The 572390-nt window shown below is 48.0% G+C and overlaps 9 protein-coding genes and 2 non-coding genes across 43 annotated transcripts; 8 read left to right on the top strand and 3 right to left on the bottom strand.

The window, feature by feature from the left end:
- Nucleotides 1-5602: 5602 nt before the first annotated feature.
- Nucleotides 5603-27401, top strand: TIAL1 (TIA1 cytotoxic granule associated RNA binding protein like 1). Of its 6 annotated transcripts, none has more exons than XM_028826918.2 (13): nt 5603-6133; nt 9105-9166; nt 14269-14365; nt 20270-20368; nt 20604-20658; nt 20816-20903; nt 22815-22890; nt 23982-24090; nt 25100-25195; nt 25301-25385; nt 25631-25754; nt 26085-26224; nt 27022-27401. In XM_028826918.2, exons 3-13 carry the CDS (start codon nt 14354-14356, stop codon nt 27146-27148), a joined length of 1011 nt encoding a protein of 336 aa, XP_028682751.1. In that variant the 5' UTR covers nt 5603-6133; nt 9105-9166; nt 14269-14353; the 3' UTR covers nt 27149-27401. The 6 variants fall into 6 exon arrangements, with proteins under 6 accessions (XP_028682751.1, XP_015003793.1, XP_015003792.1 ...); XM_015148307.3 differs by having other exon boundaries at nt 20219-20368; XM_015148306.2 differs by lacking the exon at nt 9105-9166.
- A 24020-nt stretch (nt 27402-51421) lies between these two features.
- LOC144331357 (uncharacterized) lies at nt 51422-55835 on the bottom strand. The gene is made up of 2 exons (XM_077947645.1): nt 54531-55835; nt 51422-51585 (listed from the first exon to the last, which is right to left on the bottom strand). The coding sequence occupies exon 1, from the start codon at nt 55589-55591 to the stop codon at nt 55199-55201; it is 393 nt and encodes a 130-aa protein (XP_077803771.1). The 5' UTR covers nt 55592-55835; the 3' UTR covers nt 51422-51585; nt 54531-55198.
- Nucleotides 55836-55931: 96 nt separating this feature from the next.
- RGS10 (regulator of G protein signaling 10) lies at nt 55932-98192 on the top strand. 2 transcript variants are annotated; one of them, XM_015148166.3, is made up of 5 exons: nt 55932-56043; nt 71521-71639; nt 72837-72923; nt 81969-82112; nt 97792-98131. In XM_015148166.3, exons 1-5 carry the CDS (start codon nt 55995-55997, stop codon nt 97936-97938), a joined length of 546 nt encoding a protein of 181 aa, XP_015003652.1. In that variant the 5' UTR covers nt 55932-55994; the 3' UTR covers nt 97939-98131. The 2 variants fall into 2 exon arrangements, with proteins under 2 accessions (XP_015003652.1, NP_001248583.1); NM_001261654.1 differs by lacking the exon at nt 55932-56043 and adding an exon at nt 62456-62525 and having other exon boundaries at nt 97792-98192.
- A 39892-nt stretch (nt 98193-138084) lies between these two features.
- GRK5 (G protein-coupled receptor kinase 5) lies at nt 138085-391523 on the bottom strand. 11 transcript variants are annotated; one of them, XM_077947630.1, is made up of 17 exons: nt 390332-390670; nt 272083-272135; nt 270719-270814; nt 216713-216825; nt 201049-201126; nt 175641-175741; nt 173808-173900; nt 168323-168386; nt 167228-167368; nt 161929-162119; nt 158659-158696; nt 156329-156418; nt 154605-154813; nt 149552-149689; nt 145086-145223; nt 144616-144747; nt 142255-142908 (listed from the first exon to the last, which is right to left on the bottom strand). In XM_077947630.1, the coding sequence occupies exons 5-17, from the start codon at nt 201070-201072 to the stop codon at nt 142810-142812; spliced, it is 1458 nt and encodes a 485-aa protein (XP_077803756.1). In that variant the 5' UTR covers nt 201073-201126; nt 216713-216825; nt 270719-270814; nt 272083-272135; nt 390332-390670; the 3' UTR covers nt 142255-142809. The 11 variants fall into 11 exon arrangements, with proteins under 11 accessions (XP_077803752.1, XP_077803756.1, XP_077803753.1 ...); XM_077947626.1 differs by lacking the exons at nt 142255-142908; nt 272083-272135 and adding an exon at nt 138085-138266 and having other exon boundaries at nt 390332-391523; XM_077947627.1 differs by lacking the exon at nt 272083-272135 and having other exon boundaries at nt 142255-143080; nt 390332-391523.
- On the top strand, nt 273644-291793 carry LOC144331047 (uncharacterized). Its single transcript, XM_077945640.1, has 9 exons — nt 273644-273750; nt 276716-276816; nt 277201-277338; nt 277709-277991; nt 279277-279383; nt 280003-280081; nt 281088-281148; nt 283943-290836; nt 291143-291793. The coding sequence occupies exons 1-8, from the start codon at nt 273644-273646 to the stop codon at nt 285167-285169; spliced, it is 2103 nt and encodes a 700-aa protein (XP_077801766.1). The 3' UTR covers nt 285170-290836; nt 291143-291793.
- A 28600-nt stretch (nt 391524-420123) lies between the features above and the next one.
- On the top strand, nt 420124-431029 carry PRDX3 (peroxiredoxin 3). Its single transcript, NM_001265826.2, is given in 7 exon segments — nt 420124-420173; nt 421786-421918; nt 424309-424450; nt 425007-425142; nt 426330-426433; nt 429479-429644; nt 430297-431029. Coding segments are annotated over 7 exon segments (771 nt in total). The 5' UTR covers nt 420124-420137; the 3' UTR covers nt 430351-431029.
- Nucleotides 431030-433212: 2183 nt separating this feature from the next.
- On the top strand, nt 433213-467538 carry SFXN4 (sideroflexin 4). Of its 10 annotated transcripts, XR_013398428.1 has the most exons (16): nt 433213-433343; nt 434675-434740; nt 436427-436501; nt 437743-437769; nt 437873-437927; nt 439331-439356; nt 441030-441083; nt 441167-441223; nt 441361-441426; nt 442187-442265; nt 443779-443894; nt 451488-451573; nt 453252-453369; nt 458326-458416; nt 460542-460777; nt 466291-467538. XR_013398428.1 is itself a non-coding variant. In XM_028826915.2 (15 exons), the coding sequence occupies exons 1-14, from the start codon at nt 433230-433232 to the stop codon at nt 458401-458403; spliced, it is 1017 nt and encodes a 338-aa protein (XP_028682748.2). In that variant the 5' UTR covers nt 433213-433229; the 3' UTR covers nt 458404-458416; nt 466291-467538. The 10 variants fall into 10 exon arrangements, 6 of the variants coding, with proteins under 6 accessions (XP_028682748.2, XP_015003788.3, XP_077803749.1 ...); XR_013398429.1 differs by lacking the exons at nt 460542-460777; nt 466291-467538 and adding an exon at nt 448586-448702 and having other exon boundaries at nt 458326-458729; XM_028826915.2 differs by lacking the exon at nt 460542-460777.
- DENND10 (DENN domain containing 10) lies at nt 461580-495324 on the bottom strand. Of its 8 annotated transcripts, none has more exons than XM_015148298.3 (10): nt 495244-495324; nt 494481-494735; nt 490086-490302; nt 487278-487357; nt 481818-481966; nt 479210-479321; nt 475740-475840; nt 469331-469438; nt 466616-466710; nt 461580-463091 (listed from the first exon to the last, which is right to left on the bottom strand). In XM_015148298.3, the coding sequence occupies exons 5-10, from the start codon at nt 481963-481965 to the stop codon at nt 462915-462917; spliced, it is 741 nt and encodes a 246-aa protein (XP_015003784.1). In that variant the 5' UTR covers nt 481966; nt 487278-487357; nt 490086-490302; nt 494481-494735; nt 495244-495324; the 3' UTR covers nt 461580-462914. The 8 variants fall into 8 exon arrangements, with proteins under 8 accessions (XP_015003784.1, XP_015003785.1, XP_077803745.1 ...); XM_015148299.3 differs by having other exon boundaries at nt 490086-490282; XM_077947619.1 differs by lacking the exon at nt 494481-494735.
- A 25427-nt stretch (nt 495325-520751) lies between these two features.
- Nucleotides 520752-570296, top strand: EIF3A (eukaryotic translation initiation factor 3 subunit A). Its single transcript, XM_015148293.3, has 22 exons — nt 520752-520941; nt 529339-529529; nt 530027-530163; nt 530560-530723; nt 532178-532377; nt 533612-533820; nt 537332-537503; nt 542258-542362; nt 542745-542843; nt 543882-543998; nt 544202-544387; nt 545349-545696; nt 547100-547204; nt 547285-547398; nt 552748-552870; nt 553401-553554; nt 554082-554266; nt 560301-560389; nt 561968-562776; nt 566348-566549; nt 567758-567948; nt 569071-570296. Exons 1-22 carry the CDS (start codon nt 520893-520895, stop codon nt 569298-569300), a joined length of 4179 nt encoding a protein of 1392 aa, XP_015003779.1. The 5' UTR covers nt 520752-520892; the 3' UTR covers nt 569301-570296.
- LOC114670221 (small nucleolar RNA SNORA19) lies at nt 542475-542603 on the top strand. The gene has a single exon (XR_003719703.1). It is a non-coding gene; the product is annotated as a small nucleolar RNA SNORA19 (small nucleolar RNA).
- LOC114670220 (small nucleolar RNA SNORA19) lies at nt 543459-543590 on the top strand. The gene has a single exon (XR_003719702.1). It is a non-coding gene; the product is annotated as a small nucleolar RNA SNORA19 (small nucleolar RNA).
- Nucleotides 570297-572390: the final 2094 nt, after the last annotated feature.

Here is a 572390-nt window from a genome sequence, read left to right as displayed (position 1 = left end):
ACCTATGGGCATCCTGACTATTCCATTTCCCTCCTCCTTTCATTTCTTTACAAGATTTTCCTTCAGTCCATCTCTTACACATCTAATTTCTTGTGTTCTTCTTCTTAAAGGACTCAAATTGCACAACAACACAGGAAGCATGTTATATCAACTTAGTAGAGGGTGTTCCATAGAGCTTGAAAATAATGCTTATCCATATAGAAAAAATTTAAATTGGATCCCTACCCTACACATATGCAAAATTTAACTCCAGGTAGATTAATGACTCAAAATATCAAAGTTTTATTTTATTTTTTGAGACGGGGTCTCATTCTGTCACCCAGGCTGGAGGGCAGTGGTGTGATCTGGGCTCACTGCAACCTCCACCTCCCAGGTTCAAGCGATTCTCGTGCCTCAGTCTCCTGGGTAGCTGGGACTACAGGTGTGTGCCACCATGCCTGGCTAATTTTTATATTTTCAGTAGAGATGGAGCTTTGCCATGCTGGCCAGGCTGGTCTTGAACTCCTGATCTCAAGTGATCCATCCGCCTCAGCCTCCCAAAGTACTGGGATTACAGGTGTGAGCCACCACACCCAGCTCAAAGTTGCATTTTTTTATTTATATATTTTTTATCCTCCTGGGCTCCCTGAAAATATCAAAGTTTTAAAACTCTTAGTTTCTATGGATGAGTATATTTTATAATGTATAATTTAGACCTTGAGGTAGGGAAACATTTCTTAAACAAAGACACACATACACTCAAGATAAAGAGACCTGACCATTTTAAAATTAAAAGCTTTTGTTCATCAAAACCATTTTATTTTCTTTATTTATTTTGAGATGGAGTCTTGCTCTGTCACCCAGGCTGGAGTGCAGTGGAGCGATCTTGGCTCACTGTAACCTCTGCCTCCCAGGTTCAAGCAATTCTCCCACCTCAGCCACCCAAGTAGCTGGGATTACAGGCACATGCCACCACTCCTGGCTGAGTTTTGTAGAGACGGGGTTTCACCATATTGGCCAGGCTGGTCTTGAACTCCTGACCTCAGGTGATCCACCTGCCTCAGCCTCCCAAAGTGCTGGGATTACAGGTGTGAGCCACCATGCCTGGCATCAAAAGCATTTTAAAAAGAGAGGGACAAGTTACAAGCTAGGAGAAGATATTTGTAATATACATATGTAACAAAGAATTAGCATCAAAAATTCCTAAAAATCAAGAAAAGCACATATAACCTAATAGAAAAATAGGCAAAAGATATCAACGGGCATGTTTCAGAAGAGGAAACACATATGGTTAACAGAATATGAAGAGATGTTCAACTTTATTGATTAAGTAAAAATTAAGACCACATTGAGCTAATACTTCGATTGTCAGACTACAAAACTAAGTATTGAAGAAAATGTGGATCTGCTCACAGAGCCTCCTAAACGATGCTGATGGGAATACAAATTTGTGTATTCACTTTGGGAAAAACGTTTGACGTTACCCACCAAAATTGAGTGTTCATATACCCTGTTACCTGACAATTTCACTTTTAGGTATAGATCCGAATAGATCAAACAAAAGCTCTTGCACTCCCTGGTGGTCTAATGGCTGAGGGGTGAAAGGCTCTTCCACATCTATCACAGGAGACACGTACAAGAATGTTCACAGCTGGCCGGGCGCGGTGGCTCACGCCTGTAATCCCAGCACTTTGGGAGGCCGAGGTGGGTGGATCACCTGAGGTCAGGAGTTCGAGACCACCCTGGCCAACATGGTGAAACCTTGTCTCTACTAAAAATACAAAAATTAGCTGGGTGTGGTGATGGGCGCCTGTAATCCCAGCTACTCAGGAGGCTGAGGCAGGAGAATAGTTTGAATGCGGGAGGCGGAGGTTGCAGTGAGCTGAGATTGTACCACTGCACTCCAGCCTGGATGATAGAGCAAGACTCCATCTCAAAAATAAAAATAATAAAATAAAAAAAGAAAGAAAGGTTAAAAAGAAAGAGAATGTTCATAGCAGCATTATCCACAGTAGTAAAAACCTGGAAGCAACCCAAATATCCATTAATGAGAAATCAGACAAATGCAGTATATTTACACACTGGAATATCATATAATAGTCTAAATGAATGAATGATATCCATAAAATATGGCTGAATCTTATGTATGGTACATTAAGTGAAAAGCAGTCTCAAAAGATTACAAGGACATAATTTTTTCCTTTGTAATAGACTTTACTTTTTAGAGCAGTTTTAGGTTTATAGAAGAATTGTGCATGAAGTACAGAGCTCCCATGTGCCCTCTCCCCCGTTACAAACATGGTTTCCCCTGTTATTACCGTTTTATATTAGTGTTAACAAGTGTATCAATTGATAATTGATACATAGACTTCAGTTAATCATAATGTATCAATATTGGTTCATCAATTCCAACAAATGTACAACTGAGGAACCACTATTGATACATTATGATTAACTGAAGTCCATAGTTTACATTAGGACTCACTTTATGTGGCACAGTTCTATGGGTTTTGACAAATGAATAAGGTCATGTATCCACTGTTAAGAGTCCCATAGTGAATAATTTCACTACCAGTAAAAATGCCCTGTGCTTCACCTAATCATCCCTCTCCTTCCCGGATCCCCTGGCAACCACTGAGTTTTGCCTTTTCCAGAGTGTCATATATAGTTACAGTCGTAGAGTATACAGCCTTTTCCAACGGGCTTCTCTTGCGATATACATTTAACATTCCTCCATGTCTTTGTGTAGCTTGATAGCTGTATTAGTCTGTTTTCACAGTGCTGATAAATACATATGCCAGACTGGGAAGAAAAAGAGGTTTAATCGCACTTAGAGCTCCACATGGCTGGGAAAGCCTCAGAATCATGGCAGCAGCAAGAGAAAATGAGGAAGATGCAAAAGCGGAAACCCCTGGTAAAACTATCAGATCCAGTGAGACTTATTCATTACCACATGAACAGTATGGGGGGACTGCCCCCATGATTCAAATTATCTCCCCCCCCAGGTCCCTCCCACAGCATGCGGTAATTATGAGAGAACAATTCAAGATGAGATCGGGTGTGGATACAGAGCCAAACCATATCAATAGCTCTTTTTAAAAAAATCATTAAACAATATTTCATTGCATGGATGTACCACCTTGTAGGACAGTTTATCCATTCACTTATATCAAGGACATTTTAGTTGTTTTCAATTTGGGATGATTACAAACAAAGCTGCTGTAAACATTTGTGGACAGGTTGTTTTCAGCTCATTTGGGTAAGTACCTAGGTATTATGTTTAGTTTTGTAAGGAACTGACAAACTGTCCTCCAAAGGGGCTATAACATTTTGCAGTCCTACCCACAAAGAATGACAGTTCCTGTTGCTTTACATACTCATCAGCACTTGGTGGTGTTAGTGCTTTGGATTTTAACCATAACAATTTCACTACCAGTAAACATGCCCATTTTAACCATTCTAGTGTGTAGTGGGCATATTCTTTTTATTAAGTTAAAAAACAACTCAAATATACATGTATATACATATGATTTTTAGGACTATATACATGTGGAATAAAACCTTGTAGAAGGAAACCAAGAAATAGTAAAGACAGGATTCAGAAAGATGGTTACCCCAAGCGAAGGCAGGGGTGTGTGTTAGTGTGTGTAGGAGGCATAGCATAGATACAGATATAAACTCGTGTCATTATAACTTTTGAGTGTGGTGGGTTTGTGGCTATAATTAAACTAAATTAATAAAGGTGAGTGAGGTAAACTGAATAATTGTCCACCAAAGATTTCTATGTCCTAATTCCCAGAATTTGGGAATGTTACGCTAAAAGAGACTTTGCAGATGTGATTAAGAACCTTGAGATGAGATCACCTTGGCCCAAAGTAATCACAGAAGGTTCTTGTAAATGAAAAGGGGTGGCAGGAGAATCACAGTCAAGACAGACGATGTAAGCACAGAAACAGAGAGGAGAGAAGATACTATGCTTCTTTCCTTGAAGATGGAGGATGGGGCCAAGAGCCGAGGAAAGCAGGCAGCCTTTGGAAGCTGGAAAAGGCAAGGAACCAGACCTGCCAACACCTTGATTTTAGTCCAGTGTAACTGATTTTGGACTTCTGACTTCCAGAATTGTAAGATAATAAATTCATGTTGTTTTAAGTATCTAAATTTGCAGTAATTTGTTACAGCATCAACAGGAAACTATGACAGTGGGCCAGGCATGGGTTAATGAATTGGATTATAATTAAATACAGTTCTACACCTAGGTCCAATTAAAAAAAAGACAAAACCTTTGAGTGGCTCCTCACTGCCTGGAAGAGAAAGCTCAAATTCCTCAGCATGAAACAGATTCTTGACAACACAGTTCTACAAGGTCCCCTCTAGCTTGAGTTCCCTCCCCACAACCCCCAACCCCAACCTATACATTTTAGCCATGGGTCCTGGCATCTGAGCCCTTTTATTGTTCCCGTGGACTCTCATGCGGCTCAACTCCTTTGCCGTGTCTCTATGAAGTCTTTCAGGTTGAAATTTCCTCCCCTGAAAATTGACAACATAAGGGCTTGCTGCATGGTTGATTCGGCTTTCAAGATTAGGACACAGTGGCACGCACAGGCACCGCCACTTGCAGAGGTCGACATGCACTTAGCACATGTTGGCAGAAGCAACTCTTAAGCTATTACTAACCGGGACAGTTAAGTTCTGGCAATGGACTGAAAGATCTTTCTTCATCGCCACTCTTCACTAAGCTACAAGACCAAGTACTTTCTCCTGAAGGTACTTAGAGGAGGAAAAAGCACAGCAGGAACTGCTGTGGGGGGTGAGAAGACAAATTCTACAGGGCTGCAGAGCTAGTGTGAACATGGTTTCCCTCATCTTCATCCAAAACTGCGTTCCTAGCCCACATGACTGATGTCTGTGCACGTCTCTGCCCAAGGATTTTTTTTTTTCAACTCCAAGAATACGGGGGGAGTTGGGCAAGTCATTATAATAGAGGACTGCTCTTCTTACCCCATTATCCGATGAGATACTGGATAGGGAAGCTTCTGAAACTTGTAAAGCAATTTGCAAGCAGGCCACCTGCTTGTATTTAACAAATAGGCTAGAAATACCTATGTGTGGGGAAAACGCGTCCCCCAAACACCCCAGCCCCTCCGGGTCCCCGCCAGCCCAGCCTCTCTCCTGACTGTCGCGCGAAGCGGCGGTTGACTAACGCGGGTCAGCCGTTCTGATGAACACAGGGGGGCCGGACGGGCCTGCTGGCTCGGACTCCACGCGGAGGCAGAGCGCTCCCTGAGCCGCAGTTGAAGAAACCGCTCTCGGGCTGGACGAAGGCGGAGCAGCAGCTCAGACTGGGCCAACAGAAGAGCCTTACAATGCCTGGAGCAGTCCGAGGACAGCCCCCGGCGCGAGGCACTCTGGGACTTGTAGTTCGCTTCCCAGACAGCGCTTTTTCCCACTTGGTCTCCCCGCCTTTCAATGTCGCTTTTATTCTTCCCTTCACCTCCCAGCCCTCCGACTTCCTGGTCGTCGCACGTCCTCACGTATGACTACACTACCCAGAAGTCTCCTCTTCGTGTCCCAGCGCGGGCGGTCGCCGGCGGTTCCTCTGGACTACAGGTTCCAGAAGTCCTATGCAGAAGTGCTTCCCTTTCTCATTTCCAGGACCACAATTCCCAGAGACTTCGGCTTCACGGCGTTTCTCTTTTTGCCCGATCTCTCCTGGAGCTGGCTGGGCTTCGGCCGGCCAGAGGTCCACAGCGACGACGTGATCCGTCGTGAGCGGGTCCCAGAGTTTCCTCGGCGGCCCTTTTTTCTCTCCCCTCGGTCGTCCCCCTTGCCGGCTGTCGCGGCTGGCCTGAGCAGTGACCTGGCGGGTCGCGCCTGCGCTCTGCCCTGTTTCCTGCCTGGCTGGTGGCGGCGGCCATTTTGTTCATCCTCCTCCTCCTCCTGCTCCTCCTGGTTGGAGCGCAGTGTCCGGAGCGGGCTGGGGGGAGAGAGCCCAAGAGCAGGGTTCGGTACCTTTTCCTCTGTCCCCAGCCGGTGCCCAGAGCCCCCCTCCCCTTCTTCCCCACCCCCTCCCCTCCCCAGCCCTGCCCTCCCCCTTGTCCCGGGATCGCTCCGTCGCACCCACCATGATGGAAGACGACGGGCAGCCCCGGACTCTGTGAGTACCCGAGACGAGGGGTGCCAGGCGCCAAGAGGCCCGGGCACCGCGGGACGCTAAGGGAGGGAGCAGGAGAGACTGGGTCGAAGCCGGGACTCTAGGCGGCTCCCTGACCAGGGCGGCGTGGACGCGAAGTGCATTCCTCATCTGTCCCCTTTTCCTTGGGAAGGAAATCCTCCCTTCCCCCAAACACAGTCACTTCCTGGGGTCTGGGGCTTGTCTCGACCTTTTTCTCTGGCGCCCTTCTTTGCATGCCCTCCCTAGGCCGGGTTTCTGCACGGCTGAGGCTGTCAGGCCCAGGAGAACTCCTGCACCCCCTGCGCGTTGGGCACCCTGGGCTGGGCCTGGAGCTGCCGGTGCCCACGGGGAAAGGGCCTGGCGGGGGTGGGATTGGGGGTGGGCCCTGCGGGCCCCGAGAAATTAGTACTCACCCCTTACACGTCCTCAGCTCTAGTCGCTCCCGGCTCTTCTCCCCAGCTAAGCTCTCGGAGGAAGCAGGATACTCTTTTACCACTCAAGCCCCTTCTCTCTTTATGCCCCACGTGCCCCCGCCCACGCTGTCAGAAACACCCGCCTAGCGCCCGCTACTTTTGAAGTGCATAAGGGATACCTTTTGCTGCCCGAGCATCTTTCCCTTCTTGGATAAAGAAGTTTACTTTGAGCGCTCCCTACGCTAAACTGACAACCAGTTGTTAAACTCCTTTTGCTCTCTAGGTGTTGCCTCTTCCTAATCTGTTTGTGCGTCGAAACCTTCAGAGTTGGCTAAAATTATGTCTTCATCCGCTATTTGATGTGTGTCTTCTGAACGCTTTTTCTCCTCTCTTGCTGTTGCTTTTTACCTGAAGCCCAATCTAATGAATGAATTCTATCTTACAACCACTTAATTCTGGTTTCCTGCCTTTCCCAATGAAGAGTGATGACTCAGCATTTGCATTCCTTTCTGAGTAGTGTGGCACTCCTTCTGCATCTTTTTTTTTTTTGTTTTTAAAGTCTGAATAGTTTTTAATTAAATGTTTAAGTTGGGCATCCTAATTTCCCGGCCTCTCCAGGTTCAGCACTCCTACCTTGAGTACCAAGGAGTCAGATCGCTGCTTTGTTTCTCTTGCCTCTCCTGGTATTGATAGGATCATAGTCCACTTGGCTCTGCTGTCTGATGGGGAAATTACTTTTTGGGGAATAGATAAGGTGGATGGGCACTCGAGAAGTTTGACTAGCTTCACATCTCTTCACTCCTACCAAAGAAAGGATGCTCCTTAAAGAAGACAGATGTTCAATATTGATAGAGATTTTTTTGTGTGTGGCCTTGTACAGGAATAAATGTGTTCTCTAACGTCTCACTAAAGAATCCATCCCGTTTTGAGAATCTGAGGCCTACTGAAGCACATCAAATGCTTCAATGAAATGCTTGTTTAGTAGAACGTCTTTGTGTTTTGTGTTGTCTTCCATTTCTGCCTTCTCTCCCTAGAAGAAAGAATTGGGACACACTTAAAATTTGTCCTTCAGGCCAGGCGCGGTGGCTCACACCTGTAATCCCAGCACTTTGGGAGGCCGAGGCGGGCAGATCACGAGGTCAAGAGATCGAGACTATCCTGGCCAACATGGTGAAACTACGTCTCTACTAAAAATACAAAAATTAGCTGGGCGTGGTGGTGCGCGCCTATAGTCTCTGCTACTCAGGAGGCTGAGGCAGGAGAATCGCTTGAACCCAGGAGGTGGAGGTTGCAGTGAGCCAAGATTGCACCACTGCACTCCAGACTGGCGACAGAGCGAGACTCTGTCTAAACAATTAAAAAAAAAAAAAAAGAAAGAAAGAAATTTGTCCTTCAACATCTGTTGAAGCCAAGACTTGGTGTTGAGTTACAATGTGTACTTTGATATAAGCATCTGGGAAAGCTAGACTTAAAGACTAGCTAACATGTATTTAACAAAGATAAAAGTTACATCGTATCTAAAAATCTGAAGTGTCATCATCACACACTGAATGATTGATAAATACTCATGGTAGGGGTCTCATTTACTGTATCTGTCTGTTCCTTACCAAGAGGAATGTCTGGTTTTGTAGTGCTCAAGAATGTGCTTTTTTGATGTCTTTTATTTATTTTTGCATCTACCTTGTCTTCATCCCTATCAGAGTTTCTCCTTGAGACTAATAAGCTAACTTCTTTGTCACTTATTTCCTTCCTCTACCTTCTCTAATCTCTTGTTCTTTCTTTGAAACAGTTAAGTTGTCTATGTTTACAGTTCTCTAAAACTGTGACATGTGTTCATATGAATAAATAGACATCTTAAGCTCTGTTGTTTTGTATGTCAGTACGTGTTTACTATTCTGTCTTCCTTTTTCTTTCTCCCACCCTTTCCCATGGGGACTTTTTCTTTTTCTTTCTTTTTTTTTTTTTTTTTTTTTTTAAGAGAAGGACTACTACATCTTCCTAGGTCTTATCCCTGCAGCACTTAGTTCACTGCCTGGAACATAAGAGGTACTCAGTGTTTCTACAATGATTGTACTTCTTTCATTAAATTAGTATTAAGTTCTTTTTTAAAAGTCCTGGTTGAACTAAGATTGTAGGCAGACATTACTGTCACACGTGGTGCAGTCTGTTGACTTTTATATATTTTTTAAAACTTTCAAATGTAAAGTCTTGAGATAAAAACAAATGTTTCACAATTGGGATTTTTATTAGAGTTTAATACAAATAATGCATAGTAGTTTTTCCAAGAGTACATTTTACATATTCTCAAAGGGTTCTATTAGATATAAGTAACATGATGAAAACTTTGAACATGATTTTAGACGTTGATATCTAGTAGGGTTTTATTTTGTTTATGGAGATCTTATATTTTACATTGTGAGCTATGGATTAGGTTTTTCAAGTGGCCAGTATGTTTTAAAAGAATGTGTTCTTAACAAAGCTTATCTTAAATTGTTTCCTTAAGATGCCTGTGTGTTACTAGTGAGGTTTTTTTCCTGCAGACACACACAAGCTAAGACATATGGTTCTATCTTCAGAAAACAATATGGTGTTTAGAGCCTAGGTAGGTCTTTAAATATTCATTACCTACAGTATTACTAATTTATTTGATGGTATTTAAAGTGGCATAGAATTGCTTTGATGTTGAGCCTAAATTTCTATTTGTCATATAGTTGCTTTAAAGGTCTGTTTTCTGATGTTCTTCATTCTCATTTGACATTTATTTTGGGGTATTATGCATTGAGTAACTTGTGATCTAAAAAAACAAACAAGATCATGCTGTGTAATACTGGTGTTGGAACTGGACTGTCTGACACCTGCCTTGTGGGACACACGTTTCAGGCTTGGGTTGTGTGTAGCTTTGTAGTGCAGTGATTTGATCCATGGTATATCTGAACCTACAATATGACACTAAATTGTAATAGTGTTTTATTGTAGCTTATTTTCTTCGTCTATCTGATGCACCAAAATTGCTAGGAATTCATGTAATACCATGTTATGCAATCCCTTCCTTTAAGGCAATTCTTTCTTCCTGGAAATAAGCTAATGATTTAGAGTATAATCTGAATAAGAGCAAAGCAGAAGAAAATTCTATAAAACATTACAAAATTGACTGGCTATACCATGGATTTGTCTATACTGTTGCTATAATCAAGCCCCTCATTCAAATTCAACTTAATCATATTCTTTGTTTCTTTAAAGTAAGAGAGTGAGTGTGTGTGTGTGTGTGTAAATGTGAATATCTCATATATATAGTTGGTCAATTTAGTTGTACCTCCTGCAACTCTCTTCCATCATACCTTCTTCCTAAAATGAAATACTGTACTGACGAGCAATTAATTAGAGATCTATTGAAGAATATTATTGCAAAATCTCTTCTTGTATAGGACTTGTCAAGAACAAAAGCAGAACTGTTACGGAAATTTAGGTATAGTGTTTTGTGTGAAAATGCTGATAATTTCAGCCTTGGTAGGGCTACTCTTTTCAGAGTGAGAGCACATTCAGTGTTGAAAAGTGTCATTAGTCTTCTGAAAGGCATGATATTCTTAACTTAAAATTCTGCCCAGTCAGACACAAGTAGTAGTTTGGCAATGTGAACTTCTGCCTACTGTGAAACTGCTAAGTTTCTAGCCTCAAATTGGATTTTAACCCTGATGCTAGGGATAAAGTTGTCATTTTCAGTTTTTAATGCTTCAGTTCCTACAGTTCCTGTTCTTAGAAGACAAAATAGACTCTAAGGTATGCCTCTTTTAAATTTTTTCCTTGAGTTAAAAATCATTCTGGTATTTCCTAAGTGTTTACTCTTTGAATTGACCTCTCAATACAAAAATTGGAGCCATTTGTCTTTTTTCTGTTATTTCGTATATGTTCTTTAGGTAGAAATTATATATTTAAAGACTTGGAACTTTAGGTTGACTACTTCATAACCAGAGCAGAAAGAAAGTGAAGTGTAGAAGCTGTAATTTGGAAAGAATAAAGATATCATTTCAATGAACTACCAAGAGATGATCTTACTAGGTCAGGCATTGAACTTTGTCTTAAATATTTTTGTTAGTATTTATTTTGGGACAGATTATTTTATGATAATGTAAAGGTACTTACAACAGAATAGAACAGTACTTTAAAAGCTATACAATACGTCTCAAGTGTTATGATGCATGAAGGCAAATGTAAATGAAAAAGCAATCTGAAATTTGGGTACAAGAACTCAGTAAAAGAAAAGGGAGTCTGAAATTTGGGTAAAGTTTAGGTGAAATTATATAGTGAATCATGGCCTCTTAATCCTGATAAATTAAGATATTGTGTGTGTTGTTATGGAAGGCCTTTCATGTTAGTTTTTGAAATTGAGTTTGCTGCTTAACACTTAACTTTGAGTGAAGATAATTTGAAAAATAGGAAACCTTAACACTGGATCTTTTAATAAATATTTCATGACATTCTAAACTTAGATATTAACATTTTCTCTTTGCCTTCAGTGCTAGAAATGTAAATTAATGTATCTAAATATGCCTCTAGAAATTCTTTAAGATCTGTAACTGACAGGAAATAGGTTGACTTGGAATAAGGATTTATTTTTGTTTTTCAGATGAAGTTTCGCTCTTGTTATCCAGGCTGGAGTGCAATGGCATGATCTCAGCCCACTGCAACCTCCGCCTCCCGGATTCAAGCGATTCTCCTGCGTCAGCCTCTCCCAAGTAGCTGGGATTGCAGGCGCCTGCCACCACGCCTGGCTAATTTTTTGTATTTTTAGTAGAGACGGGGTTTCACCATGTTGGCCAGGCTGGTCTTGAACTCCTGACCTCAAGTGATCCACTCTGCCATGGCTTCCCAGAGTGTTAGGATTACAGGTGTGAGCCACCGCACCTGGCGGAATAAAGATCTTATTAAGCAGTGACAACTTTTATTGTGACTATTAGATACAGAAGGTAACTAATGCCCATACAGTTTTTCCTGAAGAAATCGATGTTTAAACAGTAATGGAAATAGAAAACTATTTAAAATGTATTATATTAAAGTGATAATTCTATTTTAATTTTATTATTAGCTAGCTTCAATATGTGAAATTGAGTTTTATCCATCCGTCTTTTCTCTTAGAAATGAGCCAACTAGCCCTTTAGGCAAGGAACCTAATGTTTAGAAGCTCAAGATCGCTTGTTCGTTTTTCTTTTCTTCTTTTTTTGGAGATGGAGTCTCACTGTGTCCCCCAGGCTGGAGTGCAGTGATGCGATCTTGGCTCACTGCAACCTCGGCCTCCCAGGTTCAAGCGATTCTCCTGCCTCAGCCTCCCGAGTAGCTGGGATTATAGGTGTGCGCCACCACACCCGGCTGATTTTTGTATTTTTAGTAGAGATGGGGTTTCACCATGTTGGTCAGGCTGATCTCAAACTCCTGACCTCATGATCCGCCCGCCTTAGCCTCCCAAAGTGCTGGGATTACAGGCATGAGCCACCGTGCCCGGTCAGTTGTTCATTTTTCTTACAGGTAGGTCTACTCTGTACAAAAATCATTTCAGAGATACAGGCTTACAAACGCCTACGAGTTAAGAAGGGGCAAGCAGTCTATGGCTGGCTCATAACCCAATAACCTTTTACTCCTGCTGGAAAAAGTATGTCACTACATTTGCCTGCTGATGGATCGGCTCTTTAATTAGGAGGAAAAGGTGGCACAGTGAACGTAAACCAGTTTGTCACTTGTTTAGTCCTCTATTTAAGTAATATTGGATGTGTGTTTCAATTTTAGAGCAGGGACACTAAGGTTATTAGTATTCATTGCAATAAAATTCTTAACTGGAAAATTGCTACTAATTCTTAATTGGATCTTTTCAGTTTTTTACTTAACCTAAGCTTTCTCAGTCTATTTTTCCCTTTGAGTATTCCATTTTAAAGCATATTGTGTATTTAATGTGGCAACTATGTTGCAAGTCTTATTTTGGTCTTAATACTCAGTTTCCAGATGTAATATATTACAAGTAGAAAAAGAAATTTACTTTCCAGAATGAACTTTGTTAAATTTTACAGATATTGTTTGGTTTATGAGGTTGTTCATAATGGATGCAAATTTGAGGAATTATGCATAGAATACCAGAAAGACTTAAGTGTTTGGCAATTTATTGAGATAAATTAAGATAAATCGATAGAACAAGACATAAACCAAGGTGGTCATCTCTGCGTGGTGAAGTAGCATTTTTTTCTTTTCTTTTTTAAACTTTCCTGTATTTAAAATCTTTTACACAAAACACATACATTCAATTTGTAATTAGAAAAAAAAAACCCAAATTTTTAAATGTCCATAGTCAAAAATATACCTGGATTTGTCTTAATTTTTCTCTGAATTTCTTAAGAAATCTTTGTATTTGCTTTTTTATCTACATTAAGATATATTTTGTTGGCTGGGCATGGTGGCTCACTCCTGTAAATCCCAGCATTTTGGGAGGCCCAGGCGGGTGGATCACTTGAGGTCAGGAGTTTGAGACTAGCCAGGCCAACATGGTGAAACCCCGTCTCTACTAAAAATACAAAAATTAGATGGGCGTGGTGGTGCACGCCTGTCGTCCCAGCTACCTGGGAGGCTGAGGCAGGAGAATTGCTTGAACCTGGGAGGCGGAGGTTGCAGTGAGCCGAGATTGCACCACTGCACTCCAGCCTGGGCGACAGAGTGAGACTCCATCTCAGAAAAATGCATATATATTTTGTTGATTCTGATGCATTATAGACTAGGAAATTTTATATTTTTCCCTGCTCTCCTAAAATGAAGTAGTGAAGACATCATTGCAAGTAACCTTACTTAGCCAAAAACAAAACAACAAAAACCCTCCACCCTCTGTATGTTTTACTATAACTTTACTCTAATTCTGTTCTTTGTTCATGTAATTGCTTTGGTTGGGAGTCTAAGATAAACTCACTTTATGTTTAATATCCTATTACAGTCAGGTGTTTTAATGAATTAGTATTTGTTGTATTTGTGTGTGTGTGTGTGTGTGTGTGTGTGTGCTATAAATTATTTTTAATTAGAAATTGTAGTTATCTTGAGACCGGTTTAAAATTTTAACAATTAGAATAAGATAAGAAAATTATATCCAGGATACAGAATAATAATGCCATTGGGGTATACAAGATCACATTGATTTGTTTTTTAAATGTCTTTCAGAGTGGTATTTTAGTGGCCTAAGAACAATTGTTATTTTCCTAAATAAGGGTTAATCTTACTTTCATAGGATCAGGTTTAATTGGAGAAATTTTATTGAAAACAGAGGAAGTTAAAGTGAAATAAAAGGTGGCCGGGCGCGATGGCTCACGCCTGTAATTCCAGCACTTTGGGAGGCCAAGGCGGACCGATCACCTGAGGGCAGGTGTTCGAGACCTGCCTGACCAATACGATGAAACCCCGTCTCTACTAAGAACACAAAAATTAGTCAGGCATGGTGGCATGCACCTGTAATCCCAGCTACTCGGGAGACTGAGACAGGAAAATCGTTTGAATCTGGGAGGCGGAGGTTGCAGTGAGCTGAGATCATGCCATTGCACTCCAGCCTGGGCAGGCAGCAAAAGCAAAACTCCATCTCAAAAAAAAAAAAAAAAAAGAAAAAAAGGTGATGAATTAAATGATAACACATTAGAGCCAGAGCTAAAGGAAAAATTGCTGATAACGTATTTTTTTCTTGTGCAGATACGTAGGTAACCTTTCCAGAGATGTGACAGAAGTCCTTATACTTCAGTTGTTCAGTCAGATTGGACCCTGTAAAAGCTGTAAAATGATAACAGAGGTAAGATCTTCCCAGTTCCATGTGCTGACATTAGCATGATGGGTTGATTAGCATGATTTTAAAATTGCGTTATAAGCCTCAAGTTATTCTGGTGGAGAGATTTGTGTTGTGTTGACTTATTACTTTGCTTTGGCTCACAAACTAGGCTTAGGATGGAGTTTTATTTGAGAGGGCAAAGTTTCTGTGCTGTTAATCTCAAACGGTCATTCTTTGTGGTGTGGTTATCTTGAAGTGATTCTGCTTTTAGAACACTATTAGAGCTCATTTCAGAGTGGTGAAAAACTGGAAAGTATTTCATACAATTCCAATAAGAATGTTAACGATTTGGACAGTATATGTTCGTGTGTGAGAACACGAGGTTATATGTGTAGTGTGCAGGACTGTTTGTCTCTTGTGTCTGTAGCAAATACTTAACCTTTTTATGCTTTCCTGCTAAGACTGTAGCAGCACCTGATGAGTCATGTTTTAGGCTTTTTTTCCTTGTCTTTTTGTTCATTGATCAGCTTTTTTTTTTTTTTTTTCTTTTTGTCTGTTTATACTAGATACTGCAGTAAGTGCTAGAGATACGCTGGTGAATAAAGATAATTCCTCATCCCATAGAATTTTACAGTTTAGTAGGGAGACAAAGGAGTTAGCAGGCACTTAGGATATAGGATAATAAAGGCTCCAGAAGCAGACAACTTAAAGTGCTGTGGGAGCAAATGGGTATCCAGCGCAGCCTGAGGTCAGCGAGTGGCTTGTTGGAGGAGTCACTGCCTAGGCGGAAACCTTAAAAGGATAGTAGTACATACTGGCTAGAAAGGAATTGAGGGAAGAAGGGATTCCAAATAAAGGGAACTTTGATCCAGGTTGGTAGGGAGAGCAGGAGTGCTTAGGGCAGAGAGGGAAAAATAGAACCTGTAGCATTGTTGTAGTTTAAAATGGAATTAGTCAGAAGAGATGGCAGGAGTGTATGGAAAGGGCTAGAAACTGTGCTGAGAAGTTTGTTTGGTTCTGAAACGGAGAGCTGTTAAAAATCTTTAAAGTGCTTTGGCCTTTTGATTATCTTTCCCAACTAATGACAGTCATCATTTTGTTCTGGTGTATTATATTTTTCTTTCCTGCCTTTAATTATTCGTGCTTTCATCGATCAGAAATTTCCTTTGCACTAGGCACTATACAAGGTACTGGAGATATAATGGAGAGACAGCCAAATGAGTTCTCCAAGCAAATGGGGATGTAAGCCATGAAGAGAATAAAACCAAGTTCTGTGATGATTGGAGGGTTGGTGCTATATAGGCTAGGTGATGAGAGATGTCACCTCTTTGAGCTGAGACGACTAACAAGATGGTGCTATCTATGGTAACAGCTGGAGGCAGAGGAAACAGCAAATACAAAAGTCTTGAGTTGGTAATGAACTTGTGTTTGTGGAATCAAAGGCTGATTACTAGAGCCTGGTGAGGGATGGAGGGAAATGAGTCTAACTAACAGCAGGATTCAGAATCACAGGGCATTATGGGCCATGACATAGTTTGGGTTTTACTCTGGTCACAGTGGCAGACCAGTGGAGGGGCTTAAGCAGGGGGATGAGGTGCCAAGATTTGTATTTTTAAGCTTACTACTGTATGTAGAGAATGTCTGTTATATGGAGAATAGATTATAGCGGGCAAGAGCAGAAGGAGAAAAACCATCTGGATTTGCTTCACTAGTCTAGGTAAGAGATGATGGAGGCTTAGTCTCAAACGTGCTAGCCGAAGTCAAGATAAGGACAGAGGTTGATAGATTTGGAATATATTTTGGAGGTAGAATTGATAGGACTAGGTTGGCTGTGGGACATAGGGAAAGGAAGAAATCGGGAAATACCCTAAGATTCATGTTAATGCAGTTGCATAGGTGGTAATGCTATTTATTTGCTAAAATGGGGGTGATGTGTTGGATGTCACCACAGGGAGTGGTGTTAATCAGGAATTGTGTTTTGGCAATGTTAGATTAAAGCATGAGTTAGACATTCAAGTGGACGTTAGATTAGGCAGTTGGATAAAGTAGTTTGGAATTCTGGAGAGACCAATGCTGAAGCTTGCAGTGGTATTTGAAGCCATGGGACTAGGTGAGTTCACAGAGAGAGAATGATGGTGAAGAAGAGCACAGAGGCCATGAGGTCTGAGCCCTGGACCAGCTCAACATTTAGAGTTTGCATAAAGGAAGAAAGATCCTATGGTGAGGAAACAGGAAAACCTGAGTGTGGTAGGATACAGAGAAGAGAATGTTTAAAGGAGGATGGTGGTCAGCTGTAGTGAATTCTGCTTGGAAGTAAAGATTAGGATGGAAAAGGGATCACAGATGCAGCAGAGAGGTCATTGTTGAGCTCTACATGCAGTTTCAGTGGCATGGTTGGCTTAGAAGCCGACAGAAGTAGGTTTAGGAGAGAACGCGTTGTGAGAAAGTGGGGAAAGAGTCACCAGAAAATTTTTGAGAAACATTTGATAAAGATTTATTTTAACAGTATTTTTTAAAACCCCATGTATACATATAGCTATTTGAAGGGTAGAGGGACTCAGAATGAATTTTCATAACTTCCGTATTCTAGAACTCTTAGATTTGAACTTGTAAAGTCTCATATTTCCCTGTCTTGACATTTATGTCATCCAACAAAAATTGGTGACAACACTAAATAAGGTAGGGACATAATTGATTTTTTTGGCCGGGCGCGGTGGCTCAAGCCTGTAATCCCAGCACTTTGGGAGGCCGAGACGGGCGGATCACGAGGTCAGGAGATCGAGACCATCCTGGCTAACACAGTGAAACCCCGTCTCTACTAAAAATACAAAAAAAAACTTAGCCGGGCGAGGTGGCAGGCGCCTGTAGTCCCAGCTACTCGGGAGGCTGAGGCAGGAGAATGGCGTGAACCCGGGAGGCGGAGCTTGCAGTGAGCTGAGATCCGGCCACTGCACTCCAGCCTGGGTGACAGAGCGAGACTCCGTCTCAAAAAAAAAAAAAAAAAAGGTAGGGACATAATTGATTTTTCTTTTTTTTTTTTTTAAGAGACAGGGTCTGACCCTGTTGTCCAGGCCGGAGTGCAGTGGTGCCATCATGGCTCACTGCAGCCTCCAACTCCTGGGTTCAAGCGATCCTCCCACCTCAGTCTCCCAAGTAGCTGGGATAGCACCACCACACTTAGTTCATTTTTAAATGTTTTTGTAGAGATTAGTTTCACCATATTACCCAGGCTGGTCTTGAACTCCTAGGCTCAAGTGATCCTCCTGCCTTATCCTGCTAAAGTGCTGAGATTATAGGCATGAGCCACTGCACCCAGCCATAATTGATTTTTTTTTTTTTTTTTTGAGACGGAGTCTCGCTGTGTTGCCCAGGCTGGAGTGCAATGGCATGATCTCGGCTCACCGCAGCCTCAGCCTCCTGGGTTCAAGCGATTCTCCTGCCTTAGCCTCCTGAGTAGCTGAGACTACAGGTGCGTGCCACCAAGCCCCGCTAATTTTTTTTTTTTTTTTTTTTGTATTTTTAGCAGAGACTGGGTTTCACCATGTTGGCCAGGATGGTCTTGATCTTCTGACCTTGTGAACCGCCCACCTCGGCCTCCCAAAGTGCTGGGGTTACAGGCAGGAGCACTTTTTTTGTTTTTGTTTTTGTTTTTGAGACAGATTCTGGCTCTGTCGCCCAGGCTGGAGTGCAATGGCACAATCTTGGCTCACTGCAACCTCTGCCTTCCAGGTTCAAACGATTCTTCTGCCTCAGCCTCCTGAGTAGCTGGGATTATAGACATCCACCACCAAACCCGGCTGATTTTTGGAATTTTTGGTAGAGATGGGGTCTCACTGTGTTGGTCAGGCTGGTCTCGAACTCCTGACCTCAAGTCATCCAGCTACCTCAGCCTCCCAAAGTGCTGGGATTACAGGTGTGAGCCACTGTGCCCAGCCCATAATTGATTTTTAGGATGTCACTTGGTGGTGTAAATAAGAAGCTTCCAAAGGGTATAAACTCTAATACAGAGTATCTAGCAGCTATTTATTTTTCTTTCATAAATTTCATTTCAGTATATGAGAAATCCTTTTTCCCCATAGTTTTATGATTTTTTTTACTTTGGATTTGTTAGCATAGATTCTAGCTTTCCTTATATAATACAAATATATATTATTGATTCTAAGTCAAAATTTTTTAGAGTTTTATTATCTCTGATAGTTGGGATGTGACTTAGAAATAAATGGTGTCTTAAATTAGGTGAAATGCAGTGTGATGTGAATATATGAAGTATGTGATATCAATGAATATATGTGTATATGTACATGCACGTGCATACATTGATTGGGAGCTGGCCTGCTATTAGATAGATTTGAAACTGGTGTTCACGAGTAGACTAGTTTCCTAAAGTGTATGGGATTGTCATAGATCTACCATTGGACCCCTGTATGTTTTGCTGTGATTATCAGTGTTTTCCTTCGAGATCACTGGGGCAAAAGAGATAGGAGTGAAAGGAAAACTCAACTGGCACAATTTTAGCCTCTTATTTATTTTGATGTCCTTTCTTCAGTGAATATTTATGGTAAATGTAATAACTCTTTTACAAGAAGAATTTACATGTGTGTTTTAATTTGAAGTCTTCCCCCATTTCCTTTCTTTACCTCTTAAGAACAGCATTCACGTGGCTGCAACAGTAGGATTTTGTATGAGAGCCCATAGTTTTGTTGTCAGTATTAACGATCCCACTTTTTTTCCCTCAAGGAAATGCCTTCTGGTTCCTTTGCCACTGTTGTTTAGACGTCTTATTTTGGATTTTTCTTCTAAAACTTTCCTGGAATGAAAAACTGTGGTTGTTGAAAAGATCTTTATTTTATCTGGTATATTTATCCCTTGTAAGTCCAACTAGAATTCCACATTTTAAATATTATTCTTACAGGGCATTTTACATTGAATAATGATAACTGTTTGTAGCCTTACATAAAAATATATACTTGTACAGTTGTGCAGCTCTTCAGTATAGGTTGCAGTTTCATAGAAATTCGTTTCCAGTTTGGTTGTCAGGTGAGAATGTTGCTATAGCTTGGGTAGTACTACTTTCTTCACATCTTTATAAATGTGTTTTAGGAAACTACTGTCAAGCATAGGGTTGCAGAACATATTTAATATAGATTTTTTATATGGTGTTTTTATTATGTAAAATTGTAGCTTTGTCTTGGAATATTTTATTCAGATACATTTTCAGAACCTCTTTTCTTGATCACCGCTGTTGTTTCTCTGATCTTTGAAAGACCAAATTCAAAGTATATAGAATCTTCAGTACATTAGACTATTTTGGAAGGTAGGGAATTCATTTCAGTCGCTGGTTGTAAAGCTTAAATTTTCCTGTTTTTATTTTCATTCTTTCCATATCCAGAAAAGAAATCGATAAAATTCAGTCTTTGTAGCAGTATAGAATTCCATCATTTGTAGTATTGATCCTAATTTTGATCAGGAGTAGTTTATAAAGTTGGTTCATTCTGTATTTCTGTATCCTGGGATACCACTTACAGAGGATTATGATGCATAAGTAGAACATATTTTAAAAATAATGTTGGAGAAGGAAAGCAATGGTAAGGAGTGGTCCTCATCAGATCTGAGTTTGAGGTTTTATTTGGTTTAATATAAGCTTCTATTTTATATTTAACAGACTTCACCAGAATTCTTTATTTTCATTTAATACTGATGCTCATGATTCTACAACTGCTTTTATAGTTCCGTTTGAGTTCAGTAGTATTCTGAGGTGCAAAGTCAGGTTTAGCTTTAAATCTTATTTTAAAAGTGTTAGGCTTTCATAAGCTTATGCAGTCTCACCTTGTACATTCCTAGCTATCAGTAATGTTTTTTCCTGGATTTTCTTCTCAGCAACCCGATAGCAGAAGGGTCAACTCTTCTGTTGGATTTTCTGTTTTGCAGCATACAAGCAATGACCCATATTGCTTTGTGGAATTTTATGAACACAGAGATGCAGCTGCTGCATTAGCTGCTATGAATGGGAGAAAAATTTTGGGAAAGGTAAGATAATAGGATGATGGCACCTTATGAGTACATATATTTGCATGTTAAACTAGTTTGTATTCTTTCTAGGCAAATTTTTGAACAGATACTCGGCTGCTGAGTGATGGTTTTGCTTTATTCAGCTTAGTGCTTTTACAAAAATAACCCTGCTTGATAAATGATTTGATAAGTGGTAAGTGTTGTAACTCATGACATGCCTAATAATTTTATTAAATATAATCTTTATTTTTAGGAGGTCAAAGTAAACTGGGCAACCACACCAAGTAGCCAGAAAAAAGACACTTCCAGTAAGTACTCCTGCTGCATTTTACTGTGGAAGAGTTCTCAAATTATCCAGGAAGCATTACCAGCTTAAATAGGGGTTTTCCCTCCTCTAGAGTTGCCTTAAAAAGGTTTTAGTGGCTGACTTCTTAAGTATTTGATTACCAAATGCTCTGATTTCAGATCACTTCCATGTGTTTGTTGGGGATTTGAGTCCAGAAATTACAACAGAAGATATCAAATCAGCATTTGCCCCCTTTGGTAAAATATCGTAAGTATCATAATCAGTACTACACTCAGTTGTGATAGGCAGAATTGTATATGATTAACTTATAATTGAATTAAGATTTTCTTTCTCTAGTTAGTATGGTTTTGTTTTGTTTTGTTATTTTTTATTTATTTTGGTTTGTTTTGAGTAGTGGATGTTGTTGAAAATGTTAATGTCATTTCAGTGTCTTGGGGTCTCGTTTTCATCTAATCCTGTGTATAATATGTTAAAAAAATTTAAGTGATTGTTTGTTATCTTTGAAGCAGATGTTTGAATGGTAAAACTTATAAAGTCTAGCTTTTTTGTCATGTGTTTTCAAAATTTGGTGGTTTAGGATAATGAGTTAATCAAAAGTAAATGTGATTTATACTGTGTAAGAGTTGAATAACTTTTATAGGAGGAATTTATAAATGGGAGAGTAGGTAAATCCTTGAATATATTGTGATTAAATTGGAAATGTTCATGTTTTATTATGATAAATGTGTTTTTGATATTTTAGCTGTAAGTGAAAAGTACTGTTATACTATTAAAATGTTTCAATGTATGAGTCATAAATGTGGGTTTAATTAGTAGATGTTTTTTGTTAGTGATATTTGATTCTACTAGTTAAGAGGCAAATGTGGTTTGATTTTTAACAACATTTATGCTCAGATTTTACTGTTGTTACTTGGTAAAAAAAATATATTGGAAAACTAAAAATGATTATGAATTGTAGAAAATGTTTATCATAATTTATCTTTCTGATTAAAATCAGTTTATTTTGTATATTTCCTGTAGATTTAAATTAAACATCTTAGTACTACTTTACAGGAAAGTGTTTCAACTAAGAACAACAATATTTTCTCTATTCAATTTGTTGTTCTATAGATTTAATTTCTTTAAAAGATTTAATTCTTAACTTTCTGTTTTGATATTTGCTTTGCTTTTTAATCTAAATGTGGTAAGTAGTACTATTTTAAAAATCAATATAAAAATAATACAGGTTGCTGTTTTTCAATCTTTATTTATACCTGAGACCTGCAGTTTTTCTTAAGTCCAAGTCACAATTAAAAGTAATAGCATTCTGGTTATTTTGCAGAATTGCTCATAAGAATGGACAGGATCTTGAAGGCTAACTGCAAGGAACTGTGCACACTGGAACTCAGTTGTAGATTTTTTTTCTCATTTCTATTTATTCTTATTATACATTATTTATATATACATATTTTAGTATTTACATTTTAACATTCTATATTCAGTGGAGTTCTATATTTCCAATCATTTAACTTACTCACTAAAATTTCTGTGTAAATTTGTTGTTTTCGTACTGGTGTGCTTAGCATTGTTGTTAGTTTTTTATTCTCCTTTCTTAAATTTCTGAAAATGTCAATTTTTCAAAATTTACAGCTGCCCAAACTCCAAAATGATGGTAGAGAATTGACCAAGAAAAATAAAGAAATCTGTTAACAGGCCATGTATGCCTTTTTAATTCCTATTTTTTCCTCTTTTTCAATTTTTTAATATTTCATATATTTTGTATCACTAGGCAGAAGACATTTAACTATTTAGAGATTGCATGGTAAAGTAGTTAGTATTGTTACAGTAATTTATAGAATCAGTAAACCTTAGAGGACACTAGTAAATAGAATATTAGAAAGGGAAACTGTTGTTCCTATTAATCTTCAAATTTGAGCATTTAGTTTAGAAAGCACAGGCTATTTGATTAGGTTGCATGTTTATTACATGTTTTTGTCCTACTGCTTTTTTCTAACAGGTAAAGAAGCATTAGGGAGAGTTCAGGAATGGTTGTAGTTAATTAGGGCTAACTGGAATTTTATTTTAAAAATGCTCACAATACAGTGTGTGTGGTTCCTTTTAGTTTTTATTTTGAGGGTGGCTCTTACTTCCCTCATTTAGCTGTGCTTCTTTTCACAGGGATGCCCGGGTAGTTAAAGACATGGCAACTGGAAAATCCAAAGGCTATGGTTTTGTATCTTTTTATAACAAACTGGTACGTTCTTCCATCTCAATTTATATTTTTTAATACTAAATTCAGTCATTAGTTACTTAATGTATTGAATCTGAAACTTGAATATACTTGAATGTTAACTGCAAACACAACTTTTATGTAATGTTATGTATGTTTTAATAATAGAGTATAATTTCATTCTTTCATAAACTCGAAAATAAATAGCTAGAAAAAGAATGATTATACTATAAGGAAGATTATTAAAATTGTGTTTGTACATTGGTAAAGGTCAGATGGATTTAGAAGTAAAGCCCAAGTCTACGACAGATGAGCTAATCTGAGAATTTAGAGAGTAGGTAAATTATATTCAGTTTTAACCGTGAAAATCTCAGTTCTAACTCTTCCTTTTAAATTACTGTTGATACTCTTATATGACTGGGATGTTAGTGACTACAGCAAATTATATAAATAATTTAAGCAATTCATCTTGATTTTTGCATATATTCTTTGTAAAAGAGGTACCAAAGTAAGCATTTGTGTTAACTATAACATTAAATAATAAAGTGGGCTTTGATTTTAAAGCAGTTTCAATAACTTAAATGACCTTTTTTTTTTTTTTTTTGAGATAGTCTCACTCTGTTGCCCAGGCTGGAGTCCAGTGGCGCCGTCTCAGCCCACTGCAACCTCCGCCTCCCGAGTTCAAGCAATTCTGCTGCCTCAGCCTCCGGAGTAGCTGAGATTACAGGCGTGTGCCACTAAACCCAGCTAATTTTTATATTTTTAGTAGAGACATGGTTTCACTTGTGTTGGCCAGGCTAGTCTCAAACTCCTGACCTCAAGTGATCCTCCTTCCTGCCTTGGCCTCCCAAAGTGCTGGGATTACAGGTCATCTACATTTTATTGAAGTGGTAAGATAAAGGGCCAGAGTATCTGTTTTTGCTTATATTGAATCACTCAAGTTCAAATCATTTTCTAGTTGGTAATAGTTCAGTTTTGTTTTGTTTAGGATGTTTAGTGAATTCATCTGCTGATTTGTATTGGATCCAGCAGTGCCGATGCTTTATTTAATCGTGCTGAGTCTTAGTTATCACTATTTTATTTGTGATTGTGCTTTCTTTCTTTTTTATCCATAGGATGCAGAAAATGCGATTGTGCATATGGGAGGTCAGTGGTTGGGTGGTCGTCAAATCCGAACCAACTGGGCCACACGTAAACCACCTGCACCTAAAAGTACACAAGAAAGTAAGATATATCCACTGTATGTGTTAAAATTATAGATTCTTCACAAAATCATGTATCATGTATTCATCTAGTCTCAATTTCTGATTTATTTATTTAAGAGACAGGATCTGGCTCTGTTGCCCAGGCTGGTGTGCGGTGGTGTGATCTTGGCTCACTGTGGCCTGAAACTCCTGGGTATAGGTGATCCTTTCACCTCAGCCTCCTGAGGAACTGGGACTACAGGGACATGCCACCATGCCCAGCTAATTTTTAAATTTTTAATAGAGACAGGGTCTGGTTATGTTGTCCAGGCTGGACTTAGTATTTAATTAGTGTTTCAAGACACTAATTTCATTTTATGTTTCGTTATCTGAAAATAATTGGGCTATGATATAAGTATTTTTGGAGCTGTGAATCACCTGATTTTATAGATCAAGTCTGTGTCAAATCATAGCATCAATAAAAATTATATTTTCTCCTCCCATTGAGGTATATCTTTTTTTTTTTTTTTTTTTTTTTTAAGGCAGAGTCTCGCTCTGTCACCCAGGCTGGAGTGCAGTGGTGTGATCTCGGTTCACTGCAACCTTTGCCTCCCAGGTTCAAGCGATTCTCCTGCCTCAGCCTCCTGAGTGGCTGGGATCACAGGCGTGTGCCACCACACCCAGCCAATTTTTGTATTTTTAGTAGAGATAGGGTTTCACCGTATTGGTCGGGCTGGTCTTGAGCTCTTGACCTCGTGATCCATCCACCTCAGTCTCCCAAAGTGCTGGGATTATAGGTGTGAGGCACTGCACCCTGCCTTAATTTTTGAATTTTTAGTAGAGACAGGGTTTCGTCATGATGGCCAGGCTGGTGTCGAACTCCTGACCTCACGTGATCCGCCCACCTCAGCCTCCTAGAGTGCTGGGATTACAGGCGTGAGCCACTGCGCCCAGCCTTATGCATATCTTAATAGTATATAGTAATTAACAAAAGACAGTTTTATAGTACCATATAACAGTCAACGTTTTTGTTTTGTTTCTGCATACAGACAACACTAAGCAGTTGAGATTTGAAGATGTAGTAAACCAGTCAAGTCCAAAAAATTGTACTGTGTACTGTGGAGGAATTGCGTCTGGGTTAACAGGTACAATGTTTGGTTTTCTAATCACCTCTGAGGAGCTTCATCACTATTCTTATGAATTTCATGATACACATCAGCCATGTTTTATTTGTATGTTTTGTTTTATAGATCAGCTTATGAGACAGACATTCTCACCATTTGGACAAATTATGGAAATAAGAGTTTTCCCAGAAAAGGGCTATTCATTTGTCAGGTAACACTCTACTTGAAATATCATTATTACTCTTACATTTGATTCGTTCTTTTCACTTACGTTCCCCAGGGTATCAGTGTCTGTTATTTTAGTGCTTCTTTGCAATATAGAAGTTTAAGCTACCTACCTAGTGTACTTTAGAAAAAAGTACCAACTTGCAGGTATAAACTGATGAGTCTCCATATTACTTACTATGTTAGGTTCTTAAAAAATAAAAAACAAAACCTATCATTTTTCTTTCTTAGATTTTCAACCCATGAAAGTGCAGCCCATGCCATTGTTTCGGTGAACGGTACTACGATTGAAGGACATGTGGTTAAATGCTATTGGGGTAAAGAATCTCCTGATATGACTAAAAACTTCCAACAGGTAATTCGATTTTTCATAGCACTTTTTAAGGTTTCCATCTTACATATCACATAAAAAGCTTTGGAAACTCTGTAAAATAAACAATAAAATAAAGCATATAGCTACTTTCAGTTGATTGTATTTCAAAATTGATTATTTGCGGTATTAACTGAATCTTAATACTTTCTTTTCACAGGTGTCACCACCCCAATAAACTTAGACAATGATAAATAACAGAGTCCTATTCACATAAGGGTGCTTACTTAGTTTTTCTCTTCCTTGTCTCCCACTCTTTCTTCATATACGGTGTTTCTTACGTGTTCCCTAAAACAATAATTTGCTTTTTCCTAGGTCGACTATAGTCAGTGGGGCCAATGGAGCCAAGTGTATGGAAACCCACAACAGTATGGACAGTATATGGCAAATGGGTGGCAAGTACCGCCTTATGGAGTATACGGGCAACCATGGAATCAACAAGGATTTGGAGTAGAGTAAGTTGTTTGGGTTTTTCCAGTATAGAAACATATGGTTCTGAAAAAATAAATAAAAGTGTGTTTTCCTAAGGAGAATCTATTTTAATTATATACATTGAGCTATTTGGCATTATGAGCATTATAGAAACAAATCTAACAAAATATGATTTATGAGGCTAAGGAATTACTTCTTATTACCTAGGTAGAAAGGAGGGATTGGGATAACATTTAGTGTGTCCTCTATGATCCCTGTAAGCAGTTGGTAGAATTTGATTTACATTTGTGATATACTTTTCTTTATTTTTGCATGTGAAAGATCTTTGTCCAGGTATATGCAGAAGTTTGATGGTTTTATGCCTATGTGGTATGTGTGAGAAATCTGAGGTTTGTGTGATACAAAGTAACTGCCTTTTTTTTTTTTTTCCTTTTTGTTGATAAGAGTGGGTTCCTCCTTTGTAATTCCACCACCCAGGGCCAGCCCATACCTTTATTTTCTGATTTCTTCCTTTGAGAGTCTTTCCAACATGAACTTGTGTTTTTAAAATTTGTTATGTAATAGATGATGTATTGAATCATTCACAATTTTTAAAAAATTAGTTTGCAGATACTCCTTAGACATCATTGTGCTAAGTTGTGGTTATCTTAAAAATATCGAAGACTAACACATATATCATTGACTTCTTTGATCTGTTTGTTGTAGGTGTGTTGATTTCTGGTTTTCTATTCTGTGATTAGGCTCTGCTTGATTTTTGTGTAAATACATACGTGATTTTTTCTTTCTTGTGTTTGCTGAAGATTTTTTTTTTTCTTCCAAGTCAATCACCTTCTGCTGCTTGGATGGGTGGATTTGGTGCTCAGCCTCCCCAAGGACAAGCTCCTCCCCCTGTAATACCTCCTCCTAACCAAGCTGGATATGGTATGGCAAGTTACCAAACACAGTGAGCCGGGACTCTTAAAAAAAATTGTAATTCACGATAGGCTTCGATTTCCTGTGACACTCTGAAGACATGAAAGTAGACATCGGAAAATGAAAATATTTATTTTAAAAATTGAAATGTTTGGAACCTTTAGCACAGATTTGCTTTGGTGAAGGACACATGTCTTCTAGTTCTGCCTTTTTAAGTTTTTGTTCATGATGGATATGAACATGATTTTTCTTTGTGTACAAAAACTAAAATAAAGTCAATAAAGACAATTCTGACTACAAATTTTGATATAATAGGAAAAATGGCTAATACATTTTGATTCTTAGATACTATTCCATTTTTATCTTGCTGTTCAGTATTTTAACTCACTGTGTTTTTAAAAGAGCAAAAAAGGGAGGATCGTGAAAACCTGGGAATCACATATAAGTTCATCCTGAATCTTGATACTCCCCTCCCCTTCCCTGAGGTGGACCACATTTGAAGTCAGCAGAGAAAAAGTGTGATATTCAGAAGAAATGCGTGATTTTGGAGTCGCTTTGGAGGAAATATTTTCTTTCTCTATGCCTAAAGAAACTGAAGCCAGACTGAAGTTTTGCACCCTAAAAAAGGAACAGCATTGTTTGAGTTACTTGAGCAAATGTCGGTGGTCCACGTTAAACATATTTTTAAAACTTCCAAAAGTGTCGATTATTAAAATTGTAGTATATTACATTTCATTTTGGGGGGAAATTCCAAGTATGGTGTTTGTATTAAAGTCAGACAGTCATACTTGTGCTTTTACATGAAGTTTAAATGATACACATTGTAAATATTCAATAACTACAGTGTTTAAAAAGCATGCTTCAACATAGAAGTAGCAGCAATGTAATTATTTGAAGTAACACTTAACACACTCCACTGCATTGAATGCAGTGGATTGATCAGAATGTTAAGACTGACATTTCCAAGGTTGGCTACTATGTAAAATTAAAATTACACAAATTGTGCAGAAAAAGCCTTAATTTTAATTTCATACAAATCTTTGATGCATTAGTATGTTCTAAAATGTCACTGGGAATTAGCTTTTTTTTTTTTTTTGTTTTGTTTTGTTTTTTGCTTTACATCACTTGGTATGTAAATACCTTGATTAAAACCTTATAAACCAATTTCAAGGTTACTATAAGTTGTATAGTACAAGTGTTTTTTAAAAATCTTGGGGTGTTTTTAAAAATTAAGATATATTTTGCCCAATAATTTTTTTAACAAGATTGCTAAAAACATCTTATTTAGACACTTCAATGTACCAATTTATAATTGGACATTCAGTTTAAATAGTACACAGAGTTGTGGCTTTTATTTTCAATTAATTTTTTCCTTGTGGGCAGTGTGCATGGTATCACAAGCCTGAGCAGAGGCTTAAGTTGTATGTGTGCAGAGTTTGTAAAGGAATCAGTTGGAAGATGCAGAAGACTGAGGTTTGCTTTCAAGGTATTTTTCAGGCTGTGTGGGTAAAATTTGCCTCAAATTTCTATCAAACAGGAATGTAAAATAGATAAAATCCTATGTATTTGAATTGTCAGAGCTAGGGAGTGCAAATGTCTTGGCAATGTATTCAAAATACTGGCCTGGGCACCAAAGAGTGCCTTTTACAGTTACGTAGTAAGATGCAATTGGTACCCACAAATTACTGTTTTCTAAACATTTGAAGTCTTACAATTAGCTTTAAAATAATGATGATTTTATAAATTGATGATCACAATAATTTTGGTATTACTTTCCTCCTTTTCCCACTTAGCAATATAGCCAAATGTATTCAACATAAAAATTCATAGGGTCTAAAGTTCATAGTTGGGCCAAATTTTTTTAAGGCACCTTAGTTTTTACCATAATGGTCATCTATTACACTCTTCTGTTATAAAACATACCCTTATTTCTTTTGTTTATAGTATCTTTGAGGAATGTTTTTGGAAAAGTTAATTTATATTTTATAGGGAGAACACTCAATAAATTATGTTAACTGTGCCCCCGAGTTAAAAATTTTATGAATATATGTGAAACTTGAACAGCTGAAGACTTTTTTTAATTGATAAAATTAAAAATGCTCAGTATGCCTGTTTTGGTCTGCCAGTAAATTAAGTAGCTTATTGAGATAACTAACAGCTAAATATAGCTGTAGTGTTTCCTGACTGTATATTCTATGATTTAATAAAAATTATCCAGAGTAGTTATATTGCCACAGTAAACATGTGACTGAAGTGTCCTTCATCTTAATCTGAAAGAGGGCAAAATTTCATGATCAGTTAATGGAAGTTATTTCATGTTAAGTTTTTTTTTTTTTTTTTTTTTTTTAAGACGGAGTCTTGCCTTGTCACCAGGCTGGACTACAGTGGCAAGAACTTGGCTCACTGCAGCTCCACTTCCCAGGTTCAAGTGATTCTCCTGCCTCAGCCTCCTGAGTAGCTAGGATTATAATCATGTGCCACCATGCCCAGCTAATTTTTTTGTATTTTTAGTAGAGATGGAGTTTCACCCTGTTGGCCAGGATGGTCTCAATCTCCTGACCTTGTGATCCGCCCACCTCAGTCTCCCAAAGTGCTGGGATTACAGGCGTGAGCCACAGCGTCCGGCCCTTTTTTTTTTTTTTGAGGCGGCGGCTTGCTCTGTTGCCAGGCTGGAATGCAGTGGTGCCATCTCGGCTCACTGCAACCTCCGCTTCCCGGGTTTAAGCGATTCTTCTGCCTCAGCCTCCCAAGTAGATGGGACTACAGATGCATGCCACCATGTCTGGCTAATTTTTGTATTTTTAGTAGAGACAGGGTTTCACCATGTTGGCCAGGATGGTCTCAATCTCCTGACCTCATTATCCACCCGCCTTGGCCTCCCAAGGTGCTGGGATTACAGGCGTGAGCCACTGCACCCGGCCATTAAGTGGTTTTTAAAATACAAAGCTACTTATCCAAATGAAATGTACCATTTAAAAACTACGACTGGGCCGGGTGCAGTGGCTCAGCCTGACCAACATGGTAAAACCCCATCTCCACTAAAAATACAAAATTACAGGCGTGGTGACCTGTGCCTGTAATCCCAGCTACTCAGGAGGCTGAGGCAGGATAACCGCTTGAACCCAGGAGGCGGAGGTTGCAGTGAGCCAAGATTGTGCTATTGCACTCCAGCCTGGGAAATCGAGCGAGACTCAGTCTCAAAAGAAAACAAAAAATGCAACTGTAGCCGGCCATGGTGGTTCACACCTGTAATCCCAGCACTTTGGGAGGCCGAGGCGGGTGATGGATCACCTAAGGTCAGGAGTTCGAGACCAGCGTGGCCAACATGGTAAAACCCCATCTCTACTACAAATAAAAAAGTTAGCTGGATGTGTTGGTGAGCACCTGTAGTCCCAGCGACTTGGGAGGCTGAGGCAGGAGAATTGCTTGAACCTGGGAGGTGGAGGTTGCAGTGAGCTGAAATTGCACCACTGCACTCCAGCCTGGGCGACAGAGTGAGACTACATTTCAAAAAATAATTAAAAGTACGGCTGTTAACTTGACCCAATGCTATCTTGATCCAATTTAAGCCTAAGAATCGTTGCTCCCCACCCTGTTCATCAAAAACATCAGCAGAGATTTTTTTGGCATGCAAGGAAATGTTTATTTCATAATTATTTTGAGATTTATTTTGGTGATGTGTTTTTGACTGCCATATTCTTTGTTCTAATAATTTCTCTACTAGTATTTCCACTCCCTTCCCCCGTGCCATTCCCACTTGATTTTTATGTCTGCTGGCAGTGAGAGGCTAAAATGGCCAACTTAAGCCAAAGCTGTAAACAACAGTTGAAGTAAGTCTTTCAATAAAGACTAGACTATATGATAAGTGGCTTTTTCTTATTGTCGTTTATTACATAATTATTCTTCCAGGCTGCCATGAAATAAGCAACTAGGTTTTAAGTTTTCAGGAAGTTATGTGGAATATGTATGTAGTCAGGACCTATTTCCATGTTCTGTGTAAGTGTTAACATGTCCATTAGCTTTGTTGAATTAAAATTTAATCTCTGGATATGAAGGAGTAGAAATCTGCATCCTTCTAAAAATGCATGCTCTATTTCATATTAATATGGTTAAATTCATTAATTTGGAGTTCTCAGATATGGGAACTAATTTTACTGTCTAGGTTACTCTTTGGTAATATCTATGAGTAAAGATTATGCTTGACAAAAATAATTTAATAAATGTTTTAGATACTTTACTAGTATGTCCAAATTAAATTTTCCCCATTAAAAGTTAGCATTTGGGCTTCTACTTAATACATTATAAACATTGACTTTGCAATTTTATTATGTACTGGAAAGATGCAAAACCTATTTCCTTTAGACTTTTACTAGTTTTTATAAGCCTTCACTGTTTTACGTGGTCTAAATGAGGGTTTTGCTTAAATGTGTATTCTGCTATGTTCAGTAATAAAATATTCTAGTAATTGGCCAGGCACAGTGACTCACACCTGTAATCCCAGCACTTTGGGAGGCCGAGGTGGGCAGATCACTTGATGTCAGGAGTTCGATACCAGCTTGGCCAGCATGGCAAAAACCCATCTCTACTAAAAATACACAAATTAGCCAGATGTGGTGGGTGTGCCTGTGATCCCAGTTACTCGGGAGGCTAAGGCAGGAGAATCACTCGAAGCTGGGAGGCGGAGTTTGCAGTGTGCTGAGATTGCATCACTACAACCCAGCCTGGGCAACAAAGCAAGACTCTGTCTCAAAAATTAAAATATTCCAGTGATTATGTTTAAATAGGTTGCTGTAAATTAGATTGACACATCAATTCCATTTCCAAACAAGGAAATTATGTGAATACAACTTAAACTTGTTTTTTGAGATGGAGTTTCGCTCTTGTTGCCCAGGCTGGAGTGCAATGGTGCAATCTCAGCTCATTGCAACCTCCGCTTCCCGGGTTCAAGTGATTCTTCTGTCTCAGCCTCCTGAGTAGCTGGGATTACAAGCGCCTGCCACTACGCCCAGCTAGTTTTTGGTATTTTTAGTAGAAACGGGGCTTCACCATGTTGACCAGGCTGGTCTTAAACTCCTGACCTCAGGTGATCCACCCGCCTCGGCCTCCCAAAGTGCTGGGATTACAGGCGTGAGCCACCTCGCTCGGCCAACTTAAACATTTTATTGTTCCAGCTGGGCATGATGTGGCTCACGCCTGTGACCCCAGCACTTTGGGAGGTTAAGATGGGAGAATCACTTGAGCCCAAGAGTTCGAGGCTACAGTGAGTCATGATTGTGCCACTCCAGCCTGGGTAACAAGAGTGTGAAACTCTGTCTCTAAAATACAATAAAAAAAATTTGAAATGCAATATTAGTATGAAACCTGGCCTCCTATTTTCTACTTACTGATTTTGTTTTGAAAGATAGCGCAGATAGGCCAGGTACTATAATTCATAAGGTACTTTGTGCAAATACTTCTTTTATGGGCAAAGATGACTTTTGGTTTTGGAATTTCTAAATGTGAAAGAAATTTATATTTAGGAAATAGGGGTAGATGAAAGCTGTGTATAATTTGTTGTTTTTATTTTAAGGGGAAAAAAGGCATTGATAGCAATTGATCTTTTTATAGAATTAAGCTTTGTGGCTGGGCGCAGTGGCTTACATTTGTAATCCCAGCACTTTGGGAGGCCAAGGCGGACTGATCAAGAGGTGAAGAGATCGAGACCATCCTGGCTACCACAGTGAAACCCCGTCTCTACTAAAAATACAAAAAATTAGCCGGGCGTGGTGGCGGTTGCCTATAGTCCCAGCTACTCGGGAGGCTGAGGCAGGAGAATGGCTTGAACCCCGGAGGCAGAGCTGGCAGCGAGCCCAGACCACGCCACTGCACTCCAGCCTGGGCGACAGAGTGAGACTCCGTCTCAAAAAAAAAAAAACTTTTGTTTGGGGGAAGAGAGAGATATAGTCTATATAACTTTGATGGTTTGGTTTTTAAACAAAAATATCAGAGTAACCGCTGACAAAAGAAGTATATTCAATAAATTATTTCCTTAACTTTCCAACTCAAAATACATACGCTGAATTTTGTCTTTTCCAATTTATTGCACTTTTAAGATTTCACTAACCATTGTTTCTCTGAGATGTTCCCCTGGGAGTGATCCATAGCTAATAACGTCTTGGAGTCAGCTTGGAAAGTTTGCAAATGTGAATAAAACTGAAGTGCTTTTGGATAGCGTTAGAGGAAATCCAGGGCGACTGTATGCTGGAAAGTAATCTCAGGAGTGAGCTGTCCAGTTGATCTTCCAGCGGGGCTTAGCTTGCCCATGGGTCTCCTCTTTTCACTTTCCTTCCTTCTTGGGAACTGACAAGAGTTTTGCAAAGAGCCTGGTTGTCATGGTGCTATAGAATTATGGCATTGTTAAGGTAAACCAGATTTTGCTGTATAAAATCAGCAGATACCATAACTTGCCCAAGTGTAATTTTTTTTCCTTGTCCTTTATCTTTCTTCCTTAGGTTTTGGTTTACCAGCAAAGAGAAGTCTGAAACCATCTAGACAAAAAAAGCATGAAATACGTAGCCATATGCAACTGTGCATGTTCTGAGAATTATTATATAAATTTCAGGTTTTCACATTCAGTTCACTTTACTGGTTACAAGTTAAGAGTTGAGTTGTTCCATATTGGGTTTGTATGATTGCATTTGCTCACAAAAATAAAGCTAATGTGTAAGTCTTAACAGCTTTTTTTAAAATGAGAACTACCCATTTAATCATCTTAGCTTGCTACCTTTTGAAAAGGACTAAACTTGAAAAACATTTTTAACTTTCTCTGGCTAGGTTTTATTTTAGCAGATGGCATAACTCATACTTTGTTTAATAAGGGTTCAGACGGGGGAAAAAGTGACAAAGGACGATGAAGGAGGGATAAGTCCTTGATTCAGGAGCACATTGACGTGAGACTAGACAATCCTGGGCAGGTATAGTAAGCCATGAATGGATAATCAGGTGGGGTGTTGATATGTAATATGTTCCTGGTTTAAGACTACACACTTTATCAAGACTAGATGACTTACCAGGAGACTTACCAGCCTATTGAAAATAAAATATCACCAACACGTTTGCTGATAGATGGCCCTGATAGTTTCTTTTCAGTTTCCTTTAAGGTATGTTTTTATTTAGCAATATGGGTTCTACTTGTGTATTAGAATGTTGGGCAAATGGTACTGTTTTACAATAGCTACTTTTGAGCGTTTTCAGTAAAATGACAAGGATTAGGACGTCCTTTAAAATCCACATTTAACTTACTATACCCAGGGTTATATTTTATTTTTTAAAAATGGATAACTTCATTCCTTGGTTGAAGCTCTCCAAGGGCAGGGAACTTGGTTTGTTAACTACACAAATTCTAGTACTTGTAACAGTTCTTGGCATGTGGTAGGTGTTCAGCAAATGTTAAATGCATTAATATGATAGAGGAAATGAAAGTAACATGTATTTTAGTCTCCCTCTTGAAACCAGAACATTAGCTTGTGTTCTATTTGAGTAGAACTTGATCAGAATTGGTGGGGTGCTTGTGAAAATGTAGATTCTGAGACTCTGCAGTTGTGGGTGAAGGTAGTCTGAAATAAAATTAATTGGCCTGGCGGGGCACCGGTGGCTCACACCTGAAATCCCAGCACTTACGGAGGCCAAGGCAGGTGGATCACTTGAAGCCAGGAGTTCGAGACCTGCCTGGCCAACATGGCACAACCCCGTCTCTACTAAAAATACAAAAATTAGCCGAGCATAGTGGCACACGCCTGTAGTCCCAGCTACTTGGGAGGCTGAGGCACGACAATCACTTGAACCTGAGAGGCAGAGATTGCAGTGAGCTGAGATTGCACCACTATACTCCAGCCTGGGCAACAGAGCGAGACTCTATTTCAAGAAAAATAATAAACTGGGGCCGGGCGTGGTGACTCATGCCTGTAATTCCAGCACTCTGGGAGGCCAAGGTGGGTGGATCACCTGAGGTCAGGAGTTCGAGACCAGCCTGACCAACATGGTGAAACCCCGTATCTACTGAAAATACAAAAAACTAGCCAGCCATGGTGGTGTATGCCTGTAATCCCAGCTGCTCGGGAGGCTGAGACAGGAGAATTGCTTGAATCTGGGAGGTGGAGTTCGCAGTGACCGAGATTGTGTCACTGCACTCCAGCCTGGGCAACAGGGCAAGACTCCATCCCAAAAAAAAAAAAAAAAAAATTGGCTGGGTGCGGTGGCTCATGCCTGTAATCCCAGCACTTTGGGAGGCCAAGACCAGCCTAGCCAACATGGCAAAACCCCATCTCTACTAAAAATACAAAAATTAGCTGGGCATGGTGGCACATACCTGTAGTCCCAACTAGTCTAGAGGCTGAGTCAGGAGAATTGCCTGAACTTGGGAGGTGGAGGTTTCAGTGAGCTGAGATCGCACCACTGCGCTCCAGCCTGGGTAACAGAGCGAGACTCCATTTCAAAAAGAAATTTAAAGAGTAATTAAATTAATTGGCCTAGATTTCTTTTTTCTTCCTGGCTTGGGAGATTAAAACTGCTAGTCATGGTTACACATTTTTCACAAAAACTAGGTTTTTTTTTTTTTTTTTTTCAAAAGTACAGATTTTTTTTAAAACCTAGGTTTTTTTGTAGTTAATGTTATCCATTACTGGTATGCAATGTAGTTTGCCCAGCATCTTTCAGCAGTGCTTAGGCCTGGGCACAGTGGCTTACACTTGTAATCCAGCGCTTTGGGAAACTGAGGTGGGAGGATTGCTTGAGGCCAGGAGTTCAAGGCCAGTCTGGACAATGTAGTGAGACCGTCTTAAAAAAAAAAAAAAAGCCAGGCATGGTGGCATGCCCCTGTGGGTTCCAGCTACTAGGGAGGCTGAGGTGGGAGGATTGTTTGAGCCCGGGATTTCAAGGCTGCAGTGAGACCAGGTTGTGCCACTGCACTCCAGCCTGGACGACAGAGCGAGCCCCTGTCTCAAAACAAGAACAAAGATGATTAGGATGCACTCCTAATGGGAATGTGCTGGGTGTGTGCCAGGTAGGAACCATAACTACTTCTGCATATCATTCTTCAAGAATGTGGGTGATTCTGGGCCATGTTTTAGGAAGAGGGGCTGCTAGCACAGCAGAACCAGTTTCTGGACAGGCAGTATCTGAGTATAACAGACACAAATGGAACTAGCCATGGGAAGTGACACAGTTGAGATTCTCAAAGTGGAAATATATATATATATGTATGTAGCACAGACATCTGAAGCCAGCATGTGCTTCAGCATATTTGCTGATGAACTAGTTGGGTTAGAAGGAAGTTTCTTAATTGTTTAAGTGAGAATAAGATAAGTTATAAAAGACTTGTAGCAATCCTAGCAAACAGTAGGCAGTTTAAGTGTTGATGTTTGACTGTTGGATATTCCCCCTGTGAAGGCACACTTAAGGTAGTATGTTATTTAGAATTTGGTTTGCCCTTTATGGGGGGCTGGAGTGCAGTGGTGTGATTATGGCTCACGACTGCCTTGATCTTCTGGGCCCAAACAATCCTCCCAATGCAGCCTCCCAAGTAGCTGGGACTACAAAGGTGTGCCACCATGCCCAGCTAATGTTTTGTTTATTTTTTTTTTTGTAGAGACAGGGTCTCAACATGTTGCCCAGGCTAGTCTTGAACTCCTGGGCTCAAGCAGTCCTCTTGTCCCAGCCTCCCAAAGTGTTGGAAATACAGGTGTGAGCCACCATGCCTGGCCAGTTTGCCCTTGTATCATGAAGGATAAATGTTTCTTGAATGCCTTATATATTGTTTTTATTTGTTTGTTTGTTTGTTTAGACACAGTCTCCATTTGCTGCCCAGGCTGGAGTGCAATCTCGGCTCGCTGCAACCTCCGCCTCCTGGGTTCAAGTGATTCCCCTGCCTCAGCCTCCCAAGTAGCTGGGATTACAGGCACCTGACACCACCCCTGGCTAATTTTTGCATTTTTGGTAGAGATAGGGTTTCACCATATTGGCCAGGCTGGTCTTGAACTCCTGACCTCAAGTGATCCACCCACCTCAGCCTCTTTCAAAGTGTTAGGATTACAGGTGTGAGCCACTGCACCTGGCCATATATTTTGTATTCCTAATCTGGTTAGGTCTTAAATTAGTACCCTGGTTCTATTTGTGCTGTCAAGTATGAAGATTTTAATTTTTAATATACCTGGAAGTTACCTACATTTATTCACAGCTATTTATAGGCTTACTCAAATTTACTAACTCTTTCAAGAAAATGCTTTGTTTTGATATTAGTTTTGCTGATGATTGCATTATACTTACTAAAGTGGTTACAAAATGGAAAATCGGAAACAAGAACAAAAAACATAAATGGATCACTTTATGGTTCTTCTTACCCTAGTCTAAACCAACATCTAACCGGGCATGGTGGCTCATGCCTGTAATTACAGTCCTTTGGGAGGCCGAGGCAGGCAGATCTCTTGAGGTCAGGAGTTCAAGACCAGCCTGGCCATCATGGTGAAACCCCGTCTCTACTAAAAATACAAAAATTAGCCAGGTGTGGTGGCGTGCACCTGTAATCCCAGGTACTCAGGAGGCTGAGGCAGGAGAATCGCTTGAACTGGGAGGCGGAAGTTGCGGTGAGCTGAGATCATGCCATTGCACTCCAGTCTGGGCAAAAGAGCGAGACTCTGTCTCAAAACAAAACAAAACAAAAACAAAAACAAACCAACATCTTCATCCAGACTACTACAGTATCTTCCCATCTGGCCTCTACCATATATATACTTGAAAAATTAAAATATTACACAGAAAAGTATACATCATATGTGTACAGCTCTGAATTTTCTTTTCTTTTTCTTTTTTTCTTTTCTTTTTTTTTTTTTTTTGAGACAGAGTCTCACTCTGTCGTCTAGGTTGGAGTGCAGTGGTGCGATCTCGGCTCACTGCAACCTTCACCTCCTAGGTTCCAGCAGTTCTCCTGCCTCAGTCTCTCAAGTAGCTGGGACTACAGGCACACGCCGCCATGCCCAGCTAATTTTTTGTATTTTGGTAGAGACGGGGTTTCACCTTGTTGCCCAGGCTGGTCGTGAACTCCTGAACTCAGGCAATCCGCCCGCCTCAGCTTCCCAAAGTGCTGGGATTACAGGCGTGAGCCACTACCCTGGCCTGAATTTTCATAAAGTGAACGCATTCATGTAAATGGTAGCCAGATCAGGAAATATGACCATTGCCAGTAACCTGCAAGACAGAATCTTGCTCTGTCACCCAGGCTAGAGTGCAGTGGTGTGATCTCAGCTCACTGCAACCTCTGTCTCCCAGATTCAAGTGATTCTCCTGCCTCAGGCTCCTGAGTAGCTGGGACTACATGTGTGAGCCAGCATGCCCAGCCAATTTTTGTATTTTTAGTAGAGTTGGAGTTTCGCCATGTTGATGAGGTGAGTCTTGAGCTCCTGGTCTCAAGCAATCCACCTGCCTCACCCTCCCAAAGTTCTGGGATTATAGGCATGAGCCATCGGGCCTGGCCCCAAATGCTGATTCTTCTAAAGTTATTTCAAGCATGATTTATGTGGCACACCAATAAATTGGCCCAACTATTTTATAACTCTGTCTCATACGCCCCTCCCTGTTTCCCAGCATTTCACAAGTTATCACTCACCTTATTCTGCTAGTTTTCACCAATAGCTTTTTGGCAGTTTCCAAAAACCAATTAGGTCCACAAAATATTGTTCTAAAAATGTCCAAGAGAGTATGAGTGACATTCCAAAGAAGTTTGGGAGAAGTCCTGGGCAGTGGCAGCTGCCCAGTTGACTCAGTGGAGTGTGAGCGATTACACTGAATGGGACAACACTTGTTACAGTGTGATTATTTAAAACAAACAACCCACTCACCCCAGAACAGTGTTAATATGTTATACTCACACCTTACATGTGTGGGTGTCTGTGGAGTGTGCGTGCCCATGTACACTTTTTTCTTTTCAGAGGACATTTTTATGTCTAGATTTGAAGTTTTTTTTTTTTTTTTTGAGACAGCATCTCACTCTGTCACCCCTGCTGGAGTGCAGTGGCATGATATGGGCTCACTGCAACCTCCACCCCTCCGGTTCAAGTGATTCTCCTCCCTCAGCCTCCCGAGTATCTAAGATTACAGGTGCGAGCCACTACGCCCAGCTAATTTTTGTATTTTTAGCAAAGACAGGGTTTCACCATGTTGGCCAGGCTGGTCTCGAACTCCTGACCTCAGGTGATCCACCCACCTTGGCTTCCCAAAGTGCTGGGATTACAGGTGTGAGCCATCTCGCCCAGCCTGTATCTAGATTTGAAAGAAGAACTGGGTGAGGATTTTTGGAAATCGTAAACTCCTTTTTCCTTAACATTTAAAAATAACACGAGAGAGTGGCTCATGCCTGTAATCCCAGCATTTTGGGAGGCCGAAGCAGGTGGATCACTTGAGGTCAGAAGTTTGAGGCCAGCCTGGCCAACATGAGTGTGAGGCAGGAGAATTGCTTGAATCCAGAAATTGGAGGTTGTAGTGAGCTGAAATCACACCACTGCACTCCAGCCTGGATGACAGAGAGAGACGCTGTGTAAAAAAAAGTAGCAGGAGGGAACAATTTACAAAGTAAACACCTGAAACTGATTAAAAAAATACCTTTTTTTTTTCATGGATTTGGGTGCAGTTGTGTAAAGATTTGTCACCAGGAGCCCAGAGATCTGAATTCTAGCCTTGCTTTTTCACTTTCACATCTGCTGTTGAGCAGTTCTCCAAATCTGAGACTCAGTTTCTCCAGCTATAAATTCCTATATCACAATGTTTAGTGAGGATCCGAAGAATATATCTGTGAGTAGTACTTTTCAATCCATGAAGAACCGTCATTTCATTTACAGTTGATGTTCCGCCTGCCATTAGAGGCAACCTGGGGTAGTGATTAAGGCCCCTCCAAGGTGTTGTTTAATAAGAACAGTATTTAAAATAGTACTTGGGTCCAGGCATGGTGGCTCACACCTATAATCCCAACATTTTGTGGGGCTGAGGCAGGAGGATTACTTGAAGCCAGGAGTTTGAGACCAGCCTGGGCAACAAAACAAGGACCCCATCTCTACAAAAGTAAAACAGCCTGGCGTGGTGGCATGTGCCTATAGTCCCAGCCACTTAGAAGGCAGAGGTGGGAGGAATGCTGGAGCCCAGGAGGTTGAGGCTGCAGTGACCTATGATTGAGCCACTGCACTCCAGCTTGCGGGGTAGAGCAAGACTCCATTTCTAAAACAATGTTAAAAATCAAAACATAAGCTAAAACAGTGCCAAGTACATAGTAAGTACTCAGTGAAATTTAGCTGTTACTGTCACTGGTGATACCACCGAGTCCCCTCTTTTGTTATGGACTAGGCAAGTGGTGACGACTAGAATTTTTTAAAATTAATTTTTGTTTTCATTAAAATAATATATCTGTATAATAGTCTAAAAAGTCAAAGTGTACTAAAAGTCTTATGAAAAAACAGTACTCCCAGCTGGGTGCAGTGACTCCCGCCTATAATCCTAACACTTTGGGAGGCCGAAGTGGGCGGATCATGAAGGTCAGGAGTTCGAGACCAGCCTGGCCAACAATACAAAAAATTAACCGGGCATGGTGGTGGGCACCTGTAATCCCAGCTACTCAGGAGGCTGAGGCAGGAGGATCGCTTGAACCCGGGAGGTAGAGGTTGCAGTGAGCTGAGATCACACCATTGCACTCCAGCCTGGGCAATAGAGTAAGACTCCATCTCAAAAACAAAACAAAATGAAAGAGACAAAACAAAACAAAAAACCCTAGCACTCCCTTTCACCCTCCCCTCCCAGGCCTACTCCTCAAAAGTTACCCATTTTCATTCTCAGCTGTTTCTCCTAGTATTTGTCTCCATTTATCTGAGCAATATGCATATGTTACTGAATCTTCTTTTTTTTTTTGAGACGGAGTCTCACTCTGTCGCCCAGGCTGGAGTGCAGTAGCGCGATCTCGGCTTACTGCAAGTTTCGCCTCCCGGGTTTCCACCATTCTCTTCCTCAGCCTCCCGAGTAGCTGGGACTACAGGCGCCTGCCACCACGCCTGGCTAATTTTGTTGTTGTTGTTATTGTATTTTTTAGTAGAGATGGGGTTTCACTGTGTTAGCCAGGATGGTCTTGAGCTCCTGACCTTGTGACCCGCCCACCTTGGCCTCCCAAAGTGCTGGGATTACAGGCGTGAGCCACCACACCTGGCCTGATTCTTTTCTTTTATTTTCTCTTCTCTTCTCTCTTTTCTTTTCTCTTCTTTTCTTTCTTTCTTTTCTCTTCTTTTCTTTCTTTTCCTCCCTTCTTTCTCTCTCTCTCTCTTCCCTCCCTCCTTCCCTCCCTCCCTCCCTCCCTTCCTCCCTCCCTCCCTCCCTTCCTTCCTTCCTCCCTCCCCAGTACCTGTAACTGGGATTACAGGTACAAGCCATCACATCTGGCTAATTTTTGTATTTTTAGTAGACACAGGATTTTGCCATGTTGCCCAGGCTGGTCTCAAACTTCTGGCCTCAAGTGATCCACCCACCTAGGCCTTCTAAAGTGCTGGGATTACAGGCATGAGCCACCACGCCTGGCAGAATCAAATGGTTTTCAATACAGTTTTTCAAATTCAGGGTCATCAAAGGAGGCTTCTGGAGGCTTCTCTCATGCTTCCCCCAGCACCGGCTGCCGTAGTCCCACTGCATTCCCGTTACCCTGACCAGGACTCTGCTGCTCTCCCAGGTTGGGCCCTTGTTCTCTGGAGCCTGTGCTGCCCTCTCTTTTTGCATTTACTCCTTCTGTTTTTTCAGATGAGGTCTTCCTCTGTCGCCCAGGCTGCAGTGCTGTGGCATGATCTCGGCTCACTGCAGCCTCAACCTCCAGGGCTCAAGCAATCCTCGAGGCCACCTCAGCCCCCACCGCACCCCCCCAACCTCCCGCCCTAGGAGGAGCTGGGACTGCAGGTACACACCACCATGCGGAGCTAATGTTTGTGTTTTTGTTTTGGAGAGACAGGGTCTTACTATGTTGCCCAGGCTGGTCTTGAACTCCTGGGCTCAAGCCATCCACCTGTGCTGAAATTACACTGCGCCGGATTTTTTTTTTTTTTTTTTTTTTTTCAGGATATCCCTCAAGCTTTCTAACTTTCCAGAAAGTCCAGTGACATTTTGATTTCTGATCCTTTGTATGTGACCTGTTTTTGCTCTTTGTAAATTAATAGTTTTGTTGAGATAGAATTTATATACCAAAAAACTTGCCTATGTAAAGCACACAATTAAATGGTTCCTAATGTATTTATGGGGTTGTGAATCAGCATAATCTAATTTTGGAACTTCGTCATGATCCAAAAGGAAACCATGTACCTATTACAGTCACTCCCCTTCTTCCCTTGTTCCCAGGCTTAGGCGATTGAGAATTTCCTTTTTGTCTCTACGGATTCGCCTATTCTGAACTTGGCATAAATGGAATCACGCAGCATGGGATGTTTTCTGTGATGCTCTTTCACTTAGCGTAACATTTTCTTTTCTTTTTTTTTTTTTTTTTTTTTTTTTGAGACGGAGTCTCACTCTGTCGCCCAGGCTGGAGTGCAGTGGCCGGATCTCAGCTCACTGCAAGCTCCGCCTCCCGGGTTTACGCCATTCTCCTGCCTCAGCCTCCCGAGTAGCTGGGACTACAGGCGCCGCCACCTCGCCCGGCTAGTTTTTTGTATTTTTTTAGTAGAGACGGGGTTTCACCGGGTTAGCCTAGCCAGGATGGTCTCCATCTGCTGACCTCGTGATCCGCCCGTCTCGGCCTCCCAAAGTGCTGGGATTACAGGCTTGAGCCACCGCGCCCGGCCAGCGTAACATTTTCAAGGTTGAGAGCATGAAGGATGCTCCACTCCAAAATATACCTAATTGGTATATCGATTATTTCCAGTTGCAAGTCTTGGAGAAATGGTGGCTTCAGAAAGGACCAGCTGACCTGCCTCTTCCTGAATGCAGCAAGCGGTGAAGATTCCTCTGGGAGGGGTCCCCTCTCCAAACCAGAGAGAGAAAATAGCCCTTATCACCAGAGACTGGAACTGAGGACGGCAATGGACCTGAATAAACATACTTCATGAAATAACACTTATCTTCCGCCTTTTTACACCCCCTCCTGTACCTCCTAGTGGATCTCCTAGAACATTTTATCACCCTTGCCAGATTTTCTTTGTCCTATTTTTTCCTCCTCAAATTTATTGTTCTTTGTCTAAAACGTAGAAAAGCATCTTGCTCTGCGTAGTCTAAGTGATGCAGAAAAAAAAAGCGTCTTGCTTTAGCCACTTCAGACTCGAGCCTCTTGTGAAGATCTCCATGGACAGGCCAAACTAATAAAATATGTATACCTCGCTCTTGTTAATCAGCTTGGTGTCAGTTTGGTTTCTAGATCTAGCTGAAGAGCCCACTAAGAGCGAAAAGGGGGATTTTAGGTGATCACTGGCTCCCCTGCGAGGCTCCTCAGCATATATCAGTATTGCATTCCTTTTTATGGTTGAATAATATTCCATGGAATAGATGGAGAGCTACCACGTTTGTGTATGCATCGTCAGTTGAGGGACATGGGTTGTTTCTGCTTTTCTGCTATGGGCCTTTGTGTACAGTTTTAGCGTGGACGTACGTTTTCATTTATCTAGAGGAGACATGAAGAAGTGGAATTGCTGAGTGATATGGTAACTCCACATGGAGCTTTTTGAGGAACTGCCCAACTGTTTTCCAAAGGGGCTGCATCATTTTACATTTTCAATGCATATATAATTTTATAAACAGCTATATTGAGATAAAATTGCATACAGTGGAATGCACATATATAAACTATGTAAGTTTTGACCTGTGTACACTTACAAAACAATCACCACAGTCAAGATAGTGAACACATCAACTCAAAATAACCCTTGTGCCCCTTTGAAATCCGTCCTTCCAGCTGGGTGCAGTGGCTCATGCCTGTAATCCCAGTACTTTGAGAGGCTGAGACGGGCAGATCACTTGAGGCCAGGAGTTCGAGACCACCCTGGCCAACATGGGGAAACTCTATCTCTTAAAAATACAAAAATTAGCTGGGCCGGGCACGATGGCTCACGCCTGTAATCCCAGCACTTTGGGAGGTCAAGGTGGGCAATTACTTGAGGTCAGGAGTTTGAGACCAGCCTGGCCAACACGGTGAAACCCTGTCTCTACTAAAAATAGAAAAATTAGCTAGGCATGGTGGCGCACACGTGTAATCGTAGCTACTCGGAGGCTGAGGCAGGAGAATTGCTTGAACCCGGGAGGCGAGATTGCAGTGAGCCAAGATCATGCCACTGTACTCCAGCCTGGGCGACAGCGTGAGACTCTGTCTCAAAAAAAAAAAACACAAAAAAACAAAAAACCTAACTGGGCGTGGTGGCACATGCCTGTAATCCCAGCTACTCGGGAGGCTGAAGCAGGAGAATCGCTTGAACCCGGGAGGCAGAGTTTGCAGTGAGCTGAGATCACGCCACTGGCACTGCCCCCAGCCTGGGTGACAGAATGAGATTCTGTCTCAAAAAAAACAAAAAGAAATCCATTTTTCCCATCACTCCCCTACCCCTACTCCCCATTCTCCTCCAAACAACCACTGATCTGTTTCTGTTACTATAGTTTAGTTTGCATTTTCTAGAATTTTACATAAATGAAATCATACAGTATATATCTTTTTTTGGTCTGTTTTTTTTTTTATTGAGAGTAATTATTTTGAGATTCACCTATATTTTTGAATGTGTCAATAATTCATTCTTTTGTATGTTTATACCACAATTTGTTTATCCATGCAGCTGCTGACGGACATCAGATTGTTTCCAGGTTATGACAACTCAAGCTGGTGTGAACACTCATGTAGGAGTCTTTGTATGGACACATGTTTTCACTTTTCTTGGGTGAAATACCTAAGAGTGGAATGTTTGGATGATATGATAGGTATACATTTCACTTTTTAAGAAACTTCTAAGCCACCTTTGAGAGTGGCTGCACCATTTAGTATTCCCACCACCAATGTGCTCTTTCTAAGCTTTTTTTGGAAATTATCTTTGTTTTGAAATGTCATGCAGGTGCACCTTGTTGTAGGTCTGATATTGTGCCCATTATGGGCTTTTTCCATTTGGAGATGAATTTTCTTCAGTCTGGGAAATTCTTTCTCTCCTCTCCTCTCCTCTCTTCTTTTCTTTTCTTTTCTTTCAGATGGAGTCTTGCTATGTTGCCCAGCCTGGAGTGCTGTGACTATTTCATAGGTGAGATCATAGCACACTACAGCCTCAAACTCCTGAGCTTAAGCAGTCCTGCTGCCCCAGCCTTCTGAGTAGCTGGTACTACAGTTCACACCACCATGCCCATCTCAGTCTGGGCAATTTTCTTGAATTATATCTTTAATTTTATCTTTAACATTTTCTCTGTAATGTCTTTCTGGAACTCCTATTACTTGAATGGATTCTCCAATCTTTCTTCCTTTCTCTCCTTTTGTACATTTCTTCATCTGCTCTAATTTTCAGGAGATTTCTTCACCTTTATCTTCAAACTCCTGTATTGAAATGTTCTGTTTCTACTTCATTTTTATATTCCAATCTTTCTTCTTTTATGAATAGATGAAATAGCTTCTCTCTCCCTTTCTCTGAGCTAGTTAGAGTATTTTAAAAGATTCATGCCTACTCTCTCTTGTCTTTCACCTGAATTCCTATTTTCCGTTTCTCTCTGTCTCTCTCTTTAGAGACATTCCTTAAATATCTGTGATCTTTGCATAGTCCTCATCCTTGAGAAGGAGGTGTCCAAAGCTCTTTGGAACTGTGTGTGTGAAAGAGGCATGTGGATTGTGTATCCCTCTGTAGTTGACCAGTGCTAACTCTGGAGAATGTTAAATGTTAATTTCCATTGTGTTTTTGTTTTGCTTTTTATTTTTATTTTTGGAGAGATTAAATTTTTTCTAGTACATCTGGCTGCTGGGGAAGGGGCTGAGGAAGAAGGGGCTCCCAATCCTTTGTGCAGACCTAGGCTTAATGCTCTCTTTGACGCCCACAGCTCATCTGCACCCTTAGCTCAGCCAGTGGTTCATAAGTCCAGAGCTTCTGTGCCTCACTATTTCCCAAGATAATGATTTCCTAAGGTAGGTGGCAGGGGAACTGAAGTCTCCTTATATAGACTTCTATCAATTCCCCCTTTTCAGTCCTTGCCTGTCCTCTTCTCTGTGGTCTGTGCCTTCGGGTCAGGAGCTCCTCTGAGGCTCTGCAGAGTGAACTGGCTTGTTCTCACTGGCACACCCTGCCTGCATTTAGGTTGTAACTCCTTCCTCTTGTTAAGTGTTTCTGCTTTGCCATCTCCTTTCCAATTGGCTGAAATCTCTCTCCCATTATTGTCTCCTTTTTCTTTTCTTTTCTTTTTCTTTTTTTTCTTTTTTTTTAATGGAGTTTCGCTCTTGTTGCCCAGGCTGGAGTGTAACGGCGCAATCTTGGCTCACTGCAACCTCCACCTCCCAGGATCAAGGGATTCTCCTGCCTCAGCCTCCCGAGTAGCTGGGATTACGCCTCCCGAGTAGCTGGGATTACAGGCACGCACCACCATGCCCAGTTAATCTTGTATTTTTAGTAGAGATGGGGCTTCTCCATGTTGGTCAGGCTGGTCTTGAACTCCCAACCTCAGGTGATGTGCCCGTCTTGGCCTCCCAAGTACTGGGATTACAGGCATGAGCCACCGCGCCTGGCCATGTTGTCTCCTTTTACATACACCTTGCCCAGGTGGGTTTATACCTTATTTTTGTAGAGGCAAGGTCTCACTATGTTATCCAGGCTAGTCTCAAACTCCTGAGCTCAGTGATCCTCCTGCCTGGACCTCCCAAATTGTTGGGATTACAGGTGTGATCCGTGCCTAGCCTCTACCTTATTTTTTCATTATTATTATTATTATTATTTGAGATGGAGTTTCACTCTGTGTCCAGGGCTGGAGTACAGTGGAATGATCTTGGCTCACTGCAACCTCTGCCTCCTGGGTTCAAGTGATTCTTGTGCCTCAGCCTCCTGAGTAGCTGGGATTATAGGCACACACCACCACACCTGGCTAATTTTTGTATTTTTTTGTATTTTTAGTAGAGACGGGGTTTCACCATGTTGGCCAGGCTGTTCTCGAACTTCTGACCTCATGTGATCTGCCCTCCTCGGCCTCCCAAAGTGCTGAGATAACAGGCATGAGCCACCATGCCTGGCCTTAATGCCTTTTCTATCATCTTAGTGGAGTTTGGGGAGAGAGGAGATAAGTATTCCTTCTCTTGATTCATCAGCATATTTTTGTTGAGTGTTTACTCTGTGACAGACACTCTCCTAGGTGCTAGGACAGCAGGGAAAAAAACAGTGACAATTCTCTGCCTCCACTGAGCCCACATGCAAGGGAGCATGTATGCAGCGGATGTGGGCTGCAGGGAGAGGCAAGGAGTGGACATACTAAGTGGATCATAGTCTGTTAGAGGCCATGCATGCTTTGGAGAAACGTGGCAGGAATGGAAATAAAAGGTGTGAAAGTGCAGGGGGAGGGGCTGCTATTTTAAACAGGATGGATGGATGAGAGACCTCACTGAGAAGGTGACATTTGGATAAAGACCTGGAGAAACTGGAGGACGATGCTATGCATGTGCCAGGGAGCAGTGTTCCAGACAGAAGGGACTTACGTGGGTCATGAGGAGGGAATGCATGGAGGAGTTTCAGGGATGAGGAGGAGCCCTGTGGCAGGGGTGAAGGAGTAAGTGGGAAGGCCAGGAGTGGAAGGATTGGAGACCCAACCATGTGGGACCTTGCAGGTCTCTGCATGACCATGGGCAACCTCTCTGGGCAACGTGGGGAGCGGCTACAGAATTTTGAGCAGAGGGTTGACGTGGTGAGATGTCCCTGGTTTTGAAAGGATCACTCTGGTTGCTGGGTTTGGAATAGGTGCTGGCAAGGTCGCCCTTAGGAGGCACCTGTGGTACTCCAGGCAGGAGATGGTGGCTTCGGCAAGGGTGACTGCAGTGGAGATGGAGACGACGGCTTGGGCAAGGGTGACTGCAGTGGAGATGGAGACAGTGGGAAGTGAGGGATTCTGCATGTATTTCGAAGGATTCCTTGATCACTAGTCAAAAGACATGAGAAACGATCCCAAGACAATTATCTGAGCAACTGGAAGGTTGAAGTTGCTTTTAATGGAGGTGGAAGAGTTGTTCTGTTTGGATGTATTCCTTTTCAGGTGTCCTATCAGACGTCCAAGAGGAGATATCAGGTTGGAGATAGAAAGGTGGGAGTCCTGCCCCTTCTCAGCAGGAAGTAGCCAGAAAGAGTCATCATCCAACACTCCCTAACAGCAGTTAGGGTTACCACTTCTGAGGGGGGAATGATTCAGGAGTTAAGAAGAAATTACTCAGATAGTGAGGGTATGGGAGTCCTCAGTGAGGTTTTCCTTTTTAAGAAAGCAACCCTAAAATCACTTCCTAACAAAGAGCAGCCTGTAAAATCAAACTGCAGACATAGACAAGCAAGCTGGATGCTGGCATGGGTGAATGCCGGCAGGAAGAAAGCTACCTGGGACTAGGCATGTTCAAAATGGCGGCTCCATCTTCCCTTGTCTTTGCCAGCCACATGTATATAAGGAGCAGACAGGATGTCACCAGTCAAGTGGAAAACTCATTTGTGTAATAGCATTAGGGTGGGGTGGCCAGCCTTCCCTGCGCGCTATGTAAACGTCACATCTGATCAAACCAGTCTGTGGGCCCTACGTAAATCAGACACCGCCTTCTCAAGCCTGCCTATAAAATCTGGGGAGAACCCCCCACTGGCCGGTCTTTCCTTTCGGAAGCCCCTTTCCCTCCCTAGAGAGAGAACTGTTCTCCCTTCTCTTTCTCCTGCCTATTAAACTTTCCGCTCCTTAGCCCCCCGCCCCCCAAAAAAGGTGGGAGTCCTGAGATGTGAAAAGGGTATTTGATACGAACTTTGGATGTTAACGATGTATCAGTGTAGGTTCCTTGATTGTCCCAATGTACCTCTCTGGTGTGGGAGGTCATATGCTATGAGAGGCTATGCGTGTTTGGGGCAGGAGGCACGTGGAATTCTACTGTCTGTTCAGTTTTGCTGTGAACCTAAATTGCTCTAAAAATAAAATTTACTTTTGCCAGGCACAGTGGCTCACTTAATCCCAGCACTCTGGGAAGCCAAGGTGGGCGGATCAGGAGATCAGGAGATGGAGACCAGCCTGGCCAACATGGTGAAATCCCATCTCTACTAAAATACAAAAATTTAGCCAGTGTGGTGGTGCACACCTGTAATCCCAGCTACTTGGGAGGCTGAGGCAGGGGAATTGCTTGAACCCGAGAGGCAGAGGTTGCAGTGAGCCGAGATTGTGCCACTGCATTCCAGCCTGGCGACAGAGCGAGACTGGGTCTCAAAAAGATAAAAATAAAAATAAAAATAAAAAAATAATATAATAAAATTTACTTTAAAAAACATGGTATTATAAAAATCCAGCCTGCTGGGCACGGTGGCTCACGCCTGTAATCCCAACACTTTAGGAGGCCTAGGCGGATGGATCACCTGAGGTCGGGAGTTTGAGACCAGCCTGACCAACATGGAGAAATCCTGTCTTTACTAAAAAGTACAAAATTAGCCGGGTGTGGTGCCGCATGCCTGTAATCCCAGCTACTCGGGAGGCTGAGGCAGGGGAATTGCTTGAACCCGGGAGGCGGAGGTTGCAGTGAGCCGAGATCGCACCATTGCAGTACTCCAGCCGGGGCAACAAGAGTGAAACTCTGTCTCAAAAAAAAATAAAATAAAATAAAAAATAAAAAAAAAATTAGCCATTCATGGTGGCACGTGCCTGTAGTCCCAGCTACTTATGAGGCTAAGAAAGGAGGATCGCTTGAACCTAGAAATTCCAGATGAGCCTGGGCAACAAAGGGAGACAGACCCCCATCTCTGCAATAAATAAATAAATAAAAATTAGAGCTAGGCGTGGTAGTGTTCGCTTGTGGTCCCAGCTACTGAAGAGAGCTGAGGTGGGAGGAGAGGATTGCTTGAGCCTGGGAGGTGGAGGCTGCAGTGAGCCGTGATTGCACCACTGCATTCCAGCCTGGGTGACATTACGAGACTCCGTCTCAAACAAACAAACCAGGTAAAGAGTGCTGTACCAGGAAAACTGCCTGTCCAGGAGTCGGGAAACCTAGTATCACATCATAGCTAAACACAAGTTCAGCTGCTGTCTGAGCCTCAGTTTCCTGATCTGCAGTATAATATGCTGATCCCCAAGGATCCTCCAGCTGTGATATGCCAGGAATGTGGGACTTGAAGTGCAAGAGAGATCGAAGATGGGAAAGACAGCCAGTGTCTGCTTGCTCCTTCCATGGGAAATTAAGAGTTTTAAGAAAGCAAAACTAATGTAAAAATGAAGGTTTACCCAGGAGTGGGTAGCAGTGAGCTATGATTGTACCACTGCACTCTAGCCTGGATGACAGATGGAGACCCTGACTCTTTGTTTTTATTTTTGTTTTTTGAGACGGAGTCTCACTCTGTCACCAGGCTGGAGTGCAGTGGTGTGATCTCAGCTCACTGCAACCTCCGACTCCCTGGTTCAAGCGACTGTCCTGTCTCAGCCTCCCGAGTAGCTGGGATTACAGGCACATGCCACCACGTCCAGCTAATTTTTATATTTTTAGTAGAGACAGAGATTCACCATGTTGGCCAGGATGGTCTCAATCTCCTGACCTCATGATCTGCCCCCGTCGGCCTCCCAAAGTGCTGGGATTACAGTGTGAGACACCTCGCCCAGTGAGACTCTGACTCTTAAAAAAAGTTGGAGTTGGGGGAGGCGGTTGGGGACCAGATGCTGTAGCTCACACCTGTAATCCCAGCACTTTGGGAGGCCGAGGTAGGAGGTCAGGAGTTTGTGACCATCCTGGGCAGCATAGCAAGACCCCATCTCTACAAAAATAAATGAATAAATGAATAAATGAAAAAAAAAATAAATGAATGACACCTGTAATGCCAGCACTTTGGGAGGCTGAGGGGTGGATCACGAGGTCAGGATTTCAAGACCAGCCTGACCAACATGGTGAAACCCCATCTCTACTAAAAATACAAAAATTAGCCGGGCATGGTGGCACGTGCCTGTAATCCCAGCTACTCAGGAGGCTAAGGGAGGAGAACCACTTGAGCCTGGGAGGCAGAGGTTACCATGAGCCGAGATTGCGCCACTGCACTCCAGCCTGGGGAACAGAGCGAGACTCCATTTCCAATAAATAAATAAATAAATAAAATTAAAAATAAAAAAAGAATGAATAAATGCATACATACATACATATATACATAAGTAGCAGGGTATGGTGGTGCACTCCTGTAGCCCTAGTTACTCAGGAAGCTGAGGTAGGAGGATTGCTTGAGCTCAGGAATTCAAGGCTGCAGTGAGCCATGATCACAGCACGACATTCCAGCCTGGGCGACCGAACAAGTCCCTGTCTCTGAAAAACAAAACACAAAACCACAACAGAAATGAAGCCTTATATATTTTTGTGGCATTAAACCCAGCAGAGATTTCAACTAGTCTCTAATTAGTGATTTTTCTCCGATTTAAAAGCACATACACTGCAGAAGTTTGCAAAACAGGAAAATATAATGATGAAAAGTAAAATAACTCATTATCCTATCATCTAGAGATATAGTCTAGTAATATTTAGGTGTAATTAACTGCTAGCTTGCTATGCATAAACATACCATATTCTCCTCTTCCTCAACACTGAAAATTTTCTGTATATTTGTATCCTGATTTTTCAATGAGAGCTTCGTCTAAGATTCTTTCATTTTTCTCTTTGCACCAGTTTTTTCCACCAAGTTCCAAAGATTTTTCACAGTTTTTTACAACTGTTAAATATTCTATCACAAGAATATGTTATACCTTAGTCATTCTCTTAGTGGGCATTTTTAGCTACTGTAAATAACGCTGATGAAAAGAAGTGTTACGTTGTTTAATTGTACACCTAAATGTTTGCATCATTTGTTTTTCTTTTGGCACAAATTACCAGTTATAGAATTATTCACTAGTCCAAGAGGTATAAACATTTTGAAGACTCTTACATATGTTGTCAAATACTTATCTTAACACATCTGCTTCTCTTCCTTCTAGAGAGTTGCAACAATTTACTTTCCCTCTTTCACAGCATAGTAACAATGTGAACACCACAGTGTTACTAACCCTGCCAATTTCCTATAATTGAAAAGAAATCCACTTTTGACTGGCTGTATGATAAAGTTTATCATTTATTAAAACATCACTGTAGGGGGAGTAAGAGTAATTAAAATTCCAGTAATTTTTTTGTGTGCCTACATGTGCTGGGCACTATGCCAGATGCTTTTTTGTTTATTGCTATCAAACACCACTTGCTTGGAGTGTAGGTGGCACCTCTCCTTGCCCTGTCCCTTGAGGCTGCGATGTGTTTGAGGACACAGCTGGTGTGTCCACACAGCTGGTTGCTGTTTGCTCAGGATTAGTACCCAGGTCTCTTGACTTTAAGTTGGCCACTTAATCATTTTACTATAGCTTGTCTGCCTCAACTGGCCTAGAATAGTCTTGTTATATAAACTCTGGTGATGAGAGGCTCTAAAATGTATTCACGGCTTACCAATTTTTTAGTTTCTGGGTAGAATGAAAATATTGAACTCCAAAGCCAGTAATCCCTCTGAAATCTTGTGTTACCAGAAGACATCTGGGTCTCTTGCTTCTTGCCTGATGTGAACACCCTTGAACCAAAAGTGAGACCAGCAGGGGCAGAAAGGGGCTAAACTGCTCATCCTCTTCTTCGGCACACTGGCTACCACAGTTTGTTTGTGAAGGCTTGACTTAGGAGGCTAAGGAGGGAAGATCACTTGAGAGCCCAGAAGTCAGAAATCAGCCTGGACAACGTAGTGAGACCCTTGTGTCCACAAAAAAAAAAAAAAAAAAAAAAGCTTCAGAAAGTGAATGCTGGACTTACAGGAAAAATGCCATTTGGATGGTGAGCACCTTCAATCCAATGCAAATCATGGTTGGAACTTAATCATGTGTGTGTGTGCCTGTGTGTGTGTGTATGTGCACGTTTGGCAAGTTTTAGGAGTTAGGAGGCTTTATACTTTTATACGTGTTTTTTTTGCACAGTGCACTTCGAAAACTGGCTTTTGAACCTTTAGAAACTTAAAACAGTTATTTACAGCAATTTCATGAGGACAATCTTTCAATGTCCCAGGCAAAAATTTTAAACTGTGTACATTAAACGTTAACCATGCATTTTTTTTTTTTTTTTGAGATGGAGTCTTGCTCAGTCGCCCAGGCTGGAGTGCAATGGCTCGAGCTCAGTTCACTGCAAACTCTGCCTCCTGGGTTCAAGCAATTCTCCTGCCTCAGCCTCCCGAGTAGCTGGGATTATGGACACCTGCCACTACACCCAGCTAATTTTGTATTTTTAGTAGAGAGGAGGTTTCACCATGTTGGTCAGGCTGGTCTCGAACTCCTGACCTCAGGTGATCGGCCTGCCTTGGCCTCCCAAAGTGCTAGGATTACAGGCATGAGCCACGGCGCCCGGCCTTTTTTCCCTTTTTTTGGAGACAGAGTCTTGCTCTGTCACCCAGGCTGGAGTGCAGTGGTGAGATCTCGGCTCACTGCAACTTCCTCCTCCAGATCTTGGCTTACTGCAACCTCCTCCTCTGGGGCTCAAGTGATTCTTCTGCCTCAGCCTCCTAAGTAGCTGGGATTACAGGTGCCTGCCACCAGGCCTGGCTAATTTTTGTATTTTTAGTAGAGATGGGGCTTCACCATGTTAGCCAGGCTGGTCTTGAACTCCTGACCTCAGGTAATCCGCCCGCCTCCACCTCCCAAAGTGCTGGGATTACAGATGTCAGCCACAGCGTCCGGCCCTAACTATGCATCTTAATTTTTGTACTTAGTGTCTGATGTGCTAACAGGACAGTAAAAGTGATTTAAGGCTGCTATATTTTCCCTTTATTTAAGAGATGCCTGGGGTTCTCAGCTCAGGAGGGATTCATAGCATGTCTTAAGCCACACCAGTGTTTTTCAGGACACGCTAGGGTGGACTTGGCAACTAGCATAACATTGAGCTGCTGTGCCTAACTTTTACCCCTGTGTGCCAGTGTGCTTATTTCCTGTGTTAGGATTACTTGTAATTTCGTCTCGGGGAAGTTTTCTAGGTGGGTGCGTTGCACCAATTCCCTTGTTATTGTTACAAGAATGCAGTGACCTCACTTGGATCCAGGACTCTGCCAGCATTTAAAATCCTGCTCTTACGAAAGGTGAAACTCTTGCCTATAGTTAAGTATCACAGCTTGATCCCATTACAATGAGATAGAAGTTTGTCTGCGCCCGGAGCAGGCCAACAACAGCAGTTTTAAAAGCAGAACGCCCCCCGCTGGGTCTAACCTTGTTCTTGGTCACCGCGTTCTCTTCAGGAGCCTGGAAATCCTCTTGTGGCAGAAGTGGGAGAGTGCTTGGAAATGCCCTGAGGAAAACGACTTTTAAGGGGGAATAGCGGGGAGCAAAACAAGAAGCAACCACCGGACACACTTGGGGTGCAACTGGGGCTGTGGGGTGGGTAGACGGAGAGGGAAAGTGAGCAGAACTGGAAGCTCAGAATAGAAGATACAAAAGAAAGTGCCAAGTAGTGAAAAAAACTGCAAAAGGACGGGGGAGAATGGGGGGGAGGGCGACTGGGGAACAGTTTAGGAAAACAGCAATTAGTACAGCTAAAAATAAAGACCAATTTAGAGACAAAGCCAGATACACAAGGAGAAAAATAAAACTCGCCAGAAAGACAATTTCTTGCAAACCAAATGTTCAAGAAAATGGGGGCTAATGACATCCCCTCTGGGGCTGCTCTGTAGAAGAAATGAAATAATAGGAGACCGTGGAGCGCGCAGCGCCCAGCAGGTGACGCCGTGGGGGCCTAAGTGGTCCCGGTCGTGGAGCCTGAAGGCCCTGCCAGAGGCTGTGCCCACGTGTCCCCAAAGTTCAAGAAGTGTCCCGAGAGCGCGGTATGCCGGACAGAGCACCGCCCGGCGCTGGAAGCGGGGGGTTCCTGCGGAATTCTCTCAGGTCTCCCCGAGTCCTGGCGCCCGCGCGGCACAGCCAGGGGAGAGGGCGCCCACCCGCGGCGGCTCGGCTAGCTCAGCGCACCGGCCTTGGGGACGCCCCACACGCATTCGCGGGGCGGGAAGGCGCAGCGCCCACGAAGTCGGGGAGCAGCCAGGCCCCGGCAGGCGGGGATCCTGGTGACGAGGAGGCAAAGGCCACGGGCTGGGTCGCGCCTGAACTCTGCAGAACAGCGAGGCCTCGGCTTCCCGGCCTGTGACCCAGGAGGGGACCCCGCCTGCCACCCGCGAAGGCTCGCTGAGAGCCCCGTTTCTCCGGGGCTGCAGGGAGAAGGCGGGAGACCGCGATGGGCGCGGGAGCTTGAAGCTGGGCGGGGTCGGCGGGAACGGCATCTCGGGCGAGGGCCAGGGATCCCGGGACGCGCTAACCGCCTCTGCTGGGCCACTAAGTTCCCGGCGACGCGGGCTCCCTCTGGGCCGGCGCACCCCATCCCAGGCGCAGGACAGACTCCCGGCGATCGGGGTCACCCGGGGCTGCCCTGCCCCGCCCGGGCACCCCGGAGCGGAACCGCGAGCCCCCACCGGCGGGGGCGGGCAGGGCGCACGGAGCGCGCCACGCGGCGCCTGGCTAGGAGGAGGGCGGCGGGCGGGGACCTAGCGCTCCGGGGCGGTGCTGAGCCCGCTCCTCCTCCTTGCCCTCCTCCTCCTCCTCGCCCTCCTCCTCCTCCTCGCCTTCCTCCGGCTCAGCCGCCGCGCAGCCGGGTTGCTCTTGCTTCCTCCCCGGGCGCCCGCGGCGATGTTCAACCGCGCCGTGAGCCGGCTGAGCAGGAAGCGGCCACCGTCAGGTAAGCGGCTCCAGGGGCCCGCGGGCTGGGGGTCGGGGCGCCGCTTCGCCCACCCGGCCTCCTGCCCTCCCTCCTGTGCTCGGGCGCGGCTCGGCGGTACCTCCTAGACTGGAGCCCGGGCCGACCGCACCACTTCTCCACGCTGGGTCCCGCACCTTCGCTATCCCAGCTGCGACGGGAGCGCAGAGCTCCTCCGGGCGCCCCGGGGAGGAAGTTTGGCTGAAAGAGGAACAGCCGCAGTTTTCTTTTTAGTGATGGTCTGGGAGAAAAAGGAGCGCCCAAATTCCCCAAACTTTGGAGGTGACATGGGGCTCCAGATTCCGAAAGCAGAACGGCGCGCGGGCTTCTCCCTCAGTGTCCCTCTCCGCCTCCGTTGCGGGCGTGGGTGGAAGGGTGCCGAGCGCCCGGGGGAGCACGGCTGGACCCAGGCATCCGACTGGGCGCCTGGGCCTGGGGCGCCGGGGGCCTTCGCTTCTGCCGCAAGGAGCCAAAAGGTGCGGTCGCGAGGGTGGCGGAACCCCAGGATGGAGAAGGGCACCTCTGCGGTGCGTGCCAGCGAAGTTCTGACGTTACGAAGGATTCGCCTTGGCTGTCACTCTGGGCCAGCCTGAGCCACCATCTGGGGCAACTTGATAGGACAAAGACCCCACGGTGAAGGTGGAGCCATGCCCTTGATTCTGGTCCTTCTACCCTTTGGCTCATCACAATAGCTACGACCTGTACAGGCCTTCGGGTGCGCCAAGGGCTTTGTCCACTGCGTTGGGTGAACTCTCCCTTCACCCCTAGGACAACCTGGTGCGCGAGAAGGGAACGGAAGCCAGGCGCTGTTAGGTGACTTGCCCCAGTCACACCCAGCAGGTGATGGGGAGGCTTTCAAACCCAGGTTCGCCTGACTCTGGAGTTCAGAGGCTTTGCCGGGCTTCCCACGCCGAGATTCACTTCTGCTTGGCGCTCAGAGTCGGAACACGTTGGTGCATTTCCTTTCTGCTACCTGATACTTTATGAGGGACATTGTGGTTTAGAGACTGGGACCAGACTGGCTAGATCCGAATCTCACCTTCGCCATATTCACTAGCCGTGGGACCTCTCTGCAGAATAAGGGTCTGCAAAATGGGAATAACAGTAGCTACTCGCCTTTTTAAGCACTTAATTGGAACCTGTCTCCCATCCATCAAGTTTTGCAAATTATTGTATTTAATATGTAGGATTTCGTAGGGTTGTTGTAATGATCTTACATTGTTGCCCGGCACGTACTAAGTGCTCCATTAGCGTTAGCGGTCATGTAAACCTTTTTGTGTTGCATGTGAGTCAAAGAATTCCCTTGTGGGTGTTAATGTTAACTATTCTCTGTGGTTGGCACAGGCCTGTGGAGCGCTGCTCAGAGCCTGGACTCGAATTAAACTCTTGGTTCTAACCTTGACTCTGTCATTCAGCAACACTGGGCAAATTACCTAATCTTTCTGTGCCTCCGTTTCAATGATGTGCTGGAACTGGCTCAAACTGGCTTGCAAGAGCCAGTTACTAAATATTCAAAAAGTTTGGGAACTGGTTGCTAAACCTTAGGGAGCTTGAAATTAGTTATGATGGGATATTTACATCATGAAAATCAACCAAGCTAAAAATGAAGGCTTCGTTTTGACTCAGGAGAGCTGATTTCCAGCACACCTCTGAATCACTTTCTCCATCTGCAAAGTGGGTTTCATGGGATCATGGGGTTAAATACTCAAAGCCATATGAAGCCCCTAGTACAATGTGTGGCACTCAATAAATGTGTAATAATTATTAGTTTTTCTCCCTTTTGCCTGTTATAAATAGAGCTGCTATGAATAGCCCTGTACACGTTACTTATTACTTTAGATTACTTTTGGGTTGAAGACTGACAAATACAACCATTGTATCCTGGGAGATACATGGATTTGGGGTGATTTTGCATGTAGCCATGTTGCACTCCAAAAAGGCTGAATGCAGTTTTAGGGAATAAATTGTTTCAGGGCAACAAATTTTAAGCCTCATGAAATGTGGTTACATCATTGATAAAAAGGCAGTCTCAGGCCGAGCGCAGTGGCTCACACCTATGATCCTAGTACTTTGGGAGGCTGAGGCAGGAGAATTGCTTGAGCTCAGGAGTTCCAGATAAGCCTGGGAAACGTGGCAAAACCCCGTCTCTACAAAAATAAAAAATAAAAAAATTAGCCAGGCATGGTGGTGCGTGCCTATAGTCCCAGCTCCTTAGACGGCTGAGATGAGAGGATGACTTGAGCCTGGGAGGTTAAGGCCGCGGTCAGCTTAGATTGTGCCACTGCACTTCACCCTGGGTGACAGAGTGAGACTCAAAGAAAAGGAAGGAAGGAAGGAAGGAAGGAAGGAAGGAAGGAAGGAAGAAAGAAAGATCAGCCACTAAACATCGTGGATTGGTACTGGATGCCTCGACTCCAATAGCCTGATTTTCTTTGGAATTGTAGGTCTAGGGTCTTTCCCCATCATGGAAAATAACAGAAGTTCTTACCTGACTGGTCATCACCACCAAGCCATGGGCAAAGAAGAAGCCTAGTGAGAAAGGGGTCGTTTGGGCCTGGGGGCGGAGGTACTGAGAAGACAGCCAAGTGATTTTTGGGACCATGTACTGATTTTTTTTTTTTTTTTTTTGTAATTTTGAATTATTTTTCTTAAGGAGGATCCTCAAATTGTATAAACTTCAGGCTCTACAAAAGCCGGAGCTGCTCCTGCAGGACCCCTGATTTGGACCTGGTTGTGGTCCTGCCTCCCCCAGCACTTTCTATTTTACACTCTTCCTACCTTTCAGCAGAATCTCACTGGAGACACTGTCTTTCCGCGGAGGATTTGGAGTTCCTAACCCCACCTTCCAAGGTTCAGAGTGGGATTTCCTTATTCTTCTTCCTGAGGTTTCTCAAAGTGTGTTCCACCCGTCCTGTGGGTTCAGGAGGGCCTGGATAAAGTCCAGCTTCTCGGGCCTCGCCCAGACCCACTGGTTCAATCTTGGGGACGGTAGGGAGGGGGGAGGGTAGGGTGCATCTTTGACAAGCACCCCAGGGAATTCTCAGGCCAGTGAAATGTGAGGGTCCCCCAACAGGATTCTGTCCACTCACCCTGCCCAGTTATCAACCTTGCATTGTTGGTAACTGAAAGATGCCCATCTGAGATGCCAAGCTGAAGCCACCCGACTCCCTACCCCTGCAGCTGCACCCAGGAGTGACCTCTCAGGGGAATTCCCACCCTGCCAGGCAGGCATCGGCCTTCCCCTCGGGCCTGTCATGCAGGATCCCATTAAACCCTTGGGAACAGTTTTTTTTTTTTTTTTTTTTTTTGAGACGGAGTCTCGCTCTGTCGCCCAGGCTGGAGTGCAGTGGCCAGATCTCAGCTCACTGCAAGCTCCGCCTCCCGGGTTCACGCCATTCTCCTGCCTCAGTCTCCCGAGTAGCTGGGACTACAGGCGCCCGCCACCTCGCCCGGCTAGTTTTTTGTATTTTTTAGTAGAGATGGGGTTTCACCGTGTTAGCCAGGATGGTCTCGATCTCCTGACCTCGTGATCCGCCCGTCTCGGCCTCCCAAAGTGCTGGGATTACAGGCTTGAGCCACCGCGCCCGGCCGGGAACAGTTTTAAGTTTATGGCTGGGCTTGTTTTATTTAAAGATGACAGTTTGCATAGCAGTTTAATGTCTTTGTTTTAACAACCCGGCTGCAGGGTAGCCTTGGCAGCTGGGGCAACTTTCTCTGCAGAACATCACTGGCCCAGGCCTGCGGGGAAAGAGGTGCCGGCTGAGGGGTGTTGTTTTCTACAGGTATGGTCAAGCCCATGAGCCAGCTGAGCCTCTGGGACCTGCTCTGGTCACCACCTAGTGCAGCCCATAGCCTGGTGGGTGTGAGGTGCTCACTGTGTTTTATCTGCGTTGGCTGATTTGTATTTGATGTGATGCCGCCTTTCTTCATGGTTAGAAAATGTAGCTGCCTGGCATGGCCATTTCCTAGGGCTTCCTGGGTGAAGTGAGTCACTTCCCTCCCTGGGTTGAGTGAGTCCCCGGACGCTGGGCTCTGGGAACCTGCTGCTTAAACTGCACTAAATTTATGCCCCCAAGTTTCTTCTGCTTCCCCCAGATAGCTCTTTGCTGCAGCAGCCCGGGGGTGGCAGCAGGAGCGGAGGCGGCCCTGGCAGGCAGAAGCAGTGGCCCCTTGATAAGAGCTGTCAGGCGGCATCCGCTGGAGTGAGACAGTCCCTTGCAGACTTGTGGGGACAAAATTTCCCTTCCAAGCAAGTTCCCATCTGTTTAGAGCCCAGCTAAGCACCCTCAGGTCCACCTCGCTGCCCCACTGCCCAGTGGGGGGCCACTTATCTGACCGAGTCCTTCCCAGCCCCATTTTTCTTGCTCCCTAGTCTACCCCTGGAGGGACTGGACAATACCTGCTCTGTGCCTTTGCTCCCCCAGGTGTCCTTTGTCCTGTCCCAAAGCCTGGGTCTCCCTGCTCCAGCAGACCCACCCTTCTAGGCCTCGCTGCCTCCCACCCTTGGCACTTGACAGAGCAGCTTGTCTGAGCAGGAGGGAACCATTTCATTTCTCCCTGGAGGGCTGCGGAGGCCACTAAGGGGCAGGGACTTGTCCGGAGCCACCCATTGCAGAAGGGGCAGAGAACTCAAGTCTTGGACCCAAGTCCACGGCCACCTAAACACAACAACCATTTAGCGACTTTGCTAAAATATATTTAGAGAATGAATGTGGAGCTGACAACTTTCCTCCCTTCCTCCATCCCTCTCTCCTTTCCTTCCCTGCCTCTGTCCTTTCCTCCCTCCCTCCCTTCTTTCCTCCCATCCTTCTTCTCTCTAGTCAGGACATTAGAAACAAACAAAGCAATCATCAAACACCTTTATCATTTCACATAGAAAAGGACATTTTAACACCTCCAATCGTAGGAAAGATATAATCTCAGGTAAAGAGCTGTCCTGATCCTCTAGAATCTAGAGGATTCTAGATCCTCTAGAATCTTCTAGAGGTTGTCGCTCCTGGGGAGAGACACTGGGCACCTGAGGGACAGAGGTGTGAGGAAGACTATTACACCACACTCCCTTTTGTATGTCCTGAACTGTGATCTTTTTCAAAGCAAAAACAAAACAAGCAACCCAAGACTGTCCTTACTCTACCAGCACAGCTCACTTGGTAAATATTTCCTTGTCTTCCTTCTCGTTTATGCCTGGACTAGTGAAGAAGACTTCCGACCAGCCTGTGGCACTGTGGGCAGGCGACCACCTGGGAACGTCTGGCCTCCTCTCCTCAATTCATTTTAAGTTCCATGAGAAAATGGGCCCGCCTTTCATTTCTGGCATCTTTCTCTGTGTTTTTCTCTCCCGCCAGACAACCTGGGGTTGAATCCCAGCTCATCCACTTCCTTGCTTGCTTCTTTGTAGCAAATTTTTTATCTCTCTGTGTCTCAGTTTCCTGATGTATAAAATGGGGCCCATGAGGAAACCAACTTCCAAGGATTGTTGTAAAGTTTCGATGAGACTTGTAAGTGCTCAGTAAATGTCAACTTTTTTTTTTTTTTTTTTTTTTTTTTTTTGAGACGGAGTTTCACTCTCCTTGCCCAGGCTGGAGTGCAATGGCATGATCTCAGCTCACTGTAACTTCTACCTCCTGGGTTCAAGCCATTCTCCTGCCTGAGCCTCCTGAATAACTGGGATTACAGGCATGCACCACCACGCCGGCTAATTTTGTATTTTTAGGTTTCTCCACACTGGTCAGGCTGGTCTCAAACTCCTGACCTCAGGTGATCTGCCCCCCTCGGCCTCCCAAAGTGCTGAGTTTACAGGCGTGAACCACCACGCCCGGCCTCAACTATTTTTAATAGCTATCCATCCTCCTTTCTGTGCCCTCTACCCTTAGCCTGGTGCCTGACTTTGCTCATTCCTTAGCAAATATTTATCACTATAAAATATATACTTGAGTACCAGACATCATGCTGACCCTGCGGAAGACGCAGCCCTTGCTTTCAAGAAATGCACCATCCACCTGACTGACCTTGGAGGAAAAAGTCATTTACTTTGCCTCCAGGGAGGGCAGGACAGATTGAGCAGAGTAGGAGAGTGAGGGCAGCTTTACGCAGAAATGTGAGGCCCCAGAGGACACACAGGGGCTTCTGGAAGTGGAGAAAATCGATGACAGGGTCTTGTTTTCAGGCTAGGGCTGCTGGGCCGTTTTCTTTTTTCTGGCCTTTGCCTAGAAAGTGGAGAGTCTAGGGAGGCTACAAATAACAGTTCGGCGTTCTTATTTCCTTCCCTCTGGTAGAAACTGGAAACCAGTGGCCATCTGTTGTTTAGTCCACTTAAAAGAGGATGTTGAGGCTTGTTTTTTCTTCGGACCCAAGGGTGCTGGGGAGCCCTCCAGTCTCTGCCTTTCTCACACAAGGCGTCTCTGGGAAGGCAGTGGATTGTTGGTCTTCGTGGAACTTCTCAGGTGGACCCCAGAGCATGGAACGTAAGGAATGGCCCCCACCCCTTTCCATGTCGGCAGTCGCCTTGGCCCTGGGTGGGGCAGGGGCTGGGAAGAATGTGCTGTGAGGACACAGAGGTGCACAGGTGACTTTGGAAGGGCCAAAAGGAACACTTGGCTTTCTGTGAGGCCTGTGCCCTCGTGTGCAAACGCCACGATGCCCTTTCTGAGTGGAGCCAACCCTCCGTCACCTGCTTTCCTTCTCCTGACTTGGATGCTGGCTATTACTATGATTATTGAAAAACTTTTTTCACTTTTGATGTTATTTCCTGCTAACTGCGGTTCAATCAAATCTCCCCAGCAGGGGAATTGCATGCAGGTGGGGTAGTTATTCTCAGCAGCTAGATACTGGAGCCGATAAACACTTAAGTAATATTTAGATACGATGTTTCCATGACCCAGTTTCTCAGGAGCCTTACACAGATCACCAGTTGTAACAAAATGACTCTCTGATTCCAAATTGGGAGGACGTTGTAAAAAATGTAATATACTTGATGTGGCATAGGTGACAAGAGGTTTTAAATAAGTTTTGTGGGGTGTGTACTTTCTTTGAAACTTCATTACAAAATAGAGTATTTTAAAGGTGCACGCCTGTGCATGTGAGTTGTACCAAACCACTTTGGAATTTAGGGTTAATATCTCTGCCTTTCCTGGACTTGAATGTTTAATAGCCTGTGAGTTTGAGGGAGTACTTAGGACAAACCTTCTGAGGATGTAAGTTGACTCTGCTGTTGAGGAAACTGGATAGTGAGATATTACTAAAATATTATTTGACTTGGAGAAATTGTCTATGCAGGATAATTACACAGACCTTCCTGCAGATTAACAGCAGAAATCCATGCTGTGAGCATTCATCTCTGATGAGTGTTACAGATGCCTTTTGAGTATGGATTTCTAAGGAATTAATGTCTGGAGAAGGTCTCTGTTAGATATGACATCATAGCATCTATAAATAATGCATCATAAAATAAGCTCCAAGCAACCAGCCCCAGCCATCTGCACTGTGATGCTTCACCCATCCTTGAAATAATGGCTTTTACTGACGCCAGAAGCCACATAGGGCAGCATAAGCATAAATGGAAAACGGATATACATTGTGTTTGTGTGCTAGATGATTCCACCTGGTCTTATGTGACTTTTTTTTTCCTGCATGGATTGGACTCTTACCCAGTTTTCTGTTTTTTCCCCAAAGTGTGATTGTTCTTGGTCTCTTAAAGGCTGTTGTGTTCTGGTCTCTTTGAGTACAAAGATCAGCAGATATAAAAACTAAAAATGGCAGTAGAGCCTTTGGTAAAGAGCATGTACTCTGGAGCAGGAGTACCTGGGTTTGGGCCATGATTTCCCATTTTCTAGCTGGGACCCTTGTGAGTTACTGTGCCTCAGTTTCTTCATCTGCAAAGTGGAAATAACCACATCAGTAGGTTATTGTGAGAACTGAATTATTTAATTCAGGTAAAAGCCTGGAACAGTACCCAGCACGTTGTACATCATTTGCAAGTTTTTCTTTTTTCTTTTTATTTTTTTGAGACAGAGTCTTGCTCTGTCACCAGGCTGGAGTGCAGTGGCACGATCTCGGCTCACTGCAACCTCCGCCTCCCGTGTTCATGCAATCCTCCTGCTTCAGCCTCCCGAATAGCTGGAATTACAGGCGTGCACCACCACACCTGGCTAATTTTTTGTATTTTTAGTATAGATGGGGTTTCATCATGTTGGCCAGGATGGTCTCGATCTCTTGACCTCGTGATCCGCCCGGCCTCTCAAAGTGCTGGGATTATAGGCATAAGCCACTGTGCCAACCTTTTTTTTTTTTTTTTTGAGACAGTCTCGCTCTGTCATCTAGGCTGGAGTGTAGTAGCATAATCTCGGCTCACTGCAACCTCTGCCTCCTGGTTTCAAGCGATTCTTCTGCCTTAGCCTCCCAAGTAGCTGGGACTATAGGCCACCACCACCACACCCGGCTAATTTTATATTTTTGGTAGAGACGGGGTTTCACCGTGTTGGCCAGGCTGGTCTTGAACTCCTGACCTCATGATCCGCCTGCCTCAGCCTCCCAAAGTGCTGGGATTACAGGCATGAGCTGCAGCGCCTAGCCTTTTTTTTTTTTTTTTTAAAGATAGATTCTTTTTCTGTTGCCCAGGTTGGAGTGCAGTGGTGTAATCTCAGCTCACTGCAACCTCTGCCTTCCAGGTTCAGGTGATTCTCTTGTCTTAGCCTCCCGTGTAGCTGGGGATTACAGGAGTGCACCACCACACCTGGCTAATTTTTGTATTTTTTGTAGAGACATGATTTTGCCATATTGCCCAGGCTGGTCTTGAATGCCTGGCCTCAAGTGATCCACCCACCTCAGCCTCCCAAAGTGCTGGGATTACAGGTGTGAGCCACCATGCCTGGCCCATTTGAAGTATTAACCATTATTATTAGCTAATGACAGATTAGTCTGAAAATAAATTTGCTGAAAAATATGCATTTTGCATGCAAAAAATTTGAAGATCTAAAATGATTTAAAGAGCCTAGAAGCTAAGAAAACAAAACACCAAAAACTTTTATTCAAAAGTTTTATTCAAAACTTTTATTGCAAAAATGTTTTACAGCTGAAGTAAACAATGACAACAAAAATCAAACAGCATGATAAAATTGAAACAAACAAATATCACAGGCAGGTCTTCCCTAGCTGGAGAGATCGTAAAACTGCTGGAGAACATGCTTGACATTTTTTCCACCTATTCATATCAGTCCTGCTTTCTTGTGTAATCTGTCTGAATCGGAAGCTTTTATCAATGAAAAGGGATAGAAGAATATTGGAACTTTGTGGATCCAGGTACCAGTAGTTGGGCACCTGGGAAATCTTGGTTTTGCTTTATTCTTAAGTTCAGAAGTAAACCTGTTTTGCTATTGAGAAAGAGTATTTATTTCTTCTAATATTACTAGACTGGTTGTAACATTTATGTATGTATGTATGTATGCATGTATGTATGTATTTACTTACTTTAACCTGCTTCCCCTTCCCCCTTGGTTGTAACATTTTTTTCTTTTTTTCTTTTTTTTTTTCCCTGAGACGGAGTCTCTCTGTCACCCAGGCTGGAGTTCAGTGGTGCAATCTCAGCTCACTGCAACCTCCGCCTCCCGGGTTCAAGCAATTCTCCTGCCTCAGCCTCCTGAGTAGCCAGGATTACCACTGCGTGCCACCACGCCCAACTATTTTTTGTGTTCCATGTTGGCCAGGCAGGTCTTGAACTCCTGACCTTGTGATCTGTCAGCCTCAGCCTCCCAAAGTGCTGGGATTATAGGCATGAGCCACTGCGCTGGGCCTCTTTTCTTTTTTTATGATTTTGTTTGTTTTTTTGTTTTATTGAGACAGCGTCTGGCTCTGCCACCCAGGCTGGAGTGCAGTGATGCAGTATCAGCTCACTGTAGTTTCTGCTTCCTGGGCTCGAGCGATCCTTCCACCTCAGCCTCCTGAATAGCTAGGACTACAGGCCCACACCACAATGCCCACCTAATTTTTGTGGTTTTTTGTTTGTTTGTTTTTGTTTTGTTTTGTTTGAGACGTAGTCTTGCCCTGTCACCCAGGCTGCAGTGCAATGGCGCCATCTCGGCTCACTGCAATTTCCACCTCCTGGGTTCAAGCAATTCTCCTGCCTCAGCCTCCTGAGTAGCTGGGATTACAGGTGTGCACCACCACACCAGGCTAATTTTTTGTATCTTTGGTAGAGATAGGGTTTCACCATGTTGGCCAGGCTGGTCTCGAACTCCTGACTTCGTGATCTGCCCACCTCATCCTCCCAAAGTGCTGGTGTGAGTCGCCATGCCTGGCCTAATTTTTGTATTTTTTGTGGAGACGGGAGTTTGCCATATTGCCCAGGCTGGTCTTGAACTCCTGAGCTCCAGCAATCAGCCTGCCTTGGCCTCCCAAAGTGCTGGTATTACAGGCATGAGCCACCCCGCCGGTGGGCGGGGGGCGGGCAGGTCGTAACATTTAAAGTGAGCTGAGATGGCTTAGGAATTTATTACTTAGTGTGTCCCCTGGGCAGGGGACCCTGAGTTGCAGAAGTGCCCTCGGCCGAAGGGCTATCCCTGTCTGCTCAGTCATATTGGAGGCTGGGGATAGCGACTTGGAAAAGAGAGATGCCACTCGGTGAGTGGAGTTTGCAAATGCTGTCTCATCAAGATCTGTCTATACTGATATCAGTCAAGATGGATTTTAGAAGGGTGGGGTGCAATAGCCAAAAGCCTTCAACTCAAAAGACAATCAGGAAGTCTTAGAAAAATTCAAACCAACATTTCTGGAGAAAATAAAAACTTATGACAGATAGAGAGTGGGTATCTCAGATAGAAGGATCTTCTATGCCATTTATGGGGACAGAAAGTGGGCAAAAGCAAGAAGGAATTACTCTTTATCTAGAGCACCAAAGCCAGAAAACCAATACCCATGGCTATAAAGAGCAACTCCATCTCGGTGTACTTTCTGACCCACCCCTGAAAATTCCATGCTCTTCTGTAATAGTGTCCATTGTAAATGTATTTCATGACATGTGATATAAGGGAGATGTTAGCCCAGGAGACAGTGGAATGGAAGGGCCCATCGGTTTTCTAACTGTGTTCCCAGGAGCCCTGGGATTCTGCAGACATGGCCCTGGTGAGGACAGCTGATGTCCCACATAGGTCCCCGTATTGGGTCCATCCCGTGATTCATTAGCTGCATCACCTTGGCTAGGCCATTTTATCTTCTGGATTTTTGCTTCCCAGTCTATAGAATGAGGTGGTGGGGGAGGTGGGGTTGGACCACATTAGTGTGCTTTGAGTTGTAAAACTTTTTGTTCAAATGAAAACAGACACACAAACCTAATATGCAAAAATGATTAGAGTATGAAATAAAGGGTGGGGGTTGGCGATTGTCTAACAGTGAGGTCAACTCTCTTAACTCTCAGACACTCTGTTGGCTAAATGGTAATCTACTGTGTGTATTTATTTGCAAGACGGTGTGACAGTGAAAACTCAAACATGGTCTGGTTTATTATGGAAAAGAGTGTCCAGAGTTTTGGAATCCTTTCAGACCAAGGTTGAAAACTTATGGCCAAAGTGGTTCTGCCATGGCAAGAGAAATTTGCAGCTGCCTAGATTGTTCCTGGAACAGTGAACTTGTGTCTCTAGATTTATTTACTTAAGAGAAGATCTGCTGGGGAAATGGAGTAAATTGTCAAACTGTATTCTCTGGGCAAAGAGCAGAAGAGTAAATTAGTGGAATGCTTGGCAGAATGAACCCTGCTGCAGAAATTTCTTGTAATAATGATCTTTTAATTGGATTTATACTTTGTTGGAAAGAAACTCAGTGTTCAGGAGCTTGCCACTGCGGCATTTACAAAGAGAACAGGGAACTAATTTAATATCCACGAACTGGAGGGTCACTTTAGAAAAGCATCAGCTCCATTTGGTGATGTGTTTAAGTGAGTTTGCTTCATGGTTAGAGGAAAGGATTTGCCCCAAATAATTCTCTTGTGTACTCTATTGCCAATGAGCACTGAAGCATGGTCCCTGCCGGGTTTCTGAGTTTCTGCTTTATTGATGATTGATTGATTGATTAAGACAGGGTCTGTCATCCAGGCTGAAGTACAGTGGCCCAATCATGGATCACTGCAGCCTTGAACTCTTGGGCTCAAGCTATCCTCCCACCTCAGTCTGTCCAATAGCTGGGACTAAAGGCGCATGCCACTATGCCCAGCTAAGTTTTGTATTTTTTGTACACACAGGATTTCTCTATGTTGCCCAGGCTGGTCTTGAACACCTGAGCTCGAGCGATCTGCCCACCTGGGCCTCCCGAAATGCTGGGGTTATAGGTGTGAACCACCGTGCCCAGCCTAGTTTTTAAATATTTTATAGGGATGGGGTCCCACTATGTTGCTCAGGCTGGTCTTGAACTCCTGAGATCAAGCCATCCTCCTGTCTCAGCCTCCCAAGGTGTTTGGATTATAGGCGTGAGCCACTGTGCCCAGCCAGCCTGGTTCTAATTTAGCTCATATCATCTGGTGAATGTCTGAAATCCTGGTAGTTTCCCCAAGTGCTTGGATTCGGAGTCCCAGGGGATCAAGAAATCAACGTGTATTTTGACCCCCCATAGAACATCAGAGATCACAGGAGCTGTCACTATTAAGTAAGTCCAGTGTGCTCTGATACAGATTTTCTCCAAAACCATTTTTAGCTGTGTGGCCCCCTAGCTGTTTGCAGCAATTAATATTTAGGAGACTTTGTTTTTAAAAAAAATATCATGTACAAGTGATTTGCTTTGCTGATTTATTTATTTATTTATTTATTTATTGAGACAGAGTCTTGCTCTGTCACCAGGCTGGAGTGCAGTGGCGCGATCTCAGCTCACCGCAACCTCCGCCTCCCGGGTTCAAGCAATTCTCCTGCCTTAGCATCCCAAGTAGCTGGGATTACAGGCATCCACCACCATGCCTGGCTAATTTTTCTATTTTTAGTAGAAACAGGGTTTCACCATTTTGGCCATGATGGTCTCGATCTCTTGACCTTGTGATCTGCCTGCCTCGGCCTCCAAAAGTGCTGGAATTATAGGAGTGAGCCACCACGCCCGGCCTTGCTGATTTCTTAATTAAAAGTTTATTTTCACCTAGATTCAAACTTTTTTTTTTATAGAAATATGTCTCTAGTTTAAAAAAAAAAAGTCAGTGGGGAAAAAGTGTTAGTTATGGAAGTAGTTTGCTTGATAGATGGCTATTTTAGGGATGGGGAGAAAGGAACTCACATTTGTTGAGCGTCTACTGTGTCCCAGGTGTGCTGCTAGGTGCCTAATGTGCTTCCATTTTTGAATCCTTATGATAACCCAAGAGATGGGGGATGATTTTCAAATATACACAAGATTTTGCCCAAGATCCTATAGTTTTGAATCGGGGAAACTGGTTTTGTTTTGTTTTGTTTCGTTTGAGTCGGAGTTTCCCTCTTGTCACCCAGGCTGGAGTGCAGTGGCACGACCTTGGCTCAGTGCAACCTCTGCCTCCCAGGTTCAAGTGATTCCCCTGCCTCGCCTCCCAAGTAGCTGGGACTATAGGCACCCACCACCACACCCGGCTAATTTTTGTATATTTAGTAGAGACGGGGTTTCACCATGTTGGCCAGGCTGGTCTTGAACTCCTGACCTCAAGTGATCCACTCGTCTCAGCCCCCTAAAGTGCTGGGATTACAGGCGTCAGCTACCGTGCCTGGCCAGGAAACTGGGTTTTGAACCTGGCCCCATCTGAAGTGACATTCCATGGTTCTTCCTTGACTCCAGGAAGGGATCACATGCCATAGAATGAAGCATGCTTTCATTGTTCCCTCCTCCCGCAGGCAGAGAAGCAGCTGAAGTGTGTTATTTGGAGATTCCCCATCCCCCACAGGAGACTTCTCAGTGTCTTGAGTCAGAGAGTGCAGTGGAAGATGTGCAGATGCAAAGAGTTTTCATCCATTTTCTCTGTGTACCAAAATGTAAGAGGGTTGCCAAAAACCTCAGGCATCAGGATAAATGATATTTATTTATGTATTTATTATCATTATTTTTAGATGGAATCTTGCTCTGTCGCCCAGGCTGGAGTGCAGTGGCGTGATCTTGGCTCGCTGCAACCTCCGCTTCCTGGGTTCAAGCATTTCTCCTGCCTCAGCCTCCCAAGGAGCTGGGATTACAGGCGCGTGCCACCACACCCAACTAATTTTTGTATTTTTAGTAGAGATGAGGTTTCACTCCTGACCTCTGGTGATCTGCCTGCCTTGGCCTCCCAAAGTGCTGGGATTACAGGTGTGAGCCAGGGCACCCAGCCTATAAATGACATTTAATGCAGTGTTTTAAAAGATCAAAATGAATGCAAAAACATCCGTGATGAACAAAATATCTGAAGTTTAAATAAAGTCAGGAAAAAATAACAGTGTAATGCTGAGCCATATTGGACCCTGAAGCAAAAGGAAAAATCAATATAACTGATCCTGTCTTTATTTAAAATTTGGAAAATTTGGGTATTTTGTTCATCTGGATTTTTTTAGCACAAATTTTGATTTTTTAAAAAAGTATTGCCTGAGGAACCGGGCGCGGTGGCTTATGCCTGTAATCCCAGCACTTTGGGATGCTGAGGTGGGCGGATCACCTGAGGTCAAGAGTTCGAGACCAGCCTGGCCAACATGGTGAAACCCTGTCTCTATTAAGAGTACAAAAATTAGTTGGGCATGTTGCTAATCGCCTATAATCCCAGCTATTCGAGAGGCTGAGGCAGGAGAATTGCTTGAATCTGGGAGGCAGAGGTTGCAGTGAGCCGAGATTGTGCCATTGCACTCCAGACTGGGTGACAGAGTGAGACTCTGTCAAAAACAAACAAACAAACAAACAAACAAACAAAGCTATTGCCTGAAATGACATTTATCTTGATGCCTGGGTATTCTGGCAGCCCTCTGACATTTTGCACCATCATGTGGGTCCAATCCTGCAATGAGTTTTTTAATCTCTATGCCAGGTAATGAACTAGGTGCTAGAGGTACAAGATGAGGACATATAGGAGCCTTCAGACTAGTGGGAGTCAGTCATGTAAATAGTCACAACAGAGCATCATAATTGTAAGTCTGTGCACAAAGCACTATGGGGAAGCAGTTGCTGTTGAATCATGGTTCTCTGGGAGGAGGGTTTGAGGGCGACTTGAGGGCTGCCTCCGAATTGGCCAGTGGACACGAGAGTAGGGGAAGGATTTGGTGGGAAATGGCAGGTCCCTTCATCCCTCTGAGCCTCAGTTTACCCCATCTGTAAAATGGAGGAAATAGTAGTGCCTGCCTTACAGGGTTGTGTGACAAGAATGAGTCCATCATGTTAAGCACCTAGAACAGAGCCTGAGACATAACTTGGTTTATGTCAGCCGTGATAGTGATGGCAGTACCGACCACTGCATGCAGATTTCTTAAAATGACAGTGTATTTTGGCCACATGTGCAATCTGAACTTTGCTTTGCAGACATCCACGACAGCGATGGTAGCTCCAGCAGCAGCCACCAGAGCCTCAAGAGCACAGCCAAATGGGCGGCATCCCTGGAGAATCTACTGGAAGACCCGGAAGGCGTGAAAAGATTTAGGGTTTGTCTTTTTCATTGTTAATCGGGATGGATGCCGTGTGTGCGGAAGTTCTGATGCACGCAGGGGAGAAGCAGGCCAGTTCAGCATTGTGTATCAGCTTAGCACTCTCTATGCCAGCTTAAGAGTTTAGTACTGTTAATCCCAGCTTGAGGGTGAGACTTTCTCATCTGTCATGACTGTGTTGGCAACGCTGTCACAGATGGGCAGCCTGTTTCTGGTTTTTGTGTAGTGAGGTGGGAGGGGTACAGGGTGGGAGGAGAGAGAAGGTACCGTGCCCACTGGTGGAGTCTGTATGAGGAATTCCCAGCTCTGGGTCTCTCTGATGTGAAGGCTTTTTCTCTCGTGCTTGGAGGATTCTCAGAATGCATTGTTGACAGACTGAGAGAGACTGGCAATGCGAACTTGGCAAAGGGACCTCTGAGAGCAGGGCTGATGGATGGGGAACTGTCGATGCTATCTAGAAATAACTTTTCTGACCAGCAGAAGCCCCCAGTGCCAAATGGAAGACCACGCGTGTATTTCAAGAATGAGTCCTGGTCACTTCTGTCTTTAAGTCTTGGGTCAGGAATAGGATGAGTCCTCATGCAGTTGGTCCCTGTTGGGGCTCCCAGGGAGGGAGTGGCATGTGGTACTAGGCTTCTAGTTCCTGGTCACCAGGCCACTGTGAGCAGTGTTTGCAACTCAGGAGGTCTCTGCACAGCAGAGGAGCTGGCGGTGCCATGGACTGCCCAAGATCAGCTGTAAGAAAACACACATAATTCCAACTTAAAATAGTTGTGTCATGGTGTCTTTACACATGCTTAATGTGTTTTCTTTTCTTTTGTTTAAAAAAAAAAAAAAAGAGCCTGAGTTTAGAGGCATGTACTTTGTTTAAACACTCTCTGGAGGGAACCAATATATCTTCCACTTTAATTTACTTTTTGGTAATTTATTGTCAGCTTAGAAATGTGAGTAAATTCCTGCTTCATTTGTACTCTTCTTTACAACATCAAAACCATTAAGGTCAAATGCATATGAAATTACAGCTTTAACATTAAACATACTCATTTGCTTTTCAGAGTGGAGTTTTCGATGGGTAATTGGACCATGCTCCTCTGTTGAATTTTGCCAAATCAGTCTTTGAAGGGAAATGCCATTTGTTTTATTATTTTTTTTAGAAGTAGAATACTATGTGACTCTTTTTCTTTGTATCCACAGGAATTTTTAAAAAAAGAATTCAGTGAAGAAAATGTTTTGTTTTGGCTAGCATGTGAAGATTTTAAGAAAATGCAAGATAAGACACAGGTATTTCCTCTACTCTGTAATCACTTTCTTGATAATTTTTTTCCCTTTCCTTACAAAGTTACAACTGCCTTTCCAATAGATTCTGAAGTTGCCTAAAGATCCCCGATTCATATTAGTTTTGGGGGAAGATTTAAGCTTCAGATTAGGTATCTTGTGTTGATCAAATATTAATCTTTTTAGAAGGGCGAGTTAACCCATTTTTAAATGGAGCTGTTCAAATGGACAATATTTAAAATAAAAATAACAATTTATGTCATTTAGAGTTCCTCATTGCATAGAATTTTTTTCTTCAGAAGTTATGAGGGTGTTTCCCCCAGATTTTGACATGTTATCATTTTTGGACATGGTAAAACGATACGTAGATGCGTAATGATAAAAGCACAAGGTGCATCAGAGGGATTGTCAATTATTCAATATGTCGTACTGAGCGTCCCATAGTTGGCGAGCATCCTGTGGAGAAAGTCTCTGACTGTTCTCCTGGGTAGATGCATCCTCTTTGCCTTCATTCCCAGTGTCAGCTGGTTGGGTATAAGGGAGGGTAGATGAGATTATGGGGAAGGAGGCCTGTGCCCTGGGTGGGTTTATGAGGCCTGGCCCTGCATCTTTCTAAGAGGCTGCTGGCTAAATGCCTGCAGGAGCCAGTAAGTCATGTGAATGAAGGAGGCTCCTAGTGTGAGGCTGGAGGGAGTGTTGGGACTGGTGTCCAGCTAAGGACATTCTGTCTGCCTGCACAGGCTGCGGCTGGTGGTTTAGGGCCTGTGGCTGTCTGGGCTTCCCTTGCTTCAGGTTCTGTCTCCGCCAACTTACTGATGGCGATCTCCTAGATCTTTGCTTGCCTTGGGACCCTGGGGCCTTTCTTCCCAAGGCATCTCTTATATTCTACCTAGTGCTGCCTGTTTTTCTAAAGAAGCTGGACATTTGGATCCTTATATGAAACCAGATGATTTTTAAATGTTGGAACTAATTTTAAAAAAATTTAAAACCTTGCCTGCCAAACAAAACATACCCACGGGCAGATGCGGCTTGTGAGTTTCCAGTTTTTGAGCCTTCGTCTCCAAAAGCTGGAATCCATGGGCCAGGAGCTGTGAGGCGTTTGCAGACAACTGCTTGGAAAATGTACATCATGGGTTTATTCACAGGCCTTTCAGGGCGCAGACACACATCCCCCCGGATGGCACAGCACGGCCTTTTCTCTGCCACCTTCCTCTCCGGAGGTGGCAAGGGAGGATTCTAAGATGGATTCTCTTTGACTTGAATTTCCCAGGCCCACCTAGAAAGCCATTGCTGGGCGTGGCCCTTGGGTTTGGCTTTCTGACTTCTTCTCTCCTCACGGTCTCCTCTGGATGACGTTGGCCAGAGCCTCCTGGGTGGAGAGGGGTCTCAGGGGAAGGTGAGAAGCAGGTTGTGGGAGATGCTTTGGAATGCTAGGATTCAAGCTGAGGGCCTTCAGAACAAGAGCCTCGTCTTTGTCCTTTGTCCCCAGCACCGAGGACAGGGCCCGGGGACCACCATCGATAAATGCTAGACTGTGCCACTGCTGCGACCCGCCTCACCATAAAATCCTAGCTCAGAGTCAAGCAAGCAAACAGATGTCTATTCCCCTGCCTTATTCTTTTGAGTATTAGAGGTAGGAGGGGCCTGTGCGTGGGCCGGTCCGCCCCTGCCGTGTAGACAAGGAAGTGAGGTCCCTGCACCATGGCAGAGCTAGGACTTGAACCAGCTCCCTGAAGTCATCCGTTGACTGCACCACCATGCTGCTCTGTGCCTCCGTTCAGTTGAATTCCCCAAATCTTTGTGAAGTGCCTGCTTGGTGCCTGGCACTGAACAGGAGGCAGCCCAGGGACAGACAGGTGAGCGGCTCCGGGGAAAGGGCGCCTCGAGCGGAGCAAGCCTGTGCAAGTGCGATGAGTATAGAGATGGGGAGCGCTTGTGTCGTGGGAGCAAGGCGGGGGCAACGGGGAGGAATCCAGGGGAAGTGGCTTTTTAGCTGAGGCTTGGCATTGAGATCGGGAGGGCGTTCCCGGGAGCAGGGACAGTGTGTGGGCAGGCAGGGCTGGTGAGAAGAGCTGAGGGAAGACCACAAGGGATGAGTGGCATGTTTGAGGGGGAGGCCGCTGTGCTGTGCTTCAGGCTGACAGGGCAGCCACACCTGGGGACCTGGGTGCCAAGGTGAGCGGGACTGGGAAAGCCCCTACAGGACTTCAGTGGAGTGGTTGGAAGGAGGGGTCAAACTTTCGATGTGCCGCTTCCAGCCTTTCAGGTCAGGCAGGTCTGGTGTTGGGTTGCTCTGCCCTGTCCACATCCTAAAGAGAGAGCTTCCAGAACGGGCAGTCCCTTTCCCTGCCTGTACCCCTGACATCCAGCACAGGACTTCTTTTCTTTTTTTGAGACAGGATGTGACTCTGTTGCCCAGGCGGGAGTACAGTGGTGCGATCTTGGCTCACTGCAGCTCCTCCTCCTGGGTTCAAGCGATTCTCCTGCCTCAGCCTCCCTAGTAGCTGGGATTACAAGCGTGTGCTACCATGCTTGGCTAATTTTTGTATTTTGAGTAGAGACAGGGTTTCACCATGTTTGCCAGGCTGGTCTCGAACTTCTGACCTCAAGTGATCCGCCTGTCTTGGCCTTCCAAAAAGCTAGGATTACAGGTGTGAGCCACTGCGCTCGGCCCAGCATAGGACTTCTTGAAAGTCTGTGTCCTTAAGCCTGGAATGCACCCGGCAATTGCTTTGGTGCAGTGAATGCCACCCTCCCGTCACTGCCTGAGAATGCAGATTGGGTGGAGGCATTGGTGACACCTGGGATGTTTGGCCTGGAGTGTTTGGGCTCCAGTGTGAGTCATTGTTCCCATTGGAAGATGCAGGGATATGATCTGAGTGGCTAAGCAGCAGCTCGCCCGAGGCTGGGCACAGTGGCTCACGCCTGTAATTCTAACACTTTGGGAGGTCGAGGTGGGTAGATCACTTGAGCCCAGAAGTTTGAGACCAGCCTGAGCAACATGGTGAGACCTTGTCTCTACAAAAAAATACCAAAAAAAAAAAAAAAAAAAAAAGTTAGCTAGACATGATGGGTTGTGCCTGTAGTTGCCTGGGGAGGTCAAGGCTGGAGTGAGGTATGATTGTGCCACTGAACTCCTGCCTGGGTGACAAAATGAGACCCTGTTTCAACAACAACAAAAAAAGAATTCAGAGCCCCATTTCTGACTCCAGGAGTTCCCTAGTGAGTCCCACTGCCTAGGAAGTAAAACCAGGCAGTAAGCTCTAAATTACTACAGAAAGTGTGGGGCAGCATAGGCACCGGGAGAAGTTGCCTAACTGAATTTCCTTCTTTGCTTGTTTTTGTTTTTGTTTTTGAGACGGAGTTTTGCTCTTGTCGCCCAGGCTGGAGTGCAGTGGTACGATCTCTGCTCACCGCACACTCTGCCTCCTGTGTTCAAGTGATTCTTCCGCCTTAGCCTACCGAGTAGCTGGATTACAGACGTGTGCCACCACGCCTGGCTAAGTTTTGTATTTTTAGTAGAGAAGGAGTTTCACCATGTTGGCGAGGCTGGTCTCAAACTGCTGACCTCAGACGATCCGCCCGCCTCGGCCTTTCGAAGTCCTGGGACTACAGACGTGAGACACCAACCACGCCTGGCCAGTTGTTTTTAATCCTCTGTTGTGCACTTAACCTAACTGGATTTCACAGTCAAACTTATCACATCTGTTCCAGCAGGGAGACCATGGGAGGATTTTTCTCTCTCCATCAACTAAGGCAGTTGAGGGGTCGATACAAATCCCACTCTCGCCTCCGTTGTTTTAACACCAACTTTGCGTATCCATGTCATTTACTTGCCCGTCTTCTATGTGGTTTGTCTTCTGGGATCTGGGAGTGGGGGGCCTCTTCTTCCCCACTGTCTCCGAGAGTCTAGACCCATGCCTGACACATGGTGAACTTCCTTCCTCTTTGGAGGACGAAGGCATTCCATTTCCTGGATCCAAGTCCTCTTCTCTCCTGAGTCATTCCCTCATTTTGGGAACAGCACACGAGAATGACTTCTTCCCTCCAGAATGACTCACAAGAGAAGAGCCCAAAACACAGCCGGCAATAGCTTCCAGAGAAGGGGGTCTGGCAGGTAGATATGTAAAGACCTTGTTGAGTGGAAATGTTATTTTTTCCCCTACTCTCCTACTTTACTGAAAATCTGACAGATCGTAGAATTCTGGGGTGAAACACACTTAGAAGTTTGAAGACATCGTCTCTTAGTCTTCTACTTTTGCTGAGAATCAGTAATTTATATGTAAACTGTTCTGTTTTTTTTTTCTTTTTTTCCCTCTCCGGGATAGTACAGGATCTATTTTCTTTTCTTTCCTTTTCTATTTTTCCCCTTCCCTCCCTCCCTCCCTCTCTCTTTCTCTCCCTCTCTCTTTCTTTCTTTTTTTGATGGAGTTTTGCTCTTGTTGCCCAGGCTGGAGTGCAATGGTATGATCTCAGCTCACTGCAACCTCTGTCTTCCAGATTCAAGTGATTCTCCTGCCTCAGCCTCCCAAGTAGCTGGGATTACAGGCGCCCTCCACCACACCCAGCTAATTTTGTATTTTTAATAGAGACGGGGTTTCGCCATGTTGGTCAGGCTGATCTCAAACTCCTGACCTCAGGTGATCCACATGCCCTGGCCTTCCTAAGTGTTGGGATTACAGGTGTGAACTACCACGCCCAGCAATTTTCTTTTCTTTTTGAGACAGGGTCTCACTCTGTCACCTAGGTTGGAATATAGTGAGGTCATGGCTCTTTGCAGCCTGGACCTCCTGGGTTTAAGCAGTCTCACCATGAAAATTTCTTTTCATTCCTAAGCAATCCTCTCTCCGGCCAGGTGCGGTGGCTCACGCCTGTAATCCCAGCACTTTGGGAGGCCGAGGCGGGCGGATCACGAGGTCAGGAGATCGAGACCATCCTGCCTAACACGGTGAAACCCCGTTTCTACTAAAAATACAAAAAATTAGCCGGGCGTGGTGGTGGGCGCCTGTAGTCCCAGCTACTCGGGAGGCTGAGGAAGGAGAATGGCGTGAGCCCAGGAGGTGGAGCTTGCAGTGAGCCGAGATCGCGCCACCGCACTCCAGCCTGGGTGACAGAGTGAGACTCCGTCTCAAAAAAAAATTTTAATTAATTAATTAATTAATTTTAAAAAAAGAAATCCTCTCTCCTCAGCCTCCCAAAGTGCTGGGATTCCAGGTGTGAGCCACTCCACCTGGCCAGGATCTTTTCATCACTAGTATTCTAAAACTCTTCAGTCCGGGGCTTTGGAGGCAGAGGTGGGTTCATTCATTGTGTGAATTCTTTGTGGAGCCTTATAATCTGGAAATCTGTAGTTCCAGGAAACGGTCTTATGTTGTTATTATTATTATCATCATTTTGGTAACTTTTTTTCCTTCCATTGTCTCTGGTCTCTTTTCCAATGATGACCTTTCACTGATGCATTGAGCCCTTAATTTCATGTTTTATTCTTCCTATTTAAAAAAATTTTTTTTTTTTTTTTTTTTGGCTTTTGGAGATTTTGACTTTATCTTCAGATCCTCCTATTGAGTTTTTCCTGCTTTTTTGTTTTCTCCAGACAAGGGCCCTCTAGTCTGTTCCTAGGGGGCCACAAGCCTGATGTGTTCCTAAACTAAACATATTTCTAATTAACTGTGTCAGGAGAAGTTTCCTGGGGGGTCTATATTTGGAATTTCCCTGAATCCCTTTATTGTGTTGGGCATCTCATTCTTGCCATCCTCTGTGCCTCTGTTCTGGAACCTCCCTGGGTCTGTTTCTTCAGAAAAGAAAACTCAACTCTTCTGTTGAAGGTGGGGAGGGAGCCACCTGACTGCTTAGGGTTGGTGGTGGGGGTGGAGGACCTGGAGGTCTGATGGCTTCTTTCTGCCACCCTCATCAATTCCACTGGGCTACCCGATGCCCTCGAGCTCCTGCCGTCTGGACGCGCTTCTCGTCGGCACCCCCTCCTCAGCCGTGCAGGGGCTTGGGTTCATTCTTCTGAGTTTCTGCCAAGTCATCTGCTGTTCCTCCGACTGCTTCCCGTTTCCTGAGCCAGTTCTTGAACATATTCTCGTATCATTTATTGGATATTTTCTTTGCCTCTTTCTCTTTCTGAAATTGATATTAGTAAAGTTAGTGTCTTGATCCTTTCATTTTCCTAGGAATTATCTCCCACATTCCATCTGTGGAAGAAGACAGGGTGGAGGGGAGCCGGAGGCCAGCAGATGGGATGGGAGTGGGGTTCGAGAGCTGGCGTCTGGCTGAGCATTGTCACAGCTGAGGCACTGCCAGGCCTCAAAGAAGGGCCCCAGCCTTGTGGGGTGCCTGGAAGGTGCTCACTGGGGTGCAGGTGCTTTATGGGCAGTCCCCGAGTGGATGGGCTCAGGTGGGACCCTTCTCCAGTGCCTGCCAGGATAGCCTCAGATGCTGGACACTTCGGGTCTCCCCAGGGAGAAAGGGGCTCTCTGGTCCAGGCTGTGGCCAGCCACGTGTGTCAGGGCCGTGGAAGAGAAGTCAGCCATCCTTCCAGGCCACAGACACAGAATCAACTCCACCAGCTCTGTGCCTGCCCTGACAGTAGCTAGAATAGGGTTAACAAAGCTCTGGAAAAATCTACCAAAATAGCTCCAGAGACTGGTTCTTCTTTTCTGCTCCTGTTCTCGGTCTGGACACCAGGCCTTCCCGTGACTGGCTTGTGGTCGCCGTCTCAGGGTTTCCCTTTTCAGTCACACTTCCTAGCTCCGCCGAGATAAGCTGAGCCCTGCAGCCGCTTACGGTCCGCATCTGGTCAGCCAGGGCCTGGACCCCGACACTGTTCTCACACAGACTCGGGAGGGACAGCCGGTGGGAGAGGGCAGGGCTGAGATCCTCAAGGCTTATCTACCTGCAGTCACCGGAACCTACTTCCTTTCCCCCGGCCCCTTCTGCCCCACCTCAAAGACTCAAGCCATTCATTGCACTTTTCTATTTCAGAATCACTCAAGATATCCTGGATTCATGTGTGTATGTGTGTGCATGTGTGCATGTGTGTGCGTGTGCGTGTGTACATATGAATGTTCAAGCGGAGGGGAGGTCTAAAGTGATTTCTACCCCCAGACCTCTGCATGGAGTTTGCTCATCTGCCTGGCTGAAATTCTCCTTTCATGAAGTGGCTTTAACACAGGAAGTGGTTTTCCAAAAGCGTCGCTTCCTGACGGAATGGGGGTGGTGGGAGGGAGGCTGTGGCTTCATGGAGCTGGTGGGTCTTAGAGAGGACAGCAGGGCCAGCTCCTAAGTGCCACCCCCTTGGGTCTCGAGGATGGCCCCCAGACCTGTCCCTTAAATAGCCACGCTTGTCTGGAGAGACTCCTGTGTCACTGAGTCTGGCATCAATTCATTGCTCCTATTGACAGTAAAGGCAGGGTGGACAGCATGGCTGCACCCAGCCTGGGCCATCTCCCTGCAAGTGCTGGCGAGGCTTGCTTTCTCGCAGAACAGGACATGGCCAGGCCGCGGCTTCTCAGGATCTTTTGTCCTCAGTGCCCTGAACTGAAAAAGGGATCCTCTTCCTTCCTTTCATGCACCAGCTATCAAAACCTTCTGGTGGTTTCCTTAAGGGAAGAAGGTTTGCAGAGCTTGGGATTTCCCAAACCAAGCGCCACAGCACATGTGGAGCCCCAGGTGGGCTCTTGGAGAGAAAGGCAGTTTTCCAGGCGCCCCTGCACACATATGTTGTAGCTGTGTGACTGCATTTTAGAGGCATTTGTTGTCTGCCTTGCTCTGTAACGTAAGGTCATGCTTTAGAGTCTAACGTTCAGAGAAACAGCCCCGTTTTTGCTGTTGGCGAGGTATGAGCACAGGAAGTCTCCTTTCTCTAAAAGAAAATCGAGCCCTCAGGGGAGGTTCTGGAGAAGGCTCCTGCGCCTGCAGCCTCGCCCTGAGGCGTGCTGTCCTGAAGACACAGTTCTTACTGTGAAGTCATCTCCTTACCATCCGTGAGTGCTCCTGAGCCCGCCTCGGTTAGTTTCGGGTGAAACAGGAAGCCGGTACCTATCAGGGCTCCTGCTTCCCAGCAGGACTGCACTCGGGACTTGAGGGCGGGCAGCGAGTGTTTTCTCCACTGCCTGTGCTCGGTATCTCGTTACCTAAAAGGAAATCACCCTGCCTGGGAAGGCCGCAGACCGCACAACCTGGAGGGGCCGATGTGTCTTGCAGAAGTGGAACTGAGCAGAATTCAGAGGCCTTGGAGCCAAACAGTCCTAAGGCTCCCAGAAGCTCTGGGATAAGCCACGCCACCTCTCCTGACCTCTGTGTCCTCATGGGGAAAGTGGCACTAACAGGAAAATGCCCTTTGCTGCATGTCCAGGGGATTAAGGAAATGGGATGCCTCCAAGCAGGTGTCTGCGGCCTAGTGGGCACTGGATAACTGGTAGGGATAGGCGTGCATACTTTCACTTGATTTTTTTTTTTTTTTTGAGATGGAGTCTCACTCTGTCGCCCAGGCTGGAGTTCAGTGGTGCAATCTCAGCTCACTGCAACCTCTGTCTCCTGGGTTCAAGCTATTCTCCTGCCTCAGCCTCCCAAGTAGCTGGGATTACAGGTATGCACCACCATGCCTGGCTAATTTTTGTGTTTTTAGTAGAGATGGGGTTTCACCATGTTAGCCAGGCTGGTCTCGAACTCCTGACCCCAGGTGATCCACCTGCCTTGGCTTCCCAAAGTGCTGGGATTACAGGCGTGAGCCACTGTGCCCGGCCACAGGATGGTTGTAAATGGTACTGAGTGCTCTCTGCGGGCCAGGATTCTTTCTGTCATGGCTTCTGGATGGTTAATGCAGCAATTTTGTTCCAGGAGATGTGGCTGCGGGGTAGGGGCTTGGCAGTGCAAGTTCTCCTATATAGAAATTATCTCTGGAGTGGCCTGAGAGCCCCCGGGCTGTGGGGGGTGCCTTTCTCTTGCCACAGCAGCTCCCGTGGGCCTGGCTGGAGGGGAGAGCAAGGCTCAGGCTGGGAAGGCTGTGTGTGCAGATAGCACACAGGCCCCATCTGTCTCCTCCAGATGCAGGAAAAGGCAAAGGAGATCTACATGACCTTTCTGTCCAGCAAGGCCTCATCACAGGTCAACGTGGAGGGGCAGTCTCGGCTCAACGAGAAGATCCTGGAAGAACCGCACCCTCTGATGTTCCAGAAACTCCAGGACCAGGTAACCTGACTTCCCTGCCTGCGCCTTGATTTGAAAACCTACATTAATTCCAGGCCTGGAAGAATTTAGTGAAACACCGAATGTTAGACTCCCGGGAAACCATCTCATCTGGCCGGGCAGACCGAGGTACACTGAGGGGCCATGGTTGGGGACAGTGGGGACTGGAATTCTAAGCTCGAGATTTGCCCCACAGGAGTCTCCCCAGGCCTGTTTACTCTTGGTCTACACACAGTTTGGACCGGCAGGTTTATCTGCCTTCTCTATCCAGATTAGAGCGGGGACTGGAGCTATTTGAGGAGCCTGTACTGAGAAAGCAACCTATAATTGCTGAAGGTAAGAATAGATGGAAAACTCCAGAAAGCAAGCAGGAGAACTCAAAGTGGCAGGAGAAACAGGCTGTTTCTGTGCAAATATCCAGACACCGCCACATACTTTTAGTGGCCCCATACTGTAAGCTATTAATAGTTCGTCATGTAGCCCGAGTCATAATGAAAAGGTTAGCATCGGGCAGCATATTCTATGTGAATTCTGATTCACATTTGGCTATTAAAGGAGACTTGCAGTGGGCCTCCTGGAAGTGGTGACTTTGAGCCAGTAGGAAGGATGCATGGGCGTTGATTTGCGGTGGCAAAGGGAGTGGAATGTATGGTGAAAAGGCAGTTTTTGTGACTGTAGCCATATGGGGATATTGACCCCAGCCTAGTCCTCAGAATCTTTTCAAAGCTCCCTAAGACACTCTAAAGTGCAGCCAGGGTTGAGAACCTGTACAGACCACCGTGCTCTCGGTATTCTCAATAATGACAGCACTAAGTACCATTTCGTTTTTGGTTTTGTTTTTGTTCCTTTTTTTTGGAGACAAAGTCTCACTCTGTCGCCCAGGCTGGAGTGCAGTGGCACAATCTCCGCTCACTGCAAGCTCCGCCTCCCGGATTCATGCCATTCTCCTGCCTCAGCCTCCCGAGTAGCTGGGACTACAAGCGCCCGCCACCACACCCAGCTAATCTTTTTGTATTTTTAGTAGAGACAGGGTTTCACCGTGTTAGTCAGGATGGTCTCGATTTCCTGACCTCATGATCCGCCCACCTTGGCCTCCCAAAGTGCTGGGATTACAGGCGTGAGCCACCGTGCCCGGCATTATTTTTTTTAGACCGAGTCTTACTCTGTCTCCCAGGATGGAGTGCAATGGCTCGACCTTGGTTCACTGCAATCTCCGCCTCCCAGGTTCAGGCGATTCTCTTGCCTCAGCCTCCTGAGTAGCTGGAATTACAGGTGCCCGCCACCATGCCCGGCTAATTTTTATATTTTTAATAGAGACAGGGTTTCACCATGTTGGCCAGGCTGGTCTCGAAATCCTGACCTCAAGCGATCCACCCACCTTAGCCTCCCAAAGTACTAGGATTACCAGTGTGAGCCACTGCACCTGGACTTTCTGGGTTTTGTTGTTGTTGTTGTTGTTGTTTTTTTGAGATGAAGTCTCACTCTGTGGCCCAGGCTGGAGTGCAGTGACTCCATCTCAGCTCACTGCCACATCCGCCTCCTGAGTTCAAGCGATTCTCCTGCCTCAGCCTCCCTACCAGCTGGGATTATAGGCCTATACCACCACGCCCGGCTAATTTTTTGTATTTTTAGTAGGGATGGGGTTTCACCGTGTTGACTAGGCTGGTCCCGAACTCCTGGCCTCAAGTGATCCACCCGCCTCGGCCTCCCAAAGTGCTGGGATTACAGGCGTGAGCTACCATGCCTGGCCCTAACTACCATTTAGGATTGCCCATTTGAGCCTGATGCCACACTTGGTGTGTACTGTCTCATTTTATCTCCAGTGAGTATTATTATTCTCATTTTGCTGATGAGAAAAGCAAGGTTCAGGGAGATTAAGTGGTTTGTTACCATTAAGTCATGCAGGGAGCAGAAAGTGCTGGAAGCCAGATTCCTTCTAGTCCATCTGCCTTCAAAGACCATGCTCCCCTGTGACCCCCGTGGTCTGTGTTGCTCTGCCAGGCTCCTGGGCAGCCTCTTGATGTCTCTCAAAGCTCGGAGAGGCCCCTGGAGCGGAGGGATTGGAAAGGCTTTGTGAATGCAGGTCATCTGACTTCCCAGGACTGCGGGAGCCAAGGTAGGATGAGGAATGGGAGAGTTCTGACTCCATGTGGTAGCACTGCAGGCTCTGAGATCCGGCTCACCTGCCCAACAGCTCAGAATGGAGCTGGACCTTATGACTAGGCATGCCCCTTCGACTCATTCAGCGGGAGGCTTAGCCAGCACAGAAAGGAAGAAACACAGGGGACAGAGGCTGATTGTTTTTTTTTTCTTTTTTTAATGACAAAGAATTTTATTTATTTATTTATTTATTTATTTATTTTTGAGACAAGGTGTCCCTCTGTTGCCCAGGTTGGAGCACAGTGGCATGAACACGGCTCACTGCAACCTTGGCCTCCCAGGCTCAAGTGATCCTCCCACCTCAGCCTCCCAAGTAGCTGGGACCACAGGTGTGCGCCACCATTCCCAGCTAATTTTTGTATTTTTTTTGTAGAGATGAGCTCTCGTTATATTGCCCAGGCTGTTCTTGAACTCCTGAGCTCAGGCGATTCTCCAGCCTCGGCCTCCCAAAGTGTTGGGATCACGGGCAAGAGCCACCACGCCCAGCCTCAGAAAAATTTTTAAAAATAATTTTTATCCGGCCGGGCGCGGTGGCTCAAGCCTGTAATCCCAGCACTTTGGGAGGCCGAGACGGGCGGATCACGAGGCCAGGAGATCGAGAGACGATCCCAGCTAACACGGTGAAACCCCGTCTCTACTAAAAAATACAAAAAAACTAGCCGGGCGAGGTGGCGGGCGCCTGTAGTCCCAGCTACTCGGGAGGCTGAGGCAGGAGAACGGCGTAAACCCGGGAGGCAGAGCTTGCAGTGAGCTGAGATCCGGCCACTGCACTCCAGCCTGGGTGACAGAGCAAGACTCCGTCTCAAAAAAAAAAAAAAAAAAAAAAAAAAATAATAATAATAATAATAATTTTTATCCAACTGTAAGCATCACGCATGCTCAAGAAAAAAAACTTGGAAAACAAAAATATAAAGAAGAAATCATTTCTTTATTGCATGATTGCACACTTGGAGATAACCACAAAATAGCATTTGATCTGTAGATTTTCCATCTTTTTTTCTGTAAGTAAATGTATGCACATGCCCCTAACAGATGTGGCCTAATAAATGTAATAATAATGTATGTGTTTATGCACACCAAACAGATGTGCAGTCCAAACTCTTGAATGTAAAGCAAGTACTGTTATACTCTGTTGTTAAAAACCTTTTCTTGGAAGGCTGGGCTCAGTCGCTCATGCCTGTAATCCCAGCACTTTGGGAGGCCAAGGCGGGTGGATCACCTACAGTCAGGAGTTCCAGACCAGCCTGGACAACATGGTGAAACCCCCTCTCTGCTAAAAATACAAAAATTAGCCAGGCGTGGTGTTGGGCGCCTGTAATCCTATCTACTCGGGAGGCTGAGGCAGGAGAATTGCTTGAGCCTGGGAGGCTGAGGCTGCACTGAGCCGAGATAGTGCCACTGCACTCCAGCCTGGGCAACAGAGTGAGACTCCATCTCAAAAAAAAAAAAAAAGCAAAAGAGTGTTTTAATTGGATAGAGAGAAAGAGCCACGACCTTTCCTCCTAAGGCATAACTGGGTGAAAACAAGGTATTTGGAATCAGAGCCGATTTCACAGTGAGTCTCCAGGTGAAGGGCCCCTGGGTTCCATTTTGCTTTGAAAACTCTCTCTCCGGGTCCTTGCTGTAACTGTCAAAATGAGTGCTCAGCACTAGCCCCGGTTTGTTTCTTGCAAAGGCTCCCTTGAGAGCTCTGTTTTCCTAAGCGAAGGAGATTGAAGCTGAGGGGAACATGTTTGGAGCCACAGGATTTCACGGAACTTTCAAAAGCCTCTCCCGCGGCTTTGGCTTTGCTGAGCGCTGCTGGGCTTCATGGTGGAGCCCCAGAGCAGCCGCTTTCCGTGTGTTCAGCACCGCAGCCCCGCCCCCGGACTTAGCTCCTCATCACCACGTGCGTGTCGGGCGGAGGGCAGCTCTGACTTTGTAGGGCACAGCTGGAACCTAGAAGGACGGGAAAATCTTCCCTGAGCCCCAGGCTGGATGAGCCCACTCCCATGCACCCTGTTTAAAGGAGAGCTTCAAGAGTTTTCAGTCAGGTCCTGTTTATTCTTGCTTTGCACACAGTTCTAACAGGTTTTTCGGTTCATAGCAGATTTGAAGTTGTGGTACAGACTATGGAGTGATGAGCAGCAAGAGGTGACCACTGACAGCTAGGGAGGACATAGAAATGACACTGAGCACAAGCATGGCATCGAGGCCTGAGACCCTGGGCGTGGGGACCTCCAATGCCACACGCCACACCATGGGCATCCCTGTGCTTTTGGACAGTGACATGATAAGTGAGCCTGGTGACCCCAAACCATCCAGTAGAAGTTAAATTGAGGTTAGCGTATTATGTGAAGAATGCATTATTCATTTTAATGAGCACTTCATCACAAACATTTTTTTTTGGAGACATAGTCTCGTTCTGTCACCCAGGCTGTAGTACAGTGGTGCCATCTCTGCTCACTGCAGCCTCCGCCTCCCGGGTTCAAGTGATTCTCCTGCCTCAGCCTCCTTGGTAGCTGGGATTACAGGCGTGTGCCACCAGGCTAGGCTAATTTTTGTATTTTTAGTAGAGATGGCATCTCACCATGTTGGCCAGGTTGGTCTCAAACTCCTGGCCTCAAGTGATCCACCCGCCTCGGCCTCCCAAACTACTGAGATTACAGGTGTGAGCTACTGTGTCCAGCCAAAGGCATCTTAAGAGAAGCTTGAGGGGCTTAAAACTGCTACCTGGGAAATTCATGTAAGCGGCAAGATGGTTCTCTGATTTAATTCAGTTCTGCAAGCTTGGTGTGCCCAGCCCTTTGGTGGCAAAGCCAGGAGAGGCACAAGGTGGTACTGTGGGTATTTCCCTAGTACGTTAGCCTAGAGTCAGAGGCTGCTGTTGGATGAATTTAGGTTGGAGGAAGCAGGAAGGAAGGGGGCTACCGTACAAAAAAATTCTTCAGGGAATTGCAGTTCCTCACAGTGTGTTTTCTTCTTTAAAAACATCTATTCCGGCCGGGCATGGTGGCTCCTGCCTGTAATCGCAGCACTTTGGGAGACCAAGTTGGGCAGATCACGAGGTCAGGAGATCCAGACCATCCTGGCTAACACAGTGAAACCCCGTCTCTACTAAAAATACAAAAAATTAGCCGGAGTGGTGGCGGGCGCCTGTAGTCCCAGCTACTCGGGAGGCTGAGGCAGGAGAATGGCGTGAACCCGGGAGGCGGAGCTTGCAGTGAACCGAGATTGCACCACTGCACTCCAGCCTGGGCGACAGAGTGAGACTCCATCTCAAAAAACAAACAAACAAAAACATCTGTTCTTGGGAGATCTGATTCAGTCCTGGTTGGTCTGCTGGTTTGTGGATTTGTTGTTTTATTCATTCCTTTATGCTACAATTATGAATTGAGGCCCTACTCTGTACCAGGGACTGTGCTAGGAACTGTGTGTACAACAGGGAAATCAGCATCCGCCCCACCAAGGAGGGCAGAGAAAGATCAATGCTAAGAAGGAAATGCAGCAGGGGATGGGCTGAGAGGGACTGGGAGGGGCCTGCTAGGGTCGGTACTCAAGGAGGGCTCCCTGGAGAGGCGACTGGGACCTGAATGGCAAGCGGGATCTGGATGAGAGGACCTGGGAGCCAGGACCTTCCAAGGAGAGGCAAGCGCAAAGGCCCCCAGGCAGGGGCAGCAGGTGCGTTGGGGGTCAGCGTTGTCATCGGAATGCAGCAAATGAGGGGGTGGTGGAAGCTCAGTTGGGAGGGACTGGCTGGGTCAGGCCCCGAGGCTGTGGCAGACAGTTTAATTGCAGGGATGTGAACAGTGGCTGTTTATAGAATGTGCTGGTTAGGCTGGTAAGTCTTGGACCTCTTAGAGCCTGAGCACCTTGGCTCAGGTCCCTAGCTCAGGGCTGTGCCTGTTCCACACCAGCTGGGCAAGAGAAGGTGGATGGCTCAGTGCAGAGACAGCTCTGTTACTAGAAAGTCAGCTGTGAAACCCTGACCTCCTGACCTTGGCTCACCATTTGTGTGGTGGGTGGAAGTGGCCTGACCTCTGCCCCTCCCCACTTTCCCCTTCCCCCTCTCCCCCTGTCCAATACTCGCAGGATATGGGGCTGCCAGATTCATTACCGTTATGACAGTGCATGAGCTTGGCCCTGAGCACCAGAGGCAGAAGTGGGGGATTCTAGCCCAGCCTTGCCTCTGTCTGACCCCAGGAGGGTTCTGTTTCTTACTGTGGCTTCCGAGTCCTCATCTGTAACATGGCGCTTTGGGCAAATCCTCTGCTACCTCTCTGAGCTGTGAGCGTTCAATGCCCTGGTGTTAAAGAGTCACTCTCTGATAACCACAATCTTACTTCCTTAGATCTGACTCCCCCTGCTGCCCCTACCCCAACTTGTTTGACTTTATTTATTTATTTTTTTGAGTCAGGGTCTCACTCTGTCACCCAGGCTGGAGTACAGTGGTGTGATCTTGGCTCACTGCAGCCTTGACCTCCTGGGCTCAAGCAATCCTCCCACCTCAGCCTCCCAAGTAGCTGATACTGCAGGCGAGTGTCACCAGGCTCGGCTATTTTTTTATTTTTATTTTTTGTAAAGATGGGGTCTCACTATGTTGTCCAGGCTGGTCTCAAACTCCTGGCCTCAAGCAATCCTCCCGTCTTGGCCTCCCAAAGTGTTGGGATTGGAGGCATAAGCTACTGTGCCCAGCCTTCTTTCACTTTAGAATTTAGTTACTGTGAGATTGCGGGCAAGACTTGCTCCCTCTCTGTGCCTAGCTTTTCTCATTTGTGAAGCGGGGGTATTCATGAACTGACCTCAAGTGATGTGCCCACCTCAGCCTCCCAAAGTGCTGGGATTACAGGCATGAACCTCTGTGCCCTGCCTATTTTAATTTTTTTTTATGCTGGGGCTCCCCCTGTCATCCAGGCTGGAATACAGTGGCACCATCATGGCTCACTGTAGCCTTGACCTCCCAGGCTCAAGCCATCCTCTAACCTCAGACTGCCGAGTAGCTGGGACTATAGGCGTGTGCCACCACGCTTGGCTAATTTTTAAAATATACTTTTCTAGGGGTGGGGTCTTACTATGTTGCCCAGGCCGGTCTTGAACTCCTGGGCTCAAGCAATCCTCCAGCCTTGGCCTCCTAAAGTGCTGCTGTGATTACAGGCGTGAATCACAGTGTCTGGCTCAAAATTATCTTAAATTGTTAAATTAGTACATGCTCATTGTTAAGATAAAAAAAATTCATGTATCCAGGAGGGTATGAAGTGAAAAGTTAGGATCCCCCAGTGCTGCCCCTCCCTCTCTCTCCCCAGCGGGAAATCGATGACATCATTGATCCTTTCAGGCTCTACTCAAACACTGAAGAATGGAACACATTGCAGTCTGCTCAGTGACTTACAGTTGTTCCATATGAAAGATTTAAAACAAAATTCTCCTCTGGCACATTTCTTAGCCCCAGTTTACACATCTTTCTTGCTCAGAAGCCTTTGGTTTAAGTTCTATAGCACAGCATGGTCTGGAACAGCCATGAGCTTGATGAAGATAGAAAGGTCCAGATCATTGCACATGGCAGCTTCGTGGTTTTCTCAGTCCATGGAAGAGAAGGGCATGGGTTTGGGGGAGTGGGGTGCTCATTCTTCTTCCATGAATATCACGGGTCTCCATGCCTACACTTAAAAGCAGATTTTGGGCCGGGCGCAGTGGCTCACGCCTATAATCCCAGCACTTTGGGAGGCCGAGGCAGGTGGATCAGCTGAGGTCAGGAGTTCGAGACTAGCCTGGCCAATATGGTGAAACCTCGTCTCTATGAATAATACAAAAAAATTAGCTGGGCGTGGTGGCGCACACCTGTAATCTCAGCTACTCAGGAGGCTGAGGCAGGAGAATCGCTTGAACCCAGGAGGCGGAGGTTGCAGTGAGCCGAGACCATGCCATTGCACTCCAGCCTGGGTGACGAGAGTGAAACTCCATCTCAAAATAAATAAATACATAAATAAATAAATAAATAAATAAATAAGCAGATTTTGCGTCTATTAGGATGCCTTCCCCGGGCTTTGGGTCTGGTGCTAAACTCTAGCCTGGAAAAGCAGAGATGAGGTAGACTTCTCCACTCAAAAAGAAGTCCTTAACCTTTGGTGCTTACAAAAAAAAATGGAAAACCAGCACTTTGGGAGGCTGAGGTGGGTGGATCACCTGAGGTCAGGAGTTTGAGACCAGCCTGGCCAATGTGGTGAAACCCCGTCTCCACTAAAAATACAAAAATTAGCTGCGCACGGTTGCATGTGCCTAAAATCCCAGCTACTTGGGAGGGTGGGGCAGGAGAATCGATTGTACCTAGAAGGCAGAGGTTGCAGTGAGCTGAGATCACGCCACTCCACTCCAGCCTGGGCGACAGAGTGAAACTCTGTCTCAAAAAAAAAAAAAAAAAAAAAAGGAAAAGGCTTGGGTGAGATGCCAGTGCTCCCAGCCACATCCTTGACAGAGAAAGGAGCTATGAATGGGGTCCCTTTTTAGCAATGCAGTTTCTTTTGAGTTTCCCCAGAAAGTAAGAGGTGAGAAATGCTTCCTTTTTCAACATAAGTAAGAGGGGTGGACCAGCTATTGAGGGCCTGGGAGGGTGAGAGGGGCTGTCCGGCCTGTGGCGGACATTTGGGGGCCCATTCTCTACCCGGCTCTATTATTTCTCCACATGGGACCTGGGCCTGAGTGCCCCTGCATGACCCTGGTCCCCTCTCCTGTGTGGTGGCAGAGGCTGTGGTGGTGGCCAGAGCAAGGGACTTAGGATGTGTCAGTCTTATGGGTGCCAGGTGACATGTGCTCCAAAAGATCAAACGCAGGGCAGAAATGAGTATTTTCCAGCATGCTCCGCCAGAAAAGGCAGGTGTGGTTTTTTATTCAAACGGAAGGGAGGTTGGCTGTCTGCGTACACCATAGCCATCTGCCTCGCGAGGGTCACGGCGGGAAGGGCAGTATTCGAGATACTTTGAGATGTTTCTTGCAACTTTAAAATGGTATTTGGTGCTGGGCACGGTGGCTCACGCTTGTAATCCCAGCACTTTGCGTGGCTGAGGTGGGAGGATGATGAGGTCAGGAGATTGAGACCATCCCGGCCAACGTGGTGAAACCCCATCTCTACTAAAAATACAAAAATTAACTGGGTGTAGTGGCACATGCTTGTAATCCCAGCTACCTGGGGGGCTGAGGCAGGAGGGTTGCTTGAATCAGGGAGTCGGAAGTTGCAGTAAGCCGAGGTCACGCCACTGCACTCCAGCCTGGCCACAGAGTAAGACTCCGTCTCAGAAAAAAAAAAAAAAAAAAAGGGTATTTGGGGGAAGAAGAGGGGAGAGTGGCACTCAGTGGAGCATTCAACTCCCCTTCTGATGGCAAAAGGCAAAATTAAAATGCCTTCACCCCCAGCAGAAAGTGAGTCGTGTCATTTGGGCCTGGAATATGAGTCCTATGGACTGCAGAAAAAAGCGAACAATCGGCTCCACACGTGTGAGGGCACTGAACCCGTGAGCTTGGGAGGGGATTTCATCCAAGCAAGGTCTCTCTGATCCTGTTGTGTCCAGACTCCTTCTGGATTTCCAGTCCCACCCCTGGCACACTGTCATCTCTGGCTGGTCTGTCTATGAAGCTGGAGCGCCATGCAAGACAATGGAACCTTCTGTGTGGCCTGTCCTGGCGCTCTGGGGCAAGGGCTGACTTGAGCTGCTTCGTCTGCTCATCTGCTCTCTGCCAGCTGCCCTCAGACCTCCTCCTGGGTGCAGCCCGTTCCCACTTGAAAGGGAGGTGGTCTTTACTTGAGGGGGTGGGTACACGCCTGTTTGCGCCTTGCCCCAACAGCCTTGTCAATGCCCAGCCACTTCTGAGGGCTGGAGGGACAGGAGCTTCCTTTTTTCTCCCTTTGTGTCTCCTCGCATGGGTACACAAGCCCGTCTGTAGTCCATGTGCGTGGAGAGAGGACGCCTTCTAGAGCCGCAATTCAGAGACGGCGGTGCTTCCACCTTCCTTCAGCCATTTTCCTGTAAAAACGAAACCAAGTTCTTAAAGCAAATATGATATCCCACTAACTAAACTTGCATTGCCTTAAGGAATGATGTTTTCTTCTCATGCCTGAAATAACATGGCGGAGGGTTTTGAAGAGAAGAGAGGATGCGTGTTTTGTTTAGGTCTTCTGTACGTGTCTTCTGAGAAGTGTTAAAATATTTATTAGGCTTGAAATGCAATGAATGGAGACAGACGCAACATTCACAGAGGGGCCTCCAAGGCTGGTTGAGCTCCTCGTTTCTACACAGCTGAGTGTGCGTCAGGGCGACGTCCTTTCCTGGAGCGGCACATTTTGAACAGTCTGAAGTTGGAGCACTGCGTGGATATTTTTCTTTCCGGAAGGCAAATCCTGCTTGGTCATGGCCACGTCTGGGATCTGGAGAGGAGGTGGTTTGGCGATATAAAGACCTGGTTTTGTGGGACCGTTGTACAGAGCTGCACATCTGCAGGAAGCCTCCCTCCTCGTTTTTGTCCGAACCTCACTTCCAGCGGCCTGTAGGATTGGATCCCAAGGCAACGATGCTAAACAGTTTACAGTCCAGGCGTGCAGCTCGCAGATGTGGGGCTGCCAAAACCCCAAACCTTGCTAAGCCGCAGCTGTCTTGGCCAAAAAAAGAAAAAAAAAAAGATACAGAATGCAGCTCAGCTGCCAACTTGAGTTTTCCGCTTCACCAGCAGCTGCTCATTGGACGGATGGCTGCCTCAGCTCTGCTGCCGTGTCTTCCAGTCACCTGCAGCCTCCCGCTTAGCCCAGATGGCTCCATTTTCTTCTTTCTCTTCCTTATGGACACTTAAGGAGTCCGATCATGTTGTTCAGGTGCCCATCACAGTCCAGCCCTGGTGAGGTCATTTCTCCCCCTCGGGGAGCCCTGCTTGTTGGAACTGTCTGGGACCCCTAGGCCCATCTCATTTTATGTGTTTGAGCAGGGGTGAGGTAAAATCAAAAAGAGGACTCGATGAGCCTCCTTGGGCTGTCGTAAGCAATGACCCCAGGCCAAGTGGCTTCAAACAGCAGAAACGCATTCGCTCAGCAGAAACATTGAAAATCTGACATCACGGTGTTGGCAGGGCCCTGTTCTCCAAAAGGCTCTGGTGGGCGGTGGCGGGGGGATGTTAGGGGTACTTCCTTGCCCCTTCAGCTTCCAGACTGCTGGTGGCTGCTGGCACTCCTTAGCGCAGCTTGGCGCATGGCTGCATCACCAATGTCTGCCTCTGCCTTCACATGCCTTCTTCCCTCGGTGTGTCTCTCTGTGTCCCCTCCTCTTCTGATGAGGACACCCAGTACTTGGATTTAGGGCCTACGCTAAATGCAGTGTGATTTCATTTTGAGACCCTTTTCCAACCCTCTTTTCAAATGAGGTCAATTCTGAGATTCCAGGTGAACGTAAGTTTAGGGGAGCACCACTTACTCCACTACTGACCTTTAGGGACATTTGTTTCTCACTTAGACACATGGATACACTCTTAAAGAATGTATTTGGAGCCAGGTGCGGTGGCTCACGCCTGTAATCCCAGCACTTTGGGAGGCCTAGGAGGGTGGATCACCTGAGTTCAGGAGTTTGAGACCAGCCTGGTCGACATGGTGAAAACCTGTCTCTACTTAGCTGGGTATGGTGGCGCACGCCTGTAATCACAGCTACTCAGGAGGCAGAAGTGGGAGAATCGCTTGAACCCGGGAGGCGGAGGTTGCAGTGAGCCGAGATCGCGCCACTGCACTCCAGCCTGGATGACAGAGTGGGACTCTATCTCAAAAAAACAAACAGCAACAACAAAAAAGAACATATTTGGGATCATTGTTTTTAGACAGGGTGTGTTTTTAAAATTTAGCATCAGTCATTTAACATTCACGGGCAGTTTTCCATGTTGCTCTCTTTGCAGCCCTCGTTTTTATTGTCCTGCCATGCGAGTGGCAGATGGCCTCATGGTCGGGAGTAGGGGCTCCAGAGCCTGCCCGGGCTGGCCTCCCACCCGTCTCTTTTGCTCATTGTTATGAGCTGACCTGTGCTCCCCTCCCTAATTCATATGTTGAAGTCCTAATCCCCAGAATGTGACTTTATTTGGAGATAGACCTTTAAAGGGGTAATTAACATTAAACGAGGACATTGAGGTGGGCCCTAATCCAGTCTGACTGGTGTCCTTGTAAGAAGAGGAGGGAAGGATACACATGCACTGGGGAGACCCCGTGAAGACGCAGGGAGAAGGTGTGGTCTGCAAGCCAAGGAGAGCGGCCTCAGGAGAAACCAACCCTGACGGCATCTTGACCTCGGACTTCTAGCCTCCGGAACTGTGAGGAACCCCTAAGCCCCTCGTTTCCTCCTCTGTCAAATCAGGGTCTTCAGAGCGCTGGAGGGAGGACTGAAGGAAAGAATGCCCACACGCTGCCCAGCGCGGGGCTGGAGGGCACAGCGGCCGGGTGCTAGCCGGGTTCAGTTCCCCAGCCTCTGCTGCTGCGCAGCGAACGGTTTCTGTTCAGTCAGTGGTAAACATTTACTGGACCCCAGTTACAGCTCTTTTCCCTATGACAGATGAGGCTCTGGTAGCTGGGACTGCAGGTGGGTGCCACCAAGCCCTGCTAATTTTTATAGTTTTAGTAGAGACAGGATTTAGCTATCCCCCGCCTCAGCCTCCCAGAGCACTGGGGTTTCAGGCATGAGCCACTGCGCCCGGCCTTAGTTGCATTCTCCATCCTCTAAGTCACCTTTGCTGAGCCCCGTCCCAGGAGCACCCTGTTACTGCGTGCTCCTGAGCCAGGCCCAGGGGGTCCTTGGCCGGTGGCAGTCAGAAGTCTGCCTGCACACCCCATGTAGAGCAATCAGGCTTCCCACAGCCCAGGCACATGAAGGCTTTGGGGGTGACATCCTCTCTTTCTCCAGCCTGTCTGGGTCCAGCGGTCACAGCTGCCTCCCAGTCACTGCAGCAGCGTGGGAGATGGGCGAGAGCTCTCAGAGGAGGAAACCTCTGCCTGAGGGACTTCTGTACTTGTAGAGCATTTCACACCTGTGCCAGTAGGGAGTGGCCCTTATGCTCTTAATAAATAGTTTGCAGCCCCCTCCCCTCAAGCTTGCTGGCAGCCTCCGGATCTCAGGGTCGAGTCCTGCCAGCCCAGGGCAGTCCCTGAGCTTCCTCCCAGCTGAAGCAGCCTCCTCCCCTCCCCCTCCTCCTCTGCCCTGGGTGCCCCCAACGCCAGCCTTTTTTCTTCTCTACTTTGAAGTCTGAGCCTCAGAGCCACTACAGGCAAACAGGATGTTCCTCTCCCACGCGCAAAGACTTCACACGAGACGCCTGGGTCGCACCGCATCCTGCTCAGAGTGGCGGGTCCCGTCTGCGTGGACCTGGGGTGGGAGTGGGCACAGGACTGAGGCCGGGTGCCAGCCGGGACCCTGGTGCCACTGGTTTCATTAGTCACATTTGAGCGTTCATTGCAAACTTTGAACTAGGTAAGCCTCGAAAAGTTTCCCTTGGGGGCTCTTGTGCTCGGAAGGGCTGAATAAGGCAAATGGTGGCGCTTGCTTAGCACCTTGGTGGGACACCCTGAAGGAGTAATGGTGTTTCTCATCCCCCACCTCACCCCCGGCTATGATTTTTGTCTTTTCTGGGATTAAATTTTTTTTTTTTTTTCTGTAAACCTCAGAAAATTACAGTCACACCTGGAATTCCAGGATGGCTACAAGATAGACGACTGCTCTAGCGTGGCATGGGACAGGGCCTTAAGGAGGCAGGGCCTTGCTGAGCAGCTGGAGGACTCGGGCAAGACTAGAAGGGCACCAGGGGATGGGCAGGCGCTAGTTTAACAGTTTAAAGAAAACCTGAAGTCCCAGGTCTTTCTCTGGGTTGTGGACTCTGTTTATAGTACAGTGACTCAGGCGGTTCTGCTGTGGTTGAAGCCATCTTGGGAAGATGAAGGTGTAAAATTTGAGGGTTCCAGTTCCCTCCTGAAGCACCTCCTATCTGCCAAGCGGATGTTCTGAGTCCTTTGAGTCCCTCAGATGTTTATTTATTTTTTATTTTATTTTATTTATTTATTTTTTTGAGACAGAGTCTCGCTGTGTTGCCCAGGCTGGAGTGCAGTGGTGTGATCTCAGCTCACTGCAGCCTCTGCCTCCCAGGTTCAAGTGATTCTTCTGCCTCAGCCTCCCAAGTAGCTGGGGTTACAGGCATGTGCCACCACGCTCGGCTAATTTTTGTATTTTTAGTAGAGATGGGGGTTTCGCCATGTTGGCCAGGCTGGTCTTGAACTCCTGACCTCAAGTGATCCACCTGCCTCCACCTCCCAAAGTGCTGAGATTACAGGTGTGAGCCACCGTGCCCGGCCCCCTCAGATGTTTCATTTATAAAATAGTGTATGTGTGTTGGGAGAGGGCAGCCTTAAAATATGTCAGGGTTTTACCATCCACTTGACAACCCCGTCTGGCAGTCAGCGACATTCTAGACATCTCTGGAACTTTCCACTTGGTTGTTCCGTGTACCAGGGTGAACTGTGTGGATTTTTAGTTGCAGAGCATACTGAAAGTTAAGTGGAAAGGTCTGAGAGGGTGGGTGGGGGGGAGAGAGAGAGAGAGAAAGATGAGGGGTGGGAAAGAGATCATACTTCTCAACAGCTGGAAAAGGCTTTGTGCTTCTCCTTTCCTTGCCCCTTTCCTGGGACAAGGGAGGAGGGCAGATGGCACAGGATTGGGTAGGAGTGGGGGAAGATGAATGCTGGTCACAAGGACCATGGCCCAGAAGAGGTTCAGTGGCAGCCAAAGGAAAAACAGCCTTCTGAGTGTCTGCTGTACCGGCAGGGGCAGCCCTCTAATCTGGGGCACTTCAGCTCTGTCGGGTGTCTTCTTCGCTCACCTGACATACCTTAGACTTGTTTCGTTCTGGGGATGTGCTCCCCAGCCTGTCTGATGGCACAGATGTTGGCCTGCTGCAGCTGGCTGCTCCGTTCTTTATTTGGGGCCTGTTCCCTTGCTAAGATCATAGTTTGACTGTCCTGCCCTGCAGTGAGCATGCCTCATTTTGACTCTTGGCACAATAATAGGTTTCTTTGAGATCTCGGATGCCAGACTTACTGGGAGTCTTAACAATACTGGCATCATATGATATATCAGTGATCTTTTTAACACCACTGACTCTACAGAAATGGTTTCTATCCGGCTGCCTCAAGCTCTTGGAGAAATACATCCTTGTGTTATCTAGGCAAATAAAGGGGAGAGTCTTGAAGGACTTCTTGATACAAGGGTCTGAATTAGTGCCGTGTGAATCTATATTTCCGTGGAAAATAAAGGCATATTTGTTCATGTGACTGTCTATATATTCCATTGAGATTATTGCATAATGACCAGAAATCTCCAGGAAATGTGCCTTGTCTAGCAGATGGCTTATTTGAGCTTTCTTAGTGTGTTCTTTGCACGTACTAGTATTCTTTGGCACATGGTAGGTATCCAATACTTATCTGATGAGATGATTTATGGCCTGGATTAGCCTCAGCCTTCAGACTCTTTTTTCTTTTCCTCCTTAGATCTTTAATCTCATGAAGTACGACAGCTACAGCCGCTTCTTAAAGTCTGACTTGTTTTTAAAACACAAGCGAACCGAGGAAGAGGAAGAAGATTCGCCTGATGCTCAAACTGCAGCTAAAAGAGCTTCCAGAATTTATAACACATGAGCCCCCAAAGAGCCAGGACTGGCAGCTTTAAGAAGCAAAGGAACTTCCTCTCAGGACCGTGCAGGGTTTATCATTGCTTTGTTATTTGTAAGGACTGAAATGTACAAAACCCTTCCATGGGATATGTGTGTTTTATTAACTGCTTCACCAGTAAATTTTGCATGATGGCTAAGCTAACATAAAAAAATAATAATAATAACTTGGAAGTTTTAGTTCACAAAACAGAGATTCCTTCAACACTGGACACGTCGAGCATTTTGTAGCTTAATTAAGCCTCATATAAGGCCGCAGGGTGAAACACATCACTACCTTTTACCTTGTAAGTGTTTGCTCTACCTCTCTGGTGAGTGGATGCATGTCCACAGGTCACTTAGTAAATTAACTCAAGCATGAGTTGATCCGGCAAACCCAGGCTACTGGGGGTATTGTCTGCCAGTCGCCTTTTGGGTTAAATATTTCTCGAGAGCACGTTCAGTGCTGGAAAAAGAAAATGAATCACTGACAGCCTCTAAAGATTTGGGAAACTTGTGTGTGAGTGTCATCAAAGGGTTATTATTTCTTGTGTGTGGGTTGGTCCTGGTTTTGACCACAACCCGTGACATTTCATGCAATGCAGATAAATAGTTCATCTTGACAGAAACAAGATCTCAACCAGGAAGGAAAAGAAACACAAGTGGGAAATTGTTCAGGGTCCCCCTGGCGAGTCAAGGTGGTGTTGAATGGCATTGTAGCACAGGTACGTGCAAAGGATGGAGTTGGTGGGGCTCTTCCTTTCTCCTGTACCCATCGCGGACATATCATAATCCTTTCCTCTCTGCTCCCACAGAACTTACTAACTCTGGCTTGAGACTTCACCAGGAAAAAGAAATGCTGCCTTTCAGCCTGCTCTTCTTGGATGGGGAGGCTGCGAATGGGCCATGCTTGAGCCAGGCTGTCCCCGCCAGCCCAGGAACTCCACTTTTAGAGCAGAGCCCACCAGGGCCAAGGTCAGGCTCAGTTCCCTTCGGTGAATTGTTCGTGCTATTTGTAGGGGGTTGGGTGCTGCCACCAGGCCTTTTCCAGGATGTTTGCTAAGCCCTTTCTGTTTGTACAAAGTGACCAGCTTCTGTTGCGTGTGAGCCTCCCAACTCAGACTTTCCTGTTTGCAAAATTCCCTAGTGTTGAAGGTGGCTGTATAGTTTATCAATCAAACTAGGACACTTTTCTGAGAGAAGAGGGGTTGAGCTTAATAATTAGACTGGGATAATGCCTATTATAAGCCCTAATCTGGTTCTATTCTGGGTCACAGTTACCCTACTGATGGCTGTCCCCCACCTGAGCTCTTGGGCAGCCCCCCGGATTCCCTAGCCTCGCTGTCTAGACACTGTGGTCAAATGTTTCCTGCCCTTCCATCCAGGGCCTGGGAAAGGGATGGCCTTCAGGGAGCCGTTCACTGCCAAGCACTAAATAACCCAAGGACATTCATCAGAAACAGCAAACACAGGCTTCTCCACCCTCCTCAGGTACTTCCCAGACAGGCCTACTCTGCACCTGTCTTCTCTCTGCCTATTTCCAGAACCTAGGAAGGAGACGGTGATACTGAGAATGATACCCAAGGGCCCTGTGATCAGAGAAATTCAGTTCATTGTCAAGCAGAGCAGATTGGCGCATTATTTATTTATTTATTTATTTATTTATTTATTTTTGAGACAGAGTCTTGCTCTGTCGCCCAGGCTGGAGTGCAGTGGCACGATCTGGGCTCACTGCAATCTCTGCCTCATGGGTTAAAGCGATTCTTCTGCCTCAACCTCCTGAGTATCTGGGATTACAGGCACATACCACCCAGCTGATTTTTGTATTTTTAGTATTTAGTATTTTTGTATATTTACAAAAATATAGTATTTTGTATAGTATTTTTGTATACTTTGTAAATATAGTATTTTGTATAGTATTTTTGTATATTTAGTATTTTTAGTAGAGACGGGGTTTCACCATGTTGGTCAGGCTGGTCTTGAACTGACCTCATGATCCTCCCGCCTTAGCCTCCCAAAGTGCTGGGATTACAGGCATGAACCACCGCACCAGGCCTATATTTTAATTTTTGAGATGGAGTGTCACTCTGTCTCCCAGGCTGGAGTTCGGTGGCATGATCTCAGGTCACTGCAACCTCTGCCTCCCAGGTTCAAGCGATTCTTGTGCCTCAGCCTCCCAAGTAGCTGGGATTACAGCACCCACCACCATGGCCAGCTAATTTTTGCATTTTTAGTGGAGTTGGGTTTTCACCATGGTGGCCAGGCTGGTCTCGAACTCCTGACTTCAAGTGATCTGCCCCCTCAGCCTTCCAAAGTGCTAGGATTACAGGTGTGAGCCACTGCGCCTGGCTAGATTGATGCATTTTTAAAGAGTAAAGATTAAAAACAACACAGGTTCTCTAGCTCAGCTTTCAGTTTATTAACCGGATGCAGTTCGGTTATTCAGGGATACAGAGACAGCCCACTGCACCACTGCAGACGTAGGGAGTCTTGAGGGTGACCTGACTGGCTGCCTTTGGAGAGCCTGTCGTGGGCAGGTCTCAGAGACTGAAGGTGGGCTAGGAAGCCGCTCTCTGACTTTTCCCCTTTTACCAATGGGCGCAGAGACCCTTTGAGATGGCCATCTCTTTCTAAGAGTTTGAATAAAAGAAATAGCCAGAGTTAGCCAGAAGATCAGCCATTAAAGGAATATTCTTCCCCCTGCCCCCACTTAGGAGTTGCCTGAAAAGCTGAAAGGCAGCGGGGTGGTGAGCCTCAGAGCTTAATCACTGCTTACTCCTACTAGTGTGAACTCACGCCACTCCGTCTGGCTTACATCTATGCCAGTCGCAGCACTGAGGCATATGCAGAATTTAGTGTCCTGAAGCAATTGCAAACGTGAAGCTGAAGTGTAGGGGATCCACATAGCCAAACAACTGCTTGTACCCAGCCCTTTGCTTTCATCCCTGTGCCCATCCATTCATCGATTAGGGTTGAAATTGTGTCTTTGGCTGGGTGTGGCGGCTCACACCTGTAATCCCAGCACTTTGGGAGGCCGAGGTGGGTGGATCACCTGAGGTCAGGAGTTTGAGACCAGCCTGGCCAACATGGTGAAACTCTGTCTCTACTAAAAATACAAATACTAGCCACGCATGACTGCACATGCCAGTAATCCGGCTACTCAGGAGGTAGAGGCAGGAGAATCACCTGAATCGGGAGGCAAAGGTTGCAGTAAGCTGCACTCCAGCCTGGGTGACAGAGCAAAACTCTGTCTCAAAAAAAAAAAAAAAAAAAAAAAAGAAATCGTGTCTTCAGTGTGCCAGGGACTGTGCTAGGTGCCAAGATTCAGGGGGCAATAAAGCAGCAGTGGCGAGCTGTGCTCCAGCGGGGTTTACAGATGTATGAAAATACAGGTTTTCTTACTGTTCAGGCCTAATGAGGCCAGCAGGTCAGGAGACAACTGCCATTGGAGAGACAATTTGTTACAGTTCCTAAGCAGAGGCGGCATGCGATAATCATGCAGGGCCACGTGGGGGAAGCACCAGGGTCAGGAGGCAGCCCAAGGGGAAAACATGGGCAAGAGCCTTTACTGTGGTTTCTCTGGAAAAGGCAAGCAGGGTAAACAAGCTTCAGATGGGCTGGTTTGAGTCATTTCAGCAGGTTCTGGGGTATAGGGACTGTCCCTAGTTGTCTGGCCAGACTCTGGGGTGCTTAAGGCAGATGGGTAATGGCCTCCAGTGTGACAGCCTGATCAAGGAGGCATCTGGGTTACATCTCTGGATTCATGGCTTTGCACGTTAAAGGCATACTCAGCTGTTTACTATCTCTAGGAATTAGGGGGCCCTGCCTGGTAGGGGCAGTCTCTCCAGTGTCAGCAAGGCCCCAAGTGAGCATTGGAATAAAAAGACATGCTAGAGGCCCGGCACAGTGGCTCACGTCTGTAATCTCAGCACTTTGGGAGGTCAGGGCGGGCCGATCACCTAAGGTCAGGAGTTTGAGACCAGCCTGGCCAACATGGTGAAACTCCGTCTCTACTAAAAATACAAAAATTAGCTGGTGTGGTGGCACACACCTGTAATCCCAGCTACTAGGGAGCCTCAGGCAGGAGAATCACTGGAACCTGTGAGGCAGAGGTTGCAGTGAGCCGAGATCATGGCACTGCACCCCAGCCTGGGCCACAGAGTGAGACTCCGTCTGAAAAAAAAAAAAAAATGACATGCTTAATACAGCCATCTGCAGGGGTCTCAGACTCCCAGCCAGCAGGCCATAGATGCATTTTGCTGTTTCATGGGGTGTAAGTTTTAAACCTTTTTGCCTGAGGCAGCGTGTGATTGTAATCTCTAGTTGGCTGCAGGTCCCACCACTCCCTATTGCCTTACCTTAGACCACTCCCATATCTGTGTTATCTACTGGCTCCATAGTTTGTACTCTGATTTCTAGTTCCCATGTGCAGAGAGCACAGCCTGGGTGGCCTTTGCAGTCATTCATTATACCTCCAAATCCACTCTGCTTACCTGCTGGCTTTCTGAGAGTAAGTTGCACACCGTTTCTAACCTTGGTCCTGCACTGCCCCGCCTTCTCAATTGCAAAACTCCCCTCTGAGGTGTGAGGGGAATCACATCACACTTGTGGAACCTCTTTCCAAGTGCTTCTTTCCCATCATGTCATCGCAAACCCTTAAAAAGTGGGGGGACAGCTATTCCTCCTGTTTTAGAGATGGGAACACCAAAATGGATGACATGACTCACCTGAGCACATGCTTGTGGGTGGCAGAGTCTGTGACAGGAGCCAAACCTTCTGTCTCCTACCCAGCTCCCTTTTTGGTCCATCCTTTGCCTGGACAGGGCCCCTGAGAAGTCCAGGGCTGGGGTGAACATTGGCCTTTTGGGAAAGATGCTCATCCACTCACACAACAGATATTTAATGTGCACCTACTATATCCAGGCCAAATACTAGACACAGGAATGTAGGGGTGAAAGAATGAGGCATTAACCCTGCTCTTGGAGAGCAACCGGCCAGGAGAGGACATGAGGTCGGCATCAACAACTGCCATTAGAAAGAAAGTGACCAGCCCCCGGGAGAGGGACAGATGGGACATGCCTGGCTGGTTGGGCTCATCTCTTCAGTTTACAAGTGGGATTGTTTTGCCTTTCCCATAAATGTCAGGATGTTAAGCTTCATGTTGACACTGGCAGTGAAGTGATTCTTTCAAACAATGTGAGCATGAGTGCTCTGTTCTTCAGGGGATAAGCTTTTTATTTCAGTTTTAAGTGAAGTCCAGATAATAAAGTGACAGTCAGTTAGCTAAGTTCTCCTCATGGGTTGCTAATGAGGACACGTGTCCTTTTGTGTGTGATAGAGCTAAGGGCTGATTAATTGGTACCCAACTCTCAGGCCATGGCTCTGAATTTGGGAGGATGCTTTGTTTACAAGCTTTGCAAACTACTCATGACTCACATTCTGTCATTATTTACTTTCATTTTGGCTGCAGACGTTCTAGAACTTGCATTTAGTTAAGTGCTGAATGGTCTTGTACCATTAGCTTCCAGGGTTTTAAAAACTGTTTTCTTCACAAGGTTAGTTGCGTCCAATGCAGTGAGTACTGTAAAAAGTCTGGTGCCCTGGCAAGGAGGGAAGAAATTTCATGCACAGCCGGAGCCAGGGGTAGAATCACTGTGTTCAAATGGTCCCTAAACCTTGGGCAGAGCCTAGGGCTCCCCTTGGATTGCCACAGACACTACAAGCTTTGCAAGTCCAAAGTTGCCCAAGTCTCTGAGTGAGGATCAGGAGCTTGAACAACTTTGCACTTGCAGGTGAGGGGCTCAGGGTGAGGCTCTTGCACGAGTGCCCTGTGCTGCACGCTTGTCTAGAGGAGCCCTTTTCCTGATGTCCACAAGGCCACTGGGTAGGAGCAGCAGGAAGTGGCCTGATAGTCTCCTCTGTCCTGCAGTTTGACATCTGATCATCAGTAAGTCCTCTAGATTCTTCTCCAAAATATAGCTTCACCATGTCCATGCCTCCGGTCTCCATGGCCACAGGTCCTGACCAGGTCACCTTATCTCTTGCCCGGAGGATCCTCCTCCTAGCTGGTCTGTCTACCTCACTCCACACCCCTGCTCCTCATCTTCATCTAGTATCCTTTTTTTTTTTTTTTTAAGAGACAGGGTCTCAGTCTGTTGCCCAGCGGGGAGGGCAGTGGTGTGATCGTAGCTCACTGCAGCCTCAAACCCCTGGGCTCCAGTGATCCTCCCACCTCAGCCTCCTGAGTAGCTGATGCTATAGGCACACACCACCACACCTGGCTAATTTGTTTTATACATATACACACACACACATGCGCGCGCGCACACACACACACACACACAGACACACACACACATATATATATATGTTTGTTTGTTTGTTTTTTATAATGGGGTCTCCCTATGTGGCCCAGGCTGGTCTTGAACTCCTCACCCTAAGCGATCCTCCAGCCTTGGCCTCCTAAAGTGCTGGGATTATAGATGTGAGCCATTGCGTCTGGTCTAGTATCCAGCTTTTAAAAGAACAAACCTGGCCATACTGCTCACTCTGCTTAAGCCCCTTTTGTGCCCTTTTCTTGTTCTCAACATAAAAATTCAGATCATAACCAAGGCCTGGGAGACGTAGCTCAGCCCCACCTCACCCTCCATCCTCCGCAGTTGGCCCTTCGCAGCCTCGCAGGCCTGAAGCCGACCGGGAGCAACACAGGATACTGCTTCCCGCAGCCTTTGCCTGGGCCACGGCCAATGCACAGAGTGGCTTCCTCCCGACCCTGGTGTGGCCGGCCCCTTCTCATCCTTCAGGTCTCAGGCTGTGTGTTAGCTCCTGAGGAGGGGACCAAATCCCTCGAGGCAGCCCCTCCTCCCTCATGCTCCTGCACAGCCCCTTCAGAACCCAAGTCTGACTGTTAGCAGTTTGGGCCTCTCCCCACAAGGACAGGGACCAGGTCTCTTTCCTATGCTCCCAGCAGCCAGCCTGGTGCCTGGCCCAGGGTAGCCACGAGCAGGCACTCCAGAAATATTCCTGGAGTGAGCAAATTAATACCACATGGGTCAGGATCTAAAATTTTGTTAACCTCATTCACAACCTGCCACCCCAGGGTTGCCCATTCGTCATGGCTGATCCATGTCATTGTCACAAAAACACAGATTGGAGGCCAGGTGCAGTGGCTCATTCCTGTTATCCCAGTACTTTGGGAGGCTGAGATGGGCAGATCACTTGAGGTCAGGAATTCTAGACCAGCCTGGTCAACATGGTGAAACCCCGTCTCTACTAAAAATATAAAAATTAGCTGGGAGTGGTGGTGGATGTCTGTCATCCCAGCCACTCGAGAGGCTGAGGCAGGAGAATTGCTTGAACCTGGGAGGCAGAGGTTGCAGTGAGCCAAGATTGTGCTACTGCACTACAGCCTGGGTGACAGAGTGAGACTTTGGCTCAAAACAAAAACAAAAATAAAAACAGATTGGAGGGAGAGAAGCCCACCCTTTCATGAGCACCTCCCCCGTGCACAGGAGGTGTGACTTCCACTGTGTCAGTGGAGAAGTGAGCTCCAGCAGCATTGAACCTGCACTAGGTCAGCACGACCCATAGTTAGTGGGGCTGGGACTGGAACCCAGGTCTTTTGGATCCCCACAGCCCACTATCCATCACTACGCCAGGCTGGGCTCATCCAGCTCAGGAAAATCTTTGGTCATTCCAGCTAGAAAATGTGACTGTGTCTCTGTTCTCCCAGGGAGAAGGCTGCTACCCGGCCAGTCTCGTCCCCTTCTAGCCTTTCTTCTATGGGATACACAGAGGGCCCCGGCCCCAGTCAGGGAGACAGAGTCAATGCTTCTTTAAAAAGCCTGGTTTATGTTTGCAACCAGTTTTGCTTTTTGTTTTTGTTTTTGTTTTTTCCTTTAGGAATATATCATGAGCATCTTTCCACGCCAATAAACATAATTATATACAATCCAAAAAAAAAAAGTCCTGTTTTGAGATTATCTAGGAAAGATAAATGTTTCCCTTGTGCTAATTCCAGCACCGTTTATACGCTGCTTTGCAACACAGGCAAACTGTTTTCTTCTTCTTTAAGCATTTAAACTCTGTGTTTTAAACTGTTATGGCATGCAGCTCGCGAAGAGTAACAGATGTCTGCCTGCTAGACTTCTTTCCCAGGAAAAGAATCTGCTGCTTCTTGGTCTCCAGAGGAAGGATGACTTTGCAAGTATGTGGCTTTCGGTCTCCTGCTACCCCTCTCACCCCCATAAGAATGGGGGAAGAAATAGAGCACCGCAGGCTGCCTCATAAATATCTTTGTCTACAGATCCTGGCTGATTGCAGAGGCAGAGGCGAGACTCTGAACTCCCAGGAGGCTGTCCCTGTCCCTCCCAGAGGGAGGATTTCTCTCTTTTCTCCTAAGGGAGCGGGGTCACTCATCATGACTTAAAAACATGAAAATGTGGGTCCACCTTTACTAAATGTGTAGGTTTCCCCAGAAACTTAGCACTAAAAGAACCTCTGTCAACTATCATCATCATTATTTTTGAGACGGAGTCACGCTCTATCTCCACCCAGACTGGAGCGCAGTGGTGCGATCTTGGCTCACTGCAACCTCTGCTTCTGGGTTCAATCAATTCTCCTGCCTCAGCCTCCCGAGTAGCTGGGATTACAGGTGTGCACTACCATGCCCAGGCAATTTCTGTAGTTTTAGAAGAGACGGGGTTTCACCATGTTGGCCAGGCTGGTCTCAAACTCCTGACTTCAGGTGATCCGCACACCTCAGCCTTTCAAAGTGCTGGGATTACAGACATGAGCCACTGTGCCTAGCTTCATTGTTTGTTTATTATTATTATTTTACTGTTGGTTAGCATGAGAATTGTGGTTATGTTCGTGTCATGAAGTTCAACTGCCTGTATTTTATCCCACCTCCCTCACTTATTAGCCCTGTGAGTTTGCATAAGCCACCATGGATGTTTTCAAGCTCAAGTTTTCTCATTTATTAGATGGGATAATATTGGTCCCTATGCTTTAGTCTGTTTCAGCTGCTGTAACAAAATACCTGGGTAACTTATAAACAACAGATATTTATTGCTCACAGTTCTGGAGGCTGGGAAGCCCAAGATTAAAGACACTGACAGATGAGGTGTTTGGTGAGAGCCTGTTTCTCATCAGTAGTGACTTTTATGTCCTCACATGCTGGGCACATGCTCAGCTAGAAAGGACAAGCAAGTTCCCTAGGGTCTCTGGGCACCGATTCCCATTCATTCAGGTGTCAACCCAGAGCCTTCATGACCTAATCACCCGCGAAAGGCCCTGCCTCTTTTCTTCTTTCTTTCTTTCTTTTTCTTTCTTTCTTTCTTTCTTTCTTTCTTTCTTTCTTTCTTTCTTTCTTTCTTTCTTTCTTTCTTTCCTTTCTTTCTTTCCTTTCTTTTCTTTCTTTCTTTCTCTTTCTTTCTCTCTCTCTTTCTTTCTTTCCTTTCTTTTCTTTCTTTCTCTCTTTCTTTCTTCCTTCCTTTCCTTCCTTCCTTCTTTCTTTCTTTTTCTTTCTCTTTCTCTCTCTCCTTCTTTCTTTCCCTTTCTTTCTTTCCCTTTCTTTCTTTTCCTTTCTTTCCCTTCCTTCCTTCCTTCCTTCCTTCCCTCCCTCCCTCCCTCCCTTCTTTCTTGCTTGCTTGCTTGATGGAGTCTTGCTCTGTCACCCAGACTGGAGTGCAGTGGCATGATATGCGCTCACTGCAACCTCTGCCTCCTGGGTTCAAGCGATTCTCCTGCCTCAGCCTCCCGAGTAGCTGGGATTACAGGCATGCACCACCACCCATGGCTAATTTTTGTATTTTTGGTAAAGAGGAGGTTTTGCCATGTTGGCCAGGGTGGTCTCGAACTCCTGACCTCAAGTGATCCACCCGTCTTGGCCTCCCAAAGTGCTGGGATTACAGGTGTAAGCCACCATGCCCCAGCCAGCCCTGCCTCTTAATATCACACTGGAGATTAGGTTTCAACATGTGAATTTGGGGCAGGGGTGGGGGGCGGCACTACATAAAATCCAATGAGATAATACATGCAATGCGCACAGCACAGTGCCTTGCACACAGCAGCTTAATAAACCTTGGTGATTATTATGAGGCCACCAAACCAGGGAGAGGTCGTGTGATCTGCCTAAGGTGCGCAGGGAAGGGTAGCAGATCCCCGGCTGGGTGTGACTCCTGGCTCCTTGCCTGGGACTCTTTCACTGTCCCCCCAATCCCCCCCACACACATGCACACGATGTTACCCTGCGTTCGGGACGCTGATGGATGGGCAGCCAGCTGGACCTGAATGTCATTCAAATGATTGCAGGCTCGAAACCAGGGGTGGGCGGGGGGCTCTCAGGAGAGGGTTAGGGCCCAGAAGGGGACATGCAGGCGGAAGCCAGAGAAGTGAGAGGGAGATCTGGGTGGTGGGTGCCCCAGCAGTGTAATATGGCTCCATTTCCAACCTGGAGCCAGGTCGTTGCCTCTCCAGACATTTTGTGTCCGAAGGAAGGGGAAGGGAATTCAGTAGACACTCTTTGGAGGAGCCTCTTGGACCTTGGTGACTTTTTCTTGACAAGAACCATGGTTTCCCAGGGCAGAGCTGCCCACATGCTTTTCTGGGAGGTCCCGGGCTCCCCAGGCTCCTTGGAGTAGAAGGAAGTCTGGGGACGCCGAGAGCCTGCCTGAAATTCCTGGCTTGAGCTCACGGGGGAGCTGGTGAGCTGTGGAGGGAGGGAGCTCCCGGGCTTCTCGCGGGTCCCTGCAGCACGCGAGGACCCTCCAAGGCCCTGGGCACCCATCTGGTCAGACCGTTCCCCCCACCAACTTTTCTCCTTCTCTCCCCCAGAAGGGTGCCCTGAGGAGACCGCTTCCCCAGAGACTGGGACTGGGCAGGAAGGTGGGGCTCCCATCCTTTCTGGCCCCCACGGTTCAGGCAGTTCATCTTCCGGCAGGAAGGTGAGGTTTTGAGGTACTTCCTGGGCTTGCACTGACGTTTTCGTCTGCCTCCTTTCATTGGTTTTCGACTACCACCCCCGCACCCACCCCGCCCCACTCTCTACTTTGGCCTTTGCTGGCTCCAAACCCTCTCAAATATCCCACGAGGGCCATTAGTGGGAGACCTTTGTTCATTTCATTCATTTTTTAAATCAATGCTATATATATATTTTTTAATGCTCAGAAACAGTGTTTTGATGTGAGTTTGTTACTTGAAGAACTGCAGGGCTTTGTGCAACAAACTGCCTGGTACTAAAGTTGTATTAACAAAGAGATCAAGAAATGACTGGCGATGTGCACAGAGGCTTAAAGGTTTAATATGGCTGAGATACTAAACTTCTCTCTTTCCCACCACTTTATTTTATCTTTATTTTTAAGTCAGAGTCTTGCTCTGTCACCCAGGCTGGAGTGCAGTGGCATGATCTTGGCTCACTGCAACCTCCACCTCCCGGGTTCTCATGCCTCAGCCTCCTGATTAGCTGGGATTATAGGCGCACACTACAATGCCTGGCTAATTTTTGTATTTTTAGTAGAGATGGGGTTTCACCATGTTGGCTAGGCTGGTCTCAAACTCCTGACCTTAGGTGATCCGCCCAACTCAGTCTCCCAAAGTGCTGGGATTGCAGGCGTGAGGCACTACGCCCAGCCTCCAATCACTTCATTTTAAAAGTGTATCTCCAAATCCTTGTCTTCTACCTCGGGGTGGTCGTTCCAAAATGTTTTATTTCTGAAGCTTCCCAGATAAGAGGCTACAATTTCACTCGTTCCTCCCTAGCTCACAGATGCATTTTTTTCTTCTTTTTTTTTTTGTGTGTGGTGGAAGGAATTTTTTTTAAAAAAAACTAAGAGATATCTAATTTCAGTAAAGTACACAAATCTTCAGTGGACAGCTCCATGGATGTCTCCATTTGTCTGCACACTGGTAACTACCACTGCATTCAGCTATGGAATATTTCTAGCATCTGGGCTGCAGGGTATTTTTGTTGTTATTTTTTGTTTTTTTTGAGACCGAGTCTCATTCTGTCGCCCAGACTAGAGTGCAATGGCACGATCTCGGCTCACTGCAACCTCCGCCTCCCAGTTCAAGTGATTCTCCTGCCTCAGCCTCCCAAGTAACTCCTGACCTCAAGTGATCTGCCACCTCGGCCTCCCAATGGGCTGGGATTAGAGGCATGAGCTGCCACACCCAGCCTGGGGTGCAGTGTTTTTTTGTTTGTTTTTGTTTTTTTGAGATAGAGTCTCACTCTGTCATCCAGGTTGGAGTGCAATGGCGTGATCTTGGCTCAGTGCAACCTCTGCCTCCCGGGTTTAGGCGATTCTCCTGCCTCAGCCTCCTGAGTAGCTGGGACTACAGGCACATACCACCATCCTTGGCTAATTTTTGTATTTTTAGTGGAGACGGGGTTTCACCATGTTGGCCAGGCTGGTCTTGAACTCCTAACCTCAGGTGAGCCACCCACCTCAGCCTCCCAAAGTGTTGGGATTACAGGTGTGACCCACTGTGCCCGGCAGTTTTTAAGGGACACTGTGTTTGTCTATTTGTGCTGCGGTAACAGAATACCTTAGACTGAATGGCTTAGAAGCAGTGGACATTTATTTCTCACAGTCTGGAAGCAGGGAAGTCCATGACCAGGGTGCTGGCAGGTTCGGGGTCTAGCAAGGACCAGCTTCCTTCACAGATGGATGTCTTCTCCCTGTGTGCTCACATGGTAGAAGGGGTGAGGCAGCTCTCTGGGGCCTCTTTGATAAGGGCATGAATTTCACTGGCGAAGGCTCCAGGCTCATGACCTCCCAAAGGCCCTACCTCTTAATACTTTTGCCTTGGCTTTTAGTTTCAACATGAATTTGGGGGTGAGGACACAAACATTCTGATCATAGCAAGCATCTTCTTGAGAAGTCCACCCAGGCAGAACATTCGACGTGAGCTGGGAGCTGTGGTGATGCTGGGGGCGGGGTATTGAGGGTCCTGGGCCTCCCACTGTGCCATCATCCTGCCGCCCAGCTCTGGTGTCTCAGTTCTCAGCAGATGGATAATCCACACACCCTGTCCTCGCCTCCTCGTCCAGCCGTGTGGAGTGAGAAGAAGGCAGGCCCTCCTCCTCCATGCATGAGCTTTTTGAGGTTGTACTCTGATTTTTCCCGTTAGGGAGCTTGGTTACTTCACAAAACCTTCAGCAGCCAAGGTGCCATTTTGCCTATGCCCAGTTCTGTGGCAGAGTTGGGAGGAGTTTCAGTGGAGTTGTCCATATTTTTATATTCCTACCTATTCAGTGCTGACAAATCATTTTGCTCAGTTTGCCACTAACCCATCACTTTTAACAAACTTTTTATTAGGACAATTTCAAAATATTCCGAAAAGTAAAAATACAACCATAACAAAAGCATTGCCTTGACTTAATAATGAACACTTTGCCATGTTTCATTTCTCTGCTCATATTTTGCTGGCAAACTATTTTAAAGAAAATCAGACATAATGCTTCACCTAAAACAAGGACATTAGGAGTCAGTGGGAATCTAAAACAATCAAACAAGGAAGTAAAAAGCAGAATGGCGGTCCTCAGAGGCTGGGAGGTGGAGAGAATAGGGAGACATTGGACGAAGGATACATGGTTACAGTTAGAAGGAATAAATGGTAAGTATTTAAGGTGATGGATGTGTTAATTAACTTGATTCAATCATTCCATGCTCTATACATATATCGTCACTGTTTACCACGTGATTATATACAATTATAAAATTGTACAATAAAATGAACAAAATGAACAATAATTCCCAATATCATCTAATGTCTACTCAGACTTCCCAAGCTATAGAACATTGTGAAATGTCCTTTTTTAAAAAAATTGTTTCTTTATTTTGAGACAGAGTCTCGCTCTGTCACCCAGGCTGGAGTGCAGTGGTGTGATCTTGGTTCACTGCAACCTCCACCTCTTGGGCTCAAACAATTCTCGTGCCTCAGCCTCCCGAGTAGCTGGAATTACAAGCATAAGCCACCATGCCCAGCTAATTTTTGTATTTTTAGTAGAGACGGGGTTTTACCATGTTGGCCATGATGTTCTCAAACTCGACCTCAAGTGATCCACCCACCTCAGCCTCCCAAAGTGCTGGGATTACAGGCGTGAGCCACTGCACACGGCTTTTTTTTTTTTTTTTAATTGAGGATCATGCACATAGGTGTGGAACATCCATGTGGCTGATCTTAGTGACTCAGTCTGTAGCTCCTCCAGAGGTCAAACTGATACCATATGGCCCATGTCTCTAACCATAAACCACACTGCCTGCATAAACTATCTGGCATGGCCCAGGCCTCAGCGTGAAAAGACAGTCTGATTAGACTGGATATTCTGAGGGCCTAGATGTCATCTCCCTGGAGCCCGTCAAGGGCCAGACCAGTCTACAGAATGTGCACGGTTTGAACACTATGTTTTCTGTGTTCAAAGCCATGCACAACAATGTTTTGGGAAACCCTGATAGACACCCAGGCTCTAGGGCTGCATTCAGTTAGGTCCTCAGAATGTAAAGGGGGCCAGGCACGGTGGTTCACACCTGTAGTCTTAACACTTTGGGAGGCCAAGGCAGGTGGATCACTTGAGGTCAGGAGTTCAAGACCAGCCTGGCTAACATGGCAAAACCCTATCTCTACTAAAAATACAAAAATTAGCCAGGCGTGGTGGTGGGCACCTGTAATCCCAGCTACTTGGGAGGCTGAGACAGAAGAATCACTTGAACCCAGGAGGCGGAGGTTGCTGTGAACCAAGGTTGCGCCACTGCACTCCGGCCTGGGCAACAGAGCAAGACTCTATCTCAGAAAAAAAAAAAAAAAGAACATAAAGGGCCCTGGAGGCCAGCCTTCCTACAGTCTGAGTAAAGATGGGCCACCTGACTAAGCGCCATTTTCATGTCTCCAGTGGTCGGAGACCTTATTCGTGGCACTGTTAGAGGTGGGCAAGTACAGATCCAGGAAGTAAATCTTTGAGAATGTTTCATTCCACAGGAAATATATAACTCAGCAAGTTTTTTGCTTTTGTTCCCCGCCCCCTCCCCCCCGCCCCGCCACCAGCTTAGCTGTTAGAAAATAGAGGCCAAACTCTCTGCCAGTGCCGGACTTGGCTTGGGTGCCTGGAGCTGTTCACACCCTCCCAGTGCCGTGGCCATCTCTGCTCTGTTCCACCCATGTACGTCTGACTTTACAGGTTATTAACCCTCAGGCCACCTCAGGGATTTTCACCATCAGTTTAATGACCGCAGAGGTGGATGAGATCTTTGGGAGCAGCCCTGGCTAGCCCTCCTGGCATAGATGGGAAGCAGGCTGAGGAGGGATGGGGATGCCCATCCTAGCTAACAGGATGGAATGAGGACTGTCTTTGGACTCCCAGTCCAGTGCTCTGTACTCCTCAAAGCCCTTTCTTGGTCAGGAGCCCCCACCCTCAGGCCCTGGTACCTTTCCCTCAAGCACACCCCAGATAAATCTTGTTGGGGAATGAGGGGCCATTGCAGTTTTAGGGCAGACACAAATGAGCCATAAAATGTCTCATCCTCAATGTCCCCATATGTGTTAGGACAAATCCTCTTTGACAGATGTATTAGTCCGTTTTAACACTACTATAAAGAAATACCTGAAACTGGGTAATTTATGAAGGAAAGGTGTTTAATTGACTCCCAGTACTACCTGGTTGGGAAGACCTCAGGAAATGTACAATCATGGCCATAGGGGAAGCAAGCACGTCTTACATGGCGGCAGGAGAGAGAAGAGCATGTGAAGGAGGAACTGCCAAACACTTACAAAACCATCAGATCTCGTGAGGACTCACCATGCCGAGAACAGCATGGGGGAAACCACCCCCATGATCCAATCACCTCCCTCCCTCCACACGTGAGGATTACAGGTCCCTCCCCTGAGATGTGGAGACCGCAATTTGGGATGACATTTGGGTGGGCACACAGAGCCAAAGCATATCAACAGAGTCCACTCTCAGGGAGGACAATGGGAAAAAGCAGGAAAAGAAGGGCTCAACCGCCAATGAGAGATTCATTTCAGTGGCCACTGAATGCCCCTCACCAATGCCCATACTTGCTGGCTGAGGACATCTCATGTGACAGTCACTGAGCTCCAGGCTGTGCCCGACCCAGAGAGGAGCAAGCCCAGCCCTGCCCTCAAGTTCCTCCAGCAGCTGAGAGGGGAGAGGAATAAGTAACACATCTTCAGGGCACGACTTGCTGCCAGGGTGAGTTTAATGGTGTTACTGCAGTTTTTCAGGGATGTGGGGTAACACTAATTTGTATTCCCTACTCCACCCCACACACATCAAATGAGGCCATTTTCCCCAGGTCTTGATAGGTAGGAGGAGTTTGGGGCTCTTTTTCTATGAAAAATCAATATCTTCTTGGATAATTATTAAAATTATAAATTGAGGCCAGGTGCAGTGGCTCACACCCGTAATCCCAACATTTTGGGAGGCCGAGGCAGGAGGATTGCTTGAGCCCAGGAATTTGGGACCAGTCCTGGCAGTATAGTAAGACGCCATCTCTACAAAAATTAGCTGGTTGTGGTGGCACGCTCCTGTGGTCCCAGCTACTTGGGAGACTGAGGCGGGAGAATTGCTTGAGCCCAGGAGGTCAAGGCTGCGGCGAGCCATGAGCACGCCACTGTACTCCAGCCTGGTCAACAGAGCAAGACCTTGTCCCAAAAATAAATAAATAAATAAATAAGATTATAAATGGAGACATTGGGACCATTCTATGATCTTTATTCCTTAATAATAGGAAGAATAATAAGAATAACCCTTATGTTTATCAAGTCCTTTCCAGTTCACACATCCATTGTTTCCACTAAAACTGAAAATGGCCTGTGGGCCCACTGAGCAGGGAACGTTAGCCCCACTGTCGAGGTGAAGAGGTGGGGTCACAGGCCGAGTGAGTTGCTCAGGTCTCTGGGTGGGAGGTGCTGGCAGAGCCACACCCTGCACCCAGTTTTTATTGGCAGGCCCGGTGAGCAGCATGTGTCCCAGTTGACCCCATACTCATGCCTTTCCAGCTCCCTTCTTGAAAGTAACTCGCTGATCAAGTTTAAATCATTTTCCTTGAGATAGTTCATCCGCTTAAACATTTTGGGCACCTGCTGTACACCGGGGACGGTGTGGACACTTCTGTGCCACCTCCTCTGACCTCCCAACGCCACCACTGACCACTGGGAGTTGGGTTTGTGGGATGGGAAGGCTAAGGTGCCCTTCGGGGAAGGTTTTCTTGGAAAAAAATCAAACATGGTCTGCTCAGCCTCACGGGGTAGGGAGGGGGTTCCTGCTCATGAGAGGCATTCCAGCAAAGGCTGAGTGGTCACCTGCCAGGATGTTGTAAGCGGAATTCAGACATCACCGGGGATTGGACTAGCTGGACCCTGAGGCTTCCTCCAGCTCTGAGAGGCTGTGCATTTACATTTTGGAAGATGCTTCTCAAGAAAGATAGGAACTCGGCCGGGCGCGGTGGCTCACACCTGTAATCTCGGCACTTTGGGAGGCCGAGGCAGGTGTATCACCTGAGGTCAGGAGTTCGAGGCCAGACTAGCCAACGTGGTGAAACCCCGTCTCTACCAAAAATACAAAAATTAGCCAAGCTGGTGGTAGGTGGTAGGCGCCTGTAATCTCAGCTACTCGGGAGGCTAAGGCAGGAGAATCGCTTGAACCCAGGAGGCGGAGGTTGCAGTGAGCCAATGTTGCACCTCTGCACTCCAGCCTGGGCAATGACAGCAAAACTCCGTCTCAAAAAAAAAAAAAAAAAAAAGAAAGAAAGAAAGATAAAAAAGAAAAAAGAAACTCAAATCTTCATTTTCACCCTGAGGGAACATAGGAGACGAGCTTGAAAGGGAGATCCAGGAGATTTAAAAAAAAGACTCAAAAAGGCACAATTTGTTTTGATGCTTGTACAGGGTTTTAAGTTTGAACGCAGGAGAGCTTTGAGGACACCATCAAATGAAACAATGGCAGTGGGGTAATAAGTATTAGGCTGCGAGCCTCCCTCTGTTACCAGCTGCCTTTGAAAACTCCATCTTTGCCAGCTGGCTTACATCATCCCCGCCCATGGAAGAAAGGCCAGATAAAACTACATGATACAGGAAGGGGGAGAAGAGGGAAGGGAGAAGTGAAGGGGGTGCCAGGGTGGCTGCCAGGGTGAGGGGCATGGATAGGAGAGAAATGAGGATTTTAATAAACTCCCAAACCAGGCGCAGTGTCTCACGCCTGGGATCCCAGCACTTTGGGAGGCTGAGGTGAGAGGATTGTTTGAGCCCAAGAGCTTGAGACTAGCCTGGGCAACAGTGTGAGATCCCCATCTCTACAAAAAATAAAAAATTAGCCGGGCATGAAGGCACATGCCTGTGGTCCCAGCTACTTGGGAGGCTAAGGTGGGAGGATTGGCCGAGCCTGGGAGTTTGAGGCTGCAGTGAGCCATGATTGCACCACTGCACTCCAGCCTGGGTGACAAAGTGAGAGCCTGTCTTTCAAAAATAAAAATAAAGGCCGAGCCAGTGGCTTGCACCTATAATCCCAGCACTTTGGGAGGCCGAGGTGGGTGGATCACTTGAGGTCAGGAGTTCGAAACCAGCCTGGCCAACGTGGTGAAACCCCGTCTCTACTAAAATACAAAAATTAGCTGGGCGTGGTGGCACACGCCTGTAATCCTAGCTACTCAGGAGGCTGAGACAGGAGAATTGCTTGAACCCAGGAGGCAGAGGTTGCAGTGAGCTGATATTGTACCACTGCACTCCAGCCTGGGCAACAGAGTGACTCCTTCTAAAAAAAAAATAATAAAATAAAAATAAAAACGCACTAAAAATAAAAAAGTTAATACATTATCAGAACTTGGTATTGAGCTCTCCTTCAGAGTGTTGGGAAAACAGAAGAAAAAACACTGGACTGTGCTTCTCCAGCTGCACAACTGCTCGAGACTGAACCACGTGGGTGCTGGAGCGTAGAAGGGTTACCTCATTGATCCTTGGGCTTCGTGAGGAGAGAGGCCTGGGGAACTGCCACTAGGGAGGAGTTAGTGCTCGCTGCAGTAGGAGGTGGGGTTAAGGGGCTTCTTATTCCCTTGATTTACCTTAGGAATGGCACTGTCTTTGTGGCTGCAATTCCTGAGGCTCTTCCTTAACGATGACCCCACTCCTTAGATCACAAAGACTTCCCCTTCCAAGTGGCCTCCCTCCAGCCTCACAGCAAGTCTAGAAATAGACACACCAGTATCAATGTGCCCATTAAGCAGACGGAAAAAGTACGACTCAGAGGCATCATGTGACAGCTACGTCAGGAACACGGTGGCATCTGGGCTCGCTTTATCTGACAGTGAATTGGGCGTCACTGCCTGCCCCACGGATGCCAGGCTCTGTCCATCTGAACTTGGATCAGATTGAACTTGGAGCTGGTTTGGCTTCACTGTTCCCAGAGCAACTCTCAAGTAACTTTGGAACTCGGGCTGAGTTGTCACTCTGGTTTCTTTCTGTGACTTTCTTTGCTTGTTGTAGGCACTTTTAAAAGACCCATTGAATTGTTTGTGAAAATGAGCGACAGTACATTTGCCAAAGCATAATGTGGGTGGCGGCATTCTGCTATCCATTCTGCACACACAAAGAAATGATGCTGCTAATTACATCTGTCCCGTCTGGCTGTACCCGTCTGCCTCTCCGCCTGCCTCAGCACTGTGGCTGTTTACGGCGTTCCCAGCTCAGACGTGAGAGGGAGGAGGACCAGGGAGTCAAGGGCTGTACTCTTTCCACAGTGTTCACACAGAGCCAAGAAAGCCTGCTGAGGCTGAAGTTCTGATTTCTCCTTTTTTCAGTTGTTGATGGGAGTCGGGGTAGGAAGAGAGGAAGGGGTTCTTGGAAGCAAATGGCGGAGGAAGGCGCCTGAATTACAACTGAGAAATGAAACCTCTACAGTTCAACTTGCAGCAAGTTCAAAGGATGTGTTAGGAAAAATTGCAGGTGCTGGTTCTGTGGTATGTGGGGTTTAGATGTAAAAAGTAAGTACACAAACTAACTTGGTAGCTCATCTGAAAGACCGCTTGGCTCATAGATCACCCCGTCCAACAAGAACCCCCTTCTATGGGTCCAAAGGAGGCAAGGATGATGGAAAGAGGCAGAGGGAGGGAGAGGGGACGATCACATCTATTTTTGGGGAGAATGTCAAAAGGAACTCCATAAAGACCCGTCCTGTTCACCCAGCTTTCTCTGTAGAAACAGAGCTGAGGACTGGATCTGCCATCACATCAGAGATGGGGCAGGAGGAAATAATTTTCTGATGTTCCAGTTTTGCTCAAGTTCAGGCTCTAGAAACCACAGTTTCTTAAGAGGTGGAACCAGTTCACTGGACTTTTTTTTTTTTCTTTTCTGTGATACAGGAAAAAAGGTTCCAAGATGCTACAAACCCTGCAATACTTAACTTTAAGTATCCCAGAGGTCAGCAGTGGGAGGAGGATGACTGACCTCTTTACTTCTTCAGTTCAGATGCTTAGGGGCAGAGGTCATGTTACACCTGACAGAGAGACCTGCAGTGAGCAGGGGGCTCTGGTGCCCAGTCCTGTGACCTTTCCTCTGCACCTTTGGGTCTATGTAGATTGCAATTTCCTGCTCACCCTGTCTGGGGCATCCCCTGCAGTGCTGACTTGTTTAACCGTTGGCTGGTGTGGCCAAGCGTGCAGCACACAGGCTCTCCTGCCCTGAGCATGATTCTGCATGAAGCTTTCCAGTGACCTCCCTTTCTGCCATTTATTCTGTGTCTTGCAGAATAGCTTTGATTCACAATGAGTGACAAGGATCTATAGGAATCTGGAATCTGTGGCAAAGAACAGGGCAGGGTACAGCATCAAAGGTTAAAAGGACTGGAGGGCCGGGCACGGTGGCTCAAGCCTGTAATCCCAGCACTTTGGGAGGCCGAGACGGGTGGATCACGAGGTCAGGAGATCGAGACCATCCTGGCTAACACGGTGAAACCCCGTCTCTACTAAAAAAAATACAAAAACAAACTAGCCGGGCGAGGTGGCGGGTGCCTGTAGTCCCAGCTACTCGGGAGGCTGAGGCAGGAGAATGGCGTGAACCCGGGAGGCGGAGTTTGCAGTGAGCTGAGATCCGGCCACCACACTCCAGCCTGGGTGACAGAGCGAGACTCCGTCTCAAAAAAAAAAAAAATAAATAAATAAAGGACTGGAGGTGCCTTTTCGAGATGGTTTAAGGAATGGGCTAGATCCATGGCCTCGTAGGGAGAAGTGCAAGCCCTTTGTCATCATCAAGGTATCACGACCATCTCCAGAGTGTGCAGGATGAAGCTGCCTGTAGGAAAGGTGGCGGGAAGAACTGGGAGCTGGAGATGCAATATGCCCATGGGTTTGAAGAGAACCAAGGGCTGGAAAAGACAGGCTTGCAAAGGATCTCATCTGGAGTAACCTAGCACCGTTAACCTGCCCAGCTGCCTCTCTGGGGAGGCACCCTGCCATTTATGAAGCCAGATGGTGTGTATTATACTCATAAGGAAAACTGCAGAACAGGGCTCAAAGGCGTCAAACACTCACCACAACAAATATAGCAATAAGAGAGTGTAAAAAACTGTCAAACTCTCAAACAACAAGCCAAACAATCCAGTTCGAAAATGGGCAAGAGACATGAAGAAACATCTCATTGAGGAGGATATGCAAATGGAACTGAGCCTGCGAAAAGATGTTCAACATCATCAGCCATTAGGGAAATGCAAATTGAAACCACAGTGAGGCACACCTATCAGAGTGGCTAAAATAAAAAACAGTGACAACACCAAATGCTGGTGAGGATTTGGAAAAACTGGATCACTCTTACATTGCTGGTGGGAATATGACATGGTAGAGCCACTCTGGAAAATATGTTCACAGTTTCTTTACAACATGAACATACAACTACCATGCAACCCAGTGGTTGCTTTCCATTTATTCCAAAGAAGTGAAGATACATGGGCTGGTAACAGTGGCTTATGCCTATAATCCCAGCACTTTGAGAGGCTGAGGCAGGTGGATCAATTGAGCTCAGGAGTTAAGAGACCAGCCTGGGCAACAGCATGAAACCCCATCTCTACAGAAAAAAAAAAGAAAAAAGAAAAAAGAAAAAAATATTAGCTGGGTGTGGTGGCACACATCTGTGGTCCCAAGCTACTCGGGAGCCTGAGGTGGGAGGAGCGCTTGAGCACAGAAGTCAAGACTGCAGTGAGCTATTACTGCACCCCTGCACTCCAGCGTGGATGACAGTGCAAGACTTTGTCTCAAAAGAAAGAAAGAAAGAAAGAAAAAGAAATGAAGATATATGTTTACATTGCTGGGGTTCAGAAGCAGATGCTTCAAAATATGGCATGTTGTACATGCTGAACTGAAAAAGGAGTTTCAAGGTCTCTCTGACTGCCCTAGCCCAACCGTTCTCCAAAGCATCGGATTCTCTGAAGTTCCCTTATCTGCCTGAAGTCCGGACCTACCAAAGAAGCAAACAGTGCCCTCTGATCTTTTCTCTGAGTTTTCACGAACTAAACCCATATAGCAAGGAAGGAATTCTCTTTTAACAAACCTGGGCAGACTTTTGTCACAAACCGTTGTCTGCTCTGCAGACCCAACAGACTTTGCCCCAGATGCTTGTCTGTTCCTCAAGCCCATTGAATTCTCCATAGGAATCCTTTATTGGCCCTCAGCAAAGTTTCTCCTCTCTCCCTTTCCACAACCTACTTTGCCAGCATCCGAGCCTCCATTCTTTCCGTAACCTCAAGACGGTGTCTAAGCTTCTGCACTCTCCTGGGGGTTGGGTCTTTATTCTGAAGGCACCTGTGTCCCATAAAACTATGATCAAGTAAATTTGTACAACTCTTCTCCAGTGAACCTGCCTTTTGTGAGTTGATTCTCCAGAGGACCTTCAGAGGACAAAGGGGAAGTTCCCTTGGCCGAACAACACAAAACTCTGTATGCAAATGCTCACAGTAGCTTTATTCGTTAGAGCCAAAAATGTGGAACAACTCTGATGTCCTTCGCCACGTTAATGGTTACACAAGTTGTGTCCATCCATTCCACGAATACTACACAGCAATAAAAAGGAACGAGTTATTGACATGTGCAAAAACCTGGTAAATCTCCAGAGAAAGATGCTGAGTGAAAAAAAGACCATCCTTACAGGGTACACATCGTATGATTCCATTTCAAGAGCTTTCTTTTCTTTTTTTCTTTTCTTTTCTATTTTGAGACAGGGTCTCAACTCTGTTGCCCAGACTGGAGTGCAGTGATGCAATGATGCTCACTGTAGCCTCGACCTCCCGGGCTCAAATGATCCTCCCACCTCAGCCTCCCTAGTAGCTGGAACCACAGGCGTGCCACCATGCCTGGCTAATTTTTTGTGCTTTTTGTAGAGATGGTGTTCAAGGGCATTCTTGAAATGACAACATTTTAGAAATGGAGAACAGATTAGTGGCCGCCAGGGGTTAAGGAGGCAGTGGGGGCAGGAGGAAAGTGAGCGTGGTCATGAAACAGCAACAGGAGGGACCCTCATGGTGACGGACATGCTCTGTGTGTTGCATGTCCATGTCAGTATCCTGGTTCGGTACACATGATGTTGCACCAGAGTTTGGTGAGATGTTGCCCGTGCAGGGAACTGAGTGAAGGGCACAGAGGATTGTTCTCTATTACTTCTTACCACTCATGTGTTGGGGAAAGAGTGGGCATCAAGTTCAGGGGCCCCAACTTTTCTAAGGAGAAACTAAAATTTTTATTTCATCAGAGGCTTAAGGCCATCAGGTGGGGAGGGGCCTAAAGCCTCAGTAAGGGTTGGGTAGAAGTGAGAGTGGCTTCCTCTGGAAATGCCCAAGATACTCACCCAAGAACCTCCAAGCAGGCACACTGGTAGTACTGGTTTATTCTCCTTATGGGCAAGGTGAGGGCCAGCCTGATGGTGACGTTAGGTCAGCTCGGAGCAAACTTTATTCTCAAGCCATGGAGGTCCCACTTCCAAGAGCCTCACCACTTCCTCTCCCTGCTCCCACCACTCCTGGCTAAAGGACAGAGGAGCTCCTTCCTCATGGGCTGAGGTTCTAAAGGCTTGCATCAGGCATGTACCTTGCTTCACCGACATTTCCCTTGGACACGCCCTAGGCAAACACTCTGGTGCCGACCGGCATGACTGGTTTCCCTCTGCCTCCCCGGCTCAGGGCACAGATTCTTGGGTCTTAGGGCAAGGGCCTTGCCCAGTGGTTGGCCTCTGTGGAGGGCCTAGGCTGGGTGAAGAACACGTATGGGTAAACATCAGAATGACATGCAGTGGTGAGACGTTTTCACCAAGCGGGGCAGTGAGAGTAGCCGACTGGACTCACATCTCCAGTTTTTACTCACTTAGGGGAAATGTGCTCTCTGTGTGGGATGGAACATGCAATTGTCTGGACCATTAAGACAGGCATTTCTCTTTCTGTAAAGTAGGTACAGCTGAATCTCCTAAGCAGCTGGGACCATAGGCATGCAACACCATGCCCAGCTAATTAAAAAATTTTTGTTTTTTAGAAATAGGGTCTCACTATGTTGCCCAGGCTGGTCTTAAACTCTTGGGCTAAAGTGATCCTCCCATCGCAGCTTCTCAAGGTGCTAGAGTTACAGGTGAGAGGCCATGGGGAGGGGATGAAGGGCTTTGAGAGGCTCGGGGATGCCCAGGTTACCTCCAGCCCAGTCATGCCATCCCCCACCCCAAAATGCCTCCCGGGTGCTTCCCAGAAGGAAGCAAATCTGGCTGTAGGTGACATTTCTTCCCCACTGCCATCCGGTTCTCTCACTGATATGGGGTGTGTTCCCTCCAGGCCCTGTCCGAGCCCCTCCAAGTATGATGTATTAATCCATATTCATGCTGCTGATGCCCTAGACTGGGCAATTTACAAAGATCCACGTGGCTGGGGAAGCCTCACAATCATGGCAGAAGGCGAGGAGGAGCAAAGTCACACCTTACATGGATGGCAGCAGGCAAAGAGAGGGCTTGTGCAGGGAGACTCCCTGTCATAATAACCCCAGATTTTACTATCACAAGAACAGCTCAGGAAAGATCTGCCCACATGATTCAATTACTTCCCACTGGGTTCCTCCCACAACATAAGGGAATTCAAGATGAGATTTGGGTGGGGACACAGCTAAACCATGTCATATGGGGACATACGAGTATTTCCCTCAGGGTTTGGTGGGGTGTCAGGCAGCACAGCATGATGTGGCTCCCAGGGTCCTGCTGCACCCCAGCCTTGTAATCACTGGGGATGTCGAGGCTCAGAGACTCACCTGAGGGGGCCTGGTAGGGGCAGGATCAAGACAGGGATAAGGCTTTTCTTTTTTCTTTTTCTTTTTTGAGACGGAGTCTCACTCTGTCACCCAGGCTGAAGTGCAGTGGCGTGATCTCGGCTCACTGCAACCTCTGCCTCCTGGGTTCAAGCAATTCTCCTGCCTCAAACTCCCAAGTAGCTAGGACTACAGGCATGTGCCACCATGCCTGGCCAATTTTTTGTATTTTTAGTAGAGACAGGGTTTCACCATATTAGCCAGGATGGTCTTGATCTCCTGACCTCATGATCTCCTTGGCCTCCCAAAGTGCTGTAATTACAGGTGAGAGCCACCATGCCCGGCTGGGTATCGGGCTTTTCAATTGCCAAGGCAGCAGTAGACACTGGACCACCAACAAACGGAAAGAGAAAGTAGCAGAGGCGGTCCCACCTCCGTCTCTCGGGGGCCATCTGCACCAGCTTCTCTCACTCTCCTGCTTCCCTTGGTGAGTGAGGAGTTCTCCACTTCTGCAGAAAACCTCCTTCCTCTTGGGGCCAAAGGTCCCCTTGCCAAGCAGATGCTCAGAGCTTTACATTTCTCCCATTAGCAAATCAGTTTATTAGTTGAGGAAACAGACTCAGAGTTAAGTGACTTGCCCAAGGTCACACCATCTAGTAAGTGGCAGAGCTGGGATTCAATCCCAGGTCTCTCTGGGTCCAGAGCTGGAGCTCTCAGTGAACATGTTGTATGCCACCTGGAAACCATGGAGGAAGCCTGGAGAGTTGGACGTATGTAAGAAGAATGAGCAAAACCCAGGGACTTAACTGTTTAAATTTAACGTTGAGAATTTTTGTATTGCTGGGAGACATAGTCCTTCCTGACCTCATTGAACAGCTGTCAGTGATGGGGTGGACTTAGAGCTTCTACCCTGTGCCCTTTCATGTGGCTTGGCACATTTTCTCTATGTCTGTGTCTTCTTTTCCCTCCCAGACAGTAAGTTCCTTGAAGGCCGTGCAAAAGGTCCAGAATTTAGCACTTGGTAGTCCCTCAGTCAATATGTGGTGAATGAATGAGGAAATGGTTACCTGTTAGAATTCTAGAGAGGTATGTTAGAAAGGTCTGAGCAGTCCTCAAGACTACAAGCATATACACAGCCACCATTTCCCCTCTCATGTCCATTGCAGACATCACTAATCAATCAAGTCATTCTTTTTCACCGAGATGCCTGGGAGGTTGCAGCTTCCCGTCCCCTGATGCCCATGGCCAATGGCTGATTGATGCAGAAGGATAACACCCGCTGTTTGACCTCTGAGCTGTAATTTATGCTCTGAAGGTCCTTTTGGAGTTAGGTTGAGGCTGGGCTTCTCATGAAACCACATCTTTCCCCAGCTTCCTCCAGGACCTGTCCTGCTTTCCTCCCTCCCTCAATAAATCACTTGCATCAGAATTTCCATCTCAGGTTCTGCTTCTAGAGAACCTGAGATAAATAGCAACATTAATATCATATTTTGAGTAATCTCTTCTAGAAACACCTTCAAAGACACACCCAGAAATAATATTTTATCAGCGATTAATATTTGGGCATCCCTTATCCCAGTCAAGTTAATATATAAAATTAACCATCACAACGACCACCTTTGTAACTCAGCCCACCTCGGCTTAGCCCAGCACCCATCAAACCATCACCAGTCCTGCCCAACCACAGCCAATCATTTTGCGTTCTGTTTTATTTTGAAATCCTGGACCTCATGTCATATCATTGGCAGATATTTCAGTGTGCTTCTCCAAAAATTATGAACTTAAAAAAACATAACCACCATACTATTGTGACATCTAAAAAGTGGAGTTTCTTATTTATTTAATTTTAATATTTTTATTTTTTTATACACAGGTTTCTTTCAACCAAAAAATTGAGTTATTTAAATATAACGCAACACTAAACTCCCCAATAAAAAGAATTATAAATTAGCACTTACTGAGTATTTGCAGCGTTCCAAGTTCACATCGTGTCTCATTTAAACCATCCACCTGCCCTCTGAAGTAGTGATGTGGTTCAGCTGTGTCCCCACCCAAGTCTCACCTCAAATTGTAATAATTCTCACATGTCAAGGGCAGGGCCAGGTGGAGAAAATTGAATCATGGGGTAGTTTCCCCCATATTGTTCTCGTTGTAGTAAGTCTCACAAGATCTGATAGTTTTATAAATGGGAGTTCCCCTGCACAAGCTCCCTTGCCTGCCACTAGGTTAGACGTGCCTTTATTTCTCCTTTGCCTTCCACCATGATTGTGAGACCTCCCCAGCCATGTGGAACTGTAAGTCTATTAAACCTCTTTCCTTTATAAATTACCCAGTCTTGGGTATGTCTTTATTAGCAGCATGAGAACAAACTAATGCAAGTAGTAACATATCGTTAGGCACTGTCCAAAATTTTAACACCTGCTACCCACATAGTGCCTATCCTTCTTCCCTGGTTTAGTCTATATTTCCTTACATGTATTTTTGAAAACTTTTAATTTTGAAATATATTACAAATATACTACCTTATAGGTTCACAACAAGTTGCAAAGTTAGTACAGAGAGGACCCTTGCACTCTTCACCCAGCTTCCCCTAATGCTTACATCTTACATTGCTAGGATTCAACAGCATGGCCAGGAAATGGACACTGTTCCAACTGGTTCAATGTGTGTGTAGTTTTATGCTATTTTAATACCTGTGTGCATTTGTGTAACTGCCACTGCAATCAAGGCACAGAACTGTGCTATCACCACAAATATCTCTCTCATTCTACTTCTTTATAATCATACCTCCCTCTACCCCACCTATCCCTAAGCCCTCCAATTTGTTCTATCTCTATAACTTTGACACTCTGAGAATGACGTATAAATAGAATCATATGGTATGTGAGTTTTTATTTTTCAGACAGCGTCTCACTCTGTCAACCAGGCTAGAATGCAGTACCACAATCGTGGCTCACTGCAGCCTTGAACTCCTGGGCTGAAGTGATCATCCTGCCTCAGCCTTCTGAATAACTGGGACTACAGGTGCATGCCATCACGTCTGGCTTTTTTTTTTTTTTTTCTTTTAGAGGCAGGGATCACATCCGGCTAACTTTATTTTTTTCTTTTAGAGACAGGATCTCCCTGTGTTGCCCAGGGTATGTGACCTTTTGAGGTTGACTTCTTTCACTTGGCAGAATTCTCTTGAGCTCCATCCACATTGTTGTGTAACAATAATTCATTCCTTTTTATGAACTGAGTAGTATTCCATGGTATGGATGGACCACAGGCTAGTTAACTATTCACCTACTGAAGGACACTTGTTTCTCCCTGCTTTATTGCTTTTTCCTCGGTGTTTTTGACAAGCGTACTATATATTTATTTACGTGTCTTGTTTGTTTTCTCCCCTCCCCCCGTATAATGTAAGCTCCATGAGAGCAGGGGCTTTTGCCTAGTACGCGCATCGTTGTATCTCTGGGGCCAGGAACAGGGAATGGCATGTAGGAAAGAGCTTAAGAAGCCATTGGTGGAGTGAATGTCGAATGAATTTTGCAGACAAAGAGATCTAATTCCAGGGAATGTAAATAAGTTTTCTAAGGTCATTGCACCTGTTGGTTGCAGAGCCTGGTCTTCACCTGCTCTCTTGGCTCCAAGCGCCCCCCCGCCCAGCCCCATGCCGGTCCTGATCTTTCTTCTCCCTGGCCAAGCGTGGGCAAAGCCGGCTTCTGCTTCTGTGTTTCTTTTGGCTTCAAGGATGCTGGCAGGGTTTTCCAACGGAACTTTACTGACAACCCACAAAGCCCAAAGGGAAATAAACAAGGGAAATCTGAGGACTTATAAAGTGTTGAGCTTATAAAATAAATTCTTTTCTTTTCTTTTTTTTAAAAAAGGGATGTTGTATTAGTTTCCTGTGGCTGCTGTAACAAATTACCAGAAGCTCAGTGGCTTAAAACAACACCTCCTTATGACCTCACAGTTCTGGAGGCCAGACTCCAAAATCCAGGTGTTAGCAGGGCTGGAGGGCAGCACTGGCAGGTGGGGAAAGGGGGTCTGTGAACCATAACACTCTGTGACCGATATCATACCGGCATACAGTACATTAATAACACATTTAAAATGGCCCGGTGTGGTGGCTTATGCCTGGAATCCCAGCACTTTGGGAGACCAAGGCAGCAGTGTGGACGCTCAACTCAGTTGCACTCCACAGTCAGAGGGCGCTGGGTCCACAACCTCACCCTGCAGCTTCCTCCGTGTGTGGCCTTAGGTGAGTCACTTTAGCAACCAGGTCAGCGTGCCCATCTCCATAGCGGGTGCCACTGCCCACCTTCCAGGCAGTTGTAACATCACGCGAGACCACAGGAACACAGCCACTGTTTCTTGGCACTTGCCACCTCCAGGCCCCTGGTGAAGCGCTCCTGCCAGGTCACCTCATTAAATCCCCATATTAAATCCCCATGACGACCTTGTTGGAGGGCTGTTATTGTCCCCATTTTAGAGCAGAGGCGCTGAGACTGAGACACCGCAGCTGAGCCTACCCCTAGATGTTCTGACTTAGTGGTGTCCACCGGGCCACCACCGGCCTAGTTTTGCAAATTCTTCAGGTGACTGTGGTGAGCAGCAGGGTTGAGAACCTGGGCCCAGGCTTGAAACCATGAAGCACACCCTGTGCTCCTCCAGCTGGTCCGTCCCTCCGTCCTCGCTCTGTCCCTCCTCCCTCGCCCTATTCCTTCCTCCCTCGCCCTGGTTCCTCTGCCCTCGCCCTGGTTCCTCTGCCCTCGCCCTGGTCCCTCCTCCCTCGCTCTGGTCCCTCCTCCCCCGCTCTGTTCCATCCACCGTCGCTCTGTCCCTCCGCGCTCACTCTGGTCCCTCCGCCCTCGCTCTGGTCCCTCCACCCTTGCTCTGTTCCTCCTCCCTCGCTCTGTCCCTCCGCCCTCGCTCTGTTCCCTCCTCCCTCACTCTGTCCCTCCGCCCTTGCTCTGTCCCTCCTCCCTTGCTCTGTCCCTCCTCCCTCACTCTGTCCCTCTGTCCTCACTCTGTCCCTCCTCCATCACTCTGGTCCCTCTGCCCTCGCTCTGTTCCCTCCTCCCTCTCTCTGGTCCTTCTTCCCTCGCTCCGGTCCCTCCTCCCTCGCTCTGGTCCCTCCTCCCTTGCCCTGGTCCCTTCACCCTCACTCTGTTCCCTCCTCCCTCGCTCTGTTCCCTCATCCCTCGCTCTGTCCCTCGTCCCTCTCTCGGTTCCCTCTCTCACTCCCTTCCAGGCTCTGCTTTGGGTACCAGGACTGACTTTTGCCATGTACAAGCCAGTGGTCTTGAGACCATGTCTGTCTCGTGTACTCGGCCCTCACACGGCGTGCTAGCTGGCCTGCCTCCCCTGCAAGGGAGCGTGGGGAAGGCAGGGAGTAGTCAGAGCTGCCATTCTCTGCCTGCCTCTGACTGAGGCGAGCTGGGGGGCACCCATCCTCCCTGCTAACCCGGGAGTCTTCGTGACTTCCCCAGCTGTGTGCAGCCCCCCCACTCTCCTGAGATGTGCCTGCTGTCCCAGTGTGAGTGCCCAGCCCATCCTGCTCTGCTGGCCATGGCTGACTCCATGGTGGTTTGAGGGGCATCTTCTCAGCTTGGGCCAGAGGATGTGAACTTGGGAGCTAGGGGCAGATGGGATGTGGGGCCACCGTGTGTGCTGGGAAGCAGGCAAAGCCATTCTCAGGTGTAGGACGAAGGAGAAACTGTCGACGGCCGTGGACCCAAGAGATCTGAGAAAGAGCGCCGGTCAGTTCTCACCAGCCTCGAGTTCCAAGTGAAACTCCAATGTATTTCCTTTTCTCTGAAGCTCATTGCACTCACGATGAAGAGACTCGGTGAAGACAGAACCGCTCTAGGACTGACGGCAGGGCAGGCAGCAACCCCCCTGACAGACCTCAATGGCAGGAGAATGGTCGCCTACAACTTCCAAAGAATACTCCATAAAGCTGGGACAGTAGGGCCATTAAAGCCCCCATCCAAGCAGAGGCAAAGGAGCCACTCTCCTCCCAAACCAGGCACCATGTAGTAACAACTGGAACTCTAGCCACCCACCCCTGGGCTTTCCCCCAAGGAGCCTAGGAGGATGGTGTCCAGCAGGAAAGCTGCTGGTCAGTTTCTGGGCTGCCTAGGGAAGTTTCAACTAAAGCCCCTGTTGCTGGTCGGTTTCTGGGCTGCCTTGGGAGTGTGGTTGGTTTCTGGGCCACCTTGAACTCCCTGGGGTAGAACCTGAGAATCTAAATGTTGAATGTGCTTTGGGGCAGGATCTGGTTAAATGGCAGATCCTGATTCAGAAGGTCTCAGCAGGGCCTGAGGGTCCACCACCTGACAAGTCCCCAGGAGAGGCTGCTGGTCTGAAGAGCACACCTGGAGAAGCTAGGGCTTTGCTGAGTCTGATGCTCAGTTAAAACTGGGAGCCAGCCGGGCGCGGTGGCTCAAGCCTGTAATCCCAGCACTTTGGGAGGCTGAGACGGGCGGATCACAAGGTCAGGAGATCGAGACCATCCTGGCTAACATGGTGAAACCCCGTCTCTACTAAAAAAAATACAAAAAACTAGCCGGGCGAGGTGGCGGGCGCCTGTGGTCCCAGCTACTCCGGAGGCTGAGGCAGGAGAATGGCGTAAACCCAGGAGGCGGAGCTTGCAGTGAGCTGAGATCCGGCCACTGCACTCCAGCCTGGGCGACAGAGCCAGACTCAGTCGCAAAAAAAAAAAAACAAAAAAAAAAAAACTGGGAGCCCAGGCTGGGCGTGGTGGCTCATGTCTGTAATCCCAGCACTTTGGGAGGCCGAGGTGGGTGGATCACTTGAGGTCAGGAGTTTGAGACCAGTCTGGCCAACATGGCAAAACCCCACCTCTATCGAAAATACAAAAATTAGCCAGGCATGGTGACAGACACCTGTAATCCCAGCTGCTTGGGAGACTGAAGCAGGAGAATCACTTGAACCTGGGAGGTAGAGGTTGCAGTGAGCCAAGATCGCACCATTGTACTCCAGCCTTGGTGACAAGAGTGAAACTCTGTCTCAAAATCAATCAATCAATCAATCAATCAAACAAACAAACAAACAAACAAACAAAAAAACTGGGAACCCAGGTCGGTCTGGCTGCCCACTGGCTCCCTATTTTACAGAAGGAACATTCCACCCACTGCAAGGCCCAGAGAGCTGGGGGTGCTGGCTGGGTTGATGGCTGTTCTCCCAGCTGAGGAAAGGAAGCCAGCAACACAGAGCAGAAAGAGCACGGACTCTGAAGCCAACTGTGAGTTTCAGCCTCTCGTTTGCTTAGTCAACTTGGACAAGACACAGAGCCTGTCTGAGCCGTAGTTTATGGAGCGTTGTTTGTGAAGATAATGAGACGGGTAGATGGTGACTGTTTATAAACACTACTTCTTGTTTACTAATTGCAAAAGGAAATGCTTGCAGCCCATACCCAGCTTGGTGCCCTGGCTGTGCCTTGGGAAGCTCTCACTGTGTTACGGGAGCTGTGAGTCACGTGTGAGCAAAGAGGGGCAGCACCCGCTGGCAGGACCATGGCCACGGCCAGGCTCACTGGGCAGGGTGGATGTTTGGGTGGGTAGTTTCTCCAACAAGCAGACCACAGGGCCTGGCCCAGCAGCACACTGTTCATGCCTCCTGATGACAGTGCACCTCTGCCTGCCAGGGAAGCCGGCCTGGCCCAGGAACACTGAGGACACCCAGGCTGTTAGTTCTCTTGTAAATTACTTAGTTACTCTGAGTGGCTAATGGACCTAACCCGTTTGTTACCTCGTTCCGGGTTAATTCTGATAACTCAGAAAAACAAGCATATTTAAGATAAGTTTTTATGGTATTTCTCCATTAAAGGAAACATTTGGCTTCTCTTAGAAAAAGCAAAAAACATCACCAGTGGGTCCCCATGAGGCTGGGTGGGACTTCTCAGTGCCTTGCAGGACCTCACAGGAAGGAGGAGGTTTGCTCCCAGGGAAACACACCAGCCTCAGGTGCACGCCTGCAGTGAGCTTGCGGGAGCCTTGGGATGCCCAGGCTAAGAGGAAGGAACCCTCACCCCTTCCACTTAACACTTTCTCCTTCACAGAAATGGATTCTCACTCAGGGACCAGTCTGTGTCTGGAGCTGGGTGGAGAGCCAGCTGCTGCCTTGGGGGCTCACAAGTGGTGGCCAGAGCAGAGCTGGCGGCTAGGTCATGGGGTCACCTGGCTGGAACCTTCTCCCAACAGCGTCCCCTCCCCTGAGCCAGGTCTGGGCGGCATGCAGGTGCACAGGCGAGTCTCTGTTGGGAGTTGAGCCCTAAGCTCCTCTCTTTCTGCCGAGGGCTGGGGGCAAAAATCTCCTTCCAGGGTTCTCTGGTGCCCTGAGGGGACTTCGGCTTTAATTCTAATACTTCTCTCTTACTCCCTGACTCACTGGAGTTATCCAGAAGTCGTAGTAAAAACCTGTTTCCCACCTGAGTGTCTTTACCAGATCCTTAATGGCAGAAATGGAGTCACTATGGTGACCAGCATCAGCCCAACCCTTCTACGATGTGGGACAGAATGCGCACTCTGTCCCACATCATTGCATTGGGTACTGACACACAGAAGTACTTGAAGGCCAGGGGCTGCCATATCAAAAGCTGTAGACCTTGGTTAAATAACCATCCTCCATACCTGATTCTGCTGGGCCAAGTGTCAGTTGCATAAATACAAGATACCAGGCAAAGGTTTGGACATTCTCTGGGGAAGGTCTGCTCTGCACAGCTGCTCCTTTGCAGAGGCGTATCCTTCACTGGGTCTGTATATAGAGCATATCTTGTTCATAGACCATGGCCACCCATCCAACCATTCATCCACTTTTCCTTTCTTCTATCCATCTGTCCATCAAGCCATCCATTCATTCATCTATTCATCTATCCATCCACACATCCATTCATCTACCCACCTACTCATCTTTTTATATATCCATCCATCCATCCATCCATCCATCCATCCATCCATCCACCACCACCACCTACCCACCCTTCTTCCTTCCATCCATTTAACCATCCATCCATCCATTCATCTATCCATCCATACACCCACCCACCTTTCCTTCCTTCCAATCCATCCACCCACCAACCCACTTTGCTTCCATCCGTCTAACCATCTATTCATTCATAGTCATGGATCTTCCTTTCCTTTTCCTTCCTTGCCAGCCTGCCTGCCTGCCTGCCTTCCTTCCTTCCTTCCTTCCTTCCCACATTCCTTCCCTCCTTCATTCCTTTCTTCTACCCATCCATTCAGTCATCCATCCATCCTAGAACATCTGAATAGCATAACTGCAAGGAGTACTAGAGTACAATGTAAATGGTACCCCAGTATTTTTCACCCTTCATTCATCCCTTCATTTGTTATCATTATTTTTAGAAATTGCAATGCTTTTTTTTTTTTTTTTGGCGACAGAGTCTTGCTCTGTCACCCAGGCTGGAGTGCAGTGGCGTGATCTTGGCTTGCTGCAACCTCTGCCTCCCGGGGTTCAAGTGATTCTCCTGCCTCAGCCTCCTGAGTAGCTGGGATTATAGGCTCGACAGGTATGCGCCATCACGCCCTGCTGATTTTTGTGTTTTTAGTAGAGATGGGTTTTCACCATGTTGGTGAGGCTGGTCTTGAACTCTTAACCTCGTGATCCACCCGTCTGGGCCTCCCAAAGTGCTGGGATTGCAGGCGTGAGCCACTGCACCTGGCCAAAATGGCAATTCTATATCAAAAAGAAAATAAAAAGGAGGCAAAGACAGAACGAGCTGCAGACTGAATGAAGTCTGGCAGACTGTTGGAACTGGGAGGAACCTCCCCCCTCATCCAAGTCCAGTACTCCTCCATCTCCTGTGGCCAGGAAAGAGTCCTGAACACTCACGGGGAGCCAATGGTGTCTCCAGGAGCCAAAATTCTCATGGATGCCTATTTTATAAAGAGAAAGCTTATTTTGGGTTGGATTAAAAGGCTTTTCTTCTTTGATGTTATTTTATTTTTTATTTTTTCTTACATTGAAAAATTTTGCTCTTAATTACATTAAAAGAATTACATGTTTTGCCCTATAATGTACATTAGTTGAGGAATAATAACATCAGCGTTATTACTGACAATGTGTTTACTGAAAATGGCTTAAGACTTTTTTGGCAGCTCTTTTTGTCTTTAGGGCAGACATAGAGGGAACCTACAGTCACATTTCAGTGCCTTAAAGTCACTTGGGGATGGTCTCTGTGTGATTATACCACCACCTGCATATGAACAGATTTGTTTGTTCTATTTGTCTTTTGCTTTACAGGGGCTGCTATAAAAACTTTCTAGTTTTGTTTTACAATTATCAAAAACATTTACATATGACAATATTGAATTTTACTTGAGCCTGGTGCTCCTGGAAAACAGTGAAGGTTAAAGGAATTCCCCCTGCCAGGTGCCGTGGCTCAATCTGTAATCTCAGCACTTTGGGAGACTGAGGCAGGAGGATCCCTTGAGGCCAGGAGTTGAAGACCAGCCTGGGTAAGCCAGGTGTGGTTGGACACAGCTGTAATCCTAGCTACTCTGGAGGCTGAAGTGGAAGGATTGCTTGAGCCCAGGAGTCAGAGGCTGCAGTGAGCCATGATTGCGCCACTGCACCCCAGCCTGGGTGACAGAGTAAGACCCTGTCTCATAAAGCAAAACAAAACAACAACAAAAAGCCAAAACAAGAGATTATCCTCACACTTTTGTTGTCCAGGAAAACAACATGCTGCAAAAGACCACCTTTCCCCATATGACTTTGCATTAGTCTGTTCTCATGCTGTTAATAAAGACATACCCAAGACTGGGTAATTTATAAAGGAAAGAGGATCAATGGACTCACAGTTCCACATGGCTGAGGAGGCCTCACAATCATGGTGGAAGGCAAAGGAAGAGCAAAGGCACGTCTTACATGGTGGCAGGCAAGGGAGAGTGTGTGCAGGGGAACTCCCCTTTATGAAACCATCAGATCTCATGAGACTTATTCACTATCATGAGAATAGCATGGGAAAGACCTGCCCCCATGATTCAATTACCTCCCACTGGGTCCCTCCCACAACATGTGAGAATTATGGAAATTACTATTTGAGATTTGGGTGGGGACATAGCCAACCACATCAGACTTCCATAAGGCCCAGGGATGTCCCCCTTATTTATCTATGAAAGGCCAGTCACAGACCCTCCAGATTTCCATTCTTTGCCTCGTAAATGATTAGCTGAATGGCCTGTTCCCACTGATCCATGGAAATAAAATGCTTACTAGCCAGACTTAGGTAAGTTTCACTCCTTCCTCCTGGACCCTGAACTTTGACCAACTCTCAGCCTGAGCCTGCAGGCAGCCCCTCCAGAGCAGAGACCGCCTCAGGGTGACATTTTCTGATCTATTTATCTGATCATATCACCCTTTCATCCCACTTGCCACACCTGGCTCTTTCTAGCCTTGTTCTCTCTACAAAAGATATCGTCTTTCCACCTAACCCTCAAGACCCTTGCAGATGGCATGGTAAAGCCTTCTCCATTTTGCAGTGGTCTCCATCCCAGCCCCTGTTGCAGTAGCCACTTTCCTCCCTTGCAAAAATCTTTCAAATAGTTCTCTCCCCACTGGGTCTGGATTTGTGTTTTATTTGACACGTGCTTGCAAAGTCAAATCTACAAGACAAGACACATTTCTGAGCAGACGGGCTTTTATTTTTTTATTATTATTATTATTTTTATTATTATTTTTTTTTTTGAGACAGAGTCTCGCTCTGTAGCCCGGGCTGGAGTGCAGTGGCCGGATCTCAGCTCACTGCAAGTTCCGCCTCCCAGGTTTACGCCATTCTCCTGCCTCAGCCTCCCGAGTAGCTGGGACTACAGGCGCCCGCCACCTTGCCCGGCTAGTTTTTTGTATTTTTTAGTAGAGACGGGGTTTCACGGTGTTCGCCAGGATGGTCTCGATCTCCTGACCTCGTGATCCACCCGTCTCGGCCTCCCAAAGTGCTGGGATTACAGGCTTGAGCCACCGCGCCCGGCCAGCAGACGGGCTTTTATATCTATCTCCCACTCTCTTCCCCTGGTGGCTTCCTTCTCCCTCTAGGAAACTTTTTTCCTTTTCTTGGTTTATCTCTTCATTAAAAATATGACAGTAGGATTCTATGTTGTATCCTCTTTCCTTTTGTTTAAGAACAGTGGTAGCCAATTGTACCCACCTGCTTCCATTTGCAGGTAAGAGCCTTGCCCTCTTCAGTCCTCTGTGACTCTGAAAAGCCGTCAGCAAGGAGACCAGTGGCTGCTTTGCCCTAAGGGTTCTCGATGAGATGAAAGCGCTTTGTAAACCAGTGGGCCTCAAACTGGAGTGTGCACCCGTCACCTGGGGGTCCTGTTCATAGATCCCACCCAGACTCCTAACTCAATAGGCTTGGCGCAGGGAGCAGGAATCTGGATCTCTCAGAAGTTCACAGGGCTGCTGCTGCTGCCTGTAGGCGTGAGGGTGTCAGACTTTGAAAACTACTGGTATCAGCTCCCCTCAAGGGCAGGGCAAATGTTGGTGAGTATTAATAAAACTTCTGTACCACAGAATGCAGGACCTGGTTTGAATATAGACCCAGCCTGCCATTCCGGTTTGGGGCTTTCTTTCTTTTTTTCTTTTTTTCTTTTTTTTTTGGGACAAAGTCTCACTCTGTCCCCCAGGCTGGAATGCAGTGATGCAATCTTGGATCACTGCAACCTCTGACTCCCGGGTTCAAGGGATTCTCCTGCCTCAGCTTCCCGAGTAGCTGGGATTACAGGTGCATGTCACCACACCCAGCTAATTTTTGTAGTTTTAGTAGAGTCGGAATTCCACTATGTTGGCCAGGCTGGTCCCGAACTCCTGACCTCAGGTGATCTGCCCACCTTGGCCTCCCAAAGTGCTGGGATTAGGCATGAGAAACGGTGCCTGATCAGGTTTGGGGCTTTCTAAGGCCTCTCTACTCAAAGTGTTGTCTGAGGACCAGTGGCTTCACCCAGGAGTACTTAGAAGTGCAGACTGTCCCCTACCCCAGACCCGCCGAATCAGATTCTAGTTTATCAAGATGCCAAGTGAGTCAGAACTCCTCAAGCATGAAAGGTGCTGCCTTCTGCGCCTTCTGGTTTACCTGCCAGTAGTTGATGCCTCTAGAGTGCAAACTCTAGAACTCACCCCATGGCCTGCTGAATGGGTTTTTCCTGCTTTTCCCCCAAGACAGCCAAGCCAAGTCCCCATGACGACTGGCCCATGCCTGGGCAATGTTTGGCTTGGCGAACTTCTGGGCAAAGTGGTACCAGGAGCCCTGCCATGCTGTGGCTCAAGGGTCTATTCCCAGGGCCCCAGTTCTCCCTCCTCTTCACGGTCTCTGGGCATGGCAAGTGGATCCCAATGGCCTTAAGGACCGCCTCCCGGAGGGGTTCTGGCCTGGAGCTCTCTGGGGCCTGGGGATGATGGCTTTGAGCCTTTCCTGAAAATGAGTTAGATGGAGGCTCTTTTGATCCCCTCACCAAATCCACAGTTGTCTGGTGTGGACAGGATGGGCATGGGCCTGAAAGGTGTGGAGGTGAGAGGTGGGTGCTCCTCCTGCCCAGCCCACTCCATCTGCCTGGGAAGGGGCCAAAGCTGCTGGGCAGGGCAGTGTAAATGGTGAGCGGGGCTGGAGTCATGTGGCTGGCGCTTCTCCCGCTGACACCCTGCCTGTCCCAGGAGAGACGGCAACTTCTGTCTGCCTGGAGGCTGGCTTGGGCAGTGGAGGTTCTGGAGTGGTGAAAGCCCCAGAGACACAGCTGGGCCCTGAGGAGAGATCCTCCCCGTCCCTGTTCTGAGATCAGAGCATTTCCTGCTCCACTACTGTGTCTTCTGCCCTTGAAGGCTTCCCACATGGTCGGCAAATCCTCGGCCATGAGTTCCCTCCACTCTTCCATCCTGGGAGAGCCCCCTCCTCATCCCACCCTCACTGCCAGCCGGCCCCTCTTTCTCTCTGTCCAATTCCACAGGGTCCCCCAGTAAGCAGATTCTTCCCCAGGCTCCAGGCCTGGCTGGAGTGTGGCTCCAGACAGGGCTGGGTGTGAATGAGTGTGAGGTCAAGGCCAGGCCCCTGCTCAAAGCCAAGGCCTCTGTGCTAGGTGGCACACGAGTTCCCACTGAATCCTCCAGCAGCCCCATCACTGAGGTGTGATCCCATTTACAGATGAAGACACCGAGGCTCAGAGTGGCCTGTTTACGGTGATATCATCAGTAGGGTGTCGGCTGAGTCCAAGCCCTGCTCATTCTATTTATTGTTGTTTTTTTAAATTTTTACCTTTATTTTAAATATAAACATCTCAGAGTAAGCCCTGTTCATTCTAACAGCTAAGGCGAGCAGGTGGAGGGAGACAGAAGAGGTCTTGGGTCCCAGATCGGGAATTCCCGTTCCGAAGTGCGAGGGCCGCTGTGCCTCACTGGCTGCTCCATGTTCCAGCATGTGCCTGGCACGGTGAAGCCTGGACAGCCAGAATGGCCCCCTCCGCAGAGCCTGCCTCTTCTGCATAAAACCGGGCAGGGGGGACCTACAAATGCGCCGTTTGGTGTCATGGTGCTGGCACTGACTCGAGCCCTTGTCGCCCAGCTCCTCCTCGGTGCCAAGTGGCCGGAGCACTTCTAGAACCATTTGCTGGGCTTGAGATCAGAAGCCAATGGCTTGGTAAGAATTCAGGTTTTCTTGGGCCCTGCCCACTGGAGCTGGGCCATCTGTGGGTAGTTCAGGGGGTGGTCAGTGTGGGGTCCGGGTTTGGGTGGGTTCCACTGTCAACCTTAGGAAAGGGTTAACCCAAAGGCCACAGGTATCTTGGGGACAGCTGTCGTATGCAGAAGAAACAGAATAAGAGCTCAGCAGCAGGAGAGAGACGCCATGCTATTTCAATTAAGGAATTTATTTCTCTTAAAAACAACAAGAGTGGTTCCATCTAGATCCAGCGGCACTGTGACACGGTAGACGGAACACACAGAGTTAGAGCAGTGGGAGAATGGAAGCCGCTGCCTTCAGGAGTGACCGCCACCATGGAAGTTTCCATTCATTAATGTCCAAATCTCCCTGAAAAAAAATTAGAAAGTTTTGGATGCTAGAAGGATTATTATTATTTAACAACACCAACAGCCACTAAACTCTTCTCATTGAGAACACTTGCTTAGAGACTGTTACAAAAATGACTTCTTGATGGACTGGGGAAAGACGTCTAGATTCCACTTCGGGGGAAGTGTCTTTCTCTGCCAGGGAGAGCTGGCTTTTCAAATGTGTTCAATCACTGTCTCCGGCACAAGCCTTTATGTTTAGGCCAGGTGAGACACCCCCGGCCTGTGCAGGGTCTGACTTGCACACGCTGAGCTTCAACAGCTGGGTGGTGGGTGGGGAGGGCAGGTGCAGAAGGGGTCTCTGGGAGAGGAGGCTTTGCGGTCGTGGTCTACTGTGATCAGGAAGATGGAAGCTCTCTGTGTTCATAATTCCCACAGCGATGTCACTTCCAAATGCACAAAGACTTCGTACTCACTATCTTTCCACAGCCAGGGCTAAAAAGTTCGAAGATCCCATCTCAGAGTATCGGGTTATGAAAACAGGAGACCACCTCTTGGAAATACAGGGATTCAGAAGGATGTGCATGCACACCAGGGGACCCCAGAGGACAGCTGAGTGTCACTCAGGCGTTTCCTCTTCTTCTCAGAGATTGCCGATTATCCAGGAAGCCACCGTCCCCTTTGGCAAGGCCTGGGATGCCAGGCTCAAGGAGGTGGCAGTGCCCCCTCCGTTTTGAGGGCAGCAGCTCAGTGGGGAAGTCGATGGGTAGCTGGAACTGACAACTGAGGCTTTGGGGAAAGGACAGGGTGTGGAGGAAGAGGAGGGATTTCTACAGTGGGGCCAGGCTCCTAGGAGAGACATGGAGATTTCCCGGTTTCAGGAAGGGAAGGCCTTGGTATCCCCAGGGACTCACCTGGGCTCTGATCCTACTATGCTGTCAATGCAAAGGCTGTGTGTGTCCCCAGGACTTCCCACCACTATTTGTCTCGGCAGCTGCTTGCCGATGTGTGTATGACCCAGGCTGCACAGCTGTGTCTGTGGGGCAGGCCAGGCCTCCCTGCTCCCGCCCCTCCGAGCAATGCCTTTCAGGAAGCCTCCTGTGGCTGCGCAGGACACAGCAACAGCGGGCAGTCCTGGAGCCCTGGGTTCCTGGCCAAGGAAGAGGCGAGAATGGGTTGCTGTGGGGTGCGAGTGCGTCCTCCGCAAGGCGGGGACTGGGTCTTCTTGCTATTCTAGGTGGTATTCTGGGTGCCCCCAAGGGACTCAATAAACACTTGTAGGTCATCATGGTGACCATGGCAGAGGCCGCCTCCGTCCACCAGGGACAGCAGCTCATCCCCTGAAATGCAGATGCAGAGACGCTTCTAAGAGACCCCATGTCTCACCTCAAAGGCACAAAGTCAGTGAACATCTGGTGAAAACGATGTCATGCCTGGAGCAAGAAAGGCTCTTCGGTGAAGAGCTCAAATGCATTCAAGAGAGTTAAATCCGTTCACTGTCCAAATATACCTTATCCGGGACAGGTGGATAGGCGGAAGATGTTTGCTTTTAATTTTAAAATACCTTTTTAAAAAATGACCGCTATAGGCCAGGGACAGTGGCTCATGCCTATAATCTCAGCACTTTGGGAGGTTGAGGCAGGAGGATAGCTTGGGTCCAGGAGTTCGAGGCCAGTCTGGGTAACATGGTAAGACCCCCATCTCTACAAACAAATTTAAAAAATTAGCTGAGTATGGTGGTGCACGCCTATGGTCCCCGCTACCTGGGAGGCTGAGGCAGGAGGACAGCTTGGGCCCAGGAGTTCAAGGCTGCAGTGAGCCAGGATCATGCCACTGCACTTCAGCCTAGGCAACACAATGAGATCTTGTCTCAAAAAAAAAAAAAAAAAAAAAAAATGTGGCTATAGAAAACAAGGTTGGAGGAGGGGAAGGGACAGAACTGGGGACTCAGTAGGGAGAAGGCACTGGTCTAAAGACTTCCTTTCTCTTGCCACAAAGCAATGCATGAGCCAGAAGGAACAGGAGGCTTTAACAGGCCAAGTGACTCTGCCCCCATCTCCTCTGGGCACTCAGGGAGGGCTGGTGGTGAACATGATGGAAGACTGAAGTTATCATAGAACCTATGCACAGGCCTTGTGATAGTACCACCAGAGCTGTCGTGACCTAGAAACATGGCAGCCACACTTCTGTCATCTTTCTTGCTCGTTGGGGATTCTCTACTGCAAACGGGCAGGGCACTGGTTTTCAGGAATAAAAAGAGGCTGCTTTCCAACACCAAGAATCCATTTGGTAAGGACTGAGCTGCTATGAACTGGGCAAAAGGAACCAACCTCCTGGATGGGTGGCTGGGGTGGTGGCTTGGGCTGGTGACCGTCCTAGGACAACGGTCCTTCTTTTCATTGATAAAGGAAGTTCAGCAAGAGCTTAAGGATCTTAAAATACCATTCAAAGAGCTTTTCACTTCCTTGGAAAACTTGAATATGGCTGTATTTGTTTTGTATTCAGCCCAAGAAAGGTAATGGAAGGAGCCTCATAAAACAAGAGCTGGTCTTGAACAAAAAAAATACTGCTACATTAAAAAGAAGAATTAGCTAATTCTTCTCCCCCATTTCTTTGTAAAAGGACCTCAAAATGATCAGTCCCAAAGGCCAGGACTCTTTCAGAGGCACGCCCCAGGACCCAGGGGTAGAGTCCGGGGGGAAGGCATGGAAACCAGGCCTCATGGCTGGTGTGCTCACGACTGTCCTCCCCACGACTCATGCTCCAATGCTGCCTGCGTCACCCAGAGAAATGTGTTTGGGATGATCACCCCCAAAGCCCTGCTGACGGCCACAGCAGGGGTGCTCACACTGCAGGGGTGCTCACACTGCAGGGGTGCTCACACTCCAGGGTCATCAGAGTGATCTGATGAGCTTTTACATGATGCAGGTTCCTAGGCCCCACTCCCAGGCACTCCCATTCTGTGGCTTGGGGTGGAGCCTGTGAGTCCGCACTTTGACAGGAGGTGCAGGTGCAGCTAGGGCAGGGTCCACATGGTGAGAGACCCTGGCAGCTGCTGGGTGGCAGAGTCAGATACCAGGGACTCAGCCAGGCAGGGGACAGTGAGATCAAATGTTCACCCTGCCCTGGATGGGAGGTGGGAGCAGACTGGCCCCTGGTCACTTCATGGAGGCAGTAGGAGGTGGCCAGCTGCTCCCTGGGGATGGACAGCCCTGCTACAAGGGTCTGGGGGCTGCCTTCAGAGTCCCCTGGGCTGGCAAAGCCACCAAGTCCTCTGGGAGCTCCCGCCTGAAACTCTGAAGTGTCCGATAGATCTTGCCTCTGCCCCACCTTCCTGGGTGACTTTGTCTTGAGCTCTCTGGTGGCCCGGTCTCTCCTTGGGCCTCTTGTTTGCCCGGAGAGACTGCCCCATCCGTGCCACAGGGGCCAGCACATTGGTGGGGCTGTGAAGGTCTCGAAACCCTGTGAACGCTTCAGGGACACGCCGGGTCCCTGGGCCAGCCTCCCTCCCCACTACAGACTCAGCGGTGCTCCGTTAGGATGAGCGCACGGACTCACCTCCCGGTGCTCCCAAGGGCCCCGAGGCTTTGGGACACTTGGGGTTTCCTGACGAATCTTTACGATCCTATGCTTCTGTTAAAAATAGAACAAAAATCCCCCAATGCAAGCCTCTTGAAAACAACTGGCTTTAGCAGTCAGGACCCGCTTAGGAGGAAAGAGGCCCATCGCCCCCCAGGCTGTAAATATCTGGATCTGCGCACCAGCCGCTTCCTGGAGGAAGAACAGACAGAGGTGGGTGCAACGCTGGCTCGGCGTGCCCCTCGAGGAGAAGGGCTCAGCCCAGACGACTCCGAGGGCCCCAGGAGAGGACATTCTGGCTGGGAGGGAGAAGTCCCACATGTGTCTGGAACATTTAATTCAGATCATTCCAAGCCGACAGAAGGGTGATACCAATGTGAGGAAACGGCTCCAGGGATAGATGTGGGTAAATACAAGCAATCCTTTAAAGGTGAAGTGTGAATCACTTTCTACATTTAATAAAGACATTTTCTCATTTGAGGCTCTGGAAGTTGTGAGTCACATTTTTTTTTTTTTTTTTTTTGTAAACCCCTCCCCGCTAAAATGCCTTGGAACACATGGGTTAACAGTGGCTGCACAGAAAATATACACCCTCAATCTCACTTTCTTTAAATACAAATATACAAAATGTAAACTGAGACAGTAGAGAAATTTACAAAACTTTTCTTTAAAAATCATAAAGACAAAATTCAGTTCTAGTTATGACGCTATTAAAATACGTGCAAGTTGTCGTATCCAATTGGATTTCTATTGCAATGTTCACCAAAGACAAATCCAATCCACCCCGGCCGGGGCCGCCTCGGAAAACAGACCTGAGTGGAAATTTCTTTGAGAAACCTCGAGGTTCTACGTCGACGGGATGGACGGCCTCCTTCCCCGGCTCCTGGGGGGCTCCCCTGGCAGCCCCACCAGAGCAGAAGCTCCAGTACTTCCGCTTCTAAGGAGAAGGTCTGGGCTGGTTCCACTGTGGACTTCCAGAGCCGAAACTAGCTGCTTCCGGTGGAGTTCGAGCTGACGTGGTTTGAGTTTATGTGGTGGTTAAAATTGGTCTTGGAGCTGGGCGAACTCTTGGAATTGTTCTGATGCTGGGGTTGGGGTTGGGGGAGACGGGATGGAGAGAACAGCAGTCAGTCCTGGGAGCCCTGGCGATGGGTCAGGGGCTGCCTCCACCAGCTCTAACCCTTGCTTTTCATGGCCTTTGGAAGTCTCCCCTCAGAGCCAGGTACAAGGGCCGCCCCTGGAGGCACAGGGCTTTATCTGGTAAATGGGAAGAGCCAAGGAATTAACAGAACCTCCAATCAGGGTGGAGGCGGACCCCCCATAATATCCACCTTGGTTACGCCTGCAGGCCCAGGGTTACACTGCCTGGGCTGGAATTCTCAGTCTGCCCTCCCTCGCAGAGTGGCCTTGGGCATGCAATTCCATCTCCCAGTTTCCTCTCCTGTAACAGGCGAGAAGAGCAGCTTCCGCAAAGGGTGGCTGGGAGGATACAATGGGGCCTCGTATGCAAACGGCTCTACGAGGACCCACCTGGGAAAGATGGGCGGTCGTTCCCATTCCTCGGGCCCTCCCTCTGCATCCCGTGTGTGCTGGGCCCTCCATGTTGCAGAGGGGAGGAGGAGGGAGGCAAGGAACGTTTGCTTCACAGGTGCTGGTGCCCGCGCCGTGCTAAGGGCCGCCACCCATGGCTCTAGGCAGCAGGCATTTCTATCCTGATGTTTCAGGCAGGCAAACTGAGGCGGGAGAGGTTCCATAAGTTTCCACATAACCAAGAAGTGTCAGGGCTGGGTTTGAACCCGGGTCTGTGAGACTACATGGTAATTTCTCTTTCTAGGACCCAGGGTGTTCTTAGCGCGCCCGGCCATGAGGGGAGGGAGAGGTCATTCTTTCTGGAACTTCCATTTTACTTGATGGAAGCACTGAAGTGTTGTATTTTTATATTATCACTGGCCTAGTGTGTCTATCCTGGAGCTGGCTCTTTGGCGGGAGGAGGAAGGAGCAGAACTAGGTGGGGGAACCTCCCAGGCTCCAGGATGGGCACACTGGGCCACAGCTTCCTCCAGGGCCAGGCCAAGATGGGGTGTATGGTGGCCCACTTCATGGTGTGGGGTGAGGTGGGGGCCCTTCCCTGGCATTTCCTCCACTGGCTCACATTAGCCCTTACCCAGGGCCAGGCTCTGACTGTCATTTCCCAAGAGCCCTGTCTCCTCTGGCTGCCAGCTAGAGGGCACAGCACTGGATGGGAGCCATCTCAGGAGCCAGAAGGTTCTGCAGGGTCAGCTTCTACCCCCAGTTCTCCCTGAGCTTATGATGTTCAGTCTTTACATGACTGAGGCTTCATAGGGACCAGAGAGGGCAGCGGTTCTCAACCAGGGGTGACTGTGCCCCCAAGGACATTCAGCAGTGTCTGGCGCTTTTACGGGCTGTCATGACTGGGGAATGGGGTGTTGCTGCATCTGGTGGCTGGAGGCCAAGCTTGCCGTCTCAAATCTTGTGATGCACACAACAGCCCCGTGACAAGGAATTAACTGGCCCCAGGTGCCAATAGTGTCAAGGTGGAGAAACCCAGAGGGAGGGTGAATTTGGGCTGGCTCTGCCCTTCTGCCGTGGGGATCCCATCAGCTGCAGTGGGTGTTAGGGGCCTCAGACATATCAGTCACCCTTCCAGGCTGCTACTGCCCCAGACTCCCGAGTCCTCAGAGGGTCTCTCCTGGGGATCTGCTGGTTTCCCATGGAAGCGAGCCAGGGGTCTTGGGGCTGATGCCAGGACTCTCCAGGCACAGGTGTCTCACCTGACGCTTGAAGATTCTCTGGAGCAGCCCTTTCTTTGGCGGTTCCGGAGGGTGATTTCTGTTCAGATCTGGCGAGAGGGTACCATCAGGTCCAAACACGTTCAGCTCCTTAAAGCATTCTGTTTCTATCATCTGGAGGGGCCGTGAGAAAAAGACACAGGCCGTCACCTGGGGTGGTCAGGAAGCCCAGCAGCAGAGCCACTGGGGCTGACCCCTCCCCTGGCCTCACCTGCCCCTGAGCCACACCCTTCCAGGTCTCGGGGGCTGGGTGAGCCTCCCCCTCAATAATTGGCCCGTGGTGGCCACAGCTCCCTGCCTGCCCACTGACAGCTTTCATGTGCTGCCTTCATGGAGAAAACAGAAACCACGCGCTCATCCTCCTGCCGCCAAACTCATATTCCTGACGCCTCCCTCCCCCCATCAGTCCCTCCCTCCCAACCAGCGCCAAGCAAGTGGCCTGCCCCGCTCACCTCGTTTTGCCATGGGATGGACACAGAACCAGTGGAGAACTTGGAGTAGAAGTCGTCATCTGTGTGGTCCAGATTGACACCCTTCACAGTGGAGAACTGCTCGATGTCCAGCACGTCCTTACAGTACACAGCGCGGGGCTGCCAGGGGCACAGGGCTGGTCACACATGTGTCCTGCCTGCGGCTCCAGTGGCCCCAAGCCCAGGCCTTGGGGTTTTAACGGGGGAGCAGAGGGGAGTCTTCCCAGGACCCACCCCCAGAACTCTGCGGGTGGTGGCTGGAGGGCGTGTGGCTCAGGGGCAGGTGAGGCCAGGGGAGGGGTTGGCCCCAGTGGCTTGGCTGGGCTTCCTGTCCACCTCGGATGACGGCCTGTGGTTTTGTTTTGCGCGACCCCTCCAGGTGGGAGTGCGGCCCTCTCTCAGATCCATGAAGGGGACCCTGGCTGGGGTGACACAAGAGCTCGGGGCACCTGGGTGCCCAGTCCAGGGCTCCTTTTGCCATCACTCCCTTACCAGTACAGGACAGACGTGGGCTGGAGTCCCAGCAGTGGGGCTTATGAACTGTGGGGAAGTCTCATATCCCCCGAGGCCTGTGTCCTATTTCCTTACTGGCAAAATGGGGGCAACAAGGTACCTCGCTGGGGCTGCTGTCAGTGCTGGCCACCGAGCCTGGCGCCCGTAACTGGGAGCTGGTATTATTATTGTACCAGGGCATATCTTTTACCTTACTCATCCCTCAACTGTGCACTGGGGGCCTGATCTATGCCAGGGCAGAGATGAACCTGGGTGGACCTTGCCCTCTAAGAGTTCAAGGTTGGTGCGGGGAGGCTTCCCAGAGGCTCTGGAGATGAGGCCTTTACACAGACGGCCCCAGGTGCAGTGCCAAGGGATCCCCAGACCTGGTGACACGTCTGTCGCTGGAGGGTAGAGGCTACCTCCTGCTCACAGTCTCCTGACATTTGGCTAATTCAAAGGTTGTGAATCAGTGCACCGGCTCAGTGAGGGCTCCGCCATGCCAGGAAGGTTCTAGCAATGGTCTCAGGGCTCGGCACTTTCTGGGACTCTCCCCTCCGGTCTGCTCTGGTCTCCAGCTCAAGGCTCGAGGCCATGCTGTCCCCAGCAGAGCAAACCATGGGCCCAAGTGCATGTGGGCGGAAGCAGGGGTGGGGGCATGGGTGTCCGGGTGCAGAGCTGCGACCCTTCTCTAGTGCCCAAAGCCCGGGGTGCACGCCACCGTGGAACTCAGCGGACTTTTAGCTGGAAGCAAGACCACATCATTCACGCGGCCAGCACAGAATGAAAACGCAGGGCCCATGTTCCACATTTAAAATTTTAAGATGGCAACAGAGGGCACTGAGCCAGGTGTGGGGCCCAGGGTGCCCTAGGGGGTGCCCAGGTCAAGCTCACGAAACTGGCCTTGGGTGGCTTGCAGAGGAATGTTAAGAAATGAGTGTATTTTAAAAATCTGTAATGGAACAGGAAGTTACCTGGCACACCCAAATCCCTCTTTCATGGCTATTATTTCCTTGGAAAGGTTTCCTTTTAAAATACGTTTTTTATTTTTAAAAAGTGTCAACGGAAGTGAAAAAGATGATGTCACTCAGTGCTTGTGGTTTAGGAACGTGGCAGCAGCCCTGACAGTGGTGTGGGGACAACTGTGGAGGCTGGCGGGGACGACCATCGGGGGCTGGCGGGGACGACCGTGGGGGGCTGGCGGGGACGACCATCGGGGGCTGGTGGGGACAACCGTGGGGGGTGGCGTGCAGCCTGGGGAGGGCCAGAGGGGAAAAGGCAAAGTCCCCAGCTGACAGCGACTTCGCACTCCAGGGCCTGCAGCCTTTGCTCGCCTGAGGCCTCAGATGCCAGGAACAGAGGCCCTGGGCCAGAGGCTACACAGTGGGGGGAGGAGGGCACTGGCAGGCTGCTCTGTGCGCCTTGTCAGGCTGTGCGCCTTGCGGGGCTCTGCTACCTCATCCTCCTAATGCCCTGATTCGAGGTGGCCAGCGTCACTCCCAGGGTGACCAACTGTCCCTGTGTCCCGAGGACACAGGACTTTCAGTGCTAAAAGCAGGACAGTCCCAGGCAAAGCAGGACAGTCAGTCGCCCTGATCCTCAGGGCCGCCTCCTTCCACACGCTGCTTCTGGGGCCCAGAGCACTCTTCTCCAGCCGTGCCTGGGTGCACGCACGGAGGCCTCGCTACTCTCCAATCTTCCTTAAGGCTGACTGTTCTCTTCTCTTGTGACTCATATTTCTACTTGTATTTAAGGGGTTTTGCTGACAACCCTCCTCGTCTTCAGACTGGAAGTTCCATGAAGGAAACAACCAACCGTTTTGTGCGCCATGGGATCTCCCTTGGGGCCTGGCATGGGACCTGGAGTGTGCTGGAAGGTAGAGAAATAGTTCCAATGCCATGACTCATCTCAGCCCATCACCATAGCAACAGGTAGCCCAGAGGCCACAAGGATGGCCACCCGGGTTCCAAACTTTGCCACACCCCCAATCTGGGCGCCCACATCCTCTCCAATTTCGGACATCAGCCCAGTGGCACAACCATGACGTTCATGCAGTCATGCTATGTGGTTTCCTGGAATACCAAGGAGTGGCCACTCCCAAAGCCCTCGACACCGAAAACAAACAACAAATAAACGACACACTCCCTGCACGTAGTGCTTCTCACAATAGTGACTCTCAACCCCGGCTGCACGCTCGAATCAGCTGGGGAGGTTTCAAAACTCCCGAAGCCGAAGTCTTACCCCAGCCTCCCTGGGGGCTGGGTCCAAGGCGAGTGTTGCTCATGCTCCCCCGCGGTTCCCCAGGCAGCCAGGGTCGAGAGCAATGCTGTGATTACCATTCTCCCCCTGCCTGCTCAAGCTCATCTGGAGATTGAGTTTGCCGCATTCAGTGACTTTCGCTTTTTTTTTTTTTTTTTGAGATGGAGTCTCGCTCTATCGCCCAGGCTGGAGTGCAGTGGTGCAATCTCAGCTCACTACAACCTCTGCCTCCTGGGTTCAAGCGATTCTCCTGCCTCAGCCTCCCGAGTAGCTGGGATTATATGTGCATGCCACCATACCCGGTTAATTTTCGTATTTTAGTAGAGATGGGGTTTCACCATGTTGGTCAGGCTGGTCTCGAACTCCTAACCTCAGGTGATCCGACTGCCTCAACCTTCCCAAGTGCTGGGATTACAGGCATGAGCCACCGTGCCTTGCCCTACTCTTTACATTCTCAGTGGCCCCCGTGTTTCTCCAAAAAGCATTCCCTGATTACCCATCACACTGATGCCATCCCTGGCCGGACAGGGGCTGTGGTATGGTTGCCATGGATACTGATCTGCACCCAGCAGCTTCCCAAGCCCGCTGCTGTCCCACAGGACCAGGGGAACCCCACCTACAGGGGGTGCCAGAGTTCCAAGGACGGTCCCCACCTTCTCCACTCAGGGTGGTACTGGTAAGTGATAACCACTAGTTCTGGGGGAGGGGGATGCAGAGGCCCTGATTTGTACCATTTGCAAATTGCTGCTGTGCAGATGCTACCACTGGGATCTACTGTAAGCTGCCAACGCAAAGCCACTGGACACAGAATTGGGAAGAGATGTGCATATGAGCTCTCCGGAGATGCGGTAATTTGCCTGCAGCACACCACTGCTCCCACGGCCTCCACAGCCCCGGCCCAGCCCCCACCGCCGGCAAGGGGTCATCTGTGGGAGCGTGGCAGGAGCTGAGACACAGGCCTTCCTGGCTTCTGACTCCCTGACTTTACACAGAGCAGGCCCCGAATTCACAGCTCGTATCCCACACAGATCACCCAGCCTCTGCCTGGTCTGCCTCTCTTGGGCCTCTGATCCAGCTGAGAGCTCACGATTTATTGACCGTGCAGGGGACTTTCAAGGACAATTCTACCTCAGCTGGAATCTTGCCTCACACACCAACTGGTGGCCCTGGGGACCTCCTGGGAAGACACGACTCCCTATAATGTAAGCTGCTGGGGGAGGGGCCTCTTTTGTTCCCGCCTGGCCCAGAACCTGGCGTCTGCAGTAGGTGCTCAATGCATGCACGCTGGTCAAGCTGAACTGAACGTGGTGGCCCTCAATGCTCTTGGAAGCATTCCCCATTCAGTTCTCATTTCACCCTCAAATCTCCCAGGCAGGTGGGAGGCGTGAGTGTTACTGGCTTCACTGGTCAGGGAGGAAACTAATGCTTAGAAGGAATCTGTCCAGGACTCCCAGACCCGGGAAAGTGCCCAAGTCTTTGGAAGCCAGCGTGGGCTCCCTGGCCCATGCCTCCTCTGCACTGCCTGGCGTGAAGTTCATCTGCAGCTGAGGCAAGGAGTGGCTGGGAGGGGACTCTTTGGTCCCCACAAAGACACGATGTGCCCCACACTCTGCACCAGCTCACTGTGAAGCAGCACTGCGGGGCAGCCCTGGGTACCCTGCAAAGGGAGCTGCTGGGGGCTGGGGGGTGCTACTCACGTCTGGAACGAAGGGAGGATCCAACATCCCGGCTTCTAAGCGCTTGAAGTTCATGTTCCTGAAGAAGGGGTGTCTCTTGACCTCTGCAGCCCCCTCCTCCTGGCAGCCCAGCCTCTGCTTTGCATCTTTGGTGAGCAGCTGAAACAGAGAGAGCCCCATGAAGCCACTGGGCCTCTCCTCCTGCCTGAACCTCCTGCCTCCACAGTGTCTGTGCCACCCAAGACATGCTGCCCCACCCTGCAAAGGTCTCGCTTCAGGGCTGCCTCTGAGTCTTGGCATGCATCTGTGCTCACACCTTCACAGCCTGGCTAGATGCCTGATGGACCAGGGGAGCAGGAATCTTGTGTTTCTCCCAGGACTACAGACCTCGTTCCTGGGTTATGGTGGGCACTCAATGGGTGTCGAGTCAATGTCACCTCTTCTGTGTAGGGTAAGCAACAAAAGGCAAGGACTGCATCGATAGCTCTCTTTTGTTCACGTACTCGGCTAATTTGCAGACTTGCACCTCCTGGGTGCAAGCCCCTTCCTGACAGAGAAGACACTGCCGAGGGACTTGGCCTCTAGGAGTGCTCAGACTCATGGGGGGCTAATCATGCTCAGAGGACACATCAAGGTGATACAGATCAGCACCCTGGGGCCAGGAGGCATGACTGGCTGCCAGCTGGAGGTCAGGGAGCTGCATGGGGAAGGGGTATTTGAGTTGAGTCTTGTAGGACAAATAGGCTTTCAAGGTGTGGGTGTGGGGAGGGGTACACAGGTAGAGGGAACTGCACCAGCAAAGCAGAGTGGCAGGGCGTGCAGGGTGTGTCTGGGGAATATCCAAAACACGTTTGACTTAGCAGGAGGAGGGTGCAGACGTCGGCCAGCGGGATGGGCTGGTCGGGGGAGATGATGGAGGATCAGAGATGGGTCGGGGAAGGGGCTGGTCGGGGGAGATGATGGAGGACCAGAGATCGGCCAGGGGGAGGGGCTGGTCGGGGGAGATGATGGAGGACCAGAGATCGGCCAGGGGGAGGGGCTGGTCGGGGGAGATGATGGAGGATCAGAGATGGGTCAGGGGGAGGGGCTGGTCGGGGGAGATGATGGAGGATCAGAGATGGGTCAGGGGGAGGGGCTGGTCGGGGGAGATGATGGAGGATCAGAGATCCGCCAGGGGGAGGGGCTGGTGGGGGGAGATGATGGAGGATCAGAGATCCGCCAGGGGGAGGGGCTGGTGGGGGGAGATGATGGAGGATCAGAGATGGGTCAGGGGGAGGGGCTGGTTGGGGGAGATGATGGAGGATCAGAGATCCGCCAGGGGGAGGGGCTGGTGGGGGGAGATGATGGAGGATCAGAGATCCGCCAGGGGGAGGGGCTGGTGGGGGGAGATGATGGAGGATCAGAGATGGGTCAGGGGGAGGGGCTGGTCGGGGGAGATGATGGAGGATCAGAGATCGGCCAGGGGGAGGGGCTGGTCAGGGGAGATGATGGAGGATCCTGAAGGCCGGGTCGGGTGGTAGGATTTTCATCTGGAGGTAGAAGGAGCCAGGGATGGCTGAGGTAGGGGAGTGTCTTCATCAGAACCAAGAGGCAGGAAGGTTACCAGGAGAGGAAGAAGCTTTGGGAGCAGACACCCGGGTGAGATGGGATGTGGCTGTGAACGAGGCCAGAGGGTTGGACCCGCGCAGGGGTCCTCGACTGGCCGTGGCAGCCACATGACCACAGGGCCCCGGCCCCTGACCCGCACTCCCAGCGCCCCAGCCTCATGATTCTCTCTTCTCCTCTGCCCTACTGAGCGCTGCACCTGTATGCAGTTGGTGTCTACTAAATATCTGCGTTGTGGCTAAAATTAGGAGCAGCCTGCATGGGGGGAGGGGCGCAGCCTTGTTTTTTCCCAGTGCCCCGTGCACTTTGCTCATATTCATCCCACGTACACTTCCTGCTGGCTCCTGTGGGGCAGGCGCTGCGCTGGCTGGGGACGCTGGGAGAGTGAGTAGCCACATTGGCCTCCTGGGTCTCAGGGTCTGGAGGGGCTGCCCCCCAAACAAAGGAATCAAAGGTGGCACCAGGGCCAGCACCAGGTTCCACCCTTGAAAGGACTAAGCAGAGAGCTCAGTCGCTCACAGTGTCGCCCTCTAATGCCCCCACGGACCGCCAGGCTGGCGGCTCAGAGTCTGGTGCTCATGCCTCTACTTCTCTCTCTGGGGGCTTCACTGTTTAACAAAGGCTCAAGCATTGGGCTGGGCTGGGCCCAGGCGCTGCACTGTTCTAAGTAGTCCCTCAGAGGCAAGTCTCCTGCAGAGGCTGCAGTGGCTGGCCAGGAAGGTGGCACAAACGAGGGCAAGAAAGGCGAGGGGTGGGCTGGGAGAGCCGGGCCAGGCTACGCGTCAGCTCCTGCCAGGTGGGACGGCAGCCAGGGCCTGAGGCTTCTGCTTTTCAAGAGAAGCCAGAAAATCCAGGTTATTATATGAAATCTCCACATTTTTAAATCTTGGCAATGAACCTACCATTTACTTCTTTTGAAACACCCTGTGCAGGTTGAACCAAACACCCCCCTATATGTTGCCGTTTGAAACCCTGGCATCCAGTCAATGGTTTGCAGCCATGTCGTCAGGTAAGGAGTTTGCAACCATGCTATCAGGTGGACACCAGGAGAAGTAAGAGGAAGAGAAGGTGTGAGTGGGATGGGTGGGGCAGGCAGAGTGGGCTTCCTGGAGGAGGAGAACAGATGGGCTGGAAGGACAAGTGAGACCAAGATGGCTGAAGGGCAAGAGGGAGCTGGAGTGGGGGCTAAGGCCCAGGGCTGGGACTGAGCAGGGGCTTGGGGAAGATGGAGGCTGAGGTCTGGGCCCATGGACTGGGCTCAGGGGACAAAGAGGTGAGATGTGTGAATTTCTGGGCTCCAGAGAAGGGGGAGCAGCTTCTGTGGCTGCTAAGGTAGAATGGGGGACAGACCTGGGGGCCAGAGACCAGCTTCCTCGCTGATTGTGGAGGGGCCCTTTTAGGCAGGCCGGGCTGGAGCCACCAGAGCCTAGAAATAGCCCTGTGAACCCGGAGCCTGTGAGCTCTCCTGGCAAGTCAGGCTCTGCAGTGTCCTGAGCTGCCGCCAGCTGGAGGGGACACGGTAGGTCTGGATGCCAGAGATGCTGCAGTCAAGGGCGTGAAGGAGGCCTAAGACCAGACTCCCAAGACCCAAGATCATTTGTAAGGGAAGCTGCAGCAAGGCCAGAGGCTTCCAGAGGACAGTGGTTTTGTACCCACCAGACAGGTCCTCTGGGAGCAGCAGGCTTTCTCTCAGTGTCCACCAGGGGGCAGCAGAGGGACAGCAGTGCCCTGGTCCAGGGTGCAGCAGGAGATCCCAGCTCCAAAGCCAGGGGCCAAGGTGGGTGACTGGGGTCCGGGGGTGAGACTGGGGCCCTCTCCACCTCGTCATCCTCTTAGTTTGTCCCATATCCCTATGAGATCTCTCAAGACCTGCCTCTCTGATTGCCTGGCCCTGACCTGGGACATTCGGTGATGCTCTGTCCACGGCTGTCTGACCCCATCTTTCCCTTGTCTAGTTTTGTCGCACCTGACAGGTATCTCCCAATGGGACAGCCAAGCATGGCTCGCACCCACGTTTCCATGTACTCGACCAGTGCTGCACTGCTCCTCTGGTTCCCCCACCCTAGCCCTGGCTGCAATGACCATGTGGCTTTCTCTGAGGCCCCAGCTGCACGGCGGGCCAACAGCTGTGGGGTTAGGGTGTGGGTCTGCTGTACACACAGGCCTTCTTCCCACAGCTCTGTGAGGTGAGGATGAGGCTGGTGACAGGAAGGGGCTGAGGAGAGGTGTTTGGCTGCAGGGGAGGGGCCTCTGGGGTGAGGAGCCGAGCCAGACCCTCCTGGGGCCGCTCGCAGCGCAGCCTCAGGTCTTCTTGAGCAGAAGCATTGCAACTTTTAATCAACTCCCGGGCCTGCTGCTTCCTAAACTCCAGGAGCTGCCTGGGTTGTCAACGCACACGCTGAACCTGCCCCCAAAGTCGCTGAAGATGTAGAGGGGTGGGAAATGTGGTTCCCGCTCCCAGACTCAGCCTGCCCATCTGTGGCTCCGGGTACATGGGGTTCCAGGGAAAGAAGAGGAAGTCTGTGGGCTGGCAAGTGTGGAGCTGGGTGCTCTGGCCCTTCCTGTCCCTGTAAGGCTGGCATTAGAGGGCAGCTTCTTGTAGTGGGGCTGCCAGCACAGCTGTGCTGGGGACCATAAGGAGGAGGGCCCCAAGGGGGCATGGCTGGACTTGGGGGCTGAGAGCCAGGCCAGAGCAGGAAGTAGCCATCTCCCCAAAAAGCCACTAGTCCTGGTTCCCAGGAAAGGGTTAGGGTTAGGGTTAGGGCCGGCGTCGGGGGGCCCAGGGGCAGGGCGGGCACGGGCAGACTCCACTCCCATATCCCCCACTTCCAATGGCTCCTGTCACTCCTTTATCTGGCTTCCAGTCCCCACATCTGGCCCCACCCACCCAGCTTGTGTAATCGTCACTCCCACCATGCCCTGCCTTTGGGTGGGTCGGACCTCACTATCCCTAGACCCTGCCACGCAGGAGCCAGGCTGGCGTGACCAGCAGTCCATCTAGTGGTGGAAAACTTTGTTATAAGATGTTCAAAGACTGCAATCATCACCCCCACCCCCTGCAGCTCTTCGTCTTAAACCAACACCTTGGGATCCAGAGGTGGAGGGAGCAGGAGGCCCAAGGGCAGCGGCAGGGGCTTGACTCAAGGTTGCTTTGTGTCTAGCTCAGACCACCGCTTCTCCGCCCTGTGCAGACCCCCACAGGCTGGATGTGAGGGTGTTCCACACTGTTCCCCTCACCCCCCTCCCCTTGCTTCCTGGTGTCCCTGCCCCACCCAGACTTTCTCCTGGAAGCCTCCGCTGACCACCCCAGTCCACAGCAAGGAGTGCCCTCAGCTCTAGCTTGGTGGGCTGCGCCCCCCACCACACCCTAGCATGCTCAGATCCCTGTCCCTTCAGCCAGCGTTTGCTGTTTTGGGGACAGACTGGGGCCAGGCCCAGGGAGGGTAGCGTCTGGCCACCAGGAACTCACCATCTTGCAGATGGACTCGGCCTCCTCGGAGAACTTGCGGGAGTACACCTCTTCGGTCTCCAGGACCCGGCGGTCCACCTCCTCCCGCTTCACCTTCTCCTTGCGGCCGCGGAATGGCGACTGGCCCTCGATCATCTCATAGATGAGGCAGCCCAGGCCCCAGTAGTCGGGGCTCAGGCCGTACCTCTGGTTGTTCAGGACCTCTGGAGCTGGGGGCAGAGGAGAGAAGAGAGGAGTGAGGACTGGGGAGACAGCTGGTGGCGCTGCTCACTGAAGGCCTGGAGGTTCATGGCTGGGACAGTGGCCACCACCAACTCCTACCCCACCAACTGCTGTGAATACCACCTCCTCCAGGGAGCCTGCCCTGATGACTCTCCTCTGTGCCCCCGAAGGACTCTGATTGTAGCTTTAGAACTCTGACTACTGTGGATGGAGGTGTCCTGCACTCTTGATGTCCCCTTGCCTAGAACATGAGCTACTTTATTCACTACTGTAACAAGTACGACACCTGGCACAGAACAGGTGCTATTGGTATATTTGTTTCAATGAATAAAGGTGTATCTACCCAAATTAAAGATGATCTTAAATTTATCTGTAATTCAAACAATCTCTTGCTATGTCTTCTCTACCACTTTGATAAAGTGAATTACAGATTCACCATAGAAATACAAAAAAGATAGTTCTGCATCATCAGCACGTATGTCTGGAGGGAAATGCATCCACACACGTGCTGGTTTGCACACAAGAGCCTGGGCACACAGATGCATGGAGCACTCTGCAAAAGGAGACCCAGGCAAATGCACACACAGGTAGGCAGATCTGTCATCCACCCATCCATCATCTATCCCATCCATCCATCCATCCATCCATCCATCCATCCATCCATCCACCCGCCTACATCCCTATCAATCGTCGATCAGCATTCACGTGGGCACACACGTGAATCACACACACTCACATACACACAGACACACACCCCACAGGTTGCCAAATGTCATGCAATCTGAAAAGGGCCCTCTAGCACCAGAGACAAGGTACACCTCCCATGCAGCTGCTGTTGGCACCAGCCTGACCAGAGGGTGGCAGCGTGCCTGGTCCTCGGAGCTCTCTGGGGCCCCCGCCTCTCAGGGGAAGGAGGGTAGGCGAGTGAAATGCACAGGAGGAAGCCCAGGGCGTGCCCCAAATTGGATGGGGGATTCTAGGGCACAGGACTTAACTCTGGGTCTCTTCCCTGCAACCCCCAGGACTCTGGTCTCAGAGCAGACTAAGGCAAGGCGTCAGGAACCAAAGGCTGCTCTCTACTGGAATCACGCTCGGTGATGCCGCAGCTGTGCGCGCCTCTCATTTGGGGGCTCTTCCGAATTACCTCCTTCCTCTCAAGGGTCTCTCCTCCTAGACCTCTGCTTCAATGTGGCCTCCCCTAGCAGCGCTATGTGCGAGGCCCCGACCCCTAAGAGTGGCTTGGCTTTGGACACAGGTGGGGCTGGGACCTGGGAGTGCAGAGAGCTCAGAGCAGTCATCACATCTGGGGCCCCTGTGCTCCTCCTCCCCCTGGCTAAGGCCGCCCCCCAGCAGCCCCGCAGAGACTGTGGCTCTGCGTGTGATCAGCAGTGCACAAAGAGGCAAGAGGCTCTGCGGGCAGGCTCTGGGGGCTCGGCTGGCAGTGAGCAGGGGTGGCCCCACTGGGTATCAGGGTGCGTTGACAGAGGCAGCCCAGCACTCACCCATGTAGCCAACAGTGCCCACCCGGCCGCGGATCAGGTCTCCCTCGGGGATCTTCACAGCCAAGCCCAGGTCTGAGATCCTAATGTGGCCTGAGGGGGACAGCAGGGTCAGTGGGTTCCCAGGACAGCCGCATGGGCGCCGGGCCTTGCTGTGTGCCCATGGGCAAGGCACACGAGCTCTTGGCACTCTCTGTCCGAGGACAACAGGGACCCCAATCTGCCATCTCAGGGTGACCACAAGACCCTTGGGAGAGTGCAGGTGTGGGAGGACACAGGAAAATGCCCACTCTTCAGGAGTGGAACATAAAGATGCAATAGGATGCCTGGACCCGGCTGGACGTTGACCGACCTGCCTAGTCAAAGGCTGAATGGGCCTCTTGGACGGCTGAGGTCACAGAGGATCTTGGCTGGGTTCTGGGATTACTTCATGGGAAAAATGTGAGGTCTTGCTGGCATTCTGCAACAATTTGCTTAAGGGGAAAACATTATAAAACAATTTGGGAAGCAGCTCCCAGGCCTGCCTTGCTGGTCTCTGGAGGTTGGTTGTTTTTCACTTTAGAGAAACTAGAAGGGAAAATGTCTGGTCTGACCCGGCAGAGCCTGGAGATGAATCTGAGCTCACAGCCCAGCACTGACCCGAGAGCGGGAGACGCTGAGCTGAGCTCCACTTCGGTCTTTGTCCCTCCCGCAGCCCACCTGGGCAGGGTCACAGCCACAACTTACCCCCGCAGGAAGGAGCACGTCCCCTTCCCTTCCCTGCCTATGGGCAGCAGGGCCCCATCCCCACCCCTCCAGCCTAGATGTCAGCAAGGGCCAGTGTCGAGACCCCGTCAGGCTGTAGCTGCATGGACTCCCTGGCTCGGTGGGGGCTGACAGTCAGGACAGCAGAGGAGCAGGGTGGGCTTTGTTCTGAGACCAAGGGAGGCACTGGGCTCCTCCAGAGACGGCGGCAGGCCTGGGCCCTCCGACCGCCCCTCCACAGGGCAGTATCCCATGCAGACCTCTCTTCAGGTCATCAGCGACCTAGTTTCTCCCCTCCCTCTACTGGGGACTGCCAGGGTGTGGGGCCTGCTGGCAAAAGACCCAGTTTCTGCCCTCGGCTCCCCACTGATGCTGCTGGGTGACTCTGGCAGGATGGCTCCCCTGAGGCTCAGTTTTGTCATCTGTAAAATGGGCACAGAGATGCTGTCTTAACCTTCTCTGTGCAGGTGGGAAGATCTAGTCAGATCAAAGGTGTGGAAATCACCCAAGCACAGTGGCTCACGTCTGTAATCCCAGCACTCAGGGAGGCTGAGGCGGGTGGATCACTTGAGGTCAGGAGTTTGAGACCAGCCTGGTCAACATGGCAAAACCCCCTTTCTACTAAAAATACAAAAATTAGCCAGGCATGGTGGCACATGCCTGTAATCTCAGCTACTTGGGAGACTGAGGCAGCAGAATAGCTTGAACTCAGGAGGTGGAGGTTGCACTGAGTTGAGATCAAACCACTGCACTCCAGCCTGGGCAACAAGAGTAAAAGTACATCTCAAAAAAAAAAAATAATAATACAAAAACTAGCCAGGTGTGGTGGCGCATGCCTGTAATCCCAGCTACTTGGGAGGCTGAGGCAAGAGAATCACTTGAACCTGGGAGGCAGAGGTTGCAGTGAGCCGAGGTCATGCCATTGCACTCCAGCCTGAGCAACAGAGTGAGACTCTGTCTCAAAAAAAAAAAAGGTATAGGAACTATTTTCCAGGTGTGAGGCTACACAGCTATGAGGGTTACTGTGGTTGTTCTTGCTATTCAGTGCCCACAGCCAAGAGAAAATAATGATGGTAATGCACAAACATAATGCCTAAGACATTTACAGCTGGCTAGACTGACGAGCAACTCCCTCTCAAGCTGTCGTGTAGGAGCCTCGCCACAACCCTCTTCCCTCTGGGTGGGCAGGGCAGGGCAGGACACTTTGCTTCCATTTCACAAACAAGATGAAAGGTGGAGAACTTAGTGGAAGTTAAGTATTTGCCCAGCGTCTCTGAAATTCTAGACTCCTTGCTCAGTGTGCTGTAGAGACCACGCCTGGCCAGAAGTTATTTTAACACTTAGAGCCTTATGATCAAAGGGAATTTAAAAAACTCTGAATTTCTATGTCTCTCTGAACACTGCCTGTTCACCAAGCAGGAGCTCTGTCCATGCTCACAGCTTTCTCTCTTCCCCAGGTACCCAGCACTGAGCAGTGGGAGTGGGGCCTGTGGTCAGTCTCCCCAGCTCTCTCTGAGAATCCCTGGGAGGCCCTTTGCTTTCTCTGGGTTGTGATGCTCGCCTCAGCTATCGAGTAGGAAAAGACTTACCATAATCATCTAACAGGATGTTTTCAGGTTTCAGATCTCTGAAAGAAAAAACAATGAGCATCAGAGTGTGGGCATTCTGGGCAGGTAGGATGCACTGCCATCTGGTTGACCCCTCGGGCTAACCAGGCCTAAGTGGCCACAGGGTGTTTCCTTCCCACCTTGTGGCTCAGGCTGTCCGCTTTGAGTCAAAATGATCTTCAGCTCATTTCTCTCCTTCCAGTAATTTAAAGCAACACTGCTGTTTGCCACAGGCATTTTCCAACCCTGGAGAGTGACTGGGAAAGTTAGGAAAAGGCCAGTCATGGCCCCTGTTCACACATCAATGACTCTAGGGCTGAGGATACTTCTGGTGGGGTAACAGAGCCCCTCCAAGGCTGGGAAGACCCTGCAGGTCTCAGGAAGCCCTGAAGGCAGAACAGGGCCTGGAGTGAAGGGAGCTGCACAATTGGGAAGAGAGGATCGAAGGGGAGAAGGTGGGGGTATGGGAAAAAGACTCCCTTTGGGATGGGGCCTGCAGGAGACTGGCACACTCCCCAACTCCAGCTACACTACAACGCTGGAGAAAGCACAGCCACAGGGCACGGCGTAGGTGTGGCTGCCTTATCCTGTCCCTAACGTCTCTTCTCTTGATGATGGAATCTTGCTCACAAGAAGGGGCTGCATTCCCAGGATGGGGGGAGAGCCAGCAGAGGAGCTGGTTTTATAGGAAAAAGTCTTCCCTATGGGTAAAAGAACAGCCAACAGGAGTGTGTGCAACTCATTAAGCCATGGGGCGAACAGTACACAGGATCTGGATGGAGGCTCCAGTTCTCAACCACTCAGCTTTGTTTATTTAACTGATGGCAGCTGTCCTCATGCAGGGTGGTTAATGTACCCAAATCCAGCCAGTGAGCCTCATCAAATGATAATTGGTGTTTGTATATCCTTATTTATCACAAAATACTTTTGTTGCTGTTGTTATTTAAACGGCATTCTTTTGATGTGTTAACAATTCCAAATAAGGGTAGGAGCCATCATCTCAACAAGCCGGCTGCCAGCAGGCTAGCAGGGCAGCTCACTAGTGGGTACTGGTCAGAACCGAGCCCAGAGAGAGGCCGTGGCGAGTGGTCACAGTCAGGGAGGAGGTACTGTGGTTCTTTTTGCCCCTGGAAGAAGAGAAGCTGGAACTTGGAGGGCTTTCTTTTCTCTTTTTAAATAAAAGGCAATCAAGTAGAGAATTCTTTGTCCAACCCTTAGGGAAAATTTTCCGACTCTTCACTTGAATGACAACAAAATAGAAACAGAAATGGGGGGATGGTATGGGGGGAAGGCCATGTCATCAAGACCATTCTTTCTTGTTTTCAAAACCTTCCTGGTCCCAAGATGAGCTCCACTGTAAAGGTCTTCAGACTGGGCTGTGTGTTGGGGTCTGCCAGGACCAAGCAGGAGGTTCCCTCCTGTCCGAAGTTTTAGGGCTTTGGATTTCTTTGCATCAGGATGCTCTGTCCTGGCATCTTTTGGGATTGCCCTCCCACCTCCCCCTTCTCAATAACTCTTCTCCCAAGTTACAGAAGAAAAGCAGCTTCCTCCCCTCCCGAGTATGACTGTAGCGACCCACTCCAGATGTCAAAACCCCCGGTTCCAAAGGACTGATTAGAAATGAGATCTACTTGGCTGGGCACAGTGGCTCACGCCTGTAATCCCAGCACTTTGGGAGGCCAAGGAGGGTGGATCGCGAGGTCAGGAGATCGAGACCATCCTGGCTAACACGGTGAAACCCTGTCTCTACTAAAAATACAAAAAATTAGCCGGGCGTGGTGGTGGGCGCCTGTAGTCCCAGCTACTCGGGAGGTTGAGTCAGGAGAATGGCGTGAACCCGGGAGGAGGAGCTTACAGTGAGATCGCACCACTGCACTCCAGCCTGGGTGACGGAGCAAGACTCTGTCTCAAAAAAAAAAAAAAAAAAAAGGAAAAGTTATTTTATTTTATTTTGAGACAGTCTTGCTCCGTCACCCAGGCTGGAGTGCAGTGGTCATCTTGACTCACTGCAATCTCCAGGTAAAAGCGATTCTTTAGCCTCAGCCTCCCAAGTAGCTGGGACTACAGGCATGTGCCACCACATCCAGCTACTTTTTGTATTTTTAACAGAGACAGGGTTTCACCATGTTGGCCAGGCTGGTCTCGAACTTCTGACCTCAGGTGATCTGCCTGCCTCAGCCTCACAGAGTGCTGGGATTACAGGTATGAACCACCACACCTGGCCAGAGAAGTTGTTTTAACACTTAGAGGCTTATGGTCAAAGGGAATTTCAAAAAAACTTGTGTGTATCCATATATTTGTTTTAGGGCCTTCTGGTCAAATGGAATTTCAAAAACTCTTATATGTATCCATATATTTGTTTCAGAGATGTACTCTCATCAATGAAAGACTTTCAGGCAAAAAATATTATTAACATTCTGGGGGGATGGAGAGAGAGAAGGAAATGATAGAAAATTCCTCATCACTAAAGAGCTTTCTGTGCAGTTTTTGGATAAATGCAGGTGCAAATCAATTCGCTATAGCAACTAGAGATTCCAATGGATCCCTTGAAGAGTGTAATGTAACTGCTCAATTTCAATATATCAACAATTGTCACTATTTTCAATATGATGGAATATTTCAAATGTCTACGTAAAATGCAGTGTCACAGAGATTTTCAAAATTCTTTCAGAAGGACTGGGAGAAAAATCTGAAGGGCACTGCTCCTTGTGAGTGGAATCTGGACCCCTGGCCCTACAATGTCCAGGTCCCTATAGGATTGAGGTCGCGGGGGATAGGGGGTGAAGACCAGAACAAGCTGAGGACAGTGTGTGGTGGGACAATGGGCCACTCTATTCTGCTTGTGGGCAGTGACCCCACCCAAGTCTTCCCAGGGCTGATCCCAGATAGCGGCCACCAGGCCCCTTCTGACCTTCCCTGGGTGCTGGGATGGAGGCAACTGGAGGGAGCAGTGGTCACGGCCCGTTCTCCTTGACTTGAAGGAGTAGTCAGTTTCGAGAACATGATTTCACTTGCTTGACTTCCCTAAACTTTGGAGGCTGGAGAACACGAGCCAGAGGGTGGCGACCTCGCTTCCTCAGTGCCGGGGGCCCCAGGTTCCTGGAGTGGAAAGTCTGTTCGACTCTGCACCCTCCCCTGGTGCTGACCAGGGCTGATTCCCAGAGCGATGGCGACCACCTGCCTGAGGGTGCGGAGGCGCTGGCCCCACCCTCTCGGACTTAGACTTGGAAGGCCTCAGTGCCCTCCACTCACCGGTAGACGGTGTTCTCGCGGTGGAGGTCTTCTAAGCCGCAGAGGATCTCTGCCGCATAAAACAAGGCCCGCTCCTCCTCGAAGCCGGGGTTGCCCATGTTGTAGATGTGGAACTTCAGGTCGCCCCCGTTCATGATGGTCAGGACCAAGCACAGCGCATCCTTGGTCTCGTAGGCATAGGCGAGGTTGACCTGGGAGCACAAGAACAGTGCCATGGGGAGGTCATGAAAATGGCCACTCACTTCCGCTTCCCTCCTCAGGATCCTGGGAACTGGGGTGGGAGGGAACAAAGGAGCCTCACCCTGCTCCCCTGCACCCAGATGGCCTCTGCAGTGACCCTGTCTACGGCCTCCTTGGCTGATAAGGGGCTCACACCAGCTCCTCCCATTCAGTGGCTCAAGGTGAGAAGGCCAAGGTGGGTAGGACAGGCTGGCACCCCGACCTCCCAGTGAATCCAACAGGATGGCGTCTGTGCTTCCTCCACAGAAGCACATGTGTGCATCAGCTGGAGAAGACTGGATGGTGCCTTGTTGGCCAGTCAGAAAAGCAGGGCTCACCTGCCCTTCTAGCTGTGGAAGCCATTATCACAGGGCCAAGTGAAGGTGAGCTGGAGGGGCAGTGGGGCTTTGGGAAGTGGAACACAGCCTGGTAAAGGCTTTCTCTTGCATGCAGGATGTGCCTGGTTGATATGGTTTGGCTCTGTGTCCCCACCCAAATCTCATCTCGAATTGTACTCCCATAATTCCCATGTGTTGTGGGAGGGACCCGGTGGGAGATAACTGAATCATGGGGGCAGTTTCTCCCATACTGTTCTTGCGGTAGTGAATATGTCTCACAGATCTGATGGTTTTATAAGGTGAAACCCCTTTCATTTGGTTCTCATTCTTCTCTTGCTACCGCCATGTAAGAAGTGCCTTTCACCTTCTGCCATGATTGTGGGGCTTCCCCAGTCACGTGGAACTGTAAGTCCATTAAACCGCTTTCTTTTGTAAATTGCCTAGTCTCGGGTATGTCTTTATCAGCAGTGTGAAAACGGACTAATAGAGTAAATTGGTACCAGTAGAGTGAGGCAGTACTGAAAAAAATACCCAAAAACGTAGACACGACTTTGGAACTGGTAACAGGTAGAGGTTGGAACAGTGACGGGCTCAGAAGATAGGAAAATGTGAGAAAGTTTGGAACTTCCTAGAGACTTGTTGAATGGCTTTGCCCAAAATGCTGAGAGTGATATGGATAATAAAGTCCTGGCTGAGGTGGTCTCAGATGGAAATGAGGAACTTGTTGGGAACTGGAGCAAAGGTGACTCTTGTTATGTTTTAGCAAAGAAACTGGTGGCATTTTGCCCCTGCCCTATAGATTTGTGAAACTTTGAACTTGAGAGAGATGATTTAGAGTATCTCACAGAGAAATTTATAAGCAACAAGGTATTCAAGGGGTGACATAGGTGCTGTTAAAGACATTCAGATTTATAAGGGAAGGACGACATAAAGGTTTGGAAAGTTTGCAGCCTGACAATGCAATAGAAAACAAAATCCCATTTTCTGAGGAGAAATTCAGGCTGGCTGACTAAATTTGCATAACTAACAAGGAGCTGAATGTTAATCCCCAAGACCATGGGGAAAATGTTTCCAGGGCATGTCAGAGGTCTTCACAGCAGCCCCTCCCATCACAGGCCCAGAGGCCTAGGAGGAAAAAGTGGTTTTGCAGGCTGGGTCCAGGGTCCCTGTGCTGTGTGCAGCTGAGGCTGAAACGGGCCAATCTAGAGCTTGGCTGTGGCTGAAATGGGCCAATCTAGAGCTCGAGCCATGGTGGAAACCCCAAGCCTTGGCAGCTTCCATGTAGTGTTGAGCCTGCGAGTGCACAGAAGTCAAGAATTGAGGTTTGGGAACCTCCGCCTAGACTTCAGAAGATGTGTGCAAACACCTGGATGCTCAGGCAGAAGTTTGCTGCAGGGGCGGGGCCCTCATGGAGACCCTCTGCTATGGCAGTGCAGAAGGGAAATGTGGGGTCAGAGCCCCCACACGGAGTCCCTACCGGGGCATGGACTATTGGAGCTGTCAGAAGGGGGCCACCGTCCTCCAGACCCCAGAATGGTAGATCCACTGACAGCTTGCACCATTTGCCTGGAAAATCTGCAGACACTCAATGCCAGCCCATGAAAGCAGCCAGGACGGAGACAGTACCCTGCAAAGTCACAGGGATGGAGTTGCCCAAGGCATCAGCATGATCTGGATGTGAGACATGGAGTCAAAGGAGATCATTTCAGAGCTTTAAGATTTGACTGCTCTGCTGGATTTTGGACTTGCATGGGGCCTGTAGCCCCTTTGTTTTGGCCAATTCCATCCATTTGGAACAGCTGTGCTTACCCAATGCCTGTACCCCTATTGTATCTAGGAAGTAACTAACTTGCTTTTGATTTTACAGGCTTGTAGGTGGAAAGGACTTGCCCTGTCTCAGGTAAGACTGTGGACTGTGTATGGACTTTTGAGTTAATGCTGAAATGAGTTAAGATTTTGGGGGACTGTTGGGAAGGCATGACTGGTTTTGAAATGTGAGGTCATGAGATTTGGGAGTGGCCAGGGGTGGAATGATATGGTTTGGCTGTGTCCCCACCCAAATCTCATCTTGAATTGTACTCCCATAATTCCCATGTGTTGTGGGAGGGACCCGGTGGGAGATAATTGAATTGTGGGCAGTTTCTCCCATACTGTTCTCGTGGTAGTGTATAAGTCTCATGAGATCTGATGGTTTTATAAGGGGAAACCCCTTTCACTTGGTTCTCATTCTTCTCTTGCCACCGCCATGTAAGAAGTGCCTTTGCATTCCATCATGATTGTGAGGCCTCCCCAGCCACGTGGAACTGTAAGTCCTTCAAACCTCTTTCTTTTGTAAATTGCTTGGTCTCAGGTATGTCTTCATCAGCAGTGTGAAAATGGACTAATACAATGGTCCACCTGGCAAGGGGCCACCAAGAGAGAGGGGTCTAGTCCTCTGCTGGTGGAGTCCAGACACCCAAGGCTCTGTGAAGCAAGGCCATGGTGGGGCGGCAGGGGCAAATTATGCCAGAAGGTAATCCTTCTCCATGTAGGGAGGTGGCACACATGAAACCCGGCCATTGAGGGCCAGGCTAGGAACTGGCTGTGCCATAAAACTGGTGCATCAACATCAGCTATTTTTGAGGAGAGGAGACAAAATGACAGCTGAGGATGAGTGAGCTCATGGGGACCGTGCTTCTGCTGCAACGGCTACAGCTATCACCTTCCTCCCACATCTGCCCAGGTGATCACTGAGAAAGGGCTCCAGGAGGTGACACTGTGGGAACTCCCTGCCAGGGGCCATGGATGGGGCACAGTTAAAGAAGGTGCAGCCATCGTGACTGAAGGCTGTTAAAGACGTGCCGCCCAGCTTTGTGAGTCACACGATCCTCTTCCCCGAGCAGGACCCACCAGCACCATCCGTGGCCAGAGCCAGCACCATCCCTTCAGAGACAAGGCTCCGTAGGCAGCATCCAGGGCTTCCTGCTGAAGGGGCTGGTGGTGGGGAGGAAGGTTCTGGACTCAAGGAGGCCCGTGGCTGAAATGATGGCTGGAGTTAGCCTCATCCGCCTCATCTCCACATGCCATGGCACTGCCCACACCTGTACCCCAGACAAGGCTGGCAGCTGAGGGTGGCCTGGGATGAGATCCAAGATGCAAACTTCCATCCTCTTGGACTGCCACTGGTCTGTAGTGTTTTTTTTTGTTTGTTTGTTTGTTTGTTTTACAAAGTCTCACTGTCGCTCATGCTGGAGTGTGGTGGCATGATCTCAGCTCACTGCAATCTCTGCCTCTCAGGTTCAAGTGATTCTCATGCCTCAGCCTCCCAAGTAGCTGGAATTACAGGCGCCCACCACCATGCCCAGGTAATTTTTGTATTTTTAGTAGAGATGGGGTTTTGCCATGTTGGCCAGGTTGGTCTTGAACTCCTGACCTCAAGTGATCTGTCTGTCTCGACCTTCCAAAGTGCTAGGATTATAGGCGTGAGCCACCGTGCCTGGCCCTCTAGTGGTTTAAAGATGGAAAACAATTTCCATCCATGGGGACTGACTATACGGATTATGCTTTATCTCTTCAGGAGAATGATGCCCAACTTTAAAAGGGGCATGAATTAGAGGTCTGGATGGAGAAAAAGATCTACAATGTAAGGCAAAAACATTCCTCCATAAGAGGTACAGAAGATCCCATTGGCTAAAAATAATAAAGCCTGTACATGAATAAAACATGTCTGGAGTGATTAATCAAAGAGGGAAGCTTTTCGTTTTATTGTGTATCCTTCTGTGCTGTTTAAATTTTTACCTTGTGTATATATTATTTTTAATGTATGCATGTATTTATTTTTAGAGATGAGGTCTTGCTGTGTCACCCAGGCTGGGGTGCAGTGGCATGATCATGGCTCACTGCAGCCTCAAAGTCCTGGGTTCAAGCAATCCTCCTGCCTCAGCCTTCTGAGTAGCTGGGACTACAGGCATGTACCACTGCACCCAGCTTTATTTTTTATAACAGCATGTAGCAGAAGGTATTAGAGCTGACCAAATATCCATGCACTTCACATTTCCCAGCCTCCCCTGAAATTAACTTGTCTCTGTGTTGACTGGTTCTGGCTGGCAGACTGTGGGTGAAATTGAGGAACATCTGTCCAGTAGAGGCAGTGGAAAGTCTCCGTGTGGAACCCCTAGCACTCACTTTCAAGGCTCCAGACGGGGCAGCTGTTAGATGGAGGTGGTTGACCCAATCTGATTGGACTTCAGGTGAGTGACAGATGAACCTCTGCTGTATTCAGCTACTTAGGGTTTGGGGCAAATTTGTTACCGCAGCAGGGCCCAGCCTAGACTGACTAACACAACGTACACAGACTCGATAGTGCCATTCCAGGATGCTGGTACTAAGGTCCCCAACATGATGGCACCAGCCTAGAGGGTCTGTGGAACCCACAGCTCCCAGGCTGGGCCCAGGTGAACTTGCTTTTGTCCACTGAGGAGTTTACAAAGTGGTCCAGGAGAACAGAGGCGTCAGTCTCACACACAGCAGGGAGGCAGGCACTGGCTGGCTCTGGGGATGGGACAAAGCCAGCCACAATCGACCACAAGAGGCCTTGTGATGGAGGACTGTCTTGCTGCCTTTCTGTAGCTCAGCCCTGTCACTGGCATTCCCCTTCCCTGGGGTGGGGACCTGCCGCATTAGAGGACCACACCCTTCTGGAGGGAGGGAAGCCCCAGTCCACAGAAGGGCGAGCCGGTCACTGGGCCCAGATGCTCACTCACCACAAACTGACTGTTGACCTTCTCGAGGATCTGCTTCTCGTTGAGGGCCATGGACTCCCCTTTCCTCTTTTTGATCCTCTTCTTCTCCAAGCGCTTGCAGGCGTACATTTTACCCGTGGCCCGAACCTGGCAGGCACACACCTGCAGTGCAAGAAAGAAACCAGGGTGGCAGGAGCACTGTGGAGGCCTGTCTCTAGCTCCTCCAGGGCTGGGACCACAGGGCTCCCAGGTGGAGAATGGATGGGGTCAGAGCTGGCCCTGCCTGGCTTCGTGGGTACTCCAGGCTCCCAGGACCCCATGATGCCTGGCCTGGGACCCACGGCTGTCCTGGGCCCTTGCCCTCCCTCCTCCTCCCCTTCGAGGATTCCCAGTCCTGGAAGGGGCAGAATGAGCCACTCACACCAAGGCTTAGATAACTGACTGGGGCCCCAAGTACTGTCCCATTCCCAGGGCAACTGAATTTTCTCCTAGCAGCTGCTGGTAGAGAAGTTTGTTTTGGGAGTAGGTGATAGGAGATCCTCAAGAACCCTGACTTTATAATCCAGATAACTGGGAACCAAAGCATTTGGGCTCAAGTCTTAGTTCTGTGCCACATTTTCTGCGTGCCTTTGGCTGGGTCACCGAATCATTCTGGACCTCAGCTTCCTGATCTCTAAAATGGGAATAACAAGTCTTGCCTCACGTGCTGGGAAGATCGAAGATCGGATGAAGTACAACGAAATCTCGAATCTTGCATGACAGCGTCATCCAGGCACTGAGCAGCCAAGGTTGCCCAGCCTCCTCATGCCCTCACATCTCCTCCCCACACACGACCAGGGTGGCCCATTTGTCCCCTGCAGGCTGGACCCTGCCCGAGGCTGGTGGGAGAGCCCCTCTGTCTCACCTGCCCAGCTCCACACCCTCCTTCCACCTTAGACACACCTGATAGCCCCAAGGCCACTGACTCTCCCCCACCCTCACCGCCCCCAGGGCCCACACTGAGCCACTGGCATCCCCGGGGGACCCCTGCGCTGACCCTTTAGGTCGATCCAGAAGGGACAGAAAAGGTGACTTGAATATAAGAACTTTCAATTAAAAACGTGAATGTTCACTCACCTCCCCGAAGCCCCCTTTTCCCAGCACTCGGTACTGCCTGAAAGTGTTTTTGGTCACCGGTTGCCTGGAAGAAAGAAGAGTCCCACACTGCACACTGGTCTCACGGTGCCAAGACTCAGAATCCACAGGAAACAGCGGCACATTGAGAGCAGCTGGGGTGGGGTGTAATTCCGGGAGCCCCACAGCAGCCCCAGGGACCCCCCCAGGAATCAATGCTGGAGACTGGACCTTCAAGGACTTAGTCTGAGGCTGAGTGTTCAAATCCCAAGCCCCCCGGCCCCCAGCCCCCTGCAAGCTGGGGGATGCATAGGCCTCGCTTGCTCAGAAGGCTTGAAAAATGTGAGCACAGAGGTGCTTGACCACACTTTCCACGTGGTTCTCCTCTCTCTGCAAATCATGTGGTGAAACTCAGAAGTAAGCGGTGCCTTCTGTGCAGGGAGGGGTGGGGGCCAGGCGCCGCAGAGGACCAGCGGCCCACAGAGGACATGGAGGAGGTCACAGCCCTCCCTACACCTGTGCATCTCAGCCTGCCCAGCAGGATGGCAGTGCTTCCTGTCCTGGGCACAGCCTACTCCTTCCTGCGGGCACTCCTGCTGCTGGCCCAGGAGACCTGGCCTCAGGAGGGGGCAGAGGCTGCTGATCTTCAAATCGTGTCCTGGGGATCTTTACCACTGGTTCCCAACCTTTCCACTACTGAGGACCCTTTATTATATTTCCCACATAGATGAGGAACATGAGAAGATCCTGCCTGCCAAGATCGGACTGGAAGTAATGATCGCCTTGCGTCTTCCGACTCCTCGTTTTAATGAGCCAAAGCCATTTATGACATTGAATCAGACAAAACTTCTGATTATGAGGCATGATGGCACTTTTTGGACTAAACAAAGACATGGTCCCATCTAGTTGCCATAAAGGACATCCTGGTGCAGAGGGCTTGTGGTTTGCGTTGCTGGTCTGTCTGGCTACAGATAATCAGCTTAAAACGTGAAAATTGGCTCTTGGCTCTCCAGGACTATTTTTGAGCACTGCCCCTAAACTCCTCAAAAGTCCCGACCAGGGCAGCGGTTGTCTAGAGGCTGAACAGGGCCAAAGAACTGGGTCAGCTGAGGACGACCAGGGAGCCTTCAGTCACCCAGCAGCTCTTGAACGAATGAGTCTTTCCTGGAAATCACATCTGCGGCACTACAGCCGCACTCTGAGGACAGCCCCGAAAAGCCAGGGTACTCTCTGGCACCCTGTCTTGAATTTGCATGCCATGGCTCACTTCTCCCTTCAACAGTGCTTCCTCAGGACGCAGGGCCCAATCCTCACCGAAGCACAGAGCTGCCCTCTGCAGGTCTCCCGCTCTCCCGCACAGGAGCAGCTGGGCAGCCAAAGGGAAGACCTGCCACACGCCTGCCTTTACCATGTGGCCCTGGGAAGCCTTCCCTGCAGCCGCCCCCGAAACCACATGAAGGCTACCCGCCTAACAGTTTACGATGCATGGAGGAGAAACGGTTGGTCGGCGTCTCCACAGAACTCCTCTGCTGGGGGAAATGAGTGGAATGCAAGTTCCCAGGAATTTCTTGGTTAACCTTGGGAGGAAAAAAATCCCTCGACTATTTCAGCAGTGCAGCACGAACAGGGCAGGATCTTGTGCAGGGTGCTATCCATTATGTAGGACATTCATTCCTAGGCCAAGGTCCTGACCTACAGGCTCCAAAAACTTAATGCCTTCAAAAGGGTGAACTCTTAACTTCTTTGCAATCAGGCCACAGATTAAAAAGGACAATTTCTCCATTTCATGTGCTTGGTGCAGATAAGAAAAAGGAAAGCCAGTGACCACTGACAAAGGCTGCTATGGGAACTGGAGTGCTGGGTGGACCAAGGGCCGAGGACTTGGGAGGGGGACTCTGGGTTCAGGTTCCAGCCTTGCCAGGCGCTTGCTGAGTGGCCCAAGGCTGCTCCAACTCCTCTGAGGAAAATTATCATGAGAAGGCCTTACATCCTGTGGAGGGCTCTTTGTAAACTGGTGTTGTGTCAGATGTCATTATTTGAATTCCTAGGAATAAAGGACATACCCTGCTCTGGGGTCTCTATAGTAACAATACCTGCTGCTCCAAGCATGCATGGGGGCTTGTATAATCCTCACACCAGCTCAGGGAGCAGGCATCATTATCATCCCCATTCTGCAGATGAGAACACGGAGGCTTCAAGAAGTGAAATGAGTTGCCCAAGGCCCTGGCTGGTAGTGGTGGGCTGGAGTTGGGGTCTAGGCAGCCCATGCTGCGTATCCTGACCCCACACTGCCACTCTGGGAAGGTACGCACAGATTGGGGTTGTGTGTTTCACAGCCAGGGCTCCAGAACGGAGCGTGGGCATGGTGAACACAGTTCCACTAGACTGCCTTGTAATTGTCAGAATCAGGACTGACCCTCCAGCAAGAGTTGGCTGTTCCTCCCAATATCAGACCTGGTGAAGTGGGGCTAATGGCAGTGATGCTGTTGATGGCGGTGATACTGATGATGGTGGTGATGCTGTTGATGGCAGTGATGCTGTTGACGGCAGTGACGCTGACAATGGCGGTGATACTAATGATGGTGGTAATGCTGTTGATGACAGTGGGATACTGATAACAGCAGTGATGCTGATGATGGCGGTGATGCTGATGATGGCAGTGCTGCTGCTGATGGTGATGATGCTAATGATGGAGGTGATGCTGATGATGGTGGTGATGCTGATGATGGCGATGATGCTGATGATGGAGGTGATGCTGATGATGGCGGTGATGCTGTTGATGGCAGTGATGCTGATGATAGCAGTGATGCTGTTGATGGCGGTGATGCTGTTGATGGCGGTGATGCTGATGATGGTGGTGATGCTGATGATGGTGGTGATGCTGATGATGGTGGTGATACTAATGATGGTGGTAATGCTGTTGATGGCAGTGTGATTCTGATAACAGCAGTGATGCTGATGATAGCAGTGATGTTGATGATGGCAGTGATACTGATGATGGCAGTGATGCTGTTGATGGCGGTGATACTGTTGATGGCATTGATGCTGATGATAGCCGTGATGCTGATGATGGCGGTGATACTGATGATGGCGGTGATGCTGTTGATGGTGGTGATGCTGTTGATGGCTGTGATGCTACTGATGGTGGTGATGCTGTTGATGGCGGTGATGCTGATGATGGTGGTGATGCTGTTGATGGCGGTGATGCTGTTGATGGTGGTGATGCTGATGATGGTGATGATGCTGAAGATGGTGGTGATGTTGATGAAGGTGGTGATGCTGATGATGGTGGTGATGTCGATGAAGGCGGTGATGCTGATGATGGTGGTGATGTCGATGAAGGTGGTGATGCTGATGATGGTGGTGATGTTGATGAAGGTGGTGATGCTGTTGATGGCAGTGATGCTGTTGATGGCAGTGGGACATTGATAACAGCAGTGATGCTGATGATGGTGGTGATGCTGATGATAGCAGTGATGCTGATGATGGCGGTGATACTGATGATGGCGGTGATGCTGTTGATGGCGGTGATGCTGTTGATGGCACTGATGCTGATGATAGCGGTGATGCTCATGATGGCGGTGATACTGATGATGGCGGTGATGCTGTTGATGGCTGTGATGCTGTTGATGGCTGTGATGCTACTGATGGTGGTGATGCTGTTGATGGCGGTGATGCTGATGATGGTGATGCTGTTGATGGCAATGATGCTCTTGATGGTGGTGATGCTGATGATGGTGATGCTGCTGACAATGGTGGTGATGTTGATGAAGGTGGTGATGCTGATGATGGTGGTGATGTCGATGAAGGCAGTAATGCTGATGATGGTGGTGATGTCGATGAAGGTGGTGATGCTGTTGATGGCGGTGATGCTGTTGATGGCATTGATGCTTAGGATAGCAGTGATGCTGATGATGGTGGTGATGGTGATGATGGTGATGATGGTGGTGACGGACGCAACAACTGCATTCAGCAGTTTATTTCCTGTGGTCAAATGGCTGAGCTTTGCGGAACACCTGCCTTGTTCCAGCAGGTATTGTGCTTATCTTATCTCCCCCTCAGCCCAAGCCCACAATGCAGGCACAATCATCCCCATTTTACAAATGAGGACGCTGAGGTGTGGAGACGTGAGTGACCCTTTCTGAGGCCCCTCCTTGGGAAGAGGCAGAGGCGGGACTCGGACCCAGGCTGGGGGCTCTGGTGCCTCCAGTAGATGTCTAGGCCAATCCTTTGCCTCTCAAGCTCTCCTGGAGCCATGATGTGCCTGTGCAGGGTGGACAGCAGCCATTAAGGAGGCCATACTCTGGTCACGCTGTCATCCCCACTAGTCAGGTGGAGAGAAAGCAGCCGTCCATGGCTGCAGAGCCCAGGGCTTTCTGCTGGGTTTCCGGAAGCAGGCAGGGAAGGGCTGTGAACGGGGCTCAGAGGGGCTCCTGGCCTGCAGCTGCCTGAGTGTCTACGGGGGACGCAACCAGCTGTGGGGCTGGCAGACAGCAGTGGATGGCTCCTTTCTCACCAGATGCCCCCAGATGGCTGTGCGTGCCAGGCCTCTGGGCTGTGGGAGGGGAGGCTCCCACCCTCGTCTGCCAGCTCAGCCCAGCATGGATTTTACACAGGCATCGCCCCGCTCTGCAAATCCTGGGCCAGTGAAGGTGGCAGAGCACTGCACTGGGGCCTCATCAGCAGCACTGCTGGCTTCCTGGGTGACGAGCTCAGTCAGGTCCTATGTTCTGCTTCCTCACCTGTCACAGCGGGGACAAAACTGCCCAAGTCACAGCCACACATGGGCGAGTACTTTGAAGAGAGTAAGGCGGCAAGCACACAGGAAAAGATGCTTGGTCTCCCCCATTATTAGAGAGACAAGAAAATAAGCAACAAGGAAGCTGTCCTGCTCGCTCACTGGGCAGGAAAACACGAGAACAGTGGAGCTGAGGAGCAGGCACTCAGGCACTGCTGCACTGGGGGTCAGGGGCAGCTGTTTTGCATGGCGGCTTAACAGCACTCACAGTTTCAAATCAGGTGCCTTCTGACCCAGAAATTCCTCTGCTAGGAATTTCTCTGGATGTACTTGCAGAAGTACTTGAAGATTTATGTACAAAGCTACTTATTACTTAGGGAGGGCTGCACACAGAAAAATGGAGAACTACCTCAATATTGATCAACAGGGCACTGGATTAAATCAAGGATGTGCAACTACTCCAAGGAATATGGCAGCTCTTTATTTGCTAGCAGAGAAAGAGTTCCCAAAGACAGTGAAGCAAAAAAGTAAGAACAAGATGCCGTTTACGTTTGTGTGAATGTGTGTGTGTGTGTGCACTTGAATAAGCATACAGCATTTCTAGAATACACAACTTAATTAACAGGAGGAGTCGGGTTAATTTTGTTTTAACCATGAGCCCATGGGAGGTAACTGATTTTTATGTGAATTCTCAGATGAAAAATGTGTACCCTCTGCCTCCCTGATCTGTATGGGGTGTTGTGGACTCACCCTTCCAACCACTTCCACTGGAGAAAGCGGTCAAAATACATGCTGTCCAGATATTCGTGGAATGGTTCTCCCCTCAGGTACTCGTGGACAGACCTGGCGCAGATGGAACAAGAGGGTGAACATTTTATAATCCCGATCTTCAAGCACGGAGGCAAAGCAGTATCCAGCTTTGGAAATGCAAGAAAACAGGGCTCTCAACCCATGCAGACGCAGCACGTCTGGCCAGAGGTCCTGCCATTCTGCTGAGCGTTGTGTGAACCTGGTTGGTCCTGCCAACACTTGTTGGGCACCTGCCATGTGTTGGGTACTGTTCTAGGTCCTGGGATACAGCTGGGAGCAAACGGTTGGCATTGTATGTGGGACACAAACAGCGAATAGCAAACATGAAATAATCCCAGAGGTATGTCATGAATGAGTTCGGGGGGACTGCGAGGGTAGAGGGGTCTCTCTGAAGAAGGGACCTTAAGCTGAGAACAGACGAAGACTTAACGAGGTACAGGGAGGGGCTGGGAATCAGGGGTGGTAGGTGGTTGGGGGAAGGGTGGGGCCACAGCCCCTCAGAACTGCAGCTCTGGATCTGGTCTTGGACTAGCAAAGCCACTGGGAGTTTTTTATGCATGCAGCGGAATTTACTGGTCACCCGCTGTGGGCCAGGCGCCAGGTTGAGCCCTGGGATGCCGTGGATCTCTATGGATCTTAGGCCATCAGGGCAGGTTCTGAAGCTTCCTGCAGGTAGCTTCTTTCCTTTAGAAAGTGGCCACGCTGAGTAATCTAGCACAGGCACTTGGGGCCTGGGCAAGGGAGGGGACTACGGCAAGTGGTGCACATCAGAGGCTGTGTCCTGCCAAACCTGAAAGCCATGGTTGGGAGCCAAGATGGCCATTCCCTCAGGGTCAGGGTCACCAACCAAGACCACACCCACTGTCAGATCTGACTCCTGGGCAGCTCCAAGAGAGCAGCAACCAAGCTTGCTCTGTCTACCAGGGCCTCTCCCCAGCACCTAACCCAGGGCTTAGTCCCAGGACAGCCCTCCCAGCTCCCCTCTAAGTGTATGCAGGTTGCTATTTTTCTTGTATAAACTCCATGAAAGCCAGGACTGGGTTCTTGTTCACCTTGGTATCCCCTAGCACCCAGCACAGTGCCAGGTACACAGTAGGTACTCAATTGATGTCTGTGGTGCTGAATAAGGGCACACAAAAAGCCTCTAGGCTCATCCAGCTATGTGGGGTAACCTGGCTTTGGAGAGCTTGCACGAGCGTGTGTGTGTGTGTGTGCACCTGTGTCAGCAAGTGTGTGTGCACTTGTGTGTGTGTGTTTGTACTTGTGTGTGCTCCTCGGTGCTCATGCCTTCAGTGTATGTGTGTGCAGGATGGGGTGGGGTTTAGTTGGTACTCTGCTGGCAGCATGGCCATCGACTCGTCTCACCCCCTGCGGGGTGGATGTGCCACCTGCAGACAAGGTGACAGGGCTCAGCTGAGAAGCGCCCTCTGCATCAGTGGCACTGGCTCTGGTTGGTGGTGGTGGTGGGGGTTGAGGACCCTGGGAAAGATCTCCAAACCACCCAGACAGGGTCAAATGTTTGCACATTCCTCTGTCTCAACAGCCTGGAGAGCCACTTGCTTTCAACGCCCTTAGCAGCAGATGTTTTCTTTGGACTTGGCATCTCGATATCTTTTTCTCTTCATGGGAAGTATACAAACAGTTGGTATAACTTGGCTGAAGCTGTCAGGCACGGAAGAGCTGCCTCAGTGCCCTGTACGGTCAGGTGGAGAGCTGTGGCGTCCCATCTCCGGGCAGCCCAGGGAGGACAGGCCAGGCGGCTGGGGCACTTACTGTGCACAAGCAGAGAAGAGTTCCTTGCACGGCTTCTGCAGGAGCTTCTCCTCCGTCTGGGAGACCAGGTCTCGGCCAACTTGGGCTATGAAAACAGGGGACTGGAAGAAGGAAGGGAAGGGAGGTGGTCAGTGAGGAGCCAGCAGCAGTGTGGCCAGGTTTGCCCACAGGTGTTGGGCCAAGAGCCAGCCAGGCTCCAGGTGCTGGTGTACCTGGCAGCCCGTCTCTGCCCCAGCGTGTGACTGGCTGCCCCTCCAGCCTGCACCTGGCTCAGGGCTACCTGGACACTGGTGATCTGGGGAGGTGGCTGAGCTGGAAGGTGGTGAATGAGCCCAGGTTCAGGGTGAGACTTCTGGCTGTGCCACTTACAGGCTGTGTGACCTCATGGAAGTCACTTGGCTTCTCTGAGCCTCATTCCTCATCTGCATAACATTGATAATGACAGTCCCCATGGCCTGGGCATGTAGTCAGAGCTGACAAGGTGTGCAAATGCTCCCAACCATAAGGGGCTATGCAGCATGACCCAGCCCATCATTAAGTCCCCAGCAGGCTTGGTGACGCCCCTTGGCCGTGCTGGGCTTCTTTCCTCCGAGGGCAAAACAGAAGATGAACACCTGCCCAGCCTCGAGGTTCATGTGTGAAAGGGTTTGGATCAGGCCCAGTTTGGATCAGGCACAGGCAGGCTCAGGAGGGAGGAGGGGTCAGGAGGGGAGGGGAGCTGTAGCCCTGGAGCTGCAGGCCTGGGTTTGAATCCCAGATCTGTAACTCGCAGCTGTGGCCTTGGTCTTAACTGCTCAGCCTCACTCTTGTCAGGAAGATGATCGGGAAAAGGGGTTTCTCTCGGAGCCAATCAATAAAAACTTCAGGTAAGGCATTTGGCCCAGATCTGGCCGTAGTAGCCAGCACGAAACAAACGTCACCCCCATTGTTTCTTTCTCTTTCTAGGTTAAGCTGCTGGCCTGAGTATTTTAAGTTTGAAAGGACATTTCCAAGAGTTGCTGTGTCCTACCCAGGAGGGGCAGCCGCATCTGGAAGGCAGCTCCACCCAGGGCAGGCCTCACCCTACCCCGTCCCCTCCTCCTACCATTCACCCTCTGCCAGCTGTTCCCAGGGGCTGACTCACCAGCTGGGCTTTGAGATGGGTTTTTAATAAATTACACGGATAATTGAGAAAATTGCTGGGAGTGGGCTCAGAAAGATAGGGTGTGGACACAGCTCTCTCCCAGAAGGATGCTGAAATCTGAAAGCCTTGCCTCCTCTTCCCTACGGGGCTGATTTGCTAAGTCCACCGGATGGTTTCTCAGGGCGGGGAGGTGTCAATCCCCGGGGGTGGAGGGGATGCCCGAGGCGGCAGCTGGCCTGTCCTTCGTGAACGAAATCAGTGGCTTGTTTTCTGTTCCCCACGGTCCTGAATGTCCAAATCCCTTCCTTCCTTCTTTATTTCTTTTCTAGGCCCAGCCCTCTCTGAGGCTCACCCCTGCCCTCAGGGTCTCCCTACTGAGCCAGGCCTGAGAGGCTTTAGCTTCTTGGGGGGCAGCCTGCGGTGCGGATGCAAGCTGCTGTGACAGTGAACACCGCTTACCCAAGTGCAGGCCAAGCCACTCCCACCAGACAGCAGGCTCAGAGCACATTTCCCCGTTACCATCAGCAGCCTGGGTAGCGGCTGCTCTCTCCGACCTGCCTTCCCACTCTGCCTCAGGAGACACAGAAGAGCAACCCACAGAGCACGGGTCACAACTTTTGCAGAAAAGATGCTTGATGTCATGGGAGGAGCCCCAGGCCAAGAGCCAAGAGCCAGGAGCCTGAGCTCTGGCCCGGCCTCCGACCTTGGCCATTTTGTGCTTCCGTCTCACCCTCTGAAACAGGAAGGAACTGCCCCAGAGATGCCCAAAGGGTCCTTTGAGATTTGGGCATCGACAACTGGGGGCTTGTGCTTCTAAGACTTAGAGAACTTTCTTGGGAATTCTGGCAGCTGAGTCTCTTGGGAACCCGTACCTCCAGGCTACTTCAGAGCAACTGAATATCACAACAAATCCTGAGGCCCTGGGCAAATCTGCTTCAGGAAGGAGAGCTGATGGCTTGGCCCCCCACAGTCCAGGAGGGCCCAAGGCCTGGCACAGAGCTGGTGCTGGCTGTCTGTTCATGAGCAAGACGATACAACGTGTTGTGCCAGGATATGACCTTGAGCCTGGTGCGAGTCAGCAAGGACCAGATAGAGATGCCAGCAGGGTGGACCATGGGGAGAAACAGAGCGGTTAGAAGGGGGACCTGAGTTGCCCACCTGTGTGCACTCTGCAGGGTTCTGCCTTTGTTTCCACCTAGGGAGGACCCACCCTTACCCATCACAGGCACAGCCTGGTGCCAGGCAGGGGTAGAATTAAAAGATGAAGATGAAGCCAGGCAGGACTCAGTGGCTCATGCCTATAATCCCAGCACTTTGGGAGGCCAAGGCAAGAGGATTGCTTGAGGCCAAGAGACCAGCCTGGGCAACATAGTGACAGCCTATCTCTACCAAAAAAAAAAATTAGCCAAACATGGCGGCTTGCCTGTAGTCTCAGCTACTTGGGAGGCTGAGGCGGGAGGCTTCCCTGAGCCCAAGAGGTCGAGGCTGCAGTGAGTCATGATCACACCACTGCACTCTAGCCTGGGCAACAGGGTGAGACCCTGTCTCAGGAAAAAAAAAAAAAAAAAAAAAGAAAAGAGAAAAAAAAAGAAAAAAGAGATGGAGCCAGTGTGGTTTTGACCTCAAAATACCTTTTCTCCAGTAAGACAGAAATGATATAATATAAGGTATAATATCCTAACAGAAAACTTCTTATGCCTCTCGGTTGTACTGTACGTGGTAAAGTACAAAACGGGCTGGCTGAAATTCAGTGGCTTTCAAAGCTTCTTTCTCCTTGTTTTGTTTGTTTGTTTTAGTAGCAAACTTTTCTCCCCCAAATGAAATTTATTCACAGACCCAATATTTAAAACCTATACAAATAATTTAATTGGTAACAATGGTTTACATATATCGAAGGCTAACTCTAGTTAGGTACTGTGCTAAACACATTGCTTCATTAATTCACTGAATCATACCCTGAGGTATCTATTATCATAGTGCCCATTTTGCAGATGAGGAAACTGAGGTTCAGAAAGGTTAAGTAACCCTGAGGTTCTCAGGGTCACCCAGCCAATAAGTGCCTGAGAGGGGATTTGAACCTAGGTTGGGTGTCTAATGAGTGAGATCTGGCTGGAGGGAGTGGGCTGTCTGGGCCACCTGTGCCTCCTCTCACCTTATCCCCTCAGGACCCATGAGATCTGACCCTAGCCCCCCATACTCTGCAGAGCTCAGCATGAGGACCAGGGTGCTGTTTGGTCCCATAGCAGAGGCAAGTGGCACAGCTCGAGACAATGAGCTCCACGGCTCAGAGAAGGGAGGGGCCGTTGTGAGCTGGGGTCATCTGGGAAAGGCTTTATGGAAGACGGAGTAAGGGGCAAAGCAGAATTTGACCCTCCTACCTGCAGGCGGGGACAGCCAACTGGACTCCCTTCTCAGCAGATGTGAGAAGGGGCTTGTCCAGGCTCTAGAGGTGACCCAACTGTGTACATGAAGTCATACCACTCTCATACTTTGGACTGGCTGGCGGGGGATCTCTGCCCAAAGGCAAAGCCCTAACAAGGGAGTTAATGAGTGGAAGAAGCAGGGGAGTTTCTCTGCTTCAAGACCTCCCCATGAATGCCTGCCCCTTGTGGCCTTGCACAGCTAAAGCTACCCTGTGGTCAGCCTCAACGTGGGGAGCCAGCCTGGCCCTGCCAGAGTCCACTCTGATGACGGTCAGGGTGACACCCAGCTACCCCTGAAGAGGGCTCCGTGACTATCTTTCTGGGACAGCTGAAGACACCAAGATATGTCCTGGGGACACAGCTGTGTAGCCTGGGGTGCTGGACAGACAGCTCTCTCCCCTCTGGCTGGATGAGAAAGGCCTTGCCTGCCACAAGGAACCTTGGGCTGTGAGGACCCCTCTGGCAATCAGTCCCCAGTGCTGAGCTCCCCACCCACTTCTTTGGTGAAGGACCCTCCCCTTCTGGTCCCCACTGAAGCTGGGGAGAGACAGAGGTGACCTTGAAGCTGGGTGCACTTTGACCCGGTTCCTCTGTATAAAAGCCCCCTTCACCTGGAGGTAAAAGAACCTGCTCTGCCTCCCTGTTGGGATGGGAAATTGACCTTGAATCCTCCTCCTGCAATAGAGGCACCTGGAGCCGCACTGGGCCGGGGGAGCCAAAGCTGCCTGCTGTTCCAGCGAGCAGATCAGACAGAGCTCATGCTGGTCTGCAACTCCCTTCAGGACCCACGACAACTCACCCCTTCTTCCCACCTCATCCCTATGGCCCAGACTCACCCTCTGCTCTATGCCACTGGTTCTGGGGATCCAGGCAGTTCCTGATGTCCGTGATAACCAGAATGTACCTTTTCAGGCAGCAAGAGATGACGCTTGCCTGGGATGTTTTTCTGGACACCACAGGGCACTGAGAAAAGCTCTTCCCACCACTTGGAACGTAAGTAGGGCAGACCCCCCACCAAAATGGATGAAGTACGCCTAGGGTGGCTTCGCACCTTCACTCCTCTCTAAGCCCCTCCCCTCCCTTTTGTCCTCATCTCACGCATCCTCTACTGCTGTGACTTTAAACTCTAACATACCACGTAGGTCACCTCTCTCATCTTCTGTTCCATCAGAACAGAAAGCTCTGGGATATCCAGGCATGGTGTGGATGACGTATTGCTGACCAGTAATGATTCAACGCATGGGAGCCTCGGAATTTTCAAAGATGGGACCGTCGGGGTGGCAGTCTGGTTGGAGAGAAGAGCTAGGGGCCTGTCCTGAAGCTGCGTTTGTATAGCAGTGGGTTTAGGGTGAATGGGGTGACTTGCTGGCTAATCCCTTGCCCCTAGTACCCCTTGGGACAGCAACTGCTCGACGCCTCACCCCTCCCAGGTCAGCTGCAGCTTCACAGGCACCATCTGTGCTTAACCTGAAGCAGGAAAGATCTAGGGTATTTCAGGCGCTGAGGCAGGCTGGGGAGGAGGGGTGCTGAGGAGGAAGGTAGCGGCCTGGCCTGGGCATGAAGCCACCCCAGTGAGCACCACACTCTGCCCGATCCGGGAAGCATGTGTGGATCACCCACCACACCCAAGGCTGATGCTCAGACGCCCACCCACTGCGGCGTTACAGAGGCGTTACACCCAAGTGCAAGGGCAGACGACAGCCCAATCCCAGCTCTGCCTCTGCCCATTCAGCCAAGGCCCACAGGGCAGGCCATCCACAAGGTGGAGCCATAGCTTCCCGATGCTCCTTCACCCCATCAGCCTGCCAGCCTTCTGGTCCCTAAAGACAGGAGGCCAGGTGGGCACACCTGGAATAATTACCAACTGACTATAATCTCAGACCAGAGCAGTGCGGCCTCTGCAGTAACAACTGAGGGGAAGAAGGGGATCAATTTGGCCAGGCGTGGTGGCTCACACCTGTAATCCCAGCACTTTGGGAGGCCGAGGTGGGTGGGTCACCTGAGGTCCGGAGTTCGAGTCCAGCCTGGCCAACATGGTGAAACCCCATCTCTACTAAAAATACAAAAGTTAGCCGGGCGTGGTGGCGCACGCCTGTAATCCCAGCTACTCAGGAGGCTGAGGCATGAGAATCGCTTGAATCCGGGAGGCAGAGGTTGCAGTGAACCGAGATCACTGAGCCACTGCACTCCAACCTGGGCAACAGAGTGAGATGCGGTCTCAAATTTAAAAAGAGAGAGAGAGAGAAAAAAAACAGATCAATTCGAGAGGGAGCCCTGGAGAGGTAATACAGGCCTGGATCTTGAAGGAGAGAGAAGCTGGACTGCAGGGCCAGGGCCTGGAGGCTGGAGCCAGCACTGAATAGAAGGGGAGACGCTGCGCTGCCTGGAGTCAGAGGGACTAGTGATGATCATGGGAAATAAGCAGGAATGGCTGACAGGGCATGCTGCCATCGTGTGAGGCTGACCCTCTCCTGGGGCAGCCACCGGTGGCTGAGTCATCAGCCCTGAGGATGACGTCGCCAAGGCGGCTGCACCTGCTCTCCCGGCACTGCTCCCTGCCTCTTCACCACGAATGACTGACATGAGGAAGGGACATCATTTCCTGCATCAGTGAGAAACTCCAGATGTTTGAGGCTCTGGTTCCCAAAGCATCTCCCTACATTAACATCCCTTGTTTCAAGTGTCAGAGTGGAGATGCAATCAGCTGTACTTGGCTGGTGTCCTTGGAGGCACCCAGGGATGGAGGGGGACTGAAAGGCCATGAAATCAACTCAGAGCTACACCTGGAGGCCTCCCCAGGAGCCACTAATAATCCTCTGTCCCGTGTCACCCGGGGAACTGTCCGGAAACACAGGCCTGACACTCGTTCAGAATTCAAGAGTGAGACAGTGCAGGAGGAGGGGGAGATCAGAGGACTGTCCAGGAAAGACCCCTCAGGGCTTAGCCCTTCAACCCACTCACGGCACAGATGGGGAAACTGAGAGAAGGGGTCCCCTCCAAGTCACTTGCTGGCCCATGGCAGAGCCAGGATTGGCACCTCCAACTGGGAGGCATGGATCTGGGTGGTATAAGCCCTTAGCCAAGTGTCCTGAGCCAGCCCTCTAGGAAGGACATGGCTTTGGCCTCCTTGGCCCCAGTCCCAACCAGCTGGTCCCCATTTCACAGCTGGGAACACTCACATCCAGCAGCCTCAGCCCTGGCATCTCTGCCACCCACCGCCTCCTCTCCATCTCTAGCTGGCTGCCCTGGTTTGGAGGATTCTCTTCTCTTGCTTGGACCACTGAGGAGGCCCCTCACAGGTCTCTGTTATTTTTGCTCTTTCATTTGACACAATGGCCCCCAAAGGAGTTTTTCTGCACTACACAGCATCAGCAGCCTCCACTGCCTATAGGACTAAGTCTAGTGGCTTCTTAGACCTGGCCCCTGACACCCTGCCTGACCTGCTTCCGCTTTCTGTCCCCTCCTCTCCAGTGCTCTGGCCCCACACTGGCTGTTTTCTGGGCACACTCCAGCTTTCTGGCTACTGGACCTTCGCTTGGGGCCTTCATTCCTTCCCACCCCTTCATGGCATGTCCAAACCCCACCCAGTCTTTAGGACCTGCTTCCGACGTAACCACATCCAAGATGATCCTCCCAGCAGGCAGGACCTTTCTTCCAGCCCCACCTCCTGGAAACAGCTGCTGCAATCATCCGCATCATCACTGCCATCGCTGTCATTTCTTTTTTCTTTTTCTTTTTTCTTTTTGAGACAGGATCTCACTCTGTCACCCAGGTTGGAGTGCAGTGGCACAATCTTGGCTCACTACAAGCTCCACCTCCCAGGTTCAAGTGATTCTCACGCCTCAGCCTTCCAAGTAGCTGGGATCACAGGTGCGTGCCACAATATCCGGCTACTTTTCGTATTTTTAGTAGAGACAGGGTTTCACCATGTTGGCCAGGCTGGTCTCGAACTCCTGGCCTCGAGTGATCCACCTGCCTCAGCCCCCCAAAGTGCTGGGATTACAGGTGTGTGTCACGACGCCTGGCCATCATTGCCTTTTCTTGAGCACCCACTTATGATATGCCAGGTCCTAGGAGCTTTATGTGGAGTGACCTTGTTTAATCTTTTTAAGATAGGTCTTACTATTCTTACTATCCCCACTTTACAGGTACAGAAATAGGCTCAGAAGTAACTCGCTCAAGGGCACATAGTTGGCCTGTGAGCAAAGACAGGATTCGAACTCAGGGAATCTGGCCAGAGAACCTCATCCCTGAGTACCAGCATATACTCCAAGGACGCCACATTCCTTCCTAGACAGTGTGCAGGAGGATGTGGCGTTGAGGAACAAGCCCTCCCAAGAGGCCCATGGGGGCTGGATAAGGAGGTGCGGTGGACTCTGCGTGTTTTGACCAATGGTGTTTGTATAGTGCTGTCGTGCGTCACACACACACGCGCGCACGCTAACGTCCAACATATGCTTCGACAGAGGAAAACATCCCGCTGAGGAGCTCCGCGCTCATGAGCCACGGCTCTGTCAGTGGACAAAAGGTCGGCCCGGGAGACTGTCCACTCTATCTCCAGACGCAAGCACTTAGGGCTTAATGATGTGTGTATTTTCATATGTGGGCAGCTGACATTCCCCATGTAAACTATTTGCAATTTCCCAACGTGGACAGGCTCAGCTTTCAGGCAAGCTGAGCAGGAGAGAGAGGACACTCTGGAAGAAAGGGGCTCCTGGGGGTCCCCTTCCTTCCACATAAGGGGGCTGCCCTGTCCTGCCGTCACGGGGTGGAGGTCATGGTTTATTGGGGGGGCCACCCTCATTTCTCCTCCAGGGCAGGAACGGAGGAGGGGCACTCCCACAGCCATGCCCTGGCCGCCCCTTGACCCTCCTCGAGGGGATCTGCGTCAGCTACGGGAAGCCTGGCGTGGGCGGGGGCAGGGGTGGGAGTTGGGTCTTCAGCAGGAGCCAGGGCTGGAGGCTGCTGTGGGAGCCTGAGGGACGGGCTGGCCCAACAGTCACGGCCCCTGAGAGAGGCAGGCGTTGTGCTGGGCCTTGATGTGGGTCTTCTCATAAATTTTTACTTCTGTTGCTCTCGGGAACAACGCTGTGAGGTGGGGGCTTACTGTTCCAGGGTCACAGATGTGGAAACTGAGCCCTAGAGAGCTCTGTGAAGAGGTGTGTGGTCTCATCCCTGCTCATCGGGATGGAGTGCTGCGGGGCACTAGGTGTGCTATGGGGGTTCCGCAAATGCCCGCGGACGGAACACTTAGTAAGTAGAGGACCTAAGACTCAAATCCAGGCCTGCCCAGTTCCAAACCCTGCAATCTCTCCACTCCGCTTTGCTGAATGAATTGATGATGTTCCTGGCACGTAGTAGGTGCTCAACATGCTTGTTGGGTAAGTGTGTGTGTGTGTGCGTACACGCCTGTGAGGATGAGTGTGAATGTTCACAGCAGGAAAGAGGGAGATAGAGAATAACAGGTCTGCCCACCAGAAGGTCCTTTATGGAGTCATCTGGTCCACCTCCTGCCTTTGTAACATGCTGGGCCAATCACAGTACTAAGGAATTTTCTTAATTGAAACCAGAAGGAGGGGCCGTGGCCATCTCAGGCAGAAACTGTAGGAGAGGGCTGCTGGGTGGGGGAGAAGTGTCCTGGTTTGGGGGTCCCCAGCCTAGGTCCCGCCGTGTTGGTCTCATGGTTTCATTTGACCATAGGAGAGAATGCCCTCCTCCTCATCTTCGCAGTAAATTACCCCTTTGTTTGAGCAACCTGGAGGTAAGTATCTGCCACTTGCTGCCAAGAATCCAGACAAATTCACCATCTGTAAAATCAAGGGCTTAGGCCAGGTGAGCAGGAGGCCTCCAAATGCTCTTCACACGGCCAAGAGCTCCCCTCGTCTCGCCGAGCTCCAATTCCGTGAGCTCACTCAGCCCTGCTCACCCAGCTGCAGCGACAGGGTCCTGGGGTGGGGAAAGCAGAGGGTGGTGGGGCAAATGGGGGCTGTTCCAACCCTAAACCCTGGCTTGCAGTTAAACATGCTCAGACAGTCACAACCACAAAAAAAGGTTTGCTGAGCAGCAGGCGCAGAGAGCATTTCCTCACTTGAGGGTTGATTTAAGGTCTGGCTGACAGGAAGAAAAAGCACCATTCTTTCACCTTTTTAATCGAAACCTTCAGGGCCATGTGGAAGAGCCACTGCTGCACACCCTCACGTCCGTCTGGAGTAGTTCCTTTCTCTGTCCATGGCCAGGCAGGAGACGTGATCCACAAGCCCCAGACAAGAACAGACCAAAGGGAAAAAGGTAGGGTTTTGTTTTCGGGGTCACTGGGGAGAAAACAAATCAGCCCAGCCACACGCTCACCAGCAAAGTGCTGTGGCCTGTCCCTCCCTCCACCCTGGGTCTGATGCCAACATCCAGCAGCTCTCAGCCCAAGCACCCCCAGCTCTTCACCAGGGTGTCCTCATGGTCAGCCCAGGCGATGGACTGCACGGGCAGAGACACACTGGACCAGCAACCCGTGGGTAGAGGTCCTTGTGATCAAAGCTGGAAGGCGCTCACTGTGCCTCTTTTGAGTTCAAAGGAAGGTGATGCTCACTGTTTCCCATGAAGGTGGGCACAGCCTCCAATCAGAAGTGGATCTGAGGCTGGGTGCAGTTGCTTACACCTATAATCCCAGCACTTTGGGAGGCTGAGGCATGTGGATCACCTGAGGTCAGGAGTTCAAGACCAGCCATTATGATGAAACCCCATCTCTACTAAAAATACGAAAATTAGCCAGTCGTGGTGGTGTATGCCTGCAGTCCCAGCTATGCCACAGGCTGAGGTGAGAGGATTGCTTGACCCCAGGAGGTGGAGGTTGCTGTGAGCCAAGATCACACCACTGGACTCCAGCCTGGGCAACAGAGCAAGACTCTATCTTTAAAAAAAAAAAAAAAAAAAAAAAAAAAGAAGCAGATCTGCAATGAAGGTGAGGAGGCCGAAACTTTAGGGTTTTGTTTGTTTGTTTTTTAATTGAGACGGTGTCTTGCTCTGTCGCCCAGGCTGGAGTGCAGTGGTGCGATCTCAGCTCACTGCAACATCCACCTCCCGGGGTCAGGCAATCTTCTTGCCTCAGACTCCAGAGTAGCTGGGACTATAGGCATACACCACCACGCCCGCCTAATTTTTATATTTTTAGTAATGATTGGGTTTCACCATGTTGGCCAGGCTAGTCTCGAACTCCTGACCTCAAGTGATCTGCCTGCCTCAGCCTCCCAAAGTGCTCAGATTACAGGCTTGACCCACAGTACCAGGCTAAGGGCTCTTTACTTGTAGTCCTGGGAGCCATAGAATGCCCTGTCTCGGGAGACACAGCATTTCTACAGAAGCACTTCTGGGAAATTGAGGTCACAGATGAAAAGGACCTGAATCTCCAAGGCCTCAGTAATTTGTTGTGATTTCTTTTCTCATTCTCAATATTCACTTTTGTACCTAACCTCCCATTCTTTTTCTTAAAAAACATGCTCAGCAAGTTATTTAAGCTTCAGTCTCCCCTCAAAGAAACTCTGGATCTTCCCTTGTCTCCAACTCTCAAAGGGATCTCTCCAGGGCCCTTCCAGAGGCCATCATGCCTTTAGGAAGATGGCACCCAGTCTGCCATTTTTATCTTTCCTTGATGAACAGCCCAAAGACCTAGAGTCTAAGGGGCTCACAGGACTCTCTGGAGCCTCGAGTGGCTGGTGGAGGAGAAAGCGGGAGTGACACCGTGACACAGTGTTCAGAAGTAACCAGCATCCATGAAAGGCCGGTGACTCCATCATGGAGCAGACACACGCCACCACCCTTGCAACCTCCTGAATTCTTTGGCTGAGGATCTCTTGTACCTCTTTGGTGGTGACCCTGAGGGTAGCTGGTTTTTCCACCAGGCCAGGAAGAGACTTCAAGGCATGGGAGCTGTCTTTGTGAGCAGAGGTGGAGGTGGGGCCACCGCTGTGACAAGTCAGAAAGCTTCTTCAGCTAGGGTCCATCAGCCACACAGCTTCCCTGAGTGCCCATCCCGTGCCGAGGCCCTGAGGTCCACCCTAAGGACCCCAGCTACCAACTCTGTTGGCCAATGGCAGGAGTTCAAGGTCAGCAAGGACTGCCGGCTGTAGAGTGCAGGTCACAGCCCTTCAGCACCCAGGAGAGAGCACTCACAGAGGTGGCCTCTTTACAAACAGGTGGCTCCACGGCAGTGGAGAGGTTTGATCATGGCCCACAGGGTAAACGGGGTTTAGCCGAGCAATAGGGAGGACCCTTCTGCCCTCCAGCTCATGCCGTTTGTGCACTAGGAAGTCTTCCTAAGACTAGGGGTCTGGATGAATTCACTTTTCCTAATGGCAGAACCGACACTTTTCTAGACGCCTTTCAGATGGCAGGGTTGCACTGAGGATCACAGGCAGACAGCAGGCTCAGGGCTATGAGCAACCAAGTGAGGGCCATGTGGCTGGGAAGTGCTGGGAGCAAGCCCTGCCTCAGGGCTACAAAGGGCCCGGGGTGGTTCCAGCCCCTTCACAGTGCCCTGCTGACCTGGTCACCCTGAGACCCAGCGTGTCATGTTCTCTGGGTCAACAAAGTAAAAAAAACCCAGCCCTTCAGAAATAGCTGCAGCCCTTCAAGAAAAAGAAAATGGACTGGGTTTGAAAGACCCTGACCCACATTTCCTTTGCTATTCCAGTGGCTTCACAGAAATAAGAATGAAGGGTGCTTAGGGGTGGGGAAGCGAGGGAGGACATCTTTAAACGCTGACAGAATTTAACTGGGGGCCTGAGAGCTGGGCAACTTTAATGAGAAGGAAAGGAAAATACACAGTGACCCTGACCCAGACCCCGACCCTTTACGTCAAAAGCAAAAGACGATAATTAACAAAATGCAACGTGCCCGGACATGGAGTGAGAGGCCAGCTGAGTTCTGTCAATTTGATAATCCGTGGTCATGACCCGCAGGCCCAAAGTGTGCAACAGGAGATGACGCGCTGTTTACACAGGCCGCGCACGCGGGGGCTCGCGGGACCGGCGCAGCTGCAGGAGCAGCAGGAGGAGTACGATTCTTCCTGGCCAGTGGTTTGCATGCAGCCAGCTCCACCTGGGCCAATGCAACCACATGCAGGTCACTGACACATGGAGCCCAGGCCCCAAGGTGCTGGGGATGTTCACGGCAGGGAAATGGTGGGGAGTGTCCCTCATTCTTTGTGCGTGAGAAGCAAGGGCAGGGCCCGCCAACTTTCCATCTTCCAGAATACCCACCACCCTCCTCAATCTGAAATCGTGTTGGATTTTTTCTCTGGTGAAGACTTCATTCCTTGGGGCTGGGAAATAAAGGGGCAGGGCGGGGGTGGGGGGGGTTGCGCAGGAATCTCCCAAGAGCCAGGAAATTCAAGAGAACCTGCCCCCTACCTCAGACACGTGATGCCATTTCTCTGCCCAAGGTCCATGGATGGGGAGGGCCTGCCAAGCCACAGGGACCAGGATCACTGCCCACCCAGGACAGAGTTGGGGGTGCCCTCAGGAAGCCTGTGGCTGAGTCTTCTGTCTGCCGCCACTCCAAAGAGAGGCATTCTGGGCAGGAAACACTATACACACACATTAAGGACAGGGTCAGAGGCAGAGCCAGCTCCGCCAGCATCAAAGGAACCTCCAGTTTTCTGACCTGGAAGGTCACGAGAAAGGAAAAAGGACCTGGATGGGCCTGCCCTGGCCTGCTGTGAGGAGCTCCGGCAAGGCACATCAGCCTCAAGGGCGTCAGGAGGCGCCAAGATGAAATCAGGCTGTGGGCAAAGACAAGCTGTTTTCCAGGAAAGGTTGGTGAGGGGTGGGGTGTGTCTACTTGAAGGACAATTACACAGTCATGAAATATGCCGCGCGGGAGACTGTGACGTGAGAAGATGCTAAGGACACAGTGCAAAGTGGAAGCCGAGGCCCAGGTTGGGGGCCAGGAGCTGGGCTGGGCCCCGGATGGCGCTGGCACACCCAGCCCCTGGACGCCAGCCCGACCCCGCCTCTAGGGCTTGCTCATTCCCCGGCCTTGCCGCCCCACCCTCTGCTACACCTGGGAAGCTGATTCAGCGGGAACTTTTGTCTTTGGTTAACTTTCAAGAAGACAACGCAGAGGAAGAGAAAGATCACAGGCTCCAGCACTGGACAGGCCAGCTTACATCCCACTCTTTTCTTGCTCTTTTTCTTTCATTGTGGTAAAATAGACATAACATAAACTTCACCATTTCAACCATTTTAAAGTGTACAATTCAGTGGCATTCATTACGTTCATCATGGCAACCGTCAACCTCTATCTTGTTCCAAAAACGTTTATCATCCTAAACAGACGCTCTGTACCTGTTAAGTAGCAACTCCCTACTCCCTCCCTCCCACCGGCACCCTGGTAAATGCTAACTTACTTTCTGCCTCTATGGATTTGTCTATTCTAGATACCTCATAGAAATGGAGTCACAGAATATGTGGCCTTTTACGTCTGATTCTTTCCGTTCACGTAATGTTTTCAAGGTTCATCCACACTGGGGCATGTATCAGCGCTTCATTCCTTTCTGTGGTATAACATTGCACTGTAGAGATAGACCACTTTTGCTTATCCATTCATCCGTTGATGGATACTTCAGTTGTTGCCATTTTTTGGTCATTGTGATAATGCTGCTATAAATATTTGCACACTAGTATCTTTTTGCATCCATGTTTTCTGTCTTTTTTTTTTTTTTTTTTTTTTTTGAGACAGGGTCTCGCTCTGTCATCCAGGCTAGAGAGCAGTGGTGCGATCATAGCTCACACCGCAGCCTTGAACTCCTGAGCTCAGGTGATTCTCTCACCTTAGCTTCCTGTATAGCTAGGACTGCAGGCATGCACCACCATACCCAGCTAATTAATTTTTTTTTTTTTTTTTTTGAGATGAAGTTTCACTCTTGTTGCCCAGGCTGGAGTGCAATGGTTCGATCTCGGCTCACCACAACCTCCACCTCCCGGGTTCAAGCAATTCTCCTGCCTCACCCTCCCAAGTAGCTGGGATTACAGGCATGTGCCACCACACCCGGTTAATTTTGTATTTTTAGTAAAGACGGGTTTCTCCATGTTGGTCAGACTGGTCTTGAACTCCCGACCTCAGGTGATCTGCCTGCCTCAGCCTCCCAAAGTGCTGGGATTACAGGCGTGAGCCACCACGTCCAGCCCTCCAAATTTTCTTTTCTTTGTAGAGATGGGGGTCTTGCTTTGTTGCCCAGGTAGGTCTCAAACTCCTGGCCTCAAGTAATCCTCCCGCCTTGGCCTCCCAAAGTGTTGAGATTACAGGCATGAGCCACCATGCCCAGCCTCCCTGTTTTCAATTCTCCCAGTTTCATCATGATGAACTAAAGAACTCTGACTGCCTGGGGTAAAACAAGGACAACAATGTCTACTACATAGGACAGTCATGAAGATAGAATGCACTAAAGCTATAAAGCATGTAGCATACAGTAGGTGCTAAATTAATATTTTCTCCCACCTTCTTCACTAAAACCCAGAGAGTTAATGACTTAGTACTTAACTAGTAGAACTTCCGGCAACAGCCAACTTCTCTGCTTTGCACAGACATTACAAACGTCTCAGCATTTAGACACTTACTGGCTTAAAGAAAAAGTGCCTCAGAGGAATTGAAGCCCAGCTGCTGGCCATCCCCAGTGCGAGTAGGAAAACCAAGTCAGTAGGCATCCCTTTTGAGGCCTCCTCTCCTTACTTCTAGCACAGAGTTATAGAAAGCTCCACAAGGAACATTCCAGTCTCCTCTTCCAACCGGGGTCTCTCTGGGCCTCAGTTTATTTATCTAGGAAATGAGGAGTTTAGCTCAGCTCTATGGTGTTTAAACTGGGATCCACAGAACCCTAAATGTTCTCCTCAAATTCAGAGCCTGGGGAAGGGGAAGGAGAAGGGAGGAAAAAGGGAAGTCCAGCCCCCAGCTTGGTCAACCACAGATCTTTTTTATCTGTTTGCATGCTGGGAATCTGTAGATAAAACTGCGTGCAGGGCCCAGAACTGGGCAGCCCCTGAGATTTCCCTGGGCACCCATCCTGAGTGAGCCTCCACTTCTTGTTATTTTACATGGCTGTGATGAGGACTTAGCAAAACACGGAATATGAAGCTCTAGGCTACAGTAGCAGCTTAACAAACGCTAGCTGTCCCAGGACGGCTCATGAGCACACATGTGGCTTGATTTGTGAATTCCTCTCTGCTGCTCCCAAAAGTGGGAGAGGAAGAGGCCCAACCCCCATCCCTTACTACTGCTGCTTGAGAGATCTCCTGGAAGTCCCTTTCTCAAGTTTTCTTTTCAATCCTCTTCTGCCCTCCAGCCTGTTTGCAGGGCTGTGGCAAGAAGCTGGAAACGCTGGTAGATGGCCTAGCAGGGGCAGTTGCCCAGCCAGACCCTCTGCCCACGTGAAGGTGGACTCTGAGCTCACTGGATTAATTGACAACAGGATAGAGATCCTGTTCCGGGGGCTGGAAGATGAGGGCCGAGCAATTTCAGCAGAGATGAAAAGCTGTGTCTGGGACCCCAAGCCCCACGGAGAATGGGACAGGTACTTAGAAGGGAGCCATTTGCCCAAGCCCCCCATATTTCACACCCTTGGTTGCCCTGGAGACCATGAATTGGCTGGATGAGCAGGCAGACTCTAAGCAGGACCAGGGCCATGGACCCCAGGAAGGGAGATCAGGAATGAGGACTCCCAGTCCAGTGCGCTTTGCCCTAGGTCATGCTTGTCTACCAAAAACAAGCCAGCATTTCCATTTCCATAACGCACCATAGCTGGGAAGCAGAGAGTTAGCCCGGCATCTTCCAAAGATGATGAGAGGTCTTAGGAAGTACAGGGACACAATTAGATAATATTGAATCACTCAGTGAAAAAGTGATTCTCTTCGGATCTCCTGCAAGCCTCCCATCATGAAGTAGAAAGTCGCAGGCAGTGCTACTGTCTTGTCATCAGGTCTCCCACATTCACTAATCTCCTTTAAAATGACAAGGATGAAGCCTTCAGGCTCACAGCCTCATGCAGGCAATAGAGTATCTAGCTTGGATTTAATCTTAATTTTTCCAGTTACCTTTATGTATGACAAATCAATACTGGTTCTCCAGGCATGTTCCTGGTACAAGGTTTCCTTTTAAAACGCATCTATTTTAAGTTAAAAGATGAGCTGATTTAAAGAAAATCATTGTATAGGTAACTGTTAAGGGTAGTCTGCAAACATGGCCAAAACCACACAAGTGCTAGAGAATGACTGATGGCCACAAGCTCAGGTGAGCGCCATTTTTATCAGCCCCATACTCAGTTGGGGAAACTGAGGCTCCAAGGATGCAGAGCTGGAAAGTGGCAGGACTGAGGTTGCACGAGGTCCTAGGGACAAGGATGAAGCCGACTCCCTGTGCCAGAGGCTGAGGAGCTGTGTGGGTTTGCTCGGCCTCCTGACGCTGGTGCCTGGGTGGGGGTGGGGAGCCAGAAGAGGGAATTTGGAGTCGTTATTATTTCCTTTCATTCAAGCTCTTGACTTTATAAAATGTGGATGTTTTCCAGAGAGCCCAACAAGCACTACGAATAGATTTCTTTTGTGTGGAAACACAGGCTGATGGGTAACTTCCCCCTTCACAAGAACCAACTTCCCTGTCTTACCCTATCATTGTTTATTGAAACAAAGAGGCAGCCCTGCATCTACAGAGGGCTCAGAGAACAATATCCTGCCTGCAGACCTTTGGCAAGAAATGCGCTCTAAGAGCCGCCTGCACAACGGCCTTCCCAGTACCCCACGTAGGGATGCCATACCAGTTCCTTAGAAGCCTGCCCCAACCCACCTGTCCACCCCCTTGTCCAGGAAGAACCCACACAGGCCCTTTCAGTAGGACCAGGCACCGGGTTTGAGCTTCCCCTGGAATCCACTGATAGTCCCTAAGAAAGCCACATCAAAACTGGCACCTCCTGCCAGACCTTAGTAACTGGGGTGGGGCACTGCAACCACGGAGACCAGCACTGTTGCTGCTCACGGGCCCAATTAAAATGAGACGCAGCAAAACGTCCTACAAGTAACACAGCCAAAGCAGGTCACACAGGCGCTTCTCCATTTTGGACCAGCCTCGTCTCTTCCCAAGTCTCAGTTACCTGGTCTGTAAAATGGGTACACTAATACCCACCTTGGGGAGCTGCTAGGAAGTTCCAGGAGCAAGTCTGTAAGAGGCCAGTGCGGTCCTAGGAATGGAAGAGCTCAAAGTCTGGAGAATGTTGTCGTGTCAACTAGGATAAGGGGCTGAATGTCCAAGAAGGACCAGGCCTGGCCCTGATCTTTCCAATAGGCAGTGGGGCTCTCGTGCTTCAAAGGAAGACCAGGTCATGGGGCTAAATGTGCATTAGGATTTCTTTACTTTGTTTCCATACACACCCTTTCCCTTCAAAAACTGAGGCCTTCTTACAAGGACAGATAAGACAAAATGAAAACAAGTCATTTAAAAACAAGTTACAAAAATGAAACCTGAATGTCATCAAAATGAAAAACCTTTGTGCTTCAAAGGACACCATCAAGAAAGTGAAGACAACCCACAGAATGGGAGAAAATATTTGTAAGCCATATACTGATAAGGAACTTGTATCCTGAACATATAAAGAACTCTTCTGACTCGACATTAAAGACAAACAACCAATTCAAAAATGAACAAAGAATCTGAATAGACATTTCCCACAGAAGATACGCAAGTGGCCAAAAAGCACAAGAAAGGGTGTTCAACATTATTAATTATTAGGGAAGTATGAATCAGAATCACATCAAGACACCACTTCACACCCACTAAGATGGATAAAATAAAAAAGACAGAAAATAACAAGTGTTGATGAGGTTGTGGAGAAATTGGAACCCTGCTGGTGGGAATTTAAAATGGTACAGTGCTTTCAAGAACAGCCCAGCAGTTCCTCAAAAGTTTAAACATAGAGTTATCTTATGACCCAGCACCTCTACTCCTATGCATATACCCAAATGAAACATGTCTACACAAAAACTTGTACCTGCATGTTCATAGCCTTATTATTCCATAAGAGCAAAAAAGTAGAAACAAAAAGTAGAAGCAGGTTGGGCACGAGGGCTCACGTCTGTAATCCCAGCACTTTGGGAAGCTGAGGTGGGTGGATCACTTGAGGCCAGGAGTTCGAGATCAGCCTGGCCAACATGGCAAAACCCCGTCTCTACTAACAACACAAAAATTAGCCGGGCATGGTGGTGGGCATCTGTAATCCCAGCTACTTGGGAGGCTGAGGCAGGAGGATCATTTGAACCCGGGAGGTGGAGGTTACAGGGAGCCAAGATCACGCCATTATACTCCGGCCTGGGTGACAAGAGCGAAACTCCATCTCAACAACAACAACAACAACAAAAAGGTACAAATAACACAAGTGTCCATCAACTGATGAGTAGATAAATAAATAAATGTGTTATATCTTTACAATGGAATATCATTCAGTCATGAAAAGGAGTGAAGTGCTGATACATGGTACAATGTGGATAAATCGTAAAAACATTACGGTGCGAAAGAAGCCAGTCACAGATGGCCACATATTATGTGATATTCCATTTCTATGAAATGTCTGAAATAGGCCTAGAGACAGAAAGTAGATTAGTGGCTGTCAGGGCCTGGGAGGAAAGGGGAACAGGGAGTGACTGCTAACAGGTACAACAGTTTCTTCTTGGGGTGATAAAATGCCCTGGAATCAGAAAGCAGTGATGGTTATATGATTTTGAATCTTTTTAAAACCACGGAATTGTACTTTAAAGGAATTAGTTCTATGGTATGAGAATTATATCAATAGATCTAAAAAAAAAAATGGTATTTTTGGTTTTTTTTTTGTTTTGAAATGGAGTCTTGCTCTGTCACCTAGGCTGGAGTGCAGTGGCGTGACCTTGGCTCACTGCAACCTCCCCCTCCCTGGTTCAAGCGATTCTCGTGCCTCAGCCTCCAGAGTAGCTGGGATTACTGGCATGTGCCACCACGCCCAGCTAATTTTTTGTATTTTTAGTAGAGACAGGGTTTCGCCATGTTGGCCAGGCTGGTCTCAAACCCCTGACCTCAGGTGATCCGCCTGCCTCGGCCTCCCAAAGTGCTGAGATTACAGGTGTGAGCCACTGCGCCCGGCCATAGGTATTTCAAAAAGTCATCTGTAATGGTGGATGAAATATAATTCTGTTTTCACTTATGATTATTATTATTACAATGGGAACATTTCCTGGGCCACCTCAGCTCAGAGTGACCCCCCCCTTCTGAACACCTGTCACCTATAATCTCAGCTCACACACTCAGATCCAACTGTGGCCCGCTGGCCAGCTTCTGTGAGCTAACAAACCTGAGACCATCCCTAAGACACGCCATGCTCATGGCTGTCTAACCAGCACCAGAGACGAGCCTGCCATGTGATGTTCTTAACTTGGGGGTTGAGGGATGGGAATGTACAGAGGGAGGCTTACTGGTGTGCTCACCTAATATTCCACATGCTCCTCTCCCTTTCCCAGCCTCCCCACTGGCCATGGACCGCGAGAGGAAGTGATGAGTGTTGCTTCTGGGTCAAGCACTTAAAAGCTGCTGTGCTTCCTTCATCCCTCTCTTCCCCTGTGGCACTGACCATGAGACGACACATTCAAGATGGTGGGTCCACAGGAGCAGCCAGGATCCCTGAGTCACCCAGGGAGAAGTACCCAGAGGAGCTGATGACCTAATCAGATGATGCATGAGAAAGAAATTAACCTTTGCTGGGAGAAGCCCCTGAGATTTGGGGGTTTGTTGTGGCAGCTAGTATAAATCATCCGGACTGACGCACTGCCTCTGTCCAGCCCTCTGCAGCTGGAGGCCCTCTGGACCCTTGGCCTCTCACACTCCACAGCTGGCAGTTCCATGTCTGAACGATTTCCTCATTCAACAGCCTGATTTTGAAGGCACAGAGAAGGTGGGGAAAGGCAGATGACAGGCACTGCTGCCGGGCATTGAAGATGCCCCAGCTACCACGCTCAGTACTTGCTGCTTTTATTTATGATCCTCATGGCCGACACTCTTGACAGATGAGGAAACTGAGGCACTGAGAGGTTAAGCAACTTTCCCAAGCCCATGCAGCCCAAAGAGGTGACATCTGGCTTTGAAACCAGTTCTACCTGACCCTAAAGCTCACCTCCTTCTCGGCACTCTGCTGCCCTTCTGTGAGCTCTCCAACAGCTCTCAAGCCCTTCCAAGCCCACCCTTGGCTGGCGCCCTGTAACACCCCCAAAGCAAAGCTGGCTGTGTGTGGGCGACCGATGCAGGATTCGAGGCAGTGTCCATGGAGTGGGCTTTGCCTCTTGGGATAAAAACTTCAGGCAAGGGTTGGTAGGGCGTCCTCCGTGGGGAGGGAGAATGGAGCTCCAGGCATAGACATTGCTTAGACAGGGGCTTTTTATCCTGGCTTCCAACAATTACAAGATGGCAGACACCTCAGGATGTGAGCTCACCAAGCATGGCTCCCCAGAGACATGAGGCAGGAGAGCTGATGGGCCCATGGAGGGCAGCTTCCAGAGCTCCCCTCAGCATTTCATTTCAACCAGCTCACATTGATCGAGAACCATGTGTCCAGCGTCATGCTGGGGCAGGGACACAGAGAGCAGATGCCACTGTCTCCATCCAAAGTGAATCCCCTTGCCTCTGCCGAGAGCAGGTGGACCTTCCCACAGCCCTCATCCTGTGCTCTGTCTTTCCTGGGGACACCTCCACCCACCCAGAGACTCAAGACAAAAGCCCAAGGGCATCCTCCTTCTGCCGTTTTGCAAGGCGCTTGTTCCTCCCCATCCCCAAGGCTGCAGGCCCAGCTTGGGGATCTGGGGCTGCTCCCCAGATGGCCTCTTGCCTCCAGTCCTTCCTCATCCCCCTTATTACTCCTCCATGAGGTCAGGGGGATAATCCTAAAATACAAGTGGCACTCAAAGCACTGGCAGCTCCACACTGCCGCCACCTCAACATGGCTTCCCAGTTCCTATAGCCCAGAGGGGCCCCCTCCCCATTCCCACCCCCACAGCACTGCCCACCCCGTGCCCTTTTCTACCTCTGTGCCAAGGTTTCTCAACCTCAGCCCTATTGACATTTTGTCCCCAGGTAACTCTGGGTAGGAAGCTGCCATGTGCACTGTAGAATGCTCAACAGCAACCATGGCCTCTATGCATCAGATGCTAGGAGCACTTCCCTCCCCCACAACTCTGCCAATTACAAGTACCTCTAGATAGCCCCAAATGCCCACTGCACTGCACCTATGAAGGCCGCTCCTCCTTCCCCTTCGTGTCCAGCTTCCTCCTCCACATCCTTTAAGATCTGATTCAGCAGCATCACCTCCTGGAAGGCTCCCCTGGCTCACCTGGGCTGGGCTGGGGCAGCTTCTCCAGATCCTCCACTTCCCTGAGCACAGCTCCACCACTGCTCCCATCATGGGGCATTTGGTTAATCTGCTTCTGTGTTGCCCCCACCCTGAAGGTGGGCTCCTCGAATCCCTATCATGGGGCACCGAATCACAACAATGGAACAATGTGTTCAGAGACCACCCAGGTGAGGGCAATGGGCTCTGATGAGAGGTGGAAGAGGCTCTGTGCAGCTGGGGATGTTGGGGCTAAGCAGGGATACAGAAGCGAGAAAGACAGAGTAGGGGACAGTGCCTTCCAGATAAAGGGCCTTCTGGGGCACAGCCTGAACGAAGGCCACAAAGTATGGACGTCCAGGTGAGCCTGGGAAATGGTACGGCCAGAGCCCAGTGTGGGGCTGTGGGAGAGGTCCCAGGATAGGATGCTGGAGCAGAAGGAGGTGTGGGCATGAGGCTCTTGGATGTGTTCTGTAGCCCCAGGTGTGCCGGAAACTGAAAAAAATGTTATGGTCAATAACTTTGGGAAATGCTTTGTTAACAGTTAAAGAGGTTTCTTTCTTGCAGGACTTCTCAGAGCCTTGAATATGCTCACATGCTGAGTGAATCCACCAGGGGAGATATGGCATTACAGTGCTGCCCACATGTAACTGACCACAGAGCGCTTTCTTTCACAGAGCCTCTCCACTGGCCACTCTCCCATGGTCTACCCTTTGGAAAGCACTGCGCAGAGCTGAGACACACGAGCTACATACTGAGGAGGGGGCCCAAGGCAAGGACCATCTGGGCTTGGGGACAGTGGCTTTGGGGTTGGTCAAAGTCCTTTGAGCCAGTGCTGGGGCCTCAGTCACTCACTCAGCTCCTCAGCCACCACCTTGCTTCGCTGCATCTGGGGCCCAGGGGCATGTGAGAAGTCAATCAGGCTCCGGAGCAAGCTGTCATGGGACGGACGGTTATGGGAAGGAATGGCAAAGTTTATTGTAGGAAAACAGTTAACCCAAGGCACGGATCGACTACCTCCCCCGGAGGCCTCCCTGGCCGTAACAAATGGTGTGGCTTAAAGTTTTTAAATTGAGGAGAACTTAAGGGAAAAAACGTGGGCAGGCTCTGAGGCACTTGTAAAACCATCTGAGCTGCTGGGGGAGTCTGGGCCCCATCCCTCCAGGAGATGGACGCAAGGCTGAGCAGAGGTAGGGAGGTTTGGAGAGTTCAGGTCAGAGGCTGCCAGCAGGGGCTTCTGAACAAGGCTGGCCACAGGGTGAGCCGGTGGCAGCCTTCATTGGCTGCCCCAGTGCCTGCCTATACCCTGTTCTTGGCTAAGCCACAAGAGCCTATCCAGCCAGCAAGGTCGGGCAAAGGGAGCACTCCGCCCTCACTGCAGATCAGAGCCAGGCCGCAGACAAGTGGGAGGACGGTGAAGGAGGGTGAGGAGCCTATACCCAGGGAAAACCACCAGGGGTCTAGAATTACCCAGACTTGGGTTCAAATTCTAGCTCTGTCACTCACTAGTTGTGTGACTTGGGATGCGACAGCTCCCCGAGCCTCTTCTTCCTTATTGGTAAGATAGAACCAACAGAATCTGCATTCCACAGTGACAGCAAGGACTATAGACAGTGGTGCCTGACACAAGGGCTCCTCAATACATGCTAGTTGCCATTGTTTGGGGGGAACACATGTGAGTGGGCAACCCCACAGGGACGCAGATGAAGCGGTGGACTGGGCCAAGCTGAGCCGCCGTGGGAAGATACCTCTGCCGAGGGCAGCTGCAGACCCCATCAGCTGAGCGGCCCCTCACGCTGTGCAGCTCTGCGGGCCTCAGTGGCCTGTCTATAAACAGGGCAACCTCTCGTGGATACAGGAACCATCAGAGACATCTCAGAGGCATGTGGCCCACCACAGGAGCCCAGCCAGGGAGCTGTCATCATCATGCCCTCTACGGTGCTTGCACCCCTCTAAGCTCAGGGCACGTGTTTATGCCCAGAGTGTCCACACTGTCTTGAGTGGTGGCAGGAGATGAAAAATGTATCTTGCCAGAGCCTCATCAATATGACATCGGCTGTGACTGGGTGAACAGGGACCCTGCTGAGAACATCTCCTCGACTGTGTCCACCTGAGAACCTCACAGACATCAACAGGCCCATATCTGGAGCATGGCAAGGCTGTGCTGCCCAAGGTGAGGGCAGCTGTGCCTGCCCAGGGCCATGCCTTGTCCAGAGCAAACTAGCCCCATTCTATGCCTAGAAGTGTTTTATAAACATAAATTCTGTCATTTCTGAAAAGTGCAAAAGGGCTGGGGGTGTTTGCTGCTCACAGAAAGAGAAATGCACGGATTATGATGGACGCAGAAGCAGAGAAACAGCAAGGGGAGGCAGCAAGGTGATGGTGACTCCGTGTGCGTATTAGGGATGCTGTCTAGCAGGCTGTTCAGAGTGGGGCATGACAAAGGGCAACGCTTCTGGGCGTGAGGCTGGGCTCACCCTGCAAGGGCAACGGCCACCACCAACTGCTGATGCTGGAGAAGAACAAGGGCTACATTTGGTACAAGAGGTGCAGGGGGTGGGAGGACTGATGGCCAGGACCTTCCACAGGCTGTGATGACCTCAGTCCACTGGTAGCCTGGGATGGGAGGTATACCCTTCCGGGGAGCTGGTTGGCCCACAGGGTCCTGAGCAGGATGAAGCCACCAATGGCCCCGGGGGATGGGACACATGCAAAGCTATTCCCACACAGGTCTCATCTCAGGCTCCCAACACCTCCAGGAGGTGAGTCTGGCAGGAAGGCCACTTTTAAGAAAGGGAAACAGAGGCCCAGGGAGGGAATGTGACTTGACCAAGTGGGCAGAACTACTGACACTAGAACACTAAATGGGTTGAGAACACGCTTCTGTGAAGGTGAGTCAAGAGGAAGCAGATCTTGGAGAACCAAGGCTACTGGACCCTGAGGACGGTGGCACCCCAATGCTTAAACCATTCAGTAGATGCCCCCGAGGTGGGGTCAGGGTGGCCCCCGACCCTACAGAATACTCCAGAATATGCTTCAGAATTCTCTCCATTCTTTGATGTAGTTGGGCACCCCCTTTCCCTCCCAATCAACTGCCAACACTTCCCCTCCACGCCAACCTCTCAGAACCGCCCTGCGGAGCCCTTCCTTCTGGGCACTTCTCCTGACCTTGGCCAGGCCTCTATCTGCCCTATCACAAATGGTTGGGTGTAGGCACAGGGCAGCATGGTGACTCTTGAAGGGGCTGGGCCCCAAGAAGCAGGCATCCCGCCCCTACTCCAGGCCTGGCCTAGACCATCCCTATCTTGGCCCTGCCAGTCTTGGGCACTCTCTGGGGGAGGATGAGAACTGTGGATCACAGGAGATCAACAACAGCCACCAGCACAGCACTTAACAGCTCCCCCACGTGGCCTGGCACAGACTTAGGGGCTCCTATTTTTGGATAATGCCTCCTGTGCTACCTGCTGTGGGGTTTGGAAAGTTCCTTACCTTTGGGGTGAGGTACTTGGTCATAATTTCCTTCCCTTTCTCTCCCAGTTTTTCATCTGGAGTAACTTCATATTCTGCCTAAAACAGAAGGAGAAAAAGAAAAATAACAGCTTTGCTCATGAGCTTCTTATGGTTACAGAACCTCACAGCCCCTGGAGGAAACCCCCTAGAGGCCACCTGACCAATTCCCTTCTCCTGCAGGGCAGGAAGCCAGGGGAAAAGACCTGGCCATGGAGCCCCAGTGTTCAGTCCAAACTACTCTGCCCTCTCCCACAGATGCTGGGTCTCAGGACGGCGGTGCTCCACACAGACCACATCAGAATCAGCAGGGAGCCCTGAGCAAACACTGATGCTAGGTCCCACACTAGACCAATGAAACCAGGCTTTCCATTGGGCCATGAGGGCTGGCACCTGGGCAGCTGGGGTTGAAGACCACTGACTTAGATGAATCAAAAGAAACTACTGGAAAAATAACAGCCCACCAGACTGGAAGGCCACCAAGAAGCTGCCTTAGGTTACTCAGACCTTGTAAGCTGTGTGATCTTAGACAATTTGCTTAACCTTTCTATAAAATGCAGATGGTACCAGCACCTAGGTATGCAGTGATTATACAGACAGAAGTGATCAAGCTCTTGGCCTGGGGCCTGGCCCATCATAAATAATAATAAAGAGTTGCTGTAGTTACCACCATTGTGATTATTATACTTTGCAAGGATAAACAATAATGTGGATGCCTGGTCTTTTCCAGCTTTTGAGTTTACAAAGTGAACACACACAGGTTTTTAAAGATGTTCTTGTCTGAACGTTGAAACAGCCAGGGCAGTGACGCAGGAGAACAGGGGCTGCCATCCCACCCCGTTGTCTGTAGGTGGAGATCCCAAAGGCCCACGGCGGGAAGGCACTTGCGTAGGGTCGTGCAGCAGGAGGTGGCAGGGCTGGGACTTGAACCTCCAAGCGCAGGGCTTCTCCTCAACCACACCACAGAATTTAGGACTCTGATAACTAGCCAAGCCAGGGGGCCCAAGCTCTAAAGATGGGAGGTCTCCAACAAACAGACTTTTTAATTTTCCTGAATCCCAGAGGGGGCTCCTTTGCTCACATCTGACGCACTTGCCACGTGGATAAAGGGCCTTGAGTCAATAAAAAGCCTGAGTAAGTGTCCCTTTCTCATTTAGACAAAGGAGCTAATTACAAATTGTTTATAACCATTTCAAAATCCACCACCCAAGAATTTGTCAGCCTCTGTCCAAAAGTACAGCTATTTCAAAAGAGACAGGAAATGACACTAGCAGAGAAGGACCCGAACTCCTCCCCGGGCATCCCACCGCGCAGTCAGATGTCTGTCCGGCCCTCAGGGAAACCTCACACCTCAGTGTCTAGGGTCTGAATCCTCTCAGACCAGTCAAAGGGAGCACGCAGGCGGCACTCACAGTGACCACAGAGGCAGCCAGGCTCATTTCCATCCACAGTGAGCAAGTGTCCTTGTCTTGCCCTCTCTCTTCTAATGGAGAGCCAAGATCCAGCGATTTTCTCCCATGGAGAAACACGAACACGACAATCATTTAGATCACAGGGAGATAGGGCGGTGTTTCTTTAAGGAATCCCACCCCTCATTTTATAGGGCTGGACACAGAGGCTCAGAGAAGTCCAAGGTCACAGCTGCCGGGCTGGTGCGCTGGCCTCTGGATTCCCACTGGGTCGCGTGGTCAGAGCCTTTCTCCCCAGAGGTCAATTCCTCTTCCACATCAAGATGAGCCTTGAGGGACTGGGGATTTCTTGATGATTTGACTTGATGGATGAATTCCTGAGATGCTTTAAGGTGGCTCTTTCTTCTTGACTTTTTCCTATTATTTTCTCCCTCTGTGCTCCCTGACGATCTCGTAAACCTGAGTGTGCATGTATGTACACACACACGTGCCCACACACAGACACACAGATACACCCACACACATACGTACCCACACGCAGACACACAGATACACCCACGCACATACGTACCCACACGCAGACACACAGATACACCCACACACACATATACCCACACACAGACACATGGATACTCACACACACCCACACACACGTGCCCACACACACACAGATACATATACTCACACAGACACCCACACACACACATGCCCACACAGACACGCGGATACTCACAGACACCCACACCCACACACACACAGGTGCCTACACACAGACACACAGATACACCCACACACATATGTACCCACACGCAGACACACAGATACACCCACAGACACCCACACACCCACACACACGTACCCACACACACTCACACACTCCCATACAGACACCCACATCCACATCCACATCCACACAGAGACACATACCCACACCCCCCACACACCCACAGACACAGACACACAGATACCCGCACACACCCCCACACAAGACACCCACACACCAACACACGTACCCACACACGGATACACACACCCACACACACTCACACACCCACACACACGTGCCCACACACGGATACACACACCCACACACACTCACACACCCACACCCCCACACACACGTGCCCACACACAGATACGCCCACACAGACACCCACACACCCACACCTACCCACACACAGATACCCCATACACAGACACCCCCACCCACACACACTCAAACCCACACACAGACACCCCCACACACAGACCCACACACTCACAGACACACACACCCACAGATACCCACCCACACAAACACCCGCACCCCTACACACACACATACAGACACACAGACACCCACACACAGACACAATCCCCGCATGGAGTGCTGATGCCAGGCTCACCCTACATGGCAGGGGATTATTATATCTACATGGTAGGTATTATTAGTTCCAATCTGCAGATGAAGAAACTAAGGGGTCTGAGAGGTTCCAATACAGCACAGCTAGCAAGCAACAGGGCCGCCATGGCGTCTCCAAAGGGGCTGAGCACTCTAGAGCCAGCTGCCTGCTGTTTGCCAGAATGAGAAGCACCCAGGGTCCTGCCGCCCTTGGACAGCCCGCCGTTGGTCTGGCACCATGGGAATGTAGCCAGACTGCTCTGCAGGACCCAGGCCCTGGGCAAATGGCCGGCCATCATTTGGGGTAACTCTATACCATCCAGAACACTAGATTTGCACTGTACCAAAATACAGCTGTGAAGGTGGCTCGATTTAACCAAATGGAGGCCTGGGGCTCACTAATCAGCCTCAATAACCAGCTAAAAATACTCTTGCTGTGGGTACTAAAACCTGCGTTAAAAAACAACATCCCTTTCAGGTCAGCTGCCTCCCGACAGAGGCCCCGCCGGTGGACGGGCATGCAGGTGGCAGCGGGAGCACACGGGGACAGGCCTCCCCCGCTGGGATCAAAAGGCCTTTCTCCGAAGAGTCTGTGCCAGGCCACCACTTGAAGAGCATTTGTGTTGGGAGGCGGAAAACGGATGGAAGGCCTCCAGCTGGGCTTTTCACACTGATTAAGACACCTAGTGACAGGCCATGTCTCCACAGTGACTCCCTGAGGGGAGTCCTGAGAGGCCACCTACAGAGGAAAGGTACCATGGTGGCTCCCCTGGGTGGGCAGAGCTCAAGGCAGATCACACTCCACAGGACTGGGGCCACCCCAGAAACCACAGCTCGAGGACACTCTTGCCCAGGTGGTGGGAGAAAGCTTCAACCAGCTGTACCCAGCAAACAGAAGCAGCAAGTAAGAGTCTGTGCCAACAACCCAGAATTTTACAATGAGATGTAGCTCAGGAAATAGCAGCCAGACAATGATTTCGATGAAAAGAAAGGTAAACCGTATGCAAAGAATGCCCTCGTGACCTCCATCTGCAAGACAGTCCCTTCCAACCAGAGAGGGAGATGGGCCTTGTGCCCTCCCCGAAACACAGGCCCCTCTGCTGTTCCGATCATTTAAAGCTCTCTTGGTCAGGTGCGGTGGCTCACGCCTGTAATCCCAGCACTTTGGGAGGCTGAGGCAGGCGGATCACCTGAGGTCAGGAGTTCGAGACCAGCCTGCCCAACATAGGAACCCTGTCTCTGCTAAAAATATAAAAAATTAGCCAACCATGGTGGCGGATGCCTGTAATCCCAGCTACTTGGGAGGCTGAGGCAGGAGAATCGCTTGAACTCGGGAGGCAGAGGTTGCAGTGAGCTGAGATTGCACCACTGCACTCCAGCCTGGGCAACAAGAGTGAAACTCCATCTCAAAAAATAAAAATAAAAAAGGCCCTCTCCCTGTCCAGAGCTCCATTCTAACAGCCAGGGTGCCAGGGAGCACCCACAACCATCCATAATCCAGATACGTGCCAGGTGCCAACGGGGAAGACACCACCGAATGAGCCTTCTCTCTGCATTGTGATTTATGCCAAACACAGAGGTGGCCTCTGTGGGGAGATGCCGCTCTAACACAAAATGCAGACTATTACATTGAGCTTAAGGAACAAAGAACTTTTTCTACATCTGTGCCTCCCAAAGAGTGGAAACATCTATGTGCATCTTAGTTTACAGCCCTAATACTTCATTCTTTTGGCCTGCCCTAATTGCATCATCAATCTCAGAATCTGCCAGAGAAAATATGTCCTGGCTATGAAGACACATTTCCTTCAGATGCTTTTTAGAACCTGCCACGTTTTCAAAGAAGTCGGCCCCGGTTTAGAAAGGGCAGTCTGGGCTGAATTCCTCTCGGCCTTGGACTAACTTTAGATGTCACCTCCTTCTCCCAGGAGACCTTCTCCTGCCCTGACAGGAAGATGAAGTCAGAGATGCCGTGAGGTCTCGCCACCTCCAGCTTCTGTAATTATCGATGTGGTCAGCTTTTCCAGAGTCCTTGAGGCAGGGACAAGTGACAGGCCTGGTCAGCACAATGTTCACCATGCACCCCGCCGGAGAAACACCGGGATCCACCCCACGGCCCCAGCTTCTCATCTGTGCTGACCACGTGGGCCGCCCCTCCAGAGCTCCTCTAGCCCTCTCCCACCCTGCTGTGGGGTGGTTTTCTGCTGGCTCTGTCCCCGCCTGGGCACCGCAGGCTCCTGGACCCTGTTATCCAGGCCCAACCCCTGTGGGCAGCCTTCTCCCACGATCCCGCATCAGTCCCTTCCCTTGGCCCTGCAGGTCAGCGGGTGGTGGAGGCTCAGGGATGCTGCATCAGCAGCTACGGATTTCCCTCCCCTGCCCACGCTTTGCAAATAGGCCCTCGTTAAATTCCTCCATTCACACATGGGGCTGGCCATCCGTTTTCTGCCAGGACCTGGCTGATGCCCTGCAGGGTGCTTCAGACGGGTGGGCACTGGCCTTGCTTCCTTTCTGCTCCTCAGTGAGAATGGCGAGCAGTGCATGAAGGGTGCGTCCCCCAGGGGCCCCAGGGTCAGACAGACCTGGTCAACCCCGAAGCCTGTGCCCGCCCTGGCCAAGTGTTCTGTAATCTCTGGCTCCCATCTGAGGCCCTCTCAGGCCTCAGTCAGGAGGGATTCACTGGCCCAACTTAGGGCAACAGATGGGATGGAACCAGAGAAGGGAGGGAAGAATGGACTCCTGTCCATGTTGGGTGGAGAATGAAAGTGGTAGGAGTGACCCCAGATTTCCTGAGGTACCACAGCCACCAGCTTGTGAATCGTGGCCTGGCCAGAGGCAAACACTGAATAGAAGACAGGAGGGAAGGGGGCTGCATCTCTCCACATGTTGGACGGGACAGGCTCGCCTCTCTCAGAGGGAGGGGACACGTGCACCCCTCTCAGGGGAAGTGATAAGCTCCCCAGTGGCAGAGGGTGACATGGTTTGGCTGTGTCCCCACCCAGATCTCATCATGAATTGTAGCACTCACAATTCTCATGTGTTGCGGGAAGGACCCGGTGGTGGGAGGTAACTGGATCACGAGGTGGGTCTTTCCGGTACTGTTCTCAGGACAGTGAGTAAGTCTCACGAGATCTGATATTTTGTTTGTTTTTTGAGATTTTGAGATGGAGTCTTGCTCCGTTACCCAGGCTGGAGTGCAGCAGTACGATCTCGGCTCACTGCAACCTCTGCCTCCTGGGTTCAAGTGATTCTCCTGTCTCAGTCTCCCAAGTAGCTGGGACTACAGGCGCATGCCACTGTGCCCAGCTAATTTTTGTATTTTTAGTAGAGATGGCGTTTCACCATATTGGCCAGGCTGGTCTTGAACTCCTGACCTTGTGATCCACCCATCTTGGCCTCCCAAAGTGCTGGGGTTACAGGTGTGAACCACCGTGCCCGGCCCGATCTGATGGTTTTATAAAGGGCAGTTCCACTGCACATGCTGTCTTCTCTTGTCTCCCGCCATGTGAGACGTGACTTTCGCCTTCCATTATGACTGTGAGGCCTCCCCAGCCACGTGGAATTGTGAGTCCGTTAAACCTCTTTCTTCTGTAAACTGCCCAGTCTTGGGTATGTCTTTATCAGCAGCCTGAAAACGGACTAATACAGAGGGGCTGTCCCATCCCGCTTCCTGTCTGCCCCATCACTCGTCTCCTAAGAGCTCAGCCCTGAGTGGCTGCCCCCATCCTTGCCCCCACCAGCTGCTTTTCCTCCTTCCCTCTCAGAATTGTTTCTCTGTCCCCACATCCAACCAAGGATCCAAAGGCTACAAGGAAAAGTCTTTAACTTTCCCCATTACTCTTTTTGTTCTAAGTGAAAAGAATCCAAGCATAACCTAGTTCAACAAAACTGGAAGCTCCTGGCTCCTGGAATCTGAGGATGGGCTGAACCAGCTGGGCCCAGAGCCCAGAAACCAGGGACACAAGCACTTCTGGAGCCCCCATCATCTGTGTGTTGGGGGTGTGTGTGTGTTCTCACGATCTCTGGGTGCTGACTGGCTTGTTCCAGTGTAGGAAACATGGCAGTTTCCAGTTCCCAGGGTTTTTATGTTAAGCTTTCTCTAGCAGGGAAGAACTTCCCCTTGAGGTCATCAATTCCAGGGAAAGGATTTGTTGGCCCGCCTTGGCTCACAGACTCCCTCCTGCTCCAGTCAACTGCAGCTTGGGGGTGACATCATTAAGAACATGGCAGCTTCTAGAACAGCCACGTCATTTGGGAATAGGGGTGGGGCACCCAGGAGACTGGATGATCCCACAGACGTGCACTATATAAACCCATTTTAGAAGTGGCACTTTTTCAAGATAGCCCTGCTCCTGGGGTCCGGCTTCCTAGCTGTTCTGACAGTCTCTATGTGCATCTGAAAAACTATAAGCACCCTCCACTCTCCCCATTTTGGAGGATCACACCAGTGAGAGAAAGACGAAGACAAATACTGAATTCTCATAAACAACAGAAGCAGAATACTTAGCCCCCGGTGAGGCAGAGTGGATCATTTCACAGTAAAATTTCAAATGATCAGGCAGAGGTGACAGGTGACAGCCCACTAATTTTACGTCATCTCCTATAGTCTAGGCTAATTAGCAGCTAGGAAGGTCTCTTAGCATTTCCTATATGAGATTTCATTTGTTGTAACCTCATATTTGTAGTTGCCTGCCTCCAAGGTGGCCTTCAATAATCCTTGCCTCGTTATTCATGCCCTTGGAAAGTCTCTTTCAATGTGAAACAGGGCTAACCAGTGCCACCAGTATGATATTAGGGAAATAGTGTGCATGCTCTAAGGCTAGGTCATAGAGGGCACTGCAGCTCCTACCGTGCTCTCTTGGATTGCTTGCTCCGGAGAAAGCCAGCCATGTTGTGAGGGTACTCAAGCAATCCCACGGAGAGGCTCCCTCCTCCCAACAGCCAGCGCCAACCTGCCAGGCATGTGAATAACTGTGGATGCAGATCCTCTGGCCACGGTCAAGCCTTTAGACGACTGCAGCCCAGCCAACTTCTTGACATCTCACCTCATGAGAGACCTTGAGCTAACAGCACCTCGTGAAGCCATGCCCAAATTCCTGACCCACAAAACCATCATGTAATAAAGATTGACTGTTATTTCAAGCCACTATGTTTTGAGGTGAACTAATACTGCGTGGGCCTCAGTGGCTCACGCCTGTAATCCCAGCACTTTGGGAAGCCAATGTGGGCAGATCACTTGAGGTCAGGAGCTCAAGACCAGCCTGGCCAACCTGCTGAAACACCGTCTCTACCAAAAGTACAAAAATTAGCTGGGCGTGGTGGCGCCTGCCTGTAATCCCAGCTACTATGGTGGCTGAGGCACGAGAATCACTTGAACCCAGGAGGTGGAGGTTGCAGTGAGCTGAGGTCGCCCCACTGTACTGCATGCAGCCTGGGCAAAAGAGTAAGACTCTGTCTCAAAAAAGAACAACAACAACAAAAAACCCAAAGCTAACACTGAACAGATATTTTAACTTGTAGCTGGTGCTGCTTAATTCACTTCCAAATTTTCCTTGGCCAGGTGCAGTGGCTCATGCCTGTAATCCAGCACTTTGGGAAGCCAAGGTGGAAGGATCACTTAAGGCCAGGAGTTCAAGACCAGCCTGGGCAATACAGTGAAACCCCATCTCCTAAAAAAAAAATGTATTTAATTAGCCAGGCATGGTGGCCTGCGCCTGTAGTCCCAGCTACTTAGGAGGCTGAGGTGGGAGGATTCACTTTGGGTCCAGGAGTTTGAGGCTACGGTAAGCTATGATCACACCATCACACTCCAGCCTGGGCAATAGAGTGAGACTCCATCTCTTGGGGAAAAAAAATCTTAATTTTTTTTAATCTTTCATTTAACCAGAAAGCAAGCTGCACAAGGGCAGGAACTTAGTTCCCCTGTTCACTGTGTTCTCCCAACTGCTGGAACAGAGCCTGGCACACGGGAGCCGCCCCATAAATATGCACTGGGTGGATCTGGTTCTCTATCTGCCAAACATCCTCCGATCCCAAAGAGGAGAGACCAGAACATATTAAGTCTCACCCAAGTGTGGAGACAAGATGGTTTCAAATGAGCCAGCATGTGGTCAAGGCTCCCGGGGAACAGGTTAGAGAGAAGTCCATCAGTCTCCAAGATGCCCAAGACCCTTTGGCCTGTGGGGGCTGACACTAGCCTAGACCCTCTTCAGTCCCCTGACCTGCTGGGCAAGCTCTTTGCCCTCTAGAGACCAGACCCAGTCATGGCTTAGGTCACCGATTCCATTTCTTGCTGAGACGGCAGCTGGCAGTGGCAGGAGAAAAGTCTTTCTCAGGTTCCTGGAAGACCCTTGACAACCAACACAAAAGGCCGAACTCCCCCTGCAGTCTAGTAAATGATGCACCAACGGTTCTGCTACCCAGAAAATCACCTGGGCTCTCTTTAAAAAACAGCTGCAGTCTTCCACTTGACTTGAGAAATGCAGACATTAAGACTGTGCAGAAGGCTGGGCGCGGTGGCTCACGCCTATAATCCCAGCATTTTGAGAGGCTGAGGCGGGCAGATCACTTGAGGTCAGGAATTCAAGACCAGCCCAGCTAACTTGGTGAAACCCCATCTCTACTAAAAATACAAAAATTAGCTGGGTGTGGTGGTGTGCACCTGTAATCCCAGCTACTCAGGAGGCTGAGGCAGGAGGATCACTTGAACCCAAGAGGCGGAGGCTGTAGTGAGCTGAGATGGCGCCACTGCACTCCAGCCTGGGTGACAGAGTGAGACTCTGTCTCAAATTAAAAAAAAAAAAAAAATACTGTGCAGGAGAGGAGCCTTTCCCAGGGACTACATCAGAGTCCAACGAGAACAGGTTATTTTTAAAAGCTCCACTTGGTAGAAATTCAACAGAGAGATGGGAATGGCATGGATGGCGCTGGCCAAGTCAGGCAGCACCCGGGGCGCTACTGTAACACCAAGGACACTGCCACCTCCTCCCTCCTCTGGGTTCCAGTCAGGATGGAAGAAAAAACGGACCTTAGACGAGAAGTTACGCCAGCCCTGGAAAACTCAATAAAGTCTCCGTGCGTAAAAGAGGTGTTCCAGAGGCTGGTCATTTGACGTCAAGATGGGCGATGAAAAAGTCTCGCTAATTCCCAGGGATGCACATGAAAACGCAGAGGGGATGGGGTCGGCCTCTCGTGAGTGGCAGCTTCATTAGGGCAGATGTGAAGAGCATTGGACGCGCTGACGCAGGGAGCCAGACTCACATTTCCTTTCCGAAAAACAGCTCTTGGTACAGGCCCAGAAAGAGGGAACGACGGCACGACCAGAATGAAAATGGGCATCCACTGGATTTTTTTTTTCCCCCTTTTCAAACTGACTGTAAGTGTCTAACAAAACACGTGGCTGGAAAATTCCACCGGCTCCTAGGCTTAGCCTCACCCTGCTCTGCCTCATCAACTCTCTAGATGGCTCCCAAAGCTGCTGCTGCCTCCTCTTTTCCAAATGGGGAGCAGCGCTTGGTCCGGGGCATCTTTTGTCCTCACGCTTCTCCATCCACGTGGATTTGTTTCCTTGGTGAGCTCCTCCAGCCCAGGGCTCTCTAAACACCAGCTCTATATATGTTGACAACTCCAAGGCTGGGCACAGAGGCTCATGCCTGTAATCCCACCACTTTGGGAGGCCAAAGCAGGCAGATCACTTGAGCCCAGGAGTTTGAGACCAGCCATGACAACATAGTGAAACTCTGTCTCTACAAAAAAATACAAAAATTAGCCGGGCGTGGTGGCGTGTACCTGTAGTCCCAGCTACTTGGGAGGCTGAGGCAAGAGGATCACCTGAGCTCAGGAGGCAGAGGTTGCAGTGAGTTAAGATCACACCACTGCACTCGAATCTGGGCGACAGAGTAAGACTGTGTCTCAAAAGTAAAAAATTTTTTTTAAAAAGTTGACAATTCCCAATTTTCCATTTCCAGCCCAGACCTTTCTCATGAAGCCTGACTTGAATACCCATCTCCCCTGGAGCTTCTCCACTCAAGCATCTGGTAGACATCCCAAGGCATGTGTGCCTGAAGCGGAGCTCTTGATTTTCCCCACAGGGTGACCTTCCCACAGCCTTTTCCTAAATCCATCTTTCTATTTGTTCAGGTCAAAACTTTGAAGTCTTCCTTAACTCTTCTCTCATCCCCAGTCCATCAGAGAATACTGTTAACTCCACCTTCCACACAAGTCTCAAATCCAACCACTTCTCACCACTGCCAGGGGCTACCATGCTGGCTTGAGCCACCAGCTGTTCTCACTTGGACTGCTGCAATAGCCTCCTAGCAGATCTCCCTGCTCCCACCTCTGCCCCTCAAAGCCTGCTCCCAACATGGAAGCCAGAGGGATCATTTAAAAACCTAAGGCACAGATGGGCATGGTGGTGCACACCTGTATTTGCAGCTACTTGGGAGGCCAAGGCAGGAGGATCACTTGAGCCCAGGAGGTTGAGGCTGCAATGAGCTACGAACCCACTCCTGCACTCCAGCCTGGATGACAGAGTGAGACCCTGTCTCATTAAAACAAAACAAAACAAAACAAAACCTCAAGTCAGACCACGCCACTGCTCTGCTAAAAACCCTCCAGTGGCTCCCTCATTTCTCTCAAAGTCAAAGTTCTCTGATGGCACAAAGTCCTACATGATCAACTTCTCTACTACCCCCTCTGCCCTTCCTCCCTCCCCTCCAACTGCAGACACTCGTGTCTGCAGGCCTTTGTGCTGGCTGTTCCCTGCCTGTAATGCCCTTTCACCACATATTCACTTGACTAACTCCTCCAGCTCCTCCTGGTCCTCAATCAAACGTTGCCTTTTCAAAGACTCCTATGCTGACCGTCCTACTTCATGATACAACCAGCCTCCCCATATCCACACTCCCAACCTCCTTTAACCTGCTCTAGTTCTTCTTTTTCCATCCCAGTTCTCGCCTTCAAACATTCCATGTCATTGGCTTATTATGCTCATGGCCTCAGATGCAGCATGATGCCGAGGAAGGAGCCTGGACCGGGAGCCAGGAGACCTGAGTTCTGGGCCTACCTCTGCCCCTCACATGCTCTGTGACTTTAGGCAAGTCACCAACCTCCACTGGGCCCAATCTGAGTATCACTCAACTGCTAGGTGTGGCATTGCGGGCTGAGGATTCACAGACCATGGGCCACGTCTGTGCCACCAAGAGGCTTGGCTAGTGGAGGAACAGGCACACAAAGCCCTCAATGGCTACATTCACTGAGCCTCAGTGCTATTCCAGACATGGTTCTGAGCAGTAAGCACTCATGTAGTCTCTACCTAACACCTCTCCCATCATCAGATACAGCTATATCCCCACTTACAGATGAAGACACGAAGTACACGAGGGGTTCAACACCTGCCCATGCATGGTCTCACCAAGGGATGGTGGCAGAGCCACGATGTCCTGGCATCCTATCTCTGGAGCCTGCACTCTCCATCAATGCACCTCTGCCAGCATGGGGCAGCAATGTGGCTCAGGTGCATGTGAGAAGCAAGCACCCACAGCAGAGGGGCACAGGAGAAGAGACAGGAAGAGGGAGATTGGGAGGACTTCTGTGAACAGAGGATAGAAGGACGAGCAGGCATTTGCCAGGCAAAGGGGAGGATTTCAGGCAGGGAGGCCTGAGAGAGCTACGGCCAAGAGGCTTGAACTCTCCTGGTAAGTCACAAATGCTAGAAGTGGGTAGTGAGGCCAGAACACAGGGCTGAAGAAAGACTCTGGGAAGGCCAAGGGTGAAAAGGTGGGCAGGAGCTGATGCTGGAAGATCTGGTAAGTCAGTTTCAGAACCTGGACTTTATCCTAGATGTCATTACTTTCCAACCCTGGATCCACACTAAACCCCTGGGAGATGTGAAAAATGCCAATAGGTGTTAGAATCGATGGCTAGCCTAGTGGTAATAAGCCTTGTGCCAAACTATGGCCTGCAACTACTGTGTCCCAGTAAAAGGAATCACAGCTCCTCCAAAAAACAATAGATCTAGTATAAGATGAGCCCAGAACCTTGCGTCATATCAGACAGCAAGGAGACTACTGATAACTGCTGGAGTCCAGCCAGGGACTCAAAGCCAACCTGGAGATGCCCCCACTAGCCAGGGATGAGACCATGAGCATCAGTCAGGATAATGACTACGGTGCAGCAGTACACATGCAACATGTCTACAACCATGAGTTAAAAACTCTAATTAGTTACTGCTACTAGAGGATGGTAGTGAACCAGTTTGGTATTTTAGAAACATTAATGCAAGAAAAGAATCAACCATTTCCTCTATGAACTTTACCACTAGGTCACCACATGGTCATCAAAAGGAAGTGCCTCTGTTGGCAAATGAAGACGGCATGGCAGAATTAGAATGTTGCCATGTTGCAAGTCCTTTTTAACTAACAGATTCACATACAGACTAGCAATAGCTGCTACCATTTCAAAAAGAAAGACAACCAGATGGTATATGCCCCCTGATGGAAGAACATGAAACCACTGAGGAAGTCGAATCCCACTCCACACACAAAAAGGGAAACTGAATTTGGTCAAGTTTCTACATCCAACTAGCAATGCATAAGAAATATAGAGGATCCTGGCCAGGTGCGGTGGCTCACGCCTGTGGTCCCAGCATTTTGGGAGGCTGAGGCAGGTGCATTACAAGGTCAGGAGATCGAGATCATCCTGGCTAACATGGTGAAACCCTGTCTCTACTAAAAATACAAAAAAATTAGCTGGGCACAGTGGCAGGAGCCTGTAGTCCCAGCTACGCGGGAGGCTGAGGCAGAAGAATGGCGTGAACCTGGGAGGCGGAGCTTGCAGTGAGCTGAGACCGCGCCACTGCACTCCGGCCTGGGTGACAGAGCGAGACTCCGTCTCAAAAAAAAAAAAAAAAAAAAAAAAAAAAATAGAAATATAGAGGAGCCTGTTAAATGACACTTGGGGATAAGAATACAAAATTCAGACTGTGGGAAGCTCTTCTGTAGGAACAACAAATGTATTACAAAGGGGGATAGATGGTTTAGGGGGAGCCTAGAGTAAAGAAAACATCAACCGATCACAATGTGTGGACCTTATCCAGACCAATTCAAACAAATACACATAAAATGTATGAGAATGCTGGAAATCTGAATACTAACATTTGATGATAGTAAATAATTTTTAAAGCTATGATAATACTATTTTTTAAAGAGCTCTTATTCAGAGATACATATTGAAAAGTTCACAGATGAGATAATATATGAAATTTGCTACAAAATGTTACAGAGTGGAGGATGGAGGAATGGATGAAAGAAGATTGGCCATGAGTTCATAATTGTTGAGGTGGGGTGAAGGGTGCCTGGGGGTTCATTACACTATTCTGTAGACTTTACTTTTTATAGCTTGAAATTTTCCATAATAAAAAGTTATAAAAATACTAGGCCCCACCTCCAGAGATTCACATTAATTGGTCTGGGCTTCAGCTCAGGCTCTGGTGTGTTTTTAAGGCTCCCCAGGTGTTTCTAATGCCCAGCCAAGATTGAAAACTACTGTAATCACTCATACAAGAGGCGCCAAGAATCTGCCCGAAGCCCAAGGCAGAGCCTCCCCTAAGCCCAAGGCAGAGCCTGCGGAGGGGAGGGAGCTGGCCTGGGCAGGGTCAAGGAGCCAAGCACATGAGCCTTGATCAGGTTGGGGAAGGATGAGGAGGGGAAGGCATTAAAGAGTGCAAAGATTTCAGTCTCGGGTGACTGTAGGGTGCTGGTCACTGGAACAGGTAATGTCTCAGGGCTGGTAGCTTTGGGGTCCTGGGAGAAAGTGCTGAGTGCATTTGGGACTTACTGACTTTAAGGCGGCCTTTGTGACTTCAGTGGAGATGTCCAGTGGGCAATTTGGTTTGTGAGTCTAGAGATGCACATTGAGATCCTGAAGCAGATACAGAGACTTGAAATCTTAAAGGGTTGTCCCCCAAACTGAGATAGAGGTCGGGATGGCAGCAGCCAATGGTGGCATGAGGGCTTTTAGGAAACAGCAGCCTCTTAGCCCCTGCACCTGGGGGAGAGGGGAGGGGCCTGGATGACTTCACACCCTTCATGACCGCTCCCCATTCCTTCTTCTCCCCTCTTGTCCTCCTTCCTCGGATAAAAACCCAAGGGCAGTTGGCTGAACCAAGGTGCCCAGGCTTCCTGGGCAGGTGCGGAGGAACTCCTGACTATTCCCACAACCTGTCTTAAAAACCCATGCAATCAATCAACATTTGTTAAACAAATGCATAACAAGCACATCCGAAGGAAGCCTCCATGGTGTCAGGCATGTCATCCATGCCAGAGCCCAGTGGAGCCATTGGCAGTCAGACCGGCTTGACAGCCATGCGCTTCATTTGACATTTATTGAGTGCCCATAGATGCTGGGCACTGCATGAGGCAGGTGTGAACAGGATGCCAGCCTAGGGTCCTGCCCTCAGGGAGCTTGCATTCTAATGGGGAAGCTGACAATAAACAATTGTACAAACTCACAAAAGCTGTGGAATTCTATAAAATGGGTTCTCAGCTGGAGGAAGGGGCCACCAGATCCAAGAGCTAGGCCTAACTTCCCCAGGCCCTGCCTCCCATAATAACCCAGACTTCCAGAATCAAAGAGCTGATAGGGCTCCACTTTATAGCAACAGCAACTAAGGTCCAGAAGGGAAGGGGCCCACCCAAGGTCACCCATGAGTTTAGATCCTGAGACAATTTTGCATTCCTAATCAAAGTCTGTAGTGGGAGTTTTGTAAGCACTCTTCTAAACCATGAGGTCTATCTTTTCCTTTGAGCCAAAACAATCACTGATCACAGAGGACCACACGACCACAGGAGCAGGAACTTACCACGGAGTCCAGGAACTGAATGTAACACTCCAGCCCAGGCCTGGTTTCACAAAACTGCCGGAAAAGCAGCCTCCCGATTGGCTGCTTGTCACATAAACTGCAGTAATCTCTGTCTGGAGACAAGAAAAGAAGAATGTGATGAGACCCAGGAGAAGGCCAGGCAGGGCCTTCCTGTCATTCCCTCACCTGGGCTCAGAGCCCCAGATGGATGGAGTAAGGTGACTGGCAAACTCTCAGAACCCCTTCTTCATTTCATGGTCTCTGAAGACTCAGAGAGATGTCAGTGTAGAAGAAGGCACCAGTGACGACCCAGCCTCCACTCCCCACTCCACGCCCCCGGTCCAATGCTCTGATTTCTGTATGGACATGCCAGCAGTTCTGGGGACTGTGATTCCATCTCCTTGGTGGCCATTAAGCACATCACATTCTCTGAGTACAGTGACTGCAGGCCTGTAATGTAAGCCAGTTGAATCAGAGTGGACCGCAGACTGCTTGGAAACACTGGAGCAGAGGCGCTCTCTTCCTCTGGAGGTCATGGTGAGTGGGTGTGAGGCCAGGTGCTGCAACAGTGTTCTTGACACTGCAAGAGAAGCCGCTATGAGGATGAGGCTGACACATCAAGGAGGTGAGAGCTGGGAAATTACAGGAAGTAGTGTTGGTGCCCTGGTGATGTCATGAATCTCTGGATCAAACCATGCCTGTAGCTCAAACCACATCTGAAAAGCTGATTTATGAGACAACACATTCTCCTTGTTTAGGGCAGTTTGAACATTTTTAGAAATTACTTGTAATTCAAAGCATCCTAATGGATACATTTTTAAAAAATCATTTTTGCCCAACTGGAGAAAAGCCCAGTCTTAGGACGCTTCAAATTATGAAAACCCTGCCTTTTCCAGTTAGGCACTAAAGGCACGGAGACAGGAAGTCACCCGCACTTACCCACTCAATAGCCAAGAGGATTCGAAAGAGCAAATACTGCAAGACTCCCACCAAGAGGCCCAGAGACCACGGTGCTAGCCAACAATTTGCTGTGTTACTTCAAACCATTCACTTGCCCTCTCTGGGCCTCTGTGTTCTCTGAAAACCAGAAGGGCATGCTGTAGTTGGGATGGGGGCCCCTTCCCTTTTGGTTCTTCCTGCAGTGATGCTAAAGCCTCTCCGAGAAGTTCTCTCTGGCCCGGAAGATACTCGAAGGAACCACTGAAACATGCCGCCTCGGGCTCTCTGGAGCACCGAACACTAGGCCATCGATTTTGCAGCTGCACAGGACACAGTCGGATGAGTTCATGGGAAACTGGGAAGAGGGCGATAGAGCCTGGGAAGGAGAGCAACTTGGGGGAAAGGGATGACTACAGTCTACTTGGTGTAAAGGAGGTAAGATACCAGCCCCCTAGAAAGGATTTCTCTTGAGATATGCCAGGCAACAAGGGGATATGAACACAACCACTGCGCTAGCACACTTGGATTCTTAGTCTCAAAATGCTTATCCATAGGATGTAAAGCTAAGGCTTGCCCGCAGGGAGGATCTCGTGGTAGCTGTGAGTGTGAGTGTGAGTGTGGGCTCCAGAGCGAAACCATCTTGGTTTAAATCCCAGCCCATTGCTCACTGCCTGTGTAACCTGGGGCAAGAGGCTTGACACTGCCCCTCACTTGTCTAGTTTGTAAACTGGGGACGGTGAGCGGACCTAACTCCTAGGACCGTCCTGAGGAATGAATAAGACAATACATAGAAAGCACTCAAACCAGATGCTGGCACATTAATAAACCCCATTTCTCATCGTTATGGATGTGATCATTGGTCTGTTCCATCTCCCTTTCCTTTAGGGAACCTCCTTTCTCCCAGTCTGTACCAATTCAACCCATGCCTCTGAATCTAAAAAGGGAGCTGAGACCTCCCACGCTACGGAGACAGGCACGTGACTCAGTCATAGCCAATCAAAAGGCCTCTGTCTCCTGACCACAGTGCTAAGGTCACGGATAGACACGTGACTTAGTCATAGCCAATCAGAGGCCTCTCTCTCTGGCCATGATGACAGGTTCAAGGGTGGCCATGACTCAGTTCTAGCCAATCAGGTCAGGGCCTGTGATCCGTGGGGGCCCTGGAGTCCTCCCAGGGCTTTTGCCAGAACTTCCAGGAAAGATACTGTCTGTTCCCTGGGATGCCAGGAGGGCTTTTCGGGATGACTGCTCAGCCGAGGGCTGCTGAGACTGCCTTCCCCCACGCAGCGAGAGTCCACGGAGGACGCAGCCGGCATACAAGCGGAGCTGAGCGGAGAGAGGAGCCCTGAAGGCAGCCCCTCCCTCCCAGGCATTTATTCACTGAACGGGGACACGGGGACACGGCGACATGGCGACACGGCCTCAGCACTCCACTGTCTGCCTCCTGGAATGGAAAGAGCCGCGGCCAGGCCCACTTCTTTCATGGGTAACCTGCCTGAGGGCAGGGTTTTTTTTGGAGGAGTTCGCCAGATCTAAGTAGCGTATGTAGAAGAAGGCACTCTAAAACGTTTCATTCTCTCCCGAGTGAGTATTTGGATCAGCGTGGATGAGCAACCTGCCAAGTCCCCTCTTGGCCCACTCCCAAATGGTTTTGTGGCTCCAACTAGCCCTGGACTGCAGCCTAAACTCTGCCCTTCAGCCGTGGGTGCAGTCTACACTGCTCCCAGCACAGATGGTTCACAAATAGCCACTTCAACAAGCATTTAGCCTCAGTGTATGCCAGGTTCTGACGGGGAGGGGTACCTAGGGATGTGGTCCCAGCCCGCAGGGAGGTTGGACTCAGACTGGAGAGGTCAGCAGGAGTGTGTGTGGGTGAATAGACAAGATCTCAAGTGACAGTAATAAAATGTCAAGCTAGATGAGTGTGATCATCAGCCACAGTAGGGAACCTGGTCTCAGCGCCTGTGACAGGTCTGCAGCCTGCACCTGTTAGCACAATGCCCTGCAGATACAGCCTGCATTCCCGTTGCCTCCCACTCAACACAATCCCCCAAGGGGAGGAAAACAAACCTTTGCATCTTTTCCCAATCAGCCGAGTTTTTCCCAGCACAAACACAGAACCAAAGTAAAGTACCTTGTGTCAAATTCCATTTTTATTCAATTATGGGAGAGAGCACCATGCTGCTTATGTGATTTAAGCAAGGTACCCCTCTACCCCCACCTTTTCCAAAAGCAGTTTTGAGATTTCGTGTGCCATATTGTGATCCCTTAAGGGTTCATCTGACAGATTTTTTTTCTCTCCATATGGCATTTGCTGTCAGTATGGAAACAAGGCTGTTATAAACTCACAGCACAGTAAACACTATGCGATTCCGACACAAGCTGTCAGCACCTCAGTTCCCAGCCTCTCCCAGCTGTAGAGAGGATCCCAGGCAAAAAAAAACACTACTCGTTGGAAGCCTAGAGAGAAATAAAAGGACCAGTAATGATCTTTTTAGATTTTTTTCTTCACCTCAAATAAAGATCAATGGGCCCATTTTCTGAGCAAGCACACACACAAAAACAAAATCATCCCCAGTGCAACATTTACAGTTCCTATAGAAATGGATAAGGAGGCCACAGAAGAAAGAATACGAATTCGGGAATGATCAAGGAGACAGGAGGAGGCACAAATCAAAGTTCTTGATGTATCAAGAGTAAACCCGAGGTATAGGTTGCTTCTACAAAGTCAATGACATTGAAATTGGAAGCATGAAAAGCTCTACAATACATGCTTGGAGTGGACCCTTTCTGATCTGTTTCAACAGAAGCTGGCAATGTTGCTGAAATCCAGCTTGGAAGGGGGCCGGCCCACAACCTTTCTCCCAAGTGTGGTCTGTTGGGGTTGGTGAGGAGAAACACCTAGGACAAGGGCAGAAGACTTTTCTCTCTGTCTCCAAATCTCTTTAGGGGTGGGAGAACACTGGGATGCTGTACACACAGGCACACACACTGTCCACACACACGCACGCACACACATGCACACACATGCGCACTTGCTCTTCTAGAATATGGAACTCCGGCTTTCCATGTGCCTCATTGATCTTTTCCTCCAAGCCAGAAAGAGGCTGCTTTATGTAAGACATCTGGGAGTAGCGGCCAGGCACGGTGGTTTATGCCTATAATCCCATCACTTTGAGAGGCCGAGGCGGGCGGATCACCTGAGGTCAGGAGTTCGAGATCAGCCTGGCCAACATAGCGAAACCCCGTCTCTACTAAAAATACAAAATAATTAGCCGGGCGTGGTGGCAGGCACCTGTAATCCCAACTACTTGGGAGGCTGAGGCAGAAGAATGGCTTGAACTTGGGAGGTGGAGGTTGCAGTGAGCCAAGATCATGCCATCGCACTCCAGCCTGGGCGACAAGAGTGAAACTCTGTCTCAAAAAAAAAAAAAAAAAAGACATTAGGGAGTAGGGTATGGGGAGCTCCTTGGCCCCTAAGTACCCACAAATCATCCAGCCATTCTAACTTTGTTATTTTGGGTCCTTCATTCACTCAATAAATTCTCTTCCAAGGTCTCTTGCTTTTTGATACTGGAAGTTTCCTTTGATGTTAAGGATTTCCTCTTGAATTCAACACATGGGGATATGTGGGTGGATCAGTGGGAAGAGACATTTATACCCACTGACAGGTTACTGATCCAGCGACAGGTTTGGAATTAACAGCTGGCCAAGAATGGAGGACATAATCTCTGTGATGTGACATTTGGAAGAGGAAGGTGACTGGGAAAGGGGAAGGGTCTAGAAAGCCCATCATAAATCCCAGGGCACTGAGCTGTGCCCTTAACTAAGGAGCAGAGTGCCCTGGGAGGAGTTAGGCCGGCTTATGCACACAGGAGGGTGTTGGGAGATATACTGGGAAGGAAAGCTGGACTCTCAGGTCTAGGAGTTTGGAATGGATTCAGTGTCTCACTGGTAAATCAGTAATTTAGAGCAAAAATGATTCATGTACAATCCACAGAAAAGGGGAAAAGAATGGGGTGGTGGCAAGTCTGAGACATTTGCAGAGGAAGTCATTGGTTTGGGAGCTATCGTGGCCTGCGGGCTCAGGCCTCGGCTTTTGGGCAGGGAGGGTACCAGCTCCTGCAGCTGGGAGCCTGCTTTGGCGAGCAGCTGGACTGAATTGGCTTCAAGAAAACGACATGTGTTGTTTGTTTCTTCAAGGGATTGACATTCCCCATCTCCCCAGCATGCCCACAGCTGGCCTGGGAAGGCGGGATCGCCACACCTTCCTGCAACACACTGAATTCCAGCCTTGCACTCAGACAGAACCATGTCTACCCAGCAGGCAGTCCCTTTAGCAAGGTACCAGACACTTGCTTCGTCCTTGTCCTTAGCAGTTTGCTCACTGGCCAGCGTGAGAGGGAGGCACATTCATGGATAACACTGGAAAGAGAAGCCACATAACAATGTCTACGTAACAGAACTGCTTAAGTCAGTTGGGAAGTGTCCTGGAAGGTGTCATGGCAGAGGGGGCAAGACATCCTCTCATGATGCTGGGTCAGTTTCAGGGATGGTGCCCACGGAGAGCACACTAGAATACGGGAATGGGCAGGCAACGCAGGCAGGGGGAGAAGCTGAGTCCAGGTGAAGAAGAGGGAAAAAGGTCAAAGCCAGAGAGAATGGGGCTTGAGGTTGGGAGGAGGGGCAAGGAGAAGCTACAGTGGGGAGGCGAAACCTCCAGGTGAGATGCCAGGAGGACCTGGAGGGTGTGCTGAAGTGTGGGAGAAGGTGAATTAGGACAAGAATTCTGGGCTAGGTCTGAGACCGCCATAGGATGTCACTGAGTGGACCTTCAACACTGGCTTAAAGAAAACAGACAAAGTGGTAGGTCACTTAGGGATGGGAGGCGAGGCGTGAAGCGGCGATAACCAGCAAGTAGTGTTAAGTGAGTGGCCCCCAAGTGTATTAGGCCATTCTTGCATTGTTATAAATACCTGGGCCTGGTTGATTTATTAGAAAAGAGGTTTAATTGGCTCATGGTTCTACAGGCTGTACAGGAAGCATAGCACTGGCATCTGCTTCAGGAGAGGCCTCAGGAAGCTTACAATCATGGTGGAAGGTGAAGCAGGAGCAGGCATGTCACATGGCCAGAGGAGAGCTGCGGGGGAGGTGCCACACTGCAACAACCAGATCTCACAAGAACTCACCATCGCCAACAATGAGGGATCCGCCCTCATGACCCAAACACCTCCCACCAGGCTCCACCTCCAACATTAAGGGTTACATCTTAACATGAGACTTAGGCAGGGACAAATATCCAAACTGTGCCAGCAAGTACACTTCATTGGTAATGAATGTAACTGGCTGAAAATCCACATGCTAAGACACATGCACATACAATAAGCAGCCCATGTCTTCGGGGCCTGGGCACAGCCAACTCACTTCCAACTCTGCCCTTCCCAGGACAGGGCTGACACCTGCCAAGCTGTCAGCCAATAGAGGGTACGTCAACCCAACAGAGGGCACAGCAAGACAAGGGGCCCCTGTCCTCACCACCTTCACCTGGTGAGGTTTGGGTGCTTGGGAGAGACCTTGCTTGCCTCTTAGCCTATTCTCATTATAAGCCACTAAAGATACCACACCCCAGGCCTGTTGCCAAGGACACCATAGTGGATGAGCGCTGGGCAGGGGTTGGTCTCAGCTCTGCCATCAATTCTCTGTGTAACCTTGGACAAGTCACTTCCCCTTTCTTGGTCTCAGTTTCCTCATCCATAAAATAAGAGGATTCAAATAATAACCTCTAAGCCCCTTCTCAACCTGGAAACCTTCCTGGGGTGCCAGCTTCACATGCAGATGATTACAGGGACTTGGACCAGATTCCAAGGTCAACCTTGGAGGTCAGTTTTAACCAGGATTCCAAAACCTGTTTCCATCCAACCCCAATAAGGATTCCTGATCTGGCATCTCACCCCCTGGTTCTAAGACAAGGGTAGGCAAACTTTTCTGTAAAGGGCTAGTAGGAGATATTTACTACTAGCCATATGGTAGTAGTTTGAGGGCCATATGGTCTCTTCACAACGATTCAGCTCTGCTGTTGTAGCAAAAGCCTCCACAGATAATACGCAGGCACATCGTCTTACAGGACTTCACTCTGTTGTCTTTTGCAGATCTTGCATTTTTTATATGAAGTGAAGGTTTGTGGCAACCCCGCATCAAGCAAGTCTGTCCGCACCGTTTTCATTTCCCAACAGCACGTGCTCGCTTCCTGTCTCTGTGTCACATTTCAGTAACTCTCAAAATATTTCATAACTGTGAACTCATCCCACCTGGGAGCCTACTGAAAATGCAGATTCTCATTCTCCCCACCCCACTTCAGACCTACTGTATTAGTCTGTTCTCACGCTGCTAATAAAGACATACCTGACTGGATAATTTATAAAGGAAAGAGGTTTCCTTGACTCACAGTTCCACGTGACTGCGGAGGCCTCACAATCAAGACAGAAGAGCAAGGGATGTCTTACATGGCGGCAGGCAAGACAGAGCATTTGCAGGGGAACTCCCCTTTATAAAACCATCAGATCTCATGAGACTTATTCACTATCATGAGAATAGCATGGGAAACATCCACCCCCACGATTCAATTACCTCCCACCAGGTCCCTCCCATACATGTGGGAATTATGGGAGCTACAATTCAACATGAGATTTAGGCGGGGACACAGTCAAACCATATCACCTACTGACTGAATCAGAATTTCACAGGTGGGGCCCAGAAATCTGTGTTTTAACATACTCTCCAGTTTAAAGCAGTGCTTTTCCAACTATCTATGGGGAAAAAAAAAAGTTTTTTAAATTTCCAATCCATCATGGACTGATACTTCTGTAAAACTCATATCGTCCACAACTTTCCATGTCAGTCTGACAATAGCCAACTCCTTTATAACCTGTTCCACAAGATGAGTCCGCTGATCACACACCTGGATGCTACGGCCACATTGAATTGCTGTAAGTGTTTCTAAGCATCTCTGTACTTATCACAGAGCAGTAAAATCAGTCCACGAACCACACTTTGAGCATCACTGCTCCAGAAACACAAGGTCTTGTTTTCCTTTCTTTGGAGAGTCATCCCTTCCCCTATAATAATTCTTTGGGTGAGGCCAGTACCAAGCTCGGAGATGAGCACAGGGCCCAGGCCTTACCAATCTTGAGTCTTTACTTGAACATTTTTTGGCACTCGAAGGAAAGTTACTTTTTCTTTATCTGAAGTCTTAAACTCTTAGGACCATGTAAGCCTGGAGTTGCTGGTGGCTATCTTGTGGCCATATAGAAAGAACCTGTCAGAGAATGAAGTCAAAACTGTAGAAAGTAGAATAATAAATAGCGTCCTGATGACGTTTGAGACCTGGATCCAGCCATACCTGAAGCCATGAGATTTACCCCTGGACTTTTCAGTTACATAAACCAACAGACTCCCTCTAACTCTTAAGTTAGTTTGAGTTGGGTTTCAGTCCCTTGCAATTTATTGGTGCTGAGTAATAAGCCTTCAGACTTAACAAGTATTTGGAAGACTCAAAATGAAAACCTATATGCAAGGGCTTTGCAGTAAAGTGCTACACTGTCAGGACACCAGAGCAAGATGGGGCAGTACTATTAAAGAACTTCTGTCCTCAGCCTCCACCATGAAGTTGGATCCTCATGGATATTCCAGAAGGCCTCTATCTACGGCTAATTAGGACATAGTTCAGAAACACCAAAGCACTACCCACCCTGCTTGTATCCTAAAGGCAAGCAGGGTTGCCTTGCTTGGGTGAGGACTTCTCCAGAGCTAGCAGAGGGTGGGGAACAAGCACAGGGTGGGGAACAAGCACAGGCTTGGGTCTGAATCCTACCTCCATTCTCTAGGTCAGAGGTTTTCAGCAGGAGGAAATTTTGGCAATGTCTGTAGACATCTTTTGTTTTCACAACTGTGAGGTTACTACTGATTAGTGGGTAGAGGTCAGGGATGTGCTAAATACCCCACAATACACAGGACAGCTCCCTGCCACACAGAATTATTCTGCTCCAAATGGCAATAGTGTCACCGGAGTGGAGCAGCTCTGGATGGCGGTGTGGTCTTGGGCAAGTCCCTTTACCTGAGGCCATCAGAGTTAGCTGGTTGCTGCTGGGGACTGGCAACAATGCATGTGAGCACCTGGCCCAGTCTCAGCACACACTAGGTCCCACAGAAACAGCAGCCATTGGACAGATCCTATCTCCTCTATCAGACTCAGGAAATGATGGCTTTTACTTCTCCGAAGATTGAGAAAGCAGATAGGAGGTAGCTGGTGAAAAAGGAGCCTTGACTCTCCATTAGCACCAGAGCGGGTAGGAGTTCCCCACTGTCACCGAGCCCTTTGGCCCTGAGATCTGGGAGGGCACGGCAGGGCAGGGCAGGGCTATGCCAGCCGCTTGCTCTTCCTTCAGGGCTCCTTCTCGGAAGCAAGCCACATGTGTCCCACCAGCACATGCCTGAGGTTCAGATCTCATAACCCAATCAATTCCTTCAAGACTCATAACCCCCAGCAGACTGAGAAACAGGAATGATATTGATAGTGAAGATAAATAAATGCTGTCACTGTTTTCATTCTTTTCGAGTGACATGAAATGGGAACATACTTTCTTAATTAAAAGCCTGCAGTATGTGGACTCTTGGAGGGCAACCAGAGTTTCCCAACAGGAGGCAGCGAGGACACAGGCAGCGAGGGCTCGCCCAGCTCCCCTCGGATGGTACAGCCAGGCCCTCCCACCGGGCTAGGGGAGAGTGGGCGGCCATCCCTGGAGACGGGGAGCGGGGAGAAGCCGCAGCCCGGGTGCGGGGAAGGCTGTCCACCTCACTGAAACCTGCTTGGGACTGTGTGCATTGTTGCCCCAGGCACTCCTAGAGCTTGGGCCAAGGAAAACACACGTTCAAATTCAGAAGTAAGAGCAAGAACGGAATGCGGCTTCCTGAGGAAATGGAAATGCTAACACGGGGGCCCTTGGAAATGAAACCACATGTTGATTGTAAAGGTTGTGGGGCCGGGGTGGGGCGGTGAGGGGGGAGCAGGAGGTGGGGGGAGGCTGTCCAAAGGGATGCTTGGAACCATCTCTCCACCAACTGAAGGTTTATTTTATTTAATTTAACTTCGTTTTCCCAAAATACCAGGTTACTGGGGGCTGTGGCGGGGGAGGGAGTCCCCGATAGATCCTAATGCAATTAGGAAATGGACACGGGGAGAGAGGATCAGACAGAGGCTGCCAGCCCTCCACTCTGCCGTATTTCAGGTCTGAAACAATAAACAGAGAAGTGATTCGAAAACAGTTTTCTCTTAAAAATTCCTGCCAAAGCTGGAAAAAACAATCGGGCGTTTGCTCCAAGGAAAAAGCTCTCTGACGTTTGAAAGGCGAGATGGCATCACGGATAACGGCAGAGCTTCCCAGCCCACCCCTTGGAAGGCACAGGAGAGGAAAAAGGAAACATTTGGTATGTGGTTAGCAACAGCTGAGTGGCCTTCTATTACTTCAAGAAAGATGCTTTTGTGTGAATAAAAAAATGACATATGGCGTGTCACACAAACACACCCAAACCGAGCCCTGCCATCTTCCTGTGCCATTCATCCCCCTCGTTCTGGGCTCTAGTTTTACTGAATGTCTTGTGCTTGTCACATGTTTCTGTGGGATCGAAATTCTTAAGCCCAAGTCTCACAAAGTTTGGTGGCACTTGGAGAAGCCACATGTGAAACCACTGAATCGTAGGGTATCTGGGCCTGGGCTGCCAGGCAGGGGGAGTGTGGGAGGACAGCGGGGAGGAAAGAAGGCTCTAGTCTGTGGGTCTGTGGAAGGAAGAGAAGGGTGGGTGGAAGGGTGCTTGTGCGGGCCCCTGCCTCTCTGATGAGGGTCCAGGTCTCTGGCTTGAACCCATCAGATGCAGTCAAGGAGGTATCCAGGAGTCTGGGGAAGGGCTGGGGGCTGAGATGGACAGGACATGGACTATACCATCATCATGAGCACTAATGGAGCCCCCAGAGTCAGGCAGTGACCTCTATCATCAAGGACAAAAAAGGCAGGTATCTCCTTGCAGTGGGAAGGGGCAAAGAACTGGCTGGGTAAATGGAGGGTAAGGGGTGGGGGTGGACTGAGGGAACAGCAGGGCCACATGGCAGGTAGATCGATGCTGGACAGGCAGTCGCTGGAAGGGGCCTGGCATATAGGAAAGAAGGTCCAAAGCACTGTGCTCTAAGCCCTCTCCTCTGCCCAGAAGCCCGGCAGGCTAACTGCAGCCTCCACTTCTGTGCTAGCCTGGGGACACCAAAGAGGCATCCGCAGAAAAGGCACCTGGCGCATCAGCAGTGCTGGTGCTTTAAGATCCGGGGCAAAAAGGAAGCACACCCATGCGTGACCTGTGGTGGTTTCTATTTTTCTAGATTTTCAAGTTTTTACAAATGAGGGGAAAACAGCTCTCCTAAAAGCACAGCTGCAAAATCACTGAGATTAGGAAGAGCCTGGAAAGCAAAGAACTTTGACTGCCAGACAGCTCTTTTCCGTGCAGGGCCTGGGGAATGCACAGGTGCTCAGAAGAACGTCGAGTTTGTTTTACCCTGCGTGGCCTATGACGGGACCTTCCAGTGAGCTGGGACCGGGCACCTGGGACAGCCTTGGTCAGTGGTGAACGCTGTTTGTGTCTTGAACACCCAGGGCCTTTCCTCACCTATGCTCTGTCTAAAACCACCTGGGATGCCCTCCACTTAGAAGGACATTCTTTCTATAACCTTTTTTCTCCTTGTAAAGAAATTTCATCCAGATACATGCAGTTTCAGAAAGTGAAACTCCTAGGCCACACCAAGACCAACTGCACCAAATCTCCAGGGCGTCAGTATTTTCTTAAAAAGCTCCCTAGGTGATTCCAACACTGCATTAACTGTAAGGTCCAGTTCACCATTTTATCCCCACCACCTGGATCAGTGCCCGGCCCAGCCAGGAGCACAGGTGTTTATCTAAAATGAATGAATGATTGCACAAACCAACAAGCAAATCACTGTGACAGGGAGGCCACACGCTTCCAAACTGGGGAGTATACATCTCCAGCCCACATTCTCCTGATGCTCGGCCAGAAGTGAAGGCCTCCCTGAACCAAGTGGATGATGAGGGCTGTGCCTAAGGTGGCTTCTGTCCAAGGGAATGAAAGGGTCGGCATGGCTCCCTGGGCTCAGGTCTCTGGGCCAGGCTGCCTGCTGCTTGGACCTGCAGTGCGGTAAGCCCAGAGCCCCCAGAAGTGAGGCGGTCTGAGCCCAGGGGCCCTGCCTGGCACGTCCCTTTCCAGAAAGCACACCGGTGCATGGGCTGGGGCTAGGAGATTGGGCTTTTTGCGTCCAGCTCCATATCTGACCCTGCATGACCTCAGACCCATCATTCTTCTCTCTGGACCTTGGTTTCCCCTTTTACAAAATAGGGCTGATGAACAAGGGTGGCTTAAATGCCTCCCATTTTGGTAGCTTCACAGGGGGGCTGTGAGCCTGGTGGGAATGGAGACATCACAGGGCACGGGGCCTGTCTCCAGCATCGGAGCCCCAAGCAGGATTCACCACTGCTGGGGATCTTTAAACCCACGCAGCTGCCATCCCCTCCCACCACCACCACCCCGCACCTGCAACGTGGCAATACGGCTGGAGCAACACAAGCGTGAGTTTAAAGGTGGCATTTCCCAGAGGCCTGGGGCTCTGACGGGTGCCAAGGAGCCCTGGCTTTCATTTCAGGAAGCCCAGGAGTCGTTACTTCCTCTCAGCGCCTCAGTCTCTCCCAAGTGCATTTCAGGTTGACTTCACATGGCAAAGCCCAGCCCATCCTTCCTGCGCGCTGCCCTGGCCTGCCAGGGAGGACTGGGGGCCCATGTTGCCTTCCAGGGCCCGGGGTCTGGCTTCACCTGGAGCTATGAGCTAATCAAGCAAAAGCCAGAGAAGGGCAGGGCCAGGAAGTGGCTGGGCAAGCCAGGGACCAAGGCAAATAGCCGCTTCCAGGCAGACGTGGCTCTTCCTGCCCTGGTCCTGCCGAGGCGCCGGGCTTCTTCCTGGGCCACTGGCTGGGGTCTAGTGAGAATCACAGCTGTGCTGGCCAAAAGCAGCTGGAGAAATGAATGCCTCAGAAGGTGGAGGCAACTGATGGTCTCCTGAAAGTCCTGATGTCTCAGGGTCCCAAGACCCCCAGCCACCCTTAATCCTCCTGACATGATCCCATCAGGGGCTCAGCCAGTCCTGACGTGTGCACTCATGGCGACAGGAGGCACTTCACCTGCAGAGCATCCAGTACTCTTTCTCAACACCGTGCTGTGAGGCCATTCCCATTTCGAGACCAAGCCTATCTTTCTGGAATACTGCCCTTTGGCCGTCATTCTTGGGATGTAGAGGACAAATGTTAGAAAGCAATTATTCTGTGCTCCTAGAGTCTTAGATACAGCTCCCAGCCAACCATGTGACCACTCCCCAACCCTGTCTGCCCAAGAACAGAGCACAGTGGGTTTAACTCGCTGGAACCCAATCTGGGTCTTTGGTGATTAAATGTCAAACGACATCAAGCCAAGCCTCCTTCCATCTTTGCTCAGCTTGGCCCCAGACTCAAGAAGGGCTAGGATTGGTGTCCTGAAGAAGGAAGAGATGGGTGTTTCACAGGCACACGAGCTCACCAATGCCCACACTCCAGATGAGAGATGGGGGAGAAGCACATTGCTTCAGCAGAATCGAACACAGGGAAGGCTAGAGCTTAGCAGAATTCTAGCTCATGGTGTCGGGATTTTTGACATGGATCTTTATAGAGTTTGGTAGAGCTGGTTTTCAGAAAGAAATGAGCTTTGGTTCAGACAGTGGCCTTTCCACTTTGCCACCTGATGTATAATAATAATAATAGAAACAATAACAGCAAACATGAATGGGGTGCTTCCTGTGCACCAGGCACAATGCTAGGCACACTACATGCATGTCTCACGCAATCCTCACAACAGCCCTCCAGAATAGGTGCTATCATCAGCCCATATTTTAGATGCCTAAAATCGAGGCACTGAGAGGAAAATGGCACAAGGTCCAGGGCTAGCAAGAGGCAGAGCTGGGATGTGAACTCAGTTCTTGCTGACAGCAGAACAATTATTCTACATCTTTTAACTTTTCAGGGATCCACAGCAGCAGCAGACAAAGACTCAGGACCTGAGAGGTGGATGACATCATGCCAGTGGCACCATCTGGCAACCTCTAGGGGTCCACGGTGGGGAGGAGGCACCCCTGTCACCTGGATGTACCAATGACCTATTGGTCAATCAACTTCCTTAGGTCCAAGGGTGCCCCAGCCTCCAGGATAGAAAGACATGGGAAAGCTGTGGCAGCTCCAGGGCTGGCTATTAACTGGGCCTCAACATCCACTGGCTGGGCCAGGAGAATGATCTGAAATGTCCTTCCTTCCGTTGCTCTTCCCGAAAAGCTGAGCCGAGTAGCCGCCCCTCCCCTGCTCTGAGTTCCTTCAACTCTGTGAGCTGCACCACAACGTGTGATCATGTAACTGATGTGCTGTCTCACACCTTCACCGGCTGTCCTGAGACCTGGCCTTGCCTCCCCAACTAAGCTGTAAATTCTCTCTCTCCTCCGCCACCCCCTTTGCCTCCCCTGTAGGGCCCAGGACAGTTTGGACACTTATGAGGTCACCAATAAATATGCAATTGATGAAAGCAGGAGCAGCCATGAGAAAGCTATTCACCAGGATCCTGTTTACACTTCTTTTGTCAAAACAAATCCGTTGCTCTTTTAAGGGTGTGTCTTAAAGTCCCCGGTGTCCAGAAGTAAATGCTTGGCTTTAATAGGGTGTTGGAATTGCATTTCACAGCACATTCCTGTGCTGAGACCTACACCAGGGCAAGTCCTTAAGCCAACAGGACAGAAGCCCAAATGGGGCGGACCCAACTTGGAGCAGGCAGGGACCAGGTCGCTTTGTTTCCTGCACATGCTGGCACCCAGCACAGAACCTGGCACAGAGCCAGGGTGCAATAATGTTTGACCAGTGAATGAATGAATGAATTCACAACCCAACACATCAACTGCAGCTGATGGCTGCATTATAACACACTTGTTTCCAAAGTTCTCGCTGTACTGGCCCAGGCTATGAACTGCTACATAGGAAGTAGAGCGCCTTCTCTGCACTGACATCCTCATCCTTTACGGCCCAATAATGTCAGAGCCAGGGTGTGTTGAGGGGAACACAGTTATAGAGCTTGTAGAAAACTGAAAGGAAAGCTGGTCTGATGGCCTCATCTTCCTGGTGGGGAAACTGAGGCCGGGTAGGGGAAGGCTTTTGTCTTGTTCATCACCCCAGGGCGTGCTTAGCCTCCTGCCCAGCTGCTCTAGGCCCTAGATCATTATGAAGAGCGTAGGGAGGTCCTTTATTAAAACTGAAAGACCCTCACCCAAGGGTCCCACCCAAGCCTGGCATAGAGAACCCTACTTAGGTCTTTCCAAACCCCCTCCCAGGACCTGGCAATTTAACCACCATGAAGCATAGCTGCTTCTGTCAGCCTGAAGGCCTGTGATCGATGCCACACAGGTGTCTCATATAAATCTTCAAGGGCTGTCTCTGCATAAAGCCAAGTAGACGTTTCTTAATCATCAAGAGGGGAAAAAAAAGCAGCATGCCTCATGCATTTTCATTTTCATCTAAGTAAAAGAGCACAATCAATTTGTCAGCATGCAATACCACTGCTTGCCAAATACCACTTATTTTAAACTAAAGCTTTCTCAGCTATACAAATAGAGAATACAAGCATGGAGAACCTAAAACATGTGCGTTTCTCTCCTTTTTCTTTTTAAAGAGTCCCACATATCTCATAACTGTCTAGACCTCATAAGCTGCGTCTCAGCCTGGGGCGCTGCTGCTCCTTGTTAATGCTTTTCTCTTCCCTCCCACTACCAGGCTTGAAACAGATCTGTAGCTGACGCTAAACCTGATAGGTAGCTCCTCAGTTACTCAGCACAAGAGAGATACCTGAGAAAAAGAAAAAAAAAAAGGGATGATCAAAGAATATGATTGTGGTGAAACCCTTATTTCTAACTGGCCTAAAAATGTAACCCATAACGGCTGTTTTAAATTACTCCTTGCCAAGAACAACCTTCAGATGATTGAAAAATTCCAAACTGGAACCTCTTATGCTTACTTATTTTTCCTTCTGCGCACCTGCATGGAGAAAAGCTTTGCTCAGAAAATACAGTCACAGAGACAGGCAAACTTTAAACTCCTCATATGCAGTATGCTGCCTTTGAAAGCCCTTCGAGAACGCCTCCATGGGGGCCCTGGGTTCTGAAAGGTCAGACTGTAACTGCATTTTGTACTAGATAAGTCAGGGCCAGCTAAAGTGGGCAGCTGGGGTACAGCAGGAGGGAGGCAGAGACCCTTCCTTGCAGAGAGCCTTACTCGGGGGCAGCAGCTGACAAACCCGGACCTACAAGCTGCTGCAACCAAATTCAGAAAGTATATGGCATGGCCCAAGCAACCACCACCAGGACAGAGATCCAGTTCCTCCCAAAGGTGGCTTCTTACAAAATTTCCATTCTGGAAGCAAAGCTCACAGATGTCCTTCAATCTTGGGGTCAAGCCCCCGGAGCCAACAGGATAACCTGAACCTCTGTTCCAGCCCAAAGCAGTTGCAGAGCTCCACCCCCAAGGGAATCCCTCCAGACCCAACTGCCTTCTGGCTGTTGATGTCTCAGTTCCCAGCCCCCTTAGACTCGCATCCAGGTTTGCTCAGTTCATTGGGCTGGGGTTGGATCTGCAAGGCCGGCTCCCTTCTCCCTCCCTTTCTTTAAGATGGATATACTGAATCCTGCTTTGAGCCCTACACTGTGTTCGGCCCAGAGAATCCAAGGATCAGCAGAAATACCCACCACCCCTGCCCAAGGTCTAGCTCTGGACTCTTCTTCCTTGATGCTGACCTAGATGTCCTCCAGGAGGAGGCAGTGAAGAGGGAGAGGCGTGAACCCATGCATAGTCCTCCTGGACGCATATCCCAGCTCCACCTCTGGGACAGAAACACTAGCTGTCACCCAATAGCTGTTCATCATATTTTCTATAGTAACAGGTCTCTTGTTTATAGCTCCAAAAGAAAGACTTCCCAGCCACCTCTGCAGCGAGGAGTGGCTGGGTGAACAAATTTTGACAATGGAATGTGAACAGAAACAACAGATCCAAGTTAGTTCTGAGTAACATCCTTAAAGGGAAAGGCTGTGCCCCTTCTTCCCCTCCTGGCTTCCCTCTTCCCAGAGGCTAGAATGTAAACACAGTGGGCACCATCTTGGCCCATGTCAACGAGGGCAACGTCCTAAGGCCAGAAAGAGACTGGGAACTGAGTGACCATGCAGACAGTTTCCATAGCAGCCCTAGTACACCCCAACCCCCCAGCACTGTTCCATGAGGCAGAAACCAGCTTCCACCTTTTTTAGGCCAGTGTTAGTCTAGGTCTTTGCTACAGCAGCTGAACCTATACTGTGCCTTCTACAACCATGTACTAGCTGCATGACCTTTTCTCAGACTTACTTCCCTGGTCCTAGAATAGAAATAATAATAGTGTGCCCTACCTAGCAGGTGCAGATCAATCAAGGCACTCAGCACAGCTCCTGGTGCAGGTGGGTCCTCAGAAACTACTGCTTGTTTGCTTGTCACCCAGGCTGAGGTGCAGTGATGCGATCTTGGCTCATCACAACCTCCGCCTCCCAGGTTCAAGTGATTCTCCTGCCTCAGCCTCCTGAGCATCTGGGATTACAGGTGTCTGCCACCACTCCCTGATAATTTTTTGTACTTTTAGTAGAGGTGGGGTTTCACCATGTTGGCCAGGCTGGTCTTGAACTCCCGACTGCAGGTGATCCACGTGCCTCAGCCTCCCAAAGTGCTGGGATTACAGGCATGAGCCACCGCAACTGGCCAAAAAATACTCTTTATCCACTAACATCCTTGCCAAAATCCCCTATACCTACCTTCTTCACTCGCTAACCAGGAAAGAGTGTGAGCACAGGCTGCCAATAAGGGGTTAAATGGAACTGAGTGTTCACCAGCTTAGTCTCATCTACTAAATCTGGATGAGTTTCAGATGCTCCTTTGCCATGGCTTTGGATATACAGATGTTGCGTCAAACACAATGTATCCACCTGATCATCAGTCTGACCCATGGGGCTATAATAAGGCTCCAAGGGTCCCAGGCTCCTTGGGCAGCCCCGGCACTCAGCAAAGAGAAGAGCTTCCTAGTGGAATTAAGGTCCCCAAATCTCAAAAAGCATGTGTTCAATTCTCAAGGTGGTGACCTGAAATGCAGAACCTTCTTCCTCCCTGTGAGACACTATTTAGCCTTCCTTCCCTGCGATATCCTGGATAAACCATATTGAAAGGACGTTTTATGAAGAGTTATAGTTTAGATGCAGGAAGGCTCTGAAGTCAACAGAACAGTCTCTGCTGTCTATTACATAAAACAAACACCCTCGTTCCAGGAACTCAAGGTAACACATTAGGAATCACATTTGTTTTCCCAAGATGGAAGAGTTGTGCAAGGCTGCCCTTGTCCTGGCCTCATCAGGCCATTCAGACTCAAGTGTCCTGGGGTTCCCCAAGGGCACAGGCAAAGGGTGATCCTAAACTGGCTATGCCAGCACCTGGGATGACACTGACTTACTTACAAGGGACAGGAAGTTTGGTGGTGAGCATCAGCTTAATGCTCCAGGCAGACCTCCAGCCAATTTTGACCCCAGGCTACGGCTTTATCTAAATGATTAAACATCAGATTGTTACAGGGTTACTACTGCTTCCTAAGAACTGACTTTATTCTTTAAAATATTATTCCTTCTTGTAGTATTATCACCTCCAATAATCACAGAGTATGGAGGTGGGACAGTCTGCAGCTGGTGAGCACACTTCCTAAGGTCAAGGCTGCCTTTCAATTCTTTTTTATTTTTATTTTTTCTTTTTTTGAGATGGAGTCTTGCTCTGTCACCCAGGCTGGAGAGCAGTGGTGTGACCTCAGCTCACTGCAACCTCCACCTCCCAGGTTCAGGCGATTCTCCTGCCTCAGCCTCCAAAGCAGCTGGAATTGCAGATGCACGTCACCACGCCAGCTAATTTTTGTACTTTTAGTAAAGACAGGGTTTCGCCATGTTGGCCAGGCTGGTCTCGAACGCCTGACCTCAAGTGATCTGCCTGCCTCGGCCTCCCAAAGTGCTGGGATTACAGGCACGAGCCACCGCACACAGCCTTTCAATTCTGAACCCCACTCTGCGCCTCCCCCACTGCTGGGCACCCAGCATAGGCCCCTAGCCAGGATTCCTCTCACGTCTCCTCAGTGGCGTGCAGCACAGCTGTCCTTTGAAATCCGCTTGGCTGATTGCTTAAGTAACTTCTTCCCTCACCTTCAACATAGAATTGGAGCACAAGTCCTGGTCTGTCTTATTCATGGCTGTGTGCCCCAGTGCAGAGAACAAGGCCTACCATGTGGCAGTTTCTCAGAAGTGAATGAATGAATGAATGAATGGTGGTGGTCAGGGCTTGCTGAGTAAGAGAATGGTTGAATCATGATGGCCTCGAGGCCTCCCCATCTAGGCAGTCAGACAGCAGCAAAGACCATCAGACATCCGAGTAGGGTGGGGATTCTGCTCATGTTCCCACACCAGGCGCCCAGACACTCACAAGTATTTAGCACCTGCCATGAGCTGCACCTCTGATGCTCCATTCTCTCCCTTCATTCCACTGTAGGGTGGACAGCACTGCCCAGTCCTGCTGGACAGAAAACCAGGGCACAGCCAGTTTAAGGAACCTGCCCAAGGTCACAGTGCATCAGTCGAGGAGCTGGGATCTGTGCCCAGGTCTTTTTGGCTCCAAAGCCCACAGTACTCCTGGGGAGCCAGAGCCCACCTAGCTAGGAGACCTTCCCAGAGGCACCTGCTGTCCCAGAGAGACTCATGCCTGGGAATCAGAGGGAGGGAAAGGCAGCGACTAACACTTCCCTCAAGAGGAAACCACCGTTTCCCACCAGAGAAGCGGCGACCACGGGCTCAGAACACTCAGGGCCTCCCTTGGGCAGGAAGGGAGCTGTGTTCCCAGGGTTCCCAGCATCCCCACAGGTCCTGGGAACAGAGCATGACCCAGAGCAAAGGGCCCCGGGCCGGGTGCAGAAGAAGAGAGAGGAGGGAGGAGGGAGACGGCCAGCCCATCTTCTCCTAACTTAGCCTCAAAGCACTTGACCGTGGAGCTGCGAGAGGGGCTGCTCCCACTCACACAGGCTCCTCCCACTCACAAGGCTCCTCCCACCCACACAGACTCCTCCCACTCACACAGGCTCCTCCCACTCATACAGGCTGTGGCCTGAGCTCTGAGAAGCCACCCACTAAGCACCCCCAGAACCCCATCAGGCCCTGCGTGCCATGCCAAGGCACAACCAAAGAGTAGCCAAAGGCACACTCTGCACCCAAGAAATGGACACAAGCTCTGACTGCTTTGGGGCAGGGTCGGGCACTGTGGCCTCTACAGAGGAAACATGAGAAACAGGAAGTTCTACCCAAAGAGCAGAGTCCTTCAGCCTCCTTCAGCCTCAGCCTCCCTCAACTTCCTTCACCCCCTCAGCCTCTTCAGCCTCCCTCCACCTCCCTCCGTCTCCCTCTGCCTCCCTCGGATTCCATCAGCCTCCTCAGCCTCCCCCTACCTCCTCAACTTCCCTCAGTCTCCCTCTGCCTCCCTCTACCTCCCTCAGCTTCCCTCTGCCTCCTCAGCCTCCCTAGCCTCCCTCTGCCTCCCTAGCCTCCTCAAGCTCCCTCAGCCTCCTCAATCTCCTCAACCTCTCTTCAACTTGCTGGCCAGGTACCCACTACAACCTCACTCAGAACCCGAATTTGCCCCGGTCTCTGCATGGGACTTGCTGCGTGAACCCAAACCTCTGCCCTGGGAACATCACCGTCACTCCTTAAACACAGGGATGGCAGAAACTTGAATGTTCTAAGTGTGGCAGTGCAGATTCCCTTGAACACCCGCATCCAGGGTATGAACCAAAGAGGGGACAGATACCAGATGAGGAAGGCAAGTAAATTTATACAAAGGCCACTGTGTGAGATGCAGTCCCAACTTAGTTCATCTTAACAAAAAACTATCTTCTCACAGCAGCCAGGGCCACAGCATCCGGGGCAGCTGCCACATGCAGTGGTGCCCTCTGCAGATCTTTGTTCTGAGGAAGGCTTCATGGGTGCTCAGCTCAATTTCTGGCCTTCGTTGCCTGGCCCTGCCCACCTGGGATCCCATTCCCTTCCACAGAACGACCTGGAAACGCTACCTGCTTCGCCACATCAACCCACAGCTGCCTTGCTGGGCCATGCAGGACCTGGAGCCTCCCCTCTTGCCATATCCATGGAGAGAAAATGGCTCCTGGAAAACAGCTACAGCTCATCTGAGTTACTGGTGTGGATTACATGTAGGGTTCCCTGAAATAGACCGCTGTAAGTGCATGTACTACCCCAAACCCTGCATGTGTGTACACACATCTCCTCCAGGAAGCCTTGCTGGATTGTCCCAGCCCCACCCCCGGGCTCCTGCACAGTCTCTCCAAATGGTTCCTCAGATGCACAGCAGCAGCCACCCCCTGGTATGACCTAGGGGATTCCAAACAGTGGAGGGGGCTCAGGGTGTGTTATGAACTGAACTGTGTTGTCCCTAAATTCATATGTTGAAGCCCTAACCCCCAATGTGACTATATTTGGGGGTGGGGCTTTGGGGAGGTAATTAAGGTTAAATGAGTCTTCAGGGTGGAGCCCTACCTGATAGGGCTGGTGTCCTTAGGAGGAGAGGAAGAGACACCAGAGAGCTCAGAGGAAAGGCCAGGCAAGGACACAACAGGAAGACAGCGATCTACAAATCAGCAAGGGCAGAAGCCAGCCCTGGGGCACCTGGATCTTGAGCTGCGGCCCCCAGAACTGTGAGGAAAGAAACGCCTGTTGTCTAAGCCACGCACTCTGTGGTATTTTGTCATAGCAGCCTGAGCAGACTAATACAAAGTGCATGATCCAAAGGGCAAGGCTTGAGGCTCAGTGCTGCCATTTACAAGCTTGGTGACCTCTGAGGAATCCCTGGGCCTCAGTTTCCTGGTCTCTAAAATGGGGCTGCTGACTCTGCCCTGCCTGCCTCCCTGAGAGGCCTGTGGAAGAGGAGCGGATGAGGGCACAGACAGGATCGTGATTTGGGAGATGGAAATACACCATGTACCCCTCAATTCCCAGGGGCCAGGGAACCAGGCCCAGAAGAAGGCGGCCAGGCTGCCGGCACCACCACTGAGCATCTGGGCGACCCCAGTCAAATCACATGGTCAGAGCAGCCACTGTTTGCAGAATGTTCACTACACCCCGGACACAATCACTCTGTGTCCTTGGCTGAGTAATGCGAGGGGCTCCTCTTCCTCATGGGGGTGATTGTCAGATGCTAACATGAGCACAGCATCTGAGCCAGGGCCAGCCATGCATGCTGTGTGGATACCCCAAAACACTGCCACCCTTGCCCTCACCTACCTGTGGCCCAGGGACTCTCACTGATGCTCCAGGAACTCAGGCAAGCTGGCCCCTTTCTCCCTCCCCACTGCACAATGGGGAAACCAGCCGGGGCCTTGGAAAGAAGGGGCCAAGCCATTTCGGGCCATCCGTGATGCTGTCCAAGGCTCACATACTTTCCATACTGAGGCCTCTCCCCTTTGGGTGTGATTGACGCAGCCACCCCGAGAGGACCAGGATCTGCTCAGCAGACGCTGCCCACCCCTGGCTTGGGAGGCTGCCGCTGCACCTTGTCCAAAACTCAGTACCTGTGGGGCCAAGGCATCTGAGTCAGGAAGCGTGCCCCACCACCCACCACCACTCTGCCAATGGCATGGCTAATCTTGGAGAAGACCAGAGACATAAAGGGGGCACAAAGGGAGGGAGACTTAACTACATGGCCAAGAATGCAGGCTGCAGAACAAGAAGTGGGGAGTGAATGTGGGGACAGCCCTCTTGCATGGAAAGGAGCTCATGCAGAGCTGTCAATGATGGGGCCAGCAGGCCTGAGTGTCAGCCGCTATTGCTATTGTTGAATGGACTTCAGTCAGAATTTCCCTGGCACCTGGATGCAGGTCTCTGGAAGGCAACCAAGCCAACAACAATCCAGACTAATGCTTCCCTCACTCCACTCCCCAGGAGCGGGCAGCAGGAGGCAACCAGGAAGGCACGCACCAGGATGGAACGATATCCACCAGAGTTACCCGCTTCTCATTATCAGCCACAGCCTTTCCAAACATCTTCCTAACCCCTGTTCCCACGAGGGGCTTTGCCACAGGTGCCTCAGCCTCCACCTCCCTGGGGACAGAACCGCAGATACAACAGAGGCCCTTCAGAAGGCACCTTCTCTAGTGCTGAGGGAATTTGCCTACAACAAGGGAAAGCCACAGCCCACCCTGCCTCCCATTTGTGGCTTTATCTTTGGAGCATAAACAAGCTTCACCTGCACTTACAGTTATTCCTTACACAGCCCTGCTCTGTCATTAAAATAAGAAAACATGGCCGGGCGCGGTGGCTCAAGCCTGTAATCCCAGCACTTTGGGAGGCCGAGACGGGCGGATCACGAGGTCAGGAGATCGAGACCATCCTGGCGAACACGGTGAAACCCCGTCTCTACTAAAAAAATACAAAAAACTAGCCGGGCGAGGTGGCGGGCGCCTGTAGTCCCAGCTACACAGGAGGCTGAGGCAGGAGAATGGCGTAAACCCGGGAGGCAGAGCTTGCAGTGAGCTGAGATCCGGCCACTGCGCTCCAGCCCCGGCGACAGAGCGAGACTCCGTCTCAAAAAAAAAAAAAAAAAAAAAAAGAAAACACACCACTTCCAGATCACTTTCATCACTTTGATAAGGCAAGGTGTTGGCATCACTTCACTTCGCTTGGGCTCCAGGGTCCAGTTGGCCCCCAGCCACCTTCACACCTCACTTTGTTAAGAATTTTTTCTTCCCTAGCCTGGGCCTCACCCACATGCTGTTCTTTGGTGGGCAAAGACATTCCCTGCCTTCTGTGACAATGCCACAGAGGTAGCATGAGATAGCTCAGGATTGGTCAGTTGCTAAAGAGAGGGCTGGCAGAGCAAATTTTAGTAAAGCAAAGCCTTTCTCCTTTTATCAGTTTTAAGAAGAGTTCCTATATGAGAAGACAAAGCCTCCTGTAGATTGCATTGAAAACTTGTGGGAAAAGGGATTGGTGGTGGCTTGGGCTGAGCCTGCTAGAGACTGAAACATACAAAAGGGCTGCAGTTCTATTTTGTTGTTGTTGTTGATCATTTTCTCTATTCTTGGCACCTCCTTTTGGATGGTTCTGGGGCACATGTGGGGTTAAAGGGCAGAGGAGGAACTGGAAGAGCCCAAAGCCTGTGTAAAGTTGGATTTAGGTAATGCTGGATATAGAAATCCAGGCACAGTAAAGGGGATGATATTATTGGGCATCAGGAAGATAGACAAACAAGACTCTAGCTAGCCCAACCTCAGAAATCAGACAGGATGCCAGAAATCAAGAAAGCATAAGCCACGAACATGGTAAAAATATAAAATTCTGGGACTAGAGACTGATTCTATAAAGCCTTGGAATTACTTATTTCTTAGAAGTCCAAGGTGACTGTGATTCTACTCTATGCACTAGATTCCCTGATGGACCATTAACATTCAACTTAACTAAGGAAGAAGGTCTAAGCAGATGAACTGTCATTATGTATTTTGTAAATTGCCCTCCACACCCTGAAAATTTGTTTTGTCTAAGAATATCATATAATGAAATACTCTGCCTGACAGAATGTGTTCTTATCTACGTCCTTTAGTCTGAATACAGTATTTACTCTTGCTAGTCCCTGGTTTCATAGAGCTGGATTGTAATACCATTGTTGTTCATTAGGTGTCGCTGTCTAATGCAAGGTATGCATGACCCAGTCTTGAAATTCCTCCAGATCAGGGTTCTTAGGCCTGCAGAATGTATTATTATCTTACTTTATCAGTTCTCTAGATTTAAAAGTTTCTATCTTGAGTTATCTTAGAGTGAAAAAATATATAGCATCAGTTATTTCTCAGGGCTCAGGAAATGCTATTTAAGTTTCATTGTTTCTACTGTCCTTTTCTTCCCTCTACTGCAGTGACTCTGAAACTTTATGGACTCAGGACACCTTGACACCTCTATGAATTATTGTAGATCCCAAGGAGCTTTTGTTTATGTGGGTTATACTTATTAATATTTTCCATATTGGAAAATAGAACTACCACATGACCCAGCAAGCCCACTGGAAATAAATATACACCCAAAGGAAATAAAATAAGCACCTCATAGAGATACCTGTACTCATATGTTCATTGCAGCATTATTTATACCAGCAGTATTATTTATACTAGCCAATATATGGAAACTAAGTGTCCATCAACAGATGAAAAAATAATGAAACTGTGATATACCGTTGGCGTTCCTTATCCATGGATTCAACTAACTATGGATAAAAAATATTTGAAAAGAAATGGATTGTTGTGTCTATACTGAACATGTACATACTTTTTATTTTTTTGTCATTATTCCCTAAACAGTGCAGTATAACAACTATTTACATAGCATTTACATTGAATTAGGTATTAGAAGTAATCTAGAGATGACTTAAAGTATACAAGAGAATTACGTTGGTTATATGCAAATATATTATTTTATATCAGGGACTTGAGCATTCATGGATTTTGGTATTCTCGGGGAGTCCTAGAGCCAATCCCCCATGGATACCAAAATCCATACATTCTCAACTCCCATAGTTGGCCCTACAGAACCTGAGTATATGAAAAGTCAGCCTTTCTAATACTCAGGGTTTTGTGTCCCTTGAATACTATATTTTCAACCCATGTTTGGTTGAAAAAAATCCTCATAAAGGTGGACCCACACAGTTCAAATGTGTGCTGTTCAAGGATCAACTGTACAATGGAATGTTATTCAGCTTTAACAATAGAGGAGATAGGCTGGGTGCAGCTGCAATCCCAGCACTTTGGAAGGCCAAGGTGGGAGGATCACTTGAGCCTAGGAATTTGAGACCAATCTGGGCAACATGGCAAAACCTCTTCTCCACAAAAAATACAAAAATTAGCCAGGCATGGCAGTGTACACCTGTAGCCCCAGATACTCAGGAGGCAGAGATGGGAGGGTCAGCTGAGCCTGGAAGGTCGAGGCTGCAGTGAACCATGATTGCGCCACTGCATTCCAGCCTGAGTGACAGAGCAAGACCTCGTCTCAAAAAACAAAAAACAAAACAAAAAAAGGAGATGTAGGGCACAAAGTTGCAGTTATGTAGGATAAGTCTAGAGATCTAACGTACACTATGAGAACTATAGTTAATAATATTGTACGCTGGAAATCTGCTAAGAGAGTAGATTTTAGCTACTCTTATCCCTTCTGCCCCATACCACAGACAAAGGTAACTATGAGAGGTGATGCATGTATTAATTTGCTTGGCTGTAGCAATCATTTCACTAAGTACATATATAGCAAAACATCATGTTGTATACCTTAGATATAGACACTTAAAAAAAAAAAAAGAAATCATTGAGATCACATGTATTTCAGAATTCAGAACTTATCAGATTTTAGAAATATAATCTATATATGTCATAGATATCAAACATCCCCAAAATCAACATAGTAATATATCTACAGAAAAATGAATGAAGTCACACTAATAAAGTATAAGTCGCCTCAAAAAAAAGAAAAAGAAAAAGAAAAAACGGATTGCCGTTGATTGGGTGGCTGCCATTTTGTTTCCCCCATATACTGGGTACTTCCAGGACAAAAGTGATGTGGGGAAAAAAGACATTTCCAAACAGCACCTGCATCATCAATCTAAAAATAAAACCAGTCGCAGTGATGCCATTGCTAAAAATAATGCTTAGATGTACAATGACATTGTCAGGTAACTGGTCTGCGACCTCTGGGGCCCCACCACCTTTGGACACCTCTGAGGAGCTGACTGCTTTCTGAGTGCGTCAAATTCTCCCCACCTCACTCCACCCAGCCTTTGCTGCCAGAGGCCGGGGCTGAACCTACTGAATCCAAAGAAAAGGGCTGGCTGTTCATTGGGAAAGCCTGGATTTAGAGCTTTCACCAAAGAATATGGACTTTCTATTTAAAGAACAGAATGTCTAACAGTGTTGCCAAGGAGAGGCTCTCCAGGACCTGTTTCAATGGTAAGTACCGAGTCTACTGTAATTAGCATATTAATAGCAGTTTGATTTCTAACGCCCTATGAAACATCTCTCCAAACTTCCTTCCAAGACTATTTGCTTGGAGGTAATTACAGAACAAAGGCAGATCCCTGGCTGAGGACAGCAGAAGCCATCTCTACCCATCTCTGTCTCCAACCAGCTGGAGTAAGTCTCCTGAGCAAGCAAACAGAGAGACAGGGGCTGTATCCCACCCCTGGCTCCCATTTCAGCCCGAACATTCTTTCCATGGTCTGGCATCCTGATTCCCAAAAAGTGAAAAGGGCATTTCATACCCAGATGAACCCAAATTGCAGCAGAGAGGGCTTCTTCACATGAACAAGATTTGATCTCTGACCAGTCGCCGGAACAACATTGGCAACCCAGAAAGGCTCCGCTGGGTTGAGTTTTAAAGAACTCTCCGAACTTCTGATATTTCTGGCACCTGGCCACCATACCCTCCTGAGAGAAGAAGTGAAAAGCAAAACCAGGTCCTCAGAGGAGAGAGAGGAAGGATGGAGCCCGGGGGGCCCACAGTGCCCAGGTCCTACTCTTGCCCGAAAGCTGCACAGACCTTGGGGCTGGTCACCACCATACGGGGCTCTGCTGAGCTTAAATGACACCAACCCAGGATTCGGGTGGAAAGTGGGCTTCTGCTCTAATTGCATCAGAGGGTGGCAGGTGGTGGAATGAGACTGGTTTGTACCAAGAGTGACTCTTGTCTTTTCAGAAGGGTTGATGGGATGGTGGGCAGGGGCTGCCTCGGACAGGTGATATAATCGCTGCAACTTTCCCCTCCAATTAAACACCAAATAAATGTGTTGAAGAAACCAGAACAGACCCAGGAGCTTATTGGGGCCACTCCAGAGGCAAGTCTGGTTAGAGCAGGCTTTTTCCCACACACTCAACTGCAGTCTCCTTTATAGCTTCAACAGGAAGCAGTTCGATCTGCTGTAAGCATCTTGAGGGCAGGATGTTTGTCCACCACTCACATATGCTGAGCACACAGTGGGCAGCCTCCCTAATAACCAGGGCCAGCCAATGAGATGCAAGGATAACTTGTTAGCTTTCACTTCCAGAAAAGCTCCTTCGAGGAGCTCACTCGTTGGGAGGAATGTACATTTACCCTTTCCCTCTTTTCTTTTTCTACTTCTTTGGAACAAGAATATTGTAGCTGGAGCTGTATCTGCCATCTTGGATCATGAGACACCTAGTGGAATCGAGAGATAAAAGCAGCCTAAGACCCTGATGACACAGAAGAGCCAACCCGTGGCCTAACTCAAGATTTCATTTATATGAGGAAAAAAATGTTTAAGTCACTGTAATTCAAACCATCCAGCCAATAATTATGGGTATCTGACCCATGGGACATTCTACCTTACCACCTAAACTTCCCTTGCTAAAGCCTACCACTCAGTTGAGGCCACCTCCCCTAGGAAGCTTTCCTGGATTACATTCTGCAAAGGGAAGGATCACTTTTTTCTTTGATCAATTGCCATATAGCATAGTGGCTAAGAGTTCAGGATTGGGAGTTGACAGACCTGGGTCCAAATCCAAGTTCCGTCACTTACTAGTCATGTGACCTTGGACGAATCATTTCACTTCTTTGAGCTTTATGAGCTTTTATCGGCTGTCAGTTGGGACTACCATCTGACACAACCATTATCCAGGGTTTCCCAAGGACTGGATGATGGCAGAGGTAAAGCCCCTGGCAACCAATCAACACAAAATATACCTGAACTTACTTTTTCCAGATACCAGCCATTCATGAGCTGCTGTCATGGTTTTTACCTACCACCTATAATAGTGTCTTAGTCCATCCTCACTCTGCTGATAAAGACATACCCAAGACTGGGTAATTTATTAGGAAAAAGAGGTTTAATGGACTCACAGTTCCATGTGGCTGGGGAGGCCTCACAATCATGGCAGAAGGGGAAAGGCACATCTTACATGGTGGCACACAAGAGAGAATGAGAGCCAAGTGAAAGGGGTTTCCCCTTATAAAACCATCAGATCTCGTGAGGCTTATTCACTACCACGAGAACAGTATGCGGAAACCGCCCCCCATGATTCAACTATCTCCCATCAGGTACCTCCCACAACATGTGGGAATTATGGGAGCCACAATTCAAGATGAGACTTGGGTGGGGACACAGAGCTAAACCATATCAAAGAGAAACCACCATTATAGTATTTACTCAATATCTTTCTTTAACTTAGGTTGTAATTAACTGCCCCTCCTGTCTTTTTCCAACTTAGTCTTTCTAAGTAATAACATACTGGAATTATTGCTGTAGTGGCTGGATTTTTTTAATGACATACATTAAAATAAATGCATAACACATTCCATCCCCTTCCCAACATGATTATGACGTATTCAGGAACAAAATGCAGATGCCTCTTTCATTCCCTATTGACTAGGCTCCCTGAGGGTGGGGCCCAGGTTGCACTTATCTCTGTGATTAGCCCAGTATCTGCAACATAGTCAGAGCCCATTGAATATCTGCCTAATGGGTGGGCAGACATTTCCCACAGCCCTATCAGAGACCTGGACGGCAGGCCCAGCCAAATTCCATTCCAGCATTCTGAGGGCTGTCCAAATTCTTTTGCTGTGCTGCATGCATGTTCTATCAAACATTACACACTGGAAGTAGACTGTCAACAGACGAGTCTGCAATTGTTTCCACAAACGTGTCCACGAAACTCAAACAGATTTTGCTGTAATGAGATTTGATCTACTCCATGGCACCCTGGCAAGATCTGAACTGACCAGTAAAACGTGGCAGGGACTTCACAAAAAAGGGGTTCTTCTCTGCGCTGGACAAATAAAACCTTCTGAAAGAGGGTTGCACCACTTCGATGGCTGAAAACATTCTTGTGAAATGTTTCCAATGGGGAGCCCAAAGCAAGAGGTGGTGACATTCTGAAAACACCAGATCCCAAATAAAATGTGAGCTGTGACAAAGATGCTGCAGGATCCAGCTTCGGTGTCAGAGACACTTTTGAGCAATGGAAAAGTTTTGATGGAAAATTGTGCACTTGGCCTGCTAAGAAGTAACCAAGTAAAATGTTTCTTGGCGTATATTAAATGTTTTATTTGGCAAGTTCATGCCAACTCAGACTTGAAGGTAACTTACTTCTCCCACCACCTCACCCTCCCATGGCTAAATGCCACACTGAAAAAATAAGACAGGTGTAGGCGGTAGCTGCTTGGGACCAGAGACTCCAGGACGCACATGTGAAAGGGGCTGGAGCTGGAAGGTTCCATCAGAGATGGCAGCCGGCACTGGCAGCAGGCCCATCCAGCAGTCATGGGCTGGGCCTCCAGCCCTGTCCCAGCCTGTGTCCTTACCTCATCCTGTGGCACATTCTGGCCATGAGCTGGTCACACCTGTGGTTAAGCTGTCATGGCTCAAGCTTTGCCTATAAGTGGGTGACCAAGGCAATTTCTCAGAGCCTGGTCCATAAAACAAGAATGAAAACTTGGGCTCAGGGAGTGTGAAAAGCACTTTGCAAGCTGCACAGCAGCCCACACCTCCACAGGGAGTGAGCAACAGCCATGGCAGGTGCCCACGTATGAGCAACCACCAAAGGCAGGTGATGGTTCCGAAGATGATAGGAGGTCTTCCTCCTCTTCCTTCCTCAAGCGTAGGAAGTGGTGGCCACTGAATCAGTCCTGGATGGGAGATCCGGCTTTTGCCATTTAGACCTCGCTGGGAAAAAAGCTGGCTGCTGGCTAATGACCCCAGAAAGGGCTGTCGCCAGGCCTACAGAGAGGCAGACCCAGTGCCCACCCCTCGAGACCATTTCGAGGCCTGGTGAGCTATGTTCCCCACCCGCAGGCCCCAGGCCCCGAGTGCACAGGCCCTCCCCTCCCACACAGTGGGTGCCCATGGAGACCCCCTGCGGAGGTGATATTTATTTGTTCCACAGTACAGGTGAGTAACTGCCTCCAAAGGCATGAGGGCTTGTCCAAGGCCATCTAATAAGCGGAGAGACAAGGAACTGAACCCATGCCTGCTTCCAAGGTACTGCTTTCCTTCCACAACCACTGGACAGTGTCAGACACAGAGCTGGACATGGCGTCACCACGGCCACCTCCCAAAGCCATACCTCTGCCTTCAGCAGCTGTCCTCGCTCTCTGCTTTTTTGCGATAATGAAGCCGAGGAAACCCAGGCTTGGCCGACCGCAAATCCTGCCTCTCAGCCCCTCCCTGCCTCCCTCCCACGCTGACCACAGCACCCTCCTTCCTCCTGCCTCTTTTCCAGCAGGTCACTGGCCACGAGCTCTTCCCTGAACACAACAAATCCACAGTGTTTAAGCTCTCCGCCGGGAGCTCATTCTTTCAAATTCTATTTTATGATGGCCAGGGTGGGTGGGAGGAGGGCGGAGGGTGACGGAAGATTGCCTAACTCTCATTTCTTGCCAACATCTTAAAAAAATGTCTCCTGCTGCTGGCCAGGACTTCCAGAGTGGCCCTCCTGTGGTGGTAGAGGGTGTGAGCAGAGCGGCCCTGTCTCCTGGCCACCCCCAGCACTCCTATTTATACCTCTCAATGGAGCGATCTCCTTTTTTGGACAAGGATGGAGAAGAAGAGCACAGCAATAGAGCTGGCCTCCCGGTGCTCTAACTTGGGACACCTGGTCCCCCCAAAGCACTCACTGGTGGCCCGCCTCAGTATGCTCTCGGCTGCTTCCTCCAGAATGGGGAGCTGCCAGCTTTGCCTGCCCAGCAAGCCCTGGCCTCTTCCAGGCTGGTTGTAGCACAGCCCATTCCCTAAGGCACACAGCATCGTCCTGCCTGAGTAGACCCACCTTCTAGAGCCCTGGAAGAAGGACATGCCCATTGCTGCCCAGCACACTGGCCCACCAGAACTCATTCTGTTCTCATTCCTCAAGGTCTACAGGATAGGTGCCCATACATCCATTCTCCAGAGAGGAGGAGCAAGGCTCAGACCCGCCTGCTTCCTGGGCCGAGCGGGGAGCTGCTTCTCCCCTTCGTTTCTAACGCACTGGCTTACTCATTGCCCGCTTACTTCCCAAAGTGATCCACAGCATCTTCCAATAAAGGCACATGTTCAATTGTTCCATAAAAGACAAAGAACAGGAAACAAACAGCAAAAGAGGGAGAAGAAAATCAAATGAGCTCCCCCCAAGATATCAGATGAAAGAGAGCTTTGCTTTTGACATCAAACTGGGCTGTGGGCTTCCCAGCAGTTTGAAGAAAGAGGGATGCATGCGGGTGGCCAGCGGTGGAAAGAAACTCAAAGCCAGGCCCCTGGATTCCTCATTAAGCCAACACACATAGCAAGCACCTACGGTGTGCAGCCACTGTGCTACACACCGGGGCACCAGCAACTGAGACACAGCCCTGTCCTTGAGGGAGACACAAGGGCTAGGACAATGATGGCAGATGAGAGAAGCCCACTGATGGGAGGTCACTCTGTCCTTCCTTCATGGAGAAGGAAAGGTGGGGGAGGTGTCACTGGAGGAGAAAGGGACAAGTGGTGGCAGCCTCGGCATTCACCCCGCTGCAACCATGGCAGGTGAGGCTCCCTTCTCTGCATACCAACCTGTGCCTGCCTCCCAGGGAAGGCTCAGGTCCGAAAAGAGCTCTTCCCTAATTCAGAGATGACTATCTGAAGCAAGGCAGACACGCCTACTGGTCCAGCAAGTGGTTACTTCTCATGCAAGATGTGGCGGGGCGGGAACCAAGCCTGGCTTAAGGCCCAGAACTGGTAAGTGGGGACTGTTGTAGAATTCAGAGCATCTGGTTCCAGCCCGGGACACTCTCCACAACACCCCATTGCCGTCCCAGCCTTGTCTCCAAGTCAGAGTCAGCTGACAGCCAACACCTTGCCTTCAGGACACTTACAGTCTGGTGATGGGCGTACACACACACACGCATGTGCGCACGCACACACACACAAACCCACACATAGTTGCAAACATACAGGGACACATACAAACTTGCATGTGCGCACGCACACACACTGCACACACACACACTGCACACACACACATACACAAAATACTGTGGTGTTTCATGAATGCCAGGCTGAGGACAATCTGTGTCCCATCAATAAGAGAGAATCCCTGCAGATTCTTCTGGAAGGCCAAGAGGCAACACAGTGCACGAGCCCAGGTCCTCCTCAGATAAGCCAGGTGCCAGCCACACCTTGACTGCTGGGGAAAATGAACTCAAAACATAGCAAATCAGTCTAATCTCCATAAGACTTACTTCCTTCTGTTCCTAGGAGGAAGATTCTATCCAATGCCCTCCACCTGGGCCTGAGAGGAGGCCTGTCCAGCTCTGTCCTCAGAGGGGACCACTGTTGGGAGAAACTAACAAGAAAGGCTGGCTCTATCAGTTCAGCTTTCTGATCAACTGGTTTCTCCCGTTGCCTCTGCCGGGGCCTGGGGGACCCAGTGAGCAGGGAGGACTCCAGTCCCTGTAAGGTCCTCCTGGGAGGCCCAGGAGCCAGTCAGCCAGCCCTCTCTGATGGCATTCCATCAATTGATCAATTGCCATATAGCATAGTGGCTAAGAGTTCAGGATTGGGAGTCGACAGACCTGGGTCCAAATCCAAGTTCCCTCGCTTACTAGTCATGTTTCTCTTCTATAAACTTGGCCCCATGGGGCTTTTTCTTTCCTGACCCAGTAAATGATAAATCTGACTTAGGAGATCATGGTCAGTAAATAACTGAAGCAAATGCCGAAACCCTGTAGACTGTGGAGGTGTGAAGACAGGGCTGCCAGGCTAGGGGGTGAGCTACACCTGCTCCAGGGAGGCGCTGCCCCTAGGGCTGCACGGACATGCTCCAGAGGACCTGTCCTCGGCCCGGCTGCGGCGATGCTGCCTCATCGTTCATTCCTCCTTCCCCTTCTTCACTGACTCCCTTGCTTGCTCACTGGTTTTGTACACACTTCTGGGCTCCCGCAGAGCCCAGGCACTGTAACAGGCGCTAGGCTTACAAAGGTGGAGGAGGCGCACACACCTTCTAGGAAACAGACTCCTGAAGCCCAGTCCTGCTCCCCACGGCAAGGGTTCCTTGGGAAGGTTTGGTGGGGACACATGTGGAGTGCTCTAGGGCCTTGGGGGAGGGGTGGGTGGTTATTTGGGGCAGGGATCCACTGACATTGGAGGTAAGGCTTGGCCAGGTGGAGAGGATAGAGGATGAAGCTGTAGCAAAGACCTAGAAGCAAGAAGAAAATCTGTTTTTTCTGTTTATGCAGCTCAGAGAGGTTAAGAAAAAAAGTCAAACAGCTCCTAAACAGAAGGGCAGAGATTTGACACCATAGCTTGAAAAACGTGCTATTACTCACCGTGTTGCTGGCTTTCCCCAAGGGCCTGAAGTCTGCTGGCAGGGTGGGGTGAAGGGGAAGTATATGGTGAAGGAACCATAGGCAGTGGACAGACCCTTGATAGCTGCTAGGAGTGTCAACTTTGATGACTTTAGAGAAGTCAAGAACTTTCTGAGTGCTAAGAACAGCAAGCAAGAAGGTCATATTAAATGGGAACAAAGAAAAAAGATACCAGCTAGAAACAGAAGACCAGCGAAGAGACTACTGCACCAGTCCATGCAGGAAGACAAGTACCAAGGATGGAGAAGAGGGGACAGATCCAACCCATGGGAGAATTCTGAAGTTTCTACCAGGTGTGGCTAGGAAGCCTCTGTGGGAAACAGGAATCCAGGTAACGGATGAGTAGGAAGTTAACACTGCAGCTGGAATGCGGGGCTCAGAACCATTCCTCTCATGCTAAAGCCAAATGAGCACAAAACCTGCTGACCTGCCAACCCCCAAGAAAGTGAGTCTTGTGTCTGGGCGCGGTGGCTCACACCTGTAATCCCAGCACTTTGGGACGCTGAGGAGGGTGGATCATGAGGTCAGGAGATTGAGACCATCCTGGCTAACATGGTGAAACCCCATGTCTACAAAAAACACAAAAAATTACCCAGACGTGGTGGCGGGTGTCTGTAGTCCCAGCTACTTGGGAGGCTGAGGCAGGAGAATTGCTTGAACCCGGGAGGCGGAGGTTGCAGTGAGCTGAGATTGCACCACTGCACTCCAGCCAGGGCAAGAGAGTGAGACCCCATCCCAGGAAAAAAAAAAGAGAGAAAGAGAGAAAGAGAGAGAGAGAGGAAGGAGGGAGGGAGGGAGGGAGGGAGGAAGGGAAGGAAGGAAGGAAGGAAGGAAGGAAGGAAGGAAGGAAGGAAGGAAGGAAGGAAGGAAGGAAGGAAGGAAGGAAAAGAAAGAGTGAGTCTTGTGGCTGGCTGGCCAAGGGAGGAGGCCAGGGGTGGGAAGCTCCCTCTGCACCCCACACGCACATTCTGACCCCCATCAGCTCAGGTCATGATAACTCCTCACCAACACAAGCCGCGCCTGGAATACGCCTGAGCGGATCTCTCGGGCTGGACGGCCCCACATATAGCACAGGCAAAGAGACGGCCAGTGTCATGCCCATCTGCCACCTTCCAAAAGGCCCTGCAGGGAGAGGGGAAAGAGAGGACAGACAGCAGGGGAGCGAGAAACCATCCCCAAAAAGAGCAGGGATGAGACAGGTGGGCAGCGGGAAGAGCTGCCGGCTTGGAGAGCTCTGACAGGTGGTGCTGAAAGGCATCCTGTGACCGGGTGTCACAAAGAAAAACCTACTCTGAACTATCACAAGGACAGAAAACCAAACACCGCATGTTCTCACTCATAGGTGGGAATTGAACAATGAGAACACTTGGACAGAGGAAGGGGAACATCACACACTGGGGCCTGTCGTGGGGTGGGTGGGGGGGAGGGATAGTATTAGGAGATATACCTAATGTAAATGACGAGTTAACAGGTGCAGCACACCAACATGGCACATGTATACATATGTAACCTGCATATTGTGCGCATGTACCCTAGAACTTAAAGTATAATTAAAAAATAAATAAATGAAAACACTGAAAATAAAATAAAACTGCTGCATAGGCCAAAAAATAAAAATTCAAAATAAATAAAGGATTTGTTACCTCCTCCCCCAAAAAAAAGAAAAAGAAAAAAGAAAAACCGCTCTGGCCTGACACTGTGGGAGAGAGAAGCTCCAGCCGCTCCTGCCTCCTGTGGTGTTACTGCAGCCTTAGCGTTACCATCATCAGAAGCGGAGGCTGTTTATGGTACATCCCAGGTCCTGGGCCAGATACTTGAGAAACACTGTACACAGTGGGTTAATAAGAAGAATGTGGAGAAGGAGGAACTGCATCTCATATAGCCCGGAAGCCCAGCCTGCTCTGTCCGTGGCTTCCCTTTGCTCTCTGCTCTCACCCTGAGGATGATTGTAGGCAGGGGCTATCAGAGATGAACATTCACTGGCTTCCTACTGTCTGCGGGGCAAGGACTTCACCTTTCAGACAGGAGGCATGGCTGGTGTGCCTGGCCCGACCCAGCCTCCCCTGACCTTCTGCCTCATGACCTCTGCATAGAGCCCACCACAGCAGTATACACCTCCTCTCCCAAACGGGCCTATATTGTTCCACATCCACAGGGAAGCCATAGCCAACATGGAGGAAATCCAGAGCCAGCATGGCCTCGACTCAGGCCCAGGTGTGAATCCAGGCTCCACTTGCTTCAGAGCTCTGTGCCTGTGAGCAACTGACTAACCTCTCTGAGTGTCTGCATCCTCATCCCTAAAATAGGGGTGGGGAAGGCAGCACCTGCCCCACAGGGCTTTGTAGTGATTGGATGAGTGTGTGTCTGTAAGGCACATAGCCCGTTGCCTGGCCCACAGTAAGCATCCAGGAAATGTTTGCTGGTTGGATAATGCTGAACCTCCTGACCCAAAAGTGTCCTCTCTCTTTCTCTCTCTCTCATCTGTTCACTTGGCACCTTCCCTCCCACACAGACGTCTCTGTCCCCCTTCCCCAACCCGCCCCTGGGCTCTTGGTACTGAGGACGGACCATGGCAGCCACCCGCCTTGCATACTTGCACAGGGCTGTCACCCAGTATCACGTGTTGGCCTTCTGCTGTCTTTCCAACTAGGAAGAGCTTCCTAAGGAACTCAGCTGATCCCACATCCCTCCCCCAGCCCCGCACTGGGACTCTCCACAGGATCTTGCCCAGGGTAAAAGTTAAATAGGGGCTCATGGCTGGGATTGGCTGTTACCCCACATGTCTGCGATGGCTGAGGACCCTCCTGCCTGGAGGCAGAGGGATGAATGATATGAGGGCGTTGGGGGGGTGCCTTTCAGGACCTCTAAGTCTGCCAAGAGTCAGTGAATAAAGATCCAAGGGGCAGGAATGGGGCTCAGGGAAAAGGGGTTACATAAAGGCCATAAATGTAGCCCAGCCTGCGCTGCCAAGAGCCACTTCTGAAAGCTGCTCCCCACCACCTGGCAGCACCCTGGCTCCCTGGCCCGGAAGAAGGAAGAACAGCTTAACAGATAAATGAATGAATGAACGAACAGATAAACTTAAGCCGGCGGGACCTGGCAACCACCAAGCAGGCGGAACCAAGCAGCAAAGCTCTGCACTGCACGGGACAGCTGATGACAACCACGATGAAGAATGGCTGTGAGGAGGAAGAGGAAGACGGGAAAGCGGCTGGCTGCTTCATGAACACTTGCTGCAGGCCAGACCCTACACGGCCCTCCCCATGCAGGTCTTCACTTAATCCTTCAACACTCCGGTTCCCATTTTGCAGGTAAGGAAACTGAGGTTCAGGGAAATCTAATCACTTGCTCAAAGTCACAACCAGTAAGGAACATAGCCTGAATGAAACCCAGGTCCCTCTGACACTGGAGCTCATGTTCCTCACGGCTGTCTCTGTCCCAATCTAGCAGCGCCGGTTTGGTTTAGCAGCTCAATGGCTTTGTCCCAGCTGACCCGCCACACGCCTCAGGACAGCGTTCCAGCTGCTCAGCACTCCAAGGCTGTGGACACCCAAGCCTGATGACGGAGTCTTTTGGCAAAGCCATTCTCAGTGGCTTATTCTGCCCCAAGCTGGGCTCAGCCAAGACCTTTAGCAGAGTCATGCCTGTGCCCGTCTCTGCCCGACCAGTCGGACTCCGGCAGCCAGAGAGGGCTGACGTGGCGGCTGCGCCGGTGGGACGTGCTCCCCATAACTCTCCCACGCCTCCCCTTGAGGTCGGATGGGGGCCTGCAAGGGGAGAGAAAAGTGGGGTCACTGCCCTTGGCAGGACGTGCAACTGGGAATCTCTCTGAACCGTTTCTGATAAAAGCAGCTACTTCGGAACTGACATGTGACAGCTGTTCTCAGTCCACGTTTCCAAGACTCTTAAGAGAACTCAGAGAGAAAAATAAGAGCCACCAGCAATCAGTCTAGCACTTGGGAAGATTGAGTGTTTCTCCATCTCCAGGGGAGAACAAAATATCTAAACAAGATTCTACAAGTGCCTGGTACAGGGTAGACACTCATGCTGGGTGCCGGCAAAACAGAGTCAGGCAGACCCAGGCTGTACTCTCGCAGAGCCCATGGCCGAATAGAAGACAAAGGTGAGTCATCAGACAACCACAGTGGGGCCAGTGGCAGCATGAGGGTGGGGAGCAAACCCTGACCAGGTGAGGTCACCAGGGAAGACTTCCTGGAGGAGGTGACCTATGAAGCAGGGGACTAAGGTTGAGTTGATTACCAAGCAGGGTTAGGGAAGTGCATCCTGCAGAGGGAAAAGCCTAGGCAAAGACCTGGAGAAAAGAAGAAACATGAAGGAATGGCTAAGTCAGGAGATGAGCGGCAGGGGTGAAGCCGAAGCTGCCAGCAAGGGCGGAGAGGCCGGGCCTGGTCAGCTTCAGCAAGACCTCTGGACTCTGTCCTGATAGTAGTGGAAAGCTACTGAAGCAGGTGGTGGCGAGGGCAGACTGACATTTCAGAAAGAGCCTCCTGGCTGCTGCGCGCTGCGCGGAGCTTGGTTGAAAGTGGGTGTGCCTGGAGGGAGCAAGGAGCTGACACGAGTTCAGGCAGGGACAAGGGACAAGTGGAAATGGTGGAGATGGGACAAGAGGGGCAGACTAGGAAATACTGTGGAGGCCGAGGCACCTGGACCTGGAGAGGGACTGGACGCTGCACTGCGCCAGGTGCCACATGGCAGGGCAGAGGGGAGGGGCAGCTCTGGGCAGCTGGAGGAAGCTGGTGGGGTTCACCAGGATCAGAGACAGAACAGCTTTACAAGAAAGGGTCACAGCTCCCCCAGGAAGACAGGAAAAGTACTCTGGCCATTTGTCCAACCAACAGCTCACATGTCCACATCAAAACTGGCCAGTAGTTTGTACAGCACTTTGCAAAGCACTCCTTCCAGTAACACCTTTGGCCACTCCATCATCTGCTAAGGTGAGCAATACTGAGTCCCCATTTTAAAGATGAGCAAATCAAGGTTAAGTGGCTTTCCCAAGGCCCCAGGACCAAGAGGTAACACAAAAACCTGGGTCTTCTGCCTCCCAGTCGAGGTGGGAGTCTATAACCATAGGTTTCCATTTTAAATGATATCTGACGTCTGGGCAAGGAAGATGATAGTCGAGGCTGGTACAATTCTCTCCCTAGAAGCAGAACAAACAACGAAAGGGCAACAGACCAAAGTGTTAACGGTGCTTATCCTTAGCTCACTGGCAGTTTTTATTTTGCCCTTTTAAAATTGTTTTGGAGTCGGGCGCGGTGGCTCACGCCTGTAATCCCAGCACTTTGGGAGGCTGAGGCGGGTGGATCACAAGGTCAGGAGTTCAAGACCAGCCTGGCCAAGATGGTGAAACCTTGTCTCTACTAAAAATACCAAAAAAATTAGCTGGGCGTGGTGGCGGGCGCCTGTGATCCCAGCTACTCAGGAGGCTGAGGCAGACAATCGCTTGAACCTGAGAGGTGGAGGTTGCAGTGAGTTGAGATCGCACCACTGTACTCCAGCCTGGGTGACAGAGTGAGACTCCATCTCAAAAAAATAAATAAATAAAAATAAATAAATAAATAAATAAATAAAATAAAAATAAAATAAAATTGTTTTGGAAATTTCAACCATGGACATATATTATTTTTGTAATGAGAAAAGGAATTAAAAGGTAAGTTTTGGAGCTGGGCATGGTGGCTCACACCTGTAATCCTAGCACTTTGGGAGGCTGAGGTGGGGCAGATTACTTGAGGCCAAGAGTTCAAGACCAGCCTGGCCAATATGGCAAAGCCTCATCCCTATTAAAAATACAAAATTTAGTGGGGCGTGGTGGTGCACGCCTGTAATCCCAGCTACTTGGGAGGCTGAGGCACAAGAATCACTTGAAACCGGGAGGTGGGGGTTGCAGTGAGTGAGACTGTACCACTGCACTCCAGAATGGGTGACAGAGTGAGACTCTGTCTCAAAAACAAACAAACAAACAAACAAACAAAACAAACAAAAAAACCTTTAAAGATGGTTCAGCATCAATTGTCAAACAGGAAAAAAAAAACAGTACTCAAAATGCTTCAGGATTTTTACATCTTCCTTTCTACCACTGGCTAGAAGGGGCCACAGCTAGCAGCCAGCAGTAGCTCATGCCCCTAGCTCTTTGCAGGGTAATTTTGTATTGTTCTTCGGTTGTTGGTTTTGTTTTTGTTTAATAGAGACAGAGTTTCACTTCCATCGCCCAGGCTGGAGTGCAATGGTGTGATCTCAGCTCACTGCAACCTCTGCCTCCCTGGCTCATGCAATTCTCCTGCCTCATCCTCCCAAGTAGCTGGGACTACAGGCTCACACTGCCAAGCCTGGTTAATTTTTTGTATTTTTAGTAGAGATGAGGTTTCGCCATGTTGCCCAGGCTGATCTTGAACTCTGAGCTCAAGTGATCCACATGCCTCTGCCTGCCAAAGTGCTGGGATTACAGGAGTGAGCCACCGAGCCTAGCTAGTTTTTGTTTTTTAATTTGGAAGTTTATACTGGCCCCAAATATCCTACGACCCATGGCTTTTCTTCCCTGCAACCCCCTACTCCTGCCTTTCGGTTACTAGCTCTGGGGTGTTCAGAACAAGGGGGTTTAATACACCCAGGCAGACGTGGAGGGGAGACAGGAGATGCAGCTTTGCTGGGCCCTGCTGCCAAGGTACTGCTGAACAGCCTGAGCTCTGGGAAATAAATTCCGTAAATAGAGTCTAGGCAGAGATCATTAAAAGTGTTTTCCTAGCATCTCTTTATGGGGCAGAACGCTGTCACGCTCAGGCTGCTGCAGGGCGGCTGGGTTCTTGTGTTGGCTTGAGGTCCCCCGTACAAACGAGCTTGTTTTTCCCATTTTCAGTGAGGGCCTTAAAATAGACAGAAAAATCCGTCTCACACCTGCTGACTGCAGTGAATCGAGGCAGGCAAGCCAGGAGGAGGCCGCTCACCAAACATCACCCACTTTGTCCATCCCCATCACACTTCAGGTTAATGGTGTCTGTGGATGCAAGTGCAAAGCTGGAAATGAACAGAACATTCCAGAGGAAGCAAACAGTACTGTACAGGCTGCTGTGTTCTGGCTTTCAAAAAGACAGTGGACTTTCTTCCCTTTGAGCCATAGATCAAAGTGTCACAATGAAGTACAAAGATGTTCATCTGAACATTAATTGTAATGGCAAAAACTAGGTGGAAAAAAACCAAATAGTACAATATATACATGTGATAGTTAGGAGAACTTCACAAATCACATTTATTCTGGGTTCACAGGCAAGGGCTTATTTCCAAGATCGCTTAAAGGAAGAATTCACCAACAGGAAGTAAGCCACAGGTGGGGAGAGACCGGGGGCCTGGCTGGATGCTGGGTTGAAAGTACTAGGTGAGCTCCCAATGGCCCAGTGTGTCATTTCACCTGAAGGAGGGCAGCCCATGAGATGGGAAGTTTTGCGCTTTGCTCACTGATGTATCTACCATGCCTGACACTCAATAAATATGCATCGAATGGAAAAATGTATATCACATTTATGAAGATTTTAATGACAAGGGAAAATATTTTTGATATTATGTTAAGAAAAGAGGTACGAAACAAAACCACATGTATATGGATGGGGAAAAAAGCTAGAAGAAATTACATGAAGGTGTTAACTACGGCTCGATCTGAGATGTAAAATTAGGGGTGACTTTCTTTCCTTATAATTTTCTGTGTTTTTAAGCAAAGTAATTTACCAATTACTATGACTAAACCAATAACAAACAGGGAGATTGAAAAAGCTGCAACATGACCTGAAAAACAATTGCTCCTCCCACAGACATTCCTGTGGCCACTGGGTAAGTGAGCAGCCTGGGATTGCAGGGGGCTAAGTCCTCGCCAGGCTCGGGAGAGGAGTGCCCACCCTCAGACCTGGTGAGAATCAGGATCCCCGACCCCTCTACCTTTAGCTCCACCAGACCACATGAGCAGGTGAATATGTTATGGGTTCAACTGGATCCCCTAAAGAAGATACAATGAAGTCCTAATCCCCATTACCTCAGAACGTGACCTTATTTGGAAAGAGGGTCTCTACGGAGATAATCGAGTTAAAATGAGGTCATTAGGGTGGGCCCTAATCCAATATGACTGGTGTCCTCATGAAAAAGGGGAAACTTGGCCGGGTGTGGTGGCTCATGCCTGTAATCCCAACACTATGGGAGGCCAAGGTGGGTGGATCACCTGAGGTCAGGAGTTCAAAACCAGCCTGGCAACCTGGTGAAACCCTGTCTCTACTAAAAATATTAAAAACATTAGCTGGGCATGGTGGCGGGTGCCTTTAATCCCAGCTACTCGGGAGGCCGAGGCAGGAGAATTGCTTGAACCCAGGAGGTGGAGGTTGCAGTTAGCTGAGATCGTGCCACCACACTCCAGCCTGGGCAACAAGAGCAAAACTCCGTCTCAAAAAAAAGAAAAAAAGAGGGGGTACAGGGAAACTTAGAGACAGACATTCACACAGGTAGAAGACCAAGTGAAGATGAAGACAGGGATAGGGCTGATGAGTCTACAGCCACGGAACACCAAAGAATGACAGCAAACCCCCAGAAGCCACGGGAGAGGCCTGGAACAGCTTCTCCCTCCCAGCCTTCAGAACAAACCAAACCTGCTGACACCCTGATCTTGGACTTCCAGCCTCCAGAACTGTGAGACAATAAACTGCTGCTGCTGAAGCCACCAGGAGGGCTCTCAGCCCTCCTGAGAGCTCCAGCTGCGGACAGGTCGCCTGATGTTCCTCAGGAAAAACTAATGCGGTAGGGGAGAGAGCCTGCCTTGGAGTCAAATCATGGGGAGACCTTGGCAAGTTACTTGTTTCTCTGGGATTCAGTTCACTTACCTGGAAAATGGGAGATCTGGCCTAGAACAGTGGGTTTCAAACTCAAATTTAGCCCTAGAATGAAATCTGATATGGAAGTCCCAATATAAAAGGTAAAATAAAGCCCCATTGGGCAAAAGCCTGGTCTGGATCACACACACTCCCTGCAGAGCAGTCTCTGAAAACCACAACTCCAGGTGATCTGTAAAATCCCTGCCCCCACTCCATTCTAAGACTGTCCAAACAAGAAACCCACTGATAGCATCCCTGAGTATCTCACATGCACCTGAGCTCGTGCCTTCTCCTTCAAGGAGCTTCCGGCCATAGTGGGGAGGTGAGACTAACACCCCAAAGACAGCGGGGCCCCCCTCCCCTCCTGAGAGCTCCAGCTACGGACAGGTCACCTGATGTTCCAAACCCGACACATCTAAATTTATTTCGCCCTCCAAGGACAAGCAGATGCTGTACCTTATCAGAGCACAGCTAGGTGGCAGAACGACAGACATGACGCGCCCTTATCACCCCAAGGACAGCGATGACGTCTGCAGAGAGACTTGGTCTCCCTGACGATGAAATCAAGAGCTCACGTGCCAGCCAGGCAGGCCTGAAGGGGACTGGGTCACCAAGATGTGTGAGACTCTGATCATCCTCTCAGGGACCCCAGGCCCATCAGGAGGCACAAAGCTAACAAGGAAAGGGGGAAACAGTGTCACCATTCCCTCTGCCCATCATGGAATCAGGCAGGGTATCTAGTCTTTATTCATTTGTTTTTTAATTGGACAAAGAACATGCCAATTCGTTCTTTTTTTTTTTTTTTTTTTTTTTTAGAAAGAGGTCAAAGTACCTGTATTTTTAATAATTTATTGACATGGTAAAAGAATTTTACATTACGATCCAAGGGTGCTAGGGTGAGGAGGAGGGGCAGTGGAACAATCCAACAAACAAAACGGGGAACTGAGAAACACATGGAGGGAAGGGCGAAGGGTTTTAGCTGGAAGGGATCTGGAGGGTGGGTGGGAGCACTGCCCAACTAAAATGCAGTTGGTTTGTTACTGAGTACTATTCGTGGGAAGACAGAAAAAAACGACCTTACAGATAAAGCCAATGTCCCCTCTGACTTTCACGCCTTCCCTGGGGATAACCATTGTTAGGACTCGGGGCTGCAGGCTTCTAGATAACACATGTCCTTTCAAGGAAACACGCCAGGCAGAGCAGGGCCCTGGGCAGAGTGGGATGCTTCCAGCTTCCCTGGGCAAACTGTGGAGCCACGGGGAGGAAGGAAGGCTGAAGACTGCAGGAATCAGGGCAGGCTTCCAAGAAGAGGAAGCTCAGGCAGTGCTCCAGGAAGAGGAGGATTCTGATGACACCAAGGCAGCAGTCTTTGGGACACTGAACCCACTTCACCTCAGCACAAAAGCAGCTGGCCTCATTCATCATGTGTAGCCGATTCAGCTTCTCTGGGAAACTCCAAAACCCTCTCAAAGGGTCCTCAGCCTCTGCCCTCAAACCACTACCGCCGTGAGGATGACGATGACAATGATGATGCTGATGACAACGATGGCCTGTGTGCGACACTCTGCTGGCCCTCCCGGAGGCTCTACCAGGTTGGTGTTAGCGTCTCCAGTTTATACACAAAGAAACTGCAAACCAGAGAAAGTAAGCTATTTGCTCAAAGTCACAGGGCTGGGAGCAGCAGCACCACCACTTGATCTTGATGACAGTGACGGAGATCCTTCCATGAGCCCTCGCTGCTGGACAAGGGTGGCCTGTGACACAGCTCCGGCGACTGCAGCAATGCCTAGCACAGAGGAGGAGCTTAACAAGTATCCATCAGCCAGTGTCTGGTTTAAAGAACATGGGCAGGCTGGACATGGTGGCTCACACCTGTAATCCCAGCACTTTGGGAGGCCAAGACAGGTGGATCACATGAGGTCAGGAGTTCAAGACCAGCCTGGCCAACATGGTGTAACCCTGTCTCTACCAAAAATACAAAATTAGCTAGGCATGGTAGTGGGCGCCTGTAGTCCCAGATACTCAGGAGACTGAGGCAGGAGAATTTCTTGAACCCTGGAGGCGGAGGTTGCAGTGAGCTGAGATTGCGCCACTGCACTCCAGCCTGGGTGACAGGGTGACACTCTGTCTCAAAAAAAAAAAAAAAAAAAAAGAACAAGGCAGTTGGGCACAGTGGCTCACACCTGCAGTCTCAGCTACTCAAAAGATTGAGATAGGAACACTGCTTGAGCCCTGTCTGGTCAACATAGTGGGATTCTGTCTCAAAAAATATACATCAGAGAAAGATAAAGAAAGAGAGGAGGAAAGAAAGAAAGAAAGAGAGAGAGACAGAGAGCGGGAGAGAGGCAAGGCAGGCAGGGCAACGCAGGCAGGCAATGTTGGGTGAATAACCAAGGACTAGGCTACTTCAAGGAAATCTTCACACTATGAAGATGGTTTTTTTCCCCCCCATATTAAAAGATTCTACATTTTCCTCTAGGAATCCCCCACAGCCTGGGGCTTCTGCTCCTGGAAACAGTTAAGGCTTTGGCAAGAGGCTCTCCCACAAGGCAACTCAATCTCCCCTGCCTGTCTGCGAGGGTTCGGGGCACCGCTGTGGCATGCCAGACGCAGCAGCTACTTTCTGTGAACAGCCTCCTCATAAACGTCAGTCCTGTTGCGGGGTGGGGAGGGGGCCTTGATTTATTATATAGCTTTTGGACAGTTCCTACAGAAATATTGCCAAACAGTGGAATAATCAACTCTTTCACTCAAGCCCCCTCAGACTTTTTTTAATGAAAGAATAAAGTACGCAATGAGCCTGAGCTAAATAAATAAAAATGCCACACTTTTGCCCAACAGACCTTTCTGCGTCACTGAGAAATATTTGCAGACCTCAACAATCTTTTATCTTTGTGATGACGTTCCAGCCTTCCAAGTTTCGGACATCCTAAGAACTTCTTTGATTTAGGCTCTCTAATGATCTCCCATGAACAATTATCCCATTAACTAAGAAAGTCACTATTTGATGTTTCAGCGAGCACACATTAGAGAACCCCTTCCTCCTCTCCCGGTCTGTCTGCCCTCTGCCAGTTCTGTTGAAAATCTGTTAGTTCATACCTGGGGCTCACACTGGAAGCAGAGATATGTGGCAAGGAATCTCTCTCTTCTCTATTTTTTTCTTTTAGAGGGTCTCGCTCTGTCACCCAGGCTGAAGTGGTGCAGCAGCACATTCAGAGCTCACTGTGGCCTTAGACTCCTGGGTTTGAGCAATCCTCCTGCCTCCGCCCCTCAAAGCACTGGGGTTCCAGGCCTGCGCCACTGCACCTGGCCTAGGAATCTGTTCAATGCTCATGGCTGCCACTCACAGTGCTGGCTTCTAGGTTGAAGAGAAGGCAACATCCATCCACCCACTCATGCTGCTACAGCAATGGAGACGCCCAGATGGAGAGACCGTGGTCCAGGCCCTCAGGGAGCTGTCAGAGAGACCCCTTAGGAGGCCAGGAGGGATGCCACTTCCTCCAGGGAAGTGGGCGTAGACCTTTGCCATGGTTCTGCAGCTCAGCAAACTGCTCCAGACCCTTATGGAACTTTCTTGATTTGTCATCTCATCTTAATTTCAGTCGGTCTCCCACGCTCACTGGTGTATGAGCTCCAGGAGAGTAGCGATCCGCTCAGCTCCCCCGTGGACAGCACGTTTTCAGGGCTCACTAAACATGCATTGAATAAGCAGGGGAGCTCACCACACACACTTACGAGATACAATAGAGATAGAAATGTCCACCCCTCGGGTGCCTGTAGTCCCAGCTACTCGGGAGGCTGAGGCAGGAGAATGGCGTGAACCCGGGAGGCGGAGCTTGCAGTGAGCTGAGATCCGGCCACCGCACTCCAGCCTGGGTGACAGAGTGAGACTCCGTCTCAAAAAAAAAAAAAAAAAAAAAAAAAAAGAAAAAAAAAGAAATGTCCACCCCTTTGAGCGCCTAAGAAGTCGCCCTGCTTTGAGTACTGGCTGGGGCCCTGCCCACATGTTTATGCAGCAATATGCTTATGGGGAGTTGCAAGGTATCACTCCAGACCAGGGACCCGGCTGTCCTGGGAGGGTCACTCTCCCTTTCAAGCCTGTTTACTCCACCACCAATGGGTGGTGGACAAGATGTCCTCCAGCCCCCTGAGCTAAGGATTCTGTGAAAATCTGACATCACCGTGATCATGACTCCGACTACAGCTTCAGAGGAAACCAACCTGGCCCAGGAGCCTCCAGCTTCCCCTCCCCACTCAGTGGCTGTGAGACTGTGGTTGAGTCACGTATTGCGCCGAGCTGCCTCATCCGGATGGTGAGGATGGCCGGGGGGTTACAGCAGATGCTTCCTACAGTGCCTCCTAGGGCCAGACTTTAATTACTTTAAGTGTAGGCTACTGGCTAAGGTTAAATTTGGGTACAGCAAACACGTCACCAATTTTTTTAAAAGAGCTCTAATTTCTTTTCTTTTTTTTTTTTTTTTTGAGACGGAGTCTCACTCTGTTGCCCAGGCTGGAGTGCAGTGGCTAGATCTCAGCTCACTGCAAGCTCCGCCTCCCAGGTGTACGCCATTCAAAGAGCTCTAACTTCAAATATTTCACCTCATTCATTCCTTCATTCACCCAGTATTAATGAACCCCTATTATGTGCCAGACACTGTTCTCATAGTGAACCAGGCAAGACACAGTTGCTATTAACATAGAACATCTAGTCCAGTGTGGGAGACAGAAAATACACAAGTAAACGAAAAGATGACTTCAGACGGAGTTATGGGTAAGAACATTAAATAAACAGCACTATGGGAAAGGATGCAATTAGAGGGAGGGTATGGTTTCGTTTTAGAAGGCTTCTCTATGGAGATGATATTTGGACTGAGACCTTAAAGTCCCCTGGAAGAAAAAGTGTGAGGAAGAACATTCCAGGTAGAGAGAACAGCAGGTGCAAAGGCTCCGGGCTGGAGACAAGCGTGTGGTATTCAAAGGACAAAAGGGAGACCAGCTTGTGAATGGAGGAGGAGGGAGGGATCCAAGATGAAGGTGAGGGCCAGCTCAGGTAGGGGAGCACAGGGAGGGCACTGCCAAAAGGACCATGGATAGGATTTAGGGAGTCCATGGACTGGGGTGGAGGGAAATGTCATCTTTCTTTTCACCAGCCTCTAACTGAAAATTTGCACTTCCTTCAATTATGAATGTAGACAACAACCTACAATAATGTCAGCAGTGCCCGGGACTTGTCACTGACAGAAATCAAAGATCCATTCCTATCAATTGTTGCAGATATCTGAAAGCTCACTCAGGTTCATGACAAGTTCAAAATTACAATAGCTGGCCAGGTGCAGCAGCTCACACCTATAATCCCAGCACTTCGCGAGGCCGAGGAGGGAGGATCACTTGAGCTCAGGAGTTTGAGACCAGCCTGGGCAATATGGCAAAATCCCATATCTACAAAAAATACAAAAATTAGCTGGGTGTGGTAGTGCACATTTGTAGTCCCAGCTACTCAGGAGGCTGAGGTGGGAGGATAGTTTGAGCCCAGGAAGCAGAGGTTGCACTGAGTCAAGATCATGCCACTGCACTCCAGCCTGAGCGACAGAGTCAAACCCTGTGGCAAAATAAATAAATAGAAATAAATAAATAAATAAATCAAAATTACAATAGCTATTAGACCCACAGTTAGACCTTATAATTTAACGTATTAACAAAGAAGCACGTCTATTTCTGTATCATACATTTTAGAAGCATGTGGTAAGCATACTTAAAAAGGATCAGTTTCCTCTGCAACCCTATGTATTCTATTTTATATATAAAAGCATTCTTCTGATAAGGGGTCTACAGGCTTCACCTTAGGACAAAGTGCTTACAAGCCACAGTGAGGAGTTTGGGTTTTACCGAGTGGGATGGAGAGCTGTTCAGGTGGTTTCAACAGAAGAATGATTTCACAGGGTGCAGTTTTCATTTTTCAAAAATCACGCTGGCTGCTAGGTGGAGATGGTCCGTGGCCGTCCAGGGCAGGGCTGAAGGCAGAAGGCCAGGGCTTTAACAGACCACTGTTTGGGGCCATCCAGAGATGGCAGCACCCTGGGGTCCTCATGGGTTCTGTCCTCAGCTCTGATCAGGAGCCTTCTCATGGCACCACCTCACACCCCAAAGGGGCCCTGTCACCTTGGCAAAAAGCCTGCCCCAGGACATCCTCCCAAAGAACTTCAGAAAGTGAGCTCATGTGTCCACAAGAAAAATAAATGCGGTATTGGCCGCTGTTCGGTGTGTGTATTGGTCTAGGAAAGAAATGAGAATTTTATTTTAAAAAGCCTTCCAGCAGGACCCCAGCAGAGACTGGACAAACACCTCAGCGACGGACTGTAAACAGTGGGAAGGCCCAGACCCTGGCCCCGTGGCCACGAGCTGCAGCCTCATGGCTCACGTCAGCCTTCCTGCCCTTCCCAGGCCTCTCTCCCACGGCACTCACACACAGAGCCTTTTCAATACCCTCCGGCAGAACAGAAGGGTCCATTTCCACACGCCAGCGCGCACGTTCCTCACACCATCCCAGGGGAGTGGGCCCTGCCAAGAGGCCAGTTTATGGACCTAGAAGGACAGACGGGGCTGGGGCCCATGGTGGGGGAGTGGTCCATGGACGGAGAAAAGCTCAGAGCCCAATCCTGTGCTCCCGGGTCCCCCACAGCGGACGTGAACGAGGTGGGACCAGGCAGACTAGAAGCTGAGGGACACTCAGGTGCTCCTCAGGACAACACCTGGGAGCTCATGGGGAGGAGGCCTAGAGGGAGGAAATCTGAGAGTCTTTTTTTTTTTTTTTGAGATGGAGTGTTGCTCTTGTCACCCAGGCTGGAGTGTAGTGGTGCAATCTCAGCTCACTGCCACCTCCACCTCCCAGGCTGAAGCAATTTTCCTGCCTCAGCCTCCTGAGTAGCTGGGATTACAGGCACCTGTCACCATGCCCAGCTATTTTTTGGATATTTAGTAGAGGCAGGGTCTCCCCATGTTGGCCAGGCTGGTCTCTAACTCCTGACCTCACGTAATCCGTCTGCTCCGGCCTCCCAAAGTGCTGGGATTACAGGTATGAGCCATCACGCCCATCCTAGATCTGAGAGTCTTAATTTGGAAGGAGGGCGCTGGGAGGGGCACCAGGCCTTGGCAGGGCTAGTTCATCTCAAAGTATGAGAAGCTGTATCTCAGGGGAGAAGCGGAAAGCCAGGGTGCGCTAGCTGTTTGAATCCAGGACTAGGTTTGCACTGAACCTAGTCCTAGACTATGGACTGAATGGCTGTGTCCTCCCTGAAACAGACATGTTGGAACCTAACCCCCAGCATGATGTTCTTTCGAGGTAAGGCCTTTGGGAGGTGATTTGGTGATGAGGCTGGAGCCATCACGAATAGGATTAGTGCTCTTATAAAAAGAGACAAGAGTGCTCTCTCCTCCGCCTCTCTCTTTCCCCCACTCCCCACCATGCAAGGATACAAGAAGATAGCCAACTGTAAACCAGGAAAAACTGGGCCCTCGTAGGACACCAGGTCTGCCGGCGTTTTCACCTTGGACTTCCCCACCTCGAGAACAATAAGAGATAAATATCTGTTGTTTAAGCCACTTAGCCTGTGGGAATTTGTTATAGTAGCCCATGCTAAGACACAGGTTACATGAAGGAGGAAAAGGGGGCGCAGTGGCTCACACCTGTAATCCCAACACCTGAGAGGCCAAGGTGGGCTGATCGCTTGAGGCCAGGAGTTTGAGACCAGCCTGACCAACATGGCAAAACCCTGTCTCTACCAAAAATACAAACATTACCCGGGCGGGGTGGCACGTGCCTGTAATCCCAGCTACTAGGGAAGCTGAGGCAGGAGAATTGCTTGAACCTAGGAGGCAGAGGTTGCAGTGAGCCAAGATCATGCCACTGCACTCCAGCCTGAGTGACAGAGCAAGACTCCATCTCCAGAAAAAAAAAAAAAAGCAGAAAGTCGGTGTCTGCGTTGCTGGCAGGAACTGTAGCAGAAATGTGGCAGCTCTACAGTAGCCAGCTGTGCCAGCAGCTCCTAGCTCAGCTGGGCTTGGCTGCCCCTTTCCAGGGTCTCTGGCTAGAAAGAACAAGCTTTTCTGCAGGGGGAAGGAGGTTTTTTGTTTTTTTGTTTTTTGTTTTTTGTTTTTTGAGGCGGAGCTTCACTCTTATTCCCTAGTGGTGAATTTTAACAATCCAGTTCCTCCCCAGAGAGCCTTTCACACTTGTGGGGCAAACAAGACACTGAGGAAAGGTGCTCTGGCAGAAGAGGACCCTTCTGTGCTCTGAGAGACTCTGGCCTGGAGCTCATTTAAATTCTGAAGTCAAAAGAGGCTTCTCTGAGGAACTGGCCTTCATATCTGGCTGTGCCCCACAGTACTCCTGGCATCACCACCTGCAGACAGTTTAGCCAGGGCCGGGAAGCACCACCCTGCCAGGTGAGCGTGGCTGTGCAGAGGTGCCCGCTTCTCATAGTGCTCCCCTTGGAGATGTTTTCCTCCTGTTGTAAGCTCTCACCTCCAACTCAACACCCCAGAAAGGTCTCTCCGAGTATCCCTGTGGCCCTGGGGATGAGTGCAAGACGTTCCCTGGGGCCACCGTGAATGGGTTGTGAGGTGACATCCCTCAGTTGGGAGAAGCTGGGCCCAGCATCCAGGAATGGCTTTCTGGGCAGCCAGCACACCCAGGATGAAAATGACAGAGAAGGCTCGGCTCACCAGAAAGGGGGTACTCACTGGGCACACATGGGTGAGATGCCACCATGGCAACTAAGGTCTCCTCCCCAGTCCCACCCCAGGCCCCGTTCTCTATGAGCCAAAATTAGCATGAAGAACAAAATGGACCCCCAGGAGGAAATGGCCAGTCACCCGAGGGGTTCTCCCTGGCTCCCCTCTCTGAAGGCTCCCCATAAAGTCTCAGTGGTCAAATCCTCCCCAGTAAGCTCCAGCCCCAGGAACACAACCCCTCTTCTCTTCCACCTGACCCCGAGTGCCCCCAGCAGAAAAGCATCAAGGGTGCACATGACATCCAGGGCACCGTGGTGTCTGTGGGAACTCCAGAAAGCACGCCAGCGTGCAGAGGAGCGTGGGCCCCTGGTCTCCTGAGGAGGGCACCAGCTAAGCCCTTTACACACACAGTCTCATCTGACCCACTCCACCATCCAGTGACTGGGTTCACAGTCAGTGTTACAGCTGAGGAAACAGGCTCAGCAGGGTAAATTAACTTGCCATGTGGCCAGTAGAGAGGGCAGGATCTGAACCCATGTCTGCCTGGACCCAGAGCGCCCGATCCCTCAGGCCAGCCCCACTCTCGGCCGGAGAACACCGTGGGGATTCTGATGTGCCTGGGGTTTTAGGGATGGAAGGTGGGTCTTGAGGATGTTTCCTGACCCTTCAGGATCCCGCCTTGCTTCACCTGCTCATGTCTGCCTTTGTGGGGCGGAGCACAGATGGCTTCCTATCACCTATCAACGTGGAGTGTGGACTGACTGGCCCGGGGCCGGGACGGAGCAAGCCTGGGGGTGGCAGGTAAGTCCCCCCGGCCCTGGAAACTCGGGGGGCCAGGCCGTGAAGAGACCATTTAGAAAAGCTGAATAAATGGCTACACGTGGCCTCGAATTCCAGGGCAGGCACGGGGCAGCTCACCCCAGGCCCTGGGCAGAAGTCCCAGAAAGGGTGGGCCTATGGAGTTCCGGGCGGCGCGACCCCATGCCCAGCCTTCATTGGACTTGAGTCTTCTTCAACGTGTTCAGTATGTCCATGACCTCTGACAATAATAAGCGGATGGGGAGCCCCCATGCGGTGACAGGGAAGGACCCACCCCAGGGCACAGAGGGCAGAAGGGCCGGGGCCCCAAACACTCTGGAGTAGGGCCTCACAACATGCCTGCCCCCTGGGGGCTGTCGCCCAGGCACCCAGGCCTCCTCACCACAGCTGTGTCCTGCATGGGACCAGGCACAGACCCACTTGGTTGGCTGCTCTTAGAGGTGCCTGGTGTGTGTGTGCTGGATACAGGGACCTAAGCTGTGCCACCGAGCCCAGCGGCTCCTCAGGAGCACTGGCATCCCCAGCAGGTGGAAAGGAGAGCCCCACCTCACCCCGCTCTCAGCTCCCAAAGCCTGGGCTGCCTCCTGAGGGCAGCACCCACAGGCTCCAGGAATAAAGTGGAGAAGTTACAAGAGGGGACTCTGTGCTGGGCCTGGCCCACCTCCACTGCCCTCCCACCAGCTGTGTGACTTTGGGCCAGTCACAGAACCACTCTGTGCCTCAGTTTCCCCATCTGAAAGGTGAAGTGAAATATTAAATAATAGCACCTGCCTCAAAGTGTAACTGGGAGGAGGTCACTCTGCCCAGCACATGCCATATATTCAGTGAATACTGGTTGGCTGTTTATGTCCATTAGCAAAGAGGTCAGCCTGGAGCCCCTACCTGGAAGCACGATGCTGTGCCCACTGATTGGCATTTGCCTCCCTGCACAGACGGCCTGGCAGCTCACCCGTTTGCCTCAATGCACAGATGGCTTGGCGGTTCACCTGCTCCTCGCTCCCCCCACGGCTCCCAGGCAGGACAGCTTACCTATGGTCCTTCGGAGGTCTTCACACTGGCTAATGTGAGGGAACTTCAGGATTTCCTTCCACTTCTTGCTTTTCCCTTTGCGCTTTCCTCCGCCCCCTGTAGAGATGGGGAAAAAGATTCCGGACTGAGGCTCCAGAGCCTGCGGGGCCCCTGCAGTGAGCCTGCCCACCAGCCTCCTGGGCTGAAAGACAGGGACGGCTGTAGGTCAAGCCAGTGACACACCCCCAGCCCAAGACATACACATGCACACACACCACACTCCCCAACACACACACTCTTCCTCCCAGGTGGGCTCTGAGCCTCAGTCTCCCATACAGTCCTGCCCGACTCCGATCCCCCAGCACTGAGGCCCGGGGCTCCCCTGCACTCCACCCACACCAGGCATCCCCCACTGCTGTTCCCCCACACCAGACCACAGCCTTCCCACAGCAGGGGCCAAGTCTGCCATGTCTGAACCTCCCCTTTAGCTTGGGACATCCCTGTGGGGCGGAGGCACAGGCAGGTGCCCATGGCCCCTCATGGCCCTCATTTTGTCCTCTCGCTTTCTGTGGAGAATCTCCTTCCCCAGCTGGAGGCCAGATGTTGGGGGAAAAGGACTTCAGTTTCCATTTGTCAAGTACCCCCTTCTTCTCCCTCCTCACAAACCCCAAAGTCTCTGAGGCTAGAAGGAAGGAGGGACTCCTGAGGGGCCCTGCCTCACGTCCTCCCCAGTGCATACGAATACTGAGCACATGGACGTGATGAACATGCACACACAAGCATGTAATGCACACACACAATGAACGTGCACTAGTAATGAACACATGTAATGCACAGACATGTGTAACGTGCAGAACCACATGAGGCGCACACAGGTGTTCCCATCATCCTCGCACTCCTGGTCCAACGGATGGTGGACAGGTGTCAGGAAGCACAGGTGCAAATAGCGATGGGGTGCAGCTCTGGGCCTGAGTGTCCCTGAGCCCACCAGCGTCTGGGCCTTGGACCTGGAGGCACTGCTGTGCCATGTGGCTGGAAGGCTCCCAGGGACCGAGGTGCTGTCACCCACCCTCCACCCTTACAGTGGCCCTTAGCCACCATCTGTCCGTGACTCACCACAGGTCATGGAGACCTTTGTGCCCCTTGGTTATCAGGATTTTATGTAGCTCATCTGCTTGTTTCGGGTGGGTACGCAGCCCCTCCATTCTCTCACCCTCCCAGGAGTCGGTTGGGCAGGACAAGGCCCCGTCTGCACACCAACAAACCCAGGGGAGCCCAGTGGCACTCAGCTCCAGCCCTCCCCGGGCCAGCCCAACCCGTCCTCCACCTTGCTCTGGCCCTGTGGCCGTCCCCTGCTGCCCAGGCAAGCCTGGACAAGAACCCACCATCTCTGAGTCCTTGTCCGTGAACTGGAGACAGTAAGGCCTTCCTCCCAAAGCTGAAAGGAGGGATAACAAGGTAGCGTGTGTTTAAAAGGAGGCACAGAACCGGGGCTTCTTAACTGTCATCCAAGCTATCCTGGAAAGCTAAGGTCATGGCCCTGATTAGCCAGTGCACCTGCCTCTGAGAACGGGACCAGAACTCCGCTCCTGGTGGCCAGGAAGCAGGAGAGGGTGCTGATGGGGAGGAGTCCATCTCTCTCCTCTCCTTTTATCGCATCTTCAACCCAACTCCCTCCTCTCCAACCAGCCCCAGCGTCCTCCTCGCAAATCTCCACAGAGGGACAGAAGGAATGCATATTGGGCACCTGCCGTGGTGAGGCTCCATCTGTACATGACCTTGTTTAATCCTCAGAATAACTCTTCGAGGAAGAAATCACTGGGCCTGCTGGTGGCTCGACCCACAACACACTCACTCTTTCCGCCAACGGGGACCACACATATAAGTGCCCACACATTTCATGCACACATAAACATACACGTGCATACTGCTCAGCCCTGTACTGGCCCTGCCCGGGGCCAAGCCCCTCACCTGCAGGCTTCACCCTTACTCTACAAGGCAGGAACTTTTTTTTTTTCTTTTTTTTGAGACAGAGTCTCAGTCTGTCACCCAGGATGGAGTGCAGTGGTGCGATCTCAATTCACTGCAACCTCTGCCTCCCGGGTTCATGCGATTCTCCTGCCTCAGTCTCCCGAGTAGCTGGGAATACAGATATGCACCACCATGCCCAGCTAATTTTTCATATTTTCAGTAGAGACAGGGTTTTACCATGCTGGCCAGGTTGGTCTCAAACTCCTGACCTCAAGTGATCCACCCGCCTTGGCCCTCCAAAGTGCTGGGATTATAGGCATGAGCCACTGCGTCCGGCCGGCCGGAACTGTTATATACCCAGTTGACAGATGAGGAAATCCAGGCATGGGGGAAAGGTCGCAAGTCACCGATGGCCCCGTGGCTCATAAATGGCAGAGCCAAGATCCCAGCCTGAGCAGAATCCAGACCCTGGGCTCTTGCTCTTGCTGTTCTGTCTATAAACCACCATTTCTGGGTGCCCCGAATACAAGAGAAATTCTCAGAGGATCAAAGAGAAAGCTGGTGTCAGACTTCAGGAGTGACGTGGCAGCCATAACGGGAGCAGAAGCAAGGATCTAGTTGGGGCCGCAGCCTGTGAGCTCCCAGAAAAGCGGCAGGCTGGACCAGAGGCCCGCAGGGTCACCAGTGTGTCCCTTAGATGGCTTGTTTGTCTGCTTGCTTGTTCACTGAACCGGTTGCCAACATTGAAAAATTAGGAGATTCCCAGATGAGGACACAAAGGCCTAAGAATGATATAATGGATGCTGGGGACTTGGGGGAAGGGTGGGAGGGAGGTGAGGGATAAAAGACTACACACTAGCTACAGTGTACACAGTTTAGGTGACGGGTGCACCAAAATCTCAGAAATCACCACTAAAGAACATTCCATGCAACCAAACACCACCTGTTCCCCCAAAAATATTGCAATAAATAAAAATGAGGAGATTTCACATCGAAATCCAGATCTTGGACGTCTCTCGCACAGCCAGGCACCTGACATGGCAAGAAGCAGCCGGAGCTGGGCAGCAGCTGCCCGGGGGACGGTACATGTGGCCTCCAGACGAGTCAATCCTCATCCAGCCGCAGCTCTCATTCAGGCGGCCTAGAGGTTCTATGCACGCCCAGAGAAGGGCCATCCTCTCAAGAAATCAGCCTAAATCCTAGCTCAGCAGAGTCAGACATTCCCATCCCAGCAGCTGTGAGGCCTGGGAGGGTCGTTAGAACTCGACAGGCCTATCCCCTGCTCCTCATTCCCTTCACACACTACTGATTCTCAGACCTGCAGGCATGAAGCACCATTTTTTGCACGCGGCAAAATATGCATAACATAAAATGTACCAGTTTAACCATTATTTAGGTGAATGAGTCAGCGGCATTAAGGATGTTCCCATTGCTGTGGAACCATCACCACCTTCCGTCTCCAGGACTTTTTCATCATCCCAAACTGAAACTCTGAACCCATTAAACATTAACTCCCGTTCCCTCCTTCCTCCCAGCCCCTGGCAACCTCCCTCCTACGCTCCATGTCTATGATTGTGACTACTCTAGATACTTCGCATAAGGGAGTCCTACAATTCATGTTCTTTTGTGTCTGTTCTTTCACTTAGCGTAATGTCCTCGAGCTTCGCCCATGTTGCAGCATGTGTCAGAACTTCACTCGTTTTGAAGGTTGCATAATATTCTTTTGTACGGATATACAACCTTTTGTTTATCGTTCATTTGGGGATAGACATGTGGGCTGTTTCTACCTTTTAGCTATTACGAATAACGCTGCTATGGATATTTGCATACAAGTATCTGTTCGAGTCCCTGCTTTCCATTCTTTTGGGTATATACTCAGGAGGGAAATTGCTGGATTATATGGTATATGTGTTTAAGTTTTTGGGGGAACTGATGAAGCACTCTTGACAATACAGATTTCTAGGCTGCACCCCAATCCTCTGTGACTGGACCCCAGGAATGTGACTTCTTACAAGGATCCCCGAGTGATTCTCAGGCAGCCAGTCTATGGAAACCAGGAGTCTATTTTATACACGCACACTTATAGATTTATTCATTAAGAAAGTTAACATAGGTTCACTGATTCGTTCAACCAATATGTGTTGAGCACCGATTAAGCGGCGAGCTCTCTGCAGGTGCCAGAGGCAGTGTTGCTAGCAGGGAAGACAGACATCAAAGGCATTACTTCAGTGGTTCCCAACCCCAGCGATGGCCTCCCAGGGAACATTTGGCAATGTCTGGAGACATTTTTAATTGTCACCACTGGGTGGAGAGGTGCTACTGGCAGCTAGTGGGTACAGGCCAAGGATGTGGTTAAACATTGTGCTGTGCACAGGACAGCCCCCTGGAACAAAGAATGGTTGGCTCTAAAATGTCAAGGGTTGGGGCCAGGTGTGGTAGCTCATGCCTATAATCCCAGCACTTTGGGAAGCCAAGATGGGAGGATTTGTTTGAGCCCAGGAGTTCAGACCGGCCTAGGCAACATAGCAAGACTCCGTCTCTACTAAAAATAATAAAATAAGTAGCTGGGCATGGTGGTGCACAGGATTGCTTGGACCCAGAAGTTTGAGGCTATAGTGAGCTATGATCATGCCACGGCACTCTAGCCTGGGTACTTTCAAAAGAAAAAGTAAGTCAAGGGTAGGGATGTGGAAAAATGCTGCTTTACTTAATGACCATTTTGACCAACATTTAGGAAAAGAACAGGGGTTGGAGGAGATCTGTTAGTGATGGGGCAGCTGTGGTGGGGGTGGAGGCAGTGGGAAAGGTGAGCCACTTGGAGGCAGCTCCAAGCCAAGGGTGCAGACTCTCCAGCTACTGCCTGGGCTCACTTTCCTCCTCAATCCTATTTCCTCAGCTTCCAGAATACGGCAGGGAGACTATGGTGGGCAGGATAACACCCTCAGGGATGCCCTAATCCCTAGAACCTGTGAGTACATTAGGTTCCATGGCAAATGAGCATTAAGTTTGTGGAAGAAATTATGGATAATAATAGGGACATTATCCTGGATTATCCAGGTGGGCCCACTGTCACCAAAAGGGTCCTAAAATGTGGAAGAGGAAGGAAGAGCAGCCATTGTCAGAGTGATGCAATGTGACAAAGACTCACCAGCCATTGCTGGCTTGGAAGACGGGAAGGGGCCGCAAGCCAAGGCATGCAGGCCAGGAAGGATTCTCCCCGGAGCCCCCAGAGGGAACACAGCCCTGCTGATGCCCTAACTCACTGAGACTGTGTCTGACTTCCAATCTCCGGAACGGTAAGATACGGAACGGTAAGATACTAAATGTGCGATGTTTTAACCCACTTAGTTTGTAGCAATTTGTTATAGCAGCAACAGGAGTTAATACAAGGATGTTCTCAGCAGGGGATCCCCCTAAATAACAGCAGGCACCCAGAATGGCCTCTCACCTCACATCTGGCTTCCAGTTCCTCTAAAAGTCCCATGAAATAAATCCAACCTTCCATAACTCAGATGGGCTGGGAGAAGGTTTCACTTCTTAACAAACAAAACCTGCCTCAGAGAGGGCACCAAGTCTAGACAAATGTTTGGCTCTCAAGCTGCTGCAGCGTTGTGAAGCTGCATATTTGATAACTGAAGTATTGGCACTGTTTATTATTTCATAGGACTTGATTGCTTCTCTGTATCCCGAGAGGTGGCAGGGCCCAGTCACGCCACTGCAAAAATTCCTCCTGTGTCCTGGTCCTATGGCCCCAGCTGCCCTAGGCCCACCTCCCTGCTGGGGAGGGGTGTTAGGCCTACAAAGCTGGGGCCATCACCTCCCACCTCCCCTGTGCTCAGGTCCCAGCAGCAGGAATGACTAGTTCCCAGGCCTGACCACCCACAGGCTCAGCCCGTTCTCCTTGGCCCGGTTCAGGGCCTCGGTAATCGTCTTCCTAAGCTTTATTTCCCTCCCTGCCTCTGCTCTCAGGGCCTTTACACTCACTGTTCCCTCTGCCAGGAGCACCTTCTTCCTACCTTTCTGAACGTTTCTCACCCACATTTCCAGTCTTAGCCTGAATTTTGCCTTCCTGGAGGTCTTCTCTGACCTTGGTTGTGAAGCAGGCCCAGTCTCCACGTGCCATGGAAGTGTGTGGGAAGCACTGGTCGGTCAGTCTGTCTGTCTCTCTCTGTTGAACATGCACATCAGCTTACAGATCCATTTATCCGTTCTCTCAACGCATGCCACTTTCATGGACTCATTCAACCTCTACGTGCAGAGTGACTGCTGGACTCCCAGCCCCAGCCCACAACTCTCATCACCACCTGAAATCTTCCCACTTATTTGTTTCCTTGCCCATCATCAGTCTCCCCTGCGCTGATAGCAGACCCGTAGTGTCAGGGACCTGGGTTTCTTGGTTCTCTGTCACCTTCTCCTTGGTCCACTGTAGATGCCCAAACTGTATCTGCTGAGTCATGCTTTAGGTCCGGCCACCTGGCAGCCCCTCCAAACCCTGTATGCATCATCGTTTCCCCCCCACTCTGACCTTGCAGGTGTGGCTTTCTCTGCCAAGAAGGCTTGTTCTTCAAGCTCCAGCTCTAGTGTCCCTTCTCGTGCTGCCCTGAAGAGGCAGAGCCCCTTGTCTGGACCACAGCCCTCTCCCAGCTCGGGTCAGACCTGCTCCTGGGAAGGTGGGGGGTGCAGCTAACACTTGCTTAATTACGAGCTTCCATTAAGTTACTTGGCTGACTGGGTAAAGGCATGAGCGCCTGCAGGAAGAGATGACAACCTCCCTCCTCCCTCCCTGCCAGCCCTCTGGGCTGAGCACTGACCTCTGCGCACTGTACATTCGGCCCTCATTCAGGAGGTACTGACCCTATTCACAGATGAGAAAGCTGAGGCTCAGGGAGAGGAATGAATGGAGCCAGGGAATAAGCCACACACCCAGGCAGGAGCAAGATCTTCTGCTGGCGCTGGCTCGCTGCTATTTCCTGTCCCGAGGAGCCTCGGGCTTTATTGCTTTCCCAAAGGATCCTCTGCTGTTCAGGGTTTACCTTCCAGCTACCAGTAACGAGTCAGGGAAGAGGACCTGGTTCCTGACCTCATCCAGCTCATTCCATGCATCAGAGAGCAAAGATGAGCAAGACAGCTGGGGCTGTAGCCAGGCAGGTAGGGGAGGCTGCATGGAGAAGGGTGACCCCACCAGGCAAGGGAAAATGGCAGTGACCGAGGCCCAGGGCCAATCAGGGGGGCTCCCACTCTGGGGAAGGCACCAGAGGACCAAGGTGGCCTTGCGTAGGAAGGAGTCCAAGACGAAACCTGGAGAAAGGCGGACAACAGCAAGGTGGGGTGTTCCCTGACTCATGGCTGCCACTGGCCCTTTAGAGGGGACAGATTCTAGGGAGGGCATTGCTTGTCCAATCCCACTCTCACTCCTGCTTTCTCTGGCCCCGGGGGCTCCCTCGGCTGCCAGCTGCCAGCAATGTCCTCCAGGAGGTGCCCTCCTGCCAGGCTGGGGAAGTGTGTTAAGGGGGAGGTAAGGCAGGAGGAGGGAGAGTGGTTAACAAAGGGGTGGGGGCCCCACAGGAGGAGGGCATGTCCTAGCAGGGAATGGAGTGCCCGATGGAAGGCAGAAGCAAAGTAATAATAAAAAGCCACTGATCCTCAAGCATGGGCCAAGCACTCGTCTCAGTGAGTTATTGAGACACTAATGCGTTTCCTTCTCTTGTGGCTATCCCCAGGGAAGAATAAAAGTATCATTCCCCCCAAAAAACTGCCATGGGAGAAGAGGCTGTCTCGGTGGGGGAAGAAACTGACTTGCTGTTACTCTTGTTGCCTTTGCTGTTTCTGAGAGTGGTGTTTGTGCTTTCAAGGCAGAGGCTGAAATGAGCTGGCATGGAGAACGGAAGGGAGAAGCTGAGGCTGGAGGAGGTGCGGTGCTTCTGGGGAGGGCAGTGGGACCACCTGAGCTCCAGGAAGGCATTGTCCCTGTGGCAGTGTCAGCCCAGTGGGATGTGGCTGGGGTGCAGCGATGATGGGTTCCAAGCAGTGAGGGGCCTACAGCCCCCAGAGCCCTGTAACTACCTGGCACTGTGGAGTGGAACTGCCAGCCCAGCCCCTTCCTCCAAAGGACACTGGCAAAACCAGCAATAGTGGTGATCTGGACAGGCTAAGGTCTAACTTACTGGGCTCCTTTAAGCCCAACAGCTTCACATACCATCCTTGGGAGGGATGGAATAGACCTTTGCAAAACAATTGACCCTGGACGGCTTGTGTGGCCTTTGCTATACTCCCAGAGTCAGGGAATTTGTACCAGTAACACATCACCTAGTTCAATTCCCACACCACCCCTGTGAGGTAGGTCCTAGTACTGAACCCGTTTGACAGATTCGGAAACAGAGTCTCAGAAAGGAAAGAACCTTGCCTCAATCAGGCAGTGCGTATCATAACCTGAACCAGGGCTCAGCTGTTCTGACTCTTAGTCTAATGTTCTTTTCCTCCCTGGTGACAAATGCGCGATTGATCAGAGAAAGGTTCCACGAGGGAAACTAAGGAAGGTTCTATGCATTTGTTGGAAGGAGCTTCCTTCTTGCCCTTAAGTCAGTGGTTCTTGGTGGTCCTTGGACCAGCAGCATCAGCATCGCTGGGAGCCAGTTAGAAATGCAGCTTCCTGGGCCCACCCTGGACCTACGGAATCAGACACTGGCCAGCATGGGTGACTTAATGAGCTCTGCAGGTGATTCTGGTGCACTCTCACTTTGAGAACCACTGCTGTAAGTCAAGAGAAAGTCCCTGAAATCAGTGAGCAAAAGGATGACGCGACCACTCTTTCTAGGAATTTCTTCCTCTCTGACTTGTTATTTCTGCCCTGTCTACGTCTTCTAAAAAGGACCCGAAGACACACAAACAGGCTTGGAAAAGTTGACTGAAAAATATTCCTCCCAGCTCCAGAATGCGGTGATCCTGGGCTCTGACTCTACAAGGTCGCTGCGTCCTGCCTGACTTGAGTCAAGCATTCTTCTCACAGCAGGATGCCTGGCAGCCATAAAGCCGTTAACAAGGCCACTCACAGGGGCAGGAGGACAAACCGTATGAGGCCCCTCCTACACCAGAAAGCCTAAGCGAGATTGCAGGGAGAGCACCGCTCAGTTGCGGCCTTGAGGGGTCCGGGCCAATGAGATGGCCTCAGGGGCCACTGCCCCCCACTCTCCCCCAGGCCCTGATCATCTCCCTGTGAAGTTGGGCAGAAGTTACCTCAAGTCTCACACCTATTTTGCGTGCGCACACACACACACACCCTGTCTACTGAATGCCTCTTTGCCTTCTGTTGACCCTTGGACCTTTATTGTTTACAGATCCCAGAGAAGAGAAAGTCATCCCTGGGGACGGGAAGGCAAGATCCACAGTGAACCTGCCGTGCTTTCTGGACCCTGAGTAAGTGGGGGCCTGTTTTCCCATGGGCCACACCCCTCTGGGGCATCCCCACACTCCTGGCATCCCCACAGATCAGGACATACTCACATCTTTGCACAGGCCCCAACTGGTCATAGTATAATAAAGAATCTGACTGGCCTTTGTCCCTGGCTCCTGAGAGGTGGCCTCTAAGTCCTTGGAATTTTCTGAGTAACAGGAGTGTCTTTTTCATTCATGGTAGGCCTCTGAAGCCATATCTCAGTTTATGCTAACAAGATGACTCATGGCGGGGCTGGCCATGCCAGAGAGACCAGTCATGGGATTAGAAGGTTGAGGCTTTGAGCCACGTGATATCACCCAGACTTCCAGAGAGACAGGGGGCCAGAGATTGGGTTCAACCATGTGCCCAGGGATTCCATCAATCATGCCTACATAACGATGTTCCAATAAAAACTCCAGACACTGAGGCCTGGGTGAGCTTCTTGGTTATCACACACCAAGCGTGCCAGGAGGCTCCAATAAAAACTCCAGACACCGAGGCCTGGGTGAGCTTCCTGGTAATCACACACCAATGTGCCAGGAGGTGGCACATCCATGGCAGCTTCACATCTGGGACCCTCAGACCTTGCCCTGGGCACCTCTCCCTGTCACTGGTTTGGGTATCTTTTTGCAATAATAAAACTGTAATTGTCAGTATAGCGCTGCACTGGGTTCTGTGAGGGAGTCTAGCGAATTATCCAACCTGAGAGCTTCAGGGGAATCCCTAAATCTGTTGCCATGGTCAGAAATGCCAGTGGCCTGGGGACTCCCCAACCATGTGGCAGGTGCCTGGAGTGAGGGTGGTCTTGTGGAGACTGTGCTCTTCATTTGTGATGTCTGCACTAATCCTGGGTAGTTAGAACTGCAGCTGTTGAGGCTGCTATGTCTTCAGAACCCTTCAGCCCAGCTCACTACCCATCTCCCGGAATCCTCATTCTAAAGGCTCAAGGAGCAAATCTGATTGGCCAACTCATCTTTTCTCTCCAAGCCACATGTCATGGGTCACTCTAGAGTTTGAATGGGTCTGGTCCTCGTATGGAGAGGGCAGGGTAACATGGCACGGCCACCCCAGCTCTCAGCTCAGAGCAGAAACCCCGGGGTTGGGGCCAGGCATAACCAGAGGCAGCAGGAATGGGGCCACAGAAACTGCCACCCCCATTTCCAGAATAGTTTGGGGGCACTGCTGGTTAAAGGCACAAGCACACGGGGTAGTGAGGGGCACAGGCTACAGAGACCCCAGGACTTCCCAGCAGAAACTGGCTTGTGGTTCAGAAAAGTCAGCATTATGCTATTGCAGGGGGCCACATTTGTTAGAAACCCAAACTATGTCATGAATCGGGTCTTTCGACTATGAATTTGGAGGGGGAGGAAGGAAAGCCCTGAAAACTGGAGAAGCTGCCCTCAACTGAATCAGTCTGGGGGGGTCTCAGGTGTTGCAGTGACTGCATGCGGAAGGATCACTCCACTGCGTTCCCAGCCACAAAAGGCCAATGACTCATCTGCAGTCGAGTGGAAAGCAGTGTCACAATTCCGCCTGCGATGTCTGCGGGACTAAAGACTCCATCCAGTTCTTTTCTACCCAGGTGGGCTTTCAGGACTCAGCTCCCAATGTGCTGCCAGCAGGGCTGGATTTCCAGAAAATGTCACGGTGGGGAGGCTGTGGGTGTTCTCAGAGTCAGATCTGGCCTGGGCAAAGTGGAGGCGGCCAGTTGTTCTGATGAGAAGGGGTTACCCCTGTGTCTACTGCCTTCTGTTCCTCCCTCCCCTCCACTGATACTTATTTTCCATCCACCTGGGCTCTGCCACCTTTGCCACCCCCAGAGTGACACCACCAGCTGAAACTGATGAGGTGGGCATGTGGCTTCTCACTGATTCTAAGTCTCTTTTCATCCAGCCCCGAACAAGGCGAGATCCCAATTACAGGGCCTGATCAGGGGCTGCGTCACCAAGTGACTCAAGCCTTTTCAGAAGCAACATGACTCCAGCCAAGTGTATTTGAGGTGACCTCAGCCTGTAGGGGACTTTCTCCAACCCAGTGCACTTGGCAACCACTGTGAAAGGGAGACAGGCCCCTGGTTTCGGGTGGGGGTGGGAGAAAGCACCATCTCTCTAGCCTCAGTTTCGTCATCTGAGATCCAGGACAGGGTGCAGAGCCCCTCTGTCAAGAGTTTGCTTTAAGATCCCCACAGGTGAGACACATGATGAGGAGACCACTGAGTGGGCCAGGCAGGGAAGGGGTGGAGTGGGGCAGATATAGGCCAAGGGTCTCATTCTGTCTCCACGGCTCTCACCTTCTAAGAATAGCCAGCCCCTGGCTGAGTCCCTGACTCGGTGCACCTCCTCTACACAGCCTTTCTGCACACTCTCCAGAATCAGGGGGAATCCAGCCTCGGTCCTCATCCTGCCCTCAGTTCCTCCATTACTGCACTGCCCCAAAGTGCTGGAGCTGGGAGGTCAAGGTCTAGTGGCGTCAGGAGGAGACTGCTCCCCGTAACTATCCCCTGATTGAGAGGTTTAGAAGAAAACAACATGAAGGGCTGCCAAAACACCTGTGACCCGGAATCTCTCGAGATGGGGCTTGTGCAGTGCCTCTGGATGGCATCGGTCCACTGTTCCCTGGGGCAGGAAGCATCAGGAGCTTTTAGGCGCCATGGTCCTGCTGCCTTCGAGTGTGTCCAGCACTTTCCTAGCTGAGCATAGGACCCCAGGTGGCAGGCAAGAGAGGGAAGTGGGGTGGTCTGGGGGACACAGAGCCTTTCCCTGTCCAAGGGTGCATTCCACAGCTGGCACCACCAGCTCCACCATTTGGTGGGGACTGGCTCTTTTCACGTGAGGAGAATCACTTCAGAGACCTAAGGAATGGGTCGAGTTGTGCAGGATCCAGCCCCAGGTTCCATTCATAGGGCTGACACTCTGATGTGGGCACAGCCAGGCCAGGGAGCAACTGCCAGAACTGTGAGGCCAGGAGGCAGCGAGAGTGGCTGGAACCCTTTCCGGGCCTGCTGGCCGCCTGCCACTCAGTCAGGGGCTTGCTGTGCTCAAGGATTCCACCCAAAGCGGGGGCAAAAGGCACGGGCAGATGGGAACCGGGGCGTCATACACCCCAGCCTTCCCAGCGGCTCTGTCCTCTACAGGAGCGGACATGGGGAGCAAAGACACAGTTCTCCTGACCCCAGAAAGTTCCCTGTGCCGCAGTTCTCAGCTATGAGTGTCTGAAATGTCTTGGCTGGATGGTGTTAGGCGCATGGGGCGGCTCAGGGCATCTGGGGCCTGCGGTCTGTGGGCAGGTGCCAGCACCTCCAGGCCCCTCCTCACGGCCACAACACAGTTGGGGTTTCCAGAGCAGAAAAACCTCAGCCTCAACCAGAGGGATCCCACAACCTCAAATAGGAAAACCAAAACCAACACCAGGCTGGGTAACTGGTCGCCATGGGGATGGGGACAGGGCCCCTTCCAGCACATGGGGCCTGAGAGAAAGGAACACTCTGGTGTGGCCCAGGGGAGGTGGAGAGACTGGGGACAGTCCCTCCCAGGAAACCCTTCCAGGGAGGTCAGTGCTGACACCAGGCCACCTCCCCCACGAAGGCTACTTCCCCTCCCTGACAGTTGCACTGTTCACCAGGACACAACCATCCACTGCCTCATGACATCTTCACTGCAATGTAAGCAGGTGTCACTGCACTGCTATCTAAGCCTTGCTACATACCACCTGTGTGGACTTGGTTAAGTCCCTCCGTGTTTTCTCCTGCAAACTGAGACACTGCTACCCACCTGGCATTGCTGTGTTAAGGATTAGCACCATATGCAAGATACCTAGCACCTCATAGGTGCCACTAAATGTAGCCACTGCCACCACCACTACCATTGCCACCATCATCACCACCACCATTACCACCTTCCCCATCACCACCACCACTACCATCCCCACCACCATCATCACCACCACCATTACTACCATCCCCATCACCACTACCATTACCATCACCATCACCACCATTACCACCACCATCACCACCATTACCACCACCATCATCACCACCCATCACCACTACCATTACCACTACCATCATCACCACCACCATTACTACCATCCCCATCACCACTACCATTACCACCACCATCACCACCACTACCACCACCACCACCATTACCACCACCATCATCACCACTACCATTATCACCACTACCATTACCACCACCATCACCACTACCATTACCACCACCATTACCACCACCATCACCACTACCATTATCACCACCATCACCACCATCACCACTACCATTTCCACCACCATCACCACCACCACCACCATCACCACTACCATTACCACCATCGTCACCACCACCATCATCACTACTACCATTACCACCACCATCATCACCACCACCATTACTACCATCCCCATCACCACTACCATTACCACCACCATCACCATTACCACTACCATCATCACCACCATCACCACTACCATTACCACCACCATCACCACTACCATTACCACCATCACCACCACCACCACCATCACCACCACCACCACCACCACCACCATCACCACCACCATCACCACTACCATTACCACCATCATCACCACCACCATCACCACTATCACCACCACCATTACCACCACCATCATCACCACCACCATTACTACCATCCCTATCACCACTACCATTACCACCACCATCACCACCATTACCACCACCACCACCATTACCACCACCATCACCACCACCATCACCACTACCATTACCACCACCATCACTACTACCATTACCACCACCATTAACACCACCATCACCACCACCATCACCACTACCATTACCACCACCATCACCATCACCATCACCACTACCATTACCACCACCATCACCACTACCATCACCACCATCATCACCACCACCACCATCACCACCATCACCACTATCATTACCACCACCATCACGACTACCATTACCACCATCATCACCATCACGACCACCATCACCATCACCACAGCCACCAGCACCACCATTACCACCATTACCACCATCACTACCACCATCACCACCACCATCAGGCTCTGTGGATGACAGAACTGAGGACACAGAGCTGGCAAGGGACAAACAGCAGGTCTCAAGACTAGGTCCTCTGACATCTGACTCTAAGTTCAGCTATGTCTATACCCTACTATGCCACACACACACACACACACTCCCAGAGCTTCCCCATCAGCATGATGCCAGTGTCTGTCCCAACATTGCCGGGGTGCCACAGGAAGCAGGAAGTCTCACAGGGGCACCATGATTCGGCACATACTGCCTCCCTGACTTCATCTCCTCCCACTCTCACCTCTACTCACTCCATTCCAGCCACACTCTTCTCCTCAAACACCCCAGGCATGTTCCTGCCTGAGGATTTTTTCCGCAAAGGGCCAGATAGGGTCTCTGGGTCACAGAGACAGTGTGTAGACAAATGAGCATGGCTGTATTCCCATAAAACTTTATTTAAAAAAACAGGCAGTGGCTGGATTGGGCCCTCGAGGTACAGCTGGTCTCATTTTCTCTGCTCTGGCTGCTCCCTCTTCCTGGAATTCTCTTCCTGCTCCTTGGGAGAAAACAGCCTCGGGTTAACAGTTTTGGCCTACTTGCAGCTTTTGCACAGCTCTCACTTTCTCCATGAGGCTGACCCTGATCACCATTAAAAAAAAATCATTTATTGAAATGAAATTCACTTAATATTAACCATTTTAAAGTGAATAATTTAGGCTGGGTGCGGAGGCTCACGCCTGTAATCCTAGCACTTTGGGAGGCCAAGGCGGGTAGATCACCACACGAGGTCAGGAGATTGAGACCATCCTGGCTAACATGGTGAAACCCCATCTCTACTAAAAATACAAAAAGAAAAATTAGCCGGGCATGACAGCGGGTACCTGTAGTCCCAGCTACTCGGGAGGCTGAGGCGGGAGAATGGTGTGAACCCGGGAGGCAGAGTTTGCAGTGAGCGGAGATCTCACCACTGTACTCCAGCTTGGGCGACAGAGCAAGACTCCGTCTCAAAAAAAAAAAATAGTGAACAATTCAGTATTATTTAGTACATTCACAGTGTTGTGCTTCTACCACCTTCATTTAGTTCCAAAACATTTAAAACATTTCTGTCACTAGGAAGGAAAATCCTCTACTTTTTTTGTTTGTTTGTTTTTTTGAGACAGTCTTGCTCTGTCACCCAGGCTGGAGTGCAGTGGTAGAGCGATCTCAGTTCACTGCAACCTCCACCTCCCGAGTTCAAGCAATTACCCCACTTCAGTCTCCTGAGTAGCTGGGACTACAGGCGTGCAGCACCATGCCCAGCTAACTTTTGTATTTTTAGTAGAGATCGGGTTTTGCCACATTGCCCAGGCTGATCTCAAACTCCTGAGCTCAAGTGATCCACCTGCCTCGGCCTCCCAAATTGTTGGGATTATAGGTGTGAGTCACCATGCTCGGCCTCTACTCACCCTTTTTAATCCTACAACCTGCCCCCACCCACTGCCCCACTGCCCCCATCTTGGGACCCCTCCGCCTTTCTTTTACTGTTAGTTTCTAATTCCCAGGCACACATCGCCCTGCAGCAAGCGTTCTGTGTGGCTCCTGAGTTATTCTGCTCATTGCTTCCTGCCAGTCTCTGCCTCACCTCCCGCTGGAATGCAGACTTCATGGGAGTGGGTATCCCAAACTCTCAAACACCTAGAACAGCGCTGGGACATAGCAAAAGCTCCATCAATCTCTGATGAATAAATGGATGGACAAACAGATGGGGGAGGCAGGACCGGAAGGGAAGAGATGATTTCCAAATGGACTTAGAAACACCAACAAATAAGCCACACTGCACACCAAAATCTCTGAGCCTCCATTTTCTGCTCTGAAAAAGGGAATACGACCACCTTCCCAGCAAGGTGGAGGGTACGCGCAGCCCCTCCCCTTTGTGTGCCTCTTCCCATCTCACTGTGTCTGTTGACCCAGCCCTGGATCAAGAGCCCCTTCTTCTAGGGCAGTGCGGAAAGAGAAGGGGCTCTCAACAGACAGGGAGGGCTGGGCTGCTGACTCCTCTGTCCACAAGCTGAGTAACTACAGGCCACTTCCCCAACCTCTCTGAACCACAGTTTCCTAACTGGTCTAATAACCAACTGCCCTTTGTAAGGGTCGATTCGAAAATGTGCTTGAAGCCCTTGCACTGTAGGAGGCACGAGGCAGGCCATCATCCCATTTTAAGCCCTCTTGCTCTGCATCCCAACTGCCCAACGCCACCCCGCCTGGGGCTTCCTTCCTTTTCCCTCTATCCCTCTACATCTCTTAGGAGAAAGTAGACCCCTAGTCCTCTTGCAAACACTATTGATCTTCTTAAAAATGTCTTTTCCCAAGAAGTAGCAGAACTGGAAAAAAAAAAAAAAAAGTTCTTTCCAAGGAAAATAATTTTTTAATGTATTTTTGTGCTCACGATGTTTTTGCCCACTCTGGTTTTCACAGTTGAGAAAAGTCTGGCCACAAAAATTGACTTTTCACTACAAGAGTAATCCCCTTCTTGCAGCAAGGCCCAAATTTGGTCATTTTTGCCCCATAATGTTTTCTCTGGGTTAAAGAGGAAGAGAAAGCCAGGGGAAGGGAGGTGAGTGGACCCCTGAGAAATGCTCCTGGCAGTCGTAGGCCAGCCCCTGCTGCAACTGTGGCAATTCTGTTGGAGAAATAAACAGGACTACTTGCTCAGGAAAAATACCCCAATTTTTCATAGATACTCACAAAAATATTTGCATTTTCCTGTGAGTACTAATTACTTCTGCTCTCCCCAGAATTTCTGCATCCCCTATTTCAAAGAAGCTAAACAAACTCTGTAGAGATCCTGGCCAATCAAAACCTGCTCAGCACTCAGGTACATTACCATGTGGACATGATCGTGTACACACAAGGCCTGGGAAGCCTGTGCCACTGAGACACTAGGATGAAACAGGCCCTGGCCTTCATGCTCCACCTCCATAGTCTCTGGGTCTCATGACCCTACAGTAAAGTAGATTTGTTTTGCAGAGGAGGAAACAAGCCCAGAGAGGACAGGGGTCTGGGCACACAGCTACTGACAGGCTGAGCTGGGATTTGAGCCTAAGAATGCCTGGTTCTTAACTCCCAGTCCACGAGGATGACGCTGACTCAAGGGACAGGCAAGAGCTGGGTCCTAAGAAAGTTCCCCCAAAGTCTGAAGCCACGAAAGCACAAAACCAGCACAGCGCAGAGGCACCTGTAGAGAGGATTCCAACACAGAGATGAGGTCTCCCAAACTGGATCCAGGAAAGAGTTAGTGATGCCCACCTACCTCGACCCCAAGCGCGCTCCTCCTGAGGGCCTCCCACCTCAGTTCACAGCACCACCATCACCCAGTCACTTGGTCCAAACATCTAGATGCCATCCCTGACTTCCGCCTCTCTGCGGCCACTGTAGGAAACAGCCTCCAGGACGGCCCCAGAGATTCCTGCTTCCTGTAAGGTCTCCTCCCACACTGATGAGCCCAGAGAAAAAGCTGGGCTGCCACTCTGCAGGTCCCACAGGTCCTCACGATGAATCCACGAGCTACTGAGCCACATCCCAAGGAAGGTAAAGGAATCCCATTATTTTGTGCTCCTGGACAGGACCTGAGAGCCTCACCTTGGGGTCTAGAGAGCTGGCATTTGTCCTTAAAGATCAGCTCCAGATAGTATCTCTATGGAAAGAACTTAAATTACAGACCCATTGAAGCACTTCCTGGGGTGCTATTTACCCCCAATATCAGTAACGCTGAGGCCAGAACTGTCCCTTCCAAGGTTCCTTTAAAACTCATTGCAATGCAGTGTAATTCCTAAGAGCTTTGGGGTCAGCCAGGTCATGGTTCACATCTGGTCTCTGTCCATAGCTGTGTGACCCTGGGCAAACTGCTTACCCTCTCTGAGCTTCAGATTGTTCAAGCCTAAAATGGGGAGACACCATCCTCTTAAGAAGGCTGCTAGGGCCTACGTGAGATTGTGGTTAGCACCAGTTAGCACTCAGTAAATGTGAGCTGTCACCACTACTCTGCCCTGAGTCCTGATCTCACATAGGGTCACAGGACCTGGGGGTTGAAAGGGCCCTTCCTTGTCCTTGATTCAACCTCCCTCAACACTCCCATTGAACCCTGCATTCCCAGCAGGCTTCCCTCCCACCAAGGCCTTACTGAGCTCAGCTCTGCCTCCCCTTCCATCCACCATGCAGACTCATACCGAGGACCTACTTGGTACTTGGCACGTGGCCCCTGCCCTACAAGAACTCACAGGCTCGTGGGTGGCACTGACCCATGCCAGGTGACAATATAAGAGGAAGAGGGGACCGAGGGGGCACAGGGGAGGCGCAATCAACCCTGCCTGTGGAATCAGGGAAGACTTCCTGAAGGAGGTGACCCTTGGGCTGAACCCTCTCTTCTTAGAGACCACACAGTCCCTCATGCACCAGCCCTGCAGGGATGTGGCAAGAACTCCGAAGGTGGCCCCAGTTTCCATCCAGGCTCAAGAGCCTGGGTCCTGGGCACCAGCCCTCCCAGCCTCAGCACCAGCCTCCTCACTGGAGGGAGCTCCCAGAAGGGCCCTGGGAAGATCTGCCTCCCTCAGGGAAGAGTCCTTTCCCTTCAGCTCCATCTGGGAAGTGGGGAGAAGGGGGAGAAGGGGGCCGGCCGGCAGGCCATCCCGCCAGCATTCCCCAAATCCATACAGGGCTCCCCTGCCTCACAACTGGACTTGCCCAGGATCTCAAGCTAACACTAAGATCCTCCCCCTGGCCCCCTGGAACCAGGAAGCAGCTGGCCTGCGGGTCGGGGGCGAGGGCAGGCCTGAGCATGGCAGCCACAGTGCCTGTGCAGCCGTTTTCTCTAATCCTCAGAATGACGCGTAAGAAAGCTCCCCCACCGCATGGCACAGGAGAAGACACGGAAGCTATGAAGAAGCAGGCCGACCGGCCCAACGTCACTGGGAAGAAAACACATGCCTCCTCCCTTCGTCACCCCAACTGTGTTCGCCTTTCCCTTCAAGCGCTTGCGGCCAAGGGAAGCCCCCATGGATTGGGCTGCTCCTGGGGAGGAGTCAGGGGACCCAGGGAGGATTCTGAGGGGGCACACACCTGGCCTGCACATCACAGATGACCCCACAGATGGCTGTACCGAAAAGCCCTTGCCACACACAGAGTTATTTCCGTCACTTCTACCACGAGCACACAATTTCGGCAGGGCTACAGTTTGACACCCATTTTGTAGATCAGGAAGCTGAGGCCGGGGCGGGGTGAGGCGTGCCTGGGGTGCATGGTCAGTGATGGGGGCCTGACCCTGATCCACATCCGAATAGGAGCTGCTGCGGGCACAGCTCTGGTACCCAAAGATAAACCCGGGCACTTATGTTCCTGCAAGGACCTGGGGAGCAGGCTTAGACCCAGCTCTGACCCTGCAGGCTCAGCCTACAAAGATGCACAGGCACACAGTGCAGACCCGCCATGGGTGCCCACTCCCAGGGGACCAAGGACGATGCCTGGAGAGGTGGGTGCTCAGATGGAGCCTCACAGAGGCAGGGCATAGGCTGGGGCCCCAGGTTCCCCATGACCATTTCCCTCTGTACTACCCCCACCTCATTCCTGTGACACAACAGAGCAAGCTGGGGCAAGGGAGTGGGGCTTAAAAAGGCTTTCTAGAAAATGCTTCTTGAACTGTAAAACAGCCATCGAGGGCTCTGTTGGGAAGATGAGGTTTTTTTTTTTTTTGAGTCGGAGTCTAGCTCTGTCGCCCAGGCTGGAGTGCAGTGGCCAGATCTCAGCTCACTGCAAGCTCCGCCTCCCGGGTTTACGCCATTCTCCTGGCTCAGCCTCCCGAGTAGCTGGGACTACAGGCGCCTGCCACCTCACCCGGCTAGTTTTTTGTATTTTTTAGTAGAGACGGGGTTTCACCGTGTTAACCAGGATGGTCTCGATCTGCTGACCTTGTGATCCGCCCGTCTCGGCCTCCCAAAGTGCTGGGATTACAGGCTTGAGCCACCGCGCCCGGCCGAAGATGAGGTTTTTATCCCTCAGAATTCAAAATCCAATGTGTATGCAGAAAGGAGGGCTCGCCACCAAGAGACCAGAGTAGAGCACGGCTGCACGAGTTTCCTCTTGCTTCAGTAACAAGTTATTAATAGCACAAATGGAGTGCTGTAGACACAAATGTATTATCCTACAGTTCTAGAAGTCAGAAGTCTGCAATCAGATTCATCGGCTAAATCCAGGTGTCGGCAGGGCAGTGTTCCTTCCAGAGGCTGCAGGGGAGCATCTACAGGCCACCTCTATTCATGGCCCTTCCTCCACCTTCAAAACCAGCAGTCGCTGGTCAGGTCTTTCTCAAGCTGCATCACTCTGAACTCCTTTTCACAGGCACAGTCAACTCTCCCTCTAAGCAGGTCCCTTGTGATTTCTCTGGGCCCACCTGATGTCTCTGGAGAACCTCTCCATCTCAAGAGCCTTAACTTAACCACAGCTGCAAAGCCCCTTTTATCAGGTAGGTAACATATTCACAAGCTGCAGGGATTCAGATACGACATCTTTAGGGGACCATTATTCAGCCTTAATCATGCAGTGATTAAGACTGCATGCTCCAGGGCCAGACTGCCTGGGTTTAAACCCAGCTATGTAATTTACTAGCTGTGTGACTCCAGGAAATTTACTTAACCTCTCTGTGCTTCAACTGACTCCTTTATAACCTCATAGATACAGGTGTCAATGAGCTGATGCACATAAAGCATTTAGCATAGTTAAGAAAGTTCAGTGAGTAAGGGCTGCAATTATCTCCTACTCTCCACCCAACTGAGAATGAATGACATCACAGCCGAGAGGAACCTTGGTGATCACCCACACCTGCCCCTCACTGATGGCTGGAGACACAGGGGCCCAGGGAGAAAAAGTGAGCCATCCAGGTCACACAGCATTCTTTTAGGCAACCCCCAGTACCCTATAACTGTACCTGGTACAGACGAGCTCAAGGAAGCATCCCCCATGGCTCCCCAGTGCCCTGCACCCAGTAGACGCTAGAGGACACTGCAGCCGGGAGTCACCTGGGGGGAGAAGAGGGGAAGTGCTCCCCGGCAGAACGTCTGCAGGAAACACCTGCAGGTGCAGCAGCCCCGGCCAGATTCTCACACCCCACCCACCAGGCCCAGGGGCCCAGATGACATCTCTTTCCGCAGGAGAAGTCAGCAGAAGAAATCGTGGCTAGGGACACCAAAACCCATGATGAGGGCCAAGAGAGGGTGCTCTGCCCCACAAGTGTCAGCCAGGACCCCGGCTTCCTCCCCTCGCTGTGTGATCTCAGTGTGGGTCTGGACACATCCCCTCTCTGGGCTTCCATTTCACATCAAAAAGCAGGAACCAGAACGGCTCAGCGGCTCTCAATCTGCAATCATGGTCCAGGAGCCCCCGACCAAGTTTCAGAAAATCCTAGAAGAACCGCGCATGCACCCCAAGCTGAAGCACGCAGGAAGCTTGCTCATCCAGGCACTGAAGTTCATCAGTGTGTGCAGTTCAGGCTGAACAGACTCACACAGAGGTGCCTGCAATCAACAAAACGGGGGAAACAGTGACTCACCTCACACAGATGGCCTGTTAGCGGGCAAATTTCTCCACAAAAGGCGACAAGAATCATCACAGGTCCTTGGCAGAGCCTCAACTAGACTCTGCTGTTTCCAACCAGAGAGGGCTGACTCACCCAAAAGGCTCCCCCCTCCCCCAAATCCAGCCCAGGCGGGCACTGCCCCAGTGGTTCGACTCCCTCACCATCACACAGTCCTCCAGCTGACACCCAGGATTCCCAGGGAGGCCTTCCAAAGGCTCAACACGGGGCCTTTCCACGGTCTCAGGGGGGGCTGTGAGCAGAGATACCGGAAGTACAGTGGTGAGGCCATCACTTGCTTCCTCACTGGGAGTTATTTTCTGCCTCAGGGCCTTTGCATATGTCAGTTCCTCTGCTAGATACACACTTCCAGAATACTTTTTTGCAATGAAACATTTCAAGCTTACAGAATGAGAACAAAATTTCTTTAAATCTGCATACCCATAGGTTTTGTCAAAATAATTCCTCCATCCACTCCTGCTGAGAGGTTAGGTCCTCCAGGTTTTTACCTCTCACATGACGTTGCTCTGGGCACTTACGCGTGTCTCCCGGGGAGTGGCGCTTTACTGCTTTTCACTTATGTCTTTATTGGGTTTCCACCCAAGAGGACAGGGACTACGTCCATTTTGCTTGTTGGTGCCTAGGACGTTTGCCTGGCACACAGCAGACCTCTGACCAGTCTGTGAACGAGTGAATGCTCGAATATGTGAGTGAAGGAGACGCATCACCCCAGAAGCAGATCGTGCTGAGCCCGTCTTTCTCCAGGTCTCTGAGATGAACCTGACATGTCCTCTGCCGGCCCCTTGTTCTGTCAGCGAAGAGAGGAAAGGCAAGGGAGGGGACCACGGGTTCCCACAGCCTTGGAGGACCATGGGACCCTGGAGCTCAGAGCCCAGGGAGGTGGAAGGTCAGAGGCTCTAGGTCAAGTCCTCGCTGCCAGCCACAAGGTAAGACTAAGGAGACCTCATCTGGGCTTTCCTGCAGCTCCCCACAGCCAGACACCCACGATTTTTCAGAAAGAGGTGTCAGCAAAAGAAAAACTGCAGGGAGAGATGGAAAGAAGAGAAGGGAGGGGGTGGGAGAGGAGAGAGGGAAGGGAGAGACTAAAGAAAAACAGGGAGGGAAGAAGGAAGGGAAGAAAAGAGCAAGGGAGGGAGGGAAGGAGGGAGTTGCCCAAACACCCCTCATTAAGAGAACAATTGCTTTTCTGCAAATGCTCTGCTGGTCTGCATCTGCGTGCACAGGGCAGGCACCTCTGGGTGGGGACTGCATGGGGTCGGTTCTCATGCCCCACCCCTAGAGAGAGACAAGCACAGAGCCAGCCCTTGGTGGATGGCTGGTGAGTGGGCAGGGTGGGGTGCTGGAGACAGTGTTGGGTGCTGGTTATAGACTCCCTATATCAGGACAGAGGGGCCTGTGGGTGAGCTCAGCCACTCACTAGGTGGGTGACCTTAGGCCAAAAACTCTTTAAGCCTCAGTTTCTGCATCTATGAAATGGGAAGAAGAACGTCAATGTTGCCACCTAGGGTTGTGAGGAATGACAGGGAAATGCACAGAAGTCCATGCACAGTGAGCACTCAACAGACAGCAGCAAATTAGCCGTGCATGGTGGTGGGCGCCTGTAATCTCAGCTACTCAGGAGGCTGAGGCAGGGAGAATTGCTTGAACCTGGGAGGCGGAAGTTGCAGTAAGCCGAGATCGTGCCACTGCACTCCAGCCTGGGCAACAGAGTAAGACCCTGTCTCAAAAAAAAAAAGCAGCTCACACAGTTGGCATACTGTTGTGGCCCTGCTTTCCCCTCGAGGTTCCAGGCGGAGGTTTCCTTCCTCCACAGCCCACCTCATCCCACCGCTCTGGCCCTTCAGCCAGGGCTGCTCAAAGCTGCCTCTTGGTCATGTCTCTAGATTTGTGCTGGGTCACTAAACACGGTCAAGAAAAAGCCCAGGTTCTGAGTTTTCCAACATCCCCAGCACCAGGTAACACCACACCCTCCGCCTTCTGGATCCAGAAAGGCAGGTGAGTCAACCTTCCCAAGATGATCCTGAAGACGCAGGGCCAGCACCACCCTGGCGTTTTAGCGTAGGCAAGGACCCTGAGTCTGGCTGTGGGGACACCATGCAGTGGGAGATGAGTGATCAAAGGAGCCCTAGTTGAGCCCCAAACTCAGGGGACAGCCGGGGTCCTTCACTTTCCCTCCTCCACCTTCCATGCCACACTGGGTTCATCCCCAAGTCTGGGCTCTGCAGTGAAATCCACACCTGTCCCCCTCTCTGTGTCCCCACGGCTGCTACTGGACCAGGCCAGCATCCTCACCTGAACCAGCCTCCTCCCCGCCCACCTCCATTCTTGCCGCCTTCAAACTATCTCCACCCAGCAGCCAGTTATGCAAACCCAAAGCAAATCATGGAATTCTCTCTCTTGAAATCCTCCAATGACTTCCCAACAGGTTTAGAATCAAGTCCAAATGGCTTCTGTGACTCCCCCACAACCACTATGCCCCAGGCCCGCACTCCACTCCAGACACTCTGAGCTCCTCCCGGCCCATAGAGACCCTTGCGGCTTGTGCTCATCGCCCAGCCTTCGCCCTGCTGGCTGTGCCCCTGCCTGACCATCCCTTTTCTGACAACTAGGTCTCAACTAATATGACCTCCACACACCCACACTTGGAGGCTCCCCAGGCCTCATCTAAGGTAACACTGAGTCTATCTCATTCTCTCATCTAATCCTGCTGCACCTCATCCACTACAGAGTACTCATCACTATCAGACATTATTAGTTTACACATGTATAAATCATCTGTTTTCAGATATAACATGATCTCATCCACCTAGTGTTTTACTCTCAATTCACCATGCTGCCCCGGGGCAGAGCCGGCATATGAACTGGTCACTGCTGATCCTAGAACAATACCGGACACATGGTTCGCCCTCCATGAGTGCACCTGTCTGTGCTCCTGCTCACTGTGCAACCTCACGAGGGTTACTGACCCTCTCTGAGCCTTGAGGTCCCCCCTCTCTAAAGTGCAAGATATTGGATCCATCAACCTCTAAGCCATCATCTTCCTTCAGGGATGGAGGAGGGGAGCAGATGCTCTCACCAGCACTACCTTTGCCCCAGTGACAGCATGCATATACAGCAGTAGGGCAGGGGGTGATGTTGGTCACCTGGGGACAGAAGCAGCTCCAGAAGCCCCTGGCAGACAGGCCCCAGGGAACCCCAGGCCTCTGTGTGGAAGAAACCCGCCAGGCCCCCACCCTCTCCTGCGGTTCCCAGGCTCTGCAGCCTCTGCTCAAACACCTGGACAGTCCTGCTTTCTGGCCCCAAGAAGTATTTACATTTCGATTAAGTCTGGTTTGAAACCACCAGGTAGGCTGGCCTGAGGCCTGACACACCCCAGCCAGTCGAACTGTAATAACAAGGTGCCCTGGGGAGCAGGTAGAAATGTGGGGCTGAGGGAGGAATCACCACTCTCCAGAGGCTCCTTCGCAGCCTGCGAAGAAAAAGTACAACCAGCTCCTGTGATTAGAGGTGGTCACTGCTCCAGTAAGCCCCAGGGTTCTGCTCTGGAAATAAACAGCAAGGCAAGGAGCTCAGGGCACCACACCCAGACACAAGGAGCCTGCCCCCTGCCCTTGGGCTCCTCTACCAGGTAGCATCACCCAGGAAGCAGGATGTGACCCTGTTCCAAGCTGGGGACTTGCACAAAGTCACATTTTAATCCTGGATATATTCTGAGGACTCTGCTAACAAGCTACCACTGTGAGGCCTCCACAGGCTGGGAAGAAGCCCAGCTATTCATTTTACTAGCTTCAAGTCTCCTTGAAAGTGGGATTCTGGAAGCAGTAAATGACACCTTAAAGGAATGTGGATTCCTGCATCCAGAATTGCCACTGCCCCATCACCCACTCCCTGCCACCCCACCTGCAAGGGAAAGAGTCCAGGAAGCCAACAAATGCTTTAGAAATGCAGCTTTCCTTCATTCCTTGGTATTTTCATAAGAAATCAAGTCTCCTCAGCAGAAAGTGCAATTCTGCTCGTACCACCTGGCGCTACAAAAGCAGAAAGACTTCATTAAGTGAATGAGCTCCAAAAAGATGGCAGTGGCTGCCGGGAATCCTGGAACTCAAGACAGGGTCCAGGCTCAATGAACAGGGAGTCCCACAGTTGATTAGTAATGTCTGCCATTGGCCTGGCAGGGGAAAATGCTACCCACGCTGAGTGTTTGCTGTTCAGGGATCAGAAAAGCAGCTAAAACAGCACTTCCGGGAATTCAGAAAACCCAGGTTTTGACTGGTAAGGAGGCATGGTCAAAGTGACTCAAAAGGAGAGCCAGGGGCTTCTGGAAGACTAAAGAGAAAGCTGCTGGCAACTTCTTGCACAGAGGACAAGCCGCTCCTAGAAAAGTCACTTCCTCAGCAGCCATTGGATAGGGCGTGCCCTAGAGCCACCTCTGTGCTGTGGGTAACACCCCTCCCACCTCACATCTGGGATGTCACTCCCAGATCCTTGAAGCAACACAGTTCTAGACAGAATTGTGCTAGAAGACAGAAGGGTGTTTGACCTTTAGGGCTCAGAATAAAAGACCCAGAGTTATGGACACAGTTTGCTGTAGTAAAGGAGAGGTGGTGGTGGTGTGGGTCTCCCTGGTGACAGATGTCCCATTTAAAAAGAAGAGAAAGGAGGCTGGGCACAGTGGCTCATGCCTGGAATCCCAGCACTTTGGGAAACCGAGGCAGGCAGATCACTTGAGGTCAGGAGTTCGAGACCAGCCTGGCCAACATGGTGAAACCCTATCTCTACTAAAAATACAAAAAAAAAAAAAATTAGCCAGGTGTGGTGGCAGGTGCCTGGAATTCCAGTTACTCAAGAGGCTAAGGCAGGACAATCGCTTGAGCCTGGGAGGCGGAGATGAAATGAGCTGAGATTGTACCCAGCCTGGGCAACAGAGCAAGACTCCATCTCAAAAATAATAATAAAAATAAAAAGAGAAAGGAGCAGTCAAAGCACAGAGCGAGCAGTGGCTTCGTTAGTCAGATGGAGGACAGGCCTGCCCAGCAGGGCACTGCTGACATTTTAGGAGGACAAAGTGGGCACTTTTGCCTTTTTGTTTCCAGCTCAACATGGGCCTGAGGCAGTCTGCCCGGGGCCTCTGACTGGGGTCACAGTTTGAGAAACACAGCAGTAACATGGATAATTACAGAGTGGGAAAGTAGGGGAGCCCAGCATCCCTTTGCTGCTGTCCAAGGGGTGACTTCTAGAAAATGCCCAGGGTAGAAGGAGAGATTCTCCATTTCTTTCTTTCTTTTTTTTTTTTTTTTGAGACGAAGTCTCACTGTGTTGCCCAGACTGGAGTGCAGTGGCATGATCTCAGCTCACTGCAAGCTCCGCCTCCTGGGTTCACGCCATTCTCCTGCCTCAGCCTCCTGAGTAGCTGGGACTACAGGCGCCCGCCACCATGCCCAGCTAATTTTTTTGTATTTTTAGTAGAGACGGGGTTTCAACATGTTAGCCAGGATGTTCTCGATCTCCTGACCTCGTGATCCACCCGCCTCGGCCTCCCAAAATGCTGGGATTACAGGCGTGAGCCACCACGCCCAGCCGAGATTCTCCATTTCTACAGATGAAAAGAATATGTGGAAATTAACTTCTGTTGCAGCATGAAGGATTTATGTGAGACTTGTGGGGAAAGTTCTAGAACATATCACGCTATTTTGTGCACGTCTCAGGGTCTGGAGTGTCCCCTGGAGATCCAGGGGAGACCTCTGGGGGCAGCCCTAGCCCACCTCTGCAGACTTTCCTGACCTTGGCAGGTGGCTTCAGCTCCCCAAGCCTGGGCTTCCTTTCCAATAAAACAGGAGGAACAGTCCGCACCCTGTGTACTTCATGGGACTGCTGTCAACACCCACTATGAGTGGAGACAGTGGAATAGGACTCAGCAGCGAGAATGAACCAAACACAACCGCACGCAGCCACAGGCCCAAATCTCAAAGACAGCAGTGAGTGAAAGGAGCCAGACTCAAAAGGGCCAAGGCTACATGGCTCCTTTTGCCCAGAGTCCAAAGGCAGGCAAAACTAACCCACATCGTTAGAACCACCCCAAGGCAGATGGGGCCGTGGAAGACGTGTTTCTTGACTAGGGTTCCACAGGGTACATACTTTATCACTTTATGAAAACCATCCAGCAGTATGTCTATGGGTTCTGCACTTTTTTTTTTTCTTTTGGGACTGAGTCTCGCTCTATCGCTCAGGCTGGAGAGAAGTGGCACGATCTCGGCTCACTGCAACCTCTGCCTTCTGGGTTCAAGCAATTCTCCTGCCTCAGCCTTCCAAGTAGCTGGGATTACAGGCGCCTGCCACCATGCCCAGTTTTTTTTTTTGTTTTTGTTTTTTGTTTTTTGCATTTTTAGTAGATACGGGGTTTCACCATGTTGGCCAGGCTGCTCTCAAACTCCTGACCTCAAGTGATCCACCTGCTCCGGCCTCCCAAAGTGCTGGGAGTGAGCCATCGCGCCTAGCCAGGTTCTGCACTTTTTTATGTAAACAGTACGACTTGATAAAAAGCAAACCCCACAGAAACAGTCTGGAAGTCCTTTGTAAACCTCAAGATCAAGATATTCATAGATATTCATAGAAGGACTTGCCTCTTAAAACACAAATGCTACTGATCTCTTGGGAATGAAAGGCAGGTGAGATCGTCTCCCAAAGTCCTAGTTCCGCCTGTGATTAGAGGGAACCTGAGGAAAACTTTATTCTCTTTCCCAGTTCTATGCATTTCTAAGCTGGGTGACTATCTGGGGGCAAGAGGGGACAAACTCTGTCCTTTCCCAATGGCACACTGATGTCTTTCATTAGACTGAGTTGCCCCCTGTGCCATCCACCACACCCCCAATATACAGACTGCTTACCCACTTCTTATATGGCTCTTTTGCCTCTTGGGAGATGCACTCTGGTCTGTGAGCAATGGACAGCAGTGCGGAACCTAGACTGAGGGTTGAACCTTGTGGCTAATCCTTTAGAAGGTAACACATCGGTCTGCAAATAAACCAAATTGTGCATCCTGCGAAAAAGGAGATTTATATTCTCCTTCCTTGCTGGCCCACTTCCTGCACACCTCTCCATTTTAAAAACATATTTGCCAACTCTTGTAAAAACCTGTGGCACGGCGGCACCCAGGGTCATGAGACATGCAGACTTTTCCACTCAGCAGCAGCAGTTTTCTTGAGGAAGAACAACACTTTAAGTTTAAAGAAAAATCCAAACTCCGAGCCACCAAGCCTTTTGCAGGGAGTGCTTGATGCCAGGGAAGCTGAGCACAGCAGGAAGAAAAGGCTGCTTCCCCTTAAGAACATATGCTTAGGGAACATCACACGTTGGGGCCTGTCATGGGGTCGGGGGAGGGATAGCATTAGGAGATATACCTAATGTAAATGACAAGTTAACGGGTGCAGCACAACAACATGGCACATGTATACATATGTAACAAACCTGCAGGTTGTGCACATGGACCCTAGAACTTAGTATAATTTAAAAAAAAAAAAAAATCTGCTTAAATGAAGAGTCTGTGACACACTGCAGGGGGAGCCGAGAGCCCAGTACGCTACTCCAGACTCAGTCACTACATGGTCAAGGGCACCTTCAACCCATCCCTTCTCCACACTTCCTTCTTGTAGAAAATGAGGCTTTGAGGTAGAACAGCAGTTCTCAAACTCTTTCAACAGGACCCTGCAGGGTTCCCTAGTGACAACTCCCCCACCCCAGAACCACTAAAGTGAGGCACAACAGGTTTCTAAGACATTTAAGCAAGTTTGGAAACTACTGAGTTAGATGAACTTAAGGCTCCACAGAGGAAACCCAGGATTTCACTGTCTCTCCTGGTATGAAAGATAAATTTTATTTTTATTTTTTTTGAGACAGAATCTTGCTCTGTCACCCAGGCTAGAGTGCAGTGGCGTGATCTCGGCTCACTGCAACCTCTGCCTCCCGGGTTCAAGCAATTCTCCTGCCTCAGCCTGGAATTACAGGTTCCCACCACCCTGCCTAGCTAATTTTTTGCATTTTTAGTAGGGACGGGGTTTTGCCATGTTGGCCAGGCTTGTCTTAAACTCCTGACCTCGGGTGATCCATCCGCCTCGGCCTCCCAAAGTGCTAGGATTACAGATGTGAGCCACTGCGCCCGGCCGAAAGATAAATTCAAGCCTCCTGGGCCTCTGTCAGAAACCGACTCCAATATTCATTTATTCATTCTGTTGGTCAGTGAATACCTGCTATTCTTGGCACTGAAGATGAAAGAGGAGACAGGGCCTGGTCCCCATCTCCCAGGGTGGTGGGAGGTGGATGTGCCAGCCTTTACTTTAGTAAGAGGTGTGACTCAAGGAGGGTTGAATGTGCAGACCGCAGGGAGCAGGGGGGAGCTCTGCAGGGAGAGTCAGGGAGGCCCTATGGCAGGCAGTGTTTGAGCAAAGGATGAAGATGGCCAGGGGTGGGGGATGCAGCTGGGGGTAAATGGAATTCCTGGCAGAGAGAACAGCATGTGCAAAGGCTCAGTGAAGAGAAAGCAAAGCTGAACATGCCAGAGCTTGAAAAGAAAGAAGGGTGCCCAGGAAGTGCGGGGCTGGAACCATGGCAGGAAGAGTAAGAAGGGGTCCTGGGGGAGCACTAAAGAAGTTGATCTGACCACTCTTGATAACAGGATTTGGAGATTAAGGGAGGGGGTGTTAAGACAGGCTCCCAGGCCATTTGTGGATGCAGGGTGAAAAGGAAGAGTACATTCAGAGAGAACAAAAACAACACTAGCAATAACACCTATTGAAAATGCTAAGTTTGAGATGCCGAGAACACCCCGGCAGAGTAAATGGCATCAAGAAAGAGATATGTGCACTGGAGGTGAGGGACTCACAGCTATCGGTGGGACCAGAAACAAAGCATTCAAGAGCACGGCAGTGGAGTTGGCTTCTCTGCCCACCAGGGCTGTGACTAGGTAAGAAGCCTCAGGTCTCCACTCTGTTTCCTGTTAACCTGAATAATTCCCACCAGGCGTCAGCTCCCCAGAGGTAGGAACATATCTGCCTTATTCGGCACCTGGAATTGTGCCTTGCATATAGTAGGAGCCCAAAAATCTTGGTGAATGAATGAATAAATGACCAAATAGTACTGACCTCAGAGAGCTGCATCATGAGGATTAAACAAGATATGTATAGTGCTGAGCATAGCACCTGCATGCAGTAAGTGCTCAATAAATGTTAACTCTGAGTAGAGATACTTCCCCTAGAATGCTAAGGCCTGAGCCCTGGGCTGTCAATACTTCTGGAAGAAACATAGCTAGAAAGACAAAGTGAGGTCCCAGTGAGGGTAGGGCCCTGAGCCCCAGCAATAAGTAAATTTCAAGCAAAGACAGTGAGTCAGTTTCAAATGCTGCTCAGAGATCATAAGGTTAGAACAAGAAGTTTCCACTGAGTTCAGCCCAGAAGTCTGCTTAGTCTGTTTTGTGTTGCTATAACAGAATACCTGAGACTGGGTAATTTATAAACAACAGAAGTTTACTTGGTTCACGGTTCTGGAGGCTGGGAAGTCCAAGAGCGTGACTCCAGCATCTGGCAAGGGCCTCCGCGCTACATCACTCCATGGTGGAAGGCAGAAGGGCAAGAGCAAGAGAGCAAGAGGGGGCCAAACAACAAGAGTAGGTTGTAGGTTGTTATAACAACCTACTTTTGTCACAACAAACCCACTCCTGAGTTGACAAGATTAATCCATTCATAATGGCAGAGCCCTCATGGCCTAATCACCTCTTAACCAGTTCTACTACACAGTATCATCACAATGGCAATCACATTTTAACTGAGTATTGGCAGGGACATTCAAACCATAGCAAAGTCCTTTGCCAGAGCAGCCTGGTGGAGGATGAGAGAAAGACATCTGACCTCTGTACAGTGGGGAGGCCAGACTCTTCACCCCTCTGCAGACTGTCAGGGCTCCTATACAACAGAGGTGGTAATGACGGTGATAGTGATAGTGATAATGGGAACAAATGCACTAACATTCGCCAAACTTTCTAAATGCCAGGTCCCGTTCTAGGCCAACACTACAGCTTCATCACATTTCATTTTCTCGCCATGACTTTGAAATTACACCCAAGAAAGAATAAGATCTCCCCTGATAGCTTCTGTTTCCAAACCAACCCCATGGCAGAGTCTGGGCCCATACTAGTCCCGACTCCTTCCTCCAGTCTCCACGCAGTGTCCTGAAGGAGGGAGCCCTTAATGACACCAGATCCCTTTGGAAGCTCCTCACTGAGGCTGATCTCCTGGCTGGCCAGCTCCCAGAAGGCTGGTGTGAGGGGAGCTGCTAGCTTCAGCTGTGGCCACCAGATACCAAGACAGAATCCAGGTTCTCACAGGTCAGGTGGCTGCCCGCAGGGTGACCAGTGTGTCCTTCTGCACAGGAGCACTGGGGTGGGCCCCTGCGCTTGGACTCAGTCAGTCCTAGGCTCTGTCCACAGAATGTGCTGCTTGTGGGCAAGTCACCTCACTTCTGGCAGCTTTAATTGACTCGTCTAGAAAATTAAGATTATATATACAACTCCCCTCAAGGGTTGTTCTATGAGAGCTGCAAAACTGATTTTAGGAGGAAAAACTCCATAATATGCCAAAGCCATGAGAGATGCTCATCAAAGTCTGTCAGCCATGGGAACCATTTCCTATACCAGCAACCAGAATTAATAATGCACCATGACGTCCTCTACAGCAGCCTGCACTTTGACCAGTCGTTCCAGGACCTCCTCCAAGAAATCTTTTCTGCCACCCATGCCTGCCCTCCCCAGGCACAACTAAACATCTCTTCTTCCATCTACAGCAGAACTTTGTGGCAGACATTGAATAGTGCCTGTTCACCAGCCAGTGGTTCCTCTCCCTTTACTCCTGTGGACAGAGTCCTCCTCAACTACAGAGTCAGAAAAAGCCAAATATTCACTTGTCCAGCCTACCTTGCAGTTAGGGCATTTTCTATGTGATCTGGTTCTGGCTAGCAGAACCGATGGAGGGCGTCTGCTGGGGAGCTTTAGGAAAGGTTATTTTCCTCAGAGAGATGAGAAGAGAAAAAGTCCCTTCTTCAGCTGAACATCTAAATGGGACTAGATGTGATGCCTGGAACTGTTGCAGCCATTTTGTGACATGAAGGGACAAGCCTGAGAACCAAGCCAATATGTTGAGGATGCTGGTGGAGAAAAATAAGAAGAGCCTGGGTCCTTGATGGCGCCGCTGAGCTGCCAAGCTGGTCCTGGAGCCACCTAGCTCCAGACTTCTTATGATGTGGGATGATAAACATTTGTTATTGTTTAAACCATTTGCAATCAAGCCTTATTTCTTGAAGCCCAAATCATCCTGATGGGTTTTCTTTTTTATTATTATTTTTTAAATTTTTTTCCCATAAGTTATTGGGTGGTATAAGTAAGTTCTTTAGTGGTGATTTGTGAGATTTTGGTGCACCCATCACCCAAGCAGTATACACTGCACCTTAGTATTTTATCCTTCACCCTCCCCTACCCTTCCCCACAAGTCCCCGAAGTCCATCTTATCATTCTTATGCCTTTGCGTCCTCAAATCTTAGCTCCCACATATCAGTGAGAACATACGATGTTTGGTTTTCCATTCCTAAGTTACTCCACTTAGAATAATAGTCTCCAATCTCACCCAGGTCCCTGCAAATGCCATTAATTCATTCCTTTTTTATGGCTGAGTAGTATTCCATCATATATATATACATATACACACACACACACACACACACACACACACACATATATATATATATATCACAGTTTCTTTATCCACTCATTGATTTGACAGGCATTTGGGATGGTTCCATGATTTTGCTCCTACAAATATGCGTGTGCAAGTATCTTTTTCATATAATGACTTATTTTGCTCTGGGTAGATACCCAGGAGTGGGATTGCTGGATCAAATGGTAGTTCTACTTTTACTTCTTTAATGAATCTCCACACCGTTTTCCACAGTGGCTCTACTAGTTTACATTCCCACCAGCAATGCCTGATGGGTTTTCCACTTATTTATTCAACTGATACCTACTGAGTGCCGGTGGTGTCCTGCCCAGTGCTGAGTCTAGGGCTCCACAAACAGGATATGTTCTCTCTCTTTAAGATGGCTGTGATCTGATGGAGGGACTGGCAGACTTTTTTTTTTTTTTTTTTGAGACTGAGTCTCACTCTGTCCCCCAGGCTGGAGTGCAGTGGTGTGATCTCGGCTCACTGCAACCTCCACCTCCCGGTTCAAGCGATTCTCCTGCCTCAGACTCCCAAGTAGCTAGGATTACAGGCGCGTGCCATCATGCTCGGCTAATTTTTTGTATTTTTAGTAGAGACGGGTTTTCACTATGTTAGCCAGGATGGTCTCGATCTCCTGACCTCGTGATCCGCCCACCTCAGCCTCCCAAAGTGCTGGGATTACAGGCGTGAGCCACCGCGCCCAGCCAGCCACCATGCCCGGCCCAGACTTTCTCTATAAAGAGGCTTTGTCTTTGCAGACCACGTGGTCTCTGTCAAGACTACCCTGTTCTGCCATTGGAGAGAAAAACAGCCACAGGCAATATGTAAAAACAGGCATGGCTCTGTGCCAAAAGAACTAAAGAACTTCATTTGTAAAAAACAGAACTGGCCTAAAGGTCACAGTTTGCTGGCCCCTGTCCTAGAACCTCAGAAGTTCTAGAAATTCTAGGTCTCCCCCTACCTCCCTCCTCCTTAGCTTTGCGAGCTTGAGCAATGAGCCTGGCCACACAGAGTCCAGACCCAAGTCTCCTGACCATGGGCCCACACCTGATTCCTACTTACCTTGTGCCTTGGGGTGAGTCTTGGCCCTTTCCTGAGAACAAGAGCATTTGAAGAGAAAAGCCCAGAGGTCCAGCTTGACAGGTGGCTGGTGGCAGGTATGGGTCAGGACAGCGGCTGACAGCAGGTAGGGGTCAGGACAGTGCCTGCCTAGGAAATCCACTTTGGGATTCAACATTTCCCTGCAACCCAGCCCCTCACCCCAACTCCCAGGTCCTGGCAGAGGAACGGGGGGACACATCTAACCAGCTGAGATGTGGTCCTCACCCCCAAGAGCACCTGCTGGGTTGGATCAGGTCTTATGGACCCATTAAAAGTGGGTATAGTCTCACCTTACCCAGAAATTGAGACTAGCACAGGTTCTGAAATATGCTCGAGTGGCAGAGCAGAGATTTGAACTTGGGTCTGTGAAACGTTCTCACCACCACACACGCCTCTCACCCAGATCCAGGTACCCTTTCCTCCCCGCAGGAGGGGTCAGAGGCAAATAAATACACACGCGTCTCCTCACACCATGAAAGCAAGTGGAGAAGCTGAGCCTCCCTCATTTCACAGTTCCTGGGTCTCTGTTTTTCCCCAACTCCACAAAGCAGAGGTGGGGGTGGGGGTTGCAAATGCTCAGCTCCCAGACCCCAGGGATTAGCAGGTGATTGTCAAGCATCTGAAAAGACACAGAGTGCTCTTGTCAGTATTAGACCATAATAGATTCATACTTACCCCCTCCATCTGAAGGCTTCTATTTCAGGTTTAATGTAACAATAGAGTATTGTTCCTACTCCAGACTCGGGTACCACCCTGAGGCGATGGCAGCACCCACCCAGCCCCAAACTGGCACTGACTCCTGCCTCGGGGCAGAGGCGGCACCACCCAGGCATCCAGGCCATCATCCACTCCCTCCTAGATTCCCAGCAAATCTCCTAGGCAGTGACAAGAGGGCCCAAGGTCTATGCGGAAGGAGGAATGTACAAAGAAGCCAATTTGCCTGATACTTGATGCCTGGCACTCCGCAGTCAACATAAACTATCCTCCCAATGCCCATGGCCAAAGGTCACCAGAGTGACAGCCCCATGGCTGTGCACTAGGAGGTCAAAAGATGGAGGAACAACAATCACTTAATACACAGAGTGTTTGCTGTATACCCCATCTCTTCTCCTCAATTGTATTCAAGCTTTGCATTCAAGGTTTTACAACTATCCCACGGTAGAGCTTAGCATCTGTTAGCTAAAGAACCAGGCTGGGCATGCCAGAGAAAAGCACCCTGGATCGGCAATCAGGAGCCTGAGTGCAGGCTGGATGCACCTCTGTGTGACTCTCCAGGCCTCATGTCTCTCTTGTTTTTTTGTTTGTTTGTTATTATGGTTTTTTGTTTGTTTGTTTTTGAGGCAGAGTCTCGCTTTATCTCCCAGGCTAGATTACGGTGGCATAATCTCGGCTCACTGCAACCTCTGCCTCCTGGATTCAAGCAATTCTCCTGCCTCAGCCTCCCAAGCAGGTGGGACTACAGGTGTGCACCACCATGCCTGGCAACTTTTTGTATTTTTAGTAGAGATAGAGTTTCACCATGTTGCCCAGCCTGGTCTCAAACTCCTGACCTCAAGTGATCCACCCACCTCAACCTCCCAAAGTGCTGGGATTACAGTGTGAGGCACAGCATCCAGCCACCTCAAATCTCTTGTCTGTTAAATGGGACATAAAAATATGTCCCCCACCTGTTTCACGAGAGTAGGGTAAGATTCAAAGGAGAGAGTAAGCCACTTCCTGGCTGCATAACCTTAAACAACAGCTTATACATGACTTCTTCAAGTCTTAGCTCCTTTGTTTATAATATGGGAACATTCTTGTTCATACTGCTCCGGAGTATGACAGGAGATGAAGCCACCAAATGCTTAGTGCAGTGTCTGGCCCAGAGCTCGAAGTTTCCCAGTATTCAATGATTAGAGGATGCTTTGTAAAACATAAAGTCAACACGCAGTTGGCCTCCCACATCCACGGGCTCTGCATGCGTGGAGTTAATCAACCATGCATTGAAAACATTTGGCAAAAACAAAACTGTATCTGTACTGAATATGTACACACTTTTTCTCTTGCCATTATTCCCTAAACAATGCAGCATAGCAACTATTTACATAACATTTACATTATATCTAGAGATGAGTTAAAATGTACCAGAGGATGTGTATAGGTTACATGCAAATACGACACCATTTTCTATCAGGGACTTGTGCATCTGCAGATTTCGGTATCCTCAGGAGGTCCTGGAACCAATCCCTCACAGACACCCAGGAACAACTATGACTGAAGAGTCCTGCCCCTCACCCCATCCCATCTAGCACACGGCAACCTTAAGTTTGTGTGCAATTTCAAATGTACTTGGGCCCTGAGGGTAAGAATTAGGTTTGGGGAGGTTTAGGGTACTGGGTTTTTTTTAAAATTATCTGAAAGATCCCCAAAATAGCCACCTGCCCAAGGCAGCAACCCAGAAGCAATGAGCAGATAAACGTGGGGGCTGTCCCTGTGAAGCCAAGGCACTGTGTGGCTGTGACGAAGGAGGAAGACGAAGAGAAGGAAGAGGAGTAGAAGAGGAGGAGGAAGAGGAGGAGGAGGAGGAGGAGGAGAATAAGAATACAGAGGAGAATGAGGATAAGGAGGAGGAGGAGGAGGAGGAGGAGGAAGAGAAAAAGGAGGAGGATGAGGAGGAGGAGGAGGAGAAGGAAGAGGATGAGGAAGAGGAGGAGGAGGAGAAGGAAGAGGATGAGGAAGAGGAGGAGGAGGAGAAGAGAAGGAGGAGGATGAGGAAGAGGAGGAGGAGGCAGCAGCAGTTCCTTCCTGCTCCAGGAAGCAGCTCTGCGCCCACCAGCACCCGAGGCAGCCATGGTCACACCGTCACACCCAGTTCCAGACTGAACAAAGGATCCTGCCAGGGGCCAGAGGGAGCCTACACCCAGACAACTGTTTTTCCAAGGATGCCAGGCCAAACACCCAACCCTGGGTGTAGCTAAACGGGTCTAGCTGGGTGTAGCTTCACTGCGTCTCCTGCCGAATTGGTGATACCGCAAACCCAAAGGAGCCCTGCTTCACCGCCAATGGCAGCTCTCAGAAAGTAGAAGAGATCAGTCCACAAGAAACATGAAGATCATGGAGAAAAATGTACAACCAGCCGGATCACCCCATACCCTGCGGCCGGCTCCAGAGCCTCTAGCACATCCCCCATCCCAAATTCACCTACCAATCTAATGTCCGCTCATCCCTCAAGGACCGACTTGCAGAAGTCTTGCCCCTCTGCAAAGCCACCCATTGCTACAGAACAATCTGTCTGTACCCCTGTTCTCCCACAATCCTCCTCACTCCATCCTGGGCTCATTCACTGAATAATCACACTCCTGTCTCTGACTTGGACAGGCAGTGGCTTTGCTGCCAGGAACACAAGGATGGAAAGCAGCCCCTCCTCAGAGGAGCCCAGCCCAGAAGATGAGACAAACAAGGAAGAGATGATTATGTCTCAACACAGGGCTGCTGCAGGACCTACGAGAGCAGAAGGCTACACACACACAGACGGGGAAACCCCAGCCCAAGGAATCTAGAAGGCTCCCCAGAGGTGGGATGTCTCAGAAGGACTCGGAAGGACAAGTAGGGAGCCACCAAGCAGAAGATGACAGGACAACATTCTAAGCAGAAAGGTTTCCAGGGGCTGTGTCAGTCCTTGGGAATGGCTGGATTGTGGGGTGCCTGGGAAGGGAAGACAGTGCCTGCCTTCTAGAGGCAGAAGTTGGAACCACTTTGTGAAAGAGAAACGGTCAGATGCGGCTTTAAAATCATCATGATGTCAGCAAAACCAGGAGGGATAGTATTTTAGGGGCTATTGCAAAAGTCCAAGAGAGAGAAGAAATGAGACTGAACCAGAATAACAGCCGTAGAGGTTAGAGGTGAAGGCCATAGGGAGAAGGGAACAGATTTTTTCTTTTTTTTTTTTTTTTTTTTTGAGACGGAGTCTCACTCTGTCACTCAGGCTGGAGTGCAGTGGCATGATCTCAGCTCACTGTAACCTCTGCCTCTCAGGTTCAAGCAATTCTCTGCCTCAGCCTCTCGAGTAGCTGGGACTACAGGCACCCGCCACCATGCCTGGCTAATTTTTGTATTTTTAGTAGAGACAGGGTTTCACCATGTTACCCAGGGTACTCTTGAACTCCTGACCTCAGGCGATCCACCCACCTTGGCCTCCCAAAGTACTGGGATTACAGGCGTGAGCCACCACACCCAGCTGGGAACAGATATTCTTCCAGATGTTCAGCAACTGGGGTCCTTATTACTCAACCACTACTAAGCAGCTGCTCCTTGCAAGTAGCCACCAGCTTTCCTAGTTCTCTACTCTCAGCCGCTAAGTATAGCTGACCATAAAGTTTTAAATAGTATACATGTAAAACAGTGTGAGTTTTAAATAGTGTGTGTCAGGAGTATTCCTGACACACAGGTGTTTGACCTCCCTAACCCTGATAGGAGCTGAACAAAGAACATGGTTATACAAACTGAAAACCAAAGAACCACACCTAGGCTACCCCAACAAGGTCAGAGGTAGCTCAGCTTGTGCCTAAGATAAAACAATCTCCAGGAAGGCCATGAGCAAACCACTGCTGGGCCAGGAGAGACTCAGGAAGGGGGAGGCCCGTGCACAAAGACCGAGAAGGCAAGAAGCCATATGCTCCTCCGGGCTTACCGCTCACCACTCATCTCTATCCAGGTGGCTGTGCGACTATGGCCAAGTCACCAACCCTCTCTGGGCCTCAGATCCTGCATCCACCAGCTGGAATTGAGGATCTGTGATATGCCCATAGGCAGCCACCATCTTCTGACCCCCACAGTGGGAAGAGAGCCACAGGCAGGTCAGGCGCGGCCTCCCAGCCTGCCCAGAACACCGGTTCCCAAAAGCAAAGACATTAAGCCCTTCCTGCCAAGGGAGGGAAATGCTTGTTTACAGCCCTTAGCTGGTCCAGTCCTAAGTCTTCAGAAGGAGAGGGAAAGGTGCCCAGAAATCCTTGATCACAATGACCAAAAGAGCTGCAGCCTCGACATGCCAGAATCTCTAGAGGAGTTTGACCAGGGGCCACAGACACGTGGCTCCGGACCTCCTCAGCTCCAAAAACAAACAAAACAAAAATCCTTCTTCTCCCCATCCCCCAAAGCCTTTCTTTTTTAAATAAAAAAAATCTTGAAAAATCAGTTTCTGAAAATAAAATCTGCTCCCTTACCATATTTTCTCATGAAGTTAAAAATACAAGTGTTGCAGGGGGAAGGAAAAAAAAAAAGTTTTGCTTAAGGTCAGAAGGGGAAAAGGCATGTTTTTTGAAATCTTGAAAAATAAACAGACTCAGCCCTCTTGTGCAGGCTCTCTGGGAATGTGACCTCAGTGCTGCTGGGGGTTGGAAAGCCTTTGCTTAAAGAAAAGTTCAAGGGCACACCCAAGGTGGGAGGTTAGTAGCTCAGACACCATGTTCCGCGTTCCCCTCCGGATGACCAGCCAACCGCCACTGGGACATGGGCGTCCAGGAATGGAGTGGCTGAGGCCGGGTGGGTGAGGAGGGGTAGGGAGGAGGAAGAGCAGCCAGCCTGCTGCCCTGTGAATCAACCACCCCCACTCCCCACACACGCCCGAGCCAGTCCATGCTGAGGGATGCTTGTCCAACCAGAGGCAGGGTGTGGAGTCACGTTCCAGCCAGCCAGGAGCCCACCATGTCGCTGCAGCAGTGACACAGTGAGGTGCAGCAGAGATGTGACCCTCCAGGGCAGGGTCACAGACAACACGGGATGGTCCCTCAGCTTGGCCTATCTGCCTCTCAGCAGTAGCTAAAGAACCCATAACAAAGCTTTGGGGAAACAGGGAAGCAGGGCTCGGAGGCCACCCATCCAGTCGATACCTACTTATCAAGCACCTACTATTTGCTAGACCCTGAACCGGACACTGGAACTACAACAAGCAAGACAGACAAGGTCCTGGCTGGCATGGAGCTTAGGTTCGGGTGCTTGGAGCCCCCCCACTTTCTCCTGCTTTTCACCCCCATGCCCTGTCCACAGACCTGCCACTCCTGCTGGGTACTGATGTGTGTCGAGGGTAAGCCATGGCATTCCCCACCTCCATCAGGGCTCATAAACTCCAGGGAGGCTCTGCAGGCAGAAAGGGTGGGAAGGGGAACAGAGCCCACACCATCATCTCTAACATGAGGTGCAGGATGGCTGGCCCCAGAGGATGTGCCCAGTTTCATTACTGCACATCCATGGCCTCCCAGCTCTGGGCTAACCCTAAGAGCAGAGGACACAGGCACAGGCTGTTCCTACCTGTGAGGACCCTCCAGCCCAGAGAGGGGGAACCAAAAGCAAAGGGTTAGGATGAACCCAAGGCCAGCAGGGAGGAGCGGGAATGAGCAGGGCTTTGGGATCAGACAAGCTCTTTGGATCTAAGCCTGTTTCCTGGCTGTGTCTACCTGGGCGACTCGCTTCACGTGGGAGCCTCAGCGCCCTCTATAGTATGGGGGAGATGACCGTGCCAGCCTTGCACACACATCCAAGCCCCGGTGTTTGATATGGCGCAGTCATAGCCGTCCTCCTCTCTGTGCTTTTTTTTTTTTTTTTTTTTTTCAGAGTCTCACTCTGTCGCCCAAGCTGGAGTGCAGTGGCCGGATCTCAGCTCACTGTAAGCTCCGCCTCCCGGGTTCACGCCATTCTCCTGCCTCAGCCTCCCGAGTAGCTGGGACCACAGGCGCCAGCCACCTTGCCCGGCTAGTTTTTTGTATTTTTTAGTAGAGATGGGGTTTCACCGTGTTAGCCAGGATGGTCTCGATCTCCTGACATCGTGATCCGCCCGTCTTGGCCTCCCAAAGTGCTGGGATTACAGGCTTGAGCCACTGTGCCCGGCCTCCTCTCTGTGCTTTGCCAGGAGTGGACGGCAGTGTAGTAGTGGGCAGGAGGTTGGACTTTGCCAGAGGAAAGCCAGAACAATTTAAGAGGTGAGATGTCAGTCGAGCTAAACCCCAGAGATGGAAATATAATTTCTACAAGAAAAAAAAGAAGAGAAAATAATTCTAAGCCCAGAATGAAAACAGGCATTTTTTTTCCTTGAGGGCCTAATTATATTTCCTTACCCTGAAATGAAAGATTTGTGATGAATTATTAATGATGGATGGGCAGATGTAGCTTTTCACTCCCTTCTTCCTCTCTTCCCTTTTTTCTTCCTTCCCTCCCTCCTCCCTTATCTTCTCCCTTCTTTCCTCTCTTCCTTCTTTCCTTCCTTTCTCCCTCTCTCTCCCTTCCTTTCTTCCCTCCCTCCCTCTTCTCTCCCTCCCTTCCTCTCTTTCTCCTCTCTCTCCCTCCATTCTTCTCTCCTTCCCTCCCTTCCTTCCCTCCCTCCCTTCTCCATTCTTCCTTCCTTCTCTCCCTTCCTCTCTCCCTCCCTCCCTTCCTTACTTCCTTCTTTCCTCCCTCCCCTTCCCTCTTATTCTTCAATGTAAATTTATTGAGCATGTGCTCTGTGCCAACACTGTTCTAGACACAGGGGGACACGTTAGTGAACCAGACAGACGGGACATCTCCTGGACCTTACATTTCATCCTCACAACTGCCCAGAGTCATCACCAACGCCATCTTACAGACAAGAAAAAGAATTTTACCAGCAAGCTTGTCATACACACTGAGCCTTTGAGCCCAAACGGATAAAAACAATCGGCCTTCACGCCATGACTCCTCACCTCCCCACCTTTTCCACCAAAACCTCTGCATCCGGTCAAGGGAGTGGGTGACCAGCCCCAAAGTGACCACTTCCAAGGGGTGCCTGCGTGGCGGGCTGCAATAGGGGAGGCGGGCTGACTGGAGGCAACAAGCTTCCCAGCCCTTCATTATTACTGCCAGCCACTCCAGAACAACCTTTTCCCTTCAAATTACAGCAAATTGAAAAGCAGAGTCAACAGAGGTCCCCAAAGTCCTGAGAGAACTGAACTTGCCCTGCTAGCTTAAGGAAGGCTGAGGCGGGGGCCTGGGGCCCTCCAGACCCCCACGTGTGACTCTATATTGTACAACAAACAATTAGACGGTACTGAAAAATCCAATCACAGACTGCGGCGAGAATGAGTCCAAAACACCTAACATACAAAAACACTCTTTTTCCCAAACAAGGGGGCAGATTTTGTGGCAACTTGTGCAGTGAAGATTTTACTTCAAAGGACTTAAAGCACTTTGGGAACTCAATTAATAAGAGGGATTACTATAACAGTGAGCTCAAATCGCCCTGATGAAATAGTGAAGAGTCGTGGTGGTGGCTGCGGGGTACAGGGTGTTCATTACACTATCCTCTCTGTTTTTTGAGTACATTTGAAATGTTTCATAATGAAAAGTTTTTAAAATCCTGAAAAAGTAACACGACACCTGAAGTCTACAGAATACAAAAAATGAAAGTAAAACATTCACAGTGGGGTTAATAGAAAGAACAACCCCCTGGATTTGTGGGGTGCTTTGCTCTGTACGTTCTACATGCAGCATCTAATATGAGCTTGCAAGGAAAGTAGGAGTTATGAGCCCCATTTTGCAGACAAGGAAGCTGAGACTTGCCCAACGACATTCTGCCAGGAAGTCATGAGGTGAGGACTGACCTTGACCACAGGGGCCCTCGCATGGACTTCATCCCTCCCTACCCTGGCCAGGTCCCAGCCCCAGCACTCAGCGGCTCCTGGCCCCAGCACTCAGCAGCTCCCTGCTCCCCAGTTTCTACCTCCATGGATATGGCTTTTATAAAACAGGTTTTATTGTTGTTGTTAAAATTTTTTGCCTGCCACCGCTCCTTTTACCATGCCACCGCCCCGTTTCTGCATCACACAGCGCGGGCTTTTAAGAACTGCACCCAGGGTCCCCACAAGCAGAGTGGAGCTGATGGCTCACACAGCATCCATCTTCCCTGCTGGGCCTTTGGCCCCAAGGCTTGTTTGGCCAATGGACAGTCCTCAGTATAAAATATTTCCAGTGGCATAAATTAAGGTGCAATGGAACACTTCCCCAGGACAGACTTAACTGTTACAAACCCTGATTTGCCTTTTCAGAAACTGTCTGGGCCAGGACTGGCCACAAATTTCTCCAATCTCTGCCTCCAACCCAGGAATCGAGCCTTGGAAAGCCTGGCCCACGGGTTTCTTCTTACCACCCACCCTCCCACTGTACCCAGGACCAACCCAGGAAATGCTTTAAATGATAGTTTCTTTAACCTCTTTTATTAGAGACCCATTTGAGAAAACACGAGTCCCTTAGTGCTCCCCTACCTCCACCAAAGTCTGTCCTTGTCGCCCCTAGTACTGGCTGCCCCCAGCCTGAGGCGCCCTGAGAGATGCCAGCCAACGTGACCCCATGAAGTATGGGTCTGATGACTTCACTCTAGACACGAGCCTTGAGATCTCCTCTCTTTGCATCCTCAGAACCTCTGTTATGTCTGAAACCTCATAACCTTTCCTGAGGAACACATCGTACCTGTTCTGGGCTCCGAGAGTGTTGCAACAGCCCTTGGCCAAAAGCAACAGAGCTCAGAGCCAGATCCCCACGCAGACTGGCAAGCCCTCCGGGCAGCCCAGGACGGGGAGCTCAGATGCCTGTGCTCTGCACAGCCCTGCCCAGGGCCTCCCCTCCATTTCCACGCAAGGCCCCGAGAAGACATCCCTTTGCCAAGACGGCTGCCTTGCACCCAGCACTCACACTTGGGAGAGACCCGCGGTGCCACTGGGAGCCCAGTACACAGGCTTGGGCCTGACCCTCCACCTCTGTCTGTTAGGCCCTTTCATCACCTCCTCATGCTTCCTGCACTTCCAAATGGCTAACAACTCCCAGTATTCACCCACTGACGACTGAGAGGCCACAGCAGCCCGTTCTGCACCGAAGTCCCTGGAAACAGTATCTGCAGAGCACTCGAGATGTGGCTGGTGCAAGCTCAGAGGTGCTGTGAGGCAAGATACACTAGACTGTAAATGCTTAGCATAGACGAAGGAACGTAAAATATCTCGTTAATATTTTTCATATTGATGATGTACTAAAATGATCATTTGTATATATCGAATTAAATAGCCAGGCTCAGTGGCTCACATTTGTAATCCCAGCACTTTGGGAGGTCAAGGCAAGAGGACTGTTTGAGGCCAGCCCAGGCAACCTTTCTACAAAAAAGAAAAGGATTTTTATATTCATGATATGCTAAAATGATAACCATTTGCAGATACTGGATTAAATAAAATATACTATTAAAATAATAATCGCTGTTCCTCTTTTACTTTTCTAAAGGTGGCTACTAGAATTTTTTTTCTACTTCCTAAGAGGCTCACGTTTATTTCCATTGGACAGCGCTGGCCTAGACAGTGGCTCTGACATACACCATCTGGGTCCAAACCTCAGCTTCCTTGACTGGTTGTTTGATGTTGGGCAGGTTTCATTTCCTACCTGTACCCAGTTTCCTCCTCATCTGCCCACAGAGCACCGAAGTACACTGCCCAGAGCTGGGGAGGAGTCATTGAGATCACACAGACGTGCAGTTACCACAGTCCCTGGCTCTCGATCCATCTTGGCTGCTCTTGCTCATTCAACAGATATTTTCTGTCTCCCTATGACACGCCAGGCTCTGGGGACACAAAGATGAACCCTGAAACATTCTCTTGCCAGAGCTATCCCCAATCTAGGCTTTGAAGGGCCAGGCTCACGTCTCAGCTTTGCTATTAACTATGTGACCTTGAGCAAGCTACATGTTGGGGAACGGGGTTCATGGTCCCATCTGCAGGGTGACCCTTGATGACTCTGGGATCTCAGGGAAACCACCAGCATTAGAAAGCAGAAGGAGGCAATGTTCCCAGAGGGCAGGTGTCTGAGCTGGCTCCACCCCAAGGCCTAGCCTCCAACGGCACTTGCATTTTTTGCCAGAGACCCCGTCAGCACTGGCCAGGGAGTACAGAGCCCAGGCACGGGCGTTCCTGAAGCCTGGAACTCAAGGCCTCAGGAACGTGTATGTCTCACTGCCCCACTCCTATGTCCTCATTTCCCAGCCTAGGAGAAGGACTTGCAGGGCTTGGAGGGGTGCAGGTTAGGCGACGAGGCGGGAATAGGGTGTGGATTCATTTTCACAGAAGCCTCAAGGTCAAATACTTCATCGCATCTCCAAATGTGACCATGCTCAGCTGCAGGGCTGGGGGACACTCCCATCCCATCACAGGTCCACCCAGACTGAGCACACTATGAATTAATATTTCCTATAAATCCTAGCATTACCTTGTGACTAGACTAATTATATTGCTGTGTTGTTTTTGTTTTTAAAAAAAAAAAATCCTGACAAAAGTTACTAGTTTAAAATATCATAATATTAATATTTATCGTTTTCTTGTGGCATTTTAAATTTTTTAATGAACTAGGAGCCTCAAAACAAAACCAAAAAACTGAAAGCAGGCCAGGCCCCTTGTCAGCTCTGAAAGGCCCTGAGATGTGCCCCAACTCTGCAGCAGGACCAGGCCCCAGTAACACAGTAACTCGGGGCCTAGAGAAGGGATTGGACAGGCCAGCAGCCTGGAGAACCCGACAACATCAACTGGGCGACTGTCACTCCTCGGGCCTCACCTAGTCCTGCTTTCTCACGGGCCTCACCTTTAAAACCAGACATTCATGTTGGGCAGAAGAAAGTGCTCAAGAGCTTCTAGAAGCCTCCCTGAAGCCTCTGGGGCCCCGCCAACCCTGGACCCTCCTGACAACTCCTGGGTTCTCACCTCCACTCCAGGTAGTTCGGTGATCAGCTGCTGACCACCAGAGCAGGAAGCTGTCACAGACCACCGGAGCCAACACTTCATGCTCCAGGGGAGAAACCTGGACCCACAGGGGGCCTTGGTCCATCTGCTCGATGGTCCATCTGCCCATGAGCCCATCCAGGGCCACAGTACACCTCTCCCGCCCCAGCCAGAACCAGAACCTGCTCTAGGAGCTGAGGACACAGCAGTGCAGACACATCAGGTCGGTAAGGGAGACAGACAAGGAAACCAGACTGTCACAAGACAGACTGGTGAGACGGGCTGCCAAGGGAAAGGGGAGAACTAGTGGTGGGAACAGCGGCTCTGGGGCCAGAGAAGTATCTCCCATCCCAGCAAGAGATAGCTCTGCTGCAGTCTGGAGCTCCAGGAGGAACTGGCCTGGTGAAGAGCTGGGAGAATGGCCCAGGCTCAGGGAAAGGTTTGTGCAAATCAAGATTGTAAAAGAGACAGCCCAGTGCTCACGCAGGGCACTAAAGTAATTTAGGGCCCCAAAATGTGAGCGGGGGAGGAGCAAGTGAAGTCAACGGTTTGGAGTGTGCAGCTTGGGTCTGCACTCGAGGAAGAGATGCTGTGTGAAAAGGCAAATCACAGCAGCGCACACTGGCATGGAGAGATCACACAGAAAGTGACAGTGGCCAGCGGAGCAAGAGATACGGAGCAAGGAGGGGAGGGCAAAAGGGGAGGGCAAGGACAGATGCCCAGGAGGGAGGTCACCAATGGTAAGGAGAAACAGGATGGGCTCAAGAGATGACTCCAGGATTTCTGCTTGGGTGACGGGCCACTGAGGCTGCTGTCTGTGCAATGAGACCACATCTTAGAAATAAGAGATTTGGTCTTTACCAAATTCATCCACAAAGCTAAGTAGCAGCCTGGTTGTCCATCACCAGTTCACAGCAGGAACATTCCGCCAGCTTCTCAGCCACCTCGGGGGATCAGATGACCTGACGGCCTGGCTCGGGGATGGCAGTGCTCAAGGGCACACTTCCAAACGGGCAGGGGCCCAAGAGAAGAGGCGGCCAACCACCACCCCGGGAACCTGGGGCAACCTGCCAGCTTCAAAGGCTCCGCCGTGCTAAGACCCGAGGTCGGCCAGATCCCTCCCTGTGAAGAAGATGCCACCACAGGAGAGGCTGATTGCAGAACAGTGGCTTGGACACAGGCTGTGTGGTCACAAGCGTCCACATACAAGCACTAGGGGTGAGCCGTACACAGACGTGGCCAAAATGAACAAGCCATCACCACTTCTGGGTGCTCGACACCTAATGGGAGTTCAAGAGCAGGGGAGAGGAACAGGAGAGCTCGGGGCAGAGACTGCCAACCCAGGGAAGTTAGTAAAGTAGGGTTGCGGGGGGTCCCTGGCCAGACCCACAAGAACTGCTTTGGGAGCAGCCGGGAGGAGCAATTTTTTCCCAAGGAGGCAATGAAGGCAGGATGTGCACAGTCCCTGGGAGGAAGGGGAAGCAGTGTCCATGTGAGCAGAATGACTCAGCCCAAGCATGCAGGCAGCACATGGTGGCAAATCCATCTATATGGAGAAGATCCTTGTGCTGAGGACAGAGTGAGAAAAGTCCTCAGCGCAATGGGCAGGCCCTGGGGCTTTACCCTGTAGAAAACAGAAGGGTGTGGAAGTCAGAAGGGTGTGGTGGCTAACGCCTGTAATCCCAGTACTTTGGGAGGCCAAGGAGGGTGGATCATGAGGTCAGGAGTCTGAGCAGCCTGACTAAAACGATGAAACCCCATCTCTACTAAAAATACAAAAATTAGCCAGGCGTGGTGGCACGTGCCTGTAATCCCAGCTACTCAGGAGGCCGAGGAAGGAGAATTGCTTGAACCCGGGAGGCAGAGGTTGCAGTGAGCTGAGACTGGGCCACTGTACTCCAGCCTGGGTGACAGAGTGAGACTCCATCTTAAAAAAGAAACAAAGGAAGGAAGGGAGGGAGGAAGGGAAGGAAGGGAAGGAAGGGAAGGAAGGGAAGGAAGGAAGGGAAGGAAGGAAGGAAGGAAGGAAGGAAGGAAGGAAGGAAGGAAGGAAGGAAGGAAGGAAACGGGAAGTCATTGCCTCCAAAGCATTCTAGGAGAAAAATAATTTGGCAGTGCCTCAAAAAATTAAACAGGGAATTACCATAGCATCCAGCAATTCCACTTCTAGGTATAGTCCCAAGAGAAGTGAAAACAAGGACTGGAACAGGTACTTATACACCAATATATTTCCATCCTGAGACCCCTAAAAGAACAGTAAAAGAATAAAACACGTATCAACTATCAACCTACAAAGGCTGAGAGACGGGAGAACGAACGACAGCTGACCGGAGCCATCAGAACCACCGATGAAGGATGGCAGAGGGATGGATGGGTGGGCACTGGCCTTGCTGGCTGGAGAGCCGACATTCACGTTCCTGCAGGTAACAAGACCAACAAGAAAAACTCCATTTGTGAGCTTGAGGCAACAAGTGTGACAGCGCATAGGCTCAGAGAATTGATTCTGTGTGTGTTATGGCACTAACTTTTTATTATCATGGCCTCATGACACTCATGACACTCAGACAAAGCATGTTTGCGATAATCCATTACTAAGCATAATTTGTCCCTGGACCAATTTTTAAGTTGCTTTCCCCCTTGCCTGCAGCCGTTCTGCACGGCCAGGGAGAAGCCTCCAGAGATAAGGGTACTAAGGCCTCCAACTCCCCGGGCACAGAGCAGGGGACTTCCTGATGCCTGTAGGTAAAGCCCCAATACCACAGGCTTCTTGTGTTCAGGGCTCTTCCCATTCTGGCTCCGGTGCAACACTCTAGGCACTGGGTTTGTAGGGTTCCTGAGACAGGAATTCAAGGACGAAAACAGCCAGTGCAGCCAGGTCGTAGGCATCACGTGCCCTCCTTCTCCACCACCACCCCACCCTCCAGCATGTGCAAAGCAGCGGATAACTTCTCCAGAGACACAACAGAGACTGCACACTTTCCCAGGGCTGCTCTACTTTTCACATGCTCCCCCAGAAAATGAAGTAGGCTCCTCCAGGGAGAGCACTCACTAGAACGCCAGGCAGTTACTGGCAGGCACATCAGCGCTGCTGCGTGGCTCTTCTCGCCCTTGGCCACAGAGTGCCAGAGGGCTGCAGGCCACCGCCACTCACTCCTTGAGAATCACGGCACATTTTGAAGGCCACGCCACCGACAGGAACGAGGAGCTCTTGCTGCTGTCACCAGAGTCAAGTTGGTCTTAACCATCTACTCCCACTCCCCTAGTAGCACCCAGCCCTCCTCCTTCCATCTTCTTTCATCAGAAAACTGGATCTTCCCACCTGCTCTCCCAGGATGCTGAGAGCTGCACAAGGGGAAGAACCATCCAGCTCATCTTTCTATCATGTGCACCACACTCAGGGCTCAGCGCCTGTGATAAGCAGAATTGTAGGTCCCCAAATTCCTGTGTTGAAGTTCTTCACCCTCAGCACCTCAGAACACGACTGTATTTGGAGAAATTCGAGGATAAGGCCTTTAAAGAGGAGATCATGCAAAAATGAGGCCATTCATTAGGCTGCGCCCCAGTCCAATGTGACTGGTATCTTTATAAGAAGAGGTCAAGGGCCGGGCGCAGTGGCTCACGCCTGTAATCCCAACACTTTGGGAGGCTGAGGCGGGCAGATCACGAGGTCAGGAGATCAAGACCATCCTGGCTAACACGGTGAAACCCCATCTCTACTAAAAAAATACAAAAAATTAGCTGGGAGTGGTGGCACGCCCATGTAGTCCCAGCTACTCAGGAGGCTGAGGCAGGAGAATTACTTGAAGCCAGGAAGCGGAGGTTACAGTGAGCCGAGATTGCGCCACTGCACTCCAGCCTGGACAACAGAGCAAGACTCCATCTCCAAAAAAAAAAAAAGAGACCAAGAAGTCAGGACACAGAAAGACACTAGGGTGCAGGTGCACAGAGGAAAGACCATGTGGGCTCAGAGCAAGAGGGCAGCCATCTGCGAGCCAAGGAGGGAGGGCTCCAGGGACCCCAACCCTGCTGGCACCTGGGCCTTGGACTTCCAGCCTCCAGACTGGGAGAAATTAACGTTTCATTGTTAAAGCTCTCTGCAAATGAATACAGCACCTAGGAGGGGGCAATGAATGGGTGGTAGGTGGAAGGGCTAAGAAGAAAAGAGGAGCGGGAGGAAAGAGACGTGCTCGGATCTGTCTCTTCTGGACATCCGATCCAGGCTGTCTCTTCAGTGGGCCCAAGTCAAACCAGCAGTCAGCCCAGAAACAATCCCCAAGGCATCGACACTTTCACAAGGAGGCCACGGAAGTCGGCTGCCTCTTTAAGACCTCCCCATGGGACACAGCGGCATTGGGTAAGGGACTCGCCACACAGCTTGCCAGCCCTAGAGAGAGTCAATGCATCTGCTGTGGCTTCCTGAAGGCAGGTATGGAGAGAAAGAGCCGGAGTGCTCCCCCTCTGCTTCTCCAGCACCCCAAGCAGAGGGGCGGCCGGCAGTGAGGTGCCAAGGCCAAGCTAGCCCTGAGAGAACAGGTGGAGATGGGCGCATAGGAGCCATCGCTCACGGCCATGAGATCATCTCGGGAAGGGAGAGGCCACAGGAGAATGACCAGGGAAGCTTATCTAAAAACACCGATTCCTTGTCCCAAAGAATAACCACTTTGGAAAACAGGTTGTCAATTTCTGGAAAAGTGAAACCTATACCTACCGTATGATCCAGCTGTTCCCAGGTATTTACTCAAGACAAAAGGAAATCTCTGCCCATTGAGAGACTTGAATGCAAAACTCCAGGGGCTGTATTTGGAATAGCAAAAGACAGAAGCAACCCACCTGCGCAAACAATTGAGTGGATAAACAAACTGTGGTCCATCCATACGGTGGGCCACTACTCAGCAAGGAAAAGGAATGAACCGCTGATACGCCAACAGTGGAGATGAATCTCAAAATCCGCACACTGAGTAAATGAAGGCACGCGAGAAAGGGCACTTACTATACGATTCCATCTATAGACAAATCCAGAAAATACGAGCAAATCCAGAAAATACAAGCAAATCCAGAGTGGCAGAAAGCAAGATCAGTGGCTGCTTAGGGTTCAGGGGACAGGAAGGGATCACAGGGCAGGATTAGAAAGGGGCATGAATAAATTTTCAGCAGTGATGGGTAACTTGTTTGTGGCATGTAGATTCACACAGGTATGGATATGTCCTAACTTCTCAAATCACATTCTTTAAATATATGCAGCTTACTGTCTGTCAATTATACTCAATTAAGTGGTTTCGAAAAAATACGGATTCCTGGGTCCCAGCCTGGAGAGTCAAGGTCCGCTGTGGCAGGGGTGTTGCAGAGAGCAGAAGACGGGGAGAGAGGTGCAGCCTCCACTGACACCCTGGAGCAGGGGCTCTGTGCTGCTGCCACCACTTGCTACTTCTGTCCCTTACAGAATGCATGCAGAGATCAGGCCTCAACATCAACAATTATTCCTCCTGGGAAACTACAGACATCATTATTTTTATTTTGACATCAGGAAACCCCTTCGTGTCCTCCACAACTAGTTTGGAGAGCCACTGGGAAGCAAAAAGGTCACGTAGTCAGCCAGGTATTGGGTGTCTCTACCCAGCATGGTGGTCTGTGGGCTCTCTTGGGGGCCTGGCTGAAATGATCAAGGTGCAGCAGCACCCAGCAAGAGAATCCCAACCTTCTGGATCCATGACCCACTGATGCTGCACTTGAAGACATGGAGGTTACAGATTTGTTCACCAAATTAGGCTAAAACGTGGTCACATGATTCAGAGGTTTGGCCAAGGCATCGGATTTTCCCAAATCACAAAGGCAATGCATGGATATAGGGATATATTAACTTCATGTGCACATATAAACTGTACAGAAGTGATGTGTGACATGATAATAATTGATCATGGTACGACCCTTGTGAACTGCAGCAAGCTATTCCTCTTTCACAGAAGAGCCCTAGAGGGGAAGTGAAGACTCGAGTTCAGGTCTCGCTGTGGCAGGACTCCCAAAAGTCCATCCCTGCTTTGACTTTGACAGTTGAATTCCATCTGCTTGGAGTCTTCTACCTTACCCTGCTAGCTGTGCTGCTAAAAAGTCAAAGGCAACTTCAAGAAAACCAAAAACACTCTCTGATTTCACTTTGAAAACTCACCGTTTACAACAGAGTCTGAGCTGCATGCCTTCACAAACAAAACCCAGCGTATCCTAGCTCTGAGGTATGAAACTTTAATCGGGCAAACAGAGGAGGAAGGACACTGAGACGTTCTTCAAACCCAAATGATTCTCAAAATCTCCTGAGGAGCTAGCACAGCTGTGGAAAATTGGGTCCCTGTCTGCGTTTGCAGCATTGCTTAGCGAGACGGTCCCCAAACTCCTGCGGCCCTCCCTTTCCTCACTGATGTTGAATTGGGAACACTAAGTGCATAATACTCATTTTTACACTTGCTCAGCCCTCCCCGTCCTCCAAACGTTGCATTTTTCTTCGAATGAGTAATTTCTGAATGCCTTCCAAACGCACCCATCTAATTTTTTGGCGTCTCATTGGGGTCATCAGTCAGAAACAGCAGCAGCCAAAAGCACAGTATGCCATGACTTTAAAACGATTACTCTGTGTGTGTGAGTGTGAGTGTCTGTGTGTGTGCGTGCGCGCATGCACACAAGCATGCCTTAGAGAATCCAGTTCCAAAAGTCATCATTTATCATAGGAAATAAAGGGTTCGCTGTTTGTTTTTCTTCCCCTGTATCAATTCTCCTTCATAGTATAGTGTAAATAAAGGAAACACAGAAGTGAAAGGACTGGCTGTCTCAGGAAGTGATAATAGCATCTGAGGCTTTCACCTGGAGGCCTGGTATCCAAGCCTGCCTGAGGTCAAGGAGCCAAAGTGGTTCCTTTCTCAGGAGGCCCTGATCCTGTTTCTAGCAGGTCAAGTCCAGGTCACTGCTTGGAGAGGAGAAACCCAAGATACTGATCAACCATGTGCCCTGTCACTTTACTCCAGGCGCTTATCCAGTCTGAAACCTCACAGTCAGAAACTTCACTCCGGTGGTAATAAAACCATCACGCTCATGATGTTAGTAATAGAGGAGCTGCCACCTACAAAGCTGAGCCCATGTGCCAGGAACCATGCTCCTGGGCCTACACACTCTCAATCTTCCCCAAACCCAGAGAGGCTGGGACTCTCATGAGCTCATGTCACAGGTGAGGAAGCTGAGTGCTTAGGAAGCTAGCATGTGGCTAAGCCATAATTCAAATCCCAGGTTCTTCCCTGCTTTGCAAAATTGCTCTCTCCAAGAAAGTTTAAACTAAAAGGGTCTTTGTTTGCACAGGAACTCTCTCATAACAATAGGTACCTATAGGCCACAAGTGCCCCAGGCCACCCAGTGAGAGGGGGAACCAAGGCTGGAAGCCCTGGGTGCTGACTCCCCGATCAGCGATCAGCGTTCCACCCAGAGGGGTCCAGCTCCCTTAAAGGATGTGAGAGCCCCTCAGCTAAGGGGACAGAGAAACCAAAAACTCTAACTTCATTCAACAGGCAAAAATGAATGACTCCCTTTGCCTCCAGCTGTGGGCAACAGTCTAGAGGGAGAAATACCCAGCCTGCACCTCAAGAGGCACAGCAGCGTCACTGAATGGAACGAACACCAAAGAACAGCCAAGTAAAGTCAACTGTCCAGTCTCCCAGGTTTCTGACGACCCAGACACGCTTTACAAGGCCAAGGTACCATGCCGAGTTCACTGGCTGGTCACCTTCTGAAGGAAGCACAGGTGAGTGCCCTACAGAAGCTGGGAACGGAAGCTAACGCCTGGGATCCCTCTGCACGCCTCTCGCCAGTGTGCTTTTCCTGCAATGCCCATGTGCAGCCCCATCCCTGAACACTTATCACTCGCTAGCTCTATTTCCCAGTCTTGTCAGGGTCAGACATCTCAAAAATAAGTATGGTTTATGTTTCTGTACCATGAGGGAAACCACAGTCTCCCAGGTCACCGGGTCAGTGTTCTAATCCCAGTGCTGGCCAGCGCCCATGTTCCCCCCTCAGCAGCATGGCTGGGTTGGGACCAGTCTCCAATCAGATGCTGATGGCTAATGAAGCTTTGCTTCAAACCAAGCACCTCAGGGCTCTCTCACTTATGACACAAACCCGGCTCTAATGAGCTGAAGTGTAAAAGAATACATAGGCCAGGCGCGGTAGTTCATGCCTGTAATCCCAGCACTGAAGTCCGGAGTTTGAGACCAGCCTCGCCAACATGGTGAAACCCCATCTCTACCAAAAATATAAAAATTAGCCAGGCATGGTGGCATGTGCCTGTAGTCCCAGCTACTTGGGCAGCTGAGGCAGGAGAATCATTTGAACCCAGGAGGTAGAGGTTGCAGTAAGCTGAGATTGCACCACTGCACTCCAGCCTGCGCGACAGAGCAAGACTCCGTCAAAAAAAAAGAATACGTAGGATTGAGGGAAGGAGACTGCGCAAAAATCTCAACAAGAAATAATGGTGACAGCACTGAAAAACCCCAGGTACATGGCTCAACCACTAAATACCATTAAACAAATCACAAAACTAGGGTTGCAAAGTAGGTGACCCATGGGGACAAAGCCTGGGAAATGAGTTCTCTATGTGAGTCAGAGCCGTGGCCCATCCACACTTGTGGCCTGAGGGTGCCAAATGTCTCAGCACCTTGGGAAGGCTTGAGAAAGCCTGGGCTGGAGCATCTGAGGCTGGCACCCTGGCCCAGACATCCATTACACCATGAATAGATCATGGATGAGTTTATGCAGAACATGTTTTAAATGTCACACGTAGCCTGCAGCTCCTGAGCTCATCCTCTCCTGACCTGCTATCCCAAGGCAGGGCAGCAGAATCCCACAAGGCAGCTCCATTTGGAAGAGACCCGATCAAAGCCCCCTTTTTATGCAACCTGTGACAACCACAACTCCCGACACCACCAGCCTCAGAACAGGTGCCAATGGACACATCTCAAAATTGCCTGCTTTATGCCTACAGTGGAGCTGCCGAGGCACCTTCTGGAAATCCACATTCTGTCTACTCATGACCTCATGTAATCTCCTGCTCTCTTACTGGGTCTCTCAATGAGGTTTAAGCCATCGCCAGTCTGGTTTTGTTCATATTCCGAGGCATGGAATATGACTGGCTTGAATGTGGTATTGAAGGGGACTGTTATCTTTGGTTCTGTACAAGAATCCTAGAAGGACTGGGGAGGACTTGGAAGGTGTCAGAGAGGGACTGTCGCTTCCCTGCCAAGGGGCTAGCCAGCTTCTGCTTGAAGCCTGCCCACAGCCAGAATCAACCCTCAGCCTGCGGAGGTCCCTCCACAATGGGCCGGCCTCCCTGTCCCTCCAGGTCTATCAATGGGAGAACAAGGGACACAGACAACTGCGAGTATCTGACAGGTTAGGCCTTAAGGACCATGATGCCTCCTCTGCTCCCCACTCCAGATTCTGTAGTATTTCCAATGCCCAGCTCCAGATTCTGTGGTATTTCCAATGCCCAGCTCACGGGTCAGGGCAAAACCCCTACTATGTAGGGCTCTGTGTTAGGCCCCGCCCAAGCACTTCACAAACACTGGCATACTTAATGCCCACAGCGACCCCATGAAGCAGGAATCTCATCCACTCGGTTTCTTTCTTTCCTTTTTTTTTTTTTTGAGATGGAATCTTGCTCTGTCATCCAGGATGGACGACATAATCTCGGCTCACTGCAACCTCCGCCTCCCAGGTTCAAGTGATTCTCCTACCTCAGCCTCCCAAGTAGCTGGGATTATAGGCACCCGCCATCATGCCCAGCTAATTTTTGTATTTCTGTAGAGATGTGGTTTTGCCATGTTGCCCAGGCTGGTCTTGAACTCCTGACCTCAGGTGATCCACCCACCTCAGCCTCCTAAAGTGCTGGGATTACGGGTGTGAGCCACCGTGCCTGGCCTCATGCACTCAGCTTCACACATGAGAAATGCTCTGAGAAACAAGTAGCACATCCAAGCTCACACAGCTGGTGAGAGCAGAGGCCAGGGTGCAAACCCAGGACCGTCCCATTCAGCACCTATGCCCTGAGCTACCACCCCGTTCAGCCGGCACAGAGTCCCATACAAGGCAGAAGTTCAGAGCATCTGGAACCATCTCTGCTGAACGGGGCATCACCACTACGTGTAGGAGGGCCGCATCAGCCTACAGGGCCAGAAATCCAGGTTCTATTCCTAGCTCAAGTGGGCCCGCAGGAAGGCTCTTCCCAGCAGAGTCATGAGACTGTGAGGAGCCCACAAAACAGGGCCCCACAGACAACGAATAAGAGTAGGCACCATGCCAAATGATTTCCACAGATGAACTCCTTTAGCCTCCCAAGTACCTAGGAGGTAAGTGCTTTCTTTACAGACGAGGAAACACACACATATTAGGCAAGCAACTTCTCCAACGTCACACAGCTAATCAAAGTGCTGGAGCTGGAACTGGCAACTCCAGAGTCACGCTCCAGAGTCCACCTGCTGCTAAACCTCGTCACCAACCTAGTGCTCACACACCTGTTTTTCCCTGACGAGTCAAAGGCCCCAAGTTCCCCTCTTCCATTGCTGAAGCTGGCCACAAACCCCCCCACACACCAGCCCAGCATTGATGGGATGAGTCATTTACAAGCTCCGGACCATCCAAGGCCTTCAGGTTCAAGGAGCTGGTGACTCAGTGAAGCCGCCCTGTCCAGGGCTCCAAATTCCTCTTGTCAAGTGTGCAGATCTGTATATGCTAAATGTCTGTTTACTAGAGCTAAACAAAGAAGTCCGTGCAGGCAAACAAAATCTGTAGGAAACACATTGTTTCAGCCAGTCTCTGGGACGGCAAACAATAGAAGGCAAAAGAATATGCAGAGAACTTGGTAAAGAGAAACTGCCTTGGAGTTCCCAAACCTGCAGACCCTTGATTGTGTTGGCAGCTCGAGGGGATGAGAGAGCCTCCAAAGAGCCCAGGCATGTCTGAGAGGGCCTCTCTGAATGACCAGCGCCCAAAGGGCGTGGAGGATGTGGTGTACACGTGTGGCTCAGGCAGGTTTCCGGTGAACACTCCCTCCCTAACGGCGCCGGCGCCACCCCAGGTCCTGGTGCTATCTGACAGTGAGAGTTTACTTACGAAAGCCCTGTCTGCTATTCACTCACTTCTAGGTGGGTCCTGTTATTATTATTAACAAAGATAAGATTACGACTAATAATAACACTCATGACATTTAAATGCATTTCATCCTATCGCTTCAGCCTTGCTCTCTGAGGTAGGGTAGAGTTCAAATTCCATATTTGTGTTCCTCCAGGGGCCGAGCATGCCAACTCACTCAAACGCAGATGAAATTTCCAGAGCTTTCTTAAGAATGAAGTGGGTTTTTTTCCTTTGCACTAGCGTGCCAAGCACACTGCAGTTTGAGCTGCTGGAAGGAAAACGCCTATTGTTATACCTACAAAAGCCGTACTTGTACTTAACTCTTAGCTTCACACCTCTCAGGAGAAACTGCTGAAAATCTCCTAGAGACTGTCCCCCAGCTAATTTGTGCATTCCCCCAGCATTTGAGGGTCTTCTTCAAAGAAGGCTGTGGGCCACATGACGGACCTGCACCTGCACAGAGCAGCTTATGGGCCTGTCATGGAAGTGAACAATTGTACCCTGGTTTCTTAGGGGATTGGTTTTGGTGCTCCCCTCAGATAGCACAGTCCATGGATGCTCAAGTCCCTGATATAAAATAGTGTAGTATTTGTATAAAGCCCATGCATATCCTCCCATACACTTCACATCATCTCTAGATTACTTCTAATCTCTAATACAATGTAAGTACTATGAGTATACAGTTGCTATAACATATTGTTTAGGGAATAATGACAAGGAAAATGTTTGTACATGTTCAGTACAGACCCAAGTATCCTTTTATTTCTGAATATTTTCAATCTGCAGTCAGTTGTATCCACAGATGTGGAAGTTGCAGATACAGAAGGCTGACTGGACATCAGTGAAGGTACAATTACACATTTTGGTGACAAGTGGCAAAGAGATGAACAGGGGACTGTAATGAAGAATGGCAGGGCTGGCAGTGGGCTGCAAAGGAGCCCTGCTAGTTATGATGCAAATGACAGGCCCCCTGAGAAGTAATGTTTATGCCCAACCCTAAAGGCCAATGAGCAGTGAAGGATGGTGGAGAGGAGAGCACAGGACTCCAGGCAAAGGGAACAGCAATAGGAAGGTACATTCAAGGTACTCCAAGGAGGCTGAATGGAGGAGCAGACAAAGTGGGGGGACTGGTACAAGGCCCCCTCCCTCCCAAAGGCCAACATCTCAGACTTTGGAGCTGACTGGCCCCCTCCAAAGTGGTTCTGAGAAAGAGGCTTGGAGAGCAAACTCAGCAACCTTTTTTTTTTGAGATGGAGTCTCCATCTCGCAGGCTGGAGTGCCGTGGTGCGATATCGGCTCACTGCAACCTCTGCCTCCTGGGTTCAAGCAATTCTCCTGCCTCAGCCTCCCAAGTAGCTAGGATTACAGGAGCGCACCACCATGCCTGGCTAATTTTTTTGTATTTTTAAAAGAGACAGGGTTTTGCCATGTTGGCCAGGCTGGTCTCAAACTCCTGACCTCAGGTGATCCACCCGCCTTGGCCTCCCAAAGTGCTGGGATTACAGGTGTGAGCCACTGTGCCCAGTCATTATATCAGTCTTGACCCTAACCCTAACCCTAACCCTGACTCCCCAGGATGAGAGCATGTAAAGCTCTCTGAACAGGGCCTACGCACGGAAGCCTCATAATGTGAGCCTTTATTGCTGTCATTACAGGGCTAGCCACACAGGTGCTGCTACCCCAGGAACCCTCAGCTGCGTGTTCAGGGACTATGGGACGTCCTCAGGAAATCCCTTCCGTGGATTTGGGGGCTCCCGACATCCACCTGTACCATTCTTGCTTCTCACAGGAAGTAGGCCACAACTATTGTCTATTGTTTGTTCTCCAGCAAGTCACCCTAACTGTCAGAGACGAGGCCCGGGCTTCAACAAGGAGGGAGAACGTGTCAGGTCATCAAACTTCCTGTGAAAAGTCCCTCTTTGTTTAGAAAAGATGCTGGCTTGTTTCTATGTTTCTGTTAGAGAACAAACAGAAAGTTGCCCGGGAGAGTCTAGAATGAGGTAAGAGAGTTCCAGTCAGCCAGTGGCAGAGGCCCCCAAATCTACCCTGAGCAGGGAGCAGACGCCATTTAACGGTGGCGGGGAGGCCCACGGGAAACAGACACCATCTCCCTCTGGGCCCCGAGGCCCACGGGGACTCTGCTGCAGGGTGAAGGCACCCCCTTTGTTATCTACTCCCAAGTCGCCCCAGGAGTGAGGCCAGCTGGCGCCAGGGCTGTGGTGGATGATGGATGAATCCCACCTTGGGATCAAGGCCTGGAGACAGGGCCAGGGTAGCATTTCTTAGGCACTAAAGAGGCAGCACCAGCCCAACCCTATTCATTACTAACTCAGTCTCTCCTCAGTGTCCTGAGATGACGAGAATGATAATGACAATGTTGAGGACAATGAAAACTGCCATAACAACTACTGTAACTGCAAACACTCGGTCAGCATTTATCACCTGCCATGTGTTAATGATTCAAATCTCAAGAACCCTATTATCGTACCCATTTTACAGATGAAAACACAGAGACTCAGGGAAATTAAGCTGTCGGAGGTCATATCCTAACTGAAGCTCAAAGGAGCTAAGATTCAAATCCAGTCAGTCCAGCATTCTGGCATTCTAACCACTAAATCACACCTCGCCTTGGGGAACAAAAGTAGCAAAAGGAAGGACTGGCGCAAACTGTGGCAGGTCCTCAGACATCAGGACCATCTGCTGAAACCAATGGGGCTGCCCAGGGGCAGAAGGAAGCTAAGCTGGGGCTTCTCCGCCAGTGAATTCTCTTTACACTGGAAAACACTGCATGCAAAAACCAGAAAAACACTGCAATGGGCTTTGTTTTTAAAATAATCGAATTATGTGTACTCAATTTAACACAAAGGTTGTTCTAAAGTTGACTTTGTTCATTCAATTTTCCCATCTGCTGCTTTAGAAGTTGGTGAGGAATAAACAACAAACACAGAAAATGTCTCCATCTGGGAGAGTGCATGGAGCTGTGGGCGAGGCCAGGGCCCACAACAGAGACAGAGTACAGCCGCCTCTACCTTGTACCTTGCCATTTAGTGACACACCCTGCAGGTCCCAAACCCCAGTGGGCTCCCGAAAGGATGCTCACTGGGAATCAGCACCAACAAGGGAGACTCTGTCCTCCTCTTCCTCTTGTCCGCAGGAATTGTCTGCTTTTATCCTTCTCCTCAGGGGACCCTGTTTCCTCTGAGGTAGCGTCTAGGGTTTTGGATCTGGCTAGGTGGTGGGGCAGGGGGGTGGTGTGTGGAGGAGCTGGGGTGGAGAAGACCCATCTTCTGAAATGGAAGTGCCGCCCTGTTCCACTCCATGTCACCGTTTGTGTGGCTGAGCCAGCATGAAACTCCCAACCAAAACCACAGCTTTGAAAACACGTGCAGAGGTCACCTAAGCTGCCTCCCGCCTTTCCCAGAGGGCAGCTCGGGTCCATGAGCGGTGCTGGATCTCTTGCTATAGAACCTAAGGCTGGTTCGGTGCTTTTATTGCCTATCTACCTGCCATGTCCTCAATCCCTAAAACAGGGCCCGTCCACTCAGCCTCCAGCCCCTTGCCATCCTGTGGAGACGGCTGCCCAACCCAGGGCGGGACTCACTTGCCTGGCCACGGTGAGGAGTCTGCTGCCCAAGGCCCTGTTATGACCCCACAAGTATGACCCCAGCCCCCAGACTGGCAATCTGACAGCAGCAGGGGCCATCTAAACCACTGCCAGACAACAAAACACAGCCAGGCATTGTGCCTCCCGCCTGTAATTCCTGTAATCCCACACTTTGGGAGGCCAAGGTGGGAAGATTGCTTGAAGCTGGGAGTTTGAGACCAGCCTGGGCAACATAGGCAGACCCTGTCACTGCAAAAATAATTTTTTTTTTTTTTTGAGATGGAGTTTCGCTCTTGTTGCTCAGGCTGGAGTGCAATGGCGCGATCTCGGCTCGCCGCAACCTCCGCCTCCCGAGTTCAAGCAATTCTCCTGCCTCAGCCTCCTGAGTAGCTGAGATTACAGGCATGCGCCACCACCACGCCTGGCTAGTTTTTGTATTTTTAGTAGAGACGGGGTTTCTCCATGTTGGTCAGGCTGGTTAGAACTCCCGACCTCAGCTGATCCGTGCACCTCGGCCTCCCAAAGTGCTGGGATTACAGGCGTGAGCCACAGCGCTCAGCCCTACAAAAAGAATTTTTTAATTAACTGGGCATGGTGGCCTGCAGTGCTAGCTACTCAGGAGGCTGAGGCAGAAGGATCACTTGAGCCCGGAGTTCAAGGCTGCAGTGGGCTGTGATCACACCACTGCACTCCAGCCTGGGCAACAGAGCAAGCCCCTGTCACCAGAAAAAAAACCTTCCCCTCACCACCCAACCCCAGCAAACGGCCACATCCAAGCCTAGTGGGAAATCAGCAGAAGCAATAAGAAAAAGCAGCGAAAGCCTCCTTGGCTCCATGAAGAATCCACCTTCCCCGCTTCCTCCTCCAGCCACAGGATTAGACAGTGGGCTCCCTTGGCCAGCCCCACCGGCGTTACAATTTAAACTTCCTCACCTTTGAAAACACACAAGTTATGAAGGGAAGGAAAAGTTCATTAGAAGGTAGCTGGGTGTTTGGGAAGGGCTCTTCTTGATAACAACCAGCATCGTTTCTTGTGTTTTTTTTGAGATGGAGTCTTGCTCTGTTGCCCGGGCTGGAGTGCAGCGGCGCCATCTCGGCTCACTGCAACCTCCGCCTCCTGGGTTCAAGTGATTATCCCGTCTCGGCCTCCTGAGTCGCCGGGATTACAAGTACACACGCCATCATGCCTGGCTAATTTTTGTGTTTTTACAGAGACTGGAATTCACCATGTTGTCCAGGCTGGTCTCAAACTCCTGACCTCAGGTGATCCACCCGCCTTGGCCTCCCAAAGTGCTGGGATTACAGGCGTGAGCCACCGCGCCCAGCCTTCAAGCATTGTTCCTAAAATAGGTGAAGAAATCAGACTGCACAGTCCAGGCCTGCAGCCTCCTCCAGTAAACTCCCCAAGACAATGGGCACAACCTCAGGACAGCCTCCTGGGGGAGGCCACGGATGCCCTCTGTCTCCTGGTGGCCTTAGGTTCAGCTGAAGGGATGGGGGTCCTCAGAGAACCTCTCTATTAGTGGGGCCCAAAGAGGGAACCAAGGCAGCTCAGTGCATGAGAGCAGGACCCAATGCAGATCCCAGGGCCTGGACTTCAGCCCTAGGCAGGGACCCACTTCAGTCCCAGGCAGCAGCCATAAAGGTCTCCTGGCATTGAGTGCAGCTGAGAGGGCATGCGGCCAGCTGTTCTGGACAAGAACCTGCAGGGCCCAGGGTTTCCCTGGAGGCTCCAGAATGCCTGGAAATATGCATATGCCCTTCCAGAGGAAGACTACTTGCTTTTAGTACAGTGGAGCCCAGGCACTTACTCCAGTGGAGGTTGAGAACTCTGTACTGATCAGCTCAGGCTGCTATAGACGGGGTGGCTGAAACAACATGAATTTATTGCTTCTGAATCTAGAAGTTAGGAAGTCCAAGATCAAGGTGCCGGCCCATTTGGTTCCTCAGTGCAGGCCACCTTCTTACTGTGTCTTCATGTGGTAGAGAGAGCGAGCTCCGGTCTCTCTTCTTCTTCTTCTAAGGGCACTAATCCCATCACAGAGGCCCCATTCTCATGACCTCATCTTAACCTACTCACCTCCCAGAAGCCCCACCTCACATTGGGGGTTAGTGATTCAACAAATGAATTGGGAGGGCACAAAAATATTAGGTCCATAGCACCAATTTTAGGTCAACATCCTTGATCTGTCACTCACCTGCGGGGGAGCCTCAGCAAAGGCCTTCTCTACCCTAAGCCTCAGTTTCCCCATCTGTAAGCGAGGCTGGTAATACCTGACTCAGAGAGGAAGTAACAAGATAAAAACTAAGGAGCAGAAAACAAGGAGTACAGAGCCCAGCACCTGAGCAGGATCCCAAAATTAAAGGCTGGTAGGGAGCACTTTGAGATAAGAAACATGAGCTTGATTCATGTGGGAAGGCTGCTGGGTTCCTGGCAACACAGGTTAAGATGAGGCAAGGCTGCTGCCTGCCCAAAGAGGCCGCTGTGAGCCCCAACCAGCCCAGTATGGAGTAACACAAAAGGATGAAAGCTGTCTCTGAGTTGGCCTTCCCAACAGGACACTGAGCTCCTAGGTCTGTGCCTTGCTCTATGGACCTTAGTTTCCTGAACAAATGATTCTCATTGGTCAGATGACGGTGAGGCACATCACGCCAAGTTACTCAGGGCACCCCCGGCCAGGAGTGGGCAGGGCATGTAGTGGGTGTTGTTTTAGTCTACCCAGGGTCCCTCCCACTGCTGAAGAAGCATCCTACCCCACTTACAATGCCAGGCTGCTGATCAGGGCCCTGCTACCCACGCAGGACTCAGATCTCACGAAGCACAGAACGTGAATCCCTGTCCATGGCGATCAATTTCAGATGTGTACACAAAACCCAAGCCCCGATGAGAATCATGCCTTGATGATGTTTGACACATAGCTACTGGGACAGGGGGTCTTTCTTGCTGAGGGATAGCTAACAATGCAGCCACTGGCCATCTTTACCGTCATGGGGAGAAGGATGAGCGGTAGTAGGAGAGAGAGGCCAGCACTCAGAGAGCAGCAGAGCCAAGAGCTGTAGGAAGCAGGAGGCAGGAAACAGAGAAGGACAAACACCAGATGGTAGGACTTGAGCCCCACCCAGGACTCAACTTCCCAAGCACATGTGCCAACAAATGCCCTGGAGGTTTTTGTTTATTTGTTTTGCTTAAGCTAGTTGGAGTTGAGCTTCTGTCACCTGTAATGGAAAGAGATCTGCCTAATGACAGTCACCTTGCTGGAATTGAGCAGAACTAGGCTGCAAAAGGACGCAGAAACAAGTTGCAAATGTCCGTGGAGAGCATTCAAGGTGGCATGCCAGCACGCGGCTCCTTCCCATAACAAATACAGACTTTCTTGAGGAGCATCACATTTGAGAAAAGTCACGCTGAGAACCTCTCTCCAATCTGCCTCCTGCCTGCCATCTGTCTCCTCTCGCAGAATGTGTGTCAGGGAAAAGGAAAAGACCCACAATTCGTTATCAACAAGGTTTTATTTATTTATTTATTATGTTTTATTTTTGAGACGGAGTCTTGCTCTGTCGCCCAGGTTGGAGTGTGGTGGCGTGATCTCAGCTCACTGCAAGCTCTGTCTCCTGGGTTCACACCATTCTCCTCCCTCAGCCTCCCGAGTAACTGGGACTATACAGGCACCTGCCACCATGCCCAGCTAATTTTTGTTGTTGTTGTTGTTGTTTGTTTTTGTTTGTTTGTTTGTTTTTTGAGACGGAGTCTCGCTCTGTCGCCCAGGCTGGAGTGCAGTGGCGCGATCTCGGCTCACTGCAAGCTCCGCCTCCTGGGTTTACGCCATTCTCCTGCCTCAGCCTCCTGAGTAGCTGGGACTACAGGCGCCCGCCACCGCGCCCGGCTAATTTTTTGTATTTTTAGTAGAGACGGGGTTTCACCGTGGTCTCGATCTCCTGACCTTGTGATCCGCCCGCCTCGGCCTCCCAAAGTGCTGGGATTACAGGCGTGAGCCACTGCGCCCGGCCTTTTTTTGTATTTTTTTAGTAGAGATGGGGTTTCACCGTGTTAGCCAGTATGGTCTCGATCTCCTGACCTCATGGTCCCCCCATCTCGGCCTTCCAAAGTGCTGGGATTATAGGCATGAGCCACTGCGCCTGGCCTCAACTAGGTTTTAAGACTTGGAGAAGAGGGCAAGAGAAGAGAGGAGAGAAAAAGCTAAGAACATGAGTGAAAAGAGACTTAACTTCTTCCTTGTCCAAGCACACTGAGTCATTTAACCCAGAAAAGCCAAAGAATCATCCATCCCTGTTTCCCAAGCTGATGGGCCTGTATAACTGTATTCCGGAAGATGCCAAGAGATGTTTTACACACGCACACACACACAAGTGAGATTCCATGCTTAAATGTTAACCAAACCCTGTTAATATAATGAAAAAAAATATTTTGTATTCCACCGCAGGACTTCTCAGAGCCTTTGATATAAGAATGTACATTGTGGACTGGGCACGGTGGCTCACACCTGTAATCCCAGCACTTGGGAGGCGGAGGCAGGCAGATCACTTGAAGTCAGGAGTTTGAGACCAGCCTGGCCAACATGGTGAAACCCCATCTCTACTAAAAATACAAAAACTAGCTGGTTGTGGTGGTATGCACCTGTAATCCCAGCTACTGGGGAGGCCGAGGCAGGAGAATGGCTTGAACCCAGAAGGTGGAGGTTGCAGTGAGCCAAGATTGCACCACTGCACTCCAGCCTGGGTGACAGAGCAAGACTCCATCTCAAAAAAAAAAAAAAAAAAGAATGTACATTGTGAATCTCCAAGAAGACATAGTACAAAATATTTCCCAACAACTGTGACCATAGAATCCTTTTCCTCAGATGTGTCTATTAATATCTCCTGTAATGGGGTACCATGGAAATAATTTTTAGATGCACATGTAATGAAAATTCCTTATTTACAGATGGAGAAAGCAATGCTCAGAAAAGTACAGTTACTTGCTAAAGATCACAAAGCCAGCAAGTCAGTGGCATAGCTTGAGTAGGAACCCTGGTTCGCTGACTCCCTGTCCAATGCTACTCGAAGTTCCATCCCATTATAATTAATTTTAATCAGGCATCCCTTGGTCATTTCCTGAAGACAAGGCAAAATAATATTAAAACCAAAGTTAGGCCGAGTGCAGTGGCTCACATCTGTAATCCCAGCACTTTGGGAGGCTGAGGTAGGTAGATCACGAGGTCAGGAGTTCGAGACCAGCTTGGCCAACATGGTGGAACCCCGTCTCTACTAAAAATATGTTTTAAAAATTCGCTGGGTGTGGTGGCGCGCACCTATAGTCCCAGCTACTTGTGGGGCTGAGGCAAGAGAATTGCTTGAACCCGGGAGGCGGAGGTTATGCTCAGCCGAGATCATGCCACTACACTCCAGCCTGGGCAGCAGAGGGAGACTCCGTCTCAAAAAAAAAAAAAAAAAAAGTTAAAGACATTCAAATATAATCTTCAGGCTGCACAGAACCCTATTTGCCTCTGACTTCAGAAACTCACACTCAGGCTGCTGTCAGGGGCACCACTTGTGCTGCTGAATTCTAAGAGAGTACTCCAGACCTATTTCCTGGTGGGCTGATTGGCTGCCAAGTGTCTTTATGTGTGAGGAAGAAAATCAGTAACTCACACACGTACATCTGACAGCACAAAATAGGTATAGTACAAATGTACAGAATGCAAGTGAGTTTCCAAAAGTAAAAATGTAAATGTATTAAAGATAGCGTCATGAAAATAATCGTATCAGCATCTCATTAGGTCAATTTTAACTTCACTGCCTCCAATAATGATATTTCCCATTTTTAAAGCAGATGGTTAAAAAATGTTAAAGAATCAGAATCACAAATCAGATATTAATTGGCTTTTTAAAAAACTGATCTCAAGAGAATGTTCTATCACATTATTTAGTAGAGAGAAGAGGCCAAGAACATGACAACTTATGTTCGTAGAAAAAGCTGTTCATGAATGCTTATAGTGGCTTTATTCATAATCGCCCAAAACTGGGCCCATGTTCTAGAACTATGCTGTCCACTATGGTAGCTGCTAGCCATATGCAGCTATGTGAATTTAAATCTTAATTTGTTAAAATTAAATGAAATTAAAAACTCAGTTCCTTGGTAGCACAAGCCACACTTCAAGCACTCGATGGCCACACATGGCTAGTAGCTACCATAATATACAGAAGATTTCCGTCATCACGGAAGGTTCCATTAGACAGCGCTGCTCTGAACTCTCTGACCCACCTCCCTGGTCACAGCTGGTTGGCCCAGGGCAGGCCACTTGACTCAAGGGCAGCCAACAATGACTGGTATGCCTATCAGATGACTTAAATTGAGGGCTCTGTCCAAGAGAAAAGCAGTGACTAACTCACCCACCAATTTTTCTCTTTGGGGAGTCAACAGTTAGCTGGTAGTGGGAACACATGAAGAGAAACACAATAAGCAGAAAGTACGATGCAGAGACGGAAGCCACTAGTAGACAGAGCCAAGATGAAAGAGGGAGTGTCACGGAAAGAGGAAAGAAGGAACCGCTATCACCTGGGGAGAGTGCCCTGTCACTGTTGCACCTGGGCCAGACTTCCAAATACCCTTCACCTGAGACTGGCTGCCAAGGCCAGTGAAGCCAGCTCTCCCTGAGAAGGGGGTGGGTTGGAGTGCCAGGGAATTGACAAGACTCCCGCAGGAGTCTTCAATGACTAACAGGGGATGGATTCTAGAAACCAGGTTTCCTGCCTGATGACACACCCTTTACCAGTTACCTTCCTTTTCCTCTCCCCTCTCCACTCTCCTGCTGGGGGCGGGTAGGGGAAGTTTCCTGGCATTGCCCCCTGGATAAACTACTTATACTCAAATCATTGCACCAGAGTCCACTTCTGGGAAACCTAAACTAAAACATGCAAGGGAGGCAGAGTCTTTGTTCCTTGCAACTAAAACGCCAAGCCCATATTGGCTCTGATCAGTTTGAGAGCCTAGAACATAAAGATAATGAATACTCATGCATCACTGGTGAGAATGCAAGACGGCACCGCTCTTTGTAAAGCAGCTTGCAAGTTTCTTATAAAATTAAACACGCACCTACCATGTGATCCAGCAATCCCACTCCTAGATATTTACCCAAGTGAAATGAAAACTTATGTTCACAGAAAAAACTGTTCGTGAATGCTTATAGTGGCTTTATTCATAATCGCCCAAACTTGGAAACAACCCAAACATCCTTCAACTGGGGAAGAAACAAACCCTGAACTCTTGCTCAGAAATAAGGGAAACTGATACACATAACAACATGGACAAATCTCAAATACATTATGCTAAGTGAAAGAAATCAAACTCAAAAGGCTACACTCCATGTGATTCCATGTACATGACATTCTTGTATAGACAAAAAGCAGACTAGTGGTTGCCAGGGGCTGGGGCTAGGAATAGGCGGTAACTACAAGGGCGTCTGGGGGAGCTTCAGGGGGCGATGAAAGTGCTCCTGATTGTGGTGGTAGTTACATGACACCATGTGTACTAACTACGCGGTTGGTGTACACAGTTACAACATGCAGAACTATGCACTTTTAAGAGGCAGATGTTACTGTATCTAAATTACATTTTCACTAAATAAATGGGAAAAAAAATAAAAGAGAATGAAGGCAACACTCTGAGCAAGGACCCCAAACCATGATCTTAGACTAGCCATACTGGAGCCCGTCCTTGTCACACCAGGGCATGGCCATAACTGAAGAGCTGCACACAAGTCGGAGGCAGCCCATCCACAGCGCCCTTTCAGCAGTGGGCGCAGCCACTTTGCCCCAGCACTTTTTTGGGGGTTTGTTTTGTTTTGTTTAGACAGAGTCTCGCTCTGTTGCCCAGGCTGGGTGCAATGGTACGATCTCGGCTCACTGTAGCCTCTGCCTCCCAGGTTCAAATCATTCTCCTGCCTCAGCCTCCTGAGTAGCTGGGACTACAGGCACCCACCACCACACTTGGCTAATTTTTGTATTTTTAGTAGAGATGGGGTTTCACCAGGTTGGCCAGGCTGGTCTCGAACTCCTGGTCTCAAGTAATTCACCCACCTCAGCCTCCCAAAGTGGAGGATTATAGATGTGAGCCACTGTACCCGGTCCCTGCCCCAGCACTTTTGAAATAGACGTACTCCCTCCCACCTGCGATGGTGCCACCCTCACTGAGGCGTGCCACCAGGGGAGTTATATCAGATAGGGGGACCTATGGGAGAGAATGTTCTCTTTTCCATTTCAGAATCACTGCTTCCGTGTTTCCAGAAGCCACTTGGAAAACACGTCAAAATACCCAGCCTACAGGTGGAGAACGCTGACCCAAGTTTCCATTAGAGAAATTGAAAAAAAACACTCCCCAGAGAACTCAAGGAGACAGCAGGAAGCTGTAACTGAAGTTAAAATGAATGGAGCATCAGTGAATGAGTGGATTAACAAATTGTGGTACATCCATCCAATGGAATATTATTCAGCCACAAAAAGGAATGAAGCACTGATGCAGGCTACAACATGAACGAACCTTGAAAACATTATGCCACGTGAAATTAACCAGATACAAAAAGCCACGTATTGTATGATTTCATTTATGTGAAATGTCCAGAATAGATAAATCCAGAGACAGTACCCAGATTGGCAGTTGCCAGGGACTGTGGTAGGGGCAAGTGGGAGGTCATCGCTATTAGATTCAGGGTTTCTTTTTGGGGTGATGGTGATGAAAGTTTTTTGGAATTAGATGGTAGTGATGGTTGCACAACATTGTGAATGTATAAAGACTATTAAATTTACACTTTAAAGTGGAGAATGTTATGGTACGTGAATTCTCTCTCAATAAAAAGAGGGGGGATGTTCTGAAGCAAAATATTCATTACCAGAGACACAGCCACTACCTCAGAGATAGAATAAAGAGGTGATGGGGTGAGGGGTGGGGTGCGATAGGGGTGAGGGGCGGGGTGCTGTGGCCCAGGGCCTCCCCCTCCCACTCCATGCACTCAGACAGCAGCAGGAAATACAGTGTACAGGAGGCAGCAAGGCCTGCTTGTTACTCAGCTGTGTGAGCTCCAACAAGTTTCCTACATTCTCTGAACCCCGAGGAGCCTTTCTGCAAAGAGAAGAGAGGGCCTAGAGGATGGAGGATGAGGGACCAAGAGACAAGAAGTGGCTGGCAACTACTGGAGCCAGGACTCCAGACTCCCATCTGCTGGTTTCACACCCCCTCCCAAGCTCCCAGGCTGGTGCTGTGCAGTGGGGGGGGGGGGGGGGGGCGGTCCACTAGAGGGAAAGGCAAATCTGGCTGGGAATGCAGAGTCTCCAGGGGATTCGAGGCCATGGAAGGGCCAGCTCTGCAGGCAGCAGACAGGGTGGCTCTAGGAGGCGTTCCCAGGACGGTATGCAGTGGAGGCTGGGCCAAGACTGGGATCCACTCCTGACAGAGGACTGTCAATACCAACTCTCAGTGTCTTCTATTTGCAAAGGGTTTCAAACTGGTTTGCTTGAATAACTAGTTTACACAATGGTTGCAATAACTTCACAGTCACATCCAAATTACTAGGAAATGGAAGTTTAGCAAAGTGAGAGACTATAGCCCAAGCCAGCTCCTGTGTCATTCCTCCAAGAAGCCTTCCCTGGATGCCTCAAGTGGTCATTCCCTGAGCCCAGAGCCCTCCTTGCACCCCAGCTTCTACTACCTGGTCAGCTCTCGAGGGCAAAGCCAGGCCTTGCTCATCTGTGTACCTACGACTCCTAGCCCAATCCATGATAAATGACGGCTCGAAGCAAGAGGACTAACTCACCACCTTATCCCTCAAGGAGCCCATGTCTGGCAGAATGGGCAGAAAACACATCAGGACAGGGGGCAGCAGGCATGGTGGGAAAGGACAGAGGCTCTGGAGTCTGGCGAGGCTGAAGTCCCACCTTTACCCTGACCTCGGGCAGCCACAGAGCTCTCTGACTCTCAGTGCCTGCTCCATGACTCTGTGATAATGAGCCAGCACGGTGTGTAGCACAAAGTGAGCATCTGGGGAAGAGTCCACGCCAGTGAAAATCATGCAAGAGCCTTTCCAAAACCACCACTCAGTCCAAACAGAGAGAGCCCCTAAGTGCAGGGGAACTCAAAAGGGAGAGGTCATTGGAGTTAGGTGAAGTCGATGTGACAAGGCTTCCTGGAAGGGGTGTCCTGTGTGTCTGTTTCCATCCTGCTGGCGACAAAGGGCCCTGCTGTCTTGTGTTCCAAGTGGAAAGAGCCTGGGTCCCTGATACCCCTGAGAAGAAGAGATCCACCTCTGGCCACAGCTGCTGTTCCTCTAGAAGCCTGTGCCACATCCCTCCCTGGATGCTGTCTCTCCCAGCAGCTCTCTCCCCTCCCATCAGGGAAGTCAAGGCCGCCTCGGGGCTTCCAACTGGCTCATCTCCCGGGCTCCTCCCCCCGATGATCTTACCTGCGCATACACACACAGAGCTGCCTGCTCTACTCTGTTTTTCCTTTTTTTTTTTTTTTGAGACTGAGTCTTGCTCTGTCGCCGAGGCTGGAGTGCAACGGCGCGATCTCAGCTTCCTGGGTTCAAGCAATTCTCCTGCTTAAGGCTCCCGAGTGGCTGGGATTACAGGCACCTGCCAACACGCCCAGCTAATTTTTGCATTTTTAGTAGAGACGGGGTTTCACCATGTTGGCCAGTCTCGAACTCCTGACCTCAGGTGATCCGCATGCCTCAGCCTCCCAAAGTGCTGAGATTACAGGCGTGAGGCACCGTGCCGGCCTGTTTTTCCTTTTTTTTTCTTCTTACAAAATACATCATACATCCTGAGGTCCCTGTTTTGATATGTCTCTGCCTGTGAATCCCACCTCCTCCTGGAGAAATAGTCCAGAGTCATCCACTCTCAGATTGCTGGGCTGGGCACCTGACCCAGGCCGCAGAGGTAAAATGACATCGTCTATGCCCCAGCCATCAACTCCCACCCCTTTTCCCTCCCCATACTGGCCAGAAATAAGACAGCCACACCCGCTACACATCCCATGCATGGTTTCTTGTTCCAAGCTGCCTTTCCCATTAGCCTGTAAGCCCCCTGAGCACAAGGACCAGGTCTTCCTGTTCTCCAGTAAATCCCCAGCCCCTAAACAGTATGTAACACTCAGAGTTGTTGAATGAATAGGAGCAGAGTATAAAAAAAATAAAAAATCTAAAACTTGTCACAATACACTGTCTGAAAACTTAAGTAGGGCAGAACAGACCAAACCCTTCTCTGGGGATCAAGAGACAGGATTTGAGTTCTAGCTGCGCAACCCTGGGAGGGTCATAGGTCCTCCCTGGCCCTCAGTTTCCTCCTCCTTTAAAACAAGCTGCTGGGCCAAGATGACCTTTCAGGCCCCCTCCAACTCAAGTACTGGATGTTTCAACTCAAGTACTGAAAGCATTTTTCAAAGGCGCTTAGAATTACAAGAGTCCCACTTCAGGGGACAGTCACCGGCCCAGCAGGCCTCATGTGTGGCTCATCTTTCCCCGCTGTGGTATGGTTTGGTTTAAAGGCAAAGTCAGAGGAGACACATCAGCCCTGTTGACTAAAGCGTAATATTTTCCATCAGGTGTCACGGCTTTCTGTACTTTCTCCTTTTCCCCTGGGGAATCTCAAAAAGAGTCCACGTGAACATCTGAAAGTAAGTGTGCCCCAGGAAAAAGCATGCATGCGTGCACATGTGTACACACACACACCCCTGGGGCAAAGAACCACCAGGAACCCAAACACTAAACAACCTCCAGCCCCCCTCCCCAGGCAAAGCTCCAGAAGCTGTATCTGGGAGACACTGCATTCTTCTGGAATTGTGTCATCATTCACAACAAAGTTCACTCTGAGGCCTTGCATCCACCCGGGAGCTGGGTTGGGCTGCCCAGAGCCACAGTGAAAAAAGAGCTGGCCACTCACACCATTTTTATGGTGAGCCGTGACCTCCAAACAAGCTGGGTGTGCGCCGGGCTGAAGCCCTGGTTCCAGCCGTGGTGGGGCAGCATCCTGCAAGCACATCACAGCGCCCTAAGCTGCAGGGCTTAGACCCAGGCAAGAGGCATGAAAAACAGAGCGGCTACACGGAGGAGCCTAAGCTTCTGATTTAAATATAAAAGGAACAGACGGCAGGGGTGGTGGGAAAGCTGGCTTATCCCTCTTCTCTACAGGCCTGGCAGGATCCAGGGGGCTGTGGAGATCACTAAGTTAGGAGAAGACATCAGTGACCTGATGTAATTCCTTTTCCAATGCAATGCTGAACTGGAGATAGTTCACAGATGCTCCAATCTTCCTTGCTTGTCCTTCAAATTTTGGACTCTATCAAGGGCCTCTGTAATCTCAATAGACCCTCAGATACGAGCTCACGGGGGCCCTGGGTGGGGTGGACACCCTCTGTCATCCCTGTGCTGTCACCACTGAGCCACCAACTCTCCCTCATCAGCAGATTAGTACAGCAGGATTGAAACCAGCCTTGAGCACTAAGGGGGATTATCAGGAAAACCAAGGCACCGTCCCCTCTCCAGTGTGGCTAGGGGATCCTCTGTAGTCCTCACGGGCCATGACCCTCACCCTCCAGGGTCCATCATTTTCCCTAAGACCACCTGGCCTTTGGAACACTTGGTTTACTAGCCCCAGGGGAAGAGGATGACTGACCTGATACATCTGGGCAAGTTCCAAAGTTCAAAGTTTCAACCATGGCCTCATCTCTCAATTTGTTCAGGGAAGAAAAATGCTATTTATTGAGGTATCCTCTAAGACCCATAAAAATAAGGCAAAAGCCACAGAGTGACCCCAAGCCCTTCACAGACACTTGCCCCCAAATCAGGAACTCAGGACTCAAAGCAAATTTAGGAAGGCCACATTTCCATTACTTAACAGCACCATCTTTGTCTACAAATCAGGAGAAAAATAGAAAGGTAGAATGTTCTAGTTGGAAGTCAGCTTTATGAGAAACATGAGGACCAGAAGGAAGATAACTATTTGCACAAGATCGTGCTGCTACCCGGGGTAGAACTAAAACCATGCCCAGGTCTTGAGACAGGACACCCGATCCAGCGCCCTTCCCCGCCTCTCCACCGTAGCCCTCTGCACCCAGCTCAAGGTTCTGGCCCATCCAGACCGCCCAGAGAGAGACACTTCTCCCCAACTCCCAGCCCTGGAAAAGGGCTGCACGCTGGCCCCTAGGATCCAGCTGAAAGCCTCTCCTGGCAACTTCACCCCGTCTTTGCCCTTCGGGTTCCAAAAGGAGAAGCAAGACAGCTTTCTGCCCATCGCAGGCCTGGACTGCCTGGAGGTCAGAGCTCAGTGATCCATCAACTGTTGACTCCACCAGGACCTGCAGCTGGGGCTGGCAGGCTCACCCCGCCCAGATGGTTTCCCTTTGCATGGCTGTCTCCAGGATGGTCCTGCTACTCACACAGCTGCCCCTACCGGCACCAGCACGCCACGCAGGCCAGCAGCAAGAGGGACGGTCAGGCAGAGTGAAGACATATGCCTGACTTAGACTTCAATCACCTGAGCCAGAATTGTACTTGGCACATCTGTCCAGATGCAGAACTATCTCAAGGCAGGGAGGGTAGGATGAAAAGAAGAAAACCCAGTTCTCATCCTCAGTGGAAGGGCTGAGGATTGGATATGCACAGGGTGGAGAAGCAGCTTGCAAATTCTAGACCACCAAAATCGAGGCCAGTGGTTCTCAACCGGGAGCAATTTTACCCCCAAGAGGACATATGACAAAGTCTGGAGACATTTTTGGTTGTTATAACTATGAAGCTAAAGGCCACAGATGCTGTTAAACATCATCCAATGCACCGGCCAGCCCCCACGACAAAGAATTATCCAGCCCCAAATGGCAATGGTGTCAAGGTTGACAAACCCTGCTTTAGGTGCGTAGATGCTAGAAGGTTTTTTGTTTTATTTTCTTTCCCCCGGACATCTTTCATCATCACTCTAGAAGATAGCAAGAAAATAACGTGGGAGTATGACAATTACAACTCCAGATAAATGTTCGCAGACTGTCAGAATGGAAGCCTGGGCTTCTTCCTCTGTTCCAGTGACTCAGTAACTGAGGCTGCAGAGAGGAAGGCCAAGCCTTTGGGAGACAGCTCCAAGTAAAGACAGGCTTAAGCGAAGTTCTGGGTATGTTCTTGAAAAGCTCAGGCATCACAGAAAGGCCTTGGTGATGCCATAAACATCCAGCTTGTGCTGCCTTTGAAATCTGATTAAACAAGAACTACTCTTAAAGGGCCTTTTGGATATAGTTTGCTTTTTGTTTTAACATGGTTTTAATCAGGGAATTATGGCTCTTTGTTCCTTTAGGAAATTCTGTCAATGGTTCACATTCCTTGTAGAGAACTACTGTCTATGCAAATTAAGATCCCGAGTTTTAAATTCAAACAGTTTGGGAGCAAGCAGCGTTTTGTTGTTGTTTCTTAATGTCAATGTGAGAAAAAAAAAAAGTGAGGGGAGGAAAGAATGCAAATGTTCGTCATAGAAAACACACACAAAACCAGAAACATTTTCCCCTCATGTACAAGGTCAGGAGTCTCTGGGTGAATGAAGCTGCTTCGTGTTTTGCAGATGCGCTGATGGAACACGGGAAATGCTGTTGCAAAGGCCCTTGATAGGAGAACGTGGAGATGCCTAGAAATAGACATTTCACCCAACAACGGGTTATCTATGAGAACTGCATTGTTCTCAGTGTGACTGGGCAGCACAGGCTATGGCATCGGGATACGAAAAATATAGTAACATACTCTATTACACATCCTCTTTACTCAGAGCAAGAGGAGATAAACACAGGTCATGACTAAGCCACTCTCTCCAACGTTGACTTCCAATTTGGTGTGTAGCTCTGATCCAGTCATCAAGGTGCTGACTTAAGGAAAAAGTGTGCATGGAAAACGTAGTGTAGGGCCGGGCACAGTGGCTCATGCCTGTAATCCCAGTACTTTGGGAGGCCAAGGCAGTAGGATCATTTGAGTCCAGGAGTTCAAGACCTGGGCAACATAGTGAGACCTTGACTGTACAAAAAAATAAAGAAAATGTAAATAAGGCGGTAGGATGGCTGGAGCCTGGGAGATCGAGGCTGCAATAGGTTGTGATGACGCCACTGCACTCCAGCCTGAGTGACACAGCGAGATCCTGCCTCAAATAAAAGAAAAAGAAAAAAGAAAAAGGAAAAGAAAATGACTATCTCTGACATCGCCTTACCCTTCCTGGAATGAGGGAGAATGGCATAGAAAGCTGTATGAAGGCCCCCACAACTGGGTTCAAACCCTACTTCTGCAAGTAGCTTTAGGACCTGGAGCAGGTGATTTAATTTCTCTGAGCCCCTCAGTTTCATCTGTAAAATGAAAATGTACAGGTCAAAGGCTTAGCACAGAAGAGACTCTCACTCAGCAAACAATGAGCATGTTCTGATTTAAGGCTTTCCAGGGAGATTCACCCCACAGGTCTGGACACAGCACTCCCAGACTCTGAAGAGCCTCTGCGGAGGTGAAAACCCAACTCTTTGAAGATTCAGTGCTCTTATCTAAGCCCTAGTCCCTATCCAGAGTTGCCAAGAATGCAGGAAAGCGGAGACTCCATTGTTGGGAGCATGACTTGGTAGGGCCATTCTGGAAGACAATTTGTTAAGACCCTTCACCTTTAAGCCTACTGCTGGGTATCTGTGACATCCTCGCACATGTGCACAAAGAATTATGCACTTACAATAACAATAACAACAATACAGTAATAGTAGCTAAACTTTTTTGAGCATGTAAAAAGTTCAAAGTCAGCTGGATGCAGTGGCTCACACCTATAATCCCAGCATTTTGGGACGTCGAGGCAGGCAGATCACCTGAGGTCAGGAGTTTGAGACCAGACTGGCCAACATGATGAAACTCCGTCTCTACTAAAAATACAAAAAAAATTAGCTGTACATGGTGAAGCGCACCTGTAGTCTCAGCTACTCAGGGGACTGAGACAAGAGAATCGCTTGAACCCGGGAGGTGGAGGTTGCAGTGAGCAGAGATCGTGCCATTGCACTCCAGCCTGGGTGACAGGGTGAGACTCCATCTCAAATAAGCAAATAAATAAATTAAATTAAATTAAAAGTTAAAAGTGTTTACACACAATTCATATATATTTGATACATGATATACCTGGTGTGTCTGGCACATATTTATTTGATACATGTACTAAGTAACTTAGATAACCCTATAAAGTAGGTATTCTACATATGATATTTGACATATATATATAAAGTCACTTAACTCTACAAGGTAGATATTACTAGTATCTGCTTTCTGGGTTTTGTTGTTGTTGTTGCTGCTGTTTTGTTTTTTGTTTTGTTTTTGAGATGAAGTTTCCCTCTTGTTGCCCAGGCTGGAGGGCAATGGCATGATCTCGGCTCACTGCAACCTCCCCTTCCTGGGTTCAAGCAATTCTCCTCCCTCAGCCTACTGAGTAGCTGGGATTACAGGCACTCGCCACCACGCCCGGCTAATTTTTTGTATATTTAGTAAAGACGGGGTTTCACCATGTTGACCAGGCTGGTCTTGAACTTCTGACCTCAGGTGATCAGCCCGCCTCGGCCTCCCAAAGTGCTGGGATTACAGGCATGAGCCACCGCACCCGGCTAGTATCTCCATTTTAAAGAAAAGAAAGTTGAGACATGGAGAGATTAGTAACTTGCCCTAGGTCAGAGGTCAGCAAATGTTTTCTGTAAAAGGCCAGACGGTAAATATTCTAGGTGGGCCATATGGTCTCTGTCACAACTACTCAATTCTGTGGCATGAAAAAAGCCCTAGATAATAGATTCACAAATGACCATGGTGTTCAACAAAACTTAAGTTAATGGACACTGAATTGTGAATTTCACACTGTTTTCATATATTGGGAAATACTTATCTTTTTATTTTATTTTTTTAACCATTTAAAAATGAAAAAATCAGTCTTGGCTCACAGGCCCTACAGAAACACAGCAGGGTGGATTTGCCATGGAGGCCAAAGTTTGCCACCCCCTGCCCTAGGTCACTCACCTAGTCTAAGTCCTGTTTCAAAGCCAGGCAGTCTAAGCTCCACAAGGCACATTCATAATCTCACGCTTTCACTGCTTCATTTGGTATCAAAAACAAAGGGTGAGGAAACGGCTCAATAAATTAGGAACAGAAATCATATTATAGAAAGCACTGAAGTATTAAAAAAATGTAATCTGCACATGGGTCAGTGTGAAGGAACTCTGGATGTGTAAGTGAAAAAAGCAAGCTGTACATCAACACACACATCATGACCCTCTTTTTATGTATCAAAAATAAAGACAACAGCTAGGCATAGTGGCTCATGTCTATAATCCCAGCACATTGGGAGGCAGAGGCAGGAGGACTGCTTGAGCCCAGGAGTTTGAGACCAGCCTGGGCAACATGGCAAGACCCTGTCTCTACAGAAAAATTTAAAAATTAGCTGGGTGTAGTGGTGCATGCCTATAGTCCCAGCTCCTCGGGAGGCCAAAGTGGGAGGATTGCTTGAGTCCGGGAGGTCGAGGCTGCAGTGAGCTATGATCGCACTAGTGCACTCCAGCCTGAGACCCTCTCTCAAAAGAAATTAAAATAAAAATAAAGCTAATTACATATTTGTGTGCATATGGATATAAACACTTGTTCACCAACATATAAAGTCAGCATTTAGAAAGATGTCTGGAAAGATTATCACCAAATGTCAGCAGCCAGGCAGGGTAGGGGAGACTTTCATGATTGTCTGTATATGTATGTGCCTCTATAATTTGAACCTTTTACATCCCAAATGCATCCTTCTATTATGTGTATCATAAAAGAAAATGATTGAGGTACTGGTTACAAGTCACCACTTGCCAACATACTTTGAGCTCTCTGAGCAGTTTCCATGTGGCCCCCTCTAAACAAAAGCTGGTTACAATTAATTATGGCAGGACAAAGATATTCTTTCCAGAGGGCAAAACAAACAAACAAACAAAGGTGGCATAAACTATTGTAAGTAAACATAGCTGTGTCTCTCTTTGACCACCACCAGTGATTTTGTTTTAATTGCTATTTAACATGTGCATGACCTAACCTTCTCCAGACACTATTAACCTCCAACCCCAGGATGTCAGTTGTAAACAAAGCCTTCAAGGGTTTCATCTGGTGTGTGACAGTCCAGGCATAGCTTTCCTGACTGCATAAACTTTAATTTATAAAGTTATTTTGGTTTGCTCCACTGGCATGAACATAGCTGAAGGGGGAGTCATCGACTATGGAAATGAGATTTCTCTCAGTGCCAATTTGTAAATCCAGCCTCCAGGTCATCGTATTTTTCTGGATGCTTCTCACAGTCACATTTTTTGTTTGTTTGTTTTACATGAAAGAGCACATTCCCTTTCCCCAAGCCAGGTTTACCATTTTCCATTGCTCTTATTAAACGTATCTTACTCTAATGGAATGTTCTCAGAGTTTCCACCCTCCGCTGGCCTGGGTAAGAGAGGTCTGGAGTTGAACGCCCTAGGACGGACAGTCACTCAGACGCCTAGCTCCAGGCCGTTGCCAAGCACCACCTAATCACAACTGCAGAAAGCAACGGGGTACAAAATCCCATCCTCGGGCCAGGACACGGAACTGACCCCAGGATCCCAGATTCCTTCTCAGATCTGGATAGACCCCAAGAGGCTCTCAGCGAGGCCCTCTGTGCCAGTTAAAACAGCAGCTGGTTGAAGCAGAGTCTCAAGGTGCGGAAATGCAAATCCATGAGGAGACCAGCCCTTCTCAGATGACATTCCCATCAGAGCTGTGAGGGCCTTCTGTTGACCGAATAGTGAAGGTTTTCAATCCCAAGCAACACCTGCTTTGGAAGGTGCAGGAGGGAGTTTGAAACCTCGACTAGGTATGCCATGCTAATTTGTGACATAACTGTACGCACTGCCATACAATTCCAGCTGATGTTTGAACGGGGCCATCTCACTGTGGCCTCCAGACACCACTTCTTGAATGTGGCCATGACCAACATCCTTAGCAGATTAACTTGTAATAGAACCTTACTTAACCCTTAACCCAAGGCAATCTTAATTCCTCTTCTGTGATGGGATCAATTTTATGTTTTCCAAATGCTTCCCATCACATCAGGAACAAAAAATACACTATTATAAAATATATAATAGTATACTTACGATACTAATATATATATATAATAGTATAGTATACTATTATAAAATGTACATTATTTGATATACACAGTCAGCCCTCCTTATAGGTTCCACATCCATGGATTCAACCACCCTCGAATTGAAAACTCTTGAGGGGGGGAGAAAAGCCATCTGTACTGAACACATACAGACTTTTTTCTTATCATTATTCCCTGAACAACACACACATCATGACCCTCCTTTTATGTATCAAAAATAAAGACAACAGCTAGGTATAGTGGCTCATGTCTCACGTCTATAATCCCAGCACTTTGGGAGGCAGAGGCAGGAGAATTGCTTGAGCCCAGGAGTTTGAGACCAGTCTGGGCAACATGGCAAGACCCTGTCTCTACAGAAAAATTTTCTACAACTCTTACACAGCATTTACATTGTATGAGGTATTATAAGTAATTCAGAGATTAGAGTTTGGAGGATGATGTGCATAAGTTATATGTGAATACTATGCCACTTTATATCAGGAACTTGAGCATCCATGGATTTAGTATACAAGGGGGGCCTGGAACCAATGCCCAAAGGATACTAAAGGATAATCATATATTTTTATTGTGATTTAAAAAACACAACATGAGATCTGTCCTCTTAACAAATTTATCTATTTATTTTATTTTATTTTATTTTATTTTTTGAGACAGAGTCTCACTGTGTCACTCAGGCTGGAGTGCAATGGTGCGATCTTGGCTCACTGCAAGCTCTGCCTCCTGGGTTCACGCCATTCTCCTGCCTCAGCCTCCCAAGTAGTTAGGACTACAGGCGCCCGCCACCACACCTGGCTAACTTTTTTGTATTTTTTTAGTAGAGACGGGGTTTCACCATGTTAGCCATGATGATCTCAATCTCCTGACCTCGTGATCCACCCGCCTCCGCCTCCCAAAGTGCTAGGATTACGGGCATGAGCCACCGCGCCCAACCTTAACAAATCTTTAAGTGCACAGTATGATTAACTATAAGCACAATGTTATACAGCAGACCTCTTGAACTTTCTCATCTTGTATAACAGAAACTTTATACCCACTGAGCAACAATTCCCCATTTCCCTCTCCCCTGGCAACCACCATTCTATTATGAGTTTGACTACTTTAAATTTCTCACATGAATGGAATTGTGCATTATTTGTTCTTCTGTGACTACCTTATTTCACTTAGAATAATGTCCTACAGGTTCATACATGTTGTGGCTATGGCAGGATTTCCTTCTTAATAAGGCTGGATAGTACTCCATTGCACGAACACGCCACAGTTTTTTTTATTCATTCATCAACCTATAGACTTTGAGGTTGTTTTCACCTCTCGGCTCTTATGAATAATGCTGCAATGAACAAGGGAGTGCAAACATCTCTTTGAGATCCTGATTTGCTTTTTTTTTTTAGACAGAGTCTTGCTCTGTCACCAGGCTGGAGTGCAGTAGCGCGATCTCGGCTCACTGCAACCTCCGCTTCCCGGGTTCAAGCGATTCTCCTGCCTCAGCCTCCAGAGCACCTGGGACTACAGGCACACGCAACCACACCCAGCTAATTTTTTTGTATTTTTAGTAGCAACGGGGTTTCACCAGGTTGGCCAGGATGGTCTTGATCTCCTGACCTCGTGATCCACCCACCTCGGCCTCCCAAAGTGCTGAGATGACAGGCATGAGCCACGGCACCCAGCCTTGAATTCTTTGGATAAACACCCAGAGATTGCTGAACCATGTGGTAATTCTACTTTTAATTTTTTGAGGAACCCTCATACTATTTTCCATAGTAGCTGACTGTGCTATTTTACATCCCCACCAACAGTGCACAATGGTTCCCATTTCTCCACATCTTCATCAACAAGTTATTTTTTGTTTTTATTATAATAGCTGTCCTAACAGGTATGAGGTGACAGCTCATTGTGGTTTTTCAGGTTTTTGTTTTGTTTTGTTGAGACAGGGTCTCAACTCTGTTGCTCAGGCTGGAGTGCAGTAGTGTGATCACAGCTCACTGCAGCTTCGACCTCCTGGGTTCAAATGATCCACCTCAGCCTCCTATGTAGCTAGGACTATAGGCCCAAGCCACCACGCCCAGCTAATTTTTTGTTTTTTTCTGTAGAGATGGGTCTCACTTTGTTGCCCAGGCAACATGTTGAGGTTTTGATTTGCATTTTTCTAATGATTAGTGATATTGAGCATCTTTTCATATACTTAGAGTCATTTGTATATCTTGTTTGGACAAATGTCTGTTCTATTCCTTTGCCCATTTTTTAATCAGGTTTTTTGTTGTTGTTGTTGTTGTTGTTATTGAATAGGAGTCCCTTATATATTTTGCATATTAACTCCTTATCAGACACGTGGTTTAAAAATATACAATTTACTTTAGAGCAGTGTCTTATGGTCTATTAGAATATAAATTTTTCAGTCATGTTTATATCAAGGGGATGGCAAGATAAGGCCTGTGGGTCAAATCTGGCCCAACACCTGTTCTTGTAAATAAAGTTTTATTGGCACACTGTCATGCCCATTTGTTTAGGTATAGCCTGTGGCTGCTTTCAAATTACAGTAGCAGAGTTGAGTACCTGCAACAGAAGCCATATAGCTCATAAGCCTTAACCATTATCATCTGCCCTTTATAGAGACAGTGTACTAAACCCTGGTATCTACTATATGATCAGGCTCAAAAGCATGTCTATTTTGTCCCCAATCATAACATGACCGAAAGGACACCTCTGGGTCAGATTATGCTCTTTTATAAACTGTGGTTTTTGTCATTGAAAATAACTATAAAATCTAGGCTCCTACTACTCAGGCAGAGAAGTGACTGATGAACCACTGGGTCCTATCAGGGGTGCCTTGTGCTCACACGGTCATGGTTTTCACTGTGTGGCACTCCTTCATCCCCCTCTTCAGTAACGGCCATTCCACGTGACCCCCACCATCCTTCCCAAGAGAGTCCTTTCCATGACTTTCCTGCTGGTTTTCAGAAAAGAAGCTCTATTTGCCTTGGGGTTGTTAAGCAAGCTGTTCTTTGACCCCCTGACCCAGCCAAGAATTAAGCAGAGGAAAGACAAGCAGAGCTGAGAGATAGGGACAGAAAAAAGAAAGAAAAGAAAAGAAAAACTGGGAACATTGTTTGAATCCTTGGATCCAGAAGTCCAGGAATACTCCCAGACATATGAGTCCATTAATTCTCTTTTTTGTATAAGCTAATTATATTTGAGTTGCTATCACTTGCTGTCAAAGGGTTTCTAAGCACTATAGTCAAGATTTTTTAATGTTCTACTTCTTGCATTTATGAGTTTATATATTATTTTTCATGATTCTATATTATTTTAATAGGTACATAACCCATCAGATGGGACAAACTCGAGCTGGCCACGTCACCTGCCGGCACAGTGCACACCTCCCTGGGTGCCACAATCCTGCTGTATCAGTTTACTTTCCGAGACAGGGTCTTGCTCTGTCGCCCAGGTGGGAATGCAGTGGCGTGATCTCGGCTCACTGCAACTTCCACCTCCCAGGTTCAAGCGATTCTCCTGTCTCAGCCTCCTGAGTAGTTGGGATTATAGGCACACCTCCATGTCCAGCTAATTTTTGCATTTTTAGTAGAGACGGGGTTTCATCATGTTGGCCGGGCTGGTCTTGAACTCCTGATCTTAGGTGATCCGCCCACCTCACTCTCCAAAGTGCTGGGATTACAGGCGTGAGTCACTGTGCCCAGCCTATCAGTCCATTTTCACACTGCTATAAGAACTGCCCAAGACTGGGTAATTTATAAAGGAAGGGAGTTTAATTGACTCACAGTTCAGCATGGCTGAGGGTGGGGCCTCAGGAAGCTTACAATCATGGCAGAAGGCAAAGCCGAAGCAAGGCACCTTCTTCACAAGGTGGCAGGAAGAAGTGCCAAGCCAAGGGGAAAGAGCCCCTCATAAAACCATCAGATCTCATGAGAACTCACTCAGTAGCACAAGAACAGCAAGGCGGAAACCACCCCCATGACTCAACTTCCCCCACCTTGTCCCTCCCTTGATATGTGGAGATTATGGGGATTACAATTCAAGATGAGATTTGGGTGGGGACACAAAGCCTAACCATATCACTGCTTTGGTGTATCCTGTGTGCAGCAGACACACTGGGCACCACGATGCCAGGGCAGCTCTTGGATGCAGGATAGCACCCTCAGCCAGCCAGGTACCCAGTTCACTGACAAGCTCAGGTGTGGCCAGGCAGGCACCAGTGCTCGGCAAGACTGCCTTCCTGACGTCAATGCAGCACCGCCTGTGGGCTTTCAGCTACGAAAAACGTACATCATTCCTGCCCCCGCTCCGATTCCATCCCTCAGAGCCAAGACTAAGCTAGATCAGGCTCCCCACCTGGCAATAAAACTTATCCACTCAGCGCTCAATCTCTGGTCACTTAGTCATTATTCTTCTTTAATAGGGTGTAAGTTATTAATAAAGGGGACCAGAATATGCTACCCCAAAATATACCGTTTTGGCATAAGAATTGTTTTCAGCTGAAGGCAATTAGCTCTCTGCCCTTCTTTCTGCCTAAAAGCAGGGCATAAATTTCTACTTGTACAGATGTCTCCCTCCTCCCCCACAGCGGGAAGAAAACCAGACAACTGTTAGCACCTGAGACAACTCTTACTTACTAAACAACCCTTATTTACCACACATTTCCTCCCCTTACCTTCCCATGGCTTCCCTACCCTCCAGAAGCCCAAAACTCCTCTTCTTTTTTAGCTTAAGACAGTAAATCCTAGCTGCCTCCTTGAGCCACATTTCTCCGTGAACTCCAGTGCCTAAGAATCCAATTAAACCCATTTTTTCTCTTGTTAATCTGTCTTTTGTCAACTCCATTTGTAGCCCCCAACCACTGAACCTAAGAGGGCGGAGGAAAATGGAGACCTGTGTGATTGGCAGGCTATTCCCTCAAGCAGGCAAGCTCCACAAGCAAGGCAGAGACCATGTGCCCAGACACCCCAACTGTCCCAGGGCCTGGGCACAGTGAAGGGCTCACTGGGTGAATGAACATCCCCTATGTGCCAGCCACTGTGCCAATTTTCACAATTATATATAACACTACCATAAATTCTCTTTCTGCAGCTATGTCAGCTTCATTTTTGTGAAAGGTGTTCTGAGAGAAGTTTGCAGTTAGCGGTGTGGGACAGAATTGAAGAAAGACCCGCGTCAGGAAAAGCTAGTTGAACATTTTGGCAAAGTCTTATTGAACCTGTCAGTTGCTGACAGGGTTGGGAAGAGAGTGCACTAAAGGCCATCTGGCAGGCATCCCTGACACAAAGGTGTTCTAGGGTCACTTCCCCTTTCACCCATAGGAAACGGCAGTCTTTGTGAGCACACAGGGACCACAGAGCCAACCCCTCACGTGGGCATGGCTCACCCCAACTCACGGTGGCCTTTGCTCTTCTCCATTTGGTTCTCACAGAAGCCCCGGGGATAGGTGACGGCACCTTCCCCACATCACAGATGAGGAAGCTGAGGCCGGAGGAGGAGGGCTATCTGCTACAGGTCAGGCCACCAGGAAGCACGCAACAAGGGACTGGAGCAAGGATTTTTTTCCAGTCTCTGATCTCCACCCTTTGCAATAGTCCACAGTCAAGGACAGAACAAGTGGCCCTCAGCAAAGGGCTGAGAGCCCCCGGCACAATCCTGCCTGCTCCGACCTCAGGGCCCTTTGGCCTGGGCATCTGCATTCCTGGATGTTCTAAATGTGCAGCATTAAGTCATGGTCCTTTTGCCTTTCAAAATTGCTCCTGGCTGGGCATGGTGGCTTGAGCCTGTAGTCCTATCTACTTGGAAGCTAGGGAGGCTGAGGCAGGAAGATTGCTTGAGCCCAGGAGTTCGAGTCCAGACTGGGATATGTGGTGAGACCATGTCACTTAAAAAAAAAAAAATGCAGTCTATCCATCTGACAAAGGGCTAATGTCCAGAATCTACAAAGAACTTAAACATATTTACAAGAAAAAAACAACCCCATAGAAAAGTGGGCAAAAGATATGAACAGACGCTTCTCAAAAGAAGACATTTATGTGGCCAAAAAAAATATGAAAAAAAAAGCTCATCATCACTGGTCATTAGAGAAATGCAAATCAAAAACACAATAGATGCCATCTCATGCCAGTTAGAATGGCGGTCATTAAAAAGTTGGAAAACAGATGCTGGAGAGGATATGGACAAATAGGAACGCTTTTACACTGTTGGTGGGAGTGTAAACTAGTTCGACCACTGTGGAAGACAATGTGGTGATTCCTCAAGGATCTAGAGCCAGAAATATCATTTGACCCAGCAATCCCATTACTGGATATATACCCAAAGGATTATAAATTATTCTACCATAAAGACACATGCACACGTATGTGTACTGCAGCACTGTTCACAATAGCAAAGACTTGGAACCAACCCAAATGCCCATCAATGATAGACTGGATAAAGAAAATATGGCACATATACACCACAGAATACTATGCAGCCATAAAAAAGGATGAGTTCATGTCCTTTGCAGGGACATGGATGAAGCTGGAAATCATCATTCTCAGCAAACTAACACAGGAATAGAAAATCAAACACCGCATGTTTTCACTCATAAGTAGGAGTTGAACAATGAGAACACATGGACACAGGGAGGGGAATATCACACACTGGGGCCTGCTGGGGGGTGGGGTTAAGGGGAGAGAGAGCATTAGGAGAAATACCTAATGTAGATGATGGGTTGATGGGTGCAGCAAACCACCATGGCACATGTATACCTCTGTAACAAACCTGCATGTTCTGCACATGTATCCCAGAACTTAAAATATAATAATAATAATAATAATAATAATAAACCAGGCCAAGCGCAGTAGCTCACGCCTGTAATCCCAAGACTTTGGGAGGCTGAGGCAGGCGGATCACCTGACGTCAGGAGTTTGAGACCAGCCTGGCAACATGGCAAAACCCCATTTCTACTAAAAATACAAAAAATTAGCCAAGCATGGTGGCGGGTGTCTGTAATCCCAGCTACTTAGCAGGCTGAAGCAGGAAAATTGCTTGAACCCAGGAGGCAGAGGTTGCAGTGAGCTGAGATTGTATCACTGTGCTCCAGCCTGGGTGACAGAGTGAGACTGTGTATCCAAAAAAAAAAAAAAAAAAAAACAAACGTTCTGCTCCTTAAGGACCTGCCCCATGTGACAGAAGGCAGCTCTGGTCACCCCAAAGCCCCAGCATGGGAAAGGCCCTTAACTGGGGAGTTCTTTTATTTATTTCGTTTCTTTTATTACACCCGACTTGACTTTTAAAATAAGCTTCTCAGTAACAAAACCCCCTTCCTCTCTTTCCAGCAAGGAGTCAGGCTCTGAAGTTTGCACAAGTCATTTAGATTACAAAAAAGAAAACTATATATATAATTAAATGAAAAATCATGTTTCTCTAATGCCTTGGCTTCAATACCCTCTCTTCCAAAACAAAGTTTTCTGCTGAGCTTTTTCTGCTCTTTCATGGTAGAGTAACCATCAAGTTTATTGCCCAAACAGGGACCCTTTCAAGAACGAAAGGGGACTCTGTTAGTCCTGACACTGACCATATGACCACCCTTCTCCGGGGTCATCATTTCTCATCAGAGCCCAGAAGAATGTGGCTAACCAATTCCAGACGGCGAATTAGAGTGTATCAATCTCAGGCCTTGAAACAGTCAACCCCAGTGCAGTTCACTTTTAAGTAAAAGTAAGATTATCTTTGCTGGACTCTCTGGCACTGAAGCTCAGGTTCGATGGCACAAACCCCACATGTCTGAGAGAAGGCGGATGTTTTCCTGTTTGTTGTCCAAGAAGCCAAAGGATCCAGGGATGCTTTATTTCTAGCAGTAATCCTAATGTACTAAGACTAAATGCAGTTTCAGAAATTTCTCAGGTGGGTGAGGGGTGGGGTGTGTAGTATCAGAACAAAGAAGGCTGGGGAGACCATTGGGTCCATCCCAGTGCCGGGCAGGGCCACACCCTCCATTCCAGATGAAATCAAGTATCTGCTCTTTATTTTAAACCTCCAGAGGAAATCGCGCCACCTCCCTGGATGAGCCAGTCCAAAGTTTAAGTGAGATATTCAGCGGAAGGCCCCCCACTTCCCGTCCACCCTCCACCCAGGAAACTGAGAAAGTCTGACCCTCCCGGCTGTCACCAGCACAGCAGAGGGCAGAACCATCTGTCACCCCATCCACTGTGAGGGGCCCACTCTCCTCCGACCGACCAGAAAACCCTCTCTGGACTCAGGAAATAGTCAGGACACGAAACAGAAAAACATGCACACAGAAAGCAACCTCCTTCTTCCCCAGATCAGCACCCCTCACCCTCAAGCCCTGTAGTTCCCAACCAGATCATAAGTTTAAAGACAGGAAATGCAAGAAGCAAGGCTTAGAGCCCTTTCCATCCCTTAACTCCAGCCCCTTCCTCCATCCCTGCCTCTCTTGACAGACAGACAACCCATTAACAGCTGGCCCATAATAGTCTTTCCTGTAAGAACATGTAAACAGCATCATTCAAGCTGAAACTTGGGCATTTCCCAGCGCACTTGCTTCCATTTCCTTTGTCCTTTCTATTTTCCAGCGTTCCCATGGGGAACGGGGAAGGCTGAGATGGAAGGGTCTCTCTCTCTTCCCCACCCCCACCCCACCCCACCCCACCCCACCTGACCTGCCATCCTCAGTTCCCTCCCTCCCTCCGGCTTCCTGAAGCTGAAAGGCCTTCAAGCCCCTGAATACTTCTTCTATCACTTAGCTTTCTGTATCACTTTTCATTTCCTTGAAGAAAGCCCTTCCCCTTAATATGCTGGAGACTCCAAATCAATACCTGCCATCTCTTCCATTCCAACATAGTCCTACTTCTAAGAATCCATATAGGGTTTTTGCCTCTTCTCAGCATTAAATGACAAAATCAGTGCCTATTGAAATTATGTTTTAAGTCAATCCTGTGCTGGCCAAAGTGCTTATTTTTTCGAAGGAGAATTTGTTCTTTTTAGAACACTTGCACAGTTTGTAAGGCAAATACAGGCCAGGCAAGATGGCTTACACCTGAAATCCCAGCACTCTGGGAGGCCAAGACAGGGTGGGCAAATCACTTGAGCACAGGAGTTCGAGACCAGCCTGGCCAACATGATGAAACCCCATCTCTACTAAAAATACAAAACTTAGCTGGGCGTGGTGGCACATGCCTGTAATCCCAGCTACTCAGGTGGCTGAGACACGAGAATCACTTTAATCTGGGAGGCAGAGGTTGCAGTGAGCCATGATCGCGCCACTGCACTCCAGCCTGAGTGACAGAGTGAGACTCCGTCTCAAAAAGACAGGTCCTAGACTCCCATTCCTTGAGGCCTAGTTTCTCTGGAAGCTGTGGCCTTCTGGGACACTTTCTAGAACAATCTTGTTTTTCAGAAAGAAAATAATCAAGAATTAGGGTTCACACTACTATAATACACTTTAGTCAAATTCACTTTACAGCCAGCTTTTTGAAACATCTATAAGAGATACGATGGGCGGTGACCCTTTCTCAACAACAAAAAAAGCCCTTAACTAGCTCCCAGGCCCCTGTGATTGAGCAAAAACCAGAAACTCAAAGAAACAGGCCTACAAAGCACGGTCCTATACACCTTCCTTCCCAAAGTCATGGCAAGGGAGTGGAGCCTGTAAAATAGGGACACTGGGAATGATAATGGCACAATCCTAACAGGATCACTCTAAGGACGGAGAAATAAAGCATTCGACGCTACAGAGCAGTGGTTGAGGTATTAACGTCACCTGTGTGACAGAAAGGGCACTAGTAAGTAGTCTTAAAGGGCAGGGTGCAGTGGCTTATCCCTGCAATCTTAGTATTTTGGGAGGCCGAGGCAGGTGGATCGTTTGAGTCCAGGAGTTTGAGACCAGCCTGGGAAACATAATGAGACCCAGTTTCTACAAAAAAAAAAAAAATCAGCCAGGCGTGGTGGTGCACGCCCACGGTCCCAGATACTTGAGAGGCTAAGACAGGAGGATCACTTGAACCCAGGGGGCCAAGGCTACAGTGAGCTATGATCACGCCACTGCACTCCAGCCTGGGTAAAAGAGTGAGACCCTGTCTCTTAAAAAAAAGAAAGAAAATGAAATCTTAATGAACCAGAGAAAATATATAAAGTACTTAGTACAACGTACAGCATACCTTAACTGGTCAAAAGGCAGCTCTTAATTCCGACAGTCTCCCATGGCTGGGGCCAAAGGTGACCCGGAGGTCCCAAAGGGTGGAAGCAGGGTCTCCTCTGGGCAGGCCACTGCAGTGCCAACCCCACACCCTCTGGGAGGAACCAGGCACTGCACCATGCGGCTGAGGCTCAGCTAGCTCCAAGCCAGGCCCTGAATTCTTTGCCTCCATCTGCCTGGTTCTATCACTGCCTGTCCCAGTGGGAGGGACTTTCAGGCTTTCCAGAAGGATGGCAAAAGCTGAGGCTGCAGCAAAGGGGGTTCTTTGGTTTCCCAGACTGGGCCACCTGGTCTACGTGACCAGGGCTCCACCCAGGGGTTTGGGCCCCTGAACCATCTGGAACTTCGCTGTAAACCTCCGTTAGCCTTTGGTCATCTGCCAGCCCCTCAGGAACCTCCTGGGGCGGAATCCAGGTGCTTCTAAATTCACCATTTACACAAAGCACTTATTGAGCACCTGTTGTCTACAGACATACACAAAAAGATCAATAAAAAGACACAGGCCCTGTTCTCATGAAACCGATGGGCTATCAGTCCCCAAGTCCACCTTATTTCTCAAGTAAATCCTAAATATAACACGTCTCCATAAAGGAAAAAAAAAAGTGTCAGAAATTACTCAAACAGATGTCCCTGTACCTTCACGTTCCAATGATTCATGCTTTTTGTTATTGAGCCAATTCATGAGCTTCATGGAGTCTGAACAACCCGTGTGTGCCTTGTAAGGGGCCCTCAATGAAAAAAAAAAATTGGTCACAGACTCCCACTCTGCAGCACTTGGGACACAGCCAGCCAGCCCACAAACAGCAGTGCATTTGCTTTTCTCTTCACCGAGGAACTCATTTACATAGACTTGATGGTGTGATTTTGTTTCTAAACCTGGCTCTTTTGCTTTAACATTTTCCAATTACTTACATGCTACTGAGTTCCAGGATATGGTTTTCCAGGGATAATAGGCAAATCAAGTTGCTATTATTCTCTGTCCACCACCCTGTTCCTCCTCCTGATTTGTTTCCTTAGTATAAATCTACACATGAAGAACATCACCACCAATGAAAGCCAGATTTAGAAATTACACTTATCCCAGTCTGGGCAACATGGTGAAACCCGATCTCTACAAAAATACAAAAAAAATTAGCCAGGCCTGGTGGTGTGCACCTCTATTCCCAGCTACTCAGAAGGCTGAGGTGGGAGGATCACCCAAACCTGGGAAGGCAGAGGTTGCAGTGAGCTGAGATGGTGCCACTGCACTCCAGCCTGGGCAACAGAGTGAGACTCCAGCTCAAAAAAATTAATTAATTAAGGCCAGGCGTGGTAGCTCATGTCTGTAATCTCAGCACTTTGGGAGGCCGAGGCGGGCTAATCACCAGAGGTCAGGAGTTCGAGACCAGCCTGGCTAATGTGGTGAAATGTTGTCTCTACTAAAAATACAAGGTGTGCACCTGTAATCCCAGGTATTCGGGAGGCTGAGGCAGGACAATCACTTGAACTCAGGAGGCAGAGGTTGCAGTGAGTCGAGATCGTGCCACTGCTACTCTAGCCTGGTGACAGAGTAACACTCTGTCTCAAAAAATAAGAAAAGGAAAGAAAAGAGGAAAGGAAAGGAAAGGAAGAAGGGGAGGGGAGGGGAAGGGAGGGAGAAAGAAAAGAAAAGAAAATATTACAGTTATCACCCATTCTTGGCTTCCAAATTAAATTTAAGAAACATTATCATTTCAAATCCACCTGAAAAAAGTAACCCCCAATTGTACTTTTGCCTCCTACTGACAGTGGAACTTGGGCAAGATTCCTAAGTCTTCTGTGCCTCAGTTTCCTCATTTATAAGATGGAATTAACCAGTTGTACTTGCCTCATAGGTTTGTGGCAGAATTGAAATAAGACATGTAAAGAAAGAATGAACTACTTTTAGTAATATTTTTTGTCAACACCAACGTGAGGAACGTGGTGGTTAAAAAAGCACAGACTCAACGGGCTAGGTTCAAACCCTGGCTCTTCCCTCAACAACTGTGACCTTGGGAAAGTTCAGGAACCTCCCTGAGCTTCTGTTTTCTCATCTGTGGAATTAAGATAAAAATAATATTTACCTCCAAGGGAGGTTGCAAGGAGGCTCTGACATGCATAAGCAGTGTATTAGGTTTACAGCTATTGTGGTGATGACGAAACCAAGGCTGATGGGAGGTGGCACCCAGCCTTAGAGCAGCTGGCTATATCATACGTTTACAGATATGCCCAGGTTCCCACAAGGAAATAGATGCGGGATCAAACCAACGTGTGTGTGGACAGAATCCACTTCCGGACTCACATAGCTACTGTTCCTAACACTTTGGGTTCACATTTCCATGGTGACGGGATGTTTGTTTCCTAATCTTTCTTTGCTACAGTTGGAGTCTCACAAGGGCAGCCAGGTTGAGGATTGTATTCTTTGTGGCAAATATCAAATGCACCTGGCCCTCTGCTCAAGCAAAGCCTGGGACAAAGGTGCACATCCAGCCTTCCTTGACTCAGGGGGCTGGCTCCTCCTGACCCAGGCCCCATTTCTCTGGCCTGCTGTCTTGGGCTCTTTAAGGCAGGTATCCCCTAAGGATGTGACTTTTAACCCTGAGTGAGTCAGGATCCTTTGACTGTAAGTGGCAAGTCACAAGTTCACCCAAACAGGAAGCCAGGGGGGTACATTTGGCCCCCAGGATGGCTGGACACCAAAATGAAACAATGCAATGAGGACTCTCTCTTTCCCCCACCCCATCAGCCTTCGATTCAACATCGTGCTATGCTGCCTTTAGTCTCAGATGGGCTGTGGCAACGGCCGCCAAGAGCTCCAAGGTCCCCTCCACCAGCTTGGCAACCCCAGCAGCAGAAGAGCAGCCCTTTTGGAACTAAGAATCCTATTCCCATTCCCATTCCCATCCCTGAGGCCAAGCAGAGAATCAAGGCTCTGCACAGCCAGGGCTGAGTCATGTGCTCACTGATGGAACCAATGAGACATCATCTCCACCCAACCCTGTGGATTAAATACAGGGAGGAGTGGTCCCCCAAGAAAAATGGAGGTGCTGTTGCCAGAAGAAGAGGGGGTAGATGTGGGCCAGAAAAACAACAGACAGTATCAGTTACCACATTTCTTCAAAGCTGCTGCCAGGTGTTTGCCTCTGGCATGGAGGAGTCCTTCACCCTCCAAGACTCCACACTGGCCATTTGGCCACTGAGGGAGGCCCAGACCATGCTGACACCTTTCCCCAGAGCCAGCCACATCTCCTGACTGCCCTGTAGCATCACCTGGGTGCAAATCTTATAGTTTTTTTTTTAATCTTTTAACTGACACATAACTGTACATATTTATGGGGTACATGGTATGTTGCAATTCATATGATGTACAGGGATCAGATCAGGGTAATTAGCATATCTGTCATCTCAAATGTTTAGCATTTCTTTGTACTCATGTATTAGTCTGTTTTCATGCTGCTGATAAAGACATACCCAAGATCGGGCAATTTACAAAAGAAAGGTTTAATTGGACTTACAGTTTCATGTGGCTGGGGAAGCCTCACAATCATGGCAGGAGGCAAGGAGGAGCAAGTCACATCTTACATGGATGGCAGCAGGCAAAGAGAGCTTGTGCAGGGAAACTCCCCTTTATAATAACCATCAAGTCTGTGAAACTTACTATCACAAGAACAGCATGGAAAAGACCTGCCCCCATGATTCAATTACCTGCCACCAGGTCCCTCTCACAACACATGGGAATTCAAGATGAGATATGGGTGGGAACACAGCCAAACCATATCACTTAGGAACATTCAATATCCTCCTTCTAGCTATTTAAGACTACATATTAGTATTAACTATAGTAATCCTACAGAGGTATAGAACACTAAAGTTTCTTCCTCCTATCTAGCTATAATTTTGTGTCATTAAACAAACCTTTCCCTATCCTCCTCCCCCTACCCTTCCCAGCCTCTAGTATTATCTGTTCTACTTTTTACTTCTATGAATCAATTTTTTTTAGCTTCCACATATAAGTGAGAACACATAGCATTTAACTTTCTGTGCCTGGTTTATTTCACTTAACATAATGTCCTCCGGTTCCATCCACATGGGTGCAAATAGCAGGATTTCATTCTTCAGGGCCAAATAGATTCCCATTGTGTGTATAGGCCATATTTTCTTTATCCATTCATCTGTTGTTGGATATCTAATTGATTCCATATCTTGGCTATTGTGAATAGTGCTGCAATAAACATGGGGGTGCAGATGTCTCTTTGATGCACTGATTTCCTTTATTTTGGATAAATGCCCAGCAGTGAGATTGCTGGGTCATATGGTAGTTCTAGTTGTAGTTTTTGGAGGAACCTCCATACTGTTCTCCATCGTGGCTGTACTAGTTTACATTCCCACCAACAGTGTATGAGTTCCCTTTTCTCTACATCCTCGCCAGTATTTGTTATTTTTTGTCCTTTTGATAATGGCCTTTTTTTTTTTTTTTTTGAGACGGAGTCTCGCTCTGTCGCCTGGGCTGGAGTGCAGTGGCCAGATCTCAGTTCACTGCAAGCTCCGCCTCCTGGGTTTACGCCATTCTCCTGCCTCGGCCTCCTGAGTAGCTGGGACTACAGGCACCCGCCACCTCGCCCGGCTAGTTTTTTTTTTTTTTTTTTTTTTTTTAGTAGAGACGGGGTTTCACCGTGTTAGACAGGATGGTCTCGATCTCCCGACCTCGTGATCCACCCTTCTCGGCTTCCCAAAGTGCTGGGATTACAGGCTTGAGCCACCGCGCCTGGCCGATAATGGCCATTTTAACTGGGGTGAGATAATACCTCATTATGGTTTTGAGTTGCATTTCCTTGACGATTAGTGATGTTGAGCTTTTTTTTTTTTTTTTTTTTGAGGTAGAGTCTCACTCTGTCACCCAGGCTGGAGTGCAGTGGCACAATCCCGGCTCACTGCAACTTCTGTCTCCCAGGTTCAAGCGATTCTCCTGTCTCAGCCTCCCAAGTAGCTGGGATTGCAGGCATCCACCACCGCGCCTAGCTAATTTTTTTTATTTTTAGTAGAGACGAGGTTTCACCATGTTGGTCAGGCTGGTTTCAAACTCCTGACCTGAAGTGATCCACTGCCTCAGCCTTCCAAAGTGCTAGGATTACAGGCGTGATCCACTGCACCCGGCCTCAGCATTTTTTATTGGCCATATTTGTATGGTCTTTTTTTTTATGTCTAGATGTTTAATTTTTTGATTTTTGTATAAGTTATTGCAGTACAGTAGTATCTGGTTACTTGAGTAAGTTCTTTAGTGGTGTGTATGTCTTCTTTTGAGAAATGTCTGTCCAGATCATCTGCCCATTTTCTAATAGGAATGGTTTTTTCCTGCTGAGATGTTTGAGTTCCTTGTATATTCTGGGTACTAATCCCTTGTCAGGTGAACAGTTTGCAAATGTTTCCCCCAAGTCTGTGTGTTGTCTTTTCACTCTGTTGATTGTTTCCTTTGCTGCACAAAAGTTACAGTGTTGTCCTTCCACTCACCGCCATGTCCTATCAGGTGCCAAGTGCTACAGATTTAGTCTCCCGAAAGCTGCTCCCACCCACCCCTCTCCCTCTTTTTGGCAGAACCCCGGAAGTCCCCATAATACTTCCAAGAACCACTTCCCATTTGGCCCTACAGCCTCTGCTGCCAGATCTGGTGTCTTCAAGTACAGGTAGAACAGCCTCCTCTGCTCAAAAACTCTCAGTGGCTCTTTTTTTTTTTTTTTTTTTTTGAGATAGGGTCTCACTTTGTCACCCAGGCTAAAGTACAGTGATGTAATTACAGCGCACTGCAGCATCCCTGGGCTCATGTGATCCACCTCAGTCCTCCCCAAGTAGCTGGGACCACAGGTGCACACCACCGCACCTGGCTAATTTTTTTATTTTTTGTAGAGATGGGGTGATATGGTTTGGCTGTGTCCCCACCCAAATTTCATCTTGAATTCCCACATGTTGTGGGAAGGACCCAGTGGGAAGTAACTGAATCATGGGGGCAGGTCTTTCCCGTGCTGTTCTCGAGATAGTGAATAAGTCTCCTGAGATCCGATGGTTATTATAAGGAGGAGTTTCCTTGCACAAGCCCTCTCTTTGCCTGCTGCCATCCTAAGGCATGACTTTGCTCTTCCTTGCCTTCTGCCATGATTGTGAAGCCTCCCCAGCCACGTAGAACTGTAAGTCCATTAAACCCTTTTTCCTGTTTAAATACCAGTCTCAGGTATGTCTTTATCAGTAGTGTGAAAATGGACTAATACATGGGGTCTCACCATATTGCCCAGGCTAGTCTGGAACTCCTGGGCTCAATCCCACTTTGGCCTTCCAAAGTGCTAGGATTACAGGCATGAACCACCATACCTGGTCGGCTCTTTTTTGCCTAAAACCTTAACTCCCAACTTCTAGCCTGACACTCAGAGACCCCCCTATATGACCCTACTCTTCTGCAGCCTTCCTGTTCCCTGCTCCCCCACAACTACTCCAGGCTCCAGACAAACAGAACCACCATGAGCTGTTCCCAGGTCACCACCATTTGGCTCTCCCCAGTGCCAAGAACCTTTGTCCCTCACACACTCTACACCGTAACCTTGTAAGATGGAATTCTCCGCCAGCACAGGCTGGAGGCTCAAATCCAAGCTCCAACACCTACCTGAATGTGTCCTTAGCCTGTCAGATTTGTCATGTGCCAAAGACAATGAAACCTAATGCACTGAACTGTAGTGAAAAATACATCTATCTCTATAAAGCCTCTTTCACAGAGCCTGCACCCGGTAGGGGCCCTGTAAATGGTGTCTGCATACTACCAGCCACCTGTCCTCAAGGCGCAGCCCAAGACCACTTCTCTGATGAAAGCTTTACTGATCCCTGCCACCCATCAAGGCTGCCTCTGTACTTAGATTACTTTGTAATGGAGCTGATCATGTACCTACCTTGCCCCCAACCAGGCTGGAAGGTCCTGAAGAGGAAGAACAGAATCTCACATCTTTGCATTCCTGAAGTATCCCGGCCAGCATTACACATCCAGGAGGTCTTGAATCACGTCAGTTCAATTGACTCTGATTTTGCGCATGCTAAAGCAGCCCTGCTCATTAGTTGGTCATTAGTTCACTAGACAGAGATAACAGGAATCTAGCCTCCACTGGGCACATCCCTGGTTAAAGGATTATAGACAGTCAGAGTCTTTCTTCATCAACTGCCCAGCTTGTCAACCAAGGATAGGAGTGCTCACCTTCCACCAACTGTCATTTTATTATAAAATAATGGTGGTTATTATTAAAACAAACACACAACACTGCACACCCAGAAGAGTCCAGCCTAACAAAGCCAATGCCTTGGAGGGTTTTTTATAAACCCCAACCCAGCACAGGGCACTGGGAAAGGTGCCAGTCTTCTCATTCCTCATTCTTGCCCCTTACTCTCCAGCTCCAAAATGGTCACTTTATGCATCAAGCCTAACAAAATTTGATTTTCCGAAAAATCAAATTCACATTTGAAAGACAAAGACATGTCATCATCTAGCAGAGTCAAAACAGTACGTTAGATGCATTAAGGCATCTGGCCTTAATGATGTGTATTTACAGTCCATCAAAGCAGTCAGTCAACAAATGGGTCCAAGAAGAGTTTCAAGAATCCTTGAAGTAACATAGCTGGAAAAATCTTAGAATCTCCCATGGAGGAGTGCTAAGAAGGCCAACCCTTGCTGAGATTCAGAGACCTGGCATGTTTACTTTTTTTTTAAGGATTTTATTTCTGTATAGTCCTATCAAGTGGCCTTACATTTACAAGGCATTGTCATTTCCCCTCCCTCAAAAAAGCATCTTCTTTCTTCTAATTATTAAGTGTAATGCGCATTCGTTGTGCATAATCTGGGTTTTCCTAACCCCTACTCACTCTGTTATGATCATTTCTCCATGCCAGTAAGAATAGGTCTCTATAATTCTTTTTTCTTTTTTTCCCAGAGATGTGGTCTCACCCTGTCACCCCAGGTTGCAGTGCAATGGCATGATCACAGCTCACTGCAGCCCTGAACTCCACCGCGCTTGGCTGATTTTTTTTTAATTTTTTTTTTTTTTTTTAGAGATGGGGTCTCACTATGTTGCCCAGGCTGGTCTTGAACTAGATCTCCATAATGTTTTGTTTTGTTTTTTGAGACAAGGTATCACTTTGTCACCCAGGCTAGAGTGTACTGGCACCATCATGGCTCACTGCAACCTCCAACTCCCAGGCTCAAGTGATCATCCCACCTCAGCCTCCACAGTAGCTGGGACTCCAGGCTCACACCTCCATGCCCAGCTAATTTTTGTTTTTTTGTTTTTTTTTTTCTTTGGTAGAGATGGGGTTTCACCATGTTGCCCAGTCTGGATCTCCATAATTCTTAATGGCTATGTATGAGTCTACTGTTTGAATATGCCAGGATTTATTATATCAATCCTTTACAGATGGTCATTGGAACTGTTTCCAATTAACCTCTATTACAAACATCATCTACTGAACAACTTCCTTCAGGTCATTTGTACACTAATTTTTTCTTAAGATAAAATCTTAGACATGGAACTTCAAGGTCAAGGGTTACACAATTTTAAGCCTTTTGATACTACCAAATTGTTCTGAGACAAAGACTTATCAATTTACACTCCAGTCAGCAACAAGATCGTAATGTTTGAAAGAACCTGTTTACGGACACTTTTTAAATAAGCCATTATCAATGTTTTAAGTTTTTGCCAAACTAAGATTCTACATATTTTTGATTTCTAGTGAGATTAAGCATCTTTTCGTGTGTATTGGATCCCTACATACTACTTTTCGTGTGTATTGGATCCCTACATACGTCTCAAAAAAGTAAGTCTAGGCAGGACTTACTTTTTTCCTTAGAAACTACCTCCCCATTTACTATCTCCATCCTTCCTGGTTGTAACAAGAGCCAACACGTTTGTTTGTTTCTTGTTGTTATTGTCATTTTTCGAGACCAAGTCTTGTTCCGTCACCCAGGCTGGAGTGCAGAGGCACGATCTCAGCTCACTGAAAATCTCCACCTCCTGGGTTCAAGTGATTCTCTTGCCTCAACCGCCTCCCTAGTAGCTGAGTTGACAGGCGTGCGCCACCATGCCCAGCTAATTTTTGCATTTTTAGTAGAGATGGAGTTTCGCCATATTGCTCAGGCTGGTCTCAAACTCCTGGGCTCAAGCAATCCACCCACCTCAGCCTCCCAAAGTGCTGGGATTACAGGCATGAGCCACTGTGCCCAGCCTATTATATACTAAATTTTTACATATACTAGTGTTTGCATCTGGACTTCCCATATTATTTATATTTTTTAGTTGGTCTCTGTGATCAATAGGGCATTATTCCTATGTGATGATAAAGAAAGAGAGAGGCAGGCCGGGCGTGGTGGCTCACACCCGTAATCTTAGCACTCTGAGAGGTCAAGGAGGGCGGATCACCTGAGATTGGGAGTTAAAGACCAGACTAGCCAACACGGTGAAACATCTCTACTAAAAATACAAAAATTAGATGTGCTGGTGGGTGCATGTAATCCCAGCTACTTGGGAGGCTGAGGCAGGAGAACCGCTTGAACCCGGGAGGCCAAGATTGCAGTGAGCCAAGATCGCTCTGCACTCCAGCCTGGGCAACAAAGCAAGACACCATCTCAAAAAAAAAGATACAGGCCAGGCACAGTGGTTCATACCTGTAATCCCAGCACTTTGGGAGGCCGAGGCAGGTGGATCATTTGAGGTCAGGAGTTTGAGACCAACCTGACCAACATGGTGAAACCCCATCTCTACTAAAAATACAAAAAAAAAAAAAAAAAAAAAAAAGCCGGGCACGGTGGCAGGCGCTACTCAGGAGGCGGAGACAAGGGAATCTCTCGAACCCGGGAGGCGGAGGTTGTAGCGAGCCGAGATCGCGCCACTGTACTCCAGCCTGGGCAAGAGTGAGACCGTGTCTCAAAAAAAAAAACAAAAAAAGATACCGAGAGGCAAAGTTACCAGCCTTGGCCTCTGGCAGGTTAGCAACAAAGCTAAGACAGAACTCACATCACTAGTCTCCACCTTTTGCTACTTCCAACTGTAGAAAAATTAAGCAGAAGAGAATCAGCACGCTTGAACCCGGGAGGCAAAGGTTGCAGTGGGCCGAGATTGCTCCACTGCACTCCAGCCAGGGTGACAGAGTTAGACTCCGTCTCAAAAATAAAATAAAATAAAATAAAATTTAAAAAAAGAAGAAGAAGAAGAAGATGCTGGGCACAGTGGCTCACCCCTGTAATCCCAGCACTTTGGGGAGCGGAAACGGGCGGATCATAAGGTCAGGAGTTCAAGACCAGCCTGGCCAATATGATTAAACCCCTCTCTACTAAAAATACAAAAATTAGCCAGGCGCGGTGGCTCATGCCGGTAATCTCAGCACTTTGGGAGGCCAAGGCGGGCAGATCATGAGGTCAGGAGATCAAGACCATCCTGGCCAACATGGTGAAACCCTGTCTCTACTAAAAATACAAACATTAGCAGGGCGTGGTGGCGGGTGCCTGTAGTCCCAGCTCCACAGGAGGCTGAGGCAGAAGAATGGCGTGAACCCGGGAGGTGGAGCTTGCAGTGAACTGAGATCACACCACTGCACTCCAGCCCGAGCAACAGAGCAAGACTCTGTCTCAAAAAAAAAAAAAAAAAAATTAGCCTGGCGCAGTGGCACACACCTGTAGTCCCAGCTACTCAGGAGGCTGAGACAGGAGAATCGCTTGAACCCAGAAGGCAGAGGTTGCAGTGAGCCAAGATCACGCCATTGCACTCCAGCCGGGGTGACAGAGCAAGAATCTATCTCAAAAAAAAAAAAAGAAAATCAGCAGTCCTCTCCACATCACCCTAAACTATGAAATCTGAGCACCAGCAGTCAGTATATGGCGGGTATCTAGACAAACCTTGCCGGAGAATGCAGAAGTGGGTGAGGATTTGCCAGGAGCCCACAAGAGTGCTTGGTAGGGCCCACTGCCCTCCCAACCTCTTCCCCCATGTATGACAACAGTGTCCCCGACAACAAGCCTTAAAAGGTACATAGTACCTATGACTCTCTCACTCTTTGTGGGATGTCTTCATGTCCACATGGCAATGTTTCCATCCCTCATGTCTAAATGGAAAATTCTTACATTTTCTCAACAATATTTACTTACTGTTTTCTTTGGCCAGATGAAGTACTGTGTATTTTTAAACTTTCCAGGAAGACAGTTTATTAAGATAATACAGTGTAGGATAATCAAACTGTTTATTTTTGACTTTTGATTTAATCTTCCTTTCTGTAATCTACTAAAGAAAACACTAGAATCATGCATTGGCCTTTCTTGGCTTGCGAGAATCAGTTAAATTAGCAGCAGTAGGTTTTTTTCCTGTTTATTTCTCCTACAAATGTAACCCCTCTTGGTTCTCATTCCTTCCTTGGGGTAATTTTTATTTTAATGTGTAATGCCTGCTCTTCAAATTAACATCAAATTCTATTCTAAAGTACCCCCACAGTTGAATTATCAGTGGAAAACGCACCCGCAAATTCTCAGGATTTGAAGGGTAAGAAGAGCCCCCAGGATCACCTGGCCAAGCTGCACATTTAAGCAGCTGAGGAAGGTTTCACTTGGCGAGGAGCCACAGAGCACCTGAGCGGCACATTCTCCGACCGAGCTTCCAGTGGAATGGAGACATCCTGCCTCAATGCACAGCAGGAGAAGATACCATGTTACCTCGAAAATTAAAAAGTGGGTGACTAGGCCGGCCGGGGTGGCTCACACCTGTAATCCCAGCACTTTGTAAGGCCGAGGCGGTTGGATCATCTGAGGTCAGGAGTTCAAGACCAGCCTGACCAACATAGTGAAATCCCGTCTCTACTAAAAAAAAACCGCAAAAGTTAGCCGGGCATGGTGGCAGGCACCTGTAATCCCAGCTACTCAGGGGGCTGAGGCAAGAGAATCACTTGAACCCAGGAGGCAGAGGTTGCAGTGAGCTGAGATCGCGCCACTGCACTCCAGCCCGGGCGACAGAGCAAGACTCCGTCTCAAAAAGTAAATTAAATAAAACAATAAATAAATAAATAAATAAAAAGTAGGTGACTGGATCCCACTTCTGGCAAGTTATTAAGCCTTGAGCTTTGCCAGATGTTAACAACAATACCATTCCCTCCTGCTAACAAATTCTATCCTAAGGTTGGTATATGCCTGTTACTTGGCTGCAATGCACAATGAGAGCACAGTCTGGGAATCTGGAGGGCCGGGTTCTGGCTTTGTTTGTTTGTTTGTTTTTTAAGAGACAGGGTCTCACTCTGTTGCCCAGACTGGAGTGCAGTGGCTATTCACAGGCACAATCATGGCACATTGCAGCCCAGAACTCCTGACTCAAGTGATCTGCCTGGCTTGGAAGTAGCTGGGACTACAGTTGTGTACCACCGTGCCTGACTCGGGGTTCTGGTTTTAGTTCTACAGTGGGTATCATAGTTGTCTTCTAATATTAGAAGGGTCCCCTCAGGCAAAGAGTGGTGCATTTATCCTGGATACCTCCAAAGAGCAGAACCAGAACCTACTGGGTTAACATGGCGCCAGGTATAGCAGGTCTTGATAGGCAGACTTGGGTTTACCTTTAGCATCTGGTTAGTTCCAGTAAGATACAAAGAAAAAGCCCTGGTGCCAGCCCTCAGGAAGTCTACAATTTAGTGGGTGAGGCAAGAAGCCTATCATTCATATATATATATGTATATATGTGTATATATATGTATATATGTATATATATGTATATATGCACGTGTGTGTATATGTATATATGTATATATGCATATATGTGTGTATGTGCATATATATAATATATAATATTATAGATATTTTTAATCCAGTGGTTCAAAATGAGATAGGCTGCTTAGAAGAAGGTATGAGTTCCCCATCTCTAGAAAGATTTGAGCAGAAGACAGAAGTCAACCACCAGGGAACCTGCAGACTCCTATTTGGGGACCCGGTCAAAGTACTCTCGATCTCCAAGATAATCTCGGAAGGCACTCAGAAAACCCACCAGCTCCAGGGTTCTACAGAGCAGCAGTTCCCATGCCTGGTTCATCCTCAGAACCTCCTGTTTTAAAAATACAGGCTCTTCCCCAAGAGCTGCTGCTTCGGTACAGGCAGGGCCTGTGTTCCAGGGTTCACTGTGTCCTCCAAAGAAGATTATATTGAAGTCCTAACCCCCAGTACCTCCGAATGTGACTTTATTTGGAAATAGGATCTTTACGAAGGTAATCAAGTTAAAATGAGGTCATTCAAGTGGGCCGTGATCCAATAGCACTGGTGTCCTTATACAAAGGATAACTCTGGACACAGGGACAGACGCACAAGAGGAAGAGGCACAGGGAGAAGACAGCCACCAACAATCCAAGTAGAGGGGCCTGGAACAGGTCTTCCCCGGGTCCCTTCAGAGGGAGCATGGCCCTGCGCACACCTTGATTTCAAACGTCTGGCCTCCAAAACTGTGCGACAATAGATGTCTGTTGTTCTAAGCCACCCAGTTTGGGGCACTTTATTAGGTATCCCTAGGAAACACACAGCCTGGGGATGGGTGTTAGAGTTGCAGAGCTGCCCTGGAGGAAAATCCAGGACCCATCCTGCTTTGGAGGCTCTTTCTGCTCCTGCATGGCCACCCATGTGGGCCCCTTTTGGCCCCCAGATCCCTTGTCTGGGGAAGGAAGAAGCTGGCTTCAGTGTGAGGAGCTCCCTCCCACACTCTGACAGGACACGGAGCCTGCAGCCTCAGCACCCGGTGAAGGGGCAGCCCTTCTCCATGTAGAGCGAGCTCACACATCTACAAACGTTTCCAGGAAGAAAATGCCACTCTCCTCCAATTGTTACAAAATTATTGAAGGCCATGGGGCTCTGGACTATGCCCTCATGCCAAGCTTATCTCAGAGAGAGGCAGAGCAGGAGGAGGGGCCACTGATTTGTTTTGTGTCATGCTGTTTTTATGGGCGTTTTCTATTCTCAGGTGGGAACCACAGAGCCCTAGTCTAGGTAAATTCCATGCAAACCTTTAGTCAAAGCAGTTACCAGAGGAAGAGCTACAGAATTCCACAGAGGAGGACACTGTGCCAGATCAAAGACCCGGCAAATGACCTCAGGAGAACTGACACCAGCACAGGCAGCACTTGGAGGGGATTAGGAAGGGGCGTCCCTTCCTCAAGACACTTTCTGCCCCCCGACCTGATACATTTACGAATCTACCAGCTTTAGGATGGGAACAATGCCTCCCTAGAATTGTACAATGTACAACGAAACGCAAAAGCCCTCAAACATGAAAAATGAAGCAATGGGTTAGCACCACAGGAATAAGGGGAAGTGGTTCCTTGGTACGTGATCTCAGAAAACCACTTCACCTCTCTGAGCTTGATTTCCTTCTTTCTCAAATTAGAATAATAACAGCAACAGCAAAAACAATTCCCAGACCTACCCCACAGGGTTGTGCTGATGATCCACAGCGAGAGATCCGGGACACCTTTTCAAGGCTGTGGGCTTGTTTTCTGAGTGTACCCCCCGCCTTATTTACACATGCAAAACCCAAGGGCAACTGAAAAGTCATTTGCAACTAAAGTCTTTGACTAAACTCAACCTCAATTTCCCTAATTCAAACTTGGAATACCATAGAAAAGATAACTGATTACTCAGAGGTGAGGGATGTTAAGTCCCAAAGGTCTCAGAAACGTCATGTCACATGTATCACGCTCCTTTCTCACAAGAAAATCTGCATTGTACATCCCTAGGGTCACTGAAGCCTGTTTCACAAATTATTATGACTCTTCCCAAAGAGGAAAGGGGATGTTATTAGGCAGATACTCCCACAGGAAAAAAACAGAAGTCTTTAAAATAAGTGCATAAAGATGAATATATCATGAGTAGGATATTCCTTTATACTATTACTTTAAAATTAGATAATTTAAATGGCCCACTCTAGGGGCTTGGTTAAATATACTATCAAACTAGTCAAAGACAATGAAAAACACAGACCCCGTTAGAACTGGATAACCCCTAAGAGTCTGCTAGAACATACCCAGCATTCCATTGAAACAGCATTCAGCTTCCAAAGTCTTTCACAATTTTTCCTGACACCCATCCATTTCATGGGAAACTATAAACACAGATATGGAAAGGCTCTGCAGCACATTGTGGACTGAAAACAGCTGCGGAACAGTGTGCACACTGGGACCCATTTGGTGTAAAGTTCTATCTAGATGTTCATATGCACATATACAGAGATTTGGGAAAACGGTCACCTACATGCTGATGCTAATTATTTCTGAGGGTGGGATTGGTAGCAGGGGCACACGGGAAGAGAGAGAGACATTTTACACGGTCCTTTGGACTTTTTTTTTTTTCCCGCGATAGAGTTTTACTTTGTCCCCCAGGCTGGAGTGCAGTGGCGCGATCTCAGCTCACTACAACCTCTGCCTCCTGGGTTCAAGCCATTCTCTCCCTTCAGCCTCCCAAGTAGCTAATTTTTTTGTATTTTTAGTAGAGATGGGGTTTCACTATGTTGGCCAGGCTCTTCTTGAACCCCTGACCTCAGGTGATCTGCCAGCCGCAGCCTCCCAAAGTGCTGGGATTACAGGCATGAGCCACCACTTCTGGCCTGGACTTTCTTTAGTGAGTATTACCTTTGCAAAATTTTTTTTTTTTTTTTTTTTTTTTTTTTTTTTTTTTGAGCCCTAGTCTCACTCTGTTACCCAGGCTGGAGTGCAGTGGCGCGATCTCAGCTCACCACAACCTCCGCCTCCCAGGTTCAAGCGATTCTCCTCTCTCAGCCTCCCGAGTAGCTGAGATTACAGGCGTGTGCCACCACATCCGGCTAATTTTTGTATTTTTAGTAAAGACAGGGTTTCACCATGTTGGCCAGGCTGGTCTCAAACTCCTGACCTCAGGTGATCCACCCACCTTGGTATCCCAAAGTGCACAGTGCTGGGATTATAGACGTGAACCACCATGCCTAGCCTCTGAAATATTTTTAAGCTACCAAAAACACAGCAAAAATACCAAGGACCATGATATAGAACAGTCACCACTAGCTGCTGAAGCATAAATTAAGAGGTGCACCTGAACACTAGGTGCACCTCACCTCCATAACCCATGGAACCAACCAAAGAAATCGGGTTTCTCCTTCCTTAATTTATATTTTGCTATATATTATAGAGAATTAAGCTTTAATTTGTAAAAATCCCTCTAATTGGATACTGCTAAAGGGAACACATCTGGGGCAAATATCTAGGCCTGGTGCATTCCATCCCAAGCAATGGTTAGTGGTTTGGAGAATGAGTGTGCGGCAAAATAACCAGTGGTTACTAATTATTATATATCACAGGGCTTGGCACCATCCATAAAGCCTCATCATGTTGGCCGCTTCCTCTTCAGAGAGGATTACAGCATTGACTGTTTAGAAATTTTTCCTCCAAGTTAACATACGTTTTCCTTGTCTTAATTGGATCCAGCCTCCCTGCCCATGAGCAGAAAGGCAATTTTTCTTTAACGATTACATCCTTCAAATGCCAGGTCATCAGCCATCCCCAGGTCTGGAAGGATCAAGCTGCTTGGCTTCCTCTTTTCTTTCCATTTGCTCAGTCTCATTCTAGCAGTGCTGTGAAAAGCATGTGAAGCTCACATCCAAAGTTACCTTCGATTTGGCCAAAAAAGGGATGAGTGTTATCGGCATGAAACATCTCCTCCTACTCACACAGAGCCTCAGAATTGGGGAGAACTGTTTGCCCCAAATGTTTGGTGTAATGCAAATATTTATTTCTTCCAGTACGACTAAAACAAACCACTTCGAAATTAGGGGGGAGGGGGAGTTTTCCAAACATTTTTCACAGTTAAGACAAACATTTGGAAAACATTTTCCGATTTGCCCTATAACCTTAGTTAACCTTTCTTAACCGTGTTGAATCATTTCCTAATGTACCATTTATTGTGACCCCAAGGCCATTTCTTGAGGATATCACTTTCTCAGCTCTCTTCTTCACCATCACATAACATAAACACAGGTTGAGTATCCCTTATCTAAAATGCTTGTGACCAGAAGTGCTTTGGATTTCTGATGTTTTGGGATTTTGAAATAGTTGCATTATACTGGTTGAGCATCCCAAATCTGAAAATCTAAAATCCAAAATGTTCCAATGAGTCAAGTGTGGTGGTGTGCACCTGTAGTCCCAGCTACTCAGGAGGCTGAGGCAGGAGGATCACTTGAGCCCAGGAGGCCAAGGCTGCAGTGAGCTAAGCTATGATGGTGCCACTGCACTCCAGCCGAGGCAAGAGAGTGAGACCCTGTCTCAAAAAACAAAGAAAGGAAGGAAGGAAGGAAGGAAGGAAGGAAGGAAGGAAGGAAGGAAGGAAGGAAGGAAGGCAGGCAGGCAGGCAGGCAGGCAGGCAGGCTCCAATGATCATTTTGTATGCATCATGTTGGCTTTCAAAAAGTTTCAGATATTGGGCCAGGCGCGGTGGCTCACGCCTGTAATCCCAGCACTTTGAGAGACCGAGGCGGGTGGATCACGAGGTCAGGAGATCGAGACCATCCCGGCTAACACAGTGAAACCCCCTCTCTACTAAAAATATAAAAAACGCCCGGCACATGCCTATAGTCCCAGCTACTTGGGAGGCTGAGGCAGGGGAATCACTTGAACCTGGGAGGCGGAGGTTGCAGTAAACTGAGATCACACCATTGCACTCTGGCCTGGTGACAGAGCAAGACTCTGTTTCAAAAAAAAGTTTCAGATTTTGGATTTCAGATTCTTGGATTAGGGATACTCAAGCTGTGTAGCATCAGTCATTCATTCTGGAAATATTTTTGAACACCTACTATGTTCCAGGAACATATTCATTGGACACACACCCTCCCTAATCTGTGACAGCAGACTTCGTGGCATCAATCCACAACAGCATTTGGCTTGAGAAAAGTTGGATGCTCAGATATCCTTTGCTATTCAAGTCGATGGCCCAATCCTTTATCCTCACTCCACCTCTATTCTTCCTAGAGCTAGGAGTTCCTTCTCCTGGGATGTTATCTACATATCCCAACAAGCTCCTCCTGAGAGCATTAACAGAAAACATTAAGACCAAGCAGGACCCATTTCTGCATCAGCCACTTAAAGCTGTTCTTCCTGGGCCATTTGTTGACCTTCTCCAGCTTGTTTCCATTTCAGCAGCAGTGCTAAGACCCATGCCAGGATGGAATTCCATTTTCAAATGAGGTTTCACAAGACTTTTTATCAGACATGCAGAGCAATTACACTGGCTGGGTTCTCTCCATCCAGCAGTTGGGTAATTCTATCTCCTACCCCCACCCCTTCCCTTCCCAGAGTGGGTAAGTTCAGAGCTACACCTTCTCTGCAGGAGCAGATCAAAGGCATGGCTTCCTGTGCCCTCATCATCAGGGACTGACACCAGGCTGCCTTCCCACCAGGATCTCAAGTCTGACCGTGGACCCCCAAGGAATTTTACACGGCTCTTACACACTCCCTTTCCTCACAAAGCCCCCTGAAAAGCAGAGTTGCAACATTAACGCAACACACACACACAAAGGAGCTGACGTGGTTCCTAAATGCAAACTCTCAAGGTTACCACTGAAAAATGGTAAGGGGTTCATCCAGAGACAGCTTTTCTGGGGGAAAAGGCCACTTCATACCCTCTCTTTGAGGAGGAGATGGGGATGCCTTGCAATCTGCAAGAAAAACCCTCCCCCTCTCTAACCCCCTACTTGGGTAGTAAGTAAAGAGGGCTGCAGAGACCTGAGCCCACACATAAGGTGCCACTGTCATGCAGAGGCAACTGAGGGCAAGAACCTCCTGAGGGGCAGTAAGCGGCCAGGGAAGCAGGGTGCAGGGCAGATGGGAGCTGTGCGTGGCGAGCCAGCAGGAACTAGCGTGCCCACTGCCCACCTCTTGCCTCTGCCAAGGAAAGGAGGTGGTGCTGCTACCAATGATGTGGCCCACACCTAAACTCCCACGACTGTCCCCACCACCACCACCCATGGGGCTTCACATCCTGTCCCTTGGGGGCAATTCATTGGCCACTAGCCCTGCTGAGGGGAAAAAGAATGCAAGAGGCTGGCCTTGCTTGTCCCATGTGTTGGTAGGAGGGCCCCAGGCAGCGAGCAAGTACAGGTAATGGCGATCATACTACATAGGTACATATGTATGTACAGGCACTTATATACGGCATGTATGCATCCTGACCTGTCCTCAAACACAGATTCAGTTGTATTGACACACAGTTCGACTTTCAAAATGGAAACATCTACTTTGAGGATTCACCCATCAGTCATTTACAACCTAGTAGGAATTACTTTACCCAGTTGCTCTCAAACTGGCTGTAGCTGAAATCACGGTCTGAGAGGGAAATTATATTCCCAATTTGCCCCTTTTCCCAGGGAATCTGACAAAGACACTCTTTCTCCTCCACAATTACAACCTCATGGGTATTTACACTTAAAAACCCTACCACCTTGAGAAGAGTTTGTTGTTTGGGCATATATTATGAAAGGAAGGAAGATTGATTTATTTTGGAACATAAAAGCACTTTGGAGGGTAGGGGAGATCCACTTGCAATTGCTCACCAAAAGTCCACAGTTCAAGTGACCTTGAACAGGTGACTCCCTTTCTTTATTTTTATGTGTTTTTAAAAATTATTATTTTATCTTTTAGACGGAGTTTCACTGTTACCCAGGCTGGAGTGCAGTAGCACGATCTCGGCTCACTGCAACCTCAGCCTCCCAGGTTCAAGTGATTCTCCTGCCTCAGCCTCCCAAGTAGCTGGGATTATAGGTGCCCAACACCACCCAGGTAATTTTGTATTTTTAGTAGAGATGGAGTTCCACCATGTTGGTCAGGCTGATCTTGAACTCCTGACCGCAAGTGATCCACCCCCCCTTGGCCTCCCAATGTGCTGGGATTACAGGCATGAGCCACCATGCCTGGCCATTTTTATTTTTTTATTTTTTGTAGAGATAGGGGTCTTGCTATGTTGCCCACACTGGTCTTGAACTCCTGGCCTCAAGCAATCCTCCTGCCTCAGCCTCCCAAAGTGCTGGGATTACAGGCGTGAGCCGCTACGCCTGGCCATTTTTATTTTTCTAATTTTTGTAGAGATAGGGGTCTTGCTATGTTCCCCACGCTGGTCTTGAACTCCTGGCCTCAAGCAATCCTCCTGCCTCAGCCTCTCAAAGTGCTGGGATTACAGGCATGAGCCACGGCACCCGGCCCTGACTTCCTTTCTTTCATCTCAGCTTCCCCATCTGTTAAACCAAGGGTAACCTCTATGCAGGAAACAGAGGACAGGGCAGTAGATCAGCTGAGAAGGCTCAGGGAAGTCGAGGCACCAGCAGTTCTGTAGCCTCTGCCACTTCAGGACAGAGGAATGTTCTTATCTGTTTTTCTCAGCTTATCTGTTTATCCTTGCTTTCTGCACAGGCCCCAGAAGTTGTCCTTGGGGTTCATTTCATCATTACCTTTTTAAAAAAATTCTTGATATTCCACAGATTACAAGTTCTTAGAAACACCGTAGGCCCTATCAAAATTGGCCTAGTTTAGGAGGATGTCACCAGTTGACTCAGATAGACTCCCTTGCTTCGGACAGCAGGGAACAAGCAACGAACTGCTTTATTGTTTCAAATACTTACCTTCTTTCTAAGTGTGCTCTGAGTTATTGTTAAAATGTTTCAAATCTCACAAGAAACAGTTTTTAAGGAGAAACCATTTTCAAGTGGATACAAGAACAATGAGTTTCTTTGGCATCTCTAAATATACCTTCCTCCTGATATCTCCCCAGTTCAGAAAAAATGAAAACCCTTAAAATGGTTTTGCCTGTCTTCACCCCCATTTTAGATCACCTGCCTGTGGAGGTTCTTTCTAGTCTTGCTGTAGATCTGCTGCACTTACGCAACTTAATTGTTTTTGTTTTTTTTTTTTTAAATAAAATGACTGCTTTAAAATATCCCCACATTAGGAATTTCAAGAAGGAACATGGGGCTCTGTATGTGTCTATATCATGCACTTAATTTGAATCAGGAAAGTCAGTTGTTCAATTTAGGCAAATTTCCCAACAAGATACGGAAAAAGGGGGTGGGGGAGGATATGGTAGCTTAACGCCCCCCCACCCCCGCCACCATCCATGATTGTCCCTGACCTGAATTTCCTCTTAGGTGAGTCAGTCCCAACTTCCAACCCCTGCCTTCACCCCTCCTCCATGGTGCAGCCCCCTCCCCTTCCTCAGTCTCTTCCTCACTCTCTGTAAACCCTCCTCTGTTTTCTCCTTCTCCTACCCATTTCCCCCTCTCATCTCTCTTTTTCCCTCTCCTCCACACTGCCTCTCTCCCCAACTCCCTGCCTCCCTCTGCTTCTTTTAATTTTCCCTAATTTTTCATGTCAGAAGTCATGGGGTTATCATACTCACTAAATGCACAGAACCCTCTAGAGAAGCTCTGTCCCAATGAGCTTTCTGCAATGATGGGAATGTTCTACATGCATGGTCCAATACAGTGGCCACTAGCCACACGTGGCTACTGAGCACTAGAAATGTGGTTTGCATGCTCCAGGAACATAATTCCTAACTTTAATTAATTTAAGTATAAATAACAACATACAGCTAGTGGCTGCCACATTGAACAGAGCTCCTGAAGAGGAACAGGTGCCTTTCATCTTTTCGGTCATTCCCTGTGACAGGCTTATGTCAAAGGACATACCCAGGCCAATGCCAACAGAAAGCCAGAAAGGAATGCAGCCTCCACCATCTTCACTCCAGAACTGCAGCCCCTCCACTGCCCAGGCCTCTGCCCTGAACAACTGCTCTGCCTGGAAAGTGCCACGGCACACCAGTTTTCCTCTTGGATGTTGTCATTCCTCAACCAAAGGGTCTTTTTCCATTGTTTTTAATGTTTCCATTTCTAGGAACAGACCTTCATAAAAACACAGTGTTGGCCAGGTGTGGTGGCTCACACCTGTAGTCCCAACATTCTGGGAGGCCAAGGTGGATGGACTGCTTGAGCCCAGGCGTTAGAGACCAGCCTGGACAATGTGGCAAAACCCCATCACTACAAAAAATGCAAAAATTAGCCAGGGATAGTGGCACCAGCCTGTAGTCCCAGCTACTCAGGAGGCTGAGGCGGGAGGATCACTTGAGCCCAGGAGGTCGAGGTTGCAGTGAGCTGAGATCGCACCACTGCACTCCAGCCTGGGTGACAGCAAGACCGTGTCTCAAAGAACAAAACAAAACAAAAAACCCCACAGTGCCCCAAAAAATTAGCAGTTGTCTTCCAGATTCAGGTGTATTCTTCAAGTATAACCTTTAAATTATGCTTAAATCACATACTGGTCCCTCAGGCCATTGTACAAATTCTAGGCACAGCAGAGTCAACACAGTCTACACAGGTGAGTAGGTCACACCCCAGTAAGCCTCAGCAATTCGTGGGGAAAAAATCCAGTTCTGTTCACACCTAGTTGACCAGTTAAAAAATGTCAAAAGAGACCGAGTGCAGTGGCTCACACCTGTAATCCCAGCACTTTGGGAGGCCAAGGCCGGCAGATCACCTGAGGCCAGGAGTTTGAGACCAGCCTGGCCAACATGGTGAAACCCCACCTCTACTAAAAATACAAAAATTAGCCAGGCTTGATGGTGGGTACCTGTAATCCCAGCTACTCAGGAGGCTGAGGCAGGAGAATCACTTGAACCCGGGATGCAGAGGGTGCAGTGAGCCCAGATTGAGCCACTGCACTCCAGCCTGGGCGACAGAGCAGACTCTGTCTCAAAACAAAACAGAAAACAAACAAAAAAACATGTAAAAAGAGAATGGCAGTGCCCAGTTGCATCTTTTCACTCATTTCACGCTGTATTTATCTAAGGCTGACACCCAAATGTCACCTCTGCACTCGGTCCTTCAACAACCAAATGCTGAATAAATAAATTTTATCCTCGTAAGACTTTCAGAAGTCTATTCAAGAATGGTTTCCTCAAAATGAGAAATGGGGTAGGAGAAGGGACCAGTCAGGAAGCAAGGACTTTCTCTTTTAAAAGTAGCATGGTTTACACAAAATGAAATGCTTCCTCCAGTTTTTGGATGGTAATAAAAGGAATGACATTATCTCTGCCCCAAAAAAATACATCTTTTCAATATTTTGAATATTTTTAAATAAAAATTTCCACTGAAATATAACAGGATATGTTTTAAAGTAGAAATCAACCCTATTATTTAAGGCCACCATACATTCTAATTTTTTATTTTTATTTTTTGAGAGAGTCTTACTCTGTCACCTAGTCTGGAGTACAGTGGTGCAATCTTGGCTCACTGCAATCTCTGCCTCCTGGGTTCAAGTGATTCTCCTGCCTCAGCTTTCCAAGTAGCTGGGATTACATGCGGGCACCACCACACCCAGCTAATTTTTATATTTTTAGTAGAGTCGGGATTTCACCATGTTGGCCAGGCTGACCTCAAACTCCTGACCTCAGGTGATCCGCCTGCCTCGGCCTTCCAAAGTGCTGGGATTACAGGCATGAGCCACCATGCCCGGCCCATTTTAATCATTTAAAATCAAGCCTTCATCCCTTTGTCTGCAATATTCTCTTCTATCCCATTTGTTTATTTATTTATTTTTGGAGACAGGGTCTTGTCTCTTGTTGCCCAAGCTGGAGGGCAGTGGCTATGCACAGATGCAATCCCACGGCTCATCAGCACGGGAGTTTTTACCTGTTCTGTCTCCTACCAAGCCAGTTCACCCCTCCTTAGGCAACCTGGTGGTCCCCACTCCCGAAAGGTCACCATATTGATGCCGAGCTGACTGCAGATACCCAACAGGCATAAGCTCACTCCAGACCAGTACTCCTGGGCTCAAATGATCTTCCTCCGCCTCCAGAGTAGCTGGGACCACAGGCTGTGCCACCACACTCAGCTCCACTATTCTATTTCCATGTGAGAAATGGGTGCTGAGAAATTGTATGATCGAGGAAATTCCTAATTATCTTCTCAATGTGTCACCTGTTGGTAGTCACTTTCTGTTTTCTCAAGTTTCACCTCTGAGTTGCAATACCTATGGCAATAATGCCTTTTGGTAACCAGAAGACTTTTTTATTTCAAAAATGTCTAGACATTATAATGCTTTATTTTGCACTCCAAACATACTGGCAACAAATATTAACTTTAAGTATTGCCCACAGTCCTGGATAGTTTTATTTAAAGCATCCCAGATATGGATTGAATAGCCCTTGGTAAAGGTGAATTTGGTTAAACATTGAGCCTGCTCCTGAAATTCACTTGGGCATTCTGGAAGTCTTCAACCCAGATTCAAAGGCTATCATTTAGCAAGCCACTACAAGAGTTATAGCTTCTGAAGACATAATTTAAACAAGGATTAGTTTGGGCACTGGAAGAGTCAAGCGCTTTGGAGTTTCGAATCTGACAAGCAGCAGCTAAGCTACTGAAAGATGAGAGCCTTGTGGGCATTTATCTGATGGTTTTTAAAACAGGCAGCCAGATTAACTACCATCATCATTTGAAATCTTTAAGAAAGCAAGGCCTTCTGAAAACATTGCTTTTGGTTTCTCTACCTCCAAGTTGTCAGTACTGAAAAGGAAACTTCAAAAAAAAATGAAAGGCAGTTTCATTTAACGGCATTGTGTTTAACAGGCCAGGCTGCTTTTACACACAGTGAGCTGCCTTCACCAGGATGAAAGCTGTCTCTTAGTAAGATTAACATTAAAACTGAAGGAGAAGCTTCAGGGTGGAGTACGTATGCCTCCACGTATGCCTTCACATAGCAATCTAAATAAGATGGCTTTGGGCTTCAGAGACGTTCCAATGTTCTAATAACCTAATTCACCGTGTTTCGGTTTTATCACCATGAATTAAGGGTGCAAAGGAAAGAGGTCCAGGGCTTTCAGCCGTACTGTGGAATGCTAAGTCTGTCCACGGCTAGCTTGCCCCACCAGGGCTGGATGCTGGCTCACTCCTTCCTCCTGCCTTCCCTAATCTCTCCCAGGCCCCTGGGGTGCTAATCTTGATCATCAGGAAGATCCAGCCAAGTCACAGAGTTACCTGAGAAAACGGTTCCTGTGTATTCTAATTTTTGGCAATTGTGACAAATGGCAAAGTTGTTACAGTCCTAACTTCTCAATTCCTGTGCTTGCTAGTGCCTCAGGCAAATGTGATCAATATTCATTCAGATACTTTTATTGATCAGATATGGCTACTGCTGGCCTGTGAAGAAAGGAAAAGCAGGGCCTTGCAAAAATTTTTTCTCACCACTGTTCACTCAGAAGAAAGGCAACAGATCTAGAAGATGAGAAAAACACAAAAACCTTTACTGCAACAATAAAACCAAAAAGAAACACACAAAAGGCACTCAGCAAACTCTCCTTCTCACTGTTATTTCAACATTAGCTGCCTGCCAATTTCCTGAGATTCTGAAATGTAAATAAATAGATAGATAGAGTTAGTCTGGGCCTCTTTTTCATGAAATGCTTAATCACTTAGCTCATTTCCATAAATTGCCATGAATTCAGTCTCAACTTCTTTCTTTTTTTCCTTAACCACTTTTTAGGAGAGCAATCTAAAGTTCCTAAAAGTGATCGACTTGATGTTTTCTCATGAGACCCAGGACAAATAAACAGGCCCCAAAATACATTTCCGTGGTTTAAAATCTGGAACCCATACCTCTACCTTTTCTTATTTTAAAATAATTGTCACAAGGATAGAGCTTGCTTGCTATATTTTCTAATACTAACAATCCATCATTTTACTCTAATCCACTTACAGGCTTTCTATTTTATTGCTACATTAATGCTTTCCACTTTATAGTATGTCTTATTATGGTAAGACTTTGAAGATACAGTGAATTTAGGAGCCATCTGTCTTTAAGAATGCACCATAATAAGAAAAGATAGGCCCCAGTGTTGCCCACCACCATGGACAACTACGAATAATTTTACAGCATTTGCAAAGTGTGCCTGTCTTTCTTCAAGGTCTGTTTCTCCATTGTTTGGGACAAATGTGACTTCTACTTGAAAGTCAAATTTTAAATTGTTTATGGTGTATTTTGTTAAGTGAACTAAATTAAATTTCACATTTGTCAATTATATTTCTCCTCTGTAACCACTGACAAGAAACTTTAAGAAGTGTTTTTAAACCTTTTAAACAACTCAGATTTTTTTAATGTACTGTTTTATATTAGATATTTCACTAAACTGACTGAAACTGTCATTCCCGAATATTTAGATAATATGGTTATTTGGAGAATTACTAAGTTTAGTAAAATAAATTCAAATATATGAGAACTGAGAAGAGAAAAATAAACTGCTTTAATTTCTAAAAGTGTCCACACTAATTAGGATATATGGGCTCAAGTCTCTAATAAAGGCCCAGCCAAAAGAAACTGGAAGCACTTAAAATCATGGCTTTCCTCTAGGCATAAGAGAGAAACAGGGGAAGAGATGCACATTTTAAACGAGGTTTCCATTAAATGATTAATTTTTCTTGTTCACGTGTCTGTCTCTCCCAGCTTCCGCAGGCCCTCTCCATTTCCAAGGCATCATCAAGAGCTATTTTCTCACCATGAGATGACGACCAAACTCTCACAGCAAAATTGAAAAAGCCTTTAAAAGGAAAAAAAAAAGTGAAAAGCACATTCTTGAGCACTTTCAATCACTGTAATTCTGCCCCAATGGGAGCCGGTCACTCCACACAAGCTTCCAGCCTGCAGCTCTCTTCCCCAGGGCTCTGGGAAAAAAAAAAAAAAAACCAATTTGTTGGCCTAACAAACAATATCAGACAGTAAATTCACGTTGGTGAAAAAATACTGGGGAGAACAATTTGGAGGGGGAGGGTGGAATTGATATCACTTTGCCCACTCTAAGCAAAGCATTATAAAACTTAAGCAACCAAATGTTCAGGGAAGAAAAAAAAGTATTTCTCAGGCAAACAAATACCTACAGCAGCAAATGTAGGGGGCAGATTCCCTGGGCAACAGGAGGAACCAGCAAAACTTGCAAGGCTCCAGTACCATCAGACCCAGGGATTTCCCAAGAAATAATTTCAGAATGGAGGGAGAGTGAAAACTTTCCCAGCCCCCGAATCCTGAGATATACAACCGTGTCCCACCACTAGGTGGCCAGCTGCAAAGGCTGCAAGAGGGGCGGGGGAGGTGGAGGGTTGTTTTCTCTGCTTCCTCCCTTTCAGGACCATTCCCCAACCCAGGGAAGAGCCTACCAGCACTCACCTTGATCGTGTCCACTAAAAATGTCAGGTTAGGAAAAAAGAAAAAAAAAACAAAAAACCACACACACACACACACACACACACACACACACACACACAGAGCTCAGGCCTTAGACCTGAAGTCACCAAGTAACAAGCCTCTGCTAAAAATTTATTCCCACCAAAGCTAAGCAATGGGAGAGAGATTAACCTGTATATTTTAAACTCTGCTGGGGTTTTCAAAGCACTGCCTCCCTTCCGGGCTTCTGAAATAAACCTTCTTGCCCACTGGCTGCTTTTGAGTGACAAGTGACGACGAAAGTAAGACACAAGACACGAATGCTGGGCTGAGTTGCTGAAATGCTGCCCACGGAAGGCTATGCATCACCTACCCCCACAGTGTGTAGGGAGCCACAAGGTGATGGAACCGGCTGAATAAACACGAATCGTTTTATTGCTGGCCAGAAAGTCTTCCCTTCATTCATCAAAGCGGGTGAATGAAAATATTAAGTAGGTAAAACATTTTCATGGACTGCTCACCAAGTATCCTTCTAAAGTCAAGCCCTTCCTCAGTCTGCCTCCTACCTTTAGTATCAAATAAAGCCTTCTCCCGTGAAAGTCAAAAACCTCTTCCCCTTTTATGAAAAAGGTCGCACACTAGAGCTCAAATCTTGACCAGAAAAAAGAAAAAGATGTTACATAAATTCCAGGTATTCCTAAATATATCTGTTTACATGTACACAACACAATCATTTTTAGGAAGTATCTAAGTTTCGGCCTCCCCTCCACCCCCCGCCTTTTTTCTGTTTTTCATCTCAAGGCAGAGTCAAAATATGTGTTCTCAGGGTTTGACTCAGGATCTTACACACTCCATTTAGACAATATTTCCTGCCAGCTAAATGCAGGAAATCTAATGATTTGCATAGAAAACATATCTAAAGCACCAGCACACTTACCTTTCTTTTCTTAACTGAGCCAAAATCTAACCATTTCAGTTATCACACTCCCAGAAAAGAGAAACCCGAAATACTGAATTATTTTCTAGGTGATCTGTATAGCCATCCTTTGATTATTCTATGAAAAGGCTAATTCCTCAACATCTGACTTTGCCTTTAAAAGGCTTCCTTCCACACGACGGGATTTCCCTAAGAAACATCCCAGCGGATGGTTTCCAGCAATAGTCTATATCAACTCAGCCTGCGCAGGCAAAGACTTGGCTTCTGCTCATTCCACCCCCGCCCCCCCGAACACACACACCAGTTCACACAGAACCATCCCGGGCCGACTTGAAACGCTATTTTATGTGCATGTTTGCTCGTCGCTCCCCGAATGAATGCTTTTCCAACTGACCTTTCAACAGCTGCCGAGATGGCACGCTCTGCAGGGCGAGCGCTGGAAACTAGGAGATATGTTAGCATCCAAATCCCTGCAACCTTCTCAGCCCAAGTCCAGATTCTCTGAGCCCCAAGGCAAGAACCCTGAAGGGTCTGCAGAGCCGCTCTCCGAAGTGTCCTGCTCGCGACCCACTCGCCGGCAGTGGGCATCCTGCACGGGCGCAGCCCCAGCCCGCACGCCGCCCGACACCCGCACCCCGGCCCGCGACGGACGCGCCGGGCACGTACCGGCCCTGCCTCTTACCTTCCCTGGCTTTCAGCAAGACCGTGTTGGCCACGATGTTTTCCAGCTCCATTGACAGTCGGCGGTCAGCAAGGGAGCCGGCCGGCGGGGCTGTCAGCGCCTGGGGTGCTGCCGCTGCTGCTGCCGCTGCTCGGGCTGCCGCCGCTGCTGCCGGAGCCGGGGGAGCCAGCAGCCCGCCTTGCCTACCGCATTATTCCTGCTCTCAGCCCAAGAGTTTCCCCCTCTGCAAAGAGGAGCAGCCGCCGCCGCCGCTTCTTCCTCCCTCTGTGTCCCCCCTCCCCCCCTCCCTCAACACGCTCCCCCCCACCCCCCACCCTCCGCGTGTCTCTGTCACTCCATTCTCCTCCCCTCCGGCTCCCTCGGATGCTTTAATGCCTCGGATGCTTCTGCCTCCCCTCCGTCCCTCCCGGGGGTGTGGTACTAGCAGGCTCGGGCGGCCGCACTGCGCAAGCGCCGGCCCAGGCGCGCCTCCTGCCTCGGCGCTCGCGGCGCAGGGCCTGCTGGGAGCTGGAGTCCTCCCGGCCGCGCGGCGCCGGGACTGAGCTGGGCTGGCGCGCGGCTGCCGGAGCGGGGACCCGCCCCGGGACGGCACCGAAAGCGAAGGCGGGCACCGCCCGGCCGACTGGCGACTCAAAGGCGGCCCAGCCGAGCCGAAGTCCCCACCAACCCCCGCAGGCTCCCGCTTGCCCCCTTCCCGCCCCGCCGCCAGCCCGTAAAGCGAAGTGCTCAGGCCCCGGTGGTAGCGCGCGAAGCGCCGCGGCTCCGCATGAGCCAGTGCGGGTCCCGAGCCGTGCTTGGAGTGGGAGGGCCGCCAGCTCGGCCGCGCGCCACAGCCCGCTTCCTCCGGTCCACACCAGGCCCGCGAGGGGCTGAGTCCCGGGTCAGTGACGCGCGCCCAGGGTCCCCGCGCGCTGCGGCGGCCGGCTCGGCCTGGCCCCTGCCCAGCGTCTCCCACGCGGCACCCCGGGCCGCGAACAAAGATGCACTTTGTTTCCTCCGAGGGCGCGAAGGACTCTGCGGGTCGGCGGAGACCCGGCGCTGGCTGCCCGCGCTGCCCCTTGGCGCGACCCGAGCGCCCCCCGGCGGCCGCGGTGCGCAGGCGCGGGGTCTACGCGGACCGCGCCCGGGGTTCGGGGTCCACCGTGGGAAGCCGCTGGTTCTGTGAATAAACTGCTTTCCAGCACACCCGGCCAGCAAGTCCAGGAGCCTCCCTGCAGCCAAACCCAGCTAGATTAAGTAATAAAAACGCAGACAGAGTCGCCGGAGTCTCCGCCGTGGGGAGCGTTAATGAGTAACAGCCAGGCCAGCGCCGAGCCGGCGTGGGATTAACGTTTTTAAATTCCGGTCTTATTTATTTTGGGGCTCTTAGCTCCTTCCAGTATTATGCCCAGAACATCAGACTCCTGGTCTGTGATCAGCCCTGTTTTCTCGCTCCCTCCGCTCCGAAGGCCCCACTCCTGGAAATGGGCTGTCTTCGGTCACCCGGGATCTGCCACGAGTGTCCTACGGCTGGGGGCGGGGCAGGCAGGCAGGCCCCAAAGAACAATGAGGCCTTTGCCTCCTCTGCATCCTGCGGGCCGGATATCCGTTCAGAAGCAGACTCTGGGCCTTCTCTGTCCAGGAGGAGGAAACCCTCTGTCCCCAGGGCTGCCAGGAAGTCGCAGGGAGGTGCCGAGAGAAACAGAGAACAGTTATTATGTATTGGAGAATATAAAGAAATCAATAAACCTTCCAGGCCTTGGAAACTGGTCTGGTCACTGACTCTAACAACCCAAGATTATCTTCTTCCCTGGGGCAGTGTACCCACCATCACCCCTTTGTGGTGTCTAGACTTGGGTCAGTGAGTCTCCCTGGGCCTCATTTATCTTGTCTGCAAAATGGGGGCAATAACAGTTCACCTGTCAGAAGGCGGAGGGCTCAGGGGGTAACTTTTCAGGCACCCACCACTCCAGGAATTACTGTTCTAAGCAATCCAGGCTTGGTCTCTGCTGCGTATTCACATACCTAGAGCCCTAACTTTTAATGAAAGGATCTCTCTCAGATAGCGAGACCCCTAAAGTTGGCAGCTCCTAGAGCCCTCCACCAACCACAGTGGTCACTTGCTGGCAGCATAGGGCCTGATGAAAACCGAAGTTTGTTTATTCGGCTAACATTAAAAAAAGAAAGAAAGAAAGAAAATGTTTGAATGCCTTTAGATGGCTTATGCACCATAACAATTTTCTCAGGCTGGGCGCGGTGGCTGGGAGGCCGAGGCGGGCAAATCATGAGGTCAGGAGATCGAGACCATCCTCGCTAACACGGTGAAACCCCGTCTCTACTGAAAATACAAAAAAAAAATTAGCCGGGCGTGGTGGCGGCGCCTGTAGTCCCAGCTACTCGGGAGGCTGAGGCGGGAGAATGGCGTGAACCCGGTAGGCAGAGGTTGCAGTGAGCCGAGATCATGCCACTGCACTCCAGCCTGGACGACAGGGCGAGACTCCATCTCCCCCCCGCAAAAAAACCAAAAAACAATTTTCTCAAAGGTTGTTTTTGTTTGTTTTTTGTCTGTTTCTTTTTGAGACAGTTAGTCTGTCATCCAGGCTGGAGTGCAGTGGCCCAATCTCGGCTCGCTGCAACCTCAGCCTCCCAGGTTCAAGCGATTCTTACTTCAGCCTCCCAAGTAGCTGGGATTACAGGTGTGTGCCACCATAACTGGCTAATTTTTGTATTTTGAGTAGAGACGGGGTTTTGCCATGATGGCCAGTCTGGTCTTGAACTCTGGACTCAAGTGATCCACCCGCCCTCTGCCTCCCAAAGTGCTGGGATTACAGGCATGAGCCACCATGCCTGGCTCAAAGTTTCACGAGCATACAAATCACAAGGGATCTTGTTAAAATGCAGATTGCATTTGGATAGCTCTGGGGTGGTTTCTGAGATTTTGCTCTTTCTAACAAACTCCAGGGTTCTGTCGATCCTCCTGGTCAGTAGACCACACTCTGAGATGAAAAGCTCTCTAGTTTACCGTAACTCCCTGTTCTTATACCCAGCCCAAGTCACTAGTGATTTTATCTATCTGGCCTATATAGACATTTAAGTTTTCCATCCTGGGAACCCCTGCCTCTCCCTCTCATTTTACAGATGTGAAATAGACCCAAAGTAAGTGAGTTGGCATGGTCACTCGGCAAGTTAGTGTTAGACTATTTTTTTCTCCACTACAAGCTGTTACATCCTGCCTACACAAATAAATGGTTGTACATCAGGTTTTTGTGCCTCTAGAAGGAAATTCAGACATTCCAATGCAGGAATGGAATAATAATGACTAGCATTTACTCAACACCAACTGTGGGCCAGGCCCTTGTGGTCTTTTAAATGGATTATCTCCTTCAACACAATATCCAGATGAGGTAGGGAACACAGGCCTATTTTGCAGACAAAGCACCAGGTTAAGAAAGATTTTATAGATCTGAGGCCGCGTGGTGGCTCACACCTGTAATCCCAACACTTTGGGAGGCCGAGGCAGGCGGATCACCTGAGGTCAGGAGTTCGAGACCAGCCTAACTAACATGGTGAAACCCCATTTCTACCAAAAATACAAAAATTAGCCAGGTGTAGTAGCAGGTGCCTTGTAATCCCAGCTACTCGGGAGGCTGAGGCAGGAGAATTGCTTGAACCTGGGAGGCAGAGGTTGCAGTGAGCCAAGATAGTGCCGTTGCACTCCAGCCTGGACAACAGAGCGAGACTTTTTTTTTTTTTCCTCAAAAAAAAAGAGAAAGGTTTTATAATTTGTCCAGGGTCACATAACTAATAAGTAGAAGACCCGGGATTTGAACCCGTCAGCCTGACTCAGAGTTGGTGCACTTAATTTCTGGCTTGCACAAGGTAGCCAGCACAGCTTGGTTGTAACTGTTCTGTGTGGCTGCCAGGATGAACTTGTATTATAAGAAGGCAAAGGCCGGGCGTGGTGGCACACGCCTGTAATCCCAGCACTTTGGGAGGCCGAGGCGGGTGGATCACAAGGTCAGGAGATGGAGACCACGGTGAAACCCCATCTCTACTAAAAATACAAAAAATTAGCTGGGCACGGTGGTGGGCGCCTGTAGTCCCAGCTACTCAGGAGGCTGAGGCAGGAGAATGGCGTGAACCTGAGAGGCGGAGCTTGCAGTGAGCCGAGATCGCGCCACTGCACTCCAGCCTGGGCGACAGAGCGAGACTCCGTCTCAAAAAAAAAAAAAAAAAAAAAAAAAGAAGGCAAAGCATGTGGTTGACTAAATCATTAAGAATTCAAGGGGTTTTCCATTTCCATCTATAATTCCACCATTATGGCTTTATTCCTTTCAATTAACTGCACTAACAACTTGTGGTCTTCTTGAAAAATGGGTTTGATTCAAGGAAGAGTAGACAATTAAATATCAATAGCTAAGTAGGGAATCATTGACAGCCAGCTGAGAGCAAGAAGGGAAATCTAAATGGAGGAGTAGGGGTGAGGCTGGAGGGATGGGAATATGTCAAAGACAGCCAGCTTCAGACTCCACTCAGGAGCAGCTGAGCCAAAAATGCAAAAGAAGTCAGATGCAGTGGCTCATGCCTGCAATCCCAGCACTTTTAAAGGCTGAGGCAAGGGTGCGGGGGTTGGGGGGATGGAGATCACTTGAGCCCAGGAGTTCGAGACCAACCTGGGCAACATAGCAAGACCCTGTCTCTACAAAGTAAATCTGAAAGTTAGCCAGGTATGGTGGTACTGAGCCATGATCGCACCACTGCACTCCAGCTTGGGTGACAAGTTAGCCAGGTATGGTGGCACTGAGCCATGATCGCACCACTGCACTCCAGCTTGGGTGACAAGTTAGCCAGGTATGGTGGCACTGAGCCATGATCGTACCACTGCACTCCAGCTTGGGTGACAAGTTAGCCAGGTATGGTGGCACTGAGCCATGATCACACCACTGCACTCCAGCTTGGGTGACAAGTTAGCCAGGTATGGTGGCACTGAGCCATGATCGCACCACTGCACTCCAGCTTGGGTGACAAGTTAGCCAGGTATGGTGGCACTGAGCCATGATCGCACCACTGCACTCCAGCTTGGGTGACAAGTTAGCCAGGTATGGTGGCACTGAGCCATGATCGCACCACTGCACTCCAGCTTGGGTGACAAGTTAGCCAGGTATGGTGGCACTGAGCCATGATCGCACCACTGCACTCCAGCTTGGGTGACAAGTTAGCCAGGTATGGTGGCACTGAGCCATGATCGCACCACTGCACTCCAGCTTGGGTGACAAGTTAGCCAGGTATGGTGGCACTGAGCCATGATCGCACCACTGCACTCCAGCTTGGGTGACAAGTTAGCCAGGTATGGTGGCACTGAGCCATGATCGCACCACTGCACTCCAGCTTGGGTGACAAGTTAGCCAGGTATGGTGGCACTGAGCCATGATCGCACCACTGCACTCCAGCTTGGGTGACAAGTTAGCCAGGTATGGTGGCACTGAGCTATGATCGCACCACTGCACTCCAGCTTGGGTGACAGAGTAAGACCCTCTCTAAAAAATAAAAAAGCGAAAGAAACAGGGAACCTTCCAATTCTTCTGTCAGAACCTGTATCTGCCATGAATAAAGCTGCTAGGTCAGAGTTCTTGTAAATAGAAGTCTACTATGCTGGAAAGCCACAAACCTATCTGACTTCTAAAATATGGATTCCTTTTGCCTGAATAATCAAATTGGCTTTCTGAATAGTCCAGGAACTGGAGTTTCCATCCCTTTCTTTGACTCAAAGCTTTCTAATCCTCAGGAAGCAGCTGCAGATAGAGCTTCCATTCTCTCATTTATTCTGTTCTTCAGAGTTTACCTTTATGTGTCCAGCCCTACAGGGAGTTCAAGGCAATTTCCCAGAGAGCTCACCACTGGGAAGGAAAACACACCGGATGCAAACAACCTCCAGACAATGGAATAAGGGCCATTGTGGAGACATACACAAAGGACTTTGCAAACAGGGGAAGAAGTGATTTCAGGCACCAAGAGAGGAGAAATGTGAGCTGAAAGCAAATCTGGAGGCTTGAGGTTTCCAGTTAACATTTCCTCCCCTCTGAATTCCTTTCATCAATGGACCTCAGTGGTTACCAGTTGGACATTAAAAGTTTTACTATGCCTGGGCATGGTGGCTCATGCTTGTAATCCCAGTACTTTGGGAGGCCAAGGTAGGCGGATCACCTGAGGTCAGGAGGTTGAGACCAGCCTGGCCAACACAGTGAAACCCTTGTCTCTGCTAAAAATACAAAAACTAGCCAGGTATGGCAGTGTGCGCCTATAGTCCCAGCTACACAGGAGGCTAAGGCACGAGAATCCCTTGAACCATGAAGCAGAGGTTGCAGTGAGCCGAGATGGTGCTACTGCACTCCAGCCTGGGCAACAGAGCGAGACTCTGTTTCAAAAAAAAAAAAGTTTTAACATGTTGTAAACTGCCTATTGCTCTTCTAGTGACTTCATATTTTTCTTTTCTTTTTTTTTTTTTTTCCCCTGTTGAGATGGAGTCTCACTCTGTTGCCCAGGCTGGAGTGCAGTGGCACTATCTCGGCTCACTGCAAACTTCGCCTCCCGGGTTCAAGCGATTCTCCTGCCTCAGCCTCCTAAGTAACTGGGATTACAGGCACCCACCACCACGCCTGGCTAATGTTTGTATTTTTAGTAGAGGTGGGGTTTCACCATATTGGCCAGGCTGGTCTTGAGCTCCTGATCTCAGGTGATCCATCCACCTCGGCCTCCCAAAATGCTGGGATTACAGGTGTGAGCCACCATGCCTGGTCATTATTTTTCTTTAAAGTCAGCTCACTTTGAAAACTTTAATTCATCCTAACCAATAATATTTGTGAAATTTGAGGAGTAGTAGAAGTCTCACGCTCGAAAAAACCGATCTTCAAGCAACACGTGGTGTCTTTATAGCCTTTGGTTTCCAGATGAACTGGGCAATCTCAATGAATCGATTGGTTTTGCCAGGTGATTGTTACCTATACACATCTAACCACTTAGCTTGGTCACGAGATTTTGTGGGATCATTTGTCTTGCATCAATTCTCAACTGCAAGTTCAGAAAAGAAGATTCTTGCTGAAATACACACGCCTGCTGATTGTCTCAGCCACACGTGGTTGCCAAACTCCCGTCACTACAGCAATTTAACACGGTTTTCTTTAATGAAAAGGAAAGTCCTCCTTCCCTGGTGCCATGTTCAGTTAGGAGGGTTCCCATAGTAGACGTGTTACAAAGTTCGGTGAGACGGCTTTTCAGTCCATGCACCTCTCTCCAGTATCCATCCCATTACTGTACCCAGAACCTCATCCAATCCTCCAACGTGGGTACTGTGGAAAGACAGTGTTGCCTCTGTTGTATATAGAGGAAACTGAGCCTCAGAGAATTAGGAGGTCTGCTGCCCAAGGCCAACTGATTAAGTGGATGGTAAGGCTAGTTATTTAGGTGTCTGCTTTCCCTACTCAAAGACCTAAAATGTGTTTTTTCCATCTTTTGATTCCCTTCTCTATTGAACCTAGTACATGCCTGACACAGTGAGCATTTGGCCATATTTATTGACTTGTACCACATATGGCATGACTCAGTCCCACCTGGGCCTCCGGGCTGCTAAATTTTGCTATACTAGGTAACTATCAAAATTCCCACATCTCTGCCAGGTCAGATTTTAAAAGGCAAAAAATTAGGGGAGATTGGTCTCCTGTCAGAGGTCAACGTGTTATAGAAAGTCAAGGGCAGACTCTCAGTCCCTAGAACTTCCAGCTCTCTGATGGTACCTCTGACCTCAAACCTGGCATCACCTATAATCAACCCAGTAGTTAAATTGGTCCCAGAATTTTAAAGGAAACTAGGCAAACCAACTTCGATTCCGTTCTCAGACTGAGTAAAACACAAGATGTTTAACCCAAAAATGGCACACAGAAAGTTGGGCATTTTTTTGCTTGGTTCAGTGATGAAACCGTCAATAGATTTAGATGGAGGAAAAATGTTCAAATTGGCAAGGAAATTACAGAGTAAAGATATACAAATTAATTCTGTACTTTCAAAGTAGGGGAAGGAAAATTAACCTCTTCTCCAGTAATTTCTACTAATTTTTATATGTTTTTTTGAGATGGAGTTTCATTCTTGTTGCCCAGGCTAAAGTGCAATGGCGCCATCTCAGTTCATTGCAACCTCTGCCTCCTGGGTTCAAGTGATTCTCCTGCCTCAGCCTCCCAAGTAGCTGGGATTACAGGCACCTGCCACCACGCCCAGCTAATTTTTTGTATTTTTAGTAAAGACGGGGTTTCACCATGTTGGACAGGCTAGTATTGAACTACTGACCTCAGGTGATCCACCAGCCTCGGCCTCCCAAAGTGATGGGATTACAGGCACGAGCCACGGCACCTGGCCCCTTTTCCAGTAATTTACTTAAAAGCCAATAATTTCCTGTTAATATAGGTAAGGAAAGAATCCAGACCATCACTTGTGGTCTCTTTATAACCAACATCTATCAGGTGATGACGTGCCTAAAGCTAGTCAGTTGTTTTGCATGGTAGCCTATATTGGACATATAGATACCATCTTATCAAAGGTACAACTCCTTTTTAAGAGAGGAGGAGGAGGCAGGCTGAATTAAATGTAACATTAGGAGCCCTTATAACCAGATGACTCAAAGGTGAAGTGGGCTTACAGGGTCTCAACCCTACTGCTGTGATAGCATAAACTTTTTTTTTTTTTTTTGAGATGTAGTTTCACTTTTGTCACCCAGGCTGGAGTGCAGTGGTGCAATCTCAGCTCACTGTAACCTTCACCTCCCGGGTTCAAGTGATTCTCCTGCCTCAGCCTCTTGAGTAGCTGGGATTACAGGCGCCCTCCACCACTTCCGGCTAGTTTTTTGTATTTTTAGTAGAGACAGGATTTCATCATGTTGGCCAGGCTGGGCTCGAACTCCTGACCTCAGGTGATCCACCCACCTCAGCCTCCCAAAGTACAGGGATTACAGGCGTGAGCCACCGCACCCAGCTATATAAACTTTCTCTTGCTCCAGAAACTCTGAGTCCAGTTATTTTTGAAGCCTTGGAATAAAGCGTTTACTGACCTAATATAGGCCATTATATGCATGTGAATATTTCATTGCCCAGATAAAAGGGGGATATATTTTCACCCTCATTGAAGTCTCAGCTAGCCAGTTATATGCTAAATGTAATGCATTGCACAGACTGATTCTTTTCACAATTACATAAAATAGAATATGACATCTAATTTGCCCAGTTGGTTTGGAGCAGCTCAAGTCCTACCTGTAGTGGCATCTCAGAGCAAAGCTGTGAGTTGATGTGCTATAGAAATGAGCTTGTGCAGGAGCGGTTAGATACAGTTGGAGCACTCACTCCAAGCAGCTGTCATAGTCTCCTCCATGGAGAGAGGATGCCACCTAGCATGAACTCTGGAGAGCTGCAGCCGGCCCCCAGATGGCAAAAGCAAGCTGCAAGCTCTGCAACCTTCGTGTGCTCCAGGATACCAATGAGTCCCCTTCAGTCCAGGCTGAATGTGACCTCTGTTTTGGGGGAGGTGGGAGGCAGGTCAGCCTGGGGAGACAATGGTTAATGTGTGTCCCAGTCCTTTAGGGCTGCTACAACACGCATCTTTGACTGGGTAATTTCTAAACAATAGAAATGGTTTGCTCATAGTTCTAGAGGCCAGAAAATGCAAGATCAGGGCACCAGCAGATTTGGTGTCTGGTGAGAGCTCACTGCTTCATGGATGGTGCCTTGTTGCTATGGCCTCACATCACAGAAGGAGCAAAAGAGCTCCCTCAGGCCTTTTTCATAAGGGCACTAATCCTATTCAGGAGGACTCCATTCTCATGACCCAGTTGCTCTCAAGGCTCCAACTCTTAATACCCCAGGATGGCCAGGATGGGGAAAAAGAGGCAAGATCAAGGGTGCCCCACACAGTGTTCTCCCAGGTGAGCAGATCTTGCATCACAGGGGAGGGAGGAAGGAGTATTTCAAAGGAGAAAAACAGTCCCTAAGGGGGTCCCTATGGGGCTAAAAAGGTGACAGAATTTGCAGCTCACATCCTGCTTTATGTTTGCCTTATCAACATTGTAATTTCTGTCTGTTATTTCTAAACCTTTAGTTTAAAAGGACTGCCTGTCCTAGCTGGGATTGGAGAATTGAGAGAAAGGCGTGTGATCCTCCAGATACCCAGAGGTAAGTACAAGGAGAGCAGCAGCAGCCCAGAGAAGCCCCTGGAGCTAGGGCTGGAGGGGACCCAAGAAGCAGGTGTCTGCAGTGAGCTGGATACCCAAGATAAAGAGCCTGCCCAGGATCCATACGAACAAAATGGAAAGTTTCTCTGGGGCTCCCAAGAGGTCCTGAGAATGAATCTTGCTAGTCCGGGCAAGTAGGGGCTCTGGTTGTTGGACTTTTGGATACTACCGTTAGTAACTTTTTTGGTAGCTGCAATGAACTGAATATGTTCCCCCAAAATTCAGATTGAAATTCTAATCCCTAATATGATGGTATTAGGAGGTTGGGCCTTTGAGAGGTAATTGAGTCATGAGCATAGAGCCTTCATGAAAGGGACTGGTGCTCTTATAAAAGGGACGCCAGAGAACTCTCCCACCCTCTCCCCATCATGTGAAGATACAGCGAGAAGTCAGCAGCCTGCAACCCAGAAGAAGGCCCTCATCAGAACCTGATCATGCTGGCTCCCTGATCTCAAACCTCCAGCCTCTGGAACTGTGTGAAAGAAATTTCTGTTGTTAATAAGCCACCCAGTCTATGGTACTTGTTACAGCAGCCAGAACTAAGACAGTAGCCCAGTATGTCAAAGCAGAACCTGACAAAATAAGGTTGCATTGTTCAAAGACGTGTGACTTCCTTCCTTTGACATTTATTGAGTGACTATTAAGTAGGAAGCATAGTTAGGCACCACAGAGATGAGTCAGACATGCAAGCCCTTTTTTAAACAGCTTGCAGGTGTTTAGGGCCAACAAGTTACACATACACAAGAAGCCGGAATAGAAGACAGATCAACATGAGAAGTACAGACTGCTGTAAGAAGGGTGTTTTAAACTGTTTGGATCCAGCGTTGGCAAAAATCTCCTAGAAATTGCTGCTTTCACTCACTGTGGAGGGAGTGTAAACTGGCACAGCCTTTCTGGAAGGCAGTTTGGCAATACATAACAAAAATCATAAAAACACACCTAGGGGCCTGGCATGGTGGCTCACGCCTGTAATCCCAGCACTTTGGGAGGCCAAGGTGGGCGGATCATGAGGTCGGGAGTTCAAGAACAGCCTGACCAATATGGTGAAACCCTGTCTCTACTAATACAAACATTAGCCAGGTGTGGTGGTACACACCTGTAGTCCTAGCTGCTCGGGAGGCTGAGGCAGGAGAATCGCTTGAACCTGGGAGGCGGAGGTTGCAGTGAGCCAAGATAACGCCACTGCACTCTAGCCTGGGTGACAGAGAGAGACTCCATCTCAAAAAACAAAACAAAACAAAACAAAAAACAAAAAAAGCCCAGCTAGCCCTTAGTCATAGCAATTCCACTTCTAGAAAAACACCCTAAAAATTTTGATAAGAACGTGTACAAAGATTTGGCTACAAGGATGTATAAAGATTACATTATTGATTATAAAATGAAGAAAAAGTAGAAACAACACAAATTTCCAAGAATAACAGATTGGTTAAGTAAATTATGAAACAACACTTCAGTGGTATTCCTGCCAAAAATGTTTAACCTGAATCTAATCAGGAGGAAATATCAGACCAACCAAATAGGAGATGTTCCACAGGGCCAGACTGTGTTCCTCAAAAATGTCAAGGTCAAGAAAGATAAAGAATGACTGATGAACTGTTCCAGATTAAAAGAAACTAAAGAGGCCAGGCCCAGTGACTCACACCTGTAGTCTCAGCATTTTGGGAGGCCAAGGCAGGCAGATCACTTGAACCCAGGAGATTTAGACCAGCTGGCCAACATGGCAAAAACCCCATCTCTACAAAAAATATAAAAATTAGCTGGGCATGGTGGTGTGTGCCTGTAGTCCCAGCCACTCAGGAGGCTGAGGTAGGAGGATTGCTTGAGCCCCAGAGGTCAAGGCTGCAGAGAGCTTGTGATTGCACCACTGCACTCCAGCCTGGGTGAGAGGGCAGGACCTTGTCTCAAAAAAAAAAAAAAAAAAAAAAAAAAAACTAGAGACAAGACCACTAAATGTGCCATGTGCGATATTGCATTAGATCATGGTAGGGAAGTGAGTGGCTACTATGAAGGATGTTGTTGGGACATCTGATTAAATTTTAATATGGGCTGTGCATTAGCTAACAGTGTATCAATGTTAAAATTCCTGGTTTTGAGCATTGTAATAGTGTTATTATATAAGAGAATATCCTTGTTCTTAAAAAATACACTGTCAAATATTGTGGGGCTTTAAGAAGTGAATTAGGAGGCCGGGCGCGGTGGCTCACGCCTGTAATCCCAGCACTTTGGGAGTCCGAGGCACGTGGATCATGAGATTAGGAGATCGAGACCATCCTGGTTAACACGGTGAAACCCCGTCTCTACTAAGAAATACAAAAAATTAGCCAGGCGTCGTGGCGGGCGCCTGTAGTCCCAGCTGCTCGAGAGGCTGAGGCAGGAGAATGGCGTGAACCCGGGAGGCGGAGCTTGCAGTGAGCCGAGATCACGCCACTGCACTCCAGCCTGGGCCACAGAGCCAGACTCCATCTCAAAATAAATAAATTTTAAAAAGTGAGTTAGGGGCCGTGCGCGGTGGCTCACGCCTGTAATCCCAGCACTTTGGGAGGCCGAGGCGGGCGGATCACAAGGTCAGGAGATCGAGACCACGGTGAAATCCCGTCTCTGCTAAAAATACAAAAAATTAGCCAGGCGCAGTGGCGGGCGCCTGTAGTCCCAGCTGCTCGGGAGGCTGAGGCAGGAGAATGGCGTGAACCCAGGAGGCGGAGCTTGCAGTGAGCTGAGATTGCGTCACTGCCCTCCGGCCTGGGTGATAGAGCGAGACTCCGCCTCAAAAAAAAAAAAAAAAGTGAGTTAGGGCTGGGCACAGTGACTCAGACTTGTAATCCCAGCACTTTGGGAGGCCGCAGTCACCTCAGGTCAGGAGTTCATGACCAGCCTGGTCAACATGGCAAAACCTGTCTCTACTAAAAATACAAAAAATTAGCCAGGCAAGGTGGTGGGTGCCTGTAATCCGAGCTACTTGGGAGAATTGCTTGAACCCGGGAGGCAGAGGTTGCAGTGAGCCTCCGTCTCAAAAAAACAAAAAAAAGTGAATTAGTTATTTAATCTGCAAACTAGGATAGGCATCAGAGATTTTGAAGAAAGAAACCATGATTTAAAAATAGTTCGGCCAGGCACGGTGCCTCACACCTGCAATCCCAGCACTTTGGGAGGTCTAGGTGGGCAGATCACCTGAGGTCAGGAGTTCAAGACCAGCCTGAGCAACATGGCAAAACCCCATCTCTATTAAAAATACAAAATTAGCTGGGTGTGGTGGTATATGCCTGTAATCGCAGCTACTCAGGAGGCTGAGGCAGGAGAATCACTTGAACATGGGAGGCAGAGGTTGCAGCAAGCTGAGATCGCGCCATTGTACCCCAGCCTGGGCAACAGAGCGAGACTCCATCTCAAAAAAAAAAAAAGTATATGTATATATAGTTCAAGGCAACAGTAGTTTTGTGATAGAACACAGAGGATTAACCACTAAAAGAATGATGTTGATGATGACTGCCACAGGCATTCAGGGAAAGGATGTGTCAGCTGGGGGTGTCAGAGTTGGCTGCACAGTGAGAGTTTAGCTGGGCCTTCCACCAGATTCATCTGAATTTTCTAGGAGTCTGCTATGTGCCAAGCACTGTGCCAAGTACTGGGGATATAGCAGTGAGCAAGATAGGCATGATCCTTGCCCTGTCGGGCTTCTGTTCTAGGGAGGAACCCAACCAATACCCAGTAAATAGATAAAGTTATTGCAATTTTAAGTTTCCAGTAAAAGGAAACAAGCAAGGGCCAAAACAGAGACTAATATTGGGGAAGTCTTCTTGGGGAGGATGCCATCAAAGCCAGGAATTAAATAATCAAGAAGAGCTAGTCAGATATGCGTGGAGGGTGACAGCATGTCAATCAAGAGGACCGCATGTGCCCAGGTGAGGGGTAGCTTTTGGGGAGGTGGAAGTAGACCAGTGTGGCTAACGCAGGGATGGGGTCCAAAGGAACCCAAAAGGAGATATCTGAGAGGAGGCAGGCATGCAGACCTGCAGGGGCACAAGCCACATAGGGCCTTGTACAAATTTGTGCTTTCCTCTAATGAGATGGAAAGCCATGGAACAGTTTTAAGTATGAGATGAAACAGTGGTTGGTGTTTTAAGAAGCATCACTGTTGATGCTGGGCAGAGAATGGACTGAAAGGAGGCAAGAGTGAAAGCCAGAGGCCAGTTAAAAGCGGGAGGGGGAAAGGGAAGCTGTCAGACAGGGGCAGTCCTCATGCTTGGACTTCTGCAATGTCCCCAGATAAAGTTCCACGTACCATTACAGAGAGAGACTGATGGGATTGAAAAAGGCCATCCCACGCCTGTTAGTCTGGTTCTCATGACCAGTGCTCCTGGCCTGAATAAATATTTCTACCTAAGTCCTATAATCAACCTGTGGGGAGCATTTGGTATTACAGTTTCTGTTGTGCTGTGTCTCAGTGTGGGTGTCCCTAGACCTGGAGATAAGGATTCAAATGCAAGTAGTTTATTTGGGAATGGAGGTAAGGGAAGGGAACTAACACAAGGAAGGCAGCCAGTGAATGGCGTGTTGTTACCTCCATGGTGACCAGGACTGGATCTGTGGGAAGCCCCTGGGAGGCACATGCCCCAGATTGTCCACTCAAGAGGCAAAGGAGCTGGGGTATTTCTACACAAATTCCCTCCACCCAGTCGTTGCTGAGGGCTGCAGGCAGCGGTATAAATTCCCAAGCACTTCTGTCTTTCCTCAGGGGTGGGCAGACCAGGTTTCTGCAGTTATGCAGAAAGACCCCCACACAAAGATGCAGATCCTGGCAGCTGGAAATCTCTGGAGCCCAAAGAAGTGGCAGGGTCTGAGGATACCAGAGAGATGTGAAAGCTATACTCTGTGTCGTCGTTTCACTTTTAAAATAGACCTCTGCCATATGGTGGCTCACACCTGTAATCCCCGAACTATGGGAGGCCAAGACAGGAGGATCTTTTGATGTCAGGAGTTTAAGAACAGCCTAGTCAACATAGTGAAACTCCCGTCTCTACAAAAAAATATTTTTTTAATTAGCTGAGGTGGGAGGATCCCTTGAGCCCAGGAGTTTGAGGCTGCAGTGAGCCATGATTGTGCCATCGCGCTTCAGCCTGGGTGACAGAGTGAGGACCTATCTCAACAAATAATAATAATATAACATAATAGACCTCACATGATGGAAGTAATCTTGCCTCTTGACAGTCAGGAGACCCTCAGAAGCTGTGAACGCATTGCATGAGAAAAACAATGGTGGCCTGGACTGAGGTGGAGGCAAATGTAGGTGGAGACAAGACGGTGTCTCCTTTGGGTGCTGCTGGCCAGCAGGGAGGGTAAGGGTGGGAACTTTAGGGGATAAAAGACATTTTTTCTCATCCCTCTCTAGATTCATGTCTGACACCCTCTATAACCAAAGACGGAGTAACAAGAGAAAAGCATACACATTTATTGAATATGTTTTATGTGGCATGGAAGCATCCACAGATGAAGACCCAAAGGAACAGGGAACCCCGTGTCTTTTCATGCTTAGTTTTGATGGAGTAGACAGTCATGCAGGAGCAGCAGTATGACTGGACAAAGGAGATGTGATCTAATGGCAATAAACTGAGGGAACTTACACGGCCTGTTTGTTCGTATTCCTCTCTGTATCCCTGTATCTCCAGACATAAGGACATTCCTGTCCTCTGAGTACAGGCTGGGCACCCCTGGAATGAGGGCCTTCTTCAGAGGAAGGTCAGAGGATTCTTTCGTGGTCAGCTTCCGGGAAGAAGGGCAGGAGGAGGTCAGAAAGTGACCTTCCTGCTTTTGCTGTTTTCCACATGCCATGGTGCTATATTTTGGGTTACAGTGTTCTGAACCTCATCAGAATCAAGATGACTCCTACTTTCTGGCTTGAATGACTGTATGGACAGTGAGGCCATGTACTGACCTGGGGAGGTTTGGGGAAGTCGGTGGCGGGGAACAGATTCGAAGAAAGCAAGAGTTTGAGGCGCATAAGAGGCATCTGTGTGGAGATGTTGGCAGGCGGCACTCAGAGGACAGGCCCGGGCTGGAGACACAGCTCTAAAAGATGACAGGTTGCCAGGAGTTGGAGGGGAAAGAGGGATAAATGGGCAAAGTACAGAGGATATTTAGGGCAGTGAAGGTGTTCCATATGATAATATAACAGTGGATACGTGTCCTTATACATTCGTCAAAATGCATAGAATATACAACACTAAGAGTGAATCTGAATTTAAACTTGGGCTTTGAGAGAGAATATGGCACATCACTGTAGAGTCACCGAGTGTAACAAAATCTACCATTGCGGTTTGGGATGCTCATAGTGGGAGAGGCTGAGAAGAGGGGCTTTGGGAGATCTCTCTGTACTTTGCTCAATTTGCTGTGAACCTGAAACTGTTCTAAAATACAAAGTTTGGCTGGGTGCGGTGGCTCTCACCTGTAATCTCAGCACTTTGAGAGGCCAAGGCACGTGGATCACCTGAGGTCAGGAGTTTGAGACCAGCCTGGCCAACACGATGAAACCCCGTCTCTACTAAACATACAAAAATTAGCTGGATGTGGTGGCACGCACCTGTAGTCCCAGATACTCGGGAGGCTGAGGCAGGAGAATCGCTTGAACCCGGAAGGCAGAGGTTGCAATGAGCCGAGATCATGCACTGCACTCCAGCCTGGCAACAGAGTGAGATGCCGTCTCAAAATATAAATAAATAAATAAAGTATTTTTAAAAGGGTGGAGTTTGGGTGCGGTGGCTCACGCCTGTAATCCTAGAACTTTAGGAGGCCAAGGTGGGCGGATCACCTGAGGTCAGGAGTTCATGACCAGCCTGACCAACATGGTAAAACCCTGTTTCTACTAAAAATACAAAAAATTAGCCAGGCGTGGTGGTGGACACCTGTAATCCCAGCTACTTGGGAGGCTGAGGCAGGAGAATCACTTGAACCTAGGAGGCAGAGGTTGCAGTGAGCCGAGATCGTGCCACTGCACTCCAGCTTGGGCAACAAGAGTGAAACTCCATCTCAAAAAAAAAAAAAAAAAAAAGGCGGAGGGAACAGGCTGCAAGGAGGAGAACAGCTCAGAAGTAAGCAAGCCAAGGTGTGCCTGGGGGTGGGCAGAGAGGGCAATGACTCAGCCTAAGGAATTCAACCGAGGCCTAGTGGGTGGCACACACTTCCCAATCAGCCTATGAGTGAGGGTTTATACGGAGACAGACTCTGAAAGGTGAACGAATCCATGGGGCTTTGAATCAAGTACATTTCAACTCCTTCCAATCCTGGGCTGCCTGCTTTTAACATTAACTTGGAGCAGCACAAGACCATGCTGGAGAAGGCTGAGGGTAAGTTTAGAAGGGAAGCCTTGGCCGAGCATTGTGGTTCACACCTATAATTCCAGCACTTTGTGAGGCCAAGGCAGGAGAATTGCTTGAGCCCATGAGTTTGAGACCAGCGTAGGCAATATAGAGAGACCTTATCTCTACAAAAAAAATTTTAGGTTGGGCGCAGTGGCTCACGCCTGTAATCCCAGCACTTTGGGAGGCCGAGGCAGGTGGATCACAAGGTCAGAAGATCGAGACTATCCTGGCTAACACGGTGAAACCCCGTCTCTACTAAGAATACAAAAAAATTAGCCGGGCATGGTGGCGGGCGCCTGTAGTCCCAGCTACTCGGGAGGTTGAGGCAGGAGAATGACGTGAACCTGGGAGGGAAGCAGAGCTTGCAGTGAGCCGAGATCGCGCCACTGCACTCCAGCCTGGGCGACAGAGCGAGACTCCGTCTTAAAAAAAAAAAAAAAAATTTAAATTAACCAAGTATGGTGGAGCACACGTGTAGTCTCAGTTACTCAGGAGGTTGAGGCGGGGGGATCACTTAAGCCTGGGAGGCTGAGGCTGCAGTGAGCTATGATTGCACCACTGCACTGCAGCCTGGGTGACAGAATAAGGCTCTGTTTCAAAAAATAAAAATAAAAAATAAACAAAAAGAGGACTCGGCTGAGAGACAGGGCTTGGTTCTGACACTTCATCTTCCCTGAACCCAGGAGAGAGCCAAATTTGGGGCTCCTCTTCAATGGGGGGGAAAAAAAAAGAAGAAAAACAAAATGTATGTTTTTTTGCCGTGGAAAGAGGAAGAACTCAACAAAACCCAGAGTCCTGCTTGCCATCTCTAATTGCAGGCCCAGCTACCAGAAAGTTAACTTGTGGTTCCAGGGGAGTATTTTCCTAATCATCATAAAAATGAGCATATATCTTTTCATTTGCCTCCCCCTCAACTAGGTCCAATTTTTTTTCCCTACCAAACTGAAAAGGGAGAATTTCAGTCATTTTCTACTCTTTTACTCATGAGAATAAGGCAAGTTCATCTTTCTTTCTTTCTTTCTCTTTCTTTCTTTCTTTCTTTTTCTTTCTTTCTTTCTTTTTCTTTCTTTCTTTCTTTCTCTTTCTTTCTCTTTCTTTCTTTTTCTTTCTTTCTTTTTCTTTCTTTTTCTTTTTCTTTCTTTTTTTCTCTCTCTCTCTTTCTCTCTCTCTCTCTCCTTCCCTCCTTTCTTTCTTTTTTTGTTATTTTTTTTGTTGTGGTTATTGCTGTCTCTTTCTTTCAGGGGAAAAATATGTGTTCTTGTTGCAATAGCTGGAGAAAGCTGAATAATTTTTTTTTTTTTTTTTTTGAGATGGAGTCTTGCCCTGTCGCCCAGGCTAGAATGGAATGACATGATCTCGACTCACTGCAACCTCCGCCTCCCAGGTTCAGTCGATTCTCCTGCCTTAACCTCTCCAGTAGCTGGGATTGCAGATGTGCACCACCACACTTGGCTAATTTTTGTATTTTTAGTGGAGACAGAGTTTCACCACGTTGGCCAGGCTGGTCTCGAACTCCTGACCTCAAGTGATCCTCCTGCCTTGGCCTCCCAATGTGCTGGGATTACAGGTGTGAGCCACCGTGCCCAGCCAAAATTTTTTTTTTTTTCCAGAATATGTGTAGAAAGCACGTTTCGGCCATCCTGCTGCTTATTGATTCATTTGACAAACTTGCTCTGGGTAGTTGGTGCGAGCCAGGGGTTAGCTGAGCCTTGGGACTCCAGGGATGAGTAAAATGTGAGCTCTACCCTCAAGAGGTTCACAGTATGGTTAAGACCCAGACAAGGAGGCCGGGCGCGGTGGCTCAAGCCTGTAATCCCAGCACTTTGGGAGGCCGAGACAGGCGGATCACGAGGTCAGGAGATCAAGACCATCCTGGCTAACATGGTGAAACCCCATCTCTACTGAAAAATACAAAAAACTAGCCAGGCGAAGTGGCGGGCGCCTGTGGTCCCAGCTACTCGGGAGGCTGAGGCAGGAGAATGGCGTAAACCCGGGAGGCGGAGCTTGCAGTGAGCTGAGATCCGGCCACTGCACTCCAGCCTGGGCGACAGAGCCAGACTCAGTCTCAAAAAAAAAAAAAAAAAAAAAAAGACCCAGACAAGGCAATAGAAAATTCCAGACAGGAGCTGAGAGTGGTGAGAATGAGAAGGGCACGGTGTTTTCTGGGCCTGGTGTTTTCTAGGCACCTGGTAGGGGTCTCTAACCAGGACGAGCTGGGAAAGCGGTCAGGGAACGCTTGGCAGAACAGCTGCTCCTTCCTCCTAAGGCTCATATTGGTGATCAAAAATCAATCATGGTTATCTTTTGTTGGAATGAACAAAAGGGGGACTCTACTAGTCCTACCAGAAGAAGTCATTTGCCACAGCCCGAGACTAGCTGGACACTTTGCAAATCTTAACAGGCCATTGGGAGGCTCTTGCATGAAATTCCTTCTGGGCCTCTGGGTCAGAGATTCTAGGGTATTTCATTTCTTTGGCAGAGATCAGCAGACCAGAAGGCCTACGTGTACACTGGAAAGCCCCCCAACCAAGGAATCCCTGTGCGACTTGAGGTAAACTATTTAACCACAGGCAACTGCCTCAGCTTCCTGTTTGGTCAAGAAGTGATAAGCAGCGAAACTTCATCTCCAATGGCCAAAAGCCCTGGGAATTGTGCTTCTGTGCTGGGCCTCTCTGCCTGGTGTGAAACAAACAATAATGCTTTGTTGAGCCTGCCTGAAATGCCCATGTGAAGAATGATTGTTGAATGCTTGAGATTTATGGAGATAAAAATTACAAAATGGGCCGGGCGCGGTGGCTCAAGCCTGTAATCCCAGCACTTTGGGAGGCCGAGACGGGTGGATCACGAGGTCAGGAGATCGAAACCATCCTGGCTAACCTGGTGAAACCCCGTCTCTACTAAAAAATACAAAAAACTAGCCGGGCGAGGTGGCGGGCGCCTGTAGTCCCAGCTACTCGGGAGGCTGAGGCAGGAGAATGGCGTAAACCCGGGAGGCGGAGCTTGCAGTGAGCTGAGATCTGGCCACTGCACTCCAGCCCGGGTGACAAAGCGAGAGACTCCGTCTCAAAAAAAAAAAAAAAAAAAAAAAAAAAAAAAAAAAAAAAAAAAAAATTACAAAATGTCCTAGCTTGATTTACATTGACGGAAAAAGCAAAAAAGATACCTATAAGGCAGTGCATTTTTAAGATGAAAATTAAACCATACATTAAACAGAAAATATTTAAAATGTCAGGCACAAGTTAATACAGTGGAAGTTAACTGTTTCTCCATCTGACAAAGAGAACTTTTTTCAAAATCAGACCAGGCTATTGGACACCCAGGATGGAGTGCAATGGTGCAATCTCAGCTCACCGCAACCTCCACCTCCCAGGTTCAAGTGATTCTCCTGTCTCAGCCTCCCGAGTAGCTGCAATGACAGGCGCCCACCACCACGCCTGGCTAATTTTTTTGTATTTTCAGTAGAGACGGAGTTTCACTATGTTGGCCAGGTAGGTCCTGAACTCCTGACCTTGGGTGATCCGCCTGCCTCAGCCTTCCAAAGGGCTGGGATTACAGGCATGAGCCACCGTGCCTGGCCAAGACGTCTTTCTTTTTTTTTTTTTTTTTTTTTTTTTTTTTTTTTTTTTTTTTTGGAGACGGAGTCGCCAAGACGTCTTTCTAATCAGAGCTAAAGTCCATCTCAGGTAGATGGGGGTTTGATAGGTGTCTAACCATTGTGGTCACCCTTATTCCTCATAGTTAGCTTGCCTTATTTATTTATTTATTTTTTGAGACAGTGTGTCACTCTGTCACCCAGGCCCTTATTCCTCATAGGAAGTTTTATTTATTTATTTATTTATTTTTGAGACAGCGTATCACTCTGTCACCCAGGCTGAAGTGCAGTGGTGCAAACATAGCTCACTGCAATCTTAACCTCCTGGGCTCAAGCAATCCTCCCACCTCAGCCTCCCAAGTAGCTGGGACTACACGCAGGCACCACCATGCCCAACTAATTTTTGTATTTTTTTGTAGAGACAGGGTCTCACCATGTTGTCTAGGCTAGTCTTGAACTCCTGACTTCAAGTGATCCACCTGTCTCAACCTCCCAAAGTGCTGGAATTACAGGTGTGAGCCACCGAGCCTGGCCCATAGTTAGCTTTAAAAGAAAAAACTGGGCTGGGTGCGATGGCTTACGCCTATAATCCCAGCACTTTGGGAGGCGGGGGCAGGCGGATCACGAGGTCAGGAGTTCGAGACTAGCCTGGCCAATATGGTGAAACCCTGTCTCTACTAAAAATACAAAAATTAGCTGAGTGTGGTGGTGCATGCCTGTAACCCCAGCTACTTGAGAGGCTGAGGCAGGAGAATCGCTTGAACTGGGACGCGGAGTTTGCAGTGAACCAAGATGGCGCCACTGTACTCCACCCTGGGTGACCAAGTGAGACTCCATCTCAAAAAAGAAAAAAGAAAAAACTGGCAAGGTTTCCTGAGTCAAAGCACAGCCCAGACCCAGCAGGTGCGCCTCAAGGTAGAAGAGGTTAAGCGAACCTGAACAGGTAGATTCCCAGCATCTCTCTTTCCTTGCCCGCATGTCCCTGTGGCTTCCAGAAGAGCCTAATTTGAGCCTGTTTGGGGATCAGTGTTTGCACAGATCCCTCCCCCCTCACTCCTGAATGAAAGGAGGAAAAGGGCTGGGCGTGGTGACTCGTGCCTATAATCCCAGCACTTTGGGAGGCTGAGTTCGGCAGATCAATTGAGGTCAGGAGTTTGAGACCAGCCTGGCCAACATGGTAAAACCACATCTCTAGTAAAAAAAAAAAGAAGAAGAAGAAGAAGAAGAAAGAAAAGCCAGGGATGGTGGCACACAATTGTAATCCTAGCTACTCGAAAGGGGGAGGCATGAGAATTACTTGAACTCGGGAGGCAGACGTTGCAGTGAGCTGAGATCATGCCACTGCACTCCAGCCTGGGTGACAGAACAAGAAAGAAAGAAAGAAAGGAAAAGGAGCTTCATCACTTTGAGAAAAATAAAATGTCTTCAGAGCCTGTGCCAGTTGTTTGAAAATGTAGTATGTCTGCTTGTGGGAAAAGAAGAACTTATTTACCACTTTCTCTGTATCTAGCACCCCACTACGTCTTTTGCAGGCATTATCTCACTGTGCATGGCTGAAGCTGTAGATGCCATCATTACCCTCATTTCACACCTACAGAAACTGAGGTATGGAAACATAACTGGTCTAGTCACGAGGGATTCTATGATGCCTGAGACATGTGACCTGCCCTCCAAGACCATAAGTGACAGACCAAGAATTTGATCCCATGTCCTGGTGGCTCCAGAGCCTGTGCCATTACCATTAGAGCAGTGGTTTCCTTCGGGGGTTCTCTTGTCCCCAGGGGACATTTGGCAACATCTGGAAACATTTTTGGTTGTCACAACTAAGTGGGTGCCTTCCTTTCACAAGTTTGGCAGGAAGACAGGAACAGACAGACCCCAGAGAAGGAAAAGAAGGCTGAGAGTCGGCCGGACACAGTGGCTCACACCTGTAATCCCAGCACTTTGGGAGGCTAAGGCGGGCAGATCATTTGAGGTCAGGAGTTCGAGACCAGCCTGGCCAACGTGCTGAAATCCCATCTTTACTAAAAATACAAAAAAAATTGCCAGGTGTGGTGGCAGGCACTGTAATCCCAGCTACTCAGGAGGCTGAAGGAGAATCGCTTGAACCTGGGAGGCAGAGGTTGCAGTGGGCCAGATGGTGCCACTGCACTCCAGCCTAGGTGACAGAGTGAGACTCCGTCTTAAAAAAAAAAAAGAAGGCTGAGAATAGAGTGGGCCCCGAAATGATGAAAATCAATTGCAGGGGCGGAAGCTATTAGAAATGCTCAGGCAAAAGAGCAGAGCTTACTGCATCAAAGGACAGCATCCACAGGCAGGCCTGGCGTCTGGGAGTGGAGTCCTTGAGACATTTCACTAAAGGACAGATGGTCAGTGCTCCTTCATGTCCTGACACAGCCCACCTTTTTAGTACCATCTGCCATTATGTCCCATCAAGCACACTGTGCTCCAACAAAGACTGCAGGAGGTCATACAACATTGCTTTAGGAGTTGGGGCTCTGGCCTCACACCTGTAATTCCAACATTTTGGGAGGCCAAGGCAGGAGGATCACCTTGAGGTGGCCCAGGAGTTTGAGACCAACCTAGGCAACATAGGAACACCCTTCTCTACAAAACTAACAAAATTAGCTGGGTTTGGTGGCACACACTTGTGGTCCCAGCTCCTTGGGAGGCTGAGGTGGGAGGATTGTTTGAGCTCAGGAGATTGAGGCTGCAGTAAGCCATGATTGCACCATTGCACTCCAGCCTGGAGGACAGAGAGAGACCCTGTCTCAAAAACAAACAAACAAACAAACAAAACAACAAAAACAAAAAGGAATGGGGGCTCTGCAGTCAGCTTTCAAGGTTTAAATCCTGGCTCCTTCCCTTTCCAGCTGTGGGACTTTGGACAAATTACTAAACCTCCCCAAACTTCAGTCTCCTAACCTTGGAAATGGGGATGATTAATTAAAAACTGTACCTGTGGCCAGGTGTGATGGCTCACACCTGTAGTCCCTACACTTGGGGAGGCCAAGGCAGGAGGATCACTAGAGGTCAGGAGTTCGAGACCAACTTGGCCAACATCATGAAACCCCATCTCTACTAAAAATACAAAAATTAGCCAGCTGTGGTGGCACGCACCTGTAATCCCAGCTACTTGGGAGGCTGAGGCAGGAGAATCCCTTGAACCCGGGAGGCGGAGGTTGCAGTGAGCTGAGATCGTGCCATTGCACTTCAGCCTGGTTGACAGAGTGAGACTCTGTCTAAAACAAAACAAAACAAAAACAAACCAAAAAAGCATCTGTGTCACAGGGTTTGTGCAGATGGAATAGAGAGATACTGCATTCAACCCAGAGCGTGGCCCCATAGTGTGGTCACTGAAGATAACAGTAAACCAAAGGAACAAAGGTCACTCATCACTTCCACCTGCCATCTTCCCCTTCACCTTCCCCAAGCAGCAGGACAGATGATTTCTCTATGAAGCCCTTCTTGGCCCCTTTCTCTAAACTATGATAGCGCTTCACTTGCACCTCTCTTTTTTTTTAATATAACAAACACTATATGCCTGCTGCCTGTGTTAATGCCTTTAAAATATGAACTCATTTATTCCTCACAAAAGTCCTTGGGGGAAGCACTAATATCACTTCAATTTTACAGATGAGAAAATGTGCAAAGTAACTTGCCCAAGGCCATGTACCTGCAGCTAGCAGAGCTGGTGTGTGAACTTCAGCTGTCCACACTCAACCATTATGCCTCTTTCATGCCTCTTAAAATGCTGGATCTTGGACTGGGTTTTTTAAATGATCTTATCAGTATTCCTCGGATACACACACAGTTCCTCAGCAGTAGGGTCTGAGTGATCCTCTCCAGTACATGTTTATTAATGATTAAAATCACATTGTTGGCTGGTTGTGGTGGCTCACGCCTCTAATCCCAGCACTTTGGGAGGCTGAGGTGAGAGGATCACTTGAAGTCAGGAGTTCAAGACCAGCCTGGCCAACATGGCAAAATCCCGTCTCTTATAAAAATATAAAAATTAGCCGGGGGTGGTTGTGGGCACCTGTAATCCCAGCTACTCAGGAGGCTGAGGCAAGAGACTCTCTTGAATCCAGGAGACAGAGGTTGCAGTGAGCCGAGATTGCACCACTGCACTCCAGCCTGGGCAACACAGCAAGATTCTAAAAAAAAAAAAAAAAAAAAAAAATCCCATTGTTAATTGATGCAATTTTTATCCAATACCAGAGGGCTGTCTACCTGGAACCTAATAGGACAGGAAACAGATTACTCCAAAGGCTAAAATGGCCAGGAATGATGCAGGAAATCTCTCTAACTGAAGGCAGCGGCAGGTGAATGAGGCTACATGGAAGATGGAAAGTAAAGTTACCTTGAAGCAGCCAGGCACAGTGGCTCACGCCTGTAATCCCAGCACTTTGGGAGGCCGAGGCGGGCCGATCACCTGAGGTCAGGAGACCAGCCTGACCAACATGGAGAACCCCTGTCTCCACTAAAAACACAAAATTAACCAGGCATGGTGGCACATGCCTCTAATCCCAGCTACTCAGGAGGCTGAGGTAGGAGAATCGCTTGAACCTGGGAGGCAGAGGTTGCAGTGAGCTGAGAACTGAGCCGAGCTGGGCAGCAAGAGCAAAACTCCGTCTCAAAAAAAGAAAAAAAGAAAAAAAGAAAGAATTGCCTTCAGAGCCAATTATGAGGCCCTCAAGTAATGTTACCTTGAAGCCCAACCCTGCCTATAAGCTGGCACTAACTAATGCTTCTGAGCTTTAAAACTGAAACCAGGATGAGTGAGGTGAAATTCTGAGGGAACTCCACTCTGCTCTGTTGCTTTGACTTACGCCGTGCTTTACATTTTTACAGTGAAGTTTAGTTATGAGCCAAGCTGCCTGTGTGCAGGGACTAAAAGACACACGCCTACAATAGGAGAGCATGGGGCCCTCCAGCAAGGGGAAGGGAGAGGTGGGCAAAGGGCTGTGGGCATAAGGAGAAGAGAAGGCGACCCCTTGGCTTGGCTTTGCCCCCTCCCCACTCCCCTTTTGTTGACTTGAGCTACTGAAGCTTAAGTACTTAAAAACTGCAGGCTGTTGTAACGGTGGCTCCTGCCTGTAATCCCAGCACTTTGGGAGCCTGAGGCTCACTTGAGCTCAGGAGTTCAAGGCCAGCCTGGGCAAGATAGTGAGACCTTGTTTCTACAAAAACAACTACCCTGTAGTATGAGGGAGAAGAGGAGACGATGAGGGTGTGGATGATGTCATCTTACGAGTCGACTAGGAAAAAGGTGCTGAGGCTGAACTCCATCAGACACACACGCTGGGTGGTCAGTGGTATGGAAGTTCGGGGTTCTTGCCCCACCTCTCTACTTCTAGCCAGTGACGTGATTTTGGGAAGGTCTCTCCATCTCTTCATCTTTAGATCTATTAAATCACTGGAGTAGCCTATAGTATACAATGTTTTTAGTCCCTATTTCTTCTACCTTTTTTCTCTCTCTTCCTTTTTTTTTTTTTTTTTTTTTTGAGACAGGGTTTTGCTATGTTGCCCAGGCTGGTCTCAAACCACTGGGCACAAAGTGATCCTCCTACCTTGGCCTTCCAAAGTGCTGCGATTACAGGCATGAGTCACCATGCCTGGCCTTTTTCTAATTTTTTTTAAAAATTGAGGTGACATTCCCCTAATATAAAATTAATTATTTTAAAGTTTACAATTCAGGGGTATTTAGTTAATTCATTATGTTATACCCACCTCTATCTAGTTCCAAAACATTTTCATCACCACAAAAGAAAATTCTGTACCTATTAAACAGTCCCGGCTGGGCGCATTGGCTCACGACTGTAATCCCAGCACTGTGGGAGGCCGAGGCAGGCAGATCACTTGAGGTCAGGAGTTCGAGATCAGCCTGGCCAACATGGCGAAACTCCGTCTCTACTAAAAAATACAAAAAATAAAATAAAATAAAATAACTGGGCATAGCAGTCACACCTGTAGTCTCAGCTACTCAGGAGACTGAGGCAGGAGGATCACTTGAATTTGGGAGGCAGAGGCTGCAGTAAGCTGAGATCGCACCACTGCACTCCATCCTGGGCAACAGGGGGAGACTCCGTCTCAAAAATAAATAAATAAAATAAAAAATAAATAAATAGTTCCCATCCCAGCTCCTCCCAGTCCCTAACAGTTGCTGATTTGCTTTCTGTCCCTTTGGAATTACCTATTTTAGATGTTTCATATAAAAGGAAACACACACTATTTATTCTTTTGTGTCTGGCTTCTTGCACCTAGCTAATGTTTTCGAAGTTCATCTGTGTTGTAGCATGTATCAGTACTTCATTCCTTTTATGGATGAATAATATTCCATTGTGAACTACAGTATGGTTTTTTTTTTTTTTTTTTTTTTTTTTTTAAGATGGAGTTTTGCGCTTATTGCCGAGGATGGAGTGCAGTGGTTCAATCTCAGCTCACTGCAACCTTTGCCTCCCAGGTTCAAGTGATTCTCCTGCCTCAGTCTCCCAAGTAGCTGAGATTACAGGCATGCGCCACCATGCCCGGCTAATTTTGCAATTTTTATAGAGACGGGGTTTCACCATGTTGGTCAGGCTGGTCTTGAACTCCTGATCTCAGGTGATCCGCTCACTTCAGCTTCCCAAATTGCTGGCATTACAGGTGTGAGCCACCGCGCCCGGCATACAGTACGATTTTGAGCTCTAAAATGATAATCTTCTTTTCAATCATCTGCTTAACACAGACATAATTAAAACCAATTAAACAAACACAAGGAAGGTGTGAGGTGAAATAGTCGAAACACCTGCGTCCCCACACATCCAAGGCAGTCCTTTCCACATCTGGGGACCGGTACCCAGGGTGGCGCCTCATGATACCTGAGATGATTTTAGAAAATACACTGGGCGGCCGGGCGCGGTGGCTCATGCCTGTAATCCCAGCACTCTGGGAGGCCGAGGTGGGCAGATCACCTGAGGTAAGGAGTTCAAGACCAGCCCAGCCAACATGGTGAAACCCTGTCTCTACAAAAATACAAAAAAAATTAGTGGGGTGTGTTGGTGCACAGCCGTAATCTCAGCTACTCAAGAGACCGAGCCAGAATTGCTCGAACCGGGGAGGTGGAGGTTGCAGTGAGCCGAGATTGTGCCAGTGCACTCTAGCCTGGGCGACAGAGTGAGAGTCTGTCTCAAACAAGAAAAGGAAAAAAAAAAAAAGGCCCGGTGTGCGGTGGTTCACGCCTGTAATCCCAGCACTTTGGGAGGCCGAGGTGGGTGGATCACAAGGTCAGGAGATCAAGACCATCCTGGCTAACATGGTGAAACCCCGTCTCTACTAAAAATACAAAAAAATTAGCCAGGTGCAGGCGCCTGTAGTCTCACCTACTGAGGCAGGAGAATGGCGTGAACCCGGGAGGCGGAGCTTGCAGTGAGCCGAGATCGCGCCACTGCACTCCAGTCTGGGCGGACAGAGAGAGACTCCCTCTCAAAAAAAAAAAAAAAAAAAAAAAAAAAGGGGGAAAAAAAGGAAACCAATTTAAAGAAAATAGTAAGTGATAGTTGGTGATAAGAAGACTTGAGAAACTAAGTTGTTAATGGAATGACTAGTGATTGGAAAATACCAACTCAGACCGGGTGCAGTAGCTCACGCCTGTAATCCCAGCACTTTGGGAGGCCAGGGTGGGTGGATCACTTGAGGTCAAGAGTTTGAGAACAGCCTGGCCAACATGGTGAAACCCCATCTCTACTGAAAATACAAAAACTTAACTGGGCATGGTGGCAGGCGCCTGTAATCCCAGCTGCTCAGGAATCCCAGCTATTCATGAAGATGAGGCAGGAGAATCGCTTGAACCCAGGAGGCAGAGGCTGCATGAGCCAAGATCACGCCACTGCACTCCAGCCTGGGCGAACAGAGCGAGACCCTGTCTCAAAAAAAAAAAAAAAAGAAAAGAAAAGAAAAGAAAAGAAAATGCCAGCTCCAAGTTTGCAATTTGTCACACTTACTGTAAGGTCACCGTGTGCTTTTTATCTATGTTTGATGTGGTTGCTTCAAAGTACCACGCTCACCACTGAACACTTGCGCTTTACTAATTGACAAAAAACAAATTTTAAATTTGTCCCAATTTTCCCAATTTTGGGAAGAGAGGCCAAATGGAAGACCACACACAATTCCAACGGTTTTCAGGCCAGCAAAGCCTTGATGTGTCTAGCCCACTTAGCTTATTAACGGACTAAAACTGCATTTGTAATTAATTCCACCTCATACAGAAGCCAGAAGTCTCTACCTGAGGCTGAAATAAGAAAGCGATCCTGTCACAGAAATAGTAGACACAGTAATCCACACAAGGTTAACAAAACAGTGGGAAATACAGAAAAAAATACCTAATTCCCCGCCTGGATTCGTTCTTTTTAGGTTGGGGCGACAGTAGGAAAACCACGTGTCACTTGCCCAAGCATTCAACCCTAAAGGGAATTCCTCCCTCAAGGTCCCCAGGAGGCAGGGTGGCGGGGGCTCCTCCAGCCCAGTCCCCTCCTCTGGCCCCGCCCCCTCCCCGCCCGCAGAGGCCCTGCCCACCACCCCGTAGGCCCCGCCCCTGCGTCGCTGCCCACCCCGCGGCGCCCGAGTGCACTGAAGATGGCGGCTGCTGTAGGAAGGTTGCTCCGAGGGTCGGTGAGTGGCTGTCGGCTGGGGACAGGCGCGGAGACACTGGTGGCTTCGGGAACGTGCTTCCCAGACAGGATCCCGCGCTTCTGGGCTTGAGGGCCATTTGCCCTTCTTGGAGGGTTTCCGCGGGTAACGGACCCAGAGGCCTCCCCCGGGGAAGGTTCCATGCGCCTGCGCAGAACCGCCCTTCTTCAGTCCCTCCTCGAGGTCTCTTCCCCGAGTCCCTCCTCGTTCGCCGTCCCGGGTCCCCAGGCCCATCTCCTGACCCTGCTTCTGCCACCGAGCCTGTGACCTTAGGCAGTCACCTTCGCCTTTCTCAGCCTATGTACTTAAGATGGAAAGAATGATGCCTACGTCAAGGCGTTGCTGTGAACAGCCCCTTAAATACTGGATAAAAACGCGCAAAGTGCTGAACAAATCACAAAGGCGTTCCCTCCCAATCCCGCTCCCGCGTGTTTCTGCTGCTGCTTCCTGCTTAACTGTGGGCAATGCGTCGTGCTCTTTTGGTACACGGCTTTCTCTGGTGGGGTTCTACACACTCCCTTTCGTTCTCCTGAGTCATTTTGAACATTAAAATTGAGCAAACCGGCAGAGTGCGGTGGCTCATGCCTGTAATCCCAGCACCTTGGGGGGCCGAGGCGGGCAGATCACTTGAGCCCAGGAGTTTGAGACCAGTCTGGACAATAATAGTGAGACCTTGTCTCTACAGAAAAAAAAAAAAAAAATAGATGGGCGTGGTGGTCAGTGCTCCTGGGGAGGCTAAGGTGGGAGGATCACTTGAGCCCAGGAGGTCGAGACTTCAGTGAGCCCAGATCGCGCCACTGCACTCTAGCCTGGGTGAAAGAACGAGACTCTGTTTCAAAAAAAAAAAAAAAAAAAATTGAGTAAACATTTCCCTTGAGCCTTTTCCAGACTCCCAGAGACTGAACTTGGCTCTACTTGTTTACTGGTCGCTGGTCCTGGAGGGGCCTTGTTTTTTTCTAAGGAAAACCTTGACATGGTAGAACATACTCAGCAGATAGTGCTGGGAAAGGCCTGCCCAAGTCCCCTGGCTTTTGAACCCTGTGTTGCTTTTAAGCACATGGAGTTTGATTTTCTTTCTTTTTTTTTTTTTGAGACGGAGTATTGCTCTGTCGCCCAGGTTAGAGTGCAGTGGCTCGATCTCGGCTCACTGCAACCTCCGCCTCACGGGTTCAAGCAATTCTTCTGCCTTAGCCTCCCAAGCAGCTGGGATTACAAGTGCCCACCACCGCGCCTGGCTAATTTTTGTGTTTTTGGTAGAGATGGGGTTTCACCATCTTGGCCAGGCTGGTCTTGAACTCCTGACCTCGTGATCCACCCGCCTTGTCCTTCCGAAGTGCTGGGATTACAGGCGTGAGCCCCTGCCCCCAGCCCGTCTTTGTTTTCTTATAGTTCCCCTCTACCTTCCAGTCTCCTGGGAGAAGGAAGCAGAAGGGAGTGTTAAGAATGTGCAGACCCAATCCATGCTCTTAGAGTTTGGGGTTTGCTATTTGGTTCACAGGAACAGGGACAGCTGAAACCACCCTTGGCACGATGCCGTTTCAGCCTTCAGTCATGAGTACAGAAAAACTTTCTAATAAAAAGTTTCTCTTTCCAGGTTACCCGACATGTGAGAGCCATTCCTTGGGGCATTTCTGCCACTGCAGCCCTCAGGCCTGCTGCATGTAGAAGAACGAGCTTGACAAACTTACTGTGTTCTGGTTCCAGTCAAGCAAAATTATTCAGCACCAGTAAGTGTTATGTCATGTCTTGGCTGGCCAGGTAAAGGAAAAATGAACCATGGTCTTTGGACAGCGGCTCTGAACCCTGGCCATATGTTACACTCACCTGGGAGCTTTCAGAAACACAGCATTGCCCCAGTCCCACCCCAGACAAATTAAGTCAGTCTCCGGGATGAGACCAGGACATGCTGGGTGATTCTAGTGTGCAGCCAGGGTTGAGAATCACTGAGGCAAACTGCCCTTGTCACATTTCCATGTTGGTTGCCAGAGCTTCTAATCCACTGTGTTGAGGAGGGGGTTACTGGGAGCTCAGATGCCTTTTGGATCTACTGTCTGAAGAGCTGTGAGTGGTGGGCAGCCTCTGGGGACCTGAGAGGGCAGCTGCTCTAAGATTCAAACCTGTGTACTGGCCGCAGATGGCCACTTAGGAACCAGACCTGTCTAATGGTATCTTCTGTAATCCGAGTGAAATTTAGCTGTTTCTTGAGATTTACATTCCCTTCTCTAGGATATGGGCTTTGCTAAGATCAGCCTCAGATAATGAGTGATATTTGAAAATAGCTTGTCTGGATTTCACTAGCCTTTGAAAAAGCACGTATTTAATATGTAATGGTTTGGGGGCATATATATTTTAGTAAAGCCTTTGTGGGCTAAATGTTCTAAGAGGTTTTGCAATTTTACTACCCTGGAGCTTTAAAATATTTCTAGTAGTGATGTGATACCACAGGCTTAAAGTTTACTCCACTGGTTTCAAATCCCCATCCCCATCCCCAGCAGCTCCTCCTTTTTCTGTTCGTGGCAGTCTCAGGCATTTTGACATTGGAACTACTCTGTCCCTCATTCCCAGGTAGAAGCAAGTCCTTCTCAGTTTTGACACTTCTCTTGCATCCATTCCTTTCTGTTCTTTCTGCCCCATCCCTCCCCTCAATATGCGTAAGATGACTGAAATCGAGGCTGGGCACGGTGGCTCACACCTGTAATCCCAGCACTTTGAGAGGCCAAGGCAGGTGAATCACTTGAGGTCAGGAGTTCAAGACCATCCTGGCCAACATGGTGAAATCCCGTCTCTACTAAAAATACTAAAAAATTAGCCGGGTGGGTGGTGTGCTTCTGGAATCACAGCTACTCGGGAGGCTGAGGCAGGGAGGCGGAGGTTGCAGTGAGCCGAGACTGTGTCACTAGGTGACAGAGCGAGACTCTTGTTTCAAAAAAAAAAAAAAAAAAAAAAAAAAAAATCACTGAAACCACCTCCTAACATGTCTCTCCCTTTCTCCTGCTCCTCTTTCCCTCCTGCCAGACTAATCTTTCTAAAAACTGCCATCTCGGCCAGGCGCAATGGCTCACGCCTGTAATCCCAGCACTTTGGGAGGCCGAGGCAGGCAGATCACGAGGTCAGGAGATCGAGACCATCCTGGCTAACACGGTGAAACCCTGTCTCTACTAAAAATACAAAAAATTAGCCAGGCGTGGTGGCGGGCGCCTGTAGTTCCAGCTACTCGGGAGGCTGAGGCAGGAGAATGGTGTGAACCCAGGAGGCGGAGCTTGCAGTGAGCCGAGATCATACTACTGCACTCCAGCCTGGGCGACAGAGCAAGACTCCACCCTTAACTCTTATCTTTCCTGTTAAGAAGACCCAGCAGCCTAGTATTTAAGGATTCTTGCAACATGGCCTTCAACCATTCCTGCCTGCTGCCTGCTCTTCACTCCGTACCCTTAGACACTCTCTGTTCTCATTAGACTGTGCCACAGGCTGCTCCAACACATGCCCTGTCTTCCTTCCTGCTATTTCCTCCATGCCATCTGCCCCATGCCATCTAGACTTGACAAAATATGAACCATATTTAAAATCCATCTCTAGTCTCATGTCTTCCTTAATTCTATCCCTACTATCTTTGTCTTCCTTTTTTTAAGTTTCCATAGCACTTGGAGTTGAATTTGTGCACAATCTAAAACTATAGAAGGAGAAATTACAGTCGGCCCTCTGAATCTGGGTTCTGTATCTGTGGTTGGTTGAATCGAAATTATTGGGAGGGAAAAATGGATGGTTGTGTCTGTACCGAACACAAAGACTTTTTTCTTGTCATTTCCTAAACAATACAGCTTAACAACTATTTCCATAGCATTTACGTTGTATTAGGTATCATGAGTAATCTAGACATGATTTAAGTATAATGGAGGGTGTGTGTAGATTATATGCAAATCACCATTTTATGTAGCAGATTGAGCGTCTGTGGATTTTGATATCCTAGAACCAATCCCCCACAGGTGGCAAAGGATGACTGTACAGTTGAACTGAATGTTTTGATTTATACTACTAATTATCATGAGAAGTTTAAATAAAATCATAAGTGCTTGACGTAGCAAATGATGAACTACATATGAGTGTGGGTTTTTTTCAGGTTCCTCATACCATGCACCTGCTGTCACCCAGCATGCGCCCTATTTTAAGGGTACAGCCGTTGTCAATGGAGAGTTCAAAGACCTAAGCCTTGATGACTTTAAGGGGAAATATTTGGTGCTTTTCTTCTATCCTTTGGATTTGTAAGTGTAATTTCTATGATGCTTTCGTGTCATTCTGAGAGCAAGCACATATCCTGTTCCCGCACTGAATTGTCTACCCCTAGATACTCTTGTGAAAGGAAGGATTCTGTCCGACCCTTTATCACCCATGGCCTTGTTGATTACAGCTGGGGTCTGTAGCTGGTTTACAAGTGATAAACTTCAGGGGTGGGATAGTGTGACTCTGTGCTCTGCAGTAGTGCTTCCCTAAGCCAGTGTATGAAAGTTTTCGCTGGTCTGGGTAAAAATGAGAAAAGTAGGCATAATAAAATGATTTTTTTCAAAAAGCAACTTCATTGAACTGTAATTTTTATTCTTAAAATGTATGTTCCCTTTCCCCATTTTTTGATACAATTCCTAAAATAAAAAGGTGGGGGGAGGTAATAGTACTTTTGCAGTGCAACACTATAGTCCAGTGAGGACGGTTAACCATTTTGCCTTTTTTACCCTTTGCAAGTTGAACTAGTTGCTAGACTACTAGTTGTTAAAATCCTTGCTTTTGAATTATTTAATGAGAATGTCTGTCCTTTTTTTCCAGCACCTTTGTGTGTCCTACAGAAATTGTTGCTTTTAGTGACAAAGCTAACGAATTTCACGACGTGAACTGTGAAGTTGTTGCAGTCTCAGTGGATTCCCACTTTAGCCATCTTGCCTGGATAAATACGCCAAGAAAGGTATCGCATTGCACCCCTAGCTTTTGCTCTTACGAACTTGCTTGGAAGAATCTAAATTTCTAGCTAGGCTGCTGGACTATCAAGATTAAATTACTCAAGGGTTTTTGTTTGTTTGTTTGTTTGTTTGAGACAGAGTCTCACTCTGTTGCCCAGGCTGGAGTGCCATGGTGCGATCTTAGCTCATGGCAACCTCTGTCTCCCGGGTTTGTGCCATTCTCCTGCCTCAGCCTCCCGAGTAGCTGGGACTACAGGCGTCTGCCACCATGCCCGGCTAATTTTTTTTGTATTTTTAGTAGAGATGGGGTTTTACCATGTTAGCCGGGATGGTCTCGATCTCCTGACCTCATGATCTGCCTGCCTCGGCTTCCCAAAGTGCTGGGATTACAGGCGTGAGCCACCATGCCCAGCCAATTAAAAAAAGATTAAATAAATAAATAAAGAATTAGAAAAAGCACTTGTAGTCCCAGCTACTCAGGCGGCTGGGGTAGGATGATTGCATGAGCCCAGGAGTTTAAGGCTGCTGTGAGCTGTGATCACGTCACTGCATTGCAGCCTGGTGACAGCGAGACTCTGTGTCTTTAAAAAAAAAAAAAAAAAAAGAAAAGAAAAAAGGAAAAAACAATTTGAAAAGGCCTATAGTATTAGCCAGGTTTAAATCTTCCTTCTGCTCCTTTCTAGCTGTGACCTGGAACAAGTTACTTAACTTTTTTGTGCCTCAGTTTCCTCATTTTGATGATACCTACTCCGGGGTGGTTTCGAGGAGGCAGTAAGTTAATAGCAGTGCTTGGCCCATTGTTCAATTACTGTTCCCTGTTACCATTAGTGTTGGTCTCAGACAGTGTGGTACACGGTCAGGAATGCTTTGAGGCCACGCCGGCTTGGCCCATTGTTCAATTACTGTTCCCTGTTGCCATTACTGTTGGTCTCAGACAGTGTGGTACACGGTCAGGAATGCTTTGAGGCCGCGCCGTCTTGGCCCATTGTTCAATTACTATTCCCTGTTGCCATTACTATTGGTCTCAGACAGTGTGGTACACAGTCAGGGATGCGGCGAGGCCGCGCCGTCTTGGCCCATTGTTCAATTACTGTTCCCTGTTGCCATTACTGTTGGTCTCAGACAGTGTGGTACACGGTCAGGAATGCGGCGAGGCCGCGCCGTCTAACAGTGGTGTTTGCGTTTTGATTAGAATGGTGGTTTGGGCCACATGAACATCGCACTCTTGTCAGATTTAACTAAGCAGATTTCCCGAGACTACGGTGTGCTGTTAGAAGGTCCTGGTCTTGCGCTAAGGTAAGATCCTGTTTCTGATGAACTTAAATTATTTTTCATGTTTAGTATCATTCTACTTCTTAGGGGATTTATGTAGACCTTGGTAAGGCATTTTTAAATCCAGAAGATCCTGGCTGGGCATGGTGGCTCATGCCTGTCACCCTAGCACTCCGGGAGGCCAAGGTGGGAAGGTCACTTGAGTTCAGAAGTTCAAGACCAGCCTGAGCAACATAGTGAGACCTCGTCCCTGTTACATTTAAAAAAGTTAAAACTTATAATAATAAAAAAATCCTTAATTTTAGTCTTTAATAAGCACTGATAAAATGCCTCTTGCAACGGTTGGCGGTCTCTCAGAAATGCTGAGACATGCGTGTCCCCTCCACCACCTTGGGTCTGTTTCTAAAGAAGGCTATCTGCGTCTTGAGGCCACACTGCTCCATACTCCCTGACTATGTGGGAGCGACTTCCATGGGGACACACACCTGACAGTGAAGCCATCAGACTGTTTGCAGAAGGGGGGACTAGCAGGGTAAGAGGTAGTCTCTTGGAATGGTGACCATTTTCAGCCCTGGAGCCAAACAGTCCTGGGTTTGATTTTTTTCTTTTTTTTTTTTTTTTTAAACTCAGCTACTTTTAATAGCTATGTGACTTTGGGCAAATGATTTGATTTAACCTTGTTGAGCCCCAGTTTTTCCATAACTAAAATGAGGAGGTACCTCACATGTGGGTGTGAGGATTAAATAAGTGACACAGCTAGAGTTCTTAGCATAGTTACTGGCAGCAGCTGTTGGGATTTCTGCCCCAGAATGTCATTTCTATCTGTATTCAGTCCCTTATTAAACCTTTATTCCTTTGAGTGTGAAAAGCTTTCAGTCCTCAGCAGCTCCACATTCAAACTAACCTTCCTGGGAGGGGTGAGAACTTGGGCCTTAGAACTGGCATCTTGAAGTCTGCTGAGAATAGGAGTGAAGAAGGGATTGGGCAGAACTTGACCTCCAGGAAGGAAGAGAGGGCCCTCCTTTTGATATGCTGTGCCTCACAGTTTTGCTGGGGGCTGGTCAGCTTAAAGCCAGCTCACCTGCCTCTTTTGTAGGTGATCTCTGGCCTGCTCCTCTTGGGTTACACCTTGGATTTTAGTGCTGGGTGGCATCTTAAGAGTTTGGGCCTTTTTCTCTCTCTGTCTCTCTTTTTTTTCTCTCTCTTTTCAAGATGGAGTCTTGCTCTGTCGCCCAGGCTGGAGTGCAGTGGCGTGATCTCGGCTCACTGCAACCTCTGCCTCCTGGGTTCAAACAGTTCTCCTGCCTCAACCTCCCGAGTAGCTGGGATTACAGGCACGCGCCACCACACCCGGCCAGTTTTTGTATTCTTAGTAGAGATGAGTTTCACCATGTTGGCTAGGCTGGTCTCGAACTCTTGACTTTGTGATCTGCCTGCCTCGGCCTCTCAAAGTGCTGGGATTACAGTCATGAGCCACCGCACCTGGCGGGTCTTTTTTTTTGTTTGTTTAACTGTAAAGAGATTATCAAAAGAATGCCTAGGTCTTTCAGAGTTGGCAATGGCCAGAGAAAGGGTACTGGGTATTTTTCTCCTACAGTCCCCTTCCCTATGAGAACTCACTAATTTTGCAGTTAACTTCCGTACCCGTTTTAATATCGAGATTAACAAGAGAGAGAAGCTGAGTCTGGCTTATAAGATAAGACTTCCAGGAGTCTGTGGGCCCTGCTCTGTCCCAGCTCTGCCTCTGCTTCTATTGGTGGACTTCAGCTGGCTGCACCCTGTGGGAACAGTTTCACCTGAAACCCCAGGCCCCTAGTGCCAGACCGAGGGTGGGAGAAGCACCTTTTTACCCTGAGTTTTCTCTAACCTGCCTTTTCCATGAGTGATTGATACCTGGAATTTCCACATCCTTTTAAGACAGACTGTTAAAATCTGTAGGTTAAATAACTGGACACAGTGACACACACTTATAGTCACAGCTACTTGGGAGTCTGAGGTGGGAGGATCAGTTGAGCCAGAAGTTCGAGGCTGCAGCCTGCTGTGATCACACCTGAGAATAGCACTGCACTCCAGCGTGGGCAATATAGTGAGACCCTGTATTTAAACTAAACAACCAAAAAAACTTCTGGGCTAAACATATCTGCATCTGTCACAGTAACACCAACACAGAAGATAAACACAGACCACTGTGGTGGCGTGGTTCATCTCATTACATGCTGCTACATGATTAAAAGTGATTGGCATGGTTTTCTGTTTTGTGTAGACTTACGGCCTGTACATTCTTTCTACAAAGATTTTTCCCATGGGATTTCCCCCCCATTTACCCAAGAATTCATTCATAATAAACAGTTGTTGAATCCAGATAAAATATATATCAGTGTCTTCCCAGTTGCCTATGAATTTCTTGCCAAGATGTGATACAGTAGCTCAAAGAATGCTTGCCATGTCACTAATAGTCTTTGCTCTGTCTAGTTCAGTGACTTTCCGACACTGTAACATTCAGGGCACTGTGTGAGTTTGTAAATGTGACCATACTGCAAGCTTTTTATGGTGACCTGGTCCAGTACTGCCTTTGTTAAAGCATCTGTCGTCAGTAAGAGATGATAAACTTTTTTTTTTTTTTTGAGACAGAGTCTCGCTCTGTCGCCCAGGCTGGAGTGCGGTGGCCGGATCTCAGCTCACTGCAAGCTCCGCCTCCCGGGTTCACGCCATTCTCCTGCCTCAGCCTCCCGAGTAGCTGGGACTACAGGCGCCCGCCACCTCGCCCGGCTAGTGTTTTGTATTTTTTAGTAGAGACGGGGTTTCACCATGTTAGCCAGGATGGTCTCGATCTCCTGACCTCGTGATCCGCCCGTCTCGGCCTCCCAAAGTGCTGGGATTACAGGCGTGAGCCACCGCGCCCGGCCGCGATGATAAACTTTTTGCACAACAGTGAAAACCCTACCTTTAAGCATATGATTATGCTTAATAAATATTTTATTAAAAGAATTAAAGACCTAAAGGGGAAGAAGTTAGACTGTTCTAGTTCTGGTACTGTTGAGGCACTGACAAGGATAAACGATCATGCAGAGGTCTCTTCATAATTGACCCCAATGGAGTCATCAAGCACTTGAGCGTCAATGATCTCCCAGTGGGCCGAAGTGTGGAAGAAACCCTCCGCTTGGTGAAGGCGTTCCAGTATGTAGAAACCCATGGAGAAGTCTGCCCAGCGGACTGGACACCGGATTCTCCTACGGTAGGTTTTTTCCCCCAAAAGCAGTGAGGTCCATGTTCTCTCAGCCTCGAGAGCTATTGACCTGAAGTATGCACAAAAGGGAGCCCACCCTTGGAGCAAGGGTGCAGATGATGTGCAAATGGGTGAAGCTGCTGTGGGGTAGAGGGGGTGGGGTGGGGAGCCAGGAACCAATTATCAGAGACAAGCAGACTTTTTTTTTTTGAGACGGAGTCTTGCTCTGTCGCCCAGGCTGGAGGGCAGTGGCACGATCTCGGTTCACTGCAAGCTCCGCCTCCTGGGTACATGCCATTCTCCTGCCTCAGCCTCCTGAGTAGCTGGGACTACAGGCGCCTGCCACCACGCCCGGCTCATTTTTTGTATTTTACTAGAGACGGGGTTTCACTGTGTTAGCCAGGATGGTCTCGATCTCCTGACCTCGTGATCCACCTGCCTCAGCCTCCCAAAGTGCTGGGATTACAGGTGTGAGCAACCGCACCTGGCCTAGAGACAGGCAGGCCTTAATGAAACTTTGATCTTTGTGTTTTAAAGGAAATCTTTAAAAGTTTAAAGAACTTTAGGTTAAAAATTGGGGGATTGCCATTCGGTTTTGGTCATATTTACCATATTATTATGGTAAAGTCACAATTACCTAATTAAGCTTTTGTATTTTCAGATCAAGCCAAATCCAGCTGCTTCCAAAGAGTACTTTCAGAAGGTAAATCAGTAGATCGCCCATGTGTATCTGCACCTTCTCACCCCAGAGAAGAACCACAGTTGAAACCTGCTTTTATCATTTTAAAGATGGTTATTTGTAGAAGGCAAGGAACCAATTATGCTTGTATTCATAAATATTACTCTAAATGTTTTGTTTTTGTAATTCTGGCTAAGACCTTTTAAACATGATAGTTGCTAGTACAAGGAATCCTTTATTGGTAACGTCTTGGTGGCTAGCTAGCTAGTTTCTACAGAACATAATTTGCCTATATCGAAAGCGATTCTTAGATCATGTCTTCAGTGGAAACAGTCTTCTGTCTTAGCCTTACTTGAATCTTGCCTATAACAAAGTAGAGCAACATGCATTGAAAGCGTCTGATCAAGGGTCCTGAAATTTTCAATTTGAATGTCTTTGTATTAAACTGAATTTTCTTTTAAGCTAACAAAGATCACTATTTTCAATTAGCCGTCTAACTCTTGCAATGAATGTTTATGTGATTGAAGCAAATGTGAATCATATTATTTTTAAAAGTGGCAGAGTGACTTAACTGATCATGCATGATCCCTCATCCCTGAAATTGATAGTTTATGTAGTCATTCTACTTATTTTATTCACTTGCTAACTTTGTCTATGTATATTTCTAGATATTGATTAGTGTAATTGATTATAAAGGATATTTATTAACTTCAGGGATTGCATTTTGAAATTACAATTATTTTCTTTGCTGAAGTATTCATTGTAAAACATAAAATAAACATATTTTAAAATATTTGCATTTTACCACCATTAACTGTTGGATCAGCTTATTCTGGGCTCTCCTTTCCTTCTCAGATTACATCAACAAACATTTATTGAGCATTTACCTCAGGGGCCACAAAGAGAATAAGATGCTGGTTCCACACTCAAGGAACTCGGTTTAGGGGCAAGACAGATAGGGAAACATTTACTCATTGTTTCAGTAAATCCTTGAGTGCCTACCCTGCACCAGGTGCTGTTTTCCAGGCACAGGAGGGAACAAAGAACAAACCCCTGCTTTTAAGCTCTTACGTTCTACAGGGGAAACACAATACATGTAGTAAAAGTAGAGTGTTTGGAAGGAAAATAATGTGGAGTGAAGCTCTGCTGAAGCAGAGTTGTAGGTGTTCTAGATGGAGTTGTTAAGGAAGGCCTTAAGGGAGAGCCTGTCTCTGGGTCAATTTTCTGATCCGTAAAATGAGGACCATAATTGTACCTATCTCGGGGTTTTGATGAGCCTCAAGGGAGAGAAAACGTGTAGGAAGTGAGAGTGTTACTGGGATAAGAGGCTTCTAGGTAGAGGGCATGGAAAACACAAAGGCCCTAAGGCAAGAGTGGACTCAGAGCGGATGCAGATTTACTAGGATGCCGGTGACTAGGACGGTGGTGGGGGTCCCAGAGTGCCTTTTGGCCAAGCCAAGGACTTGAGGTTCTGTTCTGGGGTGGGGAATGTCAGGAAGGATTTGAAAAGAAGCGTGACATCAACTTGTAAGATAATCACTCTGGCTCCTTTGTTAAAGACTGGACATAGCGGTCCAAAGTGGGGAAGCAGGCCAGCGGGCTGGCTTTGTGACATCCTGGAGGGTAGAGACAACAGAATAGAACAGCACGCTACTGCTGCACCGGTGCTTAGATGGATTTCTGCGGCATAAGGGTAGAAGTGGAGGGGACACCTTACTCAACTGGGAGGGTCAGGGAAGGCTTCCTGGAAGAGGAGGAACCCTTGGAGGTTAAGAAAAGTGAGCGAGGCAAACTGAGCAAATATAGAAGCAGAGTCACACAGGCCTGAAGGACAACATGAGCCGATTTCCTGTCCCAGGAGGGGCAGGGCAAGGGAAGGAATTGGCCCGCTGGAGGTTAATGGCCAATACTGAGCACTTGTGAGAGCTCAGTGCTGTGTTAGGGGTATTTTATTTCCTTTGATCCGAAATAAAACCCTGAGATAGGTACAATTGTTATCCGCATTTTGCGGATGAGAAAATAGACTTTGAGATACTGACTTGGCGAGGGTCACACACCTAGGTGGTGTGCTGGGTCCCCCAGTCCAGGACTCCGGAGGCCCCCTGAATGACCTAGGCACGCTTGTGGCTTCCATTAATTTAAGTGCACACACACAGAGCCCACCCACTCCTGTGCTAGGGAAGGGCAGGTGGGAGGAGGAAGGGAAGGCGGGTTTTTCTTTACAAATGGTCCCTATTTGGTAGTCAACAAAAGGAACTGAATTTGCCCCAACACTGGAAAAAAAAAAAAAAAAAAACCTGTCGGGCTGAGGGATAGTGCACTGTGCCCAGGGCCCTATACTTGGTTTGATGCTCTGATGTTACTCTCTTGAAATTCTCAGTAACTTGAATAAGGGGCACCGCATTTAACATTTTCACTGGGCTGAGCCCATGATGCCGCCGGCCTGACTGCGCAACACCATGCACCCTGGAATTCGTGGGCAATCGGAGGGATTTTCCAGGGCAATGACCACGGGTAGGGCGCGGCAGGAGCGCATGGTGAGGTTGCGGAGGGTCTCACTCACAACCTTTGGGGATCTTCGTATTAGATGCTGTGATATGGGGTTCCGATATTGACCTTTTGGGGCCTGGAGACAGCCCGGCTCCCCAGATGTGCGGAGGAGGGCAAGCAGGGTTGGGAGGACATGGCCTGTGGGAGAGCTGGGCTCGCCGGAACAGTGGGCGCGCAAGGGCCCCGAGGCGCGGTGACACGGGACGTCGGGCGCGCGGGCCTGGGGCGGGAACTGCGGGTGCGCGCGGCCCGGGGCGGGGCTCGCCGCCCGGCTCCTCCTCCGCGCGCGACCCGGGGCGGGGCTCGCCGCCCGGCTCCTCCTCCGCGCGCGGCCTGGCGGCGGCGGCCACTCTAGCCAGCGCAAGATGTCCCTAGAACAAGAGGAGGAAACGCAACACGGGCTGCTCCTAGGATGCAGCGACGCCGTCCCCGCCTTCATTGAGCCCAACGTGCGCTTCTGGATCACCACCGTGCGCCAAGTACGGCCCCGGGCCCCGCGCGGCTGGGGGCGGGGAGGGGGTGGGCCGGGCCGCGTAGTGTCGGGCTGGCCCCGGTGACCTTGGCCAGGCCACGTGGGCGCCCCCCGTCTCCGTTTCCTTGTTCCGGAGTTGTGCGGGGTACGCGCACCACCGGCCTTCACCCCTTAGGGCGCGGGAGGGGACGCAGGGGAAACCCAAGCTGCCCATGACCACAACGTCACCCTCCAGATCGCCCGCTCGGAGGGGCCCAGTTCGCGCAGGTGGCTGCTCCCTACTCCCTGAGCTGTGGCTGAGCAACAGATTGGGGAGAAACAGGCCCTCCCACCTTGGTAAGCCCAGCCACTCTCGGTGAGGGCCCCGAGGCTTTGGGAAGCCACCCTTGGACAGGAAATAAGCAGGACTGACCTCCCTGCGGCGTCTAGGGCAGCACCGTCCAATAGAAATAAGATGTGAGCCTTACAGGCAATTAAACATTTTCCAGTAGCCACGTTAAACAAGATAAAAAGAAAAGGTGAAATTTTTAACAATACAGTACATTTAACCCAGCAGGTGCAAAATATTAACATTTCAACATGTAATCAGTACAAAACATTCCTGAGATATCTTACTCGTTTTTTTGGTGCGAAGTCTTCCAATCCGGCGTTTGTTACACTCGCAGCACATCTGGGTTTAGCCGCATGTGGCGAATCAGGGAGCAGGGCTTTACAGGGTTCTCTTTTAGGCCTCTCCTAAAGTGGGGTCCAGCCCTGTTTTCTTAGGTGGGGAAACTGAGAAGGTGGGGAAACTGAGCTCCGGTTGCTCCAGCAGAACCAGGGCTTAAAGCCAGAACCACTACAAAGTTTGGGGTTTGCTGGAGCAAACCTCCTTTACCTAGTGTGACCCCAGCTGCACCATTGAGCCCTTAATGGGGCGTCCATCCTTTTTCACTGGAGTGAAGCCTTATAGCAAGCAGAGAGTGAGGCCACAGATTCTGAGATCTTCTAGGCCGTTGCTTCGAGGTCATATGTGAGATATGAACATAGGACCATTTGAACCCCAAAGTCTGGGATTTTCGCCCTCAAGGGCAATTGATACTGAGCGGTTAAGGGCAGAGACTTCTGAATCATTTACTGGCTGTGTTGCCTTGAGTACATTCATGAGTCCCTCTAAGCCTCAGCTTCCTCACCTGGAGAATGGAGAGGTTGGGAGGATCCCAGGAGTTGATGCCAGTAAAAGGCAGATCACAGATCCTGGCAGGTTCTCAAAAAAAAAAAAAAAAAAGCCAACTGTTACTACTATGTCTTTATTTTTCTGCTGCTATTAACCTCTCTGTTGCTTTTCTCCCTCATAAGTCCTTTATTCGACGATTTCTTCAATGGACAGAATTATTAGATCCTACAAATGTGTTCATTTCAGTTGTAAGTATTGTCTTCAGAGCTAATGAATTTCACATTTTATTTTGAAACTTAAAGACCGCGTGTCCCTTTTTTTTTTTTTTTCCAGACGGAGTTTTGCTCTTGTTGCCCAGGCTGGAGTGCAATGGCACCATCTCAGCTCACAGGAACCTCTGCCTCCCACGTTCAAGCGATTCTCCTGCCTCAGCCTCCAGAGTAGCTGGGATTACAGGCATGCGCCACCATGCCCGGCTAATTTTGTATTTTTAGTAGAGACAGGGTTTCTCCGTGTTGGTCAGGCTGGTCTCCAACTCCTGACCTCAGGCCCAGCCCACATGTCCCTTTTAAAAGCAGTTGAAATAACAATCTGCATATATTATTGTGTGTATTCCTTCTGAATGAGCTTGTCAGATTGGAAGGGGTAAAGAAAAGCATACATCTGACCATGTGCCATGCCTCATGCCTTTAATCCCAGCACTTTGGGAGGCCGAGGCACATGGATCACCTGAGGTCAGGAGTCCTAGACCAACCTGACCAACATGGTGAAACCCCCATTTCTACTAAAAATACAAACATTAGCTGGGTGTGGTGGCAGGTGCCTGTAATCCCAGCTATTTGGAAGGCTGAGGCAGGAGAATCACTTTAACCCAGGAGGCGGAGGTTGCAGTGAGCGGAGATCGCGCCACTGCACTCTAACCTGGGTGACAAGAGCAAAACTCCATCCAAAAAAAAAAAAAAAGAAGAAAAAGAAAAGCGTACATTTGTTTAACAGGTAATATCAGGCCCAGGCCGGGTGCTGGTGATTCAGAGAGAAACAAATCTTCCACATGATGGAGGACAGACTGGCTAAACTGGTCACATCCTGGGCGACAAGAGTGAAATTCCATCTTTAAAAAAAAAAAAGAAAGAAAGAAAATGTAATAAAATGAGAAGCAAATATAACCAGATGTTTACAGTTGTTAATTCTCTGTGAGGGGATTATAGTGTGTAGCCATTCTTTGTAATTTTTGTATTTAATTATTTTTTCTCAAATTAAGAAATGGAGGCTGGCTCGTGTCTATAATCCCAGCACTTTGGGAATCTGAGATGGTAGGATCTCTCGAGAGTAAGAATTTGAGACCAGCCTGGGCAATATAGCGAGACCCTATCTGTACAAATAAAAATATAAAGTTAGCCAGGTGTAGTGGGTTGTGCCTGTAGTCACAACTAATTGGGAGGCTGAGGCAAGAGGATCACTTAAGCCCAGGAGTTCGAGGCTGCAGTGAGCTGTGATCACACCACTGCACTCCAGCCTGGGCAACAGAGTGAGACTCTGTCTCTTAAAAAAATAAGAAAATAAAGAAAGAAAAAGAGGTAAGACTGAACTGATTAGACGTGGAAGTGGGTGAGGGAGAAAGACTTCCGGGTTTCTGACATGCATAGCCAGGGGATGGTGGTAACCATTCAGTGAGACAGTTGACATCAGAGAGTGGGGGACGTGACAGCACGATTGCGGGCAGCTGCTGGAGCATCTAGGAAGAGGAAGGCGTAAATCTGAATGGCACTCAGGGCTATCCTAATGGCTAGAGAGCCTAGGGCACCTTGTGGCTTGAAATCAGGCATGCAGTTGAAGTCCAGTGCATGCTAGTGAGTGAGCTGGTGATTCCTACATCTGGGGATAATCCTGAACAATTTGAGATCATTACTTGATTTCTTGATGTCTAATTTTAGGAAAGTATAGAAAACTCGAGGCACCTATTGTGCACAAATGAAGATGCTTCCAACCCTGCCTCGGAGGACCAAAGGGTATGTTCCATGTGCCCAGGTCTGGCTGGTTGAAGGCTGGGTGTAGTTGCCCTCAGATGGTTCTGCCTGCATGGTCAGGTGGAATTTGGCCATTAATCTCTCTCTCCATCTCTTTTCTTTCTTTTTTCCTTCCCTTGGGAGCCACTGTTCTATTGGCTATTAATGCTGTCATTGTTATATACTGCCCAGAGGACCAGCTTTGCAAAACTGGGTTAGTTTTTAAAATGTAGTTAGAATTCTGTCCCGTAAACCAGACAGCAAGATTCCTCCTATGCAGTGGACATTTGTGGGGATTCCCTGCAGCTGATTCCTGGAGGCCCATGGCAAACTCCAGAATTCAGACAGGCCTCTGACGTCAGAATTCATTCTGCACTGCAGGCGGTGTTCCTGCTGATAGGCTCAAACGAGCCTGTCAAGGTTCCTTATCTACCTCGCAGTGTGTGGGGCTTTCTGGAGCTCACAGACACCAGTTCCTCAAGGCAGCCTCTGGAGAGCTCACATATTTAACTTACTTTTTCTAAGAATGTGTTGGGGACCCTGGGCTGACAGCTTGGCTCTGTTGCAAGTAACTTGGCTTATGGCACGGTGTGTCATCAGCACACGGCCTGCTCTGCTCTGAGCCAGAGGCAAGCCGGATTCGGGGACTCATCTGAGGCATAAGTTAGGTATTGGTCTTCTCCAAGGGTAGAGACAGGACTTTTTAATGTTCTGGTCAGTTTCTCTGTGTGGCTCATCTCTGCTTGCCATTAGTTCATTTGTTTATTCATACGATCCATTGATTTTGATTTGTTCTGTCGATGTGGTGGAAAACAGCTCTGGGCTTCACTTTCTGAAAGGTAGAGCAAAGGTGGTCCCAGAAATGAGACTGGCAAAGAGATTCTTTGGTGCTGAGCCACCTTTAAAAGCCTTTTTTTTTTTTTTTTTTTTTTTTTTTAAGGCTGGGTGTGATGGCTTACCCCTGTAATTCCAGTGGTTTGGGAGGATGACTTGATGCCAAGAGTGCAAGACCAGCCTGGGCAGTATAGCGAGACCCCATCTCTAGCTGGGAATGGTGGCGTGAGCCTGCAGTTTCAGCTACTCAGGAGGGTGAGGTGGGAGGATCGCTTGAACCCAGTAGTTCGAGGCTGCTCTGCAGTGAGTGAGGATTGTGTCACTGCACTCCAGGCTGGGTGACAGAGCAAGACCTTGTCTCTTAAAAAATATTTAAAATGAAACAAAGCTGTTCTTTTTTCTCCTTTAAGATACAAGAAGCTTGGAAGCGGAGTCTTGTAAGTTTCAGTCCCTTCCTAATTTTTAGTGTCCTAAAATAACAAAACCAGACATCTTTGCATCTCTCCTCTTGCATCTAACCTTGCATCTCTCCTCTTGAAGGCCACAGTGCATCCCGACAGCAGCAACCTGATCCCCAAGCTTTTTCGACCTGCGGGTGAGTTGGCTCTAATTTTGAGAAGTGGGTTGGGAAGATGTAGTTTCTAACACTTAGGAAACTCTGCCTGCCGGATCACCTGGGGTCAGGAGTTCGAGACCAGCCTGGCTAACATGGTGAAATCCCATCTCTACTAAAAATGTAAACAATTAGCTGGACATTGTGGTGGCACATGCCTATAGTCCCGGCTACTCGGGAGGCTGAGGCAGGAGAATTGCTTGAACCTGGGAGCCAGAGGTTGCAGTGAGGTGAGATCGAGCCATTGCACTCCAGCCTGGGCAACAGAGTGAAACTCCATCTCAAAAAAAGAAAAAGAAAACTCTGCCTGCTTTGCTTCAATTATTTTTCCCCCAGCAGGATTTCTTTTTTTTTTTTTTTTTTGAAACAGAGTCTCACTCTGTCACCTAGGCTGGAGTGCAGTGGCACAGTCTCGGCTCACTACAATCTCAGCCTCCCGAGTAGCTAGGATTACAGGCGCCCGCCATCAGCCCCGGCTTATATTTGTATTTTTAGTAGAGACAGGGTTTCACTATGTTGGTCAGGCTGGTCTCGAACTCCTGACCTTGTGATCCACCCATCTTGGCCTCCCAAAGTGCTAGAATTACAGGCATGAGCCCCTGTGCCCGGCCATGTTATACTAATTTTTTTTTTTTTTTTTTTTTTTTGAGACGGAGTCTCGCTCTGTCGCCCAGGCTGGAGTGCAGTGGCGCGATCTCGGCTCACTGCAAGCTCCGCCTCCCGGGTTCACGCCATTCTCCTGCCTCAGCCTCCCGAGTAGCTGGGACTACAGGCGCCCACAACCGCGCCCGGCTAATTTTTTGTATTTTTAGTAGAGACGGGGTTTCACCGTGGTCTCGATCTCCTGACCTTGTGATCCGCCCGCCTCGGCCTCCCAAAGTGCTGGGATTACAGGCGTGAGCCACCGCGCCCGGCCTATACTAATTTTATGTACATCATTATTATTATTATCGTTTTTAGAGACAGGGTCTCACTCTGTTACCCAGACTGGAGTACAGTAGCACCATAATAGCTCAAAGCAGCCTCCAACTCCCAGGCTCAGCGGATCCTCCTCTCCTCAAGCCTCCTGAGTCGCTGGGACCACAGGGTCATCCTGCCATAACCTTCTTTAAATGTTTTGTGGAGATGGGGGTCTCACTACCTCTACAAAATGGAGGCTGGTCTCAAACTCCTGGCCTCAACCCATCCTCCAGCCTCAGCCTACCAAAGTGCTGAGACCTTGACCCACCATTTTATTAGAAAAAAAAGAATGAGTGGAAAAAGTCCTTTGAGGTCTGTGCCTTCTGAAAGCTGGGGAAGAGGTGCTTAGGTGGGTGGTCCCCTTCTGGCCCCCTCTGCCTGGGCAACTGTGGTCACTGACACCTCCTCTCTCCTCTTCCTGCCAGCATTCCTGCCTTTCATGGCGCCCACGGTGAGCAAGCAGACGTTCGCCGTTAGGAGAGTAGGAGCTTCGGAAGATGGCCACTCTCCTCCTAACCTCGGCTGTGTCCCTCCAGCTCCAGACCCCTGTCCCATGACTGCCTGATAGATGGTTGTGGACCCCCACTGACAACCCGTGGCTGCCATTCATATGTCCTTGTCTCCACTCCCTCCCCCTCCCCACACCCTCCCAGTCAGGCATCCAGGCCTCTGGAAGGCCACAGCTTGGCAAGGTCATCCCTTTCCCGAACACCAAGTATGCGCAGAGCACTGGAGAAGTGGCCAGTGAGTTAGGATGCGCTCCCTGCACAAACCCCTCGCCACCAAGTCCTTGTCTGACACAGCCCCTCACCTGGGACCTGGCATTGTCCCCGTGGGGCTTTCCCACCTTAGTCCTCGGAAGGTGCTTTTTGTTTTGTTTTTTTGTTTGTTTGTTTTTTGAGACAGAGTCTCGCTCTGTCGCCTAGGCTAGAGTGCAGTGGCACAATCTCAGCTTGCTGCAGCCTCTGCCTCCCGTGTTCAAGGAATTCTCCTGTCTCAGCCTCCTGAGTGGCTGGGATTACAGGCGCCCGCCACCACGCCCAGCTAGTGTTTTTATTTTTAGTAGAGACGGGGTTTCGTCATGTTGGCCAGGCTGGTCTCGAACTCCTGACCTCAGGTGATCCACCCACCTTGGCCTCCCAAAGTGCTGGGATTACAGGCATGAGCCACCATGCCTGGACTGTTTTTTGTTTTGTAAAATACGGTCTTGCTCTGTTGCCTAGGCTGGAGTGCAGTGATGCAATCATAGCTCACTGTAACTTCAAACTCCTAGGCTCAATCAATCCCACTACTTCAGCCTTCTGAGTAGGTGGGACTACAGGTACTCGCCACCATGGGGCTAATTTTTTAATTTTTACCGGAGACAGAGTCTTGCTACAATGCTCAGGCTGGTCTTGAACTCCTGGGCTCAAGGGATCCTCCCAGTTTGGCTTACCAGAGTGCTGGGATTATAGGCGTGAGCCACCACTCCCAGCCCAGGAGGTACTTGTCCACATCACAGGCTGGCTCCTGTCTGCTTCCCCTAGCAAATATGTACTACTTCTTCTTTTCTTTCTTTTTTTTTTTTGAGACGGAGTCTTGCTCTGTCTCCCAGGCTAGAGTGCAGTGGCACGATCTTGGCTCATTGCAACCTCCACCTTCCAGATTTAAGTGATTCTCCTGCCTTGGCCTCCTGAGTAGCTGGGATTACAGGTGCGCACCACCACACTCGGCTAATTTCTGTGTTTTTTGTAGAGACAGGATTTCACCATGTTGGCTAGGCTGGTCAAGAACTCCTGGCCTCAGGTGATTCTCCCACCTCAGCCTCCCAAAGTGCTGGGATTACAAGAGTGAGCCACCACACCCAGCTAACAAATGTGTACATCTTAGCCACCCTGCTGGACTAAGGCCCTTGAGACGGCCTGCTGTGTGCTCCTGGATGTCCTTAGAGCTGCTAGTTTGGTGCTTGGCAGGTGCTCTCACTCAACCTTGTCTACCAACTGGCAGCCCCTGTACCCACTACCAGCCTCTCCTGCCCCAGCTCCCTGGGGCTCAATTCTCCGTCTCCCCTGGGAAGTTCTTTGCTACCGCAAGTTCTCCCTCCACAGAAACACTTGTAACTGTGTTCCACTTTCTTCTTAAAAGGTATTTTTGTCAATGATGCCACCAAAAGGGATCAAGTCCGTGATTTTACCTCAGGTAGCCATTCTTCCTGTTTCACGATTACTAAATTCTGTGATGCTTGAAACCAAACTGCGATCCATTTGCCCCTCTCTCGGCAGGTTTTCCTCTATACCTACATGACAATGTTCAACAGCATCAATGGAAACAGAAGTTATGTGAGTATTATGAGACGCAGAGGGTGTGGGGTTTTCTGTTATTTCTTTTGGAATTTGTTGTATGTATTTGTTTTAAAATTATCCTTGCTGGATAAAACTGTGATATTTGCTAAATAAGTACTTTTGTTTCTCCTTAGACTTGTAAACCACTAGAAAGATCATTATTAATGGCGGAAGCCATTGCTGCTTCAACCTTCTTAGGAGTAAGTATTTTTAGAATCTGTCAAATCTTCTTTATTCCTCAGAATCCAGGAAGCTTTATTTATTCTAGTTACAAATTTATGTTCCAATTTAAACAATTTAGAAAGTATGAATAGGGAATAAAAGTCGCCTGTAATCCTATTATCCCAAAATAATCATGTTAATAGTCTAAGTTTCCAGGCATATACATGGTACTGGTATCTTTTTATTTTTTTCTATTTTCTATTTTCTTTTTTTTTTTTTTTGAGACAGAGTCTCGCTCTGTTGCCCAGGCTGGAGTGCAATTGCATGATCTCAACTCACTGCAACCTCTGCTTCCTGGGTTCAAGTGATTCTCCTGCCTCAGCCTTCCGAGTAGCTGGGATTACAGGCACGCGCCACCACACCCAGCTAATTTTTTGTATTTTTTAGTAGAGGAGGGATTTCACCATGTTGGCCAGGTGGGCAGGTCACCTGAGGTCAAACTCCTGACCTCAGGTGACCTGCCCACCTCGACCTCCCAAAGTGCTGGGATTACAGGCGTGAGCCACCGCGCCCGGCCAACTCTCGACAACTTTCATACCTCTCTCTAAGCCCCTGTTGACTCCTTAGATGAACAGGGAGAGGAACTCCATGTTGCAGGAATTTGAAAAATACATGAAGGGCCCTGGCAGCGGTCTGACCTGTAACAGGAACTAGGTCAGGGCGGCCTCTCTGCTAGTGAGTAGGTTCTGCTGATTTTTCAGTCCCATGAAATAATGATTTTTCTCTCTTCTTTTCTAGGTAGTGCCTCACTTTATCCAGATAAAGTATGGCCTGACTAACCCTTGGATTAAGAGACTCTTACCTGTGGTCTTCCTCGGTGAGCAAGAAGGGCTGGAGCCTGCAGTCTGGGCGGGGGCTCTCTTTGTGGTCTGTGAGCCTTCCTTCATCTCCAGAGGCACCTGGCTGCCTTGGCACATTGTGACTGATGACAGGTGGCCTTTGCGGCCCTGCAGGCCCCCAAAGCCCAAATTAGGTCCTTGCTCTGAGAGGTGACACTTTCTGTAAATACCCACATTAATGGCCAAAGAATGAACACAAGACTGGAAACGCAAATTACAGTTTTTTCTTGAGACGGAGTCTCGCTCCGTCACCCAGGCTGGAGTGCAGTGGCGTGACCTCGGCTCACTACAACCTCCGCCTCCTGGGTTTAGACAGTTCTCCTGCCTCAGTCTCCCGAGGAGCTGGGATTACCGGCGTGCGCCACCATGCCCAGCTAATTGGTTTTTTGTATTTTTAGTAGACATAGGCATTCACCATGTTGGCCAAGCTGGTCTTGAACGTCCAGCCTCAAGTGATTCGCCTGCCTCAGCTTCCCAAAATGCTGGGGTTACAGGCATGAGCCACCACGCCCGGCCCTACATTTTAAAGATTATCTATATAAACGTTCTACATACATTATTTTACTTAATCCCGACAACAACTTATGGATAGGAAATATTATTATTCCTATTTACAGATGAGGAGACTGAGGCACAGGGAGGTTAAGTAACTTGCCTAGAGTTACACAGCAAGCAAATGGTTAGTATAGGGATTCCAACCCAGTGGGGTGACAGAGATATTAGCTGAATATTTTGACTCTGCCAGCCTGCAAGTTTACTATGTCATGCTCCAAATTTGAGTTTGGGAATCATAGCAGTTTGAAGAGTTGGCAGACTGATGTCAGTGGTGAAATTGAGGAAATGGTGTTATAGAATCCTTACAGCTTTGGCCAGGCATGGTGGCTCACACCTGTAATCCCAACACTTTGGGAGGCCATTGTGGGCGGATCACTTGAGGTCAGGAGTTCGAGACCAGCCTGACCAACATGATGAAACCCCGTCTGTACTAAAAATACAAAACTTAGCCAGGCCTGGTGGCGGGTTCCTGTAATCCCAGCTACTCTGGAGGCTGAGGCAGAAGAATTGCTTGAACCCAGGAGGCGGAGGTTGCAGTGAGCTGAGATCGCACCATTGCACTCCAGCCTGGGCAACAAGAGTGAAACTCTGTCTCAAAAAGAAAAGGAAACCTTACAACTTAAGCAAAGGTGAGGGATATGTTTCCAGGATCCCAGGGTTTCTCCTGGAATCCGGTAAGGAAGCAGGGGTGCTGGAAGCTGGTCCCAGGCTGTGGTCAGGATCCAAGACTGAGTGGTCAGCAGCTCTGAGCCTACTTCCACAGCCCCAGGAGAGCACCTGGTTGGCCCAGCCTGTGGCAGGTGTCCACCTGAGGGTCGAGAAAGGCCAGCTCTCAGAGAAAGAGGCTTGCAGTAGGCAGACACCCAAAGAGATGTTCCTTTGCTGGAACAAGACTCACCCCCATGTTGGGTGTTCTTTACTTCTTTACATCTACAGTGCAAGCCAGTGGAATGAATGTCTACATGTCCCGAAATATTGAATCCATTAAGGGGATTGCGGTCATGGACAAGGAAGGCAATGTCCTGGGCCATTCCACAATTGCTGGGACAAAGGTAAGAGACACGATGGAGCTATAGCTGCTTGCCTTTTGGGCAAAGACTTGACTTTTCTGTTTGGAAGCCAGTGACAAATTCATGTCTACCTTCAACCTTTCTTTACCCATCTTTCCTTAGTGTGCTGAGAGAGAAATTTTTCATTTTGCCCCCGATGTGTAAAAGACAGGGCATTAGTCTGGGTTCTCTGGAGGAACAGAACCAATGGGATATATGTACATAATCTTTCTTTCTGAGACAGGGTCTTGCTCTGTCGCACCGGCCTGGAGTGCAGTGCTGCAGTCTTGGCTCACTGCAACCTCTGCTTCCCTAACACAAGCGATCCTGCCACCTCAGCCTTTCAAGTAGCTGGAACCACAGGCACACACCACCACATCTGGCTTATTTTTGTATTTTTAGTAGAGACAGGGTTTCACCATGTTGGCCAGGCTGGTCTCGAACTTCTGGCCTCGAGTGATCCACCCACCTTGGCCTCCCAAAGTGCTAGGATTACAGGCGTGAGCCACCATGCCTGGCCCCCAATTCCTTTTTGAAATCTCTCAAAAGAAAAGCATGTACCTCTGTCTCCATTGTCCCTCCCATTCACTCCTGAGTTTAAGTGATCCTCCCACCTTGGCCTCACAAAGTGCTGGGATTACAGGTGTGCGCCTCCACACCTGGGCAGTGCATGTCTATTAAGAGATTTGTTCTAAGGAATTGGCTTGCACAACTGTGGGAATCTGCAGAGTAGGCCTGGAGGCTGGAAACTTGGACAGGAGCTGCTACTACAGTCTTGAGGCAGAATTTCTTCTTTGAGAAACCCCAGTTTTTGCCTGTAAGGCCTCCAACTGATTGGATAAGGCCCACCCACATTGTGGAAGGTAACCTTCTTTTTTTTTTTTTGAGACGGAGTCTTGCTCTGTCACCCAGGCTGGAGTGCAATGGCGTGATCTCGGCTCACTGCAACCTCTGCTTCCCAGGTTCAAGCGATTCTCCTCCCTCAGTCTCCCGAGTAGCTGGGATTACCAGCTACCACCATGGGATTACGTGCATACCACCACACCCAGCCCATTTTTGTATTTTTAGTAGAGGTGGGGTTTCACCATGTTGGCCAGGCTGGTCTCGAACCCCTGACCTCAGGTGGTCTGCTCGCCTTAGCCTCCCAAAGTACTAGTTACAGGTGTGAGCCATCGTGCTTGGTGGTAACCTGCTTTTCTTAAAGTCAGCTGATTGCAGATGTGCTCCATGTCTGCAGAATACCCCTACAGCAACAACTAGATGAGTGCTGGATTAAATAACTGGGTACTGTTGCTATGGTGACCCATGAGGCTGACTGCCACAGACAGGCATCTGACAAGTGCTAGGCACCTCTGAGAGTGAGATCCTGTCCTTCAAGTTCAATATCTGCCCTCCCAGTGTGTGGTGATTGGGGGCCACTCCCCTCCCAGCCTGCTCTGCACTTACAGAGGTCAGTGGACACCCCTCTCTGGGGTTAAGAGAAGCCCTGCTTCTCCCACTTCAGCAGATGTCCTGATAGTCTTCATTGCTAAGGACTACTTTCATCAAGAATGGATTTAGAAAATTGAATTTTCTGATCCAAAACTCCTTCTCAAGGCCTCAATTTTGAATGCTTTTTACTATTAGTTTCTTCTTCTTTTTTTTTGAGACAGGGTCTCCTTCTGTTGCACAGGCTGAAATGCAATGGTGTGATCACGGCTCTCTACAGCCTCAACCTCCCAGGCTCAGGTGATTCTCTCACCTCAGCCTTCCAAGTAGCTGGGATTCTAAATACGCACCACCATGTGTGGCTCATGTTTGTGCTTTTTGTAGACGTGGGGTTTCACCATGTTGCCCAGTTGTGTCTCAAACTCCTGGGCTCAAGTGATCTGCCCACCTTGGCCTCCCAAAGTGCTGGGATTGCAAGGGTGAGCCACTGGGCCTGGCCAAAGTATTCTTTCGTTCAGTTCAGCACAGTGACTACTGAGTGCATTCAGCTGTGAGAACCTAGTATAGTCTATGGTGTTTTCATTTTGGGTGTAGACTTCTAAAATAATGTTTTTAGCAGGTGAGATCTTTTTTGGTCCCTGTGAAATGACTTTAGCTGAAGACTTTAGTTGTTTGCAAATGACATATCAAGCGGAGTGCAACAGCCCTGATACAAAGTGAAGAGACTAACCGGGCTTCTGGCAGTGGGGGATCCCGGGCACTCCCTTAGCCAGCCAGGGTACGTCTCTCTACTGGCCAGCGTGTTGGTGGCAGAGGAGGTCAGAAAAGATGGCTGTTCGTTCCATCGGTAAATATGTCATTATTCAGCTCACCAAACGTATTACGATTTAAAGTAATCCTATCACTGACTGACAAAGCTGAATTATAAACCATCAGATACATGCTAATGGTATTTCCACCAGACCATCTAGTAGCATAGCTCCTGACCTAAACGAATTGTGACAGAGACAAAATAATTATAAGTAACAGAGAAATTGCTGCCAGAAAGAAAATAGGTCACAAGTTTGAAATGAAGGTTCTGGACCTAATAAACCAACCGTAAGTTGGATCACTCGCAGTCAGTCAGGAGTTTGAGACCATGCTGGCCAACACGGTGAAACCCCATGTCTACTAAAAATGAAAACATTAGCCAGATGTGATGGCGGGTGCCTGTAATCCCAGCTACTCGGGAGGCTGAGGCAGGAGAATCACTTGAACCTGAGAGGTGGAGGTTGCAGTGAGCCGAGATCGTGCCATTGCACTCCAGCCTGGGCAACAGAGCAAGACCCCATCTCAAAAACAACAAACAAACAAAAACAAACCACCCAGGACTGCATTTGTGCTTTCCCCTGGGGAAGGAAAGAACACCCGAAAGAGACATTTTTTCTTTTTTTTTTTTTTTTAAGACGGAGTCTCGCTCTGTCGCCCAGGCTGGAATGCAGTGGCCGGATCTCAGCTCACTGCAAGCTCCGCCTCCCGGGTTTACGCCATTCTCCTGCCTCAGCCTCCCGAGTAGCTGGGACTACAGGCGCCCGCCACCTCGCCTGGCTAGTTTTTTGTATTTTTATTAGAGACAGGGTTTCACCGTGTTAGCCAGGATGGTCTCGATCTCCTGACCTCGTGATCCGCCCGTCTCGGCCTCCCAAAGTGCTGGGATTACAGGCTTGAGCCACCACACTGGCTGAGACATTTTTTCAAACACCTTTATTGAGATATAATTTACATACTGTAAAATTTGCCCATTGTAAGAGGAAAGTTTGATGAATTTTAGTGAATTTAAAACAATTGTGCAGCCAGGCACGGTGGCTCACTCATGCCTGTAATCCCAACACTTTGGGAGGCAGATCACTTGAGTCCATGAGTTCGAGACCAGCCTGGGCAACATAGCGAAACCCTGTCTCTACAAAAAAAATTTTTTTTAATTAGCTAGGCGTGGCGGGGTGCATCTGTAGTCCCAGCTACTTAGGAGGCTGAGGTGAGAGGATCAACTGAGCCTAGGAGGTTGAGGCTGCAGCAAGCCGTTATTGCACCACTATACTCCAGCCTGGTTGACAGAAAGAGACCTTCATCTCAAAAAATAAAAAACAGGCTGGGCGCGGTGGCTCACGCCTGTAATCCCAGCACTTTGGGAGGCCAAGACAGGCAGATCACCTGAGGTCAGGAGTTCAAGACCAGCCTGGCCAACATGGTGAAACCCCGTCTCTACTAAAAATACAAAAATTAGCTGGGCGTGGTGGCACATGCCTGTAATCCCAGCTACTCAGGAAGCTAAGGCTGGAGAATCACTTGAACCCAGGAGGCAGAGGTTGCAATGAGCTGAGATTGCGCCACTGCACTCCAGCCTGGGTGACAGAAAAAGACTCTGTCTCAAAAAATAATACTAATAAATAAGTGAAACAGTTGTGTGACCATCACCACAGTCCAATTGTAGAACATTTTCATCATCCTAAAAATGTCCCAAATGCCCACTGCTACCCCCAGCCCTAGGGAAGCACTGATCTGCTTCTTTTTTTCTTTTTTTTTTTTGAGTCAGAGTCTCGCTCTGCCGCCCAGGCTGGAGTGCAGTGGTGTGATCTTGGCTCACTGCAACCTCCGTCTACCAGGTTGAAGCAATTCTCCTGCCTCAGCCTCCTGAGTAGCTGGGACTATAGGCGCCTGCCACCACGCCCGGATAATTTTTTGTATTTTTAGTAGAGATGGGGTTTCCCCGTGTTAGCCAGGATGGCCTTAATCTCCTGACCTTGTGATCCACTGGCCTCGGCTTCCCAAAGTGCTGGGATTACAGGCATGAACCCCCGTGCCCGGCCACTGACTTGCTTTTGTGTCTTCTTAGTTTTTGCCTTTTCCAGAAATTATACATAAGTGAATCACACAGTAGTATTTTGTGTCTTGCTTCTTTCACATTTGAGATTCATCCATCTTGTACCACATGTTGGTCATTTGTTACTTTTCACTGCTGAGTAGTATTCCATACCTGGATGTGCTGCATTTTGCTTCTCTATTCCGCAGGCAGTGGATGTTTGGGTTGTGTCCAGCCTTGGGTTATCATGAATCAGGCTGCTCTGACGTTCACTTGCACATCTTTATGTACATGTGTGTTTGTATTTCTCTGCAACTCCGTGTGAACTTAAGGTGTTACTATTGCTGTGACGTATTTGTAAAGCTGGAGAGGAGAATGAGAGCAAATTTTTTTAAGTTTGTTCATTTATTTATTCATTTATTTATAGAGACAGAGTCTCCCTCTGTCGCCCAAGCTGGAGTGCAATGGTACGAACATGGCTCGCTGCAGCCTCAACTTCTTGGGCTCAAGCAAACCTCCTGCCTCAGCCTCCTGAGTACTACAGGTGTGCACTACCATACATGGCTAATTTAAAAAAAAAAAATGTTTGTAGAGAGGGGGGTCTTGCTATGTTGCCCAGGCTGGTCTCAAACTCTTGGTCTCAAGCGATCCTCCTGTCTTGGCCTCCCAGAGCGCTGGGAGGTGTGAGGCACTGCACCCAGTTTAAAGCAAATATTGAAACGGCAAGTTATTCCCAGCGCCTCCTGCCTGCCAGGCTTGGTGCTAGGCTCTGGAGGCGCACACCCTGACCAGTGAGAGCCCCGTCTCCACAGGAGCCCCAGCCTCCCCGTGGGAAGATAGCCTCAGGCTTGACTGGCTGTTTGGAGTCCATCTCACCAGAAGAAACTCCGTTTTTTGCATGAGGGGCATATTAGGGTCAAAGAAAAGCTTTACTGGCCTGCTTTAAAAAAAAAAAAGTCTTTTTTCTCTGAAGAATAAATTGTCTGCATCTGTGCATAAGCAATAAGCATTCGTCTATCACTTCCCTGTCCGCGGAAGGTCATTTCCTTTAGCTAAAATTTCAGAAACTGCGTAACCAGCAATATCTGATGGTGAGAGGGCACTGTTGGTCCGATTTCAGGTGACTCGTGGCTATTATTCCCCCTACTGGCCCCATAAGCCACTCCTTTGCACACAGCGCCTCCTAATGATGGCGTCTCACCTGGGGTGTCCTCCCCATACGCGGGACCAAGGGACAGAGACGGGCCTCGCCCCACTGACACGGACGCACGGCACACCAACAGCCATTTTTCCCTTCCAGAAGTCAAGCAATTTTACTTTATGTCCCTGAGACTTTTATTTTATTTTCTTTCTTTTATTTTAGAGACTGAGTCTCACTCTATTACCCAGGCTGGAGTGCAATGGTGTGATCTCGGCTCACTGGAACCTCCACCTCCCAGGTTCAAGTAATTCTCCTGCCTCAGTCTCCCAAGTAGCTGGGATTACAGGTGCCTACCATCATGCCCGGCTAATTTTTGTATTTTTAGTAGAGACAGGGTTTCACCATGTTGGCCGGGCTGGTCTTGAACTCCTGACCTCAGGTGATCTGCCCACCTTGGCCTCCCAAAGTGCTGGGATTACAAGCGTGAGCCACCACACCTGGCCCCTGAGACCTTATTTTTAAAACAGCCCTCCTCGGCTTCCTCTCTTTTGTGGGGGGAAAGGCATTCCCTGCAGAGGGAACCGCACAAGCGTGACTGTCACCCGCAGCAGGGCAGAGGTGTGAGCAGAGAGCAGGGGCTGGCCAGTAGGAGGAGCCTGGGAAGGTAGGTCAAAGCCATTCATGGGAAGCTGGAAGTGGAAGGACAGAGTTCAGGGAAGGATGGGTGCAGGTGTGCCTGCCCCTCTTGGGTATACCATGTGCTGTTTGTGGTGTATGTGTCTTACCCAGGGGTGGGTTCTAAAGTTAACATGCTAGCTACTTAGGAGGCTGGGGCAGGAGGATTGCTTGAGGCCAGGAAGTCAGGACCAGCTTGGGCAACATAGTGAGACCCCATCTCTACAAAAAATTCGAAGTTAGCTGGGTGTGGTAGGGTGTACCTGTGATCCTGGCTGCTTGGGAGGCTAAGGTAGGAGGATCACTTGAGCCTGGGAGGTCAATGCTGCAGTAAGCCATGATCATGCCGCTGTACTCCAGCCTGGATGACAGAGTGAGACCCTGTCTCTAAAAATAAATAAATAAATAAATAAATAAATAAATAAATAAATAAATACAAGTAGTAAAAAAGTTAACGTGAGCTGTTTTATAGTCAAAATTTCCCTTACAAGTCCCTTAAAGTGCCCTTAAGGGGTACATGGTTTTGTGCATATTCACCCATACAGTAAATTGTATGTGTAAATGTTTAATGTATGGAGTAATGTACATTATAGAAAAGATTGCAAACATAACCTGTACATAACACAATTTTATAGTACAACACTTTTAATTCGCTGTGAAATGGGTACAGACAGGCGACCTCGTGTGGGTCCCATGCCGTGCCCGTGTCCTCAGAGCTGGGCATCTGGAGGCTCCCCCACTGGCAGGTATGGGAGTTGCTGCCGAGCCAGGCACAGGACAGGCCGGTGGCGGAGATGTGGCTTGGACGGGAAATACGGAGTGAACCTCTGTGGCAAATCCAGCATTTCCACCGAGGAACGATTTGGTTCTCAGTGAGGGTCTGTCTAGAAGCCACCTTTGCTTGTATGTAGTGGATAGTTTATTTGGGGTCGTTTGGCAGACGGATGGAGACCACTGTGGAGTCGAGGAGGTAAATCCCCTCCTAGCTATTTCTGGCACCAAGTGTGGCCGACCTGCACACACCTGTATGTGGAAAGGAACGTGGAAGGCATCCCCTCCGCCTCTCTCCACGGGCATCCCCTCCGCCTCTCTCCACGGGCATCCTTTTTCTGAGTGAGAAGGGAGGGTTGCTGTTGCCTGTCTCTGGCAGGAGTTGTGGGATCCCTAGAAATCGTCTTGCTCCTGTACTAAGCTTCTTTTTTGAGACAGAGTTTCATTCTGTTGCCCAATCTGGAGTGCATTGGCGTGATCTCGGCTCACTGCAACATCCGCTTCTCAGGTTCGAGTGATTCTCGTGCCTCAGTCTCCTGAGTAGCTGGGACTACTGGCGCATAACACCACACCTGGCTAATTTTTGTATTTTTTGGTAGAGATGGGGGTTTCACCACGTTGGCCTGGCTGGTCTCAAACTGCTGACCTCAAGCGACCCACCTGCCTCAGCCTCCCAAAGTGCAGGGATTACAGGTGTGAGGCACCGTGCCTGGCCTAAGCTGTTTCTCTTCATTTTTGCTAGGCTGTTAGAGAAACGGCAGTATCCAGGACAGTGCTGTTTGGGACCTCTGCTCTGATTCCTGAAATCTTCACCTACTTTTTTAAAAGGTAAGAGGCATGGTCCTATCCCCAGGTAGGGATCTGAAAGTCAAATCCTTATAAAAACCTGTCAGATACTGACCGTGGTAGAGGGTGGAAGGAGTAACCTTCCCGTAAACACGCATCACAGCTAAGACAGTCAGATTGTGGCAGGCATGGAAATCCAGGTGTGTGGATTCCACCGAATGGGGAATCCAGCCCAGGCTCTGCCTCCAGTTACCCCGCGTCCTTGACGTGTCCAAGGACCTTCCACGGCCATTTCCTCACCTCTAGAATGAGGGGCTTGGATGACGTGCACGTTCCCCTGGCTCTGATGTGCTGTGAATATTGCTCAAGCCCGCCCCTCTGCACCCCCATTCCAAGCATGTTTTAAATTAGCTTCAGCGACTCCGGATTCAGACTCACCCCTTTGAAGAAGCCAGAAATGGTCTATGAGGTGGAGGACCTGGGCATCCATCAGGGTTCCTGTGGCCCCCCGTATGAGAAGCCTAACCTGCAAGAGCTCAGGCTCGAGGGGAGATGTGGGGCTTTAGGGCCGGAACGGGCAAGGATTGCAGACCATGGCAGCTTGAACAGAAGCTCCCTTGCTGGGCGCGCCTCCCTGTCACCCTCGTGAGTGTTGGTTCCTTCTCTCCTGCCAGATTGGCTTCTTCATATTGATGAGGGACCCGTTTGCTAGTAACTCCCAGCTCATGGCCTCACAGCCTCCTGATCAGAGGTGGACTACAGCAAACCCCAGGGGAGGCACGAATGTCTTCCCCTCTGGGCAGACTCCTGGGGAAGGATTCTGTAGGCCTGAATTGGGTTGTGTGCCTGAGCTGCAGCATGGCGAGGCTGGGATTCGCCTGCTAGGACCACACACAGAGCACATTTCCAAGAAGGAGGGATGGGATGGCGCGGTGGCTCACGCCTGTAATCCCAGCACTTTGGGAGGCTGAGGTGGGTAGATCACCTGAGGTCAGGAGGAGTTTGAGACCAGCCTAGGCAACATGGTGAAACCCTGCCTCTACTGAAAATACAAAAATTAGCCAGGCGTGGTGGCGGGCGCCTATAATCCCAGCTACCCAGGAGACTGATACAGGAGAATCGCTTGAACCCAGGAGGCAGAGGTTGCAGTGAACCAAAATCGCACCATTGTACTCCAGCCTGGGCGACAGAGGAAGACTCTCTCAAAAAAATAGAGAAAACAGGCCTTGATCTAGCTGTTCAGGTACAATAAAAAGAAAAAAGAACAGGCCCTGATCCAGCTGTTCAGGTGCACTAAAAATAAAAATTAAAAAACAAAACAAAGCAAAAAAAAAACAGGCCCTGATTCAGCTGTTCAGAAAATAAGCCCTGGGCCGGGCACGGTGGCTCAAGCCTGTAATCCCAGCACTTTGGGAGGCCGAGACGGGCGGATCACGAGGTCAGGAGATCGAGACCATCCTGGCTAACACGGTGAAACCCCGTCTCTACTAAAAATACAAAAAAACTAGCCGGGCGAGGTGGCAGGCGCCTGTAGTCCCAGCTGCTCGGGAGGCTGAGGCAGGAGAATGGCGTGAACCCGGGAGGCGGAGCTTGCAGTGAGCGGAGATCTGGCCACTGCACTCCAGCCTGGGCGACAGAGCGAGACTCCGTCTCAAAAAAAAAAAGAAAATAAGCCCTGATAGTTTCACATCACTAGTGAGCCATGCCTTGTCTCTTACAGGACCCAGTTTTTCCTGAAAAACCCAGGGTCATTGTGGATCCTGAAACTGTCTTGTACTTTCCTGACAATGGGACTGATGGTGCCAGTTTCTTTTAGTGTATTTCCACAGATTGGACAGGTAAGTGCCCCCATTCCACTTTTCTCTCAAAGTTTTTTATTTTGCGGTTATAAGAGTAAAGTAAATAAGTTATTCTTACAAATCTGCAAGGTTTATAAAAATATAAAACAAGACCAGGTGCAGTGGCTCACACTTGTAATCCCAGCACTTTGGGAGGCCAAGGTGGGAAGATTGCTTGAGCCCAGGAGTTCAAGACCTACCTAGGCAACATAGTAAGACCCTATCTTTAGAAAAAATAATACACAAATTAGCTGGGTGTGGTGATGTACACCTGTTGTCCCAGCTGCTCGGGAGACTGAGGTGGGAGGATCACCTGGGCCCAGGGTTGAGGCTGCAGTGAGCTGTGATTGCACCACTGTACTCCAGCCTGGGTGAGAGTGAGACCCTATTTCAAAAAAATAAAATAGTAAAACAAAATACAGTTGACTTTTGAACAACTTGGGGGTTAGTAGTCAAAAATCCAAGTATAACCTTTGACTCCCCGAAAACTTAACTATTAATAGCTTACTGTTGACCAGAAGGCTTACCAATAGCATAAAAAGTCAAGTAACACATATTTCATATTCTATATGTGTTATATAATGTATTCCTACAATAAACTAGAGAAAATAGAATGTTATTAAGAAAATCAGGCCAGGCGCAGTGGCTCACACCTGTAATCCCAGCACTTTGGGAGGCCGAGGCGGGTGGATCATGAGGTCAGGAGATCGAGACCATCCTGGCTAACACGGTGAAACCCTGTCTCAACTAAAAATACAAAAAAATTAGCCGAGCACGGTGGCGGGCGCCGGTAGTCCCAGCTACTTGGGAGGCTGAGGCAGGAGAATGGCTTGAACCTGGGAGGCGGAGCTTGCAGTGAGCCAAGATCGCACCACTGCACTCCAGCCTGGGCGACAAGAGAGAGACTCCGTCCAAAAAAAAAAAAAGAAAATCAGAAAATCAGGCCAGGTGCGGTGGCTCATGCCTGTAATCTTAGCACTTTGGGACGCTGAGGCGGGCAGATAACTTGAGATCAGGAGTTCAAGAGCAGCTTGGCCAGCATGGTAAATAAAACTCCAGGGCCGGGCGCGGTGGCTCACGCCTGTAATCCCAGCACTTTGGGAGGCTGAGGCGGGCGGATCACAAGGTCAGGAGATCGAGACCACGGTGAAACCCCGTCTCTACTAAAAATTACAAAAAATTAGCCGGGCGCGGTTGTGGGCGCCTGTAGTCCCAGCTACTCGGGAGGCTGAGGCAGGAGAATGGCGTGAACCCGGGAGGCGGAGCTTGCAGTGAGCCGAGATCGCGCCACTGCACTCCAGCCTGGGCTGGGCGACAGAGCGAGACTCCGTCTCAAAAAAATAAATAAATAAAAAATAAAACTCCAGCTCTACTAAAAATACAAAAATTAGCCAGGTGTGGTGGTGCCTGTAATCCCAGCTACTCAGGAGGCTGAGGCAGGAGAATCGGTTGAACCTGGGGATGTGGAGGTTGCAATGAGCCAAGATCATGACATTGTACTCCAGCCTGGGCGACAGAGTGAGACTCTGTCTCAAAAAAAAAAAAAAAAAAAAAAAATCATAAGGAGGAAAAAATGTATTTACTGTTTATTACATGAAGGTGAGTCATCAGTTTCAGTAAGGATCAAGGTCTTCATCCTCGTCATCTTCATGTCGAGTAGGCTGCGGAGGAGGAAGAGGGGTTGGTCTGGCTGTCTCACAGGTGACGTAGGAGGAAGAAAATCAGTGTATAGGTGGACCTGCATTGTTCAAACCTGTATTATTCAAGGGTTAACTGTAATGATATTTATATTTAATTCTGTCCCTCAATTCTCTTGGTGCAGTTTTGGGTTCTGTTTTTCTTAACACTATTTCATAAGCATTTTTTTCTGGGGCATAAAAAGAAATGTTTTAAAACTGCTTAATGAAATAAATTTTAAATACTCCAAAATGTTCTCTAACTACGCCCTCTCCAATAGAACTTTCTGCAGTGCTGGAAATGTTCTATAATAGATTGGTGCTGTCCAGTATGGTAGCCAAGAGCTACATGTGCTACTGAGCACTTCAGGAGAGGCTGGTGTGACTAGGGAATGGAATTGTAAATTAAGTTAAATTTTAAATTAGGTACTCTTGTGTGCTTAGTGGCTATTGGACAGCCCAGTTCTGTAGATAATTTATAATATAATTTATTATGAGTCAGACTGCCTGGACTCAGATTCCAGCTTCTCCACGACCTTGGTCAACTTGTTCCATTTTCTTATCTGTTAAAGAGAGCTGAAGATAATGGCATCTCTACCAAGGGTTGTTGCTCAGTAGGCAGCAAGGACATTTTTTTTTTTTTAAGTCAGAAAGCCAGTTTTTTTAATTTCCGAAGCTCTGCCATAAATTTCTAGCAGATGTCAAGGACATTATTGATGCTAGCAGATATCAGCAATTTCTTGGCTAAATATTTTAAGTGCTTGTTTCTGTCACTATAAATATATATGTCCTCAAAAGCATATTTATGGAGTGATCTTGTTCAGAATCCACATTTTATAGGTTTAGGTTTTAGGATCATTCATTCAAGCAACTTTGCCAGCACAACGTAGAAGTTTCAAATTATTTTAGATAGTTATGCTTATTACTATGCTATGGGCGAGGGGTTGGGGAGTGAGGCAGCATCTCAGAATAAAATTTCAGGCCAGGCATGGTGGCTCATGTCTGTAATCCCAACACTTTGGGAGACCAAGCTGGAAAGATTGCTTGAGGCCACGAGTTCCAGACCAGCCTGGGGAATGCAGTGAGACCCCGTTTCTACATAAAATGTTCTAAAAATTAGGTCGGGGGCTGTGGCTCATGCCTGTAATCCTAGCACTCTGGGAAGCCCAAGTGGGAGGATCACTTGAGCCGGAGTTCAAGACCAGCCAGGGCAACATAGCAAGACCTCGTCTCTGCTGAAAATAAAAATTTGGCTGGGCACGGTGGGTCACACCTGTAATCCCAGCACTTTGGGAGGCCAAGGCAGGAGGATCACTTTAGCTCAGGGTTTGAAACCAGCCTGAACCTCATCTCTATTCTGAAAAAAATTAAAAAGAAAAAATAATAGTAATAATTAGCCAGGCATGGTGGTATGTGCCTGTAGTCCCAGCCACTCAGGCAGCTGAGGTAGGAAGATCACCTGATCTTTGGTCAAGGCTGCAATGGGGCCACAGAGTGAGACTCTGTCTCAAAAAAAAAAAAATTAGTGGGGTGAAGTGGCAGACAGCTGCAGTCCCAGCTACTCAGAAGGCTGCGGTGAGAGGATCACTTGAGCCCAGGAAGGAGAGGAAGAGTTTATTCCCAGTGGAGGATGGGAAGGGCTGAATGGGCACGTGAGGCTACAAGGAACAGGCAGGATGCTGGGGGCCAGGTGGCAAGGCCTGCACAGCCAGGCCGAGGAGGTGGGCGGCAGGTGAGTCATTCAAGGTTGGAAGGGGCAGAACTCCCAGAGACTAGAGTGGAGGCAGGAAAGGGAGTCAGTTACACACATGACCCCAGATGCCAAGACTTGCTTGCTGGACTTTGAAAATATCCTGTTGGGGTCGGGCGTGGTGGCTCATGCTTGTAATCCCAGCACTTTGGGAGGCCGAGGCGGGTGGATCACGAGGTCAGGACGTTGAGACCATCCTGGTTAACACGGTGAAACCCCGTCTCTATTAAAAATTCAAAATATTAGCCAGGTGTGGTGGCGGGCTCCTGTGGTCCCACCTACTTTGGAGGTTGAGACAGGAGAATGGCATGAACCCCAGAGGTGGAGCTTGCAGTGAGCCGAGATTGTGCCACTGCACTCCAGCCTGGGCGACGGAGTGAGACTCCATCTCAAAAAAAAAAAAAGAAAATATCCTGTTGGCTCAAGGCGGGCATGGAGGTGCTTAGATGAGATAAGGAGTTACTACTAATTTTGTTGCGTATGATAATGGCATAGTGACATGACATGAGAATTGCCTTAAAATACTCAAGGGAAAAAACCCTACTGCTGGGTGTGGGAGGTGCGTGATGAAATGAGATCTGCAAATTGTTAATAGTTATTCCTGAGTGAGCACATGTGAGTTCATTACATTCTTTCCACATTTGTTTTTTGTTTGTTTGTATGTTTGAGACAGGGTTTCTCTCTGTTGCCCAGGCGGGAGGGCAGTGGTATAATCACGGCTTGCTGCAGCCTTGACTCCCAGGCTCAAGTGATCCTCTGGCCTCAGCCTCTCAAGTAGCTGGGACTACAGGAACGTACCACCACACCTGGCTCATTTTTATTTTTTGTAGAGACAGGGTCCCACTGTATTGCCCAGGCTGATTGCAAACTCCCCACCTCAAGCAATCCTCCTGATCTTGGCTCACTGTAACCTCCACCTCCCAGGTTCAAGCGATTCTCGTGCCTCAGCCACCGGAGTAGCTGGGATTACAGGCACCCACCACCACGCCCGGCTAATTTGTGTATTTTTTGTAGAAATGGGGTTTCACCATGTTAGCCAGGCTGGTCTCAAGTGATCTACCCGCCTCAGCCTCCCAAAGTGTTGGGATTACAGGCATGAGCCATTGTGCCCAGCCATCTTAAAACTTTTTAATGGAAAGTTTCAATTATAAACAAATATAGAGATAAGTAAATAACAATAATAGGCCAGAGGTGGTGGTGCGCGCCTGTAATCCCAGCTACTCGGGTGGCTGAGCTACGAGAATCACTTGAACTTGGAGGGTAGAGGTTGCAGTGAGCTGAGATGGTGCCACTGTACTCCAGCCTGGGCAACAGAACAAGACTCTGTATCAAAAAAAAAAAAAAGCTTAAAAAGTTTCTTTACTACTTGGGTGATTTAAAAAAAAAATAGGCTACATTTTCTGCTATAGATTAGACATTATTGAAAAAGATAGACTGAAATGGTGGCTTTCAGAAAATGATTTTTTTAGCTTGGCTTCTAAGGCAAGAAAAACTATTAATAGAAATATTGTGAATTTAACTATTTTTCAGATACAGTGCCGTAGTCATGAAGAGAAAATTCAGCCTTCAACAGAAGAAACAGAAATCTTTTACCACAGAGGGGTGTAGGCATGAGTTTCAGGTGAATTTATGTGCTTCCTGCTTGAACACCTTCACCTCTCCAGCTTCGGTTTAGAGAACTCTGCCAGAGGTCTTCTGGGGACCCCAGAGGTGTCTGTGCTGACAAGGTGACTTAAAGTTCCACACTGAGATCACTCCCAGGCTGGCATGTCTGGGGTTTTTAAGGCTGGCTGGAGAAGACGGTGGGAGGGTGCCCCGTCTGACATCCTTGGGGTTGCTAAGGAGATGGTTGGAGTGGGGATCGGCCTGCGAAAGGATACTATGAAATCACTAATTACCTAATAAACCTGTCTCAAGTTGAGTATTTGAAGAAAGAACACAAAGAGTCCACCGTGCCCAGGACACAGGCGTCCAATGGATAGGCCATTTCAAGTGGAACACGTACCCCTGGGGCGCTGTTTATGGCCTCCGACCCCAAAAGCAATCTTGTTTCCTTACTCAGCGTCCTCCAATCTAGACGGCTGCTTAAAACCTTTGCTGCCCTCTGCCCAGTGCCTCCTTTCTCCTCTCTGGAGGCTGAGGCACGAGAATCACTTGAACCCTGGCGGCAGAGGTTGCAGTGAGTCAAGGTCGCGCCATTGCATTCCAGCCTGGGTGACAGAACTAGACTGTGTCTCAAAAAGAAAGAAACTGCTTGTCACCTGCCTCATTAGAGACCGGATCTTGCTGTCACCCAGGCTGGAGTACAGTGGCACAACCATAGCTCACTGCAGCCTTGAACTCCTGGGCTCAAGGGACCCACCTGCCTCAGCCTCCTGAGTGGCTGGGACTACAGGCGCCTGCAACCACGCCCGGCTGTAGCCAGACCTTAAAAGAGTTGTCGCCCTCACAGTCTCTGCCCCACCTCCAGTTCTACTAAGACTGCTCTCATCCGTGACCCACCTGAATGTGGCACTGCCACACTGCTGGGCACTCAGGCTGGTCACTGAGCTGCTTACTTGGCTGCACTTTGCCATATGGATGTCCCAGACACCTCAAACTCAACCCATCCAAACTTGAAAGCAGCTCTCCCTCCCAGTCTCAGGAATTGACACCACCACCTACCCAGGTGCACCAGACAGGATCACTGGAGACGCCCTCTCCCCACCTTAACCCCAGCGTATTCAGTAGACGGGGCCCAGTACATGGAGTCTGGAACCCATGTATGCCCGCTGCTACCGCCCAGCGCAGTCCAACAGCGTCCCCTGCTGGCACTGCCTGGCCCATCTCCTGCCTACTCCCTCTGGTTCACGTTCCAGCCTGCTCTTCTAAATCACACCTGCTGAACAGTTTTTTTTGTTTTGAGACGGAGACTTGCTCTGTCACTCAGGCTGGAGTGTAGAGTGCAGTGGCACGATCTTGGCTCACTGCAACCTCCACCTCCTGGGTTTCACGCGCGTCCATGTGAAAAGACCACCAAACAGCCTTTATGTGAGCAATAAAGCTTTTTAATCACCTGGGTGCAGGTGGGCCAAAAAGAGTCAGTGAAGGGAGATAGGGGTGGGGCCGTTTTATAAGATTTGGGTAGGTAGTGGAAAATTAGTTCTCTGGCTGGCAGCGGTGGGGGTCACAAGGTGCTCAGTGGGGGTGCTTTTGAGCCAGGATGAGCCAGGAGAAGGAATTTCACAAGGTAATGTCATCAGTTAAGGCAGGAACAGGCCATTATCACTTGTTTTGTGATTCTTCAGTTACTTCAGACCATCTGGATGAATACATGCAGGCTTGGGCTCAGAGGCCCGACACTGGGTTCAAGTGATTCTTGAGCCTCAGCCTCCTGAGTAGCTGGGACTACAGGTGTGCACCAGCCACCACATTCAGCTAATTTTTGTTTGTTTTTAGTAGAGATGGGGTTTCACCCTGTTGGCCAGGCTGTCATCTGTCCTCGTGATCCACCCGCTTTGGCCCCTCAAAGTGCTGGGATTACAGGCATGAGCACTGCACCCGGCCTGAAAAGCCTTAAATGGCCTCCCAGTGCGTCAGGATCAAGCCCACATTCCTCACCACAGCAAGCCTTTCCCATACTCATATCCTGCCACTCCCTCCCCTCCCTCTAGACCCTTCAGGTCCTCACATGGGCTGTGGTCTCTTCTCCAGACCTTCACACAGCTGTTTCCTCTGGTCTGAGTAGATGTCTTCTTATGCTTCAGGTCTGACTTTGACATCGATCACTCCCTCTGAGAGGCCTTCCAGGATTGACAGCACTGAACTGGGTCCCCATCTGTGTGCTCCGATACCACTCTGTTTCACACATCACGCCTAGCACTAGCCGCACGACAGCAGCCTGTTTGCTGACCCTATTCCCCAAGCGGACTGCGCAGCACCGCGAGAGCAGGGACTGCTGCCCATAAGGGTAGCCCAAAATACAACACAGGCATGGCCCAGAGTAGGTACCTCAACATTTGAGTATTGGACTAACGTTTTCAATGCACCCTACCCCAAATTACCAAAGAATTATCTGTGGTTTTGTTTCCCCAAGGCCAGAATGACGGTTAATTTCCAAATCTGGTGAGGAGAGTTTCACAACAGCCTAAAAGGACAAAATCAGTAAATGGCTCAGTCTGACCACAGGCTGACACTAACCAAAATTAAAGTTAGAGAACAAGATGGGCAACAGCTGCAGGTGGAGGCTTAACCACTACCAGATGACAGAAATGTGAAGGCACCTTCCAAGGACAGGAGACTGAAGTTACAGAGGCAGCTCCAGGAAGGCGAGTGGAGGAGGGCTAGAGCGGGAGGAAAGGGTGTGTGGCGAGGGACGGCTTGAACTTTTTTTTTTTTGAGACCGAGTCTCATTTTGTTGCCCCGGCTGGAGTGCAATGGTGCAATCTCGGCTCACTGCAACCTCCGCCTCCCAGGTTCAGGCAATTCTCCTGCCTCAGCCTCCTGAGTAGCTGGGATTACAGGCACCTGCCACCACACCCAGCTAATTTTTGTACTTTTAGTAGAGACGGGGTTTCACCACGTTGGCCAGGCTATTCTCAAACTCAATCTCAGGTGATCCGCCTACCTCGGCGTCCCAAAGTGCTGGGATTACAGGCATGAGCCACTGCACCCTTGGCCATCTTGAACTTTCAGACAGGTCTTTTAATAATTCCCTAGTGCCCTCACAGTTTTTTTTCTCCGTTTTCTTTGGAATGAGCAGAATTAGAGAAAGAGGGGACAATTCGTCACCCACCTAAAAGTAGTTGAATATCAAAATATTTCCATTTTATTTCTGCATCATAAATTTATAATTTTAACAACTTTGATCATTAGCTAATATAGTAATACAAAAAAATGAGGAAAAAGATATTAGTATTTTTCATTTCCATAAAGTGCAGATTTAATTTTCAATTATTTGCCTTAGTAAACATCATCTTATTTCAGGTCCTCCCCTGCCCTCACTCAAAAAGGGAGGGTGTTTAATTTTTATTTAACAAATATGTAATACCAAGAAAAAAAAGATCCAATAATGTTTTTTGCAAACATGTTTCCAGGTAAGATTTCCAAGGACATCAGTACTGAGTGAAAGTAATCCCTTACAATCAACATGAATGACACACTAACAAGCACGTAATTGAGGCCTCCATGCTGATTTGGCAATGTTAAGGTCTCCAGTTGTGAAAAAGGTACATAAATGAATACAAACAGTTGGCTTGACATGTGGCCAAATTACTTTCACCAAAGTTGTTGGAAGCCTTTCTCTGGTTTTGGCCCCTGTAGGAAGTTAATCTCATATTCCCTTAGCAATAATATAAGGTCACTGTTTCAGTCCTACACACTGTTATATTCAATGGGCTTCTTAGTTTACCACATAAGGACTGGCACCTTTTTCAAAAGAATATTGCTAACAGGGTTAAATGAGTGCTAATGGCTGAACGTTTGCCAAATGCTTACATCTGTGATAGTATAAATCTGGATTATTAAAGTTGTCTACTCAAGTATAAAATATATGCAAAACTCTCATAATATAGGCAAAATGTTCAAAAGCCGGGAAAAACCTTTTTGTTTGTTTTTTTAACTTTTACAAGAAAGTGCAACTGCAGGCTCTCTTGAATGATCTTCTAGACAGTTCTGCAGAAAACTTAGCAGTTGGGCTCAGAAAGTAGAGTTCCTCAGGAGGAATTAAAGTTCTTCCTAGAATACAAAGGGACATTTCAGGCAGCTTTCTGAAAGTAAACCATTCGCTTATGACTACACAGTGAGAAACTGGAATGTGTAATAATGAAGGCTTTCGCATTTGTCATAATGTGCTTTTTTTCTCTTACCCCAGGACCTCTAGCTGTTTTGTAATGTTATATAAAGTAGTAACAGCACTTTGTCCAGCACTGACAGCAGGCAGGAAACTAATCAGCTAGGAGAAAATCAGAAGTATGTTCATGTGTTTCATTGTTTTTCAGGTCAAATCTCAATACCTGCAAATAAATCATTAAAAATATATAACAGTTTCTCTGTAATTTTCAGGACTTTATGTAGTTAATGGATAATCAGAGTGAAAGAGGGCTTTCTATCAGTCATCAGTGATACATTCTGTCACACAGTCAGATTTTCAGCATTTGTTCGGCTGCTGCTAGATGATAAAGGAAGTTTTCTGTTGCTGGTGGAAATCGTTTTTGCTTTAGTGCCTCCAAATTAAGGACTCTCTTTTCTCCATCAGCCGAAACTTCTGAAAATGGTGCTAGGTTGGTAAAGATTTCTCTTGTTTTTAGAGCAATATCCTTTAATAGAACAGGAAAATATGCAACATGTTAGTATCCGAAATTTGAATATTTACTCTGTAGAATTCTTCCTGCTATTTTTTTCAGACTGTCTATAAACTATGAAAAATGAGCTCGGCATGGTGGCTCATGCCTGTAATTCCAGCACTTTGGGAGACCGTGGCAGGAGGATGGCTTGAGCCAGAAGTTAGAGGCTGCAGTGAGCCATGATTGCACCACTGCACTCCAGCCTGGACAACCCTGTCTCCAAAATGAACAACAAAAAAGGTAACTCCTTTTTTTGTTGTTTTGGAGACAGGGTCTTGCTCTGTTACTCAGGTTGGAGTGCAGCGGTGCAATCATGGCTCACTGCAGCCTCGACTTCCCAGGCTCAACTGATCTACCCACCTCAGCCTCCTGAGTAGCTAGGACTACAGGCTTGCGCCACCACACCCAGCTAATTTTTTAATACTTTTTGTAGAGATGGGGTTTTACCATGTTGCCCAGGCTGGTCTCAAACCCCTGGGCTCAAGCGATCTGCCCACCTCAGCCTCCCAAACTGCTGGGATTATAGATCTGAGCCATTGCACCTGGCCTGATAATTCTTTTTAAAGAAAAAAATTAGGAAAAATGAAACAAATTAACTTAGAAAAATCATATTTTTATTATTTGTTTTTTTTACCATTTTAGCCATTTTCTGAGTGTATAATTCAGTGGCATTAAGTACATTTGCAACGATGCACAACCATCATCCGTATTTCCAGCACTTTTCACCATCACAAACAGAAACTCTGTACTCATTAAATAACCGCATTTCCCCTCGCTTAGCCCTGGTAACCTCTGCTTTCTAACTCTGTGAATTTGTCTGCTCTAGATAGCTCATATACGTGGAATCATACATCGTTTACCCTTCAGTGTCTGGCTTACTTCATTAGCATGTTTTCAAGGTTCATCCATGTTATAGCATGTATCAGAATTCTATTCCTTTTTTCGCCCCCCAACAAAAACCACATTCAAAACATTCCATTCCTTTTTCAGCTGAGTAATATTCTACTGTATATAAAGACTACATTTTGTTTGCCCAGTCATCTGCTGAAGGACACTAGGTTGCTTCTGCCACCTTTTAAAGGCTACTGTGAGTAACACTGCTATGGATATTTCCATACAAGTACAGTCATGCACGACATAATGACGTTTTGGTCAACCAGGGACCACATATACAATGGTAGTCTCATAAGATGATAATGCTATATTTTTACTGTATTGTTTCTTTTTCTTTTTCTTTCTTTTTTTTTTTTTTTTTTTTTTTGAGATGGAGTTTCGCTCTTGTTGCCCAGCCTGGAGTGCAATGGCACAATCTCGGCTCACTGCAACCCCCCACCTCCCGGGTTCGAGCAATTCTCCTGTCTTGGCTTCCCAAGTAGCTGGGATTACAGGTGCCCACTACCACACCCGGCTAAGTTTTGTATTTTTGGTAGAGACAGGGTTTTGCCATGTTGGCCAGGCTGGTCTCGAACTCCTGACCTCAGGTGATCCACCCACCTCGGCCTCCCAAAGTGCTGGGATTACATGCATGAGCCATCAGGCCCGGCCAAGTCCCTGCTTTCAATTATTTTGGGTATATACCCAGCAACAGCATTGCCAAATCATATGGTAACTCGATGTTTAACTTTTTGAGAAATGCTGCTACTGTTTTTTGAAGGAATCTCTTCCCAAAAGTCCTTGTCTGCCTGGGATAAGTAACCCAGCACCTGCCACGCAGGCTTTATTCCTTTTGGGTGGCTGAGGACTCACTAAAGCGCTCATTAAAATCATGTCTTCTGGCCAGGCATGGTGGGTCATGCCTGTAATCCCAGCACTTTGGGAGGCCGAGGCGGGCGGAGCACTGGCTCCAGTCAGGAGTTCAAGATCAGCCTGGTCAACGTGGTGAAACCCCATCTCTATTAGAAATACAAGATTAGTCACGTGCGGTGCCAGGCACCTGTAATCCTGGTGCCTGCTACTTGGGAGGCTGAGGCAGGAGAATCATTTGAACCTGCGTAGTGGAGGCTGCAGTGAGCCAAGATTGCACCACTGCACTCCACCCTGGGTGACAGTGAAACTCAATGAAGAAAAAAAGTAAAAAAATCATGTCTTCTTTCTTGTTTGCTGACATCATTAATTCATGCATATATTTTTGAACCCTCACAGCATTCCCAGCACTTTCACTTGCCCTCCCCAAGGTCACATATATTATACTAAGTCATCTAGGTAGCACTTTTAGTCTGTGAACACCACAGTAATGCAAAACTCAAGTTCACATATGTTGCCGATATTGTAAGAGTATGTCTTTAATGCTGGGGGTTAGGTGGGCAGTGAGGATTCACATGGTAGGAAGGCAGCAGCCCCAGAGTCTCCAGTGTTCAGGTCCTCAGGGCAAGATCAGCCCACTCTTCCTGCTCACAGCTGGCCAGGCCATCAGCACGGCAGAGAAATGGCCCCTCTCATCTTTCTGCTGACATGTCACCTCCTTAGAGAGCTGGCCTACCCCTCCCCCAGTATTCTCCACCTCAACCCCTTCTGTCACAGCACCTATCATGGGTTGTAATTATCTTGTCATTCATTATTTTCTGTGCATCTACTCCACTGAAGTACAGGCTCCATGAGGGCAGGGATTTGCTCACCACTGCATCCCCACTGCCAGTGCAATGCCTGACAAACAGAGCTCAAGAAACACTGAATAAATGAATGGATAAATGGAGAAGGCGCCAGGTTGGGCCGAATGAGTATAGCCTGCATATCAGAGGTGCCCCTGTGCCCCCAGGGAGGACAGGTGCAGACAGAGACAGTCCTTTTGGGCCCTCCAGCCCCAGGTTATGAGTCAGGCATCTAGATGAGGCAACACTGGAAGTTTATCCTTCAGGAGAGGAGCAAGGAGCTGGGAACAGGCCAAATGCAAGGATGCAGGCCACTATGTAGAAAGTACAAGAAATAAAACCCATTTGCCATTCCAGTTGGGCAAGGGCAGAGCAGGTGTCCACTGGTCCACATGGACTCTGGTCCACGTGCCAGGTAGACCCCAGCAAGGAGCTGGCTCTGTGGCATGTGGCAACAGTCACTAAGTGGGACAGGAGTCTGACTGCATTTCTGTTGTCCTGGAGACACGCAAAGCCAAATTTTGACAATCTATCTAGTTCCCCATGTTCAGCAACAACCTCCCCTTTATAATTTGTTCCTCCAGGGAAATTCTCCTAGGAAGAGAGAACGCACTGGCTGGCCCAGAAAAGCCTTCCAGACCACTCGGGAGTTACATTTCTGTTTGCCAACGGTTGGCGTCAGCACCAGCCCCAGTGTATACCTGCCCTCGAGCCCGGTAACTAACTAGATCAGGCCAGCCTGCACCTGCTTGTCCATCATCGCTGTGGCCATCTGCAAACCCTCCTCTAAGCACCTGCCCGCTGGCCTCTCCCACAGCCCCCCACTCTGCTGATGTGCACACCTCTGCCGCACACCACCCAGCGGCACCGGGTCAGGACTTCCAGTAAGTCAGAAGGTGAGGGAGTTACCTGTATCACCTGGCTGTCTGATTTCTCTGGATCTTCTGCAGACTGAACAATTAGCTGACCCATTTCTTTGTGCAGTTTGCCCATTGCCATGGCCTCTGGTGAGATCAAGAAGGTGAATATTTAGAAATTGACATAATAAAAACTAATCATGCCACCTATCTGAAAACTTGAAAGACCACACTGAGGAAATTTTCAAACAGCAGCTGACAACCTCCCACATGTCCATTTTTTCACTAGCCACAAATATGACAACATGCTGGGAGGAAAGGCATAATATAATCGTGATTTATACTTCTTGGCCAACATAAAAACACATCACACCAAACCAGATTTCCCCTTCACACCCACCTGACCAGAACTTTTATTTTTCTTCCCAAAGCATAATGAACAATTCTGACTACAACTAAATTGTGACTATAAGCCAAGAGCCTGACCTTCTAGTCCAGCTCTTTTCAGTTAAGAAATTTCTCTTTTTGGTGGGAATATTGTGAAAGAGGAGTTTCCTGTCAGTTCTGCAGAAGACAGCTGGGCACTCAGTTCGTTTAGGTTCTTAGAAATGAGCAAAGGAAGCCACCTAAGTTAGCTTGGTTACAAACACTGCTACTGTCTGCACTGAGGAGGTTAACAGATACTTGTTTGTCACTTCAAGAGACAAACTCCATTCAAACGGTGCTGATTAGGATGAGCCCATTTTATAGAAACAGAGCAACACAGGGCAGCAGGGAGATGGCCACTCTTTCTGGTCCTAACGCTTCAGCTGCTTAAGTGGCCCGGGCCACAGCCAGTTTTCTTTCACTTTCGCTTTGCAAAAGGCAGTTATTTCCTAAAGATCTGAACCCACAGTTTGAATTTTTCACCATGAGTGTGCATTATGTTTGCAATTTTACAATGAATTAAAGGAAAGTCAGTTATGGTTCTATTAATTTGAAGTTGTTCAATAAAACCTCACATAATTGAATCTAACAATTCCCAATTCAATTCCCAATCAGTCAGCATTCAGCTGTCCCCACTTTTAGGAGAAAGATAAGTGACAAAACAAAGCTGTTAGCAGTAATCCCATCTAAAACCACTACCTGAGTAGTGCTCTGGGCTCAACACACATTGAAGCCAATCTTTTCTACTTTATGTAGCTGTAATTTGGGACAATTTAAAATGTCTAAGAATGCCACTCTAACACTAGTACACCCTTTCCTGATCCTTAGCTCTAAGAACAGTTTCATTCCCTTGTGCTTACCGAGACGTGCTTCAAAAAGATTTTCCATACTGGAGTCACATTTAACCCTGTGTAGTGATAAACGTCTACATATTCTTTGATACGCCTTTCTTCAAGAGTTGGAGACTTACTCCTTTCTCCTTAAATGTTGACTAAACTTAGTGATTTGCTTCTAACAAATAGCATATGGAGGAAGTAATGATGTGACTATCAATGTCTTTATCAAGACAAGATTATAAAACGCACTGTGGCTTCCTTCTCTCTCTTGGGTCACTCACTCTTGAGGGAGCCAGCTGTCATACTGTAAGAACTCTCAAGCAGCCCTATGGAGAGGCCCATGGCAGGAGGAACTGAGACCTCCTGCCAACAGACATGCACGTTGAAAGCGGGTGTTCTTGCCCCAGTGGAGCCTTCAGATGACTGTGGCTCAGGGATATCGTGACTGAAACTTCCTGAGCCAAAACTACCTCTAGATAAGCCATTCCTGATTCACCAAAACTGTGAGATAAATATTTGTTGTTTTAGAACATGATGGCTCACACCTGTAATCCCAGCACTTTGAGAGGCTGAGGTCAGTGGATCACTTGAGGTTAGGAGTTCAAGACCAGCCTGGCTGACATGGTGAAACCCTGTCTCAACTAAAAATACAAAAATTAGGCCAGGCGCAGTGGCTCACGCCTGTAATCCCAGCACTTTGAGAGGCCAAGGCGGGCAGATCACGAGGTCAGGAGCTCAAGACCAGCCTGACCAACATGGTGAAACCCCATCCCCACTAAAAATACAAAATTAGCTGGGCGCGGTGGTGGGCGCCTGTAATCCCAGATACTTGGGAAGCTGAGGCAGGAGAATCACTTGAACCTGGGAGGCGGAGGTTGCAGTGAGCCAAGACTGTGCCATTGCACTCCAGCCTGGGCAACAGAGTAAGACTCCAACTTGAAAAAAAAAAAAAATTAGCCAAGCATGGTGGTGCACGCCTGTAAACCCAACTGCTCAGGAGTCTGAGACATGAGAATCACCTGAATCCGGGAGGCACAGGCTGCAGCGAGCCAAAATCAGGCCACTGCACTCCAGCCTGGGTGACAGAGCGAGATTCCACCTCAAAAAAAAAAAAAAAAAAAAAAGAAGAAAGGAATATTTGTTGCTTTAAACCACCAAGTTCTGTATGACTCAGAGACATTTCAAAATTAAGAAAATAAACCGCTAAGTTCTGAAGTAATTTGTTACGTGGCAATAGATAATACACCTTGTTTAAACACAAAAGTGGTGAAACAAGATGAACAGACTATTTAACTTCTTAGCATATACTTTGTAAGCACCCGGGATGTTCTGCTCATATGTCTATGTCTGCAGGAATAAATGTTGTGTTCTAGACACGGAAATATCCATCTTCAGCAGAGTGGGTAAGCCAGCCCTCAAATACTGGTTTTAGAGAATCAGCCTAAAAATGTACAACTGTTTGGCTTATATCTTGTATCAAGAACAGAACAGAACAGAGAACAAACCTTTTGCAAGGGGAGCAATGGTAATCTCACTCTCTGCCAGATTCACAAACACATCATAGAGGTCTGGTCTGTTGCTCACCTCCAAGTCTACAAATCCAGCGATGTAACCTGCATCATAAACATGACCAACCTTACTGGAGTAGGAAGAAATATGGTGAACCCATCAAAAGCATTGGGTCTAAAAGCTCATTGACTGCTCTCTTTCACTGCTTTATTCATTTGGGAACATTAGCTGCACCCTGTGGCAGTTACTTAGACTACATTATTATCAGTTGCCTGAAGAAATTCACACAACTCCAAATATTCCAAAATCATCCGTCAGTGTCAAAGACAAGACTGAAGTAGGGCATTTACTTTCCAATCATTGCTCTTGGGGTCAAGAATGATAGCTGGGGCAGAAGGCAGCAAGGAATCTCTTGACTGATGTTCCCCCTTCAGGTCTTTGCCTTCAGGAAATCAATGCCAAATGCCTGGGTTCTCAGGGTAGAAATGGCATCATCTTTAAGGATTCAAGGCAAATCAGGAATTAGCAGACCTCTGGGATTGGTGTTAGAACAATGATTCCCAGATTTTTTTGATTTCACAGAGCAATACAATTACCAAAAAAAAAAAAAAAAAAAAATTATCTGAGGAGTGACTGGTATGGTTTGGATCTGTGTTCCCACCCAAATCTCATGTCGAATTGTAATCCTCAATGTTGGAGGTGGGGCCGGCTGAGAGGTGACTAGATCATGGGGGTGATTTCTCATGAATGGTTTAGCACCATCCCCTTAGTGTGGTTCTCATGATTGAGTTCTCACAAGATCTGGTTTAAAAGTATACAGCACCTTCCCCCACCTTCCTCCTGCTCCAACCATGTAAGACGTGCCTGCTTCCCCTTCACCCTCTGCCATGATTGTAAGTTTCCTGAGGCTTCCACAGAAGCTGAAGCCACTATGCTTCCTGTACAGTCTGCAGAACCATGTGCCAATTCAACTGCTTTTCTTTATAAATTACCTAGTATCAGTTATCTTTTTTTTTTTTTTTTTTTTTTTTGAGACAGAGTCTCACTCTGTAACCCAGGCCAGAGTATAGTAGCATGATCTTGGCTCAATATAACCTCCACCTCCAGGGTTCAAGTGATTCTCCTGCCTCAGCCTCCTGAGTAGCTGGGACTACAGGCATGTGCCACCACGTCTGGCTAATTTTTGTATTTTGAGTAGAGACGGGGTTTCACCATATTAGCTAGGTTGGTCTCAAACTCCTGACCTCGTGATCCACCTGCCTCAGCTTTCCAAAGTGCTGGGATTACAGGCGAGCCACCGCACCCGGCCTTTTTGTTCATTCGTTTTTGAAACAGAGTCTCTCTGTTGTCCAGGCTGGAGGGCAGTGGCGCAATCTTGGCTCACTGCAACCTCCACCTCCTGGGTTTAAGCAATTCTCCTGTCTCAGCCTCCTGAGTAGCTGGGACTACAGGCATATGCCACCACGCCCAGCTAAGTTTTGTATGTTTAGTAAAGACAGGGTTTCACCATATTGGTCAGGCTGGTCTTGAACTCGTGACCTCAGGTGATCCACCCACCTCGGCCTCCCAAAGTGCTGGGATTACAGGTGTGAGCCACCATGCCCGGCCTTAAGTTATTTATAGCAGTGCAAGAACACACTAATACAAGGACCAATTTATCATTCCTAGAGTTTTACTTTAGAAAACAACAGGTGGGGGCAGTGGCTCACGCCTGTAATCCCAGCACTTTGGAAAGTCGAGGTGGGAGGATCACTTGAGGCCAGGAGTTTGAGACCGTCCTGCCAACATGATGAAACCCTGTCTCTACTAAAAATACAAAAATTAGCTGGTGGCCAGGAGCGGTGGCTGATGCCTGTAATCCTAGCACTTTGGGAGGCTGAGGCGGGTGGATTGCTTGAGCTCAGGAGTTCCAGGCCTGCCTGGGCAACATGGTGAAACCCGAAACCCCATCTCTACTAAAAAAAAAAAATATATATATATATATAAAATTAGCTGGGCATGGTGGCATATGCCTATAGTCCCTGTTACTCGGGAGGCTGAGGCACGAGAATCGCTTGAATCTGGGAGGTGGAAGTTGCAGTGAGCCAAGATCACGTCACTGCACCCCAGCCTGGGTGACAGAGCAAGACTCTGTCTCAAAAAGTAAAATAAAATAAAATAATTAACAAAACAACAAAAACAAAACCTACTACTGAGAGCCAGACCCAGGCCCACCCATGAATGAGAAAATGTGACAGATGACAAGTAATATTACTCATTACTGAAAAAAAAAAAAGAGATTATTCAATAAATGTCCTGGTCCAAGTGGTTATCTATAGGGTAAAAAAGTTCAGTCAGATCCCAAACTCACACACTACACAAAAAATTATTCCAGATAAATTAATAACTGGGAAATAAAAAACATTAAAAATTTTTGGGCCAGGCACAGTAGCTCACACCTATAATCTCAGCACTTTGGGAGGCCAAGGCGGGTGGACTGTTTGAGCTCAAAAGTTTGAGACCAGCCAGGGCAACATGGTAAAACCTTATCTCTACAAAAAAAAAAAAAAAAATATATAAAAATTAGCCAGGCACGGTGGCACATGCCTGTAGTCCCAGCTACTTGGGAGGCTGGGGTAGAAGGATGGCTTAAGCCCAGGAGGTGGAGGTTGCAGTGAGCTGAGATTGAGCCACTGCACTCCAGCCTGGGCAACAGAGCAAGACCCTGTCTTAAAAAAAAAAAAAAAAAAGAAAAGAAAAAGAGAACGAAAAATTTTCATAAGAAAATGGCCGGGCACAGTGGCTCATGCCTATAATCCCAGATTCCAGGAATTCGAGACAAGCCTGGGCAATAAAGCAAGACCTTGTATCTAAAAAAAAAATACAGACGGCCGGGCGCGGTGGCTCATGCCTGTAATCCCAGAACTTTGGGAGGCCAAGGCAGGTGGATCATCTGAGGTCAGGAGTTGGAGACCAGCTTGACCAATATGGTGAACCCCTGTCTCTACTAAAAATACAAAAATTAGCCAGGCGTGGTGGTGGGTGCCTCTAGTCCCAGCTACTCAGGAGGCTGAGACAGGAGAATTGCTTGAACCAGGGAAGTGGAGTTTGCAGTGAGCTGAGATCGTGCCACTGTACTACGGCCTAGATAACAAAGCGAGACTTCGTCTCAAAAAAAGACAGGCAATAACAAACGATGGCAAGGATGTAGAGAAAAAGAACTCTTGTACACTGTTGGTGGGAATGTAAATTAGTACAGTCACTATGGAGAACAGTATGGAAATTCCTCAAAAAACTAAAAATAGAACTACCATATGATCCAGCAATCCCACTACTGGGTATTTACCCCCAAAAAAGTAAATCAGTGTATCAAAGAGATACCACCACTCCCATGTTCATTGCAGCACTGTTCATAACTGCCAAGATTTGGAATCCAACCAAGTGTCCATCAGCAGATGAATGGAAAAGAAAATGTGGTACATACACACAGTGGAATATTATACAGCCATAAAAAGGAATGAAATTCTGTCATTTGCAACAACATGGATGAAATTGGAGGCATCAATGTTAAGTAAAAGAAGCAAGGGCAGAAAGACAAATTTTGCATGTTCTCACTTATTTGTGGGAGCTAAAAATTAAAACAATGGAACTCAGGGAGATAGAAAGTAGAATGGTGGGTACCAGAGGTTAGGAAGGGTAGTGGGGAGAGGAGGAAAATTTGGGATGGTTAGTGGATACAAAAATATAGTTAGAATGAATAAGACCTAGTATTTGATAGCACAATAGGGTGACTACAGTGAATAATTTATTGTATATTTAAAAATAACTAGAAGTTGGCTGGGCACAGTGGCTCACACCTGTAATCCCAACACTTTGGGAAGCTGAGGCAGGTGGATCACCTGAGGTCAGAAGTTTGAGACCAGCCTGGCCAACATGGTAAAACCCCATCTCTATTCTCTAACAAAAATACAAAAAAAGTAGCCGGGCATGGTGTGCACACCTGTAATCCCAGCTACTCGGGCAGCTGAGGCAGGAGAATCGCTTGAACCTGGGAGGTGGAGGCTGTAGTATGCTGAGATTGTGCCACTGCACTCCAACCTGGGCAACAGAGTGAGACTTCAACTCAAAAAAAAACTAGAAGTGGAATCACAACGTTCCTAAAACAAAGAAATCATAAATGCTTGAGGTGATGGATACTGCAATTACCCTGATGTAATCATTATATACATTGTAGGCCTGTATCAGAACATCACATGTACCCCATAAATACATATACCTATTATATACCCATAATAATTAAAAAGTTAAGATGAAAAAAAAAGTCACTGGTAAACTTTTAAGACTAGAACTTTACAAGTTCTGCTGGGCACAATGGCTCATGCAATCCAGGCACTTTGGGAGGCCGAGGCAGGAGGATCACCTAAGGTAAGGAATTTGAGACCAGCCTGGCCAACATGGAGAAACCTTGTCTCTACTAAAAATATAAAAATTAGCTGCGCATGGTGGCAGGTGCCTGTAATCCCAGCTACTAGGGAGGCTAAGGCAGGCGAATTGCTTGAACCCAGGAGGTGGAGGTTGCAGTGAGCCGAGATCACACCGTTGCACTCCACCCTGGGCAAAAAGAACAAAACTCCATCTCAAGAGAAAAAAAAAGAACTTTACAAGTATAATTTAAAAAATTTAAAAGACGGGGTCTCCTGTGTTGCCCAGGCTGGTCTGGAACTCCCGGGCTCAGGCGATCACCCCATCTCAGCCTCCCAAAGTGCTGGGATTACAGGTGTGAGGCACTGTGCCCAGCCAAAAACAGGCTGCATTTTGATGATGGCTGAACAACAATGTGAATGTACTTAATGCCACTGAACTCTATGTTTAAAAATGGTTAAAAAGGTAAATGGAGCTGTGCGTGGTGGCTGATGCCTGTAATCCCAACAGTGTGGGAGGCCAAGATGGGCAGATCGCTTGAGTTCAGGAGTTCAAGACCAGCTTGAGCAACATAGGAAGACCCGGTCTCAAAAAAAAAAAGTAAATCTTTTTTTTTCTGGAGACAAGAGTCTCGCTCTGTCGCCCTGGCTGGGGTGCAGCAGCTCAATCTTGGCTCACTGCTGTCCGGAGCTGCGCGCCCCGGCCATAGCGAATGATAGCTGACGATTGGGAACGCCTGAGCTCTATTCATTTCCACCCCACGCCTTCTCCCTATCTTTGCCTTTTCTACCTGTATTAATACCTCATAAAAGATGGCGCTCTTCCTGCTTCTTCTTCACCTATTTTTCCCGCGCCCATGAAAATTACTACCTGACAGCGCAGGTGCAACATGACGTTCGACCAGAGAAACCAATACCTACTTGGTCACGCCCTCTGCGATGAGATCATCTTCGCCTTGGCCCAACCCCTTTCCCTCCAAGTGTATATAAGGCACTGCATTACCGCCATTAAAAGAGACTTGATCAGAGCACTGTCTTGTCTCCATTTCTCGTATCTCTTGTTCCCCAAATTCCCACCCCCTCCTCCAGGGCCTGCTTCGACTATCCCGCGGGCCGGGATACACTGCGACCTCCATCTCCTGGATTGAAGCGATTCTTGTGCCTCAGCCTCCCAAGTAGCTGGGACTACCCATCACCAAGCCTGGCTAATTTTTTTTTTTTGTATTTTAATAGAGATGTGGTTTTACCGCATTGGTTAGGGTGGTCTCAAACTCCTGAGCTCAGGCAATCCACTTGCCTCAGCCTCCTAAAGTGCTAGGGTTACAGGTATGAGGCACCGCGCCCGGCCAAGAAAAGGTAAATTCTACATGCATTTTACCAAAAAAAAAAATTTTTTTTTTGAGACGGAGTTTCACTCTTGTTGCCCAGGCTGGAGTGCAGTGGCGTGATCTCGGCTCACCACAACCTCCGCCTCCTGGGTTCAAGCGTTTCTCCTGCCTCAGCCTCCCAAGTAGTTGGGATTACAGGCATGCACCACCATGCCCGGCTAATTTTTTGTATTTTTAGTAGAGACTGGGTTTCTCCATGCTGGTCAGGCTGGTCTTGAACTCCCGACCTCAGGTGATCCACCCACCTTGGCCTTCCAAAGTGCTGGGATTACAGGCGTGAGCTACCGCGCCCGGCCACAATTTTTTTTTAAACTAAAAAAAAAAAAAAAAAATGTAAGGGCAAAAAATTGATTGCATGTGCCAAAGAAATAATAAAGGATCAGTATTCCACTTAGGAATGCACAAAATAAAAACAAGTGGAATAAAATTAGCGGGGCATGGTGGCGCATGCCTGTAATCCCAGCTACTTGGGAGGCTAAGGCAGAAGAATCGAAGGTAGAGGTTGCGGTGAGCTGAGATTATGCCATTGCACTCCATCCTGGGCAACAAGAGTGAAACTCCGTCTCAGGAAGAAAAAAAAAGTGAAACAGTTCCTCCCCTGGGATCCTCTTGTCTACCTGTGCACATCTGCAGGGCTTCCAGCTCGTCGGCATTGAGGTGCATGTAAGAGTGAAGGATGGTCCAGTCCTGTCGGTGCCACACCAGGGCAGGCAGAGTCCTGGGGAATCAAGGCAAGAACTCAAGTTGTTGCTGGTCCACACCTTAAAGACTCAGCCTGCCCCTTCTCCTCTTCCTGAGGAGGAAATGAAGAGGGTAGAGTTTATAGCTAATCAGGGACAGAGGTGAGACCAAGTCCCAAATGTGTTAACCTCTGGGCTTCAAATTAAAGCAATGCAATGTTTTATTTATTTATTTTTTTGAGACAGAGTTTCACTTGTCACCCAGCCTGGAGTGCAATGGCGCGATTTTGGCTCACCGCAACCTCCACCTCCGGGGTTCAAGTGATTCTCCTGCCTCATCTCCCAAGTAGCTGGGACTATAGGTGCCTGCCACCACGCCCGGTTAATTTCTGTATTTTTAGTAGAGATGGGGTTTCACCATGTTGGCCAGGCTGATCTTGAACTGACCTCAGGTGACCCGCCTGCCTTGGCCTCCCAAAGTGCTAGGATTACAGGCGTGAGCCACTGCACCCATCCTCTATGCAATGTTTTAAACTCTGCTCTTGGGGATCAGATCAGCTACAGAAAGCTCAAGGTGAAATTTCAAAAGATCCCTGTGGTAGCAAGGAGTGATGCTTCTAAGGTTTTCCTCTGAACATCCCACTCTGGAGACTGCCATGGAAAGGGAGTCTGAAGGTAAAATTCAAAGTTACCTCTGCAAGCAAGAAATTTTCTGGAAGTCTCCTGTTTATATTTAAAATTCTAGTAAAACTCGCAAACCACGTGTGTTTGTTTTCCTATAACACAGGTTTCTTTGAAAAAAACTTATGGTAGAATAATGACTGCAACAAGATGTATCAAATTTATCTGTGGCTTCATGAACCCCCGGTGCCCTGCTAAATATGTCAGAAGCTATGACCGGTCCAGTTTGAGTAGCATACGTAGAGGGGGAAAAGGTGATGGGATAGAAAATACAGGCTTTTGGACCCAGAGAGGGCAGGGTAAAAGTTCTGGCCCTCTCACTTAAAATCTGATGCAATCATGATCATAACAATAACTCCTAAAGTGTGTCTTAGAGGCTAGGTACATGTTAAGCTAGGTACATGTTAAGCATCTTACACAAATTATTTCCAGTCTTAAAAACAAACTTGTAAGGTAGATATTATGATCATTTTACAGATAAAGAAACACAGGCTCAGAAACAATCAATTCTTTTGTTTTGTTTCTGTGACAGGGTGTCACTCCGTCGTCCAGGCTGGGCTGCAGTGACATGATCATGGCTCACTGCAGCCTCCACCTCCTGGGCTCAAGCGATCCTCCCACCTCAGGCTCCTGTGTAGCTCGGGCTAAGGGTACATGCCACCATGCCTGGCTAATTTTTGTATTTTTTTATAGAGATGGGGTTTTGCTGTGTTGCCCAGGCTGGTCTTGAACTTCTGGTCTTAGGCAATCTGCTAGCCTCATCCTCCCAAAGTGCTGGGATTATAGGTGTGAGCCACCATGCCCAACCAACATTCAGTATCTTTTATGTGTTCACAGAGCTAATAAGTTGCCCTCCCAAGATTTCAACTCAGTTCTTTCTGACTATGAAGCCTTTGTTCTTTTCATTACCTTATACTTATCCTCTGCCAACCTTAATTTTCTCATTCATAAAACAGGGTAAAAATACTTCCTGGCAGGGTTCTTGTTATAAGTACATTCAATAATTTAAGATATCTTATAAAATGCCTGGCATACAGTAAACCCAACACGAATGCTAAATCCTCTTGCTTTTAAAAGAGGATCTGGGCCGGGCGCGGTGGCTCAAGCCTGTAATCCCAGCACTTTGGGAGGCCGAGATGGGCGGATCACGAGGTGGGGAGATCGAGACCATCCTGGCTAACATGGTGAAACCCCGTCTCTACTAAAAAATACAAAAAACTAGCCGGGCGAGGTGGCGGGCGCCTGTAGTCCCAGCTACTGGGGAGGCTGAGGCAGGAGAATGGCGTAAACCCGGGAGGCGGAGCTTGCAGTGAGCTGAGATCCGGCCACTGCACTCCAGCCTGGGTGGCAGAGCGAGACTCCGTCTCCAAAAAAAATAAATAAATTAAAAAAAAATTAAAAAAAAAAATAATTAAAAAAATAAATAAATAAATAAAAGAGGATCTGGCTGGGCACAGTGGCTCATGCCTGTAATCCCAGCACTTTAGGAGGCTGAGGCGGGAGGATCATGAGGTCAAGAGATCGAGACCATCCTGGCCAACATGGCGAAACCCCATCTCTACTAAAAATACAAAAAATAGCTGGGCGTGGTGGTGCATGCCTGTACTCTCAGCTACTCGGGAGACTGAGGCAGAAGAATCACTTGAACCCAGGAAACTGCAGTGAGCCGAGATTGCGCCACTGCACCACTCCAGCCTGGCGACAAAGCGAGATTCTGTTGCAAAAAAAAAAAAAGACCTAATGGCTGGGTGTGGTGGTTCATGTCTGTAATCTCAGCGGAGGCAGGAGGATCACTTGAGCCCAGGAGTTCAAGACCGGCCTGGCCAACATAGTGAGACCCCAGAAACCCCATCTTGACAAAAAATATAAAATAAAATAAAAAAGAAAAAAATTTACAAGGACCTAGTAACAAGTTAGATTTAGTAAACAAAAACTCTTTAAAAATATGTATGGCAGGTGGGGGGGCTGTTAGAGGGGACGGAGCCTGGCAGACACCTCCTGGCCCTGAGCTGACCCCCCCGGCAAAAAAATTATTAACAATAACAAAATCTATATGTATTTTGGCCGGGCACAGTGGCTCACGCCTATAATTCCTGCACTTTGGGAGGCCAAGGCATGAGGATCACTGGAGCCTAGGAGTTTGAGACCACCCTGGGCAACACAGCAAGACCCCATCTCTACTAAAAATGAAAATAAAATAAAATTTTAAAAATCTATATGTACTCTCAAAATAAGTCTTTGTCCTGCTCTAACATTTTTTAATTAAAACAAGAAAAAAAAAGAGTCTTTGATAAAATTGAACAGAAGGAACAATTTACCTAAAACGGGTCGGCAAACTATGGCCCGTGGGCCAGCTGCCTGTCCTTGAAAATAAAGTTTCATTGACCACAGCCATGCTGAGTCATTTAAGTGCATGTCATCCATGGTTGCTTTTGTGCTACCCAGGCAGTTGAGTAGTTGGGACAGTGACCATATGGCTCACAAACCTAAAGTATTTACTGTCTGGCAAGGAAAAGTTTGCTAACCCCCTGCTCTAGAATAGTCATAAATAGTCCAAATCAGTGGCCTTGAACTACTAGAGCTAAACAGAAACTTCAGACCAAAGGTGGTATTTCACCACATGCTATTTATAGCAAATGTGCAACAGAACAGAGCACACAGTAACATCTAGTACCACAAACTGTCTGCCAAGAAAGTTAACACTTTTTGATAATTAGAGATGATACCTGGTAAACTCCTGGACCGCTTCTATTTTGGGGTGATACACCACAATTCTTTTCTTTAGCATCAGTGCTGTGTGTAAGATAACAGTTTCCATTCCAAACTGAGATACAATGTCTTCAAGAAAGAGAAATTGTAATGTTACTGCATTACACATCATGTAAGGAAACAAAGGTTTTTTTTTTTCTTTTTTTGTTTTTTGAGACAGAGTCTCACTGTGTCACCCAGGCTAGAGTTTAGTGGCATGATCTTTGTTCACTGCAACCTGCCTCCTGGGCTCAAGTGATTCTCCTGCTTCAGCTTCCTGGGTAGCTTGGATTACAGGCACAAGCCACCATGCCCAGCTAATATTTGTATTTTTAGTAGAGACGGGATTTCACCATGTTGGCCAGGCTGATCTCAAACTCCTGACCTCAAGTGATCCACTCACCTCAGCCTCCCAAAGTGTTGGGATTACAGGTGTGAGTCACAGTGCCTGGCCTACAAAATTATTTTTAATACAGAGAATTTAGGCAAATGTTGTAAAGCTTACAAACACTTTATTTGGTGGACGAGGGGATCTATCCTATGTCGGCTTCCCAGGACGTGTGCTCTGCCCCACATGAGACTCTATGGTGGGATGCAGAGAGGAAGTTAGATTCACAAAAAAGTGAAACAACTGATGTGAAGGGAACCAGCACCTTTCTGTATCATTAAAACTTCCTGATTAAAAAAAATAATAATAGGCCGGGCGCGGTGGCTCAAGCCTGTAATCCCAGCACTTTGGGAGGCCGAGGCGGGTGGATCACAAGGTCAGGAGATTGAGACCACAGTGAAACCCCGTCTCTACTAAAAATACAAAAAATTAGCCGGGCACGGTGGTGGGCGCCTGTAGTCCTAGCTACTCAGGAGGCTGAGGCAGGAGAATGGCGTGAACCCAGGAGGCGGAGCTTGCAGTGAGCCGAGATCGCGCCACTGCACTCCAGCCTGGGCAACAGCGTGAGACTCCGTCTCAAAAAAAAAAATAAATAAAATAAAATAATAATAATAATAATAAGGTGTCTGCCAGGTGCAGGGTGGCTCATGTCTGTAATCCCAACACTTTGGGAGGCCAAGGTGGGAGGATCACTTGAGCCCAGGAGTTTGAAATCTGCCTGGGCAACACAGGGAGACTCTGTCTCTAAAAAATGTTTAAAAAGTATATGGGGCCAAGTGCAGTGCCTCACACTGTAATCCCAGCACTTTGGGAGGCCTAAGCAGGCGGGTTGCCTGAGGTCAGGAGTTTGACACCAGCCTGGCCAACATGGTGCAACCCCATCTCTACTAAAAATACAAAATTAGGCTGGGAGCAGTGGCTCACACCTGTAATTCCAGCACTTTGGGAGGCCAAGGCAGGTGGATCACCTGAGGTCAGGAGTTCCAGACCAGCCTGGCCAACATGGAGAAACCCCATCTCTACTAAAAATACAAAATTAGGTGGGTGTGGTGGCACATGCCTGTAATCCCAGCTACTAGGGAGGCTGAGGCAGGAGAATCACTTGAACCCAGGAGGCAGAGGATGTGGTGAGCCATGATCGCGCCACCCAGCCTGGGCAACAAGAGCAAAACTCTGTCTCAAAAAAAAAAAAAAAAAATTAGTTGGGTGTGGTGGCAGCTGCCTGTAGTCCCAGCTACCTGAGAGGCTGAGGCACGAGAATCACTTGAACCTGGAAGGCAGAGGTTGTGGTGAGCTGAGATCATGCCACTGCACTCCAGCCTGGGTGACACAGTGAGATTCTGTCTCAAAAAAAAAAAAAAATTAGCTGGGCAGGGCTACTCGGGAGGCTGAGGTGGAAGGATTGCTTGAGCCCAGGAAGTTGAGGTTACAGTGAGCCGTCATTGTACCACCACTGCACTTCAGCCTCAGTGACAAAGCAAGACCTTGTCTCAAAAGGAAAAAAAGTAAGTCCACTAACTCCATCATGTCCCCCAGTATCATTACTTAAGTCCTTAAGTTAGCCTGACAAACAGCTAACACCTCAACAGGGATGCTGAGAAAACTCAAAGAACAGCGGGATCAAAAGAAAAGACAGATGGGCACTGTGGGGGGACATGACAGAGCGCAGCCTCGCCTTCAGAGATCCCCTCGCCTCCTGCTCAGGGACACTGAAGTCTGTGGCTTAGGCCTGGGCTGTCTGCATTTTGGATTTTCCAGCTGGAACTTAAATTAGGGGCTTGGGGTCAAGGACTTGGGCTCTTCAGATGACAGAGATAACTGCTAAGATCTAAGAAAAGAAATGTAATCCATGAAGACCTCGAGCCACAAAATTGAGCTTACCAGTGAGAAAACATTTCTAAAATAGCCAATAGAATAATATGGAAACAAACACCACAAAAACCTGTTTTCCTGTGAGAGAATTCTAACTCAATAAGGAAATACAGGGGTTAAAGTTACCCTCTTGTGTACAAATGATATGAAAAATATTATGTAAATGAAAATAACGTATGGAAGGATTAGAATTATCTAGTCATTAGATAATTCTAATTAGATAATCTAATTATCTGATTACTCTAGTAGGAACAATAGGATCTAATGAGACTGTTCTTGGCTTGGGGATTTTGTCGTTGGATGGGTTTTGTTTTTTCCCTTCTTACCTTTGATGGAGCCAGCCAGGTAGGCCTTTCGGACATCAAAATCCTTACTAAGGAAAGAGCCATTTTCTTCACTCTGGCATATCCCCTTTGTGAGAACTGCAATATAACTCTCCATCATTTTAACTGGGCTCCCATGTTTCAGGTACATTCTGTAAGAAAGGACAACAAAGCAACTATGCTTCCATTTGGCATAAATCATGTGGAGATATGCACCCAGGCTGGTCTGGGTGCTTTCTCAAGAATCCGAAGCCACCTTGCTATGCCCTTCTGAATGCTTCACTCTTCTTTTTTTTTGAGACAGAGTCTCACTCTGTCACCCAGGCTAGAGTGCAGTGGCACAACCTTAGCTCACTGAAACCTCCACCTCCTGGCTTCAAGTGTTTCTCCCGCCTCAGTCTCCCGAGTAGCTGGGATTACAGGTGTGCGCCACCATACCCCGCTAATTTTTGTAATTTTAGTAGAGATGGGATCTCACCATGTTGGCCAGGCTGGTCTCTAACTCCTGACCTCAGGTGATCCACCCACCTCAGCCTCCTAAAGTGCTGGGATTACAGACATGAGTTACCGCACTTGGCCTGAATGCTTGAATCTTTTCATGTAGAAAGTAGTGTTACTTCGGTGAAACGCTGTCTCTACTAAAAATACAAAAAATTAGCTGGGCGTGGTGGCAGGCGCCTGTAGTCCCAGCTACTTGGGAGGCTGAGGCAGGAGAATGGCGTGAACCCGGGAGGTGGAGCTTGCAGTGAGCCAAGATCGCGCCACTGCAATCCAGCCTGGGCGACAGAGTGACGAGACTCCATCTCAAAAAAAAAAAAAAAAAGTTGTGCACTTATCCTGTGTCTCACATTCCCAACTGGGGTTCTTAGTCATGCAACTCTGTTTTATTACTAAGATTTCCTTTGACAAGAAAGGAGTTTTATGCACTGTTCACAGAGAAAGCAGTAATTAGTTGTAGAACCCATACTTATTATTAGAGTTCCCAGAGGTAGCTACATTTAGCTAATTAAGAAATCAGGCCGGGCGCGGTGGCTCAAGCCTGTAACCCCAGCACTCTGGGAGGCCGAGACGGGCGGATCACGAGGTCAGGAGATCGAGACCATCCTGGCTAACATGGTGAAACCCCGTCTCTACTAAAAAATAACAAAAAACTAGCGGGGCGAGGTGGCGGGCGCCTGTAGTCCCAGCTACTCGGGAGGCTGAGGCAGGAGAATGGCGTAAACCCGGGAGGCGGAGCTTGCAGTGAGCTGAGATCCGGCCACTGCACTCCAGCCCGGGCGACAGAGCGAGACTCCGTCTCAAAAAAAAAAAAAAAAAATCAACATTCCTTTAGGTTTCTGGTGATAAATGCACATTAGATATTCATCATCAAGTTAAAGCTTCCAGAAAATGCTGACAGGAAACTGGATGCATTTATAGCTCACATGTGGAATCCCTCTCTTCCCCTTGAAATCTCTTCCTGTGAGCAACGAAAACTAAATTTTGCTTGAGAAACATGACTGGGTCTATTTGGGCCTTTCAGGAGCTGGTGGGATAGAAAATCGGGAAGAAAATAAAACATATTTAACACAGATCACTTGAGGGCTGGGCACGGTGACTCACACCTGTAATCACAGCACTTTGGGAGGCCGAGGCGGGCAGATCATTTGAGGCCAGGAGTTCGAGACCAGCCCGGGCAACATGGTGAACCCGTCTCTACTAAAAACAAAAATTAGCTGGGCCTGGTGGGTCATGCCTGTAATCCCAGTTACTTGGGAGGCTGAGGCAGGAGAATCGCTTGAAGCCAGGAGGAGATTGCAGGGAGTCAAGATCACACCACTGCACTCCAGCCTAGGCAACAGAGTGAGATTCTGTCTCAAAAAAAAAACGGCCGGGTGCGGTGGCTCAAGCCTGTAATCCCAGCACTTTGGGAGGCCGAGGCGGGTGGATCACGAGGTCAGGAGATCGAGACTATCCTGGCTAACATGGTGAAACCCCGTCTCTACTAAAAATACAAAAAACTAGCCGGGCGTGGTGGCGGGCGCCTGTAGTCTCAGCTACTTGGGAGGCTGAGGCGGGAGAATGGCGTGAACCCGGGAGGCGGAGCTTGCAGTGAGCCGAGATCACGCCACTGCACTCCAGCCTGGGAGACACAGCGAGACTCCGTCTCAAAAAAAAAAAAAACAAAAAAAAAAACAAGACAGATCACTTGAAAATTATATTTATCACAGACTAAATGAAAAAAGCAAGTGTTTTAACTGCTTGCCACCTTTTGTCAATCATCAGTGTTTTTAAAAAATTACTAATTCAGGCCGGGTGCAGTGACTCACGCCTGTAATCCCAGCACTTTGGGAGGCTGAGGTGGGTGGATCACCTGAGGTCAGGAGTTCGAGACCAGCCTGACCCACATGGAGAAACCCCATCTGTACTAAAAATACAAAATTAACCGGGCTTGGTGGCGCATGCCTATAATCCCAGCTACTTGGGAAGGCTGAGGCAGGAGAATCACTTGAACCTGGGAGGTGGAGGTTGTGGTGAGCTGAGATCACGCCATTGCACTCCAGCCTGGGCAACAAGAGCAAAACTCCGTCTCAAAAAAAAAAAAAAAAAAAAAAAAAAACTACTAATTCAGTTCATAACTTGAGGGAAAAAAGGTAAAGAACAAGGAATGTGGTGAGCTTTCACACACGTAAAATACATTCAAACCCAGGAACTCACACACAAGCTCACACGGGGAGAAAAACTTCTCTGATAGGATATAAAAAAGGAGGTCACAGGAGTTGTGTGGAGTGGGGGTCAGGAGGTATAACTGGAGTCTGGGAACAGGAGGAGGAGGGAGCTTAGTTTTCACTGTATAATCTCCTGTATTTCTAAGTGTGCTTTATTACCACCAACAACAAAAAAAAGCAAAATGCCATTAACTTTCTTTTTTTTTTTTTTTGAGACGGAGTCTCACGCTGTTGCCCAGGCTGGAGTGCAGTGGCGCGATCTCGGCTCACTGCAAGCTCCGCCTCCCGGGTTCCCGCCATTCTCCTGCCTCAGCCTCCTGAGTAGCTGGGACTACAGGCGCCCGCCACCGCGCCCGGCTAATTTTTTGTATTTTTAGTAGAGACGGGGTTTCACTGTGGTCTCGATCTCCTGACCTTGTGATCCGCCCGCCTCGGCCTCCCAAAGTGCTGGGATTACAGGCTTGAGCCACCGCGCCCGGCCAATGCCATTAACTTTCTAAAATAGAGGCCGAGCGCTGTGGCTCATGCTTATGATCTCAGCACTACGGGAGGCCAAGGCAAGAGGCTCACTTGAGGCCAGGAACTCAAGACAAGCCTGGTGAACATGGTAAAACCCTGTCTCTACTAAAAATATAAAAATTAGCCAGGCGTGGTGGTGGGTGCCTGTAATTCCAGCTACTTGGGAGGCTGAGGCACAAGAATTGCTTAAACCCCAGGAGGTGGAGGTTGTAGTGAGCCGAGATGGCGCCATTACATTCCAGCCTGGGTGACAGAGTGAGACCGTGTCAAAAAAAAAAAAAGTTATGAAATATAAACAATACACAGTAATAGAGAAGAGAAACATAAGGTTGGTAGGATAAGATGACTTCTTACATGACAACCCTGGGCCAGGAGAGATAAAACAGGGGAAAATCCCCCCAAAAGCACTCCACAGGAAAAGCCCACAGTGTGACCCAGAGGGCCTTGTTCAGATAGACATCCATAGGCTGCCACACCTGGCCTGGACAGCTGACTGCAAGTGTGCATGAAACCCTGGTTCTCTAGCAGGGCCACTAGCTGCAAGCGACTAGAGGCTGAAGGGGACCACGGCAGTGAACCTGCAGCCACACAGGGAATGAGGTTCCCTCCTGCGGGCTTCCGCTGCGGCTGTGCGCAGCAAGCTGTGTGTGGAACGCACGCCTGCCTGCTCCTCTCACCAGAAACGGAAGGAGACAACTCCATCAACCTCACTGTCATGAAGAAAAGAAGTCTTTGCCTATGAGTGTGTGCATGTACACGCAGACCTGTGTGTGTGTGTGTGTGTGTGTGTACACAAATACGTGGACGTGCATACATGCAAGAGAGAGCATAGTGCTGCATTAAAGGGCAGGAAGCAGAGGAGGCGGCTGGCAGTAGCTCCGAGTTCCCACTTCTCTTGCACCATGACAGGAGAGGAAATCCGGGATACTACAATGCCATGCACCGCAGAAGCTGAGAAACCATCTGGGCCTCCTTCTGGGCAGGAAGTGGGGTCTGAAGCAACCTTGCCTTTTGGACTCCAGAATATTTCCCAGTGAATTCAGTTGAGCAACCAAATGAAATGGGAGTCCAATGTTTGTTCAAAAATACCTCTGTAGTGTTTCAGTTTATGGCTTCTGGATAGCGTCTTTTCTGGCAATAATAATCTCCCTTTGTGTAAGTGCCACATTAGCAGACAGCTGTTTATCCAGAGTGAGACATTCACCTGGAATTTCTTATGAGAGTAGGAAGCTTTTTTATTCTGGCTGGCTGCAAAAATGGTGAAATCTCATTTAGCCAAGATATAATCTAACTGAAACCCTTAGGTAATGAGAAGATAGTCTTACGATAGTTTTTCTCTTTTTTATTTTTTTGCTTTTTCTGGTGTGTGTATATACATTGATGCACAAAAACAGCCAAAAGGCAACCATTTATTGAGGTTTTTTTTTTGAGACGGAGTCTCGCTCTGTGGCCCAGGCTGGAGTGCAGTGGCGCGATCTCGGCTCACTGCAAGTTCTGCCTCCCGGGTTCACACCATTCTCCTGCCTCAGCCTCCTGAGTGGCTGGGACTACAGGCGCCCACCCCCACGTCTGGCTAATTTTTTGTATTTTTAGTAAAGACGGGGTTTCACTGTGTTAGCCAGGATGGTCTCGATCTCCTGACCTCGTGATCCGCCCACCTCGGCCTCCCAAAGTGCTGGGATTACAGGTGTGAGCCACTATGCCAGGCCATTTTTGATAAATTTTTCAACAATGGAGATGAAACTAAAACAGTCTAGCTGAATCACGACTAACCAATTAATCAGAATTCCCTAGCTTCTCAACATTCCAGCTAAGAAATGTGTTCTTGTGCTTCGGCATAATTCTTTCCCCAAAATGACTGCACACACAGACCTTGACACATACAAACCAGTTTACCGTGTCATAAGGCACTTAACTTATCCAACCTACTAAGGGAATTCTAGACTAGAAGTGAACAGAAGTAACAGACCAAAAGTAGGAAGTGACTCAGAACACCCAGGAGCTACAATAGCTACACAAACTGCTTCTTCTCTTCCCCTAGATCATTTACCCAAATAAGAGAAGTATCAACAAAGCAAAAGAGAAATGCCCTCTTTACAGTCTGTGAAGGGCTACTAAAGATTTTGTTGGGGAGACACAAGGCTGAACTTTGCTTTCTCAGTATAGAAATCTGCTATTTAACTATATTAAGGTCTTCATTTTATATATTAGCATTTAATACAATTTTTATACAGACCTACACAATATCCTAGTGAAGGCAGCATACTTCTCTGGGTTAAAATCTTTGGTGGTCAGAACAATAGAAAAATGAGTCACCTGTTCAAAAGAAACAAACAAAAAAACACACTTTTTAAAGATGCTTTAGCAGAATTTTTATTACCATATTCTAACAAACCTTTTAAGACATAACAGTATTAAAAGAAAAAGACCACCTGGGCGCAGTGGCTCACGCCTGTAATCCCAGCACTTTAGGAGGCCGAGGCGGGCGGACTACGAGGTCAGGAGATCGAGACCATCCTGGCTAACACAGTGAAACCCCGTCTCTACTAAGGAATACAAATAGCCGGGCGTAGTGGCGAGCGCCTGTAGTCTTAGCTACTTGGGAGGCTGAGGCAGGGAATTGCTTGAGCCCAGGAGGCAGAGGTTGCAGTGAGCCGAGATCGTGCCACTGCACTCCAGCCTGGGCAACAGAGTGAGACTTTGTCTCAAAAAAAGAAAAGAAGCTTCATTTACTTATATGCCTCTATTATTATAAATTTCTGATAATCATATACCTAATATTTCCACTAATGAGACAAAATTCAGAATTTTAGAAATACAAAACTTTGAAGAGATACATTTAAAATGAAGAGTAGGTAGTGACGCATGCCTGTAATCCCAGCTACTTGGGAGGCTGAGGCATGAGAATCGCTTGATCCTGGGAGGCAGAGGTTCCAGTGAGCCGAGATCATACCACTGCACTCCAACCTGGGTGACAGAGCAAGACTCCATCTCAAAAAAAGAAAAAAATAAATAAAAAGAACTTACTGAGCAATAAACCAAAGATTTCATTACATATTGAAACCTATCTTTTTGGCCAGGTGCAGTGGCTCACGCCTGTAATTCCAGAACTTTAGGAGAAAAGACAGGAGGAACACTTGAACCCAGGAGTTCAAGACCAGCCTGGGCAACAGAGTGAGACCTCATCTCTACAAAAAATTTTAACACTAGCAGGGCATGGTGGTGCACGCCTGTGCTCCCAGCTACTCAGGGAGCTGAGATGGGAGGGTCACTTGGGCCCAGGAGATTAAGGCTGCAGTGAGACATGATTGTACCACTGCACTCCAGCCTGGGTGACAAAATGAGACTCTGACTCAAAAAATAAAAATTAAAAATTGAAGTTAAAAGATAAAAAGAAAGAAAGAAAATTAGCTGGATGTGGTGGCACATGCCTGTAATCCCAGCTACTCAGGAGGCTCAGGCAGGAGAATGGCTTGAACCTGGGAGGCAGAGGTTGCCGTGAGCCGAGATCATGCCGCTGCACTCCAGCCTGGGCGACAAGAGCAAAACTCGCATCGAAAAAAAAAAAAAAAAAACACAACCTATCTTCTTGCAAATTTGTATTTTTTATATTTTGTAACTATGAATCTGCTTTGTCTTAAGCCTTCTACAGTTTCTAAATTGTTACCTTCCTGCTATTTTAAATGTAATTTCTTAAATTTAAGCTGGTATTCTAGTCACATTTCAGAGTCCCACTATTGGCTATACATTAGCCCTAAAACAGGAAAAAATGTCTGTCTGGGTACATGCCAGAGGCTCAGCCACTTTGTTCCAATATTCTAATTCTTTGAAAAAACCTGCTGGTTGCTTGGGATTAGGAAAGTCCACGATTACCACATCCTAGTCTTCCACGTCACACTGATACTGTTCATACCAAACAACACACCAAGAAAAGTCTACTTCATACTTGAGCTGCCTTAAACATCCTTTCTAAAATTTTTTTTTTTTTTTTTTTTTTTGAGACAGAGTTTCACTCTTGTTGCCTAGGCTAAAGTACAATGGCGCAATCTCGGCTCACCACAACCTCTGCCTCGCAGGTTCAAGAGATTCTCCTGCCGCAGGCCTCCCGAGTAGCTAGGATTACAGGCATGCGCCACCACGCCTGGTTAATTTTTTGTATTTTCAGTAGAGATGGGGTTTCTCCATGTTGGTCAGATTGGTCTTGAACTCACAACCTCAGGTGATCCACCCGCCTCAGCCTCCCAAAATGCTGGGATTACTGGCGTGAGCTAACGCACTCAGCTTGCCTTTCTAAATTCTGAATTTATCCTGGCCGGGTACATCATCTGAGGTCAACAGTTCAAGACCAGCCTGACAAACATGGTAAAACCTGTCTCTACTAAAAATACAAAAAATTAGCCAGGCGTGATGGTGGGTGCCTGTAATCCCAGCTACTCGGGAGGCTGAAGCAGGAGAATCGCTTGAACCTGGGAGGCAGAGGTTGCAGTGAGCCGAGATTGTGCCATTGTACTCCAGACCGACCAACAGAGAACAACTCCATCTCAAAAAAACAAAAACAAAAAAAAAGGGGAAAAGACCACATATTGCTGTACTGCTCACCACTATATCAACTACAGGGTCTGTCATATAATAGACAATAATAAATATTTACAGAATGAATGAGAGTGAAGTGTGAAAGAGAATATTCCCAATGAAAATAATATTTAATATTTTCTTTCTTTTTTTTTTGAGACGGAGTCTCACTCGGTCACCAGGCTGGAGTGCAGTGGCGTGATCTCAGCTTACTACAACCTCCGCCTCCTGGGTTCAAGCGATTCTCCTGCCTAAGTCTCCTGAGTAGCTGGGACTACAGGCGTGTACCACAACGCCCAGCTAATTTTTGTATTTTTAGTAGAGACGGGGTTTCACCATGTTGGCCAGGATGGTCTCGATCTGTTGACCTCATGATCCACTCACCTCGGCCTCCCAAAGTGCTGGAATTACAGGGGTGAGCCACTGTGCCCAGCCTATTTTGGGTTTTTTTTTTACCTTCATGCAATCATACCTTTTTCAAAATGGAAGACTCTGGAACTTCAATTGTTGTGATATAAAACCATGTTCTTCTGTACTGACCAAAGACAAAGGGATGGAGAAGTTTGTTTTCATCTGTAAGGCAGCATTTTCTCAGCAGCAGGTTCCTTAATGTGGCTGTCGTGGAAGGATAACACCACACCCACAGAACTTCTCCATTTGTGTCCTTTTCTACGGTGGAAAGATGGTCACTGTGAGAATGTCAAACAGCAGCAAGGAAGTGAATTGATTGGTTACTCAGAAACACTTAGTGGAATCAGTTTTAACACCCCATTTTACAAAGCAACTTAGAGTACTTGAGACCCCAAATTCCCACCTATCTCTACTGCTCAAATTATCTAGCTGTCATGATCCTGAATTACAGGCCACCTGAGTAAAAAGTTTTTATAACAAACCATGAATGAAAATTCAGCCTTAGAGGCCGGGCGCGGTGGCTCAAGCCTGTAATCCCAGCACTTTGGGAGGCTGAGACGGGCGGATCACGAGGTCAGGAGATCAAGACCATCCTGGCTAACACGGTGAAACCCCGTCTCTACTAAAAAAATACAAAAAACTAGCCGGGCGAGGTGGCAGGCGCCTGTAGTCCCAGCTATTCGGGAGGCTGAGGCAGGAGAATGGCGTAAACTTGGGCGGCGGAGCTTGCAGAGAGCTGAGATCCAGCCACTGCACTCCAGCTTGGGCGACAGAGCGAGACTCCGTCTCAAAAAAAAAAAAAAAAAAAAAAGAAAAAGAAAATTCAGCCTTAGAGATAAGGTAGAGTTTTGGCCGGGCACAGTGGCTCATGCCTGTAATCCCATCACTTTGGGAGGCCAAGGCGAGAGTGGATTACCTGAGGTCAGGACTTCGAGACCAGCCTGACCAATCTGGAAAAACCCCGTCTCTACTAATAATACAAAAATTAGCCAGGTGTGGTGGGGCATGCCTGTAATCCCAGCTACTCGGGAGGCTAAGGCACAAGAATTGCTTGAACCTGGGAGGCAGAGGTTGCAGTCAGCCAAGATCGCGCCACTGTACTCTAGCCTGGGCAACAGAGCGAAACTCGGTCTCAAAAAAAAAAGAGAGATTGTTAGAGTTTCTCCCCATCTCCTCCCACACAAATGCTTATAAACTAAAATTATATTAAGTTTTTATCTAGTTGGAATAATTCTTCTTTTTTTTTTTTTGAGGCGGAGTCTCACTCTGTCACCCAGGCTGGAGTGTACTGGTGCTATCTTGGCTCCCAGGTTCAAGCGATTCTCCTGCCTCAGTCTCCGGAGTAGCTGGGATTACAGGTGCCCACCACCATGCCCGGCTAATTTTTGTATTTTTAGTAGAGACAGGGTTTCGCCATGTTAGCCAGGCTGGTCTTGAACTCCTGACCTCAGGTGATCTGCCCACCTCGGCCTCCCAAAGTGCTGGGTGGAATAATTTTTTTTTTTTTCTTTTTAGATGCAGTTTTGCTCTTATTGCCCAGGCTGGAGTACAATGCAGTAATCTCAGCTCACCGCAACCTCCATCTCCCAGGTTCAAGTGATTCTCCTGCCTCAGCCTCCCGAGTGGCTGGAATTACAGGCATGCACCACCACGTCTGACTAATTTTGTATTTTTAGTAGAGAGGGGGTTTCGTTTTCTCCATGTTGGTCAGGCTGGTCTCGAACTCCCGACCTCAGATGATCCGCCCACCTCGGCCCCTCAAAGTGCTGGGATTACAGGCGTGAGCCACTGTGCCAAGCTGAATAATTCTTAATAAATACATAGAAAAGGTCTGTCGAAAACAAAACTGGAGATGAACAGTGAAATCTTTCAAACCATGTTGCATACCAACTGTATGAATTTTGTGTTTAAAATTGTTGGCCGGGCGCGGTGGCTCAAGCCTGTAATCCCAGCACTTTGGGAGGCCGAGACGGGCGGATCACGAGGTCAGGAGATCGAGACCATCCTGGCTAACACAATGAAACCCCGTCTCTACTAAAAAATAAAAAAAACTAGCCGGGCGCGGTGGCGGGCGCCTGTAGTCCCAGCTACTCGGGAGGCTGAGGCAGGAGAATGGCGTAAACCCGGGAGGCGGAGCTTGCAGTGAGCTGAGATCCGGCCACTGCACTCCAGCCTGGGCGACAGAGCGAGACTCCGTCTCAAAATAAAATAAAATAAAATAAAATAAAATAAAATTGTTTAGGCCAATCACAATGGCTCATGCCTATAATTCTAACACTTTGGGAAGCCAGGAGGATCGCCTGAGACCAGAAGTTCCAGACCAACCTGGGTAACATAGTGAGACTGCATCTCTACAAAAAAAATTTTTAATTAGCTGGGCATGGTGGTGCACACCTATGGTCCCAGCTACTCAGGAAGCTAAGGTGGGAGGATCACTTTAGCCCAGGATTCAGAGGTTGTCATGAGCTATGCACCACTGCATTCCAGCCTAGTCAACAGAGAGAGACCCTGTCTCTCAAAACTACAAATAAAAAATTGTTATTGAAACAGAACTACCATTCCACCCAGTAATTCCACTACTGGGTATCTGCCGAAAGGAAAAGAAATCATTATATTAAAAAAGACACCCACACTCTTTTTTTTTTTTTTTTTTTTCTCTGTAGAGACAGGGTCTCACTCCGTCACTCAGGCTGCAGTGCAGTGACACGATCTCAGCTCACTGCAACCTCCACCTCCCAGATTCAAGTGATTCTCCTGCCTCAGCCTCCCAAGTGTCTGAGATTACAGGCGTGCACCACCACACCCAGCTCACTTTTTGCCTTTTTAGTGGAGACAGGGTTTCACTATATTGGCCAGGCTGATCAACTTCCAGCCTCAATTGATCCACCTGCCTCAGCCTCCCAAAGTGCTGGGATTACAGGCATGAGCCAGCACACCTGGCCTCTTTTTTTTTTTTATTTCTTTTTTTGAGACGGGGTGGGGGATCTCACTCTGTCATCCATGCTGGAGTACAGTGGCATGATCTCAGTTCGCTGCAACCTCTGCCTCCTGGGATCAAGCAATCCTCCCACCTACAGGCACACCACACCTGGCTAATTTTTGTATTTTTTGTAGAGACAGGGTTTTACCACGTTGCCCAGGCTGGCTGCAAACCCCTTTTAAATTCATATATTTTTTTTTTTTTTGAGACAGAGTCTTGCTCTGTCGCCCAGGCTGGAGTGCAGTGGCCGGATCTCGGCTCACTGCAAGCTCCGCCTCCCGGGTTTACGCCATTCTCCTGCCTCAGCCTCCCGAGTAGCTGGGACTACAGGCGCCCGTCACCTCGCCCGGCTAGTTTTTTTTTTGTATTTTTTTTTAGTAGAGACGGGGTTTCACCGTGTTAGCCAGGATGGTCTCGATCTCCTGACCTCGTGATCCGCCCGTCTCGGCCTCCCAAAGTGCTGAGATTACAGGCTTGAGCCACCGCGCCCGGCCTAAATTCACATTAATGTGAATAATAAAAAAACTGCTGAGTTCAAAACATGATTGTATGTCATTTTTTTATTTGCTATTAGTAAAGACAGTTTAACTTAGCCTTAGTTCAAAAGTACCTTCTGGAGAAACTAAGTTACTTAGATTTTGTTTTGAAGCAGTTTGAAAATCACATTAGAAATAAATACAGTAATCCGCCTGGATAACATGTCGGTATCCCATCTCCACAAAAAATACAAAAATTAATCGGGTGGCCGGGCGCGGTGGCTCAAGCCTGTAATCCCAGCACTTTGGGAGGCCGAGACGGGCGGATCACGAGGTCAGGAGATCGAGACCATCCTGGCTAACACGGTGAAACCCCGTCTCTACTAAAAAAATAGAAAAAACTAGCCGGGCGAGGTGGCGGGTGCCTGTAGTCCCAGCTACTCGGGAGGCTGAGGCAGGAGAATGGCGTGAACCCGGGAGGCGGAGCTTGCAGTGAGCTGAGATCCGGCCACTGCACTCCAGCCTGGGTGACAGAGCGAGACTCCGTCTCAAAAAAAAAAAAAAAAAAATTAATCGGGTGGTGGTGCACGCCTGAGGTCCCAGCTACTCAGAGGCCGAGGCGGGAGGATAGTTTGGGCCTGGGAGGTGGAGGCTGCAGACAGCGGTGATTGCGCTACTGCACTCCAGTCTGGATAAGAGGGAGACCCTGCCTAAAACAAACAAAAAAAAAAAGATGAAAGAAAAAGAAATACAGTAAGCGATTCCCACATAAACGCACTGCTTCGAGGCAGTGAAAAATAATCAGCATATTTCTTCAGTTTTGCTAAAGCCTAAGCAATGTTATTGTGCACTTGGGGAATAGAAAGAGTTTAGGGGTGTGCAAAAATCTCGGGAAAATAAAACTTTTTCGAAGGGAACCAAGGGGTTCCACCCCCTAAACACTGCACGAGGCTGCCCAAAGATCCCAATGTGATATTTTTTAATTATGGAAGATAATTACATTCCTCAGAGCTAACCGAGATTCCACCTCACACGATTGTGTAGAAACTCCTGCTTTATGCACAAGCTCGATCACATGATGCAGGAGCTCTCCACTGGTGGGGGTTGGGGGCTCTGGGCTACACTGCGAGGGTCCCACGCCCGGCTCTGTACTGCCTATAGTGTGTCGGTGCACAATGACGGCCTGGGCCTCCATTTGCTCCTCCGTGAAGTGCGCGTCAGACGTTTCCCACGGCCCCTGGGTCCTTGGTGAGAGCTAAAAGGAGACAACGTGTGTACTACGCGCAGCACCCGGCCCAGAAGTCTCCAGCTGCCCGGTCCCACAGTCACCCGTGGCTCCGAGGCAGCCGCCCGCGCGCGGCTCGGGAGAACCGGGCCCTACCTCCTCCCTGCCGCGCCGCGCCGCGCCGCCAGCCGGCCGCTCCCGCCCGGCCCGGCCCTGCCCGCGCAGCGCCCCTCGCAGCCGCCCAGCCTGGGCGCGCAGGGGGAGCTCCACCCTGGGATCTTGGAGATCCCCGGGTTCCCTCAGGCCGGAAGGGCCCCAGAGGCGGCCGCGGGCGGGCGGGCGACGGCGGCGGGCCGGGTCCCCTGTTCCAAGGAGGCCGGGCTCCGCAGCCCCCAGTCCAGGCCCAACAAGGAGGGGGCCGCGCCCTCCTCATGCGGGCGGCGCCAGGGGCCGCGGGAGCCAGGGCTGCCCCGGGCCGAGGTGGAGCAGAGGCAGAACCAGGGTGCGGGCTTGCCAAGCAGGGCGCCTACGTCCTCACCGATCAGCCCGACTCCAAGCATCAGCTGAGTGTCCACCACCTCGGCCGCAGCCATCTTCCGCCGCAGCGGCGCGCAGCTCTGGCTGCCGCCTGCAGGACCCGCCTCTCACCCGAGCCCCGCCCCGCCCGCCCGCCGTAGGGCCCGCCCGCCGTAGGGCCCGCCCGCCGTAGGGCCCGCCCGCCGTAGGGCCCGCCCGCCGTAGGGCCCGCCCGCCGTAGGGCCCGCCCGCCGTAGGGCCCGCCCGCCGTAGGGCCCGCCCGCCGTAGGGCCCGCCCCATAACAGGCCCCGCCTCCCTCCCCGGCCCAACACAGGCCCCGCCTCCCGCCGTAGGACCCGCCTCCCTCCCGCCCCGCCCAATCACAGGACCATCAACCTCCACGTCGGCCCCACCCCACGCGCAGGCCCACCTATTCCAGCCCCAGTCCTACCTGTCAGGACGTGCTGGATGCAGCTCCCCTCCTCTTCTGCCCTTGGCCCTTCGCCCTTGGAAACCTCCTTGAGTCTCCGCAGCCTCCCTCAATTTCTCTAATCCAGCTCTTCATCCTTCTTCTCAATCCACTCCAATCTTTCTTCCCGTTTTAGGCTTTCCTTGTTCTACCTCTGCCCTCTAGTCAAGCTCAAAAGAACAGGTCACCTTGTTCCTGAAAAGGGGCGTCCTGAGGATGGAGGAAGGGTCTCCATTCATTCCTTCATCCAGCCATCCCCAAAACAAAAATAAAATTGAGGGCCTAATAAGGCATTAGGGATACCTTATAGGGCTGAACAAGACAGAGCAGTCCACTGGGGAAGACAGACAATTGGTGAGTAGAATAAATAAATAAATAAATAAAATAAAACAATTAGCTGGGCGTGGTGATGTGTGCCTGTGGTCCCAGATCCTTGGGAGGCTGAGGTGGGAGGATCGCTTGAGTCTGGGAGGCTGAGGCCACAACGAGCCGTGTCTGTACCACTGCACTCCAACCTGGGTGAGAGAGTGAGACCCAGTCTCAAAAAAAAAAAAAAAAAAAAAAGGCCGGGCGCGGTGGCTCAAGCCTGTAATCCCAGCACTTTGGGAGGCCGAGACGGGCGGATCACGAGGTCAGGAGATCCAGACCATCCTGGTTAACACGGTGAAACCCCGTCTCTACTAAAAAATACAAAAAACTAGCCGGGCGAGGTGGCGGGCGCCTGTAGTCCCAGCTACTCGGGAGGCTGAGGCAGGAGAATGGCGTGAACCCGGGAGGTGGAGCTTGCAGTGAGCTGAGATCCGGCCACCGCACTCCAGCCTGGGTGACAGAGTGAGACTCCGTCTCAAAAAAAAAAAAAAAAAAAAAAAAAGGTACATCTTTGTCCCAGTTTGCTGGATGGCAGTGCCCTGCATCCAAAGCAGATATTTGAGGTGCAGATTGATACGAGTTGGTGTTGTATTGTCAAGGTTTTTTTTTTTTTTTTGAGACAGAGTCTCGCCTTGTTGCCCAGGATGGAGTGAAGTGGCACAAACTTGGCTCACCGCAACCTCTGCCTCCCGGGTTGAAGCCATTCTCCTGCCTCAGCCTCCTGAGTAGCTGGGATTACAGGCGCCCACCATCACGCCCAGGTAATTAAAAAATTTTTTTTGTAGAGATGGGTCTCACTATGTTGCCTAGTCTGATCTCGAACTCCTGACCTCAAGTGATGCTCCTGCCTTGGCCTCTTATTGTACTGGGATCAGAGGCGTGAGCCACCGCACCTGGCTAATTTTTTTTTTTAGTAGAGACGGGGGTTTCACCATGTTGGCCAGGCTGGTCTCGAACTCCTGACCTCAGGTGATCCACCTGCCTCAGCCTCCCAAAGTGCTGGGATTATAGGCATGAGCCACCGCTCTCTGCCTGTTTTATTTTTTGTAGAGATAGGGTCTCGCCATATTGCCCCAGCTGGTCTTGAAATCCTAGGCTCAAGCAATCCTGCCTTAACCTTCCAGAGTATTATATAAAACTTAACATATTTCGGCTGGGCGCAGTGACTCACACCTGTAATCCCAGCACTTTGGGAGGCCGAGGCGGGCAGATCACAAGGTCAGGAGATCGAGACCATCCTGGCTAACACGGTGAAACCCTGTCTCTAATAAAAATACAAAAAATTAGCCAGGCATGGTGGTGGGTGCCCATAGTCTGAGCTACTCGGGAGGCTGAAGCAGGAGAATGGCGTGAACCCGGGAGGCGGAGCTTGCAGTGAACTGAGATCATGCCACTGCACTCCAGCCTGGGCGACAGAGCGAGACTCCGTCTCAAAAAAAAAAAACTTAACATGTTTCAGCTATTATTCTGGGTTGAATTGTGTCCCCTCAAAATTCATATGTTGAAGCCCTAACCCTGAGTACCTCAGAAAGTGACTGTATTGGAGGCCTTTAAAGAGGTGCTTAGGTTAAAATGAGGCCATTCATGGTGGGCCCTAATCAATCTAATGGATGTCCTTATTAAAAGAAGAAATGTGGGCCGTGTGCAATGGCTCAAGCCTGTAATCTCAGCGCTTTGGGAGGCTGAAGCAGGTGGATCACTTGAGGTCAAGAGCTTGAGACCAGCCTGGCCAACATGGTGAAACCCTGTCTCTGCTAAAAATACAAAAATAATTAGCCAGGCATATTGGCAGGTGCCTGTAATCCCAGCTACTCAGGAGGCCGAGGCAGGAGAATCACTTGAACTCGGGAGGCAGAGGTTGCAGTGAGCCAAGATCGCGCCACTGCACTCCAGTTGGGCAACAGAGCGAGACACTGTCAAAAAAAAAAAAAAAAAAGAAGAAGAAATGTGGACACAGAGAGACACCAGAGGCCTGCGTGGACATAGGAAAGAGCGTATGTGAAGAGGTAGCCAGAAGGCAGCCATCTGCAAGCCAAATAGAGAGGCAGCAGAGGAACTAACCTGCCCACATGCCTTGATTTTGGATTTCTAGCCTCCAGAGATGTGAGAAAGTACATTTTTGTTGTTCAAGCCACTCACTCTGTGCTACTTCATTATGGCAGCCTGAGAAAACGAATGTAGCTACCCTTAGGTAATGTGGAGGGTTTGGGGGTCATTTGATTTTGTTTTCTTTTTGAGAAAGGATCTGACTCTGTTGCCCAGGCTGGAGGGCAGTGACATGATCTCTGCTCACTGCAACCTCTGCCTCCTGGGCTCAAGCGATCCTCCCACCTCAGCCTCCTGAGTAGCTGGGACTACAGGCACGCGCCACCACGCTCTGCTAATTTTTGTATTTTTTGTAGAGATGGGGTTTCACTGTGTTGCCCAAGCTGGTCTCAAACTCCTGAGCTCATTTATTTATGTCTTCTTTATTTATTTGTTTATTTATTTACTTATTTTTGAGACAGGGTCTGGCTCTTTCACCCAGACTGGAGTGCAGTGGTGCAATCTCAGCTCACTGCAACCTTCGCCCTCTGGGCTCAAGCCATCCTCCCACCTCAGCCTCTGGAGTAGCTTGGACCACAGGTGTGCAAAATAGCCTGGCTATTGTTTTGTATTTTTAGCGGAGACAGGGTCTCACTAGATTGCCTAGGCGGGTCCCAAGCTCCTGAGCTCAAGCAATCCACTCACCTTGGCTTCCAAAGTGCTGGGACTACAAGTTAGAGCCACTGTGCCTGGCTGGTAATTTGTATTCCATGTATATGGATTGCCTTGCCAGAGATTGTATTTCTGTGGGGGTTTCCTCCTTTTCTCTTGCAAAAGAGGAGCCGGCAAAACTTTGAATTACTGAAGGTAACCCCTCTCTTCTCTCTGCAGTCAAGGTGTGGGCCCCTTGAGTTTGCTTAGTCTTCCTTGGCCAGCCACTCAGTCCCTTGTCTGGAATTAAAACATACAATTACGTCCCTTTGTGAGAAGGGTTTAAGAGGAAATGTGCCAGATACCCACAGGAATACCAATACCACAGAGAGAAGGCAACAAGGGGTGTGTGTGTGTGTGGAGTCATGGACCTCAGGACCAGCCCTAACTTGTTGCTCCTGGGGCAGCTTGTTCCCCTGAATGATCTGGGAGTTGGCAAAATCTCTGTTCACTGCAACTTCAGCCTCTCCAACTTTTTTTTTTTTTTTTTTGAGACAGAGTCTTGCTCTGTCACCCAGGCTGGAGTGCAGTGGCCAGATCTCGGCTCACTGCAAGCTCCGCCTCCCGGGTTCACGCCATTCTCCTGCCTCAGCCTCCCGAGTAGCTGGGACTACAGGCACCCGCCACCTCACCCGGCTAGTTTTTTTTGTAATTTTTAGTAGAGACGGGGTTTCACCGTGTTAGCCAGGATGGTCTCGATCTCCTGACCTCGTGATCCGCCCGTCTCAGCCTCCCAAAGTGCTGGGATTACAGGCTTGAGCCACCGCGCCCGGCCAGCCTCTCCAACTTAAGCCATCTTCCCACCTCAGCCTTCCAAGCAGCTGGGACTACAGGTGTGCGCCACCACTCCTGGCTAATACATTTTTTCTTTTTCTTTTTGAATTTTTAGTAGAGATGGGGTTTCACTATGTTGCCCAGGCTGGTCTTGAACTTGTGAGCTCCAGCTATCCACCCACCCCACGCTCCCAAAGTGCTGGGATTACAGGTGTGAACCACCATGCTGGCTGCTTCCAGTTGTTTAAATAAAAAGTCTCTGAAATTGGGATGCATTTTACAATTATAATTCATAGTGTTTTCTTTTCCCAAGGGGTGTATAAAATAATGATACATCATCGTTGATAGCATTTCTAGATTTGATGAAACATGATAAACAGAAATGATGAGAAAATATGTTAAAACCATATGCCCAGCTGGGCGCGGTGGCTCACGCCTGTAATCCCAGCACCCTGGGAGGCCGAGGCGGGCAGATCATGAGATCAGGAGATTGAGACCATCCTGGCTAACACGGTGAAACCCCGTCTCTACTAAAAATAAAAAAAATTAGCCGGGCGTGGTGGCGTGCGCCTGTAGTCCCAGCTACTTGGGAGGCTGAGGCAGGAGAATGGCGTGAACCCAGGAGGCGGAGCTTGCAGTGAACCCAGATCGCGCCACTGCACTCCAGCCTGGGTGACAGAGCGAGACTCCATCTCAAAAAAAAAAAAAAAAAAAAAAAATGCCCTAGATCTCCTATCCTTTTTGCTTCACCAAGGTCATTTGTTGAGTCTCACAGAGACACATTTACCCCACAATACATGATATAATTATGTGTGGCATTTGGGCTTGGAGAGTCATTTTCCATTAAATTAGCAAGAACACAAGATCAGTAAAACTTGATTTCCTTTGCACATTGTGCAAATATTTGTAACAGGAAGCATTTAGAAAATAAATGAGGACTGGCCGGACGTGGTGGCTCATGCCTGTAATAACACCACTTTGGAGGCCGAGGTGGGTGGGTCACTTGAGGTCATAAGTTCAAGACTAGCCTGGCCAACATGGTGAAACCCCATCTCTACTATAAATACAAAAATTAGCTAGGCTTGGTGGTGGGCGCCTATAATCCCAGCTACTCAGGAAGCTGAGGCAGAGTGACTTGAACCCAAGAGGCGACGGTTGCAGTGAGCCAAGATCGCACCACTGCATTCCAGCCTGGGTGACAGAGACTCCATCTCAGAAAAAAAAAAAAAGAAAAAGAAAAGAAATGAGGATGAAGATGATGATGAACAGATAATAAAACAAAGGAGAGGGAGGTGACAGTGGGTGCAGGGAGGGGAAAGATAATGAGGGGTGTGTCCAGGCTCCAGTGAGTGGGATGATACCTGGAATTGACACCTCCTTCCCTCCTATTTCTCCACATGTGCTGTCTCACCTGCCAGACAGGTATACCAGAGTGAAGGGAAAAGGTGGAGAGAATAGAAGGTGGAGAGAGTAGAGGCGACGCATCCCCAACCTTTAGAAGTAAGAATGACCTCTGCGCTGTCACAGACAGATGGAGCTGGGGTGTGGAAACAGACAACTTGAGTTCCAACCCCCCTTGCCCATCTTAGCTGCAAAACCTCACACATGTTGCCTATCTTTTCTGTGCATGTTTTCTCAGTGATCAAATGGAGCTAACCATACTTTCCTCTGTGACTCTCCCAATAAAGATTTGAATCAGGGAAAATCTTTATGCTAGTTTTATAGATAAGAATAGTCTAATTTTATAGATAAGAATACAAAGGGTCCCCAAGACCACCCCCCAAACTCAATGATTCGTTGGAAGGATTCTCAGGATTCAGCATATAGCTATACTCATGGCTATAATATACATTTTTATTTTTGTGAAACAGGGTCTCTCTCTGTCACCCAGGCTGGAGTGCAGTGACGCGATCACGACTCACTGCAGCTTTGATCCAGGCTCAAGTGATCCTCCCACCTCATCCTCCTGAGTAGCTGGGACTACAGGCAGGCACCACCATGCCTAGCTCTTTTTTTTTTTTTTTTTTTTTTTTTAAGATGTGATCTCACTTTATTGTGCAGGCTGATCTCAAACTTCTGGCCTCAAGTGATCCACTCACCTTAGCCTCCAAAGTGCTAGTGTTACACATGTGAGCCACCATCCCCAGCTCAGGGCTATGATTTATTACAGCCAGAGGATAGAAAGCAAAATCAGCAAAGGGAAAAAACACATGGGGTGATGTCTGGAAGAAACCAGGGCCAAGTTCCCAGGAGTTATTTCCTGGTGGAATCATATAGGACACACCTAATTCCTCCAGCAACGAGTTGTGGCAATACTTGTGATATTTATCAACCAGGGAAGTTTGTTAGAACTCAGTCACCAAGTAACTCAGTTTTTACTGGGAGCCAGTCACATAAGTACCCTCTGCCTAGCTCATACCAAATTTCCAGACTCTCATGAACCACATTGTATGTACAAATAGTTCAGGCATAGTCCATCACTCTGATCAGTTCTATCAGTTCTGGAAATGCTGGGAACACTGCAGAAGTCCAAGTTTCCAGGCACAGCCATGGGCCAACCTGGCCAGTAGACTTTCTATGGATATCACCCTCAGGCCTGTCGTGTGAATTCTTTTTTGCACAGACTGCTCACTCCTTGCTCTGCAGAAAAAGAGTAAGTTACTGGCACTGAAGCAGATTTGGAAAGTACCTAAACTGGCCACGTGGACAAGTGCACTTCAGACCCCACAAAGTCCAATCCCAGGTTCCTGTGAGTCAAATGTGGTTATTTTTCATCTTTGTTTCTGTAATTGGATTCCATCATAGATTGGTTATGTGTCAGCCAAGGGAGCCATTAGAGTGGAAGTTTTGTTATGTTTTTTTTTTTTTTTTTTTGATGGAGTCTTGCTCTGTCACCCAGGCTGGAACGCAGTGATGCAATCTCGGTTCACTGCAACCTCCACCTCCTGGATTCAAGCAATTCTCCTGTCTCAGCCTCCCAAGTAGCTGGAACTACAGGTGCAGGCCACCACGCCCAGCTAATTTTGTATTTTTAGTAGAGACAGGGTTTCACCACATTGGTTAGGCTGGTCTCGAACTCCTGACCTCAGGTGATCCACCCACCTTGGCCTCCCAAAGTGTTGGGATCACAGGCACAGGTGTGAGCCACTGCACCCAGCCTTTTTTTTTTTTTTTTTTTTTTTTTGAGACGGAATCTTTCTCTGTCACCCAGGCTGGAGTGCAGTGGTGTGATCTCCACTAACTACAATCTCCACCTCCCAGGCTCAAGCAATTCTTCTGCCTCAGCTTCCTGAATAGCTGGGATTACAGGTGTGTACCACTACATCCTGCTAATTGTATTGTTAGTGGAGATGGGGTTTCACCATGTTGGCCAGGCTAGTCTCAAACTCTTGGCCTCAGTGATCCACCCGCCTTGGCATTCCAAAGTGCCAGGATTACAGGCGTGAGACACCACGCCTGGCCAAGCTCTTTTAATTTAAGGGATTCAGTCTCACTTGGGAACCGGAAGGGGATTCAGTCAACTGCTCTGACATTCTGTCCTCACTTCTAGCATATGTGAGGCTTCCAGAACATTCCCAAGATGCAGTCATCCTTCTTGTGTTCTCCAGAGTTTCAGGATGCTGGGTAGATCTCCAGCCCCAAGAAGCCTAGGTTTCGAGCCATGTTGCATTTTTCTTTCTTTCTTTCCTTCCTTCCTTCCTTCCTTCCTTCCTTCCTTCCTTCCTTCCTTCCTTCCTTCCTTCCTTCCTTCTTCCTTCCTTCCTTCCTTCCTTCCCTCCCTCCTTCTCTCTCTCTTTCTCTCTCTCTCTTTCTCTCTTTCTTTCTTTCTTTCTTTCTTTCTTTCTTTCTTTCTTTCTTTCTTTCTTTCTTTCTTTCTTTCTTATTTATTCATTTATTTATGTGACAGGGTCTTGTTCTGTCACCCAGGCTGGGGTGCAGCGGTTCAATCACAGCTTGCTGCATCCTCGACCTTCCAGGCGCAAGCAGTTCTCCCACCTCAGCTTCCCAAGTAGCTGGGACCACAGGTTTGTGCCACCATGCCCGGCAATTTTTTAAAACTTTTTGTGGAGATGGGATTTCCTTATGTTACCCAGTATGGCCTTGAACTCCTAGGCTCAAGCAATCCTCATGCGTCAGCCTCCAGAGTAGCTGGGACTACAGGCATGAGGCACAATGCCCAGTTAATTTTAATTTTATTTTTGTAGAGATGGGAGTCTCACTATGTTGCCCAGGCTGGTTTTGAACTCCTGGCCTTAAGAGATCCTCCCACCTCAGCCTCCCAAAGTGCTGGGATTACAGGTGTGAGCCATCACACCTGGCTACTATGTTGCATTAAAAGAAATAGTTCATGGACTGGACACCATGGCTCATGCCTGTAGTCCCAGCATTTTGGGAAGCTGAGGCAAAAGGATTGAGCCCAGGAGTTCGAGAGCAGCCTGGGCAACATAGCAAGACCCTGTCTCTACAAAAATAATTTAAAAATTAGGTAGGCTTGGAGGTATGCACCTGAACCTATCTACGCAGGAGGCTGAGATGGGAGGATCACTTGAGCCCAGGAGTCACTGGTTGTCATGAGCTATGATTGAGCCACTGCACTCCAGCCTGTGTGACAAAGCAAAATTCAGCCTCTAAAAAAAAGCAGTCTCTAAAAAAAAGAATACGACATAGTTCAGCAAGGAAAATGTAATTAAAATAATTCTGATCCTTATTTCCGTTTCCCAAAAAACATTAAAGAGGACAGAATTTATTACCTACAGTGAAATGTCTTAAAATTCCTTTCCTCTCAGATTTTTAAAAATAAACCTTTTAGGTCGGGGGCGGTGGCTCATGCCTGTAATTCCAGCACTTTGGGAGGCCAAGGCAGACAGGTCACCTGAGGTCAGGAGTTTGAGACTGGTCTGGCCAACGTGGTAAAACCCCGTTTCTACTAAAAATACAAAAATTAGCTAGGCGTGGTGGTGGGCGCCTGTAATCCCAGTGACTTGGGAAGCTGAGGTGGGAGAATTCCTTGAACCCAGGAGGCAGAAGTTGCAATGAGCTGAGATCACACCATTGCACTCTAGCCCGGGCAACAAGAGCGAAACTCTGTCTCAAAATAATAATAATAATAGGCCTAGGCCCAGCATGGTGGCTCTTTATTTATTTATTTTGAGATGGAGTCTCTCTCTGTCACCCAGGCTTAAGAGCAGTAGCTGAATCTCAGCTCACTGCAACCTCCGCCTCCTGGGTTCCAGCGATTCTCCTGTCTCAGCCTCCCAACTAGCTGGGATTACAGGCATGCGCCACCATGCCTGGCTAATTTTTGTATTTTAGTAGAGACAGGGTTTCACCATGTTGGCCAGGGTGGTCTCGAACTCCTGACCTCAAGTGATCCACCCACCTTGGCCTCCCAAAGTGCTGGGATTACAGGCATGAGCCACCAAGCTCGGCCTGACTTTGGCAGTTTTGAGGATTGGTCAGGTATTTTGTAGTCTATGCTTCCATAAGGACTTGTCTGATGTTTCTCTCATGATTGGACTGAATGAAACATTTTTTGTAAGGGAGATCACAGAGGTAAAGTGCCATTCTCATTAAGTCATATGAAGGGTTCATCAAGGTGTTGACCTTGATCACCTGCCTGAGGTTATGTTTGCCAGATTTCTCTGCTGTAAAGTTACTCTTTTTCTTTTTTCTTTCTATTTTCTTTCTTTCTTTTCTTTCTTTTTTTAAGACAGGGTCTGGCTCTGTCACCCAGGCTGGAGTGCCATGGTGCCATCTCAGCTCACTGCAACCTCTACCTCCTGGGCTCGAGCAATTCTCCTGCCTCAGCCTCCTGAGTAGCTGGGACTACAGGTGTGCGCCACCATGCCTAGCTAATTTCTGTATTTTTAGTAGAGATGGAGTTTAGCCACGTTGCCCAGGCTGGTCTTGAACTCTTGAGCTAAAGTGATCTGCCTGCCTCAGCCTCCCAAAGTGCTAGGATTACAGGCACGAGCCACCACACCCAGCCAAAATATATCTCTTACCCCTCTTTCTCTCACCTTATCCATTGAATATCTACATCCACCCACCTTATCTACATGAATCTCTCACCCCACTTCTCCAGGGGTCCTCCCAATTGATTATCACATCTACCTGATAAAGTATAGGTTTTATAAAGGAAGAGGGGGCAATGCCCACCCACTAGTCAATATCAGAATACTTGCAGTTGAGGGGTAGAAAAAGGCTGTGTTTCATGTGTTGGTTGTTTTTTCCATCTTACATGCATATATGTGAAGATGATTTCTAAAAAGTAGTGCATCGGGGACTGTCCTAAGAGGACCTCACGCTTTCTATACACTTTGGGAGGCCAAGGTGGGTGGATTGCTTGAGCTTAGAAGTTCAAGACCTGCCTGGGAAACATGGAGAAACCCCCTCTCAACAAAAAAGTAACAAAATTAGCAAGGCATGGTGGTGCATTTCTGTGGTCCCGGCTACTCAGGAGGCTGAAGTGGGAGGATTGCTTGAGCCCAGGAAGTTGAGGAGGCTGCAGTGAGCCGAGATCATGCCACCGTACTCCAGCCTGGGTGACAAGAACCCTGTCTCGGGGGAAAAAAAAAAAAGAGGAAAGAAAAAAGTACTATATGTAGTATCTCATTTAAACCCTACCACACCTATATTGTGGCTGTTTTGCAGATGGGAAAACGGAGGCTTACAGAGAGATTACGTGCCCAATGTCACAAAGTAACAAATACTGCCAGGACATGTTTTTACTAAATAAACACTTAACTGAAGCTGCATTCCAATTTTCCTGCTTTGAATTTGCAGAACCCAAAAGGTCCAAATATGGCATGTTTATGGGATATGGTTTGTTATGGCAATAATAACAAGACTCCATCTCAAACAAACAAACAAACAAACAAAAACCCTTTCATTGGCTTACTGTTCTGTAGGTCAGTTGTCTAGGAAGAGTGTGACTGGATGACCTGCTTAGTGTCTTGCCAGGCTGTGGATCCAGGCGCTGATCAGACTGCAGTCCTCTCTGGAGGCTCTGGGGGTGCGTTTGCTTCCAGGCTTATTGAGATTGTTGACAGAATAATTTCGTTGCAGGGGTAGGACTGAGGCCCCTGTTCTCTGGCTGGGTGTTGGCTGGAGGGCTTACCTCAGCCCTTGGAAGTGCCTGCAGTTTCTTGCCTTGGGTTCCTTCTGTGTGCCTGCTCACGCTTGGAATCCCTTCCTTTGCTTCTGACCTCTCCACACGGATGGATGTAAAAGGCTTACCTGATTGAGTAAGCCCCACCCAAATACTCTCCCCCTCAATCTTTAAAAAACAAAAAACAAAAAAACACAGAACAGGCCGGGCGCGGTGGCTCAAGCCTGTAATCCCAGCACTTTGGGAGGCCGAGACGGGCGGATCACGAGGTCAGGAGATCGAGACCATCCTGGCTAACACCGTGAAACCCCGTCTCTACTAAAATACAAAAAAAAACTAGCCGGGCGAGGTGGCGGGCGCCTGTAGTCCCAGCTACTCAGGAGGCTGAGCCAGGAGAATGGCGTAAACCCGGGAGGCGGAGCTTGCAGTGAGCTGAGATCGGGCCACTGCACTCCAGCCTGGGCACAGAGCCAGACTCCGTCTCAAAAAAAAAAAAAAAAAAAAACAAAACACAGAACACTCATTGCATAGCTAATTGTTGAAATGCTTATTTTATTTTATTTTATTTTATTTTATTTTATTTTTGAGGACAGGGTTTCACTCTGTCACCCAGGCTAGAGTGCAGTAGCGCGTTCACGGCTTGCCTCACTGCAGCCTCAATCTCCCTGTTTCCGGTGATTCTCCCACCTCATCCTCCCAAGTAGCTGGGACTACACACACACACTACAACACCTGGCTAATTTTTTTGTATTTTTTATAGAGACGAAGTTTCATCAAGTTACCTAGGCTGATCTCAAAATCCTGAACTCAAGCAGTTTGCCCGCCTTGGCCTCCCAAAGTGCTGGGATTACAGGCATGAGCCACGGCGCCCAGCAACCTGTGTACAATTTTTAGGTGCATAATTGAACTGGTCCTAGTATTTTTCTTTTTCTTTTCTTTTTTTTTTTTTTTAATCCCTGGAGCTCCAATTATACTTTCTCTTGTGCTTGGCCGAGTTGCCACATTTGCCACAGGTCAACTTTTGAAGTAGTAGGCCTAGAGCCACAGCACAGGCTCAATGTGTGCATCTTATTGCGACGCTTTCCAAAGAATATCACTCCCTTCGTTATCTTCTGCTGCCAAGACCAAAGAACAACCTACCCTTTCTTCCTCTTTCTTTCTTTTTTTTTTTTTGAGACAGGGTCTTGCTCTGTTCCCAGAGCTGGAATGTAGTGGCAGGATCATAGGTCACTGCAGCCTTGAACTCCTGGGCTCAAACGATCCTCCTGCCTCTGCCTCCCAAAGTGCTGGGATTAGAGGCATGAGCCACCACACCCAGTTTCTCTCTATCTTTTTTTTCTTTTCTTTTCTTTTTTTGATTTTTTGAGACAGAGTCTCATTCTGTCACCTGGGCTGGAGTGCAGTGGCGTGATCTTGGCTCACTGCAACCTCTGCTTCCCAGGCTCAAGTGATTCTCCTGCCTCTGCAACCCACAGCCTCCCAAGTAGCTGCGATTACAGATGTGAGCCACCACACCTGGCTAATTTTTGTATTTTTGGTCAAGAAGGGCTTTTGTCATGTTGGCCAGGCTGGTCTCAAACTTCTGACCTCAAGTGATCCTCCCGCCTTGGCCTCCCAAAGTGCTGAGATTACAAGCCTGAGCTACTGCGCCCAGCCCAGCTTCTCCCTATCTTAAAATCAATTGTGACAGATAACATAGCCTAATCACAAGAGTGATATCCCTCACATTTACAGCCCCAGGGACAAGGCATGTATACCAGGGATAGGACTCCTGGAAACGTCTAAGAATTTTGCTTACCAAACTCTTCATTCCTTTATTTATTCACACATCACACATTTATGGAGTACTTACTTTGCACTGGGCATAGTTCCGGGAGCCGGAGATACAATGGTGAACAAGACACACTTGATTCCTTCAATCTTACCATCCAGTGTAGTGAGAGAGACAGCAACCAGACCTTGTCATCATGCAGTTAGAACCATCAAATATACTCTGAAATATACTGACAACCCCTCGGGAGATAATTAAAACAGGTAGTCTTGGCCGGGCGTGGTGGCTCATGCCTGTAATCCCAGCACTTTGGGAGGCCAAGGTGGGTGGATCCCGAGGTCAGGAGATCGAGATCATCCTGGCTAACGTGGTGAATCCCCATCTCTACTAAAAATACAAAAAATTAGCCGGGCGTGGTGGCACACGCTTGTAGTCCCATTTACTTGGGAGGTTGAGGCAGAATTGCTTGAACCCAGGAGGCAGAGGTTGCAGTGAGCCAAGATCACAGCACTGCACTCCAGCCTGGGTGACAGAGCAAGACTCAGTCTCAAACAAACAAACAAACAAACAAAAAACCCACAACAATTAGCTGGGCATGGTGGTGGGCACCTGTAATCCCAGCTACTCAGGAGACTGAGGCAGGAGAATCGCTTGAACCCGGGAGGCGGAGGTTGCAGTGAGCCAAGATGGTGCCAATGCACTCGAGACTGGGCAACAGAGCAAGACTCTATCTCAAAAAAAAAAAAAGTAGCCTTTATTTTTTATTTGTTTTGTTTTTTGGAGACAGGGTCTCATTCCATCACCCAGGCTGGAGTACAGTGGTGTGATCATGGCTCACTGCAGCCTCGACCTCCCAGGCTCAAGTGATCCTCCTACCTCAGTCTCCTGAGTAGCTAGGACCACAGGTGCACCACCACACCTAACTAATTTTTTATTTTTTGTAGAGAGAAGGTCTCCCTATGTTCCCCAGGCTGGTCTTGAGCTCTTAGGCTCAAGTGATCCTCCTGTCTCAGCCTCCCAAATTGTTGGGATTACAGGCTTATGACACTATGCTGGGCTAAAACAGACTTAGAGCAAATGACCATGAGAAGGCTCTTGAGGAGGTGCCATTTAAGCTGCGCCATGAGTAGCTAATACAATGAATAGGTCCATGTGAAGATTATCTAATACACACACCCCCAACATAAAAGTCCACACCCTGTGGTTTTAGGTTTCCTTTTAATCGTATTTAACATATTTAACAGAGATGCTTGTTTTCTAACCACACCCAAAACCACTATGCACAGTGTATTACTCACTCTGCTTTGTTGGCCCTGACTGGTCTGTGTGGTTTTGGGCATAACCTCCTAAATCCCCAAGGAAGAGCTGCACTTCACAGCATGTGGATAATGGCATGTGTGAGTATATGCACTGATCCCACAAACATGCTCGCTCCTTCCCCTCAGCCTTCTCCTGGAGTCTGGCAGAAACTTAAAGGCTGAAGACAGTCAAGTGTAAGATGCATTTCTCCCAGGAGGTAACAAATACTGCCAGGACATGTTTTTACTAAATATACACTTAACTGAAGCTGCATTCCAATTTACCTGCTTTGAATTTGCAGAACCCAAAAGGTCCAATGAGAACCGTCTGGCTGAGGTACAGTGCACCTCACATCTGCACTTCATGGACCACTGTTGAAAATTTCCAACCTCGGTTGGACACTTTCATGATTAAGAATGCAAGGCTGTAGGCCGGGCACGGTGGCTCACGCCTGTAATCCCAGCACTTTGGGAGGCCGAGGGCGGGGGGGTGGATCACCTGAGGTTGAGAGTTCAAGACCAGCCTGACCAACATGGAGAAACCCCCGTCTCTACTAAAAATACAAAAATTAGCCGGGGTGGTGGTGCATGCCTGTAATCCCAGCTATTCAGGAGGCTGAGGCAGGAGAATCACTTGAACCCGGGAGGCGGAGGTTGTGGTGAGCCGAGATCGCGCCATTGCATTCCAGCCTGGGCAAAAAGAGCGAAACTCCGTCTCAAAAAAAAATAGAATGCACAGCTATAAGGTTTCAGACCTTGTTATCACACCGTCGGAACCGTCAAGGTGCTCTGAAACATAAAATGAACAACCACTTTCTGGTATTGACTATGTGCCAGGCACGATCTACATGCAAAAATGAACTGTCCTGGTGACGACCTTCAAAGGACTCCCAGTGGCATACAGGAGACCAGCATGGAGATAGGCAATCATAATACAGGAAGCCTCCTTTAATCAGTTTATTTATTCAACAGAAATTTAGCGAGTGCTTACTATGTGCCAGGCACTGTTGTAGGTGCTAGACATACAGCAGTAAATGAAACAGACACAAAATCCTTGCCCTCATCAAGCTCATTGTATTCTAAAGGGGTGGATAATAAAGAAATAAATTCATAAAATATATGGGAATCAGATGGTGACAAACCTGATCAAGAAGAGAAGGAAAGGCTAGGAGCAGTGACTCACCTCGGTAATCCCAGCACTTTGGGAGGCAGAGGCGGGTGGATCACCTGAGGTCAGGAGTTCAAGACCAGCCTGGCCAACATGGTGAAACCCAAACTCTACTAAAAATACAAAAATTAGTCGGGTGTGTTGGTGGGCGCCTGTAATCCCAGCTACTTGGGAGGCTGAGGCAGGAGAATTGCTTGAACCCAGGAGGCAGAGATTGTAGTGCCATTGCACTCCAGCCTGGGCAACAGTGAGACTCTGTCCCAAAAAAACAAACAAAAAAAAAAAAAAAAGAAAAAAAAAAAAAGAGAGAGAGAAGGAAAATCAAGAAGAGAAGAAGAGAAGGTTGCTAGGAAGCATGGGTGGAAGGGATGTTATTATGACTTTAATGAGGTGAGGGAAGGTTATCATGGCTGAAAAGGTGACACTGGGAGTGGTGGATAACTGTGTAGGGCTTTGCAGGCTGTTGTAAGGATGTTAGCTTTCACTGAGTTGGTGAACCACAAGAGGGTCTTGATCAGGGGACTGACATAATCTCACTTTTGTTTTAAAAGGATTCCTTTGCTTGCTATTAGGAGAGTAAAGTGAAGGTTTCCAAAGGTAGAAACTCACAGACAAGTTAGCAGGTTATTCAATACCCTGGTTGAGAAATGGTGGTGACTGGCCGGGCGCGGTGGCTCAAGCCTGTAATCCCAGCACTTTGGGAGGCCGAGACGGGCGGATCACGAGGTCAGGAGATCGAGACCATCCTGGCCTACACGGTGAAACCCCGTCTCTACTAAAAAATACAAAAAACTAGCCGGGCGAGGAGGCGGGCGCCTGTAGTCCCAGCTACTCGGGAGGCTGAGGCAGGAGAATGGCGTCAACCCGGGAGGCGGAGCTTGCAGTGAGCTGAGATCCGGCCACTGCACTCCAGCCTGGGTGACAGAGCAAGACTCCGTCTCAAAAAAAAATAAAAATAAAAAAATAAAAAAATAAAAAAAGAGAAATGGTGGTGACTTGGACCAGGTGGTAGCCATTGGGGTAGTAGATATGGGATTCATTGATGGGTTGATTGAACATGGGGAGGTAACAAGAAAAGAAGATTCAAGGATGCTTCCAACATTTTTTGATCTGAGCAACTGGAAGAACCAGGTTGCCATTATTAACATGGGAAAGATGACAGAGGAGAAGATTGGAGGTAGAGGAGACAGGTGTTTGGCAGTTTGAATGTGTGTAGTACGTTGAACATTTAATAGATGTGGCAAACAGGCATCTGAATGTGAGAGATCTGGCTTTCAGGAGAGAGGTCTAGGGCTGGTGATACAATTTTGTAACTTATAAGCCTAGAGATAATTTCTTTTTTCTTTTCTTTTTTTTTTTTTTTTGAGACGGAGTCTCGCTCTGTCGCCCAGGCTGGAGTGCAGTGGCCGGATCTCAGCTCACTGCAAGCTCCGCCTCCTGGGTTTACGCCATTCTCCTGCCTCAGCCTCCCGAGTAGCTGGGACTACAGGCGCCCGCCACCTCGCCCGGCTAGTTTTTTGTATTTTTTAGTAGAGACGGAGTTTCACCGTGCTAGCCAGGATGGTCTTGATCTCCTGACCTCGTGATCCGCCCGTCTCGGCCTCCCAAAGTGCTGGGATTACAGGCTTGAGCCACCGCGCCCGGCCTCTTTTTTTTTTTTTTTTTTAGACGAAATCTTGCTCTGTTGCCCAGGCTGGAGTGCAGTGGCTTGATCTCGACTCACTGCAGCTTCTTCCTCCTGGGTTCAAGCGATTCTCCTGCCTCAGCCTCCTGAGTAGCTGGGATTACAGGTGCGCGCCACCATGCCCAGCTAAGTTTTGTATTTTTAGTAGAGACAGGGTTTCCACATTGGTCAGGCTGGTCTCGAACTCCTGACCTCGTGATCTGCTCGCCTCTGCCTCCCAAAGTGCTGGGATTACAGGTGTGAGCCACCGTGCCCAGCTGAGATGATTTCTTTATTGAGATGAAGTCTTACTCTGTTGCCTAGGCTGGAGGGCAGTGGCATGATCTTGGCTCACTGCAACCTCTGCCTCCTGGGTTCAAGCGATTCTCCTGCCTCAGCCTCTCAAGTGGCTGGGATTACAGGTATATACCGCCACGATCGGCTAATCGTTGTGTTTTTAGTAGAGACGAGGTTTTGCCATGTTGGCCAGGCTGGTCTCGAACTCCTGACTTCAGGTGATCTGCCCACCTTGGTCTCCCAAAGTGCTAGGATTACAGGCATGAGCCACTGTGCCAGTCCCTAGAGATTCTTTCTTTTCTTTTTTCCTGAGATGGAGTGTTGCTCTGTCACCAGGCTGGAGTGCAGTGGCGCGACCTGGGCTCACTGCCAACTCTGCCTCCTGGGTTCAAGCGATTCTCCTTTCTCAGCCTCTGGAGCAGCTGGAATTACAGGCACGTGCCACCACACCCAGCTAATTTTTGTATTTTTAGTAGAGACGGGGTTTCATCATGTTGCCCAGGCTGGTCTCGAATTCCTGACCTCAGCTCATCTGCCCACCTCAGCCTCCCAAAGTGCTGGGACTACAGGATTGAGCCACCGTGCCTGGACCTAGAGGTGATTTCTAAAGCTATAAGCTAGAACCAACTGATGAACATAGTTAGAGAAAGGATGAGGTCCAGGGGCTGAGCCCTGGGATATTTCAGTCTCAGAGGTCACAGAGATGAGGAGACACCAGCAAAGAGTAGTTAGCAAGGTAAGGAGAACATCAGGAAAGGGTGAGAGTGGAGGTCAAGTGAAGGAAGTATTTCAAGGACATGAAGGGGTCACCCCTGCACGTGAGAAATGGAATCAAATGCATTGGTGTATAGGGGTTGGCTTGAGACAGGAGCCCCAGACTGCAGAGTGGGAGGAGGGAAGGCAGAACGTCTGAGCACAGCTGCAGGTGTGAGTTGGGGAAGAGATGGCAGGGTGCCAAAGTTCTCTTCTAGCTGCCCCAAGTGCTATGGGAAAGCAGGACATGGCTGAGAGTGAAGTAGAGCAAGGAGCATTAGAGGATTGAAGAGAGAGGAAAAACTATGAAACAGTCGTCTGGGAGAATGGGATAGGGCCGAGAGCAGTGTAGTAGGATGAGTGGGCAGCAACAACGTGCTTGTTGAGGCCTGTGGTCTTGAATTTAAGGTGAGACCTGTCAATGTGCTTATACATTCTTTTGTGGCCACATTAGGCTGCAGGCAAGGGGTGGGTGGAGGGTTGGATTTAACCAGGGTTGGGGTTTGCTGAGTAGAATAAAGAGAGAAGTGAAGAAGAAAAGAACAAAACTGTAGAATCTGAGTTGGAAAAGGGGGAAATAGAGGCCATGGGAAATGAGGAGCAGTGAAAAGGAAGCAGAATTGATAAAGGGATTGCAGGTCCTGATAAAGCAGAAGGGTCATTAGAGTTGGAGCACAATAGAGTTAACAATAGGAGGTGGTGGCTGAAAAGTGAATCTTGACATTGAGATTCTGGGAACTAAGTTTTGTTTTTTTTTTTTTTTTAGATTGAGTTTCGCTCCTGTTGCCCAGGCTGGAGTGTAGTGGTGTGATCTTGGCTTACTGCAACCTCCACCTCCCAGGTTCGAGCGATTCTCCTGCCTCAGCCTCCCGAGTAGCTGGGACTACAGGTGCCTGCCACCATGCCTGGCTAATTTTTTTCTATTTGTAGTAGAGATGGGGTTTTGCCATGTTGGGCAGTTTGGTCTCGAACTCCTGACCTCATGTGATCTGCCTGCCTTGGCCTCACAAAGTGCTGGGATTACAGGTATGAGCCATCTCGCCCTGCTGGGAACTAAGATTTTTATTATTTTATTTTATTTTATTTTTTATTTTTTGAGATGGAGCCTTGCTCTGCCATCCAGGCTGGAGTGCAGTGGTGCAATCTTGGCTCACTACAACCTCTGCTTCCCAGGTTCAAGCAATTCTCCTGCCTCAGTCTCTGGAGTAGCTGGGATTACAGGCATGCACCACCATGCCCAGCTAATTTTTGTATTTTTAGTAGAGATGGGGTTTCACCATGTTGTTTGCTTTTTGATTTTTGAGACAGTCTTGCTCTGTTGCCCAGGCTGGAGTGCAGTGGTACAATCTTGGCTCACTGCAACCTCTGCCTCCCAGGTTCAAGCAATTCTCCTGCCTCAGCCTCTGGTGTAGCTGGGATTACAGGTGTGCACCCCACCATGCCTGGTTAATGTTTGTATTTTTAGTGGAGATGGGGTTTCACCATGTTGGCCAGGCTGGTCTCAAGCTCCTGACCTCAAGTGATCCACCTGCCTCAGCCTCCCAAAGTGCTGGGATTACAGGTGTGAGCCACTGCGCCTGGCCCTAAGATTGTTTGACAAGGCCTAGCATGGGAGTCTGCAAACTATGGCCTGTGGGCCAAATTTGGTCTACTGTCTGTTGTTTTTCAGGCTTGAGCTAAGAATAATCTTTGTATTTTAAAATATAAGGCTGGCGGTGGTGGCACACGCCTGTAATCCTAGCACTTTGGGAGGCTAAGGCGGATGGATCACCTGAGATCGGCAGTTCGAGGCCAGCCTGCCTAACATGGTGAAACCCCCGTCTCTAGTAAAAATACAAAAATTAGCCATGCATGAGGTGCATGCCTGTAGTCCTACCTACTTGGGAGACTGAGGCAGGAGAATCACTGGAACCCAGGAGGCAGAGGTTGGCAGTGAGCCGAGATCATGCCACTGTACTCCAGTCTGGGTGACAGAGCGAGATTCTGTCTCAAAAAAAAAAAAAAAATATATATATATATATATATATATATACACACACACACACACACACACACACACACACACACACACATATATACACACACAGACTATTATCCCTTCAGCAAGCACAGTTGCTCAAAGAGTTGAAGACATTGCCTCTTGGCTCACAAAATCTAAAATATATACCATCCTGGCCCTTCACAGAAAAAGTTTGCTGACCTCTGGTCTAGACTCTAGGGTATGACCGTGTGTGCAAGTGGCTAAGGTAAGGCAGAGGACCCAACCAGGAAGGTCAGGTCACAGGTGGTCACTGATGCCACCTCCAGGAGTCAGCGGCTCAAGGGAGGAATACAGCTGCCTGTGAAGGTCGCAGGAGTAGCAGAGTGCTCAGGAATGGGTGATGATGGAGTTAACGGTTGCATGAGCCAAGAGCACAAACAAAGGGGCAATTCAGTCACCCCTCAGCGGTCAGGAAAGGCTTTGCAAAGGAAGTCTTTGAGCTGAGGCTTGAAGTATTGGCAGCAGATAGTGGGGTGAAGGTAGTGGGATGGGGAGGAGGAAAGGGGTATTTAGGTATAGGAAAGCCAGTATCTTTTTTTTTTTTTTCAGACAGAATCTTGCTCTGTCACCAGGCTGGAGTACAGTGGTGCAAACTCGGCTCACTGCAACCTCTGCCTCCTGGGTTCAAGCGATTCTCCTGCCTCAGCCTCCCGAGCAACTGGGATTACAGGATCGAGCCACCACGTCTGGCTAATTTTGTGTATTTCTAGTAGAGACTGGGTTTCACCATGTTGGCCAGGCTGGTCTCGAACTCCTGACCTCAGGTGATCCACTGCCTGGCCTCCCAAAGTGTTAGGATTACAGGCGTGAGCCACCGCACCCGGCCTACTGTGCCTGGTACATGAAATGCACCTGATAATGGCCGGTTGAAGGAATGTATTACTGTGAACCTTAGTTAACCTCTTTGAAATTCATTATGCTCATGGGGTACAAATACCTTTATTACCGCAAACTTGTAAATAAAACTAGAAATGTGAAAACACTTTGTAAATTGTAAAACATGCTACTTGTTTTAACGCTGTATGATACTATGTTGCAAATATGTATAATGCAGTACCTCTGTTGTGCTAAAAATTGTCTTTCTGGGAATCATGTTTACTCAAGTCAGAAAAAAACCCTAAAACATATTAATGATCCAGTCATATGTAATACAAAATTAATTTGATTAGTTAGAAAAAACCATGAGCCTGATTACTTCCTCTTACCATTTCCCAAAGTGGTTTCTATCATCTTCAGGTTGCCTGTTTTCTACTAAGTAAGCATTAATCAATGGCAAATAATTATCCTTTTCTCCTGGCCCAGATTAGATCCTATCTTGTCGCTCATTGTGTATTCATTTATTTTCACCAGTGAATCATTAACTCCTTGAAAGCAGGCATCTTGATCTTTTTATCTTCAGCATCCAATGACTATTAGCTGGTACTGAATATTTGTGGTAGATACATATTTTTAATTAAAAAATTTTTTTTTCTTTTTTTGAGACGGAGTCTCACTCTGTGGCCCAGGCTGGAGTGCAGTGGCTCCATCTTGGCTCACTGCAACCTCCGCCTCCTGGGTTCAAGCAATTCTCCTGCCTCAGCCTCCTGAGTAGCTGGGACTACAGGTGTGCACCACCATGCCCGGCTAGTTTTTTTTTTTTTTTTTTTGCTTTTTATTTTTGCATTTTTAGTAGAGACAGGGTTTCATCAGGTTGACCAGGCTGGTCTCGAATTCCAGAACTGAGGCAATCCACCTGCCTTGGCCTCCCAAAGTGCTGGGATTATAGGCAGGAGCTACCGCACCTGGCCACGTTGGTTGAATTTAATAGGTAAATTTATCCTGGAAATTGATGTTAGACCTTTATTCATTCCCAAAATGCCACTACACTTTACATAATTTTATTTAAATACAAGTATACGATCATTTGTTATATTACTAAATGCTTTATATACTTTAAATAATTTGAAAGGAAAAGGATCAATATGTAGAGATATTGGATTTCATTTTATCTCCCAAGTTTCTGTTTTTTTTTTTTTTTTTTTTTTTTGAGACAGAGTCTCGCTCTGTCGTCCAGGCTGCAGTGCGGTGGCACGATCTTGGCTCACTGCAACCTCCACCTCTGGGGTTCAAGTGATTCTCCTGCCTCAGCCTCCCGCATAGCTGGGACTACAGGGACCTGCCGCCACGCCAGGCTAATTTTTGTGTTTTTAGTAGAGACAGGGTTTCACCATATTGGCCAGGCTGGTCTCAAACTCCTGACCTTGTGATCCACCTGCCTCAGCCTCCCAAAGTGCTGGGGTTACAGGCATGAGCCACCGTGCCCCACCTATCTCCCAAGTTTCTAGTGTCTGTGTTGTTGTGGGCACACCAAATAATGAGTAATAACGAATGAAGCCATTTTACTATTTTTTTTTTTTTAGACGGAGTCTTGCTCTGTTGCCCAGGCTGGAGTGCAGTGGCACAGTCTTGGCTCATGCAACCTCCACTTCCAGGGTTCAAGTGATTCTCCTGCCTTGGCCTCCCGAGTAGCTGGGATTAGGGGTGCGCGCCACCATGCCTAATTTTTGTATTTTTAGTACAGACGGGGTTTCAGCATGTTGGTCAAGCTGGTCTCAAACTCCTGACCTTGTGATTCGCCTGCCTCGGCCTCCCAAAGTGCTGGGATTACGGACATGAGCCATCATGCTGGCCCATTTTACTATTTTCTTTGAGAAATGATAACAGAAAGTTAAGAATGTTAGCAAGCTTTTTTTTTCTGATTTTTTAGGCCAACTTTCCTTTATTTTGTTTGCATCTCTCTATGATCTGCTAAATGGTTCTCTGTCTACATCTCTTAAAAGAAGTACGTGCTCATATGTTTCACTCTTTAATTTTGACTTAATAATTATATACACAGACAAGTCTCTTGATCCTGCCCATAAAAGTTACTACAGCTTCTCACTACTTGTTGTTTTTATATCAACCCTGCCTGACTCTTAATTTTTTGTGGAGTAAGCTCAGACACAGAATGGTCTAAGCATTCTGGAGGAAGAGCTCTCTGAAACTAATTTTAAAATAAACTTCTTTAGAATTTGTGATTCTTTTGGGTCCATGTTTACATTTCCAAATCTTCTTTCTTTATAGTGATCAATTTAGGGCCGGGCGCGGTGGCTCAAGCCTGTAATCCCAGCACTTTGGGAGGCCGAGACGGGCAGATCACGAGGTCAGGAGATCAAGACCATCCTGGCTAACACAGTGAAACCCCGTCTCTACTAAAAAATACAAAAAACTAGCGGGGCGAGGTGGCGGGCGCCTGTAGTCCCAGCTACTCGGGAGGGTGAGGCAGGAGAATGGCGTAAACCCGGAGGCGGAGCTTGCGGTGAGCTGAGATCCGGCCACTGCACTCCAGCCTGGGTGACAAAGCAAGACTCCCTCTCAAAAAAAAAAAAAAAAAAGTGATCAATTTAGTTAAATAGAAAAACCTCTCCTGCAGTAGAACTGTTCATGTTGAAAAATAAAAGAAAAACCTCTTTGTGGAGGAAGAAGTAATGAGGGGGAAATGCTTTTTGTGTATATCCTGTGGTTTTTCTCATTCTTTTTTTTTCTTCTTTTTTTGAGACGGAGTCTTGCTCTGTCGCCCATGCTGGAGTGCAGTAGCCCGATCTTGGCTCACTGCAACCTTTGCCTCCGGGGTTCAAGCGACTCTCTTGCCTCAGCCTCCTGAGTAGCTGGGATTACAGGCGCCAGCCACAGCTCCCGGCTAATTTTTTTTTTTTTTTTTTTTGAGACGGAGTCTCGCCCTGTCAGCCAGGCTGGAGTGCAGTGGCACAATCTAGGCTCACTGCAACCTCCACCTCCCAGGTTCCAGCGATTCTCCTGCCTCAGCCTCCCGAGTAGCTGGCATTACAGGCGCTTGCCACCACGCCCGGCTAATTTTTTGTATCTTTAGTAGAGACGGGGGTTTCACCATGTTGGCCAGGCTGGTCTTGAACTCCTGACCTCGTGATCCGCCCGCCTTGGCCTCCCAAAGCGTCGAGATTACAGGCGTGAGCCACCACGCCAGGCCTAATTTTTGTACTTTTAGTAGAGACGGGGTTTCGCCTTGGCCGAGCTGGTCTCGAACTCCTGGCCTTAGGTAATCCACCCGCCCCAGTCACCCAAAGTGCTGGGATTACAGGCGTGAGCCACCATGCCCGGCCAATTTCCTCATTCATTAATTCACATATCTCATCTATTAAATGTGTAATACATTGACGATAATCGATTTCACTGTTGCCTTCTAAATTTTCCTTCTGAGCTCATCTTTATTTCATACCAAGGGCTTGAGAATTAGATTCGGTTCAAATAGTTTTCAAGTTCTAGGTAAAGTACTTCGTCTGCGAACATTAAAATTGTTAAGCAACAATAAAAGACAGAGCCTCTCAAATTGATTTTTTTCACTAACACTAATTTTTCTTAATTTGTTTGTGACGTGCGCTGTATGTAAAAAGTGACGACACTCCTTTCCTTGTGTCTTCAAACACCAAGCAAGTCTGCAGTGCTCCAGGGCGTTTCGCCCTTTACCAGGTCGCTCTGTCCCCACTCGGAGAGCCTCAATTTCTCAAGGCAATCCCTGTAACACCAACTTTTTACATTACCAAGACATAAAATAACCTTGCTTGCTTATTTTAGCCGTCACTCTTCCCCATGCTTGTCCCTCACGGTTGAGCGGCGCTGACCTGATGACACCTGCTTACTGTCGTTAAACTCAGCATTTTCAGATAGCCAAGACAGGCCATTCCCTGGTTGGATGGGACCTTATTGTAACAGCACGACTCCGCACAAGCCGCTTTGAAAATCAATCTGCAGACGTTTGCTTGATCTCCAGACAGAAACTCTGAACCCACACTCACCCTTCCCACCCCAATTCTCGCTCGAAGATTGAAGAGCCTGGGAACCGTCTCCCTAACACTACCCAGGACTGGCCCAAGAGCGGAACTGGACCTTGCGCGCCTAGGATCCCGGCGCCGCCACGTCTGTCGGCGTGCGTGACGCCAGCGCGCTTGCGCGCACGGAGGCCCGCCCCTACATCCGGGGCCTGGACGGCAGCAGGGCCGCCGCGCGGAGGTCACGTGGCTCTTTCCTTTCCGTCTCTGGCCGGCTGGGCGCGGGCGACTGCTGGCGAGGCGCGTGGAACCTTACGCTGGTTCCCCTTCGTCTCCTCTCCCGGCCCGGGCCACTAGAGAGTTCGCTGACGCCGGGTGAGCTGAGCCTGCCGCCAAGATGCCGGCCTATTTTCAGAGGCCGGAAAATGCCCTCAAACGCGCCAACGGTGAGTAGCTGATCGGGGCGCGCCGGGTTGGGGCGGCCCGAGGCCTCCGAGGTCGAGAGCGCGGGCCTGTTTCCCACTGCTCTGCCGCCCGGCCCGCGCGGGGAGAGGAGACCGATGCGGCCTGCGAGCTGCTGTCCCAGCCCGTGGTTGGGCATGGGTTTCCTTCTCACTTTATCGACTGGGGTCTGGGAGGCGCGGAGCCCGGAACCGTCGCCCCGGGGGCCCTTCCTTCCCCCTGCCGCCTTCGGGTGCGTCGCGGGGACCGCAGCCCGGGAGACAGCCCCTACGCGGGCTGGAGCTCCCTCCCCGCTGCCTGCCTCCGCTGGCTCTCCAGGTCCCTGGAGCTTTGGTCTGCTTAGGCCCCGCGCCCCCGGCCGCCATCTGGGAGTGCCGGGGAGTAAGAAACATGGCTCCCTCCCGGGGACAATGCACGCGAGAGCCTCGGCTCCACCTCCTGCCCGGGCCGGGAGCACTACGGACCCATCTCCGGTCCTCCCGCAGCCACCCCCGCTCTCCAAACCGCGCTCAGTACTTTGCTGGGTCAGGGTCCACTTACTCTTCACCCAGCCGCTTTATATCCACTTAGGGGCCTCTTGACCCATTTAACCTGATTCCTGTTTTTTTGCTTTGTTTTGTTTTTGTTTTTTCCTTTTTCCTGGCATTGATTAGAAGCATTCCGAAAGCCTGTTTCGAATCACTGGAAGTTGGAATAGAGTTAATGTAAAGGGACTTCACGTCTCCTCTTAAAGATAACGAAACAGGCCTAGGGAGAGGTTTCCCCAAGGTCACTCCGGGAGTTGTTGAGCCAAGAGACTTAAAACCAACGTCTCTTGACATCCAGATCAGTCCTTTTTTCTCTTTTTTTCTGCCACAGTGCTGCTTTCTGCGATTTCGATTTTCATATGAGTACTTCGGCCATTGGCGCTTGAGGGAAAAACTTCTGTGCCCCGATCTCTCCAAGGCATTTGTTACATTGGCGTTCTGGGGATGCACATGTTCTTGCCTAGTGTCTGGGCTTAAGAAACTTTGTTTAGGGTTTTTTTTTTTCTCCCTCTAACCGGACAATTTTAATAATCGTTAGGGCATGGATAGCTCTTCTTTTCATCCTTCCTTCACCGAAATAGAAGTTTTGGGTTTTACCCATGTTGTAGATGAATATACCTTGTGAGTTACAGTTTTATGTTTGCAGAGCTTATTTTGTTAGCTTCTTTGAAAATTTATCTTGTGAAAACGGCAGTTTGAGTCAGCACATAAACTGATAATCTGGCAGCACCAGAGATATGTTGGTCATATACTTTTTAAAGTAAAAGTAACACTTTTGTGCGGGAGGGAACTGGTCTGTGGAACAGGCTAATTCCACATTGTGTGGATGGAGTAATTGTTTTAAAAACTTATTCAAACTACAACATAGGTGTGATCACTAATTCATTCTAATGATAACCAGTGATCTAATGGTTAGAGCAGACAAGAAGTTTTAAGATGTTTATTAATATATCCGAAAGAAGAGATTGAAATGGAACTTTGTCACTATCAACCAAACTGTAGCAAAGTTTATGACTTTTCGACGTTTCAAAACTGAGAATTTGTAGTATACGAAATGATTTGCATGAAATGACTACTCTACATGGCTGTTGTGGATGTTTTACAGTCATTTGCATGCTTTGCCCAACAGGTATTTTTTTTCCTGTGCTAGTAGGCCAAAGCACTGTAATGGCCTACATACTACGGGCCTTGTTTCCTTTATCGCTTCTCTTTTTGGAATCTTCATAAGAACTTGATACAGAAAAGATATGTAATGTGCATCAAACATTTTTTTCCTGTTTCTAAATTGGCACAGGCTTGATTCATGAAGGGCAGGTTAAGGAAAGGATCTGAAATTAAAGTAGGCAAGATGAGGGACACCGGGGGAAACTTGAGTTTTGTTTGTGTAGCTTTTTAAAAAGGACTGTGGGGACGCCTTGCTTGCAGCCCTTTGAAGCTGTTGGATGGGGATGCATGCGTTACCTTCAGAGTAGAAACTCATACCTTTGATCTTGAGGGATCCCTTCTCAAAGTGAGCAAATCGTGGATGGTCTAGGGCACTGCTTCCAAAACATAAGTGAAGGATCAAAGGGCATTCACCTAATTGGAAATAATCTCATTTTATCTAAATGTTTTATATGTAACATTTGTGATCCCAACAATATTTAGACCTAATCTATTGCATTATCTTAATAAAATGTAAATAAATTTAAGTAGAATAGTCATTCAGGTCACCCTAAACATATATATCAGCAATTTTTTGGGGAAAAATTATAGTAGTCATTCGGGAAGGTGAGAACTTGGACCAGCAGTTACAGGCAAGAATTCCGTATCCTGTAATCATTTAGAGGAGGCCCCTTTTTCGTATTATATTGTTAGTAGTGCCAAACTAACTGCTGCTGACCTTATTATAGTGTATGTTCTACAACCAGTGCCTTTAAGAAATAAAGCTGTTATTAAGTCCACAAATTGAGTAACATTATAGCGTATCTATTTGGTATGTTGCACAAATAAACTAGTAAACATCAAGGGCTGATGTAAACTTCTTTATACATACTTTCAATAATAAATTTGAAAGGTATGCTCCAAATGCTCACCCATCCAGTAAGGTTTATAATTCTAGATTTTAATTTTTATTTCTATGATATTAATCTGGAAGTCAATATTTTAAGTATTGAAATAGAACCTTTAGTTTACGATAGTTCTTTCCAGCCTCCAAAGCTTCCCCCGGCCACCATTAAATAATTCAGAGGAACTAAATTCTTGTATATAAATTAGGACAAAGGCAGAAGACTGTCATGGATTATGAAAAATCTGTTCTCATTCCAACTATTTATTTATTTATTTATTTAAGACAGAATCTCGCTGTGTTGGCCAGGCTGGAGTGCGGTGGCACTATCTTGGCTCACTGCAACCTCCGCCTCCTGGGCTTAAGCTCTTCTCCTGCCTCAGCCTCCCAAGTAGCTGGGATTACAGGCATGTGCCACCATGCCCGGCTAATTTTTTTATTTTTTTCAGTAGAGATGGGGTTTCACTATGTTTCCCAGGCTGATCTTGAACCCCTGGCCTCAAGTGATCTGCTCCCCTCGGCTTCCCAAAGTGCTGGGATTTACAGGCGTGAGCCACCGCACGTGGCTAAGGAATCAAGTTTTAATTGACTGTTCAGGAAGTAAAAAATAGTTTCAGTTCCATCTCTAATCTCGCTGTGTTGGCCAGGCTGGAGTGCGGTGGCACTATCTCGGCTCACTGCAACCTCCGCCTCCCGGGCTTAAGCTCTTCTCCTGCCTCAGCCTCCCAAGTAGCTGGGATTACAGGCATGTGCCACCATGCCCGGCTAATTTTTTTATTTTTTTTCAGTAGAGATGGGGTTTCACTATGTTTCCCAGGCTGATCTTGAACCCCTGGCCTCAAGTGATCTGCTCCCCTCGGCTTCCCAAAGTGCTGGGATTTACAGGCGTGAGCCACCGCACGTGGCTAAGGAATCAAGTTTTAATTGACTGTTCAGGAAGTAAAAAATAGTTTCAGTTCCATCTCTAAAAAGCCCTTTTTAGATTAGGAATTGGATACAATAGGTAGTTTTAGTGCTGCTGCTGTGATTTTCTTCAAGTATAAATTCTATTAAACGCATTTACTCCCAAGTTTTTTGCTGATAAGAGAGTGTTTTTGTTAGGAAGAACACCTAATGTACTGTTACATTTTCTTTTCTTTTTTTCTTTCTTTTTTTTTTTTTTTTTTGAGACAGTCTCCCTCTGTTGCCCAGGCTGGAGTGCAGTGATGCAATCTTGGCTCACTGCAACCTCTGCCTCCTGGTTTCAAGTGATTCTAAAGTCTCAGCCTCCAGAGTATTTGGGATTACAGATGTGCACAACCGTGCCTGGCTAATTTTTGTGTTTTTAATGGAGACAAGGTTTCACCAAGTTGCCCAGGCTGATCTCCAACTCCTGATCGCAAGTGATGCCTGGGCCTCCCATAGGACTGGGATTACCCAGGTGTAAACCAAGGCACCTGGCTGTACTGTTACATTTTAGAAAATAACTTTGCATGCACTATAGGAGAAGACCAGGAGAAGACTGCAAGTTTTTTCCCTCCACTCCCACCCCTGACAACAAGGAAAGGCTGGGCGCGGTGGCTCAAGCCTGTAATCCCAGCACTTTGGGAGGCCGAGGCGGGCGGATCACAAGGTCAGGAGATCGAGACCACAGTGAAACCCCGTCTCTACTAAAAATACAAAAAATTAGCCGGGCGCGGTGGCGGGCGCCTGTAGTCCCAGCTACTCAGGGCTGAGGCAGGAGAATGGCGGGAACCCGGGAGGCGGAGCTTGCAGTGAGCCGAGATCGCGCCACTGCACTCCAGCCTGGGCAACAGCGTGAGACTCCGTCTCAAAAAAAAAAAAAAAAAAAAAAAGGAAAGGCTTATTTCAACAAAGTATCTAGTTGTATTACATCTTTGTTTCATTTAGTAAGATATTTTTTTTTGATAGTAAGATTGACTCGATGAAAGATGGACTTTTGGCCGGGCGCGGTGGCTCAAGCCTGTAATCCCAGCACTTTGGGAGGCCGAGACGGGCGGATCACGAGGTCAGGAGATCGAGACCATCCTGGCTAACACCGTGAAACCCCGTCTCTACTTAAAAAAAAATACAAAAAACTAGCCGGGCAAGGTGGCAGGCGCCTGTAGTCCCAGCTACTCGGGAGGCTAAGGCAGGAGAATGGCGTAAACCTGGGAGGCGGAGCTTGCAGTGAGCTGAGATCCGGCCACTGCACTCCAGCCCGGGCGACAGAGCGAGACTCCGTCTCAAAAAAAATAAATAAAAAAAAAAGATGGACTTTTTCATGCAGTAGTGAAGGGTTTTGTCATTATTTGCATGTGAAAAATGTGATTTCATATAAGGTATTGTGCAAATATTTCAGTATGTTTTGTGATTTATCCTGTTGCAAACTTTTTTTTGAGACTTGTTGCCCAGGCTGGAGTACAGTGGCACTATCTCGGCTCACTGCAACCTCCGCCTCCTGGGTTCAAGTAATTGACCTGCCTCAGCCTCCCAAGTAGCTGGGATTACGGGTGTGCACCACCATGGCCCGGCTAATTTTTTGTATTTTTAATAGAGACGAGGTTTCACCATATTGGCCAGGCTGGTCTTGAACTCGACCTCAGGTGATTTGCCCACCTCGGCTTCCCAAAGTGCTGGGATTACAGGCGTAAGCCACTATGCCCGGCCGCAAACTTTTTGATATATTGGAGAGGTGGGGTATTGTTTGTGGTTTTCCTGGAGGAAAGAATGTTGGGAAGCATCATTTCTGGAAGATGGGATCGTTGAAAGAAAGAGAATTACTAAATCTGTGGATCTAATAAGACCCCCAAATAAGGAACATGTTTGCTGGTTGCTTGCCTAGCACAGAGTTACATGGTAGATAATGCTATGTATTATTGGGTAGCTCTTAAAATAAAAAGTATTGGCTAGGCACGGTGGCTCATGCCTGTAACCGCAGCACTTTGGGAGGCCAAGGTGGGCGGATCAGGATGTCAAGAGATCGAGACCATCCTGGCTAACATGGTGAAACCCCGTCTCCAGTAAAAATACGAAAAAAAAAAAAATTAGCCAGGCGTGATGGCAGGCGCCTGTAGTCCCAGCTACTCAGGAGGCTGAGGCAGGAGAATGACGTGAACCCAGTAGGCGGATCATGCAGTGAGCAGAGATCAAGCTACTGCATTCCAACCTGGGCAACAGAGCCAGACTCCGTCAAAAAAAAAAAAAGTCTTGTTCCAAGGAAAATAAGCAATGATATTTTTATAAAGGAGATATATATATATATATATATAGTGTTTTAAACCTTTTTAAAAATGTAGTGTTTTAGTTCCACCAAATTATTTTTTATTTTTTATTTTTATTTTTATTTTTTGAGACGGAGTCTCACGCTGTTGCCCAGGCTGGAGTGCAGTGGCGCGATCTCGGCTCACTGCAAGCTCCGCCTCCTGAGTAGCTAGGACTACAGGCGCCTGCCACCGCGCCCGGCTAATTTTTTGTATTTTTAGTAGAGACGGGGTTTCACTGTGGTCTCGATCTCCTGACCTTGTGATCCGCCCGCCTCGGCCTCCCAAAGTGCTGGGATTACAGGCTTGAGCCACCGCGCCCGGCCCCAAATTATGTTTTAAATCTTCATTGGGAAGTTTGTGTGTGTGTGAGAAATTTGCAATTATGTGTTTTTTGTTTTTTTTTTTTTTTGAGACGGAGTTTCGCTCTGTCACCCAGGCTGGAGTGCAGTGGCCAGATCTCAGCTCACTGCAAGCTCCGCCTCCCGGGTTCACGCCATTCTCCTGCCTCAGCCTCCCAAGTAGCTGGGACTACAGGCGCCCGCCACCTTGCCCGGCTAGTTTTTTGTACTTTTTAGTAGAGACGGGGTTTCACCATATTAACCAGGATGGTCTCGATCTCCTGACCTCGTGATCCGCCCATCTCGGCCTCCCAAAGTGCTAGGATTACAGGCTTGAGCCACTGTGCCCGGCCGAAATTTGCAATTATGAATGTTAAGATGAATTTAACCAGTTGACTTAGGGTAAATAACCTCTTTCTCCCCCAGTCTATTAAGTGTACAAAAGAAAAGATGAGGAAATACAAGATCAATTTTAACCTTGGTCAGATAATGTAATGGTAGAGATATTGCTTTTGACTGTATTTCAAAACAAACAATATGCATAAAACTTAAAATTGGAACTAGATTTTGAAATGTTACCACATAGAATGCCTTCGGGCTCAGGGGATAATAAATTCAAAAGAATGTAAGTTGGCTGGGCATGGTGACTCACGCCTGTAATCCCAGCACTTTGGGAGGCCAAGGCGGGTGGATCATGAGGTCAGGAGTTTGAGACCAGCCTGGCCAAGATGGTGAAGTCATGTCTCTACTAAACATACAAAAATAAGCTGGGCCGTGTGGCTGGTGCCTGTAATCCCAGCTACTCAGGAAGCTGAGGCAGGAGAATCGCTTGAACCCGGGAGGTGGAGGTTGTGGTGAGCTGAGATCACGCCAGTGTACTCCAGCCTGGGTGGCACAGCGAGACTCTTGTCTCACACATATACTCTTCTTTTCCCCTTTTTCTTTTTTTTTTTTTCAAGTTTCATTCTTGTTGCCCAGGCTGGAGTGCAGTGGCACCATCTCAGCTCACCTCAACCTCCATCTCCCAGGTTCATGCTATTCCCAGCCTCCTGAGTAGCTGGGATTACAGGCATGCGCCACTACGCCCTGCTAACAACTTTGTATTTTTAGTAGAGACTGGGTTTTGGTTGTAGAGACTGAGTTTCTCCATTTTGGTTAGGCTGGTCTTGAAATCCCAACCTCAAGTGATCTGCCCTTGTCCTCCCAAAGTGTTGGGATTACAGGCGTGAGCCACTGCGCCCGGCCTCATTTTTCTATTTTTTTATTAAAAAACAAAAAAAACTTCTTTAGAGCAGTTTGAGATTTCCAGAGTGTTGGGAAGAGAGTATATAGTTTCATTGACACCACACCCACTTTCTCCTCAGGCTGGAGTGCAGTGGCCAGATCTCAGCTCACTGCAAGCTCCGCCCTCCGGGTTTACGCCATTCTCCTGTCTCAGCCTCCCGAGTAGCTGGGACTACAGGCGCCCGCCACCTCGCCTGGCTAGTTTTTTTTTGTATTTCTTAGTAGAGACGGGGTTTCACCGTGTTAGCCAGGATAGTCTCGATCTCCTGACCTCGTGATCCGCCCGTCTCGGCCTCCCAAAGTGCTAAGATTACAGGCTTGAGCCACTGCGCCCGGCCTCCCCTGTTGATTTTTATTTGTAACAACTAATGAACCAATACTGACACATTATTTATTTATTTATTTTTTGAGACATGGAATTTCACTCCCTTCGGCCAGGCTGGAGTGCAGTGGTATGATCTCGGCTCACTGCAACCTCCGCCTCCTGGTTTCAAGCGATTCTCCTGCCTCAGCCTCCTCAGTAGCTGGGACTACAGGCACATACCACCATGCCCGGCTAATTTTTGTATTTTTGGTAGAGACGGGTTTCATCATACTGGCCAGGGTGGTTTCCAACTCCAGACCTCAAGTGATTGGTCCACCTCGGCCTCCCAAAGTGCTGGGATTACAGACATGAGCCACTGCTCCTGGCCTGGAACTTTTAAATCACAGTGGAATACAGTGAAATTCAGTTTTACTTGTAGATCATATTGCAACACAGTACAAGTCTTTCTGTTGTTTTACTTTTGATAATTATGGCATAGCTTTAGAAGTCAAAAATAAATGTAACTTAGTAAAAAGTTGGTAATGAGTTGGGGAATTGAAATAGCCGTTTAAAAAAGTAAAGTTTAGACTCTTCTGTAGTGTACATAACTAATTTTAATTCTTCTGAATTTTTCAGAATTTCTTGAGGTTGGCAAAAAGCAGCCTGCTCTGGACGTTCTTTATGATGTTATGAAAAGTAAAAAACATAGAACATGGCAAAAGATACACGAACCAATTATGTTGAAATACTTGGAACTTTGCGTGGATCTTCGCAAGAGCCACTTGGCAAAGGAGGGGTTGTACCAGTATAAGAACATTTGTCAACAGGTACAAACAGAACTGGGTTGTGTATATATATATATATATATATTTTTTTTTTTTTTTTTTTTTTTTTTTTTTGAGACGGAGTCTCGCTCTGTCGCCCAGGCTGGAGTGTAGTGGCCGGATCTCAGCTCACTGCAAGCTCCGCCTCCCGGGTTTACGCCATTCTCCCGCCTCAGCCTCCCGAGTAGCTGGGACTACAGGCGCCCGCCACCTCGCCCGGCTAAGTTTTTGTATTTTTTAGTAGAGATGGGGTTTCACCGTGTCAGCCAGGATGGTCTCGATCTCCTGACCTCGTGATCCGCCCGTCTCGGCCTCCCAAAGTGCTGGGATTACAGGCTTGAGCCACGGGTTGTATATTTTTAACAAATGCTTTTAGTAATCTGCAGGAGAGCTTACCTTTCAAAGTTAATATATTGTATTTCTCTTAAAATTTGCCTTTAAAACATCTTATGTTTCAATGGAAAAATAAGTTCTGAAGAGTTTTTGTATTTTTGGATTAGGTGAACATAAAATCTCTGGAGGACGTTGTTAGGGCATATTTGAAAATGGCAGAGGAAAAAACTGAAGCTGCTAAAGAAGAATCTCAGCAGATGGTCTTAGATATAGAAGATCTGGATAATATTCAAACTCCTGAGAGGTATGTGGGTTAGACCTCTAATAAATGCTTTAATAGTTAACTTAGTATTTTCCTTTACATGGGTCTTCATTTCCTTTTGAAGTAGATGTTTATCAGAAAAAAATGCAAATCTTCGAAGTTTTAAATGCATAGTAACCAATAAATTTATGTAGGTAATAAAAATTCATAGAAGTGGAAAATGACGGCCGTAAGATAGAAGGGCAAATACTAATTTAAACGATCATAATGCAGATTGGGAATTCAGGGAGTGGTTAGTGACACCTTTGCAGTGTGTACAAAGTTGTGGGAAGAATTTGCACTGTTTTCCGATGAACATTGTTGGTTTTGGTTTTTAATCACATGGCAAAGTAGGAAACTGTCTAAAATTGTTTTCAACATTTTTTTCTGTCTTTGTAGTGTTCTCCTAAGTGCTGTAAGTGGTGAAGACACTCAGGATCGTACTGACAGATTACTTTTAACTCCATGGGTTAAATTCCTGTGGGAGTCTTACAGGCAGTGTTTGGACCTTCTTAGAAACAATTCTAGAGTAGAGCGCCTTTATCATGATATTGCCCAGCAAGGTAAGATGAGAAGATCAAATCTGAGTGAAGTGCTTTGAAATTGAGGAGTAAATTTTCTGAAAAGTGCTTAAAATAAACTAGTTTTTATCCTTATTGAAATGTTGGCATTCACATGATATTAAATGACTGCGGCCGGATGTGGTGGCTCACACCTGTAATCCCAGCACTTTGGGAGGTCAAGGTGGGTAGATCACTTGAGGTCAGGAGTTCAAGAGCGGCCTGGCCAACATGGTGAAACCCCTTCTTTACTAAAAATACAAAAAATTTAGCTGGGCATTGTGGTAATCCCAGCTACTCAGGAGGCTGAGGTGGGAGGATTGCTTAAACCCAGGAGGCGGAGGTTGCGGTGAGCCAGGATGGCACCGCTGCACTCTAGCCTTGGTAACAGCAAGACTCCGTCTCAAAAAAAAAACAAAAAACAAAAAACAACCAAAAAACAAAACCAAAATGACTGAGTAAGGAATTTGTTTTGCTCGTTAAAGGAGTTTTGTGTGAATTGTATTTTATTGATACCTGAAAAAATTTTTTTTCTTTTTACACAAATATCAGTAACAATGAAAGACATTTTAAAGTCCTTTTGGAATTCTCCATGTGACTGAAAAAATAAACTTTCCCTTTTTTTTTTAGTAAACTTGAATCCTCTACTTTGGGTTTTTTTAAAATTTATTTTTATTTTTTAAAAAAGAACTGGGATTTTGCATTGTTGCCCAGGCTGGTCTCAGACTTCTGGACTCAAGTGATCCTCTTGCTTTGGCCTCCCAAAGTGCTGAGATTACAGCTCTGCCCAGCCTGAATTTTCACTTTAACACAAGTAAATTTGGACTTTTTGGCGGCTGTTGATACAAATATTAACTTGAAGTTAAACTGCATCTCTGTTTTAGGTCTGTTAAAATAGACATACTGTTTTTAAGGGGAAAGGAAATCTAAAAAATAATCCAGTATCGCATATGTGACAGTAAAAAAATTAACGTGTCCATTTAAATGACAGGGAACAAATAGTTCATCCATCTGTACTCAGTTGAAATTAGGTTACTATAAGCCCTCAATTTGTATTATGTAGTTTTAATTAGTACAGAACCTTGTTGCTTTCCATGTAAGTTAGATATCAAAGTTCATTATATTTCAGACTAGATTATTTTTACTCTTAGGATTCAAAGTGGTGGGTCTTTGAAAGGTGACTCTTAGATCTAAATTTTAGTTTCCCGTTTGTAAACTCTGCCAGCACCACATTTTAGTTCTAGGCAAGGACCGATGATTATGTTTTTGGTTTTGTTAGGGTTCACTCAAAAGATAGTCTGGATGAAATAAGTTGATTTTCATTGCATCACAAAGACTAATGATGAGTTTGATGAGTCCCGTTAAAATAACTGATTTTAATGTGTGAAATAAAACCTAGTCAAATATTTAAATAGATAGTGGAAGATACCTAATATATTTTACAATTATGCTTATAGCTTTCAAATTCTGCCTCCAATACACGCGTAAGGCTGAATTCCGTAAACTGTGTGACAATTTGAGAATGCACTTATCGCAGATTCAGCGCCACCATAACCAAAGTACGGCAATCAATCTTAATAATCCAGAGAGCCAGTCCATGCATTTGGAAACCAGACTTGTTCAGTTGGACAGTGCTATCAGCATGGAATTGTGGCAGGTATGTTGGACCTATTAGCTTTTCTTTCTAGAAATAATAGTCTGTGTTATTTTTCTCCCCTCTTAATGAATAGCTTCATCTTGGTATGCATTGGTTAATTTCAGTAGATAAGGTAAGGAATTAAAGTTGCCTGATGGGCTGGGAAAAGTTCTGAACAAGAAATCTCAGAATATTTTGTTTCTAGTTGCCTTCTATGAATCGTGGACCAAACCGTATAATCTCTTTCAGACGCAAGTTTCTTGATGTACAAAACAAGACATTGCCACTGCTGCTCGAAGTGTGGTTTCATGACTGGTGTCATTTGTGAACTGTCTGGTCTGTGATGAAATAAGTATAGCATAGAGAAGCATATGCAAAGTTTCTTAGTTGCAATTTTATTGTAAATTTTTTGTGTGTTTACTCTGATAAAAAGTGAACTTTTTCTGTTTCATTTTTGTGGTAATTTTGTATTTTATATTCTTCGGTAAGAGGTTAGAAAAAAAAAAGAATCCTTTACTACTGATTGTTGGAGAAGCGCTGCTGTAGATTATTCTAGATTTCTTAGTAGTGCTTTAGCTGACTGTCTTGCATTGGAGATCTTGGTGGTGGTAGGAAGTTAGTCCTCACCTGGCCCTTTTTCTCTAAGAATCCTCCAAAAACATTCTATGTAATTTTGTAGTCATGTGACCTTGAAGTCTTTTGTATATTTGATGGACAATATTTGATTGAAATTATAGAGGAAGAAACTAAAGATTGGGAGTCTTTGAGCCCAGTGAAAGTGTGATTTGATGTCTTGTTCTTGCCCATGTTTCCTTTTCTATAGGGACACCCATCTTAAAATACTACCTGTAGAAGATGAGTAAACATGCTCCATTATAGAAAAAAATGCATAAATTAAAAGAAGAGACATATTCATCCATTATCTTATCACTCAGAAATAACCTGTTGTATGTCTTTCTAGATTTTTTTCTTTATATTGTCCCAAGTGATGGGATAATATGCCGATATTTTCTTGAGTCTGTTCTGTCTACTTTCCAATATTTCCTAAAGAACTTTTAAAAAGTTTAAGGAGTTAGTGTTTTTGTAATTGTGGCAGTTTTCTAAAATAGATATTATACATGAGTAAAGAGAACCACACAAAGGTATTTTATTTGCTATTTTTATGTTTTCTGTGTTGTAGGTTTCATAGAAATTTGAATTAGATTTTTTTCATGTTATAGAATGCAATGACTTTAATTTGTACTACTAATTTTAGGAAGCATTCAAAGCTGTGGAAGATATTCATGGGCTATTCTCCTTGTCTAAAAAACCACCTAAACCTCAGTTGATGGCAAATTACTATAACAAAGTCTCAACTGTGTTTTGGAAATCTGGAAATGCTCTTTTTCATGCATCTACACTCCATCGTCTTTACCATCTCTCTAGAGAAATGAGAAAGAATCTTACACAAGATGAGATGCAAAGGTAAGAATGTTATACTTGGATAATGTTGAAATTTTGTAACAAATACCTGTTATATGACATGGTATATTCTAGGCCATGGTTTCTCAGCCTCTGCACTGCTGACATTTTGGGTTAGATAATTCTCAGTCGTGGGGCTGTCCTGTGTACTGCAGGTTGTTTAGCAGCATCTCCAGCTTCTCCCCATTAGATGCTAGTAGCAACCACCCCCAGTTGTGACAATTATAGACGTCTCAAGACGTTGCCCTTCCTGAACAGTATTCTTGGACTTTAGTAGTTGGTCTTGAACTCCTCACCTCAGGCGATAAGTAATTCCACTAAAAGCCCAATTGAGAAATTTGAATATTAGCAAAAACACGTTTAACGGATGAGCTTTCTATCCACATACAGGTATTTAGAGTCTATTCTTAGAACAGATAGAAAATTAAGAAAAACCCTTTTTTTTTTTTTTTTTCTTTGGTGAGACGGAGTCTTGCTTTGTTGCCCAGGCCGGAGTGCAGTGGCACGATCTTGGCTCACTGCATCCTCTGCCTCCCATGTTCAAGCGATTCTTCTGGCTCAGTCTCTGGAGTAGCTGGGATTACAGGCACCCACCACCATGCCTGGCTAATTTTTGCATTTTTAGTAGAGACGGGGTTTTACCATATTCGAGGCTGGCCTCGAACTTCTGACCTCATGATCCACCTGCCCCCACCTCTCAAAAGTGCTGGGATTACAGGTGTGAGCCACTGCACCCAACTTTTTTTTTTCCTCTTGAGACAGAAGCCTTCGCTCTTGTTGCACAGGCTGGAGTGCAGTGGTGCGATCTCACTCCACCTCCTGGGTTCAAATAATTCTCCTGCCTCAGCCTCGCGAGCAGCTGGGATTTTAGGTGTGCACCACCATGCCCGGCTAATTTTTTGTATTTTTGGTAGAGATGGGATTTCATGATGCTGGCCAGGCTGTCCTCAAACTCCTGTCCTCAGGTGATCCTCCTGGCTCGGCCTCCCAAAGTGCTGGGATTACAGGTGTGAACCACCATGCCCAGCAAGGTAAATACAAGTCATTTTTTTCCTGATTGCAAAATATTAACTGTAGAATATATGGGACATATTTATTCTTATATAAATACATATGAATGTAAAAAGAAGGGTCTGTAACCCAACAACCTACAGACCATTTTTTCCTCGTGCTCCACACGTTCAGAGAAGCTTCTGTAGCAACAAACTACAGAAATGAGCCCTGACGGCATAGTCTTCCATTTTATTATTTATAACATTACATATAACCTGTTTCCTGTCACTTAAAAAAAAATACATTTCTGGCTGGGCGCAGTGACTCATGCCTGTAATCCCAGCACTTTTCGGAGGCTGAGGTGGATGGATCACTTGAGGTTAGGAGTTCAAGACCAGCCTGGCCAACATGGCAAAACCCTGTCTCTACTAAAAATACAAAAATCAGCTGGGTGTGGTGGCACACGCCTGTAATCCTAGCTACTCGGGAGGCTGAGGCCAGAGAATGGCTTGAACCTGGGAGGTGTAGGTTGTGGTCAGCTGAGATTGTGCCACTGCACTCCAGCCTGGACGATAGAGCAAGACTCCGTCTCAAAAAAAAAAAAAAAAAGCTATTGAACTTACATAACACACATACCACCTGTTTTCTTGTATTGGTAGACCAATTATTTTGTTATCCAGTAGAATTGTGTACAGCAAATTGTCTTTCTTATGTAAAACTATTTTAGAGCAATTCATGGGACCAATTAAATGAGTCCCGCTAGTATATTTTCTTTCTTTCTCTCCTTTGTTCTCTTTTTCTTTGCTTTCTGATACGGTCTTTCTTTCCTTTCTAATAGGATCTTGCTTCCTTGCTCAGGCTGGAGTGTAGTGGTGTGTTGTAGCTCGCCGCATGCATCTTCGAACTCCTGGGCTCAGGCGATTCTTCCACCTCAGCCTTCTGAGTAGCAGAGACTACAGGCGAGCGCGCCACCACGTCCAGCTAATGTTTAATTTTTTTTGTGGAGACGGTCTCGTTATGTTGCCCAGGCTGGTCTCAAAGCTTCTGGTCTCAAGTGATCTACCTGCCTTAGGCCCCCAATGTGTTGGGATTTATAGGCATGAGCCACTGTACCTGGCCACTAGTATACTTTCTTAGAAACTCTTGAGGATGGTGTCCATTATGGCATCCACTGTCACTTATGTAATTCACATCCTTTTTTTTGAGACAGAATTTCGCTCCCGTTGCCCAAGCTGGAGTGCAATGGCGTGATACCGGCTCGCTGCAACCTCCGCCTCCTGGGTTCGAGCGCTTCTCCTGCCTCAGTCTCCCAAGTAGCTGGGATTACAGGCGCCAGCCATCACGCCTGGCTAATTTTTTTTGTAATTTTTTTTTTTTTTGTATTTTTAGTAGAAACAGGGTTTTACCATGTTAGCCAGGCTGGTCTTGATGACCTCAGGTGATCCACCTGCCTCGGCCTTCCAAAGTGCTGGGATTACAGGCGTGAGCCACTGTGCCTGGCCCACATCTGTTTGTTTTAAGGGAAAACATGTTCTTCCAGACACATAGCTTGCTTTCAGAGAGAACTATAATAATAGCATTAGGCTCTCTAGCTCTTAGTACATTATTTGGTTTAATCTTTGCAATAGCCTTATGACTCAGAAAATTGAGTATCTTGCCTAAGGTCACAGTCTTGGAAATGGCGAAGGGGAAATGCTAGCCCTTCAGCTCCAGGGCTCACAGGGTTTGGGGTCCTGCCATGCTCTGAATGCAGCCTGACTTCTTGTTTTCCAGGGATGTGAAAAATTAGCTCCTTGTTTTTGTCTGCCCATCTCCCTCACTACCATAATAGTGTTCACTTGTGATTCTTACAATTTTTTTCTCCCTTATTGCCACTTATTTCCTTAGGGTTTTTTTTTTTTTTTTTTTGAGATAGTCTTACTCTGCCGCCCAGGCTGGAGTGCAGTGGTGCAATCTTGGCTCACTGCACGCTCTGTCTCCTGGGTTTCAAGTGATTCTCCTGCCTCAGCCTCCTGAGTAGCTGGGATTACAGGCGCCTGTCACCGTGTCTGGCTAATTTTTGTATTTTTAGTAGAGATGGGGTTTCACCATGTTGTCCAGGCTGGTCTGGAACTCCTGACCTCAGGTGATCCGCCCGCCTCGGCCTCCCAAAGTGCTGGGATTATAGGTGTGAGCCACTGCGCCTAGTTATTTCCTTAGTTTTTAAACCTGCCTTAATTTTGTAAGGAAATCTGAGGTATATGAATATGCCTTTTCTGCCATTTAATTGCAATCTTTCTGAAGCTAGAAAACACTGACAGTACCGAGTGGATAGATGAAGTTCTGATTCTCTAAGTATTCATTTAAACACAGTCCATTTCTCTTACTCCCGTGCTTTGATGGAATAATATTTATGAATATTGTGCACCGTGGTGATGTACACGTTCTGTCACTAGCACGCCTTAAGATGAAAGAGAAGTGCTTTTCCGCTTATCAAGTATCATTTATAAGCCTAACAGATTGAAAACTTTGTTCTCCATAGAATGTCTACTAGAGTCCTTTTAGCCACTCTTTCCATCCCTATTACTCCTGAGCGTACGGATATTGCTCGACTTCTGGATATGGATGGCATTATAGTTGAAAAACAGCGTCGCCTTGCAACACTACTAGGTCTTCAAGCCCCACCGACACGAATTGGCCTTATTAATGATATGGTTAGTATTAATTTGAGGATTTTTATAGCTTTGGGCAGAAAACTTTGTGGTCAGGTTTAATAACTCATGATTAAATACTAGGAATTCTGATTCAGTGCCGAGGGTTCTGATGTATGGACGGGGAAGCACTGGCGTCAGTCACTGTTCAGTTGAGGCAGTTCCGTCCCAGTAGGTGAGCGGGGGTTAAATTATTGGGAGTTTTGGTGTAGCAGGACTTGGGTTGGCTCTGGGGAATACTATGGGCCAGTCAGTGAGAGAAAAAGTAATGATGGGCAAGAAGGGTCATGGCTTATTTCATGGGAGCTCTAGGAAAACTAATTAAACTGTGTGTGGGAAATATGAAGAGGCTAGGGGTATTAGTATGTTCTCGCACTGCTATAAAGAGATACCCGAGGCCGGGTGTGGTGGCTTATGCCTGTAATCCTAGCACTTTGGGAGGCTGAGGTATGTGGATCACCTGAGGTCAGGAATTTAAGACCAGCCTGGCAAAAACGGCGAAACCTGGTCTCTACTAAAAATACAAAAACTTAGCTGGGCGTAGTGGCACACCTGTAATCCCAGCTCCGCAGGAGGCTGAGTCAGGAGAATTGCTGGAACCTGGGAGGTGGAGGTTGCAATGAGCTGAGATCGTGCCGCTGCACTCCAGCCTGGGTGACAGAGTGAGACTCCTTCTCAAACAGACAAAGAAATAAACAAACAAGAAATACCCGAGACTGGGTAATTTATAAAGAAAAGAGGTTTAATTGGCTCATGGTTCTACAGGCTGTATAGGAAGTATAGTGGCTTCTGCATCTGGGGAGACCTCAGGAAAATTACCGCCATGGTGGAAGGGGAACGGGAAGCAGGTATGGCTTATATGGCTGGAGCAGGAGAAGGAGAGAGAGGGGGAAGGTACCACACAATTTTTTTCTTTTCTTTTTTTTTTTTTTTTTTTTTTGAGACGGAGTCTCGCTCTGTCGCCCAGCCCAGGCTGGAGTGCAGTGGCGCGATCTCGGCTAACTGCAAGCTCCGCCTCCCGGGTTCACGCCATTCTCCTGCCTCAGCCTCCCGAGTAGCTGGGACTACAGGCGCCCACAGCCGCGCCCGGCTAATTTTTTGTATTTTTAGTAGAGACGGGGTTTCACCGTGGTCTCGATCTCCTGACCTTGTGATCCGCCCGCCTCGGCCTCCCAAAGTGCTGGGATTACAGGCGTGAGCCACCGCGCCCGGCTGGTACCACACATTTTTTTTTTTTTTTTTTTTGAGACGGAGTCTCGCTCTGTGGCCCAGGCTGGAGTGCAGTGGCCGGATCTCAGCTCACTGCAAGCTCCGCCTCCCGGGTTCACGCCATTCTCCGGCCTCAGCTTCCCGAGTAGCTGGGACTACAGGCGCTGCCACCTCGCCCGGCTATTTTTTGTATTTCTTAGTAGAGACGGGGTTTCACCGTGTTAGCCAGGATGGTCTCGATCTCCTGACCTCGTGATCCGCCCATCTCGGCCTCCCAAAGTGCTGGGATTACAGGCTTGAGCCACCGCGCCCGGCCGGTACCACACATTTTTAAACAACCAGATCTTGAGAGAACTCTTAATCATGAGGATGGGCCTAGGGGGATGGTGTTAAATCATTAGAAACTGCCCCCATGATTTAGTCACCTCCCACCAGGCCACACTCCAACATTGGAGATTACAGTTGAACACGAGATTTGGGTGGGTACACAGATCCAAACCATATCAGTAGGGGAGAAGGTAAGGTAGACTTACCTTCAGTGTCTGATGTTCAGTGTCTGAACAACTAAAATATTTTCACAACGTTTTTCTCTTAAACTTTCATTTTATGTTATTAAATAGTATGGACTTAATTAGGGTTATTCAGTGAAATTGTATGTGAAATACTTTTTAAAATGCAGATTTCTAGGTTTTACCTAGCAAATATAATACAAAAGTTTTAGAGTGTGGAGCCTAAGATGTGGTGGTGGTGGTGGTGGTGTTTTTGAGACGAGGTCTAACTCTGTTGCTCAGGCTGGGGTGCGGTGGTGCGATTTCAGCTCACTGTAACCACGACCTCCCAGGTTCAAGTGATTCTCCTACCTCAGCCTCCCAAGTAGCTGGAATTACAGGCGCACACCACTACAGTGGTTTATATTTTTAGTAGAGATGGGGTTTTGCCACGTTGGCTAGGCTGGTCTGGAACTCCTGGCCTCAAGTGATCCACCCCCCCCTTGACTTCCCTAAGTGCTAGGATTATGGGTGTGAGCCACCACACTGGCCAGATTTGTGTGTCTTTTCATTGTTTCACATTGATGGAATTTTCCATTCAGTGGAAATTTGTTGAGTGCCTGTTATGTGCCTAGCAAGTGAAACTGAAGGGAGAAGTTGTATTCTAGGGGAGCTTAAATTCTAGGGATTCTCATTGAAACAGTCTGACTTGGTTATTAGAGTCACCTCCAGTAGATTACTTTGGGATAAGAGAAGGAGGGATAAGTATTAGAGAAAAGTATTAAGGAAAAATCAACTTGGCTGTATGTTTACCAAGAATGGAGTTCAAATCATTAACAGTCCCTAATTCATGAATATAGCAATTAAATAAAAAAGATAATGGCAAGCTCTCTCAGATATTTTAAAAATGTGTTCTGAGGAATCACCTATATTCACTCTGGTAAAAGCTAGATAAAAGGCCTAAATTTTCTGCAATAGTCAATTTAAGTAAGAACAAATAGGTTTTCTAGATAGTGGCATTTTTCTTTTATGACATAGTAATGCAGATTTGCTTTGTAGTTAACTTTTGCGAAGAGTTCCTGCAGAGCAGCTTTTTTTCTACTTTGTATGCCTCCATGTTTTTCTCTGCTGCCGCTGCCCACAGAGTTCAACTGTTTATGGGATAGATGCAGGACTCAGTGTAATAAAGCAATAGCAGTGTCTTGGGGAAGAGGTTTCATTAGCAAATAAAACATTTGCTAATACAAAATTGGCTTCTAATTTTTAAAGCTGAAGAAATGTGCCACACTGGAAGGATAATCCACGTCACCTTGCTGTTAAAGTTGATCTCGGCCAGGCGTGGTAGCTCACATCTTTAATCCTAGCACTTTGGGAGGCCAAGGCGGGTGGATCACTTCAGGTCAGGAGTTAGAAACCAGCTTGGCCACTGTGGTGAAACCACATCTCTACTAAAAATACAAAAAAAAAAAAAAATTAGCTGGGCATGGCGGTGCGTGCGTGTAATCCCAGTTACTCGGGAGGCTGAGGCAGGAGAATCGCTTGAACCTGGGAGGTAGAGGTTGCAGTGAGCTGAGATCGTGCCACTGCACTCTAGCCTGGGTGACAGACCGAGACTCCATCTCAAAAAAAAAAAAAAAAAGATGTTCTCTTAGACTTAGATTTAATATACTGCAATATGTTGTCCCAGAAGCGAAAGACCTTTACAATTGTCCGGAAGTAGAATTTAAGCCACTAAAGGTCTGTGAGCAAGTCAATCAGTGATCACTCATGGGTAACATTGGACCGGCAGCTAGGGCGTCTAGATTAGGGTCCTCATTGTGCCCATAGAGTGTAAACTTTTAGGAGGATACCCGTTAGTGTCACGTGAATGGATTAGCTGACTGCCAAGAGGCATTTATCAACTTCTTGAGTTGACCATATATCCAAGGTCAATACCTGAGCGTTAGGCTTCCATCACCAAATTTGTGAGACAGAGTGATTCCCTTATCTCAGGAAAAGACTCAAACATTCCTAAGAGTGACTTTTAAATCAGAAAGTAAACCAATTGTGTATTTTAGTGAGAAATATAATTTAGTAGATTATGGCAACCTTTCACATTCCCTATTTGGAAGGGGAGCTACATGAATAATCTAAAATAACTTGATAGGAATGAAATTAGAGCTGTTAAATTTTTGTTTTCCTCTTAAAGGTAGATTCCAAGTTAGGGAATTTTATTTGTATGCATATACCACACCTTATTGCAGTCAAGGTAAATGGATGCTTATAAGGGGGAAGTGTTAGAATGGTGTCAGTCTTGTACCCATTTTACATTAGAGTTAACCTTAGCCCTGAGTGCTCACGTGTGTGGGCGCCCTCCTGACTTGGGGATGTGATCTGCCAACGTTTGCCTCGGTTTTGTTACCCACTCTCTATGGGTGCACACTTCTGTGCTTTGCTCTGTCCCAGCAGTTATTCTGTCCTTGGGTTAACAGTTCCTAAAAAATGACATATTCCATGGTAAAATTGAAGTCTATATAAATGGGGTGATATGTGAAATTCTTTTTCTCACCGTTATGTCTGTGAGATTTATTCATGTGTTCTATGTAGTTGTTCTTTTTTGAGCATTTTTGTTTATTTTATGAACACAGCACTATCCTATTGATGAGTATGTGAATTCTCCCCAGTTTGGAGCTATTAGAAATAGTGCTGTCGTGATTATTTTTGTGTGACAATGTATATAAAAGTAAAATTCCGGTATTTTCCTTGTTATTGGTAATAAAATATTCCATTGACCACAGTAGTTGTCTTTGTGAATATTTAATTGGTTGTGGTTGTGTTTTTTAGAGTTTCCTTTTTGCATACCTGTGGGGCTTTTCACTGTAGGTTAGTGTGCATAGCGTGGGGCAAGAGACCCAGCATAGTTGTACTTTGGATTCATTTTTGGTAAATTTAGAGGAGATTGAGGCTTGGTGATTTTTTAAATCGTTTTCCAGATTTCCAATGCTATCATTTATACTAAGTTCAGAATTTTAGTTGGAAAATTTCCTTTGGCAGTTACATCTTTTGTTTTGCTTACTCTAGGTCAGATTTAATGTACTACAATATGTTGTCCCAGAAGTGAAAGACCTTTACAATTGGCTTGAAGTGGAATTTAACCCATTAAAACTCTGTGAGCGAGTCACAAAGGTAAGCCTTTGTATTTTAGTTTTGGTTGTTACCACACAGTTGGCCTTATTGCAGTTTTGGGTTGTATTGATACTTGTTAAGAGAGAAGTTTTGTCCTATGTGTTGGAATTCAGGGCACATTTCATTGTCTTTTTTCTTTGTTTCAAGAGGAAAGATATTTCTGATGTGCTAAACAAACATTTGGAGGTTAATTAGCAGCATGACTAATTTAGTCATTGCTGCCAGTCACCTTCAAACAAGTATCAGTAGCTTCATGATACATTTTGTATTTCTTTGCATTGGATGATGTTTTTGTATATTAAAAAAACTGAAAGAGTTTTAGATGTTTTAGTATCTATTATGTAGAAAGTATGATTCTCTTTCAACTTAATGAATTTTATAGGTTCTAAATTGGGTTAGGGAACAACCTGAAAAGGAACCGGAATTGCAACAGTATGTGCCACAACTGCAAAACAACACCATCCTCCGCCTTCTGCAGCAGGTAAAAATAAAGTGTTTTGTGGAAGAACTAGAATTTCCTTGGTTGTATGTGCTCATCATGAAACTAAAAACTGGAAAAATCTAGACCTGCCTAGGAAGTGAGAACCTCCCCATGTTCTGCCCCTGCCAAAAATTAGTCTATTTATTAATTTGAAAATCAGAGTTATTATATTCACGTATTTTGTAATGCACTTTTTTTTTTTTTGGTCAAACACTGTCTTTGGGCATTTTTCCTTGTTAGTAATGTACGGGCTACCTTATTCCATTTAAGGTACCGTGGTGTATTTATTCAGACTCTCTTGATGAAAACCTATATTATTAGATTTTTTTTTTTCTTGTTAGAAGTCTTGTAGCATTGATCATCTTTCATACATGTATCTTTGCACACTTCTGTTACTTTCCGTGGCATAAGAAGTGGAATTAGTCATAGTGTTTATGGATTTAAAGCTTTAATAGCTATTCAGAAGCCTGGATTAATAGATCCTCCCACTGTGAGTGAATAAGACAGCCTTTTCATTTATTTTAGTCCAGGGGCTTAAGTAAGTGCTCCCATTTTGTTTTCCATTTGTTTCATTTGGGAAGGAGGGCCTTTTATTATATTTTCATCTCAGTATTTGTGCACATGTCATTGACCTGCTTTCTTCTGTATATGTGAGCAGTGTTATTTCTTATGTGCTATACAAATAATTGAAGGCTAATTAGCAGTATAACTATAAAAAGTAATGCTGCCAGTCTCCTTCAGACAAAAATTCTATAAGAAGTGTTTAAATATATTCGGTAAGTAGCAGGTTTTTAGGCTTTTTTGTTTTACGACAACTAGGATTTGAAAAGATTATAGGTTTGAGAATAGTATGGTAATGGTTCTCAAAGCATGGGGTTTAGAGTTGATAGTCTGGGATTAGCATTCTGGCTTTGACAATGTACTGCTAACATAAATTCTCTGGCATAATTTCTACTTCCCATGACTGTCATGAGATTGCACATAAAAAGTGCTGAATAAATAGTGACTCGTGTTATTAACCCTATGTTTTCTATGCAGGTGTCACAGATTTATCAGAGCATTGAGTTTTCTCGTTTGACTTCTCTGGTTCCTTTCGTTGATGCTTTCCAACTGGAACGGGCCATAGTAGACGCAGCCAGGCATTGCGACTTGCAGGTAGGTATGTGCTGTAAGGAGATAGGAGAAGGCCCTTGAGGACTAGAAAAACATGTATCTTTTGTTTCTCGGCTTTTGGTACAGTGATACCATTTTAAAGTTTACTGAGTGAACTTTTCCAGCTTTTGTATATGACGTTCTTCTGTTACTTTTTGACTTCATGCTTACTTATGGATTTAACCATTGATAATTTAATTTTTAAGGTTCGTATTGATCACACTTCTCGGACCCTGAGTTTTGGATCTGATTTGAATTATGCTACTCGAGAAGATGCTCCGATTGGTCCTCATTTGCAAAGCATGCCTTCCGAGCAGATAAGAAATCAGCTGACAGCCATGTCCTCAGTACTTGCAAAAGCACTTGAAGTCATTAAACCAGCTCATATACTGGTATGCATCTTCCCGGGGAAATAAATCCCAGAAGTTTTGAGGGACTCTTGGGCCATGTCTTTCACAAAGAGGTTTGAGACAATATCTGAGAGAAGGGATTTATGATATATTTCCTATAGAATTGTACTTGGTAGTTTTGTTATTTGATCAAATACACAAATCATTGAGCTTTCTTCCGTCGAACAAAATACTTCTCTGTGTAGGTAATGTAAAAGTGTGGATTATGTTACAGAAACAGCAGAGTAGACATAGGATTCCTCAAATAGTGAAGTACAGTGAGTGGATTTTTCCCTCCTGCTTCTTTCTTTCTTTCTTTCTTTCTTTCTTTCTTTCTTTCTTTCTTTCTTTCTTTCTGTTGTTGTTGTTGTTGTTGTTGTTGTTGTTTGAGATGGAGTCTCACTCTGTCACCCATGCTGGAGTGCAGTGACACCATCTCGGCTCACTGCAGTGTCCACCTCCTGAGTTCAAGCAATTCTTGTGCCTCAGCCTCCTGTGTAGCTGGGACTACAGGCACGTGCCACGTGCCCAGCTAATGTTTTGTATTCTTAGTAGAGATGGGGTTTCACCATGTTGGCCATGCTGGTCTCAAAACTCCTGGCCTCAAGTGATCCACCCACCTTGGCCTCCCAAAAGTGCTGGGATTACAGGCGTGAGCCACTACCTGTAACAAGTTATTTCTTGTTTGTGAGCTCTGTTAATGAACACCTAAGGTAGGTTTGGTGCAGTGAAAAGTTGTCTTAGCTAGGAGAGCTTCTTTAGCTGCGTCATTGCTATTAAAAGACTGAGTAGGAGCAACACCATAGCATTTGATACTGAAAACAAACAGCTTGAATAGTGTCATCTTCCATTATCAAATGCAGATACATAGAAAATGCATCAGGATTATTTTGTAATTTCTTTAATGTCTAATACCAGAGGATGTTAATTTTGGTCATTTAAAAAAATTCATTTGGTTTTGAAGCAAGAGAAAGAAGAACAGCATCAGTTGGCTGTTACTGCATACCTTAAAAATTCACGAAAAGAGCACCAGCGAATCCTGGCTCGCCGCCAGACAATTGAGGAAAGAAAAGAGCGCCTTGAGAGTCTGAATATTCAGCGTGAGAAAGAAGAATTGGAACAGAGGGAAGCTGAACTCCAGAAAGTACGGAAGGCTGAGGAAGAGAGGCTGCGCCAGGAAGCGAAGGAGAGAGAGAAGGAGCGTATCTTACAGGAACATGAACAAATCAAAAAGAAAACTGTTCGAGAGCGTTTGGAGCAGATCAAGAAAACAGAACTGGGTGCCAAGGCATTCAAAGATATTGACATTGAAGTATGTAGCATTTTAGTCATTAAAAAGCTAGTTTTATCCAGGTATTTTGTACTCTTAGAACCATAGTAGTCCTGTACCATTTGTTGGCTTGTTGAGTTATTTCACACATTTTGGTACAGCTGGTCATGACTAAATCTGTGAGTAAGCATATGTTTATTGCTCTGGGAAGTTTTGTGTTTGTTTTTTTGAGACGGAGTCTCTTGTCGCCCAGGCTGGAGTGCAGTGATGTGATCTCGGCTCACTGCAACTTCAAGTGATTCTCCTGCCTCAATCTCCCAAGTAGCTGGCATTGCAGGCACCTGCCACCACACCCAGCTAATTTTTTGTATTTTTAGTAGAGACAGCTTTTCACCACGATGGCCAAGCTGGTCTCGAACTCCTGACCTCAGGTGACCTGCCTGCCTCAGCCTCCCAAAGGGCTGGGATTACAGGAGTGAGTCACCGCACCCGGCCTGCTCTGTGCAGTTTTAACTACTATATATTAATCACAGAACAGGTTGCATATCCCTTATCTACAATGCTTGAGAGCAGATACCTTTCAGATTTTGGATTTTTTTGGATTTTGGAATATTTGCATGTATATATAATGAGATATTTTGGGGATTGGAGTAAAGTCTAAACACGAAATTAATTTGTTTTATAAGACTTTTTTTTTTTTTTTTTTCTTTGTGGGAGACAGTCTCACTCTGTTGCCCAGGTTGGAGTACAGTGGTATGATATTGGCTCACTGCAACTTCTGCCTCCCAGGTTCAAGCAATTTTCTAGCCTCTGCCTCCCAAGTAGCCAGGATTATAGGGGTGTGCCACCACGCCTGGCTACGTTTTGTATTTTTTGTAGAGATGGGGTTTCACCATGTTGGCCTGGCTGGTCTTCAGCTCCTGACCTCAAGTGATCTACCTGCCTCAGCCTCCCAAATTGCTGGGATTACAGGTGTGACGCACCACACAAGGCCTGTTTCATAGACATCTTATACACGTAGCCTGAAAGTAATTTTATACACTATTTTACATAATTTTGTGCGTGAAACAAAGTTTTAATGCATTTTTACTGACCTGTCACCTGGGTCAGTTGTGGAATTTTACACTTGTGGCACCATGTTGGTGGTCAGAAAGCTTTAAAATTTGTAGCATTTCAGATTTTGGGTTTTCTGATTAGGTTTGCTTACCCTGTTTAGTAGAATGTGGGTAGATGTAGGTTGGAGGAGTGAGAAAAAGATGTATGGATAATTTTTTCCTTGTGGTCAAGTGGAAATAAGGCTATTGTATGATGTTTTTACATTTCCTAAATTATCATCCATTGTAACAATGAAAGCAATTTAGGATTTTATTCTAGAAAGCAGTGAGTTATGTTAGGCATTGCTTGTTTATCCTTGTTAACAATTGTGCATTTGTATTACCTTTTAGGACCTTGAGGAATTGGATCCAGATTTTATCATGGCTAAACAGGTTGAACAACTGGAGAAAGAAAAGAAAGAACTTCAGGAACGCCTAAAGAATCAAGAAAAGAAGGTAAATGAAAGGATTGGTAAACCTTTAACATACCAAGTTAAGAGATTTTTAAAAACTACATGTGTTATCGTGTCATTCAGATTGACTATTTTGAAAGAGCCAAACGTTTGGAAGAAATTCCTTTGATAAAGAGCGCTTACGAGGAACAGAGAATTAAAGACATGGATCTGTGGGAGCAACAAGAGGAAGAAAGAGTAAGTTTTTAATTTAATTGTAATATTTTTAGATTGTAATTAAATCCTCTGCCAGTGATGGAACCAAGCATTCAGAATTGCTTTATTTTGTATTCTTCTGCTAGAAATGGTGCTCTAATGGCTGCCTATGAACAGATTGGTAGAAAGATGGAACATTTCACGATAGAGATTACAAATGAAACTTGGAAAACAAAGGACAACTGAAAAGCCCATTTTACAAAAAACTGCTTTATGTACACTTTAAATGGGTAAATTGTATGGCATGTTTATACAACTCATAGTTTTCAGTTTACTTGCAGAATTGTGCAGCCATCTCCACAATCTAATTTTAAAACATATCTCAAAAAGAAGTTCTAAACCATTAGCAATAGTCATCCCTATTCTTTCCTACCACCCCAGCCCTAGGCAACTGCTAAACTACTCCTTTAGATTTGCTGCTTCTGGACATTTTATATAAATGGAATTGTGTACTATGTGGTCTTTTGTGACTAAACAGGTCATTCCATAGTTTTGTTAATTTATAGTGTATATTATATTTACTTGATACAAAAGCAGGGTTTACAAATGCTTATGGCACCAAATATGTAGTAAAAGTGAGTGAACAGATCTGGTTTAAAAAAGTAACCATAAGCAGGAGACAAACATCTGTGTAGAATGTAATAGAATGCAGCCTTTTCTTGGTTTTATCTGAATGTTGTCACCTGGAGATTAATGGACCTAGGATTGCCAGCTCTTCCCATTTTTTCAGGAGAAGTTGGAATTTTTGTGATAATTCTCTTAACATGTAAATATTAAAAACTAATTAGAAAAGTGCTGCAGACCAAATTGGGTTATTTGGAGCCTTCCGTTTTTTCACATAGGGCAGAAAGGAAATAGCCATATATCATCTTGCATTGATTAAAATGCCTTTAAAAATTAAACCATGGTGTTTGGTGTTACCATGTCATATTTATTATTTTATTTTATTATATATAGGCAAACCTCGTTTTATTGTGCTTCACTTTATTGTGCTTTTGTGTTGTTACCCAGGCAGGTCTCACAGTCCTGGGCTCAAGCGAATCTCCTGGCTGGGCCTCCCAAAGTGCTGTGATTATGGGTGTGAGCCACCATGCCTCCTCCAGCCCCCCTATATTACTATTTTTATTCTTATTTTTTCTTTTACATATTAAAAGTTTGTAGTAACCTTGTATTGAGCAAGTCTGTTGACACCATTTTTCCAACAGCATGTGTTCATTTCATGTCTCTGTCACATTTTGGTAATTCTCAAAGTATTTCATACTTTTTCATTATTATATTTGTTATAGTGATCAGTGATTACTATTGTAATTATTTTGGGGTGCCACGAACCACACTCATATAAGGCGGAGAACTTAATCTGTAAATGTTGTGTCTCTTCTGACTGTTCTACTGACTGGCCATTCCCTGACTATCTCTCCCTGTCCTTGAGCCTTCCTATTATTCCCTGAGACATTTATATATATATATTTATTTATTTATTCATTCGAGACAGAGTTTCATTCTGTTGCCCAGGCTGGAGTGCAGTGGTGCAGTCTTGGCGCACTGCAACCTCTGCCCCCCAGGATCAAGTGATTCTCCGTCCTCAACATCCCAAGTGTGTTTTCAGTGGAGACGGGGTCACCATGTTGGCTGGGCTGGTCTTGAGCTCCTGACCTCAAGTGTTCCGCCCGCCTCAGCCTCCCAAAGTGCTGGGATTATAGGCGTGAGCCACTATATGCTTGGCTCCTGAGACATAATATTGAAATTAGGCTAATTAACAATCCCACAATGGCTTTTAAGTGTTCGAGTGAATAGAAGAGTTGCCTGTCTCTCACTTTAAATCAAATGCTAGAAATGATTAAGCTTAGTGAGGAAGGCATGTTGAAAGCTAGGCCTCTTGAACTAATCAAGTTGTGAATGCAAAGGAAAAGTTCTTGAAATTAAAAATGCTACTCCTGGCCGGGCGCGGTGGCTCAAGCCTGTAATCCCAGCACTTTGGGAGGCCGAGGCGGGCGGATCACAAGGTCAGGAGATCGAGACCACAGTGAAACCCCGTCTCTACTAAAAATACAAAAAATTAGCCGGGCGTGGTGGCGGGCGCCTGTAGTCCCAGCTACTCAGGAGGCTGAGGCAGGAGAATGGCAGGAACCCGGGAGGCGGAGCTTGCAGTGAGCCGAGATCGCGCCACTGCACTCCAGCCTGGGCAACAGCGTGAGACTCCGTCTCAAAAATAAATAAATAATAAATAAATAAATAAAAAATAAAAATGCTACTCCAGTGAACACATAAACAGTGAGAAAGTGAAACAGCCTTTATTGCTGATATGGAAAAAGTTTCATTGGTCTGGATCAAACCAGCCACAACATTCCCTTCAGCCAAGCCTAATCCAGAGCAAGCCTCTAACGCTCAACAGTTAATACTACAAAGGCTGAGAGCGGTTAGAAAGCTGCAAAAGGCGGGGCCCGGTGGCTCACGTCTGTAATCTCAGAACTTTGGGAGGTCAAGGTGGGCGGATCACTTGAGGTTAGGAGTTTGAGACCAGCCTGGCCAACATGGTAAGACCCCATCTCAACTAAAAATACAAACATTAGCCGGGCGTGGTGGCGGACACCTGTAATCCCAGACACTCAGGAGGCTGAGGCAGGAGAATTGCATGAACCTGGGAGGCAGAGGTTTCAGTGAGCTGAGATTGCGCCACTACACTCCAGCCTGGGCAACCGAGGGAGACTCTGTATCAATAAATGTATAAATATATATCTATATATATAAATAAATAAGGGAAGCTGCAGAAGGAAAGTATGAAGCTAGCAAAAGTTGGTTCATAAGGTTTAAGGAAAACTGTTTTTATAACATGAAAGTACAATGTGAAGCAGCAAGTGCTGATGGAGGAGCTACAGCAAGTTATTCAGAAGATTTCGCTGAGATAGTTGATGAAGGTGGCTACACTGAACAAGAGATTTTCTTGCTGTTTTGAGAGACAGGATCTTGCTGTATCACCCAGGCTGGAGTGCAGTGGCGCGACCTCAGCTCCCTACAACGTCTACCCCCTGGACTCAAGTGCCAACTTCAGCCTCCTGAGTAGCTGGGACCACAGGCGTGAACCACCATGCCAGCATTTTTTTTTTTTTGTATTTTTAGTGGAGATGGGGTTTCGCCAGGCTTCCCAGGCTGGTCTCAAACTCTGGAAGTCAAGCAGTTCGCCTGCCTCAGCCTCCCAAAGTGTTGGGATTACAGGGGTCAGCCATGGTGCCCAGCCAATAGATTTTCAGGGTAGATGAAACGACCTTCTGTTGGAAGAAGATGGCCAACTAGGTCTTTCATATGTAGAGAGAAGGCAGTGCCGAGCTTCAGAGCATTGAAGGGTATGCTCACTGTTTAGGGGTTAATGCAGCTGCTAACTGGAAGTTGAGGCCAATTCTCATCATTCCAAAAATCCTAGGGTCCGTAAGAATTATGCTGCGTCTACCCTTTCTGTGGTCTGTGCATGAAAGAAAGTCTGAATGACAGCATATCTGTTAATAGCATGGTTTGCTGAATATTTTAAGCCCCCTGTTGAGACCTACTGCTCAAAAAAAGAAAGAGTTTTCAGAATATTGCTGCTCATTGACAATGCATCTGATCATATGACAGCTCTGATGGGGATGTATAAAAGAGATTAATGTTTGTATTCATGCCTGTTAACACAGTATGCATTCTGCACCCCATAGATCTAGGAATAACTTTTGTCTTTTGAGTCTTATTATTTAAGAAATATATTTCATAAGACTGTAGCTGCCATAGTGATTCCTTTGATGGATCTGGGCAAAGTACATTGCAAACCTGCTGGAAGGAATTCTTCATTCCAGATGCCATTAAGACCATTTGTGATTTGTGGGAGGAGGTCAAAATATCAACATTAGCAAGAGTTTGGAAGAAGTTGATTCCAAGCCTCATGGATGACTTGGAGGGGTACATGAGTAGTGTGGAGAAAATAATTGCAGATGTGGTGAAAACAGCAAGAGAAGTAGAGTTAGATGTATACGCTGGGTGGGGTAGCTCACACCTCTAATCCCAGCTCTTTGGGAGACTGAGGTAGGCAGATTGCATGAGTCCAGGAGTTGGAGACCAGCCTGGGCAACATGGTGAAAACTTGTCTCTACAAAAACATAGGAAAATTAGCCAGGTGTGGTGGAGTGTGCCTGCAGTTCTAGCTACTTGGGAGGCTGAGGTGGGAGGATGTGGAGGTTGCAGTGAACTGAGATGGTGCCATTGCACTCCAGTGCTTGGGTGACAGAGACAGAGCCTGTCTCAAAAAAAAAAAAAAACCCACAAAAAACAAAAAAAGACTATAACCTGAAGATGTGACTGAATTGCTGCAATCTCATGATAAAGCTTGACTGGGTGAGGAGTTGCTTCTTATGGATGAGCAAAGTAAGTGGTTTCTTGAAATCTGGTGAAAATGCTATGAACATTGTTGACCTGACAACAAAGGATTTAGAATATTCCATAAGTGTAGTTGATAAAGCAGCAACAGGGTTTGAGAGGATTGGATCAAATTGAAATTCTGCTCTTAAGTTAAAAACTGTCAACCAGTGCCACATGCTAGATAAATCTTTTGTACGAGGTTGCAATTGGTGTGGCAAACTTCATTGTTACCTATTTTAAGAAATTACCATAGTCACCCCATCCTTTAGTACCCGCCACTCTGATCAGTCAACAGTTGTCAACATTGGGGCAAGACTCCACTAGCAAAAAGATGATGACTCATTGAAGGCTCAGGTGATCACTAGCATTTTTTAGGAATAAAGTATTTTTTGTTTTCTTTGAGAACAGGAGTCTCACCATATTGTCCAGGCTGATCTTGCACTGCTGGGCTCAAGTGATTCTCTTGCCTCAGCATACTACTGCATCCCACTTACAGTATTTTAAAATTAAAGTTTGTACATTGGTGTTTTAGACATGCTGTTGTATACTTTGATAGATTGTAAACTTTTATATGCATCGGATAACCAAAAAATCTATGTTACTTGCTTTATTGCAATATTTTCTTTATTGTGGTGGTCTAGAACCAAACCTGCAGTGCCTCCAAGGTGTGTCCGTATATCATACTTTTTCCTTTATAAAGTTCCTGGTGTCATGGGGCTAAATAAAAACTGTCTCTCCTAAATGCCTCAGGATTACTTTGTCTACCTCTTGCCCCTAGTTGTCTTCTGGGGACCTGTTGACATGGATGGTAGTTAATGCTTTTTTTATGGCATGATAGAAGGGGCAATGAAGCAGCTTCTAATTTTTCAAGAGTATTTGTCAGTAATTTGGGGTTGATGAGTAAAAAAAAGTGATGCTTTGAAATGTCACTGTATTTTGTACTTGCAGATTACTACAATGCAGCTAGAACGTGAAAAGGCTCTTGAACATAAGAATCGAATGTCACGAATGCTTGAAGACAGAGATTTATTTGTAATGCGACTCAAAGCTGCACGGCAGTCTGTTTATGAGGTGAGCTTGCTGATTTTTGGGAAATGCTGATTCGTGAGCTTTCTAGTATTGGCTGAAGTGTTCTCCCTTAACAAATTGGTATATTGTCTTGAGTTACTGTGTATAACGGTCATTCAAATAATAGTAGAACTTTTTGGATAATATTTCGTAAGCAAAACAATCACCTAAAGAAATTGTTCTAAAGGTGAAAGTTGAACGCACAGTTTAATACAAGTTTTGTGTACTGTTTTTGTTAGAAATAAAAAAACTAGATCAAAATGTCCCGGGCTTAGGTTCTAATTTGATCATTGAATTTATTTTGTATAAAGATAAACCCACTGGATGTAGATAATATCAACAATTTAAATTTTTTAAAATTCGGCCTGCTAACAAGTTAGTGGTCATTTGGAAGTTAGAGTTTTTGTTCTGAGAGGTTGCTTTCGATGATTCTAACACACTTGAGAGTCTTTTGTAAACCTAATAGCTTTCTGCTAGTTTGTTGCTCTTGACGAAATGTGTCCTTTTTGGGTTGGGGGTTACCTCGATTGCAGGAAAAACTTAAACAGTTTGAAGAGCGATTAGCAGAAGAAAGGCATAATCGATTGGAAGAACGGAAAAGGCAACGTAAAGAAGAACGCAGAATAACATATTATAGAGAAAAAGAAGAGGAGGAGCAAAGAAGGGCAGAAGAACAAATGCTAAAAGGTACACAGGTTGAAAAGGATTGGAGGGGTGCTAATGCAAGGTTGGTGTTAGATCTAGTTTTTAGTCATCTTATGTAGAAAATACAGAAATCAAGGTAATTGGCCTTTTAGCACTGTAATTAACTGGATCTCAGAACCCAGTTTGCTGTATGTGAAGTTGTTACATCATCTACCAACATTTCCCCACACATTTGATGTTCTTTTAAAAATTAATACTGTTTGTTTTTTATCACCATGTTCTGTGTATTAACATTTATTGAGGAATACATTCCAGATGATGGCTGTTAAATGATGCTGTATCTGGAATCCCAGATTGCTCAGGAATTTTAGTATCTTATTACAAAACTATAGTTGAGGGGTGTAGTACTTGTTTTATTGACTGTGTTCTGTCATGTAGCTGATTACAAACTATTTTTAAATTCTTTTACTTGTACATTATGCTACCTGTTTAATACCAGAAAAGTAGAACTAGCATTAGGGGGAAGATATGGCTGGGAGGCACACTTAGTAACCTAATCAATGGTCTAGAGCGGGAAGAGAGAGAGCGCGCTGAACGAGCAAAACGCGAGGAAGAGCTACGAGAGTATCAGGAGCGGGTGAAGAAATTAGAAGAAGTGGAAAGGAAAAAACGCCAAAGGGAGTTGGAAATTGAAGAACGAGAACGTCGTAGAGAGGAAGAGAGAAGACTTGGCGATAGTTCACTTTCTAGAAAGGTGAGTATAGGGTTTATTGATTTTATTTTGTTTTAATGTGTTTTTTTTTTTTTTTTTTTTTTTTTTTTGGTTGAGACACACTCTTGCTCTGTCACCCAGGTTGCCCAGACTGGAGTGCAGTGGTGCAGTCTCAGCCTCCGGATTCAAGTGATTCTTGTGTCTCAGCCTCCTGAGTAGCTGAGATTACAGGCGCATGCCACTATACCTGGCTGATTTTTGTAATTGTGATGTATTTTTATTACTCAGTTCTCTTCCATGATACTGATGTAAATGTATTTAAATCAGTTATTTTCACATCTCTCTCTCTCTCTCTCTCTCTCTCTCTCTGTTTTTTTTTTTTTTTTTTTGAGACAGAGTCTCACTTCGTTGCTGAGCCTGGAGTGCAGTGGTGTGATCTCTCTGTTGGCTCCCTGCAACCTCTGCCTCCCAGGTTCAAGCCATTCTCCTGCGTCAGCCTTCCGAGTAGTTGGAATTATAGGCACCCAACACTATGCCTGGCTAATTTTTGTATTTTTAGTAGAAAACACAAAATTTTCTACTAAAATTAGAAACATGGTTTCACCATGTTGGCCAGGTTGGTCTTGAATTCCTGACCTCAAACGATCTGCTTGCCTCGGCTTCCCAAAGTGCTGGGATTGCAGGTGCGAGCCACCGCACCCACCCCATGTTCACCTCTCTTTTTAATGTGGTAGTTTTCTCTTCCCAAAGAACAGAAGGCACCTAAGGGGGAAAGAATTATACTTGTCTTAGCAAAGATGGAATTTTATAGGGTTAAGCATACTTTTGCGTGTGCGTGTCATGAAAGTTTTGTCCATGGCACTGCTGAGTTTGCTACAGAAGAGGGACTGTTGCTGAGTTCCTTGAAAGACGACGTCGTCTGGCTGGGCGTGGTGGCTCATGCCTGTAATCCCAGCACTTTGGCAGGCCGAGGCATGCGGATTGCGAGGTCAGGAGTTCTAGACCAGTCTGACCAACATGGTGATACCCTGTTTCTACTAAAAATACAAAAATTAGCCAGGCGCCGTGGCGGCTCGTGTAATCCTAGCTACTCAGGAGGCTGAGGCAGGAGAATTGCTTGAACCCAGGAGGCGGAGGTTGCAGTGAGCCACACCACTGCACTTGAGCCTGGGTGACAGAGCAAGACTGTCTCAGGGATAAAAAAAAGACATCATCGTGAATTTAGAGGATGATGAGTTCTGTAGCTCCTTGGGAGGTAAAGACGTGTTTGGTGGCCAGCAGCTGTCAGCAGCACCTGGGAACTTGTTAGAAACGCAGACTTTCAGGTCCAGCCCCAAAACTTCTGAATCAAAGTATGCAATTTAACAGGATTCCTAGGTGATTCAAACTCAGCTCTAAATGCTCATTTTTAATTGCACTCAGGTTCAGAACGGACCTGTGTTCCCTTCTCTGTCTTGTGTCTGGAATTCCCTCTCCTGATTGATGTTACTGGTATCTGCTTTGTCACAGCTTTGAACCTACTCTTCCTTTTTTCTTTTCCTACATTATTGCCTTAATTCAGATTTTTCTTACCTGCAGTACTTGTTGGTCTACTTACTAGTCTCCCTCATCATCATCTTCCTCCAGCTTCAGACCTTCCTCTACGTTGTGGCCTGCTTGATTTTTCATAATACAGCATGTGTGATCACTGTGCCTGCTGTTGGGTTTCAGACCTTTCATTGGCTGATACTTATTACTGAGAGCCAAAGGTTTTAAAACGCGCCTTAGCAGTCTTTCGTGTTGCTGCCGTTTTCATCAGTTTCGTCTGACACTATTTTCTTCTTAGTCACCTGTGCTCCAACCATTGGAGAGCAAGTTTTCTGCTTTATTCTGTGTCTGTGGCATCTGTCTGCACGCTCTTCCTTTTGCTTGGGAGGTGCCCTGTTTGCCCCTTAAAGTATTGCTTGCTTACCTTTCACTCAAAAAGCTCAAGGATGTCTCGATCTGCTCCTCTGTTTTTGCCACACCTGTATCAAATGCTTATCTGTATGCCTAGACTTGATACTAGTTATTTATGTGTCTTCAGTTTAGGTTATTCTTACTGCTAATTTGTAATTTTAATTCCTTGGTATTCAGTAAACGTGGTCTGTATGATTTACAAGTTTTTGGAATTTAATAATACATTTTCCTTTGTGTTCTAAAACCATGGTCAGGTTTTTATGAATGTTTTTTTCTGTTGGGCACAAAGTTCTGTGTATGCATGAAATCAGCTGTTTTGTTGTTTAAATCTGCTGCATCTTGTTAGTTTATGGAAATGTCTCCTTAGGAATGTGAGGAAGCTTACCTTCTGAGATTATCCTTTTAGTTAGCATTTGCAAATGTGTTTGTCCACCCTTTTGTACATTTTCAGCCTCTTGTTTCTGTTTTATGCCCCCTCTGCCCCCCACACACACCTTCCCTATTTTTGGGAGAGTATAGTTTAATTTACTTGCATTTAACATGGTAACTAGTGTATTTGGTTTTGTTCCTAACACTTGCTTTGGAGCTTTTTATTTGCTTCTATGTCCCTGGCACCCCTTCCTTTTTCTTTAAGCCAAACTTGAAGAACTTTTCTAGGTTTTTTTTTTGGGGGGACAGAGTCTCTCTCTGTTGCCCAGGCTGGAGTGCAGTGGCGCAATCTCGACTCACTGCAACCTCCACCTCCCAGTTTCAAGCAATTCTCCTGCCTCAGCCTCCCGAGTAGGTGGGATTACAGGCGCGTGCCACCATGCCTGGCTAATGTTTGTATTTTTAGTAGAGATGAATTTCACCATGTTGGCCAGGGTGGTCTCAAATTCCTGACCTCAGGTGATCCACCCACCTCAACCTCCCAAAGTGCTGCGATTACAGGCGTGAGCCACTCTGCCCAGCCACCATTAATTTTTTCCTAAGTTTTTAAAAAAACTTCCAAAGTATAAAATACAACTTTCCTTTGCCTTTCAGAACAAAACAAAATCATGAGCATACCTTGACTTATATTTTATTGCAGTGAACTGGGTATTTTTGTTTCTAGATCATTACATATTATCTTTCCTCTTAGTATTCACTTAAAATTTTATATCCATATTAGCAAACATTATTTAGTCTCAGGTATGTTTACACTGCATCATGTTTTCCCTTTGTGAGTACTTTTTGATTCTTAATCAGTTGTTTTCAGAATGTCTTTGCGTATGCCTCAAGTTTTTTCTCTCACGGTTGAACAATGGATGGTTCATTATTTGGCCAGTTCAAAATCATCTTTTCAGAAATAATAGAGATCTTTGCTTCTCTTTGTAGTACACAGTGTTACAGTGGGGAAGATTTTTGATACTAGTTTTCGTCTTATTCTGTAGACACTGTTTCATTCCTTGGGAACGTAATTTTTCTCCGTACTTGCAGTAAAGGAAGTTAAAACTGTCGCTAAACTGTGTTTAGACACCTGAGTGTTTGGTCATCTTTGTTTCTTTTTGGTCTTTTGGCCTTTTGGTCTAAGGATTCAGTTTCCTTAGAGCAGACAAAAATCTCCTAATTTAAGGAAACTTTTCTCCTTTTTCTCTGTTCTTGCTCTTTCAAAGTCCTCTTTATATCTTTAATGTTTCTTTTACTCTCTTCATCTGTTGTTTGTACCAGGTTCTCTGAGATCCTGGTTCAATTTGTTTGCTCATCAGCTGGGACCATTCTGCTCTTGGATCTGCTGGGCGGGGCACATTGGTTCACGCCTATAATCTCAGCACTTTGGGAGACCAAGGCAGGTGGGTGGATCACTTGAGCTTGGGAGTTCGAGACCAGTCTGGCAACATAGTGAGACCCTGTCTCCACAAAAAATACAAAAATGAGCTGGCCATGGTGGTGCATGCCCAACTACTTGGGAGACTGAGGTGGAAGTATGGCTTGAGCCCAGGAGGCAGAGTTATTTCTTTTTGCTTGTTTAATGGCTATAACAGCCATCCTTCAAAAGTCTTTGGCGGTTGTAATAGTTGTACTATATCCTCTAAAATCTTGCTTTCTTTGTTGAGTATAAATTGGCAAGGCAGGCATCGGGGGTGGGAGAAACTTGGCCTTCTGGCTGTGTTTGTTCCCTTGATTATGGTGCCCATAAATTCCTTTGACTGTTACGTTTCTATTTGTCTCTCAAAGTGTTTACTGGGAAAGTCTCTTAGAACAACCCCCACCTTGAGAGACAGCCCAGAATCATTAGCTGTGATGACCTGGGACTAACTTTTTTTCTGGCCATTCTTGTCTTTCACTGCTTCTCATCTCTAGTTGTTATTTTAGACTTTCATTGCCAAGACATTTTTTCAAAAATTCAAATAGAGGGGCAGACGTGGTGGCTCACACCTATAATCTCAGCACTTTGGGAAGCCCAGGCAGGTGGATGAGTTGAGGTCAGGAGTTCGAGACCAGCATGGCCAACATGTTGAAATTCCACCTCTACTAAAAACACAAAAATTAGCTGGGCATGGTGGCAGGCGCTTGTAGTCCTAGCTACCTGGCAGGCTATGGCTCAAGAATCGCTTGAACGTGGGAGGCAGAGGCTGCAGTTAGCTGAGATCATGCCACTGCACTCCAAACCTGGGCAACGGAGTGAGATTCCATCTCAAAAAAAAAAAAAAATCAAATAAAGGTTCTTTTATTCACAAATTGTTAGAGGCTGTAGCTTATTCTTAGCTTTGAGGTTTTTTTTTTTTTTTTTTTTTTTTTTTGAGACAGAGCTTCATGCTCTGGTGCAGGCTGGAGTACAGTGGTGCGATGTTGGGTAACTGCAAGTTTTGCCTCCTGGGTTCAAGCAATTTTCCTGCCTTGCTTCCCAAGTAGCTGGGATTACAGGCGCCCGCCACCATGCCCAGCTAATTATTTTATATTTCTAGTAGAGAGAGGGTTTCACCATGTTGGCCAGGCTGGTCTCGAACTCCTGGCCTCAAATGATCCACGCACCCCAGCCTCCTAAAGTGCTGGGATTGTAGGCGTGAGCTACCGCTCCTGGCCAGCTTTTAAATATTTATTTTAGTCTTCCCACCCTATCATCAGATCTCTTAAAATATCTTCCAGAGTTCTCACTTGTCTGATAATGGCTTTAGGTTACATTTGTATGACCAGCCACAATATATCAGAGGATATTTATGATTAAAATTGTGCATGCATCGTCCCCTGCAAAGGCTGTACCAGATTTACTTTTCACAGTTCTTAATGTCATCAGGGTACTTTTTTGTTGTTGTTGTTCGTTTGTTTTGTGTTTTTTTTTTGAGATGGAGTCTCTGTTGCCCAGGCTGGAGTGCAGTGGCGCGATCTTGGCTCACTGCAAGCTCCCCCTCTCGGGTTCATGCCATTCTCCTGCCTCAGTGTCCCGAGTAGCTGGGGCTACAGGCGCCTGCCACCACGCCCGGCTCATTTTTTATATTTTTTTAGTAGAGATGGGGTTTCACCGTATTAGCCAGGATGGTCTCAATCTCCTGACCTTGCGATCCGCCCGCCTTGGCCTCCCAAAGTGCTGGGATTACAGGCGTGAGCCACTGCGCCTGGCCCATGCCCGGCTGATGTTTTGTATTTTTAGTAGAGATAGGGTTTCACCGTGTTAGCCAGGATGGTCTTGATCTCCTTACCTCGTGATCCACCTGCCTCGGCCTCCCAAAGTGCTGGGATTACAGGTGTGAGCCCCTGCATCTGACCCATCAGAGTACTTTGAATAGAGAAGTATTTTTAATTTAACCACCGTCATTAGACATTAAATAAAATGTCTCCACCTTTCTTTGCTTAGTAGGCACTGTGATGTCCATTTCAGGGTACAGGGCTTTTTTCACATTCTTCAAAGGGGATTTCTAGTTGAAGGAAATCTGTAGAGGTGTGTGTTCCCAGGTTGCTTTCCAGCGGTGTTTGTAAGGTCACCCACAATATATGAGACTACTAGTTTCCCTGTAGCATCAGTCTGATCTCAGATTAAAAAATAAATAAAATTTTAAAACTTGCTTATTTAAGGGCTTCATATTGTTATAAGTACAAAAAATATTTGAATGGTAATACCAGTAGTTGTAATAGTAAATAGTTACCAATATAATGCCTCTTTTTCACTTTGTCAATGGAGGACTCTCGTTGGGGAGATAGAGATTCAGAAGGCACCTGGAGAAAAGGACCTGAAGCAGATTCTGAGTGGAGAAGAGGCCCGCCAGAGAAGTAAGTAGAGTTGAGGAAAATAATGCTGCTCCAGTTCCTCAGTTCCTGTTAATATCTTTTTTCTTTTCTTTTCTTTTTGAAACGGAGTCTCGCTCTGTTGCCCAGGCTGGAGTGCAGTGGTGCAGTCTCGGCTCACTGCAAGCTGTGCCTCCCGGGTTCGCCATTCTCCCACCTCAGCCTCCTGAATAGCTGGGACTGTAGGTGCCTGCCACCACGCCCGGCTAATTTTTTGTATTTTCAGTAGAGACGGGGTTTCATCATGTTAGCCAGGATGGCCTCGATCTCCTGACCTTGTGATCCGCCTGCCTCGGCCTCCCAGGGTGCTGGGATTACAGGCATGGGCCACCGTGCCCCGCCTCTTGTTAATATTTTATTGGTGATTTTAAAATTTGGTTCATTTTGTAGAGGCAGGGAAAGGAGAGCCATGAAGAATTGTGTGCATGTCTGATTGTGTGTGGGTTTGGTTTTTGTTTTTTTGGGTCTGCTGCCCGGGCTGGGGTGCAGTGGCACGATCTCGGCTCCCTGCATCTTCTGCCTCCTGTGTTCAAGTGCCTCAGCCTCTCGAATAGCTGGGATTACAGGTGTGTGCCACCATACCTGGCTACTTTTTGTATTTTTTAGTAGAGATGGGGTTTTGCCATGTTGCCCAAGCTGGCTTTGACCTCGACCTCAAGTGATCTGCCTGCCTCAGCCTCCCAGATTGCTGGGATTACAGGCTTGAGCCACTGCACTTGGCTTCTTTCTTTTTTTTTGTTGTTGTTGTTATTTTGAGATGGTGTCTCACTCTGGAGTGCATTGGCGCAATCTCGGCTCACTACAGCCTCAACCTCCCTGGGCTTAGGTGATCGATCCTCCTGCCTCAGCCTCCTGAGTAGCTGGGACCACAGGTGCGCTCCACCATGCCTGGTTAATTTTGTTTGTTTCTTTGTTTTTGAGACAGAATCTTGCTCTGTCACCCAGGCTGGACTGCAGTAGCGGGATCTTGGCTCACTGCCTTTGCCTCCTGGGTTCAAGCAATTCTTGTGCCTCCCAAGTAGCTGGGATTACAGACATGCACCACCACACCTGGCTAATTTTTGCATTTTTAGTAGACCCGAGGTTTCACCATGTTGGCTAGGCTGGTCTTGAACTCCTGACCTCAAGTAATCTGCCTGCCTTGGCCTCCCAAAGTGCTGGGATTATAGGCGTGAGCCACCACGGCTGGTCAATTTTAATTTTTTTATAGGGATGGGGTTTTGCCATGTTGCCCAGGCTAGTCTCATGCTCCCGGGCTCAAGCAATCCTCCCGCCTTGGCCTTCCAAAGTGCTGGGATTACAGGTGGGAGCGACTGCGCCAAGCCACTTGTCTTACAATTAAGTAGAGATGGGGTTTTGCCATGTTGGCCAGGCTGGTCTTGAACTCCTGACCTCAGGTGATCTGCCTGCCTCTGCCTCCCAAAGTCCTGGGATTAAAGGCGTGAGCCACTGCACCCGGCCCATACTGAAGTTTTAAAAAAGCACGTCAAAAAAAAAAAAATCCCCAAAGGATCGTGTGCTTTTTTATTTTATGTATTTTTAATTGTTCTTGTTGCTGTGTAGGGAGTGGAGACGTGGAGAAGGGCGAGATGAGGACAGGTCTCATAGAAGAGATGAAGAGCGGCCCCGGCGTCTGGGGGATGATGAAGATAGAGAGTCCTCTCTTAGACCAGATGATGATCGGGTTCCCCGGCGTGGCATGGATGATGACAGAGGCCCTAGACGTGGTCCTGAGGAAGATCGGTTCTCTCGCCGTGGGGCAGACGATGACCGGCCTTCTTGGCGTAACACAGATGATGACAGGCCTCCCAGACGAATTGCTGATGAAGACAGGGGAAGCTGGCGTCACGCGGATGATGACAGACCACCTAGACGAGGACTGGATGAGGACAGAGGAAGCTGGCGAACAGCTGACGAGGACAGAGGACCAAGACGTGGGATGGATGACGACCGGGGGCCGAGGCGAGGCGGCGCTGATGAAGAGCGATCATCCTGGCGTAATGCTGACGACGACCGGGGTCCCAGGCGAGGGTTGGATGACGACCGGGGTCCCAGGCGAGGGCTGGATGACGACCGGGGTCCCAGGCGAGGGCTGGATGACGACCGGGGTCCCAGGCGAGGGTTGGATGACGACCGGGGTCCCAGGCGAGGCATGGATGATGACCGGGGTCCCAGGCGAGGGTTGGATGATGATCGAGGACCTTGGAGAAATGCCGATGAAGATAGAATTCCCAGGCGTGGTGCAGAGGATGACAGGGGCCCTTGGAGAAACATGGATGATGATCGGCTTTCAAGACGTGCTGATGATGATCGCTTTCCCAGACGGGGTGATGACTCAAGGCCTGGTCCTTGGAGACCATTAGTCAAGCCAGGTAAAAGTCTATTTCCTAGAATATGCTTAAGTGTTCACCTGTAAAAGTGAAGTTCTGATAGATAAATGTCAGGGCTATATTGTTATTTTCCAGATAAACTGGTCTTTTATCTTCAGTATCATTTGCAGTGACTTACCTGTCAAAAGTTTGCCTTCAGAATACTACCATCCAAAACATAAATAACCCAACCCCTCTTTCTTCTTTTGTGATGTGCTCTTTATTTTCCTTCTGCTTCGTTGACTGCTTCTTTCAAGGCTCTTCCTGTACTCATCCCTTCAGTATTGGTGTGTTTTTCAGGTTTTACTGGGAACTAGCCTCCTTTTAAAAATAAATAATTGAAACCAAAATGTACTTTATATATTTATTTCTGCCAAATGAGAGATATGCACGGAGGAACTCACTTTACTTTTTTTGAGACAGGGTCTTGCTCTGTTGCACAGGTTGGTGTGCAGTGGTGCAATCATGGCTCATTGCAACCTTGACCTCCCTGACTCTAGGGAGCCTCCCGCCTCAGCCTTCTGAGTGGCTAGGACTACAGGCGCATGCCACCACACCCTGCTAATATTTTATTTTTTTTGGAGAGACAGGGTTTTGCCATGTTGCCCAGGCTGGTCTCAAACTCCTGGGCTCAATTATCCTTTTGCCTCTCCCTCGCAAAGTGAAGTGCTAGGATTACAGGTGTGAGGCACTGCGCCCAGCCTCGTTTTCTTTCTTAGTCCTGGGCCTGCTTGTTGTTTAACACTTTATTATTTGTGAGCAGTTGTATACATGTCTGTGACACACATCTATTACCATTTTCTTTCTTTCTTTCTTTTTTTTTTTTTTTTTGAGATGTCTTCCAGACTGGACTGCAGTTGTGCGATCTCAGCTCACTGCAACCTCTGCCTCCTGGGTTCAAGCAATTCTCTTGCTTCAGCTTCCCAAGTAGCTGGGACTACAGACACATGCCACCATACATGGCTAATTTTGTTTTTTTTTTTTTTTGAGATGGAGTCTCACTCTGTCACCCAGGCTGGAGTGCAGTGGCGTGATCTCGGCTCACTGCAAGGTCCGCCTCCCAGGTTCATGCTATTTTCCTGCCTCAGCCTCCTGAGTAGCTGGGATTACAGGCACCCGTCACCACGCCTGGCTAATTTTTTGTATTTTTAGTAGAGACGGGGTTTCACCTTGGTAGCCAGGTTGCTCTTGAACTCCTGACCTCAAGTGATCCACCCATCTTGGCCTCCCAAAGTGCTGGGATTACAGCGTGAGCCACTGCCCCGGCCAATTTTCTCTAGGTAATTTCTGCGTACTGCACACAGGTGACAGCTGCTTACTGCATATAGCGCATTTCCACTTGGTAGTCTTACTGAATGTCAAACACAGCCTATCCAAAACTGGACTCATCACCATCACATACAGAGGTTGTAGTGATCTGAGATCACGCCACTGCACTCCCATCCTGGGAGACAGAGTGAGACCCCGCCTCAAAAAAAGAAAAACATATGCTGTTTAGTGGCCCCAAGCACACGGTGGCTAAGGAGAAAATACATGTATTTAGATAAGCTTTGTTCATGAATGAGTTACAATGCTGTTGACCATGAATTCATGAACACCCATCCCTCTGATTCTCTTCAGGGGCATCACTGTCCATCTAACTGTCTGAGCTACGAATCTGGGAGTTGTTTTGTCTCTGTTTCATCTTTTGTGTTAAATGTTTGTTTAGTTCAGTTTGGCCTTTTTGATGTTCCTGAAATCCACCCTCTTCTCCATTCCCATTGCTTGTACTTGGTCCTGGCTCAGCATCGTTTTCCTCACCCCCTAACTGGTTTTTGCTTCCTCTCTTACTCCCAGTTTTAATTTTGGGTGTGGGGGAAATAACTAGAGCAGTTGTTCTAAGTGCAGATCTAAGTGAGCTGCTTCCTTGCTTTCCCCAGTTGTTTCTGTTGCCTACTTCATCTCTTTTAGTCTCACTCCATTCCACTGTTCAGCTGTTACCTTGTGTAAGCCATTTAATTTTTCTTTGCCTCATGTTAAATGGGGTAACAGTGTAGCAGATTCTTACTGATTTGCTAATTATATTTTATAAAGTTGCCATGAATACTGAACTCCTGTTCCTAGGGGAAATACAAGGTTAGGTTCTTGTGAGCTTGTAGTCATGATATTTTTGTCAACTAGTCAATACATAAAATGTCTTTTATGTGTTTGTGTTTAAAGACCCGTATTTCTGATATGTTGTTGACTCATTACCATTGAATTCATGGTCAACAGCATTGTAACTCATTCATGAACAAAGCTTATCTAATACATGTATTTTGTCCTTAGCCACCTTGTGCTTGGGGCCACTAAACAGCATTTGTTTTTTCTTTTTTTGAGGCGGGGTCTCACTCTGTCTCCCAGGCTGGAGTGCAGTGGTGTGATCTGAGATCACCGCAACCTCTGCCTCCTGGGCTCAAGAGATCCTACCACATCAGCTTCCTGAGTAGCTGACTATAGGTGCACACCACCAAGCCCAGCTAATTTTTGTATTTTTTGTAGAGATGTGGTTTTGCCATGTTGCCCAGGCTGGTCTTGAACTCCTGGGCTCCAGGGATCCACCTCCTCGGCCTCCCAAATTCCTGAGATTACAGGCATGAGCCACCACGCCTGGCCACTAGACAGCATTTTAGCACTACGCTTGGAAGCCATTTTAAACAGTGAGGTCACCAACAAATTTATATCTCCATGTAATCTATGTGAAATGTTCCTAGATTCATGTATTCCATGGATAAGTGTGAGCCACTCTACAGGGTTAAAGGATTTATTCATGATTAATGACTAGATAATGATGGGTGGTAAATGGTGGAGGATAGGAATGTAAAAGGAAAGTTTCTTTTTTGAATATGAAGGCCTTGAAAATGTTGCAAGGTATAAATACCTTAAAATTGGGACTCAGAGAATACTCTTGAAGTTTTCTGCTTAAATGAGTGATCTGTTTAACATCACAACAGATACTATACTGAAATCTGCGTGCAATAGGAAAAATTGTGAAATTTTTAGTGATATTTTTGTTTTATGGAGCACTCAAGCCAGATCATTTAAGGTTTTTTTTTTTTTTTTTTTTCCCCCCTGTTGTTTTTTTCAGTCTCACTCTGTCGCCCAGGCTGGAGTGCAGTGGCACTATCTTGGCTTACTGCAACCTCTGCCTCCCAGGTTCAAGCGATTCTTGTGTCTCAGCCTCCCAAGTCAAGTAGCTAGGAGTACAGGCGCACCACCACACCTGGCTAATTGTATTTGTAGTAGAGACAGGGTTATTAACATGTTGGCCAGGCTGGTTTTGAATTCCTGACCTTAAGTGATCTACCTGGCTTGGCCTCCCAAAGTGCTGGAATTACAGGTGTGAGCCCCACCGTGCCCGGCCCATTTTAAGTTTCTTATATAAGTTTAAAATACTGTTAATGATGTCTCTGCAGTGATATACATAGCTTTAGTGTTTTTTTAATCAGTATCTTAAAAGTAGCATTTAGAATGATGATGAATTAATGCCAGCGTCTATTCATGATTGCCAATCTGTTTCTTCTTTTAAAAATATTTTGCTTTTTCAAAAAAATAGGTGGATGGAGAGAGAAAGAAAAAGCCAGAGAGGAGAGCTGGGGTCCACCTCGAGAATCAAGGCCATCAGAAGAACGTGAATGGGACAGAGAAAAAGAAAGAGATAGAGATAATCAAGATCGAGAGGAGAATGACAAGGAACCTGAGAGAGAAAGGGAGAGAGAGAGAGATGTGGATCGAGAGGATCGCTTCAGAAGACCTAGGTGTGATGTTCTAATTAAATTATTTGTAGAGGCCGGGCGCGGTGGCTTATGCCTGTAATCACAGCACTTTGGAAGGCCGAGGTGGGCGGATCACCTGAGTTCAGGAGTTCGAGAGCAGCCTGGCCAACATGGTGAAACCCTGTCTCTACTAAAAATACAAAAATTAGCTAGATTTGGTGGTGGTGTGCCTGTAATCTCAGGTACTCAGGAGGCTGAGGCTGGAGAATCATTTGAACCCAGGAGGCAGAGGTTGCAGTGAGCAGAGATCGTGCCATTGTACTCCAGCCTGGGCGACAAGAGCGAAACTCCATCTCAAAAAAAAAAAAAAAGTTTGTAGAGCTGCAGTTGGGGTTGTTTTAGACACCGGCCTGTGTATTTCAAACTGTTTTTCAGAAATGATGTTCCTTGCTATTCCCCAGCACCCCCCTTATCTCTTAGAATCATAATGCAGGCTTTAGAGGCAGGAGAGTTGCTTGAACCCGGGAGGCGGAGGTTGTGGTGAGCCAAGATCGTGCCATTGCACTCCAGCCTGGGCAACAAGAGCGAAACTCCATCTCAAAAAAAAAAAAAAAAAAATTTTTATAGATTATCTAACCAAACATTCCCTGTTAAAGCAAGAAAATGGAGGCCCAGACTTCGTGGCTGTCTATAGGCTGTATGACTGTTGGGCAGTGGAACCAGTCCAGCTGTCTTTGTCAGTCCATTGCTTTTCAACCTGTGGTTTAGGGCAGTCAGTTTTTTTGCCCTTAAATTATCAAAAGCCCTTCGATTTTATTGGTAGTAGAAGTTCTAGCTTGCTCCCTCTGCCAAAGTGTCCTTGCACTGATAAATGTAGACCAGCAGTGTTCAATGCAATTTTCTGCAAGGAAGAAATGTCTGTGTCTGTGTTGGCCAGTATGGTAGTCAGCAGTCACATTTGGCTGCCAAACACTTAGAATATATGGTTGGTGCTCCTAAGGAAATATCTCCATTTTACTTTAAATTTAAGTAACCACATATGGGTAGTGGCTACTGAGTGGGATGGCACAGATCTGAGTGTTCTCGTTTGTTCTCCATGCCCCAGGTATCAGGTAAGGTCAGGTTATGAGTTTAAACTGTCCTGTTACATTTGTAAACTCTAAGCCCCAGCTTGGATTGGATGTACTTATAATTATCCCATTTGGTCTAACAGTAGTAAGAACCTGACTTGTCATTGTAAATGGCTACAGGGATGAAGGTGGCTGGAGAAGAGGACCAGCTGAGGAATCTTCAAGCTGGAGAGACTCAAGTCGTCGGGATGATAGAGATAGGGATGACCGTCGCCGTGAGAGGGATGACCGGCGTGATCTAAGAGAAAGACGAGATCTAAGAGACGATAGGGACCGAAGAGGACCTCCGCTCAGATCAGAACGTGAAGAAGGTATAGATGTTACATACAACTGAAGTATTGGAGAACCGTCATTTCTTGGGGGGGGATTTGGGTTATTTAATTATATCGTAAACTTGTATGAATGCCAACAATAAGAGAGCTGATGTTTATTCCATTTAGAATTCAGGATTTTCATACAGTTAATGGTCGTGTTGTGAAGTGCACTTATCTCTAAATTCAAAGTACAGTAGTAGACTAAATTGGATAGTAGGCAATATATATAAAGTTTACTTAATAAAAATGAAAAAAATTGTTATTTAAAAGCAACTTCTTGAGAAATTAAGCACAAAGTAGAAACATTTTCTCTGAAATTGTAACAGAAGTTTCTTTCTTAAAATATATGTATTTTTCATTTTTAAAATACTAATTTTTCTCTTAGTTTTTTTTTTTTTTTTTTGAGTCGGAGTCTCGCTCTGTCGCCCAGGCTGGAGTGCAGTGGCCGGATCTCAGCTCACTGCAAGCTCTGCCTCCTGGGTCTACGCCATTCTCCTGCCTCAGCCTCCCGAGTAGCTGGGACTACAGGCGCCCGCCACCTCGGCCGGCTAGTTTTTTGTATTTTTTTTGGTAGAGACGGGGTTTCACCGTGTTAGCCAGGCTGGTCTCGATCTCCTGACCTCGTGATCCGCCCGTCTCGGCCTCCCAAAGTGCTGGGATTACAGGCTTGAGCCACCGCGCCCGGCCTCTCTTAGTTTTTAAAAATTTATTTTCCGTATGTCTTGACATCCTGTTAGTGAGAGAATTTTTCTATCATAGCCATAACTTTAAAAACTCCTGTATTTTATGTGGTTAATTTGCTGTTAAAATTCTTCAAGAGCCAAAAATCCTTTCAGTTACATTTTCATTCAGCCAGATTTTTGCTACCTTGTCTTACGGGTTTATACCAGCTGCAGCCCTTCCCAGGCCAGGGTTTGCTGCCTGTTTTCAAATTTCGAGTTTTATCTGTACATCTGTATGTTAAAGATTGTGAGAAATTGTACGAGCTTTAATTATGATTTCTGTATTGTCAGTCTTTAGTACAGGAATTTTGAGTAATTTGAGGCATTTCTTCTGCTTGTTAATTTGTGCCAATAGAATATAGTACTAAATTTTTTTTTTTTAAATTAAACTTTCTAGTAAGTTCTTGGAGACGTGCTGATGACAGGAAAGATGACCGGGCAGAAGAGCGGGACCCTCCTCGTCGAGTTCCTCCCCCAGCTCTTTCAAGAGACCGAGAAAGAGACCGAGACCGAGAAAGAGAAGGTGAAAAAGAGAAGGCCTCATGGAGAGCTGAAAAAGATAGGGAGTCTCTTCGTCGTACTAAAAATGAGACTGATGAAGATGGATGGACCACAGTACGACGTTAAGTCTCAAGATAATGGATTTAAACTGGTGTCTTAAATAGGTTTGATCACATTCAAGGATTATTATACTTGTGCTTCAACCAATCTAAATTGGATTCTTTAATGTTTCACCATAACACAAAAAGCATGAACTTGTATTAATCCTATATAATAGATTGATCATGCACCATATCCACAGGAGGTTGGAAAAACCATGCCATTTTCTGGAATTTAAGGGTGTTGCATTATTTCATCAATCATTTGTTGACAAAAAAGAAAAAGTAAAAAATAAATTTAAAATGTGAACTTTCAGGTATTGAGTAACACCTTTATCTTGGTATAGAACTGATATATTTTTTTTTATTTTGAAATATCTGATATTAATTTGGAATGAAGTAAGGTTCTGTTAAAGAAAATATATTTGAAGACCCTTTAAAGCAGTGAATCTGAAACAATTTTCACACTTTTAAGTGGTTGATATGTACCTATTTTAGGTATTTTGAGGTATTTACCATAAACTAAATTTAGAAAGTTTTTAGATTCACTTGAAGTAAACATTACAAACATTGGATACGGTGGGGTTTTCTTTAGATTTTACTTGAGAGAAGGTGAGTACAAAGCAATTTGCAGTTGTTGTAATGACAAGAAGAATACTGCGCAAGTGTGAATCCAAACAGCATAGCTTTTAAATTTTAAAGCATTTGGTAAACTATCGCTGAGTTTTTTTCTGTTGCCAATAGTAAACTGCTTTTCCATTAATGGAGAATTCATGCCTTTCAAGCATTTTAAATATGACAATATTTATAAATGTATGGTTTGGAGGAATTGTTTAAATTCTTTCCTAATTTTCTTTCTCTTCAAGATAGATTCTTTCAACAAGTAATTTGTAGTAATGACTGTGTTGACTTCAATTTTGGAGTGTAGTAGCTATGTTAAAGATTAACTATTTGGTCTCATTGAAGCCAACACAGAACTTGCTGCTGTGTTTTTTCTTCAGTGATAAATAAAATACTTACAGAATTTGTTTTAGTGTTGATTTGTGGTTATAGTATTTTGTTTATAATGGTAAGTTTGCATCTTCAGTTGAGTTTTTTTACTTGAATTTTTATCAGTGCCATTAAATGTCTGTGTTTAGTATCAATGAATATGAACCTAAATATAACAAAGAAAGCATATGTGGCTAGGATGTCTCCCCTAAAATGTCTTCCTTTGTTAATGCAGAAACTCCTTAGTTTCCTTGTAAAGCTGTCCTCTGAGTTTGTGTGTGCATGTGCGTGTTTGAAGTACCACCTTGGGTTTTCACCTGAAATTAGAAAAATCATAGTTAATTTGAGAAAATGTTACAAATTCATCATGGCTGTAGGCACTTATTATTTCTGTTATTGAGTAGTGGTGAGAATTCCTATTGGTACAGCTGGAGGGCCAGAAGAGGGAGTATTGATGCTTTTTAACTTAACCAGATACAGCCTTTTTTGTTTGATGTTACCAATGACAGAAATCATTTTAAACACCTTTCTTAGTATCTGGTATTTCAAATATGTAGAAGTCTTTAAAGGTCTTTTGTGGGGAGAAGGACTTTTCTTTCATAACAAGAGAATTTCAGATCAGTGATTATCAGTGGGGCAGTAACCTGCTAAGAGTTTGCTTCCTGGAGAGTAGATCTGTATGTGTGACATCACAGGTAAGCCCCAACAATTTATTTAATCAGATTTGTTCAGATGAGTTACTGTTGGCCACGTTAGGGTTAGGTTTTAAGGCTAGTCAGGAAACCCATTCTTTCTGCTCAGTTTCCCATACTGTTCTCCCAAGTTCTTTGTCCTGGGAGCAGAACCCAAGTGCAAGAGGAGGGCAGAAGAGTCTGATGCTGTTACCTTGCGATCCTGCTCTTGGTTTCCACTGTCCAGGCTGTACAACTCTGTCTACTCCCACTAGTATTTACCAACAGGTGTTAAAGGAAAGCTGAACAAGCAGCCTACTCACCGATCTGCTAGGTGGTCTTCCATGTTCCTGGTGGCTTCTGCAGTTTCATTGAGAGTAACATTGCTGTTAATCCAGATAGATCCGATAGTAGAGACATCATCGGTCCGAAAAAGACTCTGCATCTCATTAGTTGTCCATAGTGGCTACCAGGAGGTGGTTGGCATCTATAATGTGTGGGACGTTTTTATGTCAAGAAATGCCTGTTTTTTTTTTTTTAAACCAAAGACACTGACCATAGATTGATTTATAATTTTATAAGTCTAATTGAAATACATGGGGTACTGTGAAAGGACTGTTGCTTGAGTGGCTATGATTAGAAAATCAGGACTAACAAACTTTTCTTTGTCTGGAAGCATATATATTTGTGATAAAATTTTAATATGTATAATTTTGGTTTAATAAATCAAATCTATGACAAAAGTTGTTCTCATCAAAGCTAATAATTCTGCAACTTCCAAAAAGGACTTTGTAGGAAAATTAAAATACAAAGAAAAAAGCCACTAGAAATTTAAGTCTGTACAGAAAAGAACAGGTTAAGACAATCTGTACCTCGCCGGGCGCGGTGGCTCACGCCTGTAATCCCAGCACTTTGGGAGGCCGAGGCGGGCGGATCACAAGGTCAGGAGATCGAGACCACGGTGAAACCCCGTCTCTACTAAAAATACAAAAAATTAGCCGGGCGCGGTTGTGGGCGCCTGTAGTCCCAGCTACTCGGGAGGCTGAGGCAGGAGAATGGCGTGAACCCGGGAGGCGGAGCTTGCAGTGAGCCGAGATCGCGCCACTGCACTCCAGCCTGGGCGACAGAGCGAGACTCCGTCTCAAAAAAAAAAAAAAAAAAAAAAAAAAAAGACAAGACGATCTGTAGCTCTACAGTTGGAGAAGCCCTTTTGACTATTCCTTGTATTGTTTTGTGTACTTGGCCAAGTATGCAGCATGTTCTTAAGATAATTTTGTCATAATTACTTTGTATATTTCTTAAACTTTGAAAAATTGGGTTTCTCTAAATGTAATTTTGCAAAATGTTGAAAGTTTCATATTGAGTTCCAAGGATTTTTAAATGATGTGTTTGCTTGCATATGCTTTTCATAAGAGAACGCTAGAAAATTAACTATAGTAATATTCTGTGTTTTAACT

This window comes from Macaca mulatta, chromosome 9 (genome assembly GCF_049350105.2).
Source record: "Macaca mulatta isolate MMU2019108-1 chromosome 9, T2T-MMU8v2.0, whole genome shotgun sequence".
In the NCBI taxonomy this organism is placed as follows: domain Eukaryota; kingdom Metazoa; phylum Chordata; class Mammalia; order Primates; family Cercopithecidae; genus Macaca; species Macaca mulatta.
This window is presented reverse-complemented; position numbering and strand designations above follow the sequence as displayed.

What these genes read in the sequence shown, in the direction of transcription:
- GRK5 (XM_015148304.3), bottom strand. Translation starts at nt 390,383, where the DNA reads ATGGAGCTGGAAAACATCGTGGCCAACACGGTCTTGCTGAAAGCCAGG. An exon ending in CTTGCTGAAAGCCAGGGAAG is followed by an intron (nt 270,815 to 390,331) that starts GTAAGAGGCAGG and finishes CCATCTCTACAG; the next exon opens with GGGGCGGAGGAAAGCGCAAA. An exon ending in CTCTTCTCTGCTTGTGCACA is followed by an intron (nt 173,901 to 175,640) that starts GTAAGTGCCCCA and finishes CATCTGCGCCAG; the next exon opens with GTCTGTCCACGAGTACCTGA.
- SFXN4 (XM_028826915.2), top strand. Translation starts at nt 433,230, where the DNA reads ATGTCCCTAGAACAAGAGGAGGAAACGCAACACGGGCTGCTCCTAGGA. An exon ending in CAAATGTGTTCATTTCAGTT is followed by an intron (nt 434,741 to 436,426) that starts GTAAGTATTGTC and finishes GTCTAATTTTAG; the next exon opens with GAAAGTATAGAAAACTCGAG. An exon ending in CTTACCTGTGGTCTTCCTCG is followed by an intron (nt 442,266 to 443,778) that starts GTGAGCAAGAAG and finishes TTACATCTACAG; the next exon opens with TGCAAGCCAGTGGAATGAAT.
- TIAL1 (XM_015148305.3), top strand. Translation starts at nt 6,102, where the DNA reads ATGATGGAAGACGACGGGCAGCCCCGGACTCT. An exon ending in GCCCCCTTTGGTAAAATATC is followed by an intron (nt 20,904 to 22,814) that starts GTAAGTATCATA and finishes TTCTTTTCACAG; the next exon opens with GGATGCCCGGGTAGTTAAAG. An exon ending in TGACTAAAAACTTCCAACAG is followed by an intron (nt 25,755 to 26,084) that starts GTAATTCGATTT and finishes GCTTTTTCCTAG; the next exon opens with GTCGACTATAGTCAGTGGGG.
- LOC144331047 (XM_077945640.1), top strand. Translation starts at nt 273,644, where the DNA reads ATGAGGAGATTTCACATCGAAATCCAGATCTTGGACGTCTCTCGCACA. An exon ending in CCGTGCTTTCTGGACCCTGA is followed by an intron (nt 280,082 to 281,087) that starts GTAAGTGGGGGC and finishes TTTCTCTCCAAG; the next exon opens with CCACATGTCATGGGTCACTC. An exon ending in CCTCGTATGGAGAGGGCAGG is followed by an intron (nt 281,149 to 283,942) that starts GTAACATGGCAC and finishes CACTAAATGTAG; the next exon opens with CCACTGCCACCACCACTACC.
- LOC144331357 (XM_077947645.1), bottom strand. Translation starts at nt 55,591, where the DNA reads ATGCCGTTCCCGCCGACCCCGCCCAGCTTCAAGCTCCCGCGCCCATCG.
- DENND10 (XM_015148295.3), bottom strand. Translation starts at nt 495,298, where the DNA reads ATGGCTGCGGCCGAGGTGGTGGACACTCAGCTGATGCTTGGAGTCGGG. An exon ending in GCTTGGAGTCGGGCTGATCG is followed by an intron (nt 490,283 to 495,243) that starts GTGAGGACGTAG and finishes TTTCCACCGTAG; the next exon opens with AAAAGGACACAAATGGAGAA. An exon ending in CATTGCTCCCCTTGCAAAAG is followed by an intron (nt 466,711 to 469,330) that starts GTTTGTTCTCTG and finishes TGATCTCACCAG; the next exon opens with AGGCCATGGCAATGGGCAAA.
- EIF3A (XM_015148293.3), top strand. Translation starts at nt 520,893, where the DNA reads ATGCCGGCCTATTTTCAGAGGCCGGAAAATGCCCTCAAACGCGCCAAC. An exon ending in TCTGTGAGCGAGTCACAAAG is followed by an intron (nt 542,363 to 542,744) that starts GTAAGCCTTTGT and finishes TGAATTTTATAG; the next exon opens with GTTCTAAATTGGGTTAGGGA. An exon ending in ATAGTTCACTTTCTAGAAAG is followed by an intron (nt 554,267 to 560,300) that starts GTGAGTATAGGG and finishes TTGTCAATGGAG; the next exon opens with GACTCTCGTTGGGGAGATAG.
- RGS10 (XM_015148166.3), top strand. Translation starts at nt 55,995, where the DNA reads ATGTTCAACCGCGCCGTGAGCCGGCTGAGCAGGAAGCGGCCACCGTCA. An exon ending in CAGGAAGCGGCCACCGTCAG is followed by an intron (nt 56,044 to 71,520) that starts GTAAGCGGCTCC and finishes TTTGCTTTGCAG; the next exon opens with ACATCCACGACAGCGATGGT. An exon ending in TCCAGAAACTCCAGGACCAG is followed by an intron (nt 82,113 to 97,791) that starts GTAACCTGACTT and finishes TTTCCTCCTTAG; the next exon opens with ATCTTTAATCTCATGAAGTA.